This window comes from Salmo trutta, chromosome 5 (assembly GCF_901001165.1).
Source record: "Salmo trutta chromosome 5, fSalTru1.1, whole genome shotgun sequence".
Lineage (NCBI taxonomy): Eukaryota > Metazoa > Chordata > Actinopteri > Salmoniformes > Salmonidae > Salmo > Salmo trutta.
In genome coordinates, this window is record NC_042961.1 from 38,153,469 (window position 1) to 38,675,163 (window position 521,695).

At 43.5% G+C, this 521,695-nt stretch overlaps 3 protein-coding genes and 1 long non-coding RNA gene across 10 annotated transcripts in view; 2 read left to right on the forward strand and 2 right to left on the reverse strand.

The window, feature by feature from the left end:
• Positions 1–32,814: 32,814 nt before the first annotated feature.
• On the forward strand, positions 32,815–375,296 carry LOC115194114 (VPS10 domain-containing receptor SorCS2). 5 transcript variants are annotated; one of them, XM_029753498.1, is made up of 27 exons: positions 32,815–33,234; positions 136,550–136,617; positions 195,410–195,509; positions 322,433–322,597; positions 324,922–324,995; positions 326,755–326,819; positions 330,617–330,735; positions 333,346–333,435; positions 337,178–337,357; positions 338,840–338,986; positions 343,879–343,981; positions 347,847–347,923; positions 348,596–348,687; positions 351,206–351,313; positions 359,749–359,869; positions 359,966–360,099; positions 360,629–360,757; positions 360,967–361,138; positions 362,742–363,062; positions 363,504–363,627; positions 364,277–364,389; positions 364,694–364,816; positions 364,932–365,031; positions 365,169–365,210; positions 370,905–371,007; positions 371,618–371,820; positions 372,208–375,296. In XM_029753498.1, the coding sequence occupies exons 1-27, from the start codon at positions 32,866–32,868 to the stop codon at positions 372,270–372,272; spliced, it is 3,507 nt and encodes a 1,168-aa protein (XP_029609358.1). In that variant the 5' UTR covers positions 32,815–32,865; the 3' UTR covers positions 372,273–375,296. The 5 variants fall into 5 exon arrangements, with proteins under 5 accessions (XP_029609358.1, XP_029609359.1, XP_029609361.1 ...); XM_029753499.1 differs by having other exon boundaries at positions 371,618–371,808; XM_029753501.1 differs by having other exon boundaries at positions 371,663–371,820.
• Positions 66,162–67,307, forward strand: LOC115194115 (uncharacterized). The gene is made up of 3 exons (XR_003878300.1): positions 66,162–66,860; positions 66,977–67,072; positions 67,169–67,307. It is a non-coding gene; the product is annotated as an uncharacterized LOC115194115 (long non-coding RNA).
• Positions 375,297–378,831: 3,535 nt separating the features above from the next.
• Positions 378,832–486,382, reverse strand: LOC115194117 (actin filament-associated protein 1). Of its 3 annotated transcripts, none has more exons than XM_029753503.1 (18): positions 486,211–486,382; positions 427,258–427,386; positions 426,758–426,840; positions 404,386–404,494; positions 404,000–404,217; positions 403,573–403,752; positions 398,009–398,092; positions 393,254–393,335; positions 389,948–390,100; positions 387,919–388,130; positions 387,426–387,571; positions 385,452–385,566; positions 384,762–385,001; positions 382,438–382,573; positions 380,915–381,079; positions 380,247–380,437; positions 379,595–379,762; positions 378,832–379,311 (listed from the first exon to the last, which is right to left on the reverse strand). In XM_029753503.1, the coding sequence occupies exons 1-18, from the start codon at positions 486,290–486,292 to the stop codon at positions 379,285–379,287; spliced, it is 2,520 nt and encodes an 839-aa protein (XP_029609363.1). In that variant the 5' UTR covers positions 486,293–486,382; the 3' UTR covers positions 378,832–379,284. The 3 variants fall into 3 exon arrangements, with proteins under 3 accessions (XP_029609363.1, XP_029609364.1, XP_029609365.1); XM_029753504.1 differs by lacking the exon at positions 486,211–486,382 and adding an exon at positions 437,158–437,750; XM_029753505.1 differs by lacking the exon at positions 384,762–385,001 and having other exon boundaries at positions 486,211–486,375.
• Positions 486,383–493,004: 6,622 nt separating this feature from the next.
• Positions 493,005–521,695, reverse strand: part of LOC115194927 (actin-binding LIM protein 2) — a 69,456-nt gene continuing 40,765 nt past the window's right edge. Inside the window, exons 7-21 of the mRNA XM_029754847.1 lie at positions 521,112–521,219; positions 520,402–520,443; positions 519,575–519,652; positions 518,805–518,948; positions 517,526–517,643; positions 516,516–516,845; positions 512,914–513,015; positions 510,147–510,203; positions 507,186–507,223; positions 506,913–507,027; positions 506,668–506,726; positions 504,560–504,626; positions 503,938–503,945; positions 503,686–503,766; positions 493,005–496,612 (exon numbers count right to left, since the gene is read on the reverse strand). Of these exons, the coding sequence (XP_029610707.1) occupies positions 496,499–496,612; positions 503,686–503,766; positions 503,938–503,945; positions 504,560–504,626; positions 506,668–506,726; positions 506,913–507,027; positions 507,186–507,223; positions 510,147–510,203; positions 512,914–513,015; positions 516,516–516,845; positions 517,526–517,643; positions 518,805–518,948; positions 519,575–519,652; positions 520,402–520,443; positions 521,112–521,219 (1,461 nt within the window). The 3' untranslated portion in view covers positions 493,005–496,498. The remainder of the gene's footprint in view (positions 496,613–503,685; positions 503,767–503,937; positions 503,946–504,559; positions 504,627–506,667; positions 506,727–506,912; positions 507,028–507,185; positions 507,224–510,146; positions 510,204–512,913; positions 513,016–516,515; positions 516,846–517,525; positions 517,644–518,804; positions 518,949–519,574; positions 519,653–520,401; positions 520,444–521,111; positions 521,220–521,695) is intronic.

The window sequence follows — 521,695 nt, forward strand, 5'->3', positions numbered from 1 at the left end:
CAGAAGCATGGTTTGAAGCTAACTCGGGCTAAATGTCAGTTCAGTGTGAAGGAAATCACATTTCTTGGGGAAAAGCTGTCCTCGGAGGTTGTGCAGCCTGATCATGCTAAGGTCAAAACGATGAGGGAGAAGGCTAATCCCACAGATATGAAGGTTATTCAGCGTGTTTTGGATATGGACAATTTGTCTTGGTTCCACCGGTCACCAGAGGGCAGCAGAGACCAACCTAGAGACAATTATGAGAACCAGGTGTGATCTATTTACAACTATGATTTCCCCTTCTAAAGAGGTGTGTTTTCTGTCCTTGTTTGCAGAAACTTGATTTCGGTTGCCATGTGTGTTTGTTGCCTGAGTAAGTTTTGTAAAAAAAAATCTCAGTATTACGGTGATCCTTCTGTTACCTTATTTTTAGTAAAGTATTTACATTTATCCTAAATCATTGATTCCTCTTCTGGTCCATTCTCTGCACCTGGGACCAATCTCACCACGTCACAGCAAGCTTCTGCCCAAAATATGGACCCAGCAGAGATCACCCAGATCAGGAACATCATAACCCATCAAGGAGCACTGCTGGGACGGCAGCAATGAACAACTCTCCCAAATCTCAGAGACCCTCTGGGCACTTAACGATTCCTTTCAGCCACGGCATGCCCCCAACCCAGGAGGAGCCAATGCCCAAGTTTCATCGCCGAGTGCTACAGGCGTTGCCGTAGTTTCTCCAGGGAACCTGTACCGGGAACCCAAGATCCCAGCCCCCGAGCGGTATGACAGCCACCCGGGAGGATGTATGGGTTTCCTCACTCGGTGCTCGAGCTACAGTCCTCCTTGTTCCACAGGTGTTGCCGTAGGTCCTCCAGGGAACCTGTACCGGGAACCCAAGATCCCAGCCCCCGAGCAGTATGACAGCCACCCGGGAGGATGTATGGGTTTCCTCACTTGGTGCTCGAGCTACAGTCCACCTTGTTCCACACCGATCGGGCCATGATCGCCTACATCATCTCTCTACTCTCGGGCAAGGCCCTGGTGTGGGCAACGGCTGTGTTACGCACACCTCTTGGAGGAGGGAACGCAACACCCTTCTACACACAACTCCCCGTGGAGTGAAAGGGGTATGTGACTGTAGGTGCGGGTAAGGATGGCAGAGAATTTTACAGTTAACAAGGAATGTATTTCCTTCACACGGTAAAGTGGGGAAAAGGGGCTGGACGGAACCAAAGAAAGTAAAAGTTAAAGAGCCCCCTCTCCTATCTTACCTACCTACCCACTACTTACTTATTCTTAGCGCCACCTGGCGCGCTAACCAAAATACAGGGGGTGGTCCGCCCAGGTGTTACCTAATGTGCATAGACAGAGTACGTACTACGGGTATGTGTATGCCCACAGGCTTCTTGCCTAAACACTCCCAAGGTGCCTTCCCCTTTCCCCCTGGGAACAAAAACAGAATAATTATTAACTTAAAGGGAACAGTTTCAATAATCCAAAAAAGTCCTTTTGACATACACATACCTCTGCAGGACTGGCTACAAAATAGTTTACAACAAATTATACAGACCCACAATGAACACAGCACATACAAAGAATCTCTCCCTCCTAACAAAGGAACACCGGCTTTGATCCAGCTGGAGAAGGAGTTTGTAATTGCCGACAGCTGTATCTCTTAACGAGAGGGCGGGATCCGACCTCCAATCTGCAATGGGGCCGACCAATCAGCTGCTTGGAATCCAGGAAGCCATCCTGAAACATATACACATACAAACCCAAAACCACACAGAAACTGGGGAACGTAACACGCCAACCCCAAAACCTGCAAACTCCCAGTTTGCAATAACAAAAACCAACATGCATCCCCAGTTACTAAACCTGTGATACAGCGTTGGCAACCACATTCACTGAACCCTTCACATAGTTAATCTGTATATTGTATCCCTGTACAATCAGAGCCCACCGCATAAGGCGGCGGTTCTGATTGTACATTTGCCTAAGAAACACTAAAGGATTATGGTCCATGAAGACCAGTACAGGCAAGGCACTGGAGCCCACATATACCTCAAACTTTAAGGCTAGCAATAAAGCCAGCATCTCTTGTTCAATGGTGGAGTACCTTGACTGACACGAGCTGAACTTACGGGGGAAGAAACTGACGGGCTGATCCATTCCCTCTTCATCTTCCTGCAAGAGAACCGCACCCACCCCCACTATACTAGCGTCTACCTCCAACTTAGAAGGTTTGTCAAAGTTGGGGGCGGCAAGCACTGGGGCACTACAAAGTAGCGCTTTGGCAGACTCAAAAGCATAGTTACAGTCCTGGGACCACTTAAATGGTACTTTAGGACTGAGCAGAGATGTAAGGGGAGCTACTACCATCAAAACATTCTTACAGAATGTACGATAGTACCCGAACATTCCCAGGAATCTGCGCAACTGGCGGCGAGTCGTGGGAGCAGGAAAAGCAACAATTGCTTCCACATTGCAGCCACCATCCTGCAACTCCATATTAGCCTTCACTAACAAGTTGCTTCGAGTCTTCGACCACCCAGTCGGCGGAAGAGAAGCAGCCAGCCGACTGTTCAGACTTTGCCAGGGGGCCAGACCAGTGGTTGATTTCGTACCCTCGCCGCCGAGAGTGGGTGGAATACTGAGGCACTGGTTACTGCTTTCCACCAGGGACTGTCTAACTCCAAGGATGAACTGGCCGCTCAGAAACTGGGAGAGGACTTCGAGTCCCTGATAACACTAGCAATCAGGATTGACAACCGCATCCGGGATTGTGTGAGACAGCACCCTTTTGACACCACTCCAGCATCCTGGTTTCCTGAGCACCCCAAGCCCCTTGAGCACAGCATGGAGGAGCCCATACAGTTTTGACACAAATGTCTGAGCCCACAGGAACCCAAACTATGTGCGAAAGCTGCTGCCTCTACTGCGGCAGTCTTGGCCAGTTCCGTGCTGCATGCCCAGAGCTGACAAGAAAACGCCAGGGCTTGCCAGGACGAGCTGGCTACTCTTCTGTCACTACCTGCAACCCTCCACTGGGACAACCGTCAGCAACAGATTCATGCCTTCATGGACTGCGGGGCCGCGGATAATTTCATTGATCAAGACGTCGCCAGAGAATTACAAATCCCTAGCGTGAAATGTCCCATCCCTATGCAGATTCAAGCCCTTGATGGACGGCCCATCGGCTCCGGTCAGGTGGAATATCAGACCAAGCCCATTCTACTGCAGGTAGGGGTGAATCACTCAGACTCTTAGTTTTCTTTTGATCACTGCTCCCGAGAACCCCCTTATCCTAGGGTGCCCCTGGCTAGCCCTACATAACCCACTATTCTCTTGGTCAACGGGACACCTACTTGACAGGGGTAAGGACTGCCAGACTAAATGTCTAAGACCCCCACAAAGAGCCTCCCCACATCCTCCTGCATTCATTGAAGTCCAAGACTTCTCCGCTCTCCTTGCCGAATACTTCAACACCTGAAAGGCCTTCAATAAGGGGCAAGCAGCCACCCTTCTCCCTCATTGTCCATACGACTGTGCCATAGAACCCCTACCTGGCACTACATCTCCCCGGGGCCGTCTGTACTCCCTCCCGAACCCTGAAGCAGTAGTCATGGACAATTACATCTGGGAGTCGCTGGAGGCAGGTTTCATTCACCCCTCTACATCCCCAGCTGGTGCAGGCTTCTTCGTGGGTAAGAATGGTGGAGGCCTGTGTCTTTGCATCGATTACAGAGGGCTGAACAGAATTACAATCAAGAATCGTTACCCCCTACTCCTGATGTCCGCTGCCTTGGAGTTGCCCCAAGGGGCTCAATTCTTCACCAAACTGGACCTCCACAACACTTACAATCTGGTGAGAATCAGAGAAGGAGATGACTGGAAAACTACCTTTAACACCCCTAGTGGCCACTATGAGTATTTAGTCATGGATTATCAAACTCACCAGCAGTCTTTCAAACATTGGTCAATGACACTCTTATGGTTATGTTGAATCGTTTCATCTTTGTTTACCTCTGACATCCTGATCTTCTCCACAACCCTTCTGGAACACATACTGCATGTCCGCCAAGTCCTGAGACGAGTCCACTATATGTAAAGATAGAGAATTGTGTGTGTTCCATGTATCCCAGGTTTCCTTCCTGGGTCACATTATCTCTACCGCAGGCATCAAAATGGATCCCGTGAGGCTTAAAGCGGTCACCGGCCCTGTCCCACCTCACTCAAACCGGTCCAGGGGTTCCTCGGGTTTGCCAATTTACACAGCCGTTTTATACGCAACTTTGGTGCAGTGGCAGCGCTTCTCACGGTCCTAACCTGCAAGTCCCCAGACCCATTTTTGCTGGACCCCCAAGGCTGACAGGGCGTTCATGGCGCTCAAGGGACATTTCACCTCCGGACCCATCCTCGTTCATCCTGATCCTACTTGTCCCTTTGTGGTAGAGGTGGACGCCTCGGGTACCGGGGCAGGGGCGGTTCTTTCACAACGGCACAAAGAGGACAAGAAACTGCAACTATGCGCCTTCCTCTCCAAGCGGTTCACACCTGCGGAAAGCAACTACGATGTAGGCAACCGGGAGCTCTTGGCAGTTAAGTGGGCCCTTGAGGGGTGGAGACACTGGTTGGAGGGAGTACCTCATCCTTTCGTGATCTGAACGGACCATAAAAACTTGGTCTCCAAGAAGCCAAGAGGTTAAACGCTCGCCAGGCTAGGTGACCTCTGCTTTTTAACAGGTTCGACACTAGCCTATCGCCCAGGATCCAAGAAGCAGATGTCTGTAACTAGGAGAGGGACAGCAAGCCTATCATCCTCAGCTCCTGCATTGTGGCCCCTGTGATATGCCGTATTGAGACCACGGTCCGACAAGCCCAGACCCGAGAACCTGACCCTGGTGGGGGACCCACTAACAGACTTTACGTTCCGCAATCAGCCCGTTCCCGAGTACTACAATGGGGACACTCCTCTAAATTAACTGGGCATCCAGGGGTTAATCAGACACTGGTATTCCTGAGGCGGAAATTCCGGTGGCCCAACATGATTGAGGATGTGAGATCCTTCATGGTGGCTTGTTCTACCTGTGCCCGAAACAAGTCTTCATGACAGCGCCCGGCTGGATTGCTCCAACCTCTGCTCGTCCCCAGCCGGCCCTGGTCCCACCTGTCCGTAGACTTTATCACAGGGTTACCTCCATCCCAAGGGCTTACCACTATCCTTGTGGTCGTCGATCAGTTCTCCAAGGCAGCCCATTTCATCGCCTTACCCATGTTGCCCTCGGCGAAGGAGACAGCTGATCTCATGATTACCTATGTCTTTCGACTACACGGACTTCCCCGGGATATTGTCTTGGATCATGGGCCCCAGTTTGTCGCACGGTATTGGAAATCCTTCTGCTCCCTGTTGGCGACGTCGGTGTCTCTCTCCTCGGCGTTCCACCCACAAGTTCCTCGTCTGGGCAGAGTATGCTCACAACAAACTGCTGGACTATCGCCATTTGAGTGTCACCTCGGACTCACCCCCCTGGATCAGAGCGCATTCCTCTTTGCTGTGCTCCTCTGCCCAACACCAACACCAGGCAAAATGGCACTAAAGGCCTCTTCGTCTCCTCCGACTGGGTCAGCGGATGTGGCTGTCCACCTGTGATCTTACCTTTAAAGTGGACTCGCGGAAGCTTGCTACATAGGACCATTCCAGATCCTGAGTTTCATCAACCTGGTCACCTATCATCTCCTTCCCAGGTATGAGGGCCTGCACATCCTTCCATTTCTCCCGTCTCATCCACATTGCCTTGCATGTGGATATGGTCATGGAGTCACTTCCTGTTTCTGAGAAGCAACTAAGGAGAATAGCTGAAGAGACCCATTCTTTGCAAGGTGATCCATAATCTGGAAAATGACTGGTAAAAAGGCTCTTGTAATCAGTACTTCCCACTAAGTGCAGAGCTGTCGGTGGTCAATGGTTTGCTGTTGAAAAACAGAATGGTGGTCCAAGAGGCTTCTAAACAGCTTCTACCCTCAAGACATAAGACTCCTGAACATCTAGTCAAATGGCTACCCAGACTATTTGCAGTGCTCCTCCCACCCCCTCTTTACACCACTGCTACTCTCTGTCATCTATGCATAGTGACTTTAATAACTCTACGTAAATGTATATACTACCTCAAATAACCGGTGCCCCTACACATTGACCCTGTATTGGTACCTCCCTGTATATAGTCTTGCTATTGTTATTTCACTGCTGCTTTAATTACTTGTTACTTTTATCTCTTATTCTTATCTGAATTTTTTGAAATTGCATTGTTGGTTAGGGCTCGTAAGTAAGCATTTGTAAGGTCTACACTGTAAGGTCTACATGTGACTAATACAATTTTATTTGATACCTACTTCAATGCATCAGAAGATACTACAGAGTGCATGAAGGACATCTGGGAGCTGAGAAATGTAAGAGAAGGGCCAGAGTCCCTTTATTGGCCAAATATAAATTCTGACATTGAGCAAATGGTGGGATATTGTGACACATCACAAATTTCATTATAGAGAGCCCATGGCTATGGGAGAGGTACCCACCACAGCCCGGGAGAAGGTTGGAAATGACTTCACTGCAATGGTAAGAACTATCGACTACTTGTCAGGTTACCCTGAAATTGCACTCTTGTACAGCACAATAGCAAAGACTGTCATTTTGCACTTGATTTTTTTTTGTTGCTATGCATGGGATTCCTCTAGTGGTGGTTTCTGATAATGAACCTCAGTTTGCTTTCAGTGAGTTTAAGATGTTTGCAGAGCATTATGAGTTCAGATAAATAACCTCTAGTCTGCCATATCCTAAAAGTAACGGAAAGGCTGAAAAAGGTGTGCAAATCGTGAAGAGACTCTTTAAAAATGCAGCACACAGTGCTCAATATTTGACTTTATTGTCTTACAGAGCACCACCCTTAGAATGTGGCCGGTCACCTGCGTCTTAATGGGACCCAAGTTGTATTCTGGGTTGCCTGAATGACTGCCCATTGGCCTTGAAGGACAGGGCCCTGCAGCTGAAGGCAAGACAAACTCTACTATGACAAAACTGCTAGAGTGTTATCATTGGCAGCTCAGGATGTGGTTCGAATTCGGGGTCCGGATTCATGGGATAGAAAGGCTACTGTATTGCAGGAGGTTGCGCCTCTGTCATATACAGTCAGGACAGAAGATGGGGCTGTGTATCGGTGGAATAGACAAAGCCTTTTGAGAACACCGGAGATGTTTGAGGAAGCTCAGGACACACAGGAAAATACGTAGGGATGTGACAGAAGGTACTGGGAGTAGGACAGATGCTTCGGACACAGTGCCTTAGACCCTGTGTAGGTCTGAGAGGGCCAGCAAGCCTCCAGAAAGTTTGAATATTCAGTGGTGATGTTTAATGGACCAAAGACTGACTCATTGAGTTGTTGGTTTGTTTTGATATGTTCACTATATTGACTATTTTGAAACGGATTAATTGGTATTCTTGAATTGACATTGCTTGTTGATGAAATGTGTACGTTTTTATGAAAAATTATTGTGTGTACAAAAAAAAGAAAGATGTATTGATGCGGTTCTGAGTGATGGTTTACGACACCTGTGACAGTGTGGCAATGGCGGAATAACATGAACTCGTTAACTATGATTGATGGTTGTCTTGCTCATTGTAACTAACAAAGTAATTCGAATTTATTCAACATTGAATAGCTTGGCGATTTCAAGGTAAGAAGTGCTTGTGTTTCCCAATAGGCTGAGGATGGGGTCGTAATTTCAATCACTGAATTAAATATTATTTGTATTTATTTTTTACCTTTAGGCAAGTCAGTTAAGAACAAATTCTTATTTTCAATGATGGCCTAGGAACAGTGGGTTAACTGCCTTGATCAGGGGCAGAACGACAGATTTTTACCTTGCCAGCTCAAGGATTTTATCTGTGTGTGTCCCTACCCAGAATGTTTTCCGCCATCTAAAGAATTTCCTGCATTTTTACATAATCCAATATACCATCATTGAACAAAAATTAAGCATCAATGCCCTTAGTCATCAAGCTAGGTAAGAGGGATCATTATTAAATGTATAAGTGGTTAATAAGAATGAACTAGATCAAAGGTAATTCAATAGTAAATATTGTGTTGCACCTTTAACCAATAGCCTAACACATTAAGAACTTGAAGTAAAAATATTTTGATTGTCTTTAAGACATCCTCTATATCACATTTCAGCCTGCACACCCGACCCCCACCAGTCTAGTCAATAACTCAACTCTCTCCCAACACTATTTCTTTACCAGTTCCCACCTTTATTTTTTTAAATTCCAAAGTGAAAGGTTTGGGAACAAAAGAAAAAACACAAAAATACCACATACAATTCCAATCTACTTTAACACACAAAACAGCAAATACTCCATATAATTAATCTCATAGGCCTAATAGTTCTGTAGAGTTTTTTTAATTTTTACTTGCACATAATATAGCTGGGTCGCCCCATCCTGTCCCTAGGGGTCCACCACTCTGCAGCGCCCTAAACCAACAGTGACAACCCACAGGATGGCAGACCCCAAGGGCCAGGACTGAGCAGCCCAGCAGCTAGGCATTGCATAAATAGTTATCTCCCCTGACGTGGCAAGTTTTCAATACTGACTCCCTTTGTTGTACTGTTTTCCATATAAGGCATCCAGACTTTATGAAAGTTGCCTCGTATACCCTTTTAATTTTGTAATAAATCATATTTAGTGATACATAACTTGACATTGTGGGAGGGTAACCAACCTTACAATTAATGGAATGCATTTCTTACCCACTGTAAATGCTTGGTTACAGTTTCTTCAGATAAGTCTCCAGTATCAACATTTCCAAGCAAAAAAAAAGAACTGGGAGAACGGAGAATCTGAAGACATGCTGGGATAAAAGTACATACTCTTTGCCAGAATTCAACCAGCCTTCACAAGACCATAACATATGCAAATATGTCCCATTTTGTGTTTTACACCTCCACTTGAGGAATGACGTTTCTAAGTGTATGTAATTCAGTTTTACTGGCATACAGTACATTTTATGGATGGTCTTAGACTGGAGTAATTTATGTCTGAGATAATATGAACATGACTGGGCATTCAAACATACCTGTATCCATTCATCATCATCAATAGCTTTTACCAGATCTTCCTCATATTTTTGATTTACATGCTTTGTGTCATTGGGAAAAACCTCTATCAACCCTTGATACAGTTTGGACATTTTCATGACTTTCCTGTGAGGATCACAATGGGTCAGATTAGCTTGGCAATGGTTGATAATAACCAGACCTTCTCTCACACACTGGAGAGGAGAGGAGGGAACTGGGCCGGTTTGACAGCTCACACCCTGTTGTAAATTACAGGAGAAGAGGACTCTCTTTTCCCCTTCAGTATCAACCCAAGGGATGTGCATTGTTAACAGACTTTTTCCTGCCAAAACTCTAACACGTTCGAAAGAAACCATAACACGTTCAAAGTGAGTTCTGGAACAATATTTGTAATATAAAAACATGGGGAATGGTCGGAGATGATCTATAGAAAACTAGAGTGTGTCAGACTGACGGAACCGTCCCCTTCGGCCAGAGTGCATAAAAGGCTTGGTAACGAAATTAACATTAGACCAGGAAAAGGTTGAGGCGGTATCTACACGTTTGAAATTGTTGGAACGTTGAACCTCAACACAATGTGAAGGAAATCAACTCATCTCACAGACTAGACCAGAACATCGCCAGGCTGTTGCTGTGCATGTAAAGTGGTTAAAACTCTATCAACACGAGGTGGAGAGAAGAGAACTCCCTTCTCGGACAATCACTGGTATGGCTGATTAGCGGTCTTAAGTCAAATATCTAGAAAAGCGAACTCTTCAAATCATCCTACTATACTACTCTTCTCAAATCACTGTATCTTACTACACTCATCACCAATGGGAACCCTCGACACGGCTGGCTAGCTATCTTCCAGAGTGAACAACAGTAGAAGATGGGAAAAGGGAGACCCCTTTCGGACAGTCAGAGCCATACAAGCTTGCCGCTGAAAGGCCAACATCCTTCCTAAAGAGGGCTGGTTCAGACAGAGATAAACGGCGAACGGCACTCACACATAAATATATTCATGATTTCTGATTCCAATCGGGCGGTAGTTCATGTGCAAAGTATATGATGTGTATATGATGTGTATGCAAAGTATATACTGTGAGAATAGTTTAAAAAATGTATCAACGATAAGTGTATTTTTCTCTCTCCCTCTCCATGTCGTTGTGTAAAAGCCACCATATTGTGTCAGTCCCCTAGGGACCTTTGTCTCATGTATTAAGGGTGTATGTTTATTCTGTTTTATTATATAGTTAGCTAGTAAATAAATAATTAAACACATTTGTGTAGTACTGAATCATGAGTAAGGCTGGGGTTTTTGCAGATCCAAGAAGGTTACGACTGTTCAGAATGATGATATGATATGAGGTAATGATTAATAAGATGACTGTTTATCGATGTAATAGAGTTTAATTCGGGAGATGGTAACTCTTTAAACAACCTCTTCGTGATTCCCCAAATCCTAATGAGTTAATCGTTAGATGATTAATTTAATTGGGTAACAATTAAACATAGTTAGTTGATTTAAATAAATAACAGTCATCAGATTAATGAAAGTAAAGTCACAACAAAATCAAGTTTGGAGGTTTGCCTTAAAATAGCATCTGTCTGGTCCAGTGTTTGCTCCAGAGAAAATAAAGTTTTTATCTGCAAAAATTCAACTCAGCTCTGTCACATACTGGCCTTCCCTTCCTGCCTGACCCTGCTGAGACCTCTGTCACTATCCTAAAATAAGGCATGACAAAGAACTACCTTGGTGTACATTTATACATGACATTATCCAAGAATAGAATCAATGGTTCAACAATTACCTGCGGGCCCGACAGAGATCATTGTGGCGCGGTCTGTATTTTTCATTCTGCGTGCAGGAGCGGGCAGTCAGACATATCGCTTTGGGATTAAAATGTTTTTTGTTCCACAGATTATTTGGAAACGGTCCTCTTTCTGCTTTGTATACGTTAGCCTACCTATTGTATTCAAATAACATATTTTTCGTGTTATTCACTGCTTCAACTTCAGTAGCCTATGTCTGTCACAGGATCCAACGAAAGTGGCGCCCCTCCTCGGTCGGGCGGCGCTCGGCGGTCGTCGTCGCCGGCCTATTAGCTGCCACCGATTGTTGTTTCTGTGTCTTTTAGTTTTGTCTGTCTGTTCCGCACCTGTTTTGTGTATGTCATTAGTGGGGGCTTATTTAATGTGTGTTTTCAGTTGGGATTTTGTGCGGGATTGTTTATTGTCTACGTTGTGTTACCGACAGTTTTGTCGAGGGATTTACCGGGCTGCGCTCCTTGTCTTTTTGCGCCTTGGAATTATATTTTGTGTTTTATGGGCGCAGTTAAAAATACGTGAACTTTGTATAGCGCCCTGTGCTTTTCGGCGTTTGTGTGTGTGTGTCAGTTGTATTAAAAGACACTCACCTCCAGCACCTCTGTCTCCTGCATTTGATTCCGCCTATCCGCCAGTCCAAATCAGACGTGACAATGTCTCCTAGTTGGGCGTGAGAGTTCAAGTTCGCCTAGTATGTATGGTCTCATTGAAATAGAGTAGGCTGCCTACATGGCCGGATAATCACGTGGCAGTTAACTTACAGTGCATTCTGAAAGTTTTCTGACCCCTTGACTTTTTCCACATTTTGTTACGTTACAGCCTTATTCTAAAATTGATTAAATAAATAAAAAATCATCTTCAATCTACACACAATACCCCATAATGACAAAGTGAAAACAGGTTGTAATTTCTTTTTGCAAATGTATTAAATATTAAATAACAGAAATAAATGTTTACATAATTATTTGATTGGAGTCTACCTGTGGTAAATTCAATTGATTGGACATGATTTGGAAAGGCACACACCTGTCTATATAAGGTCCCACAGTTGACAGTGCACATCAGAGCAAAAACCAAGCCATTACATTTTAGTCATTATATTGGCACTCAAGGCTGTAATCGCTTCCAAAGGTGCTTCAACAAAGTACTGAGTAAAGGGTCTGAATACTTATGTAAATGTGATATTTGCGTTTTTATTTAATTTCTTTAATAAAAAAAAAGACAAAATAACAGTTTTTGCTTTGTCATTATGGGGCATTGTGAATAGATTGATGAGGACAAAAAGCAATTCAATCAATTTTGGAATAAGGCTGTAACGTAACAAAATGTGGAAAAAGTCAAGGGGTCTGAATACTTTCTGAATGCACTGTACTTCCTAAAGAGGCCTATGATTAGGTTATAGTTTACTACATTGCCAAGAAATAAATATTGATCACCTATATTTCTCCGTCTGAAAATCTTCCCACTCCTAAAAAGTAGGCTATAAAAATAGCTCATGAGAAGGTGCAAGTCTCTCCTACTCTGGTTTCTTCAAACTACATCAAGCATATCACAGATCACTGCACCTGTACATAGCCCATCTGTAAACAGCCCATCTATCTACTTACCTCATCCCCATACTGTATTTATTTATTTATTTATCTTGCTCCTTTGCACCCCAGTATCTCTACTTGCACATTCATCTTCTGCACATCTTGCGTCTTGCGTCTTGTGACGGCCGGCCGCCCAACAACCTGCCCGCTTGACCCTATCCCCTCCTCTCTTCTCCTGACCATTTCCGGAGACCTTCTCCCTTACCTCACCTCGCTCATCAACTCATCCTTGACCGCTGGCTACATCCCTTCCGTCTTCAAGAGAGCGAGAGTTGCACCCCTTCTCAAAAAACCTACACTCGATCCCTCCGATGTCAACAACTACAGACCAGTATCCCTTCTTTCTTTTCTCTCCAAAACTCTTGAACGTGCCGTCCTTGGCCAGCTCTCCTGCTATCTCTTTCTGAATGACCTTCTCGATCCAAATCAGTCAGGTTTCAAGGCTGGTCATTCAACTGAGACTGCTCTTCTCTGTGTCACGGAGGCTCTCCGCACTGCTAAAGCTAACACTCTCTCCTCTGCTCTCATCCTTCTAAATAAGAGCGTCTGCTAAATGACGTAAATGTAAATGTAAATGTACCATTCCAGTGTTTAATTGCTATATTGTAATTACTTCGCCACCATGGCCTATTTATTGCCTTAACTTACCTCATTTGCACTCACTGTATTTAGACATTTTGTTTTCTTTTTTTGTACTGTACTATTTACTGTATGTTTTGTTTATTCCATGTGTTGTTGTATGTGTCGAATTGCTATGCTTTATCTTGGCCAGGTCGCAGTTGCAAATGAGAACTTGTTCTCAACTAGCCTACCTGGTTAAATAAAGGTGAAATAAAATAAATAAATAAATAAAAATATATTGGCTGATATAGCCCAGTAATACAGATAGCTTAATATAAGGGCCATGTGAGAATCTCTGGTAATTTAACCTATTTCGTAAGTTATTTTGTGCATTTGATATTGCCTAAAATTATGCATTTGTGCATTTGATATTGCCAAAAATTGCTGGGATCACGACTGGCAAGTAAGCTGCGTCAAATATGCCTAAAATAACATTGTGGGACTGCGGATAGGTTTGATACCAGTTCTTGCGGTAGTGAGTCGGACAGAAAGCCAGTGGGTGCTGACCTGGTGTGGAATGAAGAAATTGGTCCCAGACATCTACTATGCCCTATGACAGTGAAGCATTTAAATTTAGAGCTGTTTATTACTGTGTCAGTGGAAAAAATAGGGAATTAGCTAGGGAAACTGACAGATCGATAACGTTACATGCCATACTGACTAATAAAAACTCACATTGCACTGAAAAAACATCTGAAAATTGGTCTTCAATCTTTTGCCAGATGTTTGATTCAGGTTTAGTGTGATGGAGGCAAAAAAAACTTTAGACAACTTTTGGCCAGCTCTCTCTCTAACGGTACATCAACTGACAAAAGCTATCCAAGTTAATTTACTTCTGTTGAAACGGGACAAAACAAAGGCTACAAAACATTTCCATACAATCAACAGCTGTTAATAACAATAGCCACCTCATATTCTATCTATCTGCCAGATAGCTAGCTAGAGGCTAGAGCTGACCTGGCTGTGGTAGCTACTAGCTAGTGTAGATAATTCAATCAACTCAGTTGAGAGGGCATGAAACATTAGCTAACGTTACTGAACATGTCAGTTACAATACTAGCTCAGCACTGCGAATAAACACTAGTTTAGTTTTTTTCTGTTAAGTTAAACAGCAGTTACCTTGCCAGCTACATGAGTAAACTAAAGAGTAGCCAGTTTCTGCTCTCCTGCTCTTTGCCTTCACACAGCCTGACAGCCCGCTCTGAGGCGTCCGCATGGTCCTAAAGCACACCGAACCGGCTTTTTGAATCACATTGCAATGATAAAACAGGGGGAAGAAATGCAATTTCAGAATGTGGGGGGACACCCCCCACCCCTCTTTCCATGACATAGACTGACCAGGTGAATCCAGGTGAAAACTATGATCCCTTATTGATATCACCAGATAAATCTAGTTCAGTCAGTGTACATGAATGGGAGGAGATAGGTTAAAGAATGATTTTTAAGCCTTGAGACAATTGAGACATGTATTTTGTATGTGTGCTATTCAGAGGGTGAATGGGCAAGAAAAAAGATTTATGTGCCTTTGAACTGGGTATTGTAGTATGTGCCAGGTGCACCGGTTTTAGTGTGTCAAGAACTGCAACACTGTTGGGTTTTTCATGCTCAACAGTTTTCCGTGTGTATCAAGAATAGTTCACCACCCAAAAGGACATTCAGCCAACTTGACACAATGGTTAGCCCATGCTGAGCTAGTGTAGGCTAGCCTTTGTTGGGCTGATGTGGGATTGTTGTGGGCTAGCCTGTGTTGGTCTTGTTGTGGGCTAGCCCATGTTGGGGTGGTGTGGGTTAGCCAATTCTGGGCTTGCACTGATGTAGGATTGCAACCTGGTCTCAGAGCATTTAGTATTATTCTGTATGTAAATCCGTGACACTCCATTTAGTACGATATGTTATGTTTGGTATGGTTACATAAGACAAATGGTTACTTAAAGATGCATTATGCAGAAATCATTCCTCCATTTCCTGGTTGCTAAAATTCTATTAGTTCACCTAATTTCAGTTTATGTGGCAAAACAAGCAAGTATAGTGTAGACAATCATTGTACCATCTAAACTGCTGTGGAATATCTTTTCCATCACCAAAAATACAGTATTTTCAGCTGGTGTACAAAACCGAAAGTAAAAGTTACAAAAACGAGCACGAGAAGCATAGAAATAGTGAACATAGAACAGATCTACTCCTTCTTAGACTTTCTTTCAATGACAATGACAGATCTGTAACTCAAATTTCTATGTGAATTTGGTCTGGTTGCCCAAAAAGTTACATATTGTAGCTTTAAAGCAAAAACAAAAGGAGGGTGGTTGGGCGGGGTGGATGGGTAGCCGTATAACGTGAACATCTAGCAACCTGAAGGTTGCAAGAAAGACATCTCCTTAAAGACAACTTTAGCATTTTAGCTAATTAGCAACTTTCCAACTACTTACTACTTTTTATCTACTTTGCAACTACTTAGCGTGTTAGCTAACCCTTCACCTGCCCTAACCTTAACCCTTTTAGCTAACCTTAATCTTAACCTTAACCCTTTAACCTAACTCCTAAACCTAACCCTAACCTTAAACCCTAACCTCTATCCTAGCCTATGTTAGCGAGCTAGCTAACGTTAGCCACTTAGCTAGAATTCGTAATGTATCATATGTTTGCAAATTCGGAACATATTGTACATTTAGCAATTTTTTTACATATAATACAATTTTTTATTTGTAACATATCATATGGAATGGGTGATGGGACATACTGAAATTAATACATACCATAAACAATGTAATATATCATACTAAATGGAGTGTCTTCTATTTACGTACAGAATAATACAAAGTGCTTTGAGATCAGGTTAGGGATTGCTGTGGGATAGTCGGTGTTGGGCTGGTGTAGACTTTATGTAGGCTTGGTGTGGGCTAGCCCGTCCCCACCTTGCCCATCTAATACCCACATGGGGATAATGGGGTCATGTTTGCTGGGTAAGGGTTTGTGTAGAGCTGTTGGGTTTCTATATCAGTCTATGGCTTCAGAGCAGCATGTATTTTCAGTATCAATTAATTAGAATTAGAAGAGAAAGATGCAAACTGACATGCAGTGATCTGGTATTTTGCATAACTATATATTAGCAATGAGTTAAAGGAGAATTCCAAATGCATTGGCCAAGATAATTACTAGATTATTTTTGAATTGCCTGAGAAGGTTATATGAATCATCACTAACCAGAGAGTGCAAACCTTAGTGGCTCATATAATTCAGGATCCATTTCTGCACTCTCTCTTTACTGGGGCCAAATAGAAAGATCATCTTTCTCCGTAAAATATAGATTTAGGTTCCTCTCATTAAAATGTCTTCACCAATGTACTTTTGTGTTTGTGTGCTCTTTGAACACCAACATGATCTGAGCAGGAAAGTTTAGCATTGGGGACGTTCACCCACATCCTCGTCACAAAGATAAAATAGGAAGACAAAATGATCACCCTGTCTTATCTTTTCATGTCTGTGGTAAAAATGTCATTCTACTGGCTCTATTTTAACAAGCCTAACGCAATGTTATATCTAAGCGATGGCAGTAGAGCTATAGGTTCCGGGATGTGTCAGAAGTATGTTTGATGTATTCACAACCACAATTATTGGCGCAGATGCTGGCGTTGGCGCGAAAGGGCTGGGTTTTGATGAATTAACAAGTTGCGGGTGGGTCGAAGCTTGGACCCTCACTGCCCAATCAGAAAGTGCTTCATGGCTAAATATGTGGTGGCTTCAAGTTGTGTATTTACTGTCTTTTATGTATTGCCTTGGAATCAACTCCAATCCAATTTCGTCTTAGAGGCACCATAATTGCTTCCCGCGGGCATATAATATTAAAACAACGCAGACTATGGAGGGTTTTACGCACATCCACATTTTTCGCAGAAGCAGTCTGTTTGTTTTTTTCAACAACAATAAATACATGTAAAATGTAATAATATCGTAAAATCAGCATTAAAAAAAACACGACGGATTGCTGTTCAACCAGCCTTCGTTATAGTAGGCCTAGCGTAAGGGTAGCCTATGGAGGGCTTGGGTTTTACACAAGTAAATTGCCGAACCTAGCATTTACATGACGAAATTGCAAACTAATGTGTGTTTGACTCTAGTGCCACCAGCCGAAAATAGATCCCGCAATCTGAAATAAATGGGGGCTTATTGAAACATTAATGCAGGATCAAAGACTGTTTTAGATCAGCACAGTTCATTTTAACTGATGCAATATATTACATTGTGTGACAGGGTACGAACCCTAGTTTTGGTCCGTATTTCCATAAGGGACCCTAACTGCTGAGTAAAATGTAAAATGTATAAAAGCACCCTTTAACACCTGCTCAGATGTCCTTCAAGATCATGTGTAGTTTGTGCTGTGTTTTTGTCTATTTCTAAGGGCAACCATTTTGTGACCATGCGGTTTTGAAGACCTAATGTAATGTATGCCATTTAGCATGCGCTTTTATCCAAAGCAACTTGTGTGCGTACATTTCTTTACATATGGGTGGTCCCGGGAATATAACTCACTATCCCACTATCAGTGACCTCATCCCTGCTTATCTGTCTGTGTTTTCCGACCTCTGATACCTCCCTGACTTCATTACCGGTTACTCTATTTCCAGACAACTCTCCAAAGTTGATGTGGGTAGACAGACAAGTGTTTGTTTTTCTCCACTCTGGTGCTTTTCTAGGTTAAGGGCCTAGTCCTTATGAATAGTCATTGTGACTGTACCACCCCGGGGGCCTGCGGACGCTCTTTACTGCTGCTCCTAAACTGTTAGTGATGGTGACAGAAGAGATGCACCGAAATAGCAGACTGATGTCATGCAGAAAGAGGGGGAGGGGGAGAGTGAGAGAGGAGGAGAGAGAGAGATAGCAAAGAGGCAGGTAGAGAGAGGAGAGAGGTATAGAGCAGACTGAAAGGGAGGGTAAGAGAGAGCGGGTTTGTTAAGTTAACTCTTCATTGAGATCTTAATGATTCTAATGCAAACAGAAAAATGTGAGACAAGTTTCATATTGGTCTCATTGTTTATTAGCAATTAACAGGAATCTTTCATAACCCCTCGTTCTCTTGCATTGAGACTAACAAGGCTGTCACAACACTGCAGAGCAGCTGTCACTTGTCTTTATACATATCAAATCGCTACTGTTGCTTGGTGTGAGTCCTCTGTTTGATACAAAAAACACATTTCTGTTGTGATTGACAGACAACTCCACTCACTCTATCATGAATGGTCAATAGAGGGCACTGAAGCATAGTCTACCTGCCTGGCCTGGTCCCACAGAACAATAAAATGTGCAGGCTATAATTCTACTGTAGTCCAGCATTGAAACACCCAAACCTCTTGTCAAGGGCCCAGAAGGAGAGAATATATTTTATAGATTAGGAAGACAGAGCATATTTCTGTCATGAATGTTCATGACAGACAGAAAGACATTCATCCATCTCTACTTTTGTTGACTGAATTCCTTGCCACACAAAGCGAAAGAGAGAAAGAGAGCTGTTCCTTTGAGGGAGGCAGTGGCGACCCATCATTCAGGGCAGGTGGGGCTTGCCTGTTTTCCATGTTATTTTGGCATTAATGTGTGTCACATATCAGTTTGCAAACAATGTAAAAAATATATATATCATTGAGTTAATAAAGTCACATACAAACATGGTCTCTTTTTTGTTTTCTTGAGTAAGGCAGCTCCAAAATGTAGGTGTTTTCAGCCTAGCTCAGTGCTTTCTGTGGTGGTGGGGCAAGCCAGCAGAAAATACGGAGCGTTACGCTATGATTGGCTCAGTGTTCTGTCACTCATGGGGACACTACGTCACCGCCAAGTCTCCGCCAAGGGTAGAGCTTGAAAATTCTAGCCCCTTGGGTGCTGCCATAGAGTTACATTAGAAGTGTCCATCCAAGAAGGTCCTTGGCCACAGATAAAAGGATGTCAAATCACGTTATATGTACAGTAGCTTTGATTGGACTGATCATGTTAACATCATACTTTAAAAATCTTAGCTAGCAGTCATCATCCTGAATCAAGTCGACAATCTACTGGCAAATCATTTTTAATCCTTGTCATATGAAGAGAAATAATGAAGAGAAATTATTGATAAAACGTATCCGTGCTCATCGGCCATTGGACATAAACATTACACAACAAGTTGGTAATCGTTAATTCAACAATGAGTGGTTTGGAAGGAATCAGTGACAGTAGCTAACTGCAAGCATTGCAAAGCAATCATTAGCCTGCTATTCAGTGGAGTGGCTGTGTGGTCCCAAATCTGGGATTAAGGGGCTCTTTTCCAAGTTTAATATGCGGCACTCAAAACAACTGTTAACTCAGGTATGCGAAAACTTGACTTCAATGAGTTCAAGACGACTGGGAAGTCGGGAATAAACGAGCTCCGACTGGGAAAATAAGTTTTCAACGGTCATCCAACTCGAAATTGTAAATCCGGCCTCTTTCTAGAGCTACAACGTCATCATGATTCAGCCTTGTTATTTTCCTGAGTTCCCAGTTGTTTTGAAAGCACCATAAATCCAAAGAATGCCAGACTTTGATGACAAAATTTGCCCACGAAGGACCACGGTGCCACCTTCCTGTTCAAGTGAGCACAACAAGGTGTATTGTATGCTGCTGCATAAATGATGTAATATGCCAGGGACTATTGCTAAGAAAGTAATACCAAGTATGTGTTATGTAGTAGTAGCCCATGTGCCTCACCCTAATAATTTGGTATATTTACCCCTCTTAATTTCGCCTACTGTTCTGACTTGGTGGTGCACATGTAGCCTATGACCTGTTTTAGAGAAATGTAATCATCAGATATTGTAAGAGCTTTCATTGTCTGGTTATATGCCTCCTTTATTTATCTTACGGTTCTGAATTGGTGTACAGGGAGAACACTGTAAAAACGGCCCATGTTCTGAATTCTGTCGCTGTATATTTCAAAAGTGCTAAACAAACAGTTTACTACGTCCGTCCTAGCTTGCTCATTAATATCTTAATTGAAATTACGGATTGCCTCTTATCCGCGTGTCGTCCCCTTATGCCATAGTTTGTACATCTCAATTGACATTAGAAACCACATTTGTTTAAGCAAGTCAGCCATATCAGCTATGTTTTCTTTAAAGGCTGAATGAACTGTTTCGCTGCCAGACAAGGCTCAGCTGACAGCCAGGTGTAGCAGTGGAAAGATGTTGGGACTGCTGTTGGGACAGCTTGATGTAGGCCCTAACAGTTTGTTGGCACCATTTGTCACCGTTATAGTGCAATTCATGTATTGTTTAGTGTTTATTTTTTTGTGTGTGTTGCGGCTTTGCTGGCATGCATCCCAGTTTATTTATTTTTTGCCCCACCAAGATTTACATGGTAATATCGCCACTGGAGAGAGGCAACTGTCATCACTGCTATCTTCAGAGCTCATCAATGTGTGTGTGCCTGTGTGTGCACACGTGCATGTGCGTGTGAGCTGGGCGTATTGTCCCACTGCAGTGTATGTTTGTAAGGGAAAAGATGCCTTTTCCGTCTCCATTTGGGACCGTAAGAGTTTTGTTTTGCTTTCCGAGCTGCGGCACCATTAAATGTTAATCCGTCTCTGAAACTCCCCAGTGGTGTGGATAAAGATGGATTCCCTCTCATTAAATCCTTCATAATTGTTATATTATTTGGCTTTCATTCACATTTTGGGCCTCTCGGGTTCTCATAGACACAGAACATTTTCACCTTGTGCATTGTGTTTACTGCAAAGTGCATTAATCAGTTTTAGACATTCTCAAAGTACCACATTTCCCCCCTATCTCCCTCAACCTCAACCACAAGCCCATCATCCCAATAATTTAGACTCTGAGCAATGCACTTGAACTCGTTGGTAAGAAAACTTCCTTGGCATTTTTTCCTCACAGGAGTTTTGGCTCTTATCAGGCGACCTACATCTAACCTTGTGTGTGGAATAACTTTGCGGCTTAATTCACTGGTAAATGTGTCAGTGTGATCGCGTCATTTCCTCCAGTCTCCCTAGGCACAGAGAAAAGCATGAAATCCACCCTCCCTCTCCTATCCTCCTCCCTACCCCTTGATTATGATTAAGATGTTGTTTGCTTAGCTGGGTGTAAACAGATCTGTCACAATTAGTGGCGTTAGAGAAGGATGGTGTTCCTACTTCCCCTTGGCGTGGACCAACGGCACAGAACACCAGGGGTGTGATAGTGGGAGGGTCCTATAGCAAACAGGAGATGGATAGTATCCTTCGGGAAGAGCTGGATTGAGTGGGAGTTCTGGGTGGGAAGGTGTGGAAAATATCCCACTTGAGAATAGATGCATGGGAGTAGGCCCACCCTACTCCAGCTATAACTCTCTAAATTTCCATAGCGTTATTACTATACATACAGTGTTTGCATTCCATTGCTCTAGATCAGTGGTTCCCAAACTTTTTATAGTTCTGTACCCCTTCAAACATTCAACCTCCAGCTGCGCACCCCCTCTAGCACTAGGGTCAGCACACTCTCAAATGTTTTTTTTTTTGCCATCATTGTGAGTTTTTGTCACAACCCGACTCGTGGGAAGTGACAAAGAGCTCTTATAGGACCAGTGCACAAATAATAATATGATCATAATCAATCATTTTACTCTTTATTTAACCATCTTACATATAAATCCTTATTTGTACATCAAAAATTGTGAATAACTCACCACAGGTTAATGAGTCTCAGTCTTAAATCATTTTCCACACACAGTTTGTGCCTGTATTTAGTTTTCATGCTAGTGAGGGCTGAGAATCCTCTCTCACATAGGTATGTGGTTGCAAAGGGCATCAGTGTCTTAACAGCGTGATTTGCCAAGGCAGGATACTCTGAGCGCAGCCCAATGCAGAAATCTGGCAGTGGCTTCTGATTAAATAAAATTTTCACAGAACCGCTTGTTGCAATTTCGATGAGGCTCTCTTGTACAGATATCAGTAAGTGGACTGGAGGCAGGGCATGAAAGAGATAACGAATCCAGTTGTTTGTGTCATCCGCTTCAGGAAAGTGCCGGCGTAATTGCGCACCCAACTCACTCAGGTGCTTCGCTATATCACATTTGACATTGTCCGTAAGCTTGAGTTCATTTGCACACAAAAAAAATCATACAATAATGGAAAGACCTGTGTGTTGTCCTTGTTAATGCAGACAGGGAAGAGCTCCAACTTCTTAATCATAGCCTCAATTTTGTTCCACACGTTGAATATAGTTGCAGAGAGTCCCTGTAATCCTAGATTCAGATCATTCAGGCGAGAAAAAACATCACCAGTCATGTGAGAAACTCATCATCATGCAAGCGGTCAGACAAGTGAAGATGATGGTCAGTAAAGAAAACTTTAAGCTCGTCTCTCACTTCAAAAAAACACGTCAATACTTTGCCCCTTGAAAACCAGCGCACTTCTGTATGTTGTAAAAGCGTTACATGATCATTGCCCATATCATTGCAAAGTGCAGAAAATATACAAGAGTTCAGGGGCCTTGCTTTAACAAAGTTAACCATTTTCACTGTAGTGTCCAAAACTCTTTCAAGCTGTCAGGCATTCCCTTGGCAGCAAGAGCCTCTCGGTGGATGCTGCAGTGTACCCAAGTGGCGTTGGGAGCATCTGCTTGCACGCACCTTACCACTCCACTATGTCTCCCTGTCATGGCTTTTGTGCCAACAGTACAGATACCAACATGAGCATTAGCTACATTGGAATTCCCACGAGAGAGTAACGGTTAATGTGATTGGATGTTAATTTGACTAGGCTACCTGTATTTGACATTGTGCTGTTATTTCGCTGAACACTAGACGGTTGAATTTATTTTTGGCAGTGAAACGAGGCTACTCAGGTGAGAAAAAACCCAAATGTATAGCTCCGTTGGAAAATATAAATGGACTGTTTGAAAATGTGAAAAATGTATATATATATATTTTTAAATTTAAAATGTGAATCACATTTTTATTTGGCGTACCCCCGACGGCAGTATGCGTACCCGAGTTTGGGAATCCCTGCTCTAGATGATGCCCATACAGCGGTGAAGCATTGTGAATGATCCATGTACTGAATGGTGTGGAAGGTCCTATCCTTTTCAAACATGGTTATGAGACATATCCATCATATTATGTCGTGTGGGTTTTCTTAGCTCCCGAGAAGGTCAATTGACATGCTATTGTAACTGACTGTTAGATAATGTTGTTGACTATATTCACATTCTTAGTTGCAGTTAAATGGTTGCTTTGTGTGAAGCAGAGGCTACTAATGCTTTCCAGTCAGTGCCTTTACAGCTACAGGGAACATGCCAAAAGTAGCTCAAGGACCTTAGGTGCACTTTTTCTTTATTCACTGTATGCTGCCATGTCTCTCAGGTCTTTTGTATGCCCAGGGTGAGCATAGCACTTACCAACGTCCTTCACTCATTTGCACCTATTATGGTGTGTGTGTATGTGTGTGTGTGTGTGTGTGTGTGTGTGTGTGTGTGTGTGTGTGTGAAGTAGGAGAGAGTTTGATGTGTGTCAGAAAGAGTATGTTTGTGTGTGTGAATGTTCGCATACCCACGTTGTCACACCCTGAACTGTTTCACCTGTCTTTGTGCTTGTCTCCACCCCCCTCCAGGTGTCGCCCATCTTCCCCATTATCCCCAGTGTATTTATACCTGTGTTCTCTGTTTGTCTGTTGCCAGTTCATTTTGGACTCTGATCTGAATTACTGACCTCTGCCTGCCCTTGACCTGTCATTTTGCCTGCCCCCTGTTCGAGTAATACACTTTTGTTACTTTGACACTGTCTGCATCTGGGTCTTCCCTAAAATGTGATACCAAGTACTTTATATCCACATCCAGCACATCTACATTATATCCACAGACGACACTAAGCAGACACTCTGACTGGGTCTACGGGTGGTTGTGTGTGTGTGTGTGTGTGTGTGTGTGTGGGGGGGTTAGTTATCAGACTAGTGGTGTTTAATCTCAGACGACAGAGCGTGACAGTGGCGGCGTGGAGCCCCAATGAGGGAGGCCGGGAGAGAACGACCCCCGCTTAATGGACGGTTACGGTCCTCACAGGGATACACACACACGCACACACTGACTACCCACCACACAGAACGAGTGTGTGCTGCTTAATGGAAGATTGAGGCCCTTGATGAGACACCCGCCGCACGGTGTAGATGAGATCCAGTGAACGTTGGGAAGGGGGGTGAGGGGGTGATTGGTTTTAGACTAGCCTACTGAGGTAATTACTCCTCAGGTTACACGGGGTCAATCGCTGGCAGCCTCACTACTTCACTGGAACATCCCATTAAAATGTGTTTGAAATACTATTAGCACCCGATAAAGGTGTATGGGTCATGCTAGGGAATGGGAATGTATGACTATGTTATCACTGAAGTATTATATGGTGACATTCCAGGGTTGAAGATCTTGTCCTCTGTAGGTCAGTTGGTAAACCATGGCACTTGCAAAGGCAGGATAGTGGATTCAATTCCTGGGACCATACATACGTAAAATGTATGCACGCATGACTGTAAGTCGCTTTGGATAAAAGCGTCTGCTAAATGTCATAATAATATTATTATTATTATATTTTAATTTAAGATGATGTGATATTGGCCATGTATGCGCTGACTTCAATGTAAATTTGGTTTCTTGGTTTTAGTCTTGAATAGGCCATCAATGAAATACATACATTATACAGTTAAGTGTCATACACACATAGGATCAGAAGAAACACAGATGTAGGATCTTAATTTGAGATAGTTTTCTACAGCAGGAAAATAATCCTGCAGCAACAGGAAATAGGAATTATTACACTATGTGGATTATAATTAATGGACATTTTTGTAGGCGTTGATACACAAAATCAAGTCTGACATATCTAAGTGGAAATGACCAATTTAAACCTCAAATACAATACAAGTTTTAAATTACCTAACACTCGGAAAGCTTGTATCCAAACTGTTTGGCAAGGCAATGAAAAAGGAGTTGGCAAAATCTCAAACAGACTAGAAACCCAGACCAGCATTCCAATCTACAGTATTTATGCTGTATTCAATTGAGTAATTGTGTCAAGCTAAATAAAAATAATTGACAAACAGACACCAATGGCGATAGTCAGTGACACTGTAGTATGTGTTCCCAATCCAAATTCAATAGCATTACCTTTTGGTGAAGTAAACTCTGTAAATATTTCAACACGCCATGGATGGTTGACTGTGACGGTGTAGTGTGTGAGTCTATAGTCAGTGATGATAGTTAGGGGTGAATGCCGAGGTCTTGTATCACATTAACACACACTGCTGCCAACAATAAACCCTGGGCCTGTGTTCCACAAGCATCTCAGAGTAGGACTGCTGATCTAGGATCAGGTCCCATAAGTCCATGTAATCTTATTCATTATGATCTGAAAGGTAAAACTGATTCTAAATCAGCACTCCTACTCTGAGGTGCTTTATGAATACAGGCCCTAGCCTATCTCTCCACTGAGAAAAGCACCAAGCTAACGTGGCGCTACATGCTGCATTAAAGGGGAGCTTTTGCTCCATGAACTGTCTTGGTAAGCTGGATGTTATTTTGATTCATGTGAAAGAGTAGGCCTATTCAGGCACTCTGGGAGTTCAATGAAATGCTTATGAATAAAAACAACAACATATATTTCAGCATTAAAATCTTCACCAGGCAAACAGCAGTAAGCAGTATACTTTTTTTCACTTTCACTATTAGAACGATAACGACAGCCCTATTGTAAGACCCACTGCATGCATCCCAGAATTTGTATTCATACCAGCCCAGTTGGTATTTTCCTCCCCCTGCTGCTCTTGTATGCAGCGAATTACAGCAGTATCAAATATTTACATTTTATCACCAGTTTAGGAGCAGCAATTTGAGGCAAGGATGCTGACAACAGAGGTCAACAGAGATATACACACACTCCCCACTGGGCACACACTGGTTGAATCAACGTTGTTTCCACGTAATTTCAATGAAATTACATTGAACCAACGTGGAATTTATGTTAAATTTACGTCTGTGCCCAGTTGGTCATCATCATCTGTAATCTCCCACTGTGCTCCCAATGCCGTGTGTGTTGTGTGTGTTGTATTCTCTTGCATGAGCAAAACGCATAGAGATGGGGAGAGGGAAAGATAAGGGGTAGATGGGAAGTTAAAGGGTTAGGCAAATTCAGAAAAGAACACTAAAGGTAGAATGCATGACAAAAATAGAGAAAGACCCATTGATAACACAAAAAAATGGATACGAGGACTTTGGGGTGTAAGGACTCTCCTCACTCTCTCACACCCCTCATCCTGTCCTCTCCTTTCCTCCATCCCTCTCCCTGCAGTAGGTCCAACATCATCAAATATTCAAACTCCTTCAGCTCCTCCTAGACCTCCCTCGACACCTAAAACGGCTGGTCCATGAACGGTAAATAGCCTGTGGTTCGCCATTTATTCTAAACCAACAAAAATGAACTAGCCCACAGACAAATTTGAGGACAAGGGCTACCTGGCAGTCATCAATATTTTACAGAGATTACCTTTTCCATATCTACATGTACAGGGACTCTACAGTGTTGTTAGTTGTGGGTTTACAGCATTTTAACCAAGGGTTAAGTACAGTGCTTTATAACTGGATCTATGTGGAACACAGGAGGTTGGTGGCACCTTAATTGGGGAGGATGGGCTTGTGGTAATGGCTGGAGCGGAATTGTGGAATTGTATCAAATACATCAAACACATGGTTTGATGCCATTCCATTTGGTCCATTCCAGACATTATTATACCGGCCAGGCTAGCGACCAGGTGCTTACCAAAGAGGAAGAGGTGAAGCGAGAGGTTTTACTCAGTACAAAATCTGTCCACAAAAATAATCCCATGAAGTGATGAATTTTTATTTGGAGATCAGTGAGAGACTGTCTAATTTGGTCAACAAAAAATGTAATTGCTAATTTGCTATGTGAGGTTTATTTGATCTAATAGAAGTTTTGTACTGGTTATGTTGCAACAAGTGCGCTAATATAAGTGGACGCATGTGTCATTTTTGCAACTTTGAAAAAAACTGCTTTATATTGGAGCTGTGCCTGTTGCCACTGAGATAGATAGAGGAATCATCATGGATATAACCCATTTTTAGCATGGACGTTGCCATTGAGGGCTTTCACCATTTTAAAGTAGTCACCTGGGTGGGGATTCCAATTAGTTGGGATGCAATGTTAGCCAATGAAGAAGAAGAAAATGTACTATTTTAAAATGGAGATACAATAGAAGAGAATAGAAAATGAATAGAAAATGTTTGGCATTACTCAGGTGTATCATTCTGAACCCTGCAGATAGAAATGTGATGTACAGAGTCTGTACTCCCAAAAGCATATTCTACATGTTCTTCACACAATAGCCATGCAATGTTATGGAACCTCCAGATAGAAATTGCTATTTATTCACCCTGCTGTCCTTATTTTGTTCTTATGTAAATGTTAAATATGCATTTGTAACATTTAGTTTTATATACAGCTGATCTTCAACCTGGTTTCAGAGCATTTCGTATTTTTCTGTACATAAATCCGAGACACTCCATTTAGTATCATATGTTACGTTTTGTATGGTATGTATTAATTTCTGTATGTCCATCACCCATTTTGTATGATATTTTACGAATTACAACTTGTATTATATGTTATGAATTTGCAAAACATGCAATACTCTACAACTTTGTAAAACATACTATATGTTACAAATTTGCTAAATGTTTGATATGTTACGATTTCTAGTTAGGTGACTAACATTAGCTAGACTAGGGGTTAGGGTTATCAAATCAATGTGTCAATGTGAATAGTCCAGGTGAACAGTTGATTAATTGTTCAGCAGTCTTATAGCTTGGGGTTAGAAGATGTTAAGGAGCCTTTTGGACCTAAATTTGGCAGTCCGGGAAGCATTTGCCATGCGGTGGCAGAGAGAACAGTCTATGATTTGGGTGACTGGAGTCTTTGACAATTTTTGGGGCCTTCTGGTTAGTATATAGATCCTGGATGGCAGGAAGCTTGGCCCCAGTGATGTATTGGGCCATACGCACTACCCTCTGTAGCACCTTGCGGTCGGATGCTGAATAGGTCAGGATGCTCTCGATGGTGCAGCTGTTTGAGGATCTGGGGACCCATGTGTTTGGACCATGATCGTTTGTTGGTGATGTGGACACCAAGGAACTTGAATCTCTTGATCCGCTTCTCTGTAAATTGGGGCCTTTTCGGCCCTCCTTTTCCTGTAGTCCACGATCATCGCCTTTGTCTTGCACACATTGAGAGAGAGGTTGTTGTCCTGGCACCACACTGCCAGGTCTCTGACCTCCTCCCTATAAGCTGTCTCATCGTTGTCGGTGTTGTGTCATCGGTAAACTTAATGATGGTGTTGGAGTCGTGCTTGGCCATGTAGTTGTGAGTAAACAGGGAGTACAGGAGGGGACTAAACACGCACCCCTGAGGGGTCCCAATGTTGAGGACCAGCATCGCAGATGTGTTGTTGACTACCCTTACCACCTGGGGGCGGCCCATCATGAAGTCCAGGATCCAGTTGCAGAGGGAATGTGTTTAGTCCCAGGGTCCTTAGCTTAGTGATGAGCTTTGTGGGCACTATGGTGTTGAACGCTGAGCTGTAGTCAATGAACAGCATTTTTACGTAGGTGTTCCTTTTGTCCAGGTGGGAAAGGGCAGAGTGAGATTGCGTCATCTGGGGATCTGTAGGGGCGGTATGCGAATTGGAGTGGGTCTAGGGGTTCCGGGAAGATGGTGTTGATGTGAGCCATGACCAGCCTTTCAAAGCACTTCATGGCTACCGACGTGAGTGCTACGAGGTGGTAGTCATTTATGCAGGTTACCTATGCATTCTTGGGCACAGGGCCTATGGTGGTCTGCTTGAAACATGTAGATATCACAGACTCAGTCAGGGAGAGGTTGAAAATGTCAGTGAAGACACTTGCCAGTTGGTCCGCGCATGCTCTGAATACACGTCCTGGTAATTCGTCTGGCCCCGCAGCCTTGTGAATGTTGACCTGTTTAAAGGTCTTGCTCACATCGGCTATGGAGAGCGTGATCACACAGTGATCTGGAACAGCTGGTGCTCTCATGCATGCTTCAGTGTTGCTTGCCTCGACGCGAGCATAAAAGGCATTTAGCTCATCTGGTAAGCTCGCGGCTGGGTTTCCCTTTGTAGTCCGTAATAGTTTGCAACCCCTGCCACATCCGACAAGTATCAGAGCCGGTGTAGTAGGATTCAATCTTATTCCTCTTTTGACGCTTTGCCTGTTTGATGATTCGTCTGAGGGCATTTCAGGATATCAAATAAGCGTCCAGATTAGTGTCCCAGTCCTTGAAAGCAGCAGCTCTAGCCTTTAGCTCAATGCGGATGTTGCCTGTGATCCATGGCTTCTGGTTGAGATTTCTACGTACTGTAACTGTAGGGACGATGTTGATGCACTTATTGAGGAAGCCGTTGTCTCAGGTGTTATACTCATCAAAACCATTGGATGAATCCCGGAACATATTCCAGTCTGTGCTAGCAAAACAGTCCTGTAGCGTAGCATCCACGTAATCTGACCACTTCCGTATTGAGCGAATCACTGGTACTTCCTGCCTTAGTTTTTGCAGGTAAGCAGGAATCAGGAGGATAGAATTTTGGTCAGATTTGCCAAATGGAGGGCGAGGGAAAGCTTTGTATGTGTCTTTGTGTGTGGAGTAAAGGTGGTCTAGAGTTTATTTTCCTCTGGTTGCACATGTAACATGCTGGTAGAAATTAGGTAAAACATTTGCCTGCATTAACGTCTCCGGCCACTAGGAGCACCGCTTCTGGATGAGCATTTCTTTGATCGCTTATGGCCTTATACAGCTCGTTGAGTGCGGTATTAGTGCCAGCATTGGTTTGTGGTGGTAAATAGACGGCTACAAATAATATAGATGAGAACTCTCTTTGTAGATAGTGTGGTCTTCAGCTTGTCATGAGGTACCTCAGACGAGCAATACCTTGAGACTTCTTTAATATTAAACTTTGCACACCAGCAGTTATTGACAAATAAACACACTCCACCGCCTCTCGTCTCACCAGACGTAGTTGCTGTGTCCTGCTGATGCACGGAAAACCCAGCCAGCTCTATTACCCATGTCGTCGTTCAGCCACGGCTCGGTGAAACACAAGGTATTTGTCACGCCCTGACCGTAGACATCCTTAATATTCTCTATGTTTGGTTAGGTCAGGGTGTGACTCGGGTAGGGAAGTCTATGTTTTTTGTTTCTTTGTTTTTGGGCCGAGTGTGGTTCCCAATCAGAGGCAGCTGTCTATCGTTGTCTCTGATTGGGAATCATACTTAGGCAGCCTGTTTTCCACCTGTGATTGTGGGAGGTTGTTTTCTGTTTAGCATTCTGAGCCTGACAAAACTGTGCGCTTTTGTTTTTTCACCGTTTGTTATTTTGTTTGAGTGTGTTGTGAAATAAATCATCATGAACACTTACCACGCTGCACCTTGGTGCACTTCTCCTTCTTACGATGAGCGTTACAGAACCTCCCACTAAAAATGGACCAAGCAGCGTGGCCAGGATAGTTGGACGTGGGAGGAGATCCTGGACGGCAAAGGGCCCTGGACGCAGATTGGGGAGTATCGCCGTCCAAGGGAGGAGATGGAGGCAGCAAAGGAACACTTACCTCGCTGCACCTTGGTCCACTTCTCCTTCTTATGATGAGCGTTACAGTATTACTGTTTTTAATGTCCCGTTGGTAGCATAGTCTCGATCATAGATCATCGAGTTTGTTTTCCAGTGATTACACTTTGGCCAATAGAACCGATGGTAGTGGCGCTTTACTGCTTGCTTCTGAATCCTCACAAGGCACCGCAACCTTCTCCCTCTGTATCTCCATCTTTTCTTCACGCGAATGACGGGGATTTGGGCCTGGTCTCTGGAAAGCAGTATATCCTTCGCGTCGGACTCATTAAAGAAAAAATCCTTGTCCAGTTCGAGGTGAGTAATCACTGTTCTGATGTCCAGAAGCTCTTTTCGGTCATAAGAGACGGCAGCAGCAACATTATGTACAAACTAAGTTACAAACAATGCGAAAAAAAAAAATAGCACAGTTGGTTAGCAGCCCGTAAAACGACAGCCATCTCCTCCGGCGCCATTATCTGAAAATGGGTTAGGGGTTAGGGTTAAGCTTAAGTTTAGGTGCTTAGGAGTTGGGTTAGATAGGTTAAAGGGTTAGATACTACTGCACTGTTGGAGCTAAGAACCCAAGCATTTTGAATCACCCGCAATAACATCTGATAAATATGTGTATGGAAAAAAGAACATTTGATTTGATTTAACTTTAGGAGAAGGGTTAGCTAAAATGGTTAAGGTTAGGGTTAGGGGGAAGGGTTAGCTAACATGTCAAGTAGTTACAAAATAGCCTAAAAGTAGTACGTAGTTGAAAAGTTGATAATTAGCTAAAATGCTGAAGTTCTCCTTGGTGAGATTCAAACTTGCAATCTTTGGGATGCTAGACGTTCATGTTATATGCCCACCAAACCAACCTACTTTAGTTTTGCCTTAAGTAACCATACAAAATATAACATACGTAGGCCTATAGTATCATACTAATTTGAGTGTCCCGGATTTATGTTTACTATATTACATTTAGTCTTTGAGTCCAGACTGACAAATTGGAAACCCCTGGAACACTATAAACACCAAGCCATTGTCAGAGGTTAGCAAAACAACAATAATACAGCATGGCTGCTATTCAATGGATTGTTGCTCTCCAACATAACCTGCGCAGGCAGCTCAGTCTGTTGGTGTAGACTATATCATCTGCATTTTCTCACGGAGCCCGTTGCAGACTCACAATGAAGGGGGTATCCTTCCAAAATACGGGCTTTCCCGGGATACTCGGATTAAACAAACCATATGTGTGCAGTAGAGTAGGGTCAGTTACTGTACAAAAGGAAACTGAGACCGATATATTGTGGTGCTGTGTGTTAAAGCACTGTGGGGTAAGAAGACGCCGGGGGTTCAAATCTTGAAATGAATTAACGTTACATGACGAAAGTGGTTAGTTTGTAGATTATGGTGTTAGTTATTTTCATTCATAGAAACTATTCTGCGAAATGTATAGGCCTAGCTTACGTTTAACATTAAATGTGGGCTATTAGTCGATTCTGCTTATGATGCAAGTGGCATCGATATCAGCACCTGGGAATTGGACAGCTAGCCCAACAGGATCGTGTGAAAAACCGAACACGGCCCCAACGACGCTCTTGGTTGTGGCACTAACCGTTTCATTCTACATGCTTGTCATCGTAATGTTTAAGTTATATCGCAGTTGGGAAAGAGGACCGGACCCAACTGCTATCACACCAATGGGATAGCCACCCACTGGAACTTCAATATTTTTTTAATGGTAAACGGCCTGAGTGAACTATCTTCATTTATCCACCATCTTTGAGGATAGTAGGCCTATATCATCTAGTGGGAAGTGATAAAGTCAAATAATTTAGTCTCGTAGAAACAGCAATGGTTTTGCAGTACGAGATGCGTCACCAGATGGCGCCCATGCTATGCACACGGCGCGCGTCCTCTAGTTGGCACACATAGACGACCACGTTGTTACCAGTGTCTGCCCTCGCTCCAGTTCCACTCCCTCTCTCCCAGCCTCCCTCCCTCCCTCTCTCTCCACTGACAGTATAGCTATCTATCTTCCACTCACATCGCAGTCTCTGTCAGTATCCGCGGTATGAGCGCTATAGGCCTAATGGCGCGAAGCATGCTATCTCTGCGTCCGAAAGGAATCGTTTCAGCGCACCTGTGCTTGGCGGTGGTTATCGCCTGGATGTCATTGATGAGACCCGTGCTATGTGACAGCGGCGTTTTACACCGGAGCGACGGGGATCGTATGCTTGACAGCCGCGGCGCTGTAGGCATAGACGGGGTTGACGGAGTGTTCGGACCGGACTTGGGTGATAATGATGGGGACGTGGAATCCCCGCGCTTCAGGAGAGCACTATCCCAAGAGAAAGTGTCCCTGCTCAGCAGCTCGTTCGTGCTCAAAGGGGATGCTACTCACAACCAGGCGATGGTGCACTGGACTGGGGAGAACAGCAGCGTAAGTACCGGTCCCGTCCCGGTTCCACTCAGTCGCGATATGTCGGGTTCCCTGCTTGAAGCCTACACAACCCACCAGTCACCAAGACACCCCATGCCAATTGACAGAAGTTATTGTCATTGCAGTAGCTATACATGCGTAAATTATTTTCCGTCATGGCATTGCGCATGGCATTGAATCTATGTAGAAAAAATAATTATTCGAGTGCGCATGTAAAAGGATAGGTATATGGTATATGTTTACAACAGCTTATTTTCCTATTGTGTGTCATGCTCCGACTGGTGAGAGAGAGGGCATGATTAGGTGCGGAGAAATGCGCCTGTCTTTTGTTTAGCTGCACATTATCATGACAGCCTGTTTGAACGGCGCGCACACTGGAGGCTGGTTTTTCTGTCCCATTCGGTGCCACTAGGTTAGTGTTGTTGACTGACATTGTCATATATGATACGAAAGTGTGTAAATAATATGTATTAGTAGCCTATCAACCTCGAATGTTTCAGTGTATTTACGGCATTTGTTCCAACAATGAATGGCGCATAATTCGAGGTTAATAACCTAGTTTAATTGACATGTAATTAATTGACATCTGTAACTGTATATTTTGAGCTTCGCAAGGCCGAGGTCAAGTCAGAGCAGGCCAATGTAAACAACATAAGAGGAGGCTTTGTGACTGGGTAGCCTATTGTCAGCTGCCCGGGACCTCGCAGTGTCTACCGGAGACATCACTTCAATACGATGCTATTGTCATCAGCTAAGACAGAAATTGCCCACTCCTGCAAACACAATCAAGACTGCTCTCTAACATGCCTTGAAATAGACGTCAACTAGGTTCGGTAGCAGTTATTTTAAAGCCACAAACAGCAACATGCTAGGCCTATAACATTGAAATCACATTTTGACTTGGCATTGAATTTGATTGATATCTATATTAAAAAAAACTGAGTGTGTAGGCTAGAACACACCATTTTGTCTTAAAAAGGGCGATTTTTATTCCCGAAGAACTTCTCTACTTCAATATGCACTGATTCAGTACTGAGCCAAGTGTGAATCTGTCAGTCAGTCAAACGTACACTGACAGCCTAGGAGGACATGTTTGAGTTATCCTAAATTAACTTGGCAATGTCCTACTTTGAAAGGTCGACTGTAAGGAGGCCTCCCCTTATATAACGCAGGCTAATAAAAGAAGACAAATGCTGCCATTCAATATCACCAGGTCTGACATTTAGGCCCCCAGCACAGATTGATAGGTATAAAAAATGAATTTCACCCCCCCCCCCACCCTATTTGAGAAATTTGTATGGATGGATTTGAGGAAACCTCAGAATTTGTGTGTATAAAGGGCTATTGGGGGCATCATGATTTGGAATCCCTGAAGAATACAGCCACTTCTGAATCTATGCTTTCTATGAAAGGGGAAATGATGGAGCAATCATGGGCAGAAGATGTTGTGTTTTTTGCTCCAAGCCAAGGTAAGATAGAAGAGTCCAAGGTGGGTGTTCTTTGTTAGTGTAGTAACCCATTTAAAAACCCACTCTACCTGTCTCTATGTCTTTAAAGGGATTATTATATGGCTTGATGAAAGCACTTATGCCCTCTGCTTTGTCTTCTCTGTGCTCATATTACAATCACACGTGCTGTGCTCGGCTCACTCACTTATGACAATGACAAGAAGAGGGCTGTTATTTCTCTGAGAAGCCTTGATTGATCAAGTGCCACTCAGAGGAGAAAATCACTCTCTCTCTCTCTCTCTCTCTCTCTCTCTCTCTCTCTCTCTCTGCATACGTTGTCGCTGTTGGAGATCGATGATGCCTGTGTTTGATAGGGAGGTGGTGGGAGGAGGATGTCCTGTTTAGAGAGAAAGAGAGTGGTGGGCGGCTTTCACTGATGGTGGAACATCACTTGAACAGAGAGAAATGGAAAAGGGCGGATTCAGGAGGTTGAACAAAATGGAAATGTAGAGCAAGACAGAGAAAGAAAGGGAGAGGGGAGGTTGAGAGAGCGCTGTCTTCTTTGAATTGGTTGCTAGAGATGCTGCTGGTACATGTGCATTTTATTCACACACACACGCACACACGCACACACACACACACACACACACACACACACACACACACACACACACACACACACACACACACACACACACACACACACACACACACACACACACACACGGGATGGGAAGTATTTGAGATTCGTATTTGAATTACTTCTGAGTATTTTGTCATTTGAATTACACTGGGCTGAACTACTCTCCAATGTATTTTGTATTATCCAAATACTATAATTAGTATTTTCCAAATACAAAATACTTTTCTATAAAACAAAATTAAGCGGTTCACATTTTGTGTCCCCCCCCTTTCACCCTGCAGAAGTCTGATAGCACAATGATAGCACTATAGTGTGATAAAAGTGTCTACTAAATGAACTAAATATAAATGTAAATGTGAAAATGAACAAATACACAGCATGCTGAGTATTATTCTAATGAGCTCCGCCCCAAAACAATATACAGTGTGCTTTGAAGTTCATTTTGTTGTGTTCATTTTTACATATACATAAACATTTTGGTCATTTAGCAGACATGCTCATCCAGAGTGACTTGCTCAACTAAGGTAGTTAAAGAACAACATATCACCGTCATAGCAAGTAAAAAAAAAAATTGTAACCGTTACTGAGAATGTTGTTGCTGTTAGGGCCGGCTACTAATTACATTTTGTTTTTTAATATACAAAATACATGTTTTTTAATTAAATACATTACAAAATACAAGTATTTTGTTGTTTATTTTGAAACATTTTGATACATTGATTTTGTATCTGCATTTTGTAATTGTATTTTGTAATTTTTGCCCATCTTAGCACACACACACACCCACACCCATAGGATTCGGTACATCTTACCCTGCCTCTCAAGTTCTTTAACACCGCTCTGAGTGGTGAGTATCAGCCTCTTTCAGGAAGTGGCATTAGCTATGTGCATAATGCATAGCCCAGCCAGTCTGGTTTGATACAGTCTATAGGGCCTTCAGAGGTGGCTGTGGCCAGACAAAGGATACAGATGATTGTCAATGTCAATAAATGTATCCCAAGATGCATCATGCCTGGTGGTATCTGGAGGTCAGACTCTATGGGACTGCCCAATTAGAATTTGACCTTTTAATTGTGTGTACACAAAGCCACATTGCCCTTTACCCCCTATTATTACATATTTATTACACATCTAGACAAATATTGGCAGTGTACTGAAGGGTCATGCACATTGTCATAATGGTAATGTAGACATGAACTTTTCTTCATAATGATGCTCAAGACATGCATGCGCACACATGCACACACACACACACACACACACGCACACACACACGCACAAACACACGCATGCACACACACACACACACGCACAAACACACGCATGCACACACACACACATGCACAAACACACGCATGCACACACGCACGCACACACATTTTCCTTGTCATTAAGTTAACGAGACAGGGTTCAGACGCTTGGTTGAACCAACAAGACTCTGTTCAGCAGGGAGTCCGGGTTGACATGTGGTGTAATGAGGGCATGGTCGTGTTTGGACCGCACACAGTCTGACCGGAGCCGGAGGAACATTCCCGTACATGTCCCCAAGAACGGTAATTAATTCCAGAACCCCTTGTTGTCAGTTCCGGAAGACATTCTGGGAACGGTCGGGCACCAAGCCCCATAACTTGATACCAGCATTCCGAACAGAGAGTTTGCTTCCACTGTTGAAAGAGCCTTCTTTGTGCTTCCCTATGCACTCTCTCACTCTCTCTCTCTCTCTCTCTCTCTCTTTCTCTCTCCCCTTTCTTCTGGGCTTTGTTGACTAGCTCCAGGGCTCTGAGAAGTCGGGTACGCTCTATTTCTGCACTCATCTTTCGATCGCGTTAAGCTCAGCATTTAGCAAGTGTTCTGTAGTATCCAGGGCCTCTACTCTGTGAAGGAGATAGACATGAGGGGGAGTGAAAAGGATAGAGAGAGAGGGAGAGCGAGAAAGAGCGCGAGAGAGATTGGATGATGGATGATTGCAAAGTGAGAGTTTTAGAAAGGGAATGAGTGATTGAGAGAGAGAGAGAGAGAGAGAGAGAGAGAGAGAGAGATCTATCATAAGCACACACTCTCCGATATTTTGGTCCTCCCTGAAGAGTGAGTTTCTGACCCAGGTAAACACACACCCCCCTGTGTGCTTCTTGTTTTTTCTGATGACTGCACACACTTGCACTGTTGTGTTAAAAGAGTGTGTGTGTGTGGAAGGTAATGGTGATGGTGGTGATGAAAAGTTTCAAGATGATGAAGAAAGGCCACAAGGAGGCACACCAGAGGAGGCTCATGGGAGGAGCTGTAGGAGGACGGGCTCATTGTAATGGCTGCAATTGAATTAATGGAACCCTGTCAAACACATCAAACATATTGAGACCACATGTTTGACTTGGTTCCATTTATTCCATTCCAGTCATTCCAATGAGCCCATCATCCTATTTCTCCTCCCATGAGCCTCCTCTGGTGTGCCTCCTTGTGGTCTTTCTTCATCATCTTGATACTTTTCATCACCATCATCATCACCATCAAACATAATTTTCCTCTTCTTCTTATCGTTGTTTCTGTTGGAAGGCCTATAGGGACGGGTGTTTACGAGTGTTGTTCACCACGGTGTCTGTGTTGATGACCCTGTGTCCCACTAAAGGACATTAAGGAGACATAAGATGACATCACCTCCTTACCCCTTCACCCCTGTCCTCACCCCTAACCCCCCCTTGTTACCACGGCGATGCATTCCGCCAAGCTGCCAGATGCTGTCAGGAGATTGCAGGGATCATTTCAGCCAATCATGTCAGGGGTTTATCCCCTGCAGCAAACATGTAATATAAACATGATATTTGGTGCATTTAGATTGAGAATTGAAAAACATGTTTTATGATAAGGTGCTTGATTGCAATTTGCATACATAACATATTTTGTCTCCCTCCCACCACCACTTCCTGAATCTGGTCGTAAGCTGAGGTGCTGACTTAATGCAAAAGACATTTGTTCACGCTTCGCATACTAAACAGACAGTTCATTTGGTTCCACTAGACTTCGGTTGGAAATTGTTTGTACATGTGAAGTGAGTCCTCCAAATCGTTTATGTCATCTCTCTCGGTCCATCTTCTGCGCACTTTTCTCCAACCAGGCTGTAAGTCAATGCTAGGTCTGGAAGTTTAGGGCTGATCTAGTGTGTGTGTGTGTGGTGTGTGTGTGTGTGTGTGTGTGTGTGTGTGTGTGTGTGTGTGTGTGTGTGCGTGCCTGTGTGTGTCGATCTGTGTGTGTGTTTGTGTGTACAGTTGACATGAATCATGGGTCCGACAGGAGACATGGAGACAAGGTCTTTGCCAGGGAGTTCAGAATGACTGGTTCTGCCACCAAAGATGCCTGCTGGCCCGTGGCTTAGAGTGCCCTCCCTCCCTCCCTCCCAATGTTTCTGTCACTAATTGTCTCACAATAACAATGACAGGGCAGCATAAGGCAATGGTTGCAATGTTTTATAATTATAACATAGATTTAGACTTAATGCATGTATTAACTAGTAACTACTTACTGTTAAATTGATGCTATCACCTATTGCTTGATCTGAATGATGCACCTTAGAAAGTCTGATGCAAAGTTATTGTCTCATTACTGTGGGTTGGTTCACAATTTGGCTTGGTACACTATTTTGCTTGGTACACTATTTGAGTTGGTACACTATTTGGCACAGACCATCTATACATAACACCTAAGGCTACTTTACTTTAGCAGGGTGAGGCTTCCAGGTCAACCCCATGGGGAACCAACCAGGCAGGCTAGGCTAGGCAGGATGCTGCACTAGCATTAGAGATGAGAGCTAATTAGGTTGTGTTTTAGATGTGTTTTCCTTCCAGATCGTTCTGATCGGGCTGGCAGCAGCAGCGGGCTGATAAGATAAGGGAGAGTCCTAGGGTGATGTGGTTGTTATCCAGGTTCTGTTGCTACTGATGAGGTGGATAAATTCCACTCTTTCGTGATTTCTTTCTTTCTTTCGCTCTCTCTGTCTCCTTCCTGTTATTCCCTTCCATCCTGGGCTCTGCCCTATCGTTCTAGCTCGAGGCAGTACCCCTCTCTCTCTCTCCCTCTCTCTCTCTCTCTCTCTCTCTCGCTCTCTCCCTTTTTTTCTTTCCTTTTTCTCTCTCTATTTGGCGGTCTCACAAATGAACACATCCCCATCTTGGGGAGCTGAAAACTATTCAGACTTAAATAAACTATTCTAGGGATGTGTGTGTGTCCCGGCAATGGGAAAAACAACCACTTGGCAGGCCTTGGCCCTATGGACACTTACGCTTTCCTCCTCCTCCATACTTCCTGCCTTCTTTGATTGACTTTCTTTACAGTGAGTGCTCGCGTCTTAGACGTGGTTAGTTTCTTCCTGGATTTGGGAACTTGTTTTAATTCCTGCTCATCAAGTTGTTGTTTGTGTTGCCTCTCTTGGAAATACTGAAATTCTGTAAGGGTCTTCCAGTGGATGTGAGATGTTCATGAGAAGCGTTCAGAGTGCGCTCGTGCCTCTTGCCGCTTTCTAGACCTGCATATTTCATTCTGACTCCAGCTAATAATACAGCCACAAGAACTACACTCTTTCACCGATGGAAAAGGCCTTCGGATTTGGAGTGTGTGTGTGTGTGTGTGTGCGTGCGTGTCACGTGCGTGTGTATTTGTCTGTCTGCGCGTGTGTTGCATGCATGTGGATGTGTGTGGATGCCCTACTGCTGCTTTAGTACAGTAGTGAGAAATCTAATATGAGGGGAAGGGATATGTAGCGGCACAGTGAGATAGATCCCTTAGTGGCTCAGCGGGGTTACCTCCCTCTCATCTGCTCCTCACTAACACCACAGATTGGAGATTGGATTCTGGCCAGGCACTCTATACTCTACCTGTCTGTCTCAGCAGGTGTTACTGCATAGCTTTTCACACTATTTCTCACTCCTGCACTTGACCAGATCGTTTGTCAGTATTGAAATCTCCATCTGTTTTTGGTTTGTTTCAATATTATACAGAAACCATTTCTACTGTTAGGCATATCATCTCCTTCCTTTTTCATTGGACTTGTCAGTCTCAATTGGTGGAACAGTCTGAGTTATCCAAATATTCTGTGCCCTGCCCTTGGGCCTAATGGGTTCTATTGGCAGCAGTCGAACTAGGACCAGGAGCCCAGACCCTAACTCGGGAAAAATTCAAAAAGTTGTTAAAACGCAGTTCTGCAGCCCAAGTTCTCCTACGGTGATGTACGTGCCCAGCTGCCTTGCCAAACCAGCACTCACACACCCAGATGGAAAATATGCATGAGTTGACCGACGGCCGTTTGCCAGCAATCATTTTCCCCCGGAAAAGGTGAACCATTTGTGACTCACATTGATAGCAATTAGCGCACCCATGTACCGGAGGAAGGGGAGGCTGGAGAGAGAAGAATGAAAAAAATGAGAGACTTCATGTTACTTGGGCGGTGTGACAAACACGCTTGTCAAAAATAGATCCCTGTTTTACATGAAAAAGACATGGCCGATGCTATGATCTCACAACACGACAATGCCGCCACATTCTTTGGTGGGCTTCCATAGTGTTGGTTATTACATTCATTTCTCTCCCCTTCCCGCTAACTGTTCCCTGCATGATTAGATGAAGACATGGGAGACGACAAGAAAAATGGAGAGCGGCAACAAATTGAATTATTGTTTTGAACGCCGGCTTGTCAAAGCATCGGCTGTAGCGAAATCCAGACGTTCTGCACAGCATCCAAGGAAATCCATGCCATGCTTTTAGTTATAACCAGACTGTCACTGTGAAATATTATATAGCCTACCATAAGGTGTACCATGATAGGTTTCCATTATAGAGTTTTGCAGTGCATACATTGAAATGTAAAATAATGTCATGACCTTTACATCAGCAGCACCTATAGATTCCAATATGCATCATTTAGGATTTTCAGTAAGCCCTATTTGCACTGCTATGTCTAGCCTAGCAGTCATGAGGTCCAAATAGCCCATATCTACCTATAGCACCTCTTTTAGACTCTCCAATATAACTACATGACAGTCAGCCGCTTGTTATCTCTAAATTCCCCCTCCATCCTGTCCAGGTTGTTTATGATCTTGTGGTCCGTCCATTTCCCAGGTGTTGCCGTGGTGCAACTTTAGCAATGCAATTCCATCAGTGTCCTATCCGTGACGGCCCAGGGATGAGTAGAGAGTGATTTGATCCCTGAACCTCCTCTGGACTGTTTGCTATTGCAATTGAAACTTTGTTTTTCCAAGGGAGCGCGGGACGGGAGAGGAGGTGAGAGAGAGAAGTGGCTCTCTCCTCGGAATAATGCGGGGTAAACAGAGAGGCAGTGCATCACACAGTTAATGAGATTCTCCACGTTCAATCCAAAGCTGTCAGCATCAGGGGAGAGGCAAGCAAAAACACACACAGGAATACACAAATATACACACTCGCAGGAATGTACTATCTAGGCTAGCACGCAAGCGCACACACGTGCATGCACGCAGACACACACAACCCCCCCCCCCACACACACACACATGCGCGCACACACACACACACACACACACACACACACACACACACACACACACACACACACACACACACACACACACACACACACACACACACACACACACACACACACACACACACAGTCTTGTAAAGCTAACCTTGTGGGGACACAATTCAGTCCCATTAAATCCTATTTTCCCTAACCCCTAAACCTAACCCTAACCGTACTCTTACACTTATCCTAACCCTAACCATAGCCCAAAAACCTAACCTTAACCCAAAAACCTAACCTTAACTCTAACCCTAAACATTAGCCTAGCTCCTAACCCTAAAACAAACCCTAGCTCCTAACCCTAACCCTTAACGTAATTCTAACCCTAACACTAATTCTAACCTTAACCTTAACCCTAAACCGCCTAGAAATAGCATTTGACCTCGTGGGGACTAACAAAATATCCCCAGTTTGTCAAATTTTTGTTTGTTTACTATTCTTGTGGGGACTCAAACACACCCTCCTCTCCCTGTCCGTCTCTTCCTACCTTCCCCTGTGTGTATTTGGGCAGGCTGTTTGTATGCAAATGCATATGCGATGGGAAAAGCCAATTGATTGTCACAGTGTGCTGGGACTGAGGTAAACCCTGCTAGGAGAGGCAGGCCTTGAGGAGTGTTTGCTCGTTTTTCTATTTGTCTGTATTCAAGCAGGCCCAACTGGTTTTCCTTTGTGTACTCCCCTTTTTCCATGATCATTTATCTTTCCGCACGACATCGCCAAGCCGACAGACATAACCAACAAAGACTTTCAATGGTGGTTTCAGTCAAGGAAGCAAAAGCTGCTTTTAAATGATGTCCATTTCATTTGCATGATCTGGGAATATGGTGGAACCGTTGTTACTCTTTGTTCATCTTAAGTCTAAGGCCTCTGTCATACATGGGAGTACAAGCACTATGGTGAATACACGCGGACACTAGATTATCCAAACCGTATCCATCCAGTCATGGAATGTAACACCTTGGCCCTCTGTGACAGTTATATAAAAAGACAGAGAGAGTGCGTGTGTGTCAGTGTGTGTGTGTGTGTGTGTGTCAGTGTGTGTTTTTCCCATTCCAGTGGCCCATGGAAAGAGGACATTCCATCTGGTGTGTTACAGGCCTGTAAAAGCATTCTCCCTTTTCCTTAAAAACCTCAGCCCCCATCTGCCACACACACACATACACAGGCACACACATACGCGCACACGCACACACACTCCGCTGCTCTGGTCTGTAGGTGAAGATTGCTGTTGTATAAGTTAGAGTGTAGTGTATACTTTTATATGACGGTTTGATAGCAAATGTTTATATGTTTGAGTGTGGGGGTGTGACAGTAGGGTTTTATAGTACTTTGAGTGAGTGTGTGTGAATACGAGTTTGTGTGTAATGTGTAGGTGTATTGCCTCCCCCCCTCCCCCCTGTCACAGGCCCCAAATAAATCCCCTTACTGGACCCGGTCTTCAACATGGCCGCCAACACGGTTGCCTAGGAGAATCCCCAGAAGCCCCCACATTCTGCAGCCAGCTGTTCTCCCTCTACCCCACCGCCTTGTGTTCTGTTTTGGCCACACTGGGGGGGGGGTGGCTTCTTGTGTCTCCTCCAAACCCGTCACAATGGCCGTCCGAGTCCCTATGACCTCATTCTCATTACAGAGAAGTCGCTACAAAGCGGGGGAAGAGGAAGAAACAAGGGGAAGGGGACGTAACATCCGTTTGAATGTCTGGCTGGTGGCGGGTGGAGGAGAGAGGATGCCCACTGCATCTTTGGGGGGGATGTGTGAATGTGGAGAGAATGGAGAAAGTCCACTCTCGGGCATTTGGGCCAACTTTGGCACGCACTGAATGGAAGAGGGAAATCACACATACCAGTTAAAGCATGGACTGAGTTCGTTATGTCACTCGTCATGGTGATTGAACGCAGAGTCTCTGCATGTTTCTCTATTCACTTAACTATGGCATGTTTGTCTTGGTCGGACATTCTATTAGACTGCATCTTAATCAAACATTTGGCTGCACTATCAACACAGAATTGCTAACACAGATACAGTGGGTGCAGTTTTATCAATTGTAACTAATCATAGCTGATTCCTGATGATGCAGACAGAGATAGTGGAGAGGATCCGTTTACGGAAAGGCCATTAGCTATATATGAATGGGGAGAGATATCTTCACACATACAGAGGGATTATATCTGCCTGTCCCCCCCCCTCCCTCCCTGTTTCTCTCCCCCCTCTGGAATCTCAGGATATCTCTACAGTCTTGTATCTAGTATCTCCCTTCCTCCCTTCAATCTTTTTTTTTTCTCTGTCTCTCTCTGGGAATCTTTCGATATCTTGGGGCCCTTCCCCCCCCTCTCTATCTCTCTTTTTTTCTCTCTGGGAAGCCATGGGTATCCCATCGGTCTTGTCTCATTTTACGCCCCGTCATCAAAACCCGAACTGTAGCATACCTGGGGCAGAGCTTCGCCTCGGGGAGCAGGAAGACCCTCGTCTGAACTCCCACAAGGCTCTGTTCCTGGTAACCCCTGACCCTGCCTTGTTAGAAGAAAATCCTCCATAAAGAAAAAAAACTTAAACACCATGTATAGGGCAGCACCACTTGGGGGGAAATGGGGGGAGAAAAATGAGCTAAGCATTATGTGTAAAAAAAATATCATCTTATTATCTTCCGTCAGTGTGAGATGTTGATTGGCTCCAATTAGTTTTCCAGCATCTGCACAAGGTGTCTCACGTTGCTTTACCCATTACTGTCATGACGATTACTTATCTGTCTGGCAGACGGTCTTATCTGAAGATGGGGTGGAGGGAGGGGCTGTGGCTTCCAATGACAGATGTGTGTGGGGGGGGGACCTCTCCTGGAAAATATATCTATTTCAAATGCCTGGGGAGGAGGAGAGGAAAAGGGGGATATTGCAAGGCGATTGCTGCACTACACTGTACTGTTGTCAGCATCTATAAGAATAGACAGTCAAAATGAGCTTCTTCTTACAATGGGCAAGTATATAACAAGTGGAATTGGTTAGGGAAGCCATACTTTACTATTAGAAAATCTCATATTAACTATTTTTCTCCAGCTCCCCGACTATTTTCTTTCACACTCTCGGCCCATTGTGTAAAATACTTTCTCTGTCGGCTTTTCCATTCGAGACACAATTTGCTGGATGAGATAGAGCCCTGTGTCTGGCCAAATCATCCCAGCGCGGTGGTGGAAGAAATTGAATTTTCCTATGAATATGTGATTGGCTGGGATGTGGTCTCAGTATTCACGGAGTTGTGCTAATCCACGGCGGGGAACACAAACATAGCCGTGACGCTATGGCGCTAACACCGGCCAGCAGCTGCCGTCACACACACCCCAGGATGAAATGCACACACACAAACACACACTCACACATTGTACATACATACGCACGAGACGGGAGGCAGCAGCTGTGTGTGTCTGTGTGTGTGTGTCTGTTTGTGTATGCCTGTCATTGTGTTGGCGTCGTGTGTGTGCGCACATGTGTGTGTAAGTGCACATGGGTGAGTATGTGTCTGCTATTTATGCTAGACTTATGATTAATATAGTCGTTTGGGACCCTTGTTCAGACATGCTTGTGCTCTCTGTCCACTCATAGACCTTTCATAGACCACTTGTGAGCCCACAGTAATTCAAATCCATACCCAGCTAGCCCATTTGGTTCCTTGGAAGTTGTGGGAATGTATGTTTTTGGTTTCACGTTCGTTGTGGGAATGAGGCCATACGTTTCCTTACCGGTAAAACAACATTTTTAAACATTCTGAGAACAGAAGTGCAAATTTTGCCTGTTTTGGGAGCTTTTATTTTTAGGTTGCAGAGAGATTCTGAGAACGTTTTACTCTGGTTCCTTGAAAGTTTTCCTTGGAGGTTTTATGAACCTTTTACTGCAGTGGGCTAAATCAGGGTCACACAGTGTTTCTTGGTAGTCTTTAAAAAATCTACTTTGAAATAAAAGTGTACACCTCACACACATGGCTATGAAAAAAAATGAAGGCACATGTACCATGTCAGATATAGAGTTGAAATGTATTACATTTTGAGTTTTCATCCCAATATTACGCTTTATATACATCACAGAAGACCGTTTGACATACAAACACCGGATTTTGTGTGTTTAAAAATATATATATATGTTTATTAATTATGAAAAACATTCCACCCATGAGGCCACTAGAAGGCGATTTGGTTATTTGACTGCATGAAAGGGCTACCGCACAGAGAATGAAAACTATAGGTTATTTTAAGGTTTTTGAATAACTTCCTTAAAAATGTTCGCCGAATGTTTCAATAAGACCTTTAATAACAGTGCTAGCTTATTTTGGGGTCACCCTTTTTGAACTCCAAGTACAGATAGAACACATGGAAACTATTGTGCTTAGGCATTGATAATGCAAACACATTTATTGTGACATGGTATCAGTGAGATTTGAACCTATAAACATCTGTTCTCTATCATGGAATTAGTCCACCAGAATGGAGCTAGTATGCCATGTACTTTTACACATAATATGCAATTTAGCAGACACCTTTATACAGTCATACATGCATACATTTTACATATGGGTGGTCCCAGGAATCAAACCCACTACCCTGGCATTACAAGCACCAAGCTCTACCAATTGAGCTACAAAGGACTCATTTTAGAAAACTGTTCATTTTAGTCTATTCAAACAGACCCCATTTCAAAGCAAACAAGCTCTCATTAAGACCAGGTGTGGCCAATTCACACACCTGAACACACTTAAAGGACAAATCCACCCAAAACCACTCATTTCTATAATTTACAGTGAGAATATGTGAGAACAATATTTTGGTGAACAAATGGCTCATTTTGTCATTATAATAAGATTGGTGACAACATGTGAATATTGTTGTGGAAATCTGTTGCAGCTCAAGTCGACTACAAAACCCACAATGCAATGCTTTCTCTATGGCTAGCTAGCAAATGTAGCTACACACAATAATGCCAAAGCCAATATCAGCACGTGAAGTAGCTTGTTAGCTGTAAAATCACTAAATTGCACTATCAATTTAGGAGTCTAGAATCTCACCATGTTTAACCTGCAGATTGATGTGCCTCACAGAGAGGAGTCTGACATTCGCAATGGCACCATGCAAAGCACCCTGGACTGAAGGGGCAGACAAATATGAGAAATGTGTTTCTCTAGGTAGGAATATCGCAAAAATATGATCAATGGCTCATTCGAGGGAAGACAACCTGCCGCGTTATGACATCGGCCAGTATTGAAATCTGACATGTATGATAGATCTAAAAAGTCTGTATTCCTATTAACTTCCAGTGTAGTGAGAATGGCAAAAGGCCAGATACTGTACACTTCAAAACATGAAATGACCCAGGGAATCGATAGAAGATCGCTCAGAGATGCACAGAAAAAATATACAATTCTAAATGGGTGACTCTACTTTAACAAGATAGTTTTTTTGATGCTGAGTTACGGGATTGATATGTTTTTAAATAACGTCCTTAGTATGTGTGGTTGTTCCACTGGATATCTTAAGGTGAATGCACCAATTTGTAAGTCGCGTCTGCTAAATGACTTAAATGTAAATGTATGTTCTCTGAACATTACAAACATTTTCTTGTGGTTTTTATGGAATGTTTTATTAATGTTCTCACAACAATTTGAGAACATGACTTTAGATAGAATCATGAGGGCGGCGCACAGTTGGCCCAGTGTCGTCCGGGTTAGGGTTTGGCTGGGGTAGGCCGTCATTGTAAATAAGAATTTGTTCTTAACTGACTTGCCTAGTTAAATAAAGGTTAAATAAATAAAAAACCTGTAGGAAACATTATGCTGAAGTTTTGAAATTACCACAGAAGAACATTGTTTCTTAACCTTCTTGGAACAATTTGAGAACATGACTTTAAAATAGAACCATGAGGAAACCTGTAGGAAATGTTATGCTGAAGTAGAGGAGAGTGGGGTAAGTTGAGCCATTTTTTACATTCAGCATCACTCCATTATGGAAAATATAGCATTCTATCTAACAAAGATATCTACATATATTTCAGGATATTGTGTATCCCTGGAAATAATCAGAATTAATTTAAACATTAAAATTTTGAAAACATAACTTAAAAAAGTGGTCTCTTGGCACAATTTACCCTGGGTATGGGGTAAGTTGAGCCACGGGAAAGGATAAGTTAAGCTGCCTACACATTTCTGTACTGAATTAAATATTACCATTATCTTTTTAAAAAACGTACCCAGGTTTGCATCCAACCTTTTTATGCGACTGAAGTACGTCGGATAAAAAAATGTCATTACAGGCCTGATAGAAACAGCAGCTTTGTCGGTAAACTTTCCAAATGTTGACAAAAACGAAATACTCTATGCAAAATAAGATCTTTTTGTGTCTGTAAAATGTATTATGCGATAAATTGTGGTGGAAACGCTTTTATGCGCAAGTATTGATAAGATAAAAATCATATTGAAGTAAACTTGAAGTCACACAATGATATGTCGTGTGGTCCTCCCACTACGACTTGGGAATATGAATTATGAAAGACACGGTGATAAGTTTGATGCACCTTTACAATACATATTGAGAGTCTTATTCTGGTGACACGGCTTGGCTGCGGTCTGACAAATAAAAATAATCTTGCTCTTTTGTCCATATCAATCTCATCATGTAGACTACACCCCACTGTATCTGCAAGCCGTTGGCTAGAGTGCACGTGCCAAGACCAGAATGGCACATTCCCTATATAACGCAACATTTTTATCGACAAAACCATGGGTAGAGTAGAACATGCGATGGAAACCCATTTAACTTGTATTTTTTATTAGGTACATGCAAATTTAACTGCGTAAGTTATTTTTTTACATGCAATACGTCATCATGTACAGCCTTTTATCTGCAACAAGTCAGTGTGATGGAAACACCCCACTGCTGGGGAAATGTGCAAACTGTTTTTATGCGCAGATTTTAGAATATTTGCATGAAAATCTGTCGCCAGTTGGATGGAAACCTAGCTCATGTATATCTTTATTTCCCAAACACAATTCAACACAATTACATTAACTTTTTGTCTGGTAATCATTTTAAGAATATTTTAACACAGGCTTAACACCTAACACAAACTTTGTACTTTTATTTAACACTTTTAGCATAAGCCAGGCCCTGTTGTTACCTTATATCCCAGTGATAATGCCTTGTATTACGCCTAGGAAGAAAACACTTCAATTTGCTCAACTTGCCATTGGCTCAACCATCGGCTCAACTTACCTCATGGCCATTGGCTCAACTTATCCCAAGGCAAATGTTTTGACTATATTAGCCCACACAGCTACAAGGATGCACTTTCATGCTAGGACCTCCCATTGAAGCTTATAGAGACCCCAACTGATGTATAGAACAGTCTTAATCTAAACCAATCTACTTTGGTTTAGATACAATTATCATGAAACCTCTAACACAATACATTTATTTGACTTGGTGAATTTTTTTTTATTTTTTTAAATCTAACTTGCTTACCTCTTTTTCCATGTGGTTTCTTCCTTCACAGACTCCATGAAATGATAATATATTCCTAAATATTTTGTCAAATGATACACTTTGTGTATTGTTTCCTATTAACAAGTATGGCTCAACTTACCCCCTTGGTTCAACTTACCCCACTCCCCCCTATTGAAATTCTCACAGAAAAACATTGTTTCTTAATGTTCTCTGAACTATTTTAGAACATTCCCAATATCAAACCAGCTGGAGAATGTTCCTAGAACTTTACCAACATTGAAATAAAATGTAACCATGTTTGATGTGCCAAGTAACTATCCTGCACCATTCAAAGAAAGTTGTGGGAAGGTTATATGCAAAATAACCATCGGACAACCACACTCTCACCCAGCTCTAAGAAACATATTGTTTTCACAACCTTATGTTCTAGCTGGGTAGTGTCTGCTTGGCTAATGCCTATCATATATTTATCTTTATGCTAAGTACCTCTTGAGTTTGCTCCTATGGCGGCATTGGCGTCTCCACTGAGCACTTCAAACCACTTCCTTTGTAGCACCTGTGCTGCTGCAGAAAAATGATATAATTCTCAGATTTATTTTAGGGAAGCAGTAATGAGTGTACTGCAAGGCGAGCTAATGCCTCTGGGCTTGTCTCCCATGTCAGACAATGCTACGGAGTATGAGTCTCTCTCTCTCTTGCTCTCTCGCCTGCTGCCATATCCTCCACTACACACACACACACACACACACACACACACACACACACACACACACACACACACACACACACACACACACACACACACACACACACACACACACACACACACACACACACACACACACACACACACACACAGTCACTGTGGGATAACACCTGTGAGTCAAACTCAATGGATCTCCCCCTCAGCACCAGCTCGGCTTTGTTCATAACTGAGTGGGTTTGTTATTTACAACCATATATTTCTCTCTCTCTCTCTCTCTCTCTCTCTCTCTCTCTCTCTCTCTCTCTCTCACACACTCTCACTCTCACTCTTTGTCTCTTTGTCTCTTTCCAGCACTTCACAGTTTCTGTCCCTCAAGTCAAAACTGAGCCTTCAGGAGTTAGCTCGATTCTCCGTCCACCCGAGTGACCTTTAAAACTTCTCTCGTAACAATGGAGAGGCATTCACTGTTTGCCAGACTGTATGCCACTCAACAGGGCAGTTCTGAAAGCCCTGTAATACCACTTGACTCCAGCGATTGTAATAAAGAGCATCAGCTGTCATCAGCCACGCCTTTCCACATGACATTCATGTGCTACACATGAATAACCGGATCCGTTTCCTTGTAGCAGATCTCTGTAATTTGATAAAACTGTGGATATTAGTTGAAGCAGAACCTTCCTGTCACTCTATATACCTAAGGGCATTGAATCTCCTCACTAGGCTGGAATCTTGTCCGTTGACTAGAATTTATTCCATGTGACCCCTCGGTAAGTTTTCCTATATCAGGTATCCGAATCAAACCCGGGTTCAAAACCTTTAGATGTGTGTGATTGAGCACACCTGGCGCAGTGGAACCAATGGAGTAGTCACAAAAGGGCAAACTCAAGCTAATTCAAGCACACACTCTTGAACCCAGGTCTGGTCAGAATGGTGTAGGCCCGCTGTTGCTTGTGTTAAGTCTGACCATGCGTAAGATTGCAAAAAGTCCTTTTGACATAGTCGAAAGTTTTACAATCCCCCCCCCCCCCCCCCCGACTGAGACAAAGCACGAGGAGTCTTTGGAAGAAAGTGAACTCTGATCCCGACCAAACCCAACGACTGAAAAATTTACTCAAATCATAATCCAATGATTTGAGACATTACGAAGAAAAACTCAAAACAGCCGGCTGACACCATATTTGACGGGCCTCTCAAGTGTAACTAATCACACGCCCTCTGAACGGGATCCAATACTGGGTTCCCCTTTTTTCATTCTCTCCCATCGCATCACAGATCTTACCCTCTCTCCCTCCTTTCCTCCCTCTATCCCTCCTTCCATCCTGACTTCCATTGTGTCCGCCCAGAGCCCCTATACCTACCCAGACAATAAAATGTAACCTGGCACGTCTGAGAGCCAAATGCTCGGGGTAGAGAAAAGATTGCACCGATGCCCACACACACAACAAAAGAAAGGGGGAGGGGTAAATCTGATAATGGCTTCCTCTGTAGAATATAGGCTTCTTCCTGGGAGCATTGTGGCACAGCACCCTATTCATCTACCAGGCTTAGGCCCTGTCCTATAATTACATATTCTTCATGGGGTTATATCAGTGAAGCCTGGGTATATGAGAACGCTGGTCAACAGACATAGGCGTGGGATGATTAGAAACAAGCTCAAAAGGTGGGTTTTTGTACCCCCTCAGACCAGATAGGAGACATGAGGGAGCAGAGGAAGGGAGCAAGAGAGAGGGCTTCCTTGTATGTCACAGAGATAAGAGTGAAAGAGGCCATCAGTGGAGTGTACAGTATCATTGAACCAACAGCTATTGTTTGGCCAGTTTCTCACCCCACATTACATTGTTGCCCACTGTTCCTGAATCCTGGCACAGAGGACTGAATATCCATGCCTTTCTTCTCAGTCTTCTCACGATCCCCTTGGCTGAATGAAATAACATGACCTATGAAATGTGACCACTTCCTGATACGGTGACTGTTTCTATATGGCACCCTATTCCGTATTGCACTACTTTTGACCAGGGCCCATAAGGCTAACGAATTGGGTGCCATTTGGAACAGTCACTATGATCTATGAGAAGTGCAGACCGGCTACTAATTGTTTTCGCTAAGATCTCCCAATGCACGAGTTAGTCAACTCAAGTTAGGGTTTGGCCGTGTGTATGTAGCATTGATGCTTGGATGAGTTTTTCGTTTCTATCTATTCTGAAGAGTGTAATTAAAAGGGCAACACTTCGCAATCACTGTTGCCTGCGGTTATGGCAAATGTCTTCATTTGCCTTGGTGGTTGCATTGTCTACAGAAAGGTGAACTAAGGTGCTTTCACCCTCAGCAGGTTGACGGCCTCCTGTCACACTAGCCCAGGGGGCTGGATATCTGACTCCCCATTCACAGTGATCCACTCCCACATCTCCTTGTGTTGGTGTGTGTATGTACGAAAAAAATATAAAACATGTATGCACTCACTACTGTAAGTTGCTCTGGATAAGAGTGCCTGCTAAATGACTACATTTTTGAATACAATATCTAAAGGTGTGTGTGTATGAACATTTTGAGGAGCTCTGTCTCCAATCAATTGGCCTGAGAGAGGAAAACACAAAGACTTTCTTTTCTCATGCTCCCTTTCTTTTTTTTTCCTGAATGGAGGAATTCTCTGAAGCTCTTTCCCAATTGGGCAAATGGTTGTGGCAGCTCCCACAATCTTCTGTCTGTTCCTTTTTCGACATAGATATGAACGCAATCACGAACACACACACACACACACACGTTTGTTTTACTATCCTTGTGGGGACCAAACAATTGAGTCCCATTCAAAATCCCATTTTCACTAACCCTAAACCTAACCCTTAACCTTAAATCAAATTAAATTAAACATAATTTTTTTGGGGGGGGTCATATGCACCAAATATAACCGGTGTAAACTTTCCCCTGAAATGCTTGCTTACGAGCCCTTTGCAACAATGCAGAGTTTAAAGATAAAATCAACGAGTAACACAAGAGGATTCAAATAAAATACACAAGAATGGAGCTATATACAGGGAGTAGCAGTACCAGATCAATGTGTATGAGGTGTTGGAGGTAGATACAGCATCAGGATAGATAATAATAACAGTGAAATAAAGAACAAAGCAGCAGCAGCGAATGATGAGTGTAAAATGTGTGTGTGTGAGCGAGCGTGCGTGCGCATGTAATGTGTATGTGTGTGTGTTTGTGTTGTGTCGGTCTGCATGTGTGTGTTATGTGTGTGTGCATATGTAGTGTATGTGAATGTGTGTGGGTTTTGTGTGGGAGTGAGTGTGTATGTGGTTTCTATATATAGTCTAGTGCAGGGATAGGCAACCCTGTTCCTGGAGTGCCACAGGTACTGCAGGATTTTGTTCCAACTAGGCACCACACCTGACCGACTAAGCTAATTGATCAGTTCAGTGATTGCCTAAATTCAACACACCTGGTCTTCCAGGTTGATTAGAATCAGGGACCAGGGTTACTTCCCCTGGTCTAGTGAATGTGCGTAGGGTCAGTGCAAGATAGAGTCAGTGCTGGTAGTCCGAGTACCATTAATTTACTATTTAGCATTCTGGCTATTTAGCAGACTTCTGGCTTGGGGGTAGTATTCCTCTTGTCCAGATGGAATAGGGCAGTGTGCATTGTAATATAAATCAATGTTATTCTCTGAGGCTGCCCGGAACATTTCCCAGTCCGTGTGATCAAAACAATCTTGAAGCGTGGATTCCGATTGGTCAGACCAGCGTTGACTGGTTCTTGTCACAGGTACATCCTGTTTTAGTTTCTGCCTATAGGGAGGGCCTTGTATGCATCGCAGAAGTTAGAGTAGCAGTGATCCAGTGTATTGCCCGCGTCAGTGCTACAATCAATATGCTGATAGAATTTAGATAGCCTTGTTCTCAAATGTGCTTTGTTAAAATCCCCAGTTACAATAAATGCAGCCTCAGGATTAGAGGTCAACCGATTATGATTTTTCAACGCTGAAACCGAAAAAGATTATTGGAGGACCAAAAAAAGCCAATACCGATTAATCGGCCAATTTTTATATATACATTTGTAATAAATGACAATTACAACAATACTGAATGAACAATGAACACTTTTATTTTAACTTTTAGTTATTATAGGAATTATAGGACTATTTCTCTCGATACCATTTGTGTTTCATATACCTTTGACTATTGGATGTTCTTATAGGCACTTTAGTATTGCCAGCCTAATCTCGGGAGTTGATAGGCTTGAAGTCATAAACAGCGCTGTGCTTCAAGCATTGCTAAGAGCTGCTGTTTGAATGAATGCTTACGAGCCTGCTGCTGCCTACCACCGCTCAGTCAGACTGCTCTGATTATGTGAAGATTGATTGTTTTTTTTATAAGATAAGTTTAATGTTAGCTAGCAACTTACCTTGGCTCCTTGAAGCTACAAGGTCCTTTTGATGCTGCACTTGCGTAACAGGTGGTCAGCCTGCCACGCAGTCTCCTCGTGGATTGTAATGTAATCGGCCATAATCGGCGTCCAAAAAGGCAGATTACCGATTGTTATGAAAACTTGAAATCGGTCCTAATTAATCTGCCATGCAGATTAATCGGGCAACCTCTACTCAGGATATATGGTTTCCAGTTTACATGGAGTCCAGTAAAGTTCCTTGAGGGCCATCGTGGTATCTGCTTGAGGGGGGATATACACGGCGGTGACAATAATCGACAAGAATTATTTTGGGAGATAATATGGTTGGCGTTTGATTGTAAGGAATTCTAGTTCAGGTGAACAAAAGGACTTGAGTTCCTGTATGTTGTTAAGATTACACCATAAGTTGTTAATCATGAAGCATACACCCCTGTCCTCCTTCTTCCCAGAGAGATGTTTATGTCTGTCTGCGCGATGCATGAAGAAACCCGGTGTCTGTACCGACTCCGAAAAACATATCTCAAGAGAGCCGTGTTTCCGTGACACAGAGAATGTTACAATCTCAGATGTCTCTCTGGAAGGCAACCCTTGCCCTAATTTCGTCTACCTTGTTGTCTAGAGACTGGACATTGGCGAATAATATACTCGGAAGCGGTGGGTGATGTGCAGCCATCAAAGTCTGACCAAGAGGTGTTGGTGTTGGAGTCATGTGTGGCCATGCATTTGTGGGTGAACAGGGAGTACAGGAGTGGACTAAGCACACACCCATGATCCCTAACTTTAACCCCAAACCCCTTTAAAGCTAAACCTCACCCTAGTTTTTTTGTTTATTTTATTAACTCTACCATTTAAAAAAAACAAGCACACATAAAGCTTGAAAAAGTCATACATGCACATGAGTAATATCATCGAGGATAACACACAAAGTCTGGGACATATTTCCATTGTGGTCCTCTTGAGACAAGATGGCTAGACAAGATCGAACACAGTTAAACACAGTATGGCAGTGAAATAGTAAAACAAAAACAGAGAAGAAGAACATCTCTCATCATTGCAGTTACATCATAGGGGTTATTCATATGGGCACAGAAGACAAAGCATATTTTTACTTTATTTTTAAAGCTGCCCAGAGAGGACATTCTTTTTATGGGCAGAGGCAACTTATTCCATTCTGAGGCTCCAGTATTCAAGAAAGTACCTTTCCCAGCATTACTCCTGAACCTGTATAAGCACACATAAGCAACACCTGCTGCTGTGATTGTGTGCATCCCTAACACTAGGAAAGTAATCACTTAGATATCTGGGCGCAGGACCATATACTCCTGTAAACCAAACCTAGTCTAATCTGGGACACCCTAGCCTCAACAGGTAGCCAGTTTAGTTCCTGAAAGCAGCTCCTGACTATGTGTGCCTGGACTCACCTTTAATACTACCCTGATCAGCTTATTCTGGGCTATCTGGAGCGTCCCCTTCGTAAGTTTAGATAAGCCCCCAAACCAGGAAGTACTAGCGTAGGCAAAGTGGCATTGAATGAGGGCAGTGGCTAGCACTTTCATGGAGTCCTTATCAAGCAGCTTGGACTTTCTAGCAAAACCTTAGTCCTGACGTTAACCTTCCCTAGCACTTTATTGGCCATGCTCACACCTCCCAAGCTTCCATCAAAGATACATCCCAGGTAGCTAACAGAGGTTTTAGTAGTCAGCACCTCACCCCCTAACTCAACTCTGATTTCAGAGGACCTACCCTAACTCCTAAGCCTAACCCCAATTGTAACCCTAACCTCTAAGCCTAAAATAGCCTTTTTAACTTGTGGGGACCAGCGAAATGTCCCCACTTTTGCCTTGTTTAACTATCCTTGTGAGGACTTCTGGTCCCCACAAGGATAGTAAAACCAAAAACACATCAGGTCCCATGATCTCTGTGCGGTTCCAAATCAACGGCGATCTCAGCAACGGGATGTCAACTGATCGAATTCTGCTCATCCTCCAAGTCCCATTCACGTAATTCCATGGTAATAGAATTACTTTGATTTCACTTTAAAATGTATGCCAAAAAAACAAACATTGATTTCAAAGTTTAACAAACCATACAACTCTATGCACAAGGACAACTTTGAACAATTTAACAGAAGATGTCACAAAAACACATTTACTGGAAGAACTGTGCAGATGCAAAGTTTGGTAACAGAATTACAGTAAAATCTGTTTTCTGTGACAACATTTTCCAAAAACTGTTAAATATCTGCTAAAAATTAAGATTCACAGATGTCTGCAGAAAGAATGGGGTGTCTATGACATGACACCTTGTGTTTGAACATTTTTATTTTGATTGAGCTACAGTAGTGAAGTGGATTTACATCCGGTAACTGAATTACAGTAACAGAATTACATCATGGGTACCTGATCTGTACTATACAGAAATGCATAATTATGGATATGAATATCACTCTCTTCATGATGATGTATCCTGAATAGGTACACAAAGTTAGAAATTCTTATTTTGCATATTTGGGTATCATTTTAATAAGCTCTGCCCCCCAAACACCACCACATTAGGTTGGTCCGAACCAGACCAAATCTGAAACAATCATAGACGTCTATGTTTCACAAGTTTGGACATCACAGTAGAGTACAGCACAGCACAGCACAGCAGAGTCAAAAATCAAGCTTTATTTATATAGCACATTTCAGACATGAATAGAACGCAATGCGCTTTACAGGAACAAACATATTTAAAAACCAATGAAAATAAAAACAGAAATATTTACTACACAAACATAAGAGGATAAAAAAACTAAATAATAAAATGTGAAAGACTAAACACCCTAAGGAAAAGCAAAAATAAAAAAGGTGTGTTTTAAGATCGCTTTTAAATATGCCCACAGTTTTGGCCCCCCTCAGGTGCTCGGGCAGACTATTCCAGAGGCACGGGGCATAGTAACTAAAGGCTGCTTATCCATGCCTCTTGGTCCTAGGCTTTTGGATAGTTAAAGGGCCATGCCAGAGGACCTGAGGTACCTACTGGGTACATAACTCAAAAGCATGTCTGATATGTATTGGGGTGCACAATCATGGATTGATTTAAAAACCAATGGAAGAATCTTAAAATGTATTCTAAAACTCACAGGTAGCCAGTGCAGAGACTTTTAAACCGGTGTAATGTGTGCTTTCCATCTGGTCTTGGTCAGTACCCGTGCTGCAGAATTCTGTATATTTTGCAGTTGACCAATTACATTTGACATTTTAGTCATTTAGCACACGCTCTTATCCAGAGTGACTTACAGTAGTGAATGCATACATTTTTTTCTCTGTACTGGTCCCCCGTGGGAATCGAACCCACAACCCTGGCGTTGCAAACACCATGCTCTACCAAACTGAGCCACACGGGACCAATGGCTTTCTTGGGTAGACCAGACAAGAGAGCATTACAGTAGTCAAGCTGGCTTTTAATAAAAGTATGGATGAGTCTCTCTGTATCAATCTGAGATAGAAACGTCTGTACCTTGGCAGTGTTCCTCAGGTGGTAAAAAATATATTTTGGTCACATTCCTCATGTGTGATTTGAAATTGAGTTCAGAATCTAAAATGACACTGTTACGAATCCCTTTGGCCCTGCAGTCTAGGGGGGGATGGAAACAAGACCCGTAACATAACTCATGCAAATCATAATAGTGATAAAGAACAGTGAGAACAAAAACCACAGACAACTTAAATATACCGTAAAACACTATAGGTTTATTTTAAAACACACGGTAAAGGGGGGCGGGAAAAGTGGCTGAGCTGGACCCAAGGAAATAAATAATAAGTATTCAAAAACTCCCCTAAGCTAGTCTACCTGCTTCAAGCACAGCTAGCTAACTAATAAAATACAGTTGGTGGTCCGCCCAGTTCTAACTAGTGTACTTAGACCAAGTATTCCTACGGGTATTGTATGCCCATGGGCGACTTGTCTTGGTACCCCCTTCTCCCACCATCAAACAAACAGTCAACACCTTAACAAAAACAATACTCACAGGCTGACGGACAAAGTGACATGTAGTTGCAAAAACAAAAGAGAGATCAATCCAGCGAGAGATTGAATGATACAGAGAGGTCGAGCTACAGAGAGAACGATTGAACTGCTGAGAAAACTACTTACTGGGTTTTTAAACCAAGGGAAAGGGGATGTGATTGGTTGAGGGAAAAGGAGCAGGTGTCTTGGTTGGTGACTGATTGGGGAATGATAATTGTCACCTGTGAGGGGAGAAGGAGAGAAAAGAAATACACATACAGGATACACACTACCTGTATCCGTAACACTCCCACCCTTAAAAGAGCAACCCTAGGGGGGATTGCGAACAAAGTATACTCACAAGATCAACACTCAAAGTCAACCTTACAAAAATCATTATTTTACACACAAGACAAAGCATCTGCTAACACATTATCAGAACCCTTTTTGTGACGGATCTCTAAATTATAATTCTGCACAATAAGCGCCCAACGCATAAGGCGCTGGTTCTGGTTGTACATCCGGTGGAGAAACACTAAGGGGTTATGATCAGTATATACGATCACAGGTAGGGCAATAAAGAGGCAATATACACTTCAAAGTATTGCAGAGCTAACAAAGCTAGAGCTTCTTGCTCGACGGTTGCATAGTTTGCTTGACATTTGTTACATTTTCTTGAAAAATAACACACTGGATGATCCACTCCACTCTTATCCTGCTGCAGTAGAACAGCACCAGCACTTCTGGCACTAGCATCTACTTCAAGTTTAAACGGCCGTTCAAAATCCGGAGCAGCGAGTACAGGGGTATTACATAAGAGTGCTTTAGCAGTATCAAAAGCTATCTTACAATCCGGGGACCACTCAAACGATCTAGCCAGACTGAGCAAATCGGTCAAGGAAGCAACTACCGCAGAGAAGTTTTTACAGAAACTACGGTAGTAGCCAACCATCCCTAAAAAGCAGCGTAGCTCTCGTCTGGTGGTAGGTGCAGGGAATGCAGTTATAGCCAAGACCTTGGCATCAACAGGGCGCACCTGTCCATGGCTGACCTCTTTGCCGAGATAGGTAACAGTAGCCTTCCCAAACTCGCACTTTGCCAAGTTCAGGGTTAGAGAAGCAGCTGCCAAACGTTCACATACTACCCTTAGAGAGTTAACATGATCTGACCACTCAGACTAATAAATCACTAGATCATCAAGATATGCACTGCAATTGGGAACGCCAGATAATACGGCGTTAACCAGTCGTTGGAAAGTGGCTGGTGCATTCCGCATCCCAAAAGCCATGACTGAGTATTGTAGGAAGTTGTCTGGGGTCACAAATGCAGAAATCTCAGAAGCACGTGAGGTTAATGGAACCTGCCAGTAACCTTTTAAGAGGTCCAACTTTGTTACATAAGTAGCAGCACCAACAGTGTCAATGCAGTCGTCCAGTCTGGGTAACGGGAACAAATCTGGCATTGTGACAGAATTTACCTTTCGATAATGCGTACATAACCTGGACGTACCATCAGGTTTAGGAACCAGAATGCAAGGAGAACTCCAAGGGCTTGAAGTTGGCGTAGCCAGGTTGTTCTCCAACAAATATCTCACTTCATCCCTCATTATTTTCCTCTTAGAAGCGTTGACACGATATGGGTGTTGCTTGATAGGGGCAGCATTTCCAACATTAATGTCATGTTCCAACACGTTTGTGCGTCATTAAAGAGACATGGAAAACTGTGTAGTAGCCTCACAATATCGTTGGCCTGTCTGTCCGTTAAATGAACCAGACCTGACTGGAGAGACAGCAGCATTTCTGAGTTGGGCAATCTAACGCAATGCTGCTGAGTATTGCGCAACTCTAATCCATCAACATCATTAATATGACAGCCCACTATCATAGCAGTAGAAGCAGAAAAGACATCAGTACCTTCCGCTGTTTTTGAACTATCTACCTGGGTGATGGGTCGGGTGTGGTATGCTTTCAACATGTTAATGTGGCACACACGAGATTTGCGTTTTCTATCAGGAGTTTGAAGCACATAATCAGTTTCACTTAATTTATTTTCAATCAAATAAGGACCAGAGAAACGAGCTGACAGTGAAGATCCTGGAACAGGCAATAACACCAGTACTTGGTCACCTGGCTGTAGTGGACGAGAAACAGCCTGTTTATCATAGTGTCTTTTCATACTCCTCTGTGAGGAAGACAGAGCTTCCTTTGTGAGAGCACAGGCTTGGTGTAGGCGCTCACGAAAGTGACTAACGTAGTCCAACACATTCTCATCTCCCGTACACAACTCTTTGGACAAAAACTGTTCTTTAAGGACTTTCATTGGTCCTCTCACTGTGTGCCCAAACACTAGTTCAGCCGGGCTGAACCCTAGGGACTCCTGTACAGTTTCACGAGCAGCAAACAAAACTAGAGGAACTCCCTCATCCCAATCTTTCTCAGATTCCAAACAATATTTACGTAGCATAGACTTCAGTGTCTGTTGCCATCGTTCAAGCGCACTCTGAGACTCTAGGTGATATGCACCTTGATCAGTTTGTACCACCTTAGGTAACCCGAATGTCGCGAAGAATTTAATTAAGGCTTTACTCACTACCGGAGCTGTAATCCTATGCAGAGGAATGGCTTCGGGGTATCTTGTTGCCATACACATAATCGTTAACAGAAACTGGTTACCCGTAACAGACACCTAAGTTTTTTACCTGGTGTGTGAATTAAAATGTGTTGCCAGATTCTCTCTCTGTGCTTTGGCTCCAATAATAACTACCCCGGTCTTGTCTTGATTTAGCTGGAGGAAGTTGTGAGTCATCCAAGTATTTAAATCACTAATACAGTCGAATAATGTGTCTGTTAACCTCTCTAGTACATGTGGGACGAACTCGTCCCACCTACGTAACAGCTACTGAAATCCAGTGGCGCGATTTTTGAATCGTTAGAAATGCTATAACTTCAATTTCTCAAACATATGACTATTTCACAGCTATTTAAAGACAAGAATCTCGTTAATCTAACCCCACTGTCCGATTTCAAAAAGGCTTTACAACAAAAGCAAAACATTAGATTATGTTAGCAGAGTACCCAGCCAGAAATAATCACACAGCCATTTTTCAAGCTAGCATATCATGTCACATAAACCCAAACCACAGCTAAATGCAGCACTAACCTTTTATAATCTTCATCAGATGACACACCTAGGACATTGTGTTATACAATACATGCATGTCTGTTCAATCAAGTTCATATTTATATCAAAAACCAGCTTTTTACATTAGCATGTGACGTTCAGAAAAAGCATAACCACCGCAAACTTCCGGTGAATTTACTAACAGTTTGCTAAATTACTCACGATAAACGTTCACAAAAAGCATAACAATTATTTTAAGAATTATAGATACATTACCCCTCTATGCACTCGATATGTCCGATTTTAAAATAGCTTTTCGGATGAAGCACATTTTGCAATAATGTAAGTACATAGCCCGGCGTTACAGGGCTAGCTATTTAGATACCCACCCAGTTCAGCCTCCACCAAAATCACATTTCCTATAAGAAAAATGTTCTTACCTTGCTTGTTCTTCATCAGAATACACTGCCAGGACTTCTACTTCAATAACAAATGTTGGTTTGGTCCCAAATAATCCATCGTTATGTTCCAACAGCGACGTTTTGTTCGTGAGTTCTAGAATGCTTTTTCGCGGTGTCGCGCATGGCGCATTGGCGTGTCAAAAATGTCTAAATATTCCATTACCGTACTTCGAAGCATGTCAACCGCTGTTTAAAACCAATTTTTATGCCATTTATGTCATAGAGAAGTGTTAATATTCCGACCGGGAGTATGCATTGAGCCTAAACAGCCGAATAAAATTTCTCCTCAGAAGCGACTCATGCACGCGCATCATTGAAAGGTCCTCCGAGCATCCACTTACAAAAGGCGATAATATATTTCAACCTGAGGTTCCCTCGTAAACCTTCAGTTATTTCGCGGGCTCTGAGAGCCTATTGGAGCCCTGGGAATTGTCACGTTACAGCTAAGATCCTTACTTTTCAATAAAAAGAGGTAAGACGCACGACTCCTTGTCAGACAGGGTACTTCCTGCTTGAAACCTTGTCAGGTTTTTGCCTGCCATAGGAGTTCTGTTATACTCACAGACACCATTCAAACAGTTTTAGAAAATTCAGAGTGTTTTCTATCCAAACCTGAACAATAATATGCATATTCTAGCTTCTGAGTTGGTGTAGGAGGCCGTTAAAAATGGGAACATATTTTTTCCAAAATTCTCAATACTGCCCCCTATACCAAACAGGTTAAACTAAAATCCTCTGGTGACACAGAAATGTAAAGTTGTGGTTCGTCTGTATAGCAGTGAAAATCAATGCCTTGCTTTCTGATAATGCTGCAATGGGTAACAAATATAACCTGAACAGTACCAGACCCAGAACCGAACTTTGTGGAATGCCACATATGCAGTGGCGTGTAATCATGGATGCCAAGGGAAGTCAAGATTCTTAAAAAATATATATATAAAAAAAAATTGTCTCTGTGTTTCATACATTTCCTTTAATTCGTAAGAGGCTGAATGTATCTCACCGGAGAAAGCATTTGAGCGAATGAAACAGCGCCCCCTCTGTCTCAGTATGTTTAGCACTTCCATTTGATGCCGTCTGGTCAAAAATAGTATGACACTGTTGTCGCTCGTAGCATTGAATGCAAGGGAAGCCAGCGAGCATTTGGCCTCCCTTGATGAAAAAAAGTATAAAATAATAGCCAGTCAGCGTTGAGGTAAACTGAGTGAGCTCAGCTGTGAATGGTCCTGGAGCACCAAAAAAAAAGCATCAAGGGAACCCAATTTAGATTTGGCTTCACACCAATCACTTCACATGCCAAATGTCATTGACAGAAAAAAATATAATTGTTGCATCTCGTGGAGTTGTTGTCTTCTGGTGGCTAGCTAGCTAGCTAGCTGGATAAAATCGTTCATTTCCTAACTTAGCCATGGATTGAGATAGGGATTTGGACTTGTGGTTTTACTTAATTCTCCGTACTGGTAACACTATCTACCAAGAGAGTTTTCATCTATATTATTAGTAGCCGTCTATTTACCACCACAGACCAATGCTGGCACTAAGACCACACTCAACCAACTCTATAAGGCCATAAGCAAACAAGAAAATGCTCATCCAGAAGTGGTGCTCCTAGTGGCCGGGAACTTTGTGCAACTAAAGTGAAAAAACTCTAGACCACCTTTACTCCACACACAGAGATGAGCTCTCCCCCGCCCTCCACTTGGCAAAACTGACCATAATTATATCCTCCTGATTCCTACTTACAAGCAAAAACTAAAGCAGGAAGTACCAGTGACTTGCTCAAAATGAAAGTGGTCAGATGCTATGCTACAGGACTGTTTTGCTAGCACAGACTGGAATATGTTCCGGGATTCATCCAATGCCATTGAGGAGTACACTACCTTAGTCATCGGCTTCATCAATAAGTGCATGGACGATGTCGTCCCCACAGTGGCCATGCGTACATATCCCAACCAGAAGCCATGGTTTACAGGCAACACCCACATCAAGCTAATGGCTAGAGCTGCCGCTTTCAAGGAGCGGGACACTAATCCGGACGCTTATAAGAAATCCCGCTATGCCCTCAGATGAACCATCAAACAAGCAAAGCGTCAATACAGGATTAAGATTGAATCCTACTACACCGGCTCTGATGTTCGTCGGATGTGGCAGGGCTTGAAAACAATTACGGACTACAAAGGGAAACCCAGACGTGAGCTGCCCAGTGACGCGAGCCTACCATATGAGCTAAATACCTTTTATGCTTGCTTTGAGGCAAGCAACACTGAAGCATGCACGAGAGCACCAGCTGTTCTGGACGACTGTGTGATAACGCTCTCGGTAGCCGATGTAAGCAAGACCTTTAAACAGGTCAACATTCACAAAGCCGTGGGGCCAGACGGATTACCAGGACGTGTACTCAAAGTATGCGGACCAACTGGCAAGTGTCTTCACTGACATTTTCAACCTCTCCCTGACCGAGTCTGTAATACCTACATGTTTCAAGCAGACCACCATAGTCCCTGTTCCAAAGGAAACAAAGGTAACCTGCCTAAATGATTACCGCCCCGTAGCACTCACATCGGTAGCCATGAAGTGCTTTGAAAGGCTGGTCATGGCTCACATCAACAACATACTCCCGGATACCCTAGACCCACTCCAATTCGCATACCGCCCCAACAGATCCACAGATGACGAAGTCTCAATCGCACTTCACACTGCCCTTTCCCACCTGGAAAAAAGGAACACCTATGTGAGAATGCTGTTCATTGACTACAACTCAGCATTCAACACCATAGTGCCCACAAAGCTCATCACTAAGCTAAGGACCCTGGGACTAAACGCCTCCCTCTGCAACTGGATCCTGGACATCCTGACAGGCCTCGCCCAGGTTGTAAGGGGAGGCAACAACACGTCTGCCACGCTGATCCTCAACACTGGGGCCCCTCAGGGGAGTGTACTTAGTCCCCTCCTGTACTCCCTGTTCACCCACGACTGCGTGGCCAAACACGACTCCAACACCATCATTAAGTTTGCTGACCACACAACAGTGGTAGGCCTGATCACTGACAATGATGAGAGCCTATGGGGTGGAGGTCAGAGATCTGGCCGTGTGGTGCCAGGACAACAACCTCTCCCTCAATGTGAGCAAGACAAAGGAGCTGATCGTGGATTACTGGAAAAGGTGGGCCGAACAGGACCCCATGAACATCGACGGGGCTGTAGTGGAGCGGGTTGAGAGTTTCAAGTTCCTTGGTGTCCACATCACCAACGAACTATCATGGTCCAAACACACCAAGACAGTTGTGAAGAGGGCTTTGACAACACCTTTTCCGCCTTCAGAGACTGAAAAGATTTGGCATAGGTCCCCAGATCCTCAAAAAGTTATACAGCTGCACCATCGAGAGCATCCTGACCGGTTGCATCACCGCCTGGTATGGAAACTGCTCGGCATCAGATCGTAAGGCACTACAGAGGGTAGTGTATATGGCCCAGTACATTCCTGGGGCCAAGCTTCCTGCCATCCAGGACCTATATATGTCAGAGGAAAGCCCAAAAAATGTACTCCAGTCTCCAGTCAGCCAAGTCATAGACTGTTTTCTCTGCTATCGCATGGCAAGCGGTACCGGAGCTCCAAGACTAGGACCAAAAGGCTCCTTAACAGCTTCTACACCAAGCCATAAGACTGCTGAACAATTAATCAAATGGCCACCGGACTATTTACATTGACACCCCCCCCCATTTGTTTTGTACACTGCTGCTTTTTGCTGTTTAATAGCTATGCATAGACACTTCACCCCTACCTATTTGTGCAAATTATCTCGACTAACCTGTAACCCCGCACATTGTATCGGTACCGGTACCCCCTGTATATAGCCTCGTTATTGTTATTTTATTGTGTTACTTTAAAAAAATTTTTACTTTAGTTTATTTGTTAAATATTTTCTTAACTCTTCTTGAACTGCACTGTTGGTTAAGGGCTTGTAAGTAAGCATTTCACAATAAGGTTGCACTTCTTGTATTCGGCACATGTGACAAATAAAGTTTGATTTGATTATAACAGCGGTTCTGATCCAACCATAAATTCATACATTGTGCCCCTGGCCTGAGCGGATGGAAGTTCAACATTAGCTAGATATAGTAGGCTAATGTTAACTAGCTGGCCTGGCACATCATCTGGCACTAGAGTCCTGCATCAGGCAACAACAAAAAAACTGTTGGTGGTCCTGGAGCTAAGAGAGAACATGGGTAAATACAATGGGGGAATTTCACTTGACATGTGGACTGATGATTTTAGAAAAATAGGCACAGTGGGCTTTTGGTTTCTCTCACACTAAAAACAGAAATAAATCATTCTATATAACAAACTGGCTTTATTTACAAATTAGTAAGAATGTCTCACCCCATGTTCAAGAATGGCCTTTTTTCCTTTATTCAGATTACAATCGCTCACATTCGGTTATCTGAAATGAAATCATCTCCGAAATATTGTTATTTAAAAAAAAAAACCTATAGAAAGTTGGTTGGAATTTCAATTTAAAAAAAATAAAAACTTGTCAGCCCTGCATTAAAGACCAAAATTGGTTCAAGAAAATTGTGATCAATAAAAATATTTACCAGTTTCATTTAAGGACCAAAACATTTACAGCTGTATAGATTGCAAAATAGTTGGGAAGAGATTTTCGATGTGCAAATTCCATGGCACATGGTTTCTGAATTGACACGCAATTTTCAGTTTATTATAACCCACTATATTATAACCGCAAGTCCACGCAAGTTTCTTCCAGGGTTAGGACTGTAACCACCAAAGGACTTGAAAATGAGCCGGAACTGAGAGGATCTCCAAAACTAAAGGTATTTTTGTTTCAGTGCATTTTCTTTAAAAACATGTATATAGCCTATCAATGTGTAGGTATACTGTATAATAACATCAATAATTGTGTACTTAAAATGTGAATGTGTTTTTGCAGAGCATACAACCATGCCGACACCCATCCGTGGAGATCAGTGGACAAAGGGCTGGACAACGGGCCGCACCGAAAAAACGCATGGTTCCCAAGAAAGCGGTTAGTTTTGCTCGATTCTTAAAATGTCTTTCTATACACAGTATTGTGTGTTGTAGTCACTTTTAATTCTTAATTGATCTACCATTTCTATCATAGGCCACTGTAATCAATGGGGGCTCAGGGCGGGACCATTCTGTTCATCTGATGAAGGTGGACATGGATCAGATTCAAACTTTGAAGACCGAGATCGAGTCATTTGATTTTTTTACCTTTATTTAAGGTAGACCAGTAGAAAGAGCAACATTCTCTGAGGGAAGAGATACAGCTGATGCATTGGTCCAGAGCCAGGCGGTATTGGCGGAGAGTCAGGCGGCATTGGCGGAGAGTCAGGCGAAGAATGGCGCGTTGAAGAGGGCGAGGAACAAGATGGAGTCACAATCCATGCCAGGCATGCCAGTGAGCTCTGGAACTCTACCTCCGACAGACAGTCAACATACTGTACGTGGCGGGTTCAATCGCTTTATTGTTTAATTATTTAAGGCTCCTTTCTCTTCACTGTGCTGGAGTTCTTTTAAGAATGAAGTAGGCTAATGAAGGCAACAAATTGTTGCTTACTGGAACACCCAAAGTCATCCAATTGTTATAATAGGATTTGAAGCAATAGCTTACCCGCGTGTGGTCAACTATTTCAGCACAGTTTCGCGCTGCTCTGAGACAAGCATGGGGACTGCTCTTGATAAATCAATGAGATTTTTATTTTAACTGAATCTCCGTTTGGGTATTGGTTAGCTTACAATTAGGGTGTGGAAAAGTTAGGATTCTTTTTTGCTGTCCGTCAATGATTCCCAACCAAATGTAAAGAGCTTGAGCAATTTTGACAAAAACTATGAAAATGCATGTAAATGTTGCCCTAAGAGTTGTGCACAATCTCACATTCAATTCGTGCATATATGTACATAATGTATATCTGCAGATGTGAGTTTTTGTGTGTTTTTGTGTGGCTATACAATGTTTACTATGTACTGTAGGCTATGTGTACTTGTTAGACTGCACAGTAGCCTAATAAACATCTGCATTTTGAAATTGTTTTTTTTTACCATGGTAGATGCTGTGTTTTTGCTTGATGGCCAATATTAAAAACTGTCATATGCATTTGTGCAGTCAATCGCATTATTATTTAATTATTTAAGGCTTTTTTCTATTCTCTGTGCTGGAGTTCTTTTAAGAATAAAGTAGGCTAATGAAGGCAACACATTGTTGTTTACTGGAACACCCAAAGTCATCCACTTGTTATAATAGGATTTGAAGCAATAGCTTACCCGCGTGTGGTCAGCATGGGGACTGGTCTTGATAAATCAATTAGATTTTTATTTTCACTGAATCTCCGTTTGGGTGACCTAGTAGCCTACTCCCTAGTAGCCTACTCCCGACCGGCCGCATTGTACAGCGTCAACTTTTGAAAGCCAGTCACCGCACCCCTCCCCCCCACACCCCACCATGTTAACAAAACTTTTTCTCTCTTTCTTATTCTCCTATTTTCTTCTCGCTAAATAAAAGGTACTGTAGTTGCCCTGATACTTCCCACCTTTCCCTCAGCTATACATCCATGGCTCTTCCTATAGCATCTGCCTCCATCTAATCCTTGTTTAGTGTTACTTAATCTGGCGCTGTCTGTCAGATGTATAATTTTTGGTTTTTCTTGTAATATAAACACCATTATATTAATCAAATTAATTAAGCTATATTTCTTAAAATCAATCCCATATACTATGTTCTTACAAAAAAAGGTTTTAAATTCTCTAGTACAGCCAATATTAAAAACAGTCAAATTCTTCTCAAAGATGCCCTCTGGTGGTCAAACTGGCACTAACTAGCATTAATGGCAACAATGGCTGACACTTAAATAATGTGCCATAGAATTCTGCGGCAGCCTGCAAGCTGTGCTGCAGTACGACGCAATTTTTAAAGAACCACTGTACACAGAAATCAGAAACATGGACAACCACATAATTTAGCTTACATTGATTGGACTAAATAGTTTTTGGTATATTTTAGTTGTCACTGTATTAGACTAAGCATAGTTGATGAGATGATGTTGAAATTTTGAAGTTGAAATGGTGCTGTAATAGTGGAGGCAGTGCCTGTTTTTTTGTGACTTGCAGTAACTCTCCGTAAATCAATAGTAGTTTAGTAGTCTGAAAAAGTCAGAAACATTAACTTGCTTGATCATGCTGTAGGTCATGTAACTGTTTGTTACATACAATATGTTTTGTGCACTTCACCGGACAGATATTTCTCTCCGGTTTTGTGATGAAACAAATGTGTGGTTGAATATATTCTGCAACTGTCCTCTTATTGTCTTGTCCTTATGCCTATATATCACATTGTCAAGGCATATGAACTAACAGGTTATAGAGCAAACAATGCAAATATCACAACACATAGGTTGTTATATGAATTGGCATCCCCGGTTATTTTACCCATGCACCGCTACTGCACATGTGATATCTATTTTCTTTGAAAACCAATTTTTCCAGAATTTTGCAAATTGAATTTTGGAGATTAGCCAAAAATAGCTAAGAGCTGAAGAATCTAGATTACTTTTCTTCAGAAGGGGTTTCACCATAGCAGTTTGTAGTGCAGTGGGGAAAGTGCCTGTGAACAATGAGTGATTAACAATAGCTTGTACTTCTTCAGATATGCAATTAAAAACTGTTCTGAAGAAGGTGGTGGGGATAGGATCGAGAAGACAGGTAGAAGGCTTAAGTTGTGATATCACTTTCCTGAGCATGTCTGTGTCAACCAGGGAAAATAAATCCATAGTGCTTTTGCGTGGTAGGCTAGAGCACACATATCATCAAACTTCGCATCAGGTCTTGCTTGACTAATACCCAGCCTAATGTTTGCTATCTAATCTCTGAAATATGTTGCAAACTCATCACATTTAGATGTGGATGAAAGTTCACATTGATTTGCAGGGGTAGGATTTATCAGGCCATCAATGATCAAGAAGAGTACTCTTGAATAATTCTGATTATTATTGATCAAGTAGGAAAAATGATCCGGTCTGGCATTTCTAATTGCCTTGTTATACAGTTGGTATAGAAAGTCACCACCCCCTTTCAAAATGTTCACCTTTGTTGCCTTACAGCATGAAATGAAAACACATAAAATGGGTATTTTTCCGGCTTTATTTACACACTGTAACCAACAATATCCAAGTGAAAAAAGGTGGTTCCACAAAGGGTGCTGTTCACTTATCCAAATAGGGTATTTTACTGTTTTAGTTGTAAGTCATTTTCAGAGTTTTTTCGCAAAAAAAAATCACTTGGATACTGTGTGTAAATAAAGCCGGACTAAGTCTGATTTTATGTGTTTTCATTTCAGGCTGTAAGGCAACAAAAGGTGAACATTTTGAAAGGGGGTAGTGACTTTCTATACCCACTGTATATGCCAAGTTGCTCTCTCAGAATATCATAATGGACCTGCAACTTTGACTGTCTCCACTTCTGCTCTGCCTTTCTGCAATTTCTCTTTAATTGATTCGTTTCCTCACTCATCCAACGGGCTCTCTGTTTGGATGTGACTTTTTTCAACCTTACTAGAGCTATGGCATCAATGGTTGCCCTTCATTTGCTATTAAAGTTATCAACTAAATCATCACAAGAGGAAGGCAGAATAGGTGATGGAGTGTTGTACATACACTCAATAAAATCTGTTGCAACTTCAGAGGTAAGATAGCATTTCTTAATAATGCATTCAGTATCACCCTGTGCTATGGGCATCAAGGTATTAAAAAAGTAGTGATCAGATAAAGCAGCATCAACAATAGAGGATATGTCAATAGAAAGCCCCTTGATAATAACCAGGTCCAGAGTATGGCTGCTGTTATGGGTGGGCCCAGTAACATGTTGGATAAAGTCCATAGAGCTCAAAATATTCATAAATTCAATAGCAATCAACTTTGCACTCAGTAATGAGGCCATTCACAAGAAAGGTTTCACTAGTGATTGCTCTAACATTTGAAAGCGCCATATTCGATGAGTGTGGGCCACTCTGCCCCTAGGGCATCTGCCTAGAGGTAACCAAACGGAATAACAACCAAATTATTAACATTACAACCACATTGTCTGACAGTCTCCAATCTATCAGAAAGGTAGGATGTGACAGTTTGTATAAACTCTCTAGAAGGCGGCGTTAAAGGAACATCAATTAGGTTACTTACAATAACCATAGTGCCATTTCCACCGGAGTTGATATGCTTTCCAAGTCCTCTGTTGATTATTCTGACAGGGAGGACCTGAGCACTACCAGATCCTGTCTTCAGTCTCTAAAACAGTTTGTGATGGAACCCCTGCGGTTAGGGTAAATCCTGCCTCTTTTAAAAAGTGCTGGTTACTCTCACAGCAAATCAAAGTTGTCACAAATGGAGACATTCCTGTAATTGCAAGTTTCTCCAGGCACTTGTTTAGGGCAACGAGTCGGCTGGCAAGTTCCGAACCCCTTCGATAGCACGAGAGGGGGCCAGAGATAATTATTCTCTTCCCTGTGCTAGCGAGGGTGTTTAAAAAAAAAGATTTGCAGTTCTCCCTCAGATCCCCTAAAGCGAAGATTGTTAAAACCTACGTGAGTGATGATGGTGTCAATATTGGAGTAGTTGGCCAGAACCGTGGGCAGGAGGGAGTTGATGTCATGGACCTTGGTCGGACCTTGGTCGGTCCACAGACCGTAGGCAGGCCAAAATCTCTCACCATCGAGCTGCCCACTATGATGGTGGTCATGATGGAATCCGATGGGGAAGGAAGAGGGGCAGTGGAATGGGACTGCCTTGGACAGGGGGGATGGAGGCTTCGAGCCAGGCTAGCCTGACTCTTCGCACATGCAGCAGCAGATGGCGTCGGAAACCCCAGGACGGTGGAAGATGGACCGAGACCCTTCTGTCTTAAGTCAGTGACCTGCTGAACTGTGGTGGCCGTGGGGGAGGGTGCCACTGGGCTGCTGCTGGCTGGTGGTATACTCCCAGGATCCCTGCTGACTCCCAGGGCTGGTAGGTCTGTCTAAAGTGGGCCAAAGCTGTTTGATAGCTGGATCGGATCTTCTTAGATAGATGAAGTGTGGCCAGACTCCATTCCCTGATTTCCTACGCCTTGTGAGTGTCTAGTCTCCCATGGGCTGCAGAGTTGAGCTTAAAATCTGTCTGTTGGATTGGGATAGATCAACGCCACCCAGCTCATCGACAGCTTTGCTATAGGATGCATTTATAACTGAGATTCAGTTTGCCTGGGCTACAGCAAGGTCAGTGTACTTAGAAAGCAGGCTATCCTTTTTTTCCCAGTCGAGCGAGCATTTAGGGCAGACAAATCCCTGTACATTTTTCAGTTCCACTTTATCGTTGTCTAGTGATTGTGTGGAAATCATCTTGGACCTAAAGCATTTGTGCCCAGCTGTGGATAAAAACACCTGTGATATAGCACTGCTAGCGTTAGCCTGCTCCGTTTTCATGACGGCTAGCAGCTAACTGCTACTTCACAGGAATCCAGAACACAAACTTGCGGTCTCAGATGTAAAGGCTAACCGCGTCGTGGAATCCGTAGCAATAAAAACTTAAGCTACAGTAGAGTACAGTAAAGTAGATATGTTAAGTAGAGTATAGCACAGCACAATAGAGTCAGTAGAGTACAGTAGAGTACAGTAAAGTAGATTTCTTCAGTACAGTAACGTACTCTACTCTGGTGTGTTCTACTGTACTTGTCAAGGGTGTGTACGGGAGGCGAAGTTAGGTGCAGGAGAGCAGAGTGTAGTGAACAGGCGCACTTTAATTCTGTACCAAAAAGGACAGCTCATAAAAACAATAACGTGCCAAAAACACGGAACATAGCAAAAGTAAAGAGCCTGACAATAATCCACATAACAAACAAACAATTGTCCGCGTCCAGCTCCCACACAACCGGCGCTACCAGGCAAGAGGCCGGGAGTACGGGAGTCTGATCCATGGGCCGCTCCTCTGTGTCATACAGCCGGGACAGCGCGTCTGCCTTTGTATTCTGGGAACCTGGTCTGTAGGATAGGGTAAACAAAAAACAGGTAAAGAACATGGCCCACCTTGCCTGACGAGGATTCAGTCTCCTTGCGGCCCGATGTACTCCAGGTTGCGGTTGTCAGTCCAGATGAGAAAAGGGTGTTTAGCCCCCTCAAGCCAATGTCTCCACGCCTTCAACGCTTTAACCACAGCCAACAGCTCCCAGTCCCCTACATCATAGTTAGATTCCGCTGGGCTGAGCTTCTTCGAGAAGAAAGCACAGGGGTGGAGTTTTGGTGGCGTACCCAAGCGCTGTGAGAGCACGGCTCCTATCCCAGCCTCGGACGCGTCCACCTCCACTATGAACGCCAAAGAGGGATCCGGATGGGCCAGCACGGGAGCCGAAGTAAACAGAGCTCTTAGCTGCCCAAAAGCCCTGTCCGCCTCAGCCGACCACAGCAACCGTACGGGACACCCCTTCAGCAGTGAGGTAATGGGAGCAGCCACCTGGCCAAAACCCCGGATAAATCTCTGGTAGTAATTGGCAAACCCTAAAAATTGCTGCACCTCCTTTACCGTGGTGGGGGTCGGCCAATTACGCACGGCTGCAATGCGGTCACTCTCCATCTCCACCCCTGATGTGGAAATGCGATACCCTAGGAAGGAGACGACCTGCTGAAAGAACAGGCATTTCTCGGCCTTGACGTACAGGTCATGCTCCAACAGTCGTCCAAGTACCTTGCGTACCAAGGACACATGCTCAGCGCGTGTACCGGAGTATATCAGAATGTCATCGATATACACCACTACACCCTGCTCATGCAGATCCCTGAAAATCTCATCTACAAAGGATTGGAAGACTGATGGAGCATTCATCATTCACTAAGTACTCATAATGCCCTGCGGTGGTACTAAACGCTGTCTTCCACTCGTCCCCCTCCCGGATACACACCAGGTTATACGCACTCCTGAGATCCAGTTTCGTGAAGAAGCGCGCCCCATGCATTGATTCAGTCGCCGTGGCGATAAGAGGTAGCGGGTAACTGTACCTCACTGTGATTTGATTTAGACCTCTATAGTCAATGCACGGGTGTAGACCTCCATTCTTCTTCTTCACAAAAAATAAACTCGAGGATGCGGGTGAAGTGGATGACCGAATGTACCCCTGATGCAGGGATTGAGAGACATATGTCTCCATAGCCACCGTCTCCGCTTGCGACAGGGGATTACACGTGACTCCTGGGAAGCGCAGCGTCTACCAGGAGATTTATCGCACAATCCCCCCGTCGATGAGGTGGTAATTAAGTCGCCTTCTTTTTACAGAAGGCGAGAGCTAAATTGGCATATTCTGGGGGGATGCGCATGGTGGAGACCTGGTCTGGGCTTTCCACCGTGGTAGCACCAATAGAAACCCCTACACACCTCCCCGAGCACTCTCTCGACCACCCCGTGAGAGCCCTCTGTTGCCAGGAGATAGTGGGGTTATGCTGAGCTAACCAGGGAAGGCCTAGTACCACGGGAAACGCAGGAGAGTCAATGAGGAAGAGACTGATTCTTTCCTCGTGACCCCCCTGCATCACCATGCCCAAGGAGATGGTGGCTTCCCTGATTAGCCTGGACCCTAATGGTCAACTATCCAGAGCGTGAACCCGGAAAGATCTAACTACAGGAATAATGTGGATCCCTAAACTAAGATCTAACGCTCTGTCGATAAAATTCCCAGCTGTGCCTGAATCGACGAGCGCCTTATGCTGGGAATGCAGGGAAAAATCAGGGAAACAAACAGGTGGTGAACAGAGGACTCTGGATGAGTGTGGTGCAGCCTCACCTGGGGTGACGCCAGAGTGCTCTAGGCCTGTTGCCTCTACTCCCAAAGGAACCGACATGGCACCGACCAGCAGTGTGCCCTCTGCGGCCAAAGATGGTGCACGTGATGGCTCCTCCTCCAGTCTCCCTACGTGCAGCCCCCTCAACTCCATGGGCACCGGAGCGGGAGTGCTGGAAGATGGCACCGACAGAACCCCCTCTGGACGTCCGTGGGTGACCAGCAGGTTATCCAACCGGATGGACAAATCCACCAGTTGGTTGAAGGAGATGGTGGCATCCCTGCAGGCCAGCTCACGTCGGACGTCCTTGCGCAGGCTGCACCAATAGTGGTCGATGAGGGCCCTGTCGTTCCAGCCTGCTCCGGCAGCCAAGGTCCGGAATTCCAAGGTGAATTCCATGGCGCTCCTCGTCCCCTGCCTCAAATGAAAGAGCCGTTCCCCCGCCGCTCTACCTTCGGGTGGATGGTCAAAGACGGCCCGAAAGCGATGGGTGAACTCCCCGAAGTGGTCCAACGCCACGTCTTCTTCTCCCCACACGGCGTTTGCCCACTCCAGAGCTCTCCCCGAGAGGCATGAGACGAGGGCAGACACTTTCTCCCTTTCCGAGGGAGCTGGGTGCACAGTGGCCAGGTAGAGGTCCAGTTGTAGCAGGAATCCCTGGCACTGTGCTACCATCCCATCATACTCCCTGGGAAGGGAGAGATGCATCCCACTGGGACTGGTTCCGGACGGGATGGGTAGAGGTAACCCCGGTTGCGCTGGTCGAGGCACTGGGGAGACTTCCTGTCTCTCCCAGCGGTCCATAGTCTGGACAACGTGATCCATCATGGCACCAAGATGATGTAACATAGCAGAATGTTCCTGGACGCGCTCCTCGACTCCTCTAACCGGGGTCCCTGCTCCTGCTGACTCCATGGTTCGGTGTGTAATTCTGTCAAGGGTGTGTACGGGAGGCGAAGTCAGGTGCAGGAGAGCAGAATGTAGTGAACAGGCGCACTTTAATTCCGTACCAAAAATGACAGCACATAAAAACAATAACGTGCCAAAAACACGGAACATAGCAAAAGTAAAGCGCCTGACAATAATCCCCATAACAAACAAACAATTACACACAAAGACAATGGATAACAGGGGAACAGAGGGGAACAGAGGGGAACAGAGGACTAAATGCATGCAGTAATTATGGAATGAAAAACAGGTGTGTAATGGAACAAGACAAAACCAATGGAATATGAGAAATGGAGCGGCGATGGCTAGAAAGCCGGTGACGTCGATCGCCGAACACCGCCCGAACTTCGGTGGAAGTCGTGACAGTACTATGTTGGCTGGCCAAACTTGTGAAACAGACGTCTATGATTGGTTCAGATTTGGTCCGGCCAGGACAGACTGACCAAATTTCAAGTACTTTTCAACATCCATGGACGTCCGGTGTTGGTCGGTGCTCAGTGGATGAAGATGCTTGTTGCAGTAAGTGGAAAGAGGCTAGGTGGTAGGTGCCATGGTAGGTGTCAGTAAGAGCTGGGAGAGGTGACATTAACTGGAGAGAGTGAGAAAAGTGAGAGGGAAAGTGAGGAGTTGTCCAGACTGCTTTCACAATCTTGCTTTGACCACTAGATGACAGAAGAGAAGAAAAAAATGTTTTTGGAGCTGAACATAACAGTATGTCAGTGGAAGGGAGGACAGTAGCAGGTGACTTAACTAGTTTGTGACTACTATGATTTCCCATTGTAGCCAATTCAATTACATTAATTCCGTTACAGATGTTTTGGTAATTCCGCTACCGATTTGGTAACAGAATTTCAAGTTTTAATCACTTAACAATTCATAAATACACGTGACATCAGCAAAAACACTATAACTAATTGGTAGGACTACCTTTACATGTTACTTCTGTGAACTTTCACTATCCTCGCTCCACATGAGGGAGAGAAATGAGAAAATGTGTTAAAGATACATTATGTGTGTTTTTGGTAACAGAATTACAAGGCACATACAGAAGGCAAATTATAAGTGTTGCTATTAGTTGGCAGGGGTCTTTACTTCAGCATTATTGTGTTTTGATGTATTTCTAATATCTTTTAAGACATTTTCTTTTATGTTTGACCAGAAATCAAGTACTTTGCTTTTTCCAAATGTTTAGGATGGGAAAAAGGTTAAACTAATTATACATACCTTAATATAGATTCGTATCTTTCATTTGACACCCAATTTGACATGCTCCTATGAACTTCACATGTTGGTGCTCATGGGTCCTTTTAGATGGAAATGCCCACTCTGTTCTTAACTCGCCCCTCCTTATCCTTCTATGGGCTCCACTGCTCAACCTCTCAGGGCTCTGGGTTAGTGGAGGAGACCTTTTCCCAGATAGCAGTTTCTCGATGGAGCTTTATATTGTTGTGTCCTCCGAGTAACTGCAGGCTCTCCAGTGGAGTGATCCCCTCTGAAACTCTCCTTGTGTGGCTGTCTGAGGGGTTGGAATGGGTGGGATTCAGGCTGAAAATGAAAGTGGAAGCTGCAGGCTAGTAGATGGGGAGGGGGCTCCAGAATGTACTCCCTTTGAAGCCAGTCTGACCCTGGAAGTGGAGATGTGAAGGCCAGTGAGAGGTTCTATGGTGATGTGAGAGGTTCTGAATGGCTGGGTGGAATACAGACCAGACATCGGGCCTTTAGTGTAAGGTGCCGTCTTTCAGATGGGACGTTAAACGGGTGTCCTGACTCTCTGTGGTCACTAAAGATCCCATGGCACTTATCATAAGAGTAGGGGTGTTAACACCAGTATCCTGGCTAAATTCCCAAGCTGTCCCTCATACCGTCACAGTCACCTAATCATCACCAGCGTACAATTGGCTCATTCATCCCCGTCCTCTCCCCTGTAACTATTCCCCAGGTTGTTGCTGTAAATGAGAATGTGCACTCAGTCAACTTATCTGGTAATATAACGGTTAAAAAAAATAGGGCCTTTAGTAATGACCCACTGGAACTCTTGATTTACAGAGGATTGGGTCAGCTGAACTTGGTGGAATTCGTTTTTCCTATTACCATTTTGGTGAATTTGGCCTAATTTGAGGAAAAAAACCCCCAAAAACATGGATAGATGTTTTATGGATAGAACATTTCTAACTATTACTTTCTCTTTCTCTGTGTGTATGTATCCCACATCGGTTGCTATGGGGTACTGTTGTTAGGAACAATATAGGATTAATCACAGTAATTGTTTGTCAAAATAATAATTGTTTGACTAAAATGTCATTTTTGTAATGCCAATCCTGGTTATAGGTAAGAATCCTTTGTAAGAACTGGTTACATTATTACGCATATGTAACGGTTGTTGTCTGGAATGGAGGACCAAAACGCAGCAGGAATGTGGATGCTCATCTTGTATTTTATTTTAAACCAAGAAAACACCAAAATAACAAAATGAAGAACGAACGATCAACAAAACAGTCTTGTCATGCTCACACACGCAAAACAAGAAACAACCTCCCACAAACACTAAATCAAACACATACCCATATATAGGACTCCCAATCAGAGGCAACGAGAAAACACCTGCCTCCAATTGAGAGTCCAACCCCAATAAACCAGACATAGAAATACAAAAGACCAGAGACCACATAGAAATACAAACATAGAACATTACCCAAAAACCCGGAAATAATAAATCAAACGCCCTACTAAATAAATCACCACCCCGAACCACATAAAGCAAATACCCTCTGCCACGTCCTGACCAAACTACAATAACAAATAACCCTTATACTGGTCAGGACGTGACAGCATATTATTTGCAACTACCCAACGGGCTCGGGAGAGGCAAAGGTCGAGTTATGCATCCTCTGAAACATGACCACGCCCAACCGCGCTTCTTAACACCCGCTCGCTTAACCCGGAAGCCAACCGCACCAATGTGTCGGAGGAAACGCTATTCAACTGACGACCAAGGTCAGCCTGCAGGCGCACGGCCTGCCACAAGGAGTTGCTAGAGCACGATCAGCCAAGTAAAGTAGTGACGCCTCAAACACTGCGATGCAATGCCTTAGACCGCTGCGCCACTCGGGAGGCCCCGTTTATCAACATTTTAAGCTAAGCGTTCTGCTCTGTTGCATCAGCCTCATTGCTTAAAAATAAAACAATTGTACTATTGGGGATAGTAGATTAACATAGGCTAGTGATTTTGCTGTTCGTTAGGCCTACTCATCTTGACGAAAAGTAAATGTGGACAGTTCTAACATCTTCAATATGAGCCTTGGAATTCGATATGAAGGACGTATGCAGTTGCATCCCCGATGTGTCTGTCTTCACTTGTAGCCTACTTAGGAGCTGAGATAGATGCCTGTGAGAAGAACTGGATCATGTGACGGGAATTGGCTAATAAGAATTGAGATATCTGAGAGAGCCATGTGAGTGAGAGGTTCTTCAGAACACCCCAACAGGGAGAAGGGAATTATAATTATTATATTCAGCCAGAGGGCACAACGGCCACTGGCTGCAAAAGGCATGGATTTTTTTAGGTGGCATTACGGCCACACTAGGGGGATGCTGCCGGGAAATTCGAGGCATTATCAAGTGCTTGTGAATGAGAGACTGATGAAGTGTGTGCAGCCTGTGCAAGAAACAAAGCAGAGCTCATGTCTTTCGTTCAAGTTTTATCAAATAATCATTAGAATGTATTAAAAATCTAAAAATATGAATAAAAATAATAGTCATTTACAACAATAACAATGTCTACACTATATTTCTGATCAATTTGATGTTATTTTAATGGACAAAAAATGTGCTTTTCTTCCAAAAACAAGGACGTTTCTAAGTGACCCCAAACTTTTTAACGGTAGTGTGTATATTTATATACAAAAAAAGATATATCGGGAATTGGAAATGATGCAGACAATTACATTGACGTAAGCCTCAATCTATATAAAAAATATAAAAAACGGTTACTTTATCTTCAAGAAGATTATTAGACCCATTCATATTTTGACATCCTTCGAATTGAACAATGCTTCTGTTTTCCCTGCAGAAAAGTACCTTAATATCTTAAAGGAGTCAACCAGCTGTGTCTTTACTGGAAATACAGTGATGTTAAAGCTTTATGAGTGATAATGGAAAAGGAGTTGTGTCAACGAAAGCAGACTGGGTTATCTTGCCGGGACATCACAAAGGGCAAAATGGCCACACAGAGAGAACAGGTGTTCCAGCTGAATCACCTTCAAGAATAAACCCCAAAGGTGTGGGAGTTATTCCATGTCTCTGTGCTTGGGATTGTTTGTGCTCTCTTGATTCTACAGTACACATTGCAACATTGGCAGAATGTTGGTGTAACGTTACCGAAGCTTGTGAGCTTTCTTCTGGTCAGTGTCTGGTAAATCAAAGCGCTCAGCCTGTAGCCTGTAGTCTGTGGTGATTGGCTTTGATGAGTAGTTGTCGACATTGAGCGAGTAGCTTTCTATGTCAGAGGCTACAGCCTTGACCTTTTTAACTAGACAATCCAGCAGAGCTTTCACAATGCACAGATTGACTTCACCATGCTCCCGAGTGGCGCAGCGATCTAAGGCCCTGCATCTCAGTGCAAGTGGTGTCACTACAGACCCTGGTTTGATCCCGGGCTGTATCACAACCGGCCATGATTGGGAGTCCATAGGGTGGAGCATAATTGGCAGAGTGTTGTCCTGGTTAGGGGAGGGTTTGGCCGGGGTAGGCCGTCTTTGTAAAATAAGAATGTGTTCTTAATAGGCTAGGTGGGACGGTAATTGCATGAAAATACACATGCAATATGTCAAAATAAAGCTTAACTTCTTGTTAATCCAGCCGCGGTGTCAGATTTCAAAAAGGCTTTACTGCGAAAGCAAACCATGCGATTATCTGAGGACAGCACCCCACCATACAAATGCATAACAATCATTTTCAACCAGGCAGGTGGCGACACAAAAGTCAGAAATAACGATATAATTCATGCCTTACCTTTGAAGATCTTCTTCTGTTGGCACTCCAATATGTCCCAGAAACATCACAAATGGTCCTTTTGTTTGATAAACTCCTTTTTTATATCCCCAAAATGTCCATTTATTTGGCGCGTTTGATTCAGAAAAACACCGGTTCCAACTCGCCCAACATGACTACAAATTATCTAATAAGTTACCTGTAAACTTTGTCCAAACATTTAAAAAAACTTTCCTAATCCATCCTTAGGTATCCTAAAACGTAAATAATCGATAAAATTGAAGACGGAATATATTGTGTTCAATAGCGGATAAAATCAAAGTGGAGTGAGCTACAGGTCGCGCACCCCAAACAAAAGAGTCCACTTGGCTTGACACTCATTCTGAATAGCCGTACTTCTTCATTTCTCAAAGGAAAAACATCAACCAATTTCTAAAGACTGTTGACATCTAGTGGAAGCCATAGGAACTACAACCAGGTTCCTCATAAATCTAGTTTACCATAGAAAACGAATTGAAAACACAGTGAAGTCAAAACAAAAAAAATCCTGGATGGTTTGTCCTCGGGGTTTCGCCTGCCAAATAAGTTCTGTTATACTCACAGACATTATTTGAACAGTTTTAGAATATCCTAGCTTCTGGGCCTGAGTAGCAGGCAGCAGGCAGCAGGTAGCAGGCAGTTTACTTTGGGCACGCTTTTCATCCGGACTTCAAAATACCGCCCCCTATCCCAAAGAAGTTAACTGACTTGCCTAGTTAAATAAGGCTGAGAAAAAAAACATGAAACTGATATTTGCTTCCTGTCTTCGGTATGTAGCAGGTACTTTATTTAAGTAAAATGAATCAGTTCCTGATTATTGGATCAAGCAGGTATCAACTTACAGTGGTTGCTCCACTAAAGGTTTGGCGATTATGCTGCGGGACTTAGAGGTAATTTGTGGTTTAGTACGGTACCCTGCATCACCACTTCATTGCTCCAATCCAGCACAAGGGGGAGTTAGAGCGCCGATTATGCTTTTGGGTCCTACTGTGTCTCTAACTGACAATGAATGGGCGACATAAACCTAAATAGAAACTGATAATTGTGCACGACTTCAGTATTACGTACAAAAACTGTTGTTACACCAAGGTTTTTATTATTTTATTTGGTTAGGATTATTTTGCTCTTACTGTAGTCGTGTAGCCCACTCCCGACCGGTCATGTTGTACAATGTTTGAGTGGCGCAACAGTCTAGGACACTGCATAGCAGTGCAAGCTGTGTTGCTACAGATGCTGGTTCAATACCCGTGCTGTCCTTGACTGGGAGACCCATGAGATGACTGTAGGTTTTTGGTTTCTCTCCCTCTAAAAACATAAAATAATTCTAAATAACAAATTAGTAACAATGTCTCACCCCATGTTCAAGAATGGCCTTTTCTCGCTCATTTTACTTTATTTGAAAACAAAATCATCTCCAAAATATTGTTATTTTTTAAAGAAAGCGATTATTATTATTAATAATTTAGAATTATATAAAATCCCTTTGGATATTCTCACAGATATATATTGGTATATATTGGTCATGGCTCCCGAGTGGCGCACAATATGATTGCCTTGCAGTTCTCCAGCTGTATCCACTGAAAGCGCACAAGGTTCAAGGCATGAGGGCAGGGGGCACAGGATGTGCCGCAGAACCACGTTCAGAAGACGGACCTAGCCCATGGGGAAGGGAGGAAGAGAGGGGGGGGGGCATTGCACTAAGCAACACTTTAAGGGGGGGCATTGCACTAATAATGGCTCTGACTAATTACCGCTTTCCCCGTCGGGGAATTGAACCCCAGTTTCCCGCATGCCCGCACAACATGGGGATTTCTTCAAATCAGTCCCATATACTGTACTATTTCTTACAAAAAAGGTTTTAAATTCTCTAGTACAGCCACTATTGAAGGCTATCAAATGCTTCTCAAAGATGCCCTCTGGTGGTCAAACTAGCACCAACTAGCATTAATGGTACTAGTGGTTGGCACTTAAATAACATGCCATAGAATTCTGCGGCACCATGCAAGCTGTGCCGCAGTACGCTGCAACTTTTAAAGGACAAACCACTGTAATTGGTTTTATTGTGTCTTTACATTGTGCCAATGCTTCTGGAGCATTAATACATCTGGCAACATTGGCCCTAATTGACCCTCATTGGCTAAGAAGCAGTGGCTCCAAGCAGGTGCCCAGCCATGAGCCCTTCCCGTCCTTTCCCCCAAATGGGCCCAGATCAGCCAGTGATAGGGCTGTGGGGTCAGACTGAGGTTATTAAGGGAGATGTTTGGAGCCACAGAGTGGGGGAGGGGCTTGGAACAGTGGATTACTGGCTTAATGTTTTGACCGCAGCTGCCACCTCCAACAATGCGTACACACACACACACACACACACACACACACACACACACACACACACACACACACACACACACACACACACACACACACACACACACACACTAATGTATCCCATCAGAAGGGATAGCAGACAGGCGGCCCCTGTAAATTAACAGTACAAAGCTTCTTTGTGGATGTTGACAACAGCTTTCTCTTTAAAGGGCCTACCTGTCCCATAACACCTGTAATTACTCTCTGTAACCCCAGGGTCAATACCGTGGGTGATTAGAGCCAGGCTGAGCTGTGATGATAGTGCCTAGGGAGAGACCCCGAGGTATGGAATGCTGTTGCTATGTTCCCACAACGTTCTATCAACTGTTGATAGATGGGTTGCCTCAGCAGACGGGTTTGCGCTAATGCTAAGGGAATACCACAGGAACTTCTGAAGCTGAAAGTATTCTGAAGTGGTTTTAGAGGAGTTGCGACCAGGGGATTGCCTGTTCATATGGTACATTGTGTGACTATAATAATTTATATAATATAATATATTCCTTTTAGCAGACGATTTTATCCAAAGTTACTTACAGTCGTGCGTGCATACATTTTACATACAGGTAGTCCCGGGAATCGAGTCCACTATCCTGGCATTGTAGAAATGTGAACACACAATAACAATAAGTCATTTTACACTGCCTAAAGCACCTACAGAGCTCACTGTGTGTGATGAAAACATAACATTCTATTCTAAATGTAACCTGTCTCTATTTCTGGAGGTGTTAAGCCAAAATAATAGGTGGGTAGAGCTTTTCCTGTTTCTTTCTAAGGCTGCTGTGCTGGGTAATGCAATCCTTATGGACAGAGCAGTTTCTCTCAGGAACTCCATTGTCTCCCTCTGTTAACTTCCGACCCCGAGAGACTATCGGTTCGCTCATTCAGCGTGGAGCTACCAACCACTTACAAAAGCTTTTAGATCCTAATGATCATGTTACTGTAACACTGTATGACTTTGAGGTAGGAGGTAGGAGGGTCAAACTCCCACAAGTCACAGACATGTGATGTTCTTGTATAAAACCAAGATAAAAGGAACCCGATAACTTTCGTCATAGAACAACGCTTGCTTAATTAAAGTCGTATCACCACGGAAATGGATGAAGATACATACTGTAGGTATTCTAGTACAATGTTGGGAGGAATTCACCAAACGACTCTGCTAAGGAGGAGGAGGAGTAACTTGGACTCTTGAGTGCGAGTGGCACTATCCGTCACGGTTGGTTTCGACCGTGATTGGAAGTCATTGCGGGAAATGTGGGGAATGCCTCGAGTCAGGCACGAGTGCTGAATTGAACCGGGAGGCATTTGCGTTATGAGCATGCATGTCCTCAGTGTGTGTGTGTGAGTGAATGAATGTCACTCCATGCATGTAAATTGAGAAATGGTTTAGTCGTTCAGTGTGTCTGCGCCAAGGGGAAACCTGGGAATATGAATATTTCGCCAGTAAACTGTGAAAATTGTAGAATGAGAGAAGGTTACAAATGTCTAGTAGGAATTATCCACTGCTCTTGTACAATACCCAGCTACAATTATTGATGTAGCTGTTTGTGTCTAGACAGCCCTGTCAATGTAGAATAGACAACATATGAATATGGTAATATAAATTAAACTATGCATCCACCTGTCCGGTTGGATGATAAATAACATGTTGTATGTACAATAGAAGCGGCTTATCATGGAAACCTTGTCAGGCACTGTCAAAGTAAATGAAGCAGGAGCAGCCAACGAAAACGAAAGAGGGACACTTTCTTGTACCAGGGATAAAGATATATGCATTACCATACATACATGTTGAAGGTATGAACAGGTGTTAAAACACAATGTTTACTCTAAAGGAGTTCCCACTTCTCAGTGGCGTATGGCTATTTAAGGCTTAGTAATGAACTTAAGGACTGTCACCCAGAGCTTAATTAAGCCCTTACCCTGCATGGCAGCCTGGGGCTTAGGTGTATCGTATCTAATTAACACATGGTAATTAATTTGCAGAGTGGGAAGTGGATGGGATGTCGCTGAGCTGTAAGGAAGCCTCTCTAAGAGAGGGAAGACTCACTGAGTGTGTTAACTTGGAACAGATGGTTCAAGAGGATGGTCTATGGCTAGAAAATATTCTGACCCCAGAGCAGTGAAAGTAGGTTTCAAGTTCATCCAGACTTCAGCTAGGATTCAGTTCCACTAGAGAAACTCTCTTAACATAACCTGTGCTCCATCTGAGACTGGGATTTTAACTAGACTTTGATTCAGGAATTGTTGATCTAGGCAGTTCAGCTGGGTATCTGAGGCGATTACAATCATTGTCCAAGATAGTTCAGAAAAGGAGCAGGGCGAAGAGAAGGTGAATGTTTCTCAATAACTTTGAGTCTTGCCTTGTTCCAGAGCTGTTTATCGTGTTCATATTTGAGGCATTCTCATAATAGTTGGAGAGAAATGTCTCTACTTTCCTCAACTGTCCCTAGGACAAGAGTGCAGTGTGAACAACGGAAGTCTAAAGAAGTCTGGGAGGAACTCACGGCCAGGGAGGAGATCAGAGGGATGTTATCCGTGCTTGGTGTGTGTTCAGGTGCCCGTGGCTGTGTGCTCAAAGATTAGCCATGTCTGTGCGTTTGCGTGTTTGTGTGTGTGTGTGATAGGTTCTCACTGCAGTGAACTGGTGTGTTTTTCTGGGGGTATGAGAATTAGGAAGGTAAGAAGGTAATCCAACGGGCATTGGAAGGGAAGGTGCATGATTCACCTGCAAACTCATTCCTAAGAGAACAGAAAACCCCAAGGCACAAAGGTTTAGTTCATTACATAGTATTGTGTTCCTGTGGCAGACCATACAGTATCTCTCTCTCGCTAGCCTTCTCTCTCCTGTTATCTTTCTCTTTCTCTGTCCCTTTCTCTATATCGCCCTCTCTCTTTGATCAGGGATTTACACAGATGCACACATACACACAAACACACACACACACACACACACACACACACACACACACACACACACACACACACACACACACACACACACACACACACACACACACACACACACACACACACACACACACACACATGGCATGGCGTCTGTGGTGGACAGATATGGCTGCAGTACAGATTAGTCCTGTGGATGTCATCCTTGACAGGCCACTTTGAAAGGGGGTCAGCCTGAAACAATGGGACCAGACGCTCCACCACTGATAACCACCACGTATTGCTAACACGCTACAAATCTCTGACAGACAGCACCTCACAGAGATGCTGTGATGTTTATGCACCCCACTGATAGCCACCATCGCTAACAAGCTAACAGATGAAAACAGACAATGCCTCACGGGGATCCAACGATATTTCCTGTCTCGTTTGGTCATGGCTACCTTCATGTAAGTTTGTCATGTTAGGTGAAAGTAGTGGAGTTTAAAAAAAATTAAAATAATAATGTGTACTTTTTAGCCCTTTTTCTCACCAATTTCGTGACATCCAATTGGTAGTTACAGTCTTGTCCCATCTCTGCAACTCCTGTACGGACTTGGGAGAGGCGAAGGTTGAGAACCACGTGTCCTCTGAAGCACGACTGCCAAGCCGCACTACGTCTTGACACAATGCCCGCTTAACCCGAAAGCCAGCCGCATCAATGTGTCAGAGGAAACACCGTACAGCTGGCAACCGAAGCGTGCATGCGCCCGGCCACCACAAAGAGTCACTAGAGCGCGATGGGACAAGGACATCCCAGCCAGCCAAACCCTCCTCTAACCCAAACGACACTGGGCCAATTGTGCACCGCCTCATGGGTCTCCTGGTTGCGGGCGGCTGCGACACAGTCCAGGATCGACCCCAGATCTGTAGTGATGCCTCTAGCACTGCGATGCAATGCCTTAGACCGCTGTGCCACTCGAGAGGCCAAGCAGCTAGAAGTTAAGCGACTTGATCATGGGACGAAAAACCTTGATTTTAGGATGAATCAGGTTGTGCTCGCCAAATTGAGTGATTGAATGGTAAAATAGTCATTAACTCTTATAAGTCCTATAAATGTATTGGTTCATAGAGTGTGTAACCAATATTATCACAGTCCTCAAGACCGCAGTAGAAACGAATGTAAAAAACTGAATTCTTCAAGGGAAGCTTGTGTGGTGGCACCGGTCCAGTCCTGCTGTATAGGAAGAAGAGAATCAAAGAGTGGAGGTAGTGGAGCTACTAGCTAGCTACTACAGTGCTGTGTGATCTTGCTAGGCCCCAGCTAGCGCTAACTGCCTTTGTTGCTGCTCTGGGCCTCCCACTTTGATCACAATATACCCTGCTGCGTCAAGTTCCTTCTACAGTCTGCCCACAGCGAGAATCTCTCTCATCTCCAGTCCCTTGCTTACTATACTATCATGACAGCTTTTGCCTATTATGTCTAGACATGAAGTGAATTTGGTACAGAGCCTAATGTAATGTTAACATGAAAAGTGTTTAGATTGAGTTAGTAGTCCAAGGTGAAAAGGTATCTGTGTGTAATAATATATATATTTACCCATCCCTTTTGAAGTTCAGGTTTTATCCCACAAGCGATGTAGAGAAAATGCCATCAACATAAGAGTCTCGGTCTGCTTTCGTGTGTATGATGTAGGGAAAGGGTAATTTTCCGGCAGCCCTCTCTGCGGTTCTCAGACAAAGGCAGTAGGAAAGCTAGGAAAGAGAGGGATCAAAGTAAAGAGATATATGCAACTGTCCCGTTTATTGCCGGTCCCCCTCTAGACTTAAAAAACAGATGTATGTGCTTGCAACGCACTCCTGGATTACTGTGGCGACTCCAAACATTCAAACAGGCGGCCATGGGAGGGTGGGTTCTGAGGAGTCTTAAACCCCAAAGCAGGCTGGGTATGTGGTGGTGGATGCTCTGAGAGGGTGTTGGACAGAGCAGCTGTCCTGTCTTTCTCAGAATACTTCACCTGTATCCAACCCTTAGCCCTTACTTCCTGGTGCCTGGCTGACTACTGACGATAGACACAGATCTGTGCATACGATAGACACACATCTGTGCATGCAAATACGAGTAGCCTACGCGAGCACACATTCCTGGTGAAATAGATTTGGGAGCTCTATGGTTAAATCATCATGCCTCCGCATATTACATGGGGTAATACAATTATACCTCTTCTTATTACAGTAGACATGTTCATATCATATAAACCCCCTGTCCTCAGAGGTTCAGATATGAACATGATAAGTTCGGGTCAATCCATCTAGGACCAGGGCTAAAGAGTTGACTGGACTGCAAGGCATGTAGTGTATGTCTGAGCATCTGAGCATACACCCTCACCCCTCTGCACCTCCCTTTTCTCGCTCCCTTCATCATGTTTTCGTTTTTTAATAGCCCCTTGTCCCTGCTTCCCCTTCCTACCCTTCCCTCTCACCTGTCTACCCCTGGCAACAGAGACAGGGAATGAGACGGTGTAGAACTATGACCAATCGGGGAAAGAGTGGATATGTAGGTTGGCCAATGGTGTAGGATGAAGTTGACCCTATAGGGGCCAGAACTTGCTGCATTACCCTTAGGTAAGATATAACCTGCGCTGTTGAGTCAAAAAAACAACAGACTATTTCTTCACCTGTATGCACAACATTCTCTGTGGACCAGAGTGGTGTATAATAGTGTCATATTGAAATGGAAAAGCTGTGTAGTGTTCAGCTCGCTGTGTGCAGATCAGATGTGTGTGACAGCCAGCAGGGGAGTCATTTAGGAAATGACAGCCACACTTTCAGTGTGACTCACAGTTGTTCATACGTCACTGCTGGGCATAAGTGGTGCAGGTGTATGTCATATGATGTGTGTCTGTGTGTCTGTGTGTGGTGTGTGTGTGTGTTCATGTGCGAGTATCTGACATGATGTGTAGTGCATTCGGAAAGTATTCAGACCCCTTCCCTTTTTCCACATTTTGTTACGTTACAGCTTTATTCTAAATTTGATAAAATACTTTTTTCTCCTCATCAATCTACACACAATACCCCATAATGACAAAGCAAAAACAAGTTTAAGGAAATTTAGCAAATGTATGAAAAAATAAACAGAAATACCTTATTTACATAAGTATTCAGACCCTTTGCTATGAGACTCAAAATGTAGCTCAGCTCAGCTGCATCCTGTTTCCATTGATTGTCCTTGAGATTGAACTTGATTGGAGTCCACCTGTGGTAAATTCAATTGATTGGACATGATTTGGAAAGGCACACAACTGTCTATTTAAGGTCCCACAGTTGAGCACGTCCCCATTCTCATCGACGGGGCTGCAGTGGTGCAGGTTGAGAAGTGTCCACATCACCAACAAACTAACATGGTCCAAGCACACCATGACAGCCGTGAAGTGGGCACGACAAAACCTATTCCCCCTCAGGAGACTGAAAAGATTTGGCATGGGTTCTCAGATCCTCAAAAGGTTTTACAGCTGCACCATTGAGAGCATCCTGACTGGTTGCATCACTGCCTGGTATGGCAACTGCTCAGGCCTCCGACCACAAGGCACTACAGAGGGTAGTGCGAACGGCCCAGTACATCATTGGGGCCAAGCTTCCTGCCATCCAGGACCTCTATACCAGGGGTGTCAGAGCAAGGCCTTAAAAATTGTCAAAGACTCCAGCCACCCTAGTCATAGACTGTTCTCTCTGCTACTGCACGGCAAGCGGTCTTAGAGTGCCAAGTCTTGGTCCAAGAGGCTTCTAAACAGCTTCTACCCCCAAGCCATAAGACTCCTGAACATCTAGTCAAATAGCTAACCAGACTATTCGCATTGCCCCCCCCCCCTCCACCCCACTGCCACTCTGTTGTCATCTATGCATAGTCACTTTAATTAATGAACTCTACCTACATGTACATACTACCTCAACTAACTGGTACCTCCACACATTGACTCTGTACCGGCACCCCCCTTGTATATATTGTTATTTTTTACTGCTCCTCTTTAATTACTTGTTACTTTTATCTCTTATTCTTATCCATATTTTTTTAAACTGCACTGTCGGTTAGGGGCTCATAAGTAAGTATTTCACTGTAAGGTCTACACCTGTTGTATTTGGCACGTGACTAATAAAATATGATTTTATTTTATTTTATTTGACTGTGCATGTCAGAGCAAAAACCAAGCCATGAGGTTGAAGCAATTGTCCATAGAGCTCTGAGACAGGATTGTGTCGAGACACAGATCTGGGGAAGGGTACCACAAAATTCTGCAGCAATGAAGGTCCCCAAGAATATAGTGGCCTCCATCATTCTTAAATGGAAGAAGTTTGGAACCACCAAGCTCTCCTTTGGAACCACCAAGCTCTTCTTAGAGCTGGCCGCCCGGCCAAACTGAGCTATCGGGGGAGAAGTGCCTTGGACAGGGAGGTGATCAAGAACCCGATGGTCACTCTGACAGAGCTCCAGAGTTCCTCTGTAGAGATGGGAGAAACTTCCAGAAGGACAACCATCTCTGCACCACTCCACCAATCAGGCCTTTATGGTAGAGTGACCAGACGGAAGCTACTCCTCAGTAAAAGGCACATGACAGCACGCTTAGAATTTGCCAAAAGGCACCTAAAGGACTTAGACCATGAGAAACAAGATTCTCTGCTCTGATGAAACCAAGATTGAACTCTTTGGCCTGAATGCCAAGCGTCATGTCTGGAGGAACCCTTGCACCATCCCTACGCTGAGGCATGGTGGTGGCAGCATCATGCTGTGGGGATGTTTTTCAGTGGCAGGGACTGGGAGACTAGTCAGGATCGAGGGAAAGATGAACGGAGAAAAGTACAGTGAGTTCCTTGATTAAAACCTGTTCCAGAGTGCTTAGGACCTCAGACTGGGGCTAAGGTTCACCTTCCGGCAGGACAACGACCCTAAGCACACAGTCAAGACAACACAGGAGTGGCTTCGGGACAAGTCTCTCAGTGTCCTTGAGAGGCCCAGGCAGAGCCCGGACTTGAACCCGATCGAACATCTCTGGAGAGACTTGAAAGTAGCTGTGCAGCGACACTCCCTATCCAACCTGACAGAGAAACTCCCCAAATACAAGTGTGCCAAGCTTGTAGCGTCATACCCAAGAAGACTCTAGGCTGTAATCGCTGCCAAAGGTGCTTTAACAAAGTACTGAGTAAACGGTCTGAATACTAATGTAAATGTCAAATTTCAGTTTTGATTTTTTTTTATAAATTTGCAAACATTTCTAAAAACCTGTTTTTGCTCTGTCATTATGGGGTATTGTGTGTAGATTGATGTGGGGAAAAACTATTTAATCAATTTTAGAATAAGACTGTAATGTAACAAAATGTGGAAAAAGTCAAGGGGCATGAATACTTTCAGAATGCACTGTATGTGAATGTGAGTGTGTTTGTCTGTCTGGTATGTGTGTGCATCTGACATGATGTGTGTGTGCGTGCATGTGTGTGATGTGTCAGATGTGTTTGATTGACAGTAGGCCAACAACAGCTAATCAAGTGGGGTTTAGGAGATGCTGCGTCTGGACTGAGCTGTCCGTCAATAAGGCCTCATTTTCATGTTGTAATGAACATGGTTGGTATCTGAGGTATGTATAGCTTCTCTCCCATTGGTCTGCCTGACCAGCAGAGCATGAGAAGGTTCCGTTAGCGTGCTTCTGACATTTATTTAAAGTTTGGTTTGTGTGTGTGCATGTATGACTCTGACATACCCTCTAATTATGTGTGTGAGATAGGTGGTTGTCTGCGTCTTCACAAGTGCAGTGTGTGTGGGGAATGTATGTGTGTGTGTGTGTGTCTGTTTGTGTGTGTGTTCTTTGGTCCGGGTCTTTCAGCATGTATAACGTAGCCAGGTCACCCGTGATACAAGTCAGTATTCGACGTCCATCCATGTCTGAGGACGTCGGGAGATGAAGTTAGCACTGTTACTTTTTAGTAGGTTTTCGTTTTGTCAGGGTGTTGTGGACAGGGATTGCATCTGCTTCTGATTCCAAAGATTGCATGTTCGAATCCAGCAATAGAAAGTTGTTTTTGATATTTTTGTTTTAAGCCTATCCCAAACCTTAACCCTTACCTTAACCATTCAGAGTTATTGCCTAACCTTCCAAATTTGAAGTCAATTTCCTAAACTTAACCCTGACCTAAAAAATGCGGAGTTAATTCCTAACCTTAACCTTAAACACTTAGAAATTTGACGTTTGGAACAACTTCAAAATTGGACATTTGAGAAACATGGATGAACGTCTAATTCTGACGTGAGACTGTGAGAGCTGGTAGGTATAACGGGCAACGTCCCACACCTTCATTTCACCTTGTTGGAAACATGCCGTTGACAGATTCATCCATCTCCCTTTGAGAGTGTGTTAAAAGTGCCGCTGCGCATCAAAACTGCAGACACAGATGCTTATAGCCGTTCACGGACACACACAAGCACACAAACACGTGCACGAAGGCATGCATGCACACACCCTGACTTGGCGCATACTGTACAGCAGCCACAGACTCATTTATTACCCTAATCACTGCCTTTCTACATGGGCTCTAACAAAGACTAAAATAGTCAATCTGGGGCCATAGAAAGAGAAAGAAGGCTGTAAAAGGAGACATGAAACTAAATAGACTCCCTGCTTCCTTTCCCCATCTCCTCAGACGGCGTCTTTACATTTTAATCAATATGAGTTTAGCATCATAGCGCCACTGCTCCGCAGCGCAAACATATGAGGGGGCATAATTAGAGTTAGAGGAGCGACAGGGAACCCAGCACGCACACACACACTATTTACAGCTCCAGTCTAATGGCACCCAGTGGACCTCTATTACAACCTTTATTTACTCTCTCTTTCTCTTTAAGGAGTTATTACCCAGAGCAATGGGGCCCCTGTCACCTCTCACCCCCGAACCCTGGTGTTACACTGTGTACGGTCCTCAGGGAAACACAGGCTAATGGTTCCCACGGGAGGTGTCTCGCAAGCTGTGTGGACCATCGCTCATAAATAATTCATTTGGTGTGTGCTTATATTTGTCCTATTTCACACATGTACAAGTTTGTATAAATACATGTGTGAGTTGGGAATGTGTTCTTTGCATATCACAACTCTCTCTGAGACACCCTCGAAGATTGTGGTCACAGCCAGGATCTGCAATTATAAACGGCGACCCTGGACCAATTAGGCTTAAATGCCTTGCTCAAGAGCACATCGACATTATCGGCACGGGGCTTCAAACTAGCAACCTTTCAGTTACTGGTGCTAATCGCAAGGCTACCTGCCGGAGTGTGTATGTGTGTGTGTTGGTATAGAGGCTGAGTAATTGAGAATGACCCCCTAGGTCAGAGCTGTGTTCACCTGTCAGTAAGTTAAGCGACCGTATCTATCACCCACATATACTTTCTTACCCTCAAACTCACACATACATTCTCAAACACACACCCTCCCTCAGCTCATGAAAAATACTCCATATACAACGCGCATGGCATGCATATCATCGGGCAGAATTAATGTGAAATGTCAGTTCCGTCAAGGACATACTGTAAAACTGCCTTAAAGAATAATTAGAAAAAATATTTTTTCCCATGTAAAACTACCTTTGAAACGCTGCCTTGATACAGCCAAGACAGGAGACAATCGGATGATTTATTCAGTTAGAGTAGCTAGGTTTCCAACCAATTGGCAACAGATTTTCATGCGAATATTCTAAAATCTGCATAAAGAAAATATGCTAATTTCCCCACCAGTGGTGTGTTTCCACCAAACTGACTTGAAAGCAGATAAAAATCAGTGCATGATGACGTAATGCACACAAAAATGTACTTTTCCCCTTAAGTTAAGTACCGAATGAAATTAGAATGTTCAATGTGTTTCCAACGCATTTTCAACTCTACCGATAGTTAAACAGCAAATGTGCCTACTCTGGTCTTGGCACGTGCACTGTCGGTGTAAAGTACTTACAGTTGAAGTCGGGAAGATTACATACACTTAGGTTGGAGTCATTAAAACTCATTTTTTCAACCACTCTACAAATTTCTTGGTAACAAGCTATAGTTTTGGAAAGTCGGTTAGGACATCTACTTTGTGCATGACACAAGTAATCTTTCCAACAATTGTTTACAGACAGATTATTTCACTTATAATTCACTGTATCACAATTCCAGTGGGTCAGAAGTTAACATACACTAAGTTGACTATGCCTTTAAACAGGTTGGAAAATTCCAGAAAATTATGTCATGGCTTTAGAAGCTGACCCCGGTTGCACCTAACAAAACACAGAAAACCCCCCAAAACAAACAGAAAACCACCTATATCGGAGGCGGCTCAGGTGCGGGACATGGACCCCGCTCCACCCTCGGCGTCGCCCACTTAGGTGGCGCCCCTGGCCGCGTCGGAGGACTGGTGGGCGCCCCTGACTGCGCTCGACTGTTGGGCGACCCTGGCTGCGCCCGACTGGCGGGCGACCCTGGCTGCGCCCGGCTGGCGGGCGACCCTGGCTGCGCTCGCCTGGCTGATGACCCTGGCGGCTCCGGCCTGGCTGGCGGCTCTGGCGGCTCCAGACTGGCTGGCGGCTCTGGCGGCTCCAGACTGGCTGGCGGCTCCAGACTGGCTGGCGGCTCCAGACTGGCTGGCGGCTCCAGACTGGCTGGCAGCTCTGGCAGCTCCAGACTGGCTGGCGGCTCCAGACTGGCTGGCGGCTCCAGACTGGCTGGCAGCTCTGGCGGCTCCAGACTGGCTGGCGGCTCTGGCGGCTCCAGACTGGCTGGCGACTCTGGCGGCTCCAGACTGGCTGGCGGCTCCAGACTGGCTGGTGGCTCCAGACTGGCTGGCGGCTCCAGACTGGCTGGCAGCTCTGGCGGCTCCGGCCTGGCTGGCGGCTCTGGCGGCTCCAGACTGGCTGGCGGCTCCAGACTGGCTGGCGGCTCTGGCGGCTCCAGACTGGCTGGCGGCTCTGGCGGCTCCAGACTGGCTGGCGGCTCTGGCGGCTCCAGACTGGCTGGCGGCTCTGGCGGCTCCAGACTGGCGAGGCTGGGCTGACGCACTAGAAGCCTGATGCGTGGGGCTGGTACTGGACGTGCCAGCCTGGAGACACGCACCTCAAGGCTAGTGCGTGTAGCAGGAAACACTGGACCGTAGAGGCGCACTGGCGGTCTCGAGCGCAGGGCTGGCATCACCCCTACTGGCTGGATGCCCACTTTCCCCTGGCACATGCGGGGCGCTGGTACTGCACGTACCGGCCTGAAAATCCCCGGCCTCGCCACAGCACCCATCACCCCAAAGCACGGGACCTGTCCAGTATGTCTCTGCCCAAAAATGGTACGGGGAGCTGGCCTGGGGCTCCATCCTCGCCCCGCCAAACTGCCCTTGTGCCCCCCCCAAAAAAAATTATTGGGGCTCCCTCACCAGCCGTGTTCCCCGGTCCTCGCCAGATTTCCTCCGCTGCTTGGTCCTGTTGTGGTGGGTAGTTCTGTCACAGCTGTCGTGGAAGAGAGAATGGGACCAAGGCGCAGCGGGTTGCGTGCTCAACATATTTATTATAACAATGAGAACACCATGGAAAAACAATAAACAAATTAACGACAGGAACAGAGAAGCAGGCTCAACAAAGCAGTGCTCTCAAACAACTACCCACAAGTGACAAACAAAACACACACCTATTAAACACACACCTATTTATAGGACTCCCAATCAGAGGCAACTAGAAACACCTGCCTCCAATTGAGAGTCCAGCACCCAACCTACACATAGAAAAACTACCCTAGAACATACACATACAAATACAAACATAGACCAGTGACCAAAAAAACCCGTAATACATAAATAAACTACCCTCTGCCACGTCCTGACCAAACTACAATAACAAAATATCCTCTCTACTGGTCAGGACGTGACATCATTTGAGTCAATTGGAGATGCACCTATGGATGTATTTCAAGGCCTACCTTCAAACTCAGTCAAACTTGCTTGACATCATGGGAAAATCAAAATAAATCAGCCAAGACCTCAGGAAAGAATTGTAGACCTCCACAAGTCTGGTTCATTCTTCGGAGCAATTTCCAAATGCCTGAAGTTACCACGTTCATCTGTACAAACAATAGTACGCAAGTATAAACACCATGGGACCACGCAGCTGTCATACCGCTCAGGAAGGAGATGTGTTCTGTCTCCTAGAGATGAACGTACTTTGGTACGAAAAGTGCAAATCAATCCCAGAACAACAGCAAAGGACCTTGTGAAGATGCTGGAGGAAACATGTACAAAAGTATCTATATCCACAGTAAAACGAGTCCTATATCGTCATAACCTGAAAGGCCGCTCAGCAAGGAAGAAGCCACTGTTACAAAACCACAATAAAACGCCAGACTACAGTTTGCAACTGCACATGGGTACCAAGATCGTACCTTTTGGAGAAATGTCCTCTGGTGAAACAAAAATAGAACTGCTTGGCCATAATGACCATCGCGATGTTTGGAGGAAAAAGGGGGAGGCTTGCAAGTCGAAGAACACCATCCCAGCCGTGAAGCACGGGGGTGGCAGCATCATGTTGTGGGGGTGCTTTTCTGCAGGAGGGACTGGTGCACTTCACAAAACAGATGGCATCATCAGGGAGGAAAATTATGTGGATATATTCAAGCAACATCTCAGGACATCAGGCAGGAAGCTAAAGCTTGGTTGCAAATGGGTCTTCCAAATGAACAATGACCCAAAGCATACTTCCAAAGTTGTGGCAAAATGGCTTAAGGGCAACAAAGTCAAGGTATTGGAGTGGCCATCACAAAGTCCTGAACTCAATCTCATAGAAAATTTGTGGGCAGAACTTAAAAAGTGTGTGCGAGCAAGGAGGCCTACAAACCTGACTCAGTTATACCAGCTCTGTCAGGAGGAATGGGCCAGAATTCCCCCAACTTATTGTGGGAAGCTTGTGGAAGGCTACCCGAAATGTTTCACCCAAGTTAAATAATTTAAAGGCAATGCTACCAAATACTAATTGAGTGTATGTAAACTTCTGACCCACATGGAATGTGATGAAAGAAATAGTTCTCTCTACTATTATTGTGACATTTCACATTCTTAAAATAAAGTGGTGATCCTAACTGACCTAATTTTTACTAGGATTACATTTCAGGAATTGTGAAATTGAGTTTAAATGTATTTGGCTAAGGTGTATGTAAACTTCAGACTTCAACTGTAAGTGAAAATACTTTCAAGTACTACTTATGTAGTTTTTGGGGTATCTGTACTTTACTATTAGTATTTTTGACAACTTTTACTTCACTACATTACTAAAGAAAAATGTACTTTTTACTCCATACATTTTCCATGACACCCAAAAGTACTCATTACATTTTGAATGCTTAGCAGGACAGGAACATGTTCCAAATCACACACTTTTCAAGAGAACATCATAAGGTATATATACTTTTACTCAAGTATAACAATTGGGTACTTTTTCCACCACTGCACGTGTGCTCTAGCCAACAGCGTGCATAAACAGTGCGGGTAGATTATTCTACATGATGAGATTATTATGGATAAGAGCGAGAACATATTTATTTGTCAAATGGCATTCAGGCATCGATCATCATGTCACCAGAATAAGACCCTCAACATTTATTGGAAAGCAGCATTAAGCTCATACTGTGCACTTTCACCACCCTGTGAAGTTTATCACAATTTATTTAATCTGTAGCCTAATAAAATGAATGGTTTCCCGAGTCTTACTAGGAGACACACCATGTCATCGCGTGACTCCATGTTTACTTCAATATGATGGTTATTATATTAATATTTGCACATAAAAGCATTTCCATTCCCATTTCTCGCATAATACATTTTACAAACACAAAAAGATCCCACCATGTCGAATGAACAAATGATCTGTCGGCATTTATGAATTTTCTTTATACGGTATGACTTTACATGCATAAAAACTGTGGATAGAGATATTATTTTTATTTATTTACTCTGATTTATCTATTTCTCCCTCTCTTTCCGGCCTCGGTCTCTGCCAGGTCTAATGTTATCAGGGTCGTAATGAAACGAGAGCAAATGGAATCACTCATGGGCCTTAACGAGACCATCACTCAGAGGAGACTACAGCTGTGTTCGAATACTCATACTAACAGCACTAACTGTACCATTTTTTACATGAATTGAGTATATAGGATGCTTATTGGTCATTGTATGGATACAGTTAGTATGCCAAAGATTCCCAGATGTCGTACTAAATTCGATTTCGGGTAAAATATGAAGTATACACACAGAGGACACTATTTCAGTACTTTAGGGCCCATAATGCAATTCCTGATGATGGGTATGGCTTCCCATCATTGTGGTGGGTCCCCAGCAGGACAGTTGAGCTAATGTAGGCTAATGCGATTAGCTTGAGGTTGTAAGTAACATGAACATTTCCCAGGATACAAATTCATTGCTTTAACTAATTATGACAAATGTTATGAAAATGTTGAGCAATGTAATAAAGGAATGACTTTTCAAAAAAGTTACCTTACACGTTATGTTGGCTGACAATTTGTTAGCTAAACTGTCTTTACGAACCACATAACATATTATTACAGCAGTATGTACCGGTATGTTAGCTAGCTACTTAATGTTAGTTGGCTACTTGCAGTGGGGGAAAAAAGTATTTGATCCCCTGCTGATTTTGTACGTTTGCCCACTGACAAAGAAATTATCAGTCTATAATTTTAATGGTAGGTTTATTTGAACAGTGAGAGACAGAATAACAACAAAAAAATCCAGAAAAACGCATGTCAAAAATGTTATAAAATTATTTGCATTTTAATGAGGGAAATAAGTATTTGACCCCTCTGCAAAACATGACTTAGTACTTGGTGGCAAAACCCTTGTTGGCAATCACAGAGGTCAGACGTTTCTTGTAGTTGGCCACCAGGTTTGCACACATCTCAGGAGGGATTTTGTCCCACTCCTCTTTGCAGATCTTCTCCAAGTCATTAAGGTTTTGAGGCTGACGTTTGGCAACTCGAACCTTCAGCTCCCTCCACAGATTTTCTATGGGATTAAGGTCTGGAGACTGACTAGGCCACTCCAGGACCTTAATGTGCTTCTTCTTGAGCCACTCCTTTGTTGCCTTGGCCGTGTGTTTTGGGTCATTGTCATGCTGGAATACCCATCCACGACCCATTTTCAATGCCCTGGCTGAGGGAAGGAGGTTCTCACACAAGATTTGACGGTACATGGCCCCGTCCATCATCCCTTTGATGCGGTGAAGTTGTCCTGTCCCCTTAGCAGAAAAACACCCCCAAAGCATAATGTTTCCACCTCCATGTTTGACAGTGGAGATGGTGTTCTTCGGGTCATAGGCAGCATTCCTCCTCCTCCAAACACGGTGAGTTGAGTTGAGTCATTCAGATGTTCATTGGCAAACTTCAGACGGGCATGTACATGTATTCTTGAGCAGGGGGACCTTGCGGACGCTGCAGGATTTCAGTCCTTCACGGCATAGTGTGTTACCAATTGTTTTCTTGGTGACTATGGTCCCAGCTGCCTTGAGATCATTGACAAGATCCTCCCGTGTAGTTCTGGGCTGATTCCTCACCGTTCTCATGATCATTGCAACTCCACGAGGTGAGATCTTGCATGGAGCCCCAGGCCGAGGGATATTGACAGTTCTTTTGTGTTTCTTCCATTTGCGAATAATCGCACCAAATGTTGTCACCTTCTCACCAAGATGCTTGGCGATGGTCTTGTAGCCCATTCCAGCCTTGTGTAGGTCTACAATCTTGTCCCTGACATCCTTGGAGAGCTCTTTGGTCTTGGCCATGGTGGAGAGTTTGGAATCTGATTGATTGATTGCTTCTGTGGACAGGTGTCTTTTTTACAGGTAACAAGCTGCATTTAGGAGCACTCCCTTTAAGAGTGTGCTCCTAATCTCAGCTCGTTACCTGTATAAAAGACACCTGGGAGCCAGAAATCTTTCTGATTGAGAGGGGGTCAAAAACATATTTCCCTCATTAAAATGCAAATCAATTTATATCATTTCTGACATGGGTTTTTCTGGATATTTTTGTTGTTATTCTGTCACTGTTTTTGTTGTTATTCTCTCACTGTTCAAATAAACCTACCATTAAAATGATAGACTTATCCTTTCTTTGTCAGTGGGCAAACGTACAAAATCAGCAGGGGATCAAATACTTTTTTCCCCCACTGTATACATCAAACTTACCAGTATATTAACTATAGGCTATCTAACCAATGTTTATTGACTTGATTATTCTCGTCATTCTTAGCTTAGCTAAATGGTATAGTTGTGCGTTCTCATTGGACATTCGGTGCTTTTGTCAATTCGCTCTGGCTATCTACACCGATTTCAGAGCACTCTCATCTGAGTGCACCAGAGCGCAGAATAATGCATTTACAAGCCTCAACAACCGTTGAGTATGGCCGGTGTGTAGCGAGTGCGTAACTGGCTGCTGGGAAGTCAGGCGCAGGAGAGCAGAATTGGGTAGCAAACGGAGCCCTTTATTACGGCGAACAAACACACAGCACTAAACTAAACAAAGACGGGTTGACATAACCCGGCGCAAACCAGTCTGACGTGCACAGACACGTTAACAACAAACAATTCCACACACAGCCATGGGGGGAACAGAGGGTAATATACATTCAGTCTGATGAGGGAATGTGAACCAGGTGTGCGGGAAAACAAGACAAAACAAATGGAAAATGAAAGGTGGAGCGGCGATGGCTAGAAGACCGGTGATGTTGACCGCCAAACGCCGCCCGGACAAGGAGAGGGACCGACCTCGGCGGAAGTCGTGACATGGTGTCAGTAAACGTCAACAAAAAAGCATAATTAAATTGTTGCTAGCAGCACAGTTACAGTCACCATTGCTCTGGATAACATGAAAACTGCCTAACCAGCTCGGCTAGGGCGAGTAAAATGGTCAGAGTGGTCTCATTTGTGTCTGGAATTAGCTAGCAAACTAGCCAATGTTAGCTTGGGTGCTTGACTGCCGTTGTAAGGTCAGAACGCTCAAATCAACCCTACTCCTCTGCCCAAGCGTCTAGTGTGCGCTCTGAGAGCGAAACGCTCTGAATTTACAAGCAGACAATTTGACAATGCTCTGAGTTCAGGAGCGCACTCTTGCACTCCAGATTGAATTTAAGAACATACCCAAAGTCGTAAAATGTCTCACTCATCATTTGTTATGCTAACTAGCTAAAAGGAGGTTACATAGCAACAGCATCAACTTCCTGTAGACAGGCGAAGAGCTAGCACGTTCAACTGAAAGAATACCGTTTGTTTACAGTATACTAAAATGAACTAATAGTATATAGTATGTAGTATATACTCATTAAGTATGTAGTATACAATATGTTAGTATGGGTATTCGAACACAGCTTATCTCTGCTTGAGGCTGGCTGCCAACAGTCTTCTAGGGCTGATGGGAAATAGAGTCCTCTAGAGTTACAGTTGGAGGCTCTGGTTTTTCCATTTGGCCTTCTAGTACAGCAAGAAGTACTACATTTTTGTGTTAGAGTTAGTTAAACATTTTTTGTGGCACTTTGATATTGACCTGGGGTGGTTAATATCCCTGACAGCAGAGAGACAACTACCCCTGGGTCCTGGAACTTGACCATGAACCATCAAGCTTGAGAGAAATTGGATATAAGTTTTCTTCCTCTTGCTTTTGAGCCACATCCCTCTATGTCCTGCCACATTACCACATTACCACATGAAAGCACAGTGTTGGTGCTTGTCTAATTGGAAGTCAGTGCATGAAAACGATATTGATATTGTAATGTGTGTAAATGCAGTGTGCTTAATGTACTGTATATAGTCTCAGTGCAAATGAGAGATGAGCCGTGGACTCCCGGAGAGGCTGAGTGACAAGGACGTCACACACATTAAGACGTAACAACAGAGCACAGAGCGATGATTGACGTGTGTGGGTGGATTAATCATGTCTGTATTCATCTGTGGGAGTATTGGTGCCACAACAGTAGATGAATGAAAATCGTACTCTTGTGTTTACGCCTGTCTAAGAATGTGAAGAAAATGCCAAAATAAAAAAACCTCAGGTTGATTGGATTTGTACAGATATCTCACTGCTTGGTCATGAATAAACTAGTAATAAGGTATTAACTTAGCGTGTCAGTTTTTCTTATCTTTTCAAAGTTCTCAAACCCATGTTTAGCAACTCAGCTACGTTTTTCCTGCTTCACCCAGTAACTATTGGAACCGTGGCCCATTCCGACGTCATTCCCATTCCCTGTGTGTGTCCCATCCCCATTACTGGTCCTCCGGGCCTTGATCCCAGATTCCCCCTAGGAACATTACAGAGGGTTTGGGAGGGGAAGGCCCAGACCGCTGTGGGGTCATTGTGGCCCATCGATTTGCCCTATTAAGCCCATTCAGCATTCACAGACCAGCGCATTAAAACCCTCTCAAAACAGACACCAGGCGAACGAGACAGGACCAGCCATTGTGCTTTGTTTTGCCTTTTTTATTTTTGGATGATGGATAGAGGGAGGGAGATTGGCGGGAGGGAGGATGGAGTGGGAGGGAGGGAGGAGTGGAACTTTGGACAACAACAATAGCATCACAAACACACAGTGTGGGATGGAGGGAGTAGGGAGAAGAAAGGAGGGGAGTAAACAGTGAGGAAAGAGTGAAATATGGAATGAGAGAGCGGGAAAAGAAGAGATAGGGATAGAGAGACTCGGAATGGGGGATTGAGGGAGAGGGAGGGAGGGATAAAAACAGAGAGAGATTAGTGGTGATGCCATGCTTTATGGTGTCCCCAGGTGAACACATAGACTATTCTTGAGGGGGAGAAAACCAGTCAATACATCTCAATACGCCTCAGCAGCACAGTTTGACTGTTGGAGACATCGACTGTGACAGAGAGAAATATTTCCCCCAACACCCCTCCTCGTTTAAATCCCTTACCCCCTGCCAGCCAATCGCAATTACTTTGGTAAAAGCCTCCAGTGTGTGCCAACCAACATTCCCGTCTCACACCTGCAACAACACCCCCCCTCCCATCCCCAAACAAATCCCTGCCCCACTGCACCCATCAGACGGGAATAATAACAAGGAGATCATTAATTTGCCCCAAACAAGGCTACGGGTGGAGGGGAGGGGGGCTTTATTGCACGCCGTTGTGTCCGTGGAGTAATTAATTAACGAACTAGGCTAACACCGTTTCTTAATTAGCACCACATGAAAGGAGATGGGGGGGGGGGGTGGGGAGGGATGTTGTGGTTTTGGCCACGGGTAAGAAATGAGGATAGAGAACCAAGGAGACTAGAAGACCAGTTACCCAATGGTTTACTAGAGCTTCTGGAAGATACGGGGGAGATATGAAGGAGGAAGGGGGCTAATGGGCAGAGGCTGCAGCTCAACCAGTTTAACCTCATCAAACCAGATACAGTAGTACCTTATAGTCTCTTATACAGTACCATTGGTAGGATCCATCCTGCAAGTCAGCATACATCTATGCTGTACCCTATAGTGCTGCACTGATGCATCTTCAAAGGGAATCCTTGCACCCATGAAGAGATACATGTACATACTGTAGGCCTAACAAGATACAGCTTCTTTTGAAGCTCGGTCAGTAACAGATGCCTCAAACTCCCACAATTCTTTAAAGTGAGACTAGGTTGAAAGTGCATTTGTCGGATGAGGTTGAAAAAGCGTATTATTCTATGACTGGAATCCCTGGAATGTTTTTGTTTTAATCTAGAATGCATTCATAGAAAGAAAATATACGTTTTCCTAGGTTTATTAGGTTGATAAAGGTATTAGACTGCATGCTATAACCCATTTATAGATGTCAATGGCTGGCGGGCAGCAGCAGTAATCTGTGCTTTGCTAAAGCCGTGCACTCTGGTTTCCCTTTCACTGTTGTAATCATAACTGTGCCCTCAATGTGTGTCAGAGGTCTACTGGCAGGAGCACGGGGGCATCGCAGTAATGTATTCACATCATTTAATCAGATTCATTGAAAATCTGTGTGTGTGTTGCCTCGCAGTCCTATCGGCACGCACGTAGAGGAAGTAAGGTTTGTTGAGACCATATAAATAGATAGAAAGATGAGCAGTACCATCTCTCCCCTTGATCTTTATTTAAGGGACCCACATATTATGGAAACGCTGAGAATAGCCACGATTCACTTCCTGAATTCTTTCATCATAAGATACATCAAGATAGAGCTAGGTGTAGTTCCAAGACGAGCCAATAGTAATCCATGTCTGTCTGTCTGTCTGTCTGTCTGTCTGTCTGTCTGTCTGTCTGTCTGTCTGTCTGTCTGTCTGTCTGTCTGTCTGTCTGTCTAACCCCTCAGGGCGACACCCCCACACTGGCCTCAGAGATGTCGTTCTGTAAACCATTCCTCTCCTCCTTTACTGTCTTCTAACCTGGATCTGTTCTGTCAAACAGAGGCTTGCTGTCACGTTCTGACCAGTAAGGGGTTATCTGTTATTGTAGTTTGGTCAGGACGAGGCAGGGGGGTATTTGTTTTATGTGGTTCGGGGTGTGTGTTTATGTAGAGGGGTGTTTGATTTATGTATTCCGAGGTTTTGGTCTATGTTCTATGTTAGTGTATTTTCTATGTTCTAGTCTAGTCTTTTTAGTTCTATGTTTAGTTTATTGATTTGGCCTTCAATTGGAGGCAACTGTTCCTCGTTGCCTCTGATTGAAGGTCCTATATAGAGGGGTGTGTTTTGTTTGGGTTTTATGGGAAGTTGTTCTTTGTACTGCTGTGAGAGCCTACAAGACTGTTCGTTCGTTTATTGTTTTCTTTATTAGTCGTGTTCACAATAAAAGTTAAGATGAGCACTCAACCCGCTGCGCCTTGGTCCAATTACTACGACGACCGTTACACTTGCAAAGATAGAAAACTGAACCCGCTCAAGTGTGTGTGCGTATGTGCATGTGTTTTTTTTAAAGCTCTTAGTGTTCTTTATTAATTATGTACAGATATACAACTCTCATGCAAGTTTTATCTATATTAAGTCAATTAATAATGGAACGGCATTGTAATTACATAGAACTTATCACAGATCTTTCCATCGCTCCCCTCTCTCGCTCTCCGTCTATCTATGCCTCCATCTCTCATTTACTCTCCATCTCCGTCTGTCCCTATCTCTTTGTCTCTGTCCTTAAGTTGAATCCAATCAGTTCTCTTCACTGTCAGCTTCTATATTTTGTCCTTCTGTGGGCAAGCCATTATTAAACAAAGAAAGGCATTGTACAGCTATATGGTACATTCTTCTACAAGTATTTATTTGTCTGACTGGTCACTTGAAGTGTCTCACTTTCAGGAAAATGACTCAGAACGGCCACATCCCCAGAGTGTGAGGGAATTTTTATTGTCGTGTCATGGCCGCCAAGTTGGACTACGAGAAAATATGGCATGAGGCAGCCAGCCAGCTAGCCAACCAACCAGCCAGCCAGACAGCATACAAGTACCGACTCACGCTGTCTTTCTCCATGCACGTAGCCGTCTATAAAACAGTGGCAGCGGTGGTTATGTTAGCACTCTTCTCCGGTAGTCTCTTTGAAGTAAACCACCGGTTAATCATTGGCATGAAACAAACATCATCAACAACAACACCATTATCTCTGGTCTGTTCTTTTGTGAGACGCAGTGCAAAACATGCTCCCCCTGGTTCCTTTTTCATAATACAACAGAAACCTACAAGGAAGTGGAGGGCTTTGATGGATAGCAGCACCAATCAGTAGTCTCTGATTAAACCCAAATGCAAATTTGACAGTGCAAGGTGTTTGTTGACTTTCTTCATTTGAAAATGATGTTCACAAAGCTCTTCTCTCTCTGTCTCTCTCTGTCTCTGTCTCTTTCTCTCTCTCTCTCTCTTTCTCTCTGTCTCTCTCTCTCGCTCGCTCTCTTTCTGAACTCTTATTTCATCATAGAAACAGCACCCAGAGGGAGATGTGCTTTGTTGATGCTCCGTACAGACAGTAGTTATTAACTGATCGGTGAGGGTTAGTTCCTGTTTTGAGCGACTCAGTGAGGGTTGTCATATGGAAGTGGTGTGGCAGAGGGTGACAGAGAGACGGGGTTGATGGGTACTGTGGGAGGAGAGGGGGCAGGCCCTCACCCAGCAGGCTCAGGCGAACGCTTCTTAAAATAGCTCTGTGTACTGACAGGACAATGATGGGTGTGTGTGTGTGTGTGTGTGTGTGTGTGTGTGTGTGTGTGTGTGTGTGTGTGTGTGTGTGTGTGTGTGTGTGTGTGTGTGTGTGTGTGTGTGTGTGTGTGTGTGTGTGTGTGTGTGTGCGTGTGTGTGTGTTTTTGGTCTGTGTGTGCCTGTGAAATCTTAATAACAGCAGCTCTACCAGACCTACCCAATCATTAGCAATCTCCACAGTCACAAGGTCTTGCAAAATAACAACAGCAGAAAGAAAGAGGGGGAGGGAGAGAGAGAGAGAGAGAGAGGAAGACTTGAGAAAAATTGATGGCCTAAAATTCACAATGATTGATACAGAAAAGCTGAGACAGAAAGAGAGGGCAATCATTTTCAGACACACTGTCCAGGCGATCAAAATGTGCGCACACACACCGGCACGTACACACACACCTGTCTGCATCTCCTATCTCTCACACCTTAGCAGGAAGGCGTCTGGGTCGATATACAAAACTCCTCTGCCTATGTGTGAGCTGCTGCAGTGCATATTGAGCACTCTTTGATAGATTTTCTCACCTGTGTTACACAGAGAGAGAAGAGGAAGGGAGGAGCGAGAGGGAGGACAAGGGGAAAAGAGGAGACGGAATAGAGGAGACAGAGAGAACGGGGGGAAGAGAAACATGAGTACTAGAAGGACAGAAAGAGACAGAAGGGGATATAGAAAGCTGAGGGCAGAAAGAGAGAAATGGAGGGGGGTAAAGTTGTGTAACCCTAAACATGCTCAGTTAATTCTAGGCCAAACGGATGACGGCCAAGCCAAACCTGGACCCTTTCCCAGAATGCTTTTGCCAGTGATAAAATCATGATTGGGTATAGGCTAGCGTAAAACTATCTTGTTATGTATTCCAACGCAATTGACTAATTGACTGAGACTACTTTTGTGTGCCTGGGAGTGAATTGTCATTGTGTATCATTTGTTTTTCCCTGTTTGTATTGACACTTCACCCAGAGCTGGTGCTCCATGAGAGAAAGTAGCAACTCATATTGATTTTGAATCATGGCTATACACATTATGATTCATCGCTGATAAGTTAAAGTTGTGCAAAGACCTGAGTACTTTGTTGCAGAATGCAGGAATTGTAACTGTTAGCGTTAGTATTACATCATAGTGGTGTACAGGTCAGCTGTTTGTTTACCCGCATCCGCAATTGCTATTAGCCCATCTGTAAGGGCCTGAATATATGTGTTAATGTGAAAATCGGAAGCCCACACCCGACCCTAACCCGCAAAAATAGAAAACGTGCTATAGGCTATGTTCAAAGAGGTGGAAGGGGTGCAGGATTTATTTTTCGCCTGATTTAGATATGTTTTACTTACAATTTCCAACATTTTGGCAGGCTATTTCTTAGTCAACTTGTCTATAATTGGATACATGCAGCTTATCTTCTCTCATTTTATGCTGCCCTAGAAGACTAAATAAACCCTTGCTCACCAGAATAATGCCAACAATCGATAGAATGAACGCTTCAATCCAGTTGACATCGGTAAAGTTCTCGCTGTCGTCTTCTTTCACGGAGCAAAGACGTTTAGGGAGGAAACGCAATAACTAACATTTCCAAATGACATCAGTTTAACCGGTTGTAAGGAAATAGAAAGCTGTGGTTGAAGTATGATAAAGTTAGCACCTCTACAGATGGTATCTAACTGAGCATTCGGATTCTCTCTCAAGATGCTGAAAGAAGGAAATCAGATTTCTCTACTTGTTCCAGAGTCATTTTACTGCAAGAAACGCTTACTTCTGCAGGAGTTCATATTAAGGCTATGTGAGAGGTTATAGACCTACAGTCAGTGTCCAGATTTCAGGTTCCATTTAACCCATCTAAACAATAGGCTACAGTTCCCTTGATGTACCATAGGCCTATTTGAAGTCCCCGTCTTGTGACTGTCGAATTTGTATTGTACCTCACAATCATCACACATATCTTAACTTATTTTCCAAACGTTGCTTTTCTCTTTATTTTCAACTCTCCTTTTGCAGCTTTTCTCTTATTGAATTAAACAACATTGTCCTTTTTGCCTTCCCTGTAGCTCAGTTGGTAGAGCATGGTGTTTGCAACGCCAGGGTTGTGGGTTCGATTCCCACGGGGGGGCCAGCACAGAAAAAAAAAAATAACGTATGAAATGAAATGTATGCATTCACTACTGTAAGTCGCTCTGGATAAGAGCGTCTGCTAAATGACTAAAATGTAAATGTAAATACCTCTGTGGATTGACATTAACTTTTTCTGTCTGTTCCCAAAAGCATTTGGTGACTGGTGTATAGGATATTTGGCACGCGTAAAGTTAGTTCCTGAAGCCTAAGCTTTTGCACTAATGCCAGATAGGCTAAAATAATGAAAGAAAAACCTCAATGTAGCCTATAAATAGCACAAGAATAAAACATTTATGTATTTAATAAGGTATTTTTTTCTCTTTATTCAACCTTTTCTCTTTATTCAACATATTTAATGATCCTAAACCCGTCTGCCCTGCCAATATAACCGCGTGGACTGTGGGTTATGAGTCAACCTGCGCATCACTATTACATCAGTATTTGCTTGTGATTAGAGAGAAAGACCTTGACTTTCATCAGTTAAATGTGTTTTTTTTTGGCAGCACTTAAAATTACTCTCTTTTACAAAGACTTACAAAGCCCTCACCATTCATTTGGAGAGGAGAAATGGAGGTTGGGCTCTCTATTAAGCCCATTCAGAAGCCTATAACCTTCCTATAAAAATCAATAATGATAGCATTGTAGCTAGCTACTGTATCAGGTTAACACTGTGCACTTCCTTAGCATCCTCGTTAGCTCTCACAGCTCGGCAGGTAGCCTAGAGGTTAAGAGAGTTGGGCCCGTAACCGAAAGGTCTCTGATTCTAATCCCCGAGCCGACTACGTGTGCCATTGAGCAAGGCACTTAACCGTAATTGCTCCTGTAAGTCGATCTGGATAAGAGTGTCTGCTAAATGACTAAATGTCAAATGTACTGTCCTTTATATCTCTGAATGTACCTCAGCGCTAAGTCGCTAACACTTGGCTACAGTCCTGTTTAAGGGATTCGTAACGACAAACTCTAGCCATCCATTTTGACTTGTCGGTGCGCTCATGTGGAAGATAAAATGTCTGGGCTGCACATTAGTCTCCAGACACTCTGGGATTGTTTTATTTCCCTTCTCAGAGAAGTGTAATCACTGGCTTCTGTGGCTTTGTCTCTGTTAACCTGGTCTTCCCTTGGCCTTGGAAACAGATGAGATTGTCTGTCTTTCTTCTATCTGATATTTGTAAGAGAGAAGGGACTCAAAGTTAGGGTTGGTTGTGAGATCACAAAGGGCTATTAGTATGTGTGGGAGTGGAGTGGGTGAGTGTTTGTGTGTGTCTGTGTGTGTGTGTATGTGCGTGCGTGCGTGAATTTGTGTGTAACTGTCACGATGGTAGGCAAGATGTTTGTTGGTTAGATATAACCTTCAAGTGTTGTTCAGCCAATTGGAACAGTTTTGACGTGAGGCTGCTGGCATGTTTTTCTTAAAGTGGCTTGCTGTTAAGACTGGAGAGAATGCTGCTTTTGTGGAACAGGTTTGAATGCACGCACGCATGCACGCACACACACGCACACACACACACACACACACACACACACACACACACACACACACACACACACACACACACACACACACACACACACACACACACACACATTGACACAGATGGCAGCACACAAAGTCTCTCTCTCTCTCACACACACACACACACACACACACACACACACACACACACACACACACACACACACACACACACACACACACACACACACACACACACACACACACACACACACACACACACACACACACACACACTGCTGTGTTCCAGGTCCTGAATAAGCCCTAAGGAGATGTGGTCAGTGTGGGTAAATAAGTGATTGTTGTAGCATCGAGCAGGAAATTAGTCTGTGGATTTCCTAATTGCTATGCTAATGTTGGTTGACCAAGTGTACCGCAGAATTTTTAGATTAGGGACTTTAACCTGGTTAAACCAGACCTTTTTAACTATGCATGACACACACACACACACCTTGCTGAAAGTCTGAGAAGAGTTCCTACTAATTAGAAGAGAGAGAGAAAGGGATTCGCTCAACCAATCACAATGGCCGCAGCTCAGTTCGACACTTGTGAATTAATCATCATTAACATTTAAGAAAACAAACCAGTAATCAGACCAATACACCCTGAACTCACCATGTCCAAGACCATATCCAGGCACAACTGAATTTTCTCCTTAGTAATGAACTCAGTACATTCCGATACTCTGTCTACTCACTAAATTAGATCTGTGGATTAAATTAGTCCAATTTGGATTGAATAGGTCCACTTAGGCTCCCTGTCAATACTGTAGGCACCTGTAATTTGAGTCAGGGCCATTTGTAATAGATTACACTCCAGCCTGCTGAAGTCATCTGACACACATATCTGTGGGTTTAGTGTGTGCGTGTGTGTGTGTTCATGCCTCTTTTGTTTATTAGCTATTCATGTGGATTTAAATCCATACTGTACCTCCTGCAGGGTTGGGTATGTTACTTTGGAAATGTAATCTGTTACAGTTTAAAGTTTCCTGTCCAACATTTTTGTCAGTAACTTAATTTTGGATTACCCAAACTCTGATTTGTAGAATGGCGTCGGAGAGGATGGCTGATGTTTTACATGTCCCTAACCAACTGTGTTATTTTGTTTGCTTTTTTGTGTTGTGTGTAATTATAATTTTTTTTAACTTATTTTGTACATAATGTTGCTACTACCGTCTCTTATGACCAAAAATAACTTCTGGACATCAGAACAGCGATTACTCACCACAAACTGGAAGAAGCTTTTTCCTTTAACAAGTCCGATGAATCCGACGTGAAGGATATACTGCTTTCCTGGGAACAGGCCCAAATCCCCGTCAGTTGCATGAAGAGAAGAAGGAGAAAAAGGGGGCGGAGGTCGGGCTGCCTTATGAGAATTTGTAGGTGAGCAAGTAAACCCCCACTGCCATACGTTCTATTGGCAAACGTGCAATCATTGGAAAATAAAATTGATGACCTACGAGCAAGATTAAACTACCAAAGGGAAATTCAAAACTGTAATATCTTATGTTTCACCGAGTCGTGGCTGAATGACGACATGAATAACATACAGCTGGTGGGTTATACACTGTATCGGCAGGATAGAACAGCAGCCTCTGGTAAGACAAGGGGTTGGCGGTCTATGTATACAGCTGGTGCACAATATCTCGAAGTCTCGAGGTTTTGCTCGCCTGAGGTAGAGTATCTCATGATAAACTATAGACCACACTATCTACCTAGAGAGTTTTCATCTGTATTTTTTTGTAGCTGTCTACATACCACCACAGACTGATGCTGGCACTAAGACCACAGTCAATGAGCTGTATACCGCCATAAGCAAACAGGAAAAAACTCATCCAGAGGCTGTGGCAGGGCTCGCAAACTATTACAGACTACAAAGGGAAGCACAGCCGAGAGCTGCCCAGTGACACGAGCCTACCTGACGAGCTAAATTAAGTTTGCCGATGACACAACAGTGGTAGGCCTGATCACCGACAATGATGAGACAGCCTATAGGGAGGAGGCCAGAGACCGGGCCGTGTGGTGCCAGGACAACAACCTCTCCCTCAGCGTGATCAAGACACAGGAGATGATTGTGCACTACAGGAAAAGGAGGCCCGAGCACGCCCCCATTTTCATCAACGGGGCTGTAGTGGAGCAGGTTGAGAGCTTCAAGTTCCTTAGGGTCCACATCACCAACAAACTGACATGATCCAAGCACACTAAGTCAGTCGTGAAGAGGGGCATGACAAAACCTATTCCCTCTCAGGAGACTGAAAAGATTTGGCGTGGGTCCTCAGATCCTCAGAAAGGTTCTACGGCTGCACCATCGAGAGCATCCTGACTGGTTGCATCACTGCCTGGTATGGCAATTGCTCGGCCTCCAACCGCAAGGCGCTACAGAGGGTAGTGAGTAGGTCCCAGTACATCACTGGGGCCAAGCTTCCTGCCATCCAGGACCTCTATACCAGGGAGTGTTAGAGGAAGGCCCTAAAAATTGTCAAAGACTCCAGCCTCCAGTTATAGACTGTTCTCTCTGCTACCGCACGGCAAGCGGGACTGGAGCACCAAGTCTAGGTCCGAGAGGCTTCTAAACAGCTTCTACCCCCAAGCCATAAGACTCCTGAAGTCTAATCAAATGACTACCCAGACTATTTGCATTGCCCCCCCCTATTTTACACTGCTGCTACTCTCTGTTATTATCTATGCATAATCACTTTAACTCTACCTACATGTACATATTACCTCAATTACCTCGACTAACCGGTGCCCCCGCACACTGACTCTGTGCCGGTACCCCCTGTATATAGCCTCACTATTGTTATTTTACTACTGCTCTTTAATTATTTGTTACTTTTATTTCTTATTCTTTTTAGGTATTTGCATTGTTGGTTAAGGGCTTGTAAGTAAGCATTTCACTGTAAGGTCTACACCTGTTGTATTCAGCGCATGTGACAAATACAATTTGATTTGATTTGATTTTTGCTTACTTTCTGTTACTTTTGGATTACTTTCCCCTTAAGAGTCATCAGAAGAAGACAAAAAGAAACCATCAAACGCGCTTTGTGTCATCATAGTGATCTCTGACTTGTGGTCAAACTCGCTCAGGTGGCACAAAACTTAAACTTGCTCTTTTTTTCAATGTTGAGTTGAATGTCATTGAAGAAACAAAAAGGTGTCATAATATATTTTTCACAAACGTCCTTTATTTTTTTATGATTTCCTTTTTATTTCATTTATTTCATTTTTTACTCCAGATAGAAACATATACGAATAACAACTTATAGATGCACACAAACGTGGCAGGGGGCGTGGCAGGGGGGTGTGCTAATGGGCTCGGTCGGCCAGTCGGTGCGGCTGAATTTCTCTACACCGCCAATTATGGCGGTTGTAAGGGAACCCGACTAAAGTCTGGAAAACTGTCAAAACTCTAAAGGGTTGCACTTGCTCCTCTCTGACCCAACAAATCAATTCAGACCCTGGGCTCATTACGGAAAAAAATGCCATCATGCATTTAATCGTCATTTTATTTCAGCGGGCTATCTTTTTGAAAGAGCGTCTAACCCTTCTATCTCTAAGAGTGGGCTAAATGAATCTGGGTTTAGGGCACAGCACTATCACAGCAACCACCTAAATTGTTACCTATATTGTCAATGCTTTACATGTAAAAATGTATTGTGCTGCCTTGTTTGTGGTTTAAAAAATTAAATAATTTGATACTGTTGATCATGCTTTTTATTGAACAAGTTGTCCTGGATTGGCCTGGGCTCTAAACCCTGCTCTTGGTTTCATGATTATCTTAGTGACAGAACTCAGGCCATCGTGATTGATAGGGTTTCATGAAGTATATAAAGGGAGAATTTCTTGAGGTATATGAAGGTGTTCCGCAGGGGTCGATATTAGGACCTATTCTTTTCACTATTTATATATAAAGCAATTGGTCAATCGGTTAAAAATAGTACATATAATTTATATGCCGATGATACTATTATGTAAGCAATTGCCTCGACTGCTGAACTGGCTGTGACAAGGCTACAGTCCGATTTTGCAGTTGTGCAGGAAGTCATTACTGATTTAAAACTTGTGCTTAATATTGGCAAAACTAATGCATGTTGTTTTCAAGTTCTCATAAGATTGTCTCAGATGGACATCTTCACTCATCTGATGGCTCTATAATCCCTGCATACAAATACCTTGGTATTTGGATTGACAATGATTTAGTGTTAAAAAAACATATGAATACTCTTCTTTAAGAAACTTAGATTTAAAGTGGGCTTTTTTTTTACAGAAACAGATTTCTCTCTAGTCAGCAGGAAGCAGATTGTGCAGTCAACCTTTCTACCTGTTCTTGATTATGGAGATACTATTTATCAAAGTGCAGCTGCCTCTACTCTTAAACCCGTGGATTCCGTTTTTCATAGCGCCCTTCGTTTTATCACCGTAGACAGTATTTTTACTCATGACTATATTCTTTACCAAAAGGTGGTCTGGACCTCTTTGAATTCACGTAGATCACATCATTATGCTCTTTTTGTTTACAAAGCCCTGCTCCACAAGCTTCTGACTTACCTAACTTCCACTGTTAAGATTTAAAATGACAAGTTATCTAACCTGTTCACAGAGTTGGTTAACTACGTATACTCCTTTGGTGTCTACAGACTTAGGTAAGTAAGCCTTTAGTTTTCTTGCTTCACATGTTTGGCATGATCTCCAAAATACATTTAGAATAGATGTGTTAGTGTCCCTAGGGCAGTTCAGGCAGCGGACAGAGGATTTTTATAGTGAAGAATGTGTTTGTTTTAGTTGACTGTGCATATTGTGTATATTTATGTTCGTCTGTGCAATATGTTTTGTGTCATATTTTATTTTTGATGTATTTTAGGAAATTGTAAATGCAGGGCTTCCTCATAAAAGGTGACTCCCTGATTAAATAAAGATAGTGTATATTTTCGAGTGTATATGCTATATATAGATAGAGAGAGAGAGATTTTTTGTTTTATTCAGAAAAAAAATCATCCCTCGAATAAAAAATTAGATATACACTACCGTTCAAAAGTATGGGGCCACTTAAACATTTCCCTGCTAGCTGATAACCTCAGCTATCTACGTTGTACCTCTCTGGAACGATGAGTAATTGCAAGCAGGCCTGTGCTCAGTGGAAATATGAACAAATTCTCCTAGAAGCTGATCATCTTATGTCAGTTTTGTGTTTTCACTCTTATTGTTATGGTCAGGATTTTGAAAGAGATAAGCTGATCCTAGATCAGTGCATACAGGGGACCTCCATCTGTTCCTCTCGCAAACCAATGCCATTATCCAGGAAATGTTCATTAGCAAACCTCCAAAATCCCCACATGGCCAGCAATTCTACACCAACCACAAGCTTGATTAATGACATTAGAATCATATTTTCGATTAGAACATAACCCTTGGTTTGGACGCTAGCCCATATCCCTTTAGATTTGCTTTCTGTTACATCTGCCAAATGTTTTAAAGGCCGAACAGACTCAAAACTTCTACTTTAACCAACTTTGACAGATGAGGGAGGCAATTTGTAGAGACCTTTCATGTCTCCAGTGCCCACATTACCACTAAGCTTCTCAAACACAAGTTTCTCTTCACAGTGGGAGATAGATAGTTCATACAGGGTGATGCCCACTGCTGCTCACTTTATTTCAAACTGACCTTCAGACACACAGCTTCTGTTACATAATGGAATGGAGAGAAATCTGAAATTAATAATATCGAGGAATTATATCCCTGCCAGTTTGAATGTCGGTTGGCACAAGTTGGCAAACCTCTTCACTCTTTTTCACAGCTTACTGTCTCTCGTGATGCTAGATACTGTTGCACGAGAGTTGAACTTTCAACTGAGTTTGCAGAATACTGCCATGGCTATCTATTCTTTTATTGTCTGTCTTTAAATGCGTTTAATTTAATAATGGGGATCTACAAGTGGTTCCTGTATGAATCAGTTGCGGTGGCCATATAATACTAAAAATAACATTTTTTTTTTACCTAACAGGACATCTCGACCCTTGACATCATTATTTAGTAGACATTAAAGAAGCCCTCTGGGCCAATGGAAAGTGAGTACTTACCCAGTAGCTGTGACGGGTTGGTTTTCAAGTGATGAATGCTTAGTGTCCTCGATCTGAACTAGGACTAAACAACGCACTCACACACGCACGCATTCACACTCGAGGCACTCTATATTCTGTTGAAACCCATCAGGTGCTGCCGACTCCTCTCTTTTCCTGTTCTCCTCACCACTGATGTTCGGAGTGGTTGAGCTGTGTGCGTGTGCGTTTGTGTGTGTGTCTTGTGTATGTTCTCAGCTGATTGTCTTTGCCAGAGTCAGGCCGCTGTCTGCTCTGTTCGCTCTCAAACGATGTGAATTGACCCTGCTTATGATAGCATGAGTTCAACCAACCTGGCTCTCTCTCTCTGTTGTGTGGCTGACAGGAACAGAGTGAAATACAGGTGAACAGGAGACACAGTAACCTTTAATCCCTTATGGGATTAATTGACACATAAACAAACATTGCAATAATTCACTGTGATAATTCAGTGATAATATTTATTCCGGTGTTCTCTGCAGTGTATGTACATTGTCTGTGGTTGGGATATGTGTGCGTCTGTGTATGTGTTGCCTTGTCTATGTGCTGCAGAGACAGTAGCCACAGTGTGCTGTGAATAGCCGCCAGCCCAGTATCCTCCATCCTCTCTCCTCCCCTTCCATGCCCGGTGATTGTATCTGTGGTGATAACAGAAGCTGCTTGTTGTCAGGGTGAATGGAGGGGGCTTGTGGGCACAGCTGTGGCAGGGCTCCGTTGGCAGAGGGGCACAGCCTGTGCCAGCCTGTCTGTCTGTCTGCATCTGGGAGAGACTGGGCACACACAGACTGACATTGGACTAGGGAGGGCACAGGGCCACTGGTTTTGTTATTTTTAGAGTTGATACTTCCCCCCGGTATCTTTTAGCTCTTTCTGGAAAACAGCAGAGACTCTTTCTGGAAAGTCTTTCTGGAAAACCCAAACTGATGGGTTCATGACTAGTGTATCGTTTTAGTATTGTTTTTGGGGCCATGTCATGCAACCAGGTCAATAGTTGGTTTTGCCCAAAGTTTAGGGAGAGAGAGTTTGGCGCACCTTCAACATAGACAAGTTCAGCTTTGTACCATTTGAGATTGGGAAATGTATCAAGCAGGGTCTCCCCCCATCTCTCTCTTTCTTTATCAGCCTCTCTTCCCCTCTCCTTCATACCTTCCCTCTTTTTTGTTCTCCCTTCCAGTCTGAGCTTCTGCCTGTGTCTCTTCTATGTGAGAACAAAGCACAGATCTTGATAAATAATACATCTCGATTAGGGCTTGCCCAACCCTTCCTTTTTCTTTCCCACTCAGTCTGTCTGCCACCACAACCTCAGCCTAGGCCCTGTTTATGGATGAGCCTACACGCCAGGGACGAGCACTGCCGGACAGACCCAGGAAAAACCCCTCCGTCATCTGCACCGGCTGACATTTCCAATTTTCCAATCTTCCACGTTACTATCCTGGCGTTGCAAGCGTCATGCTCTACCAACTGAGCAACAAGACTGTACTGTAGGCTGTTCATACAGGTTCATTCAGGGCACAAGCACACTATCTGATCTGTTTACAAAGTCTCTGACAGACCAAATCATAATCTGTTCACCGTTCAGTGGCAAAGCACAGAGGTGGGCACAAAAGTGGGCTAAGAGACGGGCAGAGTCCGTTCTCTCTGTAGTGGACGAGTAGTGCCCACTTGCCAACTTAAAAGGAACATAGCTGTGGTGATTTCCAGCACACCTTAGACAGGTTTCCTAGCCAACATAAACCTGGACTCTTTATTTCTGTCCTGGATGTCATGCATTTTAACAAGTTTGCTTTTGACATCAATTTCTTTGGCTCTGCTTTTAACGTTTACAAGATGTCTCATTGCGTTAGTTTATTGGTGCACGGTCTAGCTAGGTTTACGGGTTTGGGTGAGGAACAAGGCTTGAGGTATTTTTCTGTGTTTCACTCCTGCGGCTGAACCGGCATGGGCTTTTAACCCTATCAGTCTCAAGACCCCAGCCCTTATATTTAGCCTCACAATGAAGTGTATTACGATTTTCTTTTAAGGACAAATAGGGCAAGAGGTAGAACACAAAACAATTTGACATAAACAGTTACATTCATGAGTTTTATTGACAAATGCCAAAGCAAAAAACCTTATATGAATGGTGTAAGTACAGAAATTGTTTGCATACTGGGAAATGAATATCCAACTAGCCAGTGACAACTGTGTGGAGTTTGGAGTTTGTGACAGCAACAATGTGAGCTTATTACAGTATTATAGACACTATGTCTGGGATTTACTATGATCTTCTATTTAGAAGACCCCTTACCGTCGAATGACACTTGTGTGGATTGTGAGCATTATAGAGCAAAACATTTTACATGTGTGTGTTCATGAGTCTCAGCTTTTCATAGAGACAGTAGCTGTTTTTTTGTGTGTATTTTTTTGTTTTTTACCCCTTTTTCTCCCCAATGTCATGATATCCAATTGGTAGTTACAGTCTTGTCCCATCGCTGCAACTCCCGTACTGTCTCAGGAGAGGCGAAGTTCGAGAGCCGTGCTTCCCCCGAAACACGACCCCGTCAAGCTGCACTGCTTCTTGACACAATGCTTGCTTACCCCAGAAGCCAGCCGCACCAATGTGTCGGAGGAAACACCGTACACCTGGCAACCGTGTCAGCGTGTATTGCGCCCAGCCCGCCAGAGGAGTCGCTAGAGCGCGATGGGACAAGGACAAAACCGACCAGCCAAACTCTCCTCTAACCCTGATGATGCAGGGCCAATTGTGCATCGCCTAATGGGTCTCTCGGTCGCGGCCGGCTGCAACACAGCCGGGGATTGAACCAGGACCTGTAGTGACACAGCTAGCACTGCGATGCGGGAGGCCCGAGACAGTAGCTTTTAATAGTTTGTAGCGCAAACCATTCGGACTCACCAGATGTTTTTGTATAAAAGACCCGGCCCTGGGCCCCTTCGGAATCCGTCCTTGTCTCATAAACACCACTTTAGCTCAGCCCCCGTTAATCACACAGACTAATGGTTGGTGTCTACGGATGCAGAAGATGAATCCAATCGTGCAACCCAGAAGTCTGTAGCTCAAACACACTATGTTTAAAAGATACGTCGGGACTCATTGGTATAATTCTAAAACTTTTTGTGACCTCATCTCGAGTTGGGCTGGTCTTAACAGTAGAAAAGTTTTGCGTCATGTGGACACAAATCTAATTTAAATGTTTAATTACTCTGCCATTTTTTAAGTCATGCTTCCCCCCTACGTCCTTGATTATTCCTTAATGAGTCTATATAATACACTGTCATTGTTAGAATCTTAGAATTGTTAGAATCTTAGAATCAAACATAATTTGTTTTATAACACTTTTAAGAGGACGTGATTTTTTTTTGCCACTCATTCACCAGCAGTCATTCACTGGAAGTCTCACATATAATAATATAGTTAGCCTAAAGACAAGATTACATTGACAATAGTCTGATGGGTGACAATATTATCAATTGTTTAATTGTATATGAAGAATCTGATGAACATCACCTTGGTATTGATACAGAGACAATGACACAGAGCTCCAAAAAGTGACTTTTTCAATTCCTCCTATGAGTCACAAGCAGGTAAGACATTTTAGTATCAGAAAGAACAGATTCTGCAGTTTCCAAATCACCTATCCCTGCCAAACAACTCTTTAAAATGACCTCTTGAGCTCTATTTCAAAATATAGCTTTTTGGCGATTCCATGTCATTCTGGTCTTTTTAAATGCATTTTCTTAGTTTCATAATGTTCCGTAAATGCCCACACCAGTAGAAATATATATTTTTCTAGCTGAAAGACGATGGCCAGAGCTTGATGTTGCCCATGATGTTGCACATCAATGTAAGTAAATAAGTCCACGTTTTAGACAAAGTATTATATATTTGGGTTTGAAGTGCCAAATCTGAATGTGTGACTTCAGATGTTTCCATCAGTCTTACATGTTTCTTCCTATGAGATGACAAGCAAATTATTTTCAGCATACATTTCATTTCAGGGCTGGGTTGAATTTAAATGTTACCATCCACCAGCTTGGCAATGTTTGTTTATCAGAAAAACTGCTCCAAAGTTCTTCGTGAGTCGTCCTAGAGCCAATCAGCTTTTCTCTGTAGCCTACACTTGGGTTTCCACTAGATAAAACAGCTAGAAAGTCAAAATTGGCTATATCATACAAATTCATGAAAACAAACATCCTTTTTGATCTGAATTTAAGTTTATTGTTAGGATAAGGTTAGCAGTTTGGTTAAGGTTAGAGTTGAGGTAGGAGAAATCCGATTTTATAAAGCAAAAATATTGAAATTGACAGGGTTTATGACTTTGTGGCTTTGTTAACTAATAGGGGTTGCATACTAATGTTTTTACACCTCTCTTTAGTTACCCACAAAATATCATAATCCATTGTATAATTAGTCAAGTTTCACTTATTTTCTTAGCTAGTCTGCATACAAAAAAATATATAACCATTTTCTAAATCATAAAATGGTGTGATATTATTGCATTTTAAAACCCCGCTCCCCCCTCACCCCAAGATGAATGGTTTTTACCACTAACGTTTTAGTACAGGTGTACATATATTGAGATCATGTGACAGATCATGTGACACTTAGATTGCACACAGGTGGACTTTATTTAACTAATTATGTGACTTCTGAAGGTAATCGGTTGCACCAGATCTTATTTAGGGGCTTCAAGGCAAAGGGGGTGAATACACATGCATGCACCACATTTCCGTTTGAATTTTTTTTACATTTTTTGAAACAAATTATTTTTTTTCATTTCACTTCACAATTTCGCCTATTTTATGTATGTCCATTACATGAAATCCAAATAAAAATCCATTTAAATGACAGATTGTAATGCAACAAAATAGGAAAAATGCCAAGGGGGATGAATACTTTTGCAAGGCACTGTAAACAACTATTGATTTAGAACCATGGAAAGTTACTGTAAGTTGCAAAGAAAACAGGAGCTATTCCAAATACTATTCCAAATACATTTCAACTTCAAAATTTCAACATCATCAAATCAGCTATGCTTGGTCTACTACAGTGACAACTAAAAGATACCAAAAACGATTTAGTCCAATCAACGCAAGCTAAATATGATGTGGCTGTCCATGGTTCAGGTTTTTTTTTTGTTTTGTGTGTGTGTGTGTGTGTGTGTGTGTGTGTGTGTGTGTGTGTGCGTTCGTGCAAGAAGAAAAACATGTTGACTCACCCTACTTGTAGAGAAATGCTGACGAAACAGCCTATGAATCTGTCATACAGTACAAACTTTTATTTTTTGTTGTCCTAGGCTACCTGACTAAAATGCTTGCTCGGGAGCCTTACTTCCTTTCATGGGCAACGTTAGCTAGTTGACATTAGCCTTCTACATTTAGCTACATATTGAACTTCCATCCACTCAGTCCAGGGGCACAATGTATGAATTTATAGTTGGATCAGAGTCACCATTATAATCATTGGCCAGTACGGAGAATTAAGTAAAATCACAAGTCCAAATCATTATCTCTATCCATGGCTAATTTAGGAAAGGGCCAATTTTAGCTAGCTAGCCACTGGAGGACAACAACACAACAAGATACAACAATTCCAGTTGTTTCTGTCAATTACGTATTTCTCTCGATGAGATGTGATATATATATTTTTTTAATTTAACCTTTATTTAACTAGGAAAGTCAGTTAAGAACAAATTCTTATTTACAATGACAGCCTACCGTGGAACAGTTGGTTAACTGCCTTATTCAGGGGCAGAACAACAGATTTTTACCTTCAATGCTCTGGAATTCGATCCCAGCAACCTTTCAGTTACTGGCCCAACACTCTAACCACTAGGCTACCTACCGCGAAGCAAAATCCAAACAGGCTTCTCTTGACACTTTGTTTTGGAGCTTCAGGACCATTTACAGTTGAGCTCCCTCAGTTTAGCGCAACGCTGATTGGCTATTATTTAATACTTTTTTTATCAAAGGAGGCCAAATGCTCGCTGGGCTCCCTTGCATTCATTCAATGCTACGGGTGGCAACAATATCATACTCTTTCTGATCAGACAGCATCAGATAGATGGCCTACACATACAGAGACAGAGGGGTGCTGTTTTGCTCACTTGGATGCTTTCTCCGGTGAGATACATTCACTCTTGCAAATTGAAAGAAAATTCTGAAAACATAGCGTTGACGAAAGGTAAATTATTTTACATTTTTAGGGGAAGCCTGGCTTCCCTTGGCATCCATGAATTCTCGCCACTGTTGATGTATAGCGGCACAATTTAGATAATGCATTGATACATAGCTAGCTACCTCGCTGAAATGGTAACAGAGAGAACAAAGAATATAGCTATTTGATCATGTCTAAATATTACTGACGTCTGGAATCCGACACGATTTCAGGTCAATTATCAAACGTCAAGAGTCAAACAACTGTCAACCCTCAACACGTAAACGGCTCATATAGGTGTGGTTTAGCTGAGACTCATCTCTTGACAGGTAGGCTGGTAGTCTTTTTCTGAAATAATTATTTTCACTTGACTTACATTGTAGTGCGCCTGTCTTAATTGAAATGGTGCTCACATAACTTTCATTAGCTGGCTAAGGTTAACATGCTAGCTAGTTACACTGAGAGCTCTCAGTCAGTGCCCAATTTGTTGTTATTTCTCTGATACACGTGAAAATCACCACGACATCCCACCACAAATTCCTGAATATGTATTAGCAGCCTGCGTCAGTCTTCGAGGTGGAACCTAAATGAGAATTTCTGCTCTAGGACAGGAATTACATGAAATAGGTGCGGAAACTTCTTAATGGTTGGCCATTAAGACCTGCACTTAAAGAGGCAATCAGCAGTTAGTTGGCATTAGTTCGAAGGGAGGTCCCTCGAGGCCAGGCTTTTCTAGTTTTAAAGTCAGGGTGGCCTTCGACTGAAGAGGTCAGATTGGAGGTTGAGAATGAAGGGGGGATGAAGAGAAAGCGAGAGGGAAAGATAGAATGGCTGCCTGTCAGTGAATTTTGGATGAAGTTTTCCTCTGGAGGTTTCGAGAAAGCTTACTTTGGAGTTTGTGTATGTACCTCTTCCTCCTCTTCCAAATAAAGTGTGAAAATGCATTAGCGCAAGGCCAGGGCCCCAGTCGGGTGGAGAAGAGAGGAAAGAGGTGAGAGAGAAGGGGACACAGGAAAGGAGAAGAGAGGTAGGGCAGGGTTATTAGCCGAGAGGTGCTGATGGCTTTTGACAAGAGCCAGGTCTCTCTCTCAGACTAAATAGGGGCCTTTTAGGGCCCAGCTGGAAGAGAAACCGGGGGGAAATGACCAGACACCGTAGGGCCTGTTCAGTCACAACACCCCCGGCCCTGACAGCACCTCTCATATGCTCTGGACAGATATGTGCTACGACAACAACTGTGCCCCCTAAAAGGGGAGCTGCTGCTGTGTTGCTGCGTTTAGTGGGGTTTGGTTAAGCTTTATTGGAGGTGCTGAAGCAGAGTGTTTGGAGTAGGTAGGCTGAGTGTGGAATGGATCAGGTGAGAGGGAGAGAGAAAGAGGGAGGAGGTGGGGGTAAAGGAGGGAAGGAGGTAGAGTAAGAGGAGGCTCCCGAGTGGCACAGCGGTCTAAGGCACTGCATCTCAGTGCTAGAGTTGTCACTACAGACCCTGGATCGATTCCAGGCTGTATCACAACCAGCCGGGATTGGGAGTCCCATAGGGCGGTGCACAATTGGCCCAGCATCGTCCAGGTTAAGGTTTAGCTGGGGTAGGCCGTCGTTGTAAATAAGAATTTGTTCATAACTGACTTGCCTGGTTAAATAAGAAGTGTGCTTGAGGAGAGAAAGTTAGTGAGAGAGAGCAAAAGAGGGCGAGAAAGGGGGCGTCTGAGGGAAGAGGTGGTGGTTGTTGGGATTGTTTGTTCACTGTTGAGGAAGCGTTGTGCTTCAGTTGACAGGTAATTGAGCGCTGCTCTACAAGAAAATATAATTAACTCCAAATGACATCGTTAAGCACTCGCTCTGCGCAGAGTCAGGATGGGTTCATCGCAACCCGACCTGGTCACCCCAAGTGGATTGCATTTGCCTCTTGAAAGGGGTTCAAATTAGTAGATTTTTTTTATGACTCAATTACCAAAGTTCATATTCAAACTATGATGCAAAATGTTTGATAAACTGTTGTTGAACCGGTTCGAGGGGAAGCAAAAACACACACTCGCTCAATAATGTATTGTCTTCCCATAATTAGTCCACAGTTCTATGAATACATTTGGCTAAATTAAATCCTGAGAGGTAGCGCTTCACTTTGTGTAACATGTCATTGAGCCCCCCTTCACCACTGAGCCCTGTCTCTGTTCCACTTTTTGAGTTCCTCTCTAACTCTCTCATCCCACTGTAAATAGCTATTGTTGATGATAAGGGTTTTGATAGTGCTGCGGTATCAAGAGCAATAGAGCTGCTCCATGGAGAGAGGGAGATGTTTTTGCTCCATGGAGAGAGGGAGAAAGGGAGACATAAAGAGAGGGATGATTGAGAAGTGAGGGGAGAAAGGAGAGAGAGAGGGCCTGTGAAAGTCAACCAGAGGTGGAGGGAGAGAGAAAGGACACACAGAAGGTGAGCGAGAGAGCAAAAAAGAGCTTGAGATGGAACAAAAATGGAAAGAGAGAGGAGGGGTGTTAGAGAGACAGAGGGGAAATGCAGAGAGAGATGTAAAGCGATAGGAGGGGTGTTAAAGAGGCAAGAAGGGGAAAAAATGACAGAGGGTGAATGACTGTGAAGCGGTGATCATGGTAATCCTATGGGGACAGCTGTTCAGCCTGGTGCTAGCAGCTGTATCCACTAAAGGGGATGCTGTCTGGGTCGGGGTGGGACTCGGCTTTCTTTTCCAAATGCCAGAAAAAAGCACTCACCATTTTGACTCACAGGTGTTTATGCGCGTCCGTATAGACAGTGTGTTATGTAGTGTCCTTTGTCATCTACCCAAGGTGCTATGATGTTGGGTGCACGCACACACAGGCAGAGACACAAACACACACGCACACACTTGATGCTTCCTCCCCATGCTTCTTCACAGGTGGGATCTCGGTCTGCCTCCGAATCCCCACCCTTGCATTTTCCTATCTGGAAAGAGTTGATTGGGAATTTCAGAATAAAACTCATTGGAACGAGACCGTCTGGCTGGATGGAGGGATGGAGTGGTCTTTGATCAGCCACAGAGGGAAGGACGAGAGAGCGACAGAGCAAATATTTTATTCCTGCCTCTGCTCCTTTTCTGTGGACTCCTGTTGTCTTTCACATGGACTGACTGGCTGTCTGCTGGTAGAGAAGATCAAGGTAGATTGAGTTTGAGGTGTGGCAGCTGAACTACAGTACTGTCCTGGAAGTGACGGCAACATCACAGATTGAGTGTGTTCAAAGAGATATTTTTGGGCATATCCACTTTTTGGCATGTGGGAGCGTTATGCTCTATTTTTGTCCCCATTTTGTCCTTGTTGCTCACACAACTGAAACAGTCAAATTATTATTTTTGTAGTTTATACAAAGCTTGTCAATGACATGGTTTCTCTCCGGAAGAAAGGCGACAACAGTACACCACCAAGCTCTGAGCATCATACTGTATATTTGCAGAGTCATAGCTTCAATGTACAAGCAAGGACTTGAAGCACCCAATATCAAGACCCTGCAGGCTTGGTTCAATCGCTAGAGCGCTCCCCTCACCACTCATTCCCAATGTATGTCCAAATAAGGACATCCAAGAACCCATCACCTCTGGGCTTGAACCTCCAGACCCAGGCTTGGCTCCATCCTCAGCGGAGCTCACCCTCCACCCCCTGTCAATAGTCCACTAAGCCCCCCCTATGGAGGTCAAATCGATGGACAGATCTAAGGACCAGGGGGCCAGCAGTAATCCCTGGGCCCTGGTTGAGCCATATCGATCACTCGGTCAATGAGATGAGACTACTTATCAGCCTTAGGGATTTCTCTTTTTACCTCTCTCTCCATCTATCCTTCCTTTCATCTATATATATATCTATCTATCTATCTCTCTCTCTCTCTCTCTCGCTCTCTGTACCTCTGAGGTTTCAGTCTCAATCCTGCTGGCCCTATAAACCTTCTAAGACTGTCAGTCCATGTCCAGCAGCCTCTATCAGCACCGCACTTCAATAGGAATACACCATTGTTGTTTTACGTTAGTGTTGTTATACATCAGTGTTGGTCTACACTACCGTTCAAAAGTTTGGGGTCACTTAGAAATGTCATTGTTTCTGAAAGAAAAGCCATTAAAATAACATAAAGAGGCGACTCCGGGCGAAGAGGCGACTCCGGGATGCTGGCCTTCTAAGCAGAGTAGCAAAGAAAAAGCCATATCTCAGACTGGCCAATAAAAATAAAAGATTAAGATGGGCAAAAGAACACAGCTCTGCCTAGAAGGCCAACATCCTGGAGTCTCTTCACTGTTGATGTTGAGACTGGTGTTTTGGTGTACTATTTAATGAATCTGCCAGTTGAGGACTTGTGTCTGTTTCTCAAACTATCCGCTCTAATGTACTTGTCCTCTTGCTCAGTTGTGCACCGGGGCCTCCCACTCCTCTTTCTATTCTGGTTAGTGCCAGTTTGTGCTGTTCTGTGAAGGGAGTAGTACACAGCGTTGTACAAGATCTTCAGTTTCTTGGCAATTTCTCACATAGAATAGCCTTCATTTGTCAGAACAAGAATAGACTGACAAGTTTCAGAAGAAAGGAATTTGTTTCAGGCCATTTTGAGCCTGTAATCGAACCCACAAATGCTGATGCTCCAGATACTCAACTATTCTAAATTCCAGTTTTATTGCTTCTTTAATCAGGAGAACAGTTTTCAGCTATGCAAACATAATTGCAAAAGGGTTTTCTAATGATCAAATAGCCTTTTAAAATGATAAACTTAGATTAGCTAACACAACGTGCCATTAGAACACAGGAGTGATGGTTGCTGATAATGGGACTCTGTACGCCTATGTAGATATTCCATTAAAAATCTGCCGTTTCCAGCTACAATAGTCATTTACAACATTAACAATGTCTACACTGTATTTCTGATCAATTTTATGTTATTTTAATGGACCAAAACATTTGTTTTTCTTTCAAACACAAGGACAGTCAAGTGACCCCAAACTTTTGAATGGTTGTGTATGTCAGTGTTGTTATGAAGTGTGTGTTTTATGTGCACTAAAGTATCAGCCATGAACTGAGTTGTTTTGTTTCGAAGAGCTTACTTCTACCTCGCCCCTGTTTGATAAGGTTTAATTCATGTGAGGGATTACAAATGGAAAAAGAAAATCACTGCTTTGCATGGGTGGATGGATGCGTGCGTTTGTGTGTCTCCGCATGCCATGTTATGCTCAGGTTTTTTCTAGGTCGTCTCGACTACATAAACAGACTAATGACTGGACGAGACCCTAATTACAGACATGAATCAGATATGTGTCACGGAAAGCAGGAGAAAGAGACAAGAAAAGAAAGAGGGAGCGAGAAAGAGAGGCTTACATAGCATGAAAAATAAGAGAAAAACAAAGAAACAAAGACCAGACACAACGAGGGAGAGTGAGAGACACAGACACAAAAGGAGGACAAAAACAGTAATATAGAAGTAATAGAAAAAGACAGCAGAAGAGAGTCAAATACAAGAATACTATACCATGACAGATATATAAATACTGTAGGGACCAGTGGGAGCCAGCCAGTCGAGTGCTGAATACCTCAGTCTAACTGGATGGAGTCTGCCGTGTGTGTAAGGGTCAGTATAGTAGAGGTTCCTTTGTATTCTTTGGACTGCAGGGCCAGCAGAACCCACAGGTCCATGTAATTGCCTTCTCCCTTTCTGCCGGAGCAGTTTAATGAGCGGTCGCCGTCTGAAACAACCGTTAAAATGCCAGCGTGTGTGGGTCACTGCCCGGTGTGAGGGAAGGGGAGGGTGGGTGGTTGAGGTAGGTGCAGAAACGTGTTCAACCAGACATGATCGCTCGGGGTCTGATAACTATTATTAATCAGACCCAGATTATTATGGGGTCTGATTATCAATGGTATTGAAGGAGAGGAATGGAGGTAAGAGGAGGCAGAGTGAAGTCATTTCTCAAATTGAATTGTCTGGGAATGTTATTTCTACACACTTTGTGCCTTGTGAAAATCAATTGGGGTTACATTTTTGAAAAATAGACAAATGTATTCCTCTTAATTTTTCCAGACTGTGATGAATTGCTCATCTGTGTGTGGTCTGATTTCTAGAGAATGTGTTTGCCTCAAGGGGGGTCATACACTCCGATACAGTAATTGTATTTCACTGTTTTCGCTTTAAAAAATGAATGACCGCATTCTTTCTCTCAAACTAACGCTCCTCTCGTCTCTCTTTATCCCCACCCCCTTTCTTTTTCTTTTTTCTTTCGCCAAACTCTCCTCTCTCCTCAAAAGCTGATTGATAGCTTTTCATTGAGTCTCTCAGTGTAGCGGAATGTCATGCGGACAAATGACGAGATGGTGATGTGAAGCCAGAGTTCACGGTCGACTGTGTCGCGGCGTAAAAGCTCAATGGGGGCTTGTGTAATTTGTGTGTAGTTATTCATGAATCCTAACTGCTCAGTTGACTTTTCCCTAGTAAATGCCATCCACGGGCTGACAAACAACATTCCCACAGTGTGTCACCATCAGACCGCTGCAATGTTGCCGCAAGGTTGCATGGACGTTGTGGAAGAGAATTAAGCTCGTCATGCCAAATGCTTGGGAGTTTCTAGTGCTTTCTACACTCTTAGAAAAGAAGGTGTTTTCTAGAACCAAAAAGGGTTCTTCGGCTGTCCCCGTAGGAGAAGTCTTTGAATAACCCTTTTGGTTCCAGGTAGAACAGTTTTTTGGTTCCATGTAGAACCCTTTCCACAGAGGGTTCTACATGGAACCCGAAGGGGTGCTCCTATGGGGACAGCCAAAAAAACCTTTTGGAACCTTTTTTTCTAAGAGCATACTGTTCATACTGATCTAACAAATAGAATAGTAATAGTGAACAGGAGTTAGATTTGTGGAAATGAGCCAAGCCAGTCTTCCAGCCAAGCCAGTCTTGCATGGTCAATTAGTTCAATACAAACTCCCTTTCAGTTTGCAGTTTCAATCAATAAAATGCCTCACACAATGTTTTTCTGTCGTAGTTCATTCCAAAATGAGCCGTAAGTCTTAATCTCACTCGTCTCAATATATTTGCAGATCTATGTAGTCTATATATTTTTTTGTATGTAATTGTAATCAACTTGCCACATACTGCTGTTTTGAATTACAGGAAGATCATTTTTAAGATGAATGCTCTGCTACGACCTTTAGGGAGTGCCAAACTTTGCCTCTCAGTCAAATAAGCTGTAGTCGGGGCCTGCCAAGCTACAGTCTCGGGCTCCGGCCAGTGCCCGTTGGTGGCAGCGGTGGGATAACGCTTCTCCAGTAATCCAGCAATTTTGTTAGGGAGGGTAGGCACTCCACTGCCAACAGAACGCTCCCTCTGCCTCCTCCCCAGGGTGATTAATTTCCCCATCGTGCAGAACTCAGTCTCAAACTCACTCTCAAACCAGTGCAACACATGGATAGGACCACAGAACAGTGTGGTGCAGGGTTTGTCTGGAGCCACAGCGCTTTATGGGCTGGTCGGATACAAAACCACGGGAATGTTGACAAGCAGATGAATGATGCATGCCTGAATCTCTGTCGGCCCAGTGGAGAGAAAGAGAGAGAAGCACTTGAGCTCTCCTTCTCTACTTTTTCATATTTCACAGGACGCGTCCTGGATGCTATTTGATGCAATCTGTATTTTATCCAAGGCAGTCTATTGCAAACAGGGACACATATGCGGTTGTGGCAGGTCCGGTGGACACCAGCCGAGGCATGTTAAAAAGCATTACGCTCTCCTGAGAGGAGACCTTTACTAGCCAGCCCTGTTATACATGAGATAGTATAGGATACATTATTATTATTATTATTATTATTACTATTATACTGCTTTGGCAATATCTACAGATTGTACTTCATGCCATTAAATCCATTTTCATTTTGATTTATTATCTCTTGTATAAGTGGTGCACGCTGACAGGCTCCCCGTATTAAGTTGTCCTGTCTTCCTATCTTCCTATGCATCTTTTCATGTTAAATTGAGAGTTTTGCACAATGAGGACAATGACTAACCAGATCAGCCACCAAATCAGCCACCTGTTCTCCCTAGACTCCTTCCTTCTCTCCTGTGCCAGTCCCCCACCTCTCCACTACTCTTCTGACCCTCCATCCACACCTAAACTTGTCAGTGAACTAAAATTGACCTCACCAGGTCAGGCCAATTAAAACTAGAAAAAAAAACTATTGGTGGCAACACCAAAAGTCCAGATGTTCAGCATAGCAGATAAAGTCAGCATTGGTGTTTCATTCCGTTCCATCTCTGGCTGGATAAAGTGTCAGATAGGCCTAGGTCTCACTCGGAGTGTCTCATTAGAGCTGTGTGGATAGAGAGGGACAGCTGTGCAGAGGCGGACAATCTGTTGCCATCTGGCACACGGCCAGACAAATGGGGGAGGGATATGCTCGCTCACTGTGTCGCAGGATGTCACACAAGACCCTGCCTGGTTTCACATACTTCAATGGCTTTGAGTAGAAGTTCAGATTATCTCTGATTTCCAGTTCCTCGTCTGTGGGGAGCAGTGGCGGTCGGTGCCGTTTAAGATCAAGGAGGATGATAAAAAAATGTATGAGCATGGCCTTATTTCTATTACAGCATATTGGATGTCTGTCATTCATATTCCATTCACCCAGCTCAATGTAACATTGATAGGTTTAGGCTACTACATAACACTCACATTTTCCCTGTACCCATCATGAGGTTTCTACAACCTAGCCTTGAATGAAAGTTTACAATGTACAGTACCAGTCAATGGTTTGGACACACCTACTCATTCAAGGGTTTTTCTTTATTTTGACTATTTTCTACATTGTAGAATAATAGTGAAGACATCAAAACTATGAAATAACACATATGGAATCATGTAGTAACCAAAAAAAGTGTATATATTTTATATTTTAGATTCTTCAAAGTAGCCACCCTTTGCCTTGATGACAGCTTTTGCACACTCTTGGCATTCTCTCAACCAGCTTCACCTGGAAACCAACAGTCTTGAAGGATTTTCCACATACGCTGAGCACTGGTTGGCTGCTTTTCCTTCACTCTGCGGTCCAACTCATTCCAAACCATCTCAATTGGGTTGAGGTTGGGTGATTATGGAGGCCAGGTCATCTGTTGCAGTACTCCATCACTCTCCTTCTTGGTCAAATAGCCCTTACACAGCCTGGAGGTCATTGTCCTGTTGAAAAACAAATGATAGTCCCACTAAGCGCAAACCAGGTGGGATATCGCTGCAGAATGCTGTGGTAGCCATGCTGGTTAAGTGTGCCTTGAATTCTAAATAAATCACAGACAGTGTCACCAGCAAAGCACCCCCGCACCATCACACCTCCTCCTCCATGCTTCATGGTGGGAACCACACATGTGGAGATCATCCATTCACCTTCTCTGCATATCTGGAAGACACAGCGGTTGAAACCAAAAATCCTACATTTGGACTCATCAGACCAAAGGACAGATTTTCACCAGTCTGATGTCCATTTCTCTTGTTTCTTGGCCCAAGCAAGTCTCTTCTTCTTATTGGTGTCCTTTAGTAGTGGTTTCTTTGCAGCAATTTGACCATGAAGGCCTGATTCACACAGTCTCCTCTGAACAGTTGACGCTGAGATGTGTCTGTTACTTGAACTCTATGAAGCATTTATTTCAGCTGCATTTTCTGAGTCTGGTAACTCTAATGAACTTATCCTCTGCAGCAGAGGTAATTGTGGGTCTTCCTTTCCTGTGGCGGTCCTCATGAGAGCCAGTTTCATCATAGTTCTTGATGGTTTTTGCAACTGCACTTGAAGAAACTTTCAAAGTTCTTGAAATTTTCCGCATCAACTGACCATGCCTTAAAGTAATGGATGGACTGTTGTTTTTCTTTGCTTATTTGAGCTGTTCTTGCCATAATATGGACTTGGTTTTTTACGAAATAGGGCTATCTTCTGTGTAACACCCCTACCTTGTCACAACAGAACTGATCAAACGCTTTAAGAAGGAAAGAAAATCGACAAATTAACTTTTAACAAGGCACACTTGTTAATTGAAATGCATTCCAGGTGACTTCCTCATGAAGCTGGTTGAGAGAATGCCAAGAGTGTGCAAAGCTGTCATCAAAGATTTGTTTAACACTTTTTTGGTTACTACATGATTCCATATGTGTTATTTCATAGTTTTGATGTCTTCACTATTATTCTACAATGTAGAAAATAGTCAAAATAAAGAAAACCCCTTGAATGAGTAGGTGTGTCCAAACTTTTGACTGGTACTGCGTATAATTATTTCTCGCAACTATCTATTTTTTATTTATTTTTATTTCACCTTTATTTAACCAGGTAGGCTAGTTGAGAACAAGTTCTCATTTGCAGCTATACATGGAATAAACAAAACATACAGTCAATAATACAGTAGAACAAAAGAAAACAAAAAGTCTATATACAGTGAGTGCAAATGTGGTAAGTTAAGGCAATAAATAGGCCATGGTGGCGAAGTAATTACAATATAGCAATAAACACTGGAATGGTTGATGTGCAGAAGATGAATGTGCAAGATACTGGGGTGCAAAGGAGCAAGATAAATAAATAAATAAATACAGTATGGGATGAGGTAGGTAGATAGATGGGCTGTTTACAGATGTTCTATGTACAGGTGCAGTGATCTATGCCCTCTCCTTCTCTCAACTTTTCCCTTCACTTGTGAAATTCAGTCCACAACACATCAGTTGTCTGTGACTAGGCGAAAAAACCTTTCCAAGCCAAATCTTCATGTCATGACCTACACACAGCCTACATCGTTGTCAAGTCATAGTCAACATACTAGAACTAATGCAATTTATGAATCCGCTACAATCATGCAGTACAGTGTACAGTCAGAAAGCAGTTTAGCAGTTACACCTGCGGGCCACAATGGCAATAAATTAATAAAACCAAAAGCTTGCCTTGACTTGGAAGAGTTCCAGTGTTGAATGTTTGAGCCAAGTGTTTGAGTAGGCTAAACTAGGTAGTGAAAGTTAAAAACAAATATTTATATATATATAGCTAGCTCTCTTTCTCTCTCTCTTGCCTCTCCTTAATTTTGGAAGAAATGAATTTGTTCAAAACTGTTTAATATTGTTTTTCTCTCTCTTTGAGTTAACTTTCACCACATTGTATGCACTGCAGTGCTAGCTAGCTGTAGCTTATGCTTTCAGTGCTAGATTCCTTCTCTGATCCGTTGATTTGGTGGACAACATGTCAGTTCATGTTGTATAAGCTCTGATAGGTTGGAGGACGTCCTCCGGAAGTTGTCATAATTACTGTGTAAGTCTATGGAAGGTGGTGAGAACCATGAGCCTCCTAGGTTTTGTTTTGAAGTCAATGTACCCAGAGGAGGACAGATGCTACCCTACAGAGTGCTGCTGAGGCTATTGTAGACCTTCATTGCAAAACAGTGTGTTTTAATCAATTATTTGGTGAAATGTGAATATATTTAGCAGAGTTTTACCTAAAAAGGATAACTTTCTGAATGTTTCACTATTAAAATTGTCATGAAATACACTGAGGAGGATGGTCCTCATCTTTTTTCCTTTTAGAGAAGCAGGTAGCCTAGTGGTTAGAGCATTGGGTCAGTAACCGAAAGGTCGCTGGTTCGAATACCTGAACCAAGTAGGTGAAAAATCTGTCGATATGTCCTTGAGCAAGGCACTTCATCCTAATTTGCTCCAGATGCGTCGTACTAGTACGGCTGACCCTGAAACAACAAATTTCACTGCACCTATCTGGTGTATGTGACAATAAAATATATACCTTTTATAATTATTTTGCATTAACTGTGTAAAACTGTAGGAGCTGGTTTCCGCCACTGCATCTGCCAGGGCTGTAATCAAATCAAATCAAATTGTATTTGTCACATGCGCCAAATACAACAGGTGTAGACCTTACAGTGAGATGCTTACTTTACAAGCCCTAACCAACAATGCAGTTAAAAAAAAATATATATAGATTTAAGAATATCAAATAAAAGTAACAAATAATTAAAGAGCAGCAGTAAATAACAATAGCGAGGCTATATACAGGGGGTACCGGCACAGAGTCAGTGTGCGGGGGCACCAGTTAGTCGAGGTAATTGAGGTAATATGTGCATGTTGGTAGAGTTAAAGTGGATATTAACAGAGAGTAGCAGCAGTGTAAAAGGGGGGGGGGGGCAATGCAAATAGTCTGAGTAGCCATTTGATTAGATGTTCAGGAGTCTTATGGCTTGCGGGTAGAAGCTGTTTAGAAGCCTCTTGGACCTAGACTTGGTGCTCCAGTACCGCTTACCGTGCGGTAGCAGAGAGAACAATCTATGACTAGGGTGGCTGGAGTCTTTGACAATTTTTAGGGCCTTGCTCTGACACAGCCTGGTATAGAGGTCCTGGATGGCAGGAAGCTTGGCTCTATTGATGTACTGGGCCATATGCACAACCCTCTGTAGTGCCTTGCGTTCGGAGACCGAGCAGTTGCCTTACCAGGCAGTGATGCAACCAGTCAGGATGCTCTCGACGGTGGAGCTGAGGACCCATGCCAAATCTTTTCAGTCTCCTGAGTGGGAATAGGTTTTGTCGTGCCCTCTTCATGACTGTCTTGGTGTGCTTGGACCATGTTAGTTTGTTGGTGATGTGGACACCAAGGAACTTAAAACTCTCAACCTGCTCCACTACAGCCCCGTCGATGAGAATGGGGGCGTGCTCGGTCCTCCTTTTCCTGTAGTCCACAATCATCTCCTTTGTCTCTATCACAATGAGGGAGAGGTTGTTGTCCTGGCACCACACGGCCAGGTCTCTGACCTCCTCCCTATAGGCGTGCTGCTGAGGCTACTGTAGATCTATATTGCAAAACAGTTTGTTTTAATCAATTATTTGGTGACGTGGATATATTTAGTATTATTGTATGATGGCTGTTATCGAGTTTGGCAGTCGACTGCTCGGGCGATTGTCATCGGTTCTGTTCCACTGGTCTCAAAGCGTCTTCGGAAGCCCAAGCTACACCAGGGATGGAACTTTGAGCTTGAGTTGCTTTGAGAAAACGTGTCTTGAGACTCAAAAGAGTGCTTTTTATAGAACTTGGCTCAGTTTTGTGGACAGGGGCTTGGAGCTACTCTCAAAGTACACTCAGTGTTCCACAGATGTGCGAAATAATGTAACCCTCTCCCGAGTCCCACTGTGGGCTTTAAAGACTAGCTCAGCCTCCAGAGGGTTCAGCCTCCGTCAAGAGGCCTGTTGTCCTCTTGGACTAAAATGCCCTTTCCTGCACTGCTCTTCCCTGGCATGAAAGGGCAACACTTGTGCCTGGGGCCCTGCTAAAGGTTTGTGAGGGGCTAGGCCTAAATGTTCTCACTGGATTAAAACATATTTGTGGGAAATAGTTGGGCCTGCGGCCAAGTGTCTTATCAAAAGAAGTTAGGAGAACAACATCACTTTCATTTTATCGGACAAAGGAATCCATTAGAGGTTCACAACCTAAAGTAATTTGTGGCCCCTTGCCCACTTCTTTCTCAGAGACCACCCACACTTGTTTTCACCCAGTAGTCTTTGCCAGTTGTGTGGTGTAGCTGTATTCTAGGGTTTAAGTTGACCTCAAGGTTTGTTATAACTCTAGTATGGTCAAACATGTTATAGAAGCTAAACAGACTACTGCCTCTGCTTCAGGCCAGGGCCCTTGGCCAATCAGCTTCTCCCAGCCCCAGGGCAGTTAGGCCCAGTGTCTTCTTCCCTGGCTCCTAACACCTCACTGCGCCAACCTTACAATCAAACCTCCAGGACTAACTGCACTCCCTGACCCTCCTGCACCGACCTCTCGCCATTTCAACGCACTCCCATCAGGCCACACACTGCTGTCAAAACCCAGGGAGTCCTCAGAAAATACGAAAGATGAATGAAGTAGTGGGACACGCACACACATACACACAAACTCACAGTTGTTTTTTTACATTTGACCAAGATGCCTTGGTTCTATGAATAATAGATTTCAGAGGTTTCTTTTGAGTTGTATATTAAAGGTGGCTTTTCTTCCCCCAAAACCTGATGTTCAGCACTTGTACTTGAATATAATAATAAAAGGGTTTCATATTTGAAGCATGTCCTGAAATTATATTCAGCATTAAACAAAACACATAATTTGGCTTGCGTGGGGGTAGTGGGAGGATAGCACTCTGTAAACATTTCCTTCTAAAATTAAAGAGGCAAACAAGACAGCTATTTGTATAGGGTAATAGTCTCTCTGCGCTCCCTCAAACAAATCTTGGCATAATCAGTAGAAGGGCCAGGAAGCAGAATTCCCCAAAGACAAGGAAAATCAGTTTGAAATAGAAAAACACCTTTTGAATCAATTTGAATCAATTTCATCTGTGAAACCGGTTCAAACTCTGTTGTACAGTTGTGACTCACCCTTCATCTCTCCTCTTCCTCAGGTCATCCTCATCCTGACCAAGTACTACCACGGTGACTCCAGCAAGGTTCTGGAGAGCTCCCTCTGGAGGTAGGATCAAAAGGCTGTGTGTCTGTTTGTTTATGGGTTCGTTTAGCCCTGTCCACTTATCAGGACTGTTACACACTGTAACACAAAGGGTGGGTCGTTGCTGTGCTTCTCAGAAGACACCATGGCACTGAGTACAGACAGAACAGAGTGGAAGAAAGACGCAACTTCAGCGGGCGTGAGAGCGGGCATCTCTTTGGGCAGATAGCATGTCATCGTGGCACAGGACAGGCCAGTGTATTGCATGTAATCCGTTACATGTAACTGATTACAAAAAAACTAACTTCAATCCATTATTTTACCAGCAAAAATATTGTCATCAGATTACAGATACTTTTGAAAAACGAGATGATTACTTCTAGGATCACTTTTTAAATTCAGAAAGGATGTTTCCGCAAAACAAAATTGACACCTTTCTCAATTACTTTCAAATCAGCATTGAAAAAAGGCTCAAGTTGAAAGAAACTCCACCCAAAAACATTTTTTTGATATTTGTTTCATTAGTCCGTTGTTGATATATTCCCAAAATGTTTACCAGCAATCAAGTTGTAACTTTCAAAATGCATCACACGGGCCAGATTTCTGTATTTTGAAAGTTGCATATCTTGAAAACTTGATTGCTGACATGCAAAACATTTTGGGAATATATCAACAATGGACTAATGAAACAAATACCAAAAGATCGTTTTTGGGTGGAGTTTACCTTTAAGTTTGTTCCGCCTTAGAGTCTGACCACAAGTCAGAGACCACTATGAGGACACAGCAGATGGATCTCGGGAAAAGACCAGGACTAGGCTTTTGTAGGCTACAGTGCAAACTATGTCTTCCAATGGTGTGACTGCTGTCGGCATCCAAAGATTATCCAACTTGAATAAATGCTTGGAGGTAAGGACGACAGCAGTGGTGTAGCCTACGGGCGATACGGATATCACTTCTTATTGATATCTACATAGTGCATAGATCTGAATCACACTGCTGCTCTCTCATTTAGCTATTGGTGCAATATGGATTGTGGTTGTTGTAGATGGCTGTTCACAAATGTATATGTGTATTTTATCCCAATAACGGTTGAACTAAAAAAGTTTAAGCTGCTGTTTTTGCGACCAGTGGACAGCCAGTGGAAAATGCGCTCTTGCAACAGCTGCATAGTGCGGATCCCAGCCTATGGAATAAAACGTTTGAGGGAGTTCCTTCCATAGAGTCAGATCCTCCCATTGTCACGCCCTGACCTTAGAGATCGTATTTATTCTCTATGTTTGGTTAGGTCAGGGTGTGACTCGGGTGGGAATATCTATGTTTTCTATTTCTTTGTTTTTGAGCAGAGTGTGGATCCCAATCAGAGGCAGCTGTCTATCGTTGTCTCTGATTGGGAATCATACTTAGGCAGCCTGTTTTCCACCTGAGTTTTGTGGGAGGTTATTTTCTGTTTAGCGTACGTGCCTGACGGAACTGTGCGTTTTCGTTTTCCCCTTTTGTTATTTTCTTTGAGTGTTTCTTGAAAATAAATAATTATGAGCACTTACCACGCTGCGCTTTGGTCCACTTCTTCAACTACAAACGATGAGCGTTACACCCATAGATTCAAAAAGAATTTTACAGGATCTCTATGGTTCCTCCCTTCTAAACTCCTCTGTGGTATTGTGTTCCATACTACCAAAAACAAGTTTAATTTAAGAAGACCACGAGTGGGGCTTTTATCGCTCTTTTTAATTTGTGCAGATGAAGAAAATTCTATTAATAGGCCTAATGGACACATGATCAAACTTGCACACTTTTGATAGACTTAAACAGCTGCAAATTATCGTGATATCAAAGTGTCACCAACAAAAACATAAACAAAAGGCCTATAGCAAATGCAGCATATGGCATACATTTTGTCATATGCAAATAGCACTTTTCGGTACTGCACAAAGCATGCCATTCCATGAGAGCAGCAATTCTTTTTCAACCTGAAGCAATGAGCCCAATCAGTCCTCCACGACTACAAAATAATAAACAACAGAGTATGCTAATAAATCCTTTGTTTTTGGGTCATGCTGCTCAGGTAAAACAATTTGGCTATTCTATATTTCCATATTTAAGTCCTATTCTTGAAGATCAAGTGGTAAATTATTTGGAATGATTGGAAATATGACAGACTTTGGTTTTTAATGTAAAGCTATAGCCTAATCCTATTATTATCTGTAGTAGATAGCAATGGGTTAGAAGCCTATATAACCAACACATAAAGTAAAATGAAACATCCATTTATGACCAGCTATGTAAAATCGAATAGATTAATCCTGCAATAGATGTCGTTCAATTGGTAATATTCATTTTTTGGCTTCTTCTAATGCCTATTAAGGGGAAGGTAATCAAATAGTAAATGAAAGCAATCAGATTACAATATTGAGTTTTGGTAATCCAAAAGTTATGTTACTGATTAAAATGTTGGACTGTAACGGATTACATTTAGAAAGTAACCTACCCAACCCTGGTCATGACTGGGCCTGACAGGCCTCTAATAGAACTCCCCAGTCGGCAATGACATTGCCACTTTCCTCATTGTTTCAAAACTAGAGCACTAGCTCAAAACCAGTCACTCCTCCGCATACATTTAGGTATTCTAGATCATAAGCCATCAAATGTCAGGGTCCTAGTTATAAGGACACTGGGTAGTGAAAGAAAGCCGTCTAGAAATCAGTCACAAACATTGAATGTGTCTCACGGCAGTACTTACTTCATTCCCTTCGCCTCACTCTGGGTTCTCTACACTTCAAAGTGCTGGCCGCTCATTAGGTGTGACTGCCTGTCTCTCTCTAGAAGCCAAATGAATAATGTACATATTTCCACCCTGCTCCATTTTGATGTTTTAATGTTGTTACTCATGAATAATGATTTTTATTTTCACCATGACAAACCAGTCTGGTGGGAAAAAGAGATGTAGGAAGATGAACAATCTGGCACATACACTGCATGTTTTTGTAAGGAGCTAAAATGGCCGCCATGGTGTTGTTGTGCTATTATGATGATTTGGTTCGATTCCAGGGTGTATCACAACCGGCCGTGATTGGGAGTCCCATAGGGCGGCGCACAATTGGCCCAGCGTCGTCTGAGTAAAGGGTAGGGTGTCATTGTAAATAAGAATTTGTTCTTAACTGACTTGCCTAGTTAAATAAAGGTTAAATAAAAATTATAATAAATACATGTGTGGGGGCATTGGTTTCCTGTCAGCTCCATAAAGGCTGTGCAGTCACATCAGTAGAGCAGCTTTAATATTACAGATAGATTGTGGCTTCCATCAATGTAACTGTCTGCATCATTTCCAATCCCCCAAATATATATATTTTTTTAAGTATATACGGTGCATTCTGAAAGTATTCAGTCCCTGTCACTATTTCCAAATGTTGTAATGTTACAGCCCTATTCTAAAATTGATTAAATAAAATAACGATCCTCATCAATCTACACACAACACCCCATAATGACAAAGTGGAAACATTTAGACATTTTTGCAAGTGTATTCAAAATAAAAAACAGAAATACCTTATTTACATAAGTATTCAGACCCTTTGCTATGAGACTCGAAATTGAGCTCAGGTGAATCCTGTTTCCATTGATCATCCTTAGGATGTTTCCTCAACTTGATTGGAGTCCACCTGTGGTAAATTAAATTGATTGGACATGATTTGGAAAGGCACACGCCTGTCTAGATAAGGTCCCACAGTTATTTTCCAATATCCTCCCCACATTGAAATTCTTTAAGATTAATATATATGCAAATTATTTGATGGGGTGACCACATTCTGTCCCCAATCAACACCATTTTTTTTACTTTTGGTGACAGCGAGAATGACATAAGGAAGTAGTCAAGACAACTAGCTTGATTGAGCCTCCACCATGTATATCTTACTGGGCCAGGATATTTAAGCCTCCATATCCACAAGTTCCAATATATCCATGATATGTGTGATTTTCTTAAGTGCATGAGGGTGATAGTTTGTACTGTAATTTCCTTTAAGGTCCATTGAGGTATTTAAAATTGTATTAGAATCCCCCACCAAAATAATAGAGTATTGTATTGCATAGACTTGATCAATTATTATATATATTCAAAGAAACGTGAATCATCATTATTTGGACCGTATAGATTAATTTGTACATTCGGATCAAAATTATTATTAATTAATTAAACCCCTTTTGAGTTTCTTTGCCCATGGGAGAAGTATATTTCACCCCCCCCCGCCATCGTTTTTTTTCCCACACAACTCCATCTAAAAATTTTGAATGAGTTTCCAGTAAACAATAGATATTATATTCCTTCTCTTTTAGCCAGGTAAATAATGATTGTCTTTTTTTATTATCTGCTAAGCCATTACAATTATAACTGGCTATACTTATTTCAACATTTACCATAATGAGATACACGTTTAAATTCTATTTAACATAATATACAGTGCATTCGGAAAGTATTCAGACCTCTTGACTTTTTCCACATTTTGTTACGTTACAGCCTTATTTTAAAATGGATTAAATAGTTTTTTCCCCCTCATCAATCTACACACAGTACCCCATAATGACAAAGAAAAAGGTATTTTTTATATACATTTCCTAAATTTCTAAAAACCTGTTTTTGCTTTATCATTATACATTTACATTTACATTTAAGTCATTTAGCAGACGCTCTTATCCAGAGCGACTTACAAATTGGTGCATTCACCTTATGATATCCAGTGGAACAACCACTTTACAATAGTGCATCTAAATCTTTTAAGGGGGGGGTTAGAAGGATTACTTTATCCTATCCCAGGTATTCCTTAAAGAGGTGGGGTTTCAGGTGTCTCCGGAAGGTGGTGATTGACTCCGCTGTCCTGGCGTCGTGAGGGAGCTTGTTCCACCGAGTATTGTATGTAGATTGATGAGGGAAAAAAATTTATTTGAGCCATTTTAGAATAAGGCTGTAACATAAAAAAATGTGGAAAAAGTCAAGGGGTCTGAAAACTTTCTGAATGCACTGTATGTTTGTAAACTTATCATTAAAAAGTACCATAATGATTGCGTGTCCAAATAGCTTTACCATGATATTTGCACTGCTACTGAGTAAACCTCCAATTGTTCCCCACTATTCCACTCGCTAAAACTTCCCCTCATCCCAGGTTGGGTTGTCGTCCCAGTGACTGGCAGACCACCCCTGTCCATCTGGATTCTAGGGCCTTTGAGAGATTGGAACCCATCCTTTAAGAAGAGCACACAGTGCCACCCACAGAACAGAAGTAGATTAACTGCCAAAAGCATTTACAACACCCTCACCTCGATTGTATTGTATTCAACTTTATTTAAATTTTTTATACATATTAAAACGTCTTGCATATCTTCATTTATTTCCACAACAAACTAATAATATGTGTAACAATGTAGGCAGTTCAGAAGATGGATTGTTACCTATAACCAGGATTGGCATTGCAAAAATTACATTTTTGGCAAACAATTATTATTTTGGCAAACAATTATTGTGATTCATCCTATGTTGTCCCTAACATCATTACCCCATAGCAACAGTTGTGGGATACACACACACACACACACACACACACACACACACACACACACACACACACACACACACACACACACACACACACACACACACACACACACACACACACTCCCCACCCTTCCCCCACAAACAACCACAAGCTCAGATGTTCAACAGTTGTTCCATCCCCGAGCCCAACTCAAGAGAAGACTTGATGTGCGAATGCATATACAGTTGTAACTGTTTGAGAAGGCATGCAAAACTTAGCAAGAATGGGGAGATTTGATTAACCAATGTCAAGTCCTAACTGATGGAGCTTAGATACACCCCCTTCCCCTGAAACACACGCTGGTCCCCCGTTGTGAGCATTTTCCCAAGCATCTCTGTGCAGTCAGACCTTTGATTATTTTGTAACACCAGGGCCACAATCATTTTCCCACTCTCTGATTGTCTGTGTGTGACCACAATCCCATGGGTTACTGCAGCTAGTGTTGCCAGCACTGCCACTACCTGGGTGGGGGCACCCCACCGGAATTCCCACCGGCTAGGTACAAGTTCGTCACGGTTCTCATTAGCAGCTTTGAAAAATTCCTTGTATATTATGCTCACCCATCCGGGTGCTTTGGCTTTGTTGGACCAACCCTGCCAGGCAGGCTCAGACTATTGAGGGGGCAGTGCTGCTTTTGTATGTCTCTGACCGTGTTTATCTTTCTGTCTTGTCTGCATATAGGCTACTTACAGTAGGCCTATAAAACAGATAAGGACTTCTCCTTAGTTTATGGGTTGCTCAGTTGGGTGTCTAGGGTTGGGGAACCGTTCCTTCATGATAGAACAAAAAATACATAAACTATATTTATAATTTATTTTTAAATGTATATCCCATATCTCCACAAAATTGAAGGCTCTCTCTGTCACAACTCCTGCTCGCAAGCACACATGGGCTCTGGCATTTGCAACCATTTTCCTTGAGTCTGGACATTGTTGTCCCTAAGCTTGGGATCAAACAGGGAAGAAGATGCAGAGGATGAATGGGCTCGGCACCTCACTCTGTCAAGTGGTGTAAATCAAGACCCAAGGCGATTGCTTGGCGTTGCTCTGGAGGAAAGTTAGCTGGGAAGACAAGAGAGAGAGAGACTTCTGCAAGGATTCTGGGTCAGTGAGTTTAAACCCATGTCATGGGCTTGCCTTTGGAGTTCTGTGGACTTGCTTGAATGTGATTTTCTTTGGTGTGGGCTACATCAACCACTACAAGGTGAAAGGAGATAGATCTGGTTGGCGTCTGTCTGTCTGTTTACCACTCCCTTACTCACTCTATTATTTCTTGTCAGTTCTCCTAAATTGGAGGGGTTCTGGTTAAGGTTGAAAAGTTCCGTGAGAAACCCAAGCATGTCGGCCACAAACTGTCCCTTTTACTTTCCTGTGACTCAGCTGAAAGATAAAGTATCTGTAGCAACATTTCCTGTCTCAGTCATTTCTGGATTCTGGAGGGGGAGAAGCGATCCCATGTTTTTTCAATCAGGATTAAACCAGAACAGATAATGGGTTTGTGGTGTGGGACAATGCTATGTGAACTGGGCTCTGGAGAGATGGAGTCTGCGGTTGCTCACAGTTTCATTGCCTTAATTTGGTTAGTTCTTAGAGAACATCAAATGAGATTGATCTATTACAGATAGTCTCGCTTAGGCACAGCGGATGAGAAACTAAATATTGATCATTATAAGTGCGGCACTTCTTGCTGGTCAATTATAAGCTTCCCGAAAAATGTGTCTGTGCCTTAGCTACATTTCCCTACTGAAACAACTCTGTGTAAAACCAGTCTGTTTCTGGTTATGCTCAGATAAGACAAAGTTGGAAAAAAAATAGGGATAAACAAAGTGTGTACTGCTTCACTGTAGCTTATGGGATTTAGTGAAGATGTCCCTTTTGCACTTGTGTCTGTGGAGTGTTGGCTTTCGTCAGCCATGTGGGTTTAATGTCTCTGACTCCAATAACCTGGGTCTTGAATCTGTTATAGCTGTCCCAGGATCACCAGCTATAACATAGAACGGCTCTCTTTGTCATCCGAATGGGGAAAACACGGAACGTTTACTATGCTATTGAGGCAATGTCAACCAACCTGGGATGTTGATTCCCAAAAAGTATTTCACAGTTTGTATTTGAATTAAATAAGACAGAGTATGTGCTTTACCTTGTATAGGAACATTTTACAATTGCTCCATATGGGCCTAGAAACCGACCAAGTGGAGGGTTATAGCTTGCCAATTTTTTATTTATTTAACCTTTATTTAACTAGGCAAATCAATTCTTATTTACAATGATGGCCTACCCCAGCCAAACCCTAACCCAGACGGCGCTGGGCCAATGGTGCACCGCCCTATGGGACTCCCAATCACAGCCGGTTGTGATACAGCCTGGAATCAAACCAGGGCTTGTAGCGACACCTCTAGCACTGAGATGCAGTGCCTTAGACTGCTGCGCCCCTCGGGAGCCCTATCAATCACATCTGTATTGAGATGGCAATATGAAATGTATGAACAACAGGCCTGCTATTCCCCCTACCACACACACTTATTTCACGATCTCTCACTCTCTTCCCTCGCTTTATTGATCCTGACAGAGACAGGGACAGAAGAAAGAGAGGGAAAAGAGATTGAGGTTAAGGAAAGAGAGAAACAAAGGGGAGAAGACAGGGATGGAGAGAGGAGTAGAGGGATTGCAGAGTAGAGGAAGTGTGCATGGGAGGAACGTGACAAATGTCTGTAGTGGGCCCCGTACTGTTGTGCCTGAGGGGACCCTGGGGGGATGCTCTCTCTCTCTCCCTTCCTCCCTCTCTCTATGTGACCCCTGCCACTAGTGGAGGGTAAAAGGAGACGCAGCAGGCTGGCACTGGTCAATAATTGATGTGATCGCCGTGGCGATGATGAGGCTGTTGTTGTTCCTTTGTATTCTGCTTTAACTCAAGTGGTTGTGCACGGTCAGGGGCCCAGACCTCACGGTGAGAGAGGGAACGCCGAACGTTAACACACCACACTCCCTCACTGTGTGTGCATGTATGTGCACATGTTTGTGTGTATGGACAAGCTAGTTTGTGTGTGTGTGTGTGTGTGTGTGTGTGTGTGTGTGTGTGTGTGTGTGTGTGTGTGTGTGTGTGTGTGTGTGTGTGTGTGTGTGTGTGTGTGTGTGTATACATGTGCATGTGCCATTGAGGGAGCATTCACCTTACCGTGAACCTCAGAGCACTTTTGCTCCCCTTTTTGAGTGCATTATCTCACACTCCTTCCCCTCAGTTTACCCCCAGAACTTCTGGTGTGCTTTTAGTTTCTGGCACAAGTTCTTACTCCTCGGAAGTCCTTAGCAAGAGACCTCACTACACTCTCTTTGCAGCTGTTCTAGAAATGGCGTGCATCCAAAATGGCTCCCTATATTCCCTATTTAAGTAATGCACTTCATTGGGAATAGGGAGCCATTTGGGATTCACACCATGTCTATAACAGCTGCAGGGGCCCCCATATCCAGAGATCCAGACTTCAGCTGTGGTCTCTCACTGTCCCTATTATCTCCAATGATGAATTAACATGTCAGAGTCTCAGCGCTATCATTGCTATCAATCATCATATGGTCGAGGCATGTCAACATTTGTCTTCATTTGCCCAGACTCTTCAGTTAGAGAAACAGGAAATAGCAATAGTCTGAGTCACTCTACTGTACTGTACAATAATGTACCCCCACACCAGATGGTAAACCCTTTAGCCTTACTGTATGTACATAAAGGAAGTCACGTTAAATGTTGGTCATCCAAATGGACACAGCACCATTGTAGCCTGGGTGTTTTTTTATTTTATCTCATGGAGGAATAACCTGTTTAAATAAAGGTCCAGTGTTTCAAGATTTCAATGAAATATGACCAATAATGAATTACAATATGTTGAAATTATGTTAAAAAGCAGCTTTTCTGTGTTGGACTGGCGTGGGCATATAAAAAATATTAATGCGATTAGATCGCTGATTGGCCAGCTCAGACAAAGAGCCAACATGACATCATGTTCTATGAGGAAATAGCAAGTATTTTTTAAACGGTCTGTTGGAGATACAAGTTTAAGATGTTTTTTGTTAAGTGTTTTTTTCCCCCAATTCATCCCCAATTCATGCACAAATATGAGTATACACTCTTTGAAAATCTAGAACCTAAAGTTTTTTTGGCTGTCCCCACAGGAGAACCCTTTTTGGTTCCAGCGAGAACCATTTTGGTTCCAGGTAGAACCCTATTGGTACCCTTTTTTTAGTGTAGGACGAGTCAACAACATGATGAACTTTTAAAAGTGAGATTTTCACTGAACAGTTACTTTAAAGGAAGAACATTTTACAAAACAGTACTCGAATAGCTGTGACTGGTTGGCGTGAGTAAGGAGCTGGGGTGTGGATCATGTGTTTGGGGATGGGAGATTTGTTTCTGCATTAGTAAGAGGGGATGTTAAACCTGAGTGTGTGTTGACAGAGCCAATCTGAAGACTTTGAGGTGAGCCACATGCAATACTCTCTGGGACGTAAGCCTGGCACACAAGAGCTGAGACAGGCAAGGATTAGGAAACACAGATTCTCTCTCTCTCATTCTCTCTCTTACTCCCTCTCTCCTTGTCTCTCTCCGTGTCTCTCTCCTTGTCTCTCTCGCTTGCTCTCTCCGTGTCTCCCTCTGTTTCTCTTTTTCTCTGTGACACACACACACATTGACTCACATTCAAAGAGTCTTTCTGTGCCGTACATTTTTATTCATACACACATATTCACAAACCTGTGTCACACACGCATGAACAGACACACTTTGTTTAAAGGAGGCGGTACACTCTAAAAAGACAAGGTTCCTGAAAGATCGGGTAGGGGTTCTTCAAATTGAAACTGTGGGGGAACCTCTATATTATTATCAGTATTATTATTAATAATCAGCATAACAATAATGACAAGAACACAATATTTTCGCTGTCAGTGTTTATTATGATTTTAGTGGCAAAGCCGAATTCAAAAATCTAAATATGAGGTGAACTCCCAGCAGAGGTCCAAGTTCAATCAGTATGCCCTCTGGCGTGTTAATGTGTGTGTTGATATCCATCGTATCTATAGCCAGAAGGATTTTGCAGTGCATGATGGTCTACAAGATATCCAGTTACAGTATATTCATCAGCGGTGTAGGGAGGGTGAAGTCTGCGAATACAAAAATAATTATACAGATGATTAACAAAATGTGCACATGACAGTGTTCACACCTTGGTTTTTGTGGTAAATGTGAATGAAAAAAAAATGGTTCACTTTTGACAACGGTTTTCATACACATACCTTGTCTATAATGTAGAGGCCTCATTGAAGAGGTCAGGGAGGAGGAAGATAGCTGCTGTGACTGAGTCCTATACGGTTTTAGAGAAACCAATAAGAAAAATCAGCTTAATCCGCGTAACATTATGTGACAAACCAATACCAATTGTACATGCCACAGGCACACAAGTAAGTGGGCAGTTCAGGCACCTGCGTCCAATGCAGCTATAGCCTTCAACATATTCTTACCTCTTTGCTGATTAACATCCATTGAACTGTGTCCATTTTCTGTTTCAGAAAAAAAATTAAAAGGGAGAAAGTGCCAAACACAGCCATTTCCACAAATATGAAAAGATTGATGGTATCACAATGAAACAATATAAATTTAGATCATACAAGGGAGAAACCTTACCGGCTGTTTTCTCAGTTTTCTCATTTTTCAGTTGGGCAGTTAGGGTCCTGCAAGAACCCACTTGAGAACTAAGGAGGTTCCTTGATCAACCCCACCTCCTATGGGGTTCTTGGAAGTACCTTTTGGGGGCATTGTTCAGTGCCAGGAACCGTAAGGTTCTTCAAACAACTTTGAGGATCTTAGAACAACCCTTGATGAACCACTCATTTTTAAGAGTGTAGAGCTGCATATCCACGTACGCACCCAAGTCACACACACACGCCTCACACATGTCCTGTTAGTGTGAAAGACCAGCCGGGATGTATAATTCATGTGTTCTTCACACTTCTTTTGAACTGACGACAGGCTGCTAGAGAGAGAGAGAGAGAGAGAGAGAGAGAGAGAGAACTCACCCCTCCGCCCCCTCCCACCTGCCCCCCTCCCCTTTCATCAACCCCTTACCCCCCCAAACCCCATCCTCTCCCTCCAGGGGGCTTCATAATGTAGGAGAAGATCCTTTGACAGACCCTCATCACACCTACACACTGACACCTTTCATACACACACATGCACACACGTGCGTGCACCCACGTATGCACGCGCACACACACACACATACATGCAGAGACACATGCAAACATGCACACACACACACACACACACACACACACACACACACACACACACAGAGGTCCACAAAGTGCAAGCATGGGACTTGACACATAGAGAGAGGGAAAGAGCAAGAAAGAGAGAGATGCCCGAGGCCTTCATCAGACACACAGCAGTAGGGGGTACACTTCAAACTTGTCACAATCACATCTCCTCCTCTCACACGCTCTTCCTCTCCCCATCACTGTCTTCCTCTCTCTTTGTTTCTCTCCTTCCTTCCTCTGCATTTCCATTCCCCTGTGTCTGTCATAATCGATATGATAGTAAGGTCTTTGCTCTCGAGTCACGACCCATTTTTGTCTCTGTCTGATCTTGATCCTTCAAAGTTACGTTCGAGAGGCACACACCTGTATCCATCCCACATTTTAAATGTGTTGACTATTAGCCATTTCAATGGCTCAGATCGAGTTTTCATAATCACAAAGACGCTTTTTCTTTAATAGTTCAAGTACTTTATCCTTCTCTCTCTCTTTCTCTCTCTATGTCACCCCTCCCCCCTCCCCTTGTTCCTTCCATCTCCCACGGCTGCCGGGCTGACCTCAGTCACAACTCTGCCCTCATGTTATTCCGCTTACTCGTTCTCTCTCTATCTCTCTCTTCCTCCCTATGTCTCCCTCTTCCTTTCTCTATAATCTTCCTTTCCCCTCTCAGGCCAGACGGTCTCTTTGCTGTAAATAGTTAATCGAGGCTAGCGGCATCGTCTTCCCCATTACACTCAAGTCCTCCATGCATATTTCATGGCCCAGGGAGAGGTAGAGAGAGAGAGAGGGGGAGAGGTAGAGAGAGAGAGGGTGAGAGGTAGAGAGAGAGAGGGGGAGAGGTAGAGAGGGGGAGAGGTGGAGAGAGAGAGAGAGAGAGAGGGGGAGAGGTAGAGAGAGAGAGAGGGAGAGGTAGAGAGAGAGGGGGAGAGGTAGAGAGAGAGGGGGAGAGGTGGAGAGAGAGAGAGGGGGAGAGAGAGAGACAGCGAGGGACAGACAGACAGACAGACAGACAGACAGACAGACAGACAGACAGACAGACAGACAGACAGACAGACAGACAGACAGACAGACAGACAGACAGACAGACAGACAGACAGAGATTGAGAGGGAGAGTAATGAAGAGTGAGCAAGAGAGGGATGTAGAGGGCTGGAGAGAGAGGGATGTAGGGCTGGAGAGAGAGGGATGTAGGGCTGGAGAGAGAAAGAGAGAGGGACGGAGGGAGACAGATGGAGGGAGAGAGAGGGATGGAGGGAGGCCGCACTGCTCGGCCTGACAAAGAAATTGATGTGGAATTAATAAATCATTGTGGATCCTCAGTGCTGGGGATTATTGAGAGTGTTTGGGGTAGAAGGCAGCAGGAAAGGCCCACCACAGCAGCTCTCCGAGACATAGAGAAATCTGGAACACGCACTCACTAATAAGGAGAGGAGATGGAGGAAAGGGAGCGAGAGGTATAAATAGATAAAGAAGAGGCTTGTGGATGCTTCAGACTTGTTGCAGGTGAAGCGAGTATTGGGTTTTAAATGTTAAATTGGTTGTGCATCTGATACTTGGGTTATGCTGTAGCTTAAATCATGCCAGGAACTTGCTGCACATTTATGTGGCAACAATGGGCACTCTCTTACCGTTTGAGGTTTTCTTAGTTAGCTCAAATAATTCAACGCAGTTGGTAACTACTGTAGCTGGTACCAAATGAACTGGGCACTAAGTACCAGGAGACATGGAGGTGGAGGAAGAGGAAGAGGAGGAAGATAAGTTTAACACAACACCCACTCTTGGCAGTGCTGGACGGTGACAGTAAGTGACTGATGGCCTCGGAGCCTAATGGCAAGCTGAGGGTGATAATGATGAGGGTGATGATGATGATGATGGTGGTGATGAAGATGGCAGTATATTAGCGCTGAGTGATTAAGCAGGCTGAGGTGCTAATGAGGACAAGGGTGTCACCACAGGGAGGAAGGGAGGGAGAGAGAGACACAGAGAGAGAGAGAGAGAGAGAGAGGGAGGTGGAGAGGGAGGGAGGGAGATTGAAGAGCGAAAGAGAGAGAGAGAGTATTGAAATAGCATTGACAGGGGACCCTATTTATTTATCTGTGTAGCAGGCCTGACCGTTATGATCCCACCAGTCCCTTGAGTATTATTGTCACTCTATTATCCCTCAGCTACTTTCACTTGGTGAATAAGATAACATGATATCTATGATAACATTGCATAGTAGATATCCATATCTATTATTTGACAGAAACTCTGTAATTTCCCTCAGTGTTGCTATTTAAAAAGAAAGATATACAGTATTGTATGCAATGACTCTGCCCAGTTGTTACTGTCCCCCTATCCCAGTGGTACTGTATGCAGTCACACAGTTGGCCAGAAACCCGAATCGTAAATCATTTGACAGTTTTGCGGGCCAATGAAAATAGCAATAACATGCAGGAAATGGAGAGTTTGCACAGTATCGTATGTGGTATAGATGTTTGCCAAGTGATTACATCATTAGAGAACAAGGACAAAGCCGAAGTCTTAAGTGACTGAGCGCCCTGGAGCGGGAGAGGAGTACAGTACGGGGGTAGCAGGCACTCACTCATTAACTATCTGATGTTGTCTGAAACGAACTGGAAAATAAGACGACTGTTAAAGCATTTGTGGGTGTGTATGCGCGCGTGTGTGAACACAGTACACAGTCTTTATGTGTGTGTCTACATGTGGGCATGTGCGTGTGTGCGTATGTAAGCGTGCATGCGTCTATGTGCGCATCCACGCACGTGTATGCCTCTGCTTGCATATGTGTACTGTATGTGTGTGTGTGTGTTCTCTCAGATACAGCACTACAGTGCTGGCCTGCAGATGGTTTTCACACTGACTCAGTGGGCTAGAGCACCAAGCCATCTGGAAGGAGTTTCACATGTCCTTGGACATTGTTCTTCCTGGAACCAGAAGCAGGCCTCCAAACTACAGACAGCTGCCTGGAGTGAGAGAGGTATAGGGGGAGAGAGAGAGGGAAGGAGAGAGAGAGAGACAGAGGGGGAGGGAGAGTGAGAAGGGGGGGGCAGTACTTGGCGAAGTCTCTCTCTTTCTCCCTTTGTATCATTCTCATGCTCATTCACTCACTTTCCTCTCTTTCTTCCTTTAGCTTACTTACTTTCTCTCCCGTCCCCTCCTCCCATTTATCAACTCTGTCCTTTCATGTCTATAAAAAAATCTAATAATCCATAAGGTACCTCTGAGTTCCAGACCTCGCACTCTATAGGCACAACAGTGCTGACAGTCCAGGATTGATGGTGTTAGCTTACATCTGGGACGATTTGTAGTCTTTTGGCACGCAGCACCTTGCAGCATGTGGGTTATATCTACAGTGATATGCATGGGGTTTGGGTTGGCACTATAACTTACATTCATTAGAGGATCTTAGACTTTCTTTGAGGTAGATTCTATTTGGGATGGTGAGTGGGATATGGAGACAGGGATCAGGTTTGGGCGGTATCCAGATTGTCATACCTTTATACCAACCTTGTGCCATAGCTGTTTGCAAACCCCACTGATACTCTGTAATCTGAAGGTTAGCAACGCTAACAACTACATGTCAAATCCAAAAGAGAATGCTAACTAAATGCTAACGAGCGCGTTGCGAACATTTTGTGCAGTTTCTGACCTGAAGTATACAAGTAAAATGCTACTCACAGTTGCACACACACAAAAAATATTAGCCAGCAAGGCTGTTGATCCAGCAGGGGATTCTCTGCTGTTACCAAGCGAATGCTTTATTTGGAAGATCCTAACAATTTAGCTAGATAGCTAACTACAGTGGCTTGCGAAAGTATTCACCCCCTTGGCATTTTTCCTATTTTGTTGCCTTACAACCTGGAATTAATTTTATCATTTTATTTACACAACATGCCTACCACTTTCAAGATGCAAAATATTATTTTTTATTTGCGAAACAAACAAGAAACTTGAGCGTGCATAACTATTCACCCCTCCCAAAGTCAATACTTTGTAGAGCCACCTTTTGCAGCAATTACAGCTGCACATTTTTTGGGATATGTCTATAAGCTTGGCACGTCTAGCCACTGGGATTTTTGCCCATTCTTCAAGGCAAAACTGCTCCAGCTCCTTCAAGTTGGATGGGTTCTGCTGGTGTACTGTACAGCAATTTTAAACCATACCACAGATTCTCAATTGGATTGAGGTCTGGGCTTTGACTAGGCCATTCCAAGACATTTAAATGTTTCCCCTTAAACCACTCGAGTGTTGCTTTATCAGTATGCTTAGGGTCATTGTCCTGCTGGAAGGTGAACCTCCGTCCCAGTCTCAAATCTCTGGAAGACTGAAACAGGTTTCCCTCAAGAATTTCCCTGTATTTAGCGCCGTCCATCATTCCTTCAATTCTGACCAGTTTCCCAGTCCATGCCGATGAACAATTGTGTTCTCGAGGTGATGAGAGGTGTTGGGTTTGCGCCAGACATAGCATTTTCCTTCATGGCCAAAAAGCTACATTTAGTCTCATCTGACCAGAGTACCTTCTTCCATATGTTTGGGGAGTGTCCCACATGCCTTTTGGCGAACACCAAACGTGTTTGCTTATTTTTTTCTTTAAGCAATGGCTTTTTTTCACTCCACTCTTCCATAAAGCCCAGCTCTGTGGAGTGTATGGCTTAAAGTGGTCCTATGGACAGCTACTACAATCTCCACTGTGGAGCATTGCAGCTCCTTCAGGGTTATCTTTGGTCTCTTTGTTGCCTCTCTGATTGATGCCCTCCTTGCCTGGTCCATGAGTTTTGGTGGACGGCCCTCTCTTGGCAGGTTAGTTGTGGTGCCATATTCTTTCCATTTTTTAATAATGGATTTAATGGTGATCCATGGGACTTTCAAAGTTTCTGATATTTTTTTATAACCCAACCCTGATCTGTACTTCTCCACAACTTTGTCCCTGAACTGTTTGGAGTGCTCCTTGGTCTTCATGGTGCCACTTGCTTGGTGGTGCCCCTTGCTTAGTAGTGTTGCAGACTCTTGGGCCTTTAAGAACAGGTGTATATATACTGAGATCATGTGACAGATCATGTGACACTTAGATTGCACACAGGTGGACTTTATGTAAGTAATTATGTGACTTCTGAAGGTAATTGGTTGCACCAGATCTTATTTAGGGGCTTCATAGCAAAGGGAGTGAATACATATGCACGCATCACTTTTCCACTTTTTATTTTTTAGAATTGTTTTAAACAAGTTATTTTATCATTTCACTTCACCAATTTGGACTATTTTGTGTATGTCCATTACATGAAATCTAAATGAAAATCTATTTAAATTACAGGTTGTAATGCATCAAAATAGGAAAAACATCAACGGGGATGAATACTTTTGCAAGGCACTGTAGTTACTAAATTAGCAAACCAAATGCACAACTGCAGAGCATTTAGTACATTTTAGACAGTTAACTTAATAGTTGCAAAATATCTAGCTGGCAAACATTTTTGTTGTGAATTCCAGACTGTAATTAGATCACCTGGCGCATACTGCACAACAGTGAGTGACTCACAAGGCTCCGGTTTCTTGACATTGTGTGCTTGGAAACAAACACCACCTGACATGTGACTGGGGACTACCAAAAGCTTCATAATAATGTGACAGATGAAATGAAGAACGCAGTGTTCTTTATCGCCTAAAGTAATGACAAGTTGACTTTGCTTAAAAAGTAGCTACAAATATTCACATTTTTAAAAGAAACGGTTTTGTCGGTATTGAAAACCACCCCGTGGCTTTTTTTCAAATAACAGTGATGTAGGGAATGTGGGATGTGGTGACTGGAATGGGAATTGTGGGTCTTTACTGCCCTCTCTGGATACTGTCTATGGAAGGCTAATATTTGTGGGTGATTGTTATGGAACTTTGAAGTATAATGAAAAGGGATGATGGTTTTCCTTGGTTCACTTTTATGATCATTAGTTACAAGGCAGAGCATGTATGCAGGTAGACGCATGCATATACTCACGTAGACGGGCGTACACACACACACACAAACACACGAAATTGAGAGGAGTAATGAGTTTTCATTAACTATCATTAATTCATGTTTTAACCTTGTGTGGACACCCGTCACAATGCAGCCCTGCCATTTTAGAGAACGAGGAGGCGAGGGAGGGAGGGAGGGAGGGAGGGAGAGGAGGGGATGAGGAGTTGGAAGGAAGGCACAGAGTCTTCATTATTTCTTCGGAAGGGATCGTGTCCCATTCTCTCAGAGTAGAATGGAGAGAAGAGGATACACACAACATACTCATAACACACTCTTATGAACACATATTGTATTCAGGCCACAGTGAGTGCTTCCACTTTTGACAAAAATTGTCCTGGGTCCATTTTATTCGTGCTCCACTCCTATTGTTGCTAAAAGTGTTGTTCTTTAGTGAGGACCTGTGTTTCTCCTGTTCATAAAGTTAAATGAGAGCCAGCTGCTGGAGGTCTACATGGTTTCAGCAGTCCGTGTTAAACTGTGTATGTGTGTGACGCCCCAGATAAGAGAACACTGCCAAGCTAATACTAAGCTAATGGAAAGTTTCCTGGAACGGGGTCAATTGAAAAAGTATGATGTTAGCCGGTACGCTCAATGCAACAGCTAGCTGTGGTGGCCACACACACACGGTGCTGGGCTCTAACGTTGCCTTTCCTCTCAGTGCTAGAGGGAGAAGACAAACAGGGAACACACAGACCTAATCCTCTGGTTTGGTATCTGTGGCACGTTTCCTCGTTCTCTCACAATGTGTCAGAAAGAGAGAGAGAGAGAGAGAGAGAGAGAGAGGGAAGGAAGGAGAAAGGGAGAGAGAGAGCTAGCCAGTACTCGGGACAGCATGCGCACACAGCTGGGATGGTGTTGGCCACACATTCCTGCTCATATTCACCCTGACAGAAAGCACTTAATGGACACACACACACAAACCGGCCTGACATCCCCCTGTGAATAGACTTGGCATCACCTGGCACAATCAACAATACTTTAATGGTCAAGGAATACTCTTCATAAAGTCTTGTTCCTCTTATATTTACGGACTGCCACTTTTTATAACTGCTCAGATAACTACCGTAAAACAATAGTCATTATCACATTAACGACCTCGTTAAGTTTCCCATTTTGGAACTGTTGTGCAAGCGAGAACATTTGGGGTAGTCAGTTTGTTATTGGGGTATGTTGAGAGAGAGAGAGAGAGAGAGAGAGAGAGAGAGAGAGAGAGAGAGAGAGATCTGCGCTAAACCATATCTTAAACCTTATTATCATGTTTCTGTGAAACCCAATTTCCTCAAAGATATTTTAGATGGGTGATAGCCGACAGGACTGAGGGGTGAAGGTTGAAGGGAAACTGACAAGGAGTGAGGTTTTTTTAGGTTGAGGCGAAGGGTGAGGAGCATCGGGGTGAGATCAACGTTTGAATCCTCTTTAGCACCAAAAGGAACAGCTAGCCCATTTGCCAGCATGCACCACAGAGTTGGCAGCCAACCCACAATCCTCCTCACCAGTATGAAGGGGCTGGCTCAGGACCCGCCAAGCAAGACCACTGACCTGCACCTGCATGACGGGAGAGAGAGTGGGACAGAGAGGGAGGGATTGTGGGGGGTAAAGAGAGTTAAGGGATGGACGGGGGAGGGGCTGTTAAAGGATTCAGAGTATTGGTTTATTGTAATCCCTATCAGCTTTTGCCAAGCATCAGCCATTCTTCCTGAGGTCCACACAAAAATATAAAACACTACAAGTAACAAAACACTGATACATGATACATTGCTAGACAAGAACAGTCACACAAATACTAAATACAACGATATACAAACAATACAACTAAACAATATTGTGTGTGTAGATTGGGTGTTAGAGTGTGGTGGTGTGTCTATGTGTTTGTGTGTGTCATTTCACAGTCCCTATTGTGCAATGAGATCTGTTTTATCCTTTTTTAACGTTTTTTTTTTTTTTGTTTTGTTTATTGGACACGGGAGTTCCATGTGATCATGACACTTTATAATACTGTGCTTTGCCGTGAATTTGTTTTGGACTTGTGGACTGTGAAGAGACCCCTGGTGGCATGTCTTGTGGGGTATGTATGGGTGTCTGGGCTGCATGTTATTTCATTATGTAGACAATCTGGAATTGTAGGTATTCTCATAAAAACTAGAAGAGAAGCTGTTAATATCTCGTCAACCCTCAGCATGTATGTTGTTGGTGTTAGTTCTGTATGTGTAGTTAAGGGCAAGGTGTGCTGCTCTGTTTTGAGCCAGCTGCCCAGGTCTGTGCTGTATGGTCTGGGCAGAGAACATATAGAGCAGGGCCAGGCTGGAGGAGCCAGCACTGACACAGGCCAGGGTCTATCCCTGAAGACCCAGCTACAGCCACTGCCCGCTCATATGCCAAGAAACTAGCTAGCTGTCCCTGCTGTCACCATGGCGACCCATAACAACAACACAGCACAGCTGGAGCTGTCCTAGGATAAGTCTCCTTTGTAAAACGAATTATTGCTTTTCTAAAATGGTTGCCAATATATTTATAAAAATATTATTTATAAAAAATATATTATTTTAACAAATACATTTGTACAATATGAGGATGAAATGATAGTCCTAAAAAACATTGGTGTAAAGTACTTAAGTAAAAATACTTTAAAGTACTACTGTACTTTACTTTACTATTTATATTTTTTGACAACTTTTACTTCACTACATTCCTAAAGAGAGCAAGAAAGTATCCCTGGTCATCCACTACTGACTCTCTATACACCTGCTTTGTTTGTAAAGGATGTCTGAGTGTTGGAGTGTGCCCCTGGCTATCCATAAATAAAAAGAAAAAAGAAAATGGTGCCATCTGGTTTGATTAATACTTTTACTTTTGATACTTAAGTATATTTAAAACCAAATACTGTTAGACTTTTACTCAAGTAGTATTTTCCTGGGTGATTCACTTTTACTTGAGTCATTTTCTATTAAGGTATATTTTATTTTAATCAAGTATGGCAATTGGGTACTTTTCCCACCACTGCTAAGAAGATTTCCAGTTTCACTGACTCACCAAGTGACGTGCAGCTCACTCACTGGCGATTGCCGGTGCGCTCGTGCCAAAAGCCTATCTCTTTCAGGTTTTACATTCTATAACAATGCTCTTCGCTCAATAGGCCTATTTGGAAGTTCATAACATATTTGGTAGTCTTCAGACAGATTTGTGTTCTCTTTTCAGCAGGAGCCATTTGCTTTCCAACCTGTTTTTCCGCAATTGTCTTTGAAATATTACGAAAGGCCTGTTTTGGCTGCATGCTGTTCAATGAAAGATTTGCCTCATGTTCCGACTGTAGGCATAGAGGAGGCAACTTGAAATAACTCTGATCACTTTTATTAGAATTGTTATGTTTTTGTTGTTATTGTTATGTTGCAAACAGAGACAATTATTTTTCATGCCACAAGAGGTACCGGATTCTGGCAAATGGATTCCGGAATGAAACAGTCCGAAACTGAGAGGTACTAGATCCTGTTCCGTCAGGTTCTGGCTCAAATGAAGCACTGTACAACCCCGAACTGTTGCAAATCAAATAGTAGCATGGAAAAATAATGTGTAGATGCTTTTTTTCCCGAGGGAGATGAAGTTTATCAATTTCCTGCTTGGGCTGCAGGACAGTGGAATTATGACATTAACATATCATGGTTTTTAGCGGGAGTTGTTGTCCCACAACTCCTACATATCAATCAATCAGGATCCAACCAACCCGTTTTATAATTAAGCAATAAAGCCTGGGGGGGGGGGTATATGGCCAATATACCACAGCTAAGGATACAGCCCTAGCCATAGTATATTGGCAATACACCACAAACACCTGAGATGCCTTATTGCTTTTATAAACTGGTTAGCAACGTAAATAGAGCATTTAAAATAAATGTTTTGTCATAGCCATGGTATACGATATACCATGGCTTTCAGCCAATCTGCATGCAGGGCCCGAACCACACTTTATAATGGAGTTTATAGTATATTGCCAGATTCACATGTCTTCGTTCAGGAATTAAAAAGTTCTAGAACTTCTCCCTCCTTCCCATTCTTTTAGCTGGGCCAAATGGTCCCTCTGTGGTCATTTGATGTCAAATAATGTCATAACATAACCTGATTTAGTCAGGGTTTGGTTCTTAAGTAAGCAGGACCTTCTTAGCAGATTTTCCAGCGCCTCCCAAAATGACTTATAATGGTGTTTTAATTAAAGCAACATTTGGTTGTGCTCAGAGATATCTTATTTCCTACTCCTTTCCTCCCTCTCATGCACTCTTATTCTCATCTCCAAATATGAATTCCTTAGCTGCTGAGGAGAAATCTTTGGGGAAATGGATCATGTGGGCTGGGAGTCTTCGGGGAGAGCAAGGATGCATCGCAGACTTGAAGACTATTGGATGGTTGGAAGGAATTAGGATAATTATTTGCAGTGGGTCGATGTGGTTCACATTTCTCTGATGAGAGGGGGATGGGTAGTAGTGTCTGTGCGTGTGCGCGTGTGTGCATTCATGTGTGTGTGTGTGTGTGTGTACGTGTGTGTCTCCACGTGTGTGTTAAAAGTGTTCAGGGCCAGGCTGAGGGTAGGTGCGATAACTAAAATATAGGGGTCAGTGAAGGACAGCTCACACAGTGCCTCTTCATCCCCTCAACCACCGCTGCTGCTGCTAGGCGATAAAAAAACATCTCCCAGCCACGATCGATACACTGCCTCTGAGTGAGCCCTGCTGACTGCTGAGTGTTTTTGAGAGGGAGCGAAAGAGAGAAAGAAAGATTGAGATAGTTTGTATATGTATCTATTTAGCCATCACTATTTCATGGGACATCTTCTCAAATAACATATTTCAAGCCATCAACACCCGTTATTCTATATTTGTAACATGGTTTCTTTATGGCATACTATTCATGGGTTGCATGTTTCGTTACTGTCACGTGCGCTCCCTCTCCGGCCTCTAGGTCACCAGGCTGTTCGTTATGGCGCACACCTGTCACCATCGTTATGCGCACCTGCGCGTCGTCAGACTCACCTGGACTCCAACACTTCCCTGATTACCTTCCCTATATACGTCACTCCCTTTGGTTCCTTCCCCAAGCGTTATTTGACTCTGTTTCATGTTGGTGCATTGTTTGTGGTTTGTGTTTATTGTTTTGTTTATTTATTAAAACACTCACTCCCTGAACTTGCTTCCCGACTCTCAGCGCACATCGTTACAGAATAACGCCTCACCTAAGGGAAGCATCAGGGAGTGTTTTTTAGATTTTTTTGTGTCAGGTGGAATGACGTCGAGTCCGGGAGCCGCTACAGGCTTTCATGCCTCAGCCAGATCGCCTGGATCCCCTGCCTCCGCCAGCTCGTCAGGCTCTCATGCCTCAGCCGGATCGCCAGGCTCCGATGCCTCAGCCTGCTCGTCGATTTTTCATGCCTTCGTCGGATCGCCAGGCTCCCCTGCGTCCACCGGCTCGCCAGGCTCCCCTGCCTCAGCCCGTCTGTCAGGTTCCCGCATCCCAGCCGGCAACAGGTTCCCGCTCATCAGCAGGGGTGACCGGTCCGCTCCTGATCCCCGGGATGGTCCCCTGGTTTGGCGTCTTGCGGCTGGAGCTGAACGCACCCGTGTTTATTTATTAAAACACTCACTCCCTACTTGCTTCCCGACTCTCAGCGCACTCGTTAGAGTTTCAATATTGTTTTGAACATTAGTTTTGTACTGAATTCTAACTGAGCATTCTACTCAATGCATTGTCAATTAGGGCTGATGAACATTTAAAACAAAGTGCTTTACAGTGGCTTGTAAATACAATACCATTCAAAAGGAGGCAAATAGTTTTCATGTCGCCAGATTGACTTTAGATGCAGTACAACGTTAGCTAGTTAGCTAAGATTGAGGGGAGGTCACCTGATTTTAGCTAGCTAACATTAGCATTGCTAACTATTTTTGATTAACTTTGCTAGCTAATGACAACATTGCCATCTGTCTAAAGTAAATTTGATGACATGACAATTTTGTAAAGTTGTTTCCTACTAAACATTTAACTACTTTAGCAATGTCATCGTATTTCCAGGCACTATAGTGTAATTCACACTAAACAGTCATTAGCCTTTGTCCAGAATAACTAGGCTTATCATGACTTTAGGGCACCACTATTGCGCTGTTGGTAGAGGGAGGCTTGAGAAAGTTCATAACAATGGCATTACGCAACAGAGTGAAGGAGGTTCAACCTATGAATACATAATTGTATGTTTTAGAATGTAGACTGTGTCGCACCAATCTCCTGAGGGCAGTGGAAGGTGTCAGAGTCAAAGTACAAGAATGTGCAGTGGTGGAAAAAGTACTCAATTGTCATACTTGACTAAAAGTACAAATACAAAAAAAGTGAAAGTCACCCAGTAAAATACTGAGTAAAAGTCTAAAGGTATCTGGGTTTAAATGTATTTAAGTACAGTGGTGGAAAAAGTATGACATTGTCATATTCATATCCTTATATTGAGAAAACCAGACGCCACTTTTTTATTTTTATGTATAGACAGACAAGGGCACACTCCAACACTGGGTAATCGTGTTTAGTGAGTCCGCCAGATCAGAGGCAGTAGGGAATGTGCGTGAATTGGACCATATTGCTGTCCTGCCTGAGCATTCGAAATGTAATGACAACTTTTGGGTGTCAGGGAGTAAAAAGTACATATTTTCTTTAGGAATGTAGTTGAGCAAATGTAAAAGTTGTCAAAAATAGAAATAGTAAAGTACAGATACCCCAAAAAATGATTTAAGTAGTAATTTTAAGTATTTTTACTTAAGTACTTTACCTCACTGAGAATGTTTTAAGGCGTCCACATGCTTCTTAGCTGAAACAGTTTGGTAGAGTTTGTGCCTACATTATGAGGACATTTTGCGACGTTTTTGTTCATTTTGGACTCCGGTGAGGGTTTTTTCGGCTGTTTCGACACACAACCTTTTTTTCTTGAGGCAAGCCAAAGTTCGGAGCTGAAGTCTACGCCCCTTCGTTGGTGATTGATCAACAGTAGAGATTTTTTCAATAAAGTATTTTTTGTCATACAACGAGAGCCAACTTGTTTTCATGCACATTGTTTCATTGAGAAATACTGCACCAAACATCTTAGTTAGATGTAAAATTGTGCTACTAAGATCTCTTCAGCAAAAACGTCAAAATGAATGACAGTTCTCTTGAGTTATCTTAGATGAATTCAGACTATTTTCAGGAAGTGTATACTGGCTATGCAGTCTCAAAATGGACAAGCAATACTATTGGTGCTTTTTTCTTTTTCAGGAAGAGAGGGAAGAAGAGGGAGGGAGGGAAGAAGAGGGAGGAAGAGAGGGAGGAGAGGGAGGAAGAGAAGAAGGAGAGGGAGGGAAGAGAGGGAAGAGAGGGAAGAAGAGGGAGGAAGAGAGGGAGGGAAGAAGTGGAAGGAAGAGAGGGAGGAGAGGGAGGAAGAGAAGAGGAAGAGAAGGAGGAGAGGGAGGGAAGAGAGGGAAGAAGAGGGAGGAAACTGAAACATGCTGACGCCTTTAGCCATCCTGTCAGTCCTGTGCGTGTGTGTGTGTTTGTGTGCGTATGCGCGTGTGTGTTTGTCAGTCTGTCCCTCGAGCATGGGGCGTGTAAAACCTTCCGTACTGACACACACATCTCACCACTGATCCATTTGGCTACTATGCACCTTTACAAAAAGTGTTATATTGATTTGTATCTGTGTGTGTTTATATGTGTGTGTGTGTGTGTGTGTGTGTGTGTGTGTGTGTGTGTGTGTGTGTGTGTGTGTGTGTGTGTGTGTGTGTGTGTACGTGTGAAGTTAGAAAGCAAAGCAATATGAACCTTAGTTACTGTATATTGATGTGCCCTATCCCATCTGGACAAGAGGAATACCTATGTACAGTAAGAATGCTGTTCATTGACTACAGCTCAGCATTCAACACCATAGTACCCACCAAGCTCATCATTAAGCTTGAGGCTCTGGGTCTCAAACCTGCCCTGTGCAATTGGGTCCTGGACTTTCTGACGGGCCGTCCCCTGGTGGTGAAGGTAGGAAACAACATCTCCACTTCGCTGATCCTCAACACTGGGGATCAGTTCACCAATGACTCCCTGTTCACCAATGACTGCGTGGCCATGCACACCTCCAACTTAATCATCAAGTTTGCAGATACCACAACAGTAGTAGGCTTGATTACCAACAACGACAAGACAGCATATAGGGAGGAGGTGAGGGCACTCGGAGTGTGGTGTCAGGAAAACAACCTCTCACTCAACGTCAACAAAACAAAGGAGATGATTGTGGACTTCAAGAAACAGCAGAGGGAGCACCCCCCTATCCACATCGACGGGACAGCAGTGGAGAAGGTGAAAAGTTAACTTAAGTTCCTCGGCGTACACATCACGGACAAACTGAAATGGTCCACCCACACAGACAGTGTGGTGAAGAAGGCACAACAGAGCCTCTTCAACCTCAGGAGGCTGAAGAAATGTGTCTTGTCACCTAAAACTCTCACAAACTTTTACAGATGCACAATTGAGAGCATCCTCTCGGGCTGCATCACCGCTTGGTACGGCAACTGCACCGCCCATAACCGCAGATCTCTCCAGTTGGTGGTGCAGTCTGCAGAACGCATCACCGGGGGCAAACTACCTGCCCTCCAGGACACCTACAGCACCCGATGTCACAGGAAGGACAAAAATATTATCAAGGACAACAACCACCCGAGCCACTGCCTGTTCACCCTGCTACCATCCAGAAGGCGAGGTCAATACAGGTGTATCAAAGCTGGGACCGAGAGGCTAAAATATGGCTTCTATCTCAAGGCCATCAGACTGTTAAACAGCCATCACTAACACAGAGAGGCTGCTGCCTACATACAGACTTGGATCACTAGTCACTTTCATAATGCCACTTTAATAATGTTTACCTATCTCGCATTTCTCATCTCATACTGTATGTATATACTGTATTTTATACCATCTATTGCATCTTGCCTATGCCGCTCGGTCATTGCTCATGCATATATTTATATGTATATATTATTATTCCATTCCTTTACTTAGATTTGTGTGTATTAGGTAGTTGTTGTGGAATTGTTAGATTACTTAGATATTAAGTAACTGTCGGAACTAAAAGCACAAGCATTTCGCTACAATCGCAATAACATCTGCTAACCATATGTATGTGACCAATAGCACTTGATTTCATTTTACAGTTTTCACAGATTGTCTTCAGGGCCCTGGCATACAAATTATTATGATGTCATCAACATGGGACCAGTATAAGCGACATTTTAATCTAGTTTAGTGTAATTCACCTGCCCTTCATTTGTTCACTTCATCTTAGCATACGACTCCTAAGCACTCGGTAGTGCACTCCTAAACCACGATTGAAAGTGAACAGAAAGAGACTGTAGTAGAGGGAGTCTCGAGTGTCGTTTCCCCACTTTAGACCAAACAGAAATACCCAAATGTCTTTTAAATAAATGATGCAGTGAAGTCAGTCAGGAGTCAGGATAGTGGTTGTTAACCAGCCGGTTGTTTAGGCTCCTGAAATGAAAGAGTTAATAAACCACATCGTTCCTCTGGAGTTGTACTACCTAGTCTCCCATGAAAGCCACTCAACCTTCCTGTCTTTGCCTATTACCTCTGCCATGTTGCACCACAGCCCTCGCCCTCACCCTCACCCCCACCTTCACCCTCAGTGCCAGTCTACTTGAAATGTGCCCTCCGCATTATTTCTACTCTGCAGTCAGCATGCACGGCGCATTGGAAGAGAATTTGACTGTAACATTACTTGAAAGTTTCTCTTCAAATGTTAATGTTACCTGCTTGCAAGTATTTCCAAAAATGAAAGGAGACTGTCTCATTTGAAGTGTTCAAAATGTGCCTAATCAGTTCAGAAGAACCTCTTTTCCCCCGTGGTTTTGAACTAAGCCTTTCTTCTCTTGTCTTCTTTTTTTCCATGTTCTGTTCTCTTTCCTCGAGTCCTCTGTTTCTAATTCTCCATCCCCAGATGGCCTGATGCCATGTTGAGAACCACCACAGGCATTCTGATACATCAAGGCTAATGCCTGCTTCCCCTGGCTTCAACTCTCTTAATGTTTTATAGAGGGCTGGAAAGACAAAAGAGTGCTGCAGAGAGAGCACTGTCAACAGAACTGTTTATTTCCATGTAGCATTAAGGGAATTGTCTCTAATGGAGTTAGCTGGTGTTGGAATGCCATCTAGGCTTTTCTTTTTTGCCCGAGACAACCATAATGTGGAAATGTATAACAAAGAAACATTAATGAATAGTATGTCGTTTCCGAGGGCAAAAGTATTTTGCGGTTGATCTGGATAGAAATGATAAACATTAGCCACGGATTACGATTAAAACGTTCTCATAAATGCCATGTGATTATGCCCTTTCATTTGATTATCATTGAAATAAGAAACCTTTGATGAAATTAATGACAAAAAAACGAAACAATCACGTAGCGATTACGTAATGCTCGTAATGCTCATTTTGCAGTTGGCGGTTGGTTTGGACTGAATCTGGAGGGGCTTTTTAACCCCCAAAAATTTATCAGGGAGGATTTTGCCAATGGGTGTGTGTACGTACATGTGTGTGGATTTTTACCTCTAATGATAGGAAGATGGAAGTGTACTCGTTCATGATGTTGTCGTTGGAGAAATCCCTGTCTTGTGGAGCCTCGGTTGGTCGCTGCATATGTTTATTGTGAAATTGATACCCGCCGCCTTGGCCTGGCTGTCAGCGAGACAGTTTTCCCATTAGCGCTGACGTGTGATTTATCACCTCGACTTCCCATATAGGCCAGCCAATCACTGGATGGGATACTGCCTGGCTCTGGTTCAAGACCACTCACGTTCTCTCTTTTTATGTCTCTCTCTCTCTTTCTCTCTCTTATGCCTCTAACTCTCTCTCTCTCTCACTTTTCCTCTCTCCATCTCTCTTCCTTTCTCTTCCTCTCTCACCATCTTCACTCTACCTCTGCCTCTCCCTCTGCCCCCTCTCTCCCTACACTCTCTCTCTCTCTCTCGCTCTCTCTCTCTCTCTCTCGCCCTCCGGTTTCTCATTCTCTGCTAATCCATTTCACGGCACTGTCTGAGATGTGCACTTTTCAGTATGGCCGCTGTCCCCATGACTCATTCTCACTTTGAGATTCTATAACTTCTACTCTAATGGAACGTTGGTTGTGAGAGACTGGGGGTGTGAGTGACAAAGGGAGATTGAGTGAGGGAGAGTGAGAGAGACAGAGAGAGATGGAGAAGGAGAATGAGGGAAGATAACTTGATTTTCTTTGTCACATGGTGATAATCCTTACAGTCGATTTCAAAGGTCCCTGCATGATGTCAGACACATTGAGGGATAGGCTCTGTATTGGCCATTCCCGCCTTTTCTAATGACACACCGGAGACCCCTCGCACACCCCTACCCTCGCCATGACAGCAGCTCACCAGCCAAGGAAATCGCTTCCCCAAACGTTTCCCTCAGGAAGCGCCACACTGAAAACGAATGACAGCGTGTCAACTCAAATGGTTCCCGCTGTTATGAGAGAGAAATGTAATCATGACAAATCCTCTCTATTTCAGGTAGTTATTGCCGCCTGCTGAAGCCCTAGCTAGCCTATGGCGCTAACAGTCCCTTCTTTTTAGCTGTCGCTGTTGTTATCCCCTCTAAACGTTAGTAGTCATATTAAACTTCCCACTTGGTACTCTCGGCCGGGGAAAAGTTGCTGACGCTGTTGCAGCTGCATACGTTCCCACTCTCTGTCTCTCTTCCACTCTCTCTCTCTCTCTCTCTCTCATGGCAGATCTCGCAACTCATGGCCTAGGCAAAGGAATTTAATTGAACTGATTTAAGGTGCCCAAATGCCAATAAACTCTAATGCAGTTAAGCATAAATAAAGTGGCTAGTTTGGGGCCAGTGGTTGTTGGCAGACCTGTCGACAGGGAGCTGACGAGGGCCCGGTTAGTTCCTATGATGTAGAGGCGGTGTAGAATAGCTTTATTGATTAAAGAGGCATCACATTAGGATGAGAAATATGGCGGCGGGCACCGCTACTGCCCTGGAGTCAACCATGTCGTGAGTCCTGCCCTCAATGTAATATTTAGTACAGAGGAGAGGAGGTAGGGGAAGTATAGGCCTATACATGGGCCGCCAGTGGTAAGAGTGTTGGGCCAGTAACCAAAAGGTTGCTAGATCGAATCCCCGAGCTGACAAGGTAAAAATCTGTGTTTCTGCCCCTGAACAAGGCAGTTAACCCACTGTTCCTAGGCCGTCATTGTAAATAAGAATTTGTTCTTAACCGACTTGCCTAGTTAAATCTTTTTTTTTACTAAACTTTCTCAATCAGGGTGGGCTAGATATGAAGAATATCCATCTGTGGTAATGATGATTAAAATGATGAATTACTGCACATGTTGATGTATGGTTCCCAAGGGTGTTGTGGTTTTGAGGAAATTAATAGATTACTTTTGACTTGACCAACTAGGCTACCGTGTTACTAAATACATCATAATCTTAGAATTAGATTCTGTAAGCAGTTAAAAAGTACAGCCCTTTCAAGTCACTACACACACAGAGTCAATAGTTCAGGTCATGTAGTGTGTGACAGTAAGTCACTGGTTCAGTGTGTGTGTGTGTGCGCGTGTGTGCGTGTGTGTGCGTGTGTGTGTGGTGTGACTGTAAGGACAGACCTCTCTCTACCCTCCAGCTGTGGACTATTAAACCTTCACCGCATCCTCTCGGCCAATAACTCTCTGCCTTTTAATATTCGCTTGTTTGTTTTGGTCTCTGCCAGAGAAGTGCACTGTTCCCTCTGTGATCGTTACAGAAACCTGACCTGTCCCTATTCTTTACCTCCTGGCTGGGAGGGAGAGAGGGAAGGAGGGAGACAGAGCGAGAGAGAGAGAAAAGTTTGAGAAATGAGAAAATCAAGAAGCAAGTAAAGAAGAAAGACTGCAAGATTGCCTGGAGAGAGGTAGTCAGATATTAAGGAAGATGTTAGCCAGAGACATAAAGAAGAAGAGATAAAGAATAGACTCATTACATCTGCACCTCACAGAAACAGACAGGCCCTGTCCCATCTGCGCTCGGCCCTGTTCCATCAACCTTTTAGCTGTGCAAGCAGCGGTGGCAGTGGCTACGATAAGAGCCCTGAGGCTGGTCTGCTAACCTCACTGTGACCTGGGCCCCGCCACCCGCTGAGCCTTATCCAAGCAGACATCCTCCTGGTGACCCTACCGCAGACAGCGGCTGAACAGACCCTCCTGAGAGGGCCATCACCACAGGAGGTTCATGGCACCTTCATTTGGGAGGACGGGCTCATGCTAATGGCTGGAACGAATTCAGTGGAATGGTATCAAATACATGGAACACATGGTTTCCATGTGTTTGATGCCATTCCATTTGCTCCGTCCCAGCCATTATTATGAGCCGTCCTCCCCTCATCAGCCTCCATTGGCCCTCACCTCTGTCCACCACACGCCACTCTAAGTGAGGGGTAGAGAGGGGAGAGGGGACTGTGTGTGTGTGTGTGTGTGTGTGTGTGTGTGTGTGTGTGTGTGTGTGTGTGTGTGTGTGTGTGAGAGAGGGAAGGGAAGGGATGCGTACTGTATGCCAGTAGCGGGGTTACATCAGTGCATTCAAGTGAAAAAGAGCGACTTTCCGTTTTGGATGATCTGTAATCCGCTAGCACCTCCCTTGTTGAGAGGGGAATGAGGCAACCTCCGAGTTACACACAAGTATACTTTATTGACACACACAGGATTGAAGTGAACATGGAAAGGTAGTGGTTTCTATACACGCACACCACGCCGCATGTTCAGAGATATGATTGAGTCCAGTTGTTGATGGGCAGAGACAGAGATATTGCTCTCTGTCACAACTTGAGGGACACTAAGAAGTGGAGGCAGGAGTTGGGGATCTGGGACCCAAGCTGACTGCCTGTGATTGGCTGACACCACGGTGTGATAAAGACCCTAAAGACCCTGGCATCCATGACCCCAAGCAACTAATTGGTGGCCAGAGCCCTAGGTGAGAAGGGTCAGTTTAAGACCTCCCTGGCCTGCTTGGCTCCAGTGGGAGAGAGGAGCCTACTGCAGGAGTTAGAAGTTACAGAGTTTGTCTCTGAGAGAGGGCTGTGAGAAAGCGTGCTAAAAGGAAATTTGTAACAAAAAGTATTGAAAAAGTAGTTCACAATGAGCGAAGGCTGAGCTAAGGCTACATTAGAGGCATAGTTGGGGAGTAACTGATTACATGTAATCATGCGATTACATGCAATTAATTACATGCAATCTGATTACCAAAAACACTCTAACTGTAAGTAGTTACCAGCAAAAATATTGTAATCAGATTACAGATATTTTTGGAAAACTAGATTACTTCTTAGATTACTTTAAATTCAAAAATCGAAAAAAAAAAATACATTCTCAATAACATTCAATTCAGCATTGAACATTTTTTAGTTTAAGTTTGTTCCACCTAAGCAAGTCTGACCACAAGTCAGAGACCACTATGATGACACACCAAATGCGTTTGATAGTTCCGTTTTGTCTTCTAATGCCTCTTAAGGGGAAAGTAATCCAAATGTAACTGAAAGTAATCAGATTACGTTACTGAGTTTGGCTATTCCAAAAGTACGTTACTGATTGCAATTTTGGATGGGTGACTAGTAACTAACAGATTACATTGAGAAAGTAAGATACCCAAACCTGATTAGAGTTAGTGAGAGTAGAGCAGGGGATGACGCATGGTGGTCCTGGAATGGAGAATCAGAGGGGAATTTACAGAGATTGTGTGTGTGTGTGTGTGTGTGTGTGTGTGCTTGCTTGAGTGTGTGCGTACGTGCCTACCTGCGTATGTGTGTGTGTGTATACCTGTGTTTGTATGTGTGTTTAGTTGTAATTTTATCCACTTGTGTGTATTTCTATGTGTAACTCCTGCCAGCCACCAGGGTTATGTACAGAACAGTATTACAATGCTCTCAACAGATTATAGCCTATTCATTTTGCTGGCTTCTCTTTTCAATTTGAACAGCATCTCTCTGCAGCGCAGCTGTAGTGAATTATCACACATCTCTATTCAAAGGCTTCCTGCGGTGACAACAAAGACGGGTGGCTTCTAATCTCCTCAGGCTAGAGGCAGCATGGCAAGGTTTACACCTTTGGGGCAGAGCTGCCTCCAGAACATGATTTGTCCCAAAAAAACGTCAACCTGCATTTGCTATGTGTGCCTCCAACCTGCTCTGAGACAGTACAAAGAAGATTTTACTTTGTATAGGTGTTGAATACAATGAGAAAATGAAGTCTAGGTAACTTGATGCCGAAGAGGTAATACGTTTGTGAGCTAAGCATTCACTGTAAAAAGTTCTGCTAACAATTTTTTGGGGTGGAAGCACATTGCCTTAAACCATTTGAGTTACCCAAATACTCTGTGTTCAATACTTAAAGTAATAAAGTGACCACACATATGGTTCTTTTTAAGTTGTAAAAACTTTTATGAACTTTTTGACACTGGATTCTGAACTATAACGATTGAAGTTACTTCAACACTCACACATAACAATGTTGGGTGCCTTCTACTTAAGTTATTAACCTTCATTATCATTTTTTTCCCCAAGTGTAAGTGTTATGTTTTTCTGATTAGTACATTTCGGTGGTCGTGTCTTAATGTTTAATATTGTTCTATATATTTGACAAATTGTCATTTTAGCCCACCTTAACAGGCGTTGTTGAGCACTGTGCTCATTCCTCTACTAGTAACTGGAGGTAGAGCTGCTGTAAGAATTACAGAATGCTGAATTAGCCTCCGTTATTAAGAGAGGTGCACATGACGTTGTTGATGGTGGGAATGGCTTGTCTCATTATTGAACGTCAATTTGTCCGACGGTTTTGAAATCCGTTCATCATGATCAATTACAAATCATAGCACAATAAACTGCTCAATACTATTTTGGAAATATACTTTTTTCTTCAAACATGCAAGCAATATTGTGTAAAAGTATCATAAAGTCTAAAAATGTTGAATTACTCACAATCCTCAGATTGGTATTATTAAGTATTCATAACTTGCAAAAACATAATAATATATACGTGTATGTATGTATGTATGTATGTATGTATGTATGTATGTATGTATGTATGTATGTATGTATGTATGTATGTATGTATGATGTATGTATGTATGTATGTATGTATGTATGTATGTATGTATGTATGTATGTATGTATGTATATGTATATGTATATGTATATGTATATATTTACTCAAAAATAAATGTGTCTGACTACTACTTTATTATTTGAAGTAAAGATGTAAAACATAGAATCTATCATAACTATATTTACTCAATAACCAAATATTTGTTAACAGTACTCAAAACAATAAGTGATAAGAAATATTATTGACATATGACTTTGTACCACGCTTACGATTTGATTTCTACTGACCATTGGAGATGTTTGAGTAGCCACTACTTCATTTCTTTAATGAGTTAGGCAGTTACTTTCTACTGTGTAGGTTTAGATGGGGACATTTTTGTACAATTTGAAAAGTGATGGAGCCTAAAGTTTGAAGCAACCCAGTCAAGTTGGCCATTTTGATTCCACACCACAACATGATGGGTCTGATTGAAGTGTTCTTCATCACTAAGCCTCATTTGATTTGTCTCTTTTATTAAGAAAACACAAAATCAGGAAGTTATTGATGTGAAAGTGCCTCCGTACATCCTGAGGAACAATGCACTTCAATTTTAAGAAGCTTGCCGATTTGATTATCTGCCCTTCGGTCTAATTCAGTCTTGTAAGAGGGGCTTTGGGCTATGGTTGTCAGTTTAATAAGAAAGATGCAGGAGGGAAATATATATATATATAGAGAGAGAGAGAGACACAAAGCAAGAAAAAGAGAGAGGGGGAAGGAGGAGAGAGTGAGAGGAAGAGAGAGAAAGGAAGAGAGAGAGAGAGATAAAGTTGCTGAGGCGTTATAAGTGCATCTCTTAAATCCTCTTTCCTAGCTGTTGGTGACAGTGGGAAATGTCAAGTGTCTCAACACCTTTCTCTATTTCTAAGCACCGTTGCTCACACCTCACACACTTACACACCCTGACACAGTCTGGCCCCAAACGGCTGTGTACTCATTGGGGGGCGAGGGGCTGCATGTTAGCCCTATCATTAAGGAGTAGTGCACACAAAGGTAAATAGTGTGAACACACACAAGGAGTAGATGTACACTCACGTTCAGGTGCAATCGCACACACATGCACGCACACGTACAAACACAGGACAAAACGGACACAGACACACACAGACACAAGCAGGCTTGTCCAAATACACACACACACACACACACACACACAATACCTGCATATTTTCTAGACAGAGGCCATAGATTACATCTAAAATACCTCAAGTTATTTACAGATCACAGACATAACAATAAAACAACAGAACAATGAGAATATGTCACATGATGTCACAGCCTTTCCAACCATAACCTTTCCAGTCTGTGTGTGTGTGTGTGTGTGTGTGTGTGTGTGTGTGTGTGACACGAGCCCCTGTGGGGATGAACATATGTACTTGTCTGTGAAGTGAAAAGCTTCCACACACACATAGAGTATATACACACACGTGTGTGCGCTGTCAGGGCACACAGTTACACAGGTGGTTCCGACGGGCCGTTTCCCTGGAGACATCCATTGCAGACTTAATTGGTTTATTTACAGACTGTTGTGCAAGGAGCAGAGGTGTGTATGTGTGTGTGTTCTGTGGTGATAGTGTTACCATTGAGTGTGGAGTACCATAAGGGGGCCTTGTATTTAGGAGAGGTACGGGGGGTGGGGGTGGGGGGGAGGAATATAGAGATCCTAATTGGGTGTCCGGCAGAGTGGTGTGTCTTCAGTCTCTAGGGCTGCATCCCAAAAGGCAGCTCCCTATGTGCCTCATATTATCCAATAGTAAGTCTGTGTATGTGTCTTTTGTGTCTGTGTCTGTATGTAAAGTAAGCCTTGAACAATTAAGCTTTGTCCGAGCCAGAACAAGCCTATCTCCTGTTTCTGTAGCTTGAGGCAGCTTAATGTACAAGTACACCCCCCTGGAAAGGACACTAGTCTGTTGCAGGGCAGTAGCACCAATCCATCTTCTTAAAGTAACTGTCCAGTGTTTCCAGATTTCTATGAAATATAACCTATAATTAATTACAATATTAGTGAAATAGTTTTCCTTCCAATTTTTATTTTATTAAGTTCTGTATGTTAAAAAGCAGCTTTAATGTATTGTAATGGTGGGCATACCCCAACAACAGAATGGTGTGGGCGTATACCGGTAATTAAAAACATGAATATGAGTAGACTGATTGGCACTGGTTGGCCAGCTCATCCTGCTCAGGAGGATGCCATCATCCTGTTAGAGGACATAGCAAGCATTTTTGAAACAGCCTGTTTGAAGTTCAAGTTTGAGATAGGGTTTTGAAGTGTTTTTTTCTCCAATTTATGCTTTCGCCACAAATATAGGATGAGTCATCAACATTATTTGGGTATGAGTTAACAGAATCTGAACTTTTAAAAGTGAGATTTTCACTGGAGAGTTAATTTAATGCTGAGTGCCAAGCATTAGGACCCGTCTTTAGATTCTTTGGTTTGACTCAACCAAGGATCGAACCCCCAAATTTCTAATCCCTGGGCGGACACTCTTACCACAAGGCCACTGAGTTGGTGTCTGCCTGAGTCTCTGCATGGGTGTTTTGTGTGCAATCACCTCTGCAAGAGGTTAAGTTACTGCATGTTCCTAGAGTGCTTTGACCAGGATGTTTGACTGATGAAGGTCAGGGCATCATGTTTAGGCATAATCTCCATCTTCATGTGGCCATCTGGCTTTTACGACCACTAGGCCTAATGCACAGCATCGTGGGCTAATAACAAATTGTGTCACATTTGATTGCCGGCCAAGAAGTATTTTATCTTATTACTTTTCCGCTATGGTATCAAAAAGCCTGCTGTCTGCAAATTTTGACATTATAATTCAGAAAGCCGACGAGGAGGCAAGTGTGCTTTTAATGCAATTACACAAATGAGGCTGAATGCTTTTAACACCCAATGTTTTTAGCATTCATTGAAGGACCAGCACGGTGTGGCCCTTTTAATCTAAATGGGCTTTCCACAAGCGTTTCCTTTTTAACAATGAGTAACAAGGTGATGAAGTGGTTGTTGGCTCACACCTGGGAAGGAATGCATCTGCAGTGAATGGAGCCAAGATGGTGGTATGTGGGTTGAGCCGGAATGGAGGCAATGCTGTTTCAGCACCATGGACAGCAGCACAGAGGGGCATTGCTGAACTTCAGTTCAGACAGAGGAGAAATCTAGTACCCACTCTATTGTAGTCTCACTAAGTAAAAGGGAGAATAATTTAAAGTCATAAACAACAAAATTGTATAACATCATTAATTGCATCCGAACTGCATTTTATAGGTGCTCACTGCCACTTACACTACATGACAAAAAGTATATGGACACCTGCTTGTCGAACATCTCATTCCAAAATCATGGGCATTAATATGTAGTTGTTTCCCCCTTTGCTGCTATAACAGCCTCCACTCTTCTGGGAAGGCTTTCCACTAGATGTTAGAACATTTCTGCGGGGACTTGCTTCCATTCAGCCACAAGAGCATTGGTGAGGTCAGGCACTGATGTTGGGCAATCATCCCAAAGGTGTTCGGCAGGTTTGATGTCAGTGCTCTGTGTAGGCCAGTCAAGTTCTTCCACACTGATCTCGACAAGCCACTTCTGTATGGATTTTGCTTTGTGCACAATTGCATTGTCATGCTGAAACAGGAAAGGCCTTCCCCAAACTGTTGCCACAAAGTTGGAACCACAGAATCGTCAAGAATTCATTGTATGCTGTAGCGTTAAGATTTCCCTTCACTGGAACTGAGGGGCCTAGCCCGAAACATGAAAAACAGCCCCAGACAATTCTCCTGGCATCCGCCATACTCAGATTTGTCCGTCGGACTGCCAGATGGTGAAGCGTGATTCATCACTCCAGAGAACGCGTTTCCACTGCTCCAGAGTCTAATGGCGGCGAGCTTTACACCACTCCAGCCGACACCTGGCATTGCGCATGGTGATCTTAGGCTTGTGTGCGGCTGCTAGGCCATGGAAAACCAGTTCATGAAGCTCCTGACGAAAAGTTATTGTACTGACGTTGCTTCCAGAGGCAGTTTGGTATTCGGTAGTGAGTGTTGCAACCGAGGACAGACGATTTTTACTCACTACCCGCTTCAGAACTCGGCATGCCGTTCTGTGAGCTTTTGTGGCCTACCACTTCGCTGCTGAGCTGTTGTTGCTCCTAGACGTTTCCACTTCACAATAACAGCACTTACAGTTGACCGACCCGCTCTAGCAGGGCAGAAATTTGACGAACTGACTTGTTGGAAAGGTGACATCCTATGACGGTGCCAAGTTGAAAGTCACTGAGCTCTTCAGTAAGGCCATTCTACTGCCAATGTCTGTCTATGAAGATTGCATGGCTGTGTGCTCGATTTTATACACCTGTTAGAAACAGATGTGGCTCATCCACTCATTTGAAGGGGTGTATCTTTCAAAGCTGTCAGTTATTTTGTCCTTATTTCATCAGTATTTTAAAGACTTGTACTGGAACATTCAATGTCTGAGTGAGTTAAGTTGGTATGTGTGCTCAGCATGAGGGACTGAGTGTGTGTTTGTCTGTGTGTGTATGTGTGTGTGGCGTGTCTTTGTGTGCGCACAGCGGGGGTGTGTCCCGCTTCTATCGGAGACGTGGCAGATGCTGATGAGAGCTGAGGGCGTCCCGTGGTGGACGCCGTGGAGTTTCCATATTGGGCTTCCCGCCACCTGCACGCTCGACACCCTGGGATACGGATCACTATGTTATTATGAGTCATCAACACTCTGACAACCACTCATGTGGTAGATGAGACCAACCCCCCCCACTCACCCCCAACACCCCATCCTCACAGCAATTTCATTGATCATGAAAATGAATGTAAATGTGAATTCTCCATGGTATTATCCAACATTTCCTAAATGGCTAAATAGATCGACCTATCTCACCATCAAATGGACCATAATACCCACCATGGTGAACTCTAATAGAAGTACATAGGGTCTGATTAATTTCAGCGACGATGGAAGAGTAAAACAGTCGTCAGAGCTGATTTCTCTGACAGATTGGTTTGTCTTTGGTCAGTCAGATGTCAGCATGGGCCTTTTACCCAGGAGGCCTCCTCTCTGACATCTGGAATGGGCAGGGCATCTGACATCTGTCAGTCCGGTCCGTGTTAGATCAAAGTTGAAATTGATGAGATTAAAGGGTGAAAAGATAGAGAAGGTAAGAGGGCGATAAAGACAGGCAATCAGGATTAGCTCGAGGTTAACAATCTGTAAGAGAACGTTCAATTTGTCATAACATCACACAGTGACTTACTCGGTCCAATCTGCTGGTTCTTATGTTGAAATTCCTTAATCATCTTTGATCTAATCTCAATCATTCCTCTCCATATCCACATGTATATCTGTGGAGATTTGCACAGTCAGAAGTGTGTTATACATACAATACTACACCCATCAGCTGGTTCAAAGGCAGTAAGACACCTTTCATGTTGCAGGCTTGGTTCTTTCACGTTGTAGTCCCCTTTACATTGGTTGTTTGATCACAGTCAGTAGATATCTCTGGGGGGGGGGGGGGGGGGGGTATGCTGGGTTCTTTTGGAACGCCTTGGGCGAATGGTATGCCTGCATACAGCAGGGTTGGTGTGGGTGGATGCCCATCTGACCCTCAAGGCTTGCCGTGGTGAGCAGTTGGAAGGGTTGGGGGATGTGATGGATATCATGATATCCACTGCTTAGGTGAGCAAAAGTTCCCTGTAGACCTGAGGACTGAAGTTAGCTCCCAAGGCTAATGTTTAAGCTTTAGCTCAGATGACTTACAGGGTGTGCGCCTAGTTTTTCATCCTTCTACTGTAGTACTCACTAGCACTGACCTATAGGGAACTGGAAACTATTTCTCAGCTTTAAATTGAAACACTGAACCATGTCTTCCAAAAAGTTCACTTTCTGTTTGGAGAACTCCAACTTTGCACGAATGCCAAATGTTAGAAATCCGTAACTCGAAACTGAAGACAGCTTGCCATCGAAACATTGGTTAATAAATTGTTGCATCGGAGCTACTATACTTAAAAAGGTGCTATCTAGAACCAAAAAAGGTTATTTGGCTGTCCCCATAGAAGAAGCCTATTAATTCCAGGTAGAAACCTTATTGGCTCCATGTAGAACCCTTTACACAGAGAGTTCTACATGGAACCCAGAAGTGTTCTACCTGAAACCAAAAAGGGTTCTCCTATGGGGACAGACAAAGAAACCTTTTGGAATTATTTTTTCTAAGAGTGTTGAGTGTGCGGCTTTTCATTTTCTTTAAAAAATATATATGTATTTTATTTTTTATGTTACCCTAATTTTCCAGGTAAGTTGACTGAACACATTCTCATTTACAGCAACCGACCTGGGGAACAGTTACAGGGGAAAGGAGGGGGGAGGAATGCGCAAATACAACTCTAACAAGGTTTGGTCTGTATACCTTTATTGGGGAATAAATACATTCAGTCAGAATATAGTCTATATTGGAGACTGGAAAGGGTAGGACTTCAAGAGAACTTTGGTAGCCACTACATGACCAAAAGTATGTGGACACCTGCTCGTCGAACATCTCATTCCAAAATCATGGACTTTAATAGGGAGTTGGTCCTTCCTTTGCTGCTATAACAGCCTCCACTCTTCTGCGAAGGCTTTCCACTAGATGTTGGAACATTGCTGCAGGGACTTGCTTCCATTCAGCCACAAGAGCATTATTGAGGTCGGGCACAGATGTTGGGCAATTAGGCCTGACTCGCAGTCGGTGTTCCAATTCATCCCAATGGTGTTCGATGGGGTTGAGGTCAGGACTCTTCCACACAAATCTCGACAAACCATTTCTGTATGGACCTCGCTTAGTGCACGGGGTTATTGTCATGCTGAAACAGGAAAGGGCCTGGAAGCACATACTTGTGTAGAATGTCATTGTATGCAGTAGCATTAAGATTTCCCTTCACTGGAACTAAGGAGCCTAGCCCTAACCATGAAAAACAGCCCCAGACCATTATTCCTCCTCCACCAAATTTGAGAGTTGGCAGTATGCTTTGAGGCAGGTAGCGTTCTCCTGGCATCCGCCAAACCCAGATTTGTCCATCGGACTACCAGATGGTGAAGTGTGATTCATCACTCCAGAGAACGCGTTTCCACTGCCCCTGAGTCCAATGGCTGCAAGCTTTACACCACTCCAGCCGACACTTGGTATTGCGCATGGTGATCTTAGGCTTGTGTGCGGCTCCTCTGCCATGGAAAACCATCTCATGAAGCTCCCGATGAACAGTTCTTGTGCTGACGTTGCTTCCAGAGCCATTTTGGAACTCGGTAGTGAGAGTTGCAACCGGTGTCCACATACAGTGGGGGGAAAAAGTATTTGATCCCCTGCTGATTTTGTACGTTTGCCCACTGACAAAGAAAGGATCAGTCTATAATTTTAATGGTAGGTTTATTTCAACAGTGAGAGACAGAATAACAACAAAAATATCCAGAAAAACGCATGTCAGAAATGTTATAAATTAATTTGCATTTTAATGAGGGAAATAAGTATTTTGTTCTGGAGGCAGCTCTGCAGAGTGGACACTAGATGTTTTTATACATTTTTACAATAAAGCCAATTTTGACTTTGCAGCTGTTCTATCTAAGGGGAAATCGCTCAGTTCTGCCTCCAGGACAAGACTCCTGACAATAAACATCAAGCTGTGCACCACACACTCCAGATATCAGTCATTACGGCTCATCCCTGTGTTTCATGCGCCTCAGCAAGCATGTGTGTGTGTGTGAGAGAGAGAAATAAGAGAGTGAGATCATCCTTTAAGCTTTTATGCAGAATGCATTAATCTGTGTACATGAATACGTGCCATGGTAGAGAACACTTATGAGAGGGTCCATCAGTCTGGTGAATATCTCTGTGTGTGAGTTTTACATACAGTTGAAGTCGGAAGTTTACATACACTTAGGTTGGAATCATTAAAACTTGTTTTTCAACCACTCCACAAATTTCTTGTTAACAAACTATAGTTTTGGCAGGTCGGTTAGGAGATCTACTTTGTGCATGACACAAGTAATTTTTCCAACAATAGTTTACAGACAGATTATTTCACTTATAATTTACTGTATCACAATTCCAGTGGGTCAGAAGTTTACATACACTAAGTTGACTGTGCCTTTAAACAGCTTGGAAAATGCCAGAAAATTATGTCATGGCTTTAGAAGCTTCGGATAGGCATATTAACATCATTTGATTCAATTGGAGGTGTACCTGTGGATGTATTTCAAGGCCTACCTTCAAACTCAGTGCCTCTTTGCTTGACATCATGTGAAAATCAAAAGAAATCAGCCAAGACCTCAGAAAAAAAATTGTAGACCTCCACAAGTCTGGTTCATTCTTGGGAGCAATTTCCAAACGAAGGTACCACGTTCATCTGTACAAACAAAGGTACGCAAGTATAAACACCATGGGACCACGCTGCCGTCATACCGCTCAGGATGAAGACGCGTTCTGTCTCCTAGAGATGAACGTACTTTGGTCCAAAAAGTGCAAATCAATCCCAGAACAACAGCAAAGGACCTTGTGAAGATGCTGGAGGGAACAGGTACAAACGTATCTATATCCACAGTAAAACAAGTCCTATAATCGACATAACCTGAAAGGCTGCTCAGGAAGGAAGCCACTGCTCCAAAACCGCCATTAAAATGCCAGACTACGGTTTGCAACTGCACATAGGGACAAATGTCCTCTGGTCTGATGAAACAAAAATACAACTATTTGGCCATAATGACCATCGTTATGTTTGGAGGAAAAAGGGGGAGGAACACCATCCCAACCGTGAAGCACGGGGGTGGCAGCATCATGTTGTGGGGGTGGTTTGCTGCAGGAGGGACTGGTGCACTTCACAAAATAGATGGCGTCATGAGGGAGGAAAATTATGTGGATATATTCAAGCAACATCTCAAGACATCAGTCAGGAAGTTAAAGCTTGGTCGCAAATGGGTCTTCCAAATGGACAATGATCCCAAGTATACTTCCAAAGTTGTTGCAAAATGGCTTAAGGACAACAAAGTCAAGGTATTGGAGTGGCCATCACAAAGCCCTGACCTCAATCCTATAGAAAATTTGTGGGCAAAACTGAAAAAGCGTGTGCGAGCAAAGAGGCCTACAAACCTGACTCAGTTTCACCAGCTCTGTCAGGAGGAATGGGCCAAAGTTTACCCAACTTGTTGTGGGAAGCTTGTGGAAGGTTACCCGAAACGTTTGACCCAAGTTAAGCAATTTAAAGGCAATGCTACCAAATACTAATTGAGTGTATGTAAACTTCTGACCCACTGGGAATGTGATGAAAGAAATAAAGCTGAAATAAATCATTCTCTCTACTATTCTCTCTACTACTATCTGACATTTCACATTCTTAAAATAAAGTGGTGATCCTAACTGACCTAAAACAGGAAATTTTTACGTGGATTAAATGTCAGGAATTGTGAAAAACCTAGTTAAAATTTATTTGGCTAAGGTGTATGTAAACTTCTGACTTGAACTGTATATAAGGGAAAGACTGTTTGTTTGTGCTCAGCGAGAGTTATGAAGATATAACACCACTTTACCCATTTAGTGTCTTTTTGCTTTCTAATCTTGCAGCAAATTACAGAACATTGTAACTTGTCTTATCTTATTTTCTCTGAGTCTCAGTAACCACTCCCAGGCATGTCGGAATAAGAGCGAAATTACAAAGGGAAAAATAACTAATTGCCATCGTTGAAAAACGATAACGACGTGAGGTTTTTCCTTAGGCTTTTAACAACGCTAATCCCCCCCCCCCCAAAAAAAAATATGTAATGTCTTATCAAGAGACTCTTAAGGAAAGACACAACTATTAATATTACTGGCATTAGTCAGTAAGACTTATATTCACATACTGCAGGGAGAGTTTAGGAGCACTTAAAACTGACTCCATTACTGAAGATCCACTGAGCTTTAAATAAATTTATGGGCTTAAGTCATTCAGTGCATCAGTATCAGTAGTATAGAGATCAGCAGAGCTGCCAATGAGAACAGCACAGCAAAGTGATTCACAGGAGTCTGAAAGTTCTAAAAGTTTAACAATATGTACAGGAGTACAGTGGGGGGAAAAAGTATCCCCTGCTGATTGTGTACGTTTGCCCACTTACAAAGAAATGATCAGTCTATAATTTTAATAGTAGGTTTATTTGAACCGTGAGAGACAGAAAAACAACAAAAAAATCCAGAAAAACGCATGTCAAAAATTTTATAAAATGATTTGCATTTTAATGAGGGAAATAAGTATTTGACCCCTCTGCAAAACATGACTTAGTACTTGGTGGCAAAACCCTTGTTGGCAATCCCAGAGGTCAGACGTTTCTTGTAGTTGGCCACCAGGTTTGCACACATCTCAGGAGGGATTTTGTCCCACTCCTCTTTGCAGATTTTCTCCAAGTCATTAAGGTTTCGAGGCTGACGTTTGGCAACTCGAACCTTCAGCTCCCTCCACAGATTTTCTATGGGATTAAGGTCTAGAGACTGGCTAGGCCACTCCAGGACCTTAATGTGCTTCTTCTTGAGCCACTCCTTTGTTTCCTTGGCCGTGTGTTTTGGGTCATTGTCATGCTGGAATACCCATCCACGACCCATTTTTAATGCCCTGGCTGAGGGAAGGAGGTTCTCACCCAAGATTTGACGGTACATGGCCCCGTCCATCGTCCCTTTGATGCGGTGAAGTTGTCCTGTCCCCTTAGCAGAAAAACACCCCCAAAGCATAATGTTTCCACCTCCATGTGTGACGGTGGGGATGGTGTTCTTGGGGTCATAGGCAGCATTCCTCCTCCTCCAAACACGGCGAGTTGAGTTGATGTCAAAGAGCTCCTTTTTGGTCTCATCTGACCACAACACTTTCACCAGTTGTCCACTGAGTCATTCAGATGTTCATTGGCAAACTTCAGATGGGCATGTATATGTATTCTTGAGCAGGGGGACCTTGCGAGTGCTGCAGGATTTCAGTCCTTCACGGCGTAGTGTGTTACCAATTGTTTTCTTGGTGACTATGGTCCCAGCTGCCTTGAGATCATTGACAAGATCCTCCCGTGTAGATCTGGGCTGATTCCTCAGGGGGGGGGGGGGGGGGTGTATGGCGAGAGGTACTAACAGCACTGTCAGCTCCTCCAGTGAGCTGAATCCAATTGGTGGAGGCTGGTGGCGGTGGCGTCATCTTAACCACATTAAGATGAGGAAGTGGTCGTGAGGGATATCAACACATACACATGCTCACATACTCGCATGGAAGACATACCATACGCACACATGCAGGGACAAACATACGCACACACACACACACACACACACACACACACACACACACACACACACACACACACACACACACACACACACACACACACACACACACACACACACACACACATATAGATTACTGTGTAGGTGGACAGTCACTGCTTCGATAGATCAAGATAGCTTCACACTCTTTCAATTTCCCCTATACGTTATGATGGCACTTCACAGAAGGGTTCATACTGAAAAGCTATCATTGAGATAATAAGTAAACTTCAACAGCCTTTTTCTCTTCAGCATGAGGCATAATTTATTCCGTGTCACAGAGGGGATGGGGATACCTAAGCTAATCAAAAGCTGACGCAGGTAGAATGACTCACGGGTGACTCTTCTCACCTCTCGACGCTGTTTTAGCTACCTGTACACTCACTTCTCTATATTCCTCCCTCCTTCCCTCTTTCCCACCACCTCTCCTTCCGCCTCTCATTCCAAATTACCTGAGACCCCCATGGCTGTCAGGTGGGCGAGCGATACTTGTCATGGCGGCAGTGCCATCACCGCCACCCTGCCCCGAATTCCACCGCCCCCGCTACACAGCATCAATTTATGCTAAAGCTAACGAGCTTTAGCCAACAGGCAGGGATGATAACGAGCTAACATGGAGTCACAGTAGCTTTGCTTCGACTTCTCTTCAGCTTAAAGAGCTTCAGAGTGGAGGCGAAGGTCTCACTGAAGTCACTGGAAAAGTACCCAGCTGGGCCTTAACGCGAGGTGTATTTTCATCGCAATGTGGGTTACGTTAAAAGTTGACAATGATAATTGTGATGTATGCAAATGGTTTCTCTTTCTATTCCTGCATATGTTAGAGGGTGGGTGAGCGAGTACTCTACCACATTCTTGTGTTCAAATTGAGCTTGTTGGTGATGTTTTAAGAAACAATTTTATTAGTAAATTGAATATGCAATGTTGGATTCCGATTCATTTAATTATGCGCACTAGGAGAACTAGGTGCATTTTCTTGAGTGCATGTGGAAAATACAACATTTGGTTATTTGCAACTGGTGGGAGAATTATATCCACATGTATCATATACCTTTTTAAATAGATTTGATTCATTATTTCAATTAATTTCCATGTTCCTCTTTAAAGGCCCAATGCAGCCGTTTTTATATCAATATGAAATCATTTCTGGGTAACAATTAAGTGTCTTACTAACCACGTTTCCATCCACAGTTTTTATGCGAGTAAAGCCATAATGTATAAAAAAATAACGACAGCTGTGATGGAAACAGGAAGTTTCGGAACACTTTTAGAAATACCAATGGACCGTTTGTTCGTTCGACATGGTTGGATCTTTTTGTGTCTGTAAAATTGATTATGCGAGAAATGGCAGTGGAAATGTCTTTATCTGCAAATATTGATAGAATTACCATCATATCGAAGTAAACTTGGAGTCACGCGATGATATGGTGTGTGTGGTCCTCCCACTACGACGCGGGAAACCATTCAGTTTATTAGGCTACAGATGAAATAAGTTATGAAGTTCACAGGGTGGTGAAAGTGCACGGTATAAATGTTTTTATTCTGGTGACATGATGATCGTTGCTTGACTGCCGTTTGACCCCAAAAAATATTTAATTCTTATACATGATAATCTCATCATGTAGACTAACCTACCCACAGAGCCTACCCACACTGTATCTGTAGATGTTGCATAGAGGACATGTGCCAAGACCAGAGTAGGCATATTTGCTATGTAATGCAAAATAGCACAGTTTCTATTTTGTTACAAAACTATCGGTAGAATTAAAAATGCGATGGAAACACATTGAACATTAGAGTTTTATTTGGTACATGGAAACATAAGCAAAAAAGTAGTTTATTTAATGTAGTTTCTTAAAGATTTGCATGCAGTGCCGACTCAACCTGAAAAGGAGGCATTTAGAGGTAAAGAGAGAACATTATGGTTGTAGTTTCTGAAGATCATAAGATTACTTAAAATTCTCATTTCAACTCTGCTTTCACAGTCTATTCCATTGAATTGGAATCAAAGCTGTCAATGTTTTATATAACAGTCATTGCTTATTCTGACTTGATGAAGACATAATTTTTTTATTTAACCAGAACAAATTCTTATTTACAATGACAGCCTACTGGGGAACTGCCGCCTTAGGGATAGGCATCCCGTCAACGGGACAGTTGTAAATCATGCAGCGCCTTGTGTCACGATCGCAGATTTTAGAGAAACAACAAATGTCGGTACAGCATGCCTTTTCCTTTTGGACCAAAATTATAAGAATATTCAAAGTTATGAAGTTATGAAAACTGGCTGTTTTGCAAATGTTGAACTTATATGGCTACTAATACTGGAAAAGCTAAATCAAAGTCCAAGTATACAGATTTGACGATATTCTTGCAAAAAAATGTAATATGAATGCAAATGTCTCCTTTTCCCAAATGTACCTGGGTGACTTCACACTAAATGTCATGTAGTTCGCTCATACTTCAAGTTATCCGTCTGAACATACACTTTGCACATACACTGCTGCCATCTTGTGGACACCATTGGAATTGCAACCAGAGTGATGGCTAGAACTGGGACCTTTCTGTTGCATTTCAAAGATGGTGGTAGATAAAAAACAGTTGCTTTTTTCTTTGTATTTTCTTCTACCAGATCTATTGTGTTATATTCTCCTACATTCAATTCACATTTCCACAAACTTCAAAGTGTTTCCTTTCAAATGGTACCAAGAATATGCATATATTTGCTTTAGGGCCTGAGCTACAGGCAGTTAGATTTGGGTATGTCATTTTAGGAGAACATTTTTAAAAAAGGGGGCTTACCCTAAGACGTTTTAAGGGATAGAACAACAGCTTTTTACCTTGTCAGCTCGGGGATTTGATCCAGCAACCTTTCAGTTACTGACCGAACGCTCTAAGGACTAGGCTACCTGCCGCCCCATATAGGTCATAATTGATGACCTCGATGCCATCAACATAATGTATTGTAGTAGGTATTGACTTTATACTGCATTTCAAATGTAACTTGTTTCAGAAAATAAGTTATTGCATAAAGAATATACTCTAATGCTAGACTTGCACTGTTTAGCCAATGATTTGGCTAAACAGTTCAGCAAGTTTAGCTTCTGGCCAAACTAAAGAGCAATAGTTAAAAGGTCACGGCAGGAGGAAATGTTGGAGTTCACACTGTAGCCACATACCCACCAGAGCCCACATGACAGTTCGGATCCCATATCAGACTGACAACAGAAGGACTTGTCAGACAGTGTCTGGTTAGAGCCCTGTGGGCCCCTGAGGGCATCCATAGGGGCCTGTGTATCAGCCTCTGATTCAGGGGTCACTGTGGAGCCATGTCAGAAACTTCCAAAACATGGCTGTCAAAACTGACAATGATTCATGCTACCAGGCTACTGTATGTCTCCTGTCCTGTTGCTCTGAGAGACCACTGAAAAGGTTGATGGTACAGTACTGAAAGGTGCCTCTCCTCTGGAGACGATTTCAGATGTTGGATATAACCAATTTGTCCAATACTTTGCTCATCTGTGCCTTTGTCCACAATAATGAGAGAGTCACATGGGTGACATCATTTCTATTCTTCGCTTGTAGCTCCAAGTGAGTAACGTTAGCCTCTTGGCAATATGTGGAGTCACATAAATACTGCATGTCCAGAAAAAGGGACAGAGGCACATTTCAAGGGCCTGAGGGAGCTCTCATAGGCAGTGTGTGTTTTGACAGTGGCCCTCATCCACCCATTACTGTGTTCTTGTGGCTCTGTAGCACACTTCTGAGTGCCCCTCCACCACTCCTGAGTGCACTTACATGGCCTGACTCTCTCTCTCTGTAGGCTAGCTGCCCGGATGGTTCAGATGGCATGCTGTGTTGGTGGCATACTCGCTGCATGATTGACAATGACTAAGCACAGCATATCTTTGCTCTTCCTACAGTTCGATATTGTTAAATTATTTACGAATGCTAAAATATTTGGGTCATAGTTGTTATATTTAGATGATATTGTGTCATTTCTAAAGAGGGGTAAATGGAACTCTTTATCTCCTCTCATGTGTATCCATTTGCATACGTGTGGGGGTATACATCTTTCTAGCTTCCAGTAATGCTACTGTATTCTCCCAATGACATCATCCCAAACTCTACTTTGTTCTACTCTGGTCTTCTGGCTCTTCTGTTCTGACACTATCTAATGTGAAACCCCACTCATGGCCCCAACAGTACAGCACATCTCCTCCCTGGCCTTTCTACTGCACTGTGCATCACTGTCGTCCCCTCTCCCTGGCTCTGGTCCCACAGGGGCCAACAACTCCTCAGGGAGTCTGGAGTCATAGTTTGATGAAGCTGTGCCGAGCGAGATGGCACAACTCCAAGTCAGACCGCCTCTCTATCATCGTTCAGGAAATGAAGGATAAGAGAGGAAGGGAGAGCTAGGAAGACAGAGAGGCATCAAATCAATGCCCGTTGATGAAGGCATGAGATCAGTTGAAAACGCTGGTTCTCCCATTTCTTGGGTGTCCAGATACTTCAGTGTTGATTAACGTAGTTGTATATAGATCAGTAGTCTAAATGGGACTCTGGGTCTACCTGTGGGGATGCGTGGGTGTTACTGCATTAGTGTTGTTCAGTTCAGTGGTTCCTACTGTTACTGTTATGGCCTTTTTTCAGTATTTTTTTATTGAAGTACATGCATGTCACGGCTTTGAAGTCACCACCATAACTCCTCTCCAGGCATCCCAGCAGGGTGCCATTTTATGAGGTGTGAGTCATTCAGGTGACATTACACGTCAGTACTGTCACCCCGGGGCCATGGAAAGTTCACACAGTCAGGGACCAACTGCTATCAACATGGGTTCACACATTTTACGTACATGTAAATGGCCTCAGGTTATCGCAGTTCATAGACTTTCGCAGGTTTTCACAGCCTCACAGATTCAGTGTTCACGGGTCATAACAAGGTCACGGTGATCTTCAAAACAAATCTCAGTCAAAACAAATATCCTGAAAGAAGAACATTGCTGTTTGTTTTGTCTGGCTTATTTGTTTTGTCTGGCTTTTTTGTAGACGATTGTTCTACCACAGAGTTTCTAAACCCAGAGGCGCAACATCGCGAGACTTACGGGAACGCTTGCGAAGCAGACCAAACTGGGGTTTGGGAAGTCAATTTTAATTTTCTCGAAATCTAAAGGCACATCCTAGATTCGAGCCAATGTCTTAAGTAGTTGAACATGCTATTACTCCAACTTTGTGAAAGTGACAAACTGACACGTTTACATTTTTGTCAAAAACAACTTTATATCGAAGGATTGCCTTTGATTTGCATGCCTGATTTGACGACAGTTAGACCGGATGACCTGTTTCTGTGCATGAGCTTAGCTAGCCAATGTCGCCATGACATCGCCTACAAGTGTGATCGGGGAGAAGCAGTTTCTGCCTGTCTTTGGTTCTACTTTCCCACTGTCCTTCACACGTTGACCTTAGTGTACACATCAACATGTGACAGGTTTTTGAAAGTGGCCCCCGTCTCGATCCATCCTCCCATGTTGCAACAGACGATACAGCGTTGACACAATCAGGTCGCTGCCCAAAACCATAAAGCATTTTACTGGGTACACCTCAGCCTGTCCTCAATTTATCAACTGTATCCATTGTACCTCTGTAAAAAAACTAAAAAAATAAGAGGGAAAGACACATAATATAAACAGATGGATGGATGCCGAGGCCCTGTCTGTCTTGTAAAACCTAAACGCAGTGATGCACATTGTCAGTCAGGAACAGATGCCAGTCAGACAGAGGACTTTGATAGCTGTTCATTTGTGATAGGATAGCAGCCATAACTAACAGTGGAGATGGGTGGATGAAGACCAGTGGTGTCTTATTTCAGTGGCCGCCACATTGTCATACAGTGGCAAAAACTTTGACTAGACAGAAACAGTCTAATCTAGGGGGACCTTGTGTATCAGGTTTCAGGTATGACCCAAGTGCAGACTGTGTAGAAGTAACCATTGTTATTGTAACAACAGGGGCAGGCAAACGACAGGTCAAGGCAGGCAGGGGTAGTGGGGCCAAGGTACAGGACGGCAGGCAGGCCCAGGGTCAGGTCAGGCAGAGGTCGGTAATCCAGAGTAGGGGCAAAGGTACAGGACGGCAGGCAGGCTCAGGCAGAGTGGTCAGGCAGGCGGGCTCAGAGTCAGGACAGGCAAGGGTCAAAACCAGGAAGACGAGAAAAGAGAGACTGGGGGGTGGGGGAAACAGGAGCTGAGAAAACGCTCGTTGACTTGAACAAACAAGACGAACTGGCACAGACAGCCCGAAAACACAGGTATAAATACCCAGGGGATAAGTGGGGAAGATGGGTCGACACCTGGAGTGGGATGGAGACAAGCACAAGGACAGGTGAAACAGATCAGGGCGTGACATTGTGAAGATCAAAATAGGTTGCAAAGTAGGTTAACCTCAAGGGAGTTCACATTTGATAAAATAGTACAGTGCCTTGCGAAAGTATTCGGCCCCCTTGAACTTTTCGACCTTTTGCCACATTTCAGGCTTCAAACATAAAGATATACAACTGTAATTGTTTGTGAAGAATCAACAACAAGTGGGACACAATCATGAAGTGGAACGAAATTTATTGGATGTTTCAAACTTTTTTAACAAATAAAAAACAGAAAAATTGGGCGTGCAAAATTATTCAGCCCCCTTAAGTTAATACTTTGTAGGTCCACCTTTTGCTGCGATTACAGCTGTAAGTCGCTTGGGGTATGTCTCTATCAGTTTTGTACATCGAGAGACTGAAATTTTTGCCCATTCCTCCTTGCAAAACAGCTCGAGCTCAGTGAGGTTGGATGGAGAGCGTTTGTGAACAGCAGTTTTCAGTTCTTTCCACAGATTCTCGATTGGATTCAGGTCTGGACTTTGACTTGGCCATTCTAACACCTGGATATGTTTATTTGTGAACCATTCCATTGTAGATTTTGCTTTATGTTTTGGATCATTGTCTTGTTGGAAGACAAATCTCCGTCCCAGTCTCAGGTCTTTTGCAGACTCCATCAGGTTTTCTTCCAGAATGGTCCTGTATTTGGCTCCATCCATCTTCCCATCAATTTTAACCATCTTCCCTGCCCCTGCTGAAGAAAAGCAGGCCCAAACCATGATGCTACCACCACCATGTTTGACAGTGGGGATAGGGTGTTCAGGGTGATGAGCTGTGTTGCTTTTACGCCAAACATAACGTTTTGCATTGTTGCCAAAAAGTTCGATTTTGGTTTCATCTGACCAGAGCACCTTCTTCCACATGTTTGGTGTGTCTCCCAGGTGGCTAGTGGCAAACTTTAAACGACACTTTTTATGGATATCTTTAAGAAATGGCCTTCTTCTTGCCACTCTTCCATAAAGGCCAGATTTGTGCAGTATACGACTGATTGTTGTCCTATGGACAGAGTATCCCACCTCAGCTGTAGATCTCTGCAGTTCATCCAGAGTGATCATGGGCCTCTTGGCTGCATCTCTGATCAGTCTTCTCCTTGTATGAGCTGAAAGTTTAGAGGGACGGCCGGGTCTTCGTAGATTTGCAGTGGTCTGATACTCCTTCCATTTCAATATTATCGCTTGCACAGTGCTCCTTGGGATGTTTAAAGCTTGGGAAATCTTTTTGTATCCAAATCCGGCTTTAAACTTCTCCACAACAGTATCTCGGACCTGCCTGGTGTGTTCCTTGTTCTTCATGATGCTCTCTGCGCTTTAAACGGACCTCTGAGACTATCACAGAGCAGGTGCATTTATACGGAGACTTGATTACACACAGGTGGATTCTATTTATCATCATTAGTCATTTAGGTCAACATTGGATCATTCAGAGATCCTCACTGAACTTCTGGAGAGAGTTTGCTGCACTGAAAGTAAAGGGGCTGAATAATTTTGCACGGCCAATTTTTCAGTTTTTTATTTGTTAAAAAGTTTGAAATATCCAATAAATTTCGTTCCACTTCATAATTGTGTCCCACTTGTTGTTGATTCTTCACAAAAAATTACAGTTTTATATCTTTATGTTTGAAGCCTGAAATGTGGCAAAAGGTCGAAAAGTTCAAGGGGGCCGAATACTTTCGCAAGGGACTGTATATTTATAAAAATAGTAAAGGTTGTCATAATAAACACACTCACAGGGTGTGGAGTCTGCCTTTTTTGGCTGATAGACTGCATGAGGACAGTGTCATAAAGAATAGAGCTATATCCCAAATTAGCCCAATCATCATCTCCTCTGCAGAGTCAAGATATATACGACTATACTTCTGGATGGGGGTGATCTGTCGGATAGTATTTCTGGTGTGTTGTTCTGATGACTCTGCAAATCAGCTTGAACGGTAATGCCAACCCTTGGTTGTATTTTAATGGCAGCGATATAATTATACGATCCATCTATATATGAAAAGCTCCTCTCAGTCTTCGTCGCTAAAAGATGAAAGGAGAGTGATAGAGGTCATTAAGATCCCTTATATCGTACACAATAGCAAACATGTCTTGCACAAATTACGTACATTTCTTCTGAAAATACACTAATTAGTCAATAATACCAGGCACTAATACTGTCTTAAAAGAGGAAGCATTTTTCACCTTCTTTTACCCAAGATTCAGTTGAGAGGTTTTTCAGTATTCTGCAGTTTTTGTGGCTATGTGTTGTTGTGGGTTGGGCTAGGATGACAGATTTGTTGTGGGTTTTAGTTTGGATGACAGAAAATAAAAAAATGAGTTTGGATGAGAGAATGGCCTGGCAGATTTTCCACCGCCAGATATGGCTCAATCCTCTTCGGTCTCAGTCTGTGATGTTGGCCCCCGCCCAGGCCCGATGAGCCAGACAGGGGTCCCCTGGGAGATCTCTGTGTGGCCCAATCACCGAACGGCATGGCCAGTCCAACGAGGCCGTCTGGTGGCCTGGACCTGATTCAGACTGACAGCGTCTGTCTGTGCCTCTGTGTGTTTGCAATACTGAGCTAGAGTCATGCTCTCAACTCAAATTCAACCTTCTCCAAATCTAGGCTATCCCCTGATCTCTCAAGCCATAATCAAAGTCTTGAGATAGAATTTCTGTCGAGAGAGAGAGACTAGCTATCCCCTGCCTCTTTCATGTGTAAATCTAATCTCTGTTTTGTCATTAGGGTTCATTTGAACCCCAGTCAGAGCATGAGCTGGGCTCCTCTACTCACACATTCCAGACATCCCCTAGACATCCAAGGGCATTAGATATTACAGACAGAGAGTGCAGATGCACAAAGAGCGAGACGTGTGAAACCTGACTTCAATCTCTGACATGTCTCAATCAGCATGGTTCTCTTGATCTTGAGTACAGTAATGCATCAAAGCCATATAGATCATTATAAACTGGCTAGTTTGGATTCTGGATTGGCTAAATTCTACATTCTAGCCGTGTGTATGAGACCAGGGGTATGACACAACCATACTTGATAAAAATACTTGTTCTTATATTACTGTAGCTACGGGTATGATATTATAATATGGGCAGTTTTGGGTACATTTCAATTTAGTCTAGTACACAGAAAAGGCTTTCTGGTACACTGAAAACTGTATTCCCCTTCTGAAGTTGCCTTTTCTGACTCCAACCATTCTAACCATTGTATCTTTAGCAATACTCTTCTAATGCATTCTCTGGCCTTGCTGAAAGTTTCCCCTCCTCTTCCATCACTGCTTCTCTGCCTACACCTCTCTTAGCTCGGGTGTCTGCTCACTGCGTCTGCCCGATGCTCTCCATTTGTCTTCCTGGGGAAGGGAGCCGCTGGGAGCGACCTTGACATATTAGGACATTAAATCTGAATCAGCGCCTAACACCATCCTAAAGTGTTTTCGCTCGCGCTCTGTTTTCTCAAGCGCATCGACAAAAACACAATTTCTACCCGGAGTGTCTGTCTCTGACTGTCTCGCACACATCTCTCTCTCTTTCTCTCTCTCACTCTCTCTCTGAGACCCCCCCCCCACACACACACACACACACAATCTTTCTGTATTTTCCCTGTCTCACAATATATTCTAATTTAAAGTTATATTTTTTCTTCCGCTGTTTGTATCTCCTCTTTCATTGTTTTCTTTATGACTCTCCATGCGTCATTTTCTGATACACAAGTGATTGTTTGGAATGGAAATGGCATTGTACCCTGGGGCATCATCAGTGACTTTCATCAGTTGATGTCAACATGAATATGTATGTATAAACCTCAGAGTATTTCTCTGCTATTGAAACTCTGTGCAGTGCAGATAGATTTTGAATGGCAGTTAGGCTGCGTTTACACAGGCAGCCCAATTCTTCCATGTATTGGTCTTTTGACCAAAGGAGGTTGGTGGCATCTTAATTGGGGAGAACAGAATCGTGGTAATGACTGGAGCGGAATCAGCAATTCTAAACTAATCTTGAACACTGAATAGTCAGTGTGAAAAAGCCTGCAGGTTATGTTGTATTTTATTTAATTTTTTCATTAATATTGTTGTAGTATAGCCTTGGATTTCATCTATTCAATATGGCATGCTGCAAGGAATAATATGACATAAAATGCTTCAGAGAGAAGCATCACTCAATATTTCTCCATTTTAGAAAGTGGCTTTGGCAGGAGTGAGAAGAACAATGAGAAGAATATTTTTGTACAAAAGATGTTCGGTAACACTCCTTCCTTTCTTCCCATTACACTCTTTCCCTGTTCCCCTTCCTCCTCCTCTCTATCTCACATTCCCTCTCTCCAGTGCACTGTTTCAAAGTAATTATTTCTCACTCATCTAATGTAGCTCATCTCATCCATCCAGTCTATTAATCTGGGTAGCTGAATGGCAAGTACTAAATTAACTCTCCTATTAACTTAACATCATTACTCTTTTACACGTTGGCCATCCGAACACCGGGGCTCCAAACACAATCCCCCAAATTAGCCTTATTAGTTACATAATGTCTCATTGATGACCCTTTGACTTCAATCCCATGGGAGATTTAACGAGCATTTTTTTGTCTCTCAAGCATTTAAATCCAAATGATCACAAAAGCGCTCTCTCTTACTTGGTGGTAATGAGGCTGTTTATACTGGTTGAGGAATCATTGCTCAATTAGAATTTGTTGAGTTTTCCGCTACTGTCCCTTTAAATCTAGTTAGCTTTTGGCTCCTTTAAATGATTAAATCCACTAACATTTTCAGGCAGCAGGTAGCCTAGTGGTTAGAGTGTTGGGCCAGTTACTGAAAGGTTGTTTGTTCGATTCTTCAAGCTGACAAGGTGAGAAATCTGCTTATGTGGCCTTGAGCAAGACACGTATCCCTAATTGCTCAAGGGTCCCTCTGATAAAGGTAAACCCTGGTCTCAGGGAGAGTTGGGATATGCAAAAAACTATGCACTCAGTGTATCATCTTGTGAGTATGCATAGAGTCAGTGTAAGAGAGACATTCAGACATTTGAGAAGCTTTGAGGGTTCCGTGTGGCTCAGTTGGTAGAGCATGGCGCTTGCAATGCTAGGTTTGTGGGTTTGTTTCCCACTGGGGAAAATTGCAAAAAATGCATGCACTCACTACTGTACGTTGCTCTTGATAGGACTGTCTGCTAAAATGTGGCAGTGAACTAACCATTTAAAGAAAGCTATAAAAATGTATGTGTGCTTAGGTTTTAAAGGTACTGTCTGACAGCCTATGAACTTCATCTCCCCTCCTTCTCCCTGTAGGCCTCGGTAACAGCAGCAAAGTCAGCACACAGCTTTGAGTTGAGCTGTAAGCTCTGGCTCCGTACACACTCAGCCATCAGCAGGATCTGTCTGTCGTCTCTGAGTTATCCAGGTTAAACAACCCCCACAGTGCACTCGGGGAAGATGAAAACACTACTTGCTGACCGCGGGGACGTGAAGAAATAGCTCAACCCCTACTAGGCCACTCCATTTTGTGCAGCTCTGTCAGAGCACTCAGCTAGAGCTTTGCCGAATGGATCAAGGATTGTGACGACTTGGTGTGTGTGTGTGTGTGTGGGGGGGGGGGGGCTCTGTGTGTGTGTTTGCGTGGCCACACGTGGGCATGCACATGTTTGCGTGTACGTTTATGTGTCTGTCTGTGTGTGTGTGCATATCTGTCTGCCGGTGTGTGTGCTAGGTTGACGTTTATTGTCATGAGTCTTTTCCTGGAGGACAAGAACTGAGCGATTTCCCCTTAGATAGTACAGATGCAAAATCAAAATGGGCTATATTGTAAAAATGAATGAAAATCAAAATGTGCTTTTTGGTCTTAATTTAAGGTTAGGGTTAGGCATTAGGTTTAGCGATGCGTTTAAGTTCAGGGTTAAGGTTAGGGTTAAGTTTAAAATCATATTTTATGACTTTGTGGCTGTTCCAGCTACTGGCCACTCTGCAGAGCTACCTTCAGAACATGAACAAGAAACGCTAACCTGTGGGTGCGACTGTGTGTATTTCCTCTTGTTATACCCATGTGTTTGTGTGTGTGCCCACCATTGTGGTTGCTGCCCTGCTGAGTGTAAGACGGTAACGCTGTAAAGTAAATCCACTTGTCTGGTGCAGAGTGGGGCCGGGTGGACTTGATCTCTGATCACTCCCCTTCATCAAGGCCTCCCCTGCCAGCCCCCTCTCCCATCCCCTCTTTCCTTTCCTCTCTTCAACACTGAATGCTCTATGCTCTCTCTCCACTTACCTCTCTCATTCAGCACAGCAGCACTTCCATTCCAATCTGGTTCAGGAGGTTGGACTGACTATCTCGTTATAAAAACGTACCACTTCAGGGGTATCCTTACTGGCAATAGTGCAATACTGGAATAGAAATCATGCCAATTGAATATATTTTAATATAGAGTTCCTCTGTGTCCACTATACCTGTTGGTTGGCCTGTGTTTACAGTTATATCTGAGTCTCATTTATACTTTGGTTTGATTCACACCAAACATGTAGAATATGCAGTCTCGCAAAATGAATGCAATTGACTCTGAATAAAATACGCCTGTCAATTTCCCACAGACTGCCATACCTTTTCACCCTTGGCGAGCAAAACTGCACCATTCAACAGAAAATGTCACAAATAATTACTTTCCCGGCACTAGCGGCGCCATTGCTAGGTGTTTGATTTGGCTAGGCTGGAGAAATATCCTCAAGGAGCTGACCATCAATCTCAGAATCTCAGGGTCCTTGCTCCATAGCTGTCACCTAACCATCACCTGCTCATGAAACTGCCAGATTTTGGTGATTTGCCAGTGTGTTTCGCTGCTTCGCCCCTAGCCCACGGTTATTCGTCAGTGGAGAATGCTAATAAAAAAAAATGGCTCAAGAGTGCTGTAGTGTAAAAAAAATAATGACTGCTTCTTATGTGTGAGAAATTAAGATTGCATTTTGACTCCGTTTATGTTGATGCAAAGATTTTGTAAAACCTGTAATTCAATCAGACCCACGATATTGACCTCTCTCTCTCTCTCTCTCTCTCTCTGTTTCTCCTCAGGTCTAGTGACTATGGCACCACCTACAGCAAGCTCAACCTGATGCCTGGGACAACTATCGTGGTTTCTAACTTCTATATCTGCCCAATCAACAAGAAAAAGGTAAGAAGTCTTCAGCTTGCTTTGTCTATATTCTCCCCGCCACTCACCTGCAATGACATTATAGCTGCAATTAGTTATTGGCAACTTCCTCTTAGTCCACTGACCTTGAAGACAGTTATTGTCGAGAGACAACACTCAGCTGCTTTAGGAAAGCTTGGTGACATGGTTTTAGATAGGGATTTTTTTTTATTGGTTTTCCGTTAAAAAGATAAGAAAATTGTATACAATTCCTTGTGAATTCCTCGACTCCTTGCACGTCGACTCCAGGTGTCGATTCCCATTTTTGAGTGTCAAGAATCGATTCCGCTAGGAAATGACTCCTACGATTCAGTATTTTTGGAATGGAGGAGACTGATTAGTTGCCGTACTTCCGTGAACACAAACACTTGCATCTTTCATAGCGAGCCACAGAGGAACGGAGAGAGAGGGGAGGGGCACCGTATAGGCAGGGCTGCCACCAGGCAGACAGAGTCAGAACTGTGCACTAGCCCTATCTATCGGCAATCAAAAGGTGTATTTCGCAATGGAATGCTGAAACTTGCAATTTCTCAGCTTGCAATGTCTCGCAACTTCAGTAAAGCTGGGCTTATCATCAAAGAATAGGCTAGGACATTCTACACACAACAGACTGAGGACAGACTGAAGACTGAACACACGCATCATTAGCAAAGAGTAAGAGCAGGCGAGCCAGCGTGAGGAAGAAGGTAGAGGGGGCAGGCAGAAAGAATGTCTTGGTAATCTGTATCTTGCAATGTCTTGTCTTGCATGCCTCACAAGTTCATCAAAGTAGCCTAAAGATTGTCTCTTCCTGTCTGGTTTTATTTATATTACACAACTTTCCCCAGGCCTTTATAGCCTACCATCTAGTTAGGATATAATGCTATTTTTTTTCTGTTAGGGATTTTTCTTAACGTTAACGATCCCAACTTCGTTTAAACAATTTAATGTTAAAATGTTCGCATCCCTAATTTTAGACAGAGTTGTAGATTTCATGAAACACAAAGTTTAGGAGAAAGTGAGGGCACTTTGGACCTGCTCTTTATTTTCCCCTTCCGTCTCCCGTGGCAGCTTGTCCATTCAACTGATGTTATCCCCTGGGCTCAGTGCTCTAATCAATAAGAGATTGAGGAGATTAGACAAAGTAACTCATCCATCCTCTCCATTCCACCAATTCCCAAATTCACCTGGGACTCTCTGACTCACCCTCCAGGGTCACACACACACACACACATTTTCACGATGGTTGGAGACGAGACACTGGTACTGTAGCGGTAATAGCCTGGGAATAGACACCGTTGCCTTAGAGCACACAAAGAGCTATACATACCTCGGCCTAAACATCAACACCACAGGTAACGTCCACAAGGCTGTGAATGATCTAAGAGGCAAGGCAAGAAGGGCCTTCTACACCATCAAAAGGAACATAGAACTCGACATTCCAATTAGGATATGGTTAAAAATACTTCAATCAGTTATAGAAACCATTGCCCTCTATGGTTGTGGGGTTTGGAGTCCATTCACCAACCATGAATTTACAAAATGTGACAAACACCCAATTGAGACTCTGCATGCAGAATTCTGTTAAAATGATACTTTGTGTGCAACACTAAACCCCAAACGATGCATGTAGAGCAGAATTATGACTATACCCACTAGTTATCAACATCCAGAAAAGAGCTGTTCAATTCTACAACCACAAAAGGAAGCAATGCCCACACATTCCACCATAAAGCCTTCACCTACAGAGAGATGAACCTAGAGAAGAGTCCCCTCACCAACAGGTAGGGAGGGAGAGAGAATCTAAGTGAGAGACTGATGGCGAGTGAAAGAGGGAGAGAGAATCTAAGAGAGAGAGAGACTGACAGCGAAGGAAAGAGGGCGAGAGACTGAAAGGGAGAGTCTGAGAGAGAATCTAAGAGCGAGTGAGCCGACAGGGGGAGATTGGTGTCTCAGGGGTCCTGACTGTGAACTGTGAGTGTCTGCGTTCTGACAGTCGGAAGTCTAGTAATAAGAACTGTGGATCAGCTTGGTATTTAAACATACCCCAGGGCTAGCAGGAGGGAATTCCTATCAGTGGGAGCCCAACCACTGCTCTGTGTGTGTGTGTGTGTACATACAGTGCCTTGCAAAAGTATTCAGACCCCTTAGATTTCTTTCACGTTTTCTTGTGTTACCAAGTGGGATTAAAATCAATTTAATTGGTGAAGGTGGTACTAAATCTTACCAAATCTTCAAACAAAACTGAATATTACATAAAGGCAACCTGAATGAACAAATAATTCAACAAGTACATACTTATTTCATTTACTTCATAAACAAAGTTAATCCCAATTGAAATGTTGTGGCAGGACTTGAAACGAGCAGTTCATGCTTGAAAACCCACAAATGTTGCTGAGTTAAAGCAGTTCTGCATGCAAGAGTGGGTCAAAACTCCTCCACAGCGATGTGAGAGACTGATCAAAAACTTCAGGAAGCATTTGGTTGCAGTCATTGCAGCTAAAGGTGGCACAACCAGTTATTGAGTGTAAGGGGGCAATTACTTTGTAAACTCAGCTTCCCTTTATCTAATATTAGGTTTTGGTTGAAGTTCTGATAACATTCAGTATCAAAAATATGCAAAAATAGACAAAATCAGAAGGGGAGCAAATACTTTTTCACGGCACTGTATACAGTCCATTCGGAAAGTATTCTGACCCCTTGACTTTTTCCACATTTGGTTACGTTACATCCTTCTAAAAGGGATGGAATTGTTTTTGTCCTTCATGAATCTACACACAATACCCCATAATGACAAAGCAAAAACAGGTTTTTATACATTTTTCCAAATAAAAAAATTGAAATATCACATTTACATAAGTATTGAGACGCTTTACTCAGTACTTTATCGAAGCACCTTTGGCCGCAATTATAGCCTCGAGTCTTCTTGGGTATGATGCTACAAGCTTGGCACACCTGTATTTGGGGAGTTTCTCCAATTATTCTCTGCAGATCCTCTCAAGCTCTGTCAGGTTGGATGGGGAGCGTTGCTGAACAAATATTTTCATCTCTCTCCAGAGATGTTCGATCGGGTTCAAGTTCGGGCTCTGGCTGGACAACTCAAGGACATTCAGAGACTTGTCCCAAAGCCACTCCTGCGTTGTCTTGACTGTGTGCTTAGGGTCGGTGTCCTGTTGGAAGGTGAACCTTCGCCCCAGTCTGAGCTCTGGAGCAGGTTTTCATCAAGGATCTCTTTGTGCTCTGCTCCGTTTCTCTGTACTTTGATCTGTTTTTTTTCTCCGTCTGGCCTGATTGGTGGAGTGCTGCAGAGACGGTTGTCCTTTTGGAAGGTTCTCCCATCTCCACAAAGGAACTCTGGAGTTCTGTCAGAGTGACCATTGTGTTCTTCGTCACTTCCCTGACCAAGGCCCTTCTCCCGCAATTGCTCAGTTTGACCAGGCAGCCAGCTCTAGGAAGAGTTTTGGTACTTCCAAACTTATTCCATTTAAGAATGATGGAGGCCATTGTGTTTTTGGGGACCTTCAATGCTGCAGAATTTTTTTGGTACCCTTCCAACACAATCATGTTTCGGAGCTCTACGGACAATTCCTTTGACCTCATGGCTTGTTTTTTGCTCTGACGTGCACTGTCAACTGTGGGAACTTATAAAGACAGGTGTGTGTCTTTCCAAAACATGAACAAAGTAATTGAATATACCACAGGTGGACTCCAATCAAGTTGTAGCGCAATTTTGAGTCTTCATAGCAAAGGGTTTTAATACTTATGCAAATAAGGCATTTCTGTTTTTTATTCCAACCACCTGTTTTCGCTTTGTCATTATGAGGTATTGTGTGTGGACTGATGAGGATACAAATGTATTTAATCCATTTTAGAATTAGGCTGTAATGTAACATGTGGAAAAAGTCAAGGGGTCTGAATACTTACTGAATGCACTGTATACTGGATATAAAAATGTATAACAAAAATACCGTATAGTCGTTGCAAAAGTTTTCAACCCCTTGGTTTAGGCAAGCCTAAATTAGTTCAAGAGTCAAATGTGGCTTAACAAATCACATAAATCACTGTGGTCACAGCTGAATACTAATTTAACAACTATATTTGAGTTATTCCATTTCTATTAATCTTTATAAAATATTAGAATTGTTCTTCCACTTTGACATTACAGAGTATTTTGTGTAAATTGTTGTCAAAAAATGACAATTAAATCAATTTTAATCCCACTTTGAAATACAATAAAATGTGAAGAAATCCAAGGTGTGTGAATACTTTTGCAAGGTTTTTATTTTAAAATGTTTTATTTCACCTTTATTTGGTGAAATAAAACATACCCAGTTGAGAACAAGTTCTCTTTTACAACTGCAACCTGGCCAAGATAAAGCAAAGCAGGGCTACAAATATAACAGCACAGAGTTACACAAACAAAAGTACAGACAATAACACAATAGAAAAATCTATGTACAGTTTGTGCAAATGTAGAAGAGTAGGGAGGTAAGGCAATAAATAGGCCATAGAGGCAAAATAATTACAATTTAGCATTAACACTGGAGTGATAGATGTGCAGATAATGATGTGCAAGTCGTGATACTGGGGTGCAAATGAGCAAGAGGATAAATAACAATATTGTGATGAGGTAGTTGGGTGTGCTATTTACAGATTGGCTGTGTACAGGTACAGTGATCAGTAAGCTGTTCTGACAGCTGATGCTTAAAGTTAAAGAGGGAGATATAAGACTCCAGCTTCAGTGATTTTTGCAATTCGTTCCAGTCATTGGCAGCAGAGAACTGGAGGGAAAAGCGGCCAAAGGAAGTGTTGGCTTTGGGGATGACCAGTGAAATATACCTGCTGGAGCGCGTGCTATGGGTGGGTGTTGCTATGGTGACCAGTGAGCTGAGGTAAGGCGGGGCTTTACCTAGCATAGACTTATAAATTACCTGGAGCCAGTGGGTTTGGCGACAAATATGTAGTGAGGGCCAGCCAACGAGAGCATACAGGTCGCAGTGGTGGATAGTATATGGGGCTTTGGTGACAAAACGGATGGCACTGTGATAGACTACATCCAGTTTGTTGAGTTGAGTGTTGGAGGCTATTTTGTAAATTACATCTCCGAAGTCAGGGATCGGTAGGATAGTCAGTTTTACGAGGTTATGTTTGGCAGCATGAGTGAAGGAGGCTTTGTTGCGAAATAGGAAGCCGATTCTGGATTTAATTTTGGATTGGAGATGCTTAATGTGAGTCTGGAAGGAGAGTTTACAGTCTAACCAGACACCTAGGTATTTGTAGTTGTCCACATATTCTAAGTCAGAGCCGTCCAGAGTAGTGGTGCTAGTCGGGGTGGGAGGGTGAAAGCAGCAATCGGTTGAAAAGCATGCACTTAGTTTTACCGTGCATTTAAAAGCAGTTGGAGGCCTCGGAAGGAGTGTTGTATGGCATTGAAGCTTGTTTGGAGGTTTGTTAACACAGTGTCCAAAGAAGGGCCAGATGTATACAGAATGGTGTCGTCTGCATAGAGGTGGATCAGGATGGATATAGGTCTATAACAGTTTGGGTCTAGAGTGTCTCCAACTTTGAAGATGGGGATGACCGCGGCAGCTTTCCAATCTTTGGGGATCTCAGACGATGTGAAAGATAGGTGTAATAGGGGTTGCAACAATTTGGATCATTTTAGAAAGAGAGGGTCCAGATTGTCTACCCCAGCTGATTTGTAGGGATCCAGATTTTGCAGCTCTTTCAGAACATCAGCTGTCTGGATTTGGGTGAAGAAGAAGCTGGGGGGGGAGGGGGGCTTGGCCAAGTTGCTGCAGGGGGTACTGAGATGTTGGTCGGGGTAGGGGTAGCCAGGTGGAAAGCATGGCCAGCCATAGAGAAATGCTTATTGAAATGATCGATTATCATAGATTTATCAGTGGTGACAATGTTTCCAATCCTCAGTGTAGTGGGCAGCTGGGAGGAGGAGCTCTTATTCTCCATGGACTTTATAGTGTCCCAAAACCTTTTGGAATTAATGCTACAGGATGCAAATTTCTGTTTGAAAAAGCTAGCCTTAGCTTTCCTAACTGACTGAGTATATTGGTTCCTGACTTCCGTGAAAAGTTGCATATCGCGGGGGCTATTCAATGCTAATGCAGAACGCCACAGGATGTTTTTGTGCTGGTCAAGGGCAGTCAAGTCTGGGGTGAACCAAGGGCTATATCTGTTCTTAGTTCTACATTTTTTGAATGGGGCATTCTTATTTAAGACGGTGAGGAAAGCACTTTTAAAGAGCAACCAGGCATCGTCTACTGAGGGGATGAGGTCAATATCCTTCCAGGATACCCGGGCAAGGTCGATAAGAAAGGCCTGCTCACTGAATTGTTTTAGGGAGTGTTTGACAGTGATGAGGGGTGGTCGTTTGACCGTGGACCCATTACGCATGCAGGAAATGAATCAATGATGGCTGAGATCCTGGTTGAAGACAGTAGAGGTGTAATTAGAGGGCAAGTTGGTCTGGATAATATCTAAGAGGGTGCCAATGGTTACGGATTTAGGGTTGTACCTGGTAGCTTCCTTGATCATTTGTGTGAGATTGAGAACATCTAGCTTAGATTGTAGGACAGCCGGGGTGTTAAGCATGTCCCAGTTTAGGTCACCTAACAGTACGAACTCTGAAGATAGATGGGGGGCAATCAATTCACATATGGTGTCCAGGGCACAGCTGGGGGCTGAAGGGGGTCTATAACAAGCGGCAACGGTGAGAGAATTGTTTCTGGAAAGGTGGATTTTTAAAAGTAGAAGCTCGAATTGTTTGGGCACAGACCTGGATAGTATGACAGAACTCTGCAGGCTATCTCTACAGTAGATTGCAACTCCGCCCCCTTTGGCAGTTCTATCTTGTCGGAAAATGTTATAGTTAGGGATGGAAATTTCAGGATTTTTGGTGGTCTTCCTAAGCCAGGATTCAGACACGGCTAGGACATCTGGGTTGGCGGAGTGTGCTAAAGCAGTGAATAAAACAAACGTAGGGAGGGGCTACTAATGTTAACATGCATGAAACCATGGTTTTTATGGTTACAGAAGTCAACAAAGGAGAGCGCCTGGGGAATGGGAGTGGAGCTATGGGCTGCAGAGCCTGGGTTAACCTCTACATCACCAGAGGAACAGAGGAGGAGTAGGATAAGGGTACGGCTAAAGGCTATAAGAACTGGTCGTCTAGTGCGTTCAGAACAGAGAGTAAAAGGAGCAGATTTCTGGGCACGGAAGAATAGATTCAAGGCATAATGTACAAACAAGGGTATGGTTGGATGTGAATACAGTGGAGGTAAACCTAGGCATTGAGTAACGATGAGAGAAGTGTTGTCTCTAGAGGCACCATTTAAGCCAGGTGAGGTCACTGTATGTGTGGAGGGTGGAACAAAAGGGCTAGCTAAGGCATATTGAGCAGGGCTGGAGGCTCTACAGTAAAATAAGACAATAATCACTAACCAAAACAGCAATAAACAAGGCATATTGACATTACGGACAGGCATGTGTAGCCGAGTGATCATAGTGTCCAGTGAGTAGCTAGGCAAGCTGGAGACACAGCGATTACTTTCGTTTTACCTTAAGTAACCATATGTCTTATGTAACCATAGCAATCGTAACATATCATACTAATTTGAGTGTACCGGATGTACGTTTACTTTGTTACGCCTAGTTCATGAGACTAGGATGTGAGATTTGATATTCTGCACAAGACGAGAAGTGGGCCAATGACCAATCACATTTCTCAAATGCTTAGGGTCAACATTCTAGCTAAACCTGGAGAGGACAGTTAGGACTAACTACTTACAAAAAGCATGCTTCTGACGAAGCACTACAGTACATGCGTAAGTTGATAGCCATATTAGACTGAAAGATAAGGTAATTTCATCAAACTTGTGAGGCTCTCCATGCTCATTCAACATATTTGCTGCAACTTCACTCAATCCCATTTTAAAAGTCTCCCTTCCTAACTGTTTTACATTCCCTGCCCAAAAATGTTTTTCATGTCGGCTACACTGTCCCACGAATGTCCTGGAAAATCACACTGTTGTCCCACATTTTGGTATTTTAAATGTGGTCACCCTAAACGCGTCGTCTCTCCCCGAGATCAATAATCCTAATCACATGAGACACACAAAGAGAAAGCGCTTGGTAAAACCCTATGACGGGATTACATGGGGAAAAGGTGGAAGGGGTTCCATGTAATCAATAATAAATCCAGAGGCAATTAGAGGAAAAGGTGAAGGGTACAGACAGATCTCGTAAACCCTTCTTTCTAGTACCTCAAGGACTGGTCCCTTGATACACTTCAACACAAATAGCCTCTGAATAGCCTCTTCAACACAAATAGCATTTATATTGACTTTTATATGTAACATAATCTATAGCTGATAGATCTGTATTTGAATCAGACCTGGGTTCAAATTGTATTTACAATCCTTCAAATACTTTGAGCGTTTGCTTGAGCCTGCCTTAAGTGCCAGATGGGTGGGATTTTGCACTTTTGGGGCCATCCTCCCAGCCTAATTTCGTCAGGCATGCTAGTCAAGCACAGCAAAGTATTTGAAATAAAACAGATAATATTTGAGTCCACGTCGGATTTGGGTTCCCCTCAGGCTAGGTTGAAATTTACATTGCCCGTCAATTCTGTGGAGTTAAACAGAGTTTGTTAACATGGGGACCGGCTAGATGAAAGGTCATTGATCCAGGACAGGAGCATCTGTTAGATGGCGTGGTGAACTTGTGACTGGCCCAGCTATGTGTGAATGACTTACAGATCAGACAGAGAAGAAGAGAGAGTTCTACTGCCCAAAGATAACCTTGTTGTACAGAGAGATTTTTATTCACACAAGGAGTGACGTGTGCGTGGTGGTGAGATAGGAAGAGAGAGGAGAGATAGACAGGGAGAGGGTAGAGTGTGTGCCTGCGAGAGAGTGATATGGAGAAGGGAGAGACAAAAGTAGTCAGAGACAGAGAAACAGAGACAGGCCTTGTAAGAGAGAGAGAGGGAACAGTTTGCTATTTCTCTCCTTTCATTTGGACATACAGTACCATATACTTATCTATGATGGACATTCAAATAGCAGGATAATTATCCCTGGACAAATCACTGTCTGACTCTCTCCTTGATAACTCCTCCACTCTCGATAGAAAACTTTAATGGAAGCAAGATCATTTTTGAAAATGTGTTAATTCTTCTCAAAAAAGAAATTCTCCAGCGTTATCTCAGGGTAGAGGAGCCGCGCAGGCAATTACGAAGGAAATTATGGGAGGAATCTTTTCAATAGCATTCATAGGAGCTGCATTCTAGTGGAAGTTGACCTTCTAGGCAGATAGAGAAAATTCACTGAGAGAAAAGTGTTTAGCCAGTGCTTGTGGGGAGTAGCTAGCTTACTTGATATTTCCTTCATTTCCACTGCCAAAACCCTTGTTGAAATGTATAATCCATAACTACTACACTATACATTCACTTTGAAGGGAAGCCCTACTTTGTAAGAGAGCTATACACTTCAAACATAGCCTCAATCGTTGTAGCAGAGAAATGTACAATATGGTAGCTATCGATCAATCAATCGAATGCATTTTATAAAGCCCTTTTTACATCAGCAGTTGTCACAAAGTGCTTATACAGATACCCAGCCTAAAACCCCTAAGAGCAAGCAATGCAGATGTAGAAGCACAGTGGCTAGGAAAAACTCCCTAGAAAGGCAGGGATTAGGAAGAAACCTAAAGAGGAACCAGGCTCTGAGGGGTGGCCAGTCCTCTTCTGGCTGTGAATTGTGGCAATTATAAGATTACATGGCCGTTAAGGCCAGATCATTATTCAAGATGTTCAAACGTTCATAGATGACCAGCAGGGTCAAATAATAATCACAGTGGTTATAGAAGGTTCTACAGGTAAGCATCTCAGGAGTAAATGTCAGTTGGCTTTTAATAGCTGAGCATTCAGAGGTAGAGAGAGGTAGAGAGAGGTAGGTAGAGAGAGGTAGGTAGAGAGAGGTAGGTAGAGAGAGGTAGGTAGAGAGAGGTAGGTAGAGAGAGGTAGGTAGAGAGAGGTAGGTAGAGAGAGGTAGGTAGAGAGAGGTAGGTAGAGAGACAATCAGGTGGACATGGTCCTAGGGCTCAGGTCCTCCAGGAGGGGAGACAGAGGTGAATTCGAGGGAGCATACCTAAGATCAGATAGGACACCAGATAAGAAGGGAGAATTAAACCAGATAGGACAGACTGACCCTAGCCCCCCGGCACATAGAATATTGCAGCATAAGCTAGCGCCGAAGAGGATGGCTGACATTTTACATGCTCCTGACCAACTGTGCTATTTTGTTATGTTTTTTTGGCGTAACTTATTCTTTTACTTATTTTGTTAATAATGTTTCTGCTACCATCTCTTATGACCAAAAATCATTTATTGACATCAGAACAGCAATTACTCACCACAAACTGGAAGAAGCTTTTTCCTTTAACGAGTCCAACGAGAAGGATATACTGTACTGCTTTCCCGGGAACAGGCAAAAATCCCCGTCATTTGCGTGAAGAAAAGACAGAGGAAAAGAGGGCGCAGATCGGGTTCCCTTCTGAGAGTCCGTAGGCGAGCAAGTAAACTCCCATTGCCATCCGTTCTACTTGTTAACATGCATTCATTGGAAAATAAAATTGATGACCTATGATTATCCTACCAAGCGGACATTAAAAACTGTAATATCTTATGTTTCATGAGTCGTGGCTGAACGACTACACCGATAATATAGAGCTGGCGGGATTTTCCATGCACTGGCAGAACAGAGAAGTTACGTCTGGTAATACAAGGGGTGTGGGTGTGTGTCTTTTTGTCAATAACAGCTGGTGCACGATGTCTAATATTAAAGAAGTCTGGAGGTATTGCTCGCCTGCGGTAGAGCACCTTATGATAAGCTGTAGACCACACTATCTACCAAGAGAGTTGTCATCTATATTACTCGTAGCCGTCTATTTACCACCACAGACCGATGCTGCCACTAAGACCGCACACAGCCAACTCTATAAGGCCATAAGCAAACAAGAAAATGCTTATCCAGAAGTGGCGCTCCTAGTGGCCGGGGACTTTAATGCAGGCAAACTTAAATCAGTTTTACCAAATTTTTACTAGCATGTGCAACGAGAGGGAAAAAACTCCGGACCACCTTTACTCCACACACAGAGATGCATACAAAGCTCTCCCCCGCCCTCCATTTGGCAAACCTGACCATAATTCTATCCTCCTGATTCCTGCTTACATTCAAAAACTAAAGCAGGAAGTACCAGTGACTCGCTCAATACGGAAGTGGTCAGATGACGCAGATGCTACGCTACAGGACTGTTTTGCTAGCACAGTCGTCCCCACAGTGACCGTACGTACATTTCCCAACCAGAAGCCATGGATTACAGGCAACATCCGCATCGAGCTAAAGGCTATAGCTGCAGCTTCAAGGAGCGGGACACTAATCCGGATGCTGAAAATAAATCCCGCTATGCCCTCAGGCGAACCATCAAACAAGCAAAGAGTCAATACAGGATTAAGATTGAATCCTACTATACCGGCACTGATGCTCATTGGATGTGGCAGAGCTTGAAAACTATTAAGGACTACAAAGGGAAACCAAGGCGCGAGCTGCCCAGTAACGCGAGCCTACCAGACAAGCTAAATGCCTATTATGCTCGCTTCGAGGCAAGCAACACTGAAGCATGCATGAGAGCACTAGCTGTTCTGGATGACTGTTTGATAACTCTCTCGGTAGCCGATGTGAGCAAGACCTTTAAACAGGTTAATATTCACAAAGCCCCGGGGCGAAATGGATTACAAGGACGTGTAATTAAAACATGCGCGGTCCAACTGGTAAGTGTCTTCACTGACATTTTCATCCTCTCCCTGACCGAGTGTGTAATTCCTACAGTTGAAGTCGGAAGTTTACATGCACCTTAGCCAAATACATTTAAACTCAGTTTTTCACAATTCCTGACATTCAATCCTAGTAAAAATTCCCTGTCTTAGGTCAGTTAGGATCACAACTTTATTTTAAGAATGTGAAATGTCAGAATAATAGAATAATGATGATTTATTTAATCGTTTATTTCTTTCATCACATTCCCAGTGGGTCAGAAGTTTACATACACTCAAATCGTATTTGGTAGCATTGCCTTTACATTGTTGAACTTGGGTCAAACATTTCAGGTAGCCTTCCACAAGCTTCCCACAATAAGTTGGGTGAATTTTGGCCCATTCCTCCTGACAGAGCTGGTGTAACTGAGTCAGGTTTGTAGGCCTCCTTGCTCGCACACAATTTTTCAGTTCTGCCCACAAATTTTCTATAGGATTGAGGTCAGGGCTTTGTGATGGCCACTCCAATACCTTGACTTTGTTGTCCTTAAACCATTTTGCCACAACTTTGGAAGTTGGAAGTTTGCTGACTGATGTCTTGAGATGTTGCTTCAATATATCCACATAATTTTCCTTCTCTCATGATGCCATCTATTTTGTGAAGTGCACCAGTCCCTCCTGCAGCAAAGCACCCCCACAACATGATGCTGCCACCCCCATGCTTCACGGTTGGGATGGTGTTCTTCGGCTTGCAAGCCTCCCCCTTTTTCCTCCAAACATAACGATGGTCATTATGGCCAAACAGTTCTATTTTTGTTTCATCAGACCAGAGGACATTTCTCCAAACAGTACAATCTTTGTCCCCATGCGCAGTTGCAAACCGTAGTCTGGCTTTTTTATGGTGGTTTTGGAGCAGTGAGTTCTTCCTTGCTGAGCGGCCTTTCAGGTTATGTCGATATAGGATTCGTTTTACTGTGGATATAGATACTTCTGTACCTGTTTCCTCCAGCATCTTCACAAGCTCTTTTGCTGTTGTTCTGGGATTGATTTGCACTTTTTGCACCAAAGTACATTCATTTCTAGGAAACAGAACGCATCTCCTTCCTGAGTGGTATGACGGCTGCGTGGTCCCATGGTGTTTATACTTGCGTACTATTGTTTGTGCAGATGAACGTGGTACCTTCAGGCATTTGGAAATTGCTCCCAAGGATGAACCAGACGTGTGGAGGTCTGCAATGTTTTTTCTGAGGTCTTGGCTGATTTCCTTTGATTTTCCCATGATGTCAATCAAAGAGGCACTTAGTTTGAAGGTAGGCCTTGAAATACATCCACAGGTACACCTCCAATTGAATCAAATGATATCAATTAGGCTATAAGGAGCTTCTAAAGCCATGACATCATTTACTGGAATTTTCCAAGCTGCTTAAAGGCACAGTCAACTTAGTGTATGTAAACTTCTGACCCACTGGAATTGTGATACAGTGAATTATAAGTGAAATAATCTGTCTGTAAACAACTGTTGGAAAAATGACTCGTGTCATGCACAACGTAGATGTCCTAACCAACTTGCCAAAACTATAGTTTGTTAACAAGAAATTTGTGGAGTGGTTGAAAAACGAGTTTTAATGACTCCAACCTAAGTGTATGTAAACTTCCGACTTCAACTGAACATGTTTCAAGCAGACCACCATTGTCCCTGTGCCCAGGGAAGCGAAGGTAACCTGCCCAAATGATTACTGCCACGTAGCACTCACATCGGTAGCCATGAAGTGCTTTGAAAGGCTGGTCATGGCTCACATCAACAGCATCCTCCCGGATAACCTAGACCCACTCCAATTTGAATACTGGCCCAACAGATCCACAGATGACACAATCTCAATCTCATTCCACACTGCCCTTTCACAAGTGGACAAAAGGAACACCTATGTGAGAATGCTGTTCATTGACTACGGCTCAGCGTTCAACACCATGGTGCACACAAAGCACATCATTAAACTAAGGACCCTGGGACAAAACACCTCCCTCTGCAAATGGATCCTGGAGTTCCTGATGGGCCGCCCCCAGGTGTTAAGGGTGGCAACAACACTAAAAATATCGTCAAGGACATCAACCACCCGAGCCACGGCCTGTTCACGCCACTATCATCCAGAAGGCGGGGTCAGTACAGATGCAATAATGCAGCAGCTGTAACACTTTGGGATTCGTGGGTGTGGAGTCAGGCGCAGGAAGCAGGAAAATGTTTGGTACAATATGTAATTTAATAAGTACTGAAAAACCGAGGAAATATGTCCAAACACAACAGGGTGAAACAATAACCCCGAAGTCCAAAATACATGTACCACAAAACATACAAAGTGACAACACGTAACAAGCCCGCACACAGAACAGGTGGAGAGGCGGGCTTAAATAATAAAACGAATTACTAATGGGAAACAGGTGTAACTCATAAAGACATAACTAACAGAAAAACGAAAAAGGGATCGATGGCAGCTAGTAGGCCGGTGACGACGACCGCCGAGCGCCACCCGAACAGGGAGAGGAATCGCCCTCGGCAGTAGTTGTGACAGCAGCGGGGAACAGAGCTGGGGAACTGACAAATATAGGGGAGGTAATAAACAGGTGATTGAGTCTAGGTGAGTCCAATAAATCGCTGATGCGCGTGACGCGGGAAGGCAGGTGTGCGTAATGATGGTGGCAGGAGTGCGTAAAGCTGGGCAGCCTGGCGACCTCGAGCGGGAGCAGGCATGACTTTAATTCCATTCTTTTACTTTAAGATTTGTGTGTTGTTGTGAATTGTTAGATACTACTGCACTGTTGGAGCTAGGAACACAAGCATTTCGCACCACCCGCAATAACATCTACTAAATATGTGTATGTGACCAATAAAATTTGATTTGATTTAACCTTAACAGAAAGCCAGTGTAGAGAGGCTAGCAATGGAGTAATTTGATACATTTTTTTGTTCTTGTTTAGATTCTATCAACCGTATTTTGCACTAGCTGAAGCTCAAAAAGGAATTACCACATAGAAATATGTTTAACCATTTATTAAGAAAGAGTAATGCAAGTACTGGAAATAAAGTATCTGCCCAATAGAAGTGTCAATATATAATATTACCTGCAAGCAGTGCCAATCCCCCAGTAGGAAAACAGATGGAGGCTGGGTGGTGGTGGGAGCAAAAGAAGCCAACGCATACAGTAGTAGCAAGCAGTAGCAAGATGTGTGAGCAGAACCGGTCAGCTTATAGACCGTCAAATAAGGTAGGCGTGATTGTTACTAGCATCTAAATGATGGAAATTCTGGCACTCAGGTTCCCTTTCTGAAATGGCTTTGCTTTATTTCAGAAAGGAAACACCACGTAGAAATATGTTTAACCATTTATGAAGAAAGTATAATGCAAGTCTTTGGCGATAGGCTCTGCTCCCTTCAGGGTTCATGGGAATATTCTACCTATCTAACTAGCAACTATAACATGCTGACCACACTGCTCGCGCCACGCGTGCATGAGCTTTGCTAAATAAATGTACATGTACATGTTATTCAATCATTGCACCCACACTGCTTGCGCATGTCAGCAAGCGTCTATGTGGCCAGGCTCTAAAATAGACATTTGTTCTATTTGTGACGCTCAACACGCTCAACGGTCCAGCCTCTGGGGGTGGCAGGTAGCCTTGTGGTTAGAGAGTTGGGCCAGTAACCGAAAGGTTGCTGGATCCCCGAGCTGACAAGGTAAAAATCTGTCATTCTACCCCTGAGCAAGGCAGTTAACCCACTGTTCCCCGGTCGCTGAAGATGTGGACGTCGATTAAGGCAGCCCCCCACACCTCTCTGATTCAGAGTGGTTGGGTTAAATGCGGAAGACACATTCCAGTTGAAGACATTCAGTTGTACAACTGACTAGGTATACCACTTTCCCATCTCCACATTGGTTTTTAGGAGCATATACCCACGTGGGTGATTGAAAGATAAACTTAGGTCCACATTCCGGTCGGTTGTAGTAATGTAGTTAAGTTGGTTGCCAACTGTGGATTAATTGTCGGAGTAGAGGACCTTGTGCATTTCAGGTAAAATAACAACCCAATGTTTATATACCAGGACAAATTAGTTAGCAACAGCAAGCTAGCTAGCTAAATTTCCATAAATGTTTAATACTTTTTGACCTGTCCCCAAATTAATATAATGAGTTCAGAGTTTTTTTTTATATTTCAACCTGCATTTCCTGATTGCTTCTGGTGTGGGTGAACAAAATCAACTTGCGTGCGATGGCGCAAGTGGACGCACGGGTGCGTGCGGTTTGATCAGCAGGTAAGCAGCAAGAACCCAGCTACACTGGAGACACACCGCCAGTTGCGCTCGCTGAAACTAAATGAGTACTCATCTGGTGGGTCTACATTAAAATATTTCCTTATCTAACAAGCAACCTTAAGGAATACGACCCAGCCAACTACCTGTTGTGCAATGTATGTTATATCAAGTTGCCAGCAAAGACGGCAACATGTAGGCTATTGACCACGGCTGACGCAATTATAGCAAACTTAATGAGACATGATACTGGCAGATAAACTCATCACCGTTTTAGAGCTCTCAATAGACCAGCTAAGGTCATTCTAACATTACATGACTGTCTACCATTACATGACTGAATACTACGGTAACTACAGTGCCTTCGGAAAGTATTCAGACTCCTTGACTTTTTCCACATTTTGTTACGTTTTTAAAAAATGTATAAAAAAATGTATTCCTCATCAATCTACACACAATACCCCATAATGACAAAGCAAAAAAAAAATTGAAACTGAAATATGACATTTACATAAATATTCAGACCCTTTACTCAGTATTTTGTTGAAGTACCTTTGGTAGAGATTACAGCCTCGAGTTTCCTTGGTTATGAGGCTACAAGCTTGGCACACCTGTATTTAGGGAGTTTCTCCCATTATTCTCTGCAGATCCTCTCAAGCTCTGTCAGGTTGGAGGGGGAGCGTTGCTGAACAGATATTTTCAGCTCTCTCCAGAGATGTTCGATTGGGTTCAAGATCGGGCTCTGGCTGGGCAACTCAAGGACATTCAGAGACTTGTCCCGAAGCCATTCCTGCGTTGTCTTGGCTGTGTGCTTAGGGTCGTTATCCTGTTGGAAGGTGAACCTTCACCCCAGTCTAAGATCCTGAGCGCTGTGGAGCAGGTTTTCATCACAGATCTCTGTACTTTGCTCCATTCATCTTTGCCTTGGTCATGCCTAGTCTCCCAGTCCCTGCTACTGAAAAACATTTCACAGCATAATGCTGCCACCACCATGCTTCACTGTAAGGATAGTGTCAGGTTTCCTCCATACATTCAGGCCAAAGAGTTCAATCTTGGTTTCATCAGACCAGAGAATCTTGTTTCTCATGGTCTGAGAGTCTTTTGGTGCCTTTTGGCAAACTCCAAGTGGGCTGTCATGTGCCTTTTACTGAGGAGTGGCTTCCTTCTGGCAACTCTACCATAAAGGCCTGATTTTTTTGGAGTTCAGCAGAGATGGTTGTCCTTCTGGAAGGTTCTCCCATCTCCACAGAGGAACTCCGGAGCTCTGTGAGAGTGACCATTGGGTTCTTGGTCACCTCCCTGACCAAGGCCCTTCTCCCCCGATTGCTCAGTTTGGCCGGGCGGACAGCTCTAGGAAGAGTCTTGGTGGTTCCAAACATCTTCCATTTAAGAATGATGGAGGACACTATGTTCTTGGGGACCTTCAATGCTGCAGAAATGTGTTGGTACCCTTCCCCAGATCTGTGCCTCGACGCAAGCTCTACGGACAATTCCTTCGACCCCATGGCTTGGTTTTTGCTCTGACATGCACTGTCAACTGTGGCACCTTATATAGATAGGTGTGTGCCTTTCCAAATCATGTCCAATAAATTTTATTTACCACAGGTGGACTCCAATTAAGTTGTAAAAACAACTCAAGGATGATCAATAGAAACAGGATACACTTGAGCTCAATTTCAAGTCTCATCGCAAAGAGCCTGAATACTTACTATATAAATAAGGTATTTTGTTTTTTATTTTTAAGACATTTGCAAAAATCTGTTCTCACTTTGTCATTATGGGTATTGTGTGTAGGTTTCTGAAGATTTCTATTTATTTAATCCATTTTAGAATAAGGCTGTAACGTAACTAAACATGGAAAAAGTCAAGGGTTCTGGATACTTTTCGAAGGCACTGTATGTGTAGCATGAGCTTATGCAGTCGTATTTCAATTTCTCATAATGACACACTGCTGGGTACCCTCGATGAGGCAAGATGAGCTGTCATCTTGGTACATGGGAAATATTCTAACTAGGCAACCGTAAGAAGTATGAACCCGCCTGCCATTAACCTAGCCAACCGCCTGCAATATAGATGCAAAGCCAGTTGGGTTCGCTGAGGCAGGATGAGCTGGTACATGAGAATATTCTACCTATTTAACATAGCTACTGGACCACTGGGCTGACACAATCATGATCATATAACAATACTGCAGGAACACATGTAAACTCCACGATCTCTGAATCAATGAAATGACGGGTGTGCCTTGTTAAAAGTTAGTTTGTGGAATTTATTTCCTTCTTAATGTGTTTGAGCCAATCAGTTGTGCTGTGGAAAGGTAGGAGTAGTATACAGAAGATAGCCCTATTTGGTAAAAGACCAAGTCCATATTATAGCAAGAACAGCTCAAATAATCAGAGAGAAATTACAGTCCATCATTACTTTAAGACATGTTGGTCAGTCAAGCCGTGGGTTTTGCAGTACAAAACCCGTGAAGCGCTATGATGAAACTGGCTCTCATGAGGACCACCACAGGAAAGGAAAACCCAGAGTTTCCCCTACTGCAGAGGATAGGTTCATTAGATTTACCAGCCTCAGAAATTGCAGCCCAAATAAATGCTTCACAGAGTTCAAGTAACAGGCACATCTCAACATCAACTGTTCAGAGGAGACTGCGTGAATCAGGCCTTCAAGGTTGAATTGCTGCAAAGAAACCACTACTAAAGTACACCAATAATAAGAAGAGACTTGCTTTGGCCAATGGGACAATGACCCAAAACACATCTCCAGGCTGTGTAAGGGCTATTTGACCAAGGAGAGCTGCATCAGATGACCTGGCCTCCACAATCACCCAACCTCAACACAATTGAGATACATTTATTTTACCAGGTAAGTTGACTGAGAACACATTCTCATTTACAGCAACAACCTGGGGAATAGTTACTGGGGAGAAGAGGGGGATGAATGAGCCAATTGTAAGCTGGGGATGATTAGGTGACCATGATGGTATGAAGAACAGCTTGGGAATTTAACCAGGACACCAAGTAACACCCCTATTCTTACAATAAGTGCCATGGGATCTGTAATGACCTCAGAGAGTCACTTAACACCCCATCCTACACAGGGCAGTGTCCTGGGGTATTGGGATATTTTTGAGACCAGAGTGCCTCCTACTGGCCCTCCAACACCACTTACAGCAGCATCTGGTCTCCCATCCAGGGACTGACCAGGACCAACCCTGCTTGGCTTCAGAAGCAAGCCAGAAGTGGGATGCAGGGTGGTATGCTGCTGGCCTTGAATCACTGAGTGAAGGAAAAGCAACCAACAAGTGCTCAACATATGTGGGAACTCCTTCAAGACCGTTGGAAAAGCATTCCTCATGAAGCTGGTTGAGAGAATGCCAAAAATGTGCAAAGCTGTCCTCAAGGTAAAGGGTGGCTACATTGAAGAATCTAAAATCTAAAATATATTTTGATTTGTTTAACACTTTTTTGGTTACTTCATGATTCCATGTGTGTTATTTCATAGTTTTCATGTCTCCACTATTATTCTACAATGTAGAAAATAGTAAAATTAAAGAAAAACCCTTGAATGAGTAGGTGTGTCCAAACTTTTGACTGGTACTGTATGTGTTATGTACCCTGGGGGTACAAAACATTAGGAACATGACATAGACTGAGCATGTGAATCCAGGTGAAAGCTATGATCCCTTATTGATGTCACTTGTTAAATCCACTTCAATCAGTGTAGACGACGGGGAGGAGACAAGTTAAAGAAGGATTTTTAAACCTTGAGACAATTGGATGGATTGTGTATGTTTGTCATTCAGAGGGTAGATGGGCAAGACAAAAGATTTAAGTGCATTTGAACGGGTTATGGTAGTAGGTGCCAGGTGCACCGGTTTGAGTGTGTCAAGAACTGCAGTACTTCCCGTGTGTATCAAGAACGGTCCACCACTCAAAGGACATCCAGCCAACTTGACACAACTGTGGGAAGCGTTGGAGTCAACATGGCCAGCATCCCTGTGGAACATTTTCGACACCTTGTAGAGACCAAATTGAGGCTGTTCTGGGGGCAAAAGGGGGTGCAACCCAATATTAAGAAGATGTTCGTAATGTTTTGTACCCTCAGTGTATATGCCAGTAAGCCATGAGAGAAGAGCCATGATAGATGATGACCTGATACAAGAAGAAATAGACCCCATAGATACTGACAAATCTATGAATATGAACTAGTTTTAATGTAGAAATCAAATCAAATGTAATTTGTCACATGCGCCGAATACGACAGTGAAATGCTTACCTACAAGCCCTTCACCAACAATGCAGTTTTATGAAAAAAAGTGTTAAGGAAGTATTTACTAAAAATAAACTGTAGTAAAAAAATGTTAAATTTTTTTTTATAAATAAATAAATAGTAAAAATAGAAAAATAAATAATTAAGGAGCAACAATAAAATAACAGTAGCGAGGCTTTATACAGGGGGTACCAGTACATAGTCAATATGCATGGATAAAATTAAATAAACCCTCTCAAACTTTTTTTGTCGGAGGGCATATTTTGTCGGTTAGAGTCCTGCTCCTTGAAAGCAGCAGCCATTTGATTAGCTGTTCAGGAGTCTTATGGCTTGGGAGTAGAAGCTGTTAAAAAGCCTTTTGGATCTAGACTTGGTGCTATGGTACAGCTTGCCTTGTAGTAGCAGAGAGAACAGTCGATGTCTAGGGTGGCTGGAGTCTTTGACAATTTTTGGGGCTTTCCTCTGACACCAACTGGTATAGAGGTCCTGGATGGCAGGAAGCTTGGTCCCAGTGCTGTACTGGGCCGTACGTACTACCCTCTGTAGTGCCTTGCGGTCGTAGGCCGAGCAGTTGCCATATCAGGCGGTGATGCAACCAGTCAGGATGCTCTAAATGGTGCAACTGCATAACTTTTTGAGGATCTGAGGACACATGCCAAATCTTTTCAGTCTCCTGAGGGGGAATAGGCGTTATCGTGCCATCTTCACAACTGTCTTGGTGTGTTTGGACCGTGATAGTTTGTTGGTGATGTGGACACCAAGAAACTTGAAGCTCTCAACCTGCTCCACTACAGCTCCGTCGATGAGAACGGTGGCGTGCGTGCTCGGGTCCTCCTTTTCCTGTAGTCCACAATCATTTCCTTTGTCTTGATCACGTTATCCTGGCACCACACTGCCAGGTCTCTGACATCCTCCCCATAGGATGCTTCATCATTGTCGGTGATCAGGCCTACCACTGTTGTGTCGTCTGCAAACTTAATGATGGTGTTGGAGTCATGCTTGGCCATGCAGTCATGGGTGAACAGGGAGCACAGGAGGGGACTGAGCACGCACCCCTGAGGGGTCCTCGTGTTAAGGATCAGTGTGGCAGATGTGCTGTTACCTACCCTCACCACCTGGGGACGGCTCATCAGGTGATATGGGACATAACACCAAATGCATGAATAGCACGGTATTCGCCTCGTAAGGTGATGGATGCGAAGCCTAAACATGCACATGCTCCCACGAATGCAATATCAGCAGCCATGCCATAATGAAAGACTGTGTACAGATGATGAAACAAGAATATTACTTAACACCTGAGTCTGCGAGCATTACCACAACAATAAGAGTTGCAGCATAACACATGATAGAACCAGTATGTAAGACATGATAATAAAAAGCAACAGAAGATAAATGAATAATTTCATTATTCTAGAATGAAGTGACCACTGTAATCAGCATACAATACAATAGCATATGGTAGAATAGTGGTCACTATAGTGGTCACTGCTGTCACTGAAAACTACTAGACTATGAGATGACCGACAGGGTGGGACTATCTATGTAAAATGCATGACATGATTAAACATGGCTAATAAATACAGAGCCTAAACCTACTGCTGAAGATAGGATTACTAACTTGACTGAAAGATGCCATTAATGTATGCTAATAGCGGCCTGTTTGCTGTTTGCCTATACTCTCAGCGAGAAAGTCTACCAGTATAGTGTCATTGCCTGTAAAGTCAAGGAAAACTTAAGCTCCTGTGAGGATTTTCTTTTCATCATTTTTGACCTCGCCATTGATGTAAGCTGGCTTTCCCTTGGGGATACTGGAGAGGAGCGATCAAAGTCCATTTCATTAAAACCATGCCTATATTTCCTTATTTTTTATAAGAAAATTTGAAGACACATAACCATGAACCATGATAACCAATCACATGAATATATTACACAGTTTCCATCTCCTTCCAAAGCTGTAAGCTGAGCCAGCTAAACCCATGAGGCGACCAAAGAAGACCCAACAAATCCCTTGTTTCGTCTCTCTCTCCAATCCCTTTCCATCCCTATGAAGTCCCTCAGCTCTGTAATGACTGTGGCCTATGGCCATAGAGAATCAGCCTAGCTTTCATCTCAGCTCCACAGCCACTGTTCCGGGAACTGCTCTGGGAGAGATAAAGAGCCAGTGGAACATGGAGAGCATGGGGAATGGTGAACTGGGATCAGTCAGGCGCTAGGCTATAACACATGGTGGCTAATGCTCACTGGAGGATAACTGGTTCAGGGATCCTGTAGTGAAGGCTATGGTGATTCTCCTTCCGTGTCTGGATGTATCAGAAGCAATGTAAAACCCCTGTGTGCCTAGGCCTTTATGTCATACATAGATCTAATTTGGTTCTTCCTGCTCCTGCTTCCTGTGTAAAACTAGGATGATCTTAGTCCTTTTACCACGGATGTACAATTAAGGATCTTAAGTTGATCACTCTTTTGTTACTGAGAATTTTCCTGGAAGGCAGGAAATGCAAACTTGCAGTGCATTCAAGGTTTAAAAAGGTTTGTAAAGTTTGTCATTTCCACTTTAAAATGTCAGACTTGATTTGCGCTAATGAAATGTATCAACCCATACAAAAAAATTCCATTAATTATAATCCAAATAATATTTTCCTGCTGGAGCAAACTGCCTCAAATTTTACATCTGTACTAGACATCTCAGGGGTTGGAAACCCCAATGCATAGGCTCTGAAATTATTCTGTAATACAGTATCCTATTATACTCAGGTCTTAATTCTACCTTAAAAAGCATATGGCCACTCATATGATACCACAGCCACAACTCGGTATAGATTTGCTTGCTAGCTAACACAGTGAATTCAGATTATGATGCAGCGTGAATGCCTTTATAAGGTTTGTCCATGGCAGGGTTGTCATTGGGAAAATGTGGAGCCGGACAATATGACCAGGAAGATTTAATTGAATGGCTATTTGAAAAATTTACAGGACCCATATGCATTGGGTGCATAACTCATTAGGGCGTCAACCCACGGTGCTCAGAATGACAGAAATCACATTTAGATTGTGGTAATGATTTTTAACAGAACTTGCAACTCCTGTAATGAAGCAGCCAATAAAACATAATTTCAAACATTTTCCCAAAATGCAATTCACAGGAAACACCATTCTAAACAGCACACCTGGGAAAACATCATTCTAAACAGCACACCTGGGAAAACATCATTCTAAACAGCACACCTGGGAAAACACCATTCTAAACAGTGCACCTGGGAAAACACCATTCTAAACAGCACACCTGGGAAAACACCATTCTAAACAGCACACCTGGGAAAACATCATTCTAAACAGCACACCTGGGAAAACATCATTCTAAACAGCACACCTGGGAAAACATCATTCTAAACAGCACACCTGGGAAAACATCATTCTAAACAGCACACCTGGGAAAACATCATTCTAAAAAGCACACCTGGGAAAACATCATTCTAAACAGCGCACCTGGGAAAACACCATTCTAAACCATGCACCTGGGAAAACACCATTCTAAACCATGCACCTGGGAAAACATCATTCTAAATAGCGCACCTGGGAAAACATCATTCTAAACAGTGCACCTGGGAAAACACCATTCTAAACCATGCACCTGGGAAAACATCATTCTAAACCATGCACCTGGGAAAACATCATTCTAAACCATGCACCTGGGAAAACACCATTCTAAACCATGCACCTGGGAAAACACCATTCTAAACAGTGCACCTGGGAAAACACCATTCTAAACCATGCACCTGGGAAAACACCATTCTAAACAGTGCACCTGGGAAAACACCATTCTAAACAGTGCACCTGGTAGTGTTTCCATATGTGACAGAGATGAAAATCCCAGTTAGAAACTTAAAGAGCGGGAATTTAAAGATGCAACAACTAGGATGGGTTGCTAATATGACAAGTATTTTCCCTTTGACTTCTGGGCAACGAAGGAAAGTTGATATAAAAAAGTGTATATAAAACCAATAGAACAGGAGAGAAATGGCACAGGGGAGTAAATGGAAATACATATATGTATTTTTTTTTGTCGCCAAAACTATATCATTACTCCTGTCTATACAGAAATAAATAAAGTAATTCAAAATACTTCACTAGAAAGCGTGACTTAGCCACAACTGAATCGAGGATCATTAGCTTCTTTGGAATTGCTGTAGAATGTTTCACAAGCTCGGTAGGCCTGGGCCTATTCTGGAAGTCTGCAATTTGGGCAGCACCCGTGGAAATGGGCCTTGGCCTATTCTGGAAGCCTGCAATTTGGGCAGCACCCGTGGAAATAGGCCTAGGCCTATTCTGGAAGCCTGCAATTTGGGCAGCACCCGTGGAAATAGGCCTAGGCCTATTTTAGAAGCCTGCAATTTGGGCAGCACCCGTGGAAATAGGCCTAGCTGATTGTTAAGTTGCGGCTGTCAGTGAAAACCATCTCAAAGGTGTGAAGATAATGTGTCCTGAGTATAATTGAAAATGTTGAGACAAGAAGAAGGGGAGTGGGTGTGGCGGGAAGGGGATGGGATGGGATGGGTGATATAGGTGAGTTTCCAGAATGGCTCAGCTGTCTCTCGCCAATTCTTGAGCATTTATTGTTTAATTATGTGAATTGTTTTCCCTTTGATAATTTTTTGGAGCAATTCCCCATTACATATGTGATCAGTAGTTAATGTACCGTTAATCCCTGTCATTTAGTTGCATTCATTTCTGTTAATACATGTAATAATTATAGTAATTTACTGTTCTCATTTTCGGAGTGGAAACGTTGTTTGCAGAGTTCACAACATGCTACACTTGTGAGAAACAAGTTTTGATTTATTTGATCAACCATCATTTTCTATTGTCTTTTATTTGGAGTGCAATGAGCATGTGTCTGTCACGTCCTGACCAGTAATAGGGATTATTTGTTATTATAGTTTGGTCAGGACGTGGCAGAGGGTATTTGTTTTATGTGGTTCGGGGTTATGTGTATGTAGAGGGGTGTTGTATTTATGTGTTCTGGGGTTTTTGGTGTATGTCCTTGTTTTGGTATTCTAGGTTTTTCTAGTTTGTGTATTTCTTTGTTGGTCTGTGTGGCTCTCGATCAGGAACAGCTGTACATCGTTGTTCCAACCCGCTGCGCCTTGGTCTCTACATTACGACACCCGTGACAGTATCTGGTTTCTCTGTCCTGATAATGTTGAAGGAGCGTGCTCACCTGACCACGCATAGCAGTACCTGGCCTGCTGCGCGGAAATGTAGGAAAGTGTTTAAACATTCATTGCGAATGATAATAAAACTATAGTTCCTCACAGTGAACTATTTGAACAATCTTTCCAACAATTTACCCCTTGATAATCACCAATCCTCGGTGTGAAAGAGCAACGGAAGTTATAAACCTACTGCCGCATTGGTCTTTGTGCTATGAGTTCCATGCGCTCATTTCTGTAGCCGCCAATGGATCACGGTGAATCAATGTGTTCATATAGAAAAGGCCGGTGATCTCACATTAGTTGACTTTTAACTTTGAGATTATCATTTTTAATTTGGATTTTTATGATTAACCAAATGATTTTGAGAAACAAAAACGTTATTATTGAAATGCGCATACAAAAGCGGTAGAAATGGTAGGATAGATTGTACAGTTCCTCAAACTTGAAACTCCCTCGCCGCCTGTGAAGTCTTTTTAAAATAACGTCCATTTTCGGATTTTGCCTATAGTCTACTTTGAAGCAAGGCAAGCCATCCCTCATAATATGAAGAAAAACATTCAGGTTTCAGACAATTAAGTATGTTTTCAAAAAGCATACTGCCTCAATCTCACATTGTAAAGTGGTGGGTGATGCGCTCATAGTCTGTTGCCTGTACTTGAATGGTGAATGGGAGGCGCGCTTCAATTACCAGTTGATAAATACAAATAGTTACTATTTTTAATCATGCACCAAAACAGTTATTAACACACGATTGCATTTAGAATTGTTGCACAATGAATGAGCTTATGAAAGCACATGCTTATGCCAGCAGCAACCAGCTGAGGATCTGCAGGAGAAATCCCGCTCAAAGTAGGCTCTGTATACTGTGCGTGTGTGATAGTTGTTTCGGATAAATAAGATACATGATGACTAACAACAACACACACAGGCCAATTTAAGTCCACAAAATGATGCAAATTAACATATAGAACGACAAGCATGACGGTCAAATGTATTTCCATCGACTCGTATTTTGCAATGGGATTTTTTTTCTCTGGTAATTTGGGCAACTGTTTTATTTATCGGTTTTCATTTTTTGGTGGGGGGGGGGCAAAAGCCAGCTATTGCCTGCGAACGGAAAACACTGGTCCATGGTATGACATATAGGCTTGGGATGATATTGATCTATTTAACTTGTATCAGAAACGGGGGATAGTGTCGCCCCCGCAGTTTGTTTTTAGTCTCTGTGGTCAACACTGTCCACACGCAGCCCCAGATAGGAATACATGGATTGACCTGACCTGGATTCTCTCATAGATCAATACAGTGGAATATACCATTGGCCAATCGACAGGTGATGGACTCACAGTGCTATCTGGTGGTAGATGGGGAGAAAGTGCTGATCATTGCAGCTACATTTGTCATTGCGTGCCTTAATAGAATAAGAGCTTCATTTAGCTCAAATGATTTTTGATCAAGTGTTATTTGAAGTGCTGTTTGATTCATTCCTTCAGTTGTGTGTCTCTGAAAAGCTGTTGTCGTCGCTATCGACTTGCTACATTTAAGTTTGACATAACACACTTGTCAAGTTGTCCAATATTAGCATTAGAATCTAAAAATAACCATCTGCTAATCACTTTATAGCGAGCCCAAGTAGATTAGAGTGGCCAAGTTTAGCCACAGTCATTCCATTTTGGAGCGCTGGCTGCTTTGAGTCCAGCTGACTGTAGCACACTGGTAATGGTAAGGCCATTAAAACCAGAACTGTGAAATCCTTAATGGGATGTAGATGGCTTTGTTAGGACAGGAGATACAGACATATTACACTCACTATTAGTAGACGAATAACAGGAATGATTAGGCTTGCAAAATTCCAGTAACTTTCCACCAAATTTGCAGGTTTTTCAGAATTTCCATTTGGAGGAATCCCAGAATCAGGAAATCTGGAATCCTCCAATCAGGATTTGGGGAATTTCGGGAAGGTTACCAGAATTGTTTAACCCTAGGAATGATATAGTACACATGTAAGTGTAATAGTAATGATAGTGGGTTTTATTTTAGGCCTAATTTCACAGCAAAAGCTTGACGTGTGTATAAAATATATAGGCTACATGTACAAAACCCAGTATAGAGTGATGTACATGGCTAGGCATTAGAAGGCCACAAATCCCAGCCAATGTTGATTTGATATTGCATGTTAAGTTGTACATGCTAAAAGCTCACAAAGGATGCCACTGTCCATTTTACCCCTTGCCTCTTTTCCAGTATCCATCTTTCATGCCCTTTACCATCCTGTCCCTTTCATCCCGCTCTCCCACCCCGATGCCCATCCATTCCTAGTAAATGCAGCAGAGTGAAGGCTATTCCCTTCTCCTCCTCCCCTCCCTTTCTCCTGCCATCTCTCCTTGCTTCGTGCTGCAGCCTCCTGATCTAGAGGGCCTTCCGTCCTGCGCCAACACTGCCATATATATTAACACCACAATAGAGGCTATTTATATTATCCCCTCTTCCTGTCCTCTCCTCTCCCTCCTCCTCGTCGCTAACTGCTCGCTAACTGCTGCGGTGCGACCCTGAGCCAGACACAGCGGATTGATTGATCGTGACTCGGGGGGTGGGTTAGGGGGGGTGCAAGCGTGCATGCAAGCATGAGTACGTGTGTGTATATGGCTGAGGAGGGAGATGGCACTACAATCAGACAACCCCAAACCACCAAGTTACTAATCCGATACAGGGGAGAAAGAGGCGTGATGGGGGAGACCGTCTTGTTGTGTAGCTGAAACAGCAAATTATCCAGCACTAGAGGGTGAAAAGGGTAAGAGGGAGGGTATATAATAATAAATACCTAAACAATAAACACAAATAGTAAAAGTGCTTTAGCTGCAGTAATTTCATGCAGAACCCAGTGCACGGTATACTGCAGTAAAGCTGTATATTCATATCTCGCTCATACAATGTGTATGGCTGTAATGTAGCAATGTTGTTATGAGGGTTGGATGGGGGATCCTCAGCTTGTTGTGTTTCCAGGCACGACGGGAAAACAGACAGACAGACAGACAGTGTTTGTGGCTGAATAGATTGATAGAGATTCTCCCCCAAATTCACTCCTATTCACTCTTCTCTTATCTCTCTCTCTCTCTGTGTTTGTCTGTTTCTCCTTTCTCTCTGTCTGTCTTTCTCTCTGTCTGTTTTTCTCTCTGTCTGTCTTTCTCTCTGCCTCTCTCGCTCTCTCTCGCTCTCTCTCTCTCGCTCTCTCTCGCTCTCTCTCTCTCTCTCTCTCTCTCTGTGTGTCTGATAGGCTAGGATGAATTTTACCATATTGCTTACACTTATCCAATGGTTTCAGATCTAGAGGCTAGCGGCTGTAGGGCATATGTGTTGATTTGAAAAGGGGCAGTCAGATAAAGAGGAGAGTCAGAGTCATACAAAGTCATACTTCACCAAAATATACCTAGACTGCATCTTACGTGAGCATCCTTAACGTTCGCTGAGTCTAGAAAATTGCCAATTTTCTTCACAGTGTGACACCCAGTGACAGTTCATATTCCCTAGAGATGAGCCTTGTCAATTTATCTCCCGACAGCTCCCCTAAAAGGTTTCCGGGGAATCTCATTGGCTGATGTTGCGCTGCAGGATGACAAAGTGTATTATTAAGGTTAGCCTGGTGTCCAAATAGAAGATTCATGTTATTTTTCTGTCCCCATCACTGTCACTTAACCAGTCGAATTGCATGTGACACGGTCGGATGAACGATCGGCGAGAGAGGGAGAGAGAAAGATAGAGGGAAAGAGAGCGAAAGAGAGAGATGTAGGATGGATTACCCAGAAGCCCTGAAGAGTGTCAGGAAATGGTGTGCGTCAACCACTGTCACTTTCCCATTGGGGGGGTGCAGAGTAGAGGGGGGGGGGGGGGGGGGGGGCACAGAGGTGCATTGAGTTTGCGTATGTGCACATACTCGACCCACACACTATTCCTGGTAGTGTCACTGAGGGGTCTGACAGAGGTGGAGAGTGTCAGACAAGGGGCACAAACACTCTCACCCTGAAGGAGCCTTTCTCATAACTATTTCACTCCTCTTTAAAGAGAGTCAGAGCTGTCATGCCGCCATAACCATACCCATCCATGCACAGCCAGACACCCATCAGAGATGTGACTGACAAAACAGACTGGATCCGCCCTCTTATCTCCTGTTTGGCTGAGCCTGGTCCTTCAACTGAGACAGAGTGTCTGCCTGTCGGATACTTGGACAGGCGGTCTCCTCCCAAAGCCTGGAGCAGACAACTAGACCAGATTCTTGACCGACATCAACTAGAGACACCAGACAGTGAGGTTGTTTTAGCCAAATCTTGACGTGGTGAAACGATCCAAAAAAACGGTCCCGTTTGATTAAATGGGTCCTGCGTGAGACATGATGTTGTTGACTCTATCTCAGCTTGACAGAGCTAACTGTGCAGCTCGGATCCTTAAAAGCTCACCTTGTGTCCCATTCCCCAGACCTTACAGTATAGCCGTTTGTGAGGCCAAATCAATGTCTTCATTTCTGCTCTCATGTGCAAAACACCAAAGCTGAGAAAGAGAGAGAGTGAGAGAGAGAGAGAGAGTAGAAGTGTGCGCACACATGTTCATCTGTCTCTCTGCAGGCCCTAATGGGAGCTATATGTTTATTCCCAATACAGACTCTACACAGTCTCTCTATTTTTTGTGTTGATCCCGAGTCCTCATGCCCCCGTATTAGTCTCACTCAAGCGTCTGCCACAGGGGATATGAGCATTTATTATCTCACTACCACTTCTGTTTCTGCATGCGTGTGCGTCCGTGTGTGTGTGTGTGTGTGTGTGACGAGGTCTTGAAATGATCTGTTTACCGCACGGCACACACTGTTACTGGAGATAATTGGGTCCAGGCACGCAAACGAGACACACATACACGACAACACGCGCACCCGTCCCACACACAAACACACAAATCACCCCCCCCCTCCCACACAGCGAGGGTCCACATCGTTCTGTGTTGTGGGGTACTCATTACTGTTTCCCTGTAGACCTGGAGGCAGCAGTGTGGGTGTCAGAGGAATTTTAATAGGGTTGATCTGGGACCCTTTCTGTCTCCGTCTCAGACCCAGCTTCATTGTCAGGCTATGGGAATAGGTTTGAGGGACCTGGGTTAGCCCTGAGAATGGATGTCAAAAGCCCATTCACCTTCATCCCTCACACGGGAATACTGTGTGTAGAGCCTGTATATTTCACGTCCATCGTGTGTGTGTGTGTGTGTGTGTGTGTGGTGGTGGGGGGGGGCAGGGACTGTGTGTAGGCGCTAATCTGTCTCTGCAGCTTTGTCTGACATTGACATATGACGGCAGATCCTGCCACAGCGATCGGTAAATAGACCCAGACTGCAGTGATTGCTTCTAGGTGGGGTTACTATAAACTTGACGCACACACACAAGCGCGTAAACACATACATGGACTTGTCAACACGGCACTGGAAGCGAGTCAAAAATGACTGAGTTGATACAGGCAGCTCAATTATGATATTTTGCCCAATTATTGGCAAAAGAGCTTATCTGATTGGTCAAAGGACCAATTAATGGAAAAAGATCAGAATTGGGCTGCCTGTGTAAATGCAGCCAATGAATCGCCTTCACTTGTAGGTGAGAGAAAAAGAGAGAGAGAGAGAGAGAGAGGCCCTACACACCCTAATTGACAAACAAACAAAACAAAATATCGGCAAAGTCTTCTCATGCTTTGTTGATAAAAAAAAAAAGCTTTTGACTCAATTTGGCATGAGGGTCTGCTATACAAATTGAAGGAAAGTGGTGATGGGGAAAACAAACAACAAACGTGCAGTTAAAATAGGCAAAACACACACACATTTATTTTCACAATGCCATGTGGTGAGACAGGGATGCAGCTTAAGCCCCACCCTCAACGAATTGGAGAGGGCACAAGAACAGTCTGCAGCACCCGGCATCACCCTACTAGAATCTGAAGTCAAATGTCTACTGTTTGCTGATGATCTGGTGCATCTGTTCCCAACCAAGGAGTGCCTACAGCAGCACCTAGATCTTCTGCACAGATTCTGTCAGACCTGGGCCCTGACAGTAAATCTCAGTAAGACAAAAATAATGGTGTTCCAAAAAAGGTCCAGTTGCCAGGACCACAAATATGAATTCCGTCTAGACACCGTTGCCCTTGAGCACACAAAAAACTATACATACCTCAGCCTAAACATCAGCACCACAGGTAACTTCCACAAAGCTGTGAACGATCTGAGAGACAAGGCAAGAAGGGCATTCTATGCCATCAAAAGGAACATACAAATTAGGATCTGGCTAAAAATACATGAATCCGTTATAGAACCCATTGCCCTTTATGGTTGTGAGGTCTGGGGTCCGCTCACCAACCAAGAATTCACAAAATGGGACAAACACGAAATTGAAACTCTGCATACAGAATTCTGCAAAAAAATCCTCTATTTACAACGTAAAACACCAAATAATGCATGCAGAGCAGAATTAGGCCGACACCCGCTAATTATCAAAATCCAGAAAAGAGCCATTAAATTCAACAACCACCTAAAAGGAAGCGATTCCCAAACCTTACATAACAAAGCCATCACCTACAGAGATGAACCTGGAGAAGAGTCCCCTAAGCAAGCTGATCCTGGGGCTCTGTTCACAAACAGACCCCACAGGGACCCAGGACAGCAACACAATTAGACACAACCAAGTCATGAGAAAATAAAAAGATAATTCCTTGACACATTGGAAAGAATTAACAAAAAACAGAGCAAATTAGAATGCTATTTGGCCATAAACGGAGAGTACTGACCCAAAATTAAGGAAAGCTTTGACTATTTACAGATTCAGTGAGCATAGCCTTGCTATTGAGAAAGGCTGCCGTAGGCAGACCTGGCTCTCAAGAGAAGACACGCTATGTGCACACTTCCCACACAATTAGGTGGACACTGAGCTGCACTTCCTAACCTCCTACCAAATGTATGACCATATTAAAGACACATTTCCCACTGATTATACAGACCCACAAAGAATTCAAAAACAAATCCAATTTTGATAAACTCCTATATCTATTGGGTGAAATACCACAGTGTACAATCACAGCAGCAAGATTTGTGGTCTGTTGCGACAAGAAAAGGGCAACCAGTGAAGAACAAACACCACTGTAAATACAACCATATATTTATGTTTATTTATTTTCCCTTTTGTACATGAACTATCTTTACAACACTGAATGTAGACATATAGACATATATATAGACATACATTATATATATATATATATATATATATATATATAGACATACATTTGAAATGTCTTTATTCTTTTGGAACTTTTGTGAGTGTAATGTTTACTGTTCATTGTTTTATTGTTTGTTTATTTTTTTACAAGGTTGTTATTTTTTCCTGCAACCCCCATTGTGTGTTGGTTTCAAAGGTCTGTAACAGCAGACATTGGCCTTGTTTTGAAGACACAAGGATAAATCACCCTGGGATCAGCTCTCCACTGTCGGATGTTAGAGGCTTGTATAGTGTAACTATGGGAAAGAAGCTTGTTGTTCTATGAAAGAGTACACACACGGGCGCACACACGCTTGCACACATACTCACACGCACACGCACACAAAGAGGGGTGAGATAGAGGGGATGTTCACCTGGTCCTCTCCGTTCTTTTATGTCTCTTGTTCCCTTAGGGAGCTCTTTGGAAAGGACCAGCGCCCATGACATGTTGTCTTTGGCTCGTTTCTGCGAGTCCAACTGCATCCCTGGGCCTTAACCAGACACATACACACACACCTCAGAGTGCACACACACACACACACATTAGAGTTTTAGGACACACATCACCACTTCCCCAAGGGGAGCAGAAACATAACTTCAAAACTCATCCTTCTATCTCTCAAAGTCACACCCCACTGTCCTATCGAGTGTGTCTTCCTTGCATGCCATTTGTATGAATATAGCCCCAGAGATAGAGAAACTGACAGACAGGGTCCTTGAGGCACCCCTTCCCGAACGTTTTAACGAGGTGATTCTTCTAGAGTAGCAGTGTTTCCCACAAGTTCACAGAGTAACCAGCAAAATAGAAAAAATAGCCAGCCCCCCTGGGCTCGACAATTTTTGCAGAAGGAGCTCTATTTTGGTGGCCTTTGGTACATTCTAATGCCTTGATTCCATCTGAGATACACAGCAAAATGATGAAATACTTTATGGAGTTTACCTCCCAGATGGAAATATGTGTTGTGGTATTGTGTAGAAAGACTTTACAATTGAAATGACTGAAAATGTATTAATTCAGTGCACTGTTTGTTGTTTTGGACTTTGTTTAGGTCTAGGAACATTCATCCTTTTAACATTTTACCTGACTTCTTTTGAGATTAAAGTCTTATTTACTGCAGGATATGAATTGCCACAATGAAGTTTGTTCTTCAAATGATGTATTTTATTCAAAAAGAAAAATGATGTAACTAGCCCACATTATCTTGGAAAATATATTAAAGGTTTTGTTAAATGTTGAAAAACCACAACATTGGATATTCTAAGTCCACAACAATGCTTAAACCATATCAAGAGACCACTTTTGAGGTCTGGGAAAAATCTGAGAAATGTAGATTGTTGGGTGTAGTTACCCTTTAATTCAATTGTGCACCTACCAAGAGGCTGTTGTTTAGCAGTTGTTTTTTTGTAGGGGACGTGTGATGGTAGAGTTTGCAAAACAAACACCCACTGGATTGATGAAAACAATCATGATATCATTCTGCCAGGTAAGCATAAGCTACTTTGTAGTTAACGTTTAATTGAGAAGGTTTTTGGGAAAACCTTTCCATCTACCAGAAGACTGTTTTTCATTAGCATCATCACTAATGGCTACACAAAACAGTAGACGTGCCCACTGCACACACAGAGGTGCATTCTCGTTGCCTCTTCAGAAAGTTGCAGGAAAATACGAATCACTGATGAATTCTATTCGTCTTTTGATAAACTTCGGCAAATTAATACATTTTCAGTACGTTTAGTAGATTTCCTACCAAGGTCAATACATTTTTTAAATATTGTTTAATTCCGTTTTAATGCCTGGATTTCTTGAGGGCCCTAGTTATCATATTTGTACCAAAATGAGGCTCTCCAGTACCTCTTGTTCCGGCAGTGATGATTCACTGTCTTCATCGAATGTTTTCATAATTTATCTGTAGATAATTGACCAAAAAGCCTGGGCCTGCCAGTAGCCTATGCAAATTAGGGAGTGAAATGAATGGCTCACCGATTCGGTAGGCTACACTCACTGGCTGACGAGATGAGTCACTCACTTTAGCGTCACTGTCTGGCAAGCCCCGACATTTTAGGAAAGGAAATCTAGGAAATCCTTTGGTTTACTTATCCCGATACCATGGACATATAACCACGTTTCATGATATATGAATGGCAAAGGGATATAGGAGAACGACTTTATTCAGTCAGTTTGACACCTTTTTATAAACTAGTCAACACTTGCTGTTCAGTTGTCAATCAACGAACAGTAAATAGCCTACTTGCGCCACATGGCTGGTTATGTGAAACACGTGAAAGAAAGTAAATGAATGTGTCAGAAAACAATAGTTAGGCTATTGGATTTCGACTCCTCGACATTACATGGGACGAGCAAATTCATGAGCAGCATGCTTTCTCTCCCTCTTCCATGTAAAGAAATTCTACTGCAACCAGAGATCTGCATATAATGAGGAGACACTCATGTCTCCACCCTAACAATGGGAGTCGTTGTCCCAAACGCGGGAAGGCAGGTGACAAGTTTAGGTGCAAAATAAGCCAATAGAAATGCATTGGGTTTATTTTTATCGCTCGATTTGTGATTGACAGGCGCCTATCCTATCAATAGATCGCTGGAAGATTCATTCAAGCGGGAGAGAGCTCAGAGGACTATCGAATTGAAACTTTTAAATGAAAAGTAGCCTAGTTAATATGAAGTGGAAAATGTAGCCGTCTAAAATGTTGTGTAATAGCTGATTAGCCGACAGCCAGCGCTAATGAGTTAGGATGTAAACAAGCTAACAGCTAACATTTCTCATCTTGTTTGTAGAAATGTTAACTAATGTCTAAGCTAAGTTGTATAGAGAAGAGAACTACTATAACTGTTCATGTAGGATCCTCATGTCTTTGTGTGTCTTTGTTAGTGTTCCCTCAGATTTCTGCAGTATTTCAAATAGAATCCTGAAGTTTACATTAGCTTTGCCTTTATAGATTGGAGTCGGCAAGTTCAAAAGGCGCCATCCACTGAAATCTCTTGCGCGGATTAAATATGAATGCTATCAACTCTGTGGGGTTATGTTTGAAACAACATATTTTTGTTTGAAAGTGTAAATAAAGAGAGTCATGTCTACTTTTGGTGTTATTGGAGTGTTTGATCAAACTTTGAGACTGAAGTTTGATAGGTGGAGCAGCAAGGTGCATACATCATTTCAGTCCATGACACAATATGTTAACCAGACTATTTTACGAGCTATTTCGACAGGCCTATTGAGCATCACTATAAATGTGTTCTTGGGATGGCACGATGTGAACTCACTCTGATAGATTGAGGAGGGGGAGGGGGGTGCGTGTGTGCATGTGTGTGTGCGTGTGAAATGCATGCAAATACACTGAGTATACCAAACATTGAGTGTGTGTGTGTGTGTGTGTGTGTTTGTGTGTGGGTGTGTCATCCTATTGTCCCCTTCACCCCACACACACACATCCATTCTTCTATCGTGTCAATTGTTCCCAGATCGGACGCACGGTGGGCCACGCTGCAGGATGAGAGAATAAATAAAGGCCAAGTGCATGAGGCCATTTCGAGGCCCGAATGAAAAATGGCCCTATTTGTTTTTGAGCTGAAATCAATGGCAGAGCGCTGTGGTCTGCTGGCGCGTAGCTGGGCCGCTCCACCACTTCTCCCTGGGCTCCCAGTCCCCCCTCTCTCTTCAAACACAGAAGACAAAGGGATGTGGTGATGGCTCCTCTTTGTCTGTCTGTCTGTCTGTCTGTCTGTCTGTCTGTCTGTCTGTCTGTCTGTCTGTCTGTCTGTCTGTCTGTCTGTCTGTCTGTCTGTCTGTTCGTTCCACTCAGGATCTTAACCAAGGGGCTACACTGAAGGTGTAATTGGGGCTGCTTTTACATAGACGTGCCCCATAAAAGAGGGAAGCAGTGGTGAGGTAGAGGAGGATGCTGTTAGTAGTGAGTTAACTGAGCATTTGGCTGTAACTAGAAAGAAGCGTTTGTCCCAATTACCCAGAACCACTGGAGCAGAGGGGGCTGGCGCCGACATCGCAGGGTGCAACTTCTGAGTGGGTGATCTGCATTACTGCATCACTTATTTATCTGTCCCTCTCTCCTTCTCTATTTCTGTGTGTGTGTGTGTGTGTGCGTGCCTGTGTGTGTTTGTGTGTATGTTCATCTGCATGTGTGTGTATCCAGTGCAGTCAGTATGTATTAGACAGACAGAGTGAGGCTTGGCTAATTGGTTCCCATGATGCATCAGCAGTCAGTTGTTAGCGCTCATGCTAATGTGGGCTCAGGATGGGGGCAAGGTGATTGGCCACTGAGAAAACATGGCAGTAACCTTTTGACCTCCATTCTGTGGTCTGCTCGTACCACCCACCATGGGTTATACGTTGCCCTTAGCAACAGATCTAGGATCATCATACCCTCCAAGACCTTCACCAGTAAGAGGTAAAATGCAAATCTAACCTCAGATCAGTGTCTAGGGGCAACTCCCTCCTACTCTGTTATACCGCTTTGGCCCATTCAACACTTTCTATGAGATGTCTCAGCTCATGGAGTGGAACGGAGAAAATGTGTTCTAATTAGGTTAAACAAAGGTTTGTTCAGGGATAAGAGGAGGCATGGTCTTTTATAGACCAGATGGAATTAGCTAAAGCTTCCAAAAGGTTCTGCCCCACAGTTAGTGTCTTTTCTTGCCTGGAAAAAACCAAAAAACCATTGAATCACTTCATATCCTTGTCTGCTGGCTAGCAACCATAACAAAGTCTATGAACAAAGATCTGAGAAATGTACGTCTGGATTTTAAGAGGATACATTTTATTGGCCTCGACTTTGGCATGCTTCAAAATGGCGTCACCTCCAAAACCTGTGTTTTCCAAGTCCAACAAGTGGCTAGCTAAATAAGCACATATGATTCATTATGGGTTTTGGGACAAGGGTTCTCTAGAGTCGTGTCGTGCATCATGTTTAAGTTCCAGTTCCCAGGGCATTGTCTGAGATCTGGAAAACAGTCGGAGTGGAGTGCTATGTCGCCATGACAGGCCCAGGTGATGAACGACCTTGCTGTGAAATGAAAGTAAACATTATGGCAGAATGAGGGAAGGAAGAAGATTTTACCCAATGCAACCTTTACATTTCTGAATTAGAGCAGAGGTGAGGGCGAGAATTAGGAGGGGAGAGTGGATGAAGGAGACAGTCAGAAAGATGGCAAGAGAGACATGCAATGAGAGAAGGCTTTGAGACAGAGAGCGCACGAGAGAGCGATGGGGGGGAGAGAGGGATGAGGGAAAGGTTGGAAGAGGGGAACAGATGACAAGCAGGCTCATTATTCTCAGTTAAATGTCAGTCGCTGAACTTCAGCTTGTTTGTTTCTGGCCGTTTAAATGCCTTCCTCGGGGCTCTGATCCCTGCGCCTCCCCTACTCTAATTGAAGCCCATGATAAACAACGGAAGAGTGTGTGTGTGCGTGCGTGTGTGTGTTCCCCAGACTGGCAGAAGGTATGCCTGCAGGGTATAGACCAGAGCGGCGGGCATGTTTACCGGGTAATGGGTAATGCCATCCTGGCAGAGTCCATGGAGAACTATTATAGGGCATGCTATTTCTGTTATCAACTAGAGTTATGGGTTTATCTTGAAATGGCCACCTAATGTAAAAGTACATCCCAGAGCTCTTTCAAACCAATTTTGTTCCTTGTTTGAGTCGATAATGGCCCATCATTCGAGCGACTCTCTGCATTATTGATGCAATGAATAAATAAACAAATTAACAATGAAACAAATATGTTTTTGTCACGGTGCAGACTTGGTCTGTGTCCATGTGTTTGTGTGTGTGCGTGTTTGTGTGTTGTGCATGCACATGTCTGTAATGAGCTCAAGGAATTGCTGTGTGAACAGGGAACAGACTGGTAACAGCACACTGAATGGATTTGAATGCCAGCCTTGAGGTCGACTGGCAGTCCTAACAATGGGACTGCTCTGATTCCTCACCGCCATGAATCTCAAATGCTACAGGAGAGAAGAGACAGCTTTGACATGAGCCCCAGGTCAATAATTCAGTGATTGACTGGAATATACTACAGTTTCAGTTTCATCTAATTGCTTTACAAGGTGCTCTTGTTGAAGTCAGTGATACTGATACAGGTGCAGGATCTTAATTTGACCAGTATTGTCATAGCAAGATTATCATGCGGCAGCAGGATTTGAACATTTAGTACATAATGTCACTTGATCGGTGGTTAGGCTGGGCAAAAGTAGGTTACATGGAAAGTGCAATACTGTTAATATAACCGTGTGTAAGTGCCAGTTTTCAGTGAATTTATGTAAATCACAAAACTCATCTGCATTTGCTGCGGTGCAGGAAAATTCTCAGATCATACAATCGGTACACCTCTTTAAATTCAATGGTGTAAACCCCTTTGCTACTTTTGTTGGTGCTTAAAGGTGGAACATCACCTCAAAACTACTTTGGAGATGGTTATGCTAGTTTTCAGGTCATTGCTCATTCAGATCGTATTTGATAGCATTTGTTATCATTAGCCGTGCTGTTGCTGTCAGATTTACCATAGTCCTAAACACAGACCTTGTTTCAGGGTCACTTGAGGTAAATGTAGCGTTGTTGAGTGTGTCTGAAGCACAGGAATTTGAAAGATGTTTTCCCGAGACTTCACTGCATAATGAATTGCCTGTTCCTGTCTGGTGTTCTGTAGAATTGAGCCCCCCTGTGATTTTTCTTAATGCCCGTGCAACGCTTTGGCCTGGTTTGCTATCTACCTCTCTCAAAGAGTACAGTGTATAAAGTCAGAACATCTGTTGTGTCAGCCACTGCCTGTCACAAAGGGAATACCCCAAGACTCGATCCTAGGCCCCACACTCTTCTTAATTTACATCAACTACATCACTCAAGCAGTAAGAAGCTCTCTCATCCATTTATATGCAGATGATACAGTCTTATACTCAGCTGGCCCGTCCCTGGATTTTGTGTTAAACGCTCTACAGCAAGCTTTCTCTGCCCTTAACCTTGTTCTGAACAACTCCAAAACAAAGGTCATGTCGTTCGATAAGAATGCCCCTGTGACCGGTGTGATTACTACCTCTGAGGGTTTAGAGCTTGAGGTAGTCACCTCATACAAGTACTTTGGAGTATGGCTAGATGGTACACTGTCCTTCTCTCAGCACATATCAAAGCTGCAGGCTAAGGTTAAATCTAGACTTGGTTACCTCTATCGCAGTGGTTCGCAAACCTTTTATAGTCCCGTACCCCTTCAAACATTCAACCTCCAGCTGCGTACCCCCTCTAGCACCAGGGTCAGCGCACTCTCAAATGTTGTTTTTTGCCATCATTGTAAGCCTTCCACACACACATTATACAATACATTTATTAAGCATAAGAATGAGTGTGAGTTTTTGTCACAACCCGGCTCATGAGAAGTGTCAAAGAGCTCTTGTAGGACTTTGACCCTTATTTAGCCATCTTACATATAAAACCTTATTTGTTCAACTCACCACAGGTTAATGAGAAGGGTGTGCTTGAAAGGATGCACATAACTCTGCAATGTTGGGTTGTATTGGAAAGAGTTTCAGTCTTAAATCATTTTCTACACACAGTCTGTGCCAGTATTTCGTTTTTATGCTAGTGAGGGCCGAGAATCCAGTTGTTTGTGTCGTCTGTTTCGGGAAAGTACCTGCGTAATTGCGCACCCAGCTCACTCAGGTGCTTCGCTATATCACATTTGACATTGTCCGTAAGCTTGAGTTCATTTGCACACAAAAAAATCATACAATGATGGAAAGACCTGTGTGTTGTCCTTGTTAATGTAGACAGAAAAGAGCTCCAACTTCTTAATCATAGTCTCAATTTTGTCCCGCACATTGAATATAGTTGTGTAGAGTCCCTGTAATCCTAGATTCAGATCATTCAGAGGAGAAAAAACATCACCCAGATAGGCCAGTCGTGTGAGAAACTCATCATCATGCAAGCATTCAGACAAGTGAAAATTATGGTCAGTAAAGAAAACTTTAAGCTCGTCTCTCAATTAAAAAAAAAGTGTCAATACTTTGCCCCTTGATAACCAGCGCACTTCTGTATGTTCTAAAAGCGTTACATGGTCGCTGACCATATCATTGCATAATGCAGAAAATACACAAGAGTTCAGGGGCCTTGCTTTAACAAAGTTAACCATTTTCACTGTAGTGTCCAAAACGTCTTTCAAGCTGTCAGGCATTCCCTTGGCAGGAAGAGCCTCTCTGTGGATGCTGCAGTGTACCCAAGTGCCATCGGGAGCAACTGATTGCATGCTCGTTACCACTCCACTATGTCTCCATGTCATGGCTTTTGCGCCATCAGTACAGATACCAACACATCTTCACCACCAAAGTCCATTTGATGTCACAAAGCTGTCCAGTACTTTAAAAATATCCTCTCATGTTGTCCTGGTTTCCAGTGGTTAATTCACCCCCCATAAACGTAACGGACATACACCAGGAGCTGTGCCAGGCCCGCCACGTCTGTTGACTCATCCTGCTGTAATGCATAGAATTCACTGGCTTGTATGCGAAGCAGTAATTGTTTCAAAACATCTCCTGCCATGTCACTGATGCATTGTGAAACTGTTGTTTGATGAAGGCATTGTCTGTATAGTTTTTTGGCCTTTTCCCCCAGCATTGTCCCAGCCATATCCACAGCAGGAGGAATAATTAAGTCCTCCACAATAGTTTTCGGCTTGCTTGTCCTAGCCACTCGGTAGCTCACCATATAAGACCCTTCTAGCCCCTTCTTATTAATGGTATCTGTTGCTTTTATTCATGTCTTACTACTCAAGTCGTCTTTAAGACTCACTCATGGACACTCTTACTGACAGTTGTGGCTGCTTCGCGTGATGTTGTGTTGTCTCTACCTTCTTGCCCTTTGTGCTGTTGTCTGTGCCCAATAATGTTTGTACCATGTTTTGTGCTGCTAACATGTGCTGCTGCGAAGGTTGTGTAGCTACCATGGTGTTGTCATGTTGTGAACCCTTTAAAATTACCTGGATTTCTGCATTTATTGGTCATAAAATTTGATATGATCTTCATCTAAGTCATAACAATAGACAAACACAGTCTGCTTAAACTAATAACACACAAACAATTATAAGTGTTCATGTCTTTATTGAACACACTGTGTAAACATTCACAGTGCAGGGTGGGAAAAGTATGTGAACCCTTGGATTTAATAACTGGTTTTGGAACATTCCTCTTTACAAAACTGTTTCATTTCAGCAATATTCTTGGGATGTCTCGTGTGAACTGCTCTCTTCAGGTCATGCAACAGCATCTCAATCGGGTTGAGGTCAGGACTCTGACTGGGCCACTCCAGAAGGTGTATTTTCTTCTGGTTGAAGCCATTCTTTGTTGATTTACTTCTGTGTGTTGGGTTGTTGTCCTGTTGCATCACCCAACTTCTGGGTGATGTCCTGTTGAGCTTCAATTGGCGGACAGATAGCCTTACATTCTCCTGCAAAATGTCTTGATAAACTTGGGAAATCTGTCGATGATTGCAAGCTGTCCAGGCCCTGATGCAGCAAAGCAGCCCCTAACCATGATGCTCCCTCTTCCATACTTAACAGTTGAGATGAGATGTTGATGTTGGTGTGCTGTGTCTTTTTTTCTCCACATAGTGTTGTGTGTTCCTTCCAAAAAACTGAACTTTAGTTGAATCTGTCTACTGAATATTATGACAGTATTTTGCTCTTTTGCGAACTTCAGACGTACAGCAATGTTTTTTTTGGACAGTCGGCTTCTGTGGTGTCCTCCCATGAACATTATTCTTGTTTAGTATTTTACATATCGTAGACTTGTCAACAGAGATGTTAGCATGTTCCAGAGATTTCTGTAAGTCTTTAGCTGACACTAGGTTCTTCTTAACCTCTTTGAGCATTCTGCGCTGTGCTCTTGCAGTCATCTTTACAGGAGGCCACTCATAGGGAGAGTAGCAACAGTGCTGAACTTTCTCCATTTATAGACAATGTGTCTTACTGTGGATTGATGAATATCAAGGCTTTTAGAGTTACTTGTGTAACCATTTCCAGCTTCATGCAAGTAAACAATTCTTCTGACATCTCTTTTGTTCGAGGCATGGTTCATATCAAGCAATGCCTCTTGTGAATAGCAAACTCAAATTTTGTGAGTGTTTTTGATAGGGCAAGGCAGCTCTAACCAACATCTCCAATCTTGTCTCATTGATTGAACTCCAGGTTAGCTGACTCCTGACTCCAATTAGCTTTTGGAGAAGTCATTAGCCTTCCTAGGGGTTCACATGCTTTTTCTAACCTACACTGTGAATGTTTAAATTATGTATTCAATATAGACAAGAAAAATACAATTTGTGTTATTAGTTTAAGCACACTGTGTTTGTCAGTTGTTGTGACTTAGATGAAGATCATATAAAATGTTATGATACGTTTATGCAGAAATCTGGGTAAGTCCAAAGGATTCACATACTGTTTCTTGCCACTGTATCTTACTCAAAAGTATGTCTTAGAACCAGTGTTGTGTTCGAGACCACCTAAAGCGACTGAGTCAAGACTGAGACCGGGAGGGGGACAAGGGGTCCGAGACCGAGTCAAGTCCAAGACCATGATTGCAATTTTGTCAAATCACCACCATAATAAGAGTTCAAATTGTCCAGTATTGATCATCATCTGGTGAGTGGAACTGTGTTTCTTATTGCAGTGCGTTTGCTGTTAGCCATATCTTAGCCATATCTTTGAAAATAACTTATGTGTGTGAAACATTGTTGCATTTAACGTGGAACTGACAGCATTTTAGCAACATGAAATCGTATTATCTGTTCATATACACCCCCAGAAAGAATATGACTCTTTAAAAATAACACTTAGATATGGTCATGTTCACGTTTTAGAATGTTTAGGAATTATGTTTCTTAAGGCATTTATGAAAGTTCTATAGCACGAAGGAAAGAGTGGGAAAGCGGCCGAGCGTTTGGACAATTAATAGACACTGCAGTCAATAAAACCTGAATAAAGGACCGGAGTCTACACAGGCAGAACTACAGTAGGCCTTTATATGAACACGCCATTTGCCACATGGGCCTGCAATCAGTCATTTTGAACTGGACTGTGTGTTTACAGGCAGTTGCAACAGTGTGACCTTAGATCATTAGAACACATTCGCCAAAAGTCACAAAATACACCTGAGACTTATTGATCATACAATCATGAAAAGGCAGGCTCTCTCTCCCTCAGTTATGCACATCAACAACAAGATCAACAACTAATGCTAGCCAGAGCAAGATGAGCTCAAATCTAACGAAGGAAAATTAAATAAACCCTCTCAAACTTTCTCAGATAGTTGGCTGACAAAATTGCACTGATAAACGATGGGGAATTGTAGCCTCCTCGTCCTTCTGCAGCTTGCCTGCCAATCCATGCTTGTCCCACCCATGCTAACTGGCTAAAGTTGGCTAGCTTGCTAGCTAGATACTTCCAGACACAAATGAGAACATCTCAATCTGACTATTTTACTCGCCGTAGCAGAGCTGGTTAGGCTGGTTACATGTTATCTAGAGAGTTTGTGATTAATTGTCACTGTTTACTGACACCGGTCATATTCAGTGGGTGATGCAAGTTTGTAAATTCATCAGTTGTTCTGCGCACTGGCACATTCAGACGAGAGTGCTCTGAAATCGGAGGAGGATAGCCAGAGTGAATTTGCAAATGCAAGAGATATGCTAACTGGATAACTGTCGTTCAAGCCTCTTCCTTGCCAACCAAATGACACCTGCATCTCTAGCTGTGTGTAGCCACCAAAAAACAACATGAAGGGAAAAAGTCACTCACCCACTCCTCCAATGGCAGGACATGACATTCTCCTAGCAGCTAGCTAGCGTTAGGCTCAATGTTTTTAACTTTTAACTTTCCTATTAGCCACATTATGACTGACTTGTGATCATTGTCATACTATCCAAGTACAACCCTAAATCCGTAACCATGGTCACCCTCTTAAATATCATCCTGACCAACTTGCCCTCCAAGTACACCTCTGCTGTCTTCAACCAGCATCTCAGCGATCACTGCCTCATTGCCTGAGTGCGTAATGGGCCCATGGTCAAACGACCACCCCTCATCACTGTCAAATGCTCCCTAAAACACTTCAGCGAGCAGGCCTTTCTAATCGACCTGGCCCGGGTATCCTGGAAGGATATTGAGGATGCCTGGTTGCTTTTTAAAAGTGCTTTCCTCACCATCTTAACTAAGAATGCCCCATTCAAAAAATGTAGAACTAAGAACAGACATAGCCCTTGATTCACCCCAGACTTGACTGCCCTTGACCAGCAAAAAAACATCCTGTGGCGTTCTGCATTAGTATCTAATAACCCCCGCGATATGCATCTTTTCAGGGAAGTTAGGAACCAATATACTCAGTCAGTTAGGAAAGCTAAAGCTAGCTTTTTCAAACAGAAATTGGCTTCCTGTAGCACTAATTCCAAAAGGTTTTGGGACATGGACTCCATGGAGAATAAGAGCACCTCCTCCCAGCTACCGACTGCACTGAGAATAGGAAACACAATCACCACCGATAAATCTACGATAATCGGTCATTTCAATAAGCACTTTTCTTTGGCTGGCCATGCTTTCCACCTGGCTACCCCTACCCTGGCCAACATCTCAGCACCCCCTGCAACAACTTGCCCAAGCCCCCCCTCCTCCACTATGCAATCTGGTTTCCGAGCTGGTCATGGGTGCACCTCAGCCACGCTCAAGGTCCTAAACGATATCATAACTGCCATCGATAAAAGACAGTACTATGCAGCCGTCTTCATCGACCTGGTCAAGGCTTTTGACTCTGTCAATCACCGCATTCTCATCGGCAGACTCAATAGCCTTGGCTTCTCAAATGACTGCCTCGCCTGGTTCACCAACTACTTCTATTTATTTCACCTTTATTTAACCAGGTAGGCAAGTTGAGAACAAGTTCTCATTTACAATTGCGACTGGGCCAAGATAAAGCAAAGCAGTTCGACACATACAACAACACAGAGTTACACATGGAGTAAAACAAACATACAGTCAGTAATACAGTAGAAAAATAAGTCTATATACAATGTGAGCAAATGAGGTGAGATAAGGGAGGTAAAGGCAAAAAAGGCCATGGTGGCAAAGTAAATACAATATAGCAAGTAAAACACTGGAATGGTAGATTTGTAGTGGAAGAAAGTGCAAAGTAGAAATATAAATAATGGGGTGCAAAGGAGCAAAATAAATAAATAAATAAATACAGTAGGGGAAGTGGTAGTTGTTTGGGCTAAGTAATAGATGGGCTATGTACAGGTGCAGTGATCTGTGAGCTGCTCTGACAGCTGGTGCTTAAAGCTAGTGAGGGAGATAAGTGTTTCCAGTTTCAGAGATTTTTGTACTTCGTTCCAGTCATTGGCAGCGGAGAACTGGAAGGAGAGACAGCCAAAGGAGGAATTGGCTTTGGGGGTGACCAGAGAGATATATCTGCTGGAGCGCGTGCTACAGGTGGGTGCTGCTATGGTGACCAGTGAGCTGAGATAAGGGGGGACTTTACCTAGCAGGGTCTTGTAGATGACCTGGAGCCAGTGGGTTTGGCGACGAGTATGAAGCGAGGGCCAGCCAATGAGAACGTACAGGTCGCAGTGGTGGGTAGTATATGGGACTTTGGTGACAAAACGGATGGCACTGTGATAGACTGCATCCAGTTTATTGAGTAGGGTATTGGAGGCTATTTTGTAAATGACATCGCCGAAGTCGAGGATCGGTAGGATGGTCAGTTTTACGAGGGTATGTTTGGCAGCATGAGTGAAGGATGCTTTGTTGCAAAGTAGGAAGCCAATTCTAGATTTAACTTTAGATTGGAGATGTTTTATGTGAGTCTGGAAGGAGAGCTTACAGTCTAACCAGACACCTAGGTATTTGTAGTTGTCCACATATTCTAAGTAAGAACCGTCCAGAGTAGTGATGCTAGACAGTCGGGCAGGTGCGGGCAGCGATCGGTTGAAGAGCATGCATTTAGTTTTACTTGTATTTAAGAGCAGTTGGAGGCTACGGAAGGAGTGTTGTATGGCATTGAAGCTCGTCTGGAGGGTTGTTAACACAATGTCCAAAGAAGGCCCAGAAGTATACAGAATGGTGTCGTCTGCATAGAGGTGGATCAAAGACTCACCAGCAGCAAGTGCGACATCATTGATGTATACAGAGAAAAGAGTTGGCCCAGGAATTGAACCCTGTGGCGCCCCCATATAGACTACCAGAGGCCCGGACAACAGGCCCTCCGATTTGACACGTTGAACTCTATCAGAGAAGTAGTTGGTGAACCAGGCGAGGCAATCATTTGAGAAACCGAGGCTATTGAGTCTGCCGATGAGGATGTGGTGATTGACAGAGTCGAAAGCCTTGGCCAGGTCAATGAATACGGCAGCACAGTATTGTTTCTTATCGATGGCGGTTACGATATTGTTTAGGACCTTGAGCGTGGCTGAGGTGCACCCATGACCAGCTCGGAAACCAGATTGCATAGCGGAGAAGGTGCGGTGGGGTTCGAAATGGTCGGTCATTTGTTTGTTGACTTGACTTTCGAAGACCTTAGAAAGGCAGGGTAGGATAGATATAGGTCTGTAGCAGTTTGGGTCAAGAGTGTCCCCTCCTTTGAAGAGGGGGTTGACAGCAGCTCCTTTCCAATCTTTTGAAATCTCAGACGACACGAAAGAGAGGTTGAACAGGCTAGTAATAGGGGTTGCAACAATTTCGGCAGATAATTTTAGAAAGAAAGGGTCCAGATTGTCTAGCCCGGCTGATTTGTAGGGGTCCAGATTTTGCAGCTCTTTCAGAACATCAGCTGACTGGATTTGGGAGAAGGAGAAATGGGGAAGGCTTGGGCGAGTAGCTGTGGGGAGTGCAGTGCTATTGACCGCGGTAGGGGTAGCCAGGTGGAAAGCATGGCCAGCCGTAGAAAAATCCTTATTGAAATTCTCAATTATAGTGGATTTATCGGAGGTGACAGTGTTTCCTATCCTCAGTGCAGTGGGCAGCTGGGAGGAGGTTTTCTTATTCTCCATGGACTTTACAGTGTCCCAGAACTTTTTTGAGTTTGTGTTACAGGAAGCAAATTTCTGCTTGAAAAAGCTAGCCTTGGCTTTTCTAACTGCCTGTGTATATTGGTTTCTAACTTCCCTGAAAAGTTGCATATCACGGGGGCTCTTCGATGCTAATGCAGAACACCACAGGATGTTTTTGTGTTGGTTAATGGCAGTCAGGTCTGGAGAGAACCAAGGGCTATATCTGTTCCTGGTTCTAAATTTCTTGAATGGGGCGTGCTTATTTAAGATGGTGAGGAAGGCATTTTTTAAAAATAGCCAGGAATCCTCTACTGACGGGATGAGGTCAATATCCTTCCAGGTTACCCGGGCCAGGTCGATTAGAAAGGCTTGCTCGCTGAAATGTTTCAGGGAGCGTTTGACAGTGATGAGTGGAGGTCGTTTGACCGCTGACCCATTACGGATGCAGGCAATGAGGCAGTGATCGCTGAGATCTTGGTTGAAAACAGCAGAGGTGTATTTAGAGGGCAAGTTGGTTAGGATGATATCTATGAGGGTGCCCGTGTTTACGGCTTTGGGGTGGTACCTGGTAGGTTCATTGAAAATTTGTGTGAGATTGAGAGCATCAAGCTTAGATTGTAGGATGGCTGGGTTGTTAAGCATGTTCCAGTTTAGGTCACCTAGCAGCACGAGCTCTGAAGATAGATGGGGGGCAATCAGTTCACATATGGTGTCCAGAGCACAGCTAAGGGCAGAGGGTGGTCTATAGCAGGTGGCAACGGTGAGAGACTTGTTTTTGGAGAGATGGATTTTTAAAAGTAGAAGTTCAAATTGTTTGGGTACAGACCTGGATAGTAGGACAGAACTCTGCAGGCTATCTCTCCAGTAGATTGCAACACCGCCCCCTTTGGCCGTTCTATCTTGGCGGAAAATGTTGTAGTTCGGGATGAAGATTTCAGAGTTTTTGGTGGACTTCCTAAGCCAGGATTCAGACACGGCTAGGACATCCGGGTTGGCAGAGTGTGCTAAAGCAGTGAATAAAACAAACTTAGGGAGAAGGCTTCTAATGTTAACATGCATGAAACCAAGGCTATTACGGTTACAGAAGTCATCAAAAGAGAGCGCCTGGGGAATAGGAGTGGAGCTAGGCACTGCAGGGCCTGGATTCACCTCTACATCACCAGAGGAACAAAGGAAGAGCAGGATAAGGGTACGGCTAAAAGCTATGAGAATTGGTCGTCTATGACGTCCAGAATAGAGAGTAAAAGGAGCAGGTTTCTGGGGGTGATAAAATAGCTTCAAGGTATAATGTACAGACAAAGGTATGGTAGGATGTGAATACAGTGGAGGTAAACCTAGGCATTGAGTGATGATGAGAGAGATATTGTCTCTAGAAACATCATTGAAACCAGAAGATGTCATAGCATGTGTAGGTGGTGGAACTGAAAGGTTGGATAAGGTATAATGAGCAGGGCTAGAGCAGGGCTCTACAGTGAAATAAGTCAATAAACACTAACCAGAACAGCAATGGACAAGGCATATTGACATTAAGGAGAGGCATGCTTAGCTGAGTGATCATAAGGGTCCCGTGGGATTCAGACAGCTAGCCGGATCATAGGTAGCAAGCTGGCAGAAGATGGAGGGAGGTCTGTATTTAGCCACCTCATGCGTTTCTGTCTGTAGATTAGTGGGGTTTCGTGTGGTAGGGGGGACCAATCCAATTGGCAAAATAGTTATAGTGGCCCAAGAAAATTGTCCGATAGACCTAATCAGATATCAGCCGATAAGACAGCTAACGATTAGCAGGCCGCAGATGGGCGTTCAGGTTACGTCGCAACGCAGGGGCCAGTTGGATAACTCCCTCGGGCAGATAACGTCGGTAGTCCAGTCGTGAAGGGCCGATGGGGCTCCGCATCAGCAGTAAAACAGGTCCGGATAGGTGATTGTAGCGCAGGAGTGGCTGATGGAACTCTTCAGCTGGCTAGCTCCGGAATAATTGATGTTAGCTCTGGGACTGACATTAGCCAATAGTCACTCGGGTAGCAGCTAGCTAGCTGCAAGATCCAGGTGTAGATGTCCAGAGCCTGTGGTAGAAATCCGGGAACATGGAGAGAAAATAGGTCCGGTATGCTCTGGTCTGAGTCGCGCTGTACAAAACTGGCGATAATGTTTTGAGTTAAGGGATAGCTGATGACCGCTAACCGTGGCTAGCTGAGCTCCAACGTTAGCCAGTGAACTGGCCAACCTCTGGCTAACCACTGGCTAGCTTCTGTTGAGGATTTCAGATTTGAGGTAAATAATACTTCTTATTTTTTTTAAATTGGTGAGGCGGGTTGCAGCAGAGTTTTTTGAGGTTGAGTTTTTAGAAAAAAAGATATATAAAAAGATATGCGAAGAAAAGATGTAAATATATACTGTATATACACATGGGACAAGACGAAGGACAAAGACGTCTGACTGCTACGCCATCTTGGGAAGATATATACGTCTTTGCTAGGTAAAGCCCCGCTTTATCTCAGCTCACTGGTCACAATAGCAACACCCACCCATAGCAGGTGCTCCAGCAGGTATGTTTCACTGGTCATTCCCAAAGCCAACACTTCCTTTGGTCGCCTTTCCTTCCAGTTCTCTGCTGCCAATGACTGGAACGAAATTGCAAAAATCACTGAAACTAGAGTCGTGTATCTCCCTCTCTAACTTTAAGCATCAGCTGTCAGAGCAGCTTACAGATCACTGTACCTGTACACAGCCAATCTATAAATAGCACACCCAACTACCTCATCCCCATATTATTACTTACCCTCTTGCTCATTTGCACCCCAGTATCACGACTTGCACATCATCATCTGCAGATGTATCACTCCAGTGTTAATGCTAAATTGTAATTATTTCGCCTCTATGGCCTATTTATTGCCTACCTCCCTACTCTTCTACATTTGCACACACTATACATAGATGTTTCTATTGTGTTATTGACTGTACGTTTGTTTATTTGTAACTCTGTGTTGTTGTTTTTGTTGTACTGCTTTGCTTTATCTTGGCCAGGTCACAGTTGTAAATGAGAACTTGTTCTCAAATGGCCTACCTGGTTGTTTAAAGGTGAAATAAAAAATAAATAAAATTGCTCGTTTGATTGTATAGACATTCCCAGCTTTTGCTACATTCGTCCTTTTTTGTCCAGAGTATAAAGTTATTGAAAATTAAACAGTGCATCCCAAATGGAGGCAGCAAACAATGTACCAGGCCAGCTGTGAGTTACAAACTGTTAGCAAGATAATAAACAGCTAGTAGCAACAGTGTAAAAACAGGGTGGGAGGGAGAGGGTTCAATGTAAATAGTCTAAATAGCCATTTGATTAATTGTTCAGCAGTCTTATGGCTTGGGGTTACAACAGGCCTACAAGCCCTCAGTCCAGCCTCTCTCAGCCTATTGCGGACAGTCTGAGCATTGATGGAGGGATTGTGCGTTCCTGGTGTGACTCGGGCAGTTGTTGTTGCCATCCTGTACCTGTCCCGCAGGTGTGATGTTCGGATGTACCGATCCTGTGCAGTTGTTGTTACGCGTGGTCTGCCACTGCGAGGATGATCAGCAGTCCGTCCTGTCTCCCTGTAGCGCTGTCTTGGGCATCTCACAGTAAGGACATTGCAATTTATTGCCCTGGCCACATCTGCAGTCCTCATGCCTCCTTGTAGCATGCCTAAGGCACGTTCATGCAGATGAGCAGGGACCCTGGGCATCTTTCTTTTGGTGTTTTTCAGAGTCAGTAGAAAGGCCTCTTTAGTGTTCTAAGTTGTCATAACTGTGACCTTAATTGCCTACCATCTGTAAACTGTTAGTGTCTTAACGACCATTCCACAGGTGCATGTTCATTAATTGTTTATGGTTCATTGAACAAGCATGGGAAACAGTGTTTAAACCCTTTGCAATGAAGATCTGTGAAGTTGTTTGGATTTTTACGAATTTGAAAGACAGGGTCCTGAAAAAGGTACATTTATAGTTAATTTTTTTTTTGTCATTTAACAGATGCTCTTATCCAGAGCGACTTACAGTAGTGAATGCATACATTTCATAAATTTTTGTTTTCTGCGCTGGCCCCCCGTGGGAATCGAACCCACAACCCTGGCGTTGCAAACACCATGCTCTACCAACTGAGCTACAGGGAAGCTAATGTATTCAACCCCTTTGCCTTGAAGCCCCTAAATAAGATCTAGTGCAACCAATTACCTTCAGAAGTCACATAATTAGTTAAATAAAGTCCACCTGTGTGCAATCCAAGTGTCACATGATCTGTCACATGATCTAAATATATATACGCCTGTTCTGAAAGCCCCCAGAGTCTGCAACACCGCTAAGCAAGGGGCACCACCAAGCAAGCGGCATCATGAAGACCAAGGAGCTCCCCAAACAGGTCAGGGACAAAGTTGTGGAGCAGTACAGATCAGGGTTGGGTAATAAAGAAATATCAGAAACTTTGAACATCCCACGGAGTACCATTACATCCATTTTTTTTAAATGGAAAGAATATGGCACCACAACAAACCTGCCAAGAGAGGGCCTCCCACCAAAACTCACGGACCAGGCAAGGAGGGCATCAATCAGAGAGGCAACAAAGAGACCAAAGATAACCCTGAAGGAGATGCAAAGCTCCACAGCGGAGATTTGAGTATATGTCCATAGGACCACTTTAAGCCGTACACTCCACAGAGCTGGGCTTTATGGAAGTGTGGACAGAAAAAAGCCATTGCTAACAGAAAAACATGAGCAAACTCGTTTGGTGTTTGCCAAAAGGTATGTGGGAGACTCTCCAAACATATGGAAGAAGGTACTCTAGTCAGATGAGACTAAAATGTAGCTTTTTGGCCATCAAGGAAAACGCTATGTCTGGGGCAAACCCAACACCTCTCATCACCCCGAGAACACTATCTCCACAGTGAAGCATAGTGGTGGCAGCAGCATCATGCTGTGGGGATGTTTTTCATCGGCAGGGACTGGGAAACTGGTCAGAATTGAAGGAATGATGGATGGCGCTAAATACAGGGGAATTCTTGAGGGAAACCTGTTTCAGTCTTCCAGAGATTTGAGACTGGGATGGAGGTTCACCTTCCATCAGGACAATGGCCCTAAGCATACTGCTAAAGCAACACGAGAGTGGTTTAAGGGAAAATATTTAAATGTCTTGGAATGGCCTAGTCAAAGCCCAGACCTCAATCTAATTGAGAATCTGTGGTATGACTTAAAATTGCTGTACATTAGCAGAACCTATCCAACTTCAAGGAGCTGGAGCAGAAGAATGGGTGAAAATCCCAGTGGATAGTTGTGCCAAGCTTACAGAGATATACCCCAAGAGACTTGCAGCTGTAATTGCTGCAAAAGGTGGTTCTACAAAGTATTGACTTTGGGGGGTGAATAGTTATGCACCTTTAAGTTTTCAGTTATTTTGTCTTATTTCTTGTTTGTTTCACAATAAAAAAATATGTTGCATCTTCAAAGTGGTAGGCATGTTGTGTAAATCAAATGATACAACCCCCCCAAAAAATCTATTTTAATTCCAGGTTGTAAGGCAACATAATAGGAAAAATGCCAAGGGGGTGAAAACTTTCGCAAGCCACTAGCCATTAAACCCAGATTAAACAGTGTTGTCTCTTTGTGTTCCTCCATCTTACTGCTCGAACTGATCACAATATTAACACCACTAATTTGCTACAACTCTAATGGTGAGACTGTGGCATCTGGAGACTTCTCGACAATGAAATGAGCAGATTAGAAGATCTGTGTGTTTCTCACGTAGGAAGAACATCTCTTCAATGTAATTTCGGTATAAATATACCCATGAATAGGTCATTCCAAGACATTTAAATTGTTCCCCTTAAACCACTCACGTGTTGCTTTAGCAGTATGCTTAGGGCCATTGTCCTGTTTATTTGTAACATTGAAGAGATGTTCTTCCTACGTGAGAAACACACAGAACTTCTAATCTGCTCATTTCATTGTTGAGAAGTCTCCAGATGCCACAGTCTCACCATTAGAGTTGTAGCTCATTAGTGGTGTTACTGTTGTGATCAGTTCGAGCAGTAAGGTGGAGAAACACAAAGAGACAACACTGTTTAATCTGGGTTTAATGGCTCGTAAAAGACTACAAGAGTTTCCAGATGCCCCGCTTACCAAGAAACACAATGCAAAACACACTTGTTAAAGACTCGTATAGACCCATCTCGCTATTAGATCCTTAGATAAATGAGTCTCTGTTCAATAGACAACCTGTTGTTTGGAGCTGATCTTTCTCAAATTTGATTATTCATCTTTCTCATAAGAGATAACAGGGACTGATTGTATTGACCTTTAAATGACAGAGCCGCCATGTCCAATCTTTGTATCTTCATACTGTTCTTTACAAAATGACGAGATTATATTCAGGGTCTTTCTGCCTCAGTCAATGCTTCACATGCAGTACATGCTTCTGAACTACAGTGCGTGAAAATGTATTTGCCCCCTTTCTGATTTTCTCTATTTTTGCTAATTTTATACTGAATGTTATCAGATCTTCAACCCAAACCTAATATTAGATAAAGGGAAACAGAGTTTACAAATAACAAAATAGACTGATACTTATTTAATATATGTAATTAACAGTTATGCAACACCCAATTCCCTTGTGTGAAAAAGTAATTGCCCCCTTATACTCAATAACTGGTTGTGCCACCTTCAGCTGCAATGACTGCAACCAAATGCTTCCTGTAATTGTTGATCAGTTTCTCATGTCACTGTGGAGAAATTTTAGCCCACTCTTCCATGCAAAACTGCTTTAACTCAGCAAGATTTGTGGGTTTTCAAGCATGAACTGCTTGTTTCAAGTCCTTCCACAACATGTCAATTGGGATTAAGTCTGGACTTTGACTAGGCCATTCCAATGCTTCAAATTTGTTGATTTGTAGCCATTTTCATGTAGACTTGATTGTGTATTTGGATCATTGCATGACCCAGCTGCGCTTCAGCTTCAGCTCACAGACGGATGCCCTGACATTCTCCTGTAGAATGCTTTGATACAAAGCAGAGTTCACGGTTCCTTCTATTAAGACAAGTTGTCCAGGTCCTGAGGCAGCAAAGCATCCCCAAACCATCACACTACTACCACCATGCTTGACCGTTGGTATAAGGTTCTTACTGTGGAATGTAGTGTATTGGTTTTTTGCCAGGTATCATGGGACCGATGTCGTCCAAAAAGTTAGACTTTTGACTCATCTGTCCATAGAACATTCCTCCAAGAATCTATATGATCATCCAGGTGCTTCCAAGTGCTTTTTGGCACACTTCACTCAACTCCTGGAAGACATGGGTACCATTATGTCTGCCGAAAACCAAACACGATATTCCAAAGTAAGTACTACAACACTGCTTAGAACTGTCATTCCTCATATTATTGTCATTATAACCCTCAGGCTTGGCATGTTACACTAAAATACTCCAAATAATATATCAATGGACACCAATATCCATGGGTATGTGAATGCTGAAATGACATTAAAGAGATTTTTTTCCTATGTGAGAAACACACAGAACTTATTTACTGCTCATTTCATGGTCTAGAAGTCTCCGGGCGCCACAGTCTCACCATTAGAGTTGAAGCTAATTAGTGGTGTTACTGTTGTGATCAGTTCGAGCAGTAAAGTGGAGGAACACAAAGAGACAACACTGTTTAATCTGGGTTTAATGGCTCGTAAAAGACTTCAAGAGTTTCCAGATGCCCCGCTTACCAAGAAACACAATGCAAAACACACCTGTTAAAGACTCTTATAGACCCGTTGTATTCAGGGTCTTTCTGCTTCAGTCAATGCTTCACATGCAGTACATGCTTCTGAAATACAGTGCCGTGAAAAATTATTTGCCCCATTTCAGATTTTCTAAATGTTTGCATATTTTTTATACTGAATGTTATCAGATACCCATCTTGTCCAAAAAGTTTACCAAAAAGCACCTGGAAGCACCTGGATGATCATCAAGATTCTTGGAAGAATGTTCTATGGACAGATGAGTCAAAAGTCTAACTTTTTGGATGACATGGGTCTCATTATGCCTGGCAAAAAACCAAACACTACATTCCACAGTAAGAACCTTATACCAACGATCAAGCATGGTGGTGATAGTGTGATAGTTTGGCGATGCTTTGCTGCCTCAGGGTCTGGATAACTTGCATTAATAGAAGGAACCATGAATTCTGCTCTGTATCAGAGAATTCTACAGGAGAATGTCAGGCCATCCGTCTGTGAGCTGAAGCTCAAGCACAGCTGGGTCATGCAGCAAGACAATAATCTAAAACACATAATCAAGTCTACATGGAAATGGCTAAAAAACAACAAATTTGAAGTATTGGAATGGCCTAGTCAAAGTCCAGACCTAATCCCAATTGATATGCAAATATGCAAAAATACAGAAAATCATGAAAGGGGCAAACATATGTTTTCACGACACTGTGGGAACACACTATGCTTTGAATAGCATACACGCTAAACATCACACTTTCTCCCCTTTGATGGTGAACATACTGTACTCTGCCTCGTCGTAGACTATACTAACTAATGAGGTGCTTCAATATTCCCTGCTATGGGACTTCCCTCAGCAACCAAGACTGATGGGGGGTCCTTTTAATGATGTAGAGGTCTCTCTGAGCAGCAATGTACACCGCAGAAGGTCAAGCCCATGCTGAATCATTTTTAAATGTTGATCTCTCATGCCCATTGGCCCGAGGTCCAACTTGCCCTATATGTCCCAGTAGGGCCACCACACAGGGGCGGTGATGATGATGGCTCCGACTTGTATTTATCTCACCTTTTCTGTAATGAGTTTTTGACTCACTGTTAACGGGCTCTTCAAATGGTGCTTAACCTTTCACGTAGAATCCCTATGAACCATACTCTGCAGCTCCCTTTTGAATGTCTTTGTCCAATGAGAATGGGAGTTTGGCATTTATTGTTTTTCAGTGGACAATAACAAGTCACAGTTACACACCTGTTAGACTCTTTTAGGCTGTATTTTCAGGTGTGGATAATGAGAAAGCAGACAGCATCACTACTGTATGTATGCATACTTTCACATCTCTCTTTCGCTTTCTCTCCCTCTCATCACTGCAGCTCTTGCTCTGGCTCTGTTTGTTTTGTTGGTGCTTTCTCAACAGCAACTGATGGATTCATACACAGGCTTCCCATCTCTTATCATGCCAGATGCCACCTCTCCACCACCATCATTTACTACTTCCCTCTGTAAAGCCACAGAGAAGAGAGCGGGAACAGAGAGAGAGCGGGAACAGAGAAGAGAGCGGGAACAGAGAAGAGAGCGGGAACAGAGAAGAGAGCGGGAACAGAGAAGAGAGCGGGAACAGAGAAGAGAGCGGGAACAGAGAGAGAGAGCGGGAACAGAGAGAGAGAGCGGGAACAGAGAGAGAGAGCGGGAACAGAGAGAGAGAGCGGGAACAGAGAGAGAGAGCGGGAACAGAGAGAGTGCGAGCGAGAGAGAGAGCTGCGAGTCTAATGAGGCATCATTAACTACTGCTAATTGGTGTTTTAACCTCTGCCACAGGTTGTCATGATTCTTCCCCATGCTAGCTGGGAAAGCTGGGCTTCTCAGGAGCCAGACACTCTCCTCACAATAGTTAGTTCTGCTTTTGACATTCCCTTAAAAATGTTTACACTGAGTTTCGGCCTGTTGACGGCTGTCGTCAGTCAGTCATACTGGTTAAGTTGCTGTCAGATAAGAAAATAAACTGAAGTTAGAGAGACATTTGAAATGTCTTTATTCTTTTGGAACTTTTGTGAGTGTAATGTTTACTGTAAATGTTTTGTTTATTTAGCTTTTGTTTATTATATATTTCACTTGCTTTGGCAATGTAAACATATGTTTCCAAGGCCAATAAAGCCCCTTAAATTGAAATTGAATTGAGAGAGCTGGTGGGGAAAAGAGGGGTAAAGATGAGGTGAGATAGAGACAAAGAAAGATAATAGAGAAAGGGATAGAGACTGTTAAAAGGAACAGAACAGTGAGTTTTGAGTTTGCATGGCTTGTAGCCGTTTTCCCTGCAGCATCCACTTAATCAAAGGCGATTGGGATCCCGACACCAAATGTATTTTCAGTCTCCTTAGCACAGTGGCTAGCCAATCATCACGGCCCAACAGTTTGATGGATGGGCCTTGAAACCAATGAATGATCTGCCAAGATATACATCTCCCAGGCATACATCTTCTCAAAGATGAAAAAGTTATTTAAATTGGTTGTACTCCAACTTTCCTCTTCAATATCTCTCCATCTCATCTCTCTGTTTATGCCAACGTGTCTCTCTCCCTACCCCTCATCTCTCTTTTCACTCTCTCTTCAAGTTTTCTGAAGGAGTAAATTATGCCTGAATTATGCCTGAACAAGGCAGTTTAACCCACTGTTCCTGGGACATCATTGAAAATAAGAATTTGTTCTTAACTGACTTGCCTGGTAAAATATATAAATAAATAATAGAATGTGCTTTGTCTCTGCTTGCCGGTTAATAGTTAACTAACCAAATGGAAAAGGCAGTTCCCTTGCATCTAACTCCTATCTTTTTGAAATTGCATTACAATATGGCCGCATTAGCCTTATTCAAATCCGTCGCGCTTAAGCTGTAATGGTCTCCCTACGTCATAAACAACAATGGGGGAAAAAAACACAATACTTAAATACAAAAAATATGTATATTCGCATCACTTCTCTGTATTAGTAAGGTGAATTGTCAGCTACGTGCTTGTAATGACTGGTTAGAAAAAGGAATTGGAAATGACAGGGTTTTTATTCTAGATAGATGTGGCGAGCCCAGGATCACTGTCACAGCTGTTAGAAGGAGCGGACTAAGATGCAGCGTTTTCGTAGTTCCACATATTTATTTAACCAGTGAAACCGAACGCAACAATTAAACACTTCAAAATATACACAAAACAACAAACTGTGACGCAGGAGGATCAAATACACTCACAACGAATAATCCCCCACAAACACATGTGAAACAAACATCAACTTAAATAGGACCTCCAATTAGAGACAACGACAACCTGCTGCCTCTAATTGGAGGTCATGCCAAACAACACCAACATAGAAATGCAAAACTAGAAACTGAACATAGACATACAAAAACAGACAAACACCCCCTGTCACGCCCTGACCACTCCACCATAGAAAATAACCACTCACTATGGTCAGGACGTGACAATCACGTTTTCCTATATGTGAAGGCTTGAATTTGCAATTGTTCTCACCGGCTATAACAAGTCCATTTAGCAAGAGAAATGTATAGGGGCCAAGGAGTAGCAGGGAAGACTGTGAGTCGAGGTGTGTTTTTCAGATAACCCTGACCGAATCAATCCTAGGTTTGACTTGCCTCTGTCAAGCATCTCATAAATAGGGTAAATATGACCATAGAGAGAGGGAGAAAGATGGAGAGTGAGAAATAGAGAAAAGAGAGGGGGAATAGACAGAGAAAGAGCAAGGAGAGGGGGGTGAGAGACACAATGAGAGGGATATTTGCTTGTTAAATGTTAAACATGAATCCACTATAAACAGATATCTGCTCCTTATTTTGTTTTTTTATTGACTTAATTAAATAGTCTGTTCACTGTGAATGGAATAACTCATTGCAACTCACTGTGGTAACTCCACTCCAGAACTACTGTAACTGTACTGTTTTATAGACAATGTTTTCTCTCTGTGAAAAGGTCAGTGGTTCCCAATTACCCTAGTCGTGCATGGGCGGCCGTCCATCACAATGCTAGCCTTGGCCATGACCCCATCCCTGACCCCTTTCCCCCAGCTCCAGACCCAGCCATGAGGGTGAGTCATTCCCCTCCCAAAACAACATCCACCCCCCTCTGAATGTTTCAGCAGGCCCGAGGCCAAACGTGTGGAGACTGGAGAGCAAGAACCACTCACACACTTGCTATATCCAAGCACACACACACACATACACACACACACACACACACACACACACACACACACACACCAGTATCTAATGCATGTCCAGTGAAGCTCTTTTCAACTCCCTACCTTACCCCATCTAACCCCAGCTCACCAGGGAGCTGCACGAAAGGCCTTGGACACCCACCAAACTCGCATGCACGCAAGACCGCAGACACACACTTACACACATGAACTCACACACACAATTCTTCCATCCCTATACAGACAGCCACCAAGCCTGTCACAGCAAGGCACTGCAAGGCAGCAAGAGTTGAATAATACATGTAAGCCTTCAGAAAGGGCCAACCAGGCCAAACAGACACCCCCTTTCTGTCCTCAAAAACTCAACCTGACCCGCCCTGGGTCCCTCTAATACACACTGACAGGGACAGCACTACATGTTTTTACACTACACTACCAGGGGCTCGCGATAGGTCAGGGCAGAGATATGTACACAGCACTGGCAGGGGACACTTCAGAGAGGGGGTGGGGAGGGGTGTGAATACATGGGTGTTCTCAGACACAACCAGACTGTCTACTGTCTTTTTGCATGTTGTGTTGTTACACTACATAGAGTTTGAATAGGAATGCTTGGAATTAAACATTACTAACATGGAAGGGATGCTCTGTTAGCCTTTTACAACATGGTTCATTTGTGTCATCTAAAAAAGAGAAGGGGACCTGAAGAGTGTGTGCGCGTGTGTGTGCGCGTGTGTGTGCGTGTGCGTGTGTGTGTGTGTGTGTGTGTGTGTGTGTGTGTGTGTGTGTGTGTGTGTGTGTGTGTGTGTGTGTGTGTGTGTGTGTGTGTGTGTGCGTGTGTGTGTCAGCATGCCACACACACACAGCTCTAGGAGCAAATGTTAATCAGACAGGCGCTGTGTGTGTTTCGCCACTCAGTGGTTGTCAGTGACTGTGAAGAGGCTGTCACTCAAACACATGGGGGCGGAGAGGGGGAACAGGCCTTTGTAAATATTTGTACTGTGTGTGTGTGTGTCAGTGTGTGTGTTTGTGGGCGTGCATACTTGCGTCTTTGCTTGCATGCGTGTGTGTGTTGCCAGTTAAGCTGGGATGTGAGTATCACAACAAGCAAAGAGGAGACAAAGAGTGTTTGCCTCTGAACAAGGGAGGGGTGGAGTGATGCAGAGAAAAGTGGAGGGAGGGAGTGAGGGAGTGAGGGAGGTCTTTCCCACTATTGCTGACTGTGTGTATGTTTGTGTGTGTGTGTGTGTGCGTGTGTGTGTGCGTACATACGTGTTAAAACTCAGTTATTACTTTGGGATGCAGGTGCATGCTGGTCTGAATGTGTCTCTAACTGATTACCTCACCAGTATTAGTAATCATCAGTTGATTTTACACATTTATCTACCGGACTGCCTGTCTACAAGTCAGTCTTACTGCCAGTTTGTCTCTCAATTTATAACGGGATCCCAACCAGTATGTTTCTTCAGACTATGTTGGGTGACTGTTTTACCTGTGAGCACTAGAATGTGAGTCAATTAAATGAGCTGAAATGCAGCTTGTTCAGTTTAAGAAGACAGATAGATGTAGTCATACCTCGGCGGTACTGAGTCATCAACATCCGGTGTGTATTATCTCACACTCAAATATTCACTTATGACATCATAATGATGATTACAGTCGTTAGCTAACAACTCCCTCCATCTCATTTCCACAACCTGCATCAATAGCACACTAGGGGAAGAATGAACGCACGGACAAAGGTATTTTATTAGTGGTGAGAAAACAAATACCCCATTGGCTTTTATTTTTGCCTTCCAAATCCTCTTTAAACTTCCCGGCTTCCCTCGTATGACAAATTACAAGTGGAATTAAAAATGTGTGTTTTTCGTGGCTGTAATTCTAGGAAGATGGGACTATCAGTCAGCAGGCTCAAACAAGCTCCATAAGGCCTGTCTCATTTTGGCTTTTGGTAGTGAAACTGGCATTATTTGATCCAATATGGAGGAAGACGGGGGCTCGTTACTCATTCTCTCTCTCTCTCTCTCTCTCTCTCTCTCTCTCTCTCTCTTGTTATGGAGAGTACGTCCCCAACTTTTGAAGTAGTTATAGGGAACTTTGAACTAACTTACTGTGCTAACAACAGGACACTCTCTCAGCATGAGCTTTCTCACACTTTCCTTTCATCCACAAACTCCATTCTTTCTCACCCACTTGTTTAACCTGAAGGAAAGAAAGGTAACAGCTGAGCATGATTTAATTGTAGAGGCACTTTCACTTTCATAAGTGACTTTCAGAAGTCTCTACACACAATAATCACCTATTCTGACTTTGTTACCTTACCATAGGTGCCTCAAGGCCCATAATCAGAACATGAGGTTTCTCTCAATGTGTGTGTGTGTGTGTGTGTGTCTCTCTCTCTCTCTGTGTGTGTTAGTGCATGCACACGCGCGCATGTTTTTTTCTCGCAATTAAACAGCTTTCTACCTTTCTCATTTGTTCGACCATTGTGCAATGCATCCTTGGTTACCATGGAGCTGACGTGTTACTGAGATGCCAATAGCCAAGCCAAACTGCGTTAATAGCAAAAGAAAACACACCTGAAGTGTTCCACAATAATGCCAACAATACAATACAATGCCAACAATATTCAACTCTTGATTGATGGTTAGAGAAAGACAAGCCCAAGCGTAGAACAGTTATAACAGGGATTAAGCAAATCACAAGGAGAAAACAAGTTGGGGCTGAATCGTCAGCCATTAGCCAAAGTATGCCTACACACTCCTATTAATCAGATACAGAGACAGGTCACTGCAATTAAGCCACGGCTCTTAAATCAACAGTGTTTCAGTGTTTCAATCTCAACGTGATTAATTCACTTTGTGGTTCTTGTTTTGTTTTGAGCAAGATAATGTTCTTTATGGTCTAATTATAGCCTCAATTAGATAAGCATATTAAACGATTTTCATATTCAATGTGTATGCCTTGAAAACAATGGGCTAATATAATTTTTTCTTCAACAAATCGTCTAATTTGGCCTCCATAGTGAATATGAAACCAGAATGCCACAATCATCCCAACGATGCTAACCTAACCATTACACACCATTGCTGTCCATCCTCTTCTCCTCGCAGTAGGCTTGACCATTGGCTCAACCTGAGCAGGTTGCTATAACAACTGCTTCACCTCACAATGGTCCTCAGTTGGTAGATCATGGAGCTTGCAACGCCAGGATAGGAGGTTCGATTCCCAGGCCCACCCATATGTACAATGTGCGCACGCATGACTGTAAGTCTAATTCTGTGTGAGCCAAATCAACTTCTTACTAGATTCTCATTCGTCAACTCAAATTACAGTATGAACCTAAGAGATTACTTGTCAATTTGAGCCCACCATGCTTACAGCCTTTGGGTTTTAGTCTTGACAGAGACGGGGATTACTTCCACCACTATCACCATAACGATTCATCCCACCATCGCCATGACGATCCATCCCAACGTGTGATCAAAGCAGCAGTGGTTATGTTGCATGTCAAGAGGTGCTGAGTTTGGGATGCTGCCAGAAAAGCTGAGTCAATCGTCACTGAACGGATTTTAATTTAGCTTCGCAGCTTTCGGCGACACACGTATTAAAAGATTTATTCACCACAAGAAAAATGTATTTGTTCATCCATTTTCTATATAGAGATTTCAAGGGGTCACTTTGGAAAGGGGTATTTGCATATTTTTTGCGTGTGGGAAGACAGGTTTTTCAGAAACTATCAAATGCTTATCCCAGTCCCAATTTCCGTCTCATTAGAGTTCCTGATTAATGATGAACTGAACAGAAATTATGAATTATGAAATTAATTATTAGAATCTATGGACACAGATAAAATAAATGCTTATCAAATCGAAATGTTTTATGAGTATCATATATCCTACTGATTCAGTCCTACTGATTTCTAACTTTCTGCTTTCTTATTTTTATTTGATCTTATTTTTCCACGATCTTTATAGCATCAGACACACATTTACCTTTTGAAGGGTATTTTAGACACTAATGGTCTCTGGCCAGTTGATGGTCCGTGCCTAGGATCAGTACCTCTCATCACTTCTCTTTACAGTGTGATAACCAGACTTTAAACAACTGTATTGTTTGATTGGCCTGCATGGCGTTTTCTCTCTAATTGGAGACAGAGAGATGAGCTTGCTGTAAAGGAATGCCCTTTTGTTGTTTTTCTGTCTCTCTCTCTCTCTCCCTGTCTCCCTCTCCCTCCCTCTCCATCAATCTGGTCCCCATTTCCACCCTTCGAAGACCAGAGCACCAAAAAAGTGTCACCTCTGGCTCCTGTGAACGTTTTTCACAACAAACACAGACAGACACACACACACACTATAGGTTAGCGCCTGTTTACAAGTTAAAGAGTTGACAGTTCAAATCGGTTGGCGCCGCTTGAACGTACCCCATATAAGAGCAATTTATAGGCTCCCATGCCTGCCAGGTTAAAGATGAATGGCTTATTTGTTGTGTACACACATTCTTCATGCCTGTGTGCTCCCCGACCACATGTTGTGATGGGGTGTAATGTGGTTCTCACACATTTTAGAAGAGCCTCTGTAACCATGGCATTGGGGGAAAGTGGTTGAAGCCGTACCTTCTCATTTTTCTTCAGCTCGTGAAAGGAGTCGTCTTACTTATTATCTCTGTGGTTCTACATTTCTTTACTTCCCAGCGAGAGGCCCATTTCTTAGTGCTGTCTAAAAGGTCATCTAGAGAGTATTGGAAGGGTTAGAGAACTTGGTTTGTCAGTAGAAGGTCTATGCCGTTCCAGTTCATGAGGTAGCTCTATACAAATCAAAAGATTCTGCAATAAATTCCTCACAACCCATACAGCATTTGACAAGTTGAATACTGGAAAAACAAATACCCCTCACCATTACGGAAATGTACCAGTGTGAGATAGATATTGACAGTGTTGAGAGGAGAAAGAGCACAAGGCTCCGTGTTACAGGATTTTTGAGGGCAAGTGGCTGATGTGTTTTGTTGAATATTTCAGTGCATTACATTACTTGCTGGGGAGAGATGGAGGGAGACAGAGGGAGGGCGGCAGCTGGCGGTGAACCCTGCGTGAACCTTTTCGGGGAGAGTTACACCCGGGCCAAACGCTGTTTAATCTGCTTCCATGTGGCCCAGCCAATCCTCTTTGTCTAGATCAGCCAGCCCAGCGGTGATGGCATTTTTCTGTGAATACCATAAATAATGATGTAAAAAAAAAAACGTTGGTGTTATCTAATGTTGTTGTGCTCAGGTGAGGTTGAGGTCGACAAAGGAAGGTGTTTAGAAAAGCCTTTTTGATTTGAATGTGATTGTGTGTTTGGGGGGGTGTGGAAATGTGCACGTGTACAGTACATACCTATGTGCCTGGGGTTGTGACAGATGTAATGAGAGGTGGTTTAACCCTAACCCTTTGGTTGTATGAACTCAAGGTCACTGCAAAATGCTAACTTTTTCCTTTCCATAGTCTTATTGTTTCCCTTCCGAGGGATTTTTTTTTTTTACACGTCATCTATTCTCTCAATCTTTGTGTTGTCTCAAGCTATCTTTGGAGGACATAAAAGCCTGTGCCTTGTGTTCACTGTCTAATTGTAAGCAGAGAGAAATAACCAGAATTTCAACCTCTGAGAAAGTGCTGCATTCTTTGGCCTAAGAATGTAAAACATGGATCCAAAGGGACATACCTGCATCTCAGTCCCATAAGGATTATCTCAGCCACTGGTGCACCATGGGAATTGTAGTTCATACTCACATTCATAGATCACCTGTTTTCCTATCCATGTCGTAACTTTAATTCGTTGTCATTAGTTGTATAAGCGATGGTAGTAAAGCCCATTTCTCCATTCCCCTGCAGTCTGAGACCCTTCTCTGAAAACATCTTTCTCTGCCTGCCCTCCTTTCTGTTTCTCATTTGACACACTGCTCCTCTTCAGGGATTTATTCCGTCATCTCATCTCCCTATTTCACAAACACGCCCAAGCAACGAGATGTCATAAAAACAACCAAAGCTTAACAGAAACTAGTCAAAATAATAAATAGATCCATCTCACTGAGTGTGAGTGTGAGTGTGAGTGTGAGTGTGAGTGTGAGTGTGTGTGTGTGTGTGTGTGTGTGTGTGTGTGTGTGTGTGTGTGTGTGTGCGTGCAAGCGAGAGCTAGATGGAGAAGGAAAGAGAGCGAGAGATGTAGAGATGGAGAGATGGAGAGAGGTAGCATCGTGATTCATGCGCCTTGTGTCTCATCGCCCATTCGTTGTTATCTACACAGGACACTTACAGTGATAAATACCTGTCAGGTGAATGATACTCTCTCTTTATGGTCTCACATCGCATGGCTCTGTGACTGGCCTGAGCAGCCCCTATCTGTCAATGTAGGAGGATCCTGCTGAATATGAAGGCTTTCTTCACGTATGGTAATAACAATAAAGAATTGGACATACAGTTGAAGTCGGATGTTTACATACACCTTAGCCAAATACATTTAAACTCAGTTTTTCACAATTCCTGACATTTAATCCTTGTAAATATTCCCTGTCTTAGGTCAGTTAGGATCACCACTTTATTTTAAGAATGTGAAATGTCAGAACAATAGTATAGAGAATGATTTATTTCAGCTTTTATTTATTTTATTTCCAGGTTTGTAGGCCTCCTTGCTCACACACGCTTTTTCAGTTTTCTAAAGGATTGACTCTGTTGTCCTTAAGCTATTTTGCCACAACTGGAAGTATGCTTGGGGTCATTGTCCATTTGGAAGACCCATTTGCGACCAAGCTTTAACTTCCTGACTGATGTCTTGAAATGTTGCTTCAATATATCCACATCATTTTCCTCCCGCATGATGCCATCTATTTTGTGAAGTGCACCAATCCCTCCTGCAGCAAAGCACCCCCACAACATGATGCTGCCACCCCCGTGCTTCACGGTTGGGATGGTGTTCTTCGGCTTGCAAGCCTCCCCATTTTTCCTCCAAACATGACGATGGTCATTATGGCCAAACAGTTCTATTTTTGTTTCATCAGACCAGACATTTCTCCAAAAAGTACGATCTTTGTCCCCATGTGCAGTGTAGTCTGTCTTTTTTATGGCGGTTTTGGAGCAGTGGCTTCTTCCTTGCTGAGCGGTCTTTCAGGCTATGTCGATATAGGACTCGTTTTACTGTGGATATAGATACTTTTGTACCTGCTTCCTCCAGCATCTTCACAAGGTCCTTTGCTGTTGTTCTGGGATTGATTTGCACTTTTCGCACCAAAGTACGTTCATCTCTAGGAGACAGAACGCGTCTCCTTCCTGCGTGGTATGACGGCTGCGTGGTCCCATGGTGTTTATACTTGCGTACTATTGTTTGTACAGATGAACGTGGTAACTTCAGGCGTTTGGAAATTGCTCCCAAGGATGAACCAGACTTGTGGAGGTCTACAATTTTTTTCTGAGATCTTGGCTGATTTCTTTTGATTTTCCCATGATGTCAAGCAAGGAGGCACTGAGTTTGAAGGTAGGCCTTGAAATACATCTACAGGTACACCTCCAATTGACTCAAATGATGTCAATTAGCCTAACAGAAGCATCTAAAGCCATGACATAATTTTCTGGAATTTTCCAAGCTGTTTAAAGGCACTTAGTGTATGTAAACTTCTGAGCCACTGAAATTGTGATACAGTAAATTATAAGTGAAATGATCTGTCTGTAAACAACTGTTGGAAAAATTACTTGTGTCATGCACAAAGTAGATGTCCTAACCGACTTGCCAAAACTATAGTTTGTTAACAAGAAATTTGTGGAGTGGTTGAAAAACTAGTTTTAATGACTCCAATCTAAGTGTATGTAAACTTCTGACTTCAACTGTATATAGCTAATGATATGGTTAACACTGAGGCTTTATGGTAATAATAATAGTGAATAAGACCTGTATCACTTTTCTGAAAGCGCTTTACTGTACATTGTAAGCGGAGAACAGGGAGGAGGAGAGGCGGAGGGGGAGGGGGGAATCACCTCATCTGATACATAACCCCACCCCCTTGCCACCCCGCTGCCCACCTCATTTACAGTGCCTTCAGATGTACTCACACTCTTTTACTTTTTCCACAATTTCTTGTGTTACAGCCTGAATTTAAAATTGATTAAATTGAGATTTTGTGTCACTGGCCTACACACAATACCCCATAAAATGAATTACAAATGAAAAGCTGAAATGTCTTGAATCAATAAGTATTCAACCCCTTTGTTATGGCAAGATTAAATAGTTACATAATAAGTTGCATGGACTCACTCTGTGGAAAAAATAATGTTTAACATGATTTTTGAATGACAACCTCATCTCTGTACCCCACACATACTGTAAGGTCCCTCAGTCGAGCAGTGAATTTCAAACACAGATTCAACCACAAAGACCAGGGAGATTTTTCAATGCCACACAAAGAATGGCACTGTCACGCCTGCTCCTGCTCCCCAGGCTCCCACCATTACGCACTCCTGCCACAGTCATTACGCACACCTGCCTTCCCCCCGTCACATGCATCAGCAATTATTGGACTCACCTGAACTCAATCACCTCTGTCATTACCTCCCCTGTATTTGTCTGGTTCCCCGCTCTGATCCCTGCTTCAGCATTAAAATGTAATTTGTTGTTGTTTACCTGTGTGCTGACGCTGTTCCTGTTTTGTTACCTGTCTGTTCCTGAATAAATGTTGACTCCCCGTGCCTGCTTCTCATCTCCAGCGTCGGTCATTACAGAATGCTGAAGCCATCATACGAAGCATCGGGGAGTGGTGACGTCAAGGTCCGGGGTCCGCCACCGATGGAACCGGGGGTGCCTAAGCCAGCTCATCGGGCTGTCACTCCCTAGCTGGCTCGAGAGATTCTTGCCCTGGTTGTCTCGGAAGGCGCCCATCCCACGTCGGGCCTCAGCCAGATCATCAGGTTTTTACACCCAGCCGACTCGTCAGGCTGCTACGTCTCATCCGGATCATCGGGATCCCACGCCTCAGCGGGATCAGCAGGCTTTCATGCCCCAGCCAGATCGTCGGGCTCCTATGCCTCAGCTGCTCGCCAGGCTCCCATGCGGGGGGGGGGTTACTGTCACGCCTGCTCCCTCTCCCACCCTGGTGCTCGAAGTCGCCACGCTCCCCAGCATTACGCACACCTGCCTTCCCCCTGTCACACGCATCAGCAATTATTGGACTCACCTGGACTCAATCACCTCTGTCATTACCTCCCCTATATCTGTCGGGTTCCCCACTCTGTTCCTTGCTTCAGCATTAATTGTTGTTTGTCGTTGTTTACCCGTGTGTTGACGCTGTTCCTGTTTTTTTTATCTGTCTGTTCCCGAATAAATGTTGACTCCCTGTACCTGCTTTTCATCTCCAGTGTTGGTCATTACAGGCACCTATTATTCATCCTAATCAGACAAGTTTTTTTACATGAACGATACATTGGATATAAGACAAGTACTGGAAACATCAGAACACTAAATGCCTGGAATATTTCAATTTTGGAGAATCTCTTATACAGTGGGTTAAAGTTATGTATAGTAACCCTAGCTGTAAAATTGTAAATAATGGCTACTTCTCAGAGAGTTTTAAACTGTCAAGAGGAGTAAAACAAGGTTGTCCACTACCGGCATATCTATTTAGCTATTGAAATCAGATCCAACAATAATATCAAGGGCCTTGAAATCCAGGGTTTAAAAACAAAGGTGTCATTGTAAACTGATGATTCATGTTTTCTTTTAAATCCACAATTTGGATCCCTCCACAGCCTCATAGATGGTCTAGATACTTGTTCTAACCTCTCTGGATTACAACCAAATTATAATAAGAGCTCTATATTATGTACAGTAGCTTGCGAAAGTATTCACCCCCTTGGCATTTTTCCTATTTTGTTGCCTTACAACCTGGAATTAAAATATATGTTTGGTAGGTTTGAATCATTTGATTTACATAACATGCCTACCACTTTGAAGATGCAAAATATTTTTTATTGCGAAACAAACAAGAAATAAGACAAACAAAACAGAAAACTTGAGCGTGCATAACTATTCACCCCTCCAAAGTCAATACTTTGTAGAGCCACCTGTTGCAGCAATTACAGCTGCAAGTCTCTTGGGGTATGTCTCTATAAGCTTGGCACATCTAGCCACTGGGATTTTTTCTATTCTTCAAGGCAATAATGCTACAGCTCCTTCAAGTTGGATGGGTTCCGCTGGTGTACAGCAATCTTTAAGTCATACCACATATTCTCAATTGGATTGAGATCTTGGCTTTGACTAGGCCATTCGAAGACATTTAAATGTTTCCCCTTAAACCACTCGAGTGTTGATTTAGCAGTATGCTTAGAGTCATTGTCCTGCTGGAAGGTGAACCTCCGTCCCAGTCTCAAATCTCTGGAAGACTGAAACAGGTTTCCCTCAAGAATTTCCCTGTATTTAGCTCCATCCATCATTCCTTCAATTCTGACCAGTTTCCCAGTCCCTGCCGATGAAAAACATACCCACAGCATGATGCTGCTGCCACCTCCATGCTTCACTGGGGATGGTGTTCTCGTGGTGATGAGAGGTGTTGGATTTGCACCAGACATAGTGTTTTCCTTGATGGCCAAAAAGCTCAATTTTAGTCTCATCTGACCAGAGTACCTTCTTCCATATGTTTGGGGAATCTCCCACATGCCTTTTGGCGAACACCAAACGTGTTTGCTTATTTTTTTATTTTAGCAATGGCTTTTTTCTGTCCACTCTTCCATAAAGCCCAGCTCTGTGGAGTGTACGGCTTAAAGTGGTCCTATGGACAGATACTCCAATCTCCGCTGTGGAGCTTTGCAGCTCCTTCAGGGTTATCTTTAGTCTCTTTGTTGCCGCTCTGATTAATGCCCTCCTTGCCTGGTCCATGAGTTTTGGTGGGAGGCCCTCTCTTGGCAGGTTTGTTGTGGTGCCATATTCTTTCAATCTTTTAATAATGGATTTAATGGTGCTCCGTGGGATGTTCAAATTTTCTGATATTTATTCATTACCCAACCCTGATCTGTACTTCTCCACAACTTTGTCCCTGACCTGTTTGGAGAGCTCCTTGGTCTTCATGGTGTCGCTTGCTTGGTGGTGCCCCTTGCTTATGCTTTTTTCATTTCACCAATTTGGACTATTTTGTGTATGTCCATTACATGAAATCCAAATAAAAATCTATTAAAATTACAGGATGTAATGCAACAAAATAGGAAAACTGCGAAGTTGGGTGAATACTTTTGCAAAGCAATGTATTGGAACACAAAAAAAGACAACTTTTACATTACCACGTAGTTTACCAATAAACTGGTCTGACGGTGAAGTGGACATACTCTGTATTCATATCCCGATAGAAAGAAATTATATCACTACAATTAATTGTAATAGAAACCTAGCAAAAATAGTTAAGATCTTGCTACCGTGGAAAGGAAAATATTTGTGAAAAAATCTATTTGTAGAAAAATCACCCTGATTAACTCTTTAGTCATATCCCAGTTTACCTATTTGCTTATGGCCTTGCCTACACCTAGCGACTTGTTGTTCAATTATATGAGCAAAAGAAATCTGCTTTATTTGGAATTGCAAGCCAGACAACATTAAACGGGTCTATTTATATCATGAATATGAATTCGGAGGGTAGAAATCATTAAATATTAAAGCATTAGACCTCTCACTAAAGGCTTCATTCGTCAAAAGTTATACCTAAATCCGAACTGGTTCCCTAGCAGATTAGTATGGAAGAGGCAAGTGGAAGGGGGAGAAAGTAAGGAACTTGTCTGTCGGCCCTGCATTAAAGATTAATATTGGCTAAAGAAAATTGTGATAAGTAAAAAAGTATACCAGTTTCATTAAAGGACCAAAAAATTGACAGCTGTGTCACATAGAATGCAAAATATGTGGGAAGAGATTTTCGATGTACCGATTCCATGGCACATGTTTTATGAAATGATACGCAAAACAACGCCGGATTCAAGAGTTTTAAAATTTGTATTATTATACAAAATTCTTGAAACCAATATAATGTGGATACAACCATCCCAGCTCTGTAGATTTTGCTGTGAAGAGAACGAATCATTAGATCATTTGTTTTGGTGCTGTCCATATATAGTTCAGGAATGGCTAAAGAATTGCAATATTTACCTGGAGCTAACTCTGCAAATAGCACTGCTGTGTGATTTGAAATGTCACTGTCAATTGATTGAAAAATATAATAATGCTCTTAGCAAAAATGTTTATCTTTAATTTACAATCTGTAAAATCTATGAGAATAGAAAGGTTCAGAACATTTGTGAAACATCACAGCACAGTTGAAAATCTTATATATACAGTACCAGTCAAAAGTTTGGACACACCTACTCATTCAAGGGATTTTCTTTATTTTTACTATTTTCTACCACAGCATTCTGCAGCAATACGTCATCCCATCTGGTTTGCGCTTAGTGGGTCTATCATTTGTTTTTAAACAGGACAATGACCCAACACACCTCCAGGCTGTTTAAGAGCTATTTGACCAAGAAGGAGAGTGATGGAGGGCTGCATCAGATGACCTGGCCTCCACAGTCACCCGACCTCAACCCAATTGAGATGGTTTGGGATGAGTTGGACTGCAGAGTGAAGTAAAAGCAGCCAACACGTGCTCAGCATATGTGGGAACTCCTTCAAGTCTGTTGGAAAAGAATTCCAGGTGAAGCTGGTTGAGAGAATGCCAAGAGTGTGCAAAGCTGTCATCAAGGAAAAGGGTGGCTACTTTGAAGAATCTAAAATATAAAATCGTTTTTGATTTGTTTAACACTTTTTTGGTTACTTCCGTGTTATTTCATTGTTTTGATGTCTTCACTATTATTAGGAACTAGAAACTAGTAAAAATAAAGAAATATCCTTGAATGGGTAGGTGTGTCCAAACTTTTGACTGGTTCTATATACACTGCTCAAAAAAATAAAGGGAACACTTAAACAACACAGTGTAACTCCAAGTCAATCACACTTCTGTGAAATCAAACTGTCCACTTAGGAAGCAACACTGATTGACAATAAATTGCACATGCTGTTGTGCAAATGGAATAGACAACAGGTGGAAATTATAGGCAATTAGCAAGACACCCCCAATAAAGGAGTGGTTCTGCAGGTGGGAACCACAGACCACTTCTCAGTTCCTATGCTTCCTGGCTGATGTTTTGGTCACTTTTGAATGCTGGCAGTGCTTTCACTCTAGTGGTAGCATGAGACGGAGTCTACAACCCACACAAGTGGCTCAGGTAGTGCAGCTCATCCAGGATGGCACATCAATGCGAGCTGTGGCAAGAAGGTTTGCTGTGTCTGTCAGCGTAGTGTCCAGAGCATGGAGGCGCTACCAGGAGACAGGCCAGTACATCAGGAGATGTGGAGGAGGCCATAGGAGGGCAACAACCCAGCAGCAGGACCACTACCTCCGCCTTTGTGCAAGGAGGAGCAGGAGGAGCACTGCCAGAGCCCTGCAAAATGACCTCCAGCAGGCCACAAATGTGCATGTGTCTGCTCAAACGGTCAGAAACAGACTCCATGAGGGTGGTATGAGGGCCCGACGTCCACAGGTGGGGGTTGTGCTTACAACCCAACACCGTGCAGGACGTTTGGCATTTACCAGAGAACACCAAGATTGGCAAATTCGCCACTGGCGCTCTGTGCTCTTCACAGATGAAAGCAGGTTCACACTGAGCACGTGACAGACGTGACAGAGTCTGGAGATGCCGTGGAGAATGTTCTGCTGCCTGCAACATCCTCCAGCATGACTGGTTTGGCGGTGGGTCAGTCATGGTGTGGGGTGGCATTTCTTTGGGGGGCCGCACAGCCCTACATGTGCTCGCCAGAGGTAGCCTGACTGCCATTAGGTACCGAGATGAGATCGTCAGACCCCTTGTGAGACCATATGCTGGTGCGGTTGGCCCTGGGTTCCTCCTAATGCAAGACAATGCTTGACCTCATGTGGCTGGAGTGTGTCAGCAGTTCCTGCAAGAGGAAGGCATTGATGCTATGGACTGGCCCGCCCGTTCCCCAGACCTGAATCCAATTGAGCACATCTGGGACATCATGTCTCGCTCCATCCACCAACGCCACATTGCACCACAGACTGTCCAGTAGTTGGCGGATGCTTTAGTCCAGGTCTGGGAGGAGATCCCTCAGGAGACCATCCGCCACCTCATCAGGAGCATGCCCAGGCGTTGTAGGGAGGTCATACAGGCACGTGGAGGCCACACACACTACTGAGCCTCATTTTGACTTGTTTTAAGGACATTACATCAAAGTTGGATCAGCCTGTAGTGTGGTTTTCCACTTTAATTTTGAGTGTGACTCCGAATCCAGACCTCCATGGGTTGATAAATTGAATTTCCATTGATTATTTTTGTGTGGTTTTGTTGTCAGCACATTCAACTATGTAAAGAAAAAAGTATTTAATAAGATTATTTCTTTCATTCAGATCTAGGATGTGTTGTTTAAGTGTTCCCTTTATTTTTTTGAGCAGTATATATTTACAAAAACAATTATCGAGGATTGGAAATTATGCAGTCAATTATATTGATGGAAGCCACAATCTATCTGCAATATCAAAGCTGATCTACCCCCTAATAAAAAAAAATGTTTTATTATTATGGCACTTATTTGTAGAAGGGTAAAAATAAAAAAAGCTGACATTGAATATCGCTTTGAGAATGGTGAAGTTATGAATTACACTTTGGATAGTGTATCAATACACCCAGTCACTACAAAGATACAGGTGTCCTTCCTAACTCAGTTGCCGGAGAGGAAGGAAACCGCTCAGGGATTTCCCTATGAGGCCAATGTTGACTTTTAAAACAGTTACAGCATTTAATGGCTGTGATAGGAGAAAACTGAGGACTGATCAACAACATTGTAGTTATTCCACAATACTAATCTAAATGACAGATTGAAAAGAATGAAGCCTGAACAGAAGACAAATATTCAAAAAAAACATCCTGTTTGCAATAAGGCACTAAAGCAAAACTGCAAAAATTGTGGCAAAGAAATTAACTTTATGCCCTGAATACAATGCGTTATGTTTTGGGCAAATGCAACACAACACATCACTGAGTACCACTCTTCATATTTTCAAGCATGGTGGTGACTGCATCATGTTATGGGTATGTTTGTCATCGGCAAGGACTAAGGAATTTTTTGGGATAAAAATAAATGGAATAGAGATAAACACACGCAAAATCCTAGAGAAAAACCTGGTTCCGTTTGCTTTCCAATAGACACTGGGAGACAAATTCACTTTCAGCAGGACAATAGCCTAAAACACATGGCCAAAAATACACTGGAGTTGCTTACCAAGATGACATTGAATGTTCCTTAGTGGCCTAATTACAGTTTTGACTTAAATTGGCTTGAAAATCTATGGTAAGACTTGAAAATTGCTGTATTTAATTACGTTTGCCAAAATGTCAAAATGTTTTCACTTTGTTATTGGGTAACGTGTGTAGATGGGTGAGAGAGAAAAAAATGTAAAAATCCGTTTTGAATCCAGGCTGTAACACAGCAAAATGTGCAATAAGTCCAGGGGTATAAATACTTTCTGAAGGCAATGTAGGATATTAAACAACAAGCTCATCAAGGCCATTGGGTTCCTCAATTCTCATTGCTCTGAAGGACATTGGGTACATTGTAGTCATGCAGCCATATGTAACGAAGTGTGATGCCTTGCGTGGCGCTCCATTGCCCGTTTCCTAAATGGTCATAATTTCCTTTTGACATCAGACATAAGATGTAGGGCTCATTGAGCTAAGCGAAGGTTTCTGGATCAAGGATTTGAGGGTGTTCATTAATGCTAATCTGCAGAGTTGCAGTGGTAATTCACCCTTTTAACTAGCCTTATGTTATTCGCTTTCCCTTTGAATTGAACATATGGTTTATTTCCTAAATGGCTGATTTGTTAACTAATCGTTTTGGCTTTCTTTTTTTCCATGTCTTGCCCACCCTGCTCCTGTGCTGCCCCATAATATCAGGTAAGACTATTATCTTCTTACAGTCCAAAGCTGAAATATAACAAACGCACACCTTTCCGCGTCATGCAGTCTTTGTATCAGCATCTAATATTTTGCATGGTAAAACATCTTGTACGGTATACCATCTCTGCTCTGAGCCATAATGATCCAAGTCGGAAAAACCTACAACATGTTAAAACACTGAACTGTGACTGTGTATTACCGTGCACTATTTGTCTTATTACCGTGCGCTATTTGTCTTATGCACCTACTGGAAGCACTCCAACATAATCCATCAACATCATTCCCTTACATTTTCATAATACACAAATAGGACAATGGAGGAGAGGGGGAATATGGGCTATAGTTACTCTGGTATTGGCATGGGAGGGGGTTGGATTGTGTAAAATCATCTTCCCCCACATGTTGTTGACTTATAAGGCCTGGGGGTTGGGGTTAGTTGTTCAAGAGCAGTCCAACAGTCCACCATTCTGTAGACCTAAAGAGTTCCATACAAGTTTTATCATGTCCTCTTTTATCATGTCCTCAGGGTACATGGGTAATGTAGTGCAACCAATGGCCCACTAACCAGGAAATATGTTCCTGTACTGTACTATCGCTAGAGAGGGTTTCAGTGCATGCTTACGCTGGTGTTGTCCTGTGCAGTACATTACGACAGACTTGCCCATGTGTGTAGTGTATGTTGTCCTTATGTACTGTATGTTGGTTTGACATGAAAAGAAAAGGACAAAAGCTTCTCAGCGTCCTTGAGAAAAATGATGAATTTCATCAGCGTTTACAGAGGCGCTAATCACAGCCTACAGAAGCATGTGCTTTAGTCATTGCTAATTCGCTAATAAATTACCTCACAGATGAAACATGGCGTTCGCCAACCCCATCAAACACACTTTGTTTGTTAACCAAACACCCTAAGTAAATGTTTGGTTAGCGCTTTATCGCGTTTGAAAATGTTCACATGAGGAAAGCGAAAAAAAAAAAAAATGTGTGTCTTTTTATCATTGATTAATTTAATGCGACGGAGAGCGAGGCAGATTTGGAGATAAACTAGCAGTGTGTTAAATTTAGGTGACAATTAATGCAGCATATCACTTTGCTCAACACCGCAGCACATTAAGCTAATCCTCAGAGTCACAGCAGTTCCCGTAATGTTTGTTTAGCAAACCAAATCCCCCAGGGAGGCTAAACCAAAGAGTTTCTGATGTGTGTATTGGCATTCTGTTGGCCTGGGTGAATGTTTATTGGGACACTGAGGGACTTTGCTTGTTTTGGACAGTGTGACATGGTGTGTGTGGGGGGAAGGGGGGGGGGGGTCCATGTGTGTGTTGACATCTGTATTCGTATGGATCCATCTGAGAGGAAAGTGACTGAGAGGACAAAGTGTGTGTGTTTAGTGTGTGTGATGAGTGTTTTTACTGAGTGACTCACACCGCTCTTTGTGTGTCAATCTTAAGCAAAACCTTTCTCTCCTCTTTCCCCTCTGCCTCCCGTCTTCCTCTCCTCTCAGTGTTATTTATTCATTGCTCTACATTAGATGGCCCTGTATGTCAGCGTGATTCTGTCTGTCCTCGTTAACCCCGTCACACTGCTATGACTCAGGCTGTACACACGGGGTTAAGTGCCTCCCTCAAGGACCATGCAGGCCCATCAACACAATCTCTCTCTCTATCCCTCTATCTCTCTCTTTTCCATATTCCCTCCATCTTTCTAGAGTGCATCTCTATCCCCCTTCCTTTCCTTTCATCTCTCCCTCTGACTCTTTCTCTGTTTGACACTCAGACAGATTATTTCACTTATTATTCATTGTATCACAATTCCAGTGGGTCAGAAGTTTACATACACTAAGTTGACTGCCTTTAAACAGCTTGGGAAATTCCAGACAATTATGTCATGGCTTTAGAAGCTTCTGATAGGCTAATTGACATCATTTGAGTCAACTGGAGGTGTACCTGTGGATGTATGTCAAGGCCTACCTTCAAACTCAGTGCCTCTTTGCTTGACATCATGGGAAAATCAAAATAAATCAGCCAAGACAGAAAAAACATTGTAGACCTCCACAAGTCTGATTCATCCTTGGGAGCAATTTCCAAATGCCTGAAGTTACCACGTTCATCTGTACAAACAATAGTACGCAAGTATAAACACCATGGGACCACGCAGCTGTCATACCGCTCAGGAAGGAGATGCGTTCTGTCTCCTAGAGATGAACGTACTTTGGTGCGAAAAGTGCAAATCAATCCCAGAACAACAGCAAAGGACCTTGTGAAGATGCTGGAGGAAACAGGTACAAAAGTATATCTATCCACAGTAAAACGAGTCCTATATCAACATTACCTGAAAGGCCGCTCAGCAAGGAAGAAGCCACTGCTTCAAACCTCCATAAAAAAGCCAGACTACGGTTTGCAACTGCACATGGGGACAAAGATGGTTTTTTTTGGAGAAATGTCCTCTGGTCTGATGAAACAAAAATAGAACTGTTTGGCCATAATGACCATCGTTATGTTTGGAGGAAAAAGGGGGAGGCTTGCAAGCCAAAGAACACTATGCCAACCATGAAGCACGGGGGTGGCAGCATCATGTTGTGGGTGCTTTTCTGCAGGAGGGACTGTTGCACTTCACAAAATAGATGGCATCATGCGGGAGGAAAATTATGTGGATATATTAAAGCAACATCTCAAGACATCAGTCAGGAAGTTAAAGCTTGGTCTTCCAAATAAACAATGACCCCAAGCATACTTCCACAGTTGTTGCAAAATGGCTTAATTAAGGACAACAAAGTCAAGGTATTGGAGTGGCCATAACGAAGCCCTGACCTCAAATCCTATAGAAAGTTTGTGGGCAGAACTGAAAAAGCATGTGCGAGCAAGGAGGCCTACAATCCTGACTTACACCAGCTCTGTTAGGAGGAAGGGGCCAAAATTCACCCAACTTATTGTGGGAAGCTTGTGGAAGGCTACCCAAAACGTTTGACCCAAGTTAAACAATTTAAAGGCAATGCTACCAAATACTAATTGAGTATGTGTAAACGTCTGACCCACTTGGAATGTGATGAAAGAAATAAAAGCTGAACTAAATCATTCTCTCTACTATTATTCTGACATTTCACATTCTTAAAATAAAGTGGTGATCCTAACTGACCTAAGACAGGGGATGTTTACTAGGATTAAATGTCAGGATTTGTGAAAAACTGAGTTTAAATGTATTTGGCTAAGGTGTATGTACATTTCCGACTTCAACTGTATGTCTCCCATGTAAGGTGTAAAACAACACAATAACGACAACAGCACCTGCAAAAACCTCCAGGCTTCCCATCACGGCTAATGGCTATGAGTTTCTGTGGTGATCCGTGCTTCAGATTAACACAATGATAAATGTTACTGGAGACACTCAAAGTGACAGTTATATTCTGCCACATTAAAAGGCACATTCAGTGAGAGACTGGAGGCGCCTGGAGAAGTGTCTCTCGTGTCTCTATGCATCTCAATGTACACATACTAGCGAAGCATTTAGTGTGCTCGAAATAAACGGTCTGTAATGTTGTGGTGCTGTCATGACAGCTGCAGGATGTGTAGAAAGAGGCTGAATATCTACATATACATGTACACTGAGTGGACAAAACTTTAGGAACACCTTCCTACTATTGCGTTGCACGCCCTGGACTTCAAGGTGTTAAAAGCGTTCCACAGGGATGCTGGCCTATGTTGACTCTAATACTTCCCACATTTGTGTTAACCTGCTCCACTACAGGCCCGTCGATGAGAATGGGGGTGTGCTCGGTCCTCCTTTTCCTGAAGTCCACAATCATCTCCTTTGTCTTGATCACGTTGAGGGAGAGGTTGTTGTCTTTGCGCCACACGTTCAGGTCTCTGACCTCCTCCCTATAGGCTGTCTCATCGTTGTCGGTGATCAGGCCTACCAGTATTGTGTCATCGGCAAACTTAATGATGGTGTTGGAGTCTTGCCTGGCCGTGCAGTCATGAGTGAACAGGGAGTACAGGAGGGGACTGAGCATGCACCCATGAGGTGCCCTGTGTTGAGGATCAGAGTGGCAGATGTGTTGTTACCTACCCTTACCACCTGTGGGCGGCCCATCAGGAAGTCAAGGATCCAGCTGCAAAGGGAGGTGTATAGTTCCAGGGTCCTTAGCTTAGTGATGAGCGTTGAGGGCACTATGGTGTTGAACGCTGAGCTGTAGTCAATGAGTAGCATTCTCACATAGGTGTTCCTTTTGTCCAGGTGTGAAAGCGCGGTATGGAGTGCAATAGAGATTACATCATCTGTGGATCTGTTGGTGTGGTATGCAAATTGGAGTGGGTCTAGGGTTTCTGGGATAATGGTGTTGATGTGAGACATGACCAACCTTTCAAAGCATTTCATGGCTACAGAAGTGAGTGCTACGGGTCATTCGTCATTTAGGCAGGTTACTTTAGTGTTCTTTGGCACAGGGACTATGGTGGTCTGCTTGAAACATGTTGGTATTACAGACACAGACAGGGAGAGGTTGGAAATGTCAGTGAAGACACTTGCCAGTTGGTCAGCGCATGCTCGGAGCACACGTCCTGATAATCTGTCTTGCCCTGCGGCCTTGGGAATGTTGACCTGTTTAAAGGTCTTACTCACATCGGCTGCTGAGATCGTGATCACACAGTTGTCCGGAACAGCTGATGCTCTCATGCATGTTTCAATGTTACTTGCCTCGAAGCGAGCATAGATGTCATTTAGCTCATCTGGTAGGCTCGTGTCACTGGGCAGCTCTCGGCTGTGCTTCCGTTTGTAGTCTGTAATAGCTTGCACGTCCTGCCACATCCGACGGAGCCGGTGTAGTACGATTTGATCTTAGTCCTGTATTGAAGCTTTGCCTGTTTGATAGTTCGGCGGAGGGAATAGCAGGATTTCTTGTAAGCTTCCGGGTTAGAGTCCTGCTCCTTGAAAGTGGCAGCTCTACCCTTTAGCTCAGTGCGAATGTTGCCTGTAATCCATGGCCTCTGGTTAGGGAATGTACGTACAGTCACTGTGGGGACGACGTCCTCGATGCACTTATTGATAAATCCAGTGACTGATGTGGTCTACTCCTCAATGCCATCCGAAGAATCCCAGAACATATTCCAGTCTGTGCTAGAAAGACAGTCCTTGTAACGGCTGTCTGTGGAAGTAGACCAAGGTGCAGCGGAGTTAGTGTTCATCTTTGAATTTTAATAAACATAAGAACACTATACACACAAAACAAGAAAACCGACAGCCAAACAGTCCTGTCAGGTGCAAAACACTAAACAGAAACAATCCCCCACAAAACCCAAAGGAAAAACAGGCTCCTTATGTGTGACTCCCAATCAGCAACAACGAACTACAGCTGTGCCTGATTGGGAGCCACACATGGCCCAAAACAAAGAAATACAAAAACATAGAAAAATGAACATAGAACGCCCACGCAATGTAACACCCTGGCCTAACCAAAATAAAGAACAAAAACCCCTCTCTCTGGCCAGGGCGTTACAGTCCTTTAGTTTAGCATCTGCTTCATCTGACAACTTTTATATAGACCGAGTCACTGGTGCTTAATGCTTTAATTTTTGCTTGTAAGCAGGAATCAGGAGGATATAATTATGGTCAGATTTGCCAAATGGAGGGCGAAGGAGAGCTTTGTATGCGTCTCTGTATGTGGAGTAAAGGTGGTCTAGAGTTTTTTCTCTCTCTGGTTGCATATTTAACATGCTGACAGAAATGAGGTAAAACTGAATTTAGTTTCCCTGTATTAGAGTCCCCGGCCACTAGGAGTGGTGCCTCTGGATGAGCGTTTTCCTGTTGGCTTATGGCGGTATTCAGCTCATTGAGTGTGGTTTTAGTCCCAGCATCGGTCTGTGGTGGTATGTAGACAGCTACGAAAAATACAGATGAAAACTCTCTAGGTAGATAGTGTGATCTTCAGCTCATCATGAGATACTCTACCTCAGGCGAGCAAAACCTTGAGACTTCCTTAGATATCGTGCACCAGCTTTTGTTTACATCTATGCATAGGCCCCCGACCCGTGTCTTACCAAAGGCTGCTGTTCTATCTTGCCGATAGAGTGTATAACCCGCCAGCTGTATGTTATTAATGTCGTCGTTCAGCCACGACTCGGTGAAACATAATGTCTCGTGGGTAGGATACACGTGCTTTCAGTTCGTCCCATTTATTTTCCAGTGATTGAACGTTAGCTAGCAGGACGGATGGCAAAAGCAGATTAGCCACTCAACGCCTGGTCCTCACAAGGCACCCTTGATCTCTTTCCGCAAAATCTTTGTTTCCTTCTTGAGCGAATGACGGGGATGAGGGCCTGTTCATGTGTTTGTAGTATACCCTTCCCGTCCGACTCATTAAAGAAAAACTATTCGTCCAATTCGAGGTGAGTAATGCTGTTCTGATGCCCAGAAGCTCTCTTCGGTCATAAGAGACAGTAGAAGCAACGTTATGTACAAAACAAGTTATGAACAATGCAAAAAAACTAACAAAATGGTTGGTTAAGAGCCAATAAGATGGAAGCCATCCCCTCCAGTGCCATCAATGATATACTACCCAAAGAACATCCTTTGGTTAATGGACCATTCTTGATACACACGGGAAACTGTTGAGTATCAAAAACCCAGCAGCGTTGCAGTTCTTGACACTCTCAAAACGGTGCACCTGACACCTATTACCATACCCCATTCAAAGGCACTTAAATATTTTATCTTGCCCATTCACCTTCTATATGGCACACATATCCAATCAATGTCTCAATTGTCTCAAGGCTTAAAAATCCTTCTTTAACCTTTCTCCTCCCATTCATCTACTCTGATTGAAGTGGATTTAAGTTACATCAATAAGGGATCACCTGGATTCTCTATGCAAAGTCAGTACCTACATGTACATATTACCTCAATTACCCCGACTAAACGGTGCCTCCGCACATTGACTCTGTACCGGTACCCCCTGTATATTGCCTTGCTATTGTTATTTTACTGCTGCTCTTTAATTATTTGTTACTTTTATTTCTTATTTTTGAATAATCTATTTTTTACTTAACACGTGTTTTTCTTATTAAGGGCTTGTAGGTAAGCATTTCACTGTAAGGTCTACATCTGTTGTATTCGGTGCATGTGACAAATAAAATTTGATTTGATTCACCTGGCCCGTCTGTGTCATGGAAAGAGCTTGTTTTGTACACTCAGTGTACATACTTAAACAAATGTATACTTTATATAGAGTACATTGTCCTTTTCATTGGCTTCTTACTGTGTAGGTGCCGATAGACATGTACACTAAACAACCAGTGGTGATTTTAGCATGTACATTTTGGTGAGGCAAACAAAAACTATTTGGGGGGTTGCATGCCAGCAAAGCCACAACACAGAACAAAACAATACATTAATTGCACTATAACGGTGACAAATGGTGCCCACATACTATTAGGGCCTACATAAAGCTGTCCCAACAGCAGAGTCCCAACAGCAGTCCCAACACCTTACCACACCTGGCTATCAGCGGAGCCTTGTCTGGCAGCGAAACAGTTCATTCAGACTAATTTATTGCCTTTTAAAAAAACATAGCTGATATGGCTGACTTGCTTAAACAAATGTGGTTTCTACTGACAATTGAGATGTACAAACTATTGCATAATGGGATGACAAGCGGATAAGAGGCAATCCGTAATTTCGATTAAGACATTAATGAGCGAGCTAGGACAGATGCAGTCAATATAATTATTTGTTCAGCCCTTTTGAAATGTACAGCGACAGTATTCAGAACATGGGCCTTTCTTACAGTGTTCTCCCTGTACACCAAGTCAGAAATGTAGGATAAATAAAGTGAGCATATAAGCAGACAATGAAAGCTGTTACAATATTCAATGATTACATTTCTCTAAAACAGGTTATAGGCTACATGTGCACCACCAAGTCAGAACAGTAGGTGAAATTAAGAGGGGATAATAGACCAAATTATTAGGGTGAGGCATATTTTGTCATCAAACTTTGTTATCAAAGTCTGGAATTCCCTGGATTTATGTTGCTTTCAACACAACTGGGAACTCGGGGGAAAAAAGGTTGAATCATGATGACATCAGTGATGTTCTGGACGTAGCTCTAGAAAGAGGCCCAAGTTCCCGATTTACAATTCCAAGTTGGATGACCGTTCAAAACGTATTTTCCCAGTCAGAGCTCATTTTTTCCGAGTTCCCAATTGTCTTGAAATCACTGAAGTCAGATTTCCCAGTTCCGAGTTAACAGTTTTGAGCGCAGCAGAAATCATGCTGGATTGACAGCAGGGCCCATGTTAAGTGTTTATAATTTAAGCTTGGAAAAGAGACGCTTAAACCCAGACTTGGGACCACACAGCCACTCCACTGAATAGCAGGCTAATGATTGCTTTGCAATTATTGCAGTTAGCCACTGATTCCTTCCAAACCACTCATTGTTGAATTTGCGATTTTCAACTTGTTGTGTAAAGTTTATGTCCAATGGCCGATGAGCACCGATACGTTTTATCTATAATTTATTTTCATTATTTCTCTTCATATGACAAGGATTTAAAAGGATTTGCCAGTAGATTGTCGACTTGATTCATGAGGATGACTGCTAGCTAAGATTGGGCACTTCTATTGTAACTCTATGGCAGCACCTAAGGGGCTTGAATTATAATTGTTTTTGTAAAGAATGTGGGGCTCACTGTAAACAACCCAGTGAAGTGGGTGAAGAGAGAGAGGGAGAGAGAGAGAGTGGAGGACCCATCATAGCTGACAGGAGAGCAACAGCGTTTTCTCTCCGATACCAATTACACTCCCAGCAGGTGATGATCACTCGGCCAATAATCCCTCTCCCTCCCTCCTCCTTCCACCCGTCTTCTCCCCCATCTTTAATTCTGCGCCCCCACTTGCCAGCGCACCAGGGTGAGAAGTGGTACAGTGTCCCCTCTCTAAGCACCAAGAAGTACCACAAGAAGGCACCAGCAATGTGTGTGTGAGTGTGTTTGTTTTAGGTCAGGGATATGAATGTTTGTTAAGCCTTGTAAAAAAAAACATGAACAAATGACGCGGTTTTTAGACACGTGTGAACACAATTTCACGTGAATGTATTTATTACATTTTTTCAAGTTAAATTTTACCAGTCAGACACGTGGTTTTTGGACACTTGTGAAGTTTCACATGTGTTTTTCCTAGTGAAAATAATATTCCCCAAGTGACATATTTTTCACATGATTATTTGCTGGAGGGGGGAAGAGGACGGCCCTGAGGACGAGGAGCGGGGCGGTCCGGTTTGACAAAGGTGGAAATTTCGGATGATGTTGAGATCTAGAATGTCGACCACCGGAACCCAACACCGCTCCTCTGGACCGTACCCCTCCAAGTCTACCAGGTATTGGAGCCAACCCCCACTACATCGGGGTCTGACGTCATGGGTGGGACTTCCCTCAATGTCTAGGGAGGTGGAGTGGTGTCATGGGGGACGGCATCAGGCAGGGGATAAGGAACCACCGGCCTGAGGAGGGAAACGTGAAAAGATGGTGAAATCCGGTAGTTAGTGGGGAGCTGTAATCGGTATGTTACCTCATTGATCCTCCGGAGAACTTTGAATGACCCAACAAACCGAGGGCTCGGCTTGTGGCAAGGCAGGTGGAGCAGGAGATTCCTGGTGGAGATCCAGATGCGAACACCAGGATTGAACACCCCTCGTCCACCACAGGAGCGTCGGTCTGGCTTGAGTCCACTGAGCCAGGGCCAGCTGTTACCTCAGGACGCACTGGAAGAGAGACAGCCTGGTGGAGGAGTGACGAAGTGAATTCTGGGCGCACTCCCCCTGCCGGTCCTCCCTCTCCAGAGCCTGGTTGATGGCCACGTCTCAAAGCATGGGGGCAACGATTCGGGAGGGCGGAAAGGTCTTCGAAAGCCAAGTTAACAAACAGATTACCAACCATTTCGAATCCCACCGTACCTTCTCCGCTATGCAATCTGGTTTCAGAGCTGGTCATGGGTGCACCTCAGCCACGCTCAAGGTCCTAAACGACATCATAACCGCCATCGATAAGAGACATGTGCAGACGTATTCATCAACCTGGTCAAGGCTTTCGACTCTGTCAATCACCACATTCTTATTGGCAGACTCGACAGCCTTGGTTTCTCAAATGATTGCCTTGCCTGGTTTACCAACTACTTCTCTGATAGAGTTCAGTGTATCAAATCGGAAGGCCTGTTGTCTGGACCTCTGGCAGTCTCTATGGGGGTGCCACAGGGTTCAATTCTCGGGCCGACTCTCTTCTCTATATACATCAATGATGTCACTCTTGCTGCTGGTGATTCTCTGATCCACCTCTACGCAGACGACACCATTCTATATACATCTGGCCGTTCTTTGGACACTGTGTTAACAAACCTCCAGACGAGCTTCAATGCCATACAACTCTCCTTCCGTGGCCTCCAACTGCTCTTAAATGCAAGTAAAACTAAGTGCATGCTATACAATCGATCACTGCCCGCACCTGCCCGCCCGTCCAGCATCACTACTCTGGGCGGCTCTGACTTAGAATACGTGGACAACTACAAATACCTAGGTGTCTGGTTAGACTGTAAACTCTCCTTCCAGACTCACATTAAGCATCTCCAATCCAAAATTAAATCTAGAATTGGCTTCCTATTTCGCAACAAAGCATCCTTCACTCATGCTGCCAAACATACCCTTGTACAACTGACCATCCTACCGATCCTCGACTTCGGCGATGTCATCTATAAAATATCCTCCAACACTCTACTCAACAAATTGGATGCAGTCTATCACAGTGCCATCCATTTTGTCACCAAAGCCCCATACACTACCCACCACTGTGACCTGTACGCGCTCATTGGTTGGTCCTCGCTTCATACTCATCGCCAAACCCACTGGCTACAGGTTATCTACAAGTCTCTGCTAGGTAAAGCCCCGCCTTATCTCAGCTCACTGGTCACCATAGCAGCACCCACTTGTAGTACGCGCTCCAGCAGGTATATCTCACTGGTCCCCCCCAAAGCCAATTCCTCCTTTGGTCGCCTTTCCTTACAGTTCTCTGCTGCCAATGACTGGAACGAACTGCAAAAATCACTGAAGCTGGAGACTCATATCTCCCTCACTAGCTTTAAGCACCAGCTGTCAGAGCAGCTCACAGATCACTGCACCTGTACATAGCCCATCTGTAAACAGCCCATCTATCTACCCCATCCCCATACTGTATTTATTTATCTTGTTCCTTTGCACCCCAGTATCTCTGCTTGCACATTCATCTTCTGCACATCTACCATTCCAGTGTTTAATTGCTATGTTGTAATTACTTTGCCACCATGGCCTATTTATTGCCTTAACTCCCTTATCTTACCTCATTTGCACTCACTTTATATAGACTTTTTGTTTTCTTTTTTTCTACTATATTATTGACTATGTTTTGTTTTTTCCATGTGTAACTCTGTGTTGTTGTATGCGTTGAATTGCTATGCTTTATCTTGGCCAGGTCGCAGTTGCAAATGAGAACTTGTTCTCAACTAGCCTACCTGGTTAAATAAAGGTGAAATAAAATAAATAAATAAATAAATATTGGCTGATGTATTTTTTTAAATGATGGGTGCACTCAGGACAGTGACCTCTCCTGAATCGTGGCTATGGGACAGGGCATCGGCTTTGATGTTCTTTGGACCTGGGCGGTATGACAGAGTGAAGTTGAATCTAGTGACGAAAAGGGCCCACTTTGCTTGGCTCAGCCGCCTCGCTGTCCGTATGTACTCCATGTTCCGATAGTCGGTGAGGATGAGAAATGAGCCCTTGGCGCCCTCCAGCCAGTGTCCCCACTCCTCTAGTGCCAACTTCACCGCCAGGAGCTCCCGGTCGCCAACGTCATAGTTCCTCTCTTTCCGAAGAGTAATATGGATAAGTAGGAGAGTAATATTACTATAATATTATAGTAATATGCACATGGATAATATTTCTGTGGGTTACCTTGGCGTTGTGACAGGACAGCCCCCATGCCCTGAGGCGTCCACCTCCACCACGAAGGGCAGCGTAGGATCTGGGTGTTTCAGCATTGGGCGGCAGTGAAATGGCCCTTCAGTAGGCAGAAGGCCTCATCGGCTCCACACCAACTTACAGGGGCCACACTCAAGGAGAGGCGATAGAGCTGAAGTTCTTATTAAAGCGGCGGTAGAAGTTGGCAAACACCAAAAACCATTGTAGTCTCTTTATGGTGGTTGGGACTGGCCATGACCTGACTGCCTCGACCTTCCTGTCATCCATAACCACTCCCTGTGGGCTGATCTGGTATCCTTGGAAAGAGACAGCAGCCTGATGGAACTGGCACTTCTCTGCGATTACGTACAGGTGGTTCTCCAGGAGGCATTCCAAGACTACCCGGACGATTTGATCCTCCAAGGTGGCCGAGTAGATCAGGATGTCATTGATATACACAACCACCTGACGCCCAAGCATGTCCCGGAACACTTCATTCACAGATGCATGGAACACCGACGCAGTATTGGCTAATCCATAGGGCATCACGAAGTACTCGTAGTGCCCACACATCTTGCTGAAGGCCGTCTTCCAGTCATCCGCCTCCCGGATGCGGATCAGATTGTAGGCATTCGGTACTTGGTGGTGATGGAATTTAGACCTCTGTAGTCGATGCAAGAACATAGACCACCCTCCTTCTTGGCCACAAAGAACAAGTCTGCCGATGCAGGGGAGGTGGATGGGCGGATGAAACCCTGTTGGAGAGCCTCCTGGATGTACTCCTCCATAACCTTGGTTTCAGCCACCAACAGGGGGTAGACGCGGCGGCGTAGAGTCTGCTAGCAGGCCGATGGCACAGTCCCAGGGGCAATGAGGAGGGAGACAGGTAGCGCGGGTCCTGGAGAAAACCTCCCGGAGATTCTGGTAAACCTCAGAGATGTCGGCCTGGAGGGACTCTCAACCACAGGACTCTCAACCAACGTGGAACCACAGGGTAAGGGAAAGCAGGTCTTCCGACATCCGGGTGTCCAGGCAGTAATCTCCATCCTCAACCAGGAGATGGTGGGATCGTAGCGTTTGCGCCTCAGGAGGCTGAGGATGAATGTGTGTACGGGTGCCTTGATGAGGAAGAGAAGGCTTTCTTGGTGCAGGGATCCCACGGTGATGGTGAGTGGTGCTGTGATGTATGTGATTGTCCCAGATCCTAGTGTTCGATGATCCAGCGCTTGAACCGGAAACAGAGAGGAGAGAGGGTTTGAGGTTAAGGGATGAAGCAAGGGCCTGGTCATTAAAATTCCCTGCGGCACCAGAATCCACTATAGCTGTAGAAACAACACATGAGGGACAGGCAGTTAGTGAAATCGGTACTAAAATGGAATACTCACGCCTTCCCCAGGAGACGGATGATCACGGGGCCGTCTCAGCCTCGGGGAGGCATGTGGCCCCGGCCTCCATAGTTCAGGTTCTGAATCAGAATGGTCAACGAGTGGCGCAGCGGTCTAAGGCACTGCATCTCAGTACTAGACGTGTCACTACAGACACCCTGGTTCGGATCCAGGCTGTATCACAACTGGCCGTGATTGTGAGTCCCATAGGGCGATTCACAATTGGCCCAGCGTCATCCAGCTTTGGCGGGTGTAGGCCGTCATTGTAAATAAGAATTTGTTCTTAACTGACTTGCCTAGTTAAAAAAAGGTTCAATAAAAACAATTAAAACGAAGAAGGTTATCTGGACGAATGGCCATCGCAATGAGGGTGTCGTCTCGGCAGGCCAACCCGGTCTGGACCTCTTCGCTCAATCCTCTTCTGAATAAGTACAGAAGATGAGGGCATACTCCGCAGCAGGCTGGCCATCCTGTCGTAGTTGGAGTAGGCGCTCACCCCCTCTGCCCTTTGGTTGATGATCGAAGACTCCTCTGAACAGGGCCATGAACCTCTGATAGGAACCCAACTCCTCCTCTCCTCTCCCCCAGATGGCCGTAGCCCACACCAACGCCCGCCCGGTCAGCAGGGAAATAACCGTAGTAACCTTGAACGTTTCGTGGTGGGGGCTCCTATCTGATAAGTGAAATAGAGGGAGCACTGGAGGAGGAAGCCATGGCATTTGGATGGAGTCCTGTCATATTTGTCTGGGAGGGAAAAACGGGCATTGCTGACCTGGGCGGACTGCTGAATGGACTGAAGTGCTGGCTCGCTGAGTCAACTCATGGTAGAGGATCCTCCGCTCATGGTTGCCAGGTGTGCGTAATGATGGGTTGCCAGGACCAGTGGTTAGTAGACCGGCGACGTCGAGCACGAGCGGGGAAGCGGGAGTAGATGCGACAACTATGCCATGGATGCAAGGACTGACCATCCATGATATCAAAATTATAGTTTCACCAATGTTTTTAGGTTAAAGTGTTTGTTTACATTTACTTTATTTACAAACATTTTTCTTACATGTGGAACGGCAAATTAGATATTTCACATGTGATTGATTTCACATGTGAAATTGCAATTCACGTGAGGGGAATTTTTTTATTCTCCTCACATGTGAGCAGATGGTGTTAACATGTGAACTCTATGTGAATACGTGAAAATATGGTTGAAACTACAAATTTGACATTTTTGTAAGGGTGTGTGTGTATAATTTGTCTTGCATGTAATAGAAATGACTGTGTGTGCTAATCTCATGTCCATGTTGTATTTTCTTTACTGTAATGAAGGCAACAAATAAGTACAGAATGTGAATGTAACTTGTAGGCCTAAAAATCACCTTCCAATTAATGTAATTGATTCTGAATTAGACCGCTTTACCCAGCATTCCATGTGTTTACCCACCATTCCATCCTTTACCCAGCATTCCTTCCTTCCGTTGTGGTGGTGGTTGGCCGGCACCAGTGCCAGGAAACCTTGTAGAAACCTCTTGACTGGGCCAGGATGTAGTGCCAAGGCCCTAGTCTACAGTAGCTATTGACTGACTACACCCAGCTCTCATGTTTAAAGACCTGGCTCTACTCTCTCACCCTCTGTGTCTCTGTCTCTCTTAGGGACACACGCAAGCACACATAGAGACATACAGTATGCATTCTCTGATTCTGTTTCAAACACTTTTCTTTCTGTGTTCGCTTTCAACACATTCACTCACAAGTGCACGCACAGACATGCACGGACACATTTTTTTTCTCTCTCTCTCTATCTCTCTCTCTGTATCCCCTCTCCCTCTCTCCCATCTCTCTGGTGTAGTTGAGTATAATGTAGTTTGGAGTGGTTGTGGGTGGGAGAGACAGCAGCAGTGAGAGTGGCAAGCAGCAAGTTAGAGAGTTGGCTGGTGTTCTTATGAGCTTGTTTGATTCTTGGCCCAGTCCTGTTCTAACATGGGGGATCTGGTCAGTCAAGGAGAAACACTGCTAAACTCTGTACTCCATACTCTTGTGACATAGGCCTACCTAGTTTGATGACATAAAAGCGTTGAAACATAGACACACAGTCTTTGTTGAGTTCAGAAGTCCAGTGGTGCTGGTTGAATGAGGCCCTTTCTAAACCCTTTCTTAATGGCTTCTCTCTGTGAAGTCCCACTCTGTGACTATTGTCAATCAGGAGTGGTAAGATGTGTAGGCAACAGGGACGCTAGGTTAGGCTAGGTGAGGGGGTAACAGGGCCTAAAATCGCGCCATACCTCTGGAGAATGGGGAGACAATGGAGTATTATAGGGGATGTAGTACAGACAGTGAAGAGACAAACAAAGGAAAGTTATCATGGTTACTGACCCATGGTTAGCATCTCACTCTGGCTCTGAAGCAGACCTTGTTTTCCTCAGTACTCGTCTCTGGTTGAAGTTACTACTGGGACTTGGACCACACTGTGACAGTTCCATGTCCCAAACTGCTCTACTGAACATATCTTCATACCCCACGTTGACAATGTCTTGAAATAGAAAGAGTGAAAACACATCTACTTAAATAGAGAAAATAGACATGAAAGTTCCATGCTAAATTGAGATATTACAGTGAAATACCGCTTTTATAGATATCTTACTTTGAATGTGGGATTTGTTTGTTTGTTGACAGCGGAGTCCATAAGGATTATATTTGTTGTTGGAGCTACAGTAGATACCACACAGTACTCACAAGCAGGTCTGGTATCATAGTGTAGCCAGGCCTTGTTTGCTGTTCCTAACAAACCTCTCCCATGACAATGCAGCTTTTTAGCTTCTGTTGTTTTTCCCTCCAATCACATCGGCTCCCCGCACCACTCGGCAACGGTCCCGTTAGCGCGGTAATCAATAACCAACAAAGTGGCCGACCATCCAGAAGGGTTCAGCCCTGAATGAAGGCAATTATTGAAGGAAGGGAGAGAACAGAACGGAACAGAATCTGTAAAAGGAGCATTGTTCCTGGTTGAACAGAAGTCAGGGCTGAGTCACTGCAAACCTTGACCTCCTTTGTCACAGTCAACCTCTGGGTCAGTGTCATTATCAAAGAGGCTATTCATGTTCATATAGACTAAACATAAGTGTTTATAAGGTCTACAGTGATATCCGCTCTGTGGTCAGTTGTATAAAGTTAGAGGGCCTTGGTTTGCCCCTGGTTGAGTAAATGAATGCTTTATTGTGAGTTCATATTCTCAAATTGATATCAACCTTTGCATAAGCATATACCAAGAACTTCATACAACTAATCCATACTAATCCATCCAAAACAGTAGCAATATTGTTAATCCCAGTAACTAAGATGTGTATACATAAGAAATAGCTGCCGTTTTAACTTCTATGTGGATCGTCTCTTAATTCTAGTCTATAACACGTGACACTATCACTGATCTAAAGGGCCAACATTATTCCGAAGCATCTTCTTGATGTAGGCTTACGAATGTAAAGCCGCAAAGACAGTTTTCTATTTATCCACCCCAAAACAATCTGACTCAACTTTCTTAACAAGATTTGCATGGGTTACAGAGAAAACTACAGAAAAAAGAGAAGAGTGGAGCATGTTTATATTGTTTATAGGCATATGGGATGCCTGAATTGCATGCCTGATTGGGACCGATGCAAATTGAAATGATCCCCGGCTTGCCTCCGTTGCGCGCTGTAAGAAATACAATCAGATTTGATACGCACACAAATGATTTTGAGAATCACACACACTGTAGAAGGTGTACCAAGGTAGGTTAACATTGTGAGAGAACAAGATGTGTGTATTAGTTTGTGTGGTGATCCATGTCATGTTGCTTCAGAGCTGAAATAATCGTTTCACTAATACCTGTATGCAAAAAGTGATGCATAGCAATGATACCATGTTGGTGCATCAAAATAATGGTTATTTCTTGAACCATTTGATATTGTATTGTTCTTTTGTAATAGGCGGTATGTGTCTCAGTTAGATAAGGATATTTTTACCATTTCAATCTGCTGGCCTGCTTGCTGCTGATCCTATATACTGCATGAAGATGACAAGATGGGGATGGCCGCCCTGTTGCTATCTCCCAAACAAGTTTCTAGTATTATTTCCTATGACCGAAAAGCACTTTTGGAAATCAGATCTGATATTACTCACCACAAATTTGACTTTCCCGGAGCTGGATCCTTTGTCTGGGTTACCCGAAGAAGTTCCATTCATCACGTGAGCTCTTTTTCCAAAAGGATGCCGCTGGAGAAGGGGGGGACGAGCTGGAGTTCTAGTCCAATTAAGGAAACGGTTAAACCACTCTCTGCTTCATAGTATATTACTTGCTAATGTACAGTCTCTGGACAATAAACTTTGTGAGCATAGAGTGCGGATTTCCTACCAGAGAGATAGGAGCGGCTGTAACGTAATCTGCAGAGACATGGATGTCGTGGGAGGTGCCTGATCAGGCTATTCAGCCTGCAGGATTTTCTGTACATCAGGGAAAATTTACTTTGCGTGAAATATAAAGGCGAAGGAGTATGTTTCAAGATCAACAACTTATGGTGTGATTGTAGGAATGTACAAAACCATAAGAGTTTCTGACCTGGAATTCCTCACGATCAAATGCCTACCCCATTCTCTCCTGGGAGAATTCACAGCTGTTTGAATCATGGCTGTCTACATCCCCCCACAAGTCGACACCACGCTGGTACTCTAAGAATTACACAGGACCTTGAACAAATTGGAAACAGCATATCCCGAGGCCACATTTGTTGAAGCCGGGGACTTCTCCTGAAATTCCACCAACACATCTCTTGCCCCAGAATTACATTGGACTATTGTTATTCTCCATTCCAAGACGGATACAAAGACCCCCCTTTGGCAAATCAGACCACACCTCCATTATGCTCCTCCACATCTATAGGCAGAAATTAAAACAGGAGGCACCCGTGGTAAGACCTGTTCAATGCTTCTCTGACCAATCGGAATCCATGCTACAGGACTGTTTTGATCACGCAGACTAGGATATGTTCTGCCTCTGAGAATAACATTGCCGAATACATCATCTGGAAGTGCATGGAGGATGTTTTTCCTACAGTGACAATTAGAACATACCCAAACCAAAAACAGTGGATGGCAGCATTCGCGCAAAACTAAAAGTGTGTACCACCTCATTTGTGACCCGTTTCAAGAAGCTAGGCGTACAGTATGTCGCACATCACTACTTCAGAGGAGAGGCGTTTGAAAGTTTTTTTATTTTTCAAAATGCATTTTTTGGCTGAAATGTCTACTTGAACATGTGAACTTTCATGTGCCTTAATAACAAACGTGTATGCCAGTTGTTAAATTACGAGCCTAGTTGGTTTAGAGACAAAAAAAGACAGGACCTTCTCGCTAGCCATGATTGGCTGAGATAATGGCGAGAAATTAGTTTGGATTGATCTGCCATGTATCACGCTTCTGTCTATAACATAAGCTGCTCAGTATGTGTAGATAATCCTTGCTACCGCGGCTTTTTAAAATATATAACAATTTAGGCATAGAGATCTACAAAGTGTTGCTATAGCTCTCAACAACATTGCTGCCCAAAATTGATCAGGTGCTATTGACAAAGATCAGTGGGAAAAAGTTGTGATGGGCTACTTTTCTGCAGGTCAGTGTGAACCGTAGTGACTTGAAACAACAACGGGCCAAACAATCTGTAGCGAGCTACAAACCAAAAAGAAAAGACATGCTGCCATGAAGCATTCATCCATGTTTACGGGTAAGAGTCTAGCTACATTTTCAAATATTATGCATTTCTAATTTTGGCAGAAAGTCATTTTCATTGCAAGTTAAAGCGTACTGTTTGCTAGCTAGCGAACGTTAGTTTGCTGACTCGCTAGCTAACGTTACATGTATGATCTGTGTAGTAATATTATTTGTATCTCAAAATCCGTTTGCATTGCTAGTTATAGCCTAATGTTAACTAGCTAGCTAACGTCGAACCTAGTTGGTTAGCTTTAGCTACCTGCAGATTCATACTCCAGCATTTCATCCATAGTGGCTAGCTATGACAATACGTTTGTACTGTAGCTATTGGTTGTGATTATGGTTCATTGTTTAGCTAGCTAGCTACATGTCGAAACAAAAGACTCCACTTCGCAAGAGAATGATTACATGACCCATCAAGTTAGCCAGGTGTGTCTGGGGATGATTACGGCCATCTATTGTATTTCATGAACATGTCTATAACATGTCTAAATAATAGTGACACATCCACTTAGCTAGATGTGACTGGGAGGTGTTTATAGCATTTATTTCACTTGACCCATCAATTTAGACAATTGTCTGGGTAAGAATCATCTAATAATTCTAAAGTATTTATACAATATTTTTATTTAGACACTTTCAAAGTCAGATTAGGATATAGGCCAAGGACTAGATAAAGTGTATTTTTACCTGGAGTTTTTCCTTATTGTAAAGAGATGGGTGTGGCTAAGGCTTAAGAGGGTGTGAACGATGCTGAATAGGTGTAGACAAAGAATAGCTCTCCAAAGAATTCAAGGCCATTTCCTCAAAAGTGGGGTTACAAGTTTATCAACTTCCAAAGCCAAATTACTTTCCCATTGTTTCTCAACGGCAGTGTATGATATATCTTATCAGTCTCTACTTCTATCCAATTTAAAAACATAATTTCAAATTTTGCTACATAAGACCGAATTGAGGCGATGGGTCACATTTAACCACGGCAAGTTGACTGGAAACACGGACGAGTACAAACAGGCTACCTATGACCAATTAAACGGCTCAAACACGAGACGCATGTGGCAGGGACTTAAGACAATCATGGCTTACAAAGGGAAAACCTGCTGGAATGTTTACGAACATTTTCAACCTCTCACTATCCCAGTCTGTTGTCCCCACTTGCTTCAAGATGGCCACCATTGTTTCTGTACCCAAGCAAGCTAAGGTAACTGAACTAAATGTTTATTTCCCAGTATCACTCACAGGCTAGTCAAGGACCATATCACCTCCACCATACCCGACACCCTTGACCCACTCAATTTGCATACCGCCCCAACAGATCCACAGACGACACAATCACTGTTGCATTAGACACCTCCCTATTGCACCTGGACAAGAGGAATACCTATGTGAGAATGTTGTTCATTGACCATAGCTTTGTTTTTAACACCACAGTGCCCTTCAAGCTTATCACTAAGCTCAGGGCATTGGGTCTGAACTCCACCCTGTGCAACTGGGTCCTAGATTTCCTGATGGCCGACCCCAGGAGGGGAGGGTAGGCCTCAACACCTTCACTATGCGGGGCCCCCCAGGGTTATGTGCTCATCCCCCTCCTGTACTCCCTGTTCACCCATGACTATGAGGACACGCATGACTCCAACTCAAACATCAAGTTTGCTGATGACGTGTATATATTTTGCAAATTCTTCCGGTGTGCATACGTATAGATTGCGTTTTGATTACTGTTATACCCTGACTACACCGCTCGCGTCGTGTGCGTGAGCGTTGCAAAATACATTTAGGAATCTATGTTATTCAATTATTGCACCCACACTGCTCGTGCGCGTCAATGAGCATCTGCGTTGTCAAGGGCTAAAGTAGAAGTAATTCCTATTTCTGACGCAGATCGCGCTGCAAGTCCTGCCTCTCCCATCTCCTCATTGGTTTATAGAAGCAAGTACCCACGTGGGTGATTGAAAGATGAACTGTTGCCGGTTGTCATGGTAATACTATGAAAGTTTAGATGCCAATTACCATATAAGTTAAACGATGAAAAGGCCTGGAAGGAGGAGAGATGACTAGAAACGATTCGGTTGACCGTTTTTATGTGTGGATTAACTGTCAGAGTAGAGGACCTTGTGCATTTCAGGTAAAATAACAACCTAATATTTATATCCCAGGACAAATTAGCAAGCAACAGCAAGCTAGCTAAATAGGACAAATTAGCTAGCAAGTGCAAGCTAAATTGCCATAAATGTTTAATGCTTTTCGACCTGTCCCCAAATTAATGTCATTGGTTCAGAGTTTGTTTTGATATTTTAACCTGCGTGTCGTGATCGCGTTTGGTGTAGGGGGACAAAATACATGGGTTCCGTGTTATAGTGCTATTTGGGTTATTATTGGATTCGTCCTAACCTTCTTGATTATCATTTTTTTATTTAATTTTAATTATTTGTTAGGAGCTACTAACATACAGTAAGCATTTTGCTGCACCCACTATAACATTTGCTAAACTGTGTACACGACCAATAAACATTTATTTGATTTGATATCCTTGTCACTGTCTCCTTGTGTACTGTGTGAGTCACCATGGCTAGCCTAGAACATTCAGTCCCCCAACCACAATCAGTGCCAAGTGTCACCTTTTCATTCAGAGCCTCTATTTTGTATGGTCAGCGTTTTGAGTAAATTTGGTCGAAATTGCCTTAGCTTGGTCAGATAAAGCACAATTTGTCCTGCGACTAAACGTTTTCTCCATCGCTTCTTGGATTAGATTATGAAACACTTATGACACACGTACACCAGTGGAGGCTGCTGAGGGGAGAAACTATGTGTTGGATGTATTTGTATTTGATACCATTCCACTGATTCCGGTCCAGTCATTACCACAAGCCTGTTCTCCCCAATTAAGGTGCCACCAACCTCCTGTGATGTACACATTGAGCCATTTTCACCCAGCCTGAGGAGAGGATATATGCCACTTGGTGGGTGTGTTGCACTTACCTGCCTCTTAGGAAAGAAAACTGTTCGTTTTTTGCTACTCCTTAACAGACTAAAGTGGTCTGACTTTGTTGGGGCTCGATGCTCAAGGACTGCGTGTGTGTCGGTGTCTACACAAGTGCAGTATGAGCAAGATCAGTATTTTTAGAGCCTTACCTAGGTGCCTTGTTCTGTACTGCCATTGGGAGGTGTGTATACATATGTAGGATCTTAATTTGATCACCCTGTTACAGGAGAACCTTCTGTAAAATGTGTAGTGTTTTTGAGGTTTATAGTCTTCTGTAGTTTGTCATTTTCACTTAGAAATTTCCGACTTCATTTTCCCTTACAAAACAACGCATCGACCCCAACAAAAAATGTCTATGAATTATAATCCACATACTAATTCACATATCCTGTTGCTGCAGGATTGCTTTCCTGCTGTAGCCAACTGGCTCAAATTAAGATCCCACATCTGTCTCACACTCCCATCTTTCTCACTCCTGCTCTCTCTCACACTTGTTTCCTATCATGTTCAATTCTCCATCTCTCCCTACCTTTTCATCCCATTCCACTCCACCCTCTCTCTCTTAAATACATGCTTGCATGTCCCCACCACCCCCATTTTGTCAAATTTTCATCAGTCTTAAGATATACTGTATGTGTTTTCCCCCTGCCCTCCTAGAGTGTTTCCATTATTCAAAGCAAACCCTAAATATGAAAACAGGGCCATTGGCAGACCAGGCAGATGAACCCGTGGCCTTCTCACTCTCCCCCTGCCTGCCATGTGGAACAGACTATTTCGGGCACATTTGGCCTAAATCTTTAATGGACCAGCTATCATTTTCCAGGGGAACAGGAGAGGATTTTTCAGAAATGGGAATGGTAATCATTTGGGAATGGGAATGAAAGAGTGTGATTAAGGAGAGAGAGAGAGAGAGATTCCATCCCTCTTTAGAATGGGGTTTGGTGGAAGGATTGGTGAACGAAGGGGCTTGTTGCTATAGCTATCTTGACTTCCGTTAGCAAACTCCCTGGGGGCTCTCCTCTGATCACTATCATTTGCGCTGTGTGTGTGTGTGTGTGTGTGTGTGTGTGTGTGTGTGTGTGTGTGTGTGTGTGTGTGTGTGTGTGTGTGTGTGTATGTGTGTGTGTGTACCTGCGCATGTGTGTGTACACAAAAAAAAAGTGTTTACTTTTTTGAACATACACATCCCTGGCATCGCCTGTTGTACAGTTGTTATTTTTAACACACTATGCATAGAGGGGGCTGTGAGGGTACTAGCAGACTTCGTCTAATGACAAGCTTCTTGTGCCTTGACTGTCTGATCAGTGTGTAGTGCAGATGTGAATCTATTTACAGACAAGGAATCCATGGGCTCTGAAAAGGAGGTGGAGTAGGAGGATGAGGAGGAGAAGGAGGACAGAAGATGAGGGTGATGCTCTGTCCTTGACAGCAACGAGGGAGAGGGGAAAGAATTAAGGAATAAGAGAGAGATCAGAGGATCAGAAGGACAGATAGTCAGAAGACTCTCCACTATAAAACATGGAATGGGCCCGTCTGTATGTTGGCTATAGTCAAAGAACAATTAAAGGAGAGCCGCACACTCTAGGAGCTCAGATGCAATAATTTAATAACCAACGTTTCAACAGACAAGCCGTGTTCATCAGAGTACAGGCAAAGCAAATATTTTAGCTAGAACTATAACAAGAGGATAGTTTGAGATAGAGATTGAGATATCAACCCGGAAGCATGTGTGATCACCAGTTAGCACAGACTGTGTAGATACTGTGTCCGCCTCCTGCATAATATGCTCAGTCCATGTGTCTGAATTGTCATCTGGTTCTTTGGCATCGCAGAACTGGTCCTGGGGACTCCCTCCCCTCCCTGTCCAAGCAGTGGAACGCTCAGTAATATGTTCTGACCCTTGCATAGCACCCTTCCTGGCATCTCTCTCTCTCTGTCTCTGTCTCTCTTTCTCTCTCTCTCTCTCTCTCTCTCTCTCTCTCTCTCTCTCTCTCTCTCTCTCTCTCTCTCTCTCTCTCTCTCTCTCTCTCTCTCTGTGTATCATAAAGGAAGAGGGGTAGCTTATGCAGCTGTCAGCGGAGGCTTTCCTCGGGGCGACAACTCTCGTCTCACATCTCAGCTCCTTTAATAAGCGTCAGGGCCAGGGGGTCGATGTGGACTTTATTAAAACATGGACTTTATTAATCTGCTGCTGCCCAAATCACACACAGACAGGAGAGGAGAGAAGAGAGAGAGTAAATTAGAGAGAACTAGAGAGAGAGAGAACAAGAGAAAGAGAGAGCGAGATCAGAAAGTGGTAGAGACAGGACTTTCCATCTGTCTTTGTGGCTGCCTTTTTGAATGAGGGCAGACAGGCCAATCAGGGTCAAAAATGGTTTGATGACGGTTGTCTTTCATTGGCCTGGTCTTTATCAGTTATCACAAATCCTAAACCCTTTTATAGATGCCAGCAAGATGAAGACTGGGCTGGTGATTTACTGCAGATAGAGGCAGAGAAACGACACCCTACACAGCCATTAGACAAATGAAAAAAGGGCCATTGTCCAACTGCTGCTCACTCTCAACCACCACCATCATCATCACCTTCATCTTATTCTTCTACTAAATTATCTCTGGTTTATGACATGCCCAGAAGGGTAAACAAAATATTAATACCAGCCCTTCTCTGCCAACACACACACAGGCAATATTCAAACATAAGTATACACACAAATACACACACACACACACACACACACACACACACACACACACACAAACACACACTCAAACACACACACACACACACACACACACATGCACACTCACTAAAGAAAACCCACTTAACCTTCAAGTCATCTGTGCATCCCAACGGCCCCTGCAGCCACTAATGTGCTAATGATGTTTCAGAGTGTTGGGAGGGCTAACATCTGCTAGCTAGCGCTACTGCAATCACACATACACACATATACACACACACACGCATGCACACATGCACGCACACACCCACGCCCACACACACACACACACAGACACAGACACACACACTGCTACTGTAATCTCTCACCAAGGATGACATGGGGAGAAGGAGATGACACCTCACAGTTAAAGTACTTCACCCCAGGCCAAGCTAATGTATATCTCCATACACTATCCGGTATTAACACGGACCGGGAGGTTTGAATCCGCTCTCACTCTCATGGAGTTGACTTTTAATGCGATTTAAAGTGAAGAAAATAAAGAGTTATAGGCACATACTATAAATAAACATAGACTTGAGATAGTTTCCCCTCACTCTTTGACTGTTTCAAAGCATCTCCCACTCTCTCTGGGAGAGACACAAACCTGCACTAAACATAGTGTGCTAACCACACTTTACAGTCATAACACAAGGGAAGTCAGAACAACGTATTGACCGTTGGGATACTCGGTATACCAAAAACACTGGACTTCATGACTTACTAGGGACCGGGACCATTTCCCTTTTGATGATCTTCACGGCCAGACGCCATACACACTTATGTCTCCTGTCCATCAGGCCTGGTACGTTGTGTTGACTCACGACGGCTGGGGCTGGCTATAGGGCTGTGGCTTGCGCTGGGGCTGGCTATGGGGCTAGGGCTAGCGCTGGGCTGGGGCTGGATTTGGAGTGGGGGGGGGGCTGGCTATGGGCTGGGGCTATCTATGGGGCTGGGGCTATCTATGGGGCTAGGGATATCTATGGGGCTGGAGATGGAGCTGGGGCTGGCACTATCCATAGTCTTGCTCTCCCGTGATGTTAGGCTGTAAATCAGGATCTGGCTCAACGCAGACTTGGGTAATGGTAATATCTGGTTGGTAATGTGTGTAAGTGAGGGCAGAGACTTTCACAGCCATTGTGTTGGTGGATCGTAATAGAAGTCAGAGATACTGAGGCATGGGTTACCCAGTATCTGCCACGTAGTGCTTGGCGTACGTGATGTGCGTGTGCATGCACTTGTGTATGTTCGCAAAGATGTGTTTTTGCCCACATGCATACCTTGTACGTGAGCTTTTTTCAGGTCTAAAGTATTCAGGTGAATTGGAACTGCTTCTAGTTTACCTCTGATACATACTGTATGAACCTGGGTTTTTGTGCCCAATCAGTCCCATAGACTGACAGTAATCTACTAACAACTATTTACTATAGCAGTGGCCTTGGCTGCCCACGCCTCTCTGGATTCTCAAAGAACGGCATTTTCCTCATCTAGTTACAGTATCTGAACCGATCAAGATTCATCTATGGTGGCGTTGTCTGTGTGCGCAGTTGGTGGGGATCGCCTGAGGAAACCTTGCCATCACTATGGTAACTCAGTTATGATCATACAGTAGGATCAGGTGTCTGATGAAACCAAGTTTGGAGTCCAGCCCTTCTCTTCCTTTCTCCGCCTTTTCCCTCCTCCCGCTTCCTCTCTTCAATCCACAGCTGTGGGGAAATAGGTCTCATGTAATGACTAGGAACATTAAGAACACACACCACTGCAACTTGATCCCCCTGTGGAAAAGTCAATGAGATACACACATTGGTTTTCCTTCCTCCAAGGGCTGTTGAACCAGTTCTTACCCCAGGCCTGGGCTCTCATCCTGGGGTACAGTGGCCAGCCCTTGTCCTCTTCCAACTTCATCCCATCCTTCTAACATTATGATGTCTTATTTTTATTTTTTTTGCATTGGTGGGGGATCTTACTGTGTACAAGTAAGATGTTGTATTGTAACTATATACAAACTTCAATTTTCACCCTAAGTGGACACTGACAGCAGAAAAATAAGAACTTTGACCCTTTGCCTTCTGATCACCGGGTTGTGGGGGAAAGTTTAGCCTGGGGGTTGTAGAGGTAAAGGATGCTGCCGTGGGTGAGTGGAAAGGGGAAACAGGGTTGCAGGGAGGGAGGGAGGGAGTTTAGAATGTACTGGCTTGGGGTTGAGTTGGGTTGGCTGTGGTGGACTAGAATTTAAGTGGATCTGGGTTGGGTTAGTTCAGGGTGAGGGGTTGAGAGTGGAAGTAATAGTCTCGTGTTCCAGGATGAGGTTGGGGAGGAACGGGAGGATCGAAGGGCTATAGTATCCGGGCCTGGCATTGGTTTTGTTATCCCTGACTTCCAGTCAGACCACGGGAGACTGACGAAAAGCAAAAACATCCGTAAGATCTACGTAGGATCTACATCTGAGAGTTAGAAGAGCCCAGTCCCCCTCTCCCTATTGCCCTAGAGCCCTACTGCTAGGAAGAGCATCTGCATTCAACTGAGCGACATACAAAAAATCCATATACAATCAAATAAAGATTAAAAAGTATACTGAAAATATAAACGCAACATGCAACAATTTCAATGATTTTACTGAGTTACAGTTCATATAAGGAAATCAGTCAACTGAAATACATTCATTAGGCCCTAATCTATGGATTTCACATGACTTGGCAAGAGCTGGCCCAGCCAATCAGAAGGAATGTTTCCCCACAAAAGGGCTTTATTACAGACAGAAATACTCAGTTTCTTCAGCTGTCTGGGTGACTGGGCTCAGACGATACCGCAGGTGAAGAAGCCAGATGTGGAGTTCCTGGGCTGGCGTGGTTACATGTACTCTGCGGTTGTGAGACCGGTTGGACGTATTGTGAGGCCGGTTGGCCAAATTCTCTAAAACGACGTCGGAGGCGGCTTATGGTAGAGAAATTAACATTCAATTCTCTGGCAACAGTTCTGGTGGACATTCCTGCAGTCAGCATGCCAATTGCACGCTCACTCAAAACTTGGAACATCTGTGGCATTGTGTTGTGTGACAAAAATGTACATTTAAGAGTGGCCTTTTATTTTCCCCAGCACAAGGTGCACCTGTGTAATTAATCAGCTTTTTGACATGCCACCCCTGTCAGGTTGATGGATTATCTTGACAAAGGAGACATGTTCACTAATAGGGATGTAAACAAATTTGTGCACAAAATTTGAGAGAAATAAGCTTTTTGAGCGTATGGAACATTTCTGGGGTATTTTATTTCAGCTCATGAACATGGGACCAACACTTTACATGTTGCCTTTATATTTTTGTTCAGTATACTTAAAAACACAAGTGATTACATCATTTCTGTTTGGAATGTGGATTTCTTTCCCTCCTAAAGAGCAAAGTAAGCTCTAGTGAGGATTTTCTGGGAAATAAGAGGATTTGTATTGGTCAATGCAGTACAGTGCAGTACAGTGCAGTACAGTGCAGTTTGGGCTAGTTGATCTAAAACATGGCCTCTGTCTCTGTACTGTAATTAAACCAGGACAGAACAGAGACAGTTAGTGTGCTGAATGTCCCTGGGTAGTCATTAGCGATGCTTCTGGTTTCATGTTTTCTTTCTGCAGGTAATGAAACGGCAACAAATTACCGTCTGTAGTTAACATGCAACTGTGCAGCGAAACGGATGGACCCCCCTCCCCTCTCTCAGGAAGAAACTTCTGGGGAAGAAAATTAGCGTTGCGCAGAGAATTACTCTTTACTCACAGCATGGGCTGATCTGTGTTCAGTAATGCCGCCCGTTGACGCAACATGCTTTCAGTTCCAGATATCTCATAGTTTTTTTTGTGGGGGAGAAATAGGTTGAAGAGATCTTTGGTATTATCAGGCTCTAAGATGAAGGGTCAATAAAAACAAGAAAAAATGAAAAGCATTTTTATTGTTGCAGGAGCACAGATAAGCCGTGCAAACAATCCATTTCAGAGAAAAAAAGGGTCAGATAGGTTTTTGTTTTCTCCCTCCCTCCCTCCCCATCATTCTCCCTCTCTCTTTCTCGGTTTCCATCCAAAACCAGAGAAATGGAGTCTGCTTAACATGACCCAAAAAGACAAATTGAAGTGACTGGACAAATGATAGCATTATTTGTCTGTAAATCAGTCTAACGATAACAACTTTTCCATCAAATCACTATAATAGCTGTTGTTTAGTCAGGCATGACCCTTTATCAAGCTAGCGTCCCCTTTCTACTAACCTCTGCAAAAGGTCTGGGTCAGTCCGTCTGTCTGTCATACAAACAGGCACTCAAACAATAAATCATACTGAAGTACTGTCTATCAGCAAGGGATGATGAAGTTCACTCAGCACAAGAACTGTTCGTTGGGAGCTTCATGCAATGCGTTTCCATGGCCGCCACAGCAGCACAGAAGCCTAAGATCACCATATGCAATGCCAAGCCACTGCTGGAGTGGTGTAAAGCCATGGACTCTGGGGAATTGGAAATGCGTTCTCTGGAGTGATTAATCATGCATCACCATCTGGCAGTCCAACGGATGAATCTGGGTTTGGCAGATGCCAGGAGAACGCTACCTGCTCCAATGCATAGTGCCAACTGTAAAGTTTGGTGGAGGAGAAATCATGTTTCGGGCTTGGCCCCTTAGTTCCAGTGAAGGAAAATTTTAACGCTACAGCATACAATTACATTCTAGACGATTCTGTGCTTCCAACTTTGTGACAACAGTTTGAGGAAGGCCCTTTCCTGTTCAGCATGGCAATGCCCCCGTGCACAAAGCAAGGTCCATGCAGAAATGGTTTGTCGAGATCGGTGTGGATCGGTGTGGAAGAGCCCTTAACTCAACCCCGAACACCTTTGGGATGAATTGGAACAAATCAAATCAAATTTTGTTGGACACATAGACATGGTTAGCAGATGTTAATGCGAGTGAAGCGAAATGCTTGTGCTTCTAGTTCCTAACTATTAGTTCTCCTAACTAATCTAAAAAATTCACAATGACTACCTTATACACACAAATGTAAAGGGATGAATAAGAATATGTACATATAAATATATGAATGAGCGATGGCCGTGCGGCATAGGCAAGATGCAGTAGATGGTATAGAATACAGTATATACATATGAGATGAGAAATGTTGGATGTGGACATTATTAAAGTGGCATTATTTAAAGTGACTAGTGATACCTTTATTAAATCCATGTATTAAAGTGGCCAGTGATTTGGGTCTGTATGTTGGCAGCAGCCTCTCTATGTTAGTGATGGCTGTTTAATAGTCTGATGGCCTTGAGATAGAAGCTGTTTTTCAGTCTCTCGGTCCCAACTTTGATGCACCTGTACTGACCTCGCCTTCTGGATAGCGGGGTGAACAGGCAGTGGCTCGGGTGGTTGTTGTCCTTGATGATCTTTTGGGCCTTCCTGTGACATTGGGTGCTTTAGGTGTCCTGAAGGACAGGTAGTTTGCCCCCGGTGATGCGTTGTGCCGACCGCACTACCCTCTGGATAGCCATACGGTTGTGGGCGGAGCAGTTGCCCTACCAGGTGGTGATACAGCCCGACAGGATGCTCTCGATTGTGCATCTGTAAAAATGTGTGAGTGTTTTAGATACATGCCAAATTTCTTCAGCCTCCTGATGTTGAAGAGGCGCAGTTGCGCATTCTTCACCACGCTGTCTGTGTGGGTGGACCATTTCAGTTTGTCCGTGATGTGTATGCCGAGGAACTTAAAACTTTCCACCTTCTCGACTACTGTCCCGTTGATGTGGGTGGGGGGGATGTCCTGCTGTTTCCTGAAGTCCACAATCATCTCCTTTGTTTTGTTGACGTTGAGTGAGAGGTTATTTTCCTGACGCCACACCGACCGCAAGTGTGTGTGTGTGTGTGTGTGTGTGTGTGTGTGTGTGTGTGTGTGTGTGTGTGTGTGTGTGTGTGTGTGTGTGTGTGTGTGGATCGTGCGTATGCATCGTGTGTGTGCGTGTGTGTGTGTGTTGTCTCGTGTGTGCATATGCATTTGTGCGCATCACATGACATCTCTCTTTGTGTTTGCTTGTGCGTGTGTGTCCATTTCAAATGAGTCGGTGGAACATCAGAGACTATGTATTAGGATTAGGGTACTATTTAGTTTTTTAGTTGAGCTAAATCCCAAGTCTACTCCTCGCCTACACTTCAAAGGTAATCAATCCAGCATACTAAAATGTCAGACAACTTGCAAAGTGTTCCAAAGGATGAATATTAACATGGATTTCTTGCCAACAACCATACTTTGTCGCCAGTTACAACAGAGTGCCAATAAGCCCTATACTGAATTCATCAAATCAGTTTATGGTAGATCAGATTCCACTGTTATAGTGGGTGGGTGGTTGTTATCATTTGAACGAATGGCACTTAACTGTAATGGATGGATAGCTTCTTAGACAAGTGGGTGGGTATTACCAATTTGGTTAGCATCAACTGGCTACTGTCGTCGGCAAGGGATTGGCTAGTACCATACTGGAGATGAATGATTGCTTGATCTGGGGCTGGAGATTTGTATTCAATTAGCCCAGTTTAATTAGCATCTTTTTTGGGGGTCCCCTCCTTCATTACCATTGATATTAGTGCTTTCTTTTTCTGACCCTGCCTCTACAGCTTCCCCGGTGGCCTGCCTGTGACGGTAGTCTAACTACTGAGTGAAACCTTTGCTGTAAAACAGCCTTGTAGTGAGATTACATTTCAAATACAAAAGAAATCACCCGCAAATCTAAGTTATCTCGTTGCGGGTGCGTTGGAAAAATGCTTTAACTTCAAAGAGAAGACAAACCCCCACACTGCTCTTGCTCATGTCACTTTTTTTTATTGGGGGTGTGGTTTGAGTGGGTGTGTCCTTGCCACCACCAAGACACACCCATCTGTCAGAACCTTGCCAGCAGCTCTTTCCCCACACTCAATCACAGTCCATCTGCAGAAATAAGCAGAGTTGCTAGAGAAGCTAGTCTATGGTCTAGCTTCCTGTATATTCAGTACATTGGTCCCCACCACCACTGGGGACCAACAAACTCTGACTACCTATTTTTCATGATAGGGTCCTTCAGCAGAGCATGCAAACCATAATTGGTCAATCCATATAGGGCTTTTCAGTCTCAAACGGCTGTGATCCTTTGAACATGTTGGGGGCGATGAAACAATGGAGCCCCTGAGGGGATTCGTTTATCTGGCCCAGGTCACCCCGGTGGGAGGAGTTTGGACCAGGTGAAAAGTGATTGCATTCGTTTTGGAACCAGGCTGCCTCCCGGGCGTGAGCCAGGTGCCCCTCTCTGGCCGAGGGCAAAGTCGGCTCAAACAAAAGTGACGTATTCAAGCACGTGGAGTAATGAGAAGGATTCTGTGTTTTCACATGCAGAAGTGATTGCTTTTGATAGAAACACTTTATCTGCCTTCCCAATGAAAACTAGTTTGAAAATTAAAACATTTATTTTATGGACGATGCACCTAGCTGCCTTGTTGACAACATAACCGAGCGGCACAGATTACTGTTTGATTTGAGAAGGGCACTCCTCCCTCCCCGCTTTCCCTCGATGACATGATGGGCCATTGCCTGGTTCAACCCAGGCCAGTGTAATAGAACTCCCTCAATGGAGGGAAGCAAAGTGGGCGGAGGGGCGATTTGCACATGGAGCTTGGCAAAAGGGGGTATGATTTGTTTACATAATTGTAATCCAAACCCAACCTTCATTTACTTGTTGTGACGCACTGAGGATCCAAACTTTATGACCAAAATGGTCCTATTTAAACAGCCACATAGGCTGTTTTCAATGGGATTAGTTGGTTTTTATGGGCAGTCGCTCTTTAAAGCCTACGTGTCGGCCTTTTGGCCTTCATCAGAGCTTTTAAAAAGTTTATATTTTCTTTGATGAGATTCAATTTAAATGTGAAGCAGGGATAAAGTGATGAGGTCAAGTGCCAAGGCATAAAATAAAAGAGAGAAAATAAAAGTTGCAACCATGATTAAGTGATGAAACGGACAAGGCCTCTTTTAATGTGGAATCTCTGTCTGAGAATGTTGTTGTCAAGGAGGCATCATGAACAGTTCAATACATCTCTCTCTCTCTCTCTGTTTTTTAATATCCTCTCCTTGCTGGATGTCCCAGTCTGGCCAAAGCCTATCCAAGGCAAACAGGCAAACACACTCACCACTCAATGCCACTTCATTGATTCCCTTTCTTCTCTTTGTGTGCATATCCTCATGTTAGAGCAGCAGCTGTGTACTAGCTGGTTGGAGATCTTTTGTCTGCAGTCTGATTCCACAGACTAGAAAAAAAAACCATGTTGGGTAAGAGAATGGCCTAGTCGAACACTACGGCTATAGAATGGAGGTGCTTATTATTGTGTGTGTGTGTGTGTGTGTGTGTGTGTGTGTGTGTGTGTGTGTGTGTGTGTCCTCCACCGATCCCATTGCACTGATGGGCTAAGTCTCCTTCTGGGAGAACATGGGGAGTCATATTAGGCTCTCAGACTGACTTTCCCATCAGACCCATACTGTACACAAACAAACAAGCACACACAGTACATACACACTGCTACATCACACGCTAAATTATAGAATTCAGACCGTTATCCACTACTATTTTCTCTTGGCATGTACCCAGGTCTTTTAGTTTTACAATAATTCCTTGATTGCATGTCCATTAAGTACTTAGGTCAGTGAAAGCAGGGCACAATATGCTTGGGCATCAGAGATTATTATGGTAATATATACAGTTAGGTCCAAAATGGGCTCCCGAGTGCCGCAGTGGTCTAAGGCACTGCATCTCAGTGCAGGAGGTGACACTACAGTCCCTGGTTTGAATCCAGACTGAATCACATGATTGGGAGTCCCATAGGGAGGCGCACAATTGGCCCAGCGTTGTCCGGGTTTGGCCGGGGTAGGCTATCATTGTAAATAAGAATTTGTTCTTAACTGGTTAACAAAAAAACGTTTTTCCGAATAAGCTGCTGACCACTGTATCTCTGATCATTTAGGACGTTGAGATTTCGTAAAATACTATGATGACTATGATGTGTCTGACTATGGTGCTTAACTCATAGAGGTCACTCACACTATATCTCTTGAACATTCTCATCAGTCAGAGATTTTCATATTGTACAGTACTGTGAAGTATGCTATTATTAAAGTCACAGTTAGAAATGCTTGGCCAGTTTTGGCTAATTTCCCTAGTGACTTTCCGCCCTTCTCCTCACAATGGTCCAATTCGTGGGGACCTCCTCTCTCTATCCCCTCCACTACCCTCATCACGCACACACACACACTCACACACACAAACACACACACGACACAAAAGACTCACCCCGTTAATTAACTGCTCACAACGGAAATGAAATATCCTCTCTCTCCACCAACGCCCGGATATCCTCCTAATTATTCCAGTTGTATAATTCAGTGGTTTTTAAAGTGCCACTAATTTTTCACCGGTGCAGATAAAGTCGCAACTCTCCGTATGGCTGGAAATAATCTTTCGGTTTTAAGATCCTTCCTGTTCCCCTGTAATTATCTACACCGGGGGTCCCTGAGTTATCAGTTTGATTGGCAGGCGAGGAGAGAGCAGAGAGGAGCAGCATGACTACTTCGCGCTAATGTAGACTAAAGGTATCAGAGTGACTGGAAAATGTTCATTACAGACTAGATAGTGTTTGAATGTGGGATGTAATTGATTACTTTGATTTGGTGGCACACTAGGTTGATTTGGTGTACTTCAGGGCATGCACAGCCAAACAAACCAGTTTATTGTTTCCTGTTTATTAGGATCTATTGTACCCTGCCAAGGGTCAGTATTCCAATAGTCCTTTAAAACAAACAGTTACTGTTTAATACAGATGAATTAACACAATTAAAGCATCTCATTTCACTATTTGAGATGGTTGTCTTGTAGATCTCAGATGCATTGACTTGAAGTACATTTTACCAGACGCTCTTATCCAGAGCGACTTACAGTAGTGAATACATACATTTCATTTCATGCATTTATTTGTATTTTTTGTACTGGCCCCCCATGGGAATCGAACCCACAACCCTGGCATTGCACACACCATGCTCTACCAACTGAGCCACAGGGTGTACTCAGTACTCCCTAGACTCCGCCCTCTGTGGACTACACTGAAGGAAAGAAGTTGGATTTCGTGTTGGGTCCTTGGAAGAGTTTCTTCCTCAAGAACCTTTCATCCCTTGTTTTGGTCCACATCCAATACATGATTTTTCAGTCTTATTTTCAGTTATATTCACTTTTGCCGTTCAATCACTCTCATTCAAATTCCATTCCAAACTTTCACAATCCGACTTTTAAGAGGGCACAGAGTATGAGTTGAATTGGAATGATTAAACTTACGATGGAATATTTGAGAGGAATGAATGGGAGATTTTTCTTAAATACATCAGAGCTTTTACTAGTCAGAAAACCAAACCACTGAGGCCATTTAAAATGTTACACCCCGTCTCTCTCTTTCACTGTGCTCTTAGTGGAAGACAAAATAAGAAAGTCTCCTTAATTGAATTTTTTTCCATTAAAGTTGAAAAGCACAGTAAATTGTCAGTCTGACTATGCAACTCAATGTGCCACTGGTTCATTGATCCAGCAACAGCTTTCATCTCTCTTTTATTAGGCCTTGAGCCTGGGCTAGAAACAATCACCGTCTCCTCAGCGTCATCTCCTCCCACCAAACACTCTAATTTCCTCTCCGTCGTCCCCCACCATCGATTAACTCCCCCTGTCATGCATGACAATCACTTTCTCTCGATTTGACTATCTCTTAATTACTCGCACTCTTTCTCCCATTCTGTCAATCTATTTCATACATATATATTCTCTATTTCTACGTTTTGTTTCTTTATTTCTCTCTGTCTCTGTTCCACTTTTTCTCCTCTCTCTCTCTCTCTGTCTCTGTTTTTTATCTTTCTTTTTCACTTTCACTCATTATCTGAAGGAAAGATGAGTCATAATGAGTTTTAGAGTTAGCAAGATGGCTACCCGGACTATTTGCGTTGTGTGTGTCCCCCCGCCAACCCCTCTTTTACGCTGCTGCTACTCTCTGTTTATCATCTATGCATAGTCACTTTAACTACACATTCACGTACATATTACCTCAACTAGTCCGGCTAACAGGTGCCCCTGCACATTGACTCTGTACCGGTATCACCTGTATATAGCCTCACAACTGTTATTTTCACTGTCATTTTACTGTTTTATTTATTTTGTATTTCTTTACTTATCTATTGTTTACCTAATACCTATTTTTTACTTCAAAATTGCACTGTTGGTTAGGGCTTGTAAGTAAGCATTTCACTATAAGATCGACACCTGTTGTATTCAGCGCACATGACAAATAAACTTTGATTTCATTTGAAGATAAGAGAAGTCAATCATATAATTATGTCACCCACAACTGGATAAATCAAAGCACCAGAGTGTGTTTGCTCCAATTTCTCCACTGTCTCCTGTACCCTTGGGCACTAGGAAGGAGACACACATCACATAGGCTAGCTAGGCTACCGCCCAGAAGCAAGGAGACAAATCAAAACACTGCTTTAGTGACTAACAGCTCGGTATATTCAGAGCCAGAGAAACAGATTTTATCTGTTTTTTTGGACAGTATTTTCCCCTGTATTCTGAGAATTAGCTTGGCTTCAGCTTAATATTTATATCTGGTACTTTTTCCGCTTAATAACAATTATCTCGAATTGAGTGCCTAAAAAACACGTCAGTGAAATGATTGAGCTAATGTGTTTTACTCCCAACCTGACAGAGTGTTACATCTGTTATCTGCAATTACGGATTTTGTTTATTTATTTAACCTTTATTTAACTAGGCAGGTCAGTTAAGAACAAATTCTTATTTTCAATGGCGGCCTACCAAAAAGCAAAAGGCCTCCTGCGGGGACGGGCCTGGGATAAAAATAATGTATATATATATATAGGACAAAACACACATCACGACAAGAGAGACAGCACAACACTACATAAAGACAACAAAATAGCATGGTACCAACACATGACAACACAGCATGATAGCAACACCACATGACAACAGCATGTGACTGGCAGAACAGGTGTTGTATGTGGAGGATGAGGGCTGCAGTAGGTATCTCATAGGGGAAGTGAGTCCTAAGAGGGTTTTATAAATAAGCATCAACCAGTGGGCCTTGCGACAGGTATACAGAGATGACCAGTTTACAGAGGAGTATAGAGGGCAGTGATGTGTCCTATAAGGAGCATTAGTGGCAAATCTGATGGCCGAATGGTAAAGAACATCTAGCCGCTCGAGAGCGCCCTTACCTGCCGATCTATAAATTTCAGCTCCTTAATCTAGCATGGGTAGGATGGTCATCTGATCAGGGTTAGTTTGGCAGCTGAGCTGAACGAGGAGCGATAGAGGAAACCAAGTCTAGATTTAACTAGAGAAGGACAGTGCACCATCTAGCCATACTCCCAAGTACTTGTATGAGATATCTGCTCATTTTGTTAAACCACATTTCAGGTCCGTTCGCTAACCTTCAGGTGATTATGCCATTTTAACCTTTTTGTACATGTTATGGCTGGCAAATGCAATGTGTACTTTCAACTTTTCAAACTGGGATAAAGTGAGAACAATTAGCCCTTAATTTTGTACCAGCTATTCCACAAGTTCACTACAATAGAGAATTGGGCCATACAACATGCTTTGGTTTTTGTTTTGCAATCATAGTTTTTATTGTTTACTTTCATAATATAGCAATGCAATTTAATTACATTTGACCAAAAAAATATAATTTCAAAATCATGAATAGACATACAATACAGGAAATAGAAAAGGAAACAAACTGTTTGTTTTTGCACCGTGTTTTGATTGAATGCTAATAGTGACACTTACCATATATTTTTTTAATGAATGGCTATGACTTTTTAGAAATGGTTGTTCTGGACAACTTGTAGTCTTGAAACACTTGTAGAAAAGTCAGATGTCACATTCGCCATAATAAAATTATATCCAAGTTTGAAATTGCCCAAAAACACACAGGAATTTGTAGATAAACAATCAAGTCATGACCTTGCAAAACTGTTCAAGGTAATATTTTATCAATCCAAGATGGCGTAGCAGTTCAGACGTCCTGTCGTGTCCCGTGTATATATATATATATTTACATATTTTTTCTTCACTTATCTTTTTACATTTTTTTTATTCTAAATACTCAACCTCAAAGCACTCTCCTGCAACCCGCCTCATCAATTAAAAAAAAAAAAGAAAGTATTATTTACCTCATCTGAATTCCACGACAGAAGCTAGCCAGAGGTTAGCCATTTTCACTGGCTAACGTTGAAGTTCAGCTAGCTACGGTTAGCTGTCCTCAGCTATCCATTAGCTCGAAAAGCTATCGCCAGTTTTTGTACAGCGCGACTCAGACCAGAGCATATCGGACCTATTCTCTCTCCTTTCCTCGATTTCTACCGCAGGCTCTGGACATTTACACCTGGATCTTGCAGCTAACTAGCTGCTACCTGAGTGACTATTGGCAACGTCGGTCACGGAATTAACACACACTATTACGGAGCTAGCTAGCTAGTCAGCTGAAGAGTTCCGTCAGCCACTCGTGGGCTATTCCTGAGCTAGCCAGCTGAAGTGTCTCCTGGGCTACAACTCACCTATCCTGACCCGTTTTACTGCCGATGCGGAGCCCCATTGGGTCTTCACGACTGGATCACCGACGTTATCTGCCCGAGGGAGTTGTCCAACTGGCCCCTCCGTCGCGACGTAACCTGATCGCCCATCTGCGGCCAGCTAATCGTTAGCTGTCTTTTCGGCTGCGATCTGAATAGGTCTGTCGGACACTTTTCTTGGGCCACTATAACTAACTATTTTGCCAACTTGGACAGGTCCCCCCTTCCACACGGAACCCCACTAACCCACAGACGGAAACGCACGAGGCGGCTAAAAACAGACCTCCCTCCCATCTTCCACCAGCTTGCTACCTATGGCCCGGCTAGCTGTCTGAATCTCACTGGACCCTCTGATCACTCGGCTAAGCATGCCTCTCCTTAATGTCAATATGCCTTGTCCATTGCTGTTCTGGTTAGTGTTTATTGGCTTATTTCACTGTAGAGCCTCTAGCCCTGCTCATTATACCTTATCCAACCTCTCAGTTCCTCCACCCACACATGCTATGACATCCTCTGGTTTCAATGATGTTTCTAGAGACAATATCTCTCTCATAATCACTAAATGCCTAGGTTTACCTCCTCTGTACTCACATCCCACCATACCTTTGTCTGTACATTATACCTTGAAGCTATTTTATCGCCCCCAGATACCTGCTCCTTTTTCTCTCTATTCTGGACGTCACAGACGACCAATTCTTATAGCTTTTAGCCGTACCCTCATACTTATTCTTCTCTGCTCCGCTGGGGATGTAGAGGTGAATCCAGGCCCTGCAGTGCCTGGCTCCACACCTACTCCCCAGGCGCTCTCTTTTGATGACTTCTGTAACCGTAATAGCCTTGGTTTCATGCATGTTAACATTAGAAGCCTCCTCCCTAAGTTCATTTTATTCACTGCTTTAGCACACTCTGCCAACCCGGATGTCCTAGCTGTGTCTGAATCTTGGCTTAGGAAGTCCACCAAAAACTGTGAAATCTTCATCCCTAACTACAACGTTTTCAGACAAGATAGAACGACCAAAGGGGGCGGTGTTGCAATCTACTGCAGAGATAGCTTGCAGAGTTCTGTCCTGCTATCCAGGTCTGTACCCAAACAATTTGAACTTCTACTTTTAAAAATCCACCTCTCCAAAAACAAGTCTCTCACCGTTGCCGCCTGCTATAGACCCCCCTCGGCCCCTAGCTGTGCTCTGGACACCATATGTGAACTGATTGCCCCCCATCTATCTTCAGAGCTCGTGCTACTAGGCGACCTAAACTGGGACATGCTTAACACCCCAGCCATTCTACAATCCAAGCTTGATGCCCTCAATCTCACACAAATTATTAATGAACCCACCAGGTACAACCCCAAAGCCGCAAACACTGGCACCCTCATAGATATCATCCTAACCAATGTGCCCTCTAATTACACCTCTGCTGTTTTCAACCAAGATCTCAGCGATCACTGCCTCATTGCCTGCACCCGTAATGGGTCAGCGGTCAAACGACCTCCACTCATCACTGTCAAACGCTCCCTGAAACATTTCAACGAGCAAGCCTTTCTAATCGACCTGGCCCTGGTATCCTGGAAGGATATTGACCTCATCCCGTCAGTAGAGGATGCCTGGTTATTTTTTTAAAATGCCTTCCTCTCCATCTTAAATAAGCATGCCCCTTTCAAGAAATTTAGAACCAGGAACAGATATAGCCCTTGGTTCTCCCCAGACCTGACTGCCCTTAACCAACACAAAAATATCCTGTGGCGTTCTGCATTAGCATCGAACTGCCCCCGCGATATGCAACTTTTTAGGGAAGTTAGAAACCAATACACACAGGCAGTTAGAAACGCCAAGGCTAGCTTTTTCAAACAGAAATTTGCTTCGTGCAACTCCAACTCTAAAAAGTTCTGGGACATTGTAAAGTCCATGGAGAATAAGAACACCTCCTCCCAACTGCCCACTGCACTGAGGATAGGAAACTCTGTCACCACCGATAAGCCCACTATAATTGAGAATTTCAATAAGCATTTTTCTACGGCTGGCCATGCTTTCCACCTAACTACCCCTACTGCATTCAACAGCACTGCACCCCCCACAGCTACTCGCCCAAGCCTCCCCCATTTCTCCTTCTCCCAAATCCACTCAGCTGATGTTCTGAAAGAGCTGCAAAATCTGGACCCCTACAAATCAGCTGGGCTTGACAATCTGGACCCTTTCTTTCTAAAATTATCTGCCGAAATTATTGCAACCCCTATTACTAGCCTGTTCAACCTCTCTTTCGTATCGTCTGAGATTCCCATAGATTGGAAAGCAGCTGCTGTCATCCCCCTCTTCAAAGGAGGTGACACTCTTGACCCAAATTGCTACAGACCTATATCCATCCTACCCTGCCTTTCTAAGGTCTTCGAAAGCCAAGTCAACAAACAGATTACCGACTATTTTGAATCCCACCGCACCCTCTCCGCTATGCAATCTGGTTTCAGAGCTGGTCATGGGTGCACCTCAGCCACGCTCAAGGTCCTAAACGACATCGTAACCGCCATCGATAAGAAACATTACTGTGCTGCCGTATTCATTGACCTGGCCAAAGCTTTTGACTCTGTTAATCACCACATCCTCATCGGCAGACTTAGTAGCCTTGGTTTCTCAAACGATTGCGTCGCCTGGTTCACCAACTACTTCTCTGACAGAGTTCAGTGTGTCAAATCGGAGGGCCTACTGTCTGGACCTCTGGCAGTCTCTATGGGGGTACCACAGGGTTCAATTCTTGGGCCAACTCTTTTCTCTGTATACATAAATGATGTCGCTCTTGCTGCTGGTGAATCTCTGATCCACCTCTACGCAGACGACACCATTCTGTATACTTCTGGCCCTTCTTTGGACACTGTGTTAACAACCCTCCAGACGAGCTTCAATGCCATTCAACTCTCCTTCCGTGGTCTCCAACTGCTCCTAAACACAAGTAAAACTAAATGCATGCTCTTCAACCGATCGCTGCCTGCACCTGCCCGCCCATCCAGCATAACTTCTCTGGACGGTTCTAACTTAGAATTTGTGGACAACTACAAATACCTAGGTGTCTGGTTAGACTGTAAACTCTCCTTCCAGACTCACATCAATCATCTCCAATCCAAAGTGAAATCTAGAATTGGCTTCCTATTTCGCAACAAAGCATCCTTCACTCATGCTGCCAAACATACCCTCGTAAAACTGACCATCCTACCAATCCTCGACTTCGGCGATGTCATTTACAAAATAGCCTCCAATACCCTACTCAACAAGCTGGATGCAGTCTATCACAGTGCCATCCGTTTTGTCACCAAAGCCCCATGGCTGGCCTTCACTTCATAATCGTCGCCAAACACATTGGCTCCAGGTCATCTACAAGACCCTGCTAGGTAAAGTCCCCCCTTATCTCCGCTCACTGGTCACCATAGCAGCACCCACCTGTAGCACGCGCTCCAGCAGGTATATCTCTCTGGTCACCCCTAAAGCCAACTCCTCCTTTGGTCGTCTCTCCTTCCAGTTCTCAGCTGCCAATGACTGGAACGAACTACAAAAATCTCTAAAACTGGAAACACTTATCTCCCTCACTAGCTTTAAGCACCAGCTGTCAGAGCAGCTCACAGATCTCTGCACCTGCACATAGCCCATCTTTAATTGAGCCCAAACTACTACCTTTTCCCCTACTGTATTTATTTATTTTATTTATTTTGCTCCTTTGCACCATATTATTTATATTTTAACTTTTAACTTTCTTCAAACTACAAATCTACCATTCCAGTGCTTTTCTTGCCATACTTTATTTACTTTGCCACCATGGCATTTTTTTGCCTTTACCTCCATTATCTCACATCATTTGCTCACATTGTATATAGTCTTATTTTTTTTTTTTCTACTGCATCATTGATTGTATGTTGTTTTACTCCATGTGTAACTCTGTGTTTTTGTATGTTGTCGAACTGCTTTGCTTTATCTTGGCCAGGTCGCAATTGTAAATGAGAACTTGTTCTCAACTTGCCTACCTGGTTAAATAAAGGTGAAAAAATAAAAAAATATTATATGTGTAACGGCTGTCGTAGAGAGGGGACCAAGGCGCAGCGTGTTGAGTGCTCATGATGAATATTTATTTTAACTCAGAACACTAAAGGAAAAATAACAACGAGAAAACAAAAGCGCACAGTTCTGTCAGGTACATAAACTAAACACAACTACCCACAAAACACAGGTGGAAAAAAAAACCTACTTATGTATGATCTCCAATTAGAGACAACGAGGACGAGCTGCCTCTAATTGGAGATCATCCCCCCCAAAAAATATAGAAATAGAAAACTAGAACTCAAACATAGAAATACAAAACATAGAAAAACACAAAACCCTGTCACGCCCTGACCTACTCTACCATAGAAAATAACATCTTACTATGGTCAGAACGTGACAATATGCCAATAAAAACACTATACACCTGTTTGTTTCTTGTTTTACTGCGCTCTGTGAGGGAATGATTGTTTACCCATAGAACACGGCCCTGCGATTTACAAGCCGTAGCCTCGTGTGTGAGGAATGCACAATCTCCCTCCTTGATTTAGCCTATTTAGGATTAAGGATAATGAAAATACAATGCAAATATGGATAAATCATTTTGCTGCCGCTCTGCTGCATTTCCACACACATTAATTTGGTCTCAGCGGGGAATATTTGCTTTTGTGTGTATGCCTTAGTATTGAATGCCCTTTCTGCAAATAAATACATATTCGTAAAGGTAGGCAGTAAAATAGATGGTCAAGTTTACCAGACCTCCCACTTGACCTAAGGGTATATTGGTAGCCCGGATACAAATTGCCTGGAAAAGGTCTGGTTTTATCGAGTCGGGGGGAAGGCATTGGACACACACACACACACACACACAGGGTGACCTGTGTCATAAATGCTGCCAGCGACCCACCTGGCACTTACTGACTGACCCCTGTGTTCATGGAGCCGTCTGGAACTCTAGCCGCACACACACACACACACACACACACACACACACACACACACACACACACACACACTAAAATATGGACACACACACAGAGGCACACACACTAAAATATGGACACACGTACAGAGGCACACACACATACAACATGGACACGCACAGAGGCACACATACTAAAGCATGGGTACACACGCTCGCATGCGAACTCTCTCTCTGTATCTCCCCCACTCTCTCTCTCTCTCTCTCTATCTATAGCTGTCTGTCTCTCTCATGTTGTTATTTCTCTCTATAGAAAGTCTACACCCATTGAACTTTTTTCCCATTTCGTAGCGTTACAAAGTGGGATGGAAATAGATTTAATCGTGGTTTTTGTTCCTTCATTGAACTACACAAAATACTCCATAATGTCGTAGTGAATTGAAGTTTTTATTTATTTATTATTATTAATAAAAATGTTCTAACTGAAATAAAGTAATTGCGTACGTGTTCACCCCCTTTGTTTAGGCAAGCCTAAATTAGTTCAAAAGTAAAAATTGACTTATCAAATCCCATAATAAGTTATATGGACTCACCCTGTGTGAAATAATAGGGGTTGACATGATTTTTTTAATGACTACCCCTTCGTCTGTCCCCCAACATCTGTAAGGTCACTCAGTCAATACTGAATTTCAAGCACAAATTCAACTACAAAGACCAGGGAGCTTTTTCAAAGCCTCATAAAGAAAGGCAGATAGATGGGTAACAATAACATATCAGACACTGAATATATCTTCAAGCATGATCAAGTTAATAATTAGGCGGTGGATGATGTATTCAATCACCCAGACAGCTCAAAGATACAGTCGTCCATCTGAACTGAGCTGCAGGACAGGAAGGAATCTGTTTAGGGATGTCACCATGAGGCCATTGGTGATTTTAGAACAGCTACGGAGTTCAATGGCTGTGATGGGAGAAAGCTGAGGATGGAACAACAACATTGTAGAGACTCCACAATAATGACCTAAATGACAGAGTGGAAAGAAGAATACACATATGCAGAATACAAATATTCTAAAACATGCATATGTACGCAACAAGGCACTAAAATAAAACAGCATAAAAAAAACACGGCAAAGGAATACGCTTTTTGGCCTAAATGTAAAGCCTTATGTTTGGGGAAAATCCAACACAACACATCACTGAGTAACTGCCTCCTTGTTTTCAAGCATGGTGGTGGCTGCATCATGGTGTGCATCCACCACCATGACATCGACAAAGACTGTTTTTGTTTTCAAGATTAAAAGAAATGAGATGGAGTTTAAGCACAGGCAAAATCCTAGAGGACAACCTGCTTCATTCTGCTTTACACCAGACACTGGGAGAGGAATTCACCTTTCAGTAGGACAATAACCTAAAACGCAAAGCCAAATCTACACTGGAGCTGCTTACCAAGACAGTGAATGTTCCTGAGTGGCGAAGTTAACGTTTAAACTTAAATCTGCTTAAACATTGCTGTCTAGCCATGATCCCCAACAATTTGACAGAGCTTGAAGAATTTTGAAAAGAATAATGGGCAAATATTGGACAATACAGGCGTGCAAAGCTCATTTGAGACTTACCCAAGAAGACTCACATCTGTAATCGCTTCTAAGGTGTTTATAACATGCATTGAGGGAGGGTGAATACTTATATAATCAAGCTATATTAGTGTTTTCTTTTTCATTAATCCCCCAAAAAATGATCTTCCACTTTGACATTATAGAGTATTTTGTGTAGATCAATCCCACTTTGTAACACTATAAAATGTGAAGAAATCCAAGAGAAGTGTAGACCTTCTACAGGCACTGTAATATATGTCTGTTTCCCTCCCTCTCTCTCATCTATATCTCTCCTTCCCTGTTTAGCTATGCAGGTATTCTGTTTCCCTTTTTGCAAGGTCACCGGCTGGGCTTACCTCTGTTCCTGTTCATCTCCCCACTCCTTCTCATCTCTCTCCCTCTCTCTTTTTAGGCAGGAACGTATTTGATTTCTCCTCCTGCAAGGTCAGAATGTGGTTCTCTCTCTTTCTCTCGCTCTCTCTTTTTGGCCAGGAAGGTATTTGATTTCTCCTCCTGCAAGGCCAGAATGTGGTTCTCTTTCTTTCTCTCCCTCTCTCTTTTTGGCCAGGAAGGTATTTGATTTATCCTACTGCAAGGTCAGAATGTGGGTTCTCTCTCTCTCTCTCTCGCTCTCTTTCACTCTCTTTCTCTCTATCCCTCCCTCCCTCATTCTCTCTCTTTCTCTCTCAGTAGTTCCTCCACTCCTGGCCTGCTAGCTGACTTCAGTGTAAGTGCTTGTGACAGGGGTAGGTTATGATGGCGCTGATTGCGCTCTTTGGCTTGACCCAGACAAATTGCCTGTGTGAGTGTCAGGTTCTGTGGCTGGAGGGCAGGAGAGCGGACCAAGTCCTGCTCTGCTCTCTCAACCCCACCCTCCTCACTTGCTTTTCCTGTTCCTGTCCTCTCCTTCACACTGTGTGGGTGATCCAGTGCACTCTGTTCTCCGTCGTAGAGATGTAACTGATCGCCATTCGGCAGTCATCGATCTCTTAAATACATTTGGCATTCTTATTGCAGTAATGCCTATTCTAAGTCAGTTTATCCTCTCTGTCTGTGTTTTAAGTGTGTTATGGTTGAGATAACCTGCTAAAGAGCCATCATTTAGGGGTTTATGAGGACATTAGTCAGGTGGATCTATGCATACAGTATGGACACACACACACGTAAACACACAGAGACACATGCACACGCAAACACACACAAACTCCCGCATGCACTAGCTCTGCAGCGAGGGAGCCGCACACTCTTAACTCACTGCGATTACATCTGAAATCATTCCTCAGTGGTCTCTCTCTCTCTCTCTCTCTCTCTCTCTCTCTCTCTCTCTCTCTCTCTCTCTCTCTCTATCCCCCTCTCCCTTTCTCTCTGTCTGTCTCTCTCTCTCTCTCTGCATCATGCACAACGTGAAGGTAACAGAAAAAGGAGAGGGACGTGCCAGAGCGTGTTTGAACAACTCCTTCATCTCCTAATGGGAGAGGGGATAGAGGGAGAGATTGAGAGACAGAGAAAGAGAGGGGAAGAGAGAGAGAAAGGGGGGGTTGTGGAATGAGAGAGAGGCAGAGCGAGGAATCTCAGAGACAGATAGCGCTGGGTATGGAGATAGGATCAGAAGGACAGAGAGAAAGTCTGAGACTGACAGAACCTCAAATAGCCACAGGATAGTTAGAGAGATATGTCAAAGAGAGAGGGAGAGGCTGAGCATAAGAGAGAGAGAGAATTAGAGGAGAGTGAGAGAGGAAGTCAGACAGAAATGGAAAGAGGGAGTTGGAGGAGGAAACACGCAGTAACAGACAGAATGATAGGGAGTTGGAGGAGACATATGAGAGAGTGGGAGTTAAAGTGCACATCGTTGTCAATCTGATGTTGGGCACGATGAGCACTGTTCTTGGCACCAGCAGGCATTGAGGCGGAATCTAGGGCACAAGCCGTTACCATAGAGTGGGCCCCACTTACCACTCCTCCTCCTCCTCCCTCTACTTGGCAAGACAGAGTCTCTCTCTCTCTCTCTCTCTTTCTTGTAATGACAATGGTAAAGATTAGTTCTTCAGTAGCCATGGAGCAGAGCCAAGATGGAGCCCCAGAGCCGCCGAGCCGTGTCCTGCCAGTCGCCACCGGTGTAGTACAAATGCACCTGCCTCTTTGGAAACTAATATCCATAATGTACGGAGCCATGGTTAATGCATTAGGAATGTAGCTGTGGGTAGTAGATGCTCTCAGGACCCTTTTCTCTCTCGCTTCCTGACACCTCTAACACCTCTAGTACTACTCTGTATTGGGGCTCTCACACCTTTACCTGGTGTAACGTGGATCGTTTATCACCTAGCCTGCTCCCTGGACAGCTGACACACTTTTGAGTGGTTTGCGGTGTGTGCGCTTGGGTGGGGTCTGTCGGTGCGTGACGTGCGAACATAGCTGCGTGTGTACATGACAACATGATTTGAGTGTTTATGGGTCTGGATATACAGAGTGCCTCCTGGAGACATTCCTTTTTTGGGGGGGGGGCAGTAAATGGGTCTCAACTGTGTTAATTCGTTTTGTGTACTTTCGCAGAATGTCGTGTACTTTCTCATAATGTTGTGTACTTTCTCATAATGTCGTGTAATTTCGCATAGTGCCGTGTACTTTCTCATAGTGTCGTGTACTTTCTCATAGTGCCGTGTACTTTCTCATAGTGCCGTGTACTTTCTCATAGTGCCGTGTACTTTCTCATAGTGCCGTGTACTTTCTCATAGTGCCGTGTACTTTCTCATAGTGTCGTGTACTTTCTCATAGCTAGTCCTGGGGAGATATTAATAATGTCATGTCAATATACTCCTGTTCCCCCAGGCGATCCTTACAACAGCTACTATTCTCTAGTTTATTCACAGCGTAACACGGCTCACCACTCACCTATTGCACAGGCCCCGCTCTCACTGAAAATCAACACTGCCAATTTGCATATGTAATTGGGTGGAAAGAAATTGGGCTGGAGCTACGTTTCTAGAATGGCAACAGAGAATCCCTAACCGAAGGATTTTGTGTTTTTCCTCGGCTCAGGCGGATGGGCGACATTTACAGATTCGACTAAACAATTGCACTCACGTGACTCCAAAGGGATGAATGTTACTGTGGTGCATCGGCATCAGTCTGCAGCCTGGTAGAGATGTTGTGTGTGTGTGTGTGTGTGTTACTGTGCAATTGGTTGAGCAGGGACAGTAAGTGTAAGGTTCCTTTGACGAGTCTTCATTTCGTTGCTGGGTTCTAGGAGACAGACAAAGAGTCAGACTGTTCTTGTGTGTGTGTGTGTGTGTGTGTGTGTGTGTGTGTGTGTGTGTGTGTGTGTGTGTGTGTGTGTGTGTGTGTGTGTGTGTGTGTGTGTGTGTGTGTGTGAGTGCGTGCGTGCGTGCGTGCGTGCGTGCGTGCGTGCGTGCGTGCCTTTCCATCGTGCCACTGTGTGGGGAACTTTTGTTTACCCAGTAAAGTATACCCAAGGCATTAGCATCTCTTAATCCCTCCAAATGGCAGTGGTATGTCCTCAAGCCACTGAGATCTGTCCCACAACCGTCTATCAAACCATTTCCCATCCCCTTACACACAACATGTATCTTTATAGATAGATAAAACCTGCTGTACTCGTATATACCTGAGCAGATGTGTTTTATAAGTGATTATATGACCTAATACACATTGATCCGGGAGGAAGTGACTTTCAATGTTATTGTTTACTACTTTAAGTCCACAGGGCAGATTAAGCATGATCACTGATGGCAACTCAAAGACAATCAGAAGCTGGTAATAGTGAATGGGGATTGCTTTGTCTCTTTTTCTTACCCACAAGAGAGTGACTATAGTTTGAGGCCTATGGACACAGAGTACTAACAGTACTGCCATTTCTATGGTATTCCTATTAACATAACTCCGCCAATGTATCATACACCCACTATGCCGTCTCAAGTGTAGACACAGGAAGTTTTGGGAGCGCTTTTATCCGTGACACACAATAGGAGCTCTGTACTGAGTGAGCGTTAGTTATGAATTGGAAGAAACAGTTTTGAGCAACGGTTGTGGTGAAAAGCTTCTGATTCTGAGAGTCTGAACTCTCAGTACAGGAGCACTATTGTAGTTCCTCTGTCCTCGTACTGACTTCTCAAAGTTCATGGCTTAGTTGTTGTTGTCGTGAGTGAAGTCAGGGAGAAGGACCAAGTTTTGAGGTTTAACTTTGCTTTCTCTTGTTTGGTTGCTTTTCAAGAGGTTGGGTGTTCTGTCGGATTGACAACAGCACCATTCATAGGTTGTCAGCGTTACTGCAACACCAGTAGGTCATGAATGGGATAGAAGGCAGCCGGGGGTAGCCTATACTGTTCTTTGATGCCACTTCCTAATCCAATAATAATAGCTTGGGCGAAGCTATTTCAGGCAGTCTGTAAGGTTATTTGGTCACAAGGTTGTCTATCTGATCCAAACTGCGGATGTTGTGTTGTTCAGATTCGACTTTTGCTACTTTTATTACGCTTTGTTGCTTATCTAAAATGTAAAAAAATATAAGCTGTTGTTATAAAAGGGAGGTCAGAGAGGGTCAGAACCCGGCTTTGGTTAAGGTGTGTGACGTCAGAACGGTCCTCTCATAGTAGTCATCAGGTCAAGCTGGGTGAGTTCTGTTTAAACAAGAGGTATTGGAATAGGCGGACATTTTGATGGATGCGTCCCCCAGGGAAAGCAGCGCAAGGTGGGAACACACACACACACACAACAAAGTATGTCTCTTGGCCTTTGAGATTCCTAGTTACTTCTCCTCCACTGCATTTTTCTGCTGTCTATCCATCCATCTCTCCGTCTTTCCTCAGTTCCTTCCATCTCTGTGAACGAAAGAGAAGTGTCTCTTCTCTCCGTGGGCAGTGTGGCAGCTGTCTGCAGGCAGAACAAACAGCCAGGCTAGGAGTTGTTAATTGACCGTGGCGATCCATAGAAGGCTGCTTAGACCCGGCTCGCTCAACCCTTACACACGTGCATGCGCACACCCACACAGCACACAAATACACAGCCCAGATTGGGGAGCCAGTGCGATGCAGAGCGAAGCGCCCTAAGGAATGTTATTATAATTTTGGGGGGTATTTTACCCCCTTTTTCTCACCAAATTTCATGATATCCAATAGCAAACTTGTCTCATCGCTGCAACTCCCCAACGGGCTCGGGAAAGGCGAAGGTTGAGTCATGCGTCCTCCGAAATATGACCCGCCAAACCGTGCTTCTTAACACCCGCCCGCTTAACCCAGAAGCCAGCTGCACCAATGTGTTAGAGGAAACACCGCTCAACCGACGACCGAAGTCAGCCTACAGGCGCCCGGCCCACCACAAGAGCGCGATGAGCCAAGTAAAGCCCACCCGGCCAAACCTTCCCCTAACCCGGACGACGCTGGGCCAATTGTGACACTGCTTGGGATCAAACCCGGGTCTGTAGGGATGCCTCAAGCCTTAGACTGCTGCACCACTCGGGAGGCACTAAGTAATGCTTAATTGCAGGCATGAGGGGCATAGCAATAGTGAGAGGAAGAGAGAGGAAGAGAGAGGAAGTGGGCTAGCTTGTGCGTTTAAATGGCCCAAATTCAGTGTATATGCAAAATGTAGATGAACATTTTTCCCATCTTGCCCCGCATTGGACTGTTCCCCCATGTCTGATTATTGCAGATGACAGAATCTTGAGCGATCTGATTGGATAATACGTTTGTGTTGCTCAACCCTTTAGGTGGTTTACCTCTGTGTGTCCAACACTTAATGATGATTGGTGAGATGGTAAGCTCGGAGTTCCCCCGTTTAATGTGTCCCTGTTATGAGCTAGAAAAGGGAATATTAGATCATCAATATTGTGTTGCCACAGAGGAAGCCTTGAGAATGGCCCTGGTTGGAAATATGGCGTGCGTGGGTGCATGCGTCTCTCCTTGCGTACCACACGTACCATAAAACTGCTGACATGGCTTCCGTCGCGTTTCAACCCCATGAACCCAATTCAAACGTTACCACATTACCATTACCCTATACAGTATGACCTTATCCTGATCTCCCTTCTAACCTCTGACCTCTCTCTGTCAGGTGATCCTAGTGAGCTCGTCCATTAACGAGCGTGACCAGATGCTGTTCATTAGTACAGACGAGGGCTCCTCGTTCCAGCGGCAGCCCCTCTCCTTCACCGCGGAGACCCTCCTCTTCCACCCCAAGGAGGAGGACAAGGTGCTGGCTTACTGCAAGGAGGGAAAGGTGGGTCAATGTCATAGTCAGAGATAATTGTGCTTTTGTGGGGGTATCTATTTCATGTTCGTAGCATTTCTATCAGTTCACAATTAACAGAAATGTATGTTGTAAATATGCTAAAATGCCAAAAAATCGCTTTGAGCAGCAAACTTGTTTTGGACAGATATACTTTACTTTTACAGTGCTACTTAATTCACAGCTAGGATAGCCTTGCCCTCGCAAACATAGTGTGTAGTGTTGTGTGGCGTAGGTAGCCTAGCGTAAAGAGCATTGGGCCGGTAACTGAAAGGATGCTAGTTCGAATCCCATAGCCGACAAAGTGAAAAATCTGTCAGTGTGCCCTTGAGCAAGGCACTTAACCCTAATTGCTCCAGGGTCGTGTTGTTAATGGCTGGCCGTGACCTTAGTCTCCAAGGGTGTCTCAGGGTGAGCTGGGATATGCAAAAACACATTTCCAGTTCACCCATGCTGTATAGAAATGTGTGAAATATGACAAAAATCTACTTCATGCTGTTTTATTCTGCATGGTTGTAATGATATAGCCTACAGTATAGGGAATACTGAGTAGAAGTGTGTTGAATTGACCAACTATATGTACAGTCCAAAAAATGCCCTTAGACACAGATCTCTGTAGGATCAGCTTACCTTCCCCAGATCCCAACCATTTTTAAATCCATAACCATTAGGGTAGTAAAACACAAAACTGACCTTAGATCAGTGTCGAGGGACAGTTCTGCATCACATTCTGCATCTACGGTCTCTTCTCAGATAACTCACAGTCACAGTAGCAACAGCATATGGAGGGACCTCCACTTTAATCATTTACAGTTAATTAAACAAGAAATTCAATTAGGTTTTAATCTGTTCCATATGGCCAGGCTACAGATGGAGAGTAAAAAGTCATTTAACAGTACAAAAAATCATTTAGCGGAAGAAAGAGATGGGAGGCCTACGGTGGCCCCCCTCTCCTCCAACCGGTGGCCCCCCTCTCCTCCAACCGGTGGCCCCCCTCTCCTCCAACCGCCTGTTAGAATTCATATATTTGTATGGGAAAGATGATTGGTGAGATAGTGCCCCTTGCGATTGGTTATTCTTTGGAGATGTTGCTGTGGTCAGGTTTGATTTATCTTGGTTCAGCCAATCCGGTTTTATTACGTTTGATCTTATCAATTCGATTGGGCTGTCTGGATTTCATTGAGAGATTCAGTGTTTGTAAAGGTTTGTTGTCTTCTGCTAAAGTGTGTATGCACTTACAATACCCTATGTGCGTGTCAGTGGAGGCTGCTGAGGGGAGAACGGCTCATAATATTGTCTGGAACGGAGGCAATGGAATGGTATCAAACCATGTGTTTGATGTATTTGATGCCATTCCATCTTTTCCGCTCCAGCCACTCCAGCCATTAGTGTGTGTGTGGGTATGTGGCAGTAAGGGAATGTGTACAGGCTTGCTGGTGAAACCTTTTTTGTGCTGTTTATGTCTGCTGGGATACCTGGTGAGAAAATCAATACATATTCATTATTAAGCCGATCAATGGTACACATGCGCACACAACCAAACTCGCATACTGACACACACACACACACACACACACACACACACACACACACACACACACACACACACACACACACACACACACGGAATAACCAACTAAGATTAATAGAGGTTAGCCTGAGGTAGGTGAACTGTGAAATTCTCTTGCTTGACTTACTGGACCGGATGTTCTTCAACACAATTTACTACACACTGAGGGATGTTCTTCAACACAATTTACTACACACTGAGGGATGTTCTTCAACACAATTTACTACACACTGAGGGATGTTCTTCAACACAATTTACTACACACTGAGGGATGTTCTTCAACACAATTTACTACACACTGAGGGATGTTCTTCAACCCAATTTACTACACACTGAGGGATGTTCTTCAACACAATTTACTACACACTGAGGGATGTTCTTCAACACAATTTACTACACACTGGGGGATGTTCTTCAACACAATTTACTACACACTGAGGGATGTTCTTCAACACAATTTACTACACACTGAGGGATGTTCTTCAACACAATTTACTACACACTGGGGGATGTTCTTCAACACAATTTACTACACACTGAGGGATGTTCTGACACCATAAAATCACCAATACTGACATGAAAAGCTATGACAATCATCCATTTCACCTCTTTATCCATACAACTCCTATTTGTCTGGCATTTACGATTTTTTTTCACATCATTTTATGACATTAGCTACGACTTTGTTGTAAAGAACCTTGGTGTAATATCATTGTTTGATAGTTTGATTGTTTTCTATTCAAAGCTCTATGTGTCCACGGATTTGGGCCGGAAGTGGACTCTAATGCAGGAACGAGTGACCAAGGACAGGATATATTGGTCAGTGATTTTCTATTCCTATTACAGTATGTCTCCCACTTGCTTTACAGTACTGTAGCTCTGGCCTTTACATTGTCACACCCTCACTCACAAAATGTAGCTGGGATCAACTCATGGGTTAGAGAGAGTTTTTCACTTTGAGGTTTATCTCCTCACTCCTTCTGCATCCTCTCTCTCTCTCTCTCTCTCTATCCCTCCCTCCCTCACTTGCTCCTGTTCTGAGTGTACCCAGAAGGTCATAGAGACAGTTCCTGCCTGCTTGCTGCTCTCGCCTCTCAAAAATGATCTTTGTTCACGATGGATCCAGATCAGTGGTTGTAAAGCCAGTAGTGTTGAGACCTGGACATCTGTCCATTCCTAACACCAAATCATCCCCAGCACATCTTACTGTATGAGGATAGATAGGGTAGTTCTAAAGTCTGTTTTGCTTCAAGCAGATGTTGTAGCTAATATCTGATCTAGGATCAGATTACCCAACACAAATCGGACCTTCGCCCACTATCAGCTGAGATGTAAAACTGATCCCAGAACTGGGTATAGAGGCAATTTCCTTACACTTTACAATGCATTGCATTTCACATATGGATACCATTACAAAGGCGTTATAAAACCTTTTTATGATGTATGTATTGGCACTAGCTGTAGGAAATGAGAGATCAAAAGATTACGTACCATATACGTAATCCAAGCACCACATTTGTATCCCTAACCACTGACTACTAATAAAATATCACCACATATACTTTGCTTTGGCCAGTGTCTCCCCAAACAGTATAATAGCGAGCATGTAATGAGACGTAAAATACTAACACAGAAGTGATACGCCTAGGGAGTTTTTCCTAGTCAAGTCATATGGTCAAGCAAAACATTTCTCTCTTCCTAGAACACATTAGGACCAGGAGTTTTTTCTGACCACATGACCTGACCAAGGAAAACTCTTGGCCCTGAAAAATCCTCTCAAAGCATCCACGCTTTCTGAATTGCCAGAATTAGCTAATTGTTTGGGCTGGAATAGGTTTGTTGCGTGGCCTACTGCTCCTAAAAAAGCGGAAGAGAAGAGTGGTCTGGGATCCTTATAAATCAGGAACACTTTAAAGAGCTAGTCAGCCTCTATCTGGCAGGGTGGTCCGTCTGACGAGATGGACGCCAGACACTAGTGCTTTGTACCACTCTGTTTCTCTACACGTTCAGAGTTGGGTTTAGAGGTATTTCAACTATTTATCTTGTGTAAAGCATTGCTGGCTAGTGGCTATCCCATGAAATAGAACAGATGTGAATTGGTTATGGGTGGTGAAATGGTGGCTCGTATGCTGCTTGAGGCCAAGAGCAGACAGGAAACACAACTCAGAGAATGACACAGTATGTGAGTAGAATACGGACGTAAGGAAAAAGTGAAATAGAATGCAACTTTCTTCAGAAGGAGTTTTGTTCACTCTATTTCTCCCTTCCTCCTTTCCTCTTCCCTACCCCCTTCATTCTCTCCCTCTCTTCCCCAGCTTGCTAATTGCTCATAAAGCCTCTTTATAGGGAGCGTAATGGAGGTTTTATATCTCACCTATATCTTTATAGAGCTGGGGAGATTTCACAGACTTCCCTGCCGACTTCTAATCAGATTCACTTTACTGGAGGACAGAGAGAAAGTGACGAAAGGAAGGGGGGGTGGGGGCAGAGAGAGAGAGGAAGCAAAGGAGGTTAAGTGCACGACAAGTTTGGTTGTATTTTTCCCAACTGCCAACTTCAATACTAACCTATTTTTCAGGTCTGTGGCTGGTGTAGATGTGGACCCTGACTTGGTGCATATGGAGATGCAGGACACAAGTGGAGGTATGATGCTCTTCTTTCAGTGTGCATGCATGTATGTATGGCTTATGTGAACTACATCTTTGCCCTCTTTCTCACCGACAAAATAAGATTCTTCTAGAATCCCCTAAACACACATTGCTACGCTTAACTACCCATCTCTCATGCTATTCCTCTCCCTTGAAGACAAGTCTGTCTGTTCAACGCTCTCGACTCCTCATTCAACTCCCACAGGCACCAGGATTATCATATCATTATATGATATTATCATTATATTATATTACCATGAATTATCATATCATCAGCCAGCCAGGTTAGCTCTGTACGACCCACCAAGGGGAATAGGTGTGTATAGTGTGGGGGGTGGGGATGGTTGTGTGTGTGTGTGTGTGTGTGTGTGTGTGTGTGTCTGCATGCCTATGTTAGAATGTACAGTACCAGTCAAAATTTGGGACATAGGTACTTTCTTTATTTTTACTATTTGTTTTCTACATTGTATAATAGTAGTGAAAACATGAAAACTATGAAATTACATATGGAATCATGTAGTAACCAAAAAAGTGTCAAATGAATCAAAATATGTTATATATTTGAGATTCTTCAAAGAATGCTTTTCCAACAGTCTTGAAGGAGTTCCCACATATGCTGAGCACTTGTTGGCTGCTTTTCCTTCACTCTGGGTCCAACTCATGACAACTCATCCCATGATTGTGGAAGCCAGGTCATCTGATGCATCACTCTTCTTCTTGGTCAAATAGCCCTTACAAAGCCTGGAGGTGTGTTGGGTCATTGTCCTGTTGAAAAACAAATGATAGTCCTACTAAGCACAAACCAGATGGGATGGTGTATTGCTGCAGAATCCTGTGCTAGCCATGCTGGTTAAGTGTGCCTTGAATTCTAAATAAATCACAGACAGTGTCACCAGCAAAGCACCCCCACACCATCACACCTCCTCCTCCATGCTTCACGGTGGGAACCACACATGTGGAGATCATCCGTTCACCTACTCTGCGTCTCACAAAGACACGGCGGTTGGAACCATCAGGACAGATTTCCACCAGTCTAATGTCCATTGCTCAAGTTTCTTGGCCCAAGCAAGTCTCTTCTTCTTATTGGTGTCCTTTAGTAGTGGTTTCTTTGCAGCAATTTGACCATGAAGGCCTGATTCACGCAGTCTCCTCTGAACAGTTGATGTTGAGATGTGTCTGTTACTTGAACTCTGTGAAGCATTTATTTGGGCTGCAATCTGGGGCGCAGTTAACTCCAATTAATTTATACTCTGCAGCAGAGGTAACTCTGGGTCTTCCTTTCCTGTAGCGGTCCTCATGAGAGCCAGTTTCATCATAGCGCTTGATGGTTTTTACGACTGCACTTGAAGAAACTTTCAAAGTTCTTGAAATGTTCTGGATTGACTGACCTTCATATCATAAAGTAATGATGGCCTGTCATTTAAGCTGTTCTTGCCATAAAATGGACTTGGTCTTTTACCAAATAGGGCTATCTTCTGTATACCACCACTACCTTGTCACAACACAACTGATTGGCTCAAAAGCATTAAGAAGGAAAGATATTCCACAAATGAACTTTTAACAAGGCACACCTGTTATTTGAAATGGATTCCAGGTGATTACCTCATGAAGCTGGTTGAGAGAATGCAAGAGTGTGCAAAGCTGTCATCAAGGCAAAGGGTGGCTACTTTGAAGAATCTAATATATAAAATATATTTGTTTAACACTTTTTTGGTTACTACATGATTCCATATGTGTTATTTCATAGTGTTCATAGTGTTCATAGTGTTCATAGTGTTGATGTCTTCATTATTATTCTACAATGTAGTAAAATTAAAGAAAAACCCTTGAATGAGTGGGTGTGTTCAAACTTTTGACTGGTACTGCATGTGTGTTTGCGTTGGAATGTGTTCAGTACACTTTCACAACCCACAATCCCACAGTGTAGACCAGGAGAAGTATAGAGTCTGAGACTCGAAGGCACAAAAAGAAGGAGAGGAAGGACAAATGAAGGAGAGGACATGTTAATAATACCTTGTTTACTTATCACAGTTTTCCTGATGGAAATTAAGTCACCAAAGTGTCATACTTAATATAGTGTCATCATCCTCCCCCAGAAAAAACTCCCAAATCACATATGTGTGTCTATACTTTCTGATTGGGTACCGGACATGCAGCTTAGAGTGTGAAACCTGTCATCCTGAACAAGCTCGGCCGTGTTTTTTCAGAGAACCAGAGAGTCTGTCTGTCTGGGCCAGCTGCCCAGGCAGGAGAGCTCTTTCCTGGGCTAGGCAGGGCCACATGGTTCCCATCTCCCACACCCTCCCCCGCCTCTCTATCGTATGGCAGCTCATACATCCAGACGGATGGGTTAGAGGGGCCCATGCGACCAGGCATACCAGGCCAAGCTGTTCCCCCTGCGCCACCCTGTCACCCTGGGTCCTGTCAAGGTTAAACGATGGCAGGTAGCAGGGGGGATGGAGGGTGGCCTGGTCACATAGTGGAGCTGAACCTCAGGGAGAGGCCTAGTTCTAACACAAATCCTGGGACTTGTGTAGGGTCTGTGCCCAGGGATGGTGGGTGATGAGGGGGGTAGATGGGTGGAGGGGGTACAGGTGATGGGTTGATGGATGAAGCAGGCTCGCGGGGAGACTGGCAGGGTCTGTGTGTGTCATTAGGGAGATTGATGTGGGGAGCGTTGCGGGTGCTAATGGAAACACATGGACATCCTTTTGTCTTGTCACACACCTAGATACATACAGCAGCACACTGAACAAGTGCACATAGACTCACATAAGCATGTTGAAAAAAAAACTCGAAGTAACCTCCTCTTCTCTAACTATCACGTAATCTTTCACACCGTCTTTCAAACTGTACACATAATTCATGTTGGAAACCGTGGTGGTCTTGGATGTTTTGAAGAGATGACTGTATGCCCAAAACGCCTGCTCGTTTCCTGCATTCTTCCCTTTAGTCTTTTCTTTCCGGAAGTTACTCTTTCCAACTGCTACATTGTTTCATGATACATGGTTTTCAGTTGTTTTGCATTATTTCCTTATTATTTCCTCCTCAGTCGGTCAGGCAGTGAGAGTGTAGCAGGTCTGTGAGCAGTGTGAATAAGTGTACGTGTCACAAGCTGGAATTGAATGCTTAACCAATCTAATTGCCTTTTAATGAGTTCTCCCCGTATGCTGTTTTGATTAAACGTCTGAGCATTTCGGTACATTCTCGGCCAGCCAGACTAAAACAAAAGTTAAGCAATGATAAACAACAAAAGAAAGAAAGAGAGAGAACTTGAAAACGTAGAACTTAAGACATCCCCCCCCTAAGATAGAAGTTAGCATTTTCTTACAACGCTAGCTTGTCACTTCCATCTGACTTGTGAGGCAGAAAGCTGATGGATTTTCAACAGTCTTGCCACTACTGACTGTTGTTGCTGATGCAGCTGCTGCTATGTGAAATTCTATACGCTTTAGCGTAGCGACAGAAGCTAACCCAATCCTCTCTGCCTTTCTGTCGGAGGCTAGGCCTAATCCCCTTGCCATTTTGACTGGAGAAAAGTAAGGCGCCTAGCGAAGATCTGCCGTATCTAATACAGCTCAGCACTCAAAACACTCCCTGTCTACCTGATAACTTTCGATATATCTGTCTCTCCTTTTCTTACAGTCTGTCCGGTCTCTCTCACGGTCCCTCTCTCTCGCACGCATACACGCACGTACGCACACATGCACACTAAATCTGACCACACTAAAACTTTATCAACATTGTTTATCCCTCTAAAAGTTTCACTTTTTCTTATTTTTCTCTCCCCAGGGTACCTGTACGTAACCTGTCTGATCCAGAACTGCTCAGACAAGATGGTGACGGCTCAGTTCCTGGGGAAGATCGACCACAACTCTCTCTCAGTCCAAGACGACTACATCTTTGTCAAGGTAAAGAGACATTTACAAAACCCTTTGTTGTCGTGATATGTCTTCAGAATTGTTTGGTTATAATGTGCCACAATGGTATCCCTTTCTTAATCTACTCTCTTTGGCATTCAGATAGAAAGGAACAGTTGCTTGTTAGGACATTGCACATCATATGATGGAGATCCCATAGTGTGGTAGCCACAGCCACCAGCTTATTCTGTGATGAGGGAGGGAGGGAGGGAGGGAGTGAGGGAGGGAGGGAGGGAGGGAGGGAGAGAGAGAGAGAGCACATTTACAAATAAGGTTTAAAGAAATGTTACTCAATCTGAATATTGTGTGTGAGAGAAATGGAGAGAGGGAGAGAGAGACAGAGAGAGAGAGAGACAGAGGGAGGGAGGGAGCATTTAAAAATCTCATTACATGTGGAGGCCCGTGCAGGGTCAGTAGCAACAAAAGATTGGACTGTTATCCCCAGGGATTATCCCTGGAGCATTACTAACTACTACTACTAGGCTGCTGGGAGGGATGTGGGTTAGGGGGACAGTCATTCCTCAAAACACGCTCGTACGCACACACACACACACACACACACACACACACACACATGCACATACACACCCATACACACACACACACACACACACACACACTGAGACACATACTTAAAGAGACACACTGAAACACACAGAGACACACGCTGGTGTGTGTGCCCAAAGAGCTCTATTTTCATATCATCCAACAAATGTAAAAGCCTGCAGTTTGCTAAATGCCATTGGCTCTTGGATTGGAACCTGTGCTATGGTCAGATAACATGAAATTAAAGCTCTTTGGCCACACACACCAGTGTTGGCTTTGCCATCAAAATAAGGATGCATAAGCAAAAAAGAACCCCATACCTTCTGGGGCCCTTGTCAAGGTCAACGGCATCAGGAAATTGACCCAGTACCAGGACATTTTAGCCAAAAACCTCTGCCAGGAAGCTGAAACTTGGCCGCAAAGTGGATCTGCCAGCAAGACAATAACCTATAAGCACACATCAAAATCCACAAGGAAATGGTTCATTAAGCACAAAAACAAAGTTTTGCAATGGCCATCTCAGTCTCCGGACTTGAACCCCATCGGATATGTGGTTTGAATAGAAAAGGGCAGTCCAGCGCAGATGAAGGATATTAAGGATCTGGAAAGATTCTGTATGGAGGAATTGTCGAAGATCCCTCCCAATGTGTTCTCCAATCTCATAAAACTTAAAAAAAAGGCTCAGTGCTGTTATCCTTGCAAGTTGAGATATTGAAATGTATTGAAATAATAATCATTTTTACCCTTATCTTTTTGAGAGAAAAAAAAGCTTACTTGTTAAACAAAATCTCTTTCTCCGAGCAATTGTATTCGTATAAAATAATGTAATTTTCAAAGTGTTTTGAGAATACAATATAGCTGAGTATTTGTATTGTTTATTTTATACAGTCTGTTTTGTTTCCAGAGCGACTTACAGGAGCAATTTGGGTTAAGTGCCTTGCTCAAGGTTAGCAATAATTTTGGACCTGACTATATACTGTACACATGCAAATAAGCACACGCAGACACTGTTCAAATGCCCAGAAGCGCACACACTGAGACACACGTGTAGTAACCATCTCAGAAGCGCCCACACATGCACTAGTGAAATGACAGATGCTCATGCCAGTGGTATGCTTGTGCCCGTGGGGTGGGTGGGTATCAGATGCTGAGCTGTATGGAAATGCAGACTCAGACAAACAGTGAGAGAGAGCGCCAGTGTTAACATTGGCACATACACCTACTAGCTTAACATCCACAGAAAAACATTCCAGCTTAACTTCCACATCGCTGGCCTGAATAAGCTGGTCTTCAGCTTAGCTCAGCAGATGTTGTTTGAAGTTTGGTCATCTTGCATCTACTTTCCACCAGTGAGATCAGGGCCCCGTATTCACAAAGCGCCTCAAGGTAAGAGTGCTGTTCTAGGATCTGGCCGCCCCTGTCTGATTCATTATTATCTAAAAGGAAAAACTGATCCTAAATCACTACTTCCTACTTACCACAAACAGCCAAGCAGACGGTATTGAGCTGACACCACTGATCTCTCACAGTGCTAACAAACGTTCACACTTCCCCCATACTGTAAAATATGATGTCGATGGGCTTTTTTAACCGGGTCAGCACTCATCTTCTCTGATTGGATGATTCCACCTCAGCATGAGACAGCACAACTTCATCATTACCCAGAAGCCTCCTGCTGGGATTTGCATACTCTCTGTCTCTCGTTCTCGCTCCTTCTCTCCCTCCCTCTCTTCCTCTCTCTCTCTCTCTCTCTCTCTCTCTCCCTCTGCTGAGGTACTGTATTTCTGCTGAGCTCATCTCTCTCTTCAGGGAATAACAGATGGTGCACCTCCCGTTCACCTGTGGTGGTTAGGTTACTGGTGTGCACCTTTTCTCTCACCTTGTTTCTATTTCTTTCTCTCCATCTGTCGCTCTCTGTTTCTCTCTGTCTCCTATCGTCTCTTTCGCAGGTGAGCTGTAGAGTAGATCAGTCATGATGGCCGTGGTGTGCGAGACATGGAGTTAGCCATTGACATGGTGTGTGTGTTTCTCTCTCCCTCTCTGTCTGTTACCCAGGTGACCACAGGAAACCGCACCAAGCACTACGTTTCATACAGACGGAATGAGTTTGTCCAGATGAGGTTCCCTAAATACGCCCTACCAAAGGTACAGTGCATGAAATGGAACTGACCCCAACCGTACACAATAGAAATGACATACTGTTCCCTTCATGTCAAGGTACAGTACCTTGAAATGGAATTGACCTCAACCTTGCGCAATACAAGTGAAATATTCCCAATACGGTGCAATACAGACTGAGGGGCATACCGTATCTTCAAAGCAGATAGGAACCTCTGCTGTCAGTGTATGTGGCTCAGTAGACGGTGTTAGCCTGGCACTGGCTGAGTGTTATTGAACACTATTGATTGGAGAGCAGACTCTTCTGCTAAGCGCGCGCACACACACCACACAACACACAGACACACACACTAGGGATAGAGTGTGCATGGAATTACTTAGATTCTACCTCCATACCACTTTGAGGGTCTTGTGTTTGATTGCTCAGGCCCTTTGCGCTCTTTAAGGAAGGGGAAAGTGATTGAGTTACACACACACACACACACACACCACTCCTTCCTGCTTACCACAGCGTTTGACCGATCATTGAAGCAGGGCTTGTCTTAATAAGTACTGTATCATCCTAAGGGGATCAGAGAGCATGGGAAGCGGATCACTTTGATTAGGTGTCGGGGAGGCCATGGAGAGGTCTGCTGAGTCAAGTCATGATTTTCTACCGCCCCAGTTTTCCTTTCTCACTACATATTTCCTCTTAGCAGCTGATTGAGCAGATAGGCCACTCGTTCAAGTGTGGAGCTTTTAGGTAAGAGAGTGCAGGATGAAGAGGATAGAGAGACGGGGAGGTGAAAGAGATGAAGTAAGCAAGTGTGTGTGTGTGTGTGTGTGTGTGTGGGGGGGGCTTGTAATACATGTGTGATGAGAGAGAGAGAGAGAGAGAGAGAGAGAGAGAGAGAGAGAGAGAGAGAGAGAGAGAGAGAGAGAGAGAGAGAGAGAGAGAGAGAGAGAGAGAGAGAGAGAGAGAGAGAGAGAGAGAGAGAGAGAGAGAGAGAGAGAGAGAGAGAGAGAGAGAGAGAGAGAGAGAGAGAGAGAGAGAGAGAGCTGAGCTTCTTGTTTTCCACTGTGAATTATTGAGGAGCTTTTGAAAAATGCAAAACCAATCTGAGAGTGAAGTTGGGCCTCCTGAATTTATGGAGTTGTTAACAGCCTCTGTCTACCCTGTTTGTTTGTTAGTCTGAAGAGCTGCTAGACTGTGAAATCGTAGGCGATAGTCATCTCTTTCTCTTCTAGTCTCTGTTTCTCTTTCTTTCTTTCTCTCTCACTCCCTCTGTCTCTCTTGCACACTTTATCTCTTCTCCCTCTCTTTTCTCCTTCTCTATCAACACCATCTCCAGCTCTGTATCTCTCTCACTTCTTGCTCTCTCAATATATTCCCCTCCTTTTTTCTCTTTTTATGTCTATAGTAACAAGCTTTGTGGTGAGCCCTTTCTCTTCCAGTCTCTGTTTCTCTCTTTCCCTCACTTCCTCTCTCGTGTCTTTCTCTCTCTTCACACTCAATGATGTTCTCCTCCGTTTTTGTCTTTTCATCCGTCTCCATACTGACACGCTTTGTGGCGACCCCAGGAAGCCTCTGTGAATGTGTCTTAAAGCTTGTCTCTATGGGAGTGAATGGGAGAATACTGTCTGTTGTCTCTCTCTTTAGAAAGTCTGCTATGCTGTGCTGTCGGTTGCCTCACAAAGCCACATAGTGACAGGTGCAGCAGAGTCTTATTCTCCCACAGAGAGACATCAGCCCGCATGCTAACCGTTTGAGAGCGCTGCTCCGTTCAGTTATGGCCTGTCACCAGTTGCGTAAGTCAAATAATAAGTGAAGATGACATCCTTTTCACTCTTCCTACTGTACGTAGGCAAATCGGTGTCCCCCGCTTCCCTTTGTGTGGATAATGCTAGCTATTTCCAAATCAATGGCATTATACAGGAAATATAGCACAGTAGGTTTCTGCAAAGTAATCCTTTGCTTTGGCGTAGGATTGCACACCTGAGCACATATACGTGCTACTTTCAGCTGTCTGACTTGAGCTGCTCATCCACAGCAAATCCACATAACTCCATAGAGGATTATTCACTGGGCTTGGAGCGGTGTAAAACAAGTGGGTGGATAGCTGCTGTGAATGTAGAAGTCTTCGGGACTTGAAGTTTACAGACTCCTCAATGCCAACTCCTCAGGCTAAATACTCTGCAGGAGAGATCTGTCAACACAGAGAGGTGGTTTGCATAGACTTAATCAATGCAGGAGAGGTGCATAAGGGAATAGTGAACACACACAAACGCACACACACCTACTCACACGTAGTCACATAAACAAATGCACATTTGAGTACTTTATCTAGATCCATATGGAGGTACAAAGGGCATATGGTTGGACAGTCACACACACGCGCGCACACACACACACAGAGTGTGAGAGAGACAGACATCCCAATACTGTATACAGAGAGAATCAGCTAGGGGGAATGGTTTGTTGTTGTGTGTCTCATTATGTCTCTTTCTTGTTCTCTCTTTGTTTCTCTCTTTCTCTCTGTCTCTCTCTTCCCCCTAACACTTTGAGAGCATTTTGAAATAATACGTTCATCTAAGTGTTAATCCTTTGCTGCAGTCTAACGCATGCACGCACACGCACGCACACACACACACACACACACACACACACACACACACACACACACACACACACACACACACCATTATTCAGGTTTGACTACCCCACTAACTATTCTGAGCTAGCTACAGGTTGAGCTACCTTCACGTAGCACAAAGCGTTACAGAGCACAACCAGCGCTCTATCCCTCTCTCCCACTCTCACCCTCTGTCTTTATCCCTCCATCCCTCTATCTCTCTTCCCCTCCTCTACTTTACTATTGATGACTGAAATTCTGCCCAGTAGGCATCTTATGTGGTGGCTGAGTGTTCGCCTAATTCCACCATGACCCAGATTTGTTTCACCTCAAAGAAAAACATGCCAGCTATCGTTACCAGTGCTTCCACTTACAGTGCTAGATGAACAAAACCAGCAATACGTCCGCAGTCAAGGACTTTGTAGGGAAGTTGTGCACTAGTTCTATGCAGTAGCTTGCAGATTCATTGAACCAGAGTACATTTGACTATTGTGGTGCAGACCCATAAATCAGCATTTAAGACATATTGGGCCAGTTTCCCGACCTAGCCCAGAATTTTAAAGCATGCTCAATGGAGAGTCCCAGTTGAAAGTGCTTTTTAGTCCACAACTCGGCTAAAGATGTGTCTAGAGTGTCAACGTGTGGCGGTTCTGGAGTGCTCTTCACCGCTCACTTCTCCTGAAGGTTGACGTCGCCTCTCCATCTCTATTGCCATGTTAATGTAATCAGAGTGTCTCACAGGGAATGCCGACTCAGGCTCTGGAGTCTGTACCTCAGCCACTCTGTTTCTAACATCAGCATAAGAGTAGAAGTCCCTCGCAAATTATGAGTGGAAAACCTGGGTTTTTGTGAACAGCCGAAAGTGTTCTTGTACTCCTGTTTGTTCTCCTGTCACCGTTGATACAATATGCACAACCTTCTTGTTGTTTCTCTCTCTTGATGATTTCGCTCTCTCTCTCTCTCTCTCTCTCTCCCTCTCTCTCTCTCAGTGATCTCTCTGTCTCTCTGTCACTCCGTCTGTCTCTGAATCTCGCTCTCTCCTTCCCTTTAGTTTATGAAAAGACTGACGTCAGATCGAAGTTGTTGACGTAACTCCTATTCTCCTTCCCTCTTCATACCACCTCCTCTCCCTCCCCCCCATCAACCCCTCTCCCCAGGACGTCCACATAGTGAGTACGGATGAGAACCAGGTGTTCCTGGCTCTGCAGGAGTGGTACCAGACAGACACCTACAACCTGTACCAGTCGGACCCGCAGGGCGTCTACTACTCCATCGTGCTGGAGAACGTCCGCAGCACTAAGCAGCCTGAGGAGAGCGTCCTTATAGACATACTGGAGGTGAGTCATGTGGCGCTCCTCTGTGGCTCTGTTGGTAAGAGTGATTGCAATGCCAAAAATGAGCAATGCCAAGGTTGTGGGTTCGATTCCCGCTGCAAGGTCACATGATATACTAAAATTGATGTCCTCACTACTGCAAGTCATTTCAGATAGAAGTGTCTGCTAAATGGTATTGAGAGCAAGCACCCTGCCCCCTAGCTACAGGACAGTGTTATTACACCTTGACCAATGAGCGTGGTAGAAGTATGGTATGTTTCCCTCAAAACCTTAACCTTGTGTGCTTAGGTGTGAGTTGTCACACACCTGCTTTGAGGCATTATAATTTTATTGACTCATCTTTCTGCAAAACAAACGTGTATGGCTCATTTCCGTAGCGTTGTTCCCACTCACTCAACTTCCACCGTTGCTAGTCATTGCCAAGGTAACAGTGGGTAGGTGGTCTCACCTCCATGTCAGCGGAGAGCGGTGTCTGGAACGCCTGTGGCCTGGAGTGGGTCTTAAAATGGCACTGGATCCTGCGTGCCTTCTAGACAGACAGCTTACGTTAAAACACACAGCGTGAATGTGTTAGAATGCTGTGCATTCAGTAAGGAGGGTCCCACTATTTTCCCTGCCTCCCCAATTGGGTTTTGAAGCAGCTTTCCATTGTGTGATTGTTAGCAGTATACACACTCCTTTTGTTGTCAAAAATAAAAACACATGGGTGAGATATGTGTTTTCACTTTCCATATTTTATTCGGTTTTTTTGTTGTTGGTTAAGCCATCATTCATCGGGTTTGTTTTGACAAGGTCTCCCGGCGGAGGGAAGTCAAACAGAGCGAGGGAAGAGTAAAGGAAGAGAGGAGGAAGTGTTAGAGGAGGAGAGGCAGTGGCCCGTGGAGCTAAGGGCCAGCACCGAAGAACTCATTTTCTCTCCTCCTTTCCTCTCCTCTCGCACCTCTAGCCCCGGGCCACACTGTCCATCACACAGAGAGAGAGAGAGATGGAGAAAGAGAGGTAAAAGAGACAGGGGTAAAGCTGGAGGAAGACAGAGAGAATGTTAGAGGGAGAGATGTAGGAGAGAGAGAGAGAGAGAGAGTAAGAGAGGAGTAGAGAGTGTGTGGTGCGGGTACAGATGGAGACAGAGAAAGACAAGTCAGAGAGGTACACAGACAGGTAAGAGTTTTGCAGATAGAATTGCAGAGAGAGATAGAGAAAGGTCGAAAGAGACATGTTGTTTAATTCCCTCTTCCCCTTACGCAGACTCTCTTGACAGGCCGCCGACTGACCCAGAACCCGCAGCAGTTACATTATAGATAGGTGTGTCTGGAGATGCCAGCTCTTCTGTGTGGTTCTGTCTCCAACTGTCTGATCTCTGAACAGTCTTCTGTATCAATCCTGTGCTTTTAATAAATAGCTAGGACCCATACAAACTGATCCCACATCAGTATTAAACCTTCCCATAATATCATAACTGAGACGTTTGTTGTAATTGGTTTCCAGGTCCGTGGGGTCAAAGGCGTCTTCCTTGCCAATCAGAAGGTGGATGGCAAAGTGATGACTCTCATCACCTATAATAAAGGCCGAGACTGGGAACCCCTTGCCCCGCCTACCACTGACATGAACGGCAAGCCGGTCACCTGCCAATCAGTAAGGAACCCATGCACTACCTACATACAGTATACCAGACCTGCACTACCTACATACATTATACCAGACCTGTACTACCTACATACATTATACCAGACCTGCACTACCTCCATGCATTATACTAGACCTGTACTACCTACATACATTATACCAGACCTGCACTACCTGCATACATTATACCAGACCTGTACTACCTACATACATTATACCAGACCTGCACTACCTCCATGCATTATACTAGACCTGTACTACCTACATACATTATACCAGACCTGCACTACCTGCATACATTATACCAGACCTGTACTACCTACATACATTATACCAGACCTGTACTACCTACATACATTATACCAGACCTGCACTACCTACATACATTATACTAGACCTGTACTACCTACATACATTATACCAGACCTGCACTACCTACATACATTATACCAGACCTGCACTACCTACATATATTATACCAGACCTGTACTACCTATATACATTATACCAGACCTACACTACCTACATACATTATACCAGACCTGCACTACCTGCATACATTATACCAGACCTGCACTACCTACATACATTATACCAGACCTGTACTACCTACATACATTATACCAGACCTGCACTACCTACATACATTATACCAGACCTGTACTACCTACATACATTATACCAGACCTGTACTACCTACATACATTATACCAGACCTGCACTACCTACATACATTATACCAGACCTGCACTACCTACATACATTATACTAGACCTGCACTACCTACATACATTATACCAGACCTGTACTACCTACATACATTATACCAGACCTGCACTACCTACATACATTATATCAGACCTGCACTACCTACATACAGTATACCAGACCTGCACTACCTACATACATTATACCAGACCTGTACTACCTACATACATTATACCAGACCTGCACTACCTACATACATTATACCAGACCTGGACTACCTACATACATTATACCAGACCTGCACTACCTACATACATTATACTAGACCTGCACTACCTACATACATTATACCAGACCTGCACTACCTACATACATTATACCAGACCTGCACTACCTACATACATTATACCAGACCTACACTACCTACATACATTATACCAGACCTGCACTACCTACATACATTATACCAGGCCTGCACTACCTACATACATTATACCAGATCTACACTACCTACATACATTATACCCGACCTGCACTACCTACATACATTATATCAGACCTGCACTACCTACATACATTATACCAGACCTGCACTACCTACATACATTATACCAGACCTACACTACCTACATACATTTTATTCAGAGTGATTTACAGGTGCAATTAGGATTAAGTGCCTTGCTCAAAATCAGCAGATTTCGGTTACTGGTCCAGTGCTCTTAACTGCTAGACTACCTGCCACCCGCACATACAGCAACCTTCACCAATCCAGTCCATAGACCTACATATAAGGGATTACTTCTAGGATGGAAGGAAAGAAGGATGCAGTTTTGAAGCATTGGAACAGGCCATGGTCTTTCCAGGGCTTGATGTCCATTAGTCACAAGTCATACGAAGTACGCCTATAGCCATATAACACAGACAGAGAGAGAGAGCCCACTTTTCAAATTGAACCATCACTCAATCTGTGACAGAGTTCCACATAGACAGAGATATCATCTTCATGCGTTGGGAACAGGGAGTCATAAAGACAGGCACAAAGCCAGGGAATGAGACACTGACAGACTGACACACACACAGAAGTGTCTGTTTCCCCATATCTCACCATAACGACCGCCTATAACACAAATCAGCCGTTTTAGAACACCCGTGTCTCATGGGCGACTACGACCCCCATAACACCGTCCTTGTTTAGCCACGCCCCACCCTGGCCGTTGCGGTGAAACCAGGTTACAGGTCCGACAGACAGCTTTATATCCCCTGACAACAACACTGACACCCCACGGTGTCGCCAAGATGACACCAGTGGTGTAACGCGAACAATGCTACGACTATACCTTCATGACATGTCTCAGAGCACACAGGAAGAGTAATGGCCATTGAACAGAAGGATGGCGGTTTTTAAATGACTGTTAAAAGAATCCATGTACCTTAGATTAATGTGCGTAATCTTTGTTTAATCTACTGCCTAATAGCGCAGCAAAGTCCTTGTAAATTGCTTCTTTTTTTCCCCGTAAGTGATTTACTGTTTAGCGTTGCAAGGGCCAGATACAAGCGATTTGACTCAGTGCAGGTGCAACGTGATACCATCTGTACTGGAGCTAGGCTAGCCAGGGCAGCTAATGTTTTACTGTCATAGGAAGCGTGTAGGCTTAATGAGAGAGAGAGAGAGAGAGAGAGAGAGAGAGAGAGAGAGAGAGAGAGCGAGAGCGAGAGAGACCCACCTTTAAAATGGGCAGTCTTAGTCTGTGTTAGTTTAACTTTAAAAACTGCCCTAACGCCATTATCGTTATAGTGCCATGAGAGTTTTCAAATTCCTTGACGGCTCGTGAAGGAAGCATGAAAGGTAGCTTTGAAAGATGGTTCTTGTTGACGGGCCTGCACGGTCCTTTAGGGAGGCACTTAACCCCGTGTGTACATCCAGAGTCATAGCAACAGGGTTAACGAGGAGAGACGGCATCACGCTAACATACAGGGCCATCTTATGTATGAGTCATGAATAAATAACAACACTGAGAGGAGAGGAAGACTGGAGGAAGAGCAGAAAGTGGAGAGAAAAGTTACGCTTAAGATTGACACACAGAGAGTGGTGTGAGTCACATGTAAAAACACTAAACACATACACTTTGTCCCCTCAGTCACTCTCCACTCAGATGGATGTCAACACACACACTTGCATGTCACGAACACACACACACATAATGTACACCACCACCCGCGCACACCACGTAACACAGTCCTTGACCAATATACAGTACCAGTCAAAAGTTTGGACACACCTACTCATTCAAGGGTTTTTCTTTATTTTTACTATTTTCTACATTGTAGAATAATAGTGAAGACATCAGAACTATGAAATAACACATATGGAATCATGTAGTAACCCCAAAAATATATTTTAGATATTAGATTCTTCAAAGTAGCCACCCTTTGCCTTGATGACAGCATTGCACACGCTTGGCATTCTCTCAACCAGGTTCATGAGGTAGTCACCTGGAATGCATTTCAATTAACAGGTGTGCCTTGTTAAAAGTTCATTTGTGGAATTGATTTCCTTTTTAATGCAATCAGTTGTGTTGTGACATGGTTGAGGTGGTATACAGAAGATGGCCCTATTTGGTAAAAGACCATGTCCATATTATGGCAAGAACAGCTCAAATAGGCAAAGAGAAACAACAGTCCATCATTACTTGAAGACAGGAAGGTCAGTCAATTCGGTAAATGTTAGGAACTTTGAAAGTTTCTTCAAGGGCAGTTGCAAAAACCATCAAGCTCTATGATGAAACTGGCTCTCATGAGGACCGCCACAGGAAAGGAAGACCCAGAGTTAATTCTGCTGCAGAGGATAAGTTCATTAAAGTTACCAGACTCAGATTGCAGCCCAAATAAATGCTTCACAGAGTTCAAGTAACAGACACATCTCAACATCAACTGTTCAAAGGAGACTGCATGAATCAGGCCTCCTTCATGGTCGAATTGCTGCAAAGAAATCACTACTAAAGGACACCAATAAGAAGAAGAGACTTGCTTGGGCCAAGAAACACGAGCAATGGACATTAAACCCGTGGAAATCTGTCCTTTGGTCGGATGAATCACAGTGTCTTTGTGAGATGCAGAGTAGGTGAACGGATGATCTCTGCATGTGTGGTTTCCACCATGAAGCATGGAGGAGGACAGGTGATGGTTTGGGGGTGCTTTGCTGATGACACTGTCTGTGATCTATTTAGAATTCAAGGCACACTTAACCAGCATGGCTACTACAGCATTCTGCAGTGATACGCCATCCAATATGGTTTGGGCTTAGTGGGACTATCATTTGTTTTTCAACAGCACAATGACCAAAAACACACCTCCAGGCTTTGTAAGGGCTATTTGACCAAGGAGAGTGATGGAGTGCTGCATCAGATGACCTGGCCTCCACAATCACCTGACCTCAAACCAATTGAGATGGTTTGGGAAGAGTTGGACCGGAAGAGTGAAGTAAAAGCAGCCAACAAGTGCTCAGCATATGTGGGAACTCCTTCAAGACTGATGGAAAAGCATTCCTCATGAAGCTGGTTGAGAGAATGCCAAGAGTGGGCAAAGCTGTCATCAAGGCAAAGGGTGGCTACTTTGAAAAATCTAAAATATATTTTGATTTGTTTAAAAAAAAAAAGGTTACTTCTGTGTTATTTCATAGTTTTGATGTCTTCACTATTATTCTACAATATAGAAACTAGTAAAAAATAAAGAAAACACCTTCAATGAGTAGTTGTGTCCAAACGTTTGACTGGTACTGTATGTCAAAAAAGTCCCTTAATGTATTATAATGTTCCTACTCCTTAAATGTCCCGATACAAATTCACTCAGCCCACAGAATGTCACTCCACCTGTCAGAAACTCTTTGGTTTAGCCTCCCTTGGGGATTTGGTTTGCTTAACAAACATTACAGGAACTGCTGCGACTCTGAGGATTAGCCTAATGTGCTGCGGTGTTGAGCAAAGTGATATGGGAGGGAGAGCGAGAGCGAGGGAGAGAGAGCGAGGGAGCGGGAGAGAGAGAGATAGGGAGAGGGAGAGATCTGGGATGATATAGCTGGGTTACACACATGGCCACCTAAACAGTAATAAACTCCAACAGACATACAGGACCCACAGTTCCCAAAACATACTATCCTTTAATTTCCCATAAACTCTCTCTGTCCTGTCTTCTAGCCTGACTGTCACCTCCACCTCCACCTGCGCTGGGCTGACAACCCTTACGTATCAGGAACCGTCCACACCAAAGACTCCGCCCCCGGACTCATCATGGGTGCAGGTGAGTAACCATGACAACCTCCACCCAGTTACATCATTACTGCAGTGGCCATGGCTACTACTGTACATTAGTATGACCAGTCATCCTGGTTGTTTAGCTTTACTTATTATTATCTGTATGTGACACTGTAATAGCTTCTGTCTAGGGTCACTAACACTAGGACCCCCTCACAGTTTGCTAGTGAACAGGCTTTGGTTAGGCCTTTTAGCCTAAGTAAGGTTTAGCCTACTTGTTCTAGTGTGGGATTACAGCCCCATTATAGGAAGGCAGTTTCTGAGCCTGTTGTTTTGATAGCTCTATGTGTTGTAGTACAATGGAGCCCTCAGGCAGACAGTGGGGCTCGTAAAAAGGCTGGACATAATGCATGCTTACATCAGGCAGACACAGTGAGGGAGAACTAGTCGTGGAGCTATGTGTGTGTTCCGCAGTTCATCAAGCGCACTATCCACCAAAACCTTCCCGGAGTGCTCTATTTTTGACAAACCCACAGTATCTGGATTTAAAACATCCCACGCCTCTAGACAACCTGGATTTACCCCAGAAAGGCAGTGGGTTAGAGGAATGGAAGATACAGTGCCAAAGTACTTCAACCCCAGAGAAGAGTTCACTCAGTCATTGCTGCTTTTATTTATTGAATATTTGGCATTTCTGTGCGGGCACCCCTGGAGGAGAGCTAAAGTAGGGGTCCGTAGTGAAGGGGATAAGTGGGCTGCCTCATCTCCTGAGTGAGTACGAGCTGCCTCGCCATCCCTTGCATCCCCCCTCCTCTCTTCCCTTATTCCCACTGTTAAGAACGAGAGGAAAATTACCCTCCATCTGAAATGATTTGTCGGTGCAGGAGGCTTTGATCCAACAGATCGCCCCCTCCTCCCTAATTTTTACTCCTTCACTCTCTTTTTTAACAAAATGAGACAGTTGGAAGAGCATTTTCTTTCTCGACCCTGTGTTCAAAGGGAGAGCATTAATAGCCTGGAGATCCCTGTACTCTTACAGAAAAAGGGTTCCAAAAGAGTTCTTTGGCTGTCCCCATAAGAGAACCCTTTTTTGGTTCCAGGTAGAAAAGGGTTTAACCTGGAGCCAAAAGGGTTCTACCTGGAACTAATAAGGTTTCTTCAAAGAGTTCTCCTATGGGGACAGCCAATGAACCCTTTTAGGTTTTAGAAATCACCTTTTTTTATACGTTTGTAGTGCTGTGACTAGGGCTGTTACGTGACCATATTACCGCCACACCGACGGTCACGAGTCATGATGGCAGTCAAAATCCATGTGACCGCTTAGTCATGGTAATTGGGCCTACCTGGTACTCCACACTCTATTGTCCCTCTAATCACTCTGATATCAACACTTCATGAGAGCTCATGTTGCGCAACATTTCTATAGACTATGCAATTGTGTGAGAAAACAGAGTGATGGCCTCTATTAAAAAGAGGAGGATTCCATCAGCTTTCTATAGACTAGGCCTACTATATTTATTTCTCAACCTTCCTAATATTAAGCACATTGCTTCTCTTCAAAACAGGAGTATAGCCTACCTGGCTGGCATGAAAATGAACCACGGGAAAAGCGTCCTCCATTCGCTATTTAAGTCCATAGATTACATTTTCTTCCGCTGCTCCTGTTTCGAGACAGGTGTATAATAATGGTCCAGTCTAAATCAAAATAAATTTCACACATATATTATTTATTATTTTTAAAGACAAGATTAGATCAAGAATAGTGTGATGGGTGAGAATATTAGCCTATCACTTGTGAATGATATATTGTCACTTGTGAATGATGACCAGCTTAAGGAAAACAGCGCATGCTTTTTTTGGTGACTTTTTCAAATCATAGTCGCACATATAGGTTTGTATCACAACTAAATTGGCCAAATAGCTTCTTAAAATGAAGCAGATTTTTCCGCTTTACAACGGGTGTAGAGCCTAACTGGCATACATACACAGCAATTTTCACCATAGAAATGCGCCTTTATAATAAAAGCATTACATGCATAATCGCATTTGTGGTCACTTTTGAGAATGGTGTTTCCTGCTAATGGAGATTTGCACTTATAGCCTACTGCCATAGTAGTTTATCTACATTTTAAGCTGTCGCATCCCACAACTGTCCCGGACTATGTTTGTTGCACAGAATATAATAAGTCAACTGTTGTACTATGGGGGATAGTAGATTGACATAGGCTTGTGCTTTTGCTGTTTATTAGGCCTACTCATCTTGTTGGCTGCCGAAAAGTAAATGTGGACAGTTCTTCCAATATCTTCAATATGTGCCTCGGAATTGGATAAGGACGCGCGCAGTTGCGTCCCCGATGTGTCTGTCTTCACTTGTAGCCTGTGAGACTGAGAGCCATGTGAGTGAGAGGTGCTTCGGCACGCAGCGGAGAGAAGGGAATTATAATTATTATAATCAGCCCAAGGGCACAACGGCCACTGGCCGCAAAAGGCATGGATTTTTTTAGGGGGATTATGTCCACACAAAGGGGATGCAGCCGGGAAATTCGAGGCATTATCAAGTGCGTCAGCCAACAAGATCTCTTATTCATTTTTGTAGGTATTTTCTTAAAACTGCATTGTTGATGTCACGGATCCCTCTGAAACTTTCATTGCGCACACCTGGCCCCTATTCCCACTGATTGTGTTTGTATATAGGTGCCCTTTGGTTTTCCATTGGGCGGTCGATTATTGTTACAATGTCCGTTGGTGCGTGTGAGTACCTATGCTATGTGTTTTGGCTTTCTTGCCATTGTGGATTGCGCAGATGATTACAGGTCTCGTCCCGCGTGTTAATCATTGTGCCCATGTGTTATTTATTCAAGGTACTCCTCGCTCTTTTTGGGGGGGTTTCTACCCTGTGTTTTGTTACGTGTTTGTTTGGTCTTCGTCCCAATGCCTTTACACGGCATGCCGCAATTTGAGCTTAATAAAAACCCATATTACGCATTCCTGCGCCTGTCTCCCGAATCATTCATACCTACGTGACAGTTGGTTAAGGGCTTGTAAGTCAGCATTTCACTGTAAGGTCTACAGCTGTTGTATTCGGCACATATGACAAATACAATTTTATTTGATTTGTCAACTTGTGAATGAGAGACAAAGCAGAGCTCATGCCTTTCATGCAACATTTTTTCAAATCATCATTAGAGTCGCATCATGCAGCCTTAGAATGTATTACTAATCAAAACAGATAGCCCAGCATCATCTCCTTTTATCATAAATAAAGTTACATAAATAACTCTAAATGAAGCATATAGGAATACCTGTTTCTTTGTTAAGCGCTCAACACAAAATAGCCACATGTGCGCACTCCCTCAATCGTTTGGAGAAAATATAATTTCCATTCTATTCAGTTATGTTCAATTGTATTCTTCAAACTTTAAAATAATATAAAATAATGCCATGGAATTCTAAGCAAATCTTGTCTGCTAAATGAACTAGTGTAGCCCACAGCCATATGGCATAGCCAGATCAGGACCTAGCATAAGGACAACTCCGAGTATGCTATTCTGTTCTTTTGAAATAGACTACATTTTCTTCATATGTTTCTTTAGACCTGTCTAAGATAAATCATGGATTTATTGGATGGTGTAGGCTATATTACATGGATTTATTCGACTTTTTAAAATGTAGATGTTCCAAAGGTCTGCATCAGTGGCTTGTAGGCTATGCGCGGAAGCCAGGAGATGCTAGATGTGTTTATGTTAATTAACGGTCAATTACCGCACGACCAGCAGTTATTTGCTTGACAATCACCGGCTGACAAAATGTCATGACCGCCACAGCTCTAGCTGTGACATCCATGGCTGCTGCCTGCTCATTCAATTCTCTGTCTCTCTCGCTCTCTCTCTCTCTGTCTCTCTGTTTGTCAGGTAACCTGGGTTCCCAGCTGGTGGAGTATAAAGAAGAGATGTACATCACCTCTGACTGTGGGAAGACTTGGAGACAGGTGAGTCTCTGTCTCTCACCACCGCCCTCCCCACCTCCCTCCCCGCTTCTCTCCTCACCTCCCTCCATACTTCCCTCCCCACCTCCCTCCCGCTTCTCTCCTCACCTCCCTCCATACTTCCCTCCCCACCTCCCTCCCCGCTTCTCTCCTCAGCTCCCTCCATACTTCCCTCCCCACCTCCCTCCACACCCCTCTCACCACCGCCCTCCCCACCTCCCTTCCCGCTTCTCTCCCCACCTCCCTCCATACCTCCCTCCCCACCTCCCTCCCCCACCTCTCCTCACGTCCCTCCATACTTCCCTCCCTCCATACCTCCCTCCTCACCTCCCTCCCCACCTCTCTCACCACCTCCCTCCCCACCTCTCTCTCCACCTCCCTACATACCTTCCTCACCATCTCCACCCCCACCTCTCACTCCACCTAAAAAAGGAGAAGATTCAGGGAGGAAATTCAATTCAAGGCGGAGGTTAACTTCCAACCTCCTGACAAAACCTATTATACAGTGTTCAGCTTTCTGAAGAAGTTTTATGACAACCTCTAATTTCCATGCTCTTCTTTTATGTGATGTATTAATGTACCGTAATCTAATTTATTTCTAGCGCTTATCGTCCTACTAACTTTTCACTCCCTGGTCTTTTCGATACTTCCTGTGATTGTCCTTCCTGTTTGCAGGTGTTTGAGGAAGAGCATCACATCCTGTACCTGGACCATGGAGGGGTCATTGTTGCCATCAAAGACACCTCCATCCCCCTCAAAATACTCAAGTAGGCTCATTTTACTGTCAAAATACTCTGTAACTCCAATACTCATGACACTCAATATACCAATACAGGAGCCACCAATGTGTCCATACAGTCCTATGACAGTTCATCTATGACCTTCAAAACACCTGACCAGGACTAGGTCTCTCCTGTGGATCATATCTATATCAATAGATTTTATCTCAATGAAGCTATAACCTTGATAAACGTTGAATGAAAAAGAAATGATAAAAAGCATTCAGTAATGAGAATCCTTATCACTGACCTTTATCAGCAGATGACCTTTGTCTCAACAGCCTCATCAGCATCAGAAAGGTCAACTTTATGCCCACTTCACCCTCTAAACCCCAAATCACTGCCTTGGGACTGAGCTGCAGTAGAAATCTTCAGGCAAGAGCGTGAGAGTGTTTTGAAAGGCGTTTGGGAGACATTGCCACAGTCAGTGTCTGTACTCTGTGTGCCCTTTATCTAAAGGTAAACTCTCTCTGAGAGAGAGAGAGAGAGAGAGAGAGAGAGAGAGAGAGAGAGAGAGAGAGAGAGAGAGAGAGAGAGAGAGAGAGAGAGAATCTGTGTTAGTCATGAGCCCTCCAACAGCCCTAAAAGACCCTTCAAACAAAAAGAGAACCCTCTTCAAACCCAGTCACTGACACGAGTCCAAAATCCATATCCTCAAAGGAGACGTTTTTCTCCCCCTCTCAGAAGGGCACTTGAATTTGAGAGTTCAAGAAGCAGGCCCTCTGGGTTTCCAACACCGCTACATATGTACTGTAGATCACAGAGATTCACTTTCTGTTAGGGGCCCCTTGGAAAGCAAAAGGCCCCAACTCAAGGATGCCCCTTGCCAATATTCTGACTTCACTGCACATACTTGTTCAAATAATGTTAGATAATGCCTGGCTTTGAATAACGTCAATAGCAGCGGGGTTGTTTGGGGTGATGTACTATCCCACCACTGCCATGTCGCTTTTAATCATATAAAAACATAACGTTCTCGGAGATGAGATGGCAAAAAAAGAAAAAAATGGTCTTATACATAATAAGGTTGTGTGAATTTACAAGTAAATCCACACTTATTTTCATGCAGTCATGTTTTGTTTATACAGTGTGTGTATGAGGTATGGATTAAATGCAGATTGGTGCTAGGAAAGGCTGTAGTGTACATTAATTCATCACAAATACACAGTTATTAATGTTATTAATGCATTAGACTGCACCAAAGGTTTACGAAAATGTGCACTTAGGATAAGTTATTCTTTCAACATGCTCTTAGTGTTAGAGAGGAAGAGAGAGACAGAGTGATTGAGGGGGGGGAAAAGCCGGAGAAAGAGAAAGCAAAACTGAGACACACAACAACAAACCATTCCCCCTTGCTAATTCTCTCTGTATACAGTATTGGGATGTCTTTCTGGCTCTGATTCTCTCTGTATATAGTGTCTAATCTGTCTCTCTAGAGTCTCTCTAGTTTTACTCCTAGCTTGTTAGCACAACAATTTGCATACCCTGCAGACATAGGTCTGCCTCTCAATCCCACAGTGATTCCTTTCCAATGCATAACCCTATTTATGTAAGTAACCCTGTTGATTCTGGGAGCCATATCCACAGGAGGTTAAGTTGAGTTAGAAGTTAGCTATCCGTACCCCTATCCTCTAATTTTAAAGTCCTTCCTTAAAGTAAACAGTAGCCTGTGGTTCTGGTGGCGTGTTTGAAGACAGACCCACGCAGAAACATCTTGGCAATGACATGCGGTCTAGATGTTGACTTGACAGGTCCTTAAATCAGGTCGCGGTTCAGTCACAGTTGGAGATTATCCTATCTCTCATGACATGTATGTAATGACAGCATTACATCCTCCTAGACAGAAGCCTTACTAATATGAAGGGTCTTTTTTCTGCCTCTTTCCAAGATGGCCATTCTAGGAAAGTCTGTAGAACTCTGTAGTTTATGAATGACAGCTTCCACCCTCATCATGGGCACAGACTACACCTCCTACTCAGATGCATGCATCAATCTGGACCTACCATCACTTCACACTCGCAGGGAAGTCTCTCAAGATCCTTCGCAAAAGATCACTTCTAAAAAATCCGATCTCTGGCTACTAGCATATGCTCCCTCCTCGACGATCGTCTGTGAGCATACACCAGACCCGCTCCTCAACTAAACTGGAACTGATCCACTGCAGGACTGAGCGTTTCCACTGCAGTGCCACCCCAGCCATGGTTCGCCTACTGAACAGCTCACGATGATCATGATTTTTTGCCTATATCTGTTTATTGTATTTTAGTTTGCATTGACATTATATTGAAAAGTAAGTCGTATACACAATTCAGCATATTGCTGCCATTTTGTACAACGTTCTGCTGAAAAAACAGTAAAAAAACAAACATTATCTCTCTCTAGTTAGGAGGAGTACTACCAATAGGAAAGCTCATATGAATGCCTCTTCCAAGATGGCCGCCTGTTGAAAATAACCCATAGACTTCCATAGAGTTGTTGTAATTGTGTTGATGTTTTTTCTCCTTAGGTTCAGTATCGATGAGGGAAGGACCTGGACCATCCACAACTTCACCAGCACCTCGGTTTTCGTTGATGGACTTCTGAGCGAACCGGGAGATGAGACACTGGTCATGACGTAAGTGTACCGTGGAATCTTCCAGAATCCTCAATGAAGCTGTACATTTTGGGAAGGGAATGATGAGCTTTGTAGTATGGTAATAGGCCCTATTTCAAGGGAACCTCTTCTCCAACGCTCTGCCATTGGTTCAATAGAACTCTCTCAACTTGTAACAAGTCATTGATTGGTTTCTTAACACTATTAATTCAACACTAAGGGGTCTGATTGGCTTGAGCCTATTATTCAGATGAGATGGCCAAGCAATGATTCACCCAGGAGAGTGAGAATTGATCCTGCAGTCTCAGTGACACCTCATGCTGCTTACCTCACAGTTCTACCCTGCTCTCCTGGCTCCTCTGCTCTCCAATAAGGGGCTTAGTAAGGAATATGGAGCAGCTGCCTCTTCAGCAGGGTTTTCTCATCTCCCCAATGCACTCTCCATTAGTTAAGGACACGGCCATTTCCCCTGTGATTTTCTGCTGCACTTCCTCTTAAGGGATTGATTAGCCTAGTGTTTTCTTCTGTACTTCTCACCTTTCATGTTGCTCTCTACCTCGCTCTCTCGCTCTCTCTCTACCTCTCTCTCTCTTTCCCTAAACCCCTATCTCTCCCTCTCTCTCTCTACCTCTCTCTCTCTCTCTCTCTCTCTCCCTTCCACTCTCTCTCCATTTCTCTCCCTCTCTCCCTTAATCTAATCATCTTCAGTGAATTAGATGGAGTAATTGTAGAGGCACATCAAGTCAAAGTTTTGGCCCCAGTGGGGCGATAAGACCCGGGTTTCATTTGAGCAGAAATGCGGGTAGTGGATGGGGGTGTCGTGAGAGGACAGAATCATGAGCTAACAGGACAACAATTTTCTCCTGCGCCGAGTTGCGGCCATGGGTCTGATTCGGGTCGTCACGGAAGACCGACACACGCAGACACACACATGCACACACACGGACACACACCCCACACACATAGGCACACACACGCCATCTGCCTCCTGTGAGATACGGCGAGGAGTGAGACAGGTAGAGGACAACTGATGGCCAACCACGATTGCCCTGGTGTATTTTCCAGCCCTGACTTCGATTTTTTTGATGGTGGAGGACTCTCGTCTCGTCTTTGAACAGTGACTTACTGTAGCACCAAGGACAGGCTGGAAGGGGGAGAGGCCTTTCCACATACTAATGACAAGAGCCTTGGGAGGTTAAAACTGTGACTGGACACATTATTTTAAAGGACTTGCAACATATGTGATTCACATGTTTTGAGAGAGAGGGAGAGAAAGAGGGAGAGGGGTGGATAAAGGGAGAGAGATAGAAAGAAAGAAAGAAAGAATGAAAGAAAGAAAGAAAGAGAAAGAAAGAAAGAGAAAGAAAGAGAAAGAAAGAGAAAGAAAGAGAAAGAAAATATCAAGTTAGAGTAATAAGGAGCAGGACGAGACATATCAAATCAAATCGAGCTTTATTTATTCAGTGCATTTTAGACATGGAATGCAATGCAATTTGCTTTACAGGGGGAAAAAAACGAATGAAAATCAATGAAAATAAAAACTGAAATATTTACTACACAACAAAAGATTTAAAAAAACAAAAGAATGACACACTGAACAACTAAAAAAGCAGCCTAAGGAAAAGCAAAGCTAAAAATATGGGTTTTAAGGTCTATTTTAAATATGTCCACAGTTTCGGCCCCCCTCAGGTTCTCCGGCAGGCTATTCCAGGGGCTGGGTGCATAATAACTAAAGGCTTGGTTCTAGGTTTTGGGATAGCTAAAAAGCCAGTGCCAGTACCAGAGGACCTGAGGGACCTACTGGGTACATAACTTAAAAGCAGATCTGACATGTATTGTAGTGCAAAATCGTGGATTGATTTAAAAACCAATGGAATAATCTAAAACTCACAGGCAGCCAGTGCAGAGACCTTTAAACTGGTGTAATGTGTGCTCTTCATCTGGTCTTGGTCAGTACCCAAGCTGCAGCATTCTGTGTGTTTTGCAAGTGAACAATAGGTTTCTTGGGTAGACCAGACAGGAGAGCATTACAGTAGTCAAGCCTGCTTGTAATAAAATCATGGATGAGTCTCTCTGTATCAGCCTGAGAGAGAAACGTCAGCATCTTGGCAATGTTCCTCAGCTGGTACAAAGCTATTTTGGTCACATTCCTAATGTGCGATACGAAATTTTGTTCAGAATCTAAAGTAACACCTAGGTTTTTTACTTGGTGTTTTGTCTTTATTGCCCTTGACTTAAAATGTGCGGCTAGATTCTCTCTCTGTGCTTTGGTTCCAACAATAAGTACCTCGTTCTTGATTTAGCTGGAGGAAGTTCCAACTATTTAAATCACTAATACAGTCTAATAATTTATCCATAGAGCTAAAATCCTCTGGTGACACAGAAATGTAAAGTTGTGTATTGTCTGCGTAGCAGTGAAAATCAATGCTGTACTATCTGATAACGCTGCCAAGGGGTAAAATACAGTATATAAACTGAACAGTACCAGACCCAAAATCGAACCCTGTGGAGTGCCACATAACATATGTATTTTCCCTGAGTTATGTTCACCAAGGGTGATAAAAATTCTTCACCGGTTAAATAGGTCCAAAACCAATTTAGAACTGGACCGGAGAGGCCAACCCACCTCTTCAGTCTTTCCAGAAGGACATCATGGTCAACAGTGTTGATAGCAGCATTTAAATCTATGTTTGGCATCTGTGTTGCCTCTAAGATAATTTACCACTTTAACTAAGGCTGTCTCTGTGCTGTGTGCTATGGTGGGCACGAAAACCAGATTGGATTTTTTTTTTTTAAATACAGTTGGCACTTCAAAAATAATTTAGCTTTTTGAACACCAATTTCTCCAGAATTGTTCTGAAGAATGGAAGGTTGGAGATTGGCTGAAAATTGCTAAGATCTGAGGAATCTAGATGACTTTTCTTCAAAAGGGGTTTCACCATAGCAGTTTTTAGTGCAATGGGAAAAGTGAGTGATTAAGAATAGCTTGTAATTCTTCAGATATGCAATTAAAAACTGTTTTGAAGAAGCATGTCTGTGTCAACCAAGGAAAATAAATCCATAGTGCTTTTGCGTGGTAGGCTAGAGCACATATCATCAAACTTCTCATCAGGTCTTGCTTGACTGATACCCAGCCTAATGTTTGCTATCTAGTCTCTGAAATATGTCGCAAACTCATCACATTTAGATGTGGAGGAAAGTTCACATAGGTTTGCGGGGGCCATCAATGGTTGAGAAGAGCACTCTCAAATGATTCTGATGAATAGTGATCAAGATCAAATGAGCTCGTCTGGCATTTCTAATTGCCTTGTTATATATGCCAAGTTGCTCTCTCAGAATATCATAATGGACCTGCAACTTTGACTTCCTCCACTTCCACTCTGCCATTCTGCAATTTCTCTTTAATTGATTTGTTTCCTCACTCATCCAACGGGCTCTCTGTTTGGATGTGGCCTTTTTCAACCTTACTAGAGCTATGGCATCAATGGTTGCCATTCATTTGCTATTAAAGTTATAAACTAAATCATCACACGAGGTAGGCAGAATAGGTGATGGAGTATTGTTCATACACTCAATACAATCTGTAGCAACTTCAGAGGTAAAATAGCATTTCTTAATCATGTGTTCATGGGCAACAAGGTAGTAAAAAATCCCCAGTGGTGATCAGATAAAGCAACATCAACAATAGAGGATATGTCAATAGAAAGCCCCTTGATAATAACCAGGTCCAGAGTATGAATGCTGTTATGGGTGGGCCCAGTAACATGTTGGATAAAGTCCATAGAGCTCAAAAGATTCATAAATTCAATGGCCTTGGAGTCAGTCTCTTTGTCAACATGAATATTAAAATCACACAACACAATGATTTTATCATAGTTCTCAAGGACAATATCAAATGTATTTATATAGCCCTTCTTAGATCAGCTGATATCTCAGGGTGCTGTACAGAAACCCAGCCTAAAACCCCAAACAGCAAGCAATGCAGGTGTAGAAGCATGGTGGCTAGGAAAAACTCCCTAGAATGGCCAAAACCTAGGAAGAAACCTAGAGAGGAACCAGGCTATGAGGGGTGGCCAGTCCTCTTCTGGCTGTGCTGGGTGGAGATTATAACAGAACATGGCCAAGATGTTCACATGTTCATAAATGATCAGCAGGGTCAAATAATAATAATCACAGTAGTTGTCGAGGGTGCAACAGGTCAGCACCTCTACCGCTCCTGCTGTCTCTAGAGAGTTTAAAACAGCAGGTCTGGGACAGGTAGCACGTCCGGTGAACAGGCAAGGGTTCCATAGCCGCAGGCAGAACAGTTGAAACTGGAGCAGCAGCACGGCCAGGTGGACTGGGGACAGCAAGGAGTCATCATGCCAGGTAGTCCTGAGGCATGGTCCTAGGGCTCAGGTCCTCCGAGAGGGAGAAAGAAAGAAAGAGAGAATTAGAGAGAGCATTCTTAAATTCACACAGGACACCGGATAAGACAGGAGAAATACTCCAGATATAACAGACTGACCCTAGCCCACATAAACTACACATAAACTACTGCAGCATAAATACTGGAGGCTGAGACAGGAGGGGTCAGGAGACACTGTGGCCGCATCCGATGATACCACCGGACAGGGCCAAACAGGCAGGATATAACCCCACCCACTTTGCCAAAGCACAGCCCCCACACCACTAGAGGGATATCTTCAACCACTAGAGGGATATTTTCAACCACCAACTTACCATCCTGAGACAAGGCGGAGTATAGCCCACAAAGATCTCCGCCACAGCACAACCCAAGGGGGGGATGCCAACCCAGACAGGAAGACCACGTCAGTGACTCAACCCACTCAAGTGACGCACCCCTCCTAGGGACAGCATGGAAGAGCACCAGTAAGAAAGTGACTCAGCCCCTGTAATAGGGTTAGAGGCAGAGAATCCCAGTGGAGAGATGGGAACCGGCCAGGCAGAGACAGCAAGGGCGATTCGTTGCTCCAGAGCCTTTCCGTTCACCTTCACACTCCTTGGCCAGACTACACTCAATCATAGGACCTACTGAAGAGATGAGTCTTCAATAAAGACTTAAAGGTTGAGACCGAGTCTGCGTCTCTCAAATGGGTAGGCAGACCATTCCATAAAAATGAACTCTATAGGAGAAAGCCCTGCCCTAGACAATAGTTCAGATGATACAGTAAAGAAAGTGGGGCAGTGCTTCGGTGGCCTATACAGGGTTATGGCCAGCACTGGTGGGTAACATTTAAACAATATAGCATGATGCTCAAAAGACCCAAAGTCGCCAAACAAAATGTCCTTACATCTGAAAGCTTTTCTGATAGAGGATGACAACTTGTAATCTGGGAGGAGGCTTCAATAAAAGTGGCAGTACAGTCTGATGACAGCCATGTTTCAGTGAGAAACATGCAATCAACTTTGAGCTCAGTAACGAGGTCATTCACGAGAAAGGTTTTACTTGTGATTGCTCTCACATTTAAAAGCGCCATATTCAATAGAAATACAATCATGGATAAAGAGAGATTGGGAGTGAGAGAGGGGGATAAAACAACAGCATCTGTGATCAAGATATGAGTTCACAGTTGCAACCTATTAGAATGGGGTGAATAGTTGCATACGTAACGGAACAGATGTCAGGGCTGCTGACATGTTTTCCCATCAATCTGTTCCCAAAAGAGCATGCTCTCACAGACGATCTATGAAAAATAAGTGCTCAAAATGCTACATTTTAATACATAAGTAAAAAAATGTTACTTCCTCATTTTTTCATAATGATATAATGCCATCTAGTGGACATATACAATAACGCATATCATACAATGCTCTTATGAATGCTTTTGAGCCTCTTTAAAGAGACCATTTAGGACAATCTTTTGTGCAGAGCAGTCAATGGCTTTTTAGGCCATCTTAATAAAAGGGACATCTGGGTCTTTGATGTACAAAGTATGGACTATAGAAAGGTCCAGGAGCACTCAAGTGGATCCCTGCTCATTAGGGAAGTGTTGATAAGTAGAGAGCACAGACATGTCACGACGCTACTGTCAGACTGCTCTGTTCCCAAAAGAGGGGATTGGTTCAACCATGTCACATGACCAGGGACCAGAGGATATGGTTCAGGAGTCGCACCTCATGGAATAGGAGTTGGAGCTCTGTGGCTGCGTTTAGACATGCATCCATATTCTGCATATTTTTTTACTAATTTGTCTTTTGACCAATCAGATCAGTTCTGAAAACAATCTGATGTGAAAATGTCTGATGTGATTGGTCGAAGTCCTTAAATGAGTGGAAAAAATATTAGAATTGGGTTGCCTGTCTAAACGCAGCCGCCTATGTGGTTAAATGTGGAAATGGTTGGCTGTACGGGTGGGTGGAAGGGTGGGCAGACGGATGAGTGCAGAACAGACAGGGCAGACAGTCAGACCGAAAGAGGGTGGTGCAGACGGCCCAGCGAATCACTGGGATTGAGTTCCTAGCCATCCAGGACGTACATGTCAGGAGTGTCTGAGAAAAATGGTCAAAGACTCCAACCACCCGAGACATTTAGAACCGCTGCTCTCTATGCTCCCATCCGGCAGACGGTACCGGTGCATCAAGGCTCAGACCAACAGACTCCTGAACAGCTTCAATCCCCTGGCCATAAGACTGTTAAATGGCTAACAACTACTTCTCCCCTCACACCTACGCTGCTGCTAAAATGATTATTGATTTGATTAATTACTACCACTACGCTGCTGTTCATTGATTATTGATTGCCATTACAATTAGTACCTATCTATTTTATCCTGCTACTAGTCACTAATTCTCCTCTTTACATGTATACAGTATATTATCACTAGTATATAACGATAAGTATTTATATGTTCCTGCTTCCACTCATTTACCAGCCCTGTTAACATGTAAACTCAGCAAAAAAAGAAACAGCCCTTTTTCAGGACACTGTCTTTCAAAGATAATTCGTAAAAATTCAAATAACTTCACAGATCTTCATTGTAAAGGGTTTAAACACTGTTTCCCATGCTTGTTCAATGACCCATAAACAATGAATGAACATGCACCTGTGGAACGGTCATTAAGACACTAACAGCTTACAGACGGTAGGCAATTAAGGTCACAGTTATGAAAATTTAGGACACAAAGAGGCCTTTCTACTGACTTTGGAAAAACACCAAAAGAAAGATGCCCAGGGTCCCTGCTCATCTGCGTGAACGTGCCTTAGGCATGCTGCAAGGAGGCATCAGGACTGCAGACGCCTAAGCTCGTGACATGTCTGTGAGACGCCTAAGACAGCGCTACAGGGAGACAGGACGGGACAGCTGATCTTCCTCGCAGTGGCAAACCACGTGTAACAACACCTGCACAGGATCGGTACATCTGAACATCACACCTGCGGGACAGGTACAGGATGACAACAACAACTGCCCGAGTTACACCAGGAACACACAATCCCTCCATCAGTGCTCAGACTGTCCACAATAGGCTGAGAGACGCTGGACTGAGGGCTTGTAGGCCTGTTGTAAGGCACGTCTCTTCTTATTGGTGCCCTTTAGTAGTGGTTTCTTTGTGTAACGATGTACTCTGAGAGTCAGGAAGCAAGTTCAGTGAGTGAGTACATTTAATAAATAAATGAACAAAACAAGAAACACAAACAGCGCACCGACATGAAACAGCAACAATGACGACTTGGGAAGAAACCAAAGGGAGTGACACATAAAGGGCAGGTAATCAAGGAGGTGATGGTATGCTCCCTAACGAGCAGCCTGTTGACCTAGAGGCCAAAGAGGGAGCACACGTGATACTTTGCAGCAATTGAAGGCCTGATTCACATAGTCTCCTCTGAACAGTTGATGTTGAGATGCGTCTGTTACTTGAACTCTGTGAAGCATTTATTTGGGCTGCAATTTCTGAGGCTGGTAACTCTAATGAACTTGTCCTCTGCAGCAGAGGTAACTCTGGGTCTTCCATTCCTGTGGCGGTCCTCATGAGAGCCAGTTTCATCATAGCGCTTGATGGTTTTTGCAACTGCACTTGAAAAAACTTTAAAAGTTCTTGAAATGTTCCGTATTGACTGACCTTTATGTCTTAAAGTAATGATGGACTGTTGTTTCTCTTTGCTTATTATTGTGCAAAGCTGTCATCAAGGCAAAGGGTGGCTATTTGAAGAATCTCAAATATGACATATATTTAGATTTGTTTAACACTTTTTTGGTTACTACAGGATTCCATATGTGTTATTTCATAGTTCTGATGTCTTCACTATTATTCTACAATGTAGAAAATAGTAAAAATAAAGAAAAACCCTTGAATGAGTAGGTGTTCTAAAACTTTTCACCGGTAGTGTATATATATTTATTTATATATCATTATTATTATTTTTTTTTGTTATACTATTTTGATATTGATTACTGCACTTCACTGTGCATGTGACAGTATAAATGTATCTCTCTTCCCCTTATATCTCTCTGCAGGGTGTTTGGTCACATCAGTTACCGGTCAGACTGGGAGCTTGTCAAGGTGGACTTCAGACAGTCATTCCCCAGACAGTGTACCGAGGCCGACTACGACTCCTGGAAACTCACTGACCTGAAGGTACCCAACACACACACATTCCCATGTCTTTGTAAATATCTTGCGTTTATCCTACACTTTTACAATCAGCTAATGTATACTTTCGGCCTGCATCAGGGAGAGAAGTGCATCATGGGTCAGGAGAGGAGTTTCAGGAAGAGGAAGGACACCGCATTCTGCATCAAGGGGAAGAGCTACACCTCCGCCCTCACTACCAAGACCTGCCAGTGCTCCGAGAAAGACTTCAACTGGTGAGACACCACAGCAAAACCAGAACACTCTAATGCAATAGTGTATACTTCAGATAAAGACTTGATAAATCAATTATAAGGGTCACTGTCAGGGTTAGGGTTTGATTCCTTTTGTATTCAGGAGATGAATTGAAAATCCAATACAAGCATTTTCAATGAGGATCCTCTTTAATTTACAACACTGTTCTTGAATAAGATGATAAGAATGACACTGACCCTAAGCTTGATTGATTCACAACAAACAGAATCCATCAATGCTGTTTGTAGACTCTAGACGATTGATATTGATCCTATTATGTGAAGCCTGTTGGCGTCTTTGTTGTTGGTGTCTATCGATCATTGAGGTCATGAACTGTATTTGCTCTTTGACGTTGCCCTTTGTCTGCACACTAGATGGAACTTACCCTTAGGCACTGATATGTTTTCCCCTCTTCCAATCCTAACCTTAACCATTAGTGGGAGAAACACAAAAAATGATCGTAGATCAGTGCCTAGGGGGTAACGTTCTCCTCTTCCTCTGTGTGTTTAGTGACTATGGGTTTGAGCGTGCCCAGAGCCTGAAGACCGAGGGAGATAGATGCTTTGCTGACTTCTGGCACGACCCAGACTCGCCACCTGACGACTGCCATCTGGGACACGACTTCGAGTCCAGCACAGGGTGATGGATAATAGAATGCACAAACACACATATACACACAAACACGCACATGCTGCCTCTCACCACTCTTCCTCTCCCTACCTCATCTCGTAAAAAATTCATCATTATTATTTTAGTACTCCAGTCTCTCTGCCTTACGTAAACTACACCTGACCCATCACAAGTCCCCCTGTTTTCTGACATTGGTACGGTCCTGTGCTGTGTTGCAGGTACAGGAAGGTTGTGTCCAACATGTGTGAGGGGGGAGTGAACAAGCAGCAGAGCGCCAAGCAGCACACCTGTCCTCTGCTGCCTCCCAGAGGCCTCCAGCTGGGTATAAAGGGGCAGATGCTGGCTGTGGCGCCTGGTGATGACATCACCTTCATCGTCCACCAGGAACAGGTACGGATTACTTAAATCAAAATTTTGAGCAGTGTAGGGAGTCTCAAAAAACCATGTGTTTTTGTGTCTTTGTCTGTGTGATTGTGATAATAGCTAGCTAAGAAATAACCCCTGTTTTCCGAATGCAAGTTAAATGTGTAATGTGATAGGTATTACTATTTTTTTTTACCTCTTAGGGCTAGGCCCCTTTTTTCTCCACTTCCTGTCTGAATGACGTGCCCAAAGTAAACTGCCTGTAGCTCAGTCCCTGAAGCCAGGATATGCATATAATTGGTACCATTGGAAAGAAAACACGTTCAAGTTTGTAGAAATGTTAAAATAATGTAGGATAATTTAACACAATAGATATGGTAGGAGAAAATCCAAAGAAAAACCAACTGACATTTTTTTTGGAGAGAGACCATCCTCTTAGAAATGCAAGAGTAAGGTCATATTGAAAATTAGCTCCCTGGATGCAATTCCTATGGCTTCCACAGGGTGTCATCAGTCTATGTTCAACGTTTCAGGCTTGTAACTTCAAAAAAGAATACGAAATATCAGTTTTAGCAGAAGGACACAGTCTTGGAAATTCGTGTTTGCGTGCGCTATGAAGACATTACACACCTGCTAAAATCGGTTTCCTATTGAACATACTTCTTTCCGTAAGAAATATTATAGTTTGATTACATTTTAGGGTATCTAAGGAGTAAATAGAAACGTATTTTGGCTTGTTGAAACAAAGTTTAGGTGTAGATTTTCGGATTCCTTTCTCTGCATGTTGAATGAGTGGATTACTCAAATCGATGGCGCCAACAAAACAGACTTTTAGGGATATAAAGAAGGATTTCATCTAACAAAACAATACTACATGTTATAGCTGGGACCGTTTGGATGACAAATCAGAGGAAGATTTTCAAAAAGTAAGTGAATATTTAATCGTTATTTGTGAATGTATGAAACCTGTGCCGGTGGAAAAATATTTTGATGTGGGGTGCCGTCCTCAAACAATCGCATGGCATGTTTTCTCTGTAATAGCTACTGTAAATCGGACAATGCAATTAGATTAACGAGAATTTAAGCTTTCAGCCGATATAAGACACTTATATGTACATAAATGTTTATTCAGTTGTCTTCCTCAAATTAAGCGGATGATAAAGCAATCTTTTTGCGAGAGGGAGGGAATCTGATTTCATTGGTCCTCAACTCGCAGCTCAGACACTTAATTCAGGTTAACTCTGAGTTGGCCTGCACTGGAGCAGGTTAAATCTGAAGTGTTCGTTCCCATAGAAATTTACCTGGCTAAAAGGTGAGGCACTCTCATGGTACTGGTTATCACAACTTGAACTCAGAGTTGACCAAAGTTACTTCGCTATTGCCTCAAACTACATTCGTAGTATATAGGGCTGTGGTTTTTGGTTTTTCCTTTCAATTAAGGCCTCGACAACCAGGTGAAGGGAGTTCCTTACTAATCAGTGACCTTAATTCATCAATCAAGTCCAGCAAAAATATGCAGAGACTCGGCCCTCTGTGGAATGAGTTTGACGTGAAAAATGGAGCATTCGTTTATCCCATTTATCAGCCCAATTCACTGATGTTCTCCTCCTGTACCTCCTCCCTCACCCAGGGTGACACCAGCAACACTAAGTACCAGGTGGACCTGGGTGACGGGGTGAGGGCCATCTACCAGAACCTGACGGTGACAGACGAGCCCATCCAGCACCGCTACGAACAGCTGGGGGTCTACCGTGTCACCGTCAAGGCCGAGAACATGGCCGGACACGACCAGGCCACCATGTACATCCAGGTTACAGCCCCTCTACAGGAAGTTCACCTGGAAGTAGTTCCCATTGCCGGGGTTAACCAGGAAGTCAACCTGACAGCTGTGGTGCTTCCTTCAGAGGCCAACCTGACTGTCTTCTACTGGTGGATAGGAGACAACCTACAGGTAATGTATACTGACCAGAGGAGGCTGGTGGGATGAGCTTAAGGAGGATGGGCTCATTGTAATGGCTGGAATGGAATAAATGGAAAGGAGTCAAATACATCAAACATATAGAAACCACATGTTTGACTCCGTTCCATCAATCCAACCCAGCCATTACAGTGAGCCCTTCCTCCTATAGCTCCTCCCACCAGCTTCCTCTGACACTGACACACGCACAAACACACAGGCACAACCTACCATTAATTCATACTGACACACACACAACCCACAGGTAATACACTTCAAATGCAGATTTATGGAAACTAATGTTCAAAGGGTGATCTGAGCCATTTGCAACCACTGTCTTTTTGTGATGCTAACAGTGCTAAAGCTAATGTTGAGTGTTTATAAACGATTTGGTGAATTGATGAATTAAAACATTCATTGTGTGTCTCTATGCAGCCCAAGCTGTCCCTGGAGAATAGTCTGATAACGCGGTTCCCTGAGGAAGGAGAGGTGTCTGTCACTGTCCAGGCCTCTAATGGACGCTCCATGGTGCAGGACACCAAGACAGTCCGCATCTACGGTAAGAGAGAGGGGACATTGCAGTCCTGATTAATATTTGTGTGCTGTACATCAACTATTTATGATGTTATCGTATGAGGCAATAGTTTTATTATAGATGATATAGCTCTAGTTGTTTGGTTGTGTCTCTGGTGTTTTCCATGACCTCATGTGTTGCTGTTGTGTAACTGTGTCCCTGGTGTTTTCCATGACCTCATGTGTTGCTGTTGTGTAACTGTGTCCCTGGTGTTTTCCATGACCTCATGTGTTGCTGTTGTGTAACTGTGTCCCTGGTGTTTTCCATGACCTCATGTGTTGCTGTTGTGTAACTGTGTCCCTGGTGTTATCCATGACCTCATGTGTTGCTGTTGTGTAACTTTGTCACTGATAATGATGTCATCTTAACAAATCTAGATGAGTTTAATTTATTCATGAGAGAGTGCTAACTGAGCAGAACTGTACTGTATTATCTTACCCCTAGAGAACTGATGATACAGAAAAAAACATACTGCAAAAGAAGTGAATGTAGGATTGTGAGAAACTGTTGACTTATTCTAAATCATCTTAACGATAGAAATGGATAGGGTATAATTAAAATTGAGATTTTTGTTCATCTGAATGCCTGTAACCCAAAATGCTGCCGACTTCCTGTGTGTTCTGTCCAATCCCAGACCTTTTCCAGGTCATCCCTCTGGCCTTCAGCAGTAACCTGGACCTCCTCAACCCCAACATCCCAGAATGGAGGGAGGACGTGGGTCAGGTGGTCACCAGGATTCTGGCCAAGGTGGGTCTACTGTACTCACCTCATACATGACCTGATGCTATAACATAACAGGACCAGTCTATTCCTTAGGATACATAATGATAGCATCTGCATTGGCCTCAATATGTTTGGTTAAATTATTCAATTCGATATAGACATGACAGGCACGTTCAGTATAGTTATGAAATGGGAGAAAACATTTGGCGATGAAGGGACAACCTGAATAAAAAAAATTCTCATGTCGTAGAAACATGGTCGTAAAAATATGGGATACATGTCACATAAGTTGAAGATGTCGTTTCGGACCATGACCTTTGACCCCCAGATCACAGGTATCCCCCAGGAGTCCCTGGTAACCATGGTGAAACCGGGCCTGCCCACCACAGCCGAGCTGTACATTCTCCCACCAGAGAGCAAGCCTGCTAAGAGGAGTGTATTTGTGGATAAGGTACACTAGCAAACACACACACACTACCTAACTAATTGGCATTGTTGGACTCATTCATATTGGTAGAAATTGAATTGTGTGAATTTTATGGTTGTGTTTTATATTTTTTCCACAGCGTATCCCTGCCATTAAGCAGGCCTTCAATGAGAACAACGTTAGCTTCATCGTACGAGGAGGTCTACAGGTGTTGGTGACCTTAGCTGACCCTAACGCAGGTAACCATTCCCATTACTGTAATCATGTCCTTGTGATGTTGTAAATATGATTTTATAATAGATATGTTCTCCAATAATTATTTGGTGTAATGTTGACTTTGAATCGATAATTTAGTTTTTATCAATCTATTTCCAAGGACTAGTAGCTAATGACTCGTCCACGAGAGCGACGGAGATCGGTGCGTTAGTCGCCCCACACAATCTTTTATTAGCTTTCCTTCCTGCTTTCTCAAAAATAGTCTATTTCCTTTTGATCTTCTCAAATCTGATTGGTCTTCTGTTTTTGTTACCTTCTCTCTGCTCTGCTTTCAGTGTTATTTCCCTAATTTCTTACCTACTAAATTGCTAAACTGTTAGATACACTACATGACCAAAAGTATGTGGACACCTGCTCATCGAACATCTCATTCCAAAATCATGAGCTTTAATATGGAGTTGGTCCCCCCTTTGTTGTTATAACAGTCTCCACTCTTATGGGAAGGCTTTCTACTCCACTGAACAAAAATACAAACGCAACATGTAAAGTGTTGGTCCCATGTTTCATGAACTGAAATAAAAGATCCCGGAAATGTTTCATAAGTAAAGGCTGTCTTTCACTCGTCTCCTTCCCGTATCCAGATGGTAGGCATTCCGAAGGTCCAACTTACATTTTACATGTACATTTTAGTAATTTAGCAGACGCTCTTATCCAGAGCGACTTAGAGTAGTGAATGCATACATTTCATTTCATGCATTTTTTATTTTTTTTGTACTGGCCCCCCGTGGGAATCGAACCCACAACCCTGGCGTTGCACACACTTAGAGAAGATTGTCGCTCCCTTAAGAGGTTCGAAAGCCGATGAGATGACTGGTAGAGGTTAACGGTTTTTAACCGGTAGTCGATACACAGGCGCAGGGTTTTGTCCTTCTTCTCCACAAAGAAGAACCCTGCGCTGGCGGGAGAGGCAGATGGACGAACATTCCCTGCAGCGAGAGAGTTCTCAATATACTCCTCCATTGCCTTGGTTTCCGGACACGACAGGGAGTAAGCCGCTCCTGAGGTGGTGTAGTGCCCTGGAGAAGGTCAATGGCGCAGTCATGGGGTTGATACGGAGGGAGAGACGTAGTGCTGGCCTTGTTGAAGACCTCTTGGAGGTCCAGGTACTCCGCGGGAATGGCAGAGAGATCTGAGGCTTCTCCCAAGCCTGCAGGAAGATGTCCCGGGACAGGCTGTGCTGACTTAAGACACTGCACATGGCAGAACGGGGTCCAACCTACGATAGAACCAGCATCCCAGTCAATCATGGGATGGTGCTTCTGGAGCCATGAATACCCCAAAACCACGGGTACACGGGGAGATTCTATGAGCAGGAACTACATACACTCACTGTGATTTCCTGATACTTTTTTCCCCCACTGTACAAGTATTTGATCCCCTGCTGATTTTGTACGTATGCCCACTTACAAAGAAATGATCAGTCTATAATTTTAATAGTAGGTTTATTTGAACAGTGAGAGACAGAATAACAACACAAAAATGATTTGCATTTTAATGAGGGAAATAAGTATTTGACCTCTCTGTAAAACATCACTTAGTACTTGGTGGCAAAACCCTTGTTGGCAATCAGAGGTCAGACGTTTCTTGTAGTTGGCCACCAGGTTTGCACACATCTCAGGAGGGATTTTGTCCCACTCCTCTTTGCAGATCTTCTCCAAGTCATTAAGGTTTCGAGGCTGACGTTTGGCAATTCGAACCTTCAGCTCCCTCCACAGATTTTCTATGAGATTAAGGTCTGGAGACTGGCTAGGCCACTCCAGGACCTTAATGTGCTTCTTCTTGAGCCACTCCTTTGTTGCCTTGGCCGTGTGTTTTGGGTCATTGTCATGCTGGAATACCCATCCACGACCCATTTTCAATGCCCTGGCTGAGGGAAGGAGGTTCTCACCCAAGATTTGACGGTACATGGCCCCGTCCATCGTCCCTTTGATGCGGTGAAGTTTTCCTGTCCCCTTAGCAGAAAAACACCTCCAAAGCATAATGTTTCCACCTCCATGTTTGACGGTGGAGATGGTGTTCTTGGGGTCAAAGGCAGCATTCCTCCTCCTCAAAACACAGCGAGTTGAGTTGATGTCAAAGAGCTCCATTTTGGTCTCATCTGACCACAACACTTTCACCAGTTGTCCTCTGAGTCATTCAGATGTTCATTGGCAAACTTCAGACGGGCATGTATATGTATTCTTGAGCAGGGGGACCTTGCGGGCACTGCGGGATTTCAGTTCTTCACGACGTAGTGTGTTACCAATTGTTTTCTTGGTGACTATGGTCCCAGCTGCCTTGAGATCATTGACAAGATCCTCCCGTGTAGTTCTGGGCTGATTCCTCATCGTTCTCATGATCATTGCAACTCCACGAGGTGAGATCTTGCATGGAGCCCCAGGCCGAGGGATATTGACAGTTCTTTTGTGTTTCTTCCATTTGCGAATAATCACACCAAATGTTGTCACCTTCTCACCAAGCTGCTTGGCGATGGTCTTGTAGCCCATTCCAGCCTTGTGTAGGTCTACAATCTTGTCCCTGACATCTTTGGAGAGCTCTTTGGTCTTGGCCATGGTGGAGAGTTTGGAATCTGATTGATTGATTGCTTCTGTGGACAAGTGTATTTTTTACAGGTAGCAAGCTGCGGTTAGGAGCACTCCCTTTAAGAGTGTGCTTCTAATCTCAGCTCGTTACCTGTATAAAAGACACCTGGGAACCAGAAATCTTTCTGATTGAGAGGGGATCAAATACTTATTTCCCTCATTAAAATGCAAATCAATTTATAACATTTTTGACATGCGTTTTTCTGGATATTTGTTTTTCTGTCTCTCACTGTTCATATAAACCTACCATTAAAATTATAGACTGATCCTTTCTTTGTCAGTGGGCAAATGTACAAAATCAGCAGGGGATCAAATAGTTTTTTCCCCCACTGTAGGTTGATAGGAACCGTATTACCAATAGAGAGCACATCCAGCACTCTGACGTCCATGGGAATGGAGAGGAGTTGAGTGGAGACTCCCAGCCCCGAGACCAAGATAGCGTCAATAAAGCTCTCGTCAGCCCTAGAGTCAATGAGCACCCGGAAAGATTTGGCCTGGTCAACCCACAACAGAGTGGCATGGAAAGGAGTACGAGTAATGGGAGATTGGAAAATCCCTGTACGGCTCACCAGAGTACCAGTACCTACTGGTGAGCCTGGTCTTTTTAATGGACAGGTGGAAGTATAATGTCCTGTAGTCCCTCAATACGGACAGATCCTGGTGCTCAACCTGAGTAAATGTTCATCCGGAGACAATCTAGCCCTTCCCAGTAGCTTGGTCTCTGGACGAGGTGAGTCAACCGCCCTCAGTGATTTGGGCACTCGGGTGACCTCGGATTCTCTCAGTAAGGTGGACGTCGGGAACTTCCGGGATTCCGCGGAGGCGAGGTGGGAGCAGTGGATGAGCGAGTGTGACCGGGAACAAATCTCCTCTCCCTCCTACATTCCCGTAGCCACCCATCGATCTGTAAGTTCAAGGCGATGAGGTGGGCGAGGTCCATGGGAAGCTCCCGGGCTGCGAGCTCGCTCTAACCTCTGATAATACGTGAAGCAATGTGTCGAAAAGGGCTTCCGGGTTCCAAGCACTCTCAGCTACCAACGTGTGAAAATCCATCGCATAGTCTACCACACTATGGGAGTCTTGACGTAGTTGGAGCAGCTTACGAGCAGCCTCTCTCCCGGACAATGGAGAATCAAACACTTTTCGTACCTCCGCCACAAACTCCTCAAGACTGAGGCAAACGGTGGACTGTTGCTCCCACACCGCCGTAGCCCAGGCAAGTGCCCTCCCGGACATCAGCGTTATGAGGTATGCTATCTTCGAGTGGTCCGAGGGGAAAGAAGCCTGCAGCTCGAACATGAGGGAGCACTGGGAGAGAAAAGCCCGGCAGGTTCCAGAATCTCCCGCGTAGCACACCGGAGGAGGTTCTCGGGACACTAGGGTAGGCTGGGAAGAAGCATCGCTGCTTGCGGTGTTTTACTGTCTGGGGAATTACTGTTGTGGCTTGCTGCGTAGTAGGGAATCTGCGGAATATATTGAATGCATGGTCATGGCGTTCAGCCAGGGTATGGAGTCCCTCTATAAGGCTTTGCAGTAACTCCTTGTGTCTTCCAATGGTGGCTCCTTGGGAGGAGACAAAGAGTTGTAATCCAAATCAGAGTCAGGCAGGTACAGGACGGCAGGCAGCATCAAGGTCAGGACAGGCAGAAAGGTCAGAACTGGGAAGACGGAAACACGGGAACACAGGACTTGACAGGACAAGACAAACTAGCAAAAGACAAACAGAATACGCCGGTATAAATAAGCAGGGGATAATGAGGGGAGATGGGAGACACCTGGTTGGGGGTGGAGACAAGCACAAAGACAGGTGAAACAGATCAGGGTGTGACAATTGTCGTGCCATTCGTCCGCCGCCATCACCTCATGTTTCAGTATGGTAATGCACGAGCCCATGTCACAAGGATCTGTACACAATTCCTGGAAGCTGAAAATGTCCCAATTCTTCCACGGCCTGCATACTCACCAGACATGTTACATTTATATTTTTGTTCAGTATAGACGTTGTAACATTGCTGTGTGGACTTGCTTCCATTCAGCCACAAGAGCATTAGTGAGGTCGGGCACTGATGTTGAGCAATTAGGCCTGGCTCGTAGTCTGCATTCCAATTCCTCCCAAAGGTGTTCGATAGGGTTGAGGTCAGGGCTCTGTGCAGGCCAGTCAAGATGTTCCACACCGATCTCGACAAACCATTTCTGTATGGACCTCGTTTTGTGAATGGGGGCATTGTCATGCTGAAACAAGGAAAGGGCCTTCCCCAAACTGTTGCCACAAAGTTGGAAGCACAGAATCATATAGAACGTCATGGTATGCTGTAGCGTTAAGATTTCCCTTCACTGGAAGTAAGGGGCCTTGTCCAAACCATGAAAACAGCCCCAGACCATTATTCCTCCTCCACCAAACTTTACAGTTGGCACTATGCATTCGGGCAGGTAGCGTTTTCCTGGCATCCGCCAAACCCAGATTAGTCCGTTGGACTGCCAGATGGTAAAGCGTGATTCGTCATTCCAGAGAACGCGTTTCCACTGCTCCAGAGTCCAATGGCTGCTCGGCCATGGAAACCCATTTCATGAAGCAGGGCAGAAATTTGATGAACTAACTTGTTGGAAAGGTGGCATCCTATGACAGTGTCATGTTGAAAGTCACTGAGCTCTTCAGTAAGGCCTTTCTACTGCCAATGTTTGTATATGGAGGTTGCATGGCTTTTATACACCTGTCAGCAACAGGTGTTGCTGAAATAGCCGAATCCACTAATTTGAAGGGGTGTCCACATACTTTTGTATATGTCGTGTATTTTCGCAATATCTGCATAGGTAAACAATATGTTCGAATGACGTCTAATCTATTCCATTTGCTTTTAAACTTACTCTATATTTTCTTGCACAATTTGCGTGCAGATCTCTTTTCCAGACTGTGCTAAACCTTGAGGTTGTGTGTGTGTGTGTGTGTGTGTGTTTTAAACACTGTGTGTGATGTTTACCGAAACGGAGTGGAATTGACTGTTTGCAGAAGAGATGTGTATGTATTCTGTTGGGTTTATTGTGGCGTGCCAGCTATACTCTTGTTTCAGTGTCTTAGTTGGCCACATCCATAGCAGGTGTGTGTATGCAGACTGTGTGAGTGTGTGTGTGTTACCTACCCTGTGTGTCTGTGTACTGTTAATTTCCCATCTGATGTGTGTTGTCTATCCTTGTGTGCAGTGTGTGTATGTGCCATATCATAATATGTGTGTGTGTGTGTATTGTCCCCCCTGCAGGCTCTCAGGGTGGAGTGGCAGGTCCAGGTGTCTGGGCTCTGGCTGTCATCTTCCTCATCAGCGTCATCGCTACTGGATCCTTCATCCTCTACAAGTTCAAGAGGTGGGTATGATAGACTCACATATATCAGATATTCACTGGGCACTAGTTAAGATTTTGCAGTTGACAAATTATTTGTAATTATGTTCCGCCCCCTTGACCATCCACTCAAGAAAAAAATTGGCCCCCGGCTGAATCTAGTTCATGATCCCTGGCTTAGAGCATGTGGTCAGGAAAAACTCCTGGAGCTAAAACAATAATGTCCTTTGGTATACGCTTTCACCTATCGTGACATAGTCAATATACTGCATGTTGCCCATGTGGGAATCAAACCCCCAATTCTGGTGTTGCATTAACCATGCTTCAACCATCAGAATCAGTCATCCTCTGAAGCATTGCATGACCACAGATGAAAATATACCTGCATGTATGAAGATACAGTAGGTGAATGCATTACTGAATCAATATAGATATACTAGAATACATAAATGCATGTACTTGATGAATCTAGAATGTAGATTAATGAATATGTTGTGCATGATTTGTCTTCTTTTCACAAGTCACACCAATAGCACTTCCTTTGCATCCGATGCACAAAGTCCTCAATCTGTCACGCATTAACATGAACTACAACTCCAACCACAACCTCTCATCAAAACTACAAATCCCACAGTCCTTGGCTTAGGACTGAGGATGCCTATCCTCCACTATTTTTCAGAAAGCTGCCTGGCCGGAATGTGTATGCCCAGATGCACAATGAGAAGGAGCAGGAGATGACCAGCCCTGTCAATCACAGCGAGGACACGCAGCACATCATCCAGGGGGAGGAGTTTATCGATGACGATCTGGACTCGCAGACTCTAGGTAACGCAGGAGGTAGCCCCGCCTTCCGTTCCCTTATAAGGACTAACCCCCACTACTACTAACAGAACAGCCTGCTACTACTCACAAGCCCATGCAGCTAAAGCAAGGTATTAGTTATTTGCAAAATTATTATTATTTTTAAATCTAATGTTACTAACTCCAGAACGATATTGTGAATTAAAGGTTAATTTAAGCATTGTAATACTTATATAAATGGGAAATATTAATAAAATAGTTACTTTTTAAAAGTTAGAGTTTGGCTAAAAGATGACCCTTGAAACGAACAAGGATATTGTGCTTTAATGTTGCAAGATAAAGAAGCATGTGGGATTTTCCCTTTTAAAACCAACTGATCCTCGGCACTAGTCTCACCCACTTATTCTCTCTCCTTGTTGCTAGGTAACCACTCAGGCGTGGTGCTGAGCATCAACTCCAGAGAGCTGCACAGCTACCTGACCAGCTGATGGCTGAACACGGACACACTAACCAGCTAGCCATGCTAAAGAGCTAGCCATGCTAACGAGCACAGGGAACTCTACTCTGCCTTCCTTCTCTGTCTCTCTGTCTGACCAACCAATCCACCACTCCCCTTACAGAGGAAGAGAGAAACCACCATAGTACTACAGTCTAGAAGTACTCTCTCTCTCTCTCTCTCTCTCTCTCTCTCTCTCTCTCTCTCCTCTTCCTCGCCATGGCCCCTCGCTCCCTCGTTATGGCTCTCGCTCTTGCCACTGGACCAGAGGGACACTTACTGTATCCTCCGTTCTGCTTCTCCCTCAATCCCTCTATCCCTCCCTCCACTGCGTTACTGTAACATCAGGGGTGTGGGCCAACTCTGCTTTTTACCCAGTGTTCTTTGCACCCAGTATCCTTTGCACCCTGTGTCGTGTTTGCTCGGTGTGTTCTCATTGGTTAAACCCCGCAGAGACTGATTGGACGCCACCCAGTGAGGATGGACAGTTCCGGTGACATCACAGAGAGGACGCCCCACCCACTGGCCTGCTATTTAAAACGCTGTGTACTGTAAGACTCATCTTTTCACTGACTGTTTTTACACACTAGGTAGTTCCCAGATATCATAGTACACTAGTAGAAGGATAGCGGGGTACACAATATGACCAAAACAGAGCCATGCAATGACCAGGCCATAGCCGTGAAAGTACATCATTCTCACACACAGTTTGGGTACTGTGGTTTAGTTGTGGAGAAAAGAGAGGTGAAGATGTTAATAGCTTTGTTACAACTCTGGGGGATTCTACAAAATTAAGAGAAGGTTTTTAGGAGAATCGTTTTTTTTTTTTTTAAACAATCCCATAATTTATAATTGCCGCCATCTCTGTTTTTCTCTCTCTCACTTAAATGCAATAATACTCTTTCTCAGGAAAGAATTAGATGAAATGCCCCCTTTAAATCTGCAGGGTTGTTATATGAAGGATAGGGTGTGGAAAGGGAGCAGTCTGAACCAATAATGTACATAAACCCTGGATTGCTGATGCAATGTATTGGCCATTGAGAGGCTTTGAAGCCACCGGTCAGCCATATTGGCACTCCCCAGTAGGAGCAGGAATTAATGGAATTCTACAGTATCTCAATTAAATGTTTCAAGGACAAAATTATATGTATTAAAGTATTTTTTTTGTTGTAGAGGGGAAAATAACATTTAGTAACAAAAATATATATACACGTTAAGGGAAATGTTTATATATTTATATATATTTGAATGTTTAGCTCACATAATATAATTTAAAAGTATGCTTTAAGGAGTCTGGAATAGAATACGTCTGGCAAAAACTAATGTAGACATTAATAAATGCATTTCTATAGCTTCCAAAATATTTTTTACACTGGTGGGGGAGTGCCAAGATGGAGGCACAGTGGCGTCAACACAGCGCCCCCGAATTAATCATCTAGTGTATATATAAATCATTGGTCTGAACTGAGGCAGGGTTGTGTTAGTGAAAAGAATGCAATTACCCAAATAGGCACTAAGGGGTGGTGTTGCACTGTTTATAAATCCCAGATACAGGTATTTAAGAGTCGAGCTAACATGAAGCATGTGGGAATTATCCTCATTCATTCACAATTATTTACATACAATCCTTGTTTAAACGGTCTTCTTTCATCATACGGCAATGTATAACAATGCTCTATAATAATGAAATATTTGTATTTTTTATGTTTTACGGTACTTGATTACTAGGTGAGGTTAAAGGAGTGACACTTTGTATGGTGTTTGATATTTTAGCAAAGCTACAGCATGTCACGTCCCTGGTTAAAAAGTCATTGTTTGTCCCACCGTGCCTAAAAAGACGCAGACTCCTCTGCTCTATGACATTTCCTGTGCATTTCCACTATTTATTTATTTACTAATAACAATTTGACCGTGCCACCAAGATACCCCCGGGTCAGAGGTCAACGTGAGTTCATTTCCCCAGAGACTAAGGTCGTCGTCATGGAGATAAAGGTGTGGCTGTCGTTATATGAGCCTATATTAGGCAGAGTTAGCAGTGGTATGGTGGTAGGTCTCCTATATAATTTGGTTGGTGTACATAGATGTTTATATGAAAAACCTCCCACTGTATATAGTCACTTGAGTGTGAGTATTTTACACTAATATGAAAACACACACACAAGTCTTTTGGATGCCCCCTTCACTGAATCCCCCATCACAGTAAAATGACACAGGGAGCTTTCTCATTACCATTGCTTGCTTCTCATGTATCAGCATTATTTCTGTGTATAGCTAAGTATCACAGACTTTTATAGGTAGTCTACTTTCTGTTGTATCCATTGTTTAACTGGAAAGGATATCTCATGATCAAATCTACACCCTTCACTTCTGCACTCATGCTATTGTATCTATGGAGATATTGCATTTTGGATACATTTGTTTAATTCCTGTAAAAATGTTAAGTAAATCTTAGTCAGTAGCTTTCCTTCCCATTGCAAATTTCCCAAGACATTTCATTTACACTAACGATGCAGTCTTGAGGAGTGCAGTCTAGAGAGAAGTGTACCATCTTCACATATTGGGCCATACGATGGGGTTGTCTTGATTGAGGCAGAGTACACGTCTTAGTGACAAATGCTGAGAGTCAATCTCAAGCTTCCCGGTGAGTCAGTTACATTCATGATAATGTAGGCCTATCTGATACGAACAGACAGTACACCACACTGGACTATTCTATTGGATTCTCTGTTCTTCATCTTTTGTACATATATATGCTCATATTTGGCTTGTTCTTAGTTTTCTAGTGACGTTGTCTGTTATTATTTCCCCCCCCCCCCCACTTGTGGGGGATCAAGAGAATCCAACATATTTCTGAAGGAGATTCACTGTTGTTGACACAGACTATGTGAAATTGACTGCAGTTGTATTAATATTTCTGGGTTTGTTTGATTTTTGGTCAATTAAAAATGTGTTGAAGTCCTCAGAAAGTGTATCGCACTTAACCTGCATTCTGGAATAAATCACTCCCCTAACTGTACATGTTTGTTGTCGTAATTTTATCTGTTCAATAAAGATTTGACTTTTTCAAAGGCTTGATGATTAGTTGACTCAGCTGTGCTAGCTCTGGAATAGAGCAAGTACATGGAATGGCTGGGGGTTTGAGAAAGAGGAGCGCTTTGAGAAATTCTCTTTTAAACCTATCCAACTTGCAGTAAATATGCACTTAGTAATGACACACATGGAAATTAAACTAACAATCCTGCTGTCCCCAATATCTTGCGCATTCCAACAGATCGTTTGGAATGTTCAAATCAAACTTGACTGAAGGGGTTTCATCAAGTGAATGACAAACACGTCATCACCAATGAGCAGATTTGATGGGTTAATGGCAAAATTGTTTGAGCCACATCTCTTGTTCTTCAATGAGCCTTTGCAGACCTGTCGATGTGAAACACATGAAGACAAGCATTCCAAGTATGAAGGAGTTGGTGGCACAGGGTTGTGGGTTAGAACCAAGGTATTGCACTTGGATGTAATGGCAGTTGGTGGAATGTGACAACTGATGGGGGTTAAAAGCTTGAACCTACAACCCTGTGCTTACTGGGGAGAAAACTTCAAGGTAAGAACTTTACACCAGACTCCTTCACTTCTCATTGTATTTATTTAACGAGGCAAGTCAGTTAAGAATACATTCTTACGTACAATGCCGGCCTACCCCGGCGATGCTGGGCCAATTGTGCACCGCCTTATGGGACTCCCAATCACGGCGTGATGTGATTCAGCCTGGATTTGAACCAGAGTCTGTAGTGACACCTCTTGCACTGAGATGCAGTGCCTTAGACCGCTGCACCGCTCTGGAGCGCATCAGAAGTTGTGAAAAATTTCTTGAAATGTACACTAAAGGTCAAGACATGAAGATCAACCCCACAAATTTATGGTTACAAGGCAGGAATTTAACCTCAGAGCCATTGCCTCCTGTCATCCCCCATTGCTTCATACCCATCCGGATGAATCCGAACAAACGAGCCAATCAGCAGGAGAGAAAGAGTTAGCAGACCTAGTTGGAACATTTTACAGATCTAAAACAAGTGACTGAGAATTCGGACCTGATGCAATCATCACTATGATTTCTCAGTTTATTATCAGATTCTTGTGTTTATTCCTGCATTGACGTGACTAGCATGGTGTGGTTTCCTCTGCTAGCAGGTAATATGCTAGATCATGTTTTGAACGACTGCTTTCTCATATACTGTATCGTGGGTCATTTCTTTCAATGCTTTGCTCTGAGAATATACAGAATAACATTTATGGAGTTTTTAAGATTCATTTGGTCTGACTACACAGCTAACCCAACACCAATAAACAAGAAAAGAGGACATTTGGAAAGAAGTTTATTGCTTTTATTTACAGCCGTTCGTCACCGAGTTGGCAACTGTCAAAAGAAGTACAATGGAGTAGAAAAGTCTAAGGTGCAAAACAAACAATGTTGCTGTTTCTCCCCTACTCCCTCTGCCCACACCCAAATACACCCCCCTCCCTTCCCCCAAATCTCCCCTCCCGCAATGTGGGTTCACATTTTCTCACTGACATATCTCTTGCCCCCTTTCAGTTTTGAAGGTGTTTATACAGAGAAGATAGGCTTTCAAAATGGACTAGATGCTTAACTTGTCCTCCCCTCCCCCATCTCGTGGTGACTTTGGCCGGGATTCAATCCCATCGCAGGTTATAGACATTGCGGCTTCTAAAGGGATAGTTCACCCAAATTACAAAATGACACATTGGTTTCTTTACCCGGTAAGCAGTCTATGTACAACGTATGACAGCAATCCAAGCTTTGGGTTTAGCTTCCCTGGCAGTGGCTGGTACCGTTTCCAAATGCTAACGTTTTAGCATTTGTGGTACAAATCCCATTCAAGTCATGGGACCGATATCAGAATTTTTCGCATCATGTTCAAATCATCTATAACTGACTTTTGGTGAGCTTCACAATAACATTTAGATACTTTTGGATGATTTGGACATGATGCATGAAAAATGCTAATATTGGTCCCATGGCTTCAATGGGATTTGTGCCACAAATGCTAAAACGTTAGCATTTGGAAACAGTGCCAGGGAAACTAAACCAAAGCATGGATTGCTGTCATACCTTGTCCATAGACTGTCTACACGGTAAGGAATATGTCAATATGTAATTTTGTGTTTTGGGTAAACCATCCCTTTAAAGGCAATGTTCTCGGGTTTGCAGAGATCCCATTCACGGTAAACACTGCTTATGTGATCAGATTGCATATGCGATCGGATTAGAATCCCGGCATCAATCTGACAGAATGGAAAAGCTATACAAATATTTACACTCTGATAACTTGAGAAACCTCCATTGGGGGCCATTTTTGTTATGAACAGCCTCATATTCCAACCAGGCCAGTAAATACACCATAAACCAGCCGTTTTAAAGGTAAATGTGCCTTTGAGTAAATGGTAAAAACGTAGCTTGTTTGCAGTAGTACATCAACGTGCTACTTTCACTCCTACAAAGCACAGTGGTTAGGTTACACTGAGCTGTGTGGATATGGCAGTATTTGCAGTGTACTGTAGATGTGGTAAAAGCATTACCAAAAGCACCATTAGAAATAAATTACATAAGTGTGTGTGTGTGTGTGTTTGTGTGTGTGTACACGTGCACGTGCCTATGTGGTGTGTATGAGCTGAAACGTGTTGCTACAGTAGAAGTTGGAAGTTCAAGAATCCACAACTAGGTCACAGTCTCTGGTTGAAGCGGAGAACACACAGTATTTCTGACCATACAGGCCTCTATTTCTAACAGTGTATTGGTGATGGGGTTGGAATGTGCCTTGGAGACGTTTCAACACACGCGCACACATACACTCACACACTATCGTGCGCACTAACACACAAGCCACAAACACGCTCACTCACACACACACAGTCGTGCTCACTAACACACAAGCCACAAACACGCACACACACAGTCATGCACACACACACACACAAGCCACAAACACGCACACACACAGTCCTGCGCACTAACACACAAGCCACAAACACGCACACACACACACACACACGGTCGTGCGCACTAACACACACACTCACCAGATCAGATCACAGGGCTACAGTACACCAGTGGCATGATTAAAAGAGCTGGGCCGAAGCTCCTGGTTGTCAAGCTTAAATATAAGAGGCCACGTTACTTGAGGTTTTAGGAGTTTTCCAACGCCAGCGGCCAAACTCACCAGGACACGACCACGCCTTAGCCTGACCTGCACTTTACCGAGTGGAGCATTCCAATGGCCCCACTCACAAGCATCAACCAGTAGGGAGTAGGCGCATTGCTGGTTTGATGATCTGCAAATCATCTGGATTGCCTAACAGTGATACTGATGATTCAATTAACCCATTTAGATGACGTGAACATTAGTGGCGCAGTGCAGTTACCACTCTAAACATATGCTTGTGAACAAGAGAGCTTCTAACTGAGTAGGAAAGATAACATGGGCGCCTATGGAGAGCCAGCTATACTACAAAACAAGCATTAAATATTATCAACATAAATAATCACAGGGATGTTTACTTAATAAACATTTACAAATAAATACTTGGTTTTGCACTTGATTTTTGAACCCCAAGAGTTGTAGAAACCAGATTTGTATGTGATGGGGAAACAGATCACAAGAAAACATCTATGATTGGATGTCTGCTTGAAAAGAAAGAAAATGATTGGACGAATACAAAACCACACGACAGAGTAGTTCAAACATGCCAGATATAATACACGGTATTATACAATAGTAAGCTACAAAAAGAGTGCCATTTCTTTATGTTTTGGAAATAAAAGTATACTCAAATCAGCATTGTCCTTATTGTCTTTCTGGTTGGCTATGCTACGCTTGTAGTGTACTCCTCTTCAACCTTCTTCCCCATGTGAAAAGTTAATAAATATATACACACACACACACAGAAAACATAAGCTAGAACAATAGGTTCGTTGTGAAGAGAGTTACTGCTTATGTGCCAGTCTTCATCTCCCATTCCTGCAACAAAGGGAACAGTGACTGTGCTTAGGTGTCGAGATATCAATGAAAATGCTTGCAAATAATACAGCACATAGAAGCGCATGTACTTACAGTTACATGCAACTAAATGCAAATTCAGTATAGTCATTGGACTGGGCTGGGATGTGTGGCAATGTGTGTGTGTGTGTGTGTGTGTCAGTTGTGTGGCAATGCAGTTGACTGAGTTCCGACTGTGTTCCGAGCGTGTGCGTGTAAATGCAGGTGTGTGTGTGTGTGTGTGTTCTCTGTAACTCTGTCTCACCTTGGCCTTCCTGAGGACGTGGCCGCGGACGGTCGAGGGTTTCTGATTGGCCGTTCTGCGGAGGAGGGAGGCGCTGTTGACGGGCAGGGTAGAACAGCTCTCTGTGTCGCTGGTGTCACAGCTGGAGATGGGAGAGTTCTCTAGGGTACGCCTCAGCAACACTGGGGACTGGACACACAGATGCACACCATTCAGCGTCAGCAGCAACATTTTCAACACTTTATCAAAAGCCTGTTGACTGTTTGTCATCGGTATTTTGGGCATATTGCTTACACCAGACAAGTTTTTGAAATGCAGATGGAGAAATGCACACAAGGTAAAAAAAAAGTCCCTTTAGACTATCTAGAAGACTAATTTACATGGACAAAATGCTTTTGTCTGTTCATTATTCAAGAGAAGGACACCTTTTTTACAGTATTGAGACTCAGCCATAGGTCATGGACATGGTCGGTGTAGCCAGAAGAAGGCAGGGTCCTCTCTAGGTTTCTTCCTAGGTTCCTGCCTTTCTAGGGAGTTTTTCCTAGCCACTGTGCTTCCACATCTGCATTGCTTGCTCTTTGGGGTTTTAGGCTGAGTATCTGTAAAGCGCTTTCTGACAACTGCTGATGTAAAAAAGTCTTTATAAAATAAATGTGATTGATTGAGGTCTAACCTGCGGGCTGGAGGTGCCAGACTTGGGCTCAATGGTGAGTCCCAGGGTGACCCCTCCACTCAGGGCCTTCTTCAGACTCTCCTTGACCTCCGTCAGCTCCAGCTCCAGGCTCACCCTCTCGTCCTCCTTCAGCTTGCATTCGTCCTCCACCTTCTTCAGCCGCTCCACCAGAGACGCAGCAGAACGCTTACCTGAGAGAGGGAGGAATGAAGAGGAAGGAGGTTCACTCCCGGTTCCCATCTTACTGTTATTGTACTTTATTGAGAAGTCTTTCAGGATAAGAGCGTCCGATACATGACTCCCATCTCTCCCCCTCCAAAACCAGTCTTCCATCCCGCACCACTCACTCCTAACCCTAATCCTTCCATCCATAACTCCATCATACACCACTAACTCCCACATCTACACTCTTCCTTCCAACACTCATTCCATCTCCCACCGCTCTAAACCCGCTCTTCCTCTTCTCCTCCAATCATTTCTCCATCTCCCCATACTTTCACTCCCACCTCTCCCCCGTCTAATCCGTCGTCTCGCACCACTTACTCTTTACCTCTCCCCCTTTCTCTCTATCTATCTTGGTAAAAGCAGTGTGTGTGCGCGTGCGTGAATATGTCTGTCTGTCTAAGTGTGCATGCGTTTGTGTGTGTGTGTGTGTCTCTTTGTCATACCGGTGCTGGCCTCCATGGCGGTGCGCAGGTCTTTCCTGTCCTTCTTCAGCTGGGTCAGACGGTTCCTGATGTCCTGCTTCCTCTTCATCAGCTCCTCCTCTTTAGCCTGCAGCCGCTTGGCGTCCGCCTCCACGCGGTTCTTACCGTACTTATACTGCTCTGCACCTACAGGAGAGAGAGGGGATTTATGTTATATGTCCCTTCGCACCGTTAAAACCAAAATGGTCATTAGGTGTTGGGAAATGGGTAATGGAAGGGGAGGGGAGAAGGAGGGATTAGGGGGAGGGAGAAGGAGAAGGAGAGAAATGAGATCCAAAAGGAGGTAAGGAAATATGTGAAGGGTGGATTGCTATGAGAGGGAAGGAGGGAGTTGTGAAATTGTTAGGTTAGATTACTTGTTAGATATTACTGCATGGTCGGAACTAGAAGCACAAGCATTTCGCTACACTCGCATTAGCATCTGCTAACCATGTGTATGTGACAAATAAAATTTGATTTGATTTGAAAGAAAAAGACAATGCTCATCAGAGTTCTAGACAAGGCAGAAACTGACCAGAAACCCATTGAACCCAAACCTCAACCTAGAAGCACTCCTTAATCAAACAGAGTAGAGTAGGGACTAGGAACTGAGCCTGCTGAAAAAAATACACCAAACAAGAAGCCTTAAGCTACAGAGGCCACTAGAACCTCTCCACACCACTGAGTGTGACTGTGTGTGTGAGTGTGAGCGTGCGTGCGTGTGTGCGCGTGCCTCCCTAGCACATTAGCCTCTACGAAGGACCAAATAATCAATCAAACCACCACTTGACATCTCCAACCATCAATACGGGCCTATTTTAGCTTGACATTAAACAAGTATTGTGTAACATACACTAAATCCAAAATGACACATAGTTGGTATCCCCTAGGAACACGATGCTTACAAAAGCGACCAAATATGAGAAAGTGGGTTCAAAACTGTCGTAGTTCACACATTACTGAAAACACACAGACCATCACCACGAAGATTAGCCTCACCAGTAACCACGGGTCACCCTGGCCAAATATTCATGCTGCTATTTGAACGTTGACTCAACGTTGAATGATAGTTTGGTCTGGGTATGTCATGGTAATCCTCCATAAGGTTGGGATTTACAACGGATGGGTTCAAGGAAACCATCTTCGCACCATCCAAAGATATTTACTCCTGCTGCTCCACCAACTGTAATTTGTGAATTCCGGATTTTTTTTGTGTGGCTCCAGTTTTCCTAAAAAGCGATCAGTGGTGGGTTTGACTGGGACTGAGGAGTGGGGAGCCAGACTTCATGTCTGCTAAGACCAGGCTACTGCTAAATATCACAGCTAGCAGACTGTATAAGGGCTGACTAGAAGTGACAGGCTAGCAGTAGCTTATGAATTATCACACTGGTATGTACTGTGTGTCATGATTTATTGAAAGACTCATACACTCATGGGAATGGGTGTGTGTCTCTATCTAGCACTCAAACTATACACACACCAACACATATTGATAAGACTCTTACTGGAGTTGTTCCGTTTCACAGATGCTCCACTGGTTGTTCCATTGGTGGCTGTTCCATTGGTCTTCTTGGCCTGGTTCTTGTCCACCTTCTGTTTAGACGCTGTCCCATTGGTCACTGGGGCCTTCTTTCCCTTTAGCTGATTGGTCGAGAAGGAGGAAGAGAGAGAGAGTAGGCATTCACAATCCTGGTTGAAATGCACGGTCCTGAAACTTAACCTCAATTTGCAGCTATAATGAAAACCACTACACTACAGTCCAAACATACAGTAAATGTCCACAACCCACTTCCAATAAAAATCAACATTGCCCATCTAAATCCCCAGGTGGGTAAGATCATGTGAACTACTCTGTGCACAGCTTTAGAAATGAATTTCCCGTTAAACACATGACACTAAAAGTATGAATCCCCTTTTGAAATGAATCCCACAGTAATCCCAGCATTAGGCTAAACCAGCCCTATTGATCTGTATTCCCCTGGAGTGTGTGTGTGTGTGTGTGTGTGTGTGTGTGTGTGTGTGGTGTGTGTGTGTGTGTGTGTGTGTGTGTGTGTGTGTGTGTGTGTGTGTGTGTGTGTGTGTGTGTGTGTGTGTGTGTGTGTGTGTGTGTGTGTGTGTGTGTGTGTGTGGACTACTATACAACCATGGGTTTGGATGTGGTGCTCTACCATTCAGTTTCAATTAGCTTTACTGAAAGCATTAGGGCCATTGAGCCGGAGTTGTACACCTAGCAGGATGACATTAAACACTAGCGCAGGCTTTGTCGTACAGGGTTCCATGTTAACACCCCTGGCTATAAACACACACGGACCGATGCATGCAAGCGCACGCACACACATCAAAGCTCAACTCTACAAAGCCAAGTGGTGACTTATGCGAGTAACAGTGCTAGGTGGCGTTTCCAACTCACATCCATGTAGGCTATAAAAAATATAATTACATACATACATGCAGGCGATGGCCGTTGTAAAGGCAAGGAGCAGTATAAACACACAGAGGACACACACACACACACACACACACACACACACACACACACACACACACACACACACACACACACACACACACACACACACACACACACACACACACACACACACACAGATCAAAGGAGGAAAAGCCTCCATCATCTGGGTGGTCTGAAGTGCTCCTACAGATACGCTGCCTAACACACTGCAGATATTCGATCCCCCCCCCTTACTGCTCTCAATCCAATATCAGGCCTCTAGCTAAAGTCTGCATGGTCAATGTCTCAGACCCTAACTAACTCCCAGATACTCAATACTGGACAGAGTATTTTTTACAAGGGGCTAAGAGCTTCACCACAGCACGGGGGATTTTGAGGATAATGTCTCAAAACCTGGATTCTGGGTGGCCAGTATCAACACCATTATATTAAATCAAATGTTTCTGCAGGAATAATAAATGTAATAAGAATTGAGACTCAAATCCCATTATTTAATCCCTCCCCCTGCCCATTGTTAGGCACACCGCTTACCCCTCCCTCAGCAAAGACTCACACTATCACACTGAGAGTACAAAACATTATGAACGCCTTAATAATACTGAGTTGCACCCCTCCCCCTCAGAACAGCCTCAATTTGTCGCTGCATGTACTCTACAAGGTGTCGAAAGTAATCCACAGGGAAGCTGGCCCATGTTGACTCTAATGCTTCCCACAGTTGTGTCAAGTTGTCTGGAATGCCGTTTGGGTGGTGGGCCATTCATGATACACATGGGAAACTGTTGAGAGTGGAAAAACCCAGCAGCGTTGCAGTTCTTGACACCCTCAAACCGGCGTGCCTGGCACCTACTACCATACGCCATTCAAATCCGCTTAAATCTTTTGTCTTAACTATTCACCCTCTAAGTGGCACACACAATCCATGTCTCAATTGTCTCCAGGCTTAGAAATCATAACACGTCTCCTCCCCTTCATCTAAACTGATTTAATTGGATTTAACAAGCAACATCAATAAAGGGATCATAGTTTTCACCTGGATTCACCTGGTCAGTCTATGTCATGGAAAGAGCAGGTATACACTGCGCATAATATATGTTAAAGGAAGAGCTAACTCCAAAATCAAAGTTATTAGACGGAATTTAGATGCTCTTAATCTCTCCCAAAAATGTGGGTTTAAGGCCTTGAGATTTTGATTCATGCATATAGCAGGATCTATACAAAAAAATGGCATAAGAGACTCGACTTTAGACAATTTTTGAAGTATGACCCATCTCAAACTTTGAATTTGAGGTGAACTATCCCTTTACGTATACAGTGTTAATTAAGGTTGCGTTAAGGTTAAGACAGCAGAGCGTTAGTCACCTGAGTACCGGCTTTAGTGTTAGTGTTAGCTGAGGAAGTGGAGGAGAGGAATTTTGATTTAACAGGGCCAGGGGTTTTGTAGTGGCTGGAGGAAGAGGCTAGGCGGCTGGGCTTGGGGGAGTAGCGGGCGGCCAGCTTGGGCGAAGGCATGTTCTCATAGAGGTCAGCGTTCTCATACAACACCTCCTCTCTCAGACGTCGCCCTCCGGTGGCAGGGCTGGAGTATAACACCTCTGGGTCCTTATGTTAGAGGTAGGCATGCGGAGAGGAAAAGAGGGAACGGAGGAGGACATAAAAGGAAATATAAAGAGAAAGAAAAAGAAAAGAGACGAGGACATGAAAAGGGAATAAAGAGAGGGAGTAAATTTGAAAAATAGCAAAAAAACAAGTCAGCAAAGGGGAAAAAAGAAGAGAAAAGAAGAGAGGAAGCCAAAGGGTTGTTATTGTTACAGGAAAGTGAGCTAGAGCAGAGGAAAGCACTTGCACAATTATTAATCATAGTCGGATTAGCATGAGAAAGAGGGAACGAGAGAGGAAGAGAAACAAAGATACCCGATGCAAGCCATCACAAGCAACGCAGCATCCAGATATAAGAGTTGCTGAGATATTGCAGAAATATGTGCACTAATTTGTTTGTTTTCTCAGTGTGTGTGTGAGTGAGTGAGTGAGTGAGTGCGTTTGTGTCCTTACCGTTCCATTGATGGGCACATCATCATAGTGCAGTGCCATTCCAGAGGGGCAGGCATAACCGTTCACAGGGTTGTCCAGATAGGGGTTGGGAGATACAACACGTTTACTAGTGAAGCTGAGGAGAAAATGCACAAATCCATGAGTGAGTGATAATATATCAGGGAATCTCCATATAAAAGTTGTAGTTATAGTCCGAAAGTAAAGCACTATATAACATGTGGAGTCATGTGGGGAATATGGAGAGGTTTGTCCATTAAGGACCTTTATAGCTGGACACACACTGAGTGCACAAAACATTAAGGACACCTTCCTAATAATGAGTTCCACCCTCCACTTTTGCCCTCTGAACAGCCTCAATTACTCGAGGTATGGAATCTACAAGGTGTTGAAAGCGTTTCCAATGGGATGCTGGCCCCATATTGACTCTGGCCCCATATTGACTCTGAAAAACACAGCAGCGTTGCCGTTCTTGACACAAACTGGTGCGCCTGGCGCCTACTACAATACCCTGTTCAAAGGCACTTAAATATTTTGTCTTGAGACCCTTTGCTATGAGACCTGAAATTGAGCTCAGGTGCATCGTGTTTCCATTGATCATCCATCCTTGAGATGTTTCTACAACTTGATTGGAGTCCGCCTTGGTCATTATTTGGAAAGGCACACACCTGTCTATATAAGGTCACACAGTTGAACGTCCATGTCAGAGCAAAAACCAAGCCATGAGTTCGAAAGGAATTGTCCGTAGAGCACCGAGACAAGATTATGTCGAGGCACAGATCTGTGGAAGGGTACCAAAAAATATCTGCAGCATTGAAGGTCCCCAAGAACACAGTGGCCTCCAACATTCTTAAATGGAAGTTTGGAACAAATAAGACTCTTCCTAGAGCTGGCCGCCCGGCCAAACTGAGTAATCAGGGGAGAAGGTCCTTGGTCAGGGAGGTGACCAAGAACCCGATGGTCACTCTGACAGAGCTCCAGAGTTCCTCTGTGGAGATGGGAGAACCTTCCAGAAGGACAACCATCTCGTCAGCACTCCACCAATCAGGCCTTTATGGTAGAATGGACAGACGGAAGCCACTCCTCAGTAAAAGGCACATGACAGCCCACTTGGAGTTTACCAAAAGGCACCTCAGACCATGAGAAACAAGATTCTCTGGTCTGATGAAACCAAGATTGAACTCTTTGGACTGAATGCCAAGTGTCATGTCTGGATGAAACCTGGCACCATCCCTACGGAGAAGCATGGTGGTGGCAGCATCATGCTGTGGGGATGTTTTTCAGAGGCAGGGACTGGGAGACTAGTCAGGATCGAGGGAAAGATGAAGGGAGCAAAGTACAGAGAGATCCTTGATGAAAACCTGCCCCAGAGCGCTCAGGACCTCAGACTGGGGCAAAGGTTCACCTTCCAACAGGGCAACGACCCTAAGCACACAGCCAAAACAACGCAAGAGTGGCTTCGGGACAAGTCTCTGAATGTCCTTGAGTGGCCCAGCCAGAGCCCGGACTTGAATGCGATCTAACATCTCTGGAGAGAACTGAAAATAGCTGTCCAGCAACGCTCCCCATCCAACCTGACATAGCTTGAGAGGATCTGCAGAGAAGAACGGGAGAAACTCCCCAAATACAGGTGTGCCAAGCTTGTAGCGTCATAACCCAAAAGACTCGAGGCTGTAATTGTTGCCGAAGGTGCATCAACAAAGTACGTAAACATAATATTTCTAAAAACCTGTTTTTGCTTTGTCATTATGTGGTATTGTGTGTAAATTGATGAGGGTAAAAAAATATTTAATCCGTTTTAGAATAAGGATGTAGCGTAAAGAAATGTGGAAAAAGTCAAGGGAATGCACTGTGGCCCCTATCACAATGGGAGGCAGTGTGTGTGTGTGTGTGTGTGTGTGTGTGTGTGTATGTGTGTATGTGTGTGTGTGTGTGTGTGTGTGTGTGTGTGTGTGTGTGTGTGTGTGTGTGTCTAACCAGAAGGACTGCTTGGCCAGCTGGATGACGTTAGCGGTAGTCTCTACATCTATGTAGTCGTAGTGCAGGGCAGCAGGGTCTGTGGTGGAGCCGGTCTCAGCGAGCAGCACTCCCAACCACCGACCCATACTCTCTGAGGAGGACGCCTGGAGAGAAGAGGAGAGGTGGGTTAGAGATTATTACGCTCATTTAAAGAAGCTAGTATCTATTTACTTATGTTAATACTATTCATTGGTTTAGAAAACAGGTGTACCTATGTATAAACTTCAACAACAAAAAATTATAGAACAAGAGATAACGTTCCATCATTTCTTTCCCTCCAATCCATACTTTCACTACAACATTAGCACAAAATTGCCCTACGACACTGATCTAAGGTCAGACCTGATGATTTCCCCCTGACCATGAAGGTTCAGATTTGGCGAGGGTAAGCTGATCCTAGATCTGAATCTAAGGCTAACCTCGACCCCGAGCCAATTGACCACCAACCTACCTCCAGTACAGCCACCTCCTGCCCATTGCGGAGCAGGCGGAAGGCGAAGGGGTGTTTGGAGTCCAGTCCGGGGCTGACCTCGCAGCCTCTGAGGGGCAGGCTGGCCATATGGGTCTTCAGGTCAGCGCGGTCCTTATGGAGCAACAGCTGGTTGTCCTTCAGACGACACCAACGGTCACGCCAGCGGTTATTGGACATCACGTTCAGGTAGCCTGTCAGTCAGACAAGACGGACCAGTTAGGATAAAAGGGTGAGGTAAAATGGCCAATAGCGAAACGGCAGGCCAGAAAATGAGTCTATAGCTGCAGTTCTGGCTGTTCTAAATCAAGACATTTCCCCATACATTCTATAATATAACAACACCTATATGACCAAATCCACCCTTGATATACAGTTGCAAGAAAAAGTATGTGAACCCTTTTGAATTACCTGGATTTCTGCATAAATTGATCATCAAATTTGATCTGATCTCCATCTGTCACAACAATAGACAAACATAGTGTGCTTAAACTAATAACACACAAATTATTGTATTTTTGTTGTCTATATTGAATACATCATTTAAACATTCACAGTGTAGGTTGGAAAAAGTATGAACCCCTAGGCTAATGACTTCTCTAACAGCTAATTGGAGTCAGGAGTCAGCTAACTTGGAGTCCAATCAATGAGACAAGATTGGAGGTTGGTTAAAGCTGCCTTGCCCTATAAAAACACTCAAAAAATGTGAGTTTGCTATTCACAAGAAGCATTGCCTGATGTGAACCATGCCTAAAAAAAAAGATCTCAGAAGACCTAAGATTAAGAATTATTGACTTGCATAAAGCTGGAAAGGGTTACAAAAGTATCTCTAAAAGCCTTGATGTTCATCAGTCTACGGTAAGACAAATTCTCTATAAATGGAGAAAGTTCAGCACTGTTGCTACTCTGCCTGGGAGTGGCCGTCTTGCAAAGATGACTGCAAGAGCACAGCGCAGAATGCTCAATGAGGTTAAGAAGAATCCTAGTGTCAGTTAAAGACTTACAGAAATCTCTGGAACATAGACTCTGATGAGTCTACGTTACGTAAAATACTAAACAAGAATGGTGTTCATGGGAGGACACCACGGTAGAAGCCGCTGCTGTCCAAAAAAACATTGCTGCATGTCTGAAGTTTGCAAAAGTGCACCTGGATGTTCTACAGCGCTACTGGCAAAATATTCTGTGGACAGATGAAACTACAGTTGAGTTGTTTGGAAGGAACACACACTATGTGTGGTGAAAAAAAGGCACAGCACACCAACATCAAAACTTCATCCAAACTGAAAGTATGGTGGAGGGAGCATCATGGTTTGGGGCTGCTTTGATGCCTCAGGGCCTGGACAGCTTGCTATCATCGACGGAAAAATGAATTCCCAAGTTTATCATGACATTTTGCAGGAGAATGTTGGGCTATCTGTCCGCCAATTGAAGCTCAACAGAAGTTGGGTGATGCAACAGGACAACGACCCAAAACACAGAAGTAAATCAACAACAGAATTGCTTCAACAGAAAAAAATATGCCTTCTGGAGTGGCCCCGTCAGAGTCCTGACCTCAACCCGATTGAGATGCTGTGGCATGACCTCGAGAGCAGTTCACACCAGACATCCCAAGAATATTGCCAAACTGAAACAGTTTTGTAAAGAGGAATGGTCAAAAATTCCTCCTGACTGTTGTGCAGATCTGATCCGCAACTACAGAAAATGTTTGGTTGAGGTTATTGCTGCCAAAGGAGGGTTAACCAGTTATTAAATCCAAGGGTTCACATACTTTTTCCAACCTGCACTGTGAATGTTTACATGGTGTGTTCAATAAAGTTCAATAAAGTGTGTTATTAGTTTAAGCAGACTGTGTTTGTCTATTGTTGTGACCTAGATGAAGATCAGATCAAATGTTATGACCAATTTATGCAGAAATCCAGGTATTTCCAAAGGGTTCACATACTTTTTCTTGCCACTGTAGTTTGACTTCTAAAACCCAGATGTGACCTCTAACCCCTAAGAGGTGTCTTACCACAGGTGGGTATGTCCTCCTCGGCTGAAGATGTCTGTTCGTCAGTGGACGGCTTCTTCTTTCCCAGGCCAATAATCTTAGTTATCTTCTTTCCCGCCCCTTTTCCCAGCGTGCCTCCCTTCTGGCTCTTCTGAGAGTCCTTCTTTCCTTTACCTGAGAGAGAGAGAGAGTGGTAGAGAGAGAGAGATAAAGAGAGAGTGAGAGAGAGAGGGAGAGAGGAGGAAGAGGGAGGAAGAGAGAGAGAAAGAGCAAAGATAGACATGCAATGTCAGAGCTAGACCTTCAAGGTAATTTCATCTTTAAGAATGAACAAAAAATATTACATAAGCTATTTGACCAGATTGTCATATCATTTGAATATTTAGGTCAGCAATTAGGCCTCAATTCTACTAACCGAAGAGGCCCACAGACACAATGACAGTGCACATTCTCCTGTAAATACCGCTAAACTGGCCTAAACCCGGTCATAAAGCCTGTCTCTCTGTGTGTCTGAATAGAAAATCTGCTGGTCGTCTGAGGGTTGTTTGGATTGTGTGGTCTGCGGTGAGCAGGGTTTGGTAGAAGAGACCCACTCTGGAGACTGCCAGAAGGGTAAACGAGAGATGAGCCACAGACAGATTGACAAGAATAGACGTCACATAGTTGAGAAGAGATGATGGAAATGGGCATAATATTATTTGTATGTATAGTGTGTGACAGGGAGATTCACTGACTAGAAAGTCGTGTATATTCCTATAAGCTTTTGTCTTAAGAAAACTGCAATAGTTAAATTCTCCCAACATCTGCAGAGTTTGATTATCTGCATCATACCCATGTACATTAATACCTGTTAATACCCATTCATTACTACAGAATATGGTATAACTCCCCCTTCACAAAATTGTGGAGGTCCTATTTTCCTTTGTGGAGTCAGACACAATAGTGAGACAGAAAGAAGAGAGGGGTTTCTGAGGCAGGGGTGCAAAATTCCCCGTGAATGATGTCATCGTAGTGAAGCAGCTGACGCTCGGAGTCTGGAGTGCTTCTGCAGACAGACGCTTACGCTGACACACACACACAGAGACGCAGACAGACATAAGACACACACACCTCCGCTGCCCTGCAGGAATCAACTCAGATCCTGTTACCCTGATATTGATGATATCTACCATGGCGACAAATCTCATTAAATATGTGGCCATTTCTGCCCAACCCCTGCTAGTATTTATCTCTCACACACACACACACACACACACACACACACACACACACACACACACACACACACACACACACACACACACACACACACACACACACACACACACACACACACACACACACACACACACACGTTAGGCCCGGGGTCTAAGGTAGGAAACCAGACACACATGTGTGAAAGAGCTTCACTTTGGATGATTCTAATTATTTTTCTCTTCTTTTAGCCGGGAAAGACAGGGGGGGAAACACTCTGATCAGGCTAATTTGATTCCACTGAGCCAAGTTTCGCTTCTTACCAGCCATGGAAGGAATGTGGCTGATTAAGGTGAAAAATGGATTTGGAGACTCGGTTTTTCTCCCCTCAGAAAGTGGGCAGCTGGGAAATGGTGAAATGGTGTGAGAAGGGTGGGTCTGTGGTAGTTGTTTGGCTTGGAGATGCAGTGGTACTGTAGAGATATGAGGTGATATCATCAACCACTGGCTCGCCACTGGTGACATAGTGCATGGACTCAAGCCACCATCCACCCCTACTCCGTGGGAACTAGATATGAGAGGATTGGAGCAGTGTAAGCAATATGGCAAATATTCAACCTAGCCTATCAGAGGGCGTTGTGGAGCTATACCATACTCTTAGTTACATGAAGTGCATATAGGGGTAGGGGCTATGAGTCAATTTGGGATTGGGCATCAAATAATAATTGGGGAATGAAAGTTGGGGAATAAAAGTGGTAGCCAAACAGCATTACCCCTCCAATCCTCCAGAGGGCAGTATCATAATGGGGCGGCAGGTAGCCTAGTGGTTAGAGCGTTGGACTTGTAACCGAAAGGTTGCAAGATCAAATCCCCGAGCTGACAAGGTAAAAATCTGTCGTTCTGCCCCTGAACAAGGCAGTTAACCCACCGTTCCTGGGCCGTCATTGAAAATAAGAATTTGTTCAGAACTGACTTGCCTAGTTAAATAAAGGTAAAAAAATAAATACAAATAATAATACACTCACAATCCACTCATAATTGGTCTCACCTGAGGGAACACAACAAATGCGTAGACTTACAGCAATCTGTCAAAAGCCATCAGTCAGAAATCCTCCAATTGAGGATCATGTGCATATTTCAACAACAATCATGGTTTCCCAGCTGTGATATGCAAACTATTAGACATACGTCTATTAATCACAGCCTGGGGAGAGAGTATCTGTGCGTGCGTGCGTTGGTTTTTGTGTAATGAGACCAAACACGAACAGCTCTAAATTCCAGAGAATCCAAACAAGAGGTCTTGACAAGTTAAATGAAAATGTAAACCCTGCGGAATTGAGCTTGTCGAGCAAGCAGACGCTGAATAATGTCATCCTGCTATTTAGATAGAATCTCGGCTGTCTTGGTACTAGGTGCAGGAAAAAAGGTTCAATATCAAATAAACGTTGAATAAATCCAAATGCTCAAATCCATTGTTTCTGTGGCTAATCTCATAATCATACTTCCCCTGAACACACAAGCTGCTCTGGCCCTCAAGAAAATATCTCCAATCAACAGAGTATAGAGGGATTTACAGTTGGGTCAACTGTAAATCCCAAACACAATGCTTCATTAGCATTAAAGCTGCAATACTGTATGGAACTTTTTCGGCGACCAGACCAAATTCACATAGAAACGTGTGTTATAGCTCCGTCATTCTCATTGAGCGAAAAGTCTAAAAAGTGGTGGATCTGTTCTATGTACTCTATTTCTATGCTTCCCGTGCTTAAGTTTCGTTTTTACTCTATTACTCTTGGTTTTGTACACCAGCTTCAAACAGCTGAAAATACAATATTTTTGGTTATGGAAAATATATTTCACAATGGTTTAGATGGTACAATGATTATCTACTCAATACTTGCTTGTTTTGTCACTGAAATGAATATGAATCTAGAGCTAATTCATAGCTTACGTGCCATTACTCATTTAACTTCCAAAGAGGAACAGTATTGAACCAAGGGAAAGCCCAATTGAGAAGAGATTCTTCCACACCAATATCAAGTCTGTGTTCAAAACCAGAATGCCATTAACCCAGTATGATGTCCTGTACTTAGTGTAACTATCAAAGTATTCCAGACCCTTCCCTGGTCTCACCTTGGTCCTTACAGTCGGTGACGGTGTGTCCGTTCTCATGGGGCGGCTCGCCATCTGAGCTCGGCCTATCACATGACACCTTCTGCAATGGAAGAGTTAGAACTGTTAGACAGATATTTACTTTTTTTTTTAGATTGAACCCTTATTTCACAGGTTAGTTGACCAAGAACACATTCTCATTTACAGCAACGACCTAGGGAATAGTTACAGGGGAGAGGAGGGGGGATGAATGAGCCCATTGGAAGCTGGGGATGATTCGGTGGCCATGATAGTATGAGGGCCAGATTGGGAATTTAGCCAGGACACCGGGGTTAACAATCAGTGCCATGTGATCTTCAGTGACCACAGAGTGTCAGGACACCCGTTTAACGTCCCATCCGAAAGAGGGCACCCTACACAGGGCAATGCCCCCAATCACTGCCCTGGGGCATTCAAAAAAATTATAATTAGAACAGAGGAAAGAGTGCCTCCTACTGGCCCTCCAACACCACTTCCAGCAGCATCTGGTCTCCCATCAAGGGACCGACCCGGACCAAACCTGTTTAGCTTCAGAGGCAAGCCAGCAGTGGGATGCAGACTGGTATACATGCAGACAGAAATATAAAACAGACAAACACACATGCAGACACAAAGAGAGAAAGAGAAATACAGAGACGCACACACACACACACACACAACCATATACATAAAACACACACTGTACCCACAGAGAATCTCGGAGAGCATCTGCAAGATGTTATGGTTGAAATAATTAGGCTAGGCTACTGTGTACTGTGCCAGCTAGGGAGCGGTTTGTCATTAAACTCCTTCTGATCTGCCTAATTTTCCACCACTGTACACACACACACACACACACACACACACACACACACACGCACACACACACACACACACACACACACACACACACACACACACACACACACACACACACACACACACACACACACACACACACACACACACACACACAAGCTCTGTACAATAAGGCTCCAACAGTTCCAGTAAGTTTACCTGTTTTCTCCAGGCTTATGAAATCCAATAACACACTCTTCCTTCACCTCCCTAAACACACTGTGCCACAGCTGCAATTAAGTGCTATTTGGCACAACAATTACAGCTTTTACTGCAATGTGCTGCCCTGGCATCCTGCTTGTTATTAGGGCACACAGAGAGAGGCGAGGGGCCCTATGGCAGCGTACAGGGATGTGTAGATACACACACACACACACACACACACACACACACACACACACACACACACACACACACACACACACACACACTTGAAGTCGGAAGTTTACATACACCTTGGCCGAATACATTTCAACCCAGTTTTTCTCAATTCCTGACATTTAATCCTAGTAAAACTTCTCTGTCTTAGGTCAGTTAGGATCACCACTTTATTTTAAGAATGTGAAATGTCAGAATAATAGTAGAGAGAATGATTTATTTCAGCTTTTATTTCTTTCATCACATTCCCAGTGGGTCAGAAGTTTACATACGCTCAATTAGTATTTGGTAGCATTGCCTTTAAATTGTTTAACTTGGGTCAAACGTTTCGGGCATCCTTCCACAAGCTTCCCACAATAAGTTGGGTGAATTTTGGCACATTCCTCCTGTCAGAGCTGGTGTAACTGAGTCAGGTTTGTAGGCCTCCTTGCTCGCACACACTTTTTCAGTTCTGCCCACAAATGTTCTATAGGATTGAGGTCAGGGCTTTGTGATGGCCACACCAATACCTTGACTTTGTTGTCCTTAAGCCATTTTTCCACAACTTTGGAAGTATGCTTGGGGTAATTGTCCATTTTGAAGACCCATTTGCGAACAAGCTTTAACTTCCTGACTGATGTCTTGAGATGTTGCTTCAATATGCACATAATTTTCTTTCCTCATGACGCCATCTACTTTGTGAAATGCACCAGTCCCTCCTGCAGCAAAGCACCCCCACAACATGATGCTGCCACCCCCGTGCTTCACTGTTGGGATGGTGTTCTTCGGCTTGCAAGCCTCCCCCTTTTTCCTCCAAACATAACGATTGACATTATGGCAAAACAGTTCTATTTTTGTTTCATCAGACCAGAGGACATTTCTCCAAAAAGTACCATCTTTGTCCCAATGTGCAGTTGCAAACCGTAGTCTGTCTTTTTTATGGCAGTTTTGGAGCAGTGGCTTCTTCCTTGCTGAGCGGCCTTTCAGGTTATGATGATACAGGACTCATTTTACTGTGTATATAGATACTTTTGTACCCGTTTCCTCCAGCATCTTCACAAGGTCCTTTGCTGTTGTTCTGGGAGTGATTTGCACTTTTCGCACCAAAGTACGTTCATCTCTAGGAGACGGAACGTGTCTCCTTCCTGAGCGGTATGACGGCTGTGTGGTCCCATGGTGTTTATACTTGCGTACTATTGTTTGTACAGATGAACGTGGTACCTTCAGGCGTTTGGAAATTGCTCCCAAGGATGAACCAGACTTGTGGAGGTCTACAATTTGTTTTCTGAGGTCTTGGCTGATTTCTTTTGATTTTCCCATGATGTCAAGCAAAGAGGCACTGAGTTTGAAGGTAGGCCTTGAAATACATCCACAGGTACACCTCCAATTGACTCAAATTATGTCAATTAGCCTATCAGAAGCTTCTAAAGCCATGACATTATTTTCTGGAATTTTCCAAGCTGTTTAAAGGCACAGTCAACTTAGTGTATGTTAACTTCTGACCCACTGGAATTGTGATACACTGAATTATAAGTGAAATAATCTGTCTGTAAACAATGATTGGAAAAATGACTTGTGTCATGCACAAAGTAGGTTTCCTAACCTTGTGGAGTGGTTGAAAAACAAGTTTTAATGACTTCCAACCTAAGTGTATGTAAACTTCCCACTTCAACTGTTTGTATGTATGTATGTATGTATGTATGTATGTATGTATGTATGTATGTATGTATGTACGTACAGTGAGGGAAAAAAGTATTTGATCCCCTGCTGATTTTGTACGTTTGCCCACTGACAAAGAAATTATCAGTCTATAATTTTAATGGTAGGTTTATTTGAACAGTGTCAGAATAACAACAAAAAAATCCCAAAAAACGCATGTCAAAAATGTTATAAATTGATTTGCATTTTAATGAGGGAAATAAGTATTTAACCCCTCTCTACATCAGAAAGATTTCTGGCTCCCAGGTGTCTTTTATACAGGTAATGAGCTGAGAATAGGAGCACACTCTTAAAGGGAGTGCTCCTAATCTCAGTTTGTTACCTGTATAAAAGACACCTGTCCACAGAAGCAATCAATCAAGATTCCAAACTCTCCACCATGGCCAAGACCAAAGAGCTCTCCAAGGATGTCAGGGACAAGATTGTAGACCTACACAAGGCTGGAATGGGCTACAAGACCATCGCCAAGCAGCTTGGTGAGAAGGTGACAACAGTTGGTGCGATTATTCGCAAATTGAAGAAACACAAAAGAACTGTCAATCTCCCTCGGCCTGGGGCTCCATGCAAGATCTCACCTCGTGGAGTTGCAATGATCATGAGAACGGTGAGGAATCAGCCCAGAACTACACGGGAGGATCTTGTCAATGATCTCAAGGCAGCTGGGACCATAGTCACCAAGAAAACAATTGGTAACACACTACGCCGTGGAGGACTGAAATCCTGCTGCGCACGCAAGGTCCCCCTGCTCAAGAAAGCACATATACATGCCCGTCTGAAGTTTGCCAATGAACATCTGAATGATTCAGAGGACAACTGGGTGAAAGTGTTGTGGTCAGATGAGACCAAAATGGAGCTCTTTGACATCAACTCAACTCGCCGTGTTTGGAGGAGAAGGAATGCTGCCTATGACCCCAAGAACACCATCCCCACCGTCAAACATGGAGGTGGAAACATTATGCTTTGGGGGTGTTTTTCTGCTAAGGGGACAGGACAACTTCACCGCATCAAAGGGACGATGGACGGGGCCATGTACCGTCAAATCTTGGGTGAGAACCTCCTTCCCTCAGCCAGGGCATTGAAAATGGGTCGTGGATGGGTATTCCAGCATGACAATGACCCAAAACACACGGCCAAGGCAACAAAGGAGTGGCTCAAGAAGAAGCACATTAAGGTCCTGGAGTGGCCTAGCCAGTCTCCAAACCTTAATCCCATAGAAAATCTGTGGAGGGAGCTGAAGGTTTGAGTTGCCAAACGTCAGCCTCGAAACCTTAATGACTTGGAGAAGATCTGCAAAGAGGAGTGGGACAAAATCCCTCCTGAGATGTGTGCAAACCTGGTGGCCAACTACAAGAAACGTCTGACCTCTGTGATTGCCAACAAGGGTTTTGCCACCAAGTACTAAGTCATGTTTTGCAGAGGGGTCAAATACTTATTTCCCTCATTAAAATGCAAATCATTTTATAAAATTTTTGACATGCATTTTTCTGGATTTGGTGTTATTCTGTCTCTCACTGTTCAAATAAACCTACCATTAAAATTATAGACTGATCATTTCTTTGTCAGTGGGCAAACGTACAAAATCAGCAGGGGATCAAATACTTTTTCCCCTCACTGTATGTATGTATGTATGTATGTATGTATGTATGTATGTATGTATGTATGTATGCATGCATGTATGTATGTATGTATGTCCTTACCTTCACGTTGATGTGTTTGTGTACACATGTGCATGCACATGTTCGTTTTGATTCTTTCTGAGTTTTGCGTCTCGCCGGTGTGTGCAAGTGTGTCTTTATGTGCCTGAGCTGGCGTTCTGCTCCTTACCTTCTCCAGGTCGGGCTTGTGTACAGGAGACCCGGCGCCTGCTCCATCTGAGTCCCCTCCGTTGCTGCACACCTCCCTCATCACCTACAGGAAGAGAAAGACCAAACACAAACACAGCACTATTTAGTTATAACAATGCATCAGTTACATTCTGCTCATTTCAAGCATGGGAGCAAGATTGCCATTGACATGACATGTTCAATGCATTTCATTTCAAAAACGTGTTACGCTGTGTTACATCAACCGATGGATCATAGTGCAGTATGCAACACACGCAGCAAGACTGACGAAAAAAAGGCAACGGCTCGGTAGATAGATAGCTGTACAGTACTTGACTACAGCCATTGGAAGATTGCCATTGTCACATCCCTTGTGAGACCCATCCATTGTGTTATGTAACACGCCCATTCAGAGTGAATGGCATATCCAGGGATATCCACACACTGCATGGGGGAGTGGACGGGGCGCCAGTTTGGATCAACATGACCTCGCATAACCTCCAACCTGGCAACCCATCAACAGCACAACCCCCACCATATTGAATCAATATCATTGACACATGAGCAGTGAGTGAATGAATGATAACGCTACGCTAGGTTAACCTGCGAGGGGTGACTTGGGGACTACTGTGGAGACAGGCAGTCAGGCACCACATACACGAGCAAGTACGCGCACGCAGGTATGCGCGCGCACACACACAAACAACCCTCAAAACACACACACACAACCCTTAAAAACCATCCGCGTCTGTCCCCGCAGTGGAGTTCTTCTCAGCGTCTCTGCTCACCACATTTCATTGGCTTTGGCTGGGAGCGAACATAATTGGCGCTGCAGGGAAATTACAGGCTGTGGCTGGGCTCCATGGTTTTGGCCCTAGCCGGAGCGTTGCTGGAACGATTGGGACAGACATGAACTAAATGTCTCCCTATCTGCCATCAGGGAGAGGCAAATCACACAGTTTATATGATATTACACAGATAAAAATCAAATCAAATTTTATTGGTCACACATATTTAGCAGATGTTATTGCGGGTGTAGCGAAATGCTTGGGTTTTGGACTATCTTCATCTGCCAATAGAGGGGTGTTTTGTTAAATCTGGGAGAATAATCTTCATATATGCTTCACATCAAACTAGTGCCATATAACTGCAAAATATGCTTCTTTGCTGGATCTGTGAATGGCAATGTTCTTGACAACCCATACTTTAACACCATGCACATGGATAAAGATCCATGGTGTAAAGGAACACCTATGTGAGAATGCTGTTCATTGATTACAGCTCAGCGTTCAATACCATAGTGCCCACGAAGCTCATCACTAAGCTAAGGACCATGGGACTAAACACCTCCCTCTGCAACTGGATCCTAGACTTCCTGACGGGCCGCCCCCCAGGTGGTAAGGGTAGGCAACAACATGTCTGCCACACTGATCGACAACACTGGGGCCCCTCAGAGGTCTGTACTTAGTCCCCTCCTGTACTCCCTGTTCACCCATGACTGGCCAAATACGACTCCAACACCATCATTAAGTTTGCTGATGACACAACAGTGGTAGGCCTGATCACCGACAACGATGAGACAGCCTATAGGGAGGAGGTCAGAGACCTGGCAGTGTGGTGCCAGGACAACAACCTCTCCCTCAATGTGAGCAAGACAAAAGAGCTGACCGTGGCCTACAGGAAAAGGTGGGCCGAGCAGGCCCCCATTAACATCGACGGGGCAATAGTGGAGCGGGTCTAGAGCTTCAAGTTGCTTGGTGTCCACATCACCAACAAACTATCATGGTCCAAACACATCAAGGCAGTTGTGAAGAGGGCACGACAACACCTTTTCCCCCTCAGAAGACTGAAAAGATTTGGCATGGGTCCCCAGATCCTCAAAAAGTTCTACAGCTGCACCATCGAGAGCATCCTGACCGGTTGCATCACCGCCTGGTATGGCAACTGCTCGGCATCTGACCGTAAGGCACTACAGAGGGATGTACGTACGACCCAGTACATCACTGGGGCCAAGCTTCCTGCCATCCAGGACCTATATAATAGGCGTGTCAGAGAAAAGCCCAAAACATTGTCAGAGACTCCAGCCACCCAAGTCATAGACTGTTTTCTCTGCTACTGCATGGCAAGCAGTACCGGTACTGGACCAAAAGGCTCCTCAACAGCTTCTACCCCCAAGCCATAAGACTGCTGAACAATTAATCAAATGGCCACCAGACTATTTACAATGACCCCCCTATTTGTTTTGTACAGTGCTGCTACTTCCTGTTTATTACCTATGCATCGTCACTTCACCCTTACCTACATGTCCAAATTACCTCGGTACCGGTACCCCCTGTATATAGCCTCGTTATTGTTATTTTATTGTGTTACTTTTTATAATTTTTTACTTTAATTTGGTAAATTTGGTAACTCTTCTTGAACTGCACTGTTGGTTAAGTGCTTGTAAGTAAGCATTTCACGGTAAGGTCTACACTTGTTGTATTCGGCGCATGTGACTAATAAAGTTTGATTTGATGTGTACACATACAGGCATCCACACACTAGTGCAGGACATGGGTGTTGCCAAACATTGAGTGCCCAATGCAAAATGATGCAGAGGAAGAATTTCAGGCAACATGGCAGCAACGGTCAATCATAAGAGCCAGACTGGGATAGGACTTGAACAGTGATTATAGAGTGAGACTGAGTGTAAACAGGCAACACACAGTGTGAGAAGCCAAGCAGCCACTGCAGACCAGTAACCATATGACATGCAACATTATATCTCACCAGGCCTGCTTGAAGAAAGAGAGGGATAATTATCACAAGACAAAAGAGAGGGAGGAGAGGAGGAGAAGAAGAGGAGGAAGAGAAAGATATCTAGCATTAGCCCAGTAGAGAAGAGAAAGAAAAGCAGGTCATGTCGAAGGAGAGATGAGGTAAGGGAATAAGGAGAAAAATATAAAATTCACAAGACCATAAGCACTGGAAAGGATTAGAAAGGATGAAGTAGCAACACAATATGGACATTTAGATTCCATAAACAGTTCATTAGCCACACAATCTCTGGATTTCACATCAGTAAACTGTTTTGGTGCGCCTCAAGGCTCCGTTCTAGTCCCGTCTCCATTTACTAATGTAGTCTTACATGACTCAGTTCATTACAGGGACATGGTATTGGATCATAATCCTCCGACTAGAGTGGGATTTATCGGAGACCTTTTATATCCATTATTCCATTTTTAATGTGAAATGCAAGAGTGATTATTATCGAAGCTCTGTGTCTCTGGATGGAGAAACAGAGTAGGGGAGACATGGAGACCGAGAGAGCGAGAGGAAAAGAGAGAGAGCTGGGAAGAGAGAGAAAGACAGAGCAAGCGAGAAAGAAAAAGAGAAAGACAAAAAAATAAGAAAAGACAAAGAGAGAGAGAGAAAGAGAGAACTTTTATTCTGGGGTCCTAGGCAACATCTAGCCCTAACATCCAAACACATGCTCCACACACACTAATCTTTTTGGCTCTGTGAGGCGCTCAAACACCCCCAGGCGTAACTGTATGCAGAGCAGGCCAAGAGAATATCTCCTCCCTCACTGTACAGTTAATCATGCAAAGGTAAAATATGGGACTTCAATCCAATCCATCCACTCTAAGCTCCTGTTTCGGGGTACGTCGAACCACGGCCAGCCGGGCCTCATAATTGGGCGCACTGATTGCAAGGGTTATTTGGTATGAAAAAAGTATGCATATGTCAATTAAGTAAACTAAAACAGAGCGATTGTTTGGGGTGAGGGTGAAAGGCATGTGTTCATGCCGTGTTCATATGTATCGGTTCAATGTAGTTTTAAAGTGCATTTTAATAGACACCTGACCAAATATGCAACAATGTCCTGTCTCGAGCGATAATTATGGATGTTGTGGTTCGGTTTGTATGTTTGCGCAGTCCAGTGCGGCTGCTCACTGGTACCTCGGCGCTACCCGAGCGTGCTGCTTCGCTGCAGCGAATCAATAACAACCAGAATTACCATATGGAAGGAGTAATCAAATCAGAACAAAAATATCAGACTTATTCCTTTTTCAGTGCGGACATAAAGCTATATAGTGGCCCACCATAGATGCAGGTTGACTTTTATTGGGATGATTCTTGTCCTGGGGGCAGAACTGAGCAATTTCCACTAGATGGACCAGCTGCAAAGCCAAAATTGGCTATATTGAAAAAATTCTGAAAAACTAAAATTAGGGATAACAGTGGGGTTCAAATCAAACCACACTTTTATTCATCACATGCTTCGCAAACAACAGATGTAGACTGACAGTGAAATGCTCACTCACTGACCCTTCTCAACAATGCAGAGAGAAAGAAAATGTATTGAGGTTAAGGTTGGGGTTTAAAATCAGATTGTGTGACTTTGTGGATGTGCCAGCAAGTGACGACTGCAGAACTGCCTCCAGAACAAGATCCATGCCGAAAAACGCTAACCTGCGACATCTCAGGCCTCTCGGTTTTTAAACGGGGTCCTCTCCGACAAAGTTTTTCACAGACTGTGTGTGCTGTATGAAAAGGTTTCAAAATGGCCCTGTCGCTAAACTACAGAGCAGGAAATGTAATTGGCAGGAGCAGCATTCAGCAACTAGAGCAATGAAAAAACAAAGGGGAAAAGGGGTCTTAAAATAGCTGCACAATGGGTTTTCAACGATAAACAACGGTTTCCAAGGGGAATCTCAGGAAAACAAGAGGTGGGGGGGGGCTTGTAGTGTGTGTGTGTGTGTGTGTGTGTGTGTGTGTGTGTGTGTGTGTGTGTGTGTGTGTGTGTGTGTGTGTGTGTGTGTGTGTGTGTGTAGTGCATGTGTGTTTCTTTGAATTTGAACCCCTATGGCCTCTTCCATAGTGCGATTGAAATGGAATAGCTCAAAGGCTTTGGAATAACATACAGTGCAGAGGGGAAACTAAAAAGAACAGGTCTTTATTTGATGTCAGCAGGATGGTTTGCTTTGCGGGCTTGTCGGAGTCCCCGGGAGAGACAGGGCTGAGAGGGAGATCTGAGAGAGACGGCTCTACAAATACTAAGCAAACATCCTGACATTAGAGTACAGACATCAGAAACACCTGTTCAAAATAACCATCTGGGCCCTAACACAATATCAGAAAGAAGACTCCATCCGCTAAGGCAAAAATGGGGATGTTATTCTCATAATATGATCATGTTATAAGTAATCTCTCCCCTTAAAAAACAACCAGTGGCATACTGTACATCTGGACAGACATTCCACAAGAATCTTGCTTCAGGATTGATGGGAAATATACTCTATCCTGTTCTCACTCCAAAAGAGTGCACTGGACAGGGTGACCCCTCTCCTTAGAACCAGTCTGTTTCTGATTTATCCAACTTGTCATTGCCATTGTATCCGATGTGCACATTAGTCTGGTACTCCGTCTACAATAGTGTCGCAGTAACTTGGGACCATTGTCTGATAGCGAAACGCTAACATCCTGATTGGTGTCTCGGGTCATTCTGTTACCCTGGACCACTCGGCCTACAATAGTGTGCCGCTGTAATGTCATAATCTGTGTCTCGGGTTATTGTGTTACCTTGAGCCACTCCTCGGCCTGCTCTTTGCTCTGCACGGCCAGAACCAGGGCGTCTGCCCCCTGGTGGACTATCTTCAGCTCGTGTTTCTTCTTCTTGCCGTCCTTGGGGACATGTGTGATGCTGCAGCCTGATAACACTAGCTCCATCTGGGGCGTCTGGTCTTTGGATGACTTGTAGCACTGGAGGAGGGAGGAGAGAGGGAGGAGAGAGGGAGAAGAGAGAGAGAGGTCAATGAACCAGTGGATCAAGTTCTTCAAATACACATGGCTTCTCCAGGTGCATGTGGTTATTCATGTGTGTGTGTGTGTGTGTGTGTGTGTGTGTGTGTGTGTGTGTGTGTGTGTGTGTGTGTGTGTGTGTGTGTGTGTGTGTTTATATGTGAGGGTGACAGTGTGTGTCTCTCTGTATCTGTGCATGTGTCCGTACCAGCAGCTTGTTGTCCTTGATGACACAGAGCAGCTTGGTCCATTGTCCGAAGCGCTTCTTGCGCAGCAGGAAGGCACAGATGCGTGCGTCCTTGACCAGGTCCATGGAGGCCTCCTCGCTAGGCCACTGGTGTCGCATCTTCTTCCCTCTACCCTTCCCATCCTCCTCCTCCTCGTCATACGACTCATACGAACTGCTCATCTGGTCCGAATCGTAGTCTGAGAGATGGTTGAGGGATAATATGTAAGATATTGACCGCAGGGGCGGGTGTATGTGCACTGTGAGTGAGTGTGTGTTCAGTCCTCACTTTAGCTTTTCAAGTGTGTTTTCATTGTGTGTGTTTGTGTGTATTCACATGGACGTGTGTTTGTGTTTTGTACACTTACTGGAAGTGATGTATTCTGGGGCTTTTCCAGGACTGAGGGGGACGGCCTCTTCATAGTAGCCCTCTGGGAGAGAGGAGCTGGGGAGAGGAGGAGGCCCGTTGTCTGGAGGCTGGAGGAAACACGGGGAGCGAGAGGGATTGGTTAGAGAGGTATTGGTTACGATGCACTGTAGTCTATGGGAAAGCGCCACAGCGAGGGCAATACGTGTGTTAGAGCGCGACGGGCAGGGCGCAAACACAGGAAATAGCTACTTCGGATGTGAGGTCCCATTGGTGGAACTTCAAAGACGAAGTGTGACCCCCGTCTATATGGTGACCATCTTATCTCTAGGTTATCAATGAGACAACGGGAGGAAGTGATTCATGTAGTAATCAGCTGAGTTGACTCATGATTGGCTTTGAAGTGTTACAGCACCGTGGAGGCAATCAACAGGTAAATCATTTTCACTAAGATGTGATGCATTTCCACTTAGGCGATAACACTGGGGGGGGGGAAAGAGGGGAGTGGGATGGAAAATAACACTTCTTTGTTGTCTTCTCCACTTAGCTAGCTAGGGCGCGAGGAGAAACTAACTCACGCGCTGGGGTCTTTGCCTTCGGCTCTTAAAATAACATAATTGCGGCAATAAAAATCTAATCTCTCCAAGCGCATGGAAATAAATGTCTTCATTGACATTTAATGCGGGGATTAGAGCATTCCCAGAGTTGGTCTTCACCCAGAGTGAGTGTGAGAGAGAGAGTACACAGAGAGAGAGAGAGAGTACAGAGAGAGTACAGAGAGAGAGAGCGAGAGTACAGAGAGAGAGAGAGAGAGAGCGAGAGTACAGAGAGAGTGCGAGAGTACAGAGAGAGAGCGAGAGTACAGAGAGAGAGAGAGCGAGAGTACAGAGAGAGAGCGAGAGTACAGAGAGAGTGCGAGAGTACAGAGAGAGTGTGAGAGTACAGAGAGAGTGCGAGAGTACAGAGAGAGTGCGAGAGTACAGAGAGAACAGAGAGCGAGAGAGACCGTCGCTGCTGGAGTGTGATACCTTGGGTTTGATAATGTCTTCTTTACTGGTCTTTTGGGTGTTGTAAACACTCGCTGAGGTTCTCTTTGTGTGTTTAGTTTGCTTTTTAACGGTCATTATCTGTACTCCTGCTTTACTCCATTCCCAACTGCTCTTCACTAGGCTCTATATTTAGGGCCCTGAGTTTTACCTGAAAAACTCCACCTAATGTCGCCACAAACTGTCATGAATAAGCGATTACGGCTGGTGACTCCAATAAAGTCCCAGCAACGCCCCCCCCACCCCTTTTTTTTCTCATGGAAAGGTCCGCTCTAATTTCATTTTGTTGGTGGCAGCTGACGTTTTTTCCACCGGTGGAGGGTTTTAAGGGGGAAAATCCACCAGTGTTGTGAAACGCTAGCACTACGGACCGTTGATCGCGGCCGCCCCCAGAAAGGCGCCATGGCAACATGGATATACGTGGCTATTTACAGGGGGGGGGGGGGGGGGGGGGGGGGCATAAAAACATGTTGGTGTTGTTTTTTTACAGTGCAGAGCTATGTCAAAATGTATTTGTTACCGTGTCATTAGCAAAGCATTTATGCTGGACACGTGAGTTAGCCCTATAGAGAGAGAGAAGAAAATCATATGATACACATTAGTGTTAGGATGCGGGGCAATCCTTCCAACAGGTCTAAGTGTACCTTATTTATACATATCGATAGGGGAATCTAAATGCAAAGTCAATACGATGACTCTACACTACACTCATTAACCCAAAGGGAAATTGTAGTTGAACCAACAGTGTTCCGCCATGCACACTGGCATGCTAGGTGCCATAGTCTATTTAGTTAGAAAATAGGGTAAAAGGGTCAAATAGGACTATTACCAATCTGCAGCCTGTCTCTAATAACACTCAGCCACTCTGTCTAGGCCCAGCCAAATCCCAGAGAGACAAACACTAACCATTAATGATAAACACAAATGAATCACATTAAACCCTCCCCTCTTCCTTCTACAGTATGCACTCCCTTTATCTATCCATCTACACTCCCTTTCTCTCCATGTATGTTTTTTATTTTATTTTAAACTTAACTGACTTGCCTAGTTAAATAAAGGTTAAGAACAAATTCTTATTTACAATGGACGGCCTACACCGGCCTAACCCCGACGACAATGGCCCAACTTTGCACCGCCCTATGGGACTCCCAATCACGTCCGGTTGTGATATAGCCTGGATTCGAACTGGGGTGTCTGTAGTGACGCCTCTAGCACTGAGATGCAGTGCCTTAGACCGCTGCGCCTGCGCCACTCGGGAGCCCCCCCTCCTCCTAGTCTTATCTCCTAAGTAGAAGAATGTACTCCCTATCTTGTATCTTCCCTCCCTCTCTCGCTCTCCTATCTACCCTCTCTCTCTCTCTCTCTCTCTCTCCTATCTTCCCTCGCTCTCCTATCTACCCCCGCTCTCCTATCTACTGCCCCTCTCGCGCTCTCTCTCCTATCGACCTCCCCTCTCTCGCTCTCTCTCCTATCTACCTCCCCTCTCTCGCCCTCTCTCCTATCGACCTCCCCTCTCTCCTATCGACCTCCCCTCTCGCGCTCTCTCTCCTATCGACCTCCCCTCTCGCGCTCTCTCTCCTATCGACCTCCCCTCTCGCGCTCTCTCTCCTATCGACCTCCCCTCTCGCGCTCTCTCTCCTATCGACCTCCCCTCTCGCGCTCTCTCTCCTATCGACCTCCCCTCTCGCGCTCTCTCTCCTATCGACCTCCCCTCTCGCGCTCTCTCTCCTATCGACCTCCCCTCTCGCGCTCTCTCTCCTATCGACTTCCCCTCTCGCGCTCTCTCTCCTATCGACCTCCCCTCTCGCGCTCTCTCTCCTATCGACCTCCCCTCTCGCGCTCTCTCTCCTATCGACCTCCCCTCTCTCGCTCTCTCTCCTATCTACCTCCCCTCTCTCGCCCTCTCTCCTATCGACCTCCCCTCTCTCCTATCGACCTCCCCTCTCGCGCTCTCTCTCCTATCGACCTCCCCTCTCGCGCTCTCTCTCCTATCTACCTCCCCTTTTCCTATCTACCTCCCTTCTCTCACTCTCCTATCTACCCTCTCTCTCTTATCTACCCTCTCTCTCTCTCTCTCGCTCTCCTATCTACCCTCTCTCTCTCTCTCACTCTCCTATCTACCCTCTCTCGCTCTCCTATCTACCCTCTCTCTCTTATCTACCCTCTCTCTCTCTCTCTCTCTCGCTCTCCTATCTACCCTCTCTCTCACTCTCCTATCTACCCTCTCTCTCTCTCCTCTATCTACCCTCTCTCTCTCTCTCTCTCCTCTATCTACCCTCTCTCTCTCTCCTATCTACCCTCTCTCTCTCTCTCCTATCTACCCAGGGGTGAAAATCTGATATCAACTTTGGAGGGGACAATTACATTACATTTTCTCAAGAGCAATTCCTGAGGTGGACACCAAAAGTAGTGCTGTAACACATAGCCTACATTGTAATATGGTAAATGTATATTGAGGAACCAAAGAAATAAGGTGTTTGCCGTACTCCTAACTACCGGTACCCAAAACTACACAACTAATCACAACAGCAATACCATTGCCTTTAACAAATCTTAGTTCAGTCACCAGTTTAAGTTGAGAGTGGGGGTATCCATGGCATTTTCCCATTATGTTCCTATTTTACAAGTCAAAACAATTGAGAACCTTTCATAATGTTGCCAAACAAAGACTCAACAAACTTACCTGAGACTCCCTGTCTCTGCCAGTCTGTCCCTGCATATCTGTCCCCAACTCTACTGTCTATGTGCCATCTGTTGCCTGCTCTGCCTAATGACATCATTGTGAAACATATCCATTAGAATTTAATTTCTTTCTTATGAACATTTTATCAACTAGTCTTTGAGATATTAGGCTACTAGGGTTTTTACTATGCGTTTTGGTGTATTGAAAAATACTCTAATGTCCGTCTTTTATTTTTCTGCCATTTTTCTACCTGGCTGGCTGGCTGGCTACACACACACAGTGTGTAGGTTATTTACAGTAGGAGATGGGCTTCTATCATCTTCAATCATTCTATTTGGGATTCGATCTAAACGGATTAAAATGACAAGAGTTGACAGCTGTATGAGTTCACCATTTACACAACATATGCTGCAACCTTTTGTAATTTTAATAGTTTGCTTCATATTGGCTGGCTTCCAACAATAGCTGAATTTGCAAAGCTAGCAAGCACCAATTCAGTTTCAGTGGTGTTTGCTATAATCTTTGCTACCCGGGTTAAATAAAGGTGAAATAAAATAAATAAATAAATAAAAGTTAACTTGCGACAATTTAGCTTTTGCAACGAGACCATTAAATATATTTAAGACAATGGTAGAAGAGAGTGTAGTTCTGTTCAGTTTGGATTTCAGTTTATCGCTAACCTTATCACAGGGACTTTGAAGCACTAACTTACATCATCTGCATGCTGATTCCATCTTTGACGACGCCACATAAATGGAATAGGTACTAGCTAGCTTAATAGTTAATATTTGCGCGCTAGCTCTGCATATTCAGCTAGTGTGTGTGCGCGATTGACTGGATTAACCTCACGTCAGTTACGTGCATTGAGTGCCTTTCAGACAGTAGATACGACCTCTCTGTTACCTAGCAAGCTAAGGAACTGGCAGTGGATCAAACCATTGTGAGGCAAAGGGTGGGGGGGTTGCAATCTTTTGAAACTTAAAAACGCGCTATTAAGTGTCTATAATCAGCACAATTGCTTTCATTGCGTATTATTAATATTATTTAAATTACATAGTTATGTTTCAGTGATATATTGGGGGGGACAAATCATATTTTTCCCAGGATGGGGGGGTCGTGTGTCCCCCGTCCCCCCCGGGATTTCCGCCCCTGTATCTACCCTCTCACTCGCTCTCCTATCTACCCTCTCTCTCACTCGCTCTCCTATCTACCCTCTCTCTCACTCGCTCTCCTATCTACCCTCTCTCTCACTCGCTCTCCTATCTACCCTCTCTCTCGCTCGCTCTCCTATCTACCCTCTCTCTCGCTCGCTCTCCTATCTACCCTCTCTCTCGCTCGCTCTCCTATCTACCCTCTCTCTCGCTCGCTCTCCTATCTACCCTCTCTCTCGCTCGCTCTCCTGTCTACCCCTTCTCTCGCTCTCCTATTGCTCTCCTGTCTACCCCCTCTCTCGCTCGCTCTCCTATCTACCCCCTCTCTCGCTCGCTCTCCTATCTACCCCCTCTCTCGCTCGCTCTCCTATCTACCCCCTCTCTCGCTCGCTCTCCTATCTACCCCCTCTCTCGCTCGCTCTCCTATCTACCCCCTCTCTCCTATCTACACTCGCTCTCCTATCTACCCCCTCTCTCCTATCTACACTCGCTCTCCTATCTACCCCCTCTCTCCTATCTACACTCTCCCTCCATCTACCCTCTCTCTCTGCCTCCATCTACGTATACTCCCTCTCTCTGCCTCCATCTACGTATACTCCCTCTCTCTCACTCCATCTACCCTCCCTGTCGCCCCTCTCTCTGTCCATCTACCCTCCCTGTTGCCCCTCTCTCTGTCCATCTACCCTCCCTGTCGCCCCTCTCTCTGTCCATCTACCCTCCCTGTCGCCCCTCTCTCTGTCCATCTACCCTCCCTGTCGCCCCTCTCTCTCTGTCCATCTACCCTCCCTGTCGCCCCTCTCTCTGTCCATCTACCCTCCCTGTCGCCCCTCTCTCTGTCCATCTACCCTCCCTGTCTCCCTTTGTCTATATATTCCCTTTCAATCTAGAACTTTAACTCCAAGAAGTGGCTCGACCCCAGAACCTCATCATATTTCCTCTGGGAAACAGTGCTTTGTGGTGAACTCATTTTCTGGCAAGGTCACTGGCCCACTAAACTCCACAGATGCTCCCCCGCCCCTCCTGACCCTCCCAGAAACTTCCCCACTGCACCAAAGGAGAACGAAAGAAAGTTGAGTGAGTGAGTGGAAGACTTCAAAATCAAGAAAGAAAAAATGTTCAGCCTTGACATTTGAACAATAAGCTCGGGTAAAATACATCCACTTGGCGTTTTACTTCGAAATACAAAAGCTGGAGGTTGTGTTTGTGTTCGTGTGGTGGACTGCTTGGACTGTTGATGTTGGAAGGCCGTAACCTCTCAGCAGTATCAGAATGTGCTCATTTCCTTCTTAGAGCATGTTAGCAACAATAGCAGAATTAATAACTCGAGACTTGAATGTTTTAGATTTGCGTTTTCAAATGCAATTGAAGTTACTTGAGATGGAGATTGGAGTTGTGACCCCATCACTCTACTATGAGAGGTATTCAGGGTCTGGTCAAGTGCATTGGACACACACACACACAAACACGCACGCAATCACGCACACACCTACTTTTCAGTTGTTTTCACGACCTCAAACAGCCTGTTCGTATCCCAGAAATAATCTGGCTTGACGAATCACACGATCCGACTAACAGGGTGCATTGTGGTCCAAGTGCATTCCAGCCTCTGATTGACCGTAAACAAACACCATCCGTAAACCCCAAAGAGGTGTCGGATCCAGATGGATGTCTACACGCTAATTAGCCCTAATCATTAGCATCTTGTTCAGCTGACCCTTACGCTATACGCATGCAGTTCCAAACAAACCCTGAAAGTATTTGAAAGTTTTGAAATACTATTGAACCAAGTTCTGCTATAGATGCATATGGCCTTGAACCCACCAATTCTGTTCCACATCCCAATGCTATCTGCATAATACCCTCCTATTGTGAATTCCCACCCATGTATCTTTTAGATTAACAGATCTGTGCATTTCATGCCCTTAAACCCAGCAATTTCCCCAATTCCAGGGAGCAGCCCATGTGTAATTAGGGAGCAGCAGTGAGGGAGGCCTGACTGTCCTTGGTTTGGAGACACTGTGGGGGAAATTTTTGTCTCTCTAGCCTGGGCTTAGCTCTACATACCGCCATCCATTCTCTATCTGTCTGCGTAGGAGGGGTAGTCAGTGTTGCGTCTGTCTGCGTAGGAGGGGTAGTCAGTGTTGTGTCTGTCTGCGTAGGAGGGGTAGTCAGTGTTGTGTCAGTCTGCGTAGGAAGGGTAGTCAGTGTTGTGTCTGTCTGCGTAGGAGGGGTAGTCAGTGTTGTGTCAATGTGTTTGCTGTCGTGGGAACACAGAGGGGACAGACGCAGGCTGACTCGCAGTTCGTCTAAGAGAGAAAGACTACATTTCCCAAGATGCTTTCTATCCATTTAGGTTGCGGTACTACAGCTGTTGCTTCAACATACACCATACAAACAAAAGTACATAGACACCCCTTCAAATTAGTGGTTTTGGCTATTTCAGCCACACCCGTTGCTGACAGGTGTATAAAAATCGAGCACACAGCCATGCAATATCCAAAGACAAGCATTGATAGTAGAATGGCCCATACTGAAGAGCTCAGTGACTTTCAACATGGCACCGTCATAAGAATCCACCTTTTCAATAAGTCAGTTTGTAAAATTCTTGCCCTGCTAGAGCTGCCCCGGTCAACTGTAAGTGCTGTTATTGTGAAGTGAAAAGTCTAGGAGCAACAATGACTCAGTCATAAAGTGGTAGGCCACACAAGCTCACAGAATGGGACCGCCGAGTGCTGAAGCATGTAACACGTAAAAATTGTCTATCCTCGGTTGTAACAGTCACTACGAGTTCCAAACTGCCTCTGGAAGTTGATGTGTTCGTTGGGAGCTTCATGAAATAGATTTCCACGGCCGAGCAGCTACACCCAAGCCTAAGATCACCATGTGCAATGCCAAGCGTCGGCTAGAGCGGTGTAAAGCTTGCCGCCATTGGACTCTGGAGTAGTTGAAACGCGTTCCCCGGAAGTGACGAATCACGTCATCTGGCAGTCCGACAGACGAATCTGGGTTTGGCGGATGCCAGAACACTACCTGTCCGAATGCATAGTGCCAAGTGTAAAGTTTGGTAGAGGATGAATAATGGTCTGGGGCCTTGTTTCATGGTTCAGACTAGGCCATTTAATTCCAGTGAAGGGAAATGTTAACGCTACAGCATACAATGACATTCTAGACGATTCTGTACTTTCACATTGTGTCAACAGTTTGGGCAAGACCCTTTCCTGTTTCAGCATGACAATTCCCCCATGCACAAAGCAAAGTCCATACAGAAATGGTTAATCGAGATAGGTGTGGAAGAACTTGACTGGCCTGCACAGAGCCCTGACCTCAACTCCATCGAACACCTTGGGATGAATTGGAACACCGACTGCGAGCCAGGCCTAATCGCCCAACATCAGGGTCTGACCTCAATAATGCTGAATAAAATCAAGTCCCCGCAGCAATGTTCCAACATCTAGAGGAAAGCCTTCCCAGAAGAGTGGAGGCTGTTACAGCAGCAAAGGGGGGACCAACTCCATATTAACGCCCATCATTTTGGAATGAGATGTTTGACGAGCAGGTGTACACATACTTTTGGTCATGAAGTGAAGTGAACATTACAAAAAAGGGGCAAATTGCAGTTGCTACATCCATTTTTGGAGTTAGAAATTACATATACCAATTGATTCTTGAAGAACATAACTTATACATTTTAAAGAGACAAGTGTCTATAATTCTCTTTTTTTCTTGGTTTTAATTTAGTTATAGTAGTGTCAAAAACTGGCCAACATACTTTGTATTGTCCATGGTGAACAACACATGTTTTCTTCCATCTCATTCTCCATGACCCTGCCATTCCTATTCTGATATGGGTCCAGTCAAGTGCAGCCAACTTTAATATGAGCTTTTCTGCTTACTAAATATGGAGGCCATATCTCTGCCAGCCCCTGCAGCAGTTGGGGTCATCAGTGCATCTAAACCAAACAAGAGGGGGGAGAATTACTGATATGCACACGTGCGCATTCACTTATGCACACACACACACACACACACACACACACACACACACACACACACACACACACACACACACACACACACACACACACACACACACACACACACACACACACGGACCATGGAGCCGTGCTAAGGCAGCACTTCACGGCGTATCAAACTGTCTGACTTCTGGGCCTCTGAGCCTTTTGCCTGGCCTTAGCGAACTCGCATGCACTGTAGCAACAAAAACAGTCTCTAGCACGCCTACCCGCTCCCCATATGAAACTGCCCCTGGCTGTTGAAGGATGGTGAATAGTCCATTGTGTCTGAGAGAAACTCAAACCGGACTTCTACAGATTAGTCACCAGCGCACTCATACCAGTCCAAGAGTTTCTCGAACACGCACGCTCATGAAGACGCACACATCCAGCTACTCTCACTCAGGCACACACACCATACCAGTGGTTGGTGTGAAAAAGCACCCTCTGCTGGATCCTAAAACCCAGCACTCCCCCTTTTCAGAACAAGCATGGCCACTGAGCCATGTTCACTGATACTAATCTAAATGTTACACCAAACTGTTTTTACACGACCTGCCCATATTAGTGGAACCTCAGCAAAACCTTGTGCCAGTTCCCATTCTGAATTCTATTCTCTCCCTCCCTCTTTTCCTGGGAATGGGAGTGGGGGATAAGTCTGTGTTTCTAGGCAGGTGTGCTCTTGCACGCAGCCGGAGCGGATGTGCCAGTCTGAATGCCGAGTAGGGAAAAACCAGCACAAGAGAAACAAGCATTGAGGGAGTGTGGAACAGAGGAGCGAAAGGAAACTTCCAGACCTCCACACCTCTTCCCCTCTTTCTGCCACCTCACAATGAGGTGTAAATATGGGAGGGGAGAGGTCCGGTGTAATGAGCCCAAAAAATGTTGGGGGCACTGAGCAAATTTCAAGTCTGCTGAGCGCAAACGTTGTGAAAATGATGTGCAACTTCCAGCGCGTTTACTGTGAACACTGAGGCTGTACCCGCTTTAAGTTTAAATTTTAACAGTGGCCAAGTATGCTACTGTGGCTATTTGATAATAATGTGAGCCTACCAGAGTGGCATACCATCAAAAACAATGGAGAAAATGCATCCAATAATATTTTAACATTGAAATAGCTGTTTTATCATTAAGCCTACAGTAGCAGCCAATGTGTGGTGTTCAATGTAGGCATACAGTCCATGAGACTTTTGAAAAAACATGCAGGGCTTGACATTAACCTGTTTATCCACTTGTCCTTCAAACATGGAGGTAACTGAAAATGTTGTTGTGTTGTTTGATGCAAGAAACCACCTTACAAAATAAAATGCATTATTATTCCCATACCATTATTACAGCGAATCAGACAAATGATGCTATCCTCTGCCTATTGGCTACTTAGCTAATTCAAGACTGTCTCAAAATACAACACTGCCCCTTTAAGACAAAAAACTTTTCAAAGATGTCTAGAAATGTACGTTTTGTGCTCTTGTAGGAAGCAATCACTCCCCTATTGCTGACTACAAAATATTTATTATGGGACTAATAACTCACTAACTAGCAAAGGATATGAACAAAATGTGCACGTGTGGCTACATGCAGCTCTTGCTTGAACTCAAAACAATCGCATCTACTCACAATCGCTCATGCTGTAAACACAGTCCAGTTCAAAGTAAAATGGCAAGGATCCATATGGCAAAGGCCTATTTGCATATAGACCTACTGCAGCTCTGATTGGTTATGCTGCACCGGTTTGTGTAGAGTACGGGCTGAGTCATGCATGTCAATGCAATAGAATCCTACTCCGATGCATTCTGCCTAAAACAAAATCTCTTGTATAGTTAATTTTGTTTCGGTATGTTAATTCGATCACAATTGCCACAGTATAGTGTTAACAGAGAAAACTCTAAAACAGTGGTCACCAATGTTTTGAGTCAACATCACTTCCTGAGTCAAAATACCGAAATCTACCACTCAGATTTTTTTAAACATGACTTAAAAAATGTACGCCTATGCAACATTAATCAATTAAAAACAGTACTGTAGCAATGAGGTTTGTGCAGCTATAGGCCCAATACATTATCACTGCATATAGGTTTTGCTTGAATTGCCCTGCCATTGCATTGTTGTTTGGGATTTTATTTTAAATTATGTTTCAAACTTTGAGGTAGGCTATATGATCACACCGGTAATAGATCCGTTGTTGTATTACTTGTGAGGCACAGCTAAGTGAGCATACACTTCACAGGAGGTTGGTGGCACCTTAATTAGGGAGAATGGACTTGTGGTAATGGCTGGAGCGGTTTCCATGTGTTTGATGCCATTTCATTTGCTCTGATCCGGCCATTATTATGAGCTGTTCTCCCCTCAGCAGCCTGCTGCGATTAATACATTTTTTATTTTACTGGGCTGATGGTGCCTGCATCTGATGGTCAGTCCCAGCGTAGGGAGAGAGCAGAAGACTGAGGGTCCGCCTCTCTACATCCGTCCGCTCTCCCTTTCCTCCACTGACACTGACCAAAAAGGGACACCGTCTTCCAGCTGATGGCGAAACTTGAGTCGCACCACATTGTCTGCCTCATGCACAAATTCATGCTGTTACACCTATGAACAGAGAAAGTGAAATATCCCTCGATATTAAAAAAAGACCCAAGCCACTAATAATAACAACAACGCAAGCCTATAGATACACTTTCCTACTCATTCATTACTGCTGCAGTGTTTGTTGCAGCGCTGAGTGGAAATAGGAAGAACGCTGTATTCGTTGACAGTCTCTCTCTAGTCATGGTTTTAAACGTTTTAAAATCTCACAGTATTAACTCTGATGTAGCTTTCTTTTATGCCTGCTACGTTACTGCAGACACGGTAATCGGAGCCTCCGATTGGCCAACGGTAGACCTATAGTGCACTTGATTTGCTCTCCGGGCCTTCCAGGTAGGCAGAGTGTGTACCTTCAGACACATGAAATGGTTGAAAATGGCAACAGTTGAATCAGGTGTACCTGCCGCCAACAGCCCAAGACAAAAACAAAAAAAAAGATACAAGGCTTTATCATTGTTTTTTTTACAGAAATATTTGGCGATCGACTAGGGAATGCCTTGGAGATTGACCAATCGATCGCGGTCGACCTGTTGGTGACCACTGCTCTACAAAGTTGAGATGTTTAATCTCGTGCTTCTCTCCGGGGGCTGATATTTCTTCTGTGCGGCAGTCCCGGGGAGCTGCGCGGCAGTCTCGGGGCTACTGCGTACCCACACAGCTTACAGGGAACATTGGTCAGGGGTAGAGCCTGGGATAGAGGGGCCGAGAAGGCCTCTGTTTTTGTTGGACAGCCCCCTGAGTGTCTGTTTGGGCTGGAATGGACTTTGCCTATTGTACTGGGAGTGAGCTGGCATAGTGAAACAGGAACACACACACACACTCATTCACCCCGAAAACACATCCACACTCATTCACTCCGAACACACATCCACACACATTCCGAACAGACCCTCGCTTACTTAGTCACACAGGAAGCTTGGTCCTTGCCAACTACCTACAGTCAGTCGTCATACAGTTAGTTTAAGAGAGCGGTCTCATTCACTGTGTCAAATACGTATTCAGCTAGATCTTAATGCTTTGTTTAACTCCGTTTTAGAGGCAGTGTGAGTTTTCACTTAGTTTCTTTATATAGTCAGTTAGATCACATCATCGATGGGAATAGAGAGAGACTTGGCCCTATAAAAACGGTCTTTGAAAACGTTTTGGGGAAAAAGGAGCGAAATTGGTTTTCCATTTGTGCTCCAGTTTTCAGGGAAACTTTTTCCAAAAGAGTTTATACGCATAAAGGCCTATGGAGTTGGTGACTCTTCACGCCATGGTCCCATCACATGATCTTTCAAAAGTGTCACTGCTCGTCATGAGATTTCCTTACTGTAATAAAAAACGTGATTAATGGAGATTTACCGCTTGTTGTGGCGTTTCCACAGAGATGTGAGAGCTGTTTCATCATGGATTTGTTGTTGTGTGTCAACAGTAAATCATATTTAATTGCCTTTGTCTATGACACAATACAATGGTGAGGTGACTGCATTTAACTGTGGTTAGACCAACCACCAAGTAGGGGAAGTCCACTGAGAAACTAATGCCTAAGCAAGTGATGGCAGGGCCAATTTTGCCTAGGTTTGCCATCAATACCACAGTATATTGAAACAAAAAACACACACAAATCACAAGCAACTAACGAAATGGGTGAATTGATTAATTGAGAAGTGATTGATTCAGCTCCAGCCTCAATGTGTACGCACATCAAGGCTTAATTTAGAATGGCGACATTGTTACATGCCAGCACTAAATGTGTTCCTCTTTTAGGTTAGAATTGGATTGACCAAATACAGAAGAATCGGGCTTATCCAACCACAACACAGCAATGGCCATTGTGACAGACTATTGGCTTTCAGTGGTTGTAGTTAGCAGTTCTTTTCAGTTATTTCCTTTCTTTTCAACCCACACAAGGTTTTCAACAATTCAGACACTTGCAAAAAGAGAGCCCTTTAAGAAGTACTGAAGACCAACTCAGTACACGGTAGGGATAGGAATGTGTGTATGTATAGAATTCCACGTGTGGAAACAGTCTACAGTAGACTGACATGAAGGAAAGCACACAGAGAAAAAAAAAATCAAGGAACTCACACAAACACAGTGGGAGAGTGATTCCACTGTGTGAGTATTTTTGTGTGTGCATGTGTGTGTCCACACTAACTCGGACACAAAGCCCTCGGCCGAGACACATATTTATCTTAACGAGCGCTTGGGGAGGAAACGAGGAGGAGGAGCGAGTTGTCTCAGTCAGGAGTTGAGACAGAGAGAAAGAGAGAGTGAGAGTGAGAAAGGAAATTTAACACAAATGGAGCTTGTCTGCCTCAGAGAGACGAACACAGCCAAGCGGAGTGGAGAACTGAGTGGACTGGAGAACGGAGTGGACTGGAGAACGGAGTGGACTGGAGAACGGAGTGGACTGGAGAACGGAGTGGACTGGAGAACGGAGTATGTGGGTGTGTAAGAGGAAGATAATATATATGCTCTGACTGTGTACACAAAAGTATCTGGACACCCCTTCAAATTTGTGGATTCGGCTATTTCAGACCCACCAATTGCTGACGGGTGTATACAATTGAGTACACAGTCATGCAATCTCCATAGACAAACATTGGCAGTAGAATGGCCTTACTGAAGAGCTCAGTGACTTTCAACGTGGCACCGTCATAGGATGCCACCTTTCTAACAATTCAGTTCCTCAAATTTCTGCCCTGCTATAGCTGCCCCGGTCAATTGTAAGTGCTGTTATTGTGAAGTGGAAACATCTAGGAGCAACAACAGCTAAGCCGCGAAGTGGAGTGATGAATCACACTTCACCATCCGGCAGTTCGATGGACAAATCTGAGTTTGGTGGATGCCAGGAGAACGCTACCTGCCCAAATGCATAATGCCAACTGTAAAGTTTGGTGGAGGAGGAATAATGGCATTCTAGACGACTCTGTGCTTCCAACTTTGTGGCAACAGTTTGGGGAAGGCCCTTTCCTGTTTCAGCATGACAATGCCACCGTGCACAAAGCGAGGTCCATACAGAAATGGTTTGTCGGGATCATTGTGGAAGAACTTGACTGGCCTGTACAGAGCCCTGACCTCAACTCCATCAAACATCTTTGGGATGAATTGGAATGCCGACTGCGAGCCAGGCCTAATCGCCCAACACCAGTGCCAGACCTAACTAATGCTATTGTGGCTGAATGGAAGCTAGTCCCCGCAGCAATGTTGAAGCCTCCAACACTCTTCCCAGAAGAGTGGAGGCTTCGATAGCGGCAAAGGGGGGACCAACTCCATATTAATGCCCATGATTTTGGAATGAGATGTTCGACGAGCAGGTGTCCACATACACTACACGACCAAAAGTATCTCTGTGTGTCCACGTACAAATATGTGTATATCGGGCGTGTGTATGCGAACAAGAAAGAGAAGAGAGAAAATGTGTGTGTATGAGTGGCTCTCTATGAAAATGTGTGTAGGGGGTGGCTGGGTTGATTTGGGGAGAGGAGGTGAGGTGAGGTGTGGGGGGGGGGGCACTCGCCAACATCAACACAGATGGAACTCATTTGTGTCTCAGCAGCAGGCCTGGCTAGGCTTGCCCCATATTCTCCTACATCGAGCCGGGATGGAGCAGCACCACTCTCAAACCCACACTCCATGCAATGTATCTGAGAGCAACTGGGGCTGGGCCATTCATCTGGCTCAAAGTAATGACATCAAATAGACGCACATGTACATGCCTAACCCCCTGTGTGATGGCTATCGGTAAGGGTCAAGGTGTAGACTGAAACCCTGCTGTTGAAACACCACAGGGAGCATAGCCGAGAGAAAAAAAAAAAGAGAGAGAGAGCAAGAGAGAGCGAGAGCGAGAGAGCGAGAGAGCGAGAGAGAGAGAGAGGGGAGATAGGATGGACTGTTCCCATGAGGTTTCAGTCAGTCTGTGTCAATCTGAACGCCTGGTGGCAATTATGACTGCCTAATCACGGCCAGCTGTGTGTGTGCGAAACATGGAGTACAAGAGTAAAGAAACTCCCCCTTCATCCTCTTTGTCTGATTCACAGATTTATGAGGTGAGGGTTGAGTAGTGTTGCACTGTATACCAAAACTGCTATACTTTTCCAATACAAGAACATTAAACATTTTGTTACTTGTGGTACTTCTGTCAAATGTGTCTCGCGTCACATACGCATTGAGAGGGTCTAGTCATTTGACTGAATCTTCTCAAGGGGGCTGTAGCGAGCCAGGCTGCGCTTGCGCATGCAGCTGACACAGTGCGAGACATTTTTGAGCAGCAAGCAAAAGGAGAGAAAATGCAGACAGCATGGCTTCTTCAAAGAGAAACATCATACCTTGTTGACAAAACTGGCTGCAGAAGCTAACTATGGGAATACTTTGATTACAGAGCAGCCCACGAAACAACTAAGCAAAAGGTGTTACAAAGCAGTGCAAGGGAGGGTTAGTTCCAAAACATTATTATTTTTTACTATTTTTGATTATTTTTGAGTGACAATGACATGAAAATATATTCAGCATGACATTTATGTGAGCATTATAATATGATTACACAACTCAAAGGCCAGTAGCCACTAGCCAGCCAGCAGCCCTGGGCGAAGCATTGCACCCTGGGAAGTGAATTGCACTGTAAAATCCATTGTTTTTCTATGGCCTATAGACTATCGCAATACAGAAGCTTCAGAAATGAGTTTCAAAGTGTGTTTTATGTCGTTTTGGAACTAAACTATTCATTTAATATACATTCAATTATTTAGCTGTAATGAATTATATGTCTAATGAATGTCATTTGACCCAATATTATGGCCATAGATGAGCAAATTAACACTGAAATGTATCAAATTACATTTAAAAAATGTTTAGAGATAATTGGTTTTGCATAAGAAAAATGTTAGGTATTCTTCTGTTATTTAATATAGTGTTTTATTTTTTGCAAGAAATTGAACACAGAATATAATATATTCTATTTGCTATTTTATTTGTTCTACCAGTAATCAACATTTTATTCAATGTTTAAAAAAAAGTAAAGCCCAGTGGTTATTCTGTGTCTTTAACTAATATGTTATTTATTTTTTTGGCCTGGTATTGTTTCAGCTTTGAGTATCATTTTGGTATTGAGTACCGTTTCAGTATCGAGTATTAATATACTAAACTGGGTATCAAAGTCAAAAATCTGGTATCGTGAAAACACTGGTTATGGGTAGTTTTAAAATGACTCAAGAAGCTCCTCCACTTAGTGAGTGTGTGTGTGAGTGTGCGTGTATACCCCGAGTACTGCCAGTGACTGAAGGTCAAAGGAGGAGCTACATAAATTCAGCAACAACAAAAAAACGTCCCTTTTTCAGGACCCTGTCTTTCAAAGATAATTCAATCAAAAATCCAAATAACTTCACAGATCTTCATTGTAAAGGGTTTAAACACTGTTTCCCATGCTTGTTCAATGAACCATAAACAATTAATGAACATGCACCTGTGGAACGGTCGTTAAGACACTAACAGCTTAAAAAACAGTAGGCTGTTAGTCACAGTTATGAAAACTTAGAACACTAAAGAGGCCTTTCTACTGACTCTGAAAAACACCAAAAGAAAGATGCCCAGGGTCCCTGCTCATCTGCATGAACGTGCCTAAGGCATGCTGCAAGGAGGCATGAGGACTGCAGATGTGGCCAGGGCAATAAATTGCAATGTCTGTACTGTGAGACACCTAAGACAGCGCTACAGGGAGACAGGACGGACAGCTGATCGTCCTCTCAGTGGCAGACCACGCGTAACAACACCTGCACAGGATCGGTACATCCGAACATCACACCTGAGGGACAGGTACAGGATGGCAACAACAACTGCCAAAGTTACACCAGGAACACACAATCCCTCCATCAGTGCTCAAACTGTTCACAATAGGCTGAGAGAGGCTGGACTGAGGGCTTGTAGGCCTGTTGTAAGGCAGGTCCTCACCAGACATCACCGGCAACAACGTCGCATATGGGCAGAAACCCACCGTCGCTGGACCAGACAGGACTGGCAAAGTGCTCTTCACTGACGAGTCACGGTTTTGTCTCACCAGGGGTGATGGTCGGATTTGCGTTTATCGTTGAAGGAATGAGCATTACACCAAGGCCTCTACTCTGGAACGGGATCGATTTGGAGGTGGAGGGTCCGTCATGGTCTGGGGCGGTGTGTCACAGCATCATCGGACTGAGCTTGTTGTCATTGCAGGCAATCTCAACGCTGTGCGTTACAGGGAAGACATCCTCCTCCCTCATGTAGTACCTGTCCTGCAGGCTCCTCCTGACATGATCCTCCAGCATGACAATGCCACCAGCCATACTGCTCGTTCTGTGCGTGATTTCTTGCAAGACAGGATTGTCAGTGTTCTGCCATGGCCAGCGAAGAGCCCGGATCTCAATCCCATTGAGCATGTCTGGGACCTGTTGGATAGGAGGGTGAGGGCTAGGGCCATTCCCCCCCCAAAATTCTGGGAACTTGCAGGTGCCTTGGTGGAAGAGTGGGGTAACATATCACAGCAAGAACTGGCAAATCTGGTGAAGTCCATGAGGAGGAGACGCACTGCAGTACTTAATGCAGCTGGTGGCCACACCAGATACTGACTGTTACTTTTGATTTTGACCCCCCCTTTGTTCAGGGACACATTATTCCATTTCTGTTAGTCACATGTCTGTGGAACTTGTTCAGTTTATGTCTCAATTGTTGAATTTTGTTATGTTATGTTTACACATGTTAAGTTTGCTGAAAATAAACGCAGTTGACAGTGAGAAGACGTTTCATTTTTTGCTGAGTTCATTTTATGCTTCCACTAAGAAAACTAAGAGATCTAAGTATCCAGATCCCTCTCTACACATGGAACAGTTTCCATCCTCACCCCTCAAGGGTCCTGTCAATCAACAAGCATACCTTGTTTGTCAGCAGCCTCAAGGAACTCACTCTGTCTACAACCGACATTAACCCTTGACAATCTTTTCCTCAAGACTTTCATTTCCTGGAAGTAGGGCTCTGAGTTTTACCTGACACCCTGACCATGTGACCTGATCAGGAAAACTCCTGTCCTGGAGTTTAGAGCCCTTAGCCTGGTTAAACCAGACTGGGACCTGTACTCAGCAAGTGAAACAATGGTTTCACTGGTTTAACCAGGCTACAGGGCCATACCCTTGTTTACTAATCTATCTACTCTCGAGGTAAAGACAAGCACTAAGCACCCTCTATTCTACAGTCTGCGTGTTAACAGGAGTGTGATAGGGTGGTGACACTGTGTTGACGAACAACCACTTCATTGATCCCTGCATTCCTGTCTGGCCCTGACTGTGGACAGTGTTAGACTGGAACCACACAAGACTGGGGCTACTGTGTGGGAATGAGCAAGAGAAGGGAACTCTTAATGGGGTTGAGCTCATTCAAGGCCTCAGGTTTCAAAAATGTTTTCAGTGGTGAAGAAATCATCACATGAACACCTCCAATATGCTCTCTCTCTCTTGAGCATACACACACAGTACTCTTTCATACATTTTCCCTAACACACACACACACACACACACAAACATGAACACACAGATACACACACACGAACACACAGATACACACACACAAACACACAGATACACACACACACAAACACACAGATACACACACACAAACACACAGATACACAGATACACACACACAAACACACAGATACACACACACACAAACACACAGATACACACACACACACAAACACACACACACACACAAACACACAGATACACACAGATACACACAGATACACACAGATACACACACACACACACACACACACACACACACACACACACACACACACACACACACACACAGGAGGGGAAGCCTGCTTAACAGATATCCTGTAAGGGTCTCCTGACCCCTAATGATATTAGGGCCTGTGTGTGTGTGTGTGTGTGTGTGTGTGTGTGTGTGTGTGTGTGTGTGTGTGTGTGTGTGTGTGTGTGTGTGTGTGTGTGTGTGTGTGTGTGTGTGTGTGTGTGTGTGCGCGCGCTGTTGAGAAAGGGTCAATAAAAAGTCAACTGCCCTGGCACAAATAACAATTCTTAGCGACAGTGGTCCTTGCCTCTATCAACAGTCTCTTTCTCTGCTAATCGCTAAGCGAACCTAACTAAATGCCACCCATGTGACCATCATAACTCTTCTGTAGTGGCTGAGAGGGTCTGTGTTAGCATGTTAGATGACTTTGCTAAAGGATGTTATTATGCTTTTTCTAGAAATTTCAGGACTGCTGACTCAACACAATGCGATGCACTGAGTGTACAAAACATTAGGAACACTTGCTCTTTCCATGACATACTAGACTGACCAGGTAAATCCAGGTGAAAGCAACAATATGATCCCTCATTGATGTCACCTGTTAAATCCACTTCAATCAGTGTAGATGAAGGCAAGGAGACAGGATAAAGAAGGATTTTTAAGCTTTGAGACAATTGAGACATGGATTGTTTATGTGTGCCATTCAGAGGGTGAATGGACAAGACAAAATATGTAAATGCCCTTGAACGGGGTAAGGTAGTAGGTGCCAGGCGCACTGGTTTGAGTGTGTCAAGAACTGCAAAGCTGCTGGGTTTTTCACGCTCAACAGTTTCCCGTGTATATCAAGAATGGTCCACCACCCAAAGAACATCCAGCCAACTTCAGACAACTGTGGGAAGCATTGGAATCAACACGGGCCAGTATCCTTGTGGAACGCTTTCGACACCTTGTAGAGTCCATGCCTCGACAAATTGAGGCTGTTCTGAAGGGGAGGGGTGCAATAATGGGATTTGAGTCTCAATTCTTATTACATTTATTATTCCTCCCTCTCTCCCTCCCTCGCTAACATACACTATTACCTACAGGAATGGAGGAGACAGAGTTACCAAGGGAGAGAGAGAGTGAGAGAGCATTGGAGGGGGAGATTCAATGTTTGTGAACTGAAACCAAAGACGGTTGAGAGAAAAAAACACAGCTACTTGGACAGTTTTCCAGAGGTCAGCATTGCAATATAATGAATGGTAATTTCAAAGGGAGAGGAAGAGAGAAAGAGACTGTATGACCCCGTAACCCCTCCCTCACCCCTCTCCTCCTTTTCCTCCCCCTCCTCCTCTTCCTCCCTCAAAGTATTGCGGGGAGTGCAGCCAGGAGTTCCAGAGTCCAGACACACACTAGGGTCAGGAGAGGAGGACAGCGGTAGGATGGTTCTAATTACAAACTTTACTGTAAGGGGTGTGTGTGTGTGTGTGTGTGTGTGTGTGTGTGTGTGTGTGTGTGTGTGTGTGTGTGTGTGTGTGTGTGTGTGTGTGTGTGTGTGTGTGTGTGTGTGCGCACATACTCGTTTTCCTACCTTATCAGGACCCCAATGTCCTAACAATTCACTGACTGTCCTGAATTTGTTCAAATGCTATTTTGAGTTTAAGTGTTGGGTTAAGGTTTTGAGGGTTAAGGTTAGGTTAAGGGTTAGGGTTAAGGTTTAGGGTTAGGGGTTAGGGAAAATACGTTTTCTCTTTTTAAATGGTCAAACATTCGTACTCCCTAAAAAGTCCTGAAATGTCAAGAAAATAAAGCTGTGTGGATGTGTGTGCATGTCTCACACACTCCTCACCACAGCTTTGTAGAACAAGGTGTGGGTTATGGTCATGGTGAAGGGGGTTTATGGGATAGCACGGCACACCTGGATACGATCAGAGACATCCGCTCGGAGACAAATGACACACACACACACACATTCTGTTGCCACAGCACACACACATCCACATATATTAAACCCTGCTTATGTGTTATTGATGAGTGTCAGGGGTTGGGAGGTGGTGAGAGAGCAGAAACATATCGATCTCAGAACTACCCTTCCTACTGATTTATAAGAGACTGTTAAAACGCCCTGAAACACTTCACATGGTTACAACACCCTCCAATATGATTGGATGTGACATTCATTGGACAGAGTACTGCATGCGATCTGGCTTCAGCTCATGCAACATGTCTCAATGTTTCAAGTTACTTGTGGTTGAAGAATGTGGAAGGAATTTCCTCTTGAATGACAATAAACATCATCAAGCGATCAATCAAGTTTATAGGCTGTGTTGAGATCTGATCCAGTACAAATAACTACCATGCCCAGTCAGATGACTACCATGCCCAGTCAGATGACTACCATGCCCAGTCAGTTGACTGCCATGCCCAGTCAGATGACTACCATGCCCAGTCAGATGACTACCATGCCCAGTCAGTTGACTACCATGCCCAGTCAGTTGACTACCATGCCCAGTCAGTTGACTACCATGCCCAGTCAGATGACTACCATGCCCAGTCAGATGACTACCATGCCCAGTCAGATGACTACCATGCCCAGTCAGATGACTACCATGCCCAGTCAGATGACTACCATGCCCAGTCAGTTGACTACCATGCCCAGTCAGTTGACTACCATGCCCAGTCAGTTGACTACCATGCCCAGTCAGATGACTACCATGCCCAGTCAGATGACTACCATGCCCAGTCAGATGACTACCATGCCCAGTCAGTTGACTACCATGCCCAGTCAGTTGACTACCATGCCCAGTCAGTTGACTACCATGCCCAGTCAGTTGACTACCATGCCCAGTCAGATGACTACCATGCCCAGTCAGATGACTACCATGCCCAGTCAGATGACTACCATGCCCAGTCAGATGACTACCATGCCCAGTCAGTTGACTACCATGCCCAGTCAGTTGACTACCATGCCCAGTCAGTTGACTACCATGCCCAGTCAGATGACTACCATGCCCAGTCAGTTGACTACCATGGCCAGTCAGTTGACTACCATGCCCAGTCAGTTGACTACCATGCCCAGTCAGAGAAGAGTAAAGTGATGTAAAGGTGGTGATGTCAGAGGTTAGGGATCAGAGGTTATGTGAGGTTGTCTTACCAGCCAGGGTTGTGGGATCTCTGGGAGGGGCATCTGAGGGGGGGCCGGGAGGCTGCTGTGGATCTCTGACTTGAACGAGGGCTCTGAGAGAGAAATAGAGAGATAAAGAGAGAGATTTTAGAGACAGTAGAAGACTGCAAAGTAAACACAAGAAAAGGAAAATAATTGGAATTTGGTTTCATCCATGTAATGTTTCTAAACAATAAGATGGACCAGAATTACATATAAAAGGGATTGAGGTGAACTGAATGGACTAAAGTTGTGTAATAGTTGACGTGCGGTGGTTGGGAGTCTGACCTTAACTGAACTGAGGCTGTGTAAAGGTTATGTGATGGTTTTAGGTCTGACCGTGAGGTTGTACAAAGGTTGTGTTTAGGTTCTGACCATTAGCGTTGAGGACCCTGTGGAGGATGTTGGAGATGAGTGGGGTTGTGTAAAGGTTATGTGATGGTTGTAGGTCTGACCGTGAGGTTGTATAAAGGTTGTGTTTAGGTTCTGACCATTAGCGTTGAGGACCCTGTGGAGGATGTTGGAGATGAGCATCTTCTTCTCCCTGACCCCAGAACTCAGATACTCCCTGTCCAGCAGGTCCAGGAACAGACGCAGCTCACACACCAACTCCTCCATGGCTGCAGAAAGACACAGGACACAAACAATAGAATGTTAGACAGCACACACACTCGCAAACACACAGGCTATTTTATACTCATGGGCCAGCAAAGGTGTAACGTAATAATGTGGTTATGACCAAGTCGATGTCAACACTCTCTGTAGGCTATACCGTTTCGACAGCATTCGAAGACTCTTGGGAAACAAACGCAACCTAACTGACGTATTCAAAGCTGTATGTAGACACCATGATTAAGAGTTGCCCAACCGAGGCTGGGCCTGGCACTAAGACCTGAGGAATCTTCCCTGCCATCAAAGCTGATTTGCAGCTCTGGGAACATATACATTCACTAACCTTCTTAGTAGACAAACAATAGGTACAGCCCATATAAAGGCATAGCTGGATGTTTAGGTGTGTGTATGTGTGTGTGTGTGTGTCTCTCACTGGGAGTGAGAAAAGGGTATGGATCGCTTCACGTTGAGTTATGGCGGTGATATGCGTGTTAGGCTCCGCACATCAATCCAGAACTCCTCTGTAGATAAAGAACACACACACACCTCTATCATTAATGGTTCAGCCCTTTCAGTTCCAGCAGAGCGTGTAACAAACATGTTTTATTGCTGATGACGTCATATGAACTCTAAATAGTGGACGTTCATTGACAGGCCCCTAGAAGTTATGGTTGGTTAGCTAAGCATATAATCAGAGGTCCTATATGTGGTTTGTTCCGTAGAGAATTCCCCAGGCCTCCCACTATGACAGAAAAACACACACTCATGATGAAACTATCTATATCGTTTAACCCCTGCAAAGGCATAATTCCTCACAGACCATGCTCGTGTGTCTTGAATGATTTCATTAAAATCAGTTCAGTTGAACTCTGTGAGGAGCAATACAATTTCTAGGGTGGTATATTTTGATACACCTATTGCATAATGTATATGTCATAGCAAATGGTAATGCAATTATCCGCATCCCCTCCACATGTGAAATCTGACTGACAGCTAACGAAACGGTTTGGAATGCTCAACACACAGCAGTACAGAGTGATTCGGGCATAGTCTCAATTGACATACAGCACGTATTGTTTTTGCCAGACACCTGCGATGATATAACATCTAGTAGGCCCTATAAAAGCCTGAAGGACCCCCTTGACAGCTCTATTAATGATAGTGATGTACAGTTTTGGGGATGGTGGCCTAAACCTTTGATCAGTGCGTCTGGCATTGAGATCGGTGCATACCGTTGTCTGCGAGAGACATTTACGAGGTTAGAACACGCATCCATATTTTACTCTCACAGCTATGGAGAAGACTGGGGAGTCTTTCTCTATAGCTGTACAAACAGCAGCTTTCACACATTCCTGTTGTAATCTTATTATCCTTTGAGAGAGGAGGGGGGAAGAGAGAGGGATAGAGAGACAGATACCCATTTCAGACAGAAAGTGTGGTATATTTCCTGTAATAAATATAAGGCAATGTTTATATGACCCACTTTCAAACAGACCCTCGTTTATCACTTTCTTGCTGGTACACTGCAACAACAACAAAAAATCAAGTCGCTTCAAATTATTATTAAGTAACTGGTTCCACAGCCATGCTACATTAACAAAGAAATAAATATCTGGCCCAAACCTACCTCTAACTTGACATAACTTCTCATATGTTCATTCAACTATACATTATATTTGGGGGGGAAAAGTGCTGTGCAAAAGAAGTGCTGTGGAACTGGTTACCAGTGGTGAAAAAGTACCCAATTGTCATACAAGTAAAGATAACTTAATAGAAAATGACTCAAGTAAAAGTCACCCAGTAAAATAATACTTCAGTAACAGTATTTGGTTTTAAATATACTTAAGTATGAAAAGTAAAATGTAATTGCTATATACTTAAGTATCAAAAGTTTAAAAAAGTATATAACCGGATGACACAACAGTATTTTTTATTTACGGATAGCCATGGGCACACTCCAACACTCTTTATTTAATTTACAAACAAAGCATTTGTGTTTAGTGAGTCCGTCAGATCAGACTCAGTAGGGATGACCCGGGATGTTCTCTTGATAAGTGTGTGAATTTGACAATTTTGAAATGTAACGAGTACTTTTGGGTGTCAGAGAACATTTGTGGAGTAAAAAGTGCATTCCTTTCTTTAGAAATGTAGTGGAGTAAAAGTAAAAGTTGTAAAAAAATATAAATAGTAATGTAAAGTACAGATACCCCAAAAAAACGACTTAAGCAGTACCTTAAAGTACACACACAGACACAAACCTTGCTTTGAACATACAATGTTTTCAACTTACATATTTAACACACGTTGACATACATGATTACATTGTGCATGTCCATTTATACAGTAATTATTATTCAACATGACCTCACTTGAGATTTGAACTCAAAATCTCTTGGTTCATGGCAAACCTCTAGGCTCAATTATAATTTCATCTGACTACTCTCTCATCATTGACTTGATTTACTTATTTCAGTAATTTTAGGGTTTTCTGTATAGTTATCTAAATGTTGGTGGGTCATATTAGTCTGTTTTTAATGTTACTCCTTAATCACTATAATAAATAAAATAGCTTTTCTAGAGAGTGAGCGAGAGCGAGGATTTTAAGCTGGGTTTCAATCCCTATTATATGTAATTCTGTTCCATTTTATTGTTAAGAAACATAACATGAATGAAACCAAATTCCATGTATTGTCCCTTCTTGTGTTTACATGTATAAGCACTTGGTGACAACTACTGATGTGAAAATCGCTTTTTTAAATGAAATTCTAGCGAGAGGTGGGTCATAGCCAAGGACTAAACAAGTGCAGTTGAAGTCGGAAGTTTACATACACTTATGTTGGAGGTATTAAAACTAATTTTTCAACCACTCCACAAATGTCTTGTTAACAAACTATAGTTTTGGCAAGTCGGTTAGGACATCTACTTCGTGCATGACAAGTCATTTTCCCAATAATTGTTTACAGACAGATTATTTCACTTATTATTCACTGTATCACAATTCCAGTGGGTCAGAAGTTTACATACATTAAGTTGACTGTGCTTTTAAACAGCTTGGAAAATTCCAGAAAATTATGTCATGACTTTAGAAGCTTCTGATAGGCTAATTGACATCATTTGAGTCAATTGGAGGTGTGCCTGTGGATGTATTTCAAGGTCTAACTTCAAACTCAGTGCCTCTTTACTTGACATCATGGGAAAATCAAAAGAAATCAGCCAAGACAGGTACAAAATTACCTATATCCACAGTAAAACGAGTCCTATATCGACATAACCTGAAAGGCCGTTCAGCAAGGAAGAAGCCACTGCTCCAAAACCACCATAAAAAAGCGGTTTGCAACTGCACATGGGGACAAAGATCGTACTTTTTGAGAAATGTCCTCTGGTCTGATGAAACAAAAATAGAACTGTTTGGCCATAATGACAATCGTTATGTTTGGAGGAAAAAGGGGGAGGCTTGCAAGCCGAAGAACACCATCCCAACCGTGAAGCACGGGGGTGGCAGCATCATGTTGTGGGGGTGCTTTGCTGCAAGAGGGACTAGTGCACTTCACAAAATAGATGGCATCATGAAGACGGAAAATGATGTGGATATATTGAAGCAACATCTCAAGACATCAGTCAGGAAGTTAAAGCTTGGTCGCAAATGGGTCTTACAAATGGACAATGACCCCAAGCATACTTCCAAAGATGGGGCAAAATTGCTTAAGGACAACAAAGTCAAGATATTGGAGTGGCCATCACAACTGAAACTGAAAAGAACTGAAAATATGTGTGCGAGCAAGGAGGCCTACAAACCTGACTCAGTTACACCAGCTCTGTCAGGAGGAATGTGCCAAAATTCACCCAACTTATTGTGGGAAGCTTGTGGAAGGATGCCCGAAACATTTGACCCAAGTTTAACAATTTAAAGGCAATGCTACCAAATACTAATTCAGTGTATGTAAACTTCTGACCCACTGGGAATGTGATGAAAGAAATAAAAGCTGAAATAAATCATTCTCTCTACCATTATTCTGACATTTCACATTCTTAAAATAAAGTGGTGATCCTAACTGACCTAAAACAGGGGATTTTTACTAGGATTAAATGTCAGGAATTGTGAAAAACTGAGTTTAAATGTATTTGGTTAAGGTGTATGTAAACTTCCGACTTCAACTGTACCCTTCTTATTTTTGTTTGTGTGTGTGTGTGTGTGTGTGTGTGTGTGTGTGTCTTGATGTCTGACAGGTCCTTAAACACTACTCTGCCTTCTCCTGTCACTCCGATGATAGAGGCCCTAGGCAGTGTGTGTGTGTGTGGCGCTGGTCCTGAGTTGAAAGGCTGTCACGTCCCCAGACTAAACACAGCAGAAGGGGTGGGTGTGCTACAGACACCATTTGTAAATGAGAGACAGATAGACACTGTCAAATACACACAGCTACAAACTCAGGACAAGAACATAAACCAGATGTTTTTCTTTCCCTCTCACCTTAAATAGCCTGCATTTTCCATAACAAAATGTCTTACTATTCTATTAAGACACTCAAAATGTCATATAATAACTAAATATAGCAGTACATAACTACGCTGAGAGTACAAAACATTAAGAATGCCTTCTCTTTCCATGACAGACTGACCAGGTGAATCCAGGTGAAAGCTATGATCCCTTAATGATGTCACTTGTTAAATCCACTTCAATCAATGTACATGAAGGGGAGACAGGTTAAAGAATTTTTAAGCTTTGAGACATGGTGTATGTGTGCCATTCAGAGGGCGAAGGGTCAAGAAAATATGTAAGTGCCTTTGTACCAGGTATGGTAGTAGGTACCAGGAGCACTAGTTTGTGTAAAGAATTGCAACGCTGATGGGGTTTTCACTATCAACAGTTTCCCGCGTTTAATCAAGAATGGTCCACCACCCAAAGGACCTCCAGTCAACTTGACACAACTGTGGGAAACATTGGTGTCAACATGGGCCAGCTTCCATGTGGAACACTTTCAACACCTTGTAGAGTCCATGCCCTGATGAATTGAGGCTGTTCTGAGGGCAAAATGAGTGCCACAACTCAATATTAGGAAGGTGTTCTTAATGTTTTTGTACACTCATTGTTTATTTTCACCATTGTGTAGCCTAAGTGATGGGCAACCTACAAACACAACCCAAACTCACCCTTACAATACAGGAAAACCAGTGGGTGTATTTACACAAATGAGAGAGCGCATCGTCATTATCCATCCTATAAGCAGTCTGTATTGAGCTATCGTACGACGCCCACATGTGTACTACAACTACTCGTCTAGACCATATATCATAAAGCCTATGTAATCTGACATCATGTCTGTTTGAGAAACTCGAGCCAGGCTTCTGAGGGAGCTCTGGTGTTCTTTGGATCAAGTGGTAGCCTGCTCCACTTTGATGTCTGATGATAAATGATAGATCCCGCCCAGACTCTGTGTGTTGACTGAGCCAATGGGCATAAGATACTCCAGACCTGGACCAATGACAGGCTGGTTAGTGAATGCACTGCGGACATGGACCACCAAACATAGATTGTGTGCAGTGCAGGTACGCTTGAGTTTACTATTCCATAGAATGTCAATGGTAATCAGCAAATGCAATATATTGAGTGTCATTGTGGGATATAGGGAACAGCCAAATAATCTGTTGCGTTGTAGGCAGAATGTTGCAGTTGGACGTTTGTGAAGTTAATTGGGGTGGTTTATGGTCTGGCGTCGCCATGGTTACCATCCTCGCGTCAGTCGTTCGCCACACAACAGGGCATCGCTCAACGCTGGTTGCACACAGCTCCTTATATCAACCCCCAGTGCACGCACACACACACACACACACACACACACACACACACACACACACACACACACACACACACACACACGCTACAGCTGGCTCAACTGTGCCCCCCCTCCTCCTTCTGCCCTCGTCTCTGGATTGGGACTTTTCCCCCTTCCCTCCCTTCCTCCCTCTCTCCCTCCCCCCCTCCGTTGGGGTGAACTGAGTGCCTTACTCCGGGGTCTGAGTCAGCACATTTCCTCCAGCCGGCCTACGCCCACACCCAGAGAGAGGAAGCCCAGTGCGGGGGAAACACGCTACCTCCCCTGGAACTCTCTCCCTGGAGTCCCTGTTTGACCCAGAAAAGCTAACCTGGGACTCTTTCCTTGGATTACACAGCAAGTCAGATAGAAATGTGATATGTAGAACATACATGATTCTCTGTCATTTAGAGTAGGGAATCGTGCCAGTTCTGTACGTCATATTTCTACCTTAATAATCCTCTAAACTCCGTGAAGACAAGAGTCGGCCTGCAGGCCACGACCACCCCAATCAAAAGGGTGAATATCATATCAAATCACGGTCATAGAAACGCAATGAGCCTTGAATAAACCTTCAATAAAACACTCATGCTTCTGGGTCCTTTCCCCTGAGAACCCAACCCATGTACTGTAAGATGATGAGATCAGTGGCTGCATTAGCTTATGATGAGAGACAAGCATTCGCTATCCTGGCCTGTAATTACCAGGGCTCTGGGTTCCACGGGGAATGCCAAGGGAACATCACGGTGGACTATATCATCTCTATCAGTTACACAGGTGGTTTTACAAGCAGATGTGCCAAACCACAAACATCTGAGTCGGACCGATCTGGACCTCAAGACCTACCCCTCATCTGAGAGAAGGGAACCAGAGTCCGTAGTTCATAGAGAGAAAGAGAGGCAGTGGAGAGGGGGAGAGAGAGAGGGTAGGACGGAATGGAGAGGGAGGGAGGGAGAGAGCGAGCGAGAGAGAAAGAGTGAAGCTCCTCCAGTATCTGTGTAAGGGGATAATTACAGAGCACTCAATGTGAAAGCGCACCACTGAGAGGGGATGGAGGAAAGAAAAGAGAACAGGAGAGGATGGTGGTTAGAGGCTCTGGATCTCGAGTTGGACTCGTCTTTCTTGGAGGAATGGAAGGCCTGAGGAGACTTGGTGGTGCCAGGGGATGGCATCCCATCCCAACCTGGACTGTAGTTATGTCACCGGCCATTTGCATTCAACCAATAAAGAAAGAAAGTCGAAAGAGGATAGCGTGGCTGATGTAGTCTATCAGAATCAGAAGAGGGTTGATGAGATGAGCACTTAGGCTCCCATGCCATACTTCAAGTTTGTGGTAAAGCTAGAGCCATCCATGTGTTGGCCTAAAGCCAAGTTAACTGGTGGGACGCTCAAAGGGAAACCGCTCCACTTTGATTGACAGCTCCTAACCAGACAGTATTTAAAAGCATCTATTCCCATTAGACTCCACCCAGCACAGACCACAACCCCCTTTCCACCCTTTCTTCCATCAGTTCCATTTTCAGTCATGTTGTTGGTGTTTTTCTCAAGAGCTACTCTTCCCCCCCCCCCCAATTTGGCAATGCCAGACCCCACAAAAACCCTCTCGCGATGGTGTTGGTTCTATCCGGACCAAATGTTTATCTTCACCCCAAACAGATAAACTGGCTAACCACCTCATCCTCTTATAGATGCTAAGCCTTTTATATCAGGCTAAGAGATAATCAGAGATGATCAACAACTTCGGTTATTGCCCTGAGGATATTACCAAAGAAAGCAAGAGTAGTTATTTATGATTGCCAATGCTGCGTGCATTCGGAAATTAAATCAGATGGCCCTGCAAAACCAATGTTACATCAAGCCTAATCGTGGTTTACCGATTTATGTTTTTGTAATCTGTCCACATGCAATTGTATCAAGTCAAAAGGCTTTGGATTTGTGTTGGATAAAGGCACAGTCAAACTATATGATAGCCACACCATATGACAGTCACAATGCATGACAGTCACACTGTATGACACAAGTCTTATATAAGTCTACATATGGCTCTTCATCATGATGGTTTTCCAATGTGCATAAGGCTATTGGCAGGAATGGAGAGGTGGCCAGGGGTCTCCAATTAGGGTTGGAATTAAAGTCTCTGTGCCTGCATGCCAGTTCACTGACAGATTGACTTTGATAAGGGGGGGATTATGAACTCATTTTTCTTCCCTCTCTCTTCTCCTCCTCTTTGGATCGGGTTTTCCTGCCATTGAAAGGGGGTCCCGTTTATCTTTTGACACAAGAAAGCCTTTAAAAATCCATCATCATTGGGGTGCTGAGTGGGGTTCTAAAAGAGAGGGGGACTCCCATTCGCTAAAACAGAACCAAATGGGCCAACGAACGAAGGGGGCCAAATTGCTGACACCATGGCCACATCACAGGCACCCAACGCGGTGCCAATTAAAGCCACATCGTCTGAGGGTTTCCGACCGAGGGGAAACTACGATAATAAACACATTAACACTCCATTCATATTGCCCCCAAAATGGCACCAAGTAAGAGTTTTAGAAACAGGGAGAGAAAGTGATTTCTTTCCAACTGCCAAGTTTGCCTGCTGCTAGTACCCCCCACTTGTGGATAGGATGATCACAAGGCAAAACTTAAAAACACCCTCTCCATGTCCCAGCCCTTGAGCCAAAACACACTTCCCACATTCTCATGTGGCATGGAGATGAGATTACAGCATTACTACACAATGGATGTCTGTCGGTGACCCTACCAAACGTTAAGCTGCGATAAATTGCCAAGCTACCTGATACCACGCAGCTGCCAACCCGAGGATAGAGGAGGGTAGGAGGGTAGCAGAGGAGCCAGGTTTTGTTATTGTTGGGACACGGTCTCCTGCAGAGAAACAAGAGATATGGAGCCACTTGGTGTTGTCATACCACGACTATGTTGTTGACCTCAGGGAAAATCTTACATTACCTCCAGGTTGACCTTAGGTATGTGGGCCTATGTAACGGATGAGTTGAGAGACACCACCACGATCATTTGTGTAAGTAATATCATCGAAAAATTGCTTAATTTGTAAAGATTAAACCTTACCGGAGACCAAAATCTAATTTAGAATAACATTGGAACATAAACAAAAGCGTTCCATGACTGTTATGATATATTATAAACTATGATGCCCTGATTGAATTGGTGGTATAGCAACAAAAGTAAACCACCCAAATCAATGAGCTCGTAAAACTAACTGTAAACTAACTGTAAACCAAAAGTAAACCAACTGTAGCAACTCCAAGTGCGCTCCCCTGGAAAGAAGCGGTCGCTGGTCACCTCGTCCCGCGCCAGCGGGCGGCAGCTGCGCCCAGCGAGGGCACAATCCAGTGATTATCATGCGGGACTGCCTGGACGCTGAGAGGGCTCCTATTCATCAGTGTTGCCCGGGGTCAGAAAGGGGAGAGGGCGGGGAGGGCTCAGGTTGCACCCACTACTCTCTAGTCGCGACGCATAATTCCATGGACAACAAAACCACGACCCTAATGACACTGTCAGGAGCCAGCGGTGGCCAGCAATCTTTCCAGGCTCCAGCTCGCGGCAAACCTCTCGCTTTCTCTGTTATGAGGGGAACTATTATTATAACTGCACACAGAATAATTCATTTAATGAGTTTTCATTATAGCAAAGCTGCAATGACAATTTACAATGCGGGGTGATGATTAGCAACAATGCATTGTTTATTATTAGGATATAACGGTTACATTGTTATTATACAATAACAGGCCTAGTCTAATGCATCATCAATGAATTATATATAATTATATTTTCACTTCCAGTAAGTGTGTTGGCTATTGAACTCGTTTCGTTTTAAACCAGCAGCTCTCAAGGGGAGATTGCAAATGGATGTGTCAGATACATATCAATATTTACAGTGGCCAGCTGTTGAAGCCGTGAAAAAAGCGCATGCTGACGTTTGAATACACTCACCCCTGGAAGCGAACAAAATGGGATCGCTCCGCATGGTGGCTTCCCAACGCATCTAAATCCCAGCAAACAGAAGCAGGCGAGTGCCCGGCAGCTGTCGAATATCAATAAAAAATCCCTCTCTCCGCGGGTCAGCGGCCAACGACGGACCCTGGTCTGTTTCTTTGAGGATAGATTTGCCCCGCGATACCAGCTCTGAACAGGCTTTCTTCACGGTGCCCTTTACGACCAACCGGCAACGTCTCCGTCACGAGTCTCCTTACAAACTTTTCTCCGGCTTTTCCCTCTTTGCTTCCTTCCTTCCGTCCTCCTCCCTCTTTCAAAACCTACTCAAACTGCCTGTGCCTGCATGGTCTGCTCAGCTCAGAAACGGAGCGGATCTTGTTTGAATGCTTGCATCTGCAGTCTGTTACGGTGCTGACAGGCGGCCAATAAAGAGAGGGCTAGTCGTGCCTTGCAAGCAAGCGCGCCGAGGGCAGACTGAACTTTTCTAATATCTCCCCCTCTCTATCTTTGCTGAAAGGTGAGACGCGACCCCTTTTCTCTCCGCCCAGCTCTCTCTCTCGGGCTCGTATTCCAGTGTGCAGTTAACGAAGGGAAGAAAATGTAAAAACACCAGGCAGGCAGGGCTAGCCCAGTTCGGAGTTCTCCCCCTTTTCCTCAGCGGCAGATGGGTTATTGAACTCAGGCTGGCTCGCCCCTAGGGATGGGGGAAAATCGGCAGTTTATGGTAATAGTAGGTAATTAAGGACCGTCCGCGTCTCTCACTGCATCCGTCACACGGTTTTGTGTCCAGAGGGGAGAACAACAGCCAGCCAATGACAGATGTGAGAGTGGGGCTCAAGTTGAAATACAGGGATACTGTATAATACCTCACCCAACTCAGACTCAACAAAACAAGGTCTGCTGTATTGCATAGTTTAGGTAGGCTGTAGCCTAGAAACGCTGGTTCAGAACTGAAAAGTTTTACCATGTGTAAATTGACACATTGAAACGAAATCATATGTAATTAAGGCTTTTCTGGACTATAAACTAAACACTTGAGGGTGTGTGCCTAGCTATGCAAAAACAAACCGACCTAACCTTCACTTCTACTGTATGTTAGTAGATTAGAGGTTTGGGTTTGGTAAAAATTGTCAGAAAAGGACCACACACATTTTGGGGTAGGAGCTGATTTCTTTGGGCAGGGCTGTCAAAACAATGTGGTAAAATCCTCAACAAGAAGCCCTGTGGATTTTCATCTCATTTTTCTTTTCCAACAAACAGTCAAGCGAAAACAAAAACACAGCAAGACACAGGTTGTCAATAATGTAGAGTATTTTTAAGGCCCTAGTAGACCCGAGATGGCATTCCTTACAGCTAGTGTTCATTATGGTACGCAGGGTATTATGGTATGCAGTCCAGATGCACCTACCGTGGGTTAATTGCAATAGTGGGAGGAGTGCTTCTTGAGTTGAGAGCAGACTAGGTAGTGTGAAAGAAAACCACAAATGTTGCTTCAGGGAGGAAACTGAGCTTTAGGGTAGTAAACGAATGGCCTGATTGCACTGATTATAGTGTTAAAGATGTGGTGCAACGGATGGGCCAATTGGAGGTGTGTGTGCATGTGTGTGTTAGAAAGGATATGAGCTATAGTGTGACCATGCAAGGTGTGAACCTTCAACCTTGTTTGACTGCACACCCTCAAGTGTGCACACACAGTACCAGTCAAAAGTTTGGACACACTTTCTCATTCAAGGGTTTTTCTTTATTTTTACTATTTTCTACATTGTAGAATAATAGTGAAGACATCAAAACTATGAAATAACACATGAAATCATGTAGTAACCAAAAAAAGTGTATTTTAGATTTGAGATTCTTCAAAGTAGCCAACCTTTTGCCTTGATGACAGATTTCTCTCAACCAGCTTCATGAGGTAGTCACCTGGAATCCATTTCAATTAACAGGTGTGCCTTGTTAAAAGTTAATTTGTGGAATTTCTTTCTTTCTTAATGCATTTGAGCCAAATCAGTTGTGTTGTGACAAGGTAGGAGTGGTATACAGAAGATAGCCCTACTTGGTAAAAGACCAAGTCCATATTATGGCAAGAACAGCTCAAATTAGTAAAGAGAAACAACAGTCCGTCATTACGTTAAGACATGAAGGTCAGTCAATCCAGAACATTTCAAGAACTTTGAAAGTTTCTTCAAGTGCATTCGCAAAAACCATCAAGCGCTATGATGAAACTGAATCTCATGAGGACCGCCACAGGAAAGGAAGACCTAGAGTTCATTAGAGTTACCAGCCTCAGAAATTGCAGCTCAAATAAATGCTTCAGAGTTCAAGTAACAGAAACATTTCAACATCAACTGTTCAGAGGAGACTTTGTGAATCAGGCCTTCAAGGTCGAATTGCTGCAAAGAAACCACTACTAAAAGAACAATGAGAAGAAGAGACTTGCTTTGGCAAAGAAACACGAGCAATGGACATGTTTAGATTTTTGGTTCCAACCGCCGTGTCTTTGTGAGACACAGAGTAGGTGAAAGGATGACCTCTGCATGTGTGGTTCCCACCATGAAGCATGGAGGAGGTGGTGTGATGGTGCTTTGCTGGTGACACTGTCTGTGGCTTATTTAGAATGCAAGGCACACTTAACCAGCATGGCTACCACAGCATTCTGCGGCGATACGCCATCCCATCTGGTTTGCGCTTAGTGGGACTATCATTTGTTTTTCAATAGGACAATGACCCAACACATCCCCAGTCTATGTAAGGGCTATTTGATCAAGGAGAGTGATGTAGTGCTGCATCAGATGACCTGGCCTCCACAATCACCCGACCTCAACTCAATTGAGATGGCTTGGGATGAGTTGGCCTGCGGAGTGAAGGAAAAGCAGCCATTAAGTGCTCAGCATATGTGGGAACTCTTTCAAGACTGTTGGAAAAGCATTCCAGGAGAAGCTGGTTGAGAGAACACCAAGTGTGTGCAAAGCTGTCATCAAGGCAAAGGGTGGCTACTTTGAAGAACCCAAAATATATTTTGATTTGTTTAACACTTTTTACGTTACTAAACTCAGCAAAAAAAGAAACGTCCCTTTTTCAGGGCCCTGTCTTTCAAAGATAATTTGATAAAAATCAAAATAACCTCACAGATCTTCATTGTAAAGGGTTTAAACACTGTTTCCAATGCTTGTTCAATGAACCGTAAACAATTAATGAACATGTATCTGTGGAATGGTCGTTAAGAGGCAATCTCTAGGCAATCTCAACGCTGTGCGTTACAGGGAAGACATCCTCCTCCCTCATGTGGTACCCTTCCTGCAGGCTCATTCTGGCATGACCCTCCAGCATGACAATGCCACCAGCCATTCTGCTCGTTCTGTGCGTGATTTCCTGCAAGACAGGAATGTCAGTGTTCTGCCATGGCCAGCGAAGAACCCGGATCTCAATCCCATTCAGCATGTCTGGGACCTGTTGGATCGGAGGGTGAGGTCTAGGGCCATTCCCCCCAGAAATGTCTGGGAACTTGCAGGTGCCTTGGTGGAAGAGTGGGGTAACATCTCACAGCAAGAACTGGCAAATCTGGTGCAGTCCATGAGGAAGAGATGCACTGCAGTACTTAATGCAGCTGGTGGCCACACCAGATACTGACTGTTACTTTTGATTTTGACCCCCCCTTTGTTCAGGGACACATTATTCCATTTCTGTTAGTTACATGTCTGTGGAACTTGTTCAGTTTATGTCACAGTTGTTGAATCTTGTTATGTTCATACAAATATTTACACATGTTAAGTTTGCTGAAAATAAATGCAGTTGACAGTGAGAGGACGTTTCTTTTTTTGCTGAGTTTACATGATTCCATATGTGTTATTTCATCGTTTTGATGTCTTCACTATTATTCTACAATGTAGAAAATAGTAAAAATAAAGAAAAACCCTTGAATGAGTAGTTGTGTCCAAACGTTTGACTGGTACTGTACGTTGACCCAGGTTATCACTCAACCAACCAAGTACAGTGTATTCAAATAGTGTTGGATCTGTGACATCCACTGGTATAGATCATATCTTCACTAACGCTGCAGAGCTTTGGTCCAAAGCAATATCAGTTCCCACTGGCTGTAGTACTAGTGACCATAACATTGAGTCAATAACAAGGAAAGCCAAAGTACCAAAGGCAGGGCCTACAGTTATTTATGAGAGATCATACAAAATGTTCTCTCAGAACTCTTTTGTTGAAGATGTAAGCACTTGGAGTATTTGTACAAATATTATTGCCAATTGTTGACATGCATGCGCCTCTTAAGAAACGAACTGTGAGAACTGTTAGAGCCCCCTCGATCGATGTTGAATTGAAAAATGGTATGGTTCAAAGAAATAATGCAAAAAAGGTGGCAAACAAGTCAGGCTGCTCAACTGATTGGTTGACATACTGTACATTTAGACATTTTGTGACAAAAAATATGAAAAAAATGATAATATCAAAACAAGATAAATGGCATACAAAACAATGGAAAATACTTTGGAGCACCTTAAATGATATTGTGGTCAGAATACACAATTCATCTCCACCCTTCATTGAAGTTGATGGGTCATTTATAACAAAACCTTTTGATATAGCCAATCATTTGAATGACTATTTCACTGGTAAAGTGGACAAACTGAGAAGTGAAATGACAACACTGAACAATGAATCATCATATTTGCACATTGAATATCTAATAATGAAAGAGAAGGATTGCTGTTTTGAATTTGTGTGTGGAAGAGGTGGAAAAACCTTTGTTAACCATCAATAATGATAAACCGCAGTAGAATTGAAACAATCAAAGTGAACATCCTGCCGAGGTTACTGTATTTGTTCCAATCTCTGCCCATAGAAATCCCACCTAAACAGTTTAGGGAATGGGATAAACGGATATCAAGGTTTATCTGGAACTGTAAGAGACCAAGAATTAGATATACAACATTACAATTACCCAAAAAAAACTGTGGGCGTATGGCCTTACTAAACCTAAATTGTTATTTTGTGTCAGCCCAATCGAGACCTCTGGTGTGTTGGTGCATTTCAGAATACGAATCCAAATGAAAAGACATCGAGACTACTATACCCATACAGACAATTTGGGGCAATAAGGTCATGGTCATAGAAATATACAATAGACACATCTGTGGATTAATTTCTCTCTTAAGACATGGTTTAGGCTAGTTAAGCAAATTCATTTAGACAGAGAGTTCAAACTGCTGAGTTGGCCCGCATATAACCCCAGCCTCATCCCTGCAATTCAGGATAGCAGATTTAAACAGTGGCCGCAAAAGGCATCACATCGTTATGTACAATTATAAAGAATGGGCACCTGGAGAACTTCCAGGACCAAAGTAAAAAACATGGCTTGGATAAACAAGATTTTTACAGATACCTACAATTCAACACTATTTTTTAAGGGAGATAAAAGTGATTGACCCTTGAGCACCTCAAAAATGTATATAAGTATTCACTAACGCATACAACTTGGGGAGTAACAAAAAAAAACTATTTCAAATCTTTACTTGGGTATTCTATCAAATAAACATTCTACAAACTATATTAAACAGAAATTGGAGGAGGAACGTAACATTGAAATAAATGATGAAACATGGTTGAACTTATGAGACTCAACGTAGCTCTACCAACTCAAGGTCTTGGAGAGAATTCTGTTGGAAGAATGTTATATGCTTCTTCATAACGCCTAAACTGAAATGAAAACAGACTGACTCCCAACACCCTTGTTGGGCTATCAAGGGTGGATCACTCTCATATCTCTTGGTCCTGCCCCGCAATCGAAACTTACTGGGAAAAAATAAGATCTAACATTAGAAAAATGGAATTTGACATAGAACAAACTTAAACGTATTTGGGTGAAATACCTGATACTTTTCTCGATTGTGTAAATTAACTGTTGAAGGTCCTACTGGCAGCCAGTACAAAGGCTGTCACTAGGAAATGGCTACAAAAAGACCCCCTCCCTTCCCCTCCCCCCTCCCAGGAGTAACATTGGATAGTCAGTTATCATGGTCAAGTCATGTTGACAAAGTTTTTGTGAAGATAGGTCGAGGTATGTCGGTTATAAAATATAAATTCTGTGTTTTTGACACCGATCAACTGTTCTAGTTGTTCAGGCGCTGATCTTGTCCCATCTTGATTGCTGCCCGGTAATACGGTCAGGTGCAGCAAAGAAAGAACCTAGTAATTCTACAGCAGGTTCATAGCAACGCAGCACGCCTTGCCCTTAACTTCACACACAGAACTAACATCAACAACATGCATGATAGTCCTTCATGGTTGAAGGTTCAGGAGAAATGGACTACTTCTCTTCTAGTCTTTTAAAAGAAACATTTGTGCTTTGAAAATGCCTAACCACTTGTATAATCGATTTGCATACACTTAAAAACAGACATACATTCAGAAAGTATTCAGACCATTTCACATTTTCCACATTTTATTACGTTACAGCCTTATTCTAAAATGGATTCAATTAAATGTTTTCCTCAATACCCCATAATGACAAAGCGAAAACAGTTATTTTTTTATTAAAAAAAATAAAAAATAAATATTTTTTAATGTAATGTCCTTGTCTATAACCGTTCTGTACTTTGTCATGTATTTGTATGTTTTATGTGGACCCCAGGAAGAGTAGCTGCTGCATGTGCAGTAGCTAATGGGCATCCTAATAAACTAAAACTAAACATGTATGTACACACATGCTGAGATTGTATCTCTTGCGTCAACTCTTTCTTGGCTGATCTGGGCTTTTGTGAAAGTCAGCGTTGACGTCAGTGCTTGGCCGCATGACTGAGATCTAATCTAATAGAGATACACACACACCACTGCTGCATGCACCGTAGCCATGAAACTGTCATGTCACTGACATTAAAATATATTAGTCCCCTATCTCATAACACAGGGTGCTGCTCCATCTCTTTATATCACACTATATCATCCTCTCCGTAGAATCAAGATAATCGACTTAAACCTTAATTCATGAAAACAATTCCTCTTTGGCTTGCCCCATGGAAAATGATGTGTATGTTTGTGCGTGTGTGTGTGTGTTGGTGGGTTCGAGTTGTGTGGGCTATGTAGCCAATTGGCCAGAGTCACATGTCTCAAAACACATGCTAGGCTCTACGCAAAACAGTCGTGACACAAGTAACCTTCTCTCCCCCAGATTGCCTTATTGAATTAAGCACACAGAGCTGGGGGTTGTAGCACAACGCTGGCCTTGTCCCGAGTCAGTAGCACTGTCGAGAGACTGGACGTCAATGGTCTATAGAGTGGTAGGAAACCAGATATTCTGGGTCACACTAACCCTCACAAACAGTCTGTCATCTGCAATATGATGCCATGACACTTTGGGAGAAAAGGGGAAAGAAGAGAGATTAAGAGAAATAGAGTGAAGGAGAGAAAAATAGAGGGAAAGTAGGAGAAAGAGTGTGAACGATAGAGAGGGAGAGAAAGAGAACGGGAAAGTGAGTAAAGAAAGAATGTGGGGGGAGAGAACAAGTGTGGATGAGAGCGACCGGAGGAGAGAAATACAAAAATGAAGAGCGAGAGAGAGGGTGTTTGTCTCAGAGGTGAGTCAGCCTGCGGTGATGAAACTGGGCCGTGGGCCCGGTTGATAGAGGTCAGGACAGGCGTGCCGGCAGCCCCAGCAGTGCGCTCTGGGATAGCCAACTCCCCCAAAGCTGAGCCTCTCCAGCTGTGTCAATGGGCTAACGGGTCAGAGATGTGGACAAAGACCTGACGCCCTGACTGGAGGCGTCAACTGAAGCAAATGCATTAAGGACGACAGTGTGTGTGTGTGTGTATGTGTGTGTGAGACTGGAGGAGGAGAAACGATATAGAGTGTGTGCGTGCCTGCTTGCTCTCGCGTGTGATTGCATGTGTGTGTGTGTGTGTGTGTGGAAAGAGCAGTCAGGACCCAGCCCATGTTGACTTTGTGTGTTAACCCCTAGCCTTAGAAAGGGACCGCTCCTATGGTATTCCAGGCACGCCTGTCAAAACAGCAGTCAACCTGCCGACCTCTCGGTGCACGACCCCACCCTCTCGCTCCCTGAACCGGCGGTCACAAGAGATTGGAGACCAGGGCCTCAGGAGGGAGTCGGGAAGGAGGGGGTTTACCGGGCATGAGGAGTGGTGGCTAACGGGGGATGGGGGTTTAGGCCTCTTGGTAGGGGCGGCATTAAACAAACACTCCTCTAATGAAGCGTTTAGGCCCCCTGGAGGTGCTGGAGTGATTGCTTCCCTACACAGGCTCCAGTTACACACAGGGGGGCCATCTGAGAGCAGTAAAGGTTGGCCACTGTGCTATGAGGTCGTATCCATCCAACATGGCGACCCACATTGACATTATAACGTCAGATTCAGAGTCAGCGCGGAACGTTCTATTGCCTTGAACAGGCAATAGAACGTCCTTTTGAAGTTGTTGGCTTTGATTGTGTGGAATTTGTTTTATCAGAGGAAGAGTGGTATCTCTAGTCCACAGCATTGGTGGAAAAAGTACTCAATTGTCATACTTGAGTAAAAGTAAAGATATCTTAATAGAAAATGACTCAAGTAAAAGTGAAAGTCCCCCAGTTAAATACTACTTGAGTAAAAGTCTAAAAGCATTTGGTTTTAAATATACTTAAGTATCAAAAGTAAAAATATAAACAATTTCAAATCCCTTATATTAAGCAAACGGCACAATTTTCTTTCTTTTTGTATTGACGGATAACCAGGGGCACACGCCAACACTCAGACATAATTTACAAACAAAGCATTTGTGTTTTGTGATTTGATTTGTTTAGTGAGTCCACCAGATCAGAGGCAGTAGGGATGACCTCTTGATAAGTGTGTGAATTCGACCATTTTCCTGTCAAAATGTAACGAGTACTTTTGGGTGTCAGGGAAACTGTATGGAGTAAAAAAGTACATTATTTTCTTTAGGAATGTAGTGAAGTAAAAGTTGGCAAAAATATAAATACCCCAAAAAACAACTTATGTTGTACTTTAAAGTATTTTTACTTAAGTATTTTACACCACTGGTCCACAGGGAGTGCAAAACTCTAAAAACAGTCATCGCTCTTTCCTGGGTCAAACTCAAGGCCACAGATGATCAAATACACAGGGCAAGAACTCAATTTCATTAACTTCCTTTTTGGCCCAACTAATCTTATGTAATCTGGAGGGCACTACAGTAGTAGTAAAACATATGTTGGCAAAGGTTTAGGGGAGATAGCGTTCTCACAACAAATACTGTACAGTACCAAGGTGTTCTTTTTCCCATCCAACATAGTAATCTTTTCAACAATACAACCCGTAATGTGGGATAAGGATTTGTAGGAATTCCTCCGGATTCCAAACCATCTGCTAGCTGGCACTGTAATACTAGTCAGGATCAATGCAGGAGTTTTTTCCCCCCAGACTAAATCCTGGAGCAGAGCAGACCAGGAGAGGAATCAGTCTGTGTTCATCTGGGGGTCTGGGCCTATGCTTGTTCCCCATATGGGCCTGACTGACTGATTGACTGAGAGGGGGGGTGGCTTGGGGGTAGACAGGATTAGATATTAGGAGAGACCCTCAATCTACATAATGTACCACCACGAACAGATCCCTTGTGATGTCAGGAGATCCATCCAATCAAGATAGTGATGCCCGTTGCCCATATTGAAATGTTTTTTTTTTTTTTTAAAGCAATAAACAGAGTAATGTTTGATCCATAATTTCCGTGTGGCATTTTGCATATAGGCTGGGGGGACAGCGGATGGATTGAGATGCGTGTGTGTTTGTGCATATGTGTGCGGGCCTGAGTGTGTATGTGTCTGTGCCTGTATGTGTCTGTGCCTGTCTGTGTGTGCACGCATGTGTGTGTTTGTGTGCATGCATTGTTTTGTGTGTGTGTGTGTGTGTGTGTGTGTGTAATCCAATGATATGTACCCCCATCTCTGTTCGTCTGTCCATACGGCCACACTGTACAGAGGATTCACATCGAGTTAATACAGTATGACCAACAGGCTCCAATTAAACCCTTTTTACTGTTGTAACCGCTCAGAAATGCATGAAAAAAATAAAAAATAATCTCCTCAAAAGCCTCTTGGAATCAGGTCATGCTGATTGTGGCAGGTTAGTAGGTCCGTTCATTTACGAGAAGTGATTCTCGGTCCCTATGTCACACACACACATGCATACACACACCGTGCAGACGCGCCCGTAGCGTCACATTCCATGCCAGGAAGTGTGTGTGTGTGTATGACAGTGACATCAAGCCAATATAAACATATTGGCATAATGCGTCAGCAGCTAGACTAGAGAAAACCATAATGTGGCTTCAGGTCTGGAAGAAGCATTATCATCGCAGGTAATAGCCCCTTTAAGGCCTGTCTCTATTACCGGAGTGGAGGTATATTATAATTCCTTTGATTGAAAAGCACCATTTGATACCTCCAGATCTGCTATGCCTAGCTCAGAGTACAACAACATACAGTGCCGTCGGAAAGTTCAGACCCCTTGACTTTTTCCACATTTTGTTATGTCACAGCTTTATTCTAAAACGGATGAAATAAAAACAATTCCTCAATCTACACACAATACCCCATAATGACAAATCAAAAACAGGTTTTCAGATTATTATTTTTTTTTACAAAATACCTTATTTAAATAAGTATTCAGACCCTTTGCTATGAGACTCGAAATTGAGCTCAGATGCATGCCGTTTCAAATTGATCATCCTTGAGATGTTTCTACAACTTCACTGGAGTTCACCTGTGGTAAATTCAATTGATTGGACATGATTTGGAAAGGCACACACCTGTCTATATAAAGGTCCCACAGTTGACAGTGCATGTCAGAGCAACAACCAAGCCATGAGGTCGAAGGAATTGTCCGTAGAGCTTGTGTCGAGGCACAGATCTGGTGAGGGGTACCAACACATTTCTGCAGCATTGAAGGTCCACAAGAACACAATGGCCTCCATCATTCTTAAATAGAAGAAGTTTGGAACCACCAAGACTCTTACTAGAGCTGGCAGGCCAGCCAAACTGACCAATCTGGGGAAAAGGGTCTTGGTCCTCTGTGGAGATGGGAGATCCTTCCAGAATGACAACCATCTCTGCAGCACGCCACCAATCAGGCCTTTATGATAGAGTGGCCAAACGGAAGCCACTCCTCAGTAAAAGGCACATGACAGCCTGCTTGGAGTTTGCCAAAAGGCACCTAAAGACTCTCAGACCATGAGAAACAAGATTCTCTGGTCTGATGAAACCAAGATTGAACTCTTTAGCCTGAATGCCTAGTGTCACATCTGGAGGAAACCTTGCACCATCCCTACAGTGAAGCATGGAGGTGGCAGCATCATGCTGTGGGGATGTTTTTTAGCGGCAGGGACTGGGAGACTAGTCAGGAGAGGGAAAGATGAACTGAGCAAAGTACAGAGAGATCCTTGATGAAAACCTGCTCCAGAGTGCTCGGGACCTCAGACTGGGGTGAAGGTTCACCTTCCAACAGGACAATGATGCTAAGCACACAGCCAAGACAACACAGGAGTGGCTTTGGGACAAGTCTCTGAATGTCCTTGAGGGGCCCAGCCAAAGCCCGGACTTGAACCCGACCGAACATCTCTGGAGAAACCTGAGAATAGCTGTGCAGCGACGCTCCCCATCCAACCTGACAGAGCTTGAGAGGAACTGCATAGAAAAATGGGTCCCCAAATACAGGTGTGCCAAGCTTGCAGCGTCAGACCCAAGAAGACTTGAGGCTGTAATCACTGCCAAAGTTGCTTTAACAAAGAACTGAATAAAGGTTCTGAATACTTATGTAAATGTGATATACGTTGTTTATTTTGAATAAATTATCTAAAACATCTACAAACCCGTTTGTGATTTGTCATTATGGACTATTGCGTATACCACCACCCCCGAGTGACGCAGCAGTCTAAGGCACTGCATCTCAGTGCAAAAGGCGTCACTACAGTCCCTGGATTGAATCCAGGCTGTATCACACCCGGCCGTGATTGGGAGTCCCATATGGCGCGCACAGCGTCGCCCGGGTTTGGCCGGGGTAGGCATTCATTGTAAATAAGAATTTGTTCGTAACCGACTTGCCAAGTTTAAATAAAAATAAATAAAACATTTATGAGGGGAAAAAAACGATTTAATCTTTTTTAGAATAAGGCTGTAACATACCAAAATGTGGAAAAAGTCAAAGAGTCTGAATAGTTTCCGAAAGCTCTGTATCTGCACTGACTCTGTATAGGAGTCTTTACTGAAAAAGGCCTCAATGCCTTTACAGAAACCAAAAGAAAGAGGAAAACTAGGTCAAGAATGAGAGTCGGTGCGGTTCGTGTCAGCCCAACTTGCTGTGGTGTAATAGCAGCAACAAAAGAGAGCATTTTTGTTTGCCTGCAGAGTTTTGATGACACAAGACTATGGGGACTGTCTGACTTCTCACTGACAAAGATGCATCTAGGCGTGAGTGCATGTCTTCCCTTGAGTGTGTGTGTGTGTGCGTGCGTATGTTTGTGCATGAACCCCCTATACCTACTGTACATCTTCGGCAATAACCAGCCTCAACGTTCCAAACTAGTGAAATTGGCCCAACGAAAAGGAAGTAGTCAAATCCATGACATCTCCTCTCTCTCGCTCTCCCCATCCCTCTCTTTTCCATCCATTACCATGGTAGATTTCACTCACACGTCACAGGCAGACCCAGAGACAACCATAAGCGGGGCATTCGATCAATCTAGCCCATGTGTATTGGAACCATACGGATGTAGCAGTGACATTAAATAAAACATCAGAGAAGTATTTGACAGAAACCCCAGAGCAACAGAGAGGTTAAGAGGTCTTTGCAACACTCACGCAGGCCAATGCACAAAACAGACTCAAACACACACCACAGCTGGTCTTGAGGGGGAAAGACTGTAACTTTATAACCCGTTTAGATTCAAACCAGAATGTAAAAGAAAAGCTGGGGGCAAAACACTAACAAGCATTTTACATGCCTTTAAAAAAAATATTTGTCAAATGAAACAGCATGAGAGAGATTGAGTGAAATATAGACGTTTGAATTGCAGCAGTGAAAACCCAGAGTACTAGCCTATTAGTGGCTTATATCCCATCTGATAGAGCATGATCTACTGTCGGCCTGAATGTTTGTTTGTGTTTTCAGCTCAAGCGGAAAGAGAACATAGTCGTTTATCTCAACTGTGGTCTGTTTAGTTGTGTTTACCTTTGAGAGTGAAGAGAATTTGTGCTACAGAGTCAAACCTTGGAGGTTTAAGCTACTCTATTAAAAAAAGGGTTCCAAAAGGGTTCTTTGGCTGTCCAAATTGGAGAATCCCTTTTGGTTCCACGGAGAACCCTTTTTGGTTCCACGTAGAACCCTTTTCGGTTCCACGTAGAACCCTCTGTGGAAAGGGTCCTACATGAAACCCAAAAGGGTTCTACCTGGAACCAAAAAGGTTCTTTAAAGGGTGCTCCTAGGGTTAAAGGGTTTTCTAAAGGGTTCTCTCTCTCCCATCCCTCTCTTTTGCCTCCATTACCATGGTAAATTTCACTCACACGTCACGAGCAGACCCAGAGACAGCCATAAATGGGGCATTCGATCAATCTAGCCCATGTATATTGGAACCATACGGATGTAGCAGTGATATTAAATAAAACATCAGAAGAACCATTTCTAGATAGAAAAAAAGGTGCTAAGAGTATACCTTCCATGTCTTCTATTTCTAGAGTGCAAACTTCAGAGGGAATCCTATACATAACATGCCCTACCCTCTATTTGCTATTCACTAGTTGGCAGGCTGTGACAGTCATGGAATTTTGGATGATGGTTATATTGTTTGAATAGCATCTTTTGTTTTCTTTTTGCACATTTTCTCCTGTTCTCCGCTCCTGACTGCATGTGCTGCTGCTGCAGGAAGGGGGGCGTTGTCTAGGCAACCACCTTTGCTACAACACCTTGATTGTTTGAAGAGTCGATGTAACTGCAGAAACTGACTCAAACGCACTAATTGCCGGCCGTCCCAGTCTTTAGTCAGCTGTTCGTTGCACACACACACACACACACACACACACACACACACACACACACACACACACACACTTCTTTCTTCCTTAAAATGCTCATGACGGTTATTTTATTTTCATGACGATCGGTCACACTTATACGGTAATTGTGCCAGCCGTACTAGTTGGACAACATATTACGGTCACACACGCAGACACAGACATACAAGCACATCCTAGTGTTTTCCTATTCACAGACAGGAAGTTTCTTCTGAAAGGGTGAAGAGCTCATCAGATTATTTGGAGGAAAATCACCTAATACCCTTTAAGCTCTTAACGATACACTAGGAACGCAATCTCTTTTTTCCCTCTCTTTACTCTGTTCAATTTGTTTCTCGTTCGCCCTCTTTCAGCAATGACCTGCCTCTGTCTCTCTCCTTTTCTCTCTCTGTAAATGCAGAAGTCGTGGAAGCCTTTCCAAATGTAAACGACTGGGATTAACATAACTTCATCCTCTGCACTGTTTTACACATATCCCTAAGCCCTTAGGATATCCCTCTCCTCCTCCTCCCCATCTCTTCCTTCTCTCCCGCTGCTAACAACTCAACCAACTACACTCCAGGCCCCAGCTGGTGTTGCCATCGTGCCCGGTCAGAGGCCCTAATGTCCGCAGCCAATTGGATCGAGCGGACAGGCAGGCAGGCTGGTCTAGGGCGACTATAGTCCGGTAGTTAAACAATAATCAAGCCTCTACGCCTATCACTCTCCGCCCGTCCCTCCATCCCTCCTTAGATTTACCATCTGGCTCAGATGGAGGCCTGGCCATTGCATGGTCTCAGTGGGGAGCCAGTTAGTTTGTTAGGGGGCTTTTTCCTAGGGTTTAAATAATGCATCTGTTCCTGTCTGCAGGGGGTGGTTGGGTGTGTGGGTGTGTGTGTATGTGTGTGTGGTGTGTGAGAGAGGGGGCAGTCCATTAAGGCCCCAATCTGAGCTCATTAAAGATGAATGAGCCATAGGGAGGGGAGACAGACAGGCTGAGATATATGGACTAAGGTCCATGGAAGACGTGGTAGAGTATTTGTATTTGCAGCAGCTACTCTTCCTGGGGTCCAAACATATTAAAGCACTTACATTACATATAAAACAGTACATCATATGACATTATTACACCACTACATATCTACAATATCACAATGTGTGCATATGCATGTGTCTGTACCTTTGTGTGTGCCCGTTCACATTCCCCATTGTTCCATCAGGTGTATTTTTACCAGTTTTTTAAAAATCTGATTCTACTGCTTGCATCAGTTACCTGATGTAGTCATGGCTCTATGTAGTATTGTGCAGCTCCCATCGTCTGGACTTGGGGACTGTGAAGAGACCTCTGGTGGCTTGTGGGGTATACATGGATGTCCGAGCTGTGTTTTAAAACAGACAGCTCGGTACATTCAGCTTGTCAACACCTCTTACAAAAACAAATAGTGATGAAGTCAAACTCTCTTCCACTTTGAGACATGAGAGACTGACATGCATGTCATTAATGTTAGCTCTCCGTGTACTTTTAAGGGCCTTCTCCCCCTCTTTGTGGCACCTGACCACACTACTGAACAATAGTCAAGGTGCGACAAAACTAGGGCCTGTAGGACCTGCCTTGTTGATAGAGTTGTTAAGGCAGAGCAGCGCTTTACTATGGACATACTTCTCATCTTAGCGACTGTTGTATCAATATGTTTTGAACATGACAGTTCAGGGTTACTCCAAGCTGTTTAGTCGCCGCAACTTGCTCAATTTCCACATTATTCATTACGAGATTTAGTTGAGGTTTAGGGTTTAGTGAATGATTTGTCCCAAATACAATGCTTTTAGTTTTGGAAATTTTAAGAACTCCTTGCTACCCATTCCGAAATGAACTGCAGCTCTTTGTTAAGTGTTGCAGTCATTTCAGTTGCTGTAGTAGCCGACGTGTATAGTGTTGAGTCATCCGCAGACATAGACACACTGCTTTACTCAAAGCCAGTGGCATGTCGTTAGTAAAGATTGAAAAAAGTAAGGGGTCTAAACAGCTACCCTGGGGAATTCCTGATTCTACCTGGATTATGTTTGAGAGGCTTCCATTAAAGAACACCCTCTGGGTTCTGTTAGACAAGTAACTCTTTATCCACATCATAGCATGGGGTGTAAACCATAACACATATGTTTTTCCAGCAGCAAACTATGATTGATCATGTCAAAAGCTGCACTGAAGTCTAACAAGACAGCCCCCACAATCATTATCATCATCAATTTCTCTCAGCCAATCATCAGTCATTTGTGTAAGTGCTGTGCGTGTTGAGTGTCCTTCCCTATAAGCGTGCTGAAGGTCTTCTGTCAATTTGTTTACTGTGAAATAACATTGTATCTGGTCAAACACAGAAGTTCCAGAAGTTTACTATGGGTTGGTAACAGGCTGATTGGTCAGCTATTTGAGCCAGTAAAGGGGGCTTTGCTATTCTTGGATAGCAGAATGACTTTAGCTTCCCTCCAAGCCTGAGGCCACACACTTTCTAGTAGGATTAAATTGAAGACAAAATAGGAGTGGCAATATCGTCCGCTATTATCCTCAGTAATTTTCCATCCACATTGCCAGACCCCGGTGGCTTGTCATTGTTGATAGACAACAATAATTGTTTCACCTCTTCCACACTGACTTTATTGAATTCAAAAGTACAATTCCTGTCTTTCATAATTTGGTCTGATATACTTGGATGTGTAGTGTCAGCCTTTGTTGCTGGCATGTCATTCCCAAGTGTGCTTATCTTGCCAATGAAAAAGTCATTAAAGTAGTTGGCAATATCAGTGGGTTTTGTGATGAATGAGCCATGTGATTCAATGAATGGGAGTGACCTCCCATTTGACATACCCTGATCAGGGAGGAAAGTTCAAGCTCTGTGTCTACATTTGTGGATCATCTAAGCAATATACATGTAAGTAAGTAGTTCATAGGAGCAGGAGCTTACCTCCTGTTTCTGTATCGTGAGGCAGCTTGATGTACAAGTACAATCCCTGGACAGGACGCTAATCTATCGCAGGGCCTAGAGTGCAGGGCCTAGAGTACTCGATATAGGGGACCACAATTTACCTGTGGGGTGTGATTTGATATAATGTAACTTGAGGGAGGCCAGATCTGTCAACTGCTAAACTCACAAGGAAGTTCATCACATATCCTCAAAAACACCAGTGTGGGTAAATGCTGAAATAGTACAATAGTTCTATCTACATAGCTAGGTCACTAGCCTGGCGGGGGGGGGGGGGGTGCACGCTATATTTCACCAGACGGAAACCTATGGTTCACGCTCTCCCATTAGTTATCCATCTCTTTGGCCTCTGGTCAGATCCTGTATCAGGCTCTGGAAAGAAGGAGGGGTAAAGGGAGGGAGGGAGAGGGGGGGAGAGAGAAAGGGAGAGAGAGAAAGGTAGAATGAGAGAGAGAGAGGGACTGTCACGGTTATCATATGAATGAGACCAAGGTGCAGCGTGCGTATCGTTCCACATCTTTATTTATATGTGAAACTATGCAATACATATAATAAACTATAAAAAACAAAAAGTAAAACGTGACGAAGAGGTACCACATGCACTAACTCAAAATAATCTCCCACAAACACAGGTGGGAAAAACAACTACTTAAATATGACCCCCAATTAGAGACACCGATGACCAGCTGCCTCTAATTGGGGATCATCCAAGAACCCCAAGATAGAAAAACAGAAACTAGAACCAAACAACATAGAACTAAATAAACTAGAAAAAAAAAACCAGTCATGCCCTGACCTACTCTACCATAGAAAATAAGAGCTCTCTATGGTCAGGATGTGACAGGGACACAATATCCTAGTAGTCTCTGTCAAAATCAACTCAGTCTCACCTGTCTAACACAAATAACCCCACTGGGTCCTCCTTTCAAGAATCGGAGAGGGGCCCGACAGCCGCCTGCTTTCCTCGCCTGAGGGTGTGTGTGTGTGTGTGTGTGTGTGTGTGTGGGGGGGGGGGGGGGGGTGTATAATCCAGCCTGAAACCCCACCTTTAACCCCTATAAACCTACAAAGGTCACAGAGCCCAGGTTAGGCCGTTGGGGGACTATAAAGACTCCTGCCTAGCATTGCTTGTTTATGATGTAATATTTGGGTGAAGAGAGAGACTTCCCGGTCAAGCGGTTTATGACCTCAATTGTGTGGGTGGCGATTGTTATCCAATACGGTCCCACTTCTGTGGATGACCTAGAATTAGAGCAGTAGCAGGAGACAAAGTGGAGAGAGAGAGACAAACAGAGAGAGGGAGTGAGGCCACTACCCATATTTACAACCTCTTTGTTTGTTACACCCAAGAGGTGATTCCTTAGACCCTGAAGAGTAACAAGGAACTAAATGCTCACTAAATCTACTGACTAACACTAGGCCGGACAATGGGGTTGCTCTCCGCAACACACGCACACAAACACACACACATTAATCCTGTCAACCTTTTGACCCTGTGTTGCAGAAATTGACACATTCCATGACTCTGTAATGGTTATTGCAAATGTTGTGAGAACGTATGATCGCTGAGGGAGGTTATGGATAAACTTAGCTAGTTAGCCATGTTAGTTAAAGCCTTGCGTTGCTGGCTAACCAAGTCTCGATAGCTAGCCGTGTGATGCTAGCTTCCACCGGAGACTGAGGAGTAGAAAATAAATTCTACTCGAAACAAAAAAGTTGTCAGTACTCAACACTATCAACAGGAGCTGAGGTCCTACATTCGGCAGTGTTAACCTCACGGTTCGCCTAAGAACGGTTCAGCAGAAAGACAGGGATTTAGTTGTGCTAAATCATCAGGAGAATTAGTCATCTCTTCCGCAAGGAAGAGAGACGAAAACGACCAGAGGGGCGAGTGGCGCCTTATAAGGAGGGGAGGGCTCACCTCATTTGCCACCAGACCTGTCTGTCTCCAACAGACGTAATGTGATTGCGTCTTCAAGTTAGTGATCCGCTAGACTAGCGAATCCCATAAGAGAGTCTGACTGGTAAACCTATAAAGGCAGGTCATCTAAAGAAGCAGTTAAACCCAGGCACTGAAGTTGATGGACGATTATGTACCCTTAACTAACACTTATAAAGATACCATGTCTCTTTGCACAGGATATGCTACAGTGAATCTGATTAATGGTTATAACCTCCAAAGTAGCCCTTAATCAGCTGTGCGTGCGTGTGTACATCATTGTGAACTAAGGGTCAGTCGGTGGGTTTTAAAGAGCTTGTTTTAAATTTCCTCAAGGTTCCCTGAGGATAGGTCTCTTTTACAAACCCCTCACACACACGCGCCCCCACATCCTGCCTTTAGGAGGGGGAAATTGGCCTAGTTCCTTGGGGGTTTTGAGTAACATTAGGGCAATATGTGCTATATGGACACCGTTGTTCTAGACATTAGTTTGAGCTCTTTGGCGCCCTATCCTAACTCAAAACAATCCTATCCATTACTACTGTAAACACAATTCCTATTTTGCCCATTATTTTGAACCATGGATATAACACAGCAAGTCATAAGGTGGTTTATGACAACAATAACCATTTCGCATTACATCAAAACATTGTGTGCGATGAGATGATGTTGTTTGGGATGGCTGAGGTTTAAGTTCATATTTTGCCCATTGTTTTGGGTCCTGGGTGAATTAATGAAATAGAGTAAGCCACAAGGGAGTTTACGACGACACTTATCATCGATATTACATCGATAAAGTCTTTGTGACTTTAGGCTGTTGTTGTGTTGGCTTAGTTTAAAGGCTATTTTGTCAGTAATAAAACCAGAAGCATCCCACTGGGAGACTGAGCTTTAAGGCATGGGGCTTTTGAACTACAGTACCAGTCAAAAGTTTGGACACAAATACTCATTTAAGGGTTTTTCTTTATTTTTTACTATTTTCTACACTGTACAATAATTTGAAGACATCAAAACTAAGAAATAACACATATGGAATCATGTAGTAACAGAAAAAAATTGTTAAATAGATCAAAATATATTTTATATTTGAGATCCTGCAAAGCCGCCTTGACAGCTTTGCACACTCTTGGCATTCTCTCAACCAGCTTCAACTGGAATGCTTTTCCAACAGTCTTGAAGGAGTTACCACATATGCTGAGCATTTGTTGGCTGCTTTTTGTTCACTCTGCGGTCCAACTCATCCCAAACCATCTCAATTGGGTTGAGGTTGGGTGATTGTGGAGGCCAGGTCATCTGATGCAGCACTCCATTACTCTCCTTCTTTGTCAAATAGCCCTTACACAGCCTGGAGGTGTGTTTTGGGTCATTGTCCTGTTGAAAAACAAATGATAGTGGGACTAAGCGCAAACCAGATGGGATGGCGTATCACTGCAGAATGCTGTGGTAGCCATGCTGGTTAAGTGTGCCTTGAATTTGAAATAAATCACCGACAGTATCACCAGCTAAACACCCCCACACCATCACACCTCTTCCTCCATGCTTCACGGTGGAAACCACACATGCAGAGATCATCCATTCACCTACTCTGCATCTCACAAAGACAAAGCGGTTGGAACCAAAAATCTCAAATGTGGACCTATCAGACTAAAGGACAGATTTCCACCGGTCTAATGTCCATTGCTCGTGTTTCTTGGCCCAAGCAAGTCTCTTCTTATTGGTGTACTTTAGTAGTGGTTTCTTTGCAGCAATTCGACCATGAAGGCCTGATCCCCACAGTCTCCTCTGAACAGTTGATGTGTCTGTTACTTGAACTCTGTGAAGCTTTTATTTGAGCTCTAATCTGAGGTGCAGTTAACTCTAATGAACTTATCCTCTGCAGCCGAGGTAACTCTGGATCTTCCTTTCCTGTGGCGGTCCTCATGAGAGTTAGTTTCATCATAGCGCTTGATGGTTTTTGTGACTGCACTTGAAGAAAATGTTCCAATTGACTGACCTTCATGTCTTAAAGCAATGATGGACTGTTGTTTCTCTTTGCTTTTTTGAGCTGTTCTTGCCATAATATGGACTTGGTCTTTTACCAAGTAGGGCTATCTTCTGTATACCACTCCTACCTTGTCACAACACAACTGATTGGCTGCACATAGCCTGAAATTACATGATGTTTACTGATCATGAAAAGCATGCAGGTACTTGCTGTACAACTATGATAGAGAGTTAAATGTGCCCAATTGTTTTGCATGGAATAATCATAAATTAGTAGTTCTCTTCAAGAGGGGTTCATAACAATATCCCTTGTTACCATATTAGCAGTTGATAAAACCGTCTGGCTAGCTAGATAACAAACATACAGTGCAGATAAAATTATTTGAAGAATTTAACATTTATTTGACAATCCCTTGAAAACAGCATGCAGTTGTCAACGGTTTTAACCGAGCTGGAGGTCTCCTTGCCCCCCAGCAGCCAAATCGAACCCTCCGCACCGTATTGTGACATTTTATTGATAGCAACCTATTATCTCAGGACTTATACAATTGTGATATTTCAGTTATGATTTTTTTTTCTTCTTAATTTGGAAAATGTTCTATAACTTTCTCACATTGAAAATGTGGAGTAGGTTGTGTAGATCTGTAGGGAAAAAAATCTAATCCCATAGAGATCAAATTTGAAGGCAGCAAAATGTGAAAAAAAGTTCAAGGGGTGTAGACTTTCTATAGGCTTTGTATATGATTGTTGCATTTATAACTTGTCTAAGTCCTATCATCAACTGGTTTCAGCCAGTGTATTGCTGTGGATTGACTGCATTGTTTGAATAGAATGTTACCATATTAGCAATTGATAAAACCGTCTGGCTAGCTAGATAACATACAGTGCAGATAAATTCTTCAAATACATTTTTTCATACAATATCTTAAGGTTCATGTCCATTCTAGTATCCTAATTCTATGGGCATACCACTGTACCTCCACCTCACTGAAATCCCATCCCTCCTTACTCTACATGATTAGGTTGTTGTTTTGACCAGGCACGCCAACTTTTGAAGAGAGAGAATCTCACACCAAGATCTCTTGAATGTCATTGGCTCCACCCCCTAGCCAGGGGTCTGGGCTCCCCTCCCCTATGAAAAAAAAAATCTGTTTTAAAAGATCATTTCCTGCAATTCCACATACTCAGTTTATGGCCAGTTCATTAGGTACACCCATCTAGTACAAGTCGGACCTCCCTTTGCCTCCAGAACAGCCTGAATTGGAAACGTTGCTCAATTGATATTAAGGAACCTAACGTGTGCCAGGAAAACATTTCCCACACTATTACACCACCGCCACCAGCCTGTACCATTGATACTAGGCAGGATTGGGCCATGGACTCATGCTGCTTACTCTGAATCCTGACTCTGCCATCAGCATGACGCAACAGGAACCGGGATTCGTCAGACCAGGCAATGTCTTTCCACTCCTCAAATGTTCCAATGTTGGTGATCGCGTGCCCACTGCAGCGCTTTCGCCCACAGGACTGCCGCTGACTAGATGTTTTTTTGTTTGGAACCGGTGCACCTCGCACCGACGATCATACCATGCTCCTACCACACTCAAGGTTGCTTTTGCCCATTCTAACATCCAACATTTACAGTAACTGAATGCCTCAATGCCAGTCTGCCTGCTTTATATAGCAAGCCATGGCCACGTGACTCACGGTGTGTAGGAGCAAACCATTTTTCGCAAAAGGGTTGGTGAACGTAATAAACTGACAACTGAGTGTATTTTCACATTGCTTAGCCCAATGACCAGGGTGGAATAACTGTTTTTATAAATCACAGGTTGGATGTATTAAGGATTCTTTTAATGTTGAATACACACAAAAAAAATTGACCACTTGGTTTGAAGATACTTTGAGATTATTTGTATGCTAGTATGCTAACTGGGGGCCATTGAATTACATTGGTTTGTGGTAAAAACAAATACTAATATTAATAGTTGGTGGCAGTAGCTAACCATAGGGTGGATTACAGTTTCGTCTCGTCCATAAGAAGCAAACATTTAAATATGTAATTCATTGGGGGGGGGAACTATCCCTTTAAAATAGGACCGTAGAATATCTTGACTAGAGGTAGCGCTCCAAGAGGGTTGGCCACCCCTGATCTATGTTTCACAAACCCTGTGGGTTTGAATATGTTCAGATGATATTTGATTTCTACACATTACCACACGTTCAAGAAAAAGCTAATGAATATCAATCTTCAGGTGGTTGAAGCTGATTTGGCAAAACCTTTCCATCATCTTATTTTACATAGGCAAGATCTTTTGCATTGATGGCTACCGTTTCTGCCAAGCAGCTTGTGAGCAATACTAAAATGACATAACAGGATATTTGAGGCAAGGGACATTTCAATATAGCTTATTCTCATTTTATATAGCCTGTATTCAAAACTGCCCATAAATGCTTACAAAAATGCAAAGACCTCATTGCAATTTCTAAATGTATTTTTAAATTGATTTTCAAAAAAAGACACAAATAAAATAATTAAAGTATGGGGAATGACAGTAGTGTTCTTGCACACTGACTAGTATATATATTTTAGGCCATTTTAAGGGATTGCGATTGTTCTAATTACTTACATTAGCTATTGTGAAAGACCAAATAAATAAAAAACAGAGAAAATCCCCTGAAGACAAGATGACATCTGCCCCTTCATCCATCCCAAATTATCTTTCAATGGATTGTTCCCCCACTGGAATCAGTTACACATTTGGGCTCACAATCAGCTTGGGCAAAATCATGTTCATAGTTAGACAAATCAAGTCAACCTACCAAAATTCCTGCTGAATGCTGCCTTTTTGATGTTACAGCCTAATGAACCTAGTGCTAAATTGTCAATGACTAAAACCAGGTTTTTCTCTATATTGTTTTTTATTTCACCTTTATTTAACCAGGTAGGCAAGTTGAGAAACAAGTTCTCATTTGCAACTGCAACCTGGCCAAGATAAAGCATAGCAATTTGACACATACAACAACACAGAGTTACACATGGAATAAACAAAACATAGTCAATAATACAGTAGAACAAAAGAAAACCAAAAGTCTATATACAGTGAGTGCAAATGAGGTAAGTTAAGGCAATAAATAGGCCATGGTGGGGAAGTAATTACAATATAGCAATAAACACTGGAATGGTAGATGTGCAGAAGATGAATGTGCAAGTAGAGATACTGGGGTGCAAAGGAGCAAGATAAATAAATAAATACAGTATGGGGATGAGGTAGGTAGATAGATGGGCTGTTTACAGATGGGCTATGTACAGGTGCAGAGATCTGTGAAACGAGGTAAAACGAGGTGAATAATTAAATCCGTAGTATCACATGCTGCAAGAAACACACAGACATTATTATGTATTTCGTTTTGTATTTTGAATTATAAACTGGGATGGGTCAAGCCCTGAATGCTGATTGGCTGACAGCTGTGGTATATCAGACCGTATACCACGGGTATGAAAAAACATTTATTTTACTGCTCTTATTACGTTGGTAACTAGTTTATCATAGCAATAAGTCCAGGCACTCCACCCTTAGCCGTGGTATATTAGCCATATACCACACCTCCTTGGGCCTTTTTGCTTAATTGTATTATGTATTGTTCTATGTATGTGATATGTGGTTGGGATACGACTTTGGTATGTGGTTGTCTCGCCTGGCTTTTTTAAGATGAATGCACTCGCTCTGGATGCCAATGTCCGTTAAATAACTGAATTGTAGTGCTATGTATATGTTATGCATTTTATTTTGTTGACAATTATATACAAAACAGAGCTACAAGTTGCCATGCTGCTATTTTGAAAATGTTGTTAATTAAAGAACAAATGTGCCTGTCCAGTCTGCCGGGGCTGCCTGCGCCACTTTAATTGTGAGAGGCGTTTCTTTTCAAACACGCGTCCAATCACCTCGGTCCCGGACCCCTACTAAACTAATCACAAGCTTCAATCTGCCGCGGTTCACAGTGTGGTGGCAGGGAAATGATGGATCTCCCGGGAGAAGCTGCCACAGTTACAACGCGAATTGCAGGCTTTATGCCTCGATTTCAAAATGATTTGGAGCCACAGCGGAAAAGTTAACGCACTGAATATACATTTGATTAATTCGATAATAAAAGCAATACTTTTTTCAATGCCTGAGAAATAAGATGAGAGGCATGTGAGCGTGAGAGGAGGGTCAAATGCGTGTCTCACTCACAACGTGTGAGTTGTTGCATTTAAAACTTGTCCGATCATCTACTGATTTCAGCCAGTGTATGGAATATTGTCAGGTAATTTGAAAAAAACGATTATCTTAAACTGTCTGTCTAGCTAGCAAACAAACATATAGAGCAGATAAATTCTTGAAATTCATTATTTTACACAATATCTTATAACAGCACTGGCAAACCATGATGGACTAACTCCCTGACAAAAATGGCTGACCTTTATCCTATCATAAAAAGGTATTGTCCATTCTAGTATTCTAATTCTAGGTCCATACCATTGTCCCTCCACCTCACTGAAATCCCATCCCTCCTCATTCTACATGATTAGGCTGTTGTTTTGACTGAAAGTTTGTCACTGTCACCTAGTCATTAGAGCTGGGAGGGCCTGTCATGGCAGATAACCTTTGATGTGGTAACCACATAAGCAGAATGTCCAACACTTAAACATTCCCTCACTAATCCCTAATGGTAAAGGTTAGAATTCAGTTACGGAAACTGATCCTAGATCAGTGCAAATGGGCAACATCTGCTCAGAACGTATGGAATGTCTCCCTTTTTTCAGCCACCATAGAGAAGAGAGTGAGTGAGAGGGCTGGGAGGGGGGAGATAATGTTTAAGGGAGCTTAGTGGATCAAAGCACAGGTACATGTCTCTAGGTAATGGGCCTTTAATGGACTCTGTTCTGTTTAGGGGCTTTAAAGCAGTGAACTGTCATGTTATGTTTAATGTTTCAGGCATGCGCACACACACACACGAAGTCAGAAGTTTACATACACTTAGGTTGGAATCATTAAACTCATTTTTCAACCACTCCACAAATTTCTGGTTAACAAACTATAGTTTGGGCAAGTCGGTTAGGACATCTACTTTATGCATGACACAAGTCATTTTTCCAACAATTGCTTAGACAGATTATTTCACTTATATTTCACTGTGTCACAATTCCAGTGGGTCAGAAGTTTACATACACTAAGTTGACTGTGCCTTTAAACAGCTTGGAAAATTCCAGAAAATGATGTCATGGCTTTAGAAGCTTCTGATAGGCTAATTGACATAATTTGAGTCAATTGGAGGTGTACCTGTGGATGTATTTCAAGGCCTACCTTCAAACTCAGTGCCTCTTTGCTTGACATCATGGGACAATCAAAAGAAATCAGCCAAGACCTCAGAAAACAAATTGAAAACAAATTGCTCCCAAGTCTGGTTCATCCTTGGGAGCAATTTCCAAACATCTGAAGGTACCACATTCATCTGTACAAACAATAGTATGTAAGTATAAACACCATGGAACCACGTAGCCGTCATACCACTCATGAAGGAGACGTGTTCTGTCTCCTAGAGATGAACGTACTTTGGTGCGAAAAGTGCAAATCAATCCCAGAACAACAGCAAAGGACCTTGTGAAGATGCTGGAGGAAGCAGGTACAAAAGTACCTATATCCACAGTAAAACAAGTCCTATATCGACATAAGCTGAAAGGCCGCTTAGCAAGGAAGAAGCCACTGCTCCAAAACCGCCATAAAAAAGCCAGACTATGGTTTGCAACTGCACATGGGGACAAAAAACATACTTTTTGGAGAAATGTCCTCTGGTCTGATGAAACAAAAATAGAACTGTTTGGCCATAACGACAATCGTTATGTTTGGAGGAAAAAGGGGGAGGCTTGCAAGCCGAAGAACACCATCGCAACCGTGAAGTACGGGGGTGGCAGCATCATGTTGTGGAGGTACTTTGCTGCAGGAGGGACTGGTGCACTTCACAAAATAGATGGCATCATGAAGACGGAAAATGATGTGGATATATTGAAGCAACATCTCAAGACATCAGTCAGGAAGTTGAAGCTTGGTCACAAATGGATCTTCCATATGGACAATGACCCGAAGCATACTTCCAAAGATAGGCAAAATGGCATAAGGACAACAAAGTCAAGGTATTGGAGTGGCCATCACAAAACCCTGACCTCAGTCCTATAGAAACATTGTGGGTAGAACTGAAAAAGCGTGTGCGAACAAGGAGGCCTACAAACCTGACTCAGTTACACCAGCTCTGTCAGGTGGAATGGGCCAAAATTCACCCACTTATTGTGAGAAGCTTATTGTGAGAAGCTTGTGGAAGGCTACCTGAAACATTTGACCCAAGTTAAACAATTTAAAGGCAATGCTACCAAATACTAATTGAGTGTATATAAACTTCTGACCCACTGGGAGAGTGATGCAAGAAATAAAAGCTGAACTTAAGTCATTCTCTCTACTATTATTCTGACAGTTCACATTCTTAAAAATAAAGTGGTGATCCTAACTGACCTAAGACAGGGAATTTTTACTAGGACTAAATGTCAGGAATTGTGAAAAACTGAGTTTAAATGTATTTGGCTAAGGTGTATGTAAACTTCCGACTTCAACTGTACAAGCACATGTAGGCTCAATCCCAATACCTCCCCTTAGCCCTCCCCTCGTTTTTGAGTGTCCCTCGTTGGGGGAGTGTCCCTCAAAAATGGCGCAACCAGCGGTAGGGAGAGATAAATAACCCTATGGAATGGGACATCACGATTGCACAGCAGAAGGATCAGTGCTATCAGGGATCCTTGGGAAGTCCATACCTTTAACCTAACCCTTACCTAACCTTAACCATTTTAAATGTCAACATCAATGGGCTAGGGACGTGCCAAGGATCCCAGATAGCACGGACAACACCAGAAGCCGCCAACGGATAGCCTACCACGCAATTCATTGATTTCTCACTTTGCCTTTACTGGCGGCAGCAATAGCTTTCCTTATATTTCTCATGCAACAAATATGTACCTACCATATGCACAACAAATGAGAACTGCAAAAAAATGATGTACCATCCTCTTGCTGTGGCTCAATGTAGAGTAGTACTGAAGCAGGACTTTCAACCTATAGCAGTTTGACATGTAGCAGTCACATTTCCATCACTCAGTAATTTTCTGAAATTTCTTGGGGTTTAATGATTAACCCGTGTTCTGAACTAATATTTATACCAAACGTTTTAGGGTCCATACACAGATCGGCTACATAGCTACGCATCCATAGGCATACAGGTATTTTTATCCTCCACTACACACAAGCAAGAAAAGAGTTTGCTACGTTACTTCAGCTGCATTGCATGACAAATATCTTCAATCTCTAATGTTAACATTACTACAATAAAGAACAATGACAAGTGATTGACTTAGATTTTTTTTAATGAACTGCAAGGCAAGCTTACAAAATAGATATTTAAATTTGCAGTAAACGCTTTAAATAGATTCTTTACATCCACGGGGTTTCACAAGATGACAGCCTGGTTTGTTGGTTGGCTCAGGAGTCCCTAAAACATTAAACACAAATTACAATTCATTACAAATGTTAAAGCTCATATAGCAAGCTAGCAAACTGTATAGCTAGCTAGCTGGCTAATGTAAGCTCCGATAGCTTGTTAAATAGCGATTTTGGTAAATTAACTTAGTGACAAAAAAATATAAAATATATTTTGTCTCTACATTAACACTAGAAGAGCTAAGTGAGTCATTTTGACTCAATACAAATGTCAAATATCTCTGCCAATTTTAAAGTCATGCCCCCCTCCTTCCTTGATTGTTCATAAATAAGACTAACACATTTTTAAGAATTTCAATATCACATGTCATTGTTTTCCCCCTGAGTGCAAAAAGTGACTTTTTAAAATCCTCCTACAAAGTCACATGCAGGTAAAATGTTTCGATTTCTATATAGTATCGGAAAGAGCAGACTGGGGTTTCCAAAACTCTTACCATTGCCAAATAACTCTCACGATTGAAGAGATTAATTCTATTTCATAATATAACTTTTTCCAAGAATAATCACTGTTCCATGCTCTCCACATGTGAGCATGCAGCAACAGATAAACTAATGAAAATGCTATTATTTTATTTGGGTGTTCTGTTACCCAAGACATTCATAAACACAAGCAACGGAATATTTTTCCGATAGCATATATTAAATGTTAGAAGGGGGTCACTTGAGGCCTGGATTTTCTAGTATTCCTCTTAACTGTAAATGTTTTGCATGATTTGTTATGAAGTTAGAATTACTTATATTTGCTTCAATCCAAGTATTTTTGTCAGCCATTTTTTCTGAAGCAACTCTCCAGCCTGGTCACATTGCTTCATGGGAGTTTTGGGAACCACTCAATAGAAAGTCTGCATCTCGACTGAGAAGTGTGTGATTGCGGCCTGCAATTCGGGGCGTTCCTGCATGAAGGCATTCCTGCATCTGCAGGCGGGGTGAATGACACTGTACTAGCTAGAAAGTAACCTGGTAATGCTACAAAGACGGTTGGCGGGGGCGACACCAATAGCTAGCTAAGACACCGGTAGACAGTGTCCTTCGCTCCCGTCTGCCGAGCACTACTTTCACACAGTTCTGTTAACGTTGCGGTTTATTTATTACATCACTTCCTCACAGCTTTGATAAAGAGAGGGGTGGAATGGTGTGTATATCTGTTAGATCTGCTGTCCAACACATCAACAGATTGCACATACATTTTAAGCTAAAACAGACATTAATTATACTACAATGATGGCATAGCCTAAAAGAAAAACTCTAATAATACTTTTATTTGCCTTTTAACACACATTTTAAAAATCGCACAGACAATCAGAGGAAATCCAGAATATCAAAAAGTGTCACTTAAACACAAGCCACATGCAGGAACCAATGGGATGCCCACATGCAGGAATGCCCCGAATTGCGTGCCGCAAATCACACACTATTGTCTCGATTCACTTTGTTTGGAGGGCTAACTAGAGGGCTGAAAAGGCACTATGCCTCGCTCAAAGTTGAATTGGGATATAGCTTCAATTTGCTGGGGTTCGCAGGTCTGTGCAAAATAGAAGGGGAGGGCTAAGGGATTGAGCTGTAATGTCTTATGTTGAATGTTTCAGAATTCTTAAAGGGTAGCTAGGAGCAAATCTCACTGAGTATGTATGATGTGACCTTCCTTACAGTGGGGATTCAGTGTACTACAATGTGTTTAATTGTTTGTTTTAAGCCAGTTGGGGCAAAAAGTGCTGCAGGGTTTCAGGGTCAGCTCAAACGGTGAGCGGTTAAAAAAAGACACATTCCAGGCGCAATACACACACACACACACTCTCCATGCAGGCTCTGCACTGGATCAAAACAGCCGGCCGCCTCCGCGTAGGATATGATGACAATGACATCATAGTTCTCGGCAGTGTGTGTGTGTGTGTGTGTGTGTTCGTGGGTACGTACGTGTGTCACTTTCAGTGGAATTAGCATGAGCTCATCGAACCCCTGCCTCTTGTGGGAGATGCCATGGATACAGTAATACTCCAGTAGAATACACAGCTGTATACATGTGGACTCGAGTCATAAATACTAAATATGGCCATATGCCTTTGCAGTCTGGTTAGTGAACCATGGGGAGGCCTTGATCGGTGTAACGCTCAGCTGAAGTAATGTGACTTAAATTTTTCCATCTTGTCGAGCAACATGTTTAGGTCCAAATGACCGTTTTCATTCGCAAAACGTTTTTTCCCCCCTATTGTTAGTATCGCTAGTTTGTTAGTTCAAGCTTCTGTACCGATGCCATCTACACCTCAACGCAACACATGTTGATCCTTATCCAACTGTACTGTTGGTCTGAATCATAGACTAGATGAGAAGGCACAAATCAATACTAGCCAACGACAACAACTGCTTCTGTACCAAAGAGGAGAGGGGGATGAGGAGAGGAGAGAAGCAGTGTAGTTAGTGAATTCTTTGGCTGCATGCATTGAGGCTGCACAAATGTACACACACACACACACACACACACACACACACACAGAGAGCGCGAGACCCATTTGAGTTCTGAGCTACCACAGAGAAACGGAGGCATGTGCAGGCCACAAAGCCGCTACTTCAAAGCCTCGGACGCCAGCTCCACTGGACTACCTTTCTTTCTTTCCCTCTCTCGCTCTCCCTTTTCCCTCTCTCGCTCTCCCCTTTCCCTCTCTCGCTCTCCCCTTTCCCTCTCTCGCTCTCCCTTTTCCCTCTCTCGCTCTCCCCTTTCCCTCTCTCGCTCTCCCCTTTCCCTCTCTCGCTCTCCCTTTCCCTCTCTCGCTCTCCCCTTTCCCTCTCTCGCTCTCCCCTTTCCCTCTCTCGCTCTCCCCTTTCCCTCTCTCGCTCTCCCCTTTCCCTCTCTCGCTCTCCCTTTTCCCTCTCTCGCTCTCCCTTTTCCCTCTCTCGCTCTCCCCTTTCCCTCTCTCGCTCTCCCTTTTCCCTCTCTCGCTCTTTCATTTTTCCCCCCCCAATATGCTGTGAAAACAAAATACTATTTTGAATTGAAATCTTATCTCGATGACTTCTTTCACTGTAAATATAAGGGAAGCAATCTAAATATCAAGTTGCGCTCCGTTACAACATCAAACAAAGCTAAGAAAAACACAGGAGTCAGTCCCATGTGAGGAAACACAATGTTATGTGTCCTATTACATTATTAACTGACGTTGTCACAATAAATACCACACATTGCCTCTGCTCCTGTTACAACCCAACATGACACAAATTAAGTTACAGGGCTCCTGAGTGGCGCAGTGGTCTAAGACACTGCATCTCAGTGCAGTGTCTGGTTCGAATCCAAGCTGTATCACATCCGACTGTGATTGGGAGTCCCACAGGGCGGCGCACAATTGGCCCAGCGTCGTCCGGGTTTGGCCAGGGTAGACTGTCATTGTAAATAAGAATTTGTTCTTAACTGACTTGCCTAGTTAAATAAAGATTCATTTAAAAAAAGAAAAACATAAAAGAATTGATTAGGTATCTTGAACATATCCTGACTGAAACAGGATTGGGTGATGTAAAATGTAACATACATTCTGAGGAAAATGAGGAAAATCCCCTCATTTGTAGTCAAATGACTCCACCTGTGGAATGCTTAATGGAGTAAAGAGAAGGATTGAAACAGGATGAAGGTGGGATGGGAGTTCAACTTGTTCCTTGTAGGGTTATGAAAGGTAGAGTACTGTCTGTTCTGGGAGAGAAGACAGCTCCCCCTAAAATAGGACTGTTTAGACTTCAATGGTGACTATTAGATCCTACTGAATGGGACAATGACGTGAATGTAATCCTCTAAAGATGGATGGTGGAAATATGGTCCAGAAATAGTCTGGATGTAAGTTTTCTGTCTGTGAGTTTTTATGTCTGTGTATGTACCATTTCCCCCCCTCCTCTTGTTAACACAAATACATATGGAACCGTTATTTAGTCAAGGATTCCAAACCTTGGTGAACAGAACAGCGTTCCAGGATAACGGGACACACCCTTGTACAAGAGACTGGAGCACGGGCCAACCCCGACCACACCTCACTAAAGCACCCCTGAACCGGGGGAGACCAGAGGCGAGCGAAGGGTGCCAATAAACGCATAATAACGTGCCACACACACAGGACAAGGTGAGATGGAAATACCATAGCTAGTCTTCCACTGTAAACGCTGTCCACGTTTTTTTTTCCCTCCCCCTCATTTTTTCAAAACAGAAAGGGTGTGACACGCTCATTATCAAAGTAAAAACAGCGATTCCGTCCAGAAATAGCTGACATTTACAGTCTGCGGATAAAGTGGGTTAAAATAGTAATGAAAAGGAAACTTTGCATGAAATTGACTTTGAGTCGGTCATTAGTGTTGAGGCTTGTGTAAATAACAATTAGAGCCGAGAGGGCTGACACACTAACATAACACACACAAACGTGCACACACACACACACACACACACACACTAAACATAACGTAGAGCCTTCCTAACACGAACACAGCCCCCAGAAAACCACACATGGCAAACATACTGGAACAAGGGAAGAAAGAGGGAAAGATGGAAAAAGAGAACGTCTGGCAACTACAGTACAGTAAGAAAGAGTACTCAACTTTTTTGGGGGTCAATGTCAGACACAAAAGTTCAGACGAAAGTGAAACAGAGGGACAGTAGGAAATGCAGGTAAAATAGCAGGAACCTGACTCAGAACCAAAACACATCTCGACCCCACCCTGAGGGATTGACTGTTCCACAACAGTTACAACATACACATGTGCGTACACACCATATGTTTACATACACATGTCAGACAGACCCCCCCCCCCACGTTCAATAACAACGCTCCCAGCAGACGATTTGTGCGTGCGTGCATGTGTCCATCTCTGCGTGTGTGTTTATACTGTATCTGGTCTCTGGCAGAGACAAAGTGGCCAGGGGAGTCGGCAGGGAGATTGCTGTGCAATTTCCTCTGGTTGATCCTTGGATGAGAGGAGGAGACTGTTATTGCACTGAACACGTCCTAGTCTTGTAAAGCAAGAAACCATAAATGTGTGTGTGTTGGGTGTTGAGACAGAATTTCCACCTATCATCTCTTATCGTGCAAAATCTCTTCTGTCTATCATTTTCCAGCGTTTCCTTTCTCAATGTGGTTCTGGCTCTCACTCCCTCTTTAGTGTCACAGTTGAATAATGTGGTTTCGGGGCACAAGTTCTTTGGGTCTCCCTGAACTCTCTGTTGGGTGAGGTGTCCACGCAAACACACTGGGGTGACAGGTTCAACACTAATCAAAAAGGAGGTTCTGTGCTATAGTGAAACTAATGGACCTAGGCTGAATACCAGTAACCTGTAATGTACCAGAAAAGAGTGTGTGATCATCACTCAAGTCTCAGTATGACGACTGTGTGAGTCCACACTCCCAACCCACCTCAGACTGCAAGCACATGGTCTGGCCAACTAATGATGCCAACCCTCCCTCCCCCATCTGGAATATGGAGTCACTCACTGGCCTGAACGATGACTCACACCCAACGTCCACCCACTCAGCATGGCGACAGGAAGTGTTTTCACTCGCTGTTTCCGCGACGGTCGCCGGGTGATTTGTTGAGGCACTTCCATGATGGAGATTTTCCCCGTTGTTTTTTTTTACTCCATAGTGCTTTGATGAGGCTGGAAAGAACAGCACTTGGGGAAATTAAAGCGGGTGTCAAATATGCTTTGATACTTTTTGATTTCTGTGTTGGAGCAGTGTATGGCTGGCAACCAGTCAGGCTGAAGTAAGTCAAGTAACATGGCTGCAATGCAATTCAAGGAATTGAATGGCAGTCCAGACTCTGTGTGGTGCAAAAGTGTTTATTAGCTTTAGGCTGCGACACACACACACACTGTAATACAGTGGTATTCAAACTTTTTCAGCGGGGATCCCATTTTTTCTGAAGTCTTTCTCTCCAACCTATCCCAAATCTAAATGGCAGAACCTTAAAAATCAGTCAATTAAAAATGTTGATGTCAACAAATAACATTCAATTCATTGCATTTTCATCTCTTATCAAAACGAAAAGAAACCAATAAATACATTTACTCAATAACATTTTATTTTTCAAATCCTTCTCAAAAATGTTTGTATATTGTCCCATATAATACTCTTAATTATTATGAATTTAATTTTTTACTGTGGGGTCGGGACCCCGACTTTGAATACCACTTCTGTAACGCAATGAGAGGGCGAATCATATTTGAGTGCATGACAGAACTATAACACACAGTACTGAGGGGATGGCCCTTTGGCCAGCTGCTACACACATTAACATACACACGATTGTGTGTGTAATAGTTATTTCCCAGTCCCAGTAGAGAGAAAGGGAGAAAGAAAAAGAGCGGTAAAAAGGAGGAAGACAAAGAGTTAGGGCATTAGGAATTTCAGAACGGTGCAAAATACTGTGCCCACTCTTCAAGCTGAATAGATTAAAAGAGAAACGTGTAGCTCTCATAGTCAATCAACTGTATATTGATAATCAATTGTTCCGAGACACCAAGACTACTCCATTGCTATTGTAAATATTACAAAGTTCCCATAGAGGAGTCAAATAATGGAACAACCAATGGCAGGGATATTAATAATAATAATAGGAAAACAATAAAATACAACAATTGATAAAGGAATAAACTACAAATACACTATTCAAGATAGGGAATGTTGTAAAATAATTAGTATTCAACTTTCCATTTATAGTATTTTATTTATAAGACAGCATTAGAAGAAAGGATTATTATTGAAATAATACATCTTCAAATATAAGGAACTGGAACACAAAAGTACTAAAAAGCCAGAAATTAGGTAGGAATCAACATGGTAGAGCAAACAGAGGACATAAAAGGCACAGTATGTGGGTATGTGCAGGTGTATATGTGATCGAAGATGGGGTGTGTGTTTTTATGTTTGGAAAAGTGTGGAGTTAAGTAAATGAAAAAAGGAAAATGGTTGCAAATGCCAGAGCTCATGTGTGTCTGCAAGCAGGAGTTGTGACAAAGAGAGCTTTCAATTTTGTGCTAATATGGGCTATACATTTACAAATAAATTATAAATATAGTTTAATTATTAATTGTTCTATCATGATGGAACGGTTCCCCAACCCTATACCCTAGACACCCACCTGAGCAACCCATAAACTAAGGAGAAGTCCTTATCTGTTTTATAGGCCTACTGTAAGTAGGCCCTGGAGGCAGAAAATAATCAAAGGTCTGACTGCACAGAGATGCTTGGGAAAATGCTCACAACGGGGGACCAGCGTGTGTGTTTCAGGGGAAAGGAGTGTATCTTAGCTCCATCAGCTAGGACTTGACATTGGTTAATCAAATCTCCCCATTCTTGCTAAATGTTGCATGCCTTCTCAAACAGCTACAACTGTATATGCATTCGCACGTCAAGTCCTTTCTTGAGTTGGGCTCGGGGATGGAACAGCTCTTGAACATCTGAGCTTGTGGTTGGTTGTGGGGGGAAAGGGTGGGGAGTGTGTATGAGCATGCATCCCACATCTGTTGCTATTGGATAATGATGTTAGGGACAATATAGGATGAATCATTATAATTGCTTGCCAAAAATGTAATATTTTTAATGGCAATCCTGGTTATAGGTAACAATCCTTTGCATGAACTGCCTACATTATTATGCATATTATTTGTTAATTGTGGAAATTAAGACATGCAAGGTTTTTAAATATACAGTGCCAGTCAAAAGTTTGGACACATCTATTCATTCAAGGGTTTTTCTTTATTTTTACTATTTTCTACATTGTAGAATAATAGTGAATACATCAGAACTATGAAATAACACATATGGAATCATGTAGTAACCCCTCCCCAAAAAAAGTGTTAAACAAATCAAAATATATTTTAGATTCTTGTGGAAACAGGTCACACATCTTGCTGCTGTGATGGCACACTGGTATTTCACATAATCGATATGGGAGTTTATAAATAGATTTATTTTTGTATAATTATTTGTGGGTCTGTGTAATCTGAGGGAAATATGTGTCTCTAATATGGTCATACATTTGGCAGGAGGTTAGGAAGTGCAGCTCAGTTTCCACCTTATTTTGTGGACAGTGTGCACATAGCTGGTCTTCTCTTGAGAGCCAGGTCTGCGGTCCTGGGGGCTTTGTGGGGTCTGTTTGTGTTTGTGAACAGAGCCCCAGGACCCTCTTGCTTAGGGGACTCTTCGGTAGGTTAATCTCTCTGTCGGTGATGGCTTTGTTACGGAAGGTTTGGGAATCGCTTCCTTTTAGGTAGTTGTAAAACTAATGTATCTATTCTGGATTTGGATAACAATAATTTTTGTCTTACTGAGATTCACTGTCAGGGTCCAGGTCTGACAGATTCTGTGCAGAATATCTAGGTGCTGCTGTAGGCCCTCCTTGGTTGGAGACAGAAGCACCAGATCATCAGTAAACATTTGACTTCAGATTCTAGTAGGGTGAGGCCGGGTGCTGCCGACTGTTCTTGTGCCCTCGCCAATATATATGTTGAAGAGGGTCGGGCTCAAGCTGCATCCCTGTCTCACCCCACAGCCCAGTGGAAATAAATGTGTTTTTTGTCAAACTTGTTTGTGTACATGGATTTTATAATGTTGTATGTTTTTCCCCCCAAACACCACTTTCCATCAATTTGTATAGCAGACCTTCATTCCAAATTGAGTCAAAAGCTTTTTTGAAATCAACAAAGCATGAGAAGATTTGAGGATCACATATTCACTCTGCATAAGCATGAGGTTGTGCAGAGTGAATACGTGATCTTCGCATGGTAATTTGGTAAAAAGGTCAATTTGACATTTGCTCTGTACATTGTTTTCACTGAGGAAATACATGAGTCTGCTGTTAATGATAATGCAGAGGATTTTCCCAAGGTTGCTGTTGACACACATCCCACGGTAGTTATTGGTGTCAAATTTGTGTCCACTTTTGTGGATTGGGTTGTTCAGTCCTTGGTTCCAAATATTGGGGAAGATGCCAGTGCTGAGGAACATGTTAAAGAGTTTAAGTATAGCCAATTGGAATGGGTGGTCTGTATATTGTGTCAATTCGTTTAGGATACCATCAACACCACAGGCCTTTCGGGTTGGAGGGTTTGTATTTTGTCCTATAGTTCATTCAATGTAATTGGAGAACCCAGTGGGTTCTGGTAGTCTTTAACACAACAACCACCTAGCCTTTCAGCCCATCAGTACATTGCCAGGCGTCTCCTTTAACATATGCATCAGAAGCATATGAACCCGCAAGGTGTAGCAAACATAAACACCAACGCTTGATAAATAGTGCATCAACTATTATAAAGCATTAATAGCAAGAAGAAATATTCTTGGAAGCATATCAACAACAACAAAAAATAATAATAATATTTGTTTAGATAGAGTCAAGGATATGTTTTATATAATACTACAAAGTCCTAGAGAAAACACAGGCATATAGCCTGTTTTAGTTTTCCTTACATTAAAAACATTACAGTGTAATCCATTTGATCATCTGTATTTGTAGATTCGATTAGTATTAGAGTTATAGCAATTAATAAAGTCCAGATACAGCTTGTTTTGACAAAGTAGAAACTAAAAAGACATTATTATTAATAATATATCTAGCCAGGTGCACAGGTGAAATGATTGGCTGTATTCATAAATGAAAGCACCAGTGCATGAACAATTTTAAAGGATGAACTGCATAAATTAATATTAGTAGAAATATATTCACGACAAGATATAAAAACAGTCATTCGTATCGGACACTTTAGTGTGCCCTTATTGTAAGGACCGACGCTGGAGACGAGAAGCAAGTACAGGGAGTGAACATTTAATGGAAAATGGACATCAAACAAAACAAGAACAGCGTCTGGATGGGGGGAACAAAACAACATGGCGACAATAATGCTGACACGGGGAACAAACCGATAAAGGGGGGGGAGGGGGGGGGGGGGCGATCAACAACGTGAAGGAGTCCTGGTGAGTCCAATGAGCACTGATGTGCGTAATGACGGTGACAGGTGTGCGTAATGAAGGGCAGCCTGGGCCCTCGAGCGCCAGAGATGGGAAGCGGGAGCAGGAGTGACTTACACGCGTGCCTTTATGCATGAATCAAATCTCGTCTTCTCTTCATGCTTTGGGTCCACAGTCGGCACACAGCTTCGGGGCTTTGTGTGAGCAAGCCGGTTGCACTGCACATAGTTTTCATGGGCCTTGTTTTGTGTGCACCAGCAGGTGTCGGATAATCTCTCTGAAACGAATGCGTGGCATAGTCTCTCAGAAAATGTCCACCCCATACCCATCAGACTAAAATGACTCCATATCCATGCTCTTTCCGTTGTACGCCCCGCGGACATACAAGAGTGCAATAAATGCTCAGAGTTCATCCATAGACATGTCCCACCTACTGTTTCCTTTCCTGTGCGCATGAGCAACAGTACAATCTCTGATGTGCTGCAACATCTGCATGTCACATAAACTTGTCCCTCTTTTCTACCCAAACCGTGCCATCCCTCCTAGACTCCCGTCTCTGTTCTGGTTTTTCTACGGCGAGGCTCAGGCATCAGAGGCGGAGGCTCGAAGACATCAGAATCAGAAGACTCTTCATCAGCAACATCGATTTCAAGCTCAATATCCGATCCTCCAACTCACCTAAATTCTGCAGGATTTGCAATGCTGTCAGTGCGTCCATTCGTTTGGTTCAGCTTGCCATTGTGAACTACACACTTTGTATGTTGCACTCAGTGTCTGATTTGACTCTCCGAGGGGAACTTATATACCATATCCAGCCTTTCATAATAAAACAATTAGACCGCCCACAATTCATCAAAATTACACTACTGTTCTAAATTCAATCACCCTCTTCGCCCTCCTCATCATTCAGTTCAGTGAAGTCATATGCAACATTATCAGTTTCTGTCTGGTTTATATCGCCTATTCATCCATTAACGACAGAATAGCACATTTACAATTTTAAGTTTGTTATACTACTAGTTTTTAGTTAGTAAGCAGAGCAATGCTGCCACGTGAGTGGTCATGAGCTGAATGCATGGACAGCATGGATATTCACGGACAAAGGTAAGTGTAATAGAAACTGCACAATATGCTCATCAGATTGTCAATTTAATCTTGTCTATAGGCTAACTCTTAATATGTGTGAAATTAGTTTTGGTATAGTTTCGATGTAGTTTCAATTGACCGGCTGTGCAGGCTGACTGGCATCGTTTGTTTCCCGCTCAGGAAGTTGGATAGAGTCAAGGACATGTTTTTCATCATTCTAAAGGCCTACTGCAACACATAGCATGTTTTCATTTCCCTTACGATACATTTGATTAGTAATAGAGTTACAGTAAATAAAAACAGTCCTGTAACAGCTTCTTTTTACAAAGTAAATGCAAAAGAGAATGGGATCAATCCGCAAAGCGTGCGGTCAAATTATTAACATCAGGGCCAACGCTGATAAATAGGCATAACAAACTCATCATTACACTATTGCCGTTCTAGATTAAATCAACCTCTTCACCCTCATCATTCAGTTAGGACTCATTTAAATTTGATTGTGAAGTAAGGTGCACAATTATCGGCCATTCCATCCGTTTGTCATTCATTCAGTGGGCTGGCATCGTTTGCGTTACTGGATAGAGTCAAGGATATATTTTGCATCATTCTTAAGGCAACGTAGCATGTTCTTGTTTCCCTTACAATACATTAAAATCACATTTTATTTGTCACATGCGGCGAATACAACAGTGAAGTGCTTACTTACAGTGAAGTGCTTACTTACAACCTCTAACCAACAATGCAGTAAAAAAAAAGGTGAAAATAAAAGTAGAAAATAATTAAAGAGCAGCAGTAAAACAACAAATAGCGAGGCTATATACAGGGAAATAGACATTCAATTAGTAATAGAGGTATAGTACATAAAAGTCCCATAAGTTTTAATTTTACAAAGTAAAATGTAGAAGAGAATGGTATCAACCCGAGGTGTGAAGTCCAATTATTTGCTGCTGATAAATATGCACAACAAACTCATCATTACACCATTGTCTTTGTAAATTAAATCAACCTCTTCACCCTTGTCATTCAGTTAGGCCTAATTTAAATTCAATTGTGAAGTAAGGTGCACAATTATTGCCCATTCATTCATTTATCATTCATTCAGTGAGGAGAGAGACGCATTCTTGCCTGGCTGGGTACCAACGTCCTACAGCACATTGTCTTTGCGGGTGAAGTTAGGAATAGGTTTGAAAAAAAGAAAATTGGTCAAAAGGCTATAAATACTTTGTTTGTGATTTCAAAATTCTGACAAATGAGCAGTGATAAAAAAAACATTTAGGAAAAGCCAGGGAAGGAGCATTAAATAGCTGATTTTTGGGCTGATTTCTTTATTCACAAAATCAAACATCAGTGGCCGTTGGCCTATGGTGGTTCTAGTGTTAATAGCGGATTCTAAGATTTGTAATTGATCATGTATATGTTTTTGCTCTTTGTTATAGAGCCAAAAAGATTGAAGAAGTGGTTTATCTATGCATCTCCATTTTGGATATAGAACTCTTCGTGTTGTTTGTTTAGTGTGTTCCAATTTTCCCAGAAGTGGTTAGAGTCTATGGATTCTTCAATTACATTGAACTGATTTCTGACGTGTTGTTCCTTCTTTTTCAGTGGTGTATATCTGTATTGTTTTAGTGATTCACCATAGTGAAGGCTCAGGTTCTTGGTCTCTATGTTTTTGGTTGGATAGGTTTCTCAATTTCTTTCTTAGGTTTTTGCATTCTACATCAAACCAGTTGTCTTTGTTTCTCTTCCTCTCCCTCTCCCCCCGTCTCTCTCTCTCTAACCAGCTCTGTATTTAAATGTTACTATAGCTTTGGTCAATTTAAAAACAACCATATACAGTACCAGTACAGATGCACTAATAGAAGAAGTCCAGTCCGGACCTCAACACAAACTACAGCCTTACCCAAAACACACAGTGTCCAGCTCAATCCCATTTACATTTCCTCTACTAGGATATGAGAAGGACCCCCTCTCAGCCCAGAGAGACTAGTTGTTATTGCCTGACTACAGATAACAGACGTCTTTATTAAAAAGCCCAGAGGGTGATACCGCTGCACATCAAATAGGGTACAAGATCCCTGGGAGAGGCTACAACAACCTCCAGCACACACACACACACACACACACACACACACACACACACACACCCTTGCTGAGCCACAGCCTAAGCATCCCAACAACAGGCCAAGTCATTCCAGGGCTGAGGAATGAGACGAGAGGTATGATGAGCGCTGAAAGAATATGACAGGCAGCCTCATGTTCATGTTGACAATGTGGTGTGTGTGTCTTCCAGGAAAGGGGATTGGAGGAATGTGATGGTTCCATTCCCTGTCTGGTGTTGACAGTTCTAGCTGAGGGCTACGGTCAGGAAGACCGCAATTGCAGTATTTTGGGGGTTCTGATTGAATAGTTCATTCACAGGGAAACAAATTCAGAGAATTCACTGCGTTGTGAATGTGATGTGTGTGCACGTGTGTTAGTGTTGTCATGATAATAGAATTTTGACACAATACCAGGTTTACTATCACGACACCATCACGATACTCAATACTGCGACAAAAAAAGGCGTATTAGCCAAAGACACAGAATGGCACTTGATCCAGACAGATAAACTCAGCTAATTCTCTGTTCAATCATTGGGCATCTTTTGAGTTCAATATCATTACATTCCAGAATTGTCATAAGAAAAAAAATCTGAGACAGCCACGTCTGCATTAATTAATAAATGATACAATCAAACAATTAAACGAGACTTTGTTTTTAACCAATCTAACAACATAAAACATAACGGTAATCATTTATTTGAATGGTAACTCTGTTGATAAAATGGGTAAAAAAATAAATCAAGCCTAGTTCTATTCACAATACAGGTGAATGCATATTCAATAGGAATATATGCATGTTTGAGTTATTGCGCTTGCACGGAGTTACTCACTGTTTTCATGGGACTACAGATGACAAACAATCTGTTTCTGTTCCATTTGGGACTTATATTATTATACTGATCAACAACATTTGCATAGAAGTAGCAATCGCTTCTTTTATAAAAAATGTGCACTGTCTCTTTAAGACCCAACAATGACATCATTCACAAGGCACATTCCCACACAGTCAGTTGAGAGGAGATGCCTGACACAGACAAAAGGGGAATGCATCTTTAGACGTGAGGGAGAGATGATTAAGTGAATTAGCTAATAAAGTTTGTATGGACAATAACAGTTTCAACATTTCAAAATGCCGTGTTGCATTATCCAAGTGTGCTAACTTCTGTGCGCATGAGTGGGAAGCAAAAAGTATGTAGCCCAGACTCCCAGTCCTCGAGCAATGAGTAAGCGGAGCAGGCAAGAGGCATGAGCGGTGCACTCCACGCAATAAAGGCACGTCGCCTGCGCTGATAGACAGACTTGATCCTCTCAATCAGTATACGACGTGAGACACGTTGGACAGAAAGTAACAAAAAGTTTTAGGACCGTTCATGTTCCAGTATCGAAAAACGAAAAAGTACAGAGGTTTCGGGATACCATGAAACACTAGTGTGTGCGCGCTTGTGAGTGTGTATGCATGCACGTGTATGTGGAAGATGTGCCACGATGCCCATTTCTGTGCAAGTCTGCACAGATCGAACAGGATGCAGGTAGATGTGTTTGCAGGCAGGTGCCGTGTGTGAAAATATTTGGGATGAAAGGCAAAGGGCAGGGAGACAAACTACCCTAGTGAAAGAATGACGGGACTTCACCTTGTAGAACCATGCTCTTACAAGCCCAAACTTTATGCACCGATGAAGCTGTTTATAATGTGTGAGTGTGCGTGTGTTTTACTACTACCCAATGACCCGTGTGTGAATGCCTACGAAAGGAACAGCTGTGTTATGAGGGACCCCTTGAAAATGTGATGACATGACATTCGGCCTAGATCTAAATAAGTTCTCCCCTAACCTGGTATACTGTAGATAAGTCTCCTTTTAAACCTTAGTCTCACCCTCAATGGAATACATCAACCAAGTCATCAACAAAGTCAGTGAACGAGTCCATTTTGATGACCAAAACACCACATTATTTGGTTTATGTTACAGATGTTCACACCACATCCAACATCGATCCCACACTGTAAAACAGGCCAAACTGCTTGGTCCTACCGTGCTAACTTCCCTAGCATCTGTGAACCATTAGCTGAATCCAATAGCCTTTTACAGGAGCAAAGTGACACTTTGAGGCGAACATCATTTCTCTCTCAAACTATATCCTTCCCTCTACTTTATAGATCTACTTTGGGTCCGACCCAAACCGCACCACTTTCCCCAGCAACCTCCGTCTCATAAATGTGGCAAGGGCGCTAACTACCTCCCCTCTTTCATCTTCTATCTCTCCTTTCTCGTCCCTCGCTTCAAATTGCTACCATGTGGGTAGGCTTGGTGGTCAGGGTGACCAGACGAACTTACAGGGAGTATAGACATAGACACACACATAGTCTGATTAACTGGAATCATTCCTCCTCTCCTCCAGGGAAGACTGGAGAGGCAGAGAGGGAGGGAGAGAAAGAAAGAGACTAATAACCAATATTTTACTGAGACCCTGATTAGAGAGAGAGAGAGAGAGACACTTCATTGGGGAGAAGCCATATACCATAAGTGAGGGTTAGGTCAGATGGAAAGAAAGTAGGAATGAGAGATTTTATGGAGAGACAAGGGAATTCTATATACTGTGTTTTACTGTTAAATATTATTATAGAGTGAACGTGAAAGACCGATAGAGAGAGGGGAGGAGTTGGACAGACAAACAATGGGAGGCGGGGAAGGGCTCAGACTCTTCTGTGCTCACCCCTCCGCCCTTTGTGTTGAGTAGTTCAGAGCTGAGACACACACACACACACTATTTGTGAGGAGTCAATGCACAAATGACTAAAGGAGCCTGCAGCAAAACTCACCTCATGCCCTCTCAGACACTGACTCACAGTGCTGGGGGGGTTTATCTCAAATACCTGGGGTCAGCTATATATATATATATATATATATATATATATATATATATATATATATATACACACACACATACATATACATACACACAACTCACTGAAAGAAAAGACTAACACACAAAAAAATAAATAAAATAATAAACCATGCCCTACAGTAGTACTCACAGACAATAGAGAAAGTCAATCTTCTCCACTCCCTCTCTAATGATTTTCTACCTGGCCTTGAGTCTCCATCTGGATTCATGACATATTAATGGAAGGTGCTGAGGAGTATTTTTCGCTGTTCAAACAGGAGTAGTAAAAGGCCTAGTTCACACATTTATTTCTATTTTTTTTCCTATAAATTTCAATTCATCAGAGGGTGCTGCAACACCCTCAGCAACCCTACCTACCTGGGGCTGTGGCTTTGAGGTTCAAGTTCAGTCATGTTTTTCGTTGCCCTGAAGGGAACGGAGAAGAGGGGAAGGATAGAGCCTGTGTGTGTGTGTGTGTGTGTGTGTGTGTGTGTGTGTGTGTGTGTGTGTGTGTGTATGCGTGTGTGTATGCGTGTGTGTATGCGTGTGTGTGTTTGGGGAAAGAAATGCCTAGGGGTGAGGAGAGAGCTAATGTGATAACATCATTCAGAGGACAAACATCCAGAACGCTTGCCATATCCAAAACACAGCCGCCAGGACTGGAGAGAGGCTTCCAGTAACCCAGAGCTATACGTTACTGTAATATAACAGGGAAATTATATTGGAGATGTTCAAAACATGTTGTTTTGACATGCATACGGTGTGACATGCATAACCAAGAAGACTCGAACTCAACACAATTATCTTATATTGATATCACAAAGATGATTCACAGAAAAACTGTGACAGCTGTTGCTGAAAGGGCTATCAAATCAAAGGGAATGAAGAGACTCGGTTGTCGGCTTTGGAAAAACGAGTCATCAAAATGACCCTAACGCTAGTACGACGACCTTGTGTCAGGCAGCGTGAACTATCAAAACACTAACTTCAGCTCCAGATGCCAGCCCTGTCAGAACACGAACTGAATGCCGTCCCTCGTATCCCTACCTTAAGCAGAGCAATCATGCATATTCTATTCTCATCATGGTACTCATAACACAAGCACCGACAGGTAACCGAGCGCCAGACAGGGATGCACTCTCGCAAATCACATTTTACCTCAGATTTTCCCCCGTGAACTTTTCGTCACCTGGACACATGACATGCCAAAGGTTTCAGCTAGATGGCTCCAGCCACTGGAGGTGATCTTTAAGTCTGAATTATTATTGGAGCAATGATTCATAACATTAAATCAAATCTAGATGTCAGTTTCAATGACTGTAGCGAGATGTGGGGAGAGTAATGGAGGTGGAACTATGCCCAGATATACTTAGAGGCATTATCAGGGAGACAGGGAGAAGGGTAGGCTAATCCTTACATAACAAAGGACAATGTGATAAATTGATACATTGCTTTAGTCACTGCTATGCTATGCAGGAGGAAAATGAGGCTGGGTAACTCAAGTCACATGCACGCACACACACAATATGCTTCCTTCATCATTCTGTCTTCTTACAGACCATTGGGGGTAGAATGTTTTCCTCAAGGCAAACACCTGGACTAAAGACAGCCGAGCTCAACAGACTCTCTGAGGAATGAGAGCGAGCGAGCGAGAAAAAGAAAGCTACGGATCCTCCCATAGTGCACTCCACCTTCACACTTAGCCCTGCTGTAATGCGTCTGGCCCTGACACACACTACAGAACACCACCCTGAGGCACAGCAGACTCACTGTACCCACCAGAGACACAGCACAGACAGAGGGAGTCTAGGAACACTGTCCTCGGGCAAAGTATGGTACACTCATAACCACTAGAGAGAGAGATTTTAAAATCCCCTTTACTAGGTCAAGACCCTATAGTACATGAATAGTGATGCTTCAGAAATCATGCACCAGCCTGTAAGAAAAACAGAAGTTTGAGAGCGAGAAGAGGAGACTGAAAGATAGGCATGGAGAATAGAAGTAGATTCAGAGAGAGTTGGGTCGGAAGGTAAATTAAGAGACGCGAACAGATCTATTTTACAGAACGAGAGAACAAACAGAGAAGCAGTGATGGAGAAAGACAGAAAGAGAGCGACGCAATAACACATTTCCCCTCCGAGCTAACCTTACTCTTCCCTGCATGATGAGGAACTGAGAAGGAGCCCCACTGCGAACGTTTAATCAACATTGAACCCATGCGGTCGTAGCCCTTTCTGTTGTGTTATCACTAAATCAGGGGGGATAGGGTGGGTTGGTGATGGTAGGGATAATACTCAAGACATGGATTAATGGCAGGGGGAACCGTATCTCAGCCCTCGCAGCTGTGTTGCACTGTGCACCCCACGCTAAACTTGCTACCACACACCCAGGGGCCCAGATGTCCAATAGTGACGTCACCAGCAACGCCCACAGCACCGACATGGTCGGCTTAATGGAACCAACTGCCAGAAATCTCAGTCGATTACTGTAAGATGTAGGATGAGAATTTGCTGCCCGCGCTACAGACGGCTATATCGGCCCGCTAATACAGGACTAGTAAAGGCCCAGAGCACTACTTTTGTGAGATTCTTTTTTTATTTTTTATATTATGATTTTTAGGGGGTGCTGCAGGACCCTCAGCACCCCTAATTCCCGCTGCTATGGACAGGGGATCAAGGTTTCACCTCAGATTCAACTCAAAACCATACCAGCCATATTCTGACCTGCCCTGACACACATTTTTACGGGAAATTACCCACTGAGGCCCTGCTACACAATAGCTGCTACTTCTTGTGTATCAATCAGGACACGGGACAAGAAAGTTGTCGCAGGGGACCTACGGTACGTGTGTGCTCCACGGCCATTGTCGCCCTCTCCCAGGTTGTGTAAGGTAGTGTTTGTCCCAAATGACACCCTATTCCCTATGTAGTGCACTATTTTTGACCAGAGCACTACAAAGTGAATAGGATGCCATTTGGGATGTAAAAAAGAGAGTTGGTCCAATACTGCGGCCAAAGAGCTTGCAGGATGTATACAGTAGGTCTGCCTTCCATTGTCCATTGTTACAGGGACTGCCTGCCTGGACTGACTGTGGTGGATTGGCTTTGGCTTCCATAAAGAGCTGGGGAAATACCGAGCCTCAGGCACACACAATTAGGGGTAAAAATAAAACAAAGGCAGTAGAAGTAAAGGTTCCAGGGATTATTTTTCCAACAAGTTCCTTGTAAACAATCCGGACTGGGGGATACAGGTCGGCTAAGGTAGAGATGGAGACTATAGATAGGCCCAATGACCAACTAAAATACAAACGGTGTTAAAACATATTTAATCCAATATTTAATAAAATGGCCCAGGTCATGTTAAGTGTAATTTCCAGTTATTGCTTATCCCTTCAAAAGGTGCCCCTTCCTAAACATGTAGTCTGATTAATCCAAACCCAACAGATTTTTCCCATCCTGTGCCCCATTATATTTGATTCATTGGATTTGTTCTAAATAACTGAGCTTCTTGATCCTCCCCCCCTCCCTCCCTCCAGCCATTCAGTCTCAATTCGCAGCAGGAGTGGCTGCTGTAGGGTGCCAGACCAGCTGATCCCTAACATGCTGCATCTCAATAGTCTTACTCTTAAGTGTTTCCTTTCCTTGTTCCATGCCCTTCATCTTTACCCATCTGAAACTACACGCTAGTTAAAAGCAATATGGTTCTAGTGATTGAGGGGGTACGGCAGGATTGGAGCTTGAACCGGCCACTCTGTGGTTTCTGGGTAAATTCACCATCTGTGCCATAAAAGCCAAAGCTTTTTGGCATAAACAGTAGGCTTTACACATACTGGGAGGCTACATGGAATGATGCTTTTGGCCAAAATTTGCTTCCACCTGTACAATTTCTGTGTCAGTTCACATGGAGGAAATAATACAATTATAGGAAAGAATACAATGACAGGAAGCAAATGTAGTCCTTTGATACACCTACACAGTGTCCCAGGCAATGAGGTATGGTCACGGGTACCATACCGTCTGAGTTCATTAGTCTGTCAATTAATCACGCTGCAACCTGTTCATCCTCGCCCGGCAGGACACCCTGTTGGTCTACACCTCGTGTTCCTTTGTGTTGTGCCTCTCCATCCCTCATAGCAACCTTATTCATGTTGTTGTAGCAAGAATACTTTGACCATTTATATTGAAACGCTCAATTGGAGTTGAGACAGACGAGACAAATAATTTTATTCTCACGAGAAAAAAAAAAACAGGCAGAGAAACAATCTATACGGAAGTATTATGCCAAAACAAGGGAAAAAAACAAACAACGCCACGAACTGATATTGTTTACATAATACATTGAAAAATTCAACAGCAAAACACCTTATATTTTACACAAACACAAACGATACACACCCTTCAAGGTGATAGCAAGCTATGCTACTGTATAAACATGGTTACAAGCGCGTTGTTTTATTAGACTACAATTATCTCAACAAACACGGACAGAATAACAATGAATGAAAGTAGAATTATAGGCGTAAAACAAAAATGCTTACCTTTCCCGTTTTTGTCCATGTCGCCTAGATACTTCCAGGGTGTGTACTTATCCTGTATAGTAAGCAAGCCGTGGACTCTCATGCGTCTCTCTTCCTTAGTGTAGTGCTCCTTGCATCCTTTCCCTTAGTGATGGGTCATTGGCGAACGAACGGATCTTTTTGGTGAATGTTGGAACCGAATTGCATCGGTGAAAGGGACGTTCATTTTGGCTGCCTGATTTGCATACTACTGCTTTTTGAGCTCTAAACAATGTTTTTTTTGCAGTTAAGTTACAAAATAATTACCGGTATCTAAAGAGGGTGAATCCTCAGAAACAATAAATAGTGGGGAGAGGAGAGCGCGTCAATCTGGTCCACGCTTATTTTATTTTTTTTGCTGGCCATTTAATAATTTGGCATGGTAAAACTGTATTGAAACGTGCATTTCACGATCTGACATAATGGTAGCCTACCCTTTGTGCTATACATTGGAGATTGGCATTTATTTCATGGTTCTATGTTGTTTTTTAAGCATTTTGAACGAAGAGCCGTTTGGGAGCAAAATGAGCCGACTCTTTTACGTGAACGGAGCCAAATGAGCCGGCTCACCAAAAAAACTCGAAATGCCCATCACTACTTTCCGTGGTTGAGGGGACAGAAGCCTATTCCAGCTTTCAAGAACACAGACGAGATGGACAGAGTAGTAGCCAATCGCAGCCGTAGCTTACAAGGGCTTTCCCAATCACAGATAATAAGGGGTGGGGGTCTTTGCTTTTCAAATAGCCAGTCTAGTGGATTTGAGGCAGCTGATATAATAACTATCAACATATAGGCTTATCAAGATAATAAATAGACTAACACAGAATGGCAGTTTGCTCAACTCTGTACTCCGATTTACTCTACAGGCAATGCGAAACCATGATGAATCAAATGACAACAATGATTCACTTCCTTTCGTCAGCACCTGTTTCACCATAATAGATTCATAGTGTGGAAAAATCATTCGGTAGCCAGACTGCACCCAGAAATCTTCTTTCCTTTGTCCCAGAGCAACAAATTAGACAAAGTTACATATTTGTTCACTGGGTTTAAACCGGATGTCCTGTTCTAATTTAATTTAGAGACAGACTAAATCACATGCGTCAAAACACATTCCACGGAGGGCCAAGTGTCTATGGGTTTTCACTCCTCCCTTGTACTTGATTGATGAATTAAGGTCACTGATTAGCAAGGAGCTCCCCTCGCCTAGTTGTCTAGGTCTTAAATGAAAGGAGCAACCAAAAACCAGAAGACAAAAGGCCCTCCATGGAATGAGTTTGACACCGCTGGACTAAATGAATATAAACCAGGTCTCTCCAGCCCTATTCTTGGAGAGCTACCCTACTGTAGTTTTTCACTGCAACTCCAGTCGTAACTGACCCGATTCAGCATATCAACTAGCTGATTCTCTAACTCTCCGTCCGTGGCCTCCAACTGCTCTTAAATACAAGTAAAACTAAATGCATGTGTAATACCCTTGTTTGAACCAAGTATTGAGTTTATTTGTTATAATTAATTGGTATTATATTTAAAAGATGATTGAATTGCTCCTAAACTGTAGTGTTGTTAATGCATTATGCTTTTTGAAGAAATCTTTATTTAATGTATAAGTGAATAGTTTGGTTTACTTTGAAGTTTAAGTTTTGACCAATAAGGTCGCTTGTTAAGCTGTGGCCAATGGGAGTTGGCCTGGTTAACGGGAGGCCTGGGAAAAAAGAGAGGGAAAAAGACCTTGATAAAAGGATGGACGTTTTACCTTAGGACGGTTGGTGAAGAAAAATTATAAAAGAAGACGACAGAACTATAACAAAACCCCATACCTACTAAGACATGAAGGGAAATACCAATTTTATTTTATAAAAGAGTTGTTATAATTTTGTTAAAACTTAGTAAAGACTGAAGCTACTGTCTCTTCTTGGAGGTATTTGCCAGCCTTGAGGTTAGCCTAGCATCGTGTGACACCGAGAGATAATTGCTTGGGAAGCTTAACGAGTTCGTGTCGGTTACGGCTAAGGAGTACTGTCTGCATTGGTAGCTGTGCTTGCCTTGGACTTTGTGAGGAAACCTGCATGGAACTGCCATACTTCGCTGAGGGAATATCTACTAAGTAGTGAGTAACCACAACGTGAGGTTCTTCTGGATATTTTTGGGTGTTGTAATTTTTGGGTGTCGTCAAGCAAACTTGAAATAATTTGGACACGGGTTGTGCACAACTCATTGGGGTTTATTATTTTTTATTTTGATGTTGTGTCTGAAAATGTATTTGTGTTTGAAAATGTTTTAATACACATATGGAACCTTATGTATGTTGCCTTGGTGGAGTCATTGATTGTTTCAATTTAATATAATGCATGGGATGGTTTATCCTGATTCAATAACAGAAACCTATAATCATTTCATCTGAAGTTAATACCCTATTGTCATAACCCTAGATAGTTTACAATAAGAATTCTTATTGGAGATGTCCTTCTCACCTAACATCCCATGCTGTTGAGATACTCTACATAAGTTAATATTGTGAGAGTCATATTCAAGCCTGGTGAGATGTTTACACATGCTCTTCAACCGATCGCTGCCCGCACCTGCCCGCCCATCCAGCATCACTACTCTGGACGGTTCTTACTTAGAATATGTGGACAACTACAAATACCTAGGTGTCTGGTTAGACTGTAAGCTCTCCTTCCAGACTCACATCAAACATCTCCAATCCAAAGTTAAATCTAGAATTGGCGTCCTATTTCGCAACAAACTATCCTTCACTCATGCTGCCAAACATACCCTCGTAAAACTGACCATCCTACCGATCCTCGACTTCGGCGATGTCATTTACAAAATAGCCTCCAATACCCTACTCAACAAATTGGATGCAGTCTATCACAGTGCCATCCGTTTTGCCACCAAAGCCCCATATACTACCCACCACTGCAACCTGTACGCTCTCGTTGGCTGGCCATCGCTTCATACTCGTCGCCAAACCCACTGGCTCCAGGTTATCTACAAGACCCTGCTAGGTAAAGTCCCCGCTTATCTCAGCTCACTGGTCACCATAGCAGCACCCACCTGTAGCACGCGCTCCAGCAGGTATATCTCTCTGGTCACCCCCAAAGCCAATTCCTCCTTTGGCCGTCTCTCCTTCCAGTTCTCTGCTGCCAATGACTGGAACAAACTACAACAATCTCTGAAACTGGAAACACTTATCTCCCTCACTAGCTTTAAGCTCCAGCTGTCAGAGCAGCTCACAGATCACTGCACCTGTACATAGCCCATCTATAATTTAGCCCAAACAACTACCTCTTCCCCAATGTATTTTATTTTGCTCCTTTGCACCCCATTATTTCTATTTCTACTTTGCACTTTCTTCCACTACAAATCTACCATTCCAGTGTTTTACTTGCTATATTGTATTTACTTTGCCACCATGGCCTTTTTTTTGCCTTTACCTCCCTTCTCATCTCATTTGCTCATATTGTATATAGACTTATTTTTCTACTGTATTATTGACTGTATGTTTGTTTTACTCCATGTGTAACTCTGTGTTGTTGTATGTGTCAAACTGCTTTGCTTTATCTTGGCCAGGTCACAATTGTAAATGAGAACTTGTTCTCAACTTGCCTACCTGGTTAAATAAAGGCAAAATAAAAATAAATAAATAAAATAACAATTATTACAATCAGGTACGCTAGATTAGGAACAGGGTTGGAGAACAGGGTTGGAGAGCCCTGATATTAACCAATAAGGATGTCTGTTGTGTCTGGAACAAACTTTCCTCACACCAGAAGAGACTGTCATGTATAGTGGGGGGAAAAAAGTATTTGATCCCCTGCTGATTTTGTATGTTTGCCCGCTTACAAAGAAATGATCAGTCTATAATTTTAATGGTAGGTTTATTTGAACAGTGAGAGACAGAATAACAAAAAAAAATCCAGAAAAACGTTTGTCAAAAATGTTATAAAATGATTTGCATTTTAATGAGGGAAATAAGTATTGACCCCTCTGCAAAACATGACTTAGTACTTGGTGGCAAAACCCTTGTTGGCAATTACAGAGGTCAGACGTTTCTTGTAGTTGGCCACCAGGTTTGCACACATCTCAGGAGGGATTTTGTCCCACTCCTCTTTGCAGATCTTCTCCAAGTCATTAAGGTTTCGAGGCTGACGTTTGGCAACTCAAACCTTCAGCTCCCTCCACAGATTTTCTATGGGATTAAGGTCTGGAGACTGGCTAGGCCACTCCAGGACCTTAACCTGTTTGGGATAGGGGGCAGTATTTTCACGGCCGGATAAAAAACGTACCCGGTTTAATCTGAATAGAATATGCATATAATTAGTAGATTTGGATAGAAAACACCCTAAAGTTTCTAAAACTGTTTGAATGGTGTCTGTGTATAACAGAACTCATATGGCAGGAGAGTGGTACTTCTGAGAACAATGGCACAGGCGTGCGCGTGCATGTGACGACTCCATTTTCTTCTTTCAGTGTTTGAACGGATACAACGTCTCCCGGTTGGAATATTATCGCTATTTAACGAGAAAAATCGCATAAAAATTGATTTTAAACAGCGTTTGACATGCTTCGAAGTACGGTAATGGAATATTTAGAATTTTTTTGTCACGAAACGCGCCGGCGAGTCACCCTTCGGATAGTGATTTGAACGCATGAACAAAACGGAGCTATTTGGATATAACTATGGATTATTTGGAACCAAAACAACATTGGGTGTTGAAGTAGAAGTCCTGGGAGTGCATTCTGACGAAGAACAGCAAAGGTAATCCAATTTCTCTTATAGTAAATCTGTGTTTGGTGAGTGCCAAACTTGGTGGGTGTCAAAATAGCTAGCCATGATGGCCGGGCTATCTACTCAGAATATTGCAAAATGTGCTTTCACAGAAAAGCTATTTTAAAATCGGACACCGCGATTGTAATAAAGGAGTACTGTATCTATAATTCTTTAAATAATTGTTATGTTTTTTGTCAACGTTTATCGTGAGTAATTTAGTAAATTCACCGGAAGTTTTCGGTGGGTATGCTAGTTCTGAACAAAACATGCTAATGTAAAAAGCTGTTTTTTGATATGAATATGAACTTGATTGAACAAAACATGCATGTATTGTATAACATAATGTCCTAGGAGTGTCATCTGATGAAGATCATCAAAGGTTAGTGCTGCATTTAGCTGTGGTTTTGGTTTTTGTGACATATATGATAGCTTGAAAAATGGGTGTGATTATTTCTGGCTGGGTACTCTCCTGACATAATCTAATGTTTTGCTTTCGTTGTAAAGCCTTTTTGAAATCGGACAATGTGGTTAGATAAAGGAGAGTCTTGTCTTTAAAATGGTGTAAAATAGTCATATGTTTGAAAAATTGAAGTTTTTGCATTTTTTAGGTATTTGTAATTCGCGCCACTCTATACCATTGGATATTGGTGAGGTGTTCCGCTAGCGGAATGTCTGTCCCTAACAGGTTTAATGTGGTTCTTCTTGAGCCACTCCTTTGTTGCCTTGGCCGTGTGTTTTGGGTCATTGTCATGCTGGAATACCCATCCACGATCCATTTTCAATGCCCTGGCTGGGGGAAGGATGTTATCACCCAAGATTTGACGGTACATGGCCTCGTCCATCGTCCCTTTGATGCGGTGATGTTGTCCTGTCCCCATTGCAGAAAAACACCCCCAAAGCATAATGTTTCCACCCCCATGTTTGACGGTGGAGATGGTGTTCTTGGGGTAATAGGCAGCATTCCTCCTCGTCCAAACACGGCGAGTTGAGTTGATGCCAAAGAGCTCCATTTTGGTCTCATCTGACCAAAAAACACTTTCACCAGTTGTCCTCTGAATCATTCAGATGTTCATTGGCAAACTTCAGACGGGCATGTATATGTATTCTTGAGCAGGGGGACCTTGCGGGCTCTGCAGGATTTCAGTCCTTCACGGCGTAGTGTGTTACCAATTGTTTTCTTGGTGACTATGGTCCCAGCTGCCTTGAGATCATTGACAAGATCCTCCCGTGTAGTTCTGGGCTGATTCCTCACCGTTCTCATGATCATTGCAACTCCACGAGGTGAGATCTTGCATGGAGCCCCAGGCCGAGGGATATTGACAGTTCTTTTGTGTTTCTTCCATTTGCGAATTATCGCACCAAATGTTGTCACCTTCTCACCAAGCTGCTTGGCGATGGTCTTGTAGCCCATTCCAGCCTTGTGTAGGTCTACAATCTTGTCCCTTACATCCTCAGAGAGCTCTTTGGTCTTGGCCATGGTGGAGAGTTTGGAATCTGATTGATTGCTTCTGTGGACAGGTGTCTTTTTTAAAGGTAACAAGCTGCGGTTAGGAGCACTCTCTTTAAGAGTGTGCTCCTAATCTCAGCTCGTTACCTGTATAAAAGACACCTGGGAGCCAGAAATCTTTCTGATTTGAGAGGGGGTCAAATACTTATTTCCCTCATTAAAATGCAAATCAATTTATAACATTTTTGACATGCGTTTTTCTGGATATTTTTGTTGTTATTCTGTCTCTCACTGTTCAAATAAACCTACCACTAAAATTATAGACTGATCCTTTCTTTATCAGTGGGCAAACGTACAAAATCAGCAGGGGATCAAATACTTTCCCCCCCCACTGTATACAAAGTTAGCTACTCTCATTTGATAGGTACCACTGAGGCATCTCAGTTTGTCTGAGAATAACACAAGAGTTTTCACTGACTGCTCAAGCAACTATCCAAACAGTCAAGATTCTGACCAGTTAAGTTACCATAAAAACACAGCACACATCAAAGAAACGGTATTGAATGAAACATTTATTTAAAGACGGACATCAGTATTTCTTGCAAACCAGCGAAGCCAAATAAGAACAAAAGCTAAAATCTAAACAAAAGGCTTAGTTACAGCATTAGAATAATATTAACCCATGTTTTCGTCCTCTCATCATCCTCCACAGAGCCTCAACTACATCAAATCACAGCATATGGTATCCATTGGTTACACAGTGCAAAATAATAGATTGACAGAACCAAATTCATTTTAACATCATCATATTGCATAACGGCAATGTCAGTATAATTCTAATTGTGTGCTACAGAGACGGCTTCGCGTTAAGCCTAGCCATTAAGTTGAAGGAACAACATATTTGATAAAGACTAGTCATCCCATAACATTAGGGTTAATGCAATGAGGCAGACTTATTTTCACCGGACATTCTATAACAAACATGGTAATACACTTCTGTGACTATAGTGGCGCAATGGACATATACCTGCATACATAGGATATTCATAAATATCTGGCTTCCATTACAATCAAACAAGCAAAAACAGAAGCCACACATTGACAATATGATATGTTATTATGTCTCTATATTCAAAATAAATCAGAAGCAAAAAAAATGTATATTGGGCAGCTCCTTCTGATTTCCTGTATCAAAAGCGTAAATAAAGTTGTGAATCCAACACTGTATTGACCTTGATGTAAGGGAGACACACAGCTGATTCCTCTGAGTTGTAGGCCTGTTTGTATAAAGAGATGATGAACGGGGCTCTGGTTGTGCAATCTGGCCTGGTGTGTATCTGGGCTATCTGAGCTCTGCTGATCTGGCCTGACCCTTGAGCAAAACAGAATGCACTTGGCCCTACACTATCAGGAACCTAAAAGGGTTCTTTGGCTGTCCCCATAGGAGAACCCTTTGAAGAACCCTTGTTGGTTTCAGTTGAGTACATGGAACCCAAATGACAAATGAGTTCAACCTGGAACCAAAAAAGGTTATCCTATGGGGACAGCCGAAGAACCCTTTTTTTCTAAGTGTAGACACTGACTGAACTAAGATGCATTTCCTCCCTAATAGTTAAGGTTAGGATTAGGAGAATGGAATCTGATCCCAGATCTGTGAGTGCCTAAGGGCAAGTTCAGAGCTCAGGCCTGGATATGTGTTCCTTAGTTTCTGCTTCTCAGCTTACACTACTGTTTCCACAGCTGTTCAAACACAAAAACAAACAGTCTTTCCCAACAGCCCTCCATTGTGATCTCTGTTCTGGGAAAGCCCTCCTCACCATTGATGTTACGTCAACCTTCATTCAATGTTACAATTATGTCGTAACAGTGATCCACAAACCAAAAAGGTCAACTTACACACATCCATACACACATCATTCTTCCAAACGGCATAAATGATCATTCGATATAAGCAGACATTAGATTTGACAATGCATTTTGCAACATTATCGGCATTCACATTCAACGAGGCACACTCAAGCACTTTAATACACTGTGGACTCCATTGTGTCTGTATCATCACTTTGTGACATCTGCTGACGTAAAATGGGTGTTATAAATACATTTGATTTGATTTGGATAAAGCGCTTTAATTTCAGATTGACATTAGAAATCAGGAGACATGAGCTTTTATGACAACAGATGGAGCAAAACTCTAATTTGATATTTATTCAGATTGATTGTATTTTTAATTTATATTTAGCATATATTTTCCAATACACCTGCCCTATAGCCATTATATTTAAAGATACCTTCCTCATCCTCCCTTTTTAAATGTCTATAAATACATACCAAACGAAAGCATCTGAATTGGGCTTTTCATTGGACAAAAGTTGTTACAAAATGTGCAGAAAATAATTAACCAAAATGAGGGACCTAAATGATCAAAATTGAGAAACCAAGCACACAGAGAGAATATTTTTAAACATTTTCATTGTAGATGATCTCAACAATCTCTCATATGCATGCATGCCCTAGAGGCAATATATACCTTGGCTTGCATAACAAACTCTGAGACAAATATATGTACGCTGTATGTCACATGTATATTGTATGCCACTTATGGTTGAATTATTGTTTGAGTTTCTGGAGACTTAGCAAAGCCAATATACGTTTTTCCACTACATATGTGGCAGTGGATGCCAAATGATTTACAAACAACAAACATAGAAAGGGTTAATTCTCTATCACAGAAGGTATAGATAGATGGCACAATATGTCATTATTAATTCATTAAGCAAGACTTAACTTGTTATACTCAAGTGCTGCTGCAGGTCTGTGTTAGATAGTGTAAGGACAATGAGGGGGGAGCAGATGATAAAGGTGTCATAACACCATGATTCTCACATCTGAAAACTTCCACAAAATGGATGACAGCCATCCAGGAGTCAAAAATAGCTTATAAAAATAATGTAGGTTTTTGATGGGAAGGGATTTACGTAAAAGTGTCTGGCAGGGCAGTGTTTGACAACATGACTTGAAAGAACCTGAGGCTCTATGCATCTGCTATGGGTATCAGTTGTGCCTATGGTACGGTTTTTAACCATGATTCATGCTGTTGGCTCTGATCCAACCCCAACACTCCCATCTTCACTGATTTATGAGTGGCGTGTGTACGATACAGCCCTCTATCAACAAATCATGGCATTGCCATCAAACAAACTACCCACTTAAAAAAAGGAGAAGAAACTTTTCCTATCTTAACCTCCACTGCTGTAAAATGATACATTTGTTGTTCAGATATGAGACTATGTTGTGGTGAGTTAGAGGCTAGCACAGGCTACTGCGGGGAAAGAAAGAAAGAAAAGAAAATGAGATGGAAAAAGACGGAGAGAAGAGGCGAGTTGGTAAGAGAGAGAGGGAGGGGGGATGACAGAGAGAGAGAGACCTTAAGTGAGACACGGTAGATAAGGAAAGATCAAGTGAGAGAGAGAGACCTTAGAGAGGGTAAGAAAAACAGATAGCAGGAACGATAAAAGAGGGGAAAACGAAACGGATAAAAAACAGTAAGAGATATTGTTCCAAGTCGAGATAAAGACAGTAAAAGAGGCACACGTTGAACCAGTAAGAAACAGACAAAGAGAAAAAAGCCTGCACAAGGATTTTAGAAAAGCTGCTATTTCTCTTTTTGCGGAGGAAGGGGGAGGGGGATGCAGAACTCACATAGAGGCAGGGAGAGGGGAAGAGGAGGAGTGGTGTCACGGGCCATGCAAATGCATCTCCCCCACCTCCCCAAAGGTTATAAAAATAACATTCAGACCACAATGCATACAAAAGCTATATGTGACGAACATTGCCTCAACAATGGATGTCGGTCACGGCGACATTGTGAAAATGTCTCCCCCTTCCTTATTCTGGCAGAGATTATGTTTCGCAGGTGTAGCGTAGTATGGCGGTGCATATATAGATGATTTCTGATGGGTTTTTTCTCTGATTTCCTTTCTTCCAGACTGGACAGACGTTGTAGACTAGAGATGTTATTTTCTCCCTGTTACAGTCACTTGGCTTTAGAAAAGGCGTGCCTTCTTTTTCATGTCGTTCTTCTTCCACAGGGCCATGCGGTCAAACTGATCCAGGGTCATCCTGAACACATGCTGGAAGTCCTCTGGGGAGAGGTGTCTCTGGAAGAGAGAAAAATACAAGACAATATGTTTATATTCATTAGAATGACAAGACCGACAATCTGTGGAAGCAAAATAGTGGGAATATGACACACACAGAGACAAAGACAGAAAGACAGAAAGAAAGAAAGAAAGAAAGAGTGGTGAGAGAGAGAGATATACTATCAAATACAGAGTTCACTTTTATCAGGGCACACAATCAAAACTGACAAATGTGTCAGTAGCTACAGTATCAACCACTGACAGTGCATTTAGCCATCTGTTTAAGTGCAGGATTCCATGTCCTGTGAAGTGCACTTGAGTGCAGTCGACTCACTCAGCCCCTGTAACAACACCACTCTCTCACACACATACAGAGAGATGTAAACATATGTTTCCCATGCTAATAAATCCCTTTGAATTGAGAGAGAGAGAGCGAGAGAGAGCACAGTGACAGATGTTGTGCTTTGGTCCATTAACATGGCACCCCCACCACCACACCCCACTCCTAACCTGCTCCTTAGGGGCGGCAGGTAGCATAGTGGTTAGCGCGTTGGACTAGTAACCGAAAGGTTGCAGGATCGAATCCCTGAGCTGACAAGGTAAAAATCGGTTGTTCTGCCCCTGAACAAGGCAGTTTAACCCACTGTTCCTAGGTCATCATTGAAAATAATAATTTGTTCTTAACAGACTTGCCTAGCTAAATAAAGGTAAAAAAAAAAAAAAAAACTAAACATTGCCCCCAACACTAACCCCTAAGATTGAGGCCTAAAGGGGTGGCTGGGCCTACTAGGAGCTTTATCCTCTTAAGCTGTGCTTTTGTGATTATTATTTGTATTTGAATATTGGCGATAAGTGCTGTATAATGCTTAACATACTTACGTTATCCTCTGGTCCAAATAGGCCTACTCTTACGCAACTTTCTTCACCATAAAACCTCATTCTACCATCCATGTGTGACCCAAAACCTACTGTTGTGTTCAGCATGAGAATATCATTGGTCACTGGTTCTTTATCGAAAGATTTAACACACCAAATCAAAGTCCATGCCTCAGAACCTTTTCCAAACATCAACCCTGTCTATCCCGTTTGGCTCACATTACAAATACTATAACCTCCCAAAATGCCAAAAGTATTTTTCATGAGCTGAAATAAAAGATCCAAGAAATGTTTCATATGCACAAAAATCTGTTTTTTCTCTGAAATGTTGTGCACAATTTTGTTTACATCGCTGTTAGTGAGTATTTCTCATTTGACAAGATAATCCATCCACCTGACAGGTGTAGCATATCAAGAAGCTGATTAAACAGCATGATCATTAAACAGGCGCTCCTTGTGCAGGGGACAATAAAAGACCACTCTAAAAATGTGTAGTTGTGTCACACAACACAATGCCACAGATGTCTCAAGTTTTGAGGGAGCGTGCAATTGGCATGCTGACTGCAGGAATGTCCAACAGTGCTGTTGCCAGATAATTTAATCTTTATTTCTCTACCATAAGCCGCCTCCAAAGTCGTTTTAGAGAATTTGGCAGTATAACCAACTGGCCTCACTACTGCAGACAACATGAAACCATGCCAGCCCAGGACCTCCGCATCCAGCTTTTCACCTGCGGGATCGTCTGAGAAGGGGGATCTGGGGTGCTGAAGAATATTTCTGTCTGTAATAAAGCCCTTTTGTGGGAAAAACGTATTCTGATTGGCTGGGCCTGGCCTATGCCCAGAAAGGCCCACTCATGGCTGCTCACCTGCCCAGTCATGTGAAATCCATAGATTAGGGCCTAATGAATTTATTTCAATTGACTGATTTCCTTCTATGAACTGTAAATCTTTGAAATTGTTGCATATTATGTTTATATTTTTGTTCAGTATAGAATCGGGCTGTCATCGTGTGACCGTCAATCAACTAGTTTCCATAACGACCAGGCATCTCCAGCGGAGAAGGGAGGAATCTGGGCAAGACACCGCTGGCATCACATCAGATGAATGCAACATGGTACACACACCCTACTAGAAGGCCAGCTTCCTGGAATCGCCTCTTCACTGTTGACGTTGAGACTGGTGTTTTGCAGATACTATTTAATAATGAAGCTACCAGTTGAGGACTTTGTTGCTGTTTCTCTAACTAGACACTCAAATGTACTTGTCCTTTTGCTCAGTTGTGCACCGGGGCCTCCCACTCCTCTTTCTATTCTGGTTAGAGCGGTTTGCGCTGTTCTGTGAAGGGAGTAGTACACAGCGTTGTACGAGATCTTCAGTCTAAAGAAGACCAGTTTTATTGTTTCTTTAATCAGAACAACACTTTTCAGCTGTGCTAACATAATTGCAAAATGGTTTTCTAATGATCAATTAGCCTTTTAAAATGATAAACTTTGATTAGCTAACACAACGTGTCATTGGAACACAGGGGTGATGGTTGCTGATAATGGGCCTCTGTACGCCTACGTAGATATTCCATAGAAAATCTGCCGTTTCCAGCTACAATAGTCATTTACAACATTAACAATGTCTACACTGTATTTCGGATCAATTTGATGTTATTTTATTGGACAGAAAATGTGCTTTTCTTTCAAAAACAAGGACATTTCTAAGTGACCCCAAACTTTTGAATGGTAGTGTACGTTGTACGGACACAGTATGTTTTACATTAGTTATCTTGTTATTATTCCCAACTGTCAGCTCCATTCAACCCCTCCCATCTATCTCTTAACACCATCATTATTGGATTTCTATTTGCCATTATTACTCTTAGTAATCACAACCCTCCATCCACATAATACAGGCATCTGACTTTGTCTGTCTGTCTGTCTGTCTGTCTGTCTGTCTGTCTGTCTGTCTGTCTGTCTGTCTGTCTGTCTGTCTGTCTGTCTGTCTGTCTGTCTGTCTGTCTGTCTGTGTATGGGGAAACCACTAAGGTGTCTGTGTGTCTGTCCTGCTGGTAAATATCGACGCACGCACACACACAAACATACTGCAAAACACAGTGAGATTTCATGGTGGGTTTAATGGCATTCCACAGCAGATTTGCATAAATCTTTTGTGTGTGTGTGTGTGCATACATGTGTTTGTGGACCTAGCTCTATGAGGTATAACACACACAGCAACTAGCTCTCACAGTCTCACGTCAGAATTAGACGTTCATCCATGTTTCTCAACGATCAAATTTTTGAATTTGTTACAAATGTCAAATGTCTAAGTGTTGAAGATTAAGATTAGGTTAGGGTTAAGTTTAGGTAGTCCCTGTGGCTCAGTTGGTAGAGCATGGTGTTTGCAATGCCAGCATGGTGTGTGTGCAACGCCAGGGTTGTGGGTTCGATTCCCATGGGGGGCCAGTACAAAACAAAAACAAAAAATAATGCATGAAATGTATGTATTCACTACTGTAAGTCGCTCTGGAGAAGAGCGTCTGCTAAATGACTAATGTAAATGTAAGGTATTAACTCCGAAATCTTAAGGTTAGGCATTAACTTAAGGTAAGGGTTAAAAATCTCAAAAACAAATAGCTTTTAATTGTTTTTACCTCATTTTCTCCCAAATTTCGTGGTATCCAATTGGTAGTTACAGTCTTGTCTCATCGCTGCAACTTCCGTACGGAGTCAGGAGAGGCGAAGGTCGAGAGCCGTGCATCCTCCGAAGCACCACTCAACCAAGCCGCGCTGCTTCTTGACACAATGCCCTCTTAACCCAGAAGCCAGCCGCACCAATGTGTCGGAGGAAACACTGTACACCTGGCAGTGTCAGCGTGCACTGCACCCGGCCCGCCATAGGAGTCGCTAGTGTGCGATGGGACAAGGACATTCCTGCCAGCCAAACCCTCCCCTGACCTGGACGACGCTGGGTCTCCCGGTCGCGGCCCAACTGCAACAGAGCCTGGATTCAAACCCAGAATCTCTAGTGGCACAGCTAGCACTGCGATGCAGGGCCTTAGACCACTGCGCCACTCGGGAGGCCCTCAAAAAAAACGTTCTATCGCTGGATTCAAACTTACAACCTTTGGAATCAGAGGCAGACACTTACTATAAATCTAAAACCATACCTAGACTACCAACAGGGCCTTGGGGAAATACTGTAGTTAATACTGTAGTTAAGATAACAACTGATGTAGGATCAGTGCAGCCTCAGTGTCTCCATTCAATTACGTCATCAAAAGCAACTCAGGGCATCTGTATTTGGAACTCATTGTTGTGGTGTTGCATTAGACACTATGTCTAGTAATAATCTCCACATGCATTGTTAGTCTCACCGGTTCTAAGCACAGAACGAATGACTTAATAACTCTTGGTAATCACAACCATCCATCCACATAATAGAAGCATCTGTCTTTGTCTATCTGTCTGTGTACGGGGAAACCACTGGGGTGTCTGTTCCGCTGGTAAATATCGACACACACGCACACACACACATACATACTGCAAAACACAGTGTGATCATATGGTGGGTTTAATGGCATTCCACAGCAGATTTGCATAAATCTTTGTGTGTGTGTGCGTGCGCGTGTGTGCATGAGTTTGTGGGCCTGACTCTACGCGGTATTACACACACAGATGGGGTTTGTATGAGTGAAAAATGAAATCACCAGTTTGAGATAAAAACTTTACTGCCTGGATAATGTTGCTTCACCCCGAGAGATGATGACTTATCATTTGAAAACAGTCACTCCATCTCACACACACATGCACTCACACACACACGCGTGCGCACTCGCACGCACACAAACACACACCCATTGCCTGACACATTTAAGAGGACGTATGTGATTTGTGGACAGTGGCACATACAGTAAGTGCATACACACTCACAGACAAGTAGAGATATTCTAAACCCACTGAAATGAGACCAACACACACACACACACACACACATACAGGGCGAATGCGTAGGGGGAGATAAACAGCATGATAAATCAGCAGTCCATAACTCAGTGTGAGGCTAGAGGAGTAACCCGTCTGCCCCAGCCAACAGCGCACATACACTCACACAATACCATGATAACGTTACCACAACCCAACCCAACCCTCACAACATTGGGACAATGTGCTGAGAGTAGTCCAGTGTGCATTTGTAAGGGGGGGATAATCACACACACACACATATGCTGAGGCAGACACACAGAGACAGGGTTAGAACAAAAAGGGGCGGACTTCTCCCACTGAACCACATTGCAAATGAATATGGAAAATGGTAGGAAAAATACAATTCAAAGGTTTATGGCAATAACTCTGCCTGAGTATACTAAAGAGCACTGAGACATGGGCCTGGAACTGTTAACTATGGTATGATTAGATGGAGAGAGAGATCATTTGGGGCCTGAGGAATGCTGGGCTAGTGAAAGGACAGCCAGTAACCACAGGAGCAATGACCCTGACCAACAGTACTGTATCCATCACAGGAGGCTGCTGAGAGGAGGACGGCTCATAATAACGGCCGGAACAAAGAGGATATAATGGCATCTAACACCTGGAAACCATGTGTTTGATACCATTCCACCAATTCCGCTCCAGGCAATACCACGAGCCCGTCCTCCCCAAATTAAGGTGCCACCAACCTCCTGTGGTGTCCACATAGTATCAAACACATAGTGGATGGCATTATTACTTCAACTCTGAACGAGAACTACGGCTAAACGTGTATTATGAAATAACTTGCTCGTAGTGTACAAAATGAACAAATATCATGCTTATTGATATTTGGAGGTGATACATTGTTTTTCTGTCTGAAATTGCATTAGACTTGTCGTATGTAAAGTATGCAGAACAAAAATATAAACGCAACATGCAACAATTTCAAAGATTTTGCTGAGTTACAGTTCATAGAAGGAAATCAGTCCATTGAAATAAATAAATGAGCCCTAATCTATGGATTTCATATAACTGTGCAGGGGCGCAGCCATGGGTGGGCCTGGGAGGGCTCACCCACTTGGGAGCCAGGCCCAGCCAATCAGAATTATTTTTTTTTCCCACAAAAGGGCTTTATTACAGACAGAAATACTCTTCATCCCCCCTCTGACGATCCCGCAGGTGAAGAAGCTGGATGTGGAGGTCCTGGGCTGGCGTGGTTACACGTGGTCTGCGGTTGTGAGGCCGGTTGGATGTACTGCCAAATTCTCTAAAACGATGTTGGAGCCGGCTTTGGTAGAGAAATAAACATTTCATTCTCTGGCAACAGCTATGGTGGACATTCCTGCAGTCAGCATGCCAATCGCACGCTCCCTCAAAACTTGAAGCATCTGTGGCATTGTGTTGTGTGACAAAACTGCACATTTTATAGTGGCCTTTTATTGTCCCCAGCACAAGGTGCACCTGTGTAATGATAGTGCTGTTTAATCAGCTTCTTGTTATGCCACACCTGCCAGGTGGTTGGAATATCTTGGCAAAGGAGAAATACTAACTAACAGCGATGTAAAGAAATAAGCTTTTTGCACGTTTGGAAAATTTCTGGGATCTTTAATTTCAGCACAAGAAACATGGGACCAGTACTTTAAAAGTTGCGTTTATATTTTTGATCAGTGTACATATTCAGAGTACATCTAAAAAAGTCACACTTTAGGACTTAGGAGAGCGTGTCTCCAACCTTTGGCTCACTAACCGACCATAGTCATGTGGCCCTTAATTGAACAAACAGTCAAACGCAGAGCAGGCCAGCCACAACCCAGCCACATAGGGTCAAGGCTAGAGTAATGGTGGGAAAAACAGAGTCTGGAATCCAAGCTTCCCGACTTCCGACACACCATCCCAACCTCACCGACTCCAAACCCAGCCCGGAGGTCGGCATTCCCGACCGCAGAGGGCAACCTCCTGCGTCAGTCACACCTCGGAATACTGACGTTCCCACTCCTCAGGGAGAGATTCCCAGAGAGCGGGAGCCTTCGTAAAAAGTTCGTAGGGAGTTCGTAGAGAGGTCATAGACTGGTTGAGAGGGGACAGGCTGATTATAAGAGATTATAAGAGTCTCCCTGTGGGATGCTAGGATCGTTTCCACACCACAAGATCACCAAAGAATTGACTCGACTGGAGACTCACAGGACAGAGAGGGAGAGTAAGACAGAGGCAGAAAGAAAGAAAGAAAGAAAGAAAGAGCGATATGATGGACTCTCACCTCTAGTCTGGTACGGTCCACATCTCTGGGTAGCTTCACCCTCACCCTGTGAGTCACAGCCAGCACCTCATAGGGGTACACCTGGAACACACACACACACACACGGTCAGCTATTTAACACTACAGTCATCCTGGGTAGAGTGCTAATGTAATCTACCAAGATGAAGCCAAAGACATCTAACTACAGTATATTTGCCAAGCACATCAAACTAATATGATGTGAAACACTGGCAACAATTGACGGAACCTTACCTTGTACTCTGGAGGAGAGCAAAAGGGAGGGAAGGAGGGAGGAAAAGAGGGAGAGAGAGAATAATATGTCAGATGAATGACCGTGTTAGTATTTCAGAGGCCAATAACGAACACTACCATAACAGAGCAGGCAAATAAATTACAGAACAAAGAGAATCACGGAACTGTGCAAATGAAGGTGATTCTTTGTATAACTGAGATATTGCGTTCCAACTCAGTATGTCAAAGGCTTTAAAAAAGCCTGGTACCAACTTCCTCCCACTGACACGCGCACGCGCACACACACACTTTGAAACAAAGTATTTACGAGCATGGCACTGTGTGTGCTGCCTGTCTTTGGCTGAGGAATAGCAAGAGCACGCTGAGGCAGACAACTCTGGAGCGCTGTGTACGACACACACACACACACACACACACACACACACACACGTAACTCATATGGTGAAGGCATGTGGCTTTAGCACCCTTGAGCGAAAACTCGTCCACCTGAACCGCTTCCCATTAAAAGTGCAGCTGCAACATTATTACATCGTAGATCTGCTAATAGATCCTATCAGATCCGCCCTTTTCCAATATGGCAGCAATGAGCTAGCAGATCTAGTTTTCGCAATCTAGGTCCTACCTCTCATTCCTCCCCAGCTGTGGGAGTCCTGCTGGTCTGGCTCATCCTCAGCATGGTCGGCAACCTCCTAGGGAGGACACACACACACACACACACACAGTGGGTTAAGACTAAAAACAGATAAGGTCAAAACACCTAAATGGATCCAGACATATTTGACAGTTTCCAGACCATACTGTACATTGTCATACATAATATAGGTACTGTACAGTTACAAAGAGAAGCCTAGTTGTTCTCTCCTTTCCTATGCTCATTGGTTTGAGGATAAATTGCACACAAATGATACACATTGATGTCACTTTTTGAAGGCAGCTACAATCCAAGAGAGGTTACCCCCACACTCTCACAACTGCAGTCTGACTGTAGAGTCTAACCTGGGTGGAGAAAGGCTACCATGCATTGAGGGAGTTGAGTGGGAACTGGGTTAGCTACTGTAGCTGAGGGCATTCTTTCTGGTTTGGTTCCTGCTTCAGTCTCAGTCTAACTGGATCTCTGGGGTTTCAACATGTGATGGATTTCTCAGTGTGGGAGCGAGAGAGAGAGAGAAAGAGAGAGAGAGAAAAAGAGAGAAAGAGAGAAAGAGAAAAAGAGAAAGATAGAGAGAGATAAGAGAAAGAGAGAGAAAAAGAGAAAAAAACAGACATTCAGAATAACAACTGCTCCATTCTCAGCTCAGTAAATAAATGCAACCTCTCTCCATAGCCATACATCGTCTCTCTGTCTCAACTGCCACAGGAATTGTAACAGCCAATCAGGTTGCAGAACTCATGTCTACAGTGGAGCACGCTACTGGGGTCTGATACAGTCCACATTTCCTCAGTCAGCCTTTCAGCTATTTCACCCCTCTTGTCTAGCCAACCACCATCCATCAACAAACAAATATAAGCAGCAATAACACATCATTAAGGTTAGACTAAATACGCTTTTTCTGCTGCAGTCCAGTATCTGTGGAGGGAGTGGTTACGAGTGATAGGCCTACATGGAATCTGATAGGAAAGCTGTAAAACATGATTTCCCAGTCCAAAAGAGCTCTGTGGAAGTTAGAAAAACACCCAACCTTCCTGTGTTGATAAGTCAAGGGCTGTGTGTCAATACACTGAAATGGCTTCCTTTCCTTGTCTCCTTCCCTTGAGTACAGTTGATAACGCAAAAGCCTGGATAGGTTTACATCTATTGCTTTCCCCTATCATAAGGCTGCTAGGTCAGTGAGGGAGGAGAAGACACAAGGAAAGGAAGCCAGTTCAACTATTGATACGCAGCAGAATATAGCCTCTTTTTGACATGAACTTCCCTGTCCCTTGGCCATAACTCACTCCCACCTCGGTGACAGAAAAGGCGATGAACATTTACTAAACACTACCACCTGCTGGTTAAATCAATCACTTCGCCCAGCTGGCACCTCCTCCGCACAGCAATCAGTGCGGCACCTTATTTAATGAGCGGCGAGCTGAGAGAGGCCGACAGACCAATCCCTGATCTGTCTTTAATGGAGCTCTAATCTTTAGCGCACTTGGCTAAGCCCGTTGGTATGGCGACAGGCACACCTCATTTCCATTTACGAGCGAGTTTTCCAGTACCTCACGGAACTCTGAGCTGTCTGTAAGACGGCCAAGTCCGAATCAAACACCTGCCCAGGATAGAACTGACTGTCCCCCTGCCAAGGGCTCCCCCCTCTCCACCCCTTGTCTCCTCCAGAATCAGAGGCGCCAAAACTACATCCCCTCCACTCCCTTGTTGGCACTTAGTCGAAGTGGAGCATCGCATTGTGTCATTGGGGTCCATATGTGAGGCCACCTGGTGTGAGTGTGTGTGTTAGGATGCCTTTCCTCTGAGGGAGAGAGAGACAGTGAACATGACTTGTTGCGATCATGGCCCTCGAGACGCTAAATGAGCCAACGGCAGTCAGATGTGAACCTGCTGAACCGGTGTCACACAGTGCTAGACTATTTTCAGCAGTACAGGACAATGGACCACGTGCGTATTTGTATAACATTTAACTTCATACTACACAACCAAGAGGTTGTCGCTGGATGATTCTGTATAGTCTCTGGTACTTTCTCATTGCAGCCTCTGTTCATTATGGTGTGTGTGTGTGTATGAGAACTCACCTTGTATATTCCATTTCTTCCATATCCCGGCAGTGAAGCAGACTTGCTGTAGGGGAAGTCTGTAAGGAACGAAACAATATCTAAGTCGTCATAAGGACTCTTCGGGCTATTATGTCAATTCAGTGAGGCCTCAACCTTCATTGGTTGAGCCCATGTCAGTCAAATCAGCGTTGAACAGTGATTGGCTACTCATTGGTGGAGGCCATGCCAGTCAAGTAAGGGTTGACCACTGATTGGCTACTCACTGGGCAGGGAGGCGTCAGTGGGCAGGCTGCAGGTGGACTTCCTGGGGTCCAGCAGGTCCTCTGGGAGAGGTTGGCCATCTATCTCACTCTTCAAGATCATCCAACTGGTCCTTGTCTATACAGAGAAATAGACAGCTTTGTAGTGAATAACAATACCATTTCTTTTAAAAGAACAGTCTCAACAGCCAATTATTACAGGATATCCAAGGATGGATTGATGTGTAGGTGCGTGGGCAAGGGGATGGATATAATGACAGACAGACACCTCCTCACCTTGACGTCGTCCCCTTCTTGCCAGGATGTTCTAGAGGCTGTAAAACAGTCATACAGTACGTAACGAACCACACTCCTGATGTTACAGTATATAACATAACACTTAACATCACAGTTACTTTACTACACATCTACAGTGGCAAGAAAAAGTATGTGAACCCTTTGGAATTACCTGGGTTTCTGCATAAATTGGTCATCAAATTTGATCTGATCTTCATCTAAGTCACAACAATAGACAAACATAGTGTGCTTAAACTAATTTCACACAAATGATTGCCTATATTGAATACATCATTTAAACATTCACAGTGTAGGTTGGAAAAAGTATGTGAATCCCTAGGCAAATGACTTCTCCAAAAGCTAATTGGAGTCAGGATTGGAGATGTTGGTTATCGCTGCCTTGCCCTTCAAAAAACACTCACAACATTTGAGTTTCCTAATCACAAGAAGCATTGCCTGATGTGAACCATGCCTCAAACAAAAGAGATCTCAGAAGACCTAAGGTGAAGAATTGTTGACTTGCATAAAGCTGGAAAGGGTTCCAAAAGTCCACGGCAAGAGAATTGTCTATAAATGGAGAAAGTTCAGCACTGTGACTCTCCCTAGGAGTGGCCGACCTGCACAGATGACTGCAAGAGCACAGCGCAGAATGCTCAATGAGGTTAAGAAGAATCCTAGAGTGTCAGCTAAAGACTTACAGAAATCTCTGGAACATGCTAATATCTCTGTTGACGAGTCTACGATACGTAAAACACTAAACAAGAATGGTGTTCAGAAATTCCTCATGACCGTTGTGCAGGTCTGATCCGCAACTACAGAAAATGTTTGGTTGAGGTTATTGCTGCCAAAGGAGGGTTAACCAGTTATTAAATCCAAGGGTTCACATACTTTTTCCAACCTGCACTGTGAATCTTTACACAGTGTGTTCAATAAAGACATGAAAACGTATAATTGTTTGTGTGTTATTAATTTAAGCAAACTGTGTTCGTCTATTGTTGTGACCTAGATGAAGAGCAGATCAAATTTTATGACCAATTCATGCAGAAATCCAGGTATTTCCAAAGGGTTCTGTCACGTCCTGACCAGTAAAAGGGGTTATTTGTTATTGTACTTTGGTCAGGGCGTGGCAGGGGGTGTTTGTTTTGTGTGGTTCGGTGTTTTTGGTTTATGTTCTATATTTTCTATTTCTATGTGTTTATCTAGTTTTCTATTTCTATGTTGGATTTTTGGCAATGACCTCCAATTAGAGACAGCTGGTTGTCATTGCCTCTAATTGGAGGCCATATTTAGTTGGGTTTGTTTTCTCTTGTGTTTTGTGGGTGGTTGTTTCCAGGATAGTCTGTGCACCTTACTGGGCTGTTTTCGTCGTCAGTTTATTTTGTTTAAGTGTTTTCTTTAATAAAGAAAGAAGATGAGCACTTTACCCGCTGCGTTTTGGTCCAATCCTTACGACGCCCATGACAGGTTCACATACTTTTTCTTGCCACTGTACATCTATTTACCAGCTACAGAACAGTATGCTGCACAGACTGCATCCTATAATAAATCAACTAGACACTGTGACATCATCACGAGACAAGGATCAATCAAGGATCTCCAAATGGGCCATGCAACACCTACTACTTTAAAACACAGTCAACAGCAACAACCCTAGTGACGGTACCGTTGTATAACTAACTATCACAATGTATAGTTTGTATTTAAATATTGCTATATCGTATGCTCAATGGCCAGTTTATAATTTAGAAAGTAGGCCTATTTACTCGGAAGAGTTAGTGAAATGGTGTATTTTCTGGTGCAGACAAACGTCACCACGCAAATGCGTTCTATTGATCATAAGCGCATGTCTGTTAGAATATATACAATCTAAACTGAAGACGGTTAACTCATAAATTGTGAGAAAAAAAGCTGTGATTAAGTTGTCATATTTCATATGTATTGTAGATTGTATCGGCCTATAGAATAATCGTCCATCGTATGGCACAGAAGATAAGACATTATACAGCACATGCACTCATTTACTCAAAGGCATTTTGGTCCTCTATTTGAAATACACTCACACGCATACAAAAAAAGGAGAAAGGCCCGGAAAAACACAACATATAAAATGTGACAAAGACACAAAGGGTTAAGTGGAACAAAAAGTGACCAAGACACCATCAGCACCACAACACCAAGTGATTCATAACCTCGACCAATCACAATGGACACACAACAACATGATCAGGTCACATATGCTACTAGAACCAATGAGCTACTGAGATGAATATGGGCAGGCATGGAGGGATGAGCAGAAACAAACACAATCACGGAGGTGTGAGAAATAAAAAGTGATCAATAAAAAGGTGTAATATGGCCACTTGTGTTTTCCATGTCGGACATTGGACTCAGGCAACAATGATTTTGCAGTGTACCGTACGGACACATTCTCCACAACAGAATTCTACAGTACAGAAGGTTGCACTGTATGTGGCTACAAAGAACACTGGGGACAAAAAAGGTTCATAACCTCGGGTGTGTTATGGAAAGTCACTATTTCAGATGCCTGGGTGACACATCTGAGATAAGACCAGTTTGATTGTAAAATCTCCACCGGCTGCAGTTGCAGTAACAAGGCACTCAAAGGTAAATGTGGACTCTGTCGTACTCTGTTGCCTGAGTTGCCGACGCCTTTCCAATAGAAAAAGACGGGAGATGGGTCAAAGTCGCTTGAAAACAACGGACCACGGAGAGAAGGACATGAGTAGGAGGAAGTTGCCCTATAGCCACTGATCTTAGGTCGGTTCGATGCTTTCCCGCCTAATGGTAAGAGTTAGGATCGCGGATAGGAAAGCTGATCCTATAGCCGTGCCTACGGGCAACTTCTATCCGGAGCGTATGGGACAGGCGACACGCAACACATCGTGCAGAGACCAGACCAGGAAGTTACACCAGGAAGTAAAGGAGAAGAGATGACTGTACCATGCTGTTTGTAGATAGGGGGTTTTCTATAGATATTATCTATCTTGACCTTAGTCTCTGAAGATGAGAGGAGGAGAGGCAGAGAGAAATGAAAGGAGCCCAGGATGAGAGAAAGAGAAAAGAAGAGAGAGAGCGAGAGAGAGAGAGTGAAAAAGAAGCATGAGTTAGCAGTTATTGAGAGATGGAATAGTCTGAGAAGCAGCAGTGGGATAGGGGCAGCATACTTCATGGTTGATCCAATGCAAAACATATTATATTTGTATTATAACTGGCAAGACAGGGTATTATCGCCAATAAATCATCGCTTGCTGTCATTATTCATGCAACATACACAAAAACATGTCATTTTGATCCAGTCCTATTGTAATGTGAAGCAGACACTCAGTTGGACATCCCCAGAACAACGGTAATTGTTGATCGATGTTGTATCCAACAATACATTTATTGAAGTTTTCCAAAAGTCATAAGTAATAGAAACCATCATATATTTCTCCCTTACTACAACACATCATTCATTACTGCTTGTAGACCAAATAAGCATATCAAATAACAAATAAAAGGGCAAATGACTAAATTCAACTAATTCAATTAAACAATTGTGCTAGTGACTCTTTTTACAAATAATTGACACAGTATGTCTGTCCTAAGCTGATCCAATCCATTTAACTTCCACAGGACCCAAACACCATTGTGTTAGCTAGCAACAATACATTAACTACACTCCGCTCATGAAATACAACACATGTGGGTCCCTTTCTGCCCTGTTTCAGCCACTGCCAGCGCCAGGGAGTAATACACATATAAAAACCATCAATACAATGGTTACAAAACACATTAAGTAGATAATCACTTTGCTTTGTTCATTTATTTATGTCAACTCTATCCAAGTATGGGGCTTTTCCATGTGGGTGACTGACACTGTAATAGTGAATGGAAATAATGACGATGAATCAAAAAGGGCTTTTCATCAAGAAAGTCAAAGTTATGTCCATTACAATATACTGTAAACTGTTGACACTTATCAAAGGATGGTTGACAGAATATGAAGCAGGGTCATAGACCTAGTTAGACTTCTCATCTCTGTCCCATTATGGCATCTGTGACAGCAGACGCTCCATTTTAAAGTAGTCAATATCTTCTTCTACTAGTTCTATGAGTTGGTAAACAAAGGGAAAGGGTGCATACTGCCACCTGGAGTGTGTCGTTTGAACAGGTATAAAGCCAAGGTTGGTGATTTACTGCCACCTGCAGTTATGGAATATTTGCTAACCAGACCTTGGTTCAAATTAGGGATGGGTATTCGATTACTTGGGTAAGTGGGATTGTAGGCCTATTTTAACAATGAAAAGCTTTATCTAAATGAAATTATCCATGTGAAGTTTTTACCTACAAGGATATACCATGACATTTGAAATTCTTATTTTAATAAAACAACAACCTTTTTGAATGTAGTTTTTATATATAGGTGTGTTGAGCTACTGCTATGTATTAAGCCCTCCAGGCTGCCCTGACATCGGTATGCTGTTTTCCTCACTTCCAATAGCAATTACAGGCACTCACCTAACAGAGTTTCCACAAGACCTGACACAGATCAATGCAAAACACTCACCAGAAAACCTTTTCTAACAGAATCAGTTCTATCATGGCGAAAATTTGACTACTCTTTTGCTGTTGCTGACAATTTACCAGAGAAATTACCAGAGAAAAAGCACCCTGTCCGGTGTTTACCTTTGCCATGTGCTTTGCTTCATTCTGATATGTAGAGAGTCAAGAGCAATTACATTTTTGGGGGGGGACTTTCGAGTATCCAGATATCCCAAAAAATGTCATGATATTATTCAAATAGTCAAATTATTTCAAATTACCATCCCTAGTTCAAATACTATTTCAAATATCTCAATTACTATCACATACATGATGAAGTAAGTATTCAGATATTGTTTATTTGAAAAGACAAGTGGTTGAATACCGGAATGTATTTGGAAATACACTTGGAAAGTATTGGCATGTATTTGAAGAGTTGTTTCACATTCAAATAAATATTCCCATGCATTTGAACCCAGGTTCTAGGAGTATTTTAAAGGATGTATTTGGAAATAAATATATGAAAATATTATATATTTATAGAAGTTATTTGAAAATAAGTAGTTTTTGGTCACATTATTTGAAAACACCAAAATACACAGAAAGTAAATATTTAAATAACAAATACACATGTATTTGAACCCAGGTCTGGTTATCACGAGTGTAATTCATTGGCTGATCCCTCCTGATGACCTGGATAGAATGATGCGATCCTTCCTTAACCCATAGGAAGTGATGACACTTCTCAGTGGCGCTGCCCATGCAGTCCCGTTCTATTTAGACAGACCTCAACATATTGGATAGGACAGATCCCAACACAGGATAAAGAAAGAGGAGAGAGATAAAGAGAGAGCGTCAGAGAGAAAGATACATTTAGATAGATCTCGAGAAAAAGGAGTCAGGGAAATACAATGGACAGGATAGGTCCGGAAGAAACCCTTTGACATGGATAAAACACTAACACAAGAAGACAGGCAGAACAGAAAGGGTTGATCCCAGACATCAGATATAATGCTATTGTATAATGTCCATCCACCTACTTAGATCTGTTACCTAGACAGACCTGGACAGACAAGACAGCAGACAGACGGCATGGTGCAATAGAGAGAGAGAGAGGTCGTGTTGAGGGGATCAAGGGTCACAGGGTCAAAGGTGAGAGGTCAAAGCGAAGTGGAGAACCTACCTGGTACGTGGAAATGCCTGGGAGCAGCCACATAGGTGGAGGAGGGAGATTTGCCGTCGGAATAGGTGGACAAACTGGGTGTACTCCGACCACTTTCACTACCTCCAATGGGGAAAGGAGGGATGGGGGGAGGGACAGGGGAGAGCAAGAGCCGTGGACGAAAAAGGGGGGCAAAGAGAGGAGCAAAGAGTCATGCTGTTGTGCTTACTGGTCAAAGCTTTAACTATGAAGCGGAACAAACATTATTCATTACAATTATCAACTGACTTGATAACCCAACCACTGGTTATTGATAGGGCCATAGGTTTTTCGTGACCGTTTATCCAGACCAGGAAAAACTGGTACTTCAATTGGTACTTCGCTCATGTCGATATCATAAAAGATGAATGAAGGCTATGAGCATCTTATAAAGGCAGATTGCTAAAAAAATCTATATTGGTTGGTTAAAGGCTTTACCGGTTAATAGCAATGCATTGTGGACACCTGGCGCCTGCAGAAATGGGACAATGTCAATGTGTTTCTACTTTCAACTGAAAGTGTGTGCGACTGTAATTATGACCACAGTCCATCACAATGCATTGTGTCACGCAGGCTGGGTGATTAAGTCACTGACACCTTACAGGCCATAACTAATAAACATCTACATAAGAGAGTTGAAAAGAACAGAGGGGTGAGGGGAAAGAAAGACAAGAAAGAGGAGGAGGAAAAAAGAGGAGAGCGATTGTTCATTTGATTGAGCACACGCGCCTCTCTCGCCTTTGTGGGAGGAACAGAAGGCAAGAGTGAAGCCGTTGGGATGCAAGAGGATGAGGTCATTCTGACAGAAACACACGCGGACACACACACTCAAGCACAGACACACACATGTACACACAAACACAAAAATTCACCCAGATGCAGACGTGTACACACACACACACACACATACAGTCACACACACGCATGTCTACACACACATGGACACACACACAAACTGGCATTAGTGCAGACGTCAGTTTATTTGCAGGGCAGCACCTCCACAAATCTGGAGCTGAGGCAGGACACTGAGCCTGAGGAGAGGTGGGAGGTGGGGGGGGGGGGGGGGGTTGTAAGAGTTGTTATCATGTACTGATAACAACTCTTACATTGGATGCAGTTGTCATTGCATCATTCACATCAATTCACCGAGTGGATTTTCTTTCTGTCATTGCCTTTTCCCTCTGACTAATCTCTTTTTTTCTGTTTTTCTGTCTCCACCGCATTTGTCTTCCACTCGCTCTTCAAAATGCTATTCAATTCAATTACCTCTTATCTCTCTCACACACTGCCTGCCTCTAGCACCGTGTTGAAACCAAACATCTAAGCCCCTTGTGTACGTGTGAGGGATAATTATCCACACACACAATCATTTAAACTAGACTCCGGAGGGAACCTAATAGTTCATTAAACCCAAACCAGTGCATAGAAACAAACTCTCTTTCACGCTGTGTTAGGAACCGCTTGAGCCTGAAAAGGCAACCAGCCCAGTGTGTGTGTGTGTGTGTGTGCGGCTGTGCGTGTTTTTGTGTGCAGAACGACGTGCCACTGCAACTGGCAACCAGACCCCAAATTACAGCACCATCACTCCACCACTCCTCTCCTCCCTTTCATTCCCTCATTCCTCCAGTCCTCTCTTTCATCTTGGCTCGCTGAGAACTTTACTTTCCATCTCTCCGCCTTTCATGGAAAAACCACCGAACCCTGGCCCGCTTGTTCTGATTTACAGTACTAATGCTCCGGTCAAACCTCATCCCTCTCTCTCTTTCCTACTTTCTTTCACTCCTTCTCAAGGCTCTTTCCCCCTCCAACTTCTTTACAGGGGGAGTTCAATCTCAAATTCTTATCAGCCCAAAAAGTGACCCTCTTCCAACCCCCATTCAATGTCATTACTCTCTACCTCTTGTTTCCCCCTCTCTTCCACCCTCTTTTACTCTCTCCCTCTTCCTAACTCATGAGGCGTGATATTTTCAGCCCAAAAAGCTGGGACGTCCACCCAGTTATCTCCAGTGACCCAATGAGTCACAATCTCTACAAGCCCTAGGGCATAAGTCAGCCCGGTCATTGAGACGAGTATCATGGAGTGTCTCCAGTGATAAAACCAGTAAATCTGGCTAACAGTAAAAAGAGCTGATGGGTATCTAAGGAGGCCTTCGTGGTTTGGCTGACTTTGTCTGCTGAGGCTTAGGAGAAGCAATGCAGCTGAGTGATCGCTTTTTCTTATCTCTTCCCTGAGGGAAACTGGAGGTGACTCGTGATTAAAAAAAGTAGGCCTACTCCCACACACATGTGTATTTGTCAAGGTTTTGGTCGAGTTGACTTAGGTCAAACACATTTATTCATTGTTCGCAGATACTGTGACTTATCATGTGGTTCCAAACTAGACCGCAGACCGACATATTTAACTATAATACCGTATACCTCCAAACTTATATCTCTCCCTGTCAGCAACCCTCCCACAACCATGAAACCAGCCACCTGCAGTTTCACCCACTCACTCCATACACAATCACCATCGGACAACAAAGGTTTAAAGGGCTGAAATACACTGAATAACAACAGTCAACTCTAAGGCAAGGCATGGTTCCCAAAATAACAACAACAACAACAAACACTAACAGGCAATCCATTTCAAGTTAACGGCAAGCCAACAGTTTAGGTTACAAGTACAACACTTACATCCCACCAAACATAGAAACATAAAATAAGGAAGTAATCTGCCATCTTCTCCCCCAGTATCAATATATTCCCATGTCAAGTATAACTGAAATACAAACAGTATATCGAACATATCCACAATTACAGTAGGTTCCCATGCACAACAACAAGACTAAGACAACCTGAAGACAAAAAATTGAAACTTCCACAGACAATAGAAAGGGCAAGCAAAAACAAACTTAAGGGGTCCCAACACACAACCTTGATGCACACCAAGAAAATCCAGTATTACGCTCAGAGAAAGAGAAACAGAGCGATAGAGACCAGGGGTATCTGGTGCGTTACCGTGACTGTGAGGAGGTAAATTGAGATGCAGGAACGTCTTAGGTTTAGATTCAGGTGGTAGTAGGGGGTCCTGTTTGAGGCCTAGGGGGGTGAAGGAGGGGGAGAGGGGGAGACGAAGCACAGGGAGGTGGTTTGACACGTCACACCTGTGTGGGTAGGGGAATTCTCGCGTATGCAGAGGGGTACAATTGAACCCCACTTGTGTGCTGAAAAATTGTGTAGAAAAATGGTGCTTATGGTAACTGATGGGGGGTTGTGGGGGTGCTGACATTAGAGAAACAATAGGCAATTATCCTATATAAAACTGTCAAACCAACAATAGCAGAAACCATGCAGATATTGTGGGAAAAACAGCACACAAAAATGTAATACAGATAGGTCTAAAACAGTCATTGTGGAACTCGTTGGGTGCCATTGTTTATTTAACTATCGATTAGTTTAGAGTTTGGACACAGCCGGGGATGGGGGACATGCAGCGTTATCACTGCAGAGCCGGGAACAAGTCTAAAGCTGACACTGCACTCCACACCAGCGGACCCATGGGTCCAGGACAGCGCGCTAGGGACTAGGGGAGGACTAGCTACCTCTGAAGTAGGGCACATAGTTGTGCTGCTGGAGCATGGCCAGGGTGGTGGGATTGAGGGGCAGAGGAGAGTTTCTGCCTCCAGGAGAGACTCTGCCCCTGGGAGAGATTCTGCCAGGCACTGTCATCCCGCCAGGCATTTGCAGCGCCCCAGGGTACTTGGGGGGTAGGCCCTCTGAGTAGTGCATGGGGACGGAGGAGGAGTCCCTAGCCAAGGGGGAAAGGTACTTAGGCCCCCCCGTGTAGGCCGAGGGGCGGGGGAGGGAGCTGGAGTCAAGGGGCTGGCCGTCGTATCTATTACCCATTGCTTTACTGGCCATATAAAGATCCTCTGTAGGTGAAGATGGTGTAGGAGAAGGACAAGATGGTTTTTAGGGCAAAGAGGACGCTGTCCATAGTACTATCCCATACCCAACAGACAAATACAGTACAGATTCTGTGGTAATACCATGTAAAAGTGATGGCATTACCACCTCATTCAGAGAAGCATGGAATGAAAATTCATGAAATGTTGGAAAATTCTGCAAGGGAAAAAAAAGAAAAGCATCTTGGAAAAACACGTGCTCTCTAAAGTAATAGAATTAGCGTGGCAAATCAAGACGACACTTAAATGAGGGTGCACATTTTGGAATATGATGCACATAAATATTACATCATACACCAGGGTTGGGGTCAGTTCCATTTAAATTCCAGTCAATTCAGAAAGCAAACCACATTCCAATTCGAATGTCTGTGTACTTCCTGAATTGACTGGAATTTAAATGGAACTGATCCCAACCCTGTCATGCACTATATGCAAATGCTGTATATTAATGACTACAACTGTACATATTATATTATAATAATGCATAATATACAGATAATAGCAAAATACTATGTTCTACTTTTCTATATGTCAACTCTATATGTCTTTCTATATGTCAAATGTACAAATATTTTACAATATGCTCTTTTTGTTGTTGAACTACTGCTAGCTGGAGGTGAGGGGTGAGAGGTGAGGGGGGTACCTACCTGGCCTGCTGTAGTTTTGGGGGGAGCGGGACGGGGTGTACCCTCCATACCTCCCCAGGGAGCTGTTGGAGCTGGGGCTGGAGGGCCTCCTCTGACGGGGAGACTTCTCTCCGTCGCCCTGGAAACCAGGACAGGAAGTTGCGTCATAATGACGTCACACAAGGAGGGCAACCGAGGATGTCACGGATACAGCCAAATACCTAACACGGCGGGTTCGCGGAACGTTCACGCACTCTGCAATCACGGTGGGGTACAGTACCACGGAATCATAGGAATGTGTGTTCCACGTCAGATTATGGGGGATTCACTGATGTGATTTTAATGATCGGGATCAATCACTTTATAGTGTGCAAATGTCCATGAAAACCACCCTTTTGCGTCAACGCGCGCACACAGGCACGCACACAGGCACGCACACTTCAATTCTAACACACAACCATCAATAACATTTGAGAGGAAACATAAAACAATGTTATGGGGAAACTTTGAAATGAGTCATGTCCGGGTAGAGCTCAGTATGAGGTCCAGGCTGTGGTATTTTACCTCTGTTGGAGTAGGAGAGAGCAACTGGGGTGACTGCAAATAAAGAGGGGAGGACAGAAGCAGATGAGTAAAAGATTTGGCATGGGCCCTCAGATCCTCAGAAATCTCTCCACCCCTGTACTGGTACCACCTGTGTATATAGCCAAGTTATCGTTACTCATTGTGTATTTATTATTACTTTTATTGTTACTTTTTATACTTCTTCTCCATTTTCTTTCTCTCTGCATTGTTGGGAAGGGCCCGTAAGTAAGCATTTCACTTTTAGTCTACACCTGTTGTTTACGATGCATGTGACGAATACAATTTGATTTGATTTTAGTCAAATGAACTCCTATCATCTGAGGTAATATGAGTTAACCAAACAAACACGATTTTGACATTCGTCAGGCGTTGGGTTTAATGAATACGACTTGCTTACTTGCTATACCCCTTCCAATGTCTACAGTTGTGGGAATGTTGAGGGAAGGAGCAAAACAATACCAATTAATACCGTTTTGAATGTATGACAAAATCGTCTTTTTGCACCAACTTAAGACATTTTAGCCAACTAGGCTGGGAGAGAGCTATGATTCAACTGAGGGAATGAGTTTCCTTTAAAATAGGAAGGAAGGATACATTTTCTGCGTAGGGCTATATGAGACTGATGAATAAAGGTTAGTTCAGTGGGTGGCTTATGGAGAGGGAGAGAGAGAAAGAGAAACGCAGCTCCCTTGTTCCCTCCCCGTGTCCCCCTTACATCTCCGTAGTGTCGTTCCTCTGAGGGGTAGCTGACATAAGGAGCGTAGGAGAGCATGTCTGGCCGGTCGATGTTGTAGATCGCCTTGATCTTTGGCAGTGCAGCAAGGTCTTTGTAGTCCAGCATCTCATCTCCTAGTTTGGCCTAGGACGCAGAGAAACACGCCAGCTCAGTATTTTTAACATCAACCACTTTGATAATGAGAAAATGATAATGGTATAGGCAATTCACTCTAGCACAGTTGAAATACTGTCGTCAACTAAGCACAGTCGACAATCAATCAATCAATTGATTGTATTGATTGCTCTTTGGGGTTTTAAGCTGGCTATCTATAAAACACTTTGTGACAACTGCAGATGTAAAAAGGGCGTTATATATTTTTGCTGTTGATTTGATCACAGTGGACAACCCTGGTACTGGTACTATTCATCTCAATATTATGTCATTGAATCAGGAGTGTTAATGCTGGGCTAGAAAAAAAAAAAAAAAAAACCTGCATACACACCACAGGAGGTTGGTGGCACCTTATTTGGGGAGGACGGGCTCGTGGTAATGGCTGGAGCGGAATAGGTGAAATGGTTTACAATACATCAAACACATACGTTCCATGCATTTGATGCCATTCCATTTGCTCTTTTCCAGCCATTGTCATGAGCCGTCCTCCCCTCACCAGGCTCCTGTGATACACATTGTTGCGCTGCAGGACCCAGGGTTAGTGACCCACTGTTGTCCTGTAACGCCCTCTAGTGGTGAGATGAGGTGGCGCTTACGTAGATGACCCTGCTGGGAGAGCCAGATGCACTGGAGGCTGGGACAGAGGTGATGCTCTCAGAGGAGGTCCTGGTCACCTGGAACAAGGACAACAAGGAGTTAACTCTGCTCATTATCACTGAAAAGGATTGAAAGGTCAAGGGAGAGAGAAACAGACAAGAGACAGAAACACGTATCTCTCTTGAACTGAAAACTTCACATTGCTACTCTCAGCGAGTTCCTCTTTGGGACTAGCATTTTTTTATAACCACTAACTCGAGATCAACTCGAGATTAACTCTGAGCCTAAGTTAACATATAGCAGTGTAACAACTAAACTCGAGTAAACGTTCACCCCTCCTCTGGTAATAAAACACTATGCAGCATCATTCAAGGTGAAAGCAGTGGTAGTGGTGACCAAAACAGTCTCCTGACACATACTGATACTGTGACACCAGACAGACACAATAGTGTTGTTTATTAGTGAAGCTCAGGTGGGCTACAGTGATCAGTGTCAAGTTTAACCACCACCTATTCAGCCGTTAGAGTTGGGGCTAAATTCCATTTCAACCTAATCCATCACCTGAATTGAAATGGAATGGATCCAAACCTCAGCTATTACCATACTACTACAGTAAAGACACTTCCTGTGTTGGATCACATGATCAACCTAACAGGATTATGGGGAAGTGAGTATCCTAGGGCCGAGCTAGGTAGAGTAAGTGCTCTGTGGGCGTGGCTAGCTACTGAGTGTGAAGCCGTTCGGGGGTCAAGGTTGAGGGGTCAGGGCAGCCCATGCAGAGGTTGGAGGTGGGTAAAGGGATCTGGGCTGCACATGCATCACAAACCTGCCGCTCAGAGACGTCATTGAGCTGTATCCGGACCTGTTTCTGGGAACAACAGGTGTATTACATCGGGGAGGGGACAGAGTACTGGTCTGGGACCTGGGCATATTGACTTACTGCACAGTAAGTGCACTTATTAGGTGCCCTTTGTTCAGGTAATCAAGATCAACACAGTCCCAGTCAGTCAAGTTGGGCTACTTCTTCTCTACGGATGGAATCCTAACTTGAGACACACGGTGATGTACGGTTTGAATCAATACGACTCCTGGATACTGTGACATAGCCATAGTTAGACTGTGGCGCTACTTTAGAGTAATGTATTGTGGACAGATGCGCATGACATAAATGGTAGTAGCATCTGTCGACAGATCGTTGGATGCGTCGGCTAACGAGGAACTTTGTCCGGTACGCTGATTTTCCCGTCACGGATCATTCGGACAAATCACAATTTCGCATCTTTCGAATTTCAGAACGGGAGGGGACATTTGGCCCATGGACTTGCCCGAAACTGGCTGAGAGTTTCCGTATTGAGGGCTGGAGACTTTGCTAGCCTCGTTAGTATATTTTCCAACACGTCTTTTCCCCAGAACTTAATTGTGTATCTGACGCAATTACGTAGTGCTTACTGGGTGTCCGAGATTAACTTTAGAGAAGCCTGGGCTTGGGAAAGCAAGTGTGGTGCGGGGTCATCCTGTCTCAGAGAGAGAACTCACCTTACTCTTCTCCTCCTGTCTGGCTGCCTGTCTGCAGGGAGGATGCCAGATAGAGTTACCTGAGAGAGAGAGAGAGAGAGAGAGAGAGAGAGAGAGAGAGAGAGAGAGAGAGAGAGAGAGAGAGAGAGAGAGAGAGAGAGAGAGAGAGAGAGAGAGAGAGAGAGAGAGAGAGAGAGAGAGAGAGAGAGAGAGAGAGAGAGAGAGAGAGAGAGAGAGAGAGAGAGAGAGAGAGAGAGAGAGAGAGAGAGAGAGAGAGAGAGAGAGAGAGAGAGAGAGAGAGAGAGAGAGAGAGAGAGAGAGAGAGAGGAGAGAGAGAGAGAGAGAGAGAGAGAGAGAGAGAGAGAGAGAGAGAGAAGAGAGAGAGAGAGAGAGAGAGAGAGAGAGAGAGAGAGAGAGAGAGAGAGAGAGAGAGAGAGAGAGAGAGAGAGAGAGAGAGAGAGAGAGAGAGAGAGAGAGAGAGAGGAGAGAGAGAGAGAGAGAGAGAGAGAGAGAGAGAGAGGAGAGAGAGAGAGAGAGAGAGAGAGAGAGAGAGAGAGAGAGAGAGAGAGAGAGAGAGAGAGAGAGAGAGAGGAGAGAGAGAGAGA

Coding starts and splice junctions, on each gene's coding strand:
- LOC115194114 (XM_029753498.1), top strand. CDS start 32,866: ATGAGCGCTATAGGCCTAATGGCGCGAAGCATGCTATCTCTGCGTCCG. Junction 351,314..359,748: donor GATGAGACACTGGTCATGAC/GTAAGTGTACCG, acceptor ATCTCTCTGCAG/GGTGTTTGGTCACATCAGTT. Junction 363,628..364,276: donor CAAGACAGTCCGCATCTACG/GTAAGAGAGAGG, acceptor GTCCAATCCCAG/ACCTTTTCCAGGTCATCCCT.
- LOC115194117 (XM_029753503.1), bottom strand. CDS start 486,292: ATGAGAGTCCACGGCTTGCTTACTATACAGGATAAGTACACACCCTGG. Junction 382,574..384,761: donor ACACTAAAGCCGGTACTCAG/GTGACTAACGCT, acceptor TCGACCAATCAG/CTAAAGGGAAAGAAGGCCCC. Junction 379,312..379,594: donor ACGTCCTCAGGAAGGCCAAG/GTGAGACAGAGT, acceptor CCTTTGTTGCAG/GAATGGGAGATGAAGACTGG.